This window comes from Artibeus jamaicensis, unplaced genomic scaffold (assembly GCF_021234435.1).
Source record: "Artibeus jamaicensis isolate MK-2021 breed Jamaican fruit bat unplaced genomic scaffold, CSHL_Jam_final contig_685, whole genome shotgun sequence".
Lineage (NCBI taxonomy): Eukaryota > Metazoa > Chordata > Mammalia > Chiroptera > Phyllostomidae > Artibeus > Artibeus jamaicensis.
This window is the reverse complement of record NW_026521924.1, coordinates 24376922-24869551: the sequence shown is the minus strand read 5'-3', so window position 1 is coordinate 24869551 and position 492630 is coordinate 24376922. Positions and strand designations below refer to the sequence as shown.

The 492630-nt window shown below is 49.8% G+C and overlaps 10 protein-coding genes and 2 long non-coding RNA genes across 30 annotated transcripts; 6 read left to right on the top strand and 6 right to left on the bottom strand.

Annotated features, from left to right (window-relative positions):
* Positions 1–21287: 21287 nt before the first annotated feature.
* R3HDML (R3H domain containing like) lies at positions 21288–29497 on the bottom strand. Its single transcript, XM_037164713.2, has 5 exons — positions 29225–29497; positions 26404–26522; positions 26161–26293; positions 24872–24987; positions 21288–21605 (listed from the first exon to the last, which is right to left on the bottom strand). The coding sequence occupies exons 1-5, from the start codon at positions 29480–29482 to the stop codon at positions 21473–21475; spliced, it is 759 nt and encodes a 252-aa protein (XP_037020608.2). The 5' UTR covers positions 29483–29497; the 3' UTR covers positions 21288–21472.
* A 15852-nt stretch (positions 29498–45349) lies between these two features.
* On the top strand, positions 45350–50524 carry FITM2 (fat storage inducing transmembrane protein 2). Its single transcript, XM_037164575.2, has 2 exons — positions 45350–45589; positions 47424–50524. The coding sequence occupies exons 1-2, from the start codon at positions 45417–45419 to the stop codon at positions 48037–48039; spliced, it is 789 nt and encodes a 262-aa protein (XP_037020470.1). The 5' UTR covers positions 45350–45416; the 3' UTR covers positions 48040–50524.
* A 2092-nt stretch (positions 50525–52616) lies between these two features.
* On the bottom strand, positions 52617–125721 carry GDAP1L1 (ganglioside induced differentiation associated protein 1 like 1). Of its 7 annotated transcripts, none has more exons than XM_053671111.1 (8): positions 125684–125721; positions 94906–95099; positions 81002–81143; positions 72791–72983; positions 71860–72033; positions 67394–67491; positions 66497–66611; positions 57815–59573 (listed from the first exon to the last, which is right to left on the bottom strand). In XM_053671111.1, exons 2-8 carry the CDS (start codon positions 94986–94988, stop codon positions 59230–59232), a joined length of 1149 nt encoding a protein of 382 aa, XP_053527086.1. In that variant the 5' UTR covers positions 94989–95099; positions 125684–125721; the 3' UTR covers positions 57815–59229. The 7 variants fall into 7 exon arrangements, 5 of the variants coding, with proteins under 5 accessions (XP_053527087.1, XP_053527086.1, XP_053527084.1 ...); XM_053671109.1 differs by lacking the exon at positions 125684–125721 and adding an exon at positions 104219–104299; XM_053671110.1 differs by lacking the exon at positions 125684–125721 and adding an exon at positions 103779–104186.
* On the top strand, positions 104492–115896 carry OSER1 (oxidative stress responsive serine rich 1). 2 transcript variants are annotated; one of them, XM_037164576.2, is made up of 4 exons: positions 104492–104601; positions 108345–108461; positions 111449–111562; positions 115075–115896. In XM_037164576.2, the coding sequence occupies exons 2-4, from the start codon at positions 108385–108387 to the stop codon at positions 115754–115756; spliced, it is 873 nt and encodes a 290-aa protein (XP_037020471.1). In that variant the 5' UTR covers positions 104492–104601; positions 108345–108384; the 3' UTR covers positions 115757–115896. The 2 variants fall into 2 exon arrangements, with proteins under 2 accessions (XP_037020471.1, XP_037020472.1); XM_037164577.2 differs by lacking the exon at positions 104492–104601 and adding an exon at positions 104652–106898.
* On the top strand, positions 123535–182622 carry JPH2 (junctophilin 2). The gene is made up of 6 exons (XM_037164607.2): positions 123535–124425; positions 144170–144950; positions 176886–177004; positions 177956–178680; positions 179514–179608; positions 180932–182622. The coding sequence occupies exons 1-5, from the start codon at positions 124047–124049 to the stop codon at positions 179592–179594; spliced, it is 2085 nt and encodes a 694-aa protein (XP_037020502.2). The 5' UTR covers positions 123535–124046; the 3' UTR covers positions 179595–179608; positions 180932–182622.
* Positions 182623–190618: 7996 nt separating this feature from the next.
* TOX2 (TOX high mobility group box family member 2) lies at positions 190619–298024 on the bottom strand. 5 transcript variants are annotated; one of them, XM_037164493.2, is made up of 9 exons: positions 297826–298021; positions 251622–251687; positions 224015–224260; positions 197087–197326; positions 195364–195591; positions 194804–194884; positions 193841–194236; positions 193027–193154; positions 190619–191495 (listed from the first exon to the last, which is right to left on the bottom strand). In XM_037164493.2, the coding sequence occupies exons 1-9, from the start codon at positions 297922–297924 to the stop codon at positions 191399–191401; spliced, it is 1581 nt and encodes a 526-aa protein (XP_037020388.2). In that variant the 5' UTR covers positions 297925–298021; the 3' UTR covers positions 190619–191398. The 5 variants fall into 5 exon arrangements, with proteins under 5 accessions (XP_037020388.2, XP_053527258.1, XP_053527257.1 ...); XM_053671283.1 differs by lacking the exon at positions 297826–298021 and adding an exon at positions 296578–296919; XM_037164494.2 differs by having other exon boundaries at positions 191409–191557.
* A 107519-nt stretch (positions 298025–405543) lies between these two features.
* GTSF1L (gametocyte specific factor 1 like) lies at positions 405544–410706 on the top strand. Its single transcript, XM_037164432.2, is given in 3 exon segments — positions 405544–405846; positions 405848–406002; positions 410643–410706. Coding segments are annotated over 3 exon segments (522 nt in total).
* Positions 410707–413292: 2586 nt separating this feature from the next.
* MYBL2 (MYB proto-oncogene like 2) lies at positions 413293–437111 on the bottom strand. Of its 5 annotated transcripts, none has more exons than XM_053671024.1 (14): positions 436871–437111; positions 433697–433790; positions 430350–430421; positions 429468–429560; positions 429030–429250; positions 426976–427138; positions 425820–426143; positions 422943–423362; positions 421345–421484; positions 417746–417845; positions 416313–416426; positions 415671–415772; positions 414266–414415; positions 413293–413778 (listed from the first exon to the last, which is right to left on the bottom strand). In XM_053671024.1, exons 1-14 carry the CDS (start codon positions 436888–436890, stop codon positions 413650–413652), a joined length of 2142 nt encoding a protein of 713 aa, XP_053526999.1. In that variant the 5' UTR covers positions 436891–437111; the 3' UTR covers positions 413293–413649. The 5 variants fall into 5 exon arrangements, with proteins under 5 accessions (XP_053526999.1, XP_053527000.1, XP_037020487.2 ...); XM_053671025.1 differs by having other exon boundaries at positions 425820–426110; XM_037164592.2 differs by having other exon boundaries at positions 425820–426107.
* Positions 437112–437239: 128 nt separating this feature from the next.
* LOC128628285 (uncharacterized) lies at positions 437240–438374 on the top strand. The gene is made up of 2 exons (XR_008392616.1): positions 437240–437387; positions 438098–438374. It is a non-coding gene; the product is annotated as an uncharacterized LOC128628285 (long non-coding RNA).
* A 3352-nt stretch (positions 438375–441726) lies between these two features.
* On the bottom strand, positions 441727–468913 carry IFT52 (intraflagellar transport 52). Its single transcript, XM_037164343.2, has 14 exons — positions 468529–468913; positions 466209–466333; positions 465252–465339; positions 462386–462515; positions 462047–462122; positions 460928–460999; positions 456394–456520; positions 454380–454466; positions 453280–453348; positions 449604–449758; positions 447131–447218; positions 446042–446150; positions 443719–443864; positions 441727–442021 (listed from the first exon to the last, which is right to left on the bottom strand). Exons 1-14 carry the CDS (start codon positions 468547–468549, stop codon positions 441974–441976), a joined length of 1341 nt encoding a protein of 446 aa, XP_037020238.1. The 5' UTR covers positions 468550–468913; the 3' UTR covers positions 441727–441973.
* A 4-nt stretch (positions 468914–468917) lies between these two features.
* Positions 468918–475652, top strand: LOC119063164 (uncharacterized). The gene is made up of 3 exons (XR_005085108.2): positions 468918–469131; positions 473930–474015; positions 475348–475652. It is a non-coding gene; the product is annotated as an uncharacterized LOC119063164 (long non-coding RNA).
* SGK2 (serum/glucocorticoid regulated kinase 2) lies at positions 469551–490755 on the bottom strand. Of its 4 annotated transcripts, none has more exons than XM_053671027.1 (15): positions 490575–490755; positions 486429–486684; positions 485228–485293; positions 484624–484673; positions 484064–484121; positions 483796–483879; positions 482805–482936; positions 481655–481767; positions 481305–481341; positions 480192–480278; positions 478875–478970; positions 477785–477940; positions 475652–475741; positions 472338–472543; positions 469551–470516 (listed from the first exon to the last, which is right to left on the bottom strand). In XM_053671027.1, the coding sequence occupies exons 2-14, from the start codon at positions 486600–486602 to the stop codon at positions 472379–472381; spliced, it is 1308 nt and encodes a 435-aa protein (XP_053527002.1). In that variant the 5' UTR covers positions 486603–486684; positions 490575–490755; the 3' UTR covers positions 469551–470516; positions 472338–472378. The 4 variants fall into 4 exon arrangements, with proteins under 4 accessions (XP_053527002.1, XP_037020239.2, XP_037020240.2 ...); XM_037164344.2 differs by having other exon boundaries at positions 486429–486667; XM_037164345.2 differs by having other exon boundaries at positions 482805–482933; positions 486429–486667.
* Positions 490756–492630: the final 1875 nt, after the last annotated feature.

The following is a 492630-nucleotide window of genomic DNA, read 5'->3' as shown; positions in this document are numbered from 1 at the left end:
GATACTAATACCGTGTGTGATGATGTCAGACTTGGACACGGGAAGCCCAGGCTCGGAAAGGCAGAGTAAACTGCCTAAGACCACACTGTGGGGCCTGCACCTGGTTCTCTGTTTGATTACAAGACACCAGATCATAGCCCCCCTCTGGCTACACCCCCTTCCACCTCACCACACTGAAGAACCCTGCAGGGGGGCAGCGACCTGAACCTCCCCCCTTCCTTTAACTGCCCCCCTCCATTGTTCCATTCCTGTGAATTGGCTTCCGGGTGTGGTTTTGTTTGAAGGATGAATACCACTGCCTTCTTCTTCTTATTATTTTTTAAATTTTGTAAACCACTGATTGGCCCAGGGTCCCTTGGTTTATAGGAGGAAACTGAGGCCCAGAGGTAACAAGTGCCTCATGTCCCTCTGGAAGTCAGGACCAGAGCCAGGACTAGAACTGGACCCTGGAGGTCCAGCCCGGAGGCCAGGCCCTGCCTGGGAAGGTGCCCACTGGGTGTGCCAGGGCCTCCCTCCAGCTCCTCCGGTCTCTGCCCAGGAAGGGCCAACTGCTCTCTCTGTCTCACCACTTTCCTGGCCCTTCCTCACGCCTGTTTGGATAACTTTTTCACCTGTTTTTTCACAGGCTCTCCCTGAGGTGTGGTTGCCTCTGCTGAGCATCCCAGGGAGTCCTGGGGCCTTGGCGGTGTGGCAGCCCAGGCCTGGCCGGTCCCACGTCAGACAGTTCTCAAACAGTGGCTGTCTGGGCAGAGGGAGGCCTGTTTACCCAGGGCAGGGCCCAGGCAGAGGCTGCAGCTTCCTCCCCTTGCCACTGGCCCCTCGAGCCGCTCAGCATACTAATTCGGCTCTCCCCATCTGTATTTGCTCATTCCGCAAATATTTATGGGGTGCCTACTGTGTGCCAAGCACCGTTCTGCATGCTGAGGATGTAGCAGGGAAGATGACAGCCAAATTCCCTGTTGCAATGGAACTTAACTGTAGTGGAGGAGGCAAATGATAAACAGATCAAGGAACGAACCAGATTCCAGGGTTGTAGAGCTGGGGCATCAAACTCATTTTCACTGGGGACCAGATCAGCCTCGCAGCTGCCTTGACCGGGCTGAATGTAATTTTAGGACTGTACAAATGCAATTACTACTTAACTAGGGGCAAGGAGCTCTACATTCAGCCCTCTGAACGCAACCACGAGGCTAATGTGGCCCCCCCGTGAAAATGAGTCTGACACCCGTGTTGTAGGGGTAACAGTGATGGGTGGAGGTAGGTCAGCCTGAGATCTGGGTGGTCAAGGAAGGCCATAGTTCGGGCTATAGTTGGAGCTAAGATCCAAACTATGAGAAGAAATCAGGTATGGGAAGATCGGGAGAAAGGGTGTTTTTGGCAGAGGGAATAGCGAGTACAAAGGCCCTGGGGCAGGAATGTGCTTGGCTTGATTGAAGGATAGTGTGGCTGAAGTAGAGTGAGCAAAAGGGAAAAAAGTGGGAGAGGCCAACAGATGGGCAGACCGAGTTCCCAGGGGGACTGTTGGGTCAGCAGAAAGAGTTCGGGTTTTCTGTTCAGCATGACACAAGCTTCTGGGAGATGATCGGCAGGAATTTTAAACACGATTGTATCCTGAATTTCTCCTCTAACTTTAACTCTGCTTTTCCCCTCTGTGGCCTTCCGTCCCACGACTCTTGTGTCCTAGTACACTTGAGAGTGTTTGAAATAGTAGTTAATTCCTCCCTTTCCCTTTTTAATTTAAATTAAAAAAAATTTTATCCAAGCTGTATAGGCACACAATTGAAAAAAAAAAAATCAAAGACTTCTGCCACGCTGATACCCCATGGCAGCAGCTGCTGGCCCACTCTCTCCTGAACCTGGTGGCCAGAGGCAAGTGCTTGCAACTGTTTTCCCTGGGGCTTTCCCCCGTCTTTATTTCTAGGTATCATGGTTAAGCTGCTACTTCTTGACTTTTCAGTCTTAGATACAGTATGTTCACTTGCTAACAGGGAAGACCCTATGAACCATTTCCCAATTTGGAGGTAAGTCAATATTCATTGTTTTCATTTGCATAACTATGTCACTGCGATCACTGTGATTCACGCCTGATGTCATCTGTACAGGGACCAAGGAAGGCCTCTCCCTGCATTATCTCAGTTGATCTTCACACTGACACTGTAAGGCGGGTGAGTACTGGTCAGGATAACAGTAACAAAGACACTTCACACTCAGTGAAACCGTTGGCAGTGTGCAAGAAGCCTCTTGCAACCATCCGTGATCCACAGAGCCCCTGAGAGGTAAGTGGAACTGGCATTATTAACCCCAGTGGGGTGCAGCGGTTAAAATAAAACCCAGTCTCCAGCCCAGATGAAGGGTGTCCCCTTCATCTTGGCTGGAAGAATGGATGTGTGAAGGAGATAACCCTTCTATCTCACGTTTGGGGGTGGCTTGTTGCGTCAGCTAATGTTGCTCTTATTATTACAATGCCTGGGTTTGAACCCCAGCTCTGCCTCTCGTGGGCTGTGTGGTTTGGAGCAGGTTATCTAACCTCTCAGAGCTTCTGTTACCTCTTCTGAGAAAAGGGTTTGCTGACAGCACCCACCTCATTGGGCAGTTGTGAGGCTAAAAGAGCTAAGTTTTATAAAGTTCTTAGAACAGTGCCCGGCCTACAGTGACAACCATGCAAGTGATCAAATAAATCCGAGGTGGGAAGTGAATGAGCCAGGACCCATGCCTGGGCCTTCTGATGCCAAGTTCAATGTCTGACCCCAAAGCCCCAGACACTTCTGTTCCTCTTTATGAATTTTACCATACCTACCTATTACCTGTACTTTTATTTACCTGTAATTATTTACTTGATATTTTTCTTTCTTTTGAAGACATTAATTTGTAAGAGGATATCTTATATTAATGCTTTAATATGCTAACCCTAAATTTTTCCAACACACAGTAAAATAAATTCAATGTGATTTAGAAGGTCATACTGGGATGTACCCAATATGATTTTGGGTACATCCTAAAATTGGCACCTGTACCCTGTGGGTACACCAAAGGACAAGTATGCTATTTTTAGGTCTATAAACCACCTTTGGAAAATTCTGTCCAGTGGCTTTTAAGTCATTTTGATCATGACCCTCAGTACTTAACACATTTTACACCACACACTTTATATTCGGTGGCAACGAAAGTGGTCGTCAAAGAATGCAGACTGTGGAGCCCACCGCCCGGGCTGGAGGGCCGGCATCGCCTCTTAATGCCTCTGTCATTTTCTCCGAGTGACTCAACCTCCGTGCTCCCATTTTCTCATCTGTAAAATGGGCCTGACAATAACGGTACCCACCTTGCAGGGCCATTGTGAAGATAAAGAGTTAATATGTGTAAGGCCATAGTAAGTGTCCCGTACGTTTTTGCTATTGCCCCAACCCCCAGCATACATCTGTCAATGGACTGAAATAAAACAAGGTCCTGCACATGCAAAATTTATTATTACTGGGTGTGAACTATGTTTTCTATTCTATTTTATTTCATTTAAAACTGTGGTCATCTTTGTGAAATTATATAATCTATTTTTAGGTAAAATTCATGCTCTTTTCCAATGAACATTATGCTGTAATGAAAATACTTTTAAGTAGCATATTTTTTATGCAAAGTAGAGGCAAAGAATGAAAATAAAAGAAAACTGTTGATTATGTGAACAGCAAATGTGCTAAAATTATTTTGTCCAGCAGAGTGAGGAAACATAAACATTAAGATTTGGGTCCAAACAGCTTGAGGCAGCTTGGAATTTCTTATGAACACTGTTGACCTGCACTACAGAAATAATGTATCTGCTTCAAACCAAACACATGTGCTTCAAAGGCCTTAAAAAATAATATCTGTGCCCTGGCTGGTATGGCTCAGTGGACTGAGCACCAGCCTGTGCGCGAACCAAAGGGTCGCTGGTTTGATTCCCAGTCAGGGCACATGCCTGGGTTGTGGGCCAGGTCTCCAGTAGGGAACGTGTGAAAGGTAACCACACATTGATGTTTCTCTCCCTCTCTTTCTTCCTCCCTTCCCCGCTGTATAAAAATAAAATAAATAAAATATTTAAAATATATATTTGACATATTAAAGCAAGAGTCAACAAGCGAGAACCCTGGGACCAAACCTGGCCCACTGCCTGTTTTTGTGAATAAAGTTTTATTGAACTACAGCCTCCCCATTCAGTTATTTATTGCGTGTGGCTGCCTTTGTGTTACAAGAGCAGAGTGGAGTAGTTGCCACAGGTCCCATCCGGCCTGCAAAGCCTAGAATACATGCTATCTGGTCTTTTATAGAAAAAGTTTACCAGTTCCTATATTAAATTGATAGTTCAAAACTCTTAAGCCTAAATTAAAGTGTTATTCTATGTATATCTTATTTTATACTATTTATTAGTCTTGCAAATTCTAACAATTACATTTTCTCCAACATGTCACTTCGGGAAATGTCAAACCTCCTACAGTTTGAATGGATAGTACAGTGAGCACTCATGTACCCTTCATCAGATTCACCACCTGGTAGCATTCTGCCACATTTGCTTCATCACTACCCATGTATCTCTGTATGCACTTTTTATTAAAGTATTCATTGTAAAAATTGGGTATTCACATCTGTTATATGTACTTGTGTGCATGTATTCGTGTGTGCATGTACACAACCTCAGGGCAGAAGTGGTCAACTGTGTACCAACAAATTCATGCTCCCCTTCCATAATTTAGAGCTATTCCTGGAAGCAGCTGCCTGCCAGGGACATATCCCAGGATCCTCTGCACTTGGCCCAGGCCGTGTGACAAGTTCTCATCAATAGAATGTGAGTAGAAGTGATAAATGTCATTCTGGACCAGGGTCACTTCTGGGATCCCGAGTGACTATGTGACAGAGGTAAACAGACTTGTAATTTACATTTTGGGTTTGTTCATTACATCAGTAGTATGGCTCTAATAATACAACCCAATAAATCATGTGACCCATTCATTAATGGGTCAAGATGGCAGTTTCAAACACGCTGGTCTGGCCCTCTGCTTCTCTGAACATTTTTGAACCGTGGATCTTTTCATTAAATGTGTGGGTCAGAAGTCAGTTTCTCTGGTTGGAGCATCTTTCCTGACTCCCACTGAATACTGTGTGATGACCACTGAGCCAGGCACAGGCCTCTGTTTCTCAGAAGAGAAGGCAGAGAGCCAGCAGGGCAAAGACTAGAGTGAAGGACTTCCGGTCAAGATGGAGATGTAGGTGGAAGCATTGTGCCTCCTCGCACAACCAGGTTTAAAGACAACAAAGTTGTAGTAAAAAAAAAACAACCAAAACACAGAAAATTAAACTATACAGACATCCGACAACTACGAACCATTCAGCCAGACCAGTAAGAGGGGTGGAGCCAGCAGCTGGCGGAGTGGTGTTGCGCAGGAGCAGAAAAACTCAGCCAGACCGACCCAGGTGCATGTGGGCGGTGGTTAGCAGATCCCAGGCGTGGGGTTGTGACAGGCAGACCCAGTGAGGGTGCAAGGCGCCTGGCTGACTGCTGTCACACATTAGCGTGCAGATAAACCAGCGAAGGAGCGAGCATTGAGACACAGGCCCCAGCAGCCAGAAGCAGCAGAGGGGACCGCCATTGCCCCTCTTTGACCCCGCCCCCACACACAGCATCACAACCCAGTGACTGAGTTGCCCTGCCCTGGCGAACATCTAAGGCTCTGCCCCTCATACGTTACAGGCGTGAACAGACCAAATCATTATGGCTCAAGAAGAACTCAAAGCCCCAGAGCCCATAACTCTAAATAGCCAAACTTTCAGATGCACAGTTCAAAACACTGGTGATCAGGATCCTCACAGAACTGGTTGATTTTAATCACAAATTAGAGGAACAAATAAAGGCTAAACTAATTAAAATGAAGAGAAATGCACAAGAAACCAATAGTGATGGAAAGGAAACTGGGACTCAAATCAAGAGAGTGGACCAGAAGGAAGAAAAAAATGACCAAACAGAAAAATATGAAGAAACAAGAATTCAAAAAAATGAGGAGAGGCTTAGGAACCTCCAGGACATCTTTAAATACTCCAACATCCGAATTATAGGGGTACCAGAAGGGGAAGAGGAACAGCTACAAGTGGAAAACTTATTTGAACAAATAGTAAAAGAGAATTTCCCCAATCTGGCAAAGGAAATAGACTTCCAGGAAATCCAGGAAGCTCAGAGAGTCCCGAAGAAGTTAGACCCAAGAAGAAACACACCAAGGCACATCATAATTACATTAGCCAAGATTAAAATGAAGGATAGAATCCTAGAAGCAGCAAGAGCTAAGGGGACAGTCACCTACAAAGGAGTTCCCATCAGACTGTCAGCTGATTTCTCAAAAGAGACCTTATAGGCAAGAAGGCACTGGAAAGAAGTATTCCAAGTCATGAAAGGCAAGGACCTACATTCAAGATTGCCCTATCCAGCAAATGATTGCTCTATCATTTAGAATGGAAGGGCAGATAAAGTGCTTCTCAGAAGATAAGATCAAATTTAAGGAGTTCATCATCACCAAACCCTTATTATATGAAATATTAAAGGGACTTATCTAAGAAAAAGAAGATAAAAAAGATGAATGGTGAAAGGACAGCAAACTCACAGTTATTAACAACCACACCTAAAATAAAAGTGAACTAAGAGGACAGCTAGATCAGGAGCGAACCATAGAAATGAAGATCACATGGAGGGATAGCAACAGGGGAGTGGGAGGAGGAGAAGGGGGAGAAGGTACAGAGAATAAGTAGCACAGAGAGTAGGTAGAAAATAGATAGGGGGAGGGCAAGAGTAGTGTGGGAAATGTAGAAGCTAAAGAACTTGAGACATGTGGGCATAAACTAAAGGGGGGGAATGGTGGGGGAGGGGGTGTGCGGGGTGGAGGGGAATGAAGGGGTGGAAAATAGGACAACTGTAATGGCATAATCAGTAAAATATATTTAAAAAACCCCAAAGACTAGAGTGAGAGGCCAGAAACAGCCACCTGGGGCCAGAGCCATTTCCCAGGTCTGGGGCCAGCACAGGCTGTCCCCTCCACCCCCATGACTCTCATTGGCCCCTCGCAGGCCCAGATCATGGACTAACCCCACGACCAGACCCCAGGCACCTGTGGGCACTGGGGGGCTTGGAACCAAGCTTCGTCCTGACTCTCCAGTTAGCCAGTTGCATCCTGTTACCAGTTACATATCCCTCCTTCTATTTGCTCCAAACAGCTAAACAATGCCTAGTGCATAATAAGCACTCAGTCTCTTTCATGCAGTAGGTATAATACCAATGACAATAATTAAATTACTTCACTTTCTATGTGCCAGGCACTCAGCACTTTACAGATGTCAACCTCATTCAATTTTCACAGCCCTGTGAAGTGGATGGTATTATGATCAGCCCATTAGACAGATGAAGCAATTGAGGGACACAAATTACTTTACCCAAAGCCACACAGCTAGTGGATGGCAATTTGAGCCCATGCAGTCTGGGGCCAGAGTCCGAGCTGCTAACCGCGCTGTCACGTACTGCCCTTCAGATGCTGCTATACAAGTAACAGTACTGGTGAGCGAATGAGGGTTTGGTATCAGAAGGGATTTTCTTCACTCATCTGCCATGTGCTACAGGGAAACTTACTTAGCAACTGCATCTCAATGACCTGGCTATGGGATGAGGATGATACTTTCCACCTTGAGGGTCATTGCAAAGACTAAATAGAGAAAACAGAGTAGCCAGCCAGCATCCTGCCCCTTACATAGAAGGGGGTTACGTGGAAATAAATTCCTGTTTCTTCACAGGCCCACCTTATGTCAGAGGCACATGAGGCAGAAGGAATGGAAGGCATAGTTCCTGCATAGTTAAGCATCTCATAATCTTATACAAGATGAACCACTCATAAAACAATCAGAAGAGTCCCAAGATACTTTCAATAAAGGTGGAATTAGTTGCAGTCAAACGTAAGTAAAATCAGTGCAGTTGGTGGCCAGGCTCTGGGCCTCCGCACATGCTGTTCCTCTTCCCTTTCTTCTGGCCGAGTCCCACTAAACCTTCAGGTTTCAGCTTGAATATCAGTCCTCTGCCCCAGGGTCAGAGGTCTGTGACCCCTTTCCCTCCTCCCAAGTCACTTCATGTTTCCACAGTGCCCTGTTCATCCCTATCACGGCACCCTGTCTTTGGTTGCTGCTGGTTTGTGTGTCTACCCCACCTCACTGGGCTCTATGCAAGATCTGAAGACACGTTTTATTCTCCTACATCCCAGTGCCTAGCAGAATGCACACCGCAAGCCCCCAGTAGTTTGTTGAAGAAATGAACAAGTGAACAATGAATTAATGAATGCAGAAACCTTCTAGGTAGAGACGAGAGGCACTCTGGGTACCCGTAGCCTCCCTTTATAAAATGAGGCAAAATAAAGCAACGGTTTCTGAATTCCAACTGACCCAAAATACGTCAGTTTTTTAAAGTTTCCCATATGCAGCCAGGTTTGTGATCCACTGAACCCATAAGGGGATCAAGTTGAAATCGAGGTGGGATGGGAAGATGATGTGGGCGGGGGAGAAAGGAGGGAAGGGGGAGGAGGGAGACTACATTTTGGGGATGACGGGTGGGATGAGCATGCTTGACACCTGACACAACACCACAGCCTTCTAGTATCTGGCGTCCTACCCAACTTTGGGTCCATCTACCCATTGGGGAGACGGAGCAGCTTATAGTTCATGGCACATTTTCTCCTTCACCAGTTCATGGAATCTTCACAACAACCAAGGTTAATTTGATGGATGGAGAGTTGGGGATCAGATTGTTTAAGTGCCTACACATTGTACAGCTTTAAGTGGGAGGGACACTTAACCAAACTGCCTCTGACAACAGCCTCTGATCTGGCTTGGGGCCAATGCCATTGGCAAAGGAGCGAGGCCTACCCACCTGGGAAAAATCAGGGTAATCTAGCCTTGAAAACAAATAGAGTGCCCTGATGGAGGCTTGTTGACCATTGGCCAAATCACCCCATCTTCTTACTTGTCATGCTCTGAGCACTTATAGGTACTGCTATCTCAGCTCAGCCCAACCCTTCTCAACTGTGCATCCATCCATGTAACCACCAATTCATCCACATATTCATCTTTGCATCTACCCACCCACCCATCACCTCATTCATCCATCCATCCACCCACCCACCTGTCCAGGTATTTATTCACCCATACACACATCTCTCCATCCATCCCATCCATCCATCCAACCATCCATCTACCATGCCCACCCATTCACCCATCACATCTATTCATTATTGCATCCATCCATCCACTCACCCACCAAACTTCTCAACTACCATTAATTCATTGGTCCCATCCATCCATCCATCCATCCACCATGAATATTATATCCATCTATCAAGCCATCTACCTATCTAGCCACTCATGTATTCATTCATTCATTCATTCATCCATCCATCCATCTTCCCATTCATTCATTCATTAAATAATGTAGATTCCATCAAAGTCTACATGGGGCCAGGACCTGTGGTAGCCTGGAGTATAACAAGAAGAATGAGATAAATACAAACCATGCCCACAAGGAGATTTGAGATACTTACAAAAAAAGCAAATTCCCAAAGTGCCAAAATATGTAATTAAGGGAAGCTTATTGAAGGAAAACAAGGATAGAAAAATAACAAAGCCAGGAGTCAGGTTATCACACAGATATGCACACCACAGCATTTTATCCTCACAGTTGCTAAGAGCAGCCCCAAACTTGGCACTGGGCTATATTCTGGCACCCAAAACAAACACTACCACACAAGAGTCACAGTATGCTGCATTGTGGCAGACACAACACAGCAGCTATTCCTGCTTCCTTACAACACGGCAGTGTTATATGCACCCAGGGCACATTTGGAAATGTCTGGAGACATTTTTAGTTGGCACGGCTCACAGGGAGGTATGCTACAGGCATCTGATGAAAAAGTGAGCTGAAGATCTGTGTATAGCATATAACATTTCTGGTAACAAAACGGTATGTGCATATGTATGTACACTATTATGAGACTAAGTAAGGTAGTAGACATAGAGCATCCACCCATCCATCCATCCAATGTTTGTTGAATACTTGCTCTGTGATGAGCACTGTGCAGAGGCTGAGTGGACATCCTACAAAGTGGATAGACCTGGGGCACAGTGAGAGGCTGCCAAGTATATTATTATTATTATTATATTATCTTTTGGAAGGAACTCTATGGGGCCTTTTGTTCACCCCTAGCCTGGGCTTGTGGCCTGGGGCTCTCCTCCAGAAACTGACTGACTGCCCCTTCGGGAGACAATGAGTCATCCTCTGGCCGAAGAGTTAACCAAGTCTTACAACTGTGTTTTAACCTCCTATGAAGCACCTAAGGCATGCCCAGCCCTCTAGCTATGCAATCTCTAATTCCACTGCCTTCTGTGAGACAGGCTCTGTTCTCTGCATTTCACAGGCTAGGAAATAGGTTCAGAAAGAGGAAGTGACTTGCCGAAGGACACACAGCTGGTGTGTAGGATTTGCAAATTCTGCTGCATCACAGACTTCTGCTTGATGGTGGATCAAAGAAAGGTCTCCTGCACCAGTCAGGAGACCAGGCCCCAATTCCTTGAGGCCATCTGTCCTCAGCTATTGATGACATTAAGAAATACTTACTGAGGGACTTCCGCCAAGATGGAGGCATAGGTGGAGACGCTGTGCCTTCTCTCACAACCACATTTAGAGACAACTTAATATTAGCAACAGAAAACACAGCCAGAACACAGAAAATTGAACTTTTCGGAAGTCTGATAACAACAAATTCTTCAGCCTGACCGGTAAGAGGGGCGAACCCAGCAGCTGTCGGAGCGGGGTAACACAGAAAAACTCGGTCAGACGGACTCGGGCGCGCGGAACCCAGGCACAGGGTTGGACCTAGTAAGCGACGCAGCGAGTGACCACGGGGAAACAGCGAGGGAGCAGGGCAGCGGGTTGACTGTGGTCTCACCTTCCTGCGCAGATAGACAAGCGAGGGAGTGGGCGGTGAGACTACAGGACTGAGCAGGCCCCACAGCGAGCGGCAGCACAGGGCGCCGCCATTTCCCCGCTCTGACCCCGCCTCCACATACAGCGTCATAACCCAGCGACCTGAGTGGCCCCGCCCTGGTGAACCACCTAAGCCTCTGCTCCTCACCCAGAAGCGAGAAACAGCAGAGGGGGGTCGCCATTTCCCCGCTCTGACCACACCCCCACATAGAGTGTCACAACCCAGCGACCTGAGAGTCCAAGGCTCCGCTCCTCATATTTAACGAGCGAGAACAGACCAAAAATGGCTCAAGAAGTTCTCAAAGCCCCAGAGCCTATAAATCTAAGCGATGAAGAAATAGCAAAACTCTCAGACGCACAGTTTAAAACACTGGTGATCAGGATCCTCACAGAACTGGTTGATTATAGCCACAAATTAGACAAACATATGAAGGCGAAACTAATTGAAATGAATGGAATTGCACAGGACACCAATAGTGATGGAAAGGAAACTGAGACTCAAATCAATGGAGTGGACCAGAAAAAAGCAAATAATGGCCAAACAGAAAAGAGTGAAGAAGCAAGAATTCAAAAAAAATGAGGAGAGTCTGAGGAACCTCCAGGACATCTTTAAACGCTCCAACATCCGAATTATAGGGGTACCAGAAGGGGGAAAGGAACAGCTACCAGTGGAAAACTTATTTGAACAAATAGTAAAAGAGAATTTCCCCAATCTGGCAAAGGAAATAGACTTCCAGGAAATCCAGGAAGCTCAGAGAGTCCCAAAGAAGTTGGACCCAAGAAGAAACACACCAAGGCACATCATCATTACATTAGCCAAGATTAAAATGAAGGAGAGAATCCTAGAAGCAGCAAGAGCTAAGGGGACAGTCACCTACAAAGGAGTTCCTATCAGACTGTCGGCTGATTTCTCAGGCAAGAAGGGGCTGGAAAGAGGTATTCCAAGTCATGAAATCCAAAGACCTACAACCAAGATTGCTCTATCCAGCAAAACTTTCATTTAGAATGGAAGGACAGATAAAGTGCTTCTCAGATAAGATCAAATTCAAGGAGTTCATCATCACTAAGCCCTTATTATATGAAATATTAAAGGGACTTATCTAAGAAAAACAAGTTAGAAAAACATGAAGAGTGAAAGGACAGCAAACTCACAGTTATTAACAACCACACCTAAAACAAAAGCAAACTAAAAGGACAGCTAGATCAGGAGTGGAAACATAGAAATGAAGATCTCAAGGAGGGTTAGCAACAGGGGAGTGGGAGGAGGAGAAGGGGAGAGAAGGTACAGAAAAATAGCATAGACAGTAGATAGAAAATTGATGGGGGGGGCAAGAATAGTATGGGAAATATAGAATCTAAAGAACTTGAGACACATGGTCATAAACTAAAGAGGGGGTAATAGTGGGGACGGGGGGGTAGAGTGGAGGGGAATGAAGAGGGGAATGGAACAACTGTAATGGCATAATCAATAAAAAATAAATGAAAAAAAAAGAAATACTTACTGAGTCCTTTATTCTGTTTGTGTGTGTGTGTGTGTGTGTGTGTTGCCAAGGACTTAGGCCCTTGCTGTCCTTTAGTTATCAAGAAGACCCAAGGGCTCTCTATCTCAGCTTCAGAAATAAGGCAACCAAGGCACAGAAAGGCTGAATAATTTGTTCAAAGTCACAGAACTACAACTGAGATCTACCGATTCCAGAGGCCAAGCTCTGTGCACAGGTGTGATTTAAGTGGGTTTATAAAAAGCACCTAACATTTAAAAATCCAAAATGTGCAAAAAAAAGTAAAACAGACATTCTCTTTAACCTCCCTCCTCAGAAACAAAACTCTCTTCCCTGTCTCTTTGTGCCCTCCTACCAATTTTCTATGCAAATATAAATGTGTGTACACACACATGCACATATCCGTTTTGTTATCAGAAATGTTATATGCTATACACAGTTCTTCAACTCACTTTTTCACTGAATGGAATTTGGAGGTCCTTCCCTGTCCACACACAGTCTGCATTATTTTCCAACAATGGGATAGCATTCCATGCTAAAGATTCATCATGCTTTATTTACCCATCCTCTCCTGACCGACATCAGCGTTACTTCCAGTTTTGGAATCTCACCAGCCCTGGTGAAATTCCAAGCCTTTTTCTTTCAGTAACCTTGCCTCTTAGTTGCACACACTAGCACGAGATCCTTCTCATTTTCCAATGCCGCGCGCCGTGCGTTGCTTTGTACCACTTCCGCTCGCTGAATTATCCAGAGCTGATGGCCCTCATTAGAGAGGCCAGCCACCTCTCCCCTGGGATCCTATCCCACCCAGACCGGACTCAGCTCGACAACCATGCCCAGCAAGGCTCTCTGTGGGCTTTAGTTTGTCCTCGAGGCAAGTGGAGATGATGCTTCCTGCCGCGGTCCCTGAGAAATTTTGGAAGGACCCTGGGATGCATAGTCAGGAAAGTGGTCTCTCTGGGCAGGAAATGAACCCAGCCATTGTGCTAGGGCTCCTGCGGCCCCTTGCAGCATTCCGCAAGCCAAATCTGCTGTGCCCCTGTTTGGAAGCTTAGCAAAGCAAGTCACACGCCTCCTCTGGGCTTCCTGCCATTCTACAGGAGCCCTTAGAGGGTCTTTGGTCCCTTCCAAAACACACAGGAAGGCGTCCCGTGGTTTCCCAAACTTGAGCATGGATCTGCCCTGTACAGTCCTCCCCCAGTCCCAACCACTGGCCCCACTCACCATAGGGACCCTCCACTGGAGCCCCGAGGGGCGTGTTCACACTGACCATGGCCGAGCCCACCCAGCCAAAGACCTGGGGGCATGGAGGAGCCGGGGCCCCACACACAGCAGCAGTGGGAGTCAGTTCACCAGGAAGGCAGGAGTGCAGCCAGCTGCCACCGCCCGGTTATCTTATTGATTCTTCTAATCACCCAAGGTGGGTGGATACGTTAAAGAGTAACCAGTCACTTAGGGAACCTGCGGCTGGGGACTGTCACTGTTGCCATGACAATGGCAACCTGGCAAGACCTGGGGTCCATGTGGGCCCCAGTCCTGCACTCTAGGGTTGGGGACACTTGAAGCCAGAAGTAGGGAACACTGGCTCCCCAACCCTCAACTTGAGGCAAGAGAGTGGTCAGGAGGGGATGGGAAGGTGAGAGTCCAGCCTGGGTTGGGCTTTATGACTCCACAGAATGGGTGTGGCAGGAGGTGGGAGGGAGGAGAAGAGAAAAGGTGGGGGTGGAGGACTTTATGCATTAAGCACCTACTGGATGCTAGGAGATGCAAACAGGCATTGCCCATTTAAATTAAACCTTGACGAGGAAACTGAAGGAGAGAGGTTGCTTGCTTGGAGTCTCACAGTTGGTACGCAGAAGGATTGGAATGAGAATTTCCCTTCATCTAACATTTATCTATTGAACAACTGCATACTAAGCCCTGTGTTAGATTCCAGCGTTATAGGAATGAGCAAAGCAGTCATCATCCCTGGGACTTGTGGGCTAATGGAGAATATGGCTGTGATATAATCAGATAATATTAAAGACAGGATTGCAGACTGATACCTGCTTTCAGGGGTGGAGAAACACGGGTCTAACTCCAGGCCCCCGGACTGAAGACATTCTGCCCACCCCCTCCACTGGTCCATTGGTCTCCTTCCCCCTTTAAAAGGTAACCTCCTGCTGCAATCTGCTAAAATCCTGGTCTCTGAAAGTGGAGCCATCCTGCATTTTAGCTTTCCTGCATACTAGACACCTGCTACCTGGCTTTGGGGGAACAGTCCCATTTCTATTGCCCCAATGCTGGGTCTCTGAAATCAAGGTCTTTGCCATGTTGGAGAGAAGTCCAATGAGAAGCAGTAAAACCTGGGACCCAGGAGAACTGGAACACCCAGCTCCTCCATTGTCCTGCTGCATGGCTTTTGGTAAATGATGTCATTTCCCTATGGAAACAGCCACCTTAGGCTTTGCTCCATTTCTAAGGTGGCTCGTTGATGTGCTCCTCTAGGCTCAGTCTGTTTTTTTTTTCAGGGTGCTTGCTCCACCCTCTCATGGGGACCGCTGGTCCCTGAACACTGGGACTGTTTCCAGTCTCCTACTACTTCCTTCCTACCTGTCTCACCTTCCGGTCTTCTTTTCCTCCAGTGTATTATCTCGGTTTCTATCTCGCTTCTCTCTCGTTCCTCATCTTCCAACCACCTGACAAAAACGCAATCCTGGATGAAGCCAAGGGCCTTGCTCTATCATGCCCGCGGGCCGGCAGCCAGTCACTGCTAGGAAAACGAAATCACTCAGAGGGCAGATGGGAACTGCCATGGATCCACGATCACCGACTTGCACTCGGTGCAGAGCTCCTGCTGCCTCTTCTCGTTGCTCCTCTACTCTCTACTCCATGTCAAATCTTTTCTCTCCTCAAGCCTTGTTCGTTCCCATCCTCAACAGGATGCGCCTTTATCAGGAAAACAGAGCCTGACACTTGGACCTGCCTCAGGTCCCCACAAAGTCCACCTGCATTTGCACTCTGCTCCCCTCCTTTCGTCCAGATCCACATGGGTCTGCACCCCACCTTCCTGCTGCCCAGGCACCCAGTGTGACCACTAGGGATTTCTCCTACATGTTCAACCTCTCCCTCTTTAGACTTTTAGATCAACTTTATTGAGGTACAATTTACATATGGTGCTGTGAGTTTTGGCCAATGCATACACCAATAAAGTTGGCTTTATTCCTCCACCATCAATCCCCCAGGCACCTCCCACTCCAGGCAAGTGCCGATCTGCCTTCTGTCACTCTAGATTAGATTAGTACTTCCTAGAATGTCATAGAAATAGAATCGGACAGCATGTACTCTTTTGTGTCTGACTTCTTTTGTTCAGCATGTTTGTGAGATTCATCTCAATCGTGTCCTTTCTTTTGCTAAGGAGAGTCCATTGAATGGATAAACCATAGTTTTGTTGCTCATTCACCTGGAGGTTGTCTCCAGCTTGGAGCTATTATGGATTAAGCAGCTATGTATATTCATGGACAAGTCTTTGTGCAGACATATGCTTCATTTCTCTTGGTTAAATTTCAAGGAAAGAGACCCTGGCCAGGTAGCTCAGTTGGTTAAACCATCATCCCAATACGCCAAGGTTGATTGAGGGTTCAATCTCTAGTCAGGGCACATACAACAACCAACCAATAAATGCATAAATAAGTGGAACAACAAATCAATGTTTCTCTCTCTCCCTCCCTCCCTCTCTTTCCCCCTTCCTCACTCTTTCTAAAATCAATAAATAACAAACATTTAAAAAATATCTAGAAAAGGCCTTGCTGGTTGACATAGTATGTGTATGTTTGATGTATAAGCTACTCCCAAACTGTCGTCCCAAGAGGTCATACTCCTTTGCATTCCTGCCCGCAGGGCAAGGGAGCCCCTACCTCCATACCCTGACCACTGCTTCTTGCAGCCAGTCTTTTAAATTATAACTGTGTGCTGTGATCTTTTCTTTTGCTCTTGTTTGTTTTAAATAGTTTGATAAATGAAAAATTAATGCATGCACATATTAAAAATGAAAACTGTACAGACAGCATATAGTGAAAAATAAATCTTCCTCTTACCTTAGCCCCACATCTCACTCTATCGCACTTTAAACAGATTCTTGTGCACACTGCCAGACGTATACACATGTGACAGTGAACACACCGCCATGGACTGGACTGTCTCTTCCCAAAATACATACCCTGAAGTCCTAACCTCCCGGTTTGTAATTGAAGCCAGGACCTTTATGGAAGTAATTAAGATGAAATGAGGTCACAAGGGTGGGGTGCCAAGCCCACAGGATTAGTGTACTTATAAGAAGAAACTTGAGGGCGCTCTCTCTGCCATACGCGAGAAGGCAGTTGTCTGCAAGCCAAAGAAGAGAGGTCTCACGGCACCCAACTATACTGACACCCCATCTCAGATTTCCAGCCTCCAGAACCATGAAAAAATAATTTCCATTGATTAAGCCACTGAGGCTGTGGTATTTTGTTATGGCAGCTCAAGCTGACTAAGACACGCGCACACATGTAAATGCAAATAACTACACGGGGACACGTTAGGCACTCTCTTCTGCCACCTGCTGCCTCCCTGCCCCCCGTATCTAAGGGCTGTCTCTGCACCAGCACACCTACCTCATTCCGGTGAGCCGCTGTGTGGCGTTCCACCGGGCGAACCTCCCACCAGGAATTTTACTAGTGTCCTGTGGCTGGACATCCAGGTTGTCTCCATACTTTTGTCACAAATAGATGCAGCCGTCTTCGTACATGTGTCTTGGCCCACTTGGGGGGAGTATATCTGTGGGACAAATTTTTAAAAGCAGAATCCTATCAATATTTAAATATGCTATAATACTTCTTTTAACGTGAAAGATCCCCTCAAGAACTTCCTTCCCCATCTCAGCTGCTACCTCTGCTCTCTCCTTCCTTTCTGCTGAGCTTTTAAAATAGATGTTTATGCCTCTATTCCCCCCGCCTGTAGCGCCCCCCTTGCTCCAGACACACCACGCAGTCCTTGCTGGTGAGTGAGAATGATTCCGTGCCCACATGTTCAATGGACACTTCACTAGGCCCCAGTCGAGGCTGGACAGCTGACTCCTCTTCCTCTTAACAACCTCTTCCCTTCACGTCCATTCTCCAATAGTCTCCTGGGGGGGACTTTTTCCTCTTGAGTAGTTCTTTATTCTTTGTCTCTTGGTAGTTCATGCTTCGTCCTTAAACACTAGAATTACTTGGGGCCTAGTTCCAGATTCACTTTCTTCCCTTAATCTATTATCTCTCTTTCCATAATCACATTCATTCCCATGCCTTCTATGGCCACACCTGTGCCTCATACCTGTGGCCCACATTGTGTATCTTCATCCTAAACTTTCCTCTGGAGTCCAGATTCATGTATCCAATTACCGCCTGGTATCTCCACTTACACGTTTCACAGATATCACAAACATAATATGCCGCTAACTGCAGTCTTGCTCTTTTCTGCCCTCAAAACTCCTCCCCGTGTTCCACACCTGATAAAATGGCGCCCTCATCCACTCTAACCCCTTTATGCCCAACCATTGCAAAGTCCCCTGGAATTCCACTTCCTAAACATCTCAAAAATATCCACTTCTCTTTGTTTCCAACGCCACTACCTTGGATCAAGCCATCTTCATTTCTCATCTGGGTTAGGAAAATGCCTTTACCCCCCCAGACCCCAGCATCCACTCTTATACTCATCAAAGCTTTTCCCCATTTAATGTAGCCAGAATTATATTTTTAATGCAAATCTGATGTGCCCTTGCACTGTTAGGATCTTGCTGTGCTGCCCCATTGTGCTCAAGTGAAACCCCAAGATGGCTCATGATCTGGCCCCCTCCCCCTCCCACGGGTCATCTCAGTCCCTGTGCCCCAACACCCAGCGGCTCTTCTCTAGTCCCTTATATGGCCACGTGCTCTCTCCCCCAGCTTTGTGCCCACATTGTCGTCACTGCCTCAGAGCCTGGCCAGCTTCTCTTCTCCATCAAAAACCACCCCTCCGCAGGAAGCCCCGCGACTACCCATTCTAGTTTAGAATGCGCTCTTGTGATGCCCTGCTCCCCCAGGCAGCAGTTCCTTTCATTATAGTGGTGCACGTGTATTCGTCTTCTGTCTAGTGCTTAACTGTCCCCCCAGAATTGTAAGCTTCAGGAATAGAGGAACACTGCAGGCCTCGGGGGTTGACAAACTTTTCTGTAAAGGGCCAGTTGGGAAATATTTTAGGTTTTGTGAGCTATACAGTCTTTTGCAACTATGCATACCTGCTGTGGAAACCTGAAAGCAGCCATAGAATGTATACAAACAAAAGAGCATGGCTGTGTTCCAATAAAACTTTATTTACAAAAACAGGCAGAGAGCTCGATTTGGTCTGTGGGTCATAGTTGGCCCATCCCGATCTATATTAATGATCACTGTGCTCAGAGTTGACAGTTTTGTGGCACCTATTACGTGCAAGGCACTGTTCTGTATGGTTGCTGTGTATTCATTCATTTCATGGTTTGAATGACTTCGGGGGCAGGCTCTATCAGTGTGTTCGTGTGCAGACCGGACTGAGAGCTCACAGTAACTCACCTCAAACTCACCCAGCCGCTGAGTTAAACTTGTATCTGGGCAGTCTGGCTCCAGAGTCTATGCTCTTAACCTTCTTGGCTGGTAAATGTATGGACAAAAGAGTTGTCAAATGAGATTGCAGAATGAAAGTCTTCAGAAAGTATAAAATAACACAGAGGTTTGAAAGTGGGAACGGAACTTAACCAGTAAGGATACTAAGTGCAACTCCCCGGAGTCTGTGTCTTCACCCCCCCTGGTGTGCATGTCCGAGGCAGGCCCACCTGGCTCATTTCCCCCCTGGAATGGTCTCTTCTCAAAGCCAGTACCAGAAATGGACGACCCGGGAGGTCCTCTGGAATCCCCGTTCTACAATGGCGCTCTTTGCTTAGTTTTCTCTGCCTGTGTCCAGTCTCTGTTTCTCCCTTTTAAGGTAAAAGGCAGAAGCATGAGCAGGTGAAGACACTGGCCTTTGGAGCCTTACAGAGCAGATTCAGACCCGGTCCCTTCAGCCTCAGTGTTGACATTTGCAAAATGGGGATAGGAGCAGTGCCTATCGCCGAGGGTAGCTCCACCAATTCAGTGAGATTAAGGGGGACTGCGTCCTAAGCAGTTCATAAACGCCAGGGGCTGTTATTCCAATTATCTTAGTACTCAGGACACAGGAAGGCAAGGGGGGGGTCAAAACAACACAAGATGTAGGGTCAGATGAAGCCGAATCCCGTGTCTGCACTTTACTAGCTATGTGACCTCACTTACACTATTTAATTCACGGAGCTACATGCCACTTAAATTTTCAGAACGTTTGGGAAATTGATGTAGCGCTGGCAAGCCCCCCCTCAATATAAGAACATTAATAGTTTTCTTTAATACCTAACATTCATGATCACCATTGTATTATAAATGAAAGAATATTTTAATACCCCGCTTGTAAAGAAAGTAGGAAGGATACCATCTGAGAAGAGTGAACTAACAACAGTATCCTTGTTTCTCTTAATTAACTCATTTCCAATCTAAGCCTCATTTTTATCTGCGAGATAGAGGTAATGATGCATGCACACACGGGCACAGGTGCACTGATCTAGCTGAAGTGTCTGGAGCAAAGCAGGGGCCCAGGGGCTCTTTGCCCCTTCCCCGGTCTCCTCTTGAGCTCCTTTCCCCCTTGCTTAACTCCCTTCTCTCCTCTGGACTCTCCTGGGAGCTGAGACATGGAGGGACCAGAAATAGCCACAGCATCTGATCTCAGGGGACTTTATTGGGGGTGAGAGTGGTGGCCGGTGACCTGTGTAGGTTGTGGCCTACGTGGGAATGACCAAAAGAGAAGACGATTCACTCCTCCTGGACAAACACAGGGACCAGGGGGACAGGGGCCTGTTTGCATCCCGCTCTTTGAAGCTCTCTCCAGCCAGGCAGGGTGTGAGCCCCAGCTGGAGGGCGAGGTCTGAGGGAGAAATTTTACTATCTCTGCAGACAAAAGAGCTTTTGTGTGTTAATGGTATCTGGATGGGCGGGGTGGGGAGAGGGGAAATGGTTAGTGGGAATGAGAATGAGATTCTACGGGAGAAACAGAGGTGGAGAGATGGGGATGGAGCCGGAAGTAGATGAAGGGGAGAGACCAAGCAGAAGCAGAGACGGGGACGAGGCCAGGCCCCGGAAGACAGCGTTCCCTCGGGCCGACTTTGGTTCTGGCCTCCGGGTCCTGAGCACTCAAGAGGGGTCTGAAAAGGATGGCAGCGCCTGAGCTGAGTGTCTTCTCAGACCAGCCGTGAAGCTCTCGGTAGTGACACTCTTTCTCTGAGGCTCAGTGTGCCCACCTGTGAAGGGGAGGTGGGAGAGGGTGGGGCCCAGACCCGGTGGTGGATCCAGTAATAGGAAATAGGAGCGGGTGTCCACAAGGTAGTTTCAAATTAGCTGTTTTAAAAGCTCAGACCTGAACTATTCCCAGCTCAAGATGGGGACCACAGATCTTCCAAGGCTGCCCAGAATCCGATTGGCAACTACCAGGTGAGCGAAGGTGGGTTTCAGGCTAAAAGTTATTTAATAGATACCTGTTATTGGAGGGACAAAGACTCGTGAGTTTGAGGCCTAAGGGTCACAGAACTGCTGCCATTGTGCCTTCTAGCCCTGGTTCTCTGAGAACCGAGTCAATGAAAGATGCAGGCCTCCTTCCCGGAGGCCAGAGAAAAGGAAGATGCAGCTGAGAAAAGAAGGAAGGCAAGGAGGTCGTTTTCTTCTGGCACATGCTAGACATTTATCAGGAAAAAAAATTCAGATCAATGGAAGGGAATCAATTCATGTCTTAAAAAAGAATTAATCCTCGACCTGACCTTTAGGGAAGGGCCCATGGAGGCTTAGGCCCACCCAGAGGCCCGCTGGAGCCCAGGGGAAATTCAGGACCACCGGAGCTGGTTGGAGTTGAGCCCGGAGAAGCACAGGTTGCTACTGCAGCTGCCTTGGTAACTCGGGGGGCAGGCGGAGCACGGCCTCCCCATCTTGTATGGTGCCTCACCAATCCAGTTGCCCCTGGAACAAAAAAGGTCCCAGAGAGAGGGGGTCAGAGGGCAGAGGAGAGTTCCGTGAACAACCTTCACACAGGTGTCCAAGTCTCGTACCCCCACAAACTGGCTGTGCGGGCTCGGGCAAGGCACATCTGCAAGCCTCTTCCTCTGTAAAGCCAAGAGAAGACCCCCCTCCAGCAGTGAAGATGAAACAATGGAGCCACGTGTCCCTGCGCCCAGCACCACGCCTGGCAAATAAGCGACTCCCCAGTGTTGATGCTCTTGTCCTTCCTACCACCGCTCAGCCCGCCTCAGGCAGACCTAAAGCTGAGCCTGTTCCTGGTTCTGCCACCTGCCAACTGGTGACAGAATAAGCCACCTCGTTTCTTGAGTCTTTATTGCATCCTCTGAACAGAATAAATAAATGGAATGGCGTTCATAAAAGTTATGTGAAACTATTTTGTAACTTACAAGAAGGCTGTGCAAAGGTGGGCTGGAATAATTAGACAATGAGCGTAATTCAGTCACGGGGGCGGGGGGCATGTCCGTGAAGCCTCATCATGGCCACTGCTGAGCGTTTATTCTCCAGTGGCCTTATCCCAATTCCATCCCACCTGCTCCCGAGTCGATCCTTTCAAACGACCGCAGCCTTGAGAGGAGGCGTCTAGAGAGCCGTTGCTTAAGGGTTGCAGACTTCCTCTTTGGGCTGATGAAAAGGCTTTGGAAATAAGTGGTGATGATCACACAACCTTGTGGGTATAATTAATGCCACCGAGTTGCACACTTAAAAGTGGTTAAAATGGCAAATTTTATGTTGCATGTTTTACCACAATTTTCAAAAAAGTAATAATGTAATATATTTTATACTTCCAATGGGTGAGTTGTACGGTATGTGAATTATATATCACAATAACGCTGTTTAAAAAAATAAAGGAACACAGAACACCACCTTCTTCTGTTCAAGAACTTTCGATGGTTTCCCATCGCCTATGCAGGAATGGGCGATTTTTCTGTTTTTTTGAAAGGGCCAGATAGTAAACATTTTAGGCTTTGCAGGTCAGATGTCCCTATCACACAGAAACAGCCACAGATATGAATGCCCTTGCTGTGTTTCAATAAAACTTTATGTACAAAAACAGGCAGCGAGCCAGATTTCGGCCATAGGCAGTAGTTTGCCAACCCCTGGCTTACGGACTCATGTCCACTGCTTTCTAGACTGTTCTAGCAGCATGTGGGTCCAGCTCACACACCTCGTCTTCCAAAACCTTCTCCATCCCAACTCACAGGCTTCTCTGCTCCTCCCTCTTTCTCCTCACAAGGCCCCGAATCACTCCCCCAGCTCTTTCTTGCCTAAGGCTGCCTAATAAGCCGGCTGTTGGCCTATCATGTTACTTATCTTTGTAAGTCCCAGTGCCTTATTTCCCCAAACTTTAAGCGAACGCTCTTTGTGGGCACAAATGGAACCTTTTTTTCTTCAAAAGTGGTTATTGAATGACTACGAGTAAAGTCAGCCCAAATGCTTAGAAAAGTACACACTTCTGGTTTCACGTGGAACTCATCCCTTCATCCTTCCAGAGCATCTGCCGGGCACAGATTTGTGCCACATCTGTGAGTACACAGTTTTCTAAAGGCCTTGAAGAAATTTGAGGGCAGGGAGAGGGAATGGTGGAGACACCGAGGGTGATAGAATCAGAGTAGTTCTTTTTTGTTTAATTGAACCACTTGGAAAAAAGTTCTAGTGCTTGGGAAAAAAAAAAAAGGGTTGGCATCGCTGTCATGAAAAGAAACAGAAATGAGTTGGATCCATTTCCCACCCTCCAGGAGTCTTTAACCTAGTCATAATCATGGCTGCCACTTATTGATGACGTACTGTGGGCAGCGGAGTGCTGTGACCCTCAGAGAACCAGGGACTGTTAGCTCTCTCTACAAAGAGGAGGCTGCAGGGACTGAATGGCTTTTCCGAAGTCCTCACTGCGCACCTGGGGGAGCTAGGAATCAAACCCAGGTCTGCTAACGACAATAAGAACCAACACAAACTCTGAATTTCTCATGAGCCTGGGGGCATGTCCTGGGTCAGCTCACTTGATTCGCTCAACAATTCTACAAGTAGAACATGCGTCCATTTTACAGATGAAGAAAAAGTCATAGAGAAGTTAAACTACGATTCAAACCCTGACAATCTTGACCTCAGGGTCTAAACATCCTAGCAACTATACTGTTAATATTCAACGTTGCAACAGCTGGATATATCAGCAAATACAGTGAAACAGTTCCATAAGCTGGTTGTTATATTTTTTCTTGTCTAATAAAGCTGGGCTACAATACATGGTGTCGATAGATGTTGCCATCTAAAAATTAAGCAGCTAGAGAGTTTATGTCCAGGTTACCAGTGACTTCCGGGACATTGGGATAGTGCAGTGGACACAATGCGTTTCAATCGGCTCTGCTGCTTGTTGGCTCTGCAGTTTCCGGCAGCCTCTCCGATCCTCAGTATCTCAGTAAAGGGGAAACCATCTTCCGGTGTCCCTCCCTTTTTTCCTTCTTTCTCGTTCATCTCTTCGGTGAGATAATACGGTGAGAGTATTGATATTTTGTAAATGACCAAGGACTGCCTGACAGTAAAAGTTGGCTCTCATTATATAATTTTAAAATTCTCAATATCGTGTTTACTTAGAATTTGCTCTTGTGCCTGTCTCTGTAAGAATCGGTGATGTTTTTGAGTCTTCATACTGTACCCTGGACAGAGACTTCCATTTCCCTTTCTCTGTGTTTCCAGGGTGTGAAGACCACTCGCGACCTCTCTCCCACCCAGCTGACTGGTGAGTCTGAGCAGCCGGACATGCTCATTCTACCCTTCCTTTCCTTCGGGGCCTGCCAGCCTGCTGGGCACACAGCGTGTTCTCGGCTGCTCTGGTTCAGGTGGAGAGTTTAGCGGGGCCCACTCTGCTCTTGCAGGAAGAGGCCTGTCGGTGGGTCTAACTCACTATGAGATATTTGGGCAAGTGCACTTGGCTGGCAGGTCTAAGCCACATTCTCCACTATTGACTTCACCAGTGAGACAGCCTGTCCACCTGCCTCGGCCCTCTGTCTCCCCAGCGATTCTGAAACTTGGGTAAAGGAAAAGGATCGTTAATGGACTTTAAAACTACTGAAATGTCCAGCATGGAGGTTACTTAGAATGGAGAAAGGCAGGGTGTCCCGTGTGTCTTTCTTTTCTTTAAACTCTGCCCGCCCCGCCTCGGGACCCACCTTCCTGGCCCGGCGCCCCCTCCACCCCAAGGCTGCACTTACTTAATAGCGTAGTTGCAGACCAAGTACACGGCCTGGCGCCAAGTGCTGCCCCAGACGCTGATGCTGCCACAGGTGTGGAGGGCACAGCCCAGCCGGCTGGAGGACGCCCACACCATCTGAGGAAGGACACAGACAAGGGCGGCTGAGAAGGATTCAGGGGGGCCCGGGTTCCTTGGGGCGGGAAGCTCCTGGACAGGCTTCAGGGTGGGTGAATTAAGTGAGTTCTGCCTGTTCCAAGGTGAGGGAGCTGGAAATATGGAACTACAATGTTTCTCAAACTTTTTTTTTTTTCTACAACCAAGAGTAAGAAGTCAACTACAGAGCTCGCTTCGGCAGCACATACACTAAAACTAGAAGGATACAGAGGCTGGTGTGGCCCTGAGCAAGGAGGACGTGCACACTCGTGAGGTGTTCCGTGTTTTCAAAGAAAGAAATTTTATACTCTTACCCTGTGCACACACACGCAAAACCAGAAAACTTTATGAACCAATATTTAATCTTATCATGGGTGAAACATGCTAATATTTTCTGTACTGCTTTATTACATTTTTTCTTTTCTTTCCTTTTTCCCTAGTGACCACTGCAAACCGCTGTTGGGGGTTAAACTACAAGCTTTGGTGTTAAACAGCCTCAGGTCGGAATCTCAGTGTCACTAGCTTAGTGACCTTGACCGGGGCACTTAGCCACTCTGTGCCTCAGGCTCTAAAGTAGAGGCAACAATATCTCGTGAGATGTCCGCAAGGACACTCAGTTTAGGCCTTGCATTTCTCAGAGCATCTCCAGCTTAGAATTTTAACATTAACTCCTAGTGAATCACAGAGAGACCGAGGGGACCCAAAGAAGATGTCTGCCATGCAATTTGAAGTCTCTTATTTCTTGCCCTGTTACCTTGCATTGTATTTTTATGTGTGATAAGTGTTAACATATTCAATATTAGCACTCAAAATATACTATGATTTTTGTAAACTTATTTTGTCCGCTTTTTTTTTTAACATAGTGGGAGCCTTAGAAAACAGAAAATACTAGCATATGTTTGGACCTGTTGAATTCAAAAGCACCCTCGAGCTTGTCACCCCACATGTCCCCACTGTGGGGTCACACAGTGTGGTGGGCCCACCTCAGACGCCCAGTACGGGATCCAGTCCACCTCAATCCAACTGCCCAGGAACATGCTTATCATGCAAAAGGAAGTCTATGTTTTGCTTGTAATTTCTGTTCCTCCACATTGTTTTTCTTCGAAGGGACCAGGACTGGTCCTCCCATCAGCCCTGGGTCCGCCAGAGGGGTACCTGGGTGTAGTGGGAGCACACGGGGCCGTGGCAGCGCCAGGGGCAGCGCGGGGCACAGTCTGCCGGGGCTGGGAACGAGTAGTGCTGCCTCTCCTCGGACCAGGCTCTCACGAGATCCACCACCGAGCGGTACCTGGGGGCGGAGAGAATGGAACGTGCTGCGTGCAGGGAAGGGAAAGGCGCTCCCGCCCCCAGCCTGCTCGGTGAGCTTGCTGAGTGGCTGAGTGAGGGAAGGGCACTCACCGGCCAGAATGGATGGAGAGGTTCTGGCCTACATATCTCATCAGCTGGGAGGGCCCGTGGGCCCAGATGCACTGGGTGGCCCAGGCCTCGGCAGACCTGGCCAGCTGCTCATCCCAGACCTGGGGAAAGAGAGGCCGTGAAATTTCCGGGGGAACAACACCACCATTAACAGTGCCCAGATGTGCACGTTTACCAGAAGCCATACCTCCCCCTCCCTTGGAACCCGAGGCAACCACCCACGCGACAGATCGGGAGACTGCGGCTCAGAGAAGGCTTGCGACTTCAAGGTCAACAGCAAGTCCACATAGGAGCCAACACACACAACCGGGTCTCTGACTCCTAGTCTGGTGCCCTCTTCTCTTCACAGGCCTCCAAGACCGGCCCCTGTTGCGAGCAGGGTCCTAGGGGGTTGGTCCAGGAGTTCTGAGCGGTCCCTAGAAGTGGCTGAGCCCAGGGTGATGGGAATGACTGACTTTTTGTTCCATTCATTAAGCATTTAATTCAGAACACTTTTTTGAATAATGAAACATGCGCAAGTTTAATATGTAAGGAGGAAACGGGGGAAGCCTCTCCTCTCTCCCACTTGTCCCTGCCGCCTCTGTGCCTGCTGGAGGCGAGCATCACTGTGCATTCCCGCATCTGTTCCAGAAATATCCCAGATCTGCACAGGCATGTGTACTGGGATTGCATATGTGTTCATACACAGCAGTTATAAAGATACACACACTCACACAGATGGCAGCGTGCTGGGCGTTCCACTCAGCACCTGGCTCCTGTCACTCACCAAGACAGGTTATCCTGGTGATCAGTCCACACCCGTACCTAGAGAATACCCTTCTCATCCTGCCTAACAGCTTCATGATTTTACAATGTATGAATGCTCCAAGTTTTCATACCTGAAACTTGTTTTTAGGTTATTTCAGGTTTCAATAACCTGAAAAGTCTTCGCTTAAAAAAATACTAGTTTCCTTCCAGCTCTGACTTCCTGCAATTCTCTATTTGTTTATTCAGCAGATATTGAACAGTGTTTCTTTTTTTTAAAATCCTCACCCAAGGATATGTTTATTGATTTGAGAGAGAGAGAAGCATCAATCAGCTGCCTCCTGTACACACACCGACTCAGGCTCGAACCCTAGGTGTGTGCTCTGACCAGAGATCGAGCCTGCACCCTCTCGGTGTATGGGATGATGCCCCAGCCAACCGAGCCCCCCGGCCAGGGCTTGAACAGCACTTCTAGGTACTGAGAACTCACGGTCTAGCAAGGAAATGACATGCGACACAATCCTGGAGGGTGTGAGAATGTGAACCAGGCCGGAACTTTCTTGGGGCTGCGGGAGCAAGAAGGCTCCACAGAGCAGGGGTCCTCTGTCCTACAGGCACAAGCCGGCTGGTGGAGAGAAATGGGGGCACCAAGAGAGGGGTGCGAGCATCTCCCCCGGGTTGTCTGACCCACAGTATATCAGGAAAACAGAGACCTGCTTCCCTCATTCCACCGGGAGGTGAACTGAGGGGAGGGGCACGCGAACATCAGACCCACACCCGCTGACCCTCCCGAGGCCCCTCAGGAGACACCCATCTCTCTTGCTCTACACTGCATGCCGTAATTAAACGCCTGTTGAAGTGAGTGCCTTGTGCTCACAACTGGTGCTCAATAAATGTGTCATTTGTTTGAAGATGGAGGGCCCTCTGTGTGCCAAGGCTCCTGTGTTGACAAAAAATGAGTCAGTCAATGAACAAATACAGGTTCCCCCACCTCTGTGGGCCTGCCACTCCTGCTTCTCTCCCCACCCTACTCCGCTCCTTATCACCGCCTGACATTACAGTCTACACGTATTTTGTTGATGTTTGCTTTCTATCCTCATTAAAATGTAAGTCCCAGGAGGGAAGGGCGTTCATCCATCCTGTCCTGGGTAGAGCCCTCGAGGCTCAGCATGAGGCCTGGCTTTAAACAGGCCCTAGTAAGTGGATGAACACATTGCAAATGAACTTGCAGGCTGTGGGTAGCAAGTCTTGGAGGGTGCGGGACTGGAGATCTCTTACCCTAAAGAAATCTGTGGGTGGGCTGGCAGTCTGTGTCTCCAGGCTGGCTTGGGACGATGGTCCCAGAGGAGGGGCTGGGGTAAAGACGAAGGTCCCTCCTTCACTCTGGGAGGCTGGGGTAAGAGCCACCAGTCCGGTCCCTTTGAGGGCAGACCTCCCAGCTTCCTCCGATGGCCAGCTGCTGGTTTTCCTCGCTGGAGACGCCCAGGTCCCAGCCCTGCAGCTCCAAACTCTACTCCACAGGCCTGCTGGGGGCGGTCTGGGTACGGCCATCACAGCCCCAGAGCAAAGAGACAATCGCGTGGAAAGCTCCAGCCACCCACCCCCTGCAGGGTGCCAGTGAGGAGCCAAAAGCCTTGGGCAGGGTATTGTGTGGGTTCCAAACCACAGCCTTTTGCAGCAGGCAGATGAGGGTTGAAACCCCAGCTGGATGGCCTTGGGCAAATTAATTCTCTGCACCGGCATTTCCTTGGAAAATGAAGAAGACCTTTCCCACCTTGAGGGAAGAGGGCCCTCAGCATTGTAGAAGGGCCTGGTGCAAAGTAGGTGCTCCGCAAACAGCCATCCCCACCTCTGACCCCCACCCCTGACCCCCAAACACTTTGCAATCGCCTTCACGTCCCCGTCTTTAAAATGGGTGGCTACATCCTGTCCTTTTGGCATGGTCCGGACACCCAGACGCTGGTTTGGGGGCCAGGCTTGGGACGGCGAGCCCTTCCAGGATGGGTTAAGACAAGTGGCATTTGCCGGGAGGGGGCCTGGGGAGGGCACGGGGACTTACCATATACTCCATGTTGGCAGCCGGTGGGTGCACGGTGGCCCTAATGTGGTTGTGATAATCCAATAAGGCACTCATGTCCTGGACAGAGATGTGGCGCTTCCGCCGGTAGTGGGGCACCCCCAAGCCACTCAGGGGACGCAGAGCTGTGCTGTTGGGCCAGGCCAGAACTAGGGTGGCACTGGGCATCAAGGTGTTCACTATCTGGCCTGCCCAGAAGATCAAGCCTGCCAGGCCCACGGTGCCAGGTAGCAGAGGCATAGCTGGCTGAAGGGGCCACACACGTCTGCCTTGTGCAGTCAGGGGTGGCTGCCTGGAGGGGGCGGGCATAAGGGCACTAAGCCCTGAGTGTTCTCCAGCATTGCCACCCCAGAGGATGCTAACTAACCCTGGGAACTTGGCAAAGACAACCTGACTCAGCTCTGGCCCAGGGGCCCAACACCCCATCCTCCCCAGGCCCGTGGACTGAGTGGGTTGGGCAGCAGGAAGAATGCCCAGGCAGCAGCTTATCTGGACCAGGACCTGGGGTGAGGCGGTGCTACCACTTCGAAGCCAGGGCTCCATCCCACCAGCCCAGGAGAAAGACACCAGTCCTCCCCGTCCCAGACGCTCTCTCTTCCCCCTCCCGCTCTAAGCCCTCAGAGGGCAGGGCTAATCTTCCCCAAAGCTTAGGGAGGGCGCTCTTGTCCCTGAGCCACTGCACTTTCAGAATTGAGAGTAAGACACAGAAAGACCAACATGCAGAAAATGAAAAAGGCAGAGAGAAAGAAAAAAAATGGGAAAAATGAGAGAGACCATAAAAAGAGATACAGAGAAAAGGAATGAAAGAAATAGGTGGAAAGATACAAGAGAGAATGAGAGATGATGACAGGAGGGAAATAGAGAAAGAACCAGGGAGAACGGAAAGAGAAAGGCAAAGGGATAAAAAAGGCACAGAGAAGAGGGGGAGAGAAATAGACTTAACCAGAGGCTTGCGGGAGACCATGTAGCAGGCTCCCCGGGAGCGCATACCCAGGACAGGCAGCCCAGGTGGGTGGCAGGAGGCGACCAAGGAGGCAGGGGACCTCTGCAGACACCCTGGCCCGCCTGGCAGCACAGCGACTTTAACGGTCCCCTGGGAGCTGATGGCATCTGGCGTGCCCTGCCCCTCAGCCCCCTCCCCTTGCAGCCAGGCCAGACGTGGGCAGGAGGCTCCGCCCACTGCCTGTCTGTGGGCTTTCCTCTTCCACCAGGTCTAGCCTCTGCTGTTCCTGCTGCCATCTGGAGTGTGCAGAGGCAGGGATGTGGCAGTGGCAGGGATTCCTAGAGGAAGTCTTGACCACCCCCCCCCGGGAGATCCAGAGGCTCTGCTCTGCCTTCCAGACCCCAACACAGTAAGGCTACCTTGCACCCAGAGTATTTTCTGTTTTCCCTACAAAGCCCTCTGGCCACAGAGCAGGCTGTGAATATGGCCGACCTCATAAGCACCTACTATGCACCGCACATGGGCTGAATGTTTTTCATACAACGAGCTCAGCCAACTCTCAGAAGCAGATGCTATAACTCTCCATTGTGCAGATAAAGAACCTGAGTCCCGCAGAGTGAGGGGAGGAAAGTCGAGCCAGCCTATCTGCAAAAGAGCCAGAATTCAAATCTGGGTCTGTCCCTAAGGCTCTATGGGCATGTAAGAAGGATGCCGTTTTTGTGACCAGACCAAGGTGCAAAGGAAAGAAGCCTGGGGGCACATTTGCGATGCTGCTCACACCACACAGCCTCATTAGTTAAGTCCATGGACCCACGTTCCATGCAGGTCCCATGACTTCACTCACTGACTGGGTGTCATCCTTGGGTAAGTTACTCAACCATTTCATGCCCCCACTGTCGTAACGAAACCTGCCCAGAGCACTGTTGCTGGGATGAGACACGCCAGACTTGGTGGGGCACTGCGGCAGTTCTGGCACACTGCGCACACGAGCATGTATGTTGTGAAAGCTCCTTTGTCGTTGCCCTTCCAGGTTACGACAGTTTAATGTTCTCCCTCTGATTAACTGGATTCTCCATGAATGACAAGCAGTACTTTTGTTATAAGAGGGGGTACAGTTACAAGTAAGGTGTTGTATAAAAAAAGCTGAGGTGCCTACAAGCCTTCAGCCTCCTCCCCCCATGACCTCTGAACCCCCAGCCAGAGTCAGGTGCTGGTGCGGGGCTGGACTACCCAGGTGGGGTCCTCCCCAGACACATGGCTCTCTCACCCCAGGCAGCCACCCAGCTTTAGCCTCCTCGGCCCAGTCAGCGCCTGCTGCTGAAGCACACACCTCCCTCTGGAGCAGCTTCCCCCAGTCTGGTGGGAGGCTGGGGCAGGTGGGGCAGGCAGGGCAGGTGGGGCGGTGAGGGATACAGAAGCTGCCAACATGGACTCTGCAGGGCTTTCCCCTCACCCCACAAGGACAAGAGAGACTGGTTCCAGCCTAGCCCCATCTCGGCCTCCAGTGGGCTGCAGGCCCCGGGGCAAGTCCCTAGCCTTCTCTGGGCCTCAGGCGCCTGCCCCATTGAAGAAACTGGACTAGAGCTCGTCTGCCTAGTGCAGGCTGGGATCCATGGTTCACTGGAGGAAGTCCTGCAGCCCAGGGGTGGAGGACACACAGCCTTGACACTCAGGACCCCAGGAAGTGTCAACAATTATGCCCCACTCACTCTCTCAGGATGCTTAACATGAACTTGTCCCAGCACCTGCATTGGCTCAGAGCTCATCTGTCTCTCACAGCTAACTCTGGGGTAGTGGCCTCACCCACCATACAGACAAGGGTACCGAGGCACACAGAGCCTCAGTGACTTGTCATAGGGCCTGGAGCTTGTTTGTGTGAACATCCTTGCACATTTACAGAGTGTATACCCATTCACTGTGCACACATCACACTTGTACATGCACACTCACACAAGCACATCCATCTCCGACAAATCACAGGGACAGCCCATTCCCCCAGCCCCTCAGATCCTTTCTACTGTGCACCCTCAGTTACACAAAAACCCACCCTTTACACATTTAATCCTATCTGACACATATAAACTGTATGTACTTGCTCCTCAGTGCCCAGCACCATTTTAACCCCTGTACAGGAATAAACCCATTCAACCTTCAGAACAGCGCCATCTGGTGGGTATTGCTGTCATCACATTCATTTTCACACACAGGAGAAAGCCGAGGCAGAAATTTGCCTGGGGTCACACATCCAGTGGGTGGCAGAGGTGGTGGGTTAGGTACCTGGGCAGGCTGGTTATGCTGTCTCTCCACAGAGACAGACAGACAGACAGACAGGCACGGAGGAAGGTGTAGCCCCAAATTTCCGTCACGTATAGGAAATCACTATCTCCCACCCTGTGTGTTCATGCACCCACAGAAACCCAGACCCTGCACTGGGGGCACACACACAGGGGCACCCCTAGCTGCTCCACCAGGTGGAACCTTTTCAGGTGTCTTCATTGTCTAAGGCAGGTTTCCAGTAAATAAATATTAGAAAGTGGGAGCAGGAAATAATCGGGGGCAACCCGGATGAATGCCGTGGCTGGGATCTCACTCTGGGGTAAGAACACTTTCTCACCCTTGGGACCTTAATCACCCTGGATCCAACTATCGCTCCACCTGCCCCTTCCTGGAATTCTCTCTGCACTTGGGTGAACAAAGGGGAAGTTAGTCTAGACCGGCAATTTCCAACCTTTCTCATCTCATGGCACACATAAAAACTTACTAAAGTTCTGCAGCACACTAAAAAATACATATTTTTGCTGACCTGACAAAAATAGGTATAATTTTGGTTTTTTTATTTTTTATTTATTGATTTTAGAGAGCAAGGAAGGGAGAGAGAAAAAGAGAAAGATCAATTTGTTATTCCACTTACTTATACATTCATTGGTTGACTCTTGTATGTGCCCTGACTGAGGATTGAACCCACAACCTGGCATATTGGGACAACACTCTAACCAACTGAACTACCCAGCCAGGGCTAAAAATAGGTAAAATAAGTATAATTCATTCACACCAGACAGTTATTGTTGTGTTGGCTGTTGTCATATTCTTATTTGACCAACTAAGAGAAAAGAGGTCAGTGCCTTTGACCAGTCAAGGATTGCATATGTTAAAAATTCTTGCAGCACACCGGTTAGAAGTCACCGTTCTAGACTACGGTAGTGTTCCAGGCAGCACAGCTCGGTGCCTATGAGACAGCCTGAGCCTGTGACCCCCCTCCGTGGCTCACTAACTATGTAATCCTTCTGTGGCTCAGTTTACACCTCTGTAAAGTGACAGATGGCCTTGCTGTAAGGATTAAACAAGTTAGTATGTCTGGAGACACTTGACACAATGCCTAGCACACAGTAGGTGGTCGATCGAGGTTACCTATAATAATAGTGAATAATAGTAACAATAACAGTCGGCATTTATTTAGCACATACTTGATGCCAGGCACTGAATGCTTTAGAGGCAGGGTCTCATTTAAGCTCCAGTTTCATGGGTCAAGTCTCAGGCTTCCCATTCTACAGACGAGGAAGTGGAAACTCACAGAGTAAGTAACTCACCCAACTCCACACAGCTAGTCGCAGTGGAAATTGGATTCCAACACTAGGTCTCTCTGGTCCTTATCCTGCAAGAGTTGCTTCTGAGAAGAGGCTGTGGGACAGGAGCCTGGCACCTGAGAGAGGAGACTGAGAAAACTGAAAGGCCTTTAAGAATCTTCTAGGTCATGCCCTCATGTGTCAGTTGAGGAAAGAAGTTCAGAGAGGTTAAGTGACTTGTCCAAGGTCACACAGCAACTGGCAGACTCAGGACTGCAACCAGATCTATTTAACTCCAAACCCAAGTGGAAGAGGGAGGAGCTTAAGGAAGGAGAGCACATGTGGAAAAGAAAACCAAACCATGGTGATCTGGACCCTTCAAAACTCTCCAGGTCAAATGTTCCAGGTTCTTCGAAAAGATAAACTGTAAGAAAACAAAGGGGACGGGGAGGAGTCCAGAGACACTTAAAAAATACACATTTTTTTCAATGGTGTAGACTAAATTCTAACGTTTAGGGATGAGTCATCAAGCCATAAAACTATAAAGAAACACAAAGAAATACTGTAAAAGCCTGGCTATGATTGGGGCGGGACATTTCTTGATCTGACTGGTGGTTACAAGTGGTTCATCTTATTAGTTCTATTTTATGTGACTTTCTATATTTGTGTTTTACTTTACCACAAAAAGATTTTAAAAAAAAATAACAGCAGCAGTAATTTATACAGTGACATCTGCCCTCTGTTACTGCCTTAGCCCTGCACGAGGATTTTAATACTCTTTTTAAAGGGCGAGGACACAGAGGTTTGAAAAGGGAGGCAGCCGGCCCACGGTCACACAACAAGTTTGTCTGGGATCCAGGACTCGAGCCCCGTGGCTTTGTGCATCTCCGCTACACAGCGGCGTTGGCTGCTGGTGGTTGCTCCTGACCTAGCCCAGGGAGCAGGAGAGGTCTCCCAACAGAGTCAGAGAAACCGACTCCTCCGCAGATAAAGCACACCTAGAAGCACCTCTGGGTGCCCAGGTCTGACTCTCACCTGCACCCCCAAAACAGTGTCACTTCTTTGACAGGGGACCTAGAGGGACGCTGGATGGTCTAGCGGGCAAGGACCAGAGGTGTGGAGTCAGATGGGTGACCTGGCTCTCAGGACTGGCACAAGCCCTCTCTAAGCCTCAGTGTCCTCATCTGCAAATTGGGACCAGTAAATACGTGCTGCTTTATCTGGCCATTATGAGAAATTCAGTGAGATATGGAAAATGTTAGCACACAAAGCAAAGTTTGTTTAATGTTAGCTATTAACTTGCTCAGGCAGAAACGCTGTGTGATTCCATTGACAAGATGCTCAAGGATAGGAAAAGCTAATTTAGGGTGACAGAAGTCAGAACAGGGGCCACTTCGGGGCGATGACAGAGAAGGGCACGACGGAGCTCCTACCGAGGGCACTGTCTCGGTGTCGTATTTTGATCTGGGTGGTGTACATATCTAAAAATTCATCTAGTTGCACACTTTGGATTTTGAGACTTAAAATTAATTTATACCTCAATTAAAAAGTTAGAGTTATATATAGTTTTAAAAAAATCTTTAAAAGAGCCCTTTCAACGAGGGTAAAATTAAAATCCTACATAAAAGAGAAAACACACACCCCAACAGAAATATCCCCTTCCTGTCTCCCCAGCACACACTCCCCACCCCACACACTAAACACCCTCCCCGACACACCCACTACAACCCCCAGCACAGCACACACACAGCCAAAGATGCTGGCGCCGACACAGTCCCTGCCCAGGAAAATGGCACACTGCCCTCCCCCCAACCCCACAGCCCATCCCTCTTCAAATAGAAATGCTTTTCTGCTTTGGGTGCATGGGAACATGCCCTGCCTGTAAACACACAGACAGACACACGCAACCCGAACCCACAGACTAACCTGACTCGGGCAGACGGCTGGCCCCACCTCCTCCTCCCCACGGGACCTACAGCCGGTCATGTAATTTCTCCTGCCTCAGTTTCCTCATCCGTAAACTAGGCCCAATGAGACCTTCTCTTGTGAAATGAAATAAAATGTAAAAGAAGGCCGTGAGTGAAACAGCTCTCAGAGGTTGGGGGAGCTCTGTCTCACTCGAGTCCAAATCCTCGGTGACTCACACCGGGTCCCTGTAGGCGGACTTGTGGGCTGTCAGTTCGCACCAGCCTGGTCTGGAGATCCCGGTCAAGTTCCCACAAGGTTTCTGGAAGACGTCGGCCAGTGGATTATAAACTTCATGTACAAGAGCTGCAGCCCAAGAATTTTCAAGACACGCCATAAGTCATATTAGCAATACACGGTGATCGAGGCAAAAAAGCAAAAAGCAAAAATCATTTAAAAACCCTGGAAAACTGAGTAGTCAGCTGGGTGAAAGGAGAAGCTGGGACACTAGAGTAAGCTGCGGAGACAGCAGTACAAGGAGAGGGAACAGCACTCTGAGCAGAGGCTCTGAGGCTATGGAGAATCTGGGTCGTTTGAAGAACTGAAAAAAGGCAGGTCAGGGAAGACTCGGAGCAAAGGGAGAGTGTGAGAGCCGGACTGAGAGGTGGGCTCAGAGGTGAACGCAGGCTGTTTCTTGTAGGTTGCAGGTCTTGAATGGCACCCCAAGACTGGGCTGGTCACACCAAGAAGAGCTGAGATCCTCCTTTGTGCTTTGCCCTGTTGGGGCATAGGGACTGGGGGCTGGAAGGGGGTGGGGAGAGCAGACCAGGGTTTAGTTCTTCAGTAAAGGGGAGCAGCTCACCCCAGCGCAAACAGGAAGCAGATTTCTCATGGACCCCAGAACCCTGACACTAGGGCGTTTGTCCCTCAGGGGTCGTTCCCTGCCCTCTTCTTCCCTGTAAGGATTCCAAGCTGATGTTCGCAGGGGCTGAGCTGGGGAGTGCCCCACCTTCCGGAATGTCAGCGAGGACTAGCCCCCTCCTTGCTCCAAAAAAGGAGGAGGGGGTGAAAAGCTGGAGGGTGAGCATGGCCAGGCAGGCTTAACCCTTAGAGGGCACCTCATGCTCCTGATCTCTGGCCCAGCAATCTGGGGTGCAAGGCCTCCAGGGGTCAAGGCCATGCCCTCAGGGCCAGCAACCAGAGGACTGGAGAATCCCTGTCCGGGTCCAGCCCGGGACAGCTGCACAGCCAGGTGTGGCTGCGGAATTTGCTGTGTTGCCTGCCTGCGCAGCTGGAGCGGAAAAGTCTCAGCGTCAGCGCCCCCAGCCTGGCCACCACATTCCAGCAAGGGGCCCGGGGCCCTGCGGCCACATCCCAGTGCCCGGCCCTAAGCATCCAACAGGATGGGGGTGGGAAGGGGCCTGTGGGACCCTCTGGGTCTCTTTGCAATTCAGTGGCATGAGAACTGAGACAGACTCCCCGTCTGTCGCATGGGGACGGTGCCACATTGCCTTGCCTACCTCACAGGCTACAATGAGCAGCTGAAGATGAACACCTTTGTTTCAGAGGTGACTAGCTGTTGGGTACTTCCTGTGTACCTGACACCCAGTAAAATAAGGTCTCACTTATTTATCTGGGCAGCAAAGTTAGCACAATACTGTTCTCATTTTTCAGGTGAGAAAACAGATAAGTGACTTACCCTAGGTTGCACAGGTAATAAATTCTAACTTGAACCCATGTCTGACATGGCTGCTAAACCCTATGATCTGTGACTTGTGCAGGAACCAGGAAATGTGCAGAGTGCCATGAGCCATTATTTTTGGTGGGCCTGTAAGGTCAGAATGGCACCCCCAAACCTGGGAGACGGTGTGGACTAGGGTTAAGCACTTCATCCCGTGGGGTATAGCAAGCCTAGTGTGAATCCTAGCTGAGCTGGATTCCTAGCTCTGTGACCTTGGTAAGTCACCTTCTCAGCCTGTCTGTGCCTCAGTGTTTCCATCTGTAGACTGGGGTAATAACAGCGCCTACCTGCAGGGCTGCTGCAAGAAGGAAGAGGATCACATACAGTTGGCCCCTGAACCATATGGGTTCGAACTGCACTATTAAAATTAAAACGTTTTGACTTCGGCCAAGATGGAGGCATAGGTGGAAACATTGTGCCCTCTCGCACAACCAAGTTTAAAGACAACGAAGTTTTAGTAACAAAAAACGTAACCAAAACACGGAAAATTGAACTAATGGAAGTCCGACAACAAGGAACCATTCAGCCAGACCGTAAGAGGGGCGGAGTCAGCAACTGGTGGAGCCGGGTTGTGCAGGAAAACTTGACCAGACCAACCCTGGCTCCTGCGTGGCAGTTGGCGGATCCCAGGCGTGGGGTTGTGACGGGCAGACCCAGTGAGGGTGCAAGGCGGCTAGCTGACCGCGGTCACACATTCACGTGCAGATAAACCAGTGAAGGAGCGAGCAGGGAGACAGACCATGTAGGCCCCAGCAGAAGAAAGCAGCACAGGGAACCGCCATTGCCCCTCTTTGACCCCGCACCCACATACAGCATCACAACCCAGTGACTGAGTTGCCCTGCCCTGGCGAACACCTAAGGCTCTGTCTCTCATACGTAACAGGTGTGAACAGACCAAATCATTATGGCTCAAGAAGAACTCAAAGCCCATAATTCTAAGCGACCAAGAAATAGCCAAACTTTCAGATGCACAGTTCAAAACACTGGTGATCAGGATCCTCACAGAACTGGTTGATTTTAGTCACAAATTAAAGGAACAAATGAAGGCTAAACTAATTAAAATGAAGGGAAATGCACAGGAAACCAATAGTGATTGAAAGGAAACTGGGACTCAAATCAATCAAGTGGACCAGAAGGAAGAAAAAATGACCAAACAGAAAAGGATAAAGAAACAAGAATTCAAAAAAATGAGGTGAGGCTTAGGAACCTCCAGGACATCTTTAAACGCTCCAACATCCGAATTATAGGGATACCAGAAGGGGAAGAGGAACAGCCACAAGTGGAAAACTTAATTGAACAAATAATAAAGGAGAACTTCCCCAATCTGGCAAAGGAAATAGACTTCCAGGAAATCCAGGAAGCTCAGAGAGTCCCAAAGAAGTTGGACCCAAGAAGAAACACACCAAGGCACATCATAATTATATTGGCCAAGATTAAAATGAAGGAGAGAATCCTAGAAGCAGCAAGAGATAAGGGGACAGTCACCTACAAAGGAGCTCCCATCAGACTGTCGGCTGATTTCTCAAAAGAGACCTTACAGGCAAGAAGGCACTGGAAAGAAGTACTCCAAGTCACGAAATCCAAAGACCTACAACCAAGATTGCTCTATCCAGCAAAGCTTTGATTTAGAATGGAAGGGCAGATAAAGTGCTTCTCAGAAGATAAGATCAAATTTAAGGAGTTCATCATCACCAAGCCCTTATTATATGAAATATTAAAGGGACTTATCTAAGAATAAGATAAAAAAGATGAACAGTGAAAGGACAGCAAACTCACAGTTATTAACAACCACACCTAAAACAAAAGCAAACTAAGAGGACAGCTAGATCAGAGCGAACCACAGAAATGACGATCTCATGGAGGGTTAGCAACAGGGGAGTGGGAGAAGGAGAAGGGGGGAGAAAATACAGAGAATACGTAGCGTAGACAGTAGGTAGAAAATAGATAGGGGGAGGGCAAGAATACTCTGGGAAATGTAGAATCTAAAGAAATTGAGACTCGTGGTCATAAACTAAAGGGGGGAATGGTGGGGGAGGGGTTGTACAGGGTGGAGGGGAATGAAGGGGGGAAATAGAACAATTGTAATGGCATAATCAATAAAATTAAAAATTTTTAAATTTTAAAACGTTTTTCAATAAATACAGTTCTGTAAGTGTAGTTTCTCTTATGACTTTCTTCGAAATATTTTTTTGTCTAACTTACTGTAAGAATACAGTATATATTATACAAAGATGGGCAAAAGGAGGTTTACAGTTGTTTGTACAGAAAACAATACAAAAATAAAGTCTGTTTCACATATTCACAATTGTGAGCCTACTTTTGACCACCCTGCATATAATACACAAAGTCTGTGTTCACAGAGTATGTTATGGGTAAGGTTTCCAGTCAACAGGTTACTAGAAGTTAAGTTTTGGGGGAGCCAAAAGTAACACATGAATTTTCCACTGCAGGGGGTTAGGTGTCCCTAACCCCTGCGTTGCTCAAGGTCAACTGTAAAGCGAAGAAGCACTTAGCACAGCGCCTCTGGGCCCTTAGTTAAGGCTCAACAGAATGGTGGTTCTTTTAAGAACCTAGGCGTTTGATGCTCAGTTTGGTACACACACATACATATATAATTTCATAAAATTTGGATTATAAACAAGATTTATACAATATAAATGTATAGTTAAATAACTATTTTAAGGTACACACCCACATGACTACCTCCAGGTAAAGGACCAGGACTTGCCCACACCCCAGAGCTTCTGATCCTAACTAATGCCCTCCTTCCATCCTATAGTTAACTTGCTGTATTGACACTGGGGGACTCAGTTACTTGCTTTTTTTCCCCTATTTTTTTCTAATTTTGCCAGCAGCTCTTTCAGGCAACAACAGCACCCTCCTCCCAGGCCTTTTTCCTGTGACTGCCTGAATAGGACAGTCTGGGGTCTTCAGGAGGGTCCTCAACGCTGCTGGGGATGGTCTAGGGTCCCAGGCAACCCCTTCCACTGTTCTCCCTGACTCCTGCCCTTTGGCTCCAGCCCTTATGGCCCTGTGCCCAAATGGGCCCCAATAATGGTGGGGGTGCTAGGGGGCACAGCCAGTGGATGCGACCCCCTCCCAGCTAAGCAACCAAGCAGCCTGGTCTCTAGCAGACACCCACTTTGCTCAACTGCCTCATCCCAGGCAGTGGCGAGTCTCCCCTCCGGCCAGAAAGACAGGTGGCCAGGGTTAAGAAGGGGGGAGGCATTGCAGAGGAGAGCGCAGAAGGCAGGAATTGGTGCTGGGGATGAATACTCCTGCTGGCTGGCCAGAAGCTGTAGACAAAGAGGGCTGCCCCCCGGGAGAATGACTGGGCTGCCTATCCACACGCCAACCCAGAGCGGATTATTTCACACACACTAGCCAACAAAAGGGCACCTGCTGGTTGTTGCTCTCCCTGGAATGGCCTCTCCCCACTGTTCCGGACAGCCCCAGGCCAGTCCTTCAGACCTCAGTTTAGCTAGAAATCATCTCTTCCAATAACCCTTCACTGAGCCCCCCTGTCTCTATTACAAGGTCCTCTCCTCATGGCCCCAAGCAACCTCTAATTAACCTATTATCGTTCTACCTCAGCATCTTTCAGACTTAGTGAACCAGAAAACCCCTTTCACGGTGAGTTATGATCAATTTCACAATGACCATTTCCCATGGTTTCTCTTCTGTTTATAAAGAACAAATTTAAATTTTAAAATAATTTTCCTTTACATTGCATATTAATAATGACTCTTTAACTTGTTTTATCCCCAAAACTTTTTGTGTGTGCCCTGATGGGTGTGGCCGGGTTGGGTGTGATTCCTCAAATTCCTGGTCAGGGCACATGCTTAGGTTGCAGGTTTGGTCTCCCCATCTGTTGGGGGTGCATGTGAGAGGCAACCAATCGATGTTTCTCTCCCTCTTCTTCTCCCTCCCTCCTGATTCTCTCTAAAAATCAATAAATAAAACCTTAAAAAATTTTTTTGTATATTTAGTAGGTGCCAGACACAATTCTAGACATTTGGGATGCATTACAGAATAAAAGAGGCAATGTTCCCTAGTTCCTGGGGCTGACATTCAAGTAGGAGAGGACAGGAAATAAACCCATGAATAAACAAATCATGAAGTATATTTTTGAAAGAAGCCGCGATGACACTCCTAATACATGAAAACCTCCTAGTTTTTGCCATTTAATCAAGTGCTACAGGGCAATTTAAACCGGCCAAATGTCAAAATAGAGACCTTTTTTCTAATGGAAACACTCCCTTTTTTTATTTTTTATTTTTTGGTATTCTACCCCAGCAGAATTTAATCTTGTGAATCAGGCATTATAATGTAATGTGGTTGTAAAAACGAAAAAAGTCCTTACTTAGAAGGCAGCAAACACCTCTGTTTCCTTTCACTGTCTCTAGTTTACACACGTGTGCTCACCTTCGGCAGGGCCAAAGCACAACTGTAACCGCAGGTGATTTCCATGCAGCTGTTCCACAAACTTAATGATTTTATAGTTTTCAAAAAAGTTAAACCACCACCAAAATAAAAAGACAAGTAAAAGCGATGTTCACAATATCAAAAAGCAGAGTGTTTATTTGTCCAAGAAAAACTCAGACTTCGAGATAAATTCTTTTTTTAAAGATTGTATTTATTTATCTTTAGAGGGGAAGGGAAGGAGAGAGGAAGAGAAATATCAATGTATGGTTGCCTCTCCTGCGTCCCCTGCTGGGAACTGGCCTGCAACCCAGACATGTGCCCTGACTGGGAATCAAACCTTGATCAAACCTTTGGTTTGCAGGCCCATACTCAATCTACTGAGCTACACCAGCCAGGGCAACATAAATTCTATAATCTCCAGATTCTTGTAACAAAAGGGACATACATGTGGGGTTTGCTTATGAAATTAGTTAGCATTCAGTAGGAAAATATTACTTTTTTGTAGCAGATATATTTTTCGTTCTCCACTTCTATAGTAAACATGAAGCTATGTGCTGTTATAAAATCTGACTCTAAGAAAACTAAAATATAAAATTCTGGGCGATGGTTCAAATTATGATAATCTGCCTTAAAAATTTTAAATCTCATGTGATGTAATTTTAAAGCTTTAATTAAAAATGCTGCTCAGTATTTAGCTTTTCTCTTTATGAATATCTGCAAACTGACTCCTTTTCTGTAATGAATTTGACTCACCAATATTTCAAACTAACAGTTTTACTTCCATGCTACATATGGTGATATTCTAATTATTCATTTACTAGTTGAGATATTTCTTTAACAAAAAACTCATTTACTCTTTGGTTATTCAGTGATTCAGCTCCTATAGGAGAGGCAGAAAAAAATGTTCGATTGTTTACCTTTTACTATTTTCAAAATAATGAGTTGATTCCTTCAGAAGAGCCCATTATGGTTTTTAAGTGCTACTATGAATGTATGGATTTAAGCAGATGTGTGTGTTTCCATTCAGTGAACTTATTATTCTTATTTATGCCCCAAATTGTCCCATCTTTGGCCTTTGGGAGCCTTTCTCTTGATTGGTTCCTGAGTCTTCCTGAAACTACCTTACCAGTCTTTTATGGCTTATGGCTTCCTTGCTTATTTTGACCAGCTAGTCCAGCCTCAGTTTGTACTTTCTGCCTCAAACGTGGGAAACTGTGTTTTTAAAGGGTCTTATATCTTAGCAAGGAAACTTACTTATCCAAAACATGGGAGATCCTAACATCTAGTCCTATGCTTAATAAATGGCTGAATAAATCAATGATCATCACCCTCACTAGATTTTACGTTCCTTGAGACCAGAAACCACATACTCCTAACGAGTATTTATTGAATAGATAAACGAAGGACTGAAACCAATGATTAGGTGGTACCAGCGAAGCCTCAGGCCGGGCAGAACCGCGATATTTGCTGTCCTCTGTCACCCTCTGGTGGAGAAGAGGAGAGCATCATCCTCCGATGCCTTAAAATCTAGTGGAGTGATTTTCGAATTACAGATCCCCACCCATTGGTGAGCGTTAAATGCTAGGTCGTGACCAGGATTTCTTTTTTATTCCAGAGAGCTAGGGATGGAGAGGAGAGGAGAGGGAGAAACACTGATGTGAGGGAAACACCAATCAGGAGCCTTTCATTGAGGTCCCAACCAAGGGGCTGTGACTGGGGACCAAACTGCAACCCAGGCATGTGTCCTGACCGGGAACCCAATCCAAGACCTTTCCGTTTTACTGCACAACACTCTAACCAACTGAGCCACACCCACCAGGGCCAGCATTTTTCATTGAATTTATAATTGAATAGAAAACATCAGACTGCCTTATACAAAGTAGAGGTAAATTGTCATAAACTGTCATAAAGCTACATTAATAGCTTTACCTGTGTATCTATTAGCACACGTATTCATTTATATGCGACATATATATTTTTATCTCTATTATTTATTTTTCTGGGCTGCTTTAAAAAAATTATTGTTGTTCTGTTACAGTTCTCCCAATTTCCCCCCGTTTCTCTCCCCCGCCCCATGCCCTCCTTCCCGGGGTCCACTTCATCTATATTTTCACGTGTGAAATCACTGCATCACCACCAGTGACTTGTTGATAACTGTTTAACTAGCTGTCTAGGGGGCAATGTGTAAGTATATATGTGCGGAAGTTATAAATTGTTCTTAATAGAAAGAATATGTAGCGCATAGTTTACAAATAATGAAATGTACAAAAACGCTCTATTGTGAATTCCAAACGGCGACAGGATTCTCACAGAAGGCTTTCACCGATGTTTGCTGGGCCCTTGCATCCACAGCCAGCCTACGGTTTCGACCCAAACGTGTTCGGCTAAGCGGGGTGGCAGCTCCATCTAAGAGCCCTGACTTGCAGCGCCGGCCTGTTCCCTTGGTGTAAACACTCGAAACAGGGTCCATGTCACCGAACGCGGAGTTGGGAAGAGTCGAACCTGGGAATGCGACCTGATTTGGAAACAGGGCCTTTGCAGATCTAATTAAAAGCCTTAGGGTGAAATTACCCTGGACTCGGGGCGACCCCCTACGTCTAAGGACTAGTGTCCTGGTAAGAAACAGGGCGAGAAGACACGCGGAGGAGAGAGCCCCCCGCGGAGACAGCGGGTCGCGGTTGCACGGCACGCCGAGGGCTGCCCGGGACGTGGAAGGGGCTCCCTCCGACCCCGGGGAGGAGCCGACGCCGCCCACGGCTGGACTTCGGGGCCGCCGGAGGGTTGTCTGAAGCCGCGGGTGTGGGGGGGCCGGTTACGGCCGCCCCGGGAAACGCACGGGGGCCAAGAAGCGGCCGCCGGCGGGAAACGCGGAGTGAGACCCCCGGCGGCGACGGCGCGCGGGAGGACTCAGCTCCGGGGTCGCGGCGGGCCTGAGTCTCCGACGCCCTCGTCTGAGCTCCCCTGACAGCCACCCGCCCCGCTCCAGCTTTTCCACTCAATGCAGGTGTTTTCGAAGTGAAAGTAAGTCTAACAATTGAAATTTTAAATGTAATAATTATTGTACGCATTTATTTTCTAGCGGAATTTGATCTCACGCCCCTATACCTGGATCACACCGTCAGGAACCTCGAGTTCATTAACGAATTTTTGAGGAGGGTTGATTTCTCATCTCCCCATTTTACAGAACAGAAAACTAAGGCTCAGGTGGAGGAGGTGTGCCCCAGTCTCCACGAGAGACGACATGATGCTGTGACCACTGCTTTAATTCCTACAGGGCTGCATTGATGCCTCACCTCCAGCTTTTACCCAGAAAAATACGCCGAGGCTGAGGTTCGAACCTACCACACTGGAGCGGCGTCGCCTGTGGGAGAACCGAGAGAACCGAGAAGACGGGAGCTAGGAGTTCGGCGACCGGTCCCCGACCGAGACGGCCTGTGGCCACTAGGGGGAGGCGAGCGCTCCTCAGTGGGGTGAAGGCCGCGGGCGGTGCGCATGCGCTTTCGTCCGGAGGGAGGCGGCCTTGCACGCTGTGGGTGAAGGGCGCAGACGGTGGCCCAGAGTGCACAAGGCGGCGGACGGTGGCCGACGAGGTCCGACATGAATCATGTGGAGCGTTGCGCTTCGTTCCTCCGGTGTACCCTGGTGCGGGTGGCCGTGCGGAGCTACCTGCCCTGGGGGCTGCTGTCCTCCACGCTGGTGGGCTCCGTCCTCAAGGAGGTCTCCCCGCTGCCCGAGACCTACTTCAGCAACAAGCGCAACGTCCTCAACGTGTGAGTGCGCCCCGGGTCCTCTCATGTCCCCGCCATAGCCGATCCGCTGTCGCCTCGTCCCGAGAGCTGAGGGTTAGCTGCTCTGATGGACCAGTCATAGGGAGGGGAAGTCCTCCCAGTCATGACAGCGTCTGCACTAGTGTCTCGACCGAGGGACCCGGGATAGCTGGTGTCACTAGCAGTTCGTCTCTGCACACTCAAACACGACAACCTGAGCTCCACAGGGCAGGAAGTGGCGAGCAGGGTTGTGTGTGTATGTGTTTATGCAGGATGGCAGGGCGGGAAGGGGGGCGACCCAGCTTGTGTCGCTGCTCCCCTCTACTCCCCTCCCCTTGGAGTTAGGCGTTGGCCCCTGGCCTGGGGGAGGTGCCACTTACCTCTCTCCTGCCTGTGTCACTCTCCATTCCTCCACCCTAAGTCCCATCCCCGCAGCTGGTGACAGTCCCATCACCACCTGTGGAAGACCTGTTCCCCCACACCACCCCACCCCTACCCCTTTGAGAGCCTTGTCCCAGCCCAGGGCACGGCCGGTACTCCAAGGTAATCGCGGAGCAGCGGCACCCTCAGCCTATGACCTTTCTCCTGGAGTCCTTGGACCTTGTCAGCCATTCAGAGTTCATGGCAGTGGCCCAGGAAGGCGATCCCAGCTGCGCTCTTTGCAACATCTCCTTAACTCCACCCACTCACTCCTTTTTATTCTTTTTTTTAACGATTTTATTTATTTATTTTTAAACAGAGGGGAAGGGAGGCAGAGAGAGAGGGAGAGAAATATCAGTGGTTTGCCTCTCCTTACGCCCCCAACCTGGGACCTGGCCGGCAGCCCAGGCATATGCCCTGACAGGGGATGGGGATCAAAATGGGACACAGGTTTTCGGGAGGATGCCCAACCCACTGAGCCACACCAGCCAGGACTCTCTCTCTTTCTTTTTTTATCTCCTAGATTTTAATTTTATTGCAAAAAACACTGTTGCAAGCAGGGAAACTCTGAAAGATGAAAGCTCTTCCTTGATGTGGGCCTAGATTCTTCAGAATTACAGGGTCCAGCAGCATCTCCCCAAATCAACCCAACTCCGGTTATGGACTTAAAACCCTGGTGTCTCTCACCAGCACCTTTATCAGATACCCAACAGTTCTTGGCTCTGGCAAGATCTTCGCCTATTCATCTCAGGGAAGAATTTTAGGACATGCCCTCAGGTGGTGCCCGAGAAACCTTTCGAGCCCAGGAAAGGTTATTCTGTCCTTGGTACACCTTCCTTACCCACCAGGCAAGCTGGGCTAAAGATAGATTATGAGAGTGGTAGTAGCCCCAAGTCGCTTGCAGCTGGCCCCCAGGTCAGCCACCGTTGATGAGCACAGGAGGGGCAGAGAAGGCAGCTGCTACTTTATCTGGCCTGGATGAGTACGGGAGCCAAGCAGCCTGGCAGGCAAGCCAGTCCCTGTTGTATGCCAGTAGCTGGGGATTCTGGCATTTTGTTCCTGGCCTGTGTGCTAATTCATGGAAAGGAACGAGTGAATCATGGGTCCTGGCAGGGGTTTAAAAAACCATTTGGTTCCCTCTATTCTATTTACCAGCCGAGGAAACAGGCCTAGAGAAGTGCGGTAACAAATGAAGCGCGAGTCAGAATTTGAGTCTAGGTCTTCCAGCGCGAAGTCAGGCTCTTTTCCGAGATCATTTTCTGCCCTGTAGGAAAGAGTCATGGTGTAGAAAAGGCATGGGCTTTGAGACTCGCCAAACCTTGGCTTAATCTGTGTTGAGTGTGGCCCTGGGCAAGTTATTAAATGGTCCCTTCCTCCCATGTCCCCTCTCTTCACTTCTGCCTTCCTCCTCTGCCAGGTATTTTGTCAAACTGGCCTGGGCCTGGACCTTCTGTCTCCTCCTGCCTTTCATTGCCCTCACCAACTATCACCTGACAGGCAAGGCCATCCTGGTCCTGCAACGTTTGTTCACCCTGCTCGTGGGCACGGCCATCTGGTACGTCTGCACAGCCATCTTCTCCAGCGTGGAGCACTACACGGGCAGCTGCTACCAGTCGCCCGCCCTGGAGGGCATCAGGAAGGAGCACCTGAGCAAGCAGCAGTGCCTCAGCGCCGGCGGCTTTTGGCATGGCTTCGACATCTCTGGCCACTGCTTCCTGCTGGCCTTCTGCACCCTCATGATTGTGGAGGAGATGGCTGTGCTGCACGAGGTGAAGACGGACCGGAGCCACCACCTCCACAACACCATCACCACGCTGGTCGTCGCCCTGGGCTTGCTGACCTTCATCTGGTTGTGGATGTTTCTCTGCACTACCGTTTACTTCCACAACTGGTTCCAGAAAGTGTGCGGCACCGTGTTCGGCTTGCTGGGTTGGTACGGGACGTACAGATGTTGGTATCTGAAATCTTTTTCCCCGGGACTGCCTCCCCAGGGCTCCAGCGCGCCTCTGAAGCAAGACAGTCACAAGAAATAAAAGGGGAAACAAAAGGAGTGACCGTAGGACAATGGCTAATCCATTTTTATGTGTTTTCTTAGTTATTTGACTAAATTATTGACCCCCCCCTCGGAGAGGAGGCTTACCAGGCAGTTTTGGTAGGTGCGGTAGAGCGTGTGGAGCTCAGTCCCCGCTGTTCTTGGCAGCGTCACTCTGTGTCACAAGCACCACCGCTTCTAGTTTGGCACTTTTTGTCCCGGCAATACTTGACCTTGATCCGGACTGTCCCCTTTGTCCCCAGAGGGCAAGGCTAAGGCTCAGTGAGAGGACAGAATCGGGGAGGCCAGGGCCTCAGCTTCCTCTGCTGCCATCGTTCTCTCCTTGATTCTAATTGGTTTTTTGTTTGTTTTAATGGTTGTTAATGCTGTTATTTAACAGTATTTCCCTCTGGTAAAAACAACCAACTGTTGCCTGAAAGCCACTCTGTGGTTTTAGTGTTGGTGTCGTCCATGGAATGTTAACCGTTACACCTGACTTGTGATCAGCTACCAGAACAGTTCACAGGGTGCTTGTGTGAGTGAATGTCGGGTGCTTTTCCGGTAATGAACAGTGATAAGTTTCCATCTGTCTATTGTTTACTGGTGATAGGAGCAATAAGGTTACATTTTTTTCCTTCCAATTTGAATGAGTGCTTTATGGTTTTTAGTAACTGTAGCATTTGTTGTTTGTCGACAAAACTGAAAAGAACTCACATCTCCACTGTTGCACTTTGGCACATGTGTAGGTTGCTTTGAGGGTTTTTTTTTTAGAACACTAACTTACTTTTTATAAACCAAAGTCTTGGCTGATGGTATTAAATTCCACCTCGTGGGGCTATTTGTAAGAAGCTTTCCTCGCCACATGTCCTCAGTATAGACTGACCAGTATTTCGGAGAGGTCTCCTGTGGCCCAAGGCGTTTTTACCTTTTGAATAAGATGATAAGTCAGAAGTGAAGGAAAATGTTCTCCATTGCCTTTGATGGCGAGAAACTTAACTGTTTGAAAAGATGTCCTTATCACTTGGCCCCACCCTCTTATCTGCACCACCATCAAAGGCAAAACAAACCTGGGCCTATTCTCCTGGCCCTGAAATCACCTTTTTTGTCCCCTTTGTGGCCCTTCTCAGTTTCCCACGTGTCATTTTGTGATCTTTGCTGGGAGGGGCTAGAAATCCCACACCTCCCCCCAACACAGGCACAGTTACATCCCTTGTGATAAGATACCCCCTCCCCTCTCCAGACTGTTTCCTTAAGCCTTTCGAACTGAGCCCCTTGCATTTTGGATAATCGTCCTCGAAGCTTCTTTGATGCCCCCTGCTCCCCCTACCCTCCACCACCCCACAGTTAAGCCTGAGAATAGCGTGAACTGATAAATACTCCTTAACTTCACTGGCTTCACTCAAGTTTAGGTCAGTAGGGGCTTGAGCTCTGGAAAACCTTCAGGGTAAATTGTATTTCATATACTGATGTATTTAAAATATGTAGTTCATACCCCCTTTGTATGCAGTTACCTTGGGAGAGGTGAGTTACCTTGTACCCAAAGAAGGTAGCAGACACCCCAGCAATGAGATTTCGGAGGGGCCACCCTGGTGCTTTGTAAGCATTGGCAAAAGGCAATGGCCCCACGAGATTTTTTGGCCCTCTGGAGTGGGAGTGGGGTGGAAGTGGGGGTGGGAAGTAGATGGCAGGGGCTTGTGGAAGGGATTGAAATCTCCAAAGTTGCATGTTCAACACCAAAGGCAGCAGGCACGGGGTGACTCCAGAAGTTCATTTCTCATACTTCAGTCTCTCCGTTTTTCTCACCTGGGTCTGATTCAAGCTCAGCATCCACTTAACTGCAGAGAGTGTCTGTTACCGAGCCTTGTACATTGATTAGTCTCCCGCTGCTTCCTGTCCATCCTTAGCACCCATGCCTTCCCCTTGGGAGCAGGCCCTCTGTCCCTGTGCGCGACGGTTTGGCGGAGCCGGGTTCGGGCTTGGGCAAACCTGAGTTGTGGGTTCCGATCCGGGTACCACCACCACCACCCTGACCGTGGGCGCGCTTCATTTTCCTCGTTTGTAACATGGAAGTGATGCTCTAGGATGAAAGGAGACGAAGCATGTAACATGCCCAGCAGAGGTAAAGCCCCCACCCCTTTTTCTTGACTGAGCCCTTTAAAACTTTCTGGCTCCTCCAGAGAAGGCAGGGGAATTAAGATCGTTTGGGTGCCACTTGGGGTCTCTGTTTCCTGCTGAAATGGCCGTGTGGTGTCTTTTGGAAAGTGTCGTCCCCAGGCCCATCCGAGGCCGGCTGTGATCACAGGGTGCTGCTGTGCTTTGTTGCCTTTCTTTGTCGGGTTCATTCACCGACGCCTGGTCTTCCATGTGCATCTGTCACAGTCTGAGCACCAGATTGTATTTAGAGAATGGCTCTTGCCACTGTTATGTATACGCAGATTGTGTGTGTAAACAAGCAAATTAAGTAAACTGGAGATAATGAAATCCCACATCCCAGCCTTTTGTGTGTTCCTTTCTAATCCCCCCGAAGGAGGTTTACAACCGATAGAGCTCCGCCCACTTTACGAGGCACGAGTTCTTTCCTGAGCCACTCGTTACATGTAAGGTATTTTTTTTCTCCTGTAAACTAAATATGTGTGCAGCGCTATATTTCTTAGCATGACTGGCTCCTTCCCTCCGCCATATCTGGGTCTTGGAGTCCTGGTGTCTGGATCGACCAGATTTGGAAGCAGTTTTCTTGGCAGAAGAAGAGTGACACTGAAGAGCAGTCACGAAGTTCACTCAGATGAGGTCATCTTTGAAAATGGCTCCGAGTCCTGGAGGCCTAGACACAGCGGAAGGCTTCTTGTGCCTTTTAGGGCCCACTCATTTGCCAGCCCGACCTGCTGGGGACCCCCAGGGAGTGCTTGTCGAAAGTTCACCGGCTCCAGGATTAGAATCCCCTCCCACAGCGAGACTTTCCCTGTTCAGGTTCCGTCAGCAGCAGCGAACCTTGGTGGGCTGTACGCCAGGAGCTGGGAAGGATGATAGATGCTTTGCCTCGTGGGGTTTGTGATCCAAAGTAAGTCCCTTCAGAGCCTAAGGTGTGTGCTGGGGTGGCAAAGATAAATTTGATACACTTCTCCATTCGAGACATTTTCACCATAAAGTGTTCTGCGTGCTGGTAAAAGTCAGGGCAGGAGGACAAAGAGCTGGGGACCACCAGCTGCCCTGGGAAAGTAGGGGTTATTTTCAGAGAACGTAACAATTCTTTTGGGTCTTGGAGGATGAGGAGGAGTATAAGCAGTTAGGCAGAGAAGGGCATCCTGGGAAGTGAGAACAGCACGCCCAAGGACACAGACAGGCCGCCGCGATTTCCATCCAACTGTCCCTTCTCCAGAAAACTAACTTTCCCGTTGTTTTCGGAATCAGTGGAGACTGAGGAAGGAACTGACAGGACTGTCAGCGGACATCACGGAGGTGCCCCACTGTCCTAAAGAGCACCCCCTGGCTGCGAGCTGGACTCCGCCACTGCTTCCTTCTCTGTGTGACCCTGAGCCAGTCACCCAGCGTCTCTGGGTCTCAGTTTCCTTGTCTGGTAATAGACGGTGGTGGAATGAATCACCTTACCAGCTCTTCTACTCTGGTCTGTTTCTCTGTGCTGTTTGATGAAAAGCTCTTCCCAAGCTGGTTCTGACTTTTATTTTAGGAAACAACATGAAAAGAAACTCCCCCTCACAGGCGAGGTGGCAGCTGTTTTCCCGGTGAGAGCAGGAGGAGCTGTTCTTCGGGTGCCCTTTATCACACCCCTCGTTCTGCATCAGCGGCGTGTGGTGCAGACCTGATTGCATGGGCTCAGGTGCACTTACTGGGCGGAACTTGGTTCCCAGAGGGCTGAACTACAGCAGAAGTCTTTTTAAAAAGTCTCCCAAACCAAACGTCTCTGACAGCTATACAGGAGAACATATGTTCTGTTAAGAAGAACTCTGTGCAGTAGAGTCATCTTCAGAAATTGCCCCAGAAGCCCCTTACACAGCCTCTGGCAAGTTTTAACGTTGAACACACAGCCCAGAAAACAGGTATTCCCTCCCATATGCTGGGGAGAGGGGGCATGGCAAATGGGCACGCCCCGTTTTTTTTTCAGAACTTAGTATTTTGTTTTACATTTTTATTATTATTTTTTATCCTCACCTGAGGACATGCTTAGAGGGAAAGGAGGGGAAGAGAGAGAAGGAGAGAAACATCAATTAGTTGCCTCTTGCATGCACCCTGACTGGGAACAGAACCTGGAGCCCAACCCACGACCTTTCCACTCACAGGACAATGCTCACACTAGCCAGAGAGGTACCACCTGTTTTGGTGGTAACTTAGTACCGTCCAAACTGGAACTGCGCAGACCCATCAATCTCAGTCTGGGGATTGGGGCCATAGAAATGCTTGTAGAAATGGGCTAAAATAAGTACAAAGATTCCATTCCGGCTTTTGGTTACAGTGGAAAATTGTCAAGACCCCAAATGCCAATCCATTAAATAAATCATGGTACCTCTGTGTGAGCAGCATAATGCAGTCACTATGAATAATAAATGACGCTATAGTTAGAGTGGATTTGAAGGCAGAAACACTCGGTTTTGTGCCATGTAACCTACAGCTGTGTGCCCTTGATCGAGTCAGTCTCTCTGAGCCTCTGTTTCTGGAGTGTAAATGGAGGTGATTCCGCATTCACTGCCCAAGAGCTGAGGGGCATCGGGTGACCCGGGCACTGTGCTCGGCACAGCATTAAGTCGGGCACCGGGGCTCCAGGGGTTTACAGTCTAGCTGGGCGCAGACAACGAAATGAGCGACTCCAAACAGGGTGCTGGGCTCAGCAGCACAGCACTCCCCAAAACACCCCAACATCGTCACAGCTCAGGCGGAGGTGACTGATTACACAGAGCACTCAGCAGAGCTGAGGGGTGGGCGGTTAGCATGCACTCCAGCCGGGCTGCCTGGGTTCTAATTCGGACTCTGCCACACTCATTGGCTGTGTCACCTTCAACAGTTCCTTGATCTCTCAGCCTCAGGTTCCTCATCTGTAAAATGGGGATAATGTAAGTATTACTTCATAGAGTTGTTGCAAGGCCTAAGTGAATTGATATGTGTAAAGTGTTTAGACAGGACATAGTGAATATAGCAGGTGCTAAGCCATAAAGTGTCTTTCAAAGGTACAGTAAGTCCCTGATGGGTCCTCATTACCATAACCACTTTTAAAACCAGGACAGAGAAAGCTCATACATGTCAGTGTTTTAATGTCAGTCAGCTCAGCAGTAGTTAAAATGTGGTCAGTGAGTGTGGAAGGCCATGTCCCAGTGACCTAGCGTGGGAATGGAGTCCCTAAAACAGCCATCTGGCTTCTGGATTAACTAGGGGGTCCGGGAGGGCAAGACGTGTTTTCCAGGAGAGCCATGGGGTCCTTTTGGCCAAGGCAAAGCAGGTCCCCCTACTGGAGGTGCTGTCCACTTACAGGCAATTTGAGGGCAGCCGGGCCTTGGTTTCCAGGCTGCGCATTTTTTGAGGGGAGCTGAGCTGGAGGCCTTATCATGCAGCCTGGGCTCTTCCCGTCCTCTCTGCCAGGGTGTGGCTGCCTGGGACATGTGTGTCTGAGTGCTCCGGAGGTAAGTAGGCAGGAGGGGGCCTGGGAGCCACCCTGATTGGGATCTTAATTTCTGGAGCAAAGGTGTTCAGGCCTTGCTCAACCAAGCTGCTGTGCCCATTTCCCAATCACTCTTTTCATTTCTTCCTGCCTCTGCTTGCTTTTACTGAGCATGCTGTGTTTGCTGGGTGTCCCCGCGCTGCTGGGGACGGTGCACGGGCGAATGGGTGGGGGTATAAGCTGACTCTCAGCTGGCATTATTGGGCGCATCGCACATGAGCGAGCGGACTGTGCCCACACCCTGCCCACAAACTCCACAGCTGTGTGATCTTAGGTGAATCACTTAGCTTCTCCGGGCTTGTCAGTCGTCTACAAAATGGGGATAATTCTTTCTACCTCACTAGTCTTTGACTGGCTTGATGAACTCTTGGAGGGGAAAATATTTTACAGACTTTAGGATATCAGGCACCTATGAGGGCTGCTTATTGTAGAGATTTATTTTTCCCGAATGAATGGCTCTCAGAATCATGGGCACTGTAACTCCATCAGGTGGTGTCCGCTTTAAAGCAAATCGGCACACTCTCTGGCATTTCTCACTCGGCCCTTGGTTGGGACATGGTCTGTCAGTGACGCCCCCAGAAGCCATCAGCTCTAGTTGGCAGGGCATTTTCGCTTTCTTACTTCACTTTCTTGGGCCTGAGGCGGCCTTTCTGTTCTCTGCTGCCATCTAGTCTGTAGAGGCCTGGATTATCCTGGTTTCCCCATGAGAACTCATCGACGCCCTACACTGACAACATGACGCTGTCCCCAATGAGCAGGAAATAGCAAGTACGCCCCGTGCTTTAGGAAGACCCAGAGTGGTATATAAACCCCGTGGTGTGCAGAAGCCTGGCACCTTGGTGGAGTTCCTAGGGTTCCAGGGGTTAGGAAAGGTCAGGTTATCCCCTCCGATGAAAGGCAGGTTGCTGCTGCTATCCCGAAGAGAAAAGCACACTGGTAGCTCTCTGGATCTGGGAGGCAGGGTAGCCTCATCCCATTCACTGAGTCACCCGTAAGACAGCCAGTCTTGAATGGGTGCCAAAGCAGATTGAGGCTGCAGTGCAGCGTGCGCTGCCGACCGAGTCACGTGACCCAGTCTACCCAGTGGTGCTTAAACTGGCTGTCATGTTTAAACTTGTCTGTATAGAGCCCCCAGCGAGCCCTAATGGGAAAGTCTCAGTGCCCATCCCTAGGACATGGAACAAAGTCATGTCCTCTTCTGCAAATAACAATTGTTATTTTGAAATGTAGTATCTGCCTTGCTGTTGGGCCCTGGTATTGACTGAACACCTGACCTTGAGACACCAAGAGACCGTGCAACCTGAGCTGTGCATCACGAACTGGGTGCCATCTGATCCGTCAGCTGTAAAGCTAGGCATGCACCTCAGCATTCTGTTACCGAGTGGGAGCGAAATCACTCAGGCTGCGTCACCTGTTCCTGCCACATTGCCACCTCTTCCTCAGTCCATACCTAAGACCTTGTGGCAAATCCTTATGATCAACTGATGGAGGAAGGAATAGCTCAGGCCGGGTACCAACCAGAAGTGGGTGGGTGCAGCACTGCAGGGACGCCCTGAAAGGCACTGGAGGAGGAGACTCCTGTCAGTGACCGGAACTTCAGACAGTGCCCTTGGCCCCTCCGTATCTGCAAATTTTGCATCTTACAATTTTGCATCAACGATTTGGAACTAAGGAAGAAATAAGCATCCAACCAGAACAGCAAGAAGGAAAAAGAATGAACAGAAATGAGGATAGTATAAGGAGCCTCTGGGGCATCTCCAAATGTACCAACACCTGAATCATAGGAATACCAGAAAGACAAGAGGAAGAGCAAGAAATTGAAAATTTATTTGAAAAAAATAATGAAAGAAAACTTCCTAATTTGGTAAAGAAAATATACATATCCAGGAAGCACAACATCCCAAGCAAGATGGACTCAAAGAGGACCACACCAAGACACATCATAACTAAAATGCCAAAGATTAAAGACAATGAGAAAATCTTAAAAGAAGCAAGAGAAAAGCAGATAGTAACTACAAAGGAGTTCCCATAAGACTCCTCTGATTTCTCACAAGAAATCCTGCAGGCTGAAAGGAACTGGCAGGAAGTATTCAAACTGATGAAAAGCAAGGACCTACAACCTAGATTACTCTATCAAGCAACACAATCATTTAGAATTGAAGGGCAGGTAAAGTGCTTCCCAGACAAGGTAAAACTAAAGGAGTTCATCAGCACCAAGCCATTATTGCATGCAATGTTAAAGGGACTTACTTCAGAAAAAGAAGATCAAAACTATGAACATTAAAATGGACAACTATCAATAACTGAATCTAAAAACAAATTAAGCAAACAAGCAGAACAGGAACAGAATGATAGATATGAAGATTATTTGGAGGATTATCAGCTGGAAGGGGAAAGGAGCAGTATAGGGGAAAAGGTGCTGGGATTAAGAAGCATAATAGGTAGATACAAAATAGACAGGGAGGTTAAGAATAGTAAAGGGAATGGAGAAGCCGAAGAACTTATATGCATGACCCATGGACATGAACTACGTGTGGAGGAATCTGGAGGGAATGGGGCTACCAGGCAGAGTGGGGCAAAGGGGAAAGATTAGGACAACTGTAGTAGCATAATCAATAAAATATATTTTAAAAATAAACATAAAGAAGATTGATTTAGCTAAAACCATCACTGAGGGCCCAGCTTACGCCACTTCCCATAAGACCCAGCCACCTAGTGGTAGGTCCATTACATTGACCTCTCCCATCATGGAGGGAGCAGCAGTTTGTATATTCTGTATTCCGATTTGTCTTTGACCACAACGTCCATGGACACCTTAGTATTCCATTCAACATGGTTTCTGACCACGTTGATATGGAATTGATAGAATTCCGTATCAAAAGAATTGATATCACAGCAAAAGAAATGAGGCAGTGTGATCCTACCTATGGAATTTTCTGGTCATATCACATATTCTAGTATCTGGAAGCAGCTGGATTTATAAAACACTGAAGCAGCCTGCTGAAGACTCGCTTCCTGAGAGGGCCAGGTGGGAGACGCTGCAACGTTTGAGAGCCGTCTACTCTAGACCGTCACAGTGCTGTTTCTCCACATGCAGAAAACAGGGCTCCGGCGATGCCCAGGTAGAGATGGGAGGGACTGCTTTCACTATTGCACAAAACAACCCCTTCACAAAAATGTTGCTTTCCACTGCTGGAACTTTGGACTTCGATGGCTAGTGATTATAGTTCTCAAGGAAGGAATGTGAGGGAACACACGGATTGACTGAGAAGCTGAGACTGCCACGCAGCCATTTTGAACTCCTCATACCATTGCAACCACAGGCAAAGTGGGTTTCTCTGCTGGCCGGCGCCACAGGCCTGATCACCGAGGGTGCGTCGGGTGCTGCTACAGGGGTGGCGTGGAAGGCGGTGTATGAGAACTAGAGGAGTCTCTGGGTGCCCTGCTGCACTCCACATCCGTGAGTAAAGGATTCATGGCAGACTACCGCAGCCCGAGTCTGAGTTCCTTCATCAGGAAAATACCCCAGCCACGAGGTTCTGGCTGAGGGAAAAGGAACACAGAATAGCTAGTAGAAAAAAACAGATACTATAAATATCATCAATGGCCTTTTGATTGGTCACAGAAATGAGGGCTGGAGCAACTATGAGTAGTTCCTGTTTGTCATGTAAGTGTATCTGCTGTATACGGGAATGCTGGTGATGGCTAAACTGACATTTTTTATCCATCCATCTATCCATCCATCTATCCATCTCTCTTACATTATACTGAGGGGTGCCTGTGATCTCTCGTCAGAGGTGGAAGGAGAAGAGCAGCCAGCATCATCCAGTGATGTTACTGACTGACAGGGATCATGGGTCTCATTTTTGGAGAGAAGGTATATGCGCATTTCAGGAGAGCTGTTGGCCCTGTTAGGATTAAGCGTGCTACTGTTCTTGAGTGGAGTTTAATTATGCGTGGGAAGGGTCTGTGTCGATGTTTGAGTAGCCAGAGGGGTGGACAGTCTCTAAGTATTCTCCCTGTCTTGGCCCTGGGTATTTTTCCTTTTCATCTTAGTGAAAAATTCTAATACATTTTTATAAAATAAATAAAAATATGCCTTATGTTACACAAATTATACTTTTTTGGTTTAATGTTCTTGGGCATTTTAACATATTTTCCCCCTCTGGGAAATTTTTGGGGCAGGTCCCCTGGATGTCCCCTGAAGGTCCATTTACAGGTTAACAGGAGCGAATGGCTGTGAACAGACCCGTAAACTGAGAAGCACTGTGTCCAGCTGAGGGCTTATGTCAACGGCAGTACTTCGCAGTCTCCAGAAACTGCCCCCACATGGAGCACCTTGAGGCCTGAGCCCAGCTCCTGCCAGTGCTCGTGGGGCACCGGGTCTGAACCTCGTGTCGCTATGGCTCTGACCCCCGCCTTTGGAAGTGAGAGCTAGTTGGACAACACGGGTTTACAAACGGAAAGCAAATGCTTCTCCTGGATGCTTTATTGGGGGCTTTCAGTGGTTTCTAAGCATGAGCGGCAGTGACATCCAGACCCTCTCCCAACATGCAAAAGGCACAGGAAAGTGAGACAAGACCAGGGCCGGCAGCACGGGTGCAGAGATCCCCCTGCGTGGCAAGGTGGGGCACGGGAGGTGCCCCACGAGGGATGGGAATGAAGGACATTAAAGGAGATGGCGCTGGCGGAGGCCAGGAGAGGGACTTGAGGGCTCACCCACCCCTGCACTCCGGCCAGGACTGACCTTCTAAGGTGGCGAACATGGCTTTTGCTGGAAGTCCACCTCATGGGGGCGGGGGCTGGGAGGGATCAACTCTGTGGGAAGAAGATGACGGATGCTGCCTTCGGGGATCACTGGTGAGGTGCCAAACCGAACTCACTGACCCCCTCAGGAGGGGAATGAGGGTGTGCTTGTGGCATCGCTCGGTCCTAGTCACGGCCTGGCAGCCGGGCGCCACTGCCTTGGCTTGAGCCGCTGCTGTCTCAGTCCATGTCCAGGAGAAGAGTGAAGTCCCTTCCAATCTTCGGGGGCCTCCCATGGGGTCTCCGGGTCTCTAGCCCCACCCATGGGTACCACTTAGAACAGCTGAGTCTTGATGTTGGCTTTGTCCTGTGGAAGAGTTCCCTGGGCAAGAGGGAAGGGGAGGCGAGGGGTCAGGCCCTCTGAGCCCCCAGCACCTCCCAGAATCTGGGCCCTGGTGGGTGAAATGGCCTGGGACTCACCTCAGATCCTAACCAGTCCCCACAGTTCCATCTTGAGGCCTTGAATCAAAAGAAAAGGCATTCGTGTCTTGTTTCTGTTCTTTCTCTCCCTTAGTAGAGCCGTGGCTTCAACTCACGGCCTTGGCAATGTCTACTTCTAAACTATGGAATGTTTTCACATTGACAATAGAATTACTCCGAACAAGGGGCGGGGAGGGGCTGTCCAAGTGTTCGTGAGACAGTGCATTACTGAGAGCTCACTGGGGTCACACAGCACAGAGACACCGACAGTCAGACACCGAGCCCAGGCCCAGCTTGGCTCTAGATGTATTTTTTCTTGAGGTACCAGTAGGCAAAGTAGCCCATCCCGCCCAGGGAGCCCATGAGGAAGGAGGCCCCAAAGAAAGATGGCGGTTTCCGCTTGACCAGCCGGAATGCATTGGGGATGACGGCCGACAGCAGGGTGGTATGGATGTCGCCGAGGACTTTCCGGAAGGCGAAGCGCTTCTGGACCCTCTCGAAGAAGGACTGCAGGTTGGGCCGGCTGCCATCTTCCCAGTATTTCTTGGACAGTCCCAGGAACTTGAGGCGGTGCAGGGTGGCTCCCAGGAGGACGTCGGCGAGGGTGAAGGCACAGCCACAGAGCCACAGCTCACACTTCTGCCCTAGAGGGAAGACAGAGGGCACAGGGGTGGGAGGAGTCGGCTTCTCCACCCCCACTCACGTACCCCTCTCGCACCGACTCCTCCAGGGGCCGGCTGCCTGTCACGGTGCTTCCCTGGGGTCACTCATGCCCGTGCGGCTTGAGTGATTTTCCCCGTACCCTTGTGTTACCCCTGTCCATTTTTTTCTTTAAATCAACCTAGTTTTTAAGTGCAAGCACTGAGCTTTGGGACTTCAGTATTTAGATACTGGGCAGAAGGAGGAATCAGTGAAGGGCCATGAGAAGGAGTGGCCTGGGGAGGTGGGAGATGGCCCACGAGTGGGTGACATCGTGAAGCCAAGATAAGAAAATGTTCCAAGGAGAAGGGAGCACTCGGCTGAGTTCAAGTGCTGCGGAGAGGTCAAGTAAGAGGAGGCCTGAGAAGGGTGGCTGCAGCTGGCAGGTGGTGTGACCTTGACAAGAGCAGCTGGAGAAGATGCTGACGGTGACAGCCTGGTTGGAAGGAGTTCAAGAGAGAAAGGGAGGTGAAGCACTGGAGATGGCGAGCAAAGGTCTCTCTGTCAAGGTGTTTTGCTGTAGTGGGAAGGATACACTAATAATTTGAGACGGGTCAAGAGTGGTTTTGTAAGCTGGGGCGAAAAAACCAGCATGTGGATGGGAATAATCTAGCAGAGAAGATTTCTTCTTTTTCTCATTTGAATCTAGAGAAGAGAGTGGAGAGAATTACCCATGGGGTGTCCTCAAATGGTTGAACGTGAACAGCATCTAGGAAACAAGGATAGGACTGGCCTCAGCTAGGGTGAGAACAGTCCGTCCTTGGTAACAGAACAGAGTGTGGGACACCACGGTTCACTAAATCTAAGCTGCCGTCAAATGTTCAGACGGCCACCCCGCAGAGGACACGTGATGCCAGCTAAGCTACTGATTGTGAGACACATTCCAGTCTCTCACTAACTGGATAGTTAAGGTGGCACGATTTAACACGAATGCATCTCAGAGTTGGTAACATAGTGTCTGTGTGGACACGAATGCTGGTGGGTAAGTACTCGTGGGGGTCAGAGCTGGAAAAACCTCTCCCTAAAGCCCCCATTTCCTGTCATATAGAAGGAAAGTGACCAATTGAGAGAGGATGTGGGCGAGGCGGTGGGAGGGTTGAGGAGAAAGGCGAAGGTATTAAGTACTCATCTGGAGAGGGGACAGTGGAAGGCTAGGGCAGCAAGAAGGCCACCTAAGGCTGGTGGCCGTGAGGTCAAAGCGAGAGCAGCCAGCACCTCTGCGTGTGTCCAGCCGCATCTGGGCTCACAGGTGCGGGTGCTGAATAGGTGGAGGGCGGCTGAACCAGGCTGGAGGTTTTGCAGTGAGTATGAGGAAATGAGAAAGGTGCAGGCTGGAGAGAGCTCATGGTGACGGCCAAGGAATTACCGCCGGGGAAGGAGGGAGGTGAGCACCAGGGAGTGAGGGGCAGTGCCAGGAGGCAGGATCGATCAGGGTGACGGCCTGGGTGAGGGCGGACAGGTTTGAGAACAGGACCAAGGACAGCCTGGGCCACTCCGAGGTGCAGGGACTGTGCAGTGAGGAGGAGCCAGCACTGGCACAGGGGGAAGAGCGGCCTGCGAGGTGGGAGACAGATGGGAGGGTGTGGTGGCGTCCCTACTCCTCACTAGGATTTGACCAAGTCGGTGCCATTATTATCCCCATTTGACAGATGAGGCAGCGGAGGCACACAGCAAGTGAATGGGAGAGCAGAGTCTGGTGTGAACGTCTGGTTCCAAAGCCTGTGTGTGTAGCCGCTGCATTACATCGCTTCTTCCCACGTGCCGACGAACGCGGGCAGACGCCTGTCTCTCCACGTACACCCGGGCCCCTTTTGATAAGTGCACTCTTTACTTGGGTTTGGGTGCAGATCTATCTATGTGTCCATACCATGTACGGTATGCATGTCTGCTCAAATCCATGCTGCTGATTGTGTATATGGGTGTGAATATCTGCACCCATGGGTGCCTGTGTCCATGCGCTGTGAAGGTCTCTGCGTGTATAAGTGTGTGCCCGCATCCAGTGGCTATTTGCCTGCAGACAGATGTTCACAGGCATGTATGTGTGTGTCACTAAGAATGTCCATGCCTTTGTTCATGTTTGTAGGCAAACAGTGATAACCATGACTACGTGTGTATGGGGACTCATGCAGCTGCCTGGCATGTCTCCAGAGGGCTGACTTCTTCAGCTCCCCCCACCCCTGGTGGTGCGGAGTTCCCTTGGCAATCCCAGCTCCACACGAACCCCATCTTGTGCCCTCCCTGAGTCTGCCAGCCGAATCTGCTGGAGACGCCCACGCTGACCAGTTACTCTTCAAATTCATGACCGCAAAGCCCAAGAGGGCACTTGGCACTGCCTGGGGCCTGCAATAGTTCTCAAGTAGGCTTGCTCCCCATTCCCTGTGGAGAATTACACATCTTCCATCTTGCCTCACCCCTCTCAGTCCTCTCTCAGCTGATGACGTCACCTCATGCTTCATTCAGAAAACGAGAGCCTTCAGACACGGAGGCCCGCACTGCCCACCATGAAGCCCACAAACCCAGGCACGTGCATGTACCTTCTGCCATCTCCTGACACAATGGCAGGTGCAATCCACCTGCTCCCAAGGCCAGGCCCTCTGCACCCATCTGATGCTGCCTGTCTCCCCTCTGCCTTTCTAGATCCACTCTCCTCTCTTCTCTACCCTGCTCTGCAACCAGGGGGATGACTCTGGCTCCAGGGGGCTCGGGCAATGGGGAACAGCGGGAGGAGACAGGAGGGCAGTGAGAGTGAGGTTCTACATCCAAGTTCTATATCCTTCAGGTTCCTCTCTGCAGGTCTAATGCCCTGGCTGTGTCCCCAGAGTGAAAGTCACAGCTTCTGCCAGGTGGCCCTCTCCACGCAGTTTGTCTGTCCACTGTCAGAACCTGCTCCCACCCCTCACGACCTCAGGCCCAGGGTACCACACTTCTCCTTGTGGTTTGTTTCCCTGAAACCTGCCCACATATCTGTGGAAAGTGCCTGTGACAAGCCTTCTTCGCTTATCCAATGTGAGGTCACCCCGTTTCCCACGGGGACCTGCCTGGACCACGCCTCCTCCAGTCCTTTCGTGGGCTTTGCATCACTGGTCCTGCATCATTCCTTTCTCCTTTCCACTGGGTTGTTTCTACCAGCCTAAAAACACACTTTTGTGCCTGCTATTTAAAAATTAACCCTCCCTTCACCCTGTAGCCTTCTTCAGCCCCTACCCATCTCTCTAGTCCCTTCTACAGATAAACTTCTCAAAAGCGCTGTCTACACCTGTTGTCCACACTTCCGCCTGTTCGCGCATCCAGCCTTCTGCCCCCACCTTCCAGTGAAACTGCTCTGGGCAGGGTCACCACCAACAGCCACGGGACAAAATCCACGGGCACTTTCCTATCCTTGTTAACTCAGCCTCCCAGCCCCTTTCTGGGCGCCTGGGTTGCAGGGTCCTCTTACCTCACTGGCCACCCCATCTCGGTCGGGCACACCTGCCCCTCTGCCTCTACCCCTCTCTTAATGCGGGGAAAACTTGGGGCAGGTGTGGTGTTTGAAAATGTGCCCACAGGTTGGTACCCCTCCCTTTGGTGAAGCCCAATTCTCCTCCCCTTAGCTACGGGCTGTATTTGATGACTAGCAACTAAGGAACACAATGTGGCAGAAGTGACAGTGACGTCCGTAAGTCATAAAAGGCACCGTGGCTTCTGCCTCTTCTCCCTCTTTCCTGGATCACTTGTTCAGCAGAAAGGCAGCTGCTCCATTGCAAAGAAACGCAAGCATCCCTGCTGAGATGCCCACGAGGTGAAGAGAAGAGGTCTCCTGCCAATAGCCAGTGGGGAACTGAGCCATCCAGTTTAGAGCCCCGAGGGTGAGCCAGCGTGGAGGCCAGTCCTCCGGCCCAGAAGACCGCAGCCCCAGCCAACAGCCTGACTGCAGCCGGCATCCCACACCCTGAGTTGGAACCGCCCAGGCGAGCTGCCCCAGAGCTCCTACTGCACAGAAAACGTGTGATACGAGAAATGCTGTAGGTCTGAGCTGCTAAGTTCAGGAGCAATCTGTTACACAGCGGTGGATAATGAATACGGCAGATCTCGATCTCTCTTTTTGTCTCAACTCTCTCCTGGACGAAACCATCCAATTCTGTCTTTAACCACCACATATATGCTGGTCCTCTTGGCCATAGCAGGAAATGGTGGCAGGAAATGGTAGCACTCAGTAGCTGGCTCCACTTAGGGGTCTTAACTAGGACGTTATCATACCTCCCAACCCTGGGCTCTGCCCCACAAGGAGAAAAGTGGGCACATTCCCCCTAGGAAGGTTTGAGGGGCCCCCTAGAGGTGAATGAGCCGGAGAGACCATGTGGGCCCAGCCAGTCCGACCTTCAAATCCCATAGCCGCCTCCCCGGGGCCTCTGCTGCCTCCCTCAGCCCCGAGGGGGCTCCAGGACTGCCCACACCTCTCCATCCTGAACAACCCCGGCCACCTGGCCACCGGGCAGTGCAGTGCTGCCTCTTAGAGACCTCGGAACCCAAACAGGGAGTGCGGACAGGAGGTCCTTGGGCGAGGATCCCCTGAGGACTGTGTGTCCACAGCTGCTCTCCAGGGCCAACTCTGGCCCCCGTCCAGGTCGGACCCTGTGTCTCCCCTGACCACACAGCAGCTAGAGTCTGCAGGCACTTCCAACAGCAGCTCGAGAGGCAGCGAGCGTGCTGAGCCCTCACAGGCACTTTCTCACTGACCCTCACGACAGCCCTGAGAGGCGGGTACTCACTTCCCTTTGCAGAACAGAAGAGGCACCGGAGCTGGTGCTTAAGAATGGCTCCAGGGGCCATTCCACCTTTTCTATCTGTGTGACCTTGGGAAGCTTACTGAGCCTCTCTGTGCCTTAATTTTTTTTATCTGTTAAATGGAGTTACTCATATTACCTACGTCCTATGGGATTAAATGGGTTAAAAACCACGAAACGGTAAAAACAGTGCCTAGCACACAGTCAGTGGTGTTAAACACACAGATTGTGATGGGCCACACTGTGACCCTCCAAAATTCCTGTGTGGAAGCCTCAGCCCCAGTGTCTCAGGCAGTGACCGTGTTTGGAGAAAGAGCCTTTAAAGAAGTAAATTAAAACGAGGCCCTTAGGGTCGGCCCCATCCAGCCTGGCTGCTGCAGACACCAGGGCCACGCCCACAGACCACAGACCACGGGCGGAGAAGGCAGGGCAAGTGCAGAGCCTGCTGCCGGCGGAGGGAGAGGCCTCAAAGGAAAAACCTGAAATACGAAACCCACTAAACATCAGCAGAAACCGACACCTCGATCCCGGGCTTCTAGCCTCCAGAACTGTGAGAAAGGAAGTCTCTGGTGTCTGAGTCAGCCAGTCTGTGGTACTTTGTTATGGCAGCCCTAACAAATCGATTGATAAACAGAGAAAACACACCTGAGAATGAAGGTCCCCCAGCGAGAGAACTGGGGAGCTGGGGCTCCGTCTGACCCCAGAGGCCGTTTGGCCCTCGGCACTCTCCTGCAATGGCTCCCTCGGCACCCTCTCAGACACAACACGAGTGAAAACACTCCTCCTTGAGGTACGTGTTATTCTTCCTCTCTCAGCCATACCATCCTTTTTTTCCCCCCCTCTAGAGAGGATTTAAGGCCGTTGGCTTTGGTACAAATGAGAGGGCCCCTGTTGTAGACTCTGGGTCCCTGAGTGTGCCTTGTGTTCAGGGCCTCAGCGGCCAGACGCTAGGAGAGCACTGGGCCCATCAGGAGGGAGCTGTTCTTGCCCCAACTACGCTAGTTACGAGCAGTGTGATCTTGAGCAAGTCACTTGATCTCTCTGAGCCTCAGTTTTCTCATCTGGAGAATGTACATGTCTTTAGCTGTCATATTTTATTGAACTAGTTTGTTCCAGGCACTGCACCGGGTGCTTTTAATTTTTGCAAGAGTACAACACAAGGGCTAAGGGTTTAAGTTGTGTTCTTATCCTGTGTTACAGGAGAGGAAACTAAGGCTCCAGTAGGGGAAGTGACCTGTCCAAGTCACGCAGCACAGGCTGCAAAGCTGGAACTAGAACTCAAATCTGCCTGACTGTAAACTCATCTTTTAGAACATTGTGCTTCTTAATATACACAGTCTATGTGTGTGTGTGTGTGTGTGTGTGTGTGTGTGTGTGTGTGTAGCAGCACACGTTGCATAGGCTCCATAAGTCGTGTAGCTGAACAGACAAGACTTACAGCCTGCCTAAGACAGAGCAATGGGAAGGTCTGGAATGAAATTTGAAAAAGAGCTGTTGCAAAGATGCTTTGTAAAAGGACGAAGGAGCTAGGCGGTGTGGAGAGAGTGCTAGACAAACTGCAGGGGCAAAGATACAGAGGTGGGAATGAAGCTGGACTGCCCAGGGTCCAGAGAAGACAGCCTCTTGAGAACAGAAAGAGTCGAGGTCAGAGACTCTGGGAGAGCCTGGATGTCTGGCTGCAGCACGGAGAGGCCATAATACATCCTCAACCAGGGGAAAGGTCAACATCCCCACCACCACCTCATCATCTTCACCAACCTTTACTGAACACCTACTGTGTGCTAAGTGCTGATCTAAGCACTCTACATGTATTATTTCATGCAGTTTCTCAACATCTCTCTGAGGTAGGTCTTACTATTATCCCCATTGTATAGGTGGAACCTGAGATCCAGGGAGGTGAAGTAGGTGGCCCACTGTCACTCAACTAGTAAGTGGCCAAGCTAGGACTTAAACCTAGGTCTGCCTGACTCCATGGCCCATGACTGTAACCACCTGGGAGGGGTTCTCTGAGATCTTTGGGGGGAAAAGAGGTTGAGACTGGTCAGGGTCAGGGTGGGGAGGGGCGGATGGCACCAGCACCCACCTACCCCAGGTTTGGTACCCACCCTCATTCTCAAGCTTCCTCTTCTCCAGCTCGGCCTCAATCTGGTCCAACACCATGGCCAGCTCCCCGAGGATCTTCTTCAGGTAGTTCACATCATCATGCTCCAGGATCTTGGCCTGGGGGCAGCATAGGCAGAAGCCAGAGGGGCTGAGTTGGCCTCCATAGAACTGAGATGACCAGAGCTCAGCCCAACACCCTTCTGCAAACCCAGCCTCCAAACATCCGCTCAAGAGTATAGGATGCCCCGCGGTGACAACGGACCCTCAGCTGGTGCTCACAGCATTCCGAGAGCTTGGCTATCCTGCCCAGATCCCTGTCATGGGGCTCAACCCTCACACCCCAGCTGCTGGGAGGGCTGGTTGATACTGGTTCATAGCTGTCCCTTCTCCAGAGAATTACTCTTGGCCAATGAGGTGTTGCTCAGAAATACTTGGGAGGTTGCCCACACCCTTCAACCCTTCAACCCCCTGGCCAGAATCTGTAGTCAATGGCTTGTTGATATAAGGATATCAAAGGCTGGTCCCTGGCCTCAAGGTGGACCGACTTTGTGCTCCCTGTTGAGTCAGGTGAACTTGGCCCTTTCTTCTTTTCTATACCCACCCGCCCCCCATTCTTACTGGACTCTCCTCAGAACACTCCCTCAATATCCAAGAACCTCTGTCTAATACATGCTCTGCTTTTAGAGGCACAACTCAAGACATGAGGAAACAGAGGCTCCAAGGGGACAGTGACTTGCCCAAGGTCAAACAGCCAGTAAGTGACAGGAGACACGGGATTGGAAAAGCAAGCCAAAGGATTTCCCATTTCACGTCATCAGCTGATTGTCTACCTAGAACTAGCTCCTCTTCCATGGAAAAGACGACGGGAAAGAGGAAGGAGCAGGCCTGGGAGCACTCACCATGAGTTTCTTCTGTTTAGAAAGGTAGGGCTCAGAGAGCTGGGGCTCCTCTTCATGGTCCAGTTTCATGAGGTCCGTGGTGGCACTGGCTAAATGTCCTGGAGGGAGCAGAGGAAAGGTCCTGTCCTTCTGATACCCAGTGTCACCCCACCCTTTCCCTCACAAACTTGGAGTTGGTCCCATACAATAACAAGGACCAACACTTGTGCAGCCAACACTTAACAGGCACAACAAGCTACGACACAGGAGCGGCTGAGACACCACCCTGCTGCGGACTCAGGATGACCGGAGAGGTGGACATCTAAAGAGACCACTAGTGGCTCAGGATGGTCAGTCTGGGATGAAGAGTGGACAGAGTGCTGTGGGACCCAGAGAGACGTCAAGAAGCCTCTCTGAGGAAGCCACTCTACTCTTGGGGACGAGCAGGAGTTTGTCAGAAATGAATGTAATGCTAAACGTGGAAAAACTCATGCTTCAGGGCGTGCCTCCCCGAAACCCTCTTAGTGTTGAGGAAACACGTTCAGAGGCTAAACAGCAGCCCACACTAGGGAGTGACAAGCTGGTTTTGGAGCTGGGTCTGCCCGGTTCTCAGTCTAGTGCTCACTCACTGTACCCACAAGGAAAAACTTGTTAATTGCAAGAAAAAGTGTAAGAGACATTTGGTGTCTTGAAACTTCTACTTTTGGTGAGGCAACGTCCCTAAAGATTTAGGGACTCAATGACCTGTCTTTTTTTTACTGGCCTTGCTGACAAGAAGGCAAGAGCGACAGAAAGTGGGTCAATGATGGGAATTCAAGCCGGCACCCTAAGAATTATCCTTAATGGGAGAGAGGAAGTGCCCTATAATCTAACTTCAAAAGTCTTTAACTTTGAAAGTCGAATTGTAAACTATGGGTTTTACAAGAGGAGATGGAAATATTAAGTGGGAAAAGATCTTGGGTCTGTTCCCTCACTGGGGCAGGACTATCTGGAATTCTTAGCAAGTTGGGGACACGGTAGGTCAAGTGTGTGGTGGTGCCCCGATCCTGCTTGGTCTCCTCCCCTGGACCCCAGCTGCATTTGGACATCCTCAGGCTTCTGGAAAACATCCTGGCCCCGTCCACCTCATCATGTTTCCTGCTCCTTCCCTGCAGTCTCCTCAGACGGCAGCATCCCCTCACCCTACCCCACGCCCTAAGCCAAGCCAGATGCCTAAGGGTTGTCTCAACCCCTCCTTGTCCCTCCTCCCACACCAAGTCGGTCCCAGGTCCTGTTGTTCTTCCTCCTTATTATTTTTCATATTTACCTTCTCCCTTTCAACCCTCTCACTATCCCCGTTAATCTTTTGCTTGCATGATTTTGACCCCCTCTGTCTGTGTTTTCTCCACTCCAAGCTCTTCTCCCACTTCTGCCAGAGAGACCTTCCTCAAAACACACTTGACCATGCCACTTCCTACTTAAAACCAATCCCAGGCTCCTCTCTGTCCTCAACTGGCCTTGAAAGACCCAGCAGGACCCATCTCCTCTGCCCTCACTGACTCCATCTCTCAGAGTTCCCCCAACTGTCCCTGCATCCAGATGGTAGCATTTTAGCCACTCCAAATGCTTGATGTTCCTGAAATGTGCCTGACCATTCCAAACCTTCAGGCCTTTGCTCACATTCTTCTTTCTCCCTGAATAGGATTCCTCTATATTCCTGAAAATCCCCTTCCAGATCCAGCTCAAGACCACCTTCTTCACAAAGTCCTTCCTGATCTTCTTGGAGATATGATCGCTCAGTGACTTAGCCCTCCGGTGCACACTGCACAGATTTCTGCCAAAGAATGCATGCACGCCAATCAGAGCTGCAATTGCACAATGCCATTCACATGGTAGTCTCTGTGAGAAGTGCCCCCTGGATGGTGCAGTGCGCCACCAGTATTGCTGTACATGGAGATTTTGATGCTACTGCACTTATCTCTGGGTGTATACGTCTGCCACCAAGAGCTGAGCTTCTGGAGAGCAGTGGCTGTGTCAGACTTATCTCTATTCTCTTAAAACCCGTAGAGGCCTGGCACAAAAAAAGAACTCCGTGAGTGTTGGATGGATGACTGGAATGGCTGAGTAAATAAGTAACCAAAGTTGTTCAGTTTCTGCCTTCTGAGAGTTCACCATTTACCACCCTGTCTCCTGGCCTGATAAAAGCCCAATAAACACATTCTCAGATCTTTCAGCTTTGGGGCTAAATTAAGCCTCACTGATGTTTTATGAATGTGAAGGTCAAGTAGAGCATCTTCTCTCTTGCCGGTCATAGGAGCTGCTTGTATGGCTCTCAGTAGATTCTAGGAGGGCAGACCAGGCCAAGGGAAGACCTTGGACTTCTGTATCCCGTGGGGTCTCTCCACCGCTCTCCACTGGGGCTGGAGCCCTGGGACCCTTTCAGCTTCTTCAAAGGAGGAAGCAGGCTGGGCCTGCTCTGGAACCCTCGTTGCTTTCCAGGTGCCTTCAAATGGCTCAGGGCAGAAAGGTGGAACACCTCCAGCCTCCAGAAACACTTAGGGACTGCCTCCTCCTAGTCCAGGCCTCCATCGCTGCTCACCTAGATGATAGTCAGGACCTCCCAGCTCCTCTGCCCACCCTCAGTTGGGTGGTCTTTGTAAAATGCAGATCCGGTCACGTCACTTCCCGTCACTCTTTCTCCACTGCTCTTTGGATTAAACTCCAATTCTGCCAGACCTCCTCCCCAGACTCTCACTTGCCCACTTGCGCCTCCTTGGGCTACACTTCAATCACACGGAACTTCCTTCAGTCCCCAGAACACACCATGCCCTCTCGCTCTTGAATCTGCAAGGATTCTCCCTCCCCTTCCCCTTCTAACCCATCCCTGGGCGGTGGCCATCCTTGGACATTGCTGCATTTCCGAATCCTTCCATGACCCCAGAGGCTGGGCCGGGCATCTTCTGTGGTCCCACAGCCTCCTTATCGTAACACTGATTGACACTATGTTTGGTTTTGAACAGATTATACGTACATTCTTGTTGAAAACTTCGAACATTAAATCATGCATGGTGAAGACTAAATCTCTCTCCTCTCAGTCTGTAGTCCCTTATTTCTGCTCCCCTAAATCAAGCACTATAGGCAGCTGCTCATGCCTCCTTCCCAAACACTCCTTGCTTCTGAAACACTTGTGTATCCATTTAACCTCCTTTTAAATATATTCATGATAGCACACGGATGCATTTTGCCTTCACTTTTTTTCTACTCACTAATATATCTTAGGGAACATTCCATATGCCTATTATTTTTTAAACAGCTGCACGGCATTCTATGGTATGAGAGGGCTAGAATTTATTTACCCAGTTCCCAACTCAAGGACAGCTGGGTTATTTCCAGCCTCTTGCTAGTACCACTTGTCATGCACTGAATATTGTCGTACATACTTCTTGGTGCTCACATCCAAGTGTACCTGCAGGAGAATCTCCACGGTCTGGTCCTTTCTGCATTTCATATAAAGAGCCAGATGGCCCTCAACAGTTTGTTCGAATTTACCTAGACCCGTACTGTAATTACTTGGTCACTTGTCTTTCTGCTTCCACAGAACTGTGACCCTAGTGTGACAGAAGCTGTGTGTCTCCTCATCAGTCCCCAGACCCCTGCCCAGGGCCTGGGACATAAGACACCCCATAAATATTGTTGACTAAATGGGATGGGATTGAATCTCACAACCATTTACTGTGCACCTATCACCTACTTAGAATCATCAGACTTTGTCTGCAGGGCCCCATGGGGTCTGCACAGAGCCTGGACAACAGTCTGTAAACTTGTTGATGGATACCCTGATTTCATCCAACCTCCATTTACTGGATACTGGTAACAAAAGGATGACCTGGGCCATGGCTGGTGCTTGAACCAGAAATCAGAGACCCCCCTCCAGGGGGCCTCACCATATCTGTGCAGCCTTCTTCAGTGACACCAGACTAATGTCACTCAGTGTCCTGGGCCACCAACCACAGTCCTGATCTCCCTGGGCCTTGACCCAAGAGTCTGGGACTGGGACCCCTGTGGGGAGGTGCCCTAGCTCCCCATGAACAAGACAAGCCTCTGGAGAGACAGACAGCCTTATAGGCTCTGTATGGGATGAGGGGACAAAAGTAGGGGGTGGGAGAGGGAACTGGGAGACAGAGAGGGAAAGACATATTCAGTGTGAAACAGAGTAAATGAAATGGAAAGCCAGAGAGAGTGGAAGAGAGAAAGCAAGCAAGAAGGGGGGCGGGGGGAGAGAGAGAGAGAGGAACCCAGAGTGAGAGCCGCAGATTCAGAGACAGAAAGTGTCCTGTTCACAGGATAGAGAGGGAGGCAGAGACGGGGAAGAGAGAAGGAGGGAGAATAGGAAGAAGGAAAGTAAGAGACACGCTAAGTAGAAAGCAAGAGGAGGAAGAGGGAGGACTCCCATCGAAAGGGAGCAGGTGGGCAAAGAACGGGGTCCGCAAGGGGCCCCGGGCACTCACTGCGGATCTCGGCCGTGGCGTACTTGGGGATCATGGAGTCGGTGGTGAGCTCGGGGTGCAGGATGCAGCCGTGTGTGTAGGCGTCCATGGGCAGCGCGTCCAGCAGCTCGCGGTACTGCAGCACCCGCGCGTGCTGCGGGCTGCCAGCCTCGGGCATCAGGGCCACCACGTTCTCTGCAAGGCACAGCCAGCAGCTGGACCGGGGTATGGGCCCTGACTAGGCAGTCCACACCCTGGTTGAAAGAGGCCAACCTCTGGCACCCCAACTTCCCTGACTGGGAATCACACTGGCAACCTTTCACTCTGTGAATGACGCCCAACCAACTGAGGCACACCTGTCAGGGCTCTCCTTGATTTTTAAATGTTGGCAATTAATTCACATTCATTCTAAACAGCGTGCGTGGGCTGTGATCCCCTCTCAGCTGTGTTTTCAGGCTCTGCCGTGAGCTCCTGAACTAGAGCAAGGCCAGAGGGAGGAAGGAAGGAGGGGACATAGAGACCTACAGGGCTCCGGGTGTTGGCCCTGTTCTTGTCTGCAAGGCTGTAGGGTGTCTGGGCCCATGCCCTTGGGCTTCCTGGCAGTCTGTGGCCCTGACTATGCCTACAGGGTCTCGGGGGCTGGGCTGCTGGTGCCCTGGCATCCTGGAAAATCTCTACCATGGCCTGTGGGGGCTTAGAAGGTGGTTTAGGTCCTGCTCATGCCCAAGGGGCTTCCAAGGGCCTGCGGCCATGCCTGTGACTCTAGACTTCTTGGGGAAGGAGGCTATAGCCCCAGAGCTTCAAGGTGGGGGTAGAGGGGTTCTGGACCACGCCCTTTCCCTGGAGTACCTTTCCCTGGGGATCTGTGCTGTGTAGCCCCATGGTTCATCTTGGGAGAGACTGGGCCTTCCTATCTGAGCCTATAGGCCCCCGGTGGGTGTGGTAGCCATACCTCCTGTGAAGGTGCGTTCCACATAGTCGATGATCTGGTCATAGTCACTGATGATGTTGTCACGATGGATGATAACGGGCACCTCCTCACCCAGGTTAAGACGCATGAACCAGGGCTCCTTGTGCTCACTCTGTGGCAGGCTCACGTCCCGCTCCTCACATGCCAGGCCCTTCTCTGCGATCACCAGCCGCACCTGCAGGTGCCAGGGTCAGAGCGGGGAAGGCGGGTGGACACACGGGGACACACTGCCCAGGTGGGATGAGGCATGTGGGGAGGGAGGTCAGAGGTCACACACAGGAGGGGATACTGTTTCTTCCAGTCCATTCTCAGGCCCCTAGGTGGGGGGGGTCCTATCTCCCAGGGGCCTAGGGCCTGGTGGTTACAGGGATGAGTTTCACAGCTGGACACACCTGGGATAGAATTCCTGGTTTTGCTGTGTGAGTTTGGGCCGATTCCTTAAACTTTCTAAGTTTGTTTCCTTATTTGTAAAATGGAAGCATTAGTAGTACCCATCCAGTGTCTGGTATGTAGATGGCACTCAATTCTCAATTATCATGATCACGACTGGACTCAGCCTGGCCTGCAGAGGTGGAGTGAGCCAGGAAATTTGCAGAAGTTCTTATTACGATCAGTGAAAGTTTTCAAATTATTTGAGAAAGAAAATGAGGTGAAAAATAATTTGCCAACATCGATTGAGCCCTTTATTGTCCCCACATGTGCCTTCCCATCTGGTTACTGGATGCTCACAATAGCCTCCCAGAAGAGGGCAGAGCAGGGACCATCTCCTTATTTTTCTTGATGAGAAAACTAAGCCCAGAGAGGTTAAGTAACTTACCCAAAGTCACAGAGCAATTTAGCAGCAGACCTAAACCTACAAGTAATGGTTCCTGATTCCCAGACCAGTGCCCTCTGCCCTGGGGGGCTCCTTCCAGGGAGTCCTGGGTCTTCCCCTCTCCTTAGTTTTTCCCTATGACCCTAGGGTGTTCCAGACCAACATTTGAGCAGGTAGAAGCTAATGAAGAACCTTGTGGCAGGGGTATGTACTGACCCGGCCCAAAATTTCTGAGCCAGAAAACAGCGATCACATAGTCCAACTGTCTCCTTCCTGGGGACTGAGACGCAGAAAGAAGGCTGAACTTATCCAAGGTTCCCCCAGCAAAAATATGGCGAGTGACCCCACCCCTCCTGAGCATCAATGTCCCTACACACCTAAACAGAAGTTCTGAAGACAGGGCATCGCCAGCTTCCTTCCCAGATGCCAGGAGTTAAAAACCCAGACGGGGCAGCGTGGGGTCATGTTCAGCATGTTGGACTGAGTGCCAGACTGTGTCAGTTCAAATCCCACCTCTAGCCCTTACTTGTTGGATAACTTGACTTTACAAATAGCTCTACATCTGTGTGCCTCAGTTTCTTCATCTGTACAATGGGAGTGCCACTAGCATTTCCCTCAGAGGCCTGTTGTGAGAATCAGTTCCTGTGGAAAAAAGCCTGGCATACAATAGAGGTCATGTGTCTTAGCTACTTGCATTAGAATAGGTTTTGGAGGCAGACAGACATGGACTTAAAGCCTGGTTCCACTGTTTATTTGCTGTGTGACTTTGGGCAAGTCACTTGACCTTGGGCAAGTCACTTGACCTCTCTGATCCCCAGTTTCTGTGAAATGAGGAATGTAATCTACTTCAAGGCTAACTCAAGGTTGGGATGGGGTGATGTGGGTGAAGTCCCAGCACAGGAGGTTAATACGTGGTTTCTAGCCTCACTATTAGCACACATATCCTCTGCACAGGTTCCTGGTGATGTCCTACAGTGCTTCATGCCCCACACTCTCAGCTGACATGACTTCTGTTGAGTGAACTGTGCGCAGGGCGAGGTACTTAGCACCTGAACTCCCAATGCTCATTCATTGCTCCTTTAGCCAGAAGCAGGTCCTGCCAATGATACTGGAAGGCAGCCACACCCTGGCTCTGCCACAGCAGTGCTGTGTGACCTTAGAGCAATCATGGTCCCTTCCTGAGCCTCTGCTTTCTCATTAGTAAAACAAGGGGCTGCAGCCCTGCAGGGAACTGACACTACATTCAGACCACGCAGGAGACAGGGCTGTGGGAGGGAACGGCTGGGTCTGTCTGACAGAGAGGGAGGAACTGTGGCAGAGAGTGAGCACCCAGGGGTGGCATCTGTTTAGTCTGGGTGTGTGAGTGTGTGAATGTGTGTGCATGTCTGTGTGCACACATGCGTGCATGAGTGGGTATGTATGGACGAGTGTGCCAGTCAGTGTGAGTATTCAAGTATTGTGTGAGCACGTGTGCATTAGTGTGGATACGAGTGAGTATGCATGCACGAGACCACATGTGTCTCTGTACATTTGAGCTCATGGGCAGTGACTGTGCCTTAGAGAAGCCCCAAAGCCGTTGAGGCTGAAGTTTGGCTGCAGCCAAACCACCAACCCCTTCCTGCCTCTCCAGGCATCCTCCTGCATCGGAGGTCAGGCTCTGTCCGGTCGTCCAGCCTCTGGGCCAAGTGGGGCCTCTGAATGGGGGAAAGAGAAACCAAACCTAGCCTTTGCCCTTGGCAACGGCAGGCATTTGGCCTCTGTCCTGGCAGGACATCTGCCCTGTCCTGACATACCAGTGAGGGTGCCAGGTGAGGTGGCTGCCTGGGGAGGGCACTATCTTTAGAGGCATAAGAGTCCTCTTGGAGCTGCCTCGGGTCATGTTGGCAAGCAGCCAAGGAGACTCTCTCCTTTGCTGAGCTGAAGGCCAGAGCCATGCGCCATCCTGCAGGGGAGGGGGGTGCAGGAGGAAGCCAGGCCCAGGGGAAGGGCACAGTCACCAAGGCCATCTGCCATCTCTGCCTCCTGGGGGCTGGACCACACTTAGGTGGTCACCACTCAGTGGAACCAGACATCAACCATCTCTGGGCAAACTATCTTCCCTGTGGGTGCCTGAAATTCACCCGCTGGTGCTTCACTGTCATGGTCAGGCACCATCCCTCCTCACCCAAGCCCTTGTTTCCGACACAACTGTGATGGGTCTCTTCCTAGCCACTTACTTAGTTGCTGTGTGACTTTTCAAAAGACACTTTGAATCTCTGAGCCTTGGTTTACTTATCTCAAATACCTTAGTTTTAAATTAATAAACTTTATATTTTAGAGCAGAATAAAATACCTTTTTTCTAATGTAACATATATGGCTTACAAATTCGTCAATTCCCAACACCTAATTTATCAAGCGCCTACTCTGCGCCCAGTCCTGTTCTAAGTGTGGGAGACTCCGCAGTGAACAAGGACCCCTGTCCTGGGGAAGATGGAGTTCTAGAGGGGCCACACACAGATGATGAAAAGTTAATGTGACAGAATGTGTCAGAAGATGGTGAGTGCAACAGAAGAAAAGAAAAAATACATCAGAGTATACAACTGGGGGTACCAGGGTGTCAGGGAGGCAGGTGACAGGTTTAAGTAGGGCGATCCACCGAGGCTGGCCTCTTTGAGAAGGTGACCTTGGAGCAAAGGTCTGAACGAAGTGAGGGAGTGGCCCACACAGGGGACGGCTGTAAGCAGGGGGACAGCCAGTGAAGAGGCCGTGTGTGAGGAGGCCAGGGTGGCCAAAGCAGGGTGGGTGGGCCTGGGAGAGGAGGGGAAGAGGTCAGAAAGGATCACGCACAGGGACTTCTAATTGAGACGCCTAGACCCAGGGGTCCATGAGGAAATTCAGAAAGTCCTTGAACTAGGATGGGAAAATTACATGTTTATTTTCAGCAATCTCAAACTGATGTTTAGCTTCTTCTTTAATTATGAGTGTAGGCGACAAAGCATGGTGGTGTCAGCAGTGCCTGGAATATTGTCACCACTAGGAATCCGATATTTTCATCACTTCACAGTTGTGGCAGTTACACTCATCACGACTTCAGCATCACTGTACTTATCAGTCCTGCCACTAGACCGTGTTATATAATGGGTTAATATAGAAACATGTCATTATATAACAAACTTGTTTTAAAAATATGTCAATAGCTACACTTCAGTAGATTGGTTTCCCTTCTAATCTAATAACCCTAAGTATTTTATTCAATTAAAAGCATTATTCTGAGACAGGTCCAGAGGGTTCCCCTGACCGATGAGGGACCCATGACCCAAGGAAGGTTAGGATCTTGCAGGAAGGCCTGAGGCCATTGTGAGGACTCTGGCTTTTTCCCAGAGGGACCTGGGGAGCCACTGCGGGCCTCTGAGCAGAGTGATAAGATCACAGTTTTTACCTGGGGCCTCCTGGGGGCTAGGTAAGTGGTCAGGTGCAGCAGTATGGGAAGTGCTGGAGGTCAGTGCCCAAGAGCGTGAAAGGCGAGGCTTGGGTGAGAGGTAGAGGTCATTTAATGCCCTCCTGCTGTATCTGTAAAGCGATTTCTAGGAGACTTGCTCTGTCTTGGGTGTTGGGATTGGCCTATGGTAGGACCAGACCTGGGCCTTTTACTCCTGGGGGCTAAAGGCTAGGCCAGCAGCTCCCCCCAGGTACACCCAAGGCAAAGGCAGACCCTGAGAGAATGGGGGCACCCTTGAACCAGGCTTGCTGCAGGGAGCTAGGAATGGCGCCCAGAAACTCACCCCAGGGGAAACGACAACAGTAATAATAGCTAACTCTTACACAGCACTGTACTGAGACCTTTACATGCACTAACTTGTTTAATCCTTGGAAAAATCGAATGGGGTAGGTACTAGTATTATGCTCATTTTACAAAACAGAAAACAGAGATAGTAAATAACTTGCCCAAAGTCACACCACTAGTAGTAGCAATCTTTTTTTTTTTTTAACTGGCTTGCGTTAGGACAGAAGGATTCTCAGAGCACAGGGGGTGGGGTGGGGGCACACGGAAGTAAAGCAGTTCTTCCTGCCTGGGGGTGGGGGGAGGCTGGGTGCATCAAACACCTAGGGCATCTTCCTGTTGTGGACACTGAGAACCAGGGAGGGCCAGGACTGATTTGAGCTCACACAGGCGGTGAGTGTGAGTGTGAGCACTGGAATTCTGGTGTCTCAACTCCTTGAACCCTCTGCCCCTCTGAACCTCACCTCCCCAAAGGAGAACGGGCTAGGAGCAGGAACAGCCTCAGAAGCACCCCCCTCTGAACCCTGTGGCCCCAAATGGTCACCTACGGTGATACCTGAAAGTTCACTGTTGGAGAGCAGTTTTTAAAGGCACCGAGTTAAGTATGTGATCATGCATATCGCCTGATCTTCACAGCCCTAGTCCTAGCCCTCTGCATACTCCTAAGCATATGAAGAAGCCGGGACTTAAGAAAGGTGAAGACCTGGCCAGGTGGCTCAGGTGGTTGGAGCATCATCCTGTACACGAAAAGGTTGTGGGTTCAATTGCCAGCCAGGGCACATACCTAGGTTTCAAGTTAAATTCTCACTTGGGGTGTACACAGGAGGCAACCTGTCGATGTTTCTCTCTCACACTGGTGTCTCTCTCTCTCCCCCTCCACCTGCCCTTCCTCTCTAAAGTCACCAAAAGCATATCCTCAGGTGAGGATTAAAAAAGAGGAAGAAAGGTAAAGACACTTGCACAAAGTCATGGAGCTGGAAGGGGTAGAGCTGTACGTGCTGTAAGTGTAGGTGCAGTTACTGAGCACTTGCCCTGTGCCAGGTGCTGTGCTGAATGATTTACACGGATACATCTGCCAGCTCCTCCCAATGACTCTAACAGGGAGGTGCTAGTAATATTCTCAATGGGCAGATGTGATAACCGAGGTATGGGGGTTAAGCGATCTGCCCAGGATTACCCAGTTGGTCAGTGGTGGAACTGAAATTGAAGCCTGGGCAGTCTGGCCACAGGGTCTGGGCTCTGGACTCCTCACTGTCCTGCTACCCTCTGGCTCTGGAATAGTCTCCAGATGCTCCATGGGGGCCGCCACCACCACTCCTGGGGGTGGGCTGTTCCTGCTATTAGTAACTCATGTGCCATTAAGGACAGGCTTCCCATGCTCCGCATGGGGACCTGTTCCCTGTGTGCAGGCAAGGCCCTTCGGGACTGAAGGGATGACAGGAAACTCACCTGCTAAGTTCCTATTACATGCCAGACACTTAACATATGTCCATGTCCTCTCAGTCCCCCAGGAATTCTTCTGGGTAGGATGCAAAATTCCCCTTTTACAGATAAGAATATTGAGGCACAGAGAGGTGAAGTGATGTACCCAAGTCGCACAGCCAGTAACACTCAAGATGAGACTGGAACCCAGGACTGACTGCAGAGCCCATGCCCTTTCTGCCAGGTTAACGCTGCCTCTAGTACCCACCATGGGCCCCTGGGCAGCATGGCGGCCCTGGCAGGAGAAGCTGGAAGATGCTCAGACTGGCTCGGTGAGAGGCTGGTCACGAAGGGGCCTGGCAGTGGGCGGTTCCAGCCATGACTAGGGGGCCACTTTAGCCCTGAGATCAGGCTGAACAGAAAACATCCCACATGGGGAAGAGGAGGCAGCTCCCCCAGGGGATGGTAATGAGAAGTGTCATCCCTCCGCCTCCTGTCCAGTCCCCAGCACTGGGCCTGGCTCCTGAGGTTCAGATGGGAGGAGATGCTAACATCTGGAGGTCAGGCTGATTCCTCTCCAAACCCCCAACCCCCAACGACTTGCACAGAGCCTAACACACAGTAGGTGTTCAGTGCACATGAGTAAAATTCATGGACGAACCCCAGGGAGATCTGGGCTAAACCAACCTCTCTGCCACCTAGTACTTTGATGACACCGTAACACCCATTATTCACAGAGACTTGAGTCCATGCCAGGCCCTGCCATCAGCACTTCTGGGGCATCAGCTCATTTCACCATTTCATCTCCAGCCCTCTGAGGAAGGTGCTGCCATTAGCTCCATTTTACAGATTGTAAAACTGAGGCTTTGGAGCGATAAAGTGACCTGTCCAAATCCCCATAGTAAGTTATTAGGGAAGATGGCAATCCCACCCACTGGGGATTGTCTGGCCTCAGAATCTATACCCTGAAGTGGAATTACTCAAAGGGAGACCAGCTTCATCAGCATCACTTGGTAGCGTGTTAGAAATGCAGCACCTTGGGCCCCGGGCCAGAATACTGAGTCAGAATATCTGGGGTGGGACTCAGCAGTCTGTGCTTTAGCCAGGATCATGCAGAGATTCCAATGCACGATCAAGTTTGAGTAGTGCCGGTCTGGAGCAGTAAGTTATGCCGCCTCTTCAACAACCCTTGCAGCAACCCTCAGAGGGGCTGGAATTAGAAGCAGCTATTATTATTATTATCCCATTTTTCAGACTATAAAGCTGAGCCTGGACCAAGACTCAGACCCAAATCTTTTGGTTCCAAGGCCCTTTCTTGTTACAGAATCTGTTTCTGCATCTGGAAAATGAGTGCACAGAACAAGAGGATCTTCCAGGGACAGGCAATGGTCCGCGAACACTGGGCCCTGGCCATGGTGCTGAAACCCCCCCCCCCCCCCAACTGGACAGCCGCCGCAAGTGAGAGACTGAGCTCCTAGAGGCCGGCACTCCTGTCTTAGAGGCGCAGTGCTGGGCCCTCACCGCCAGAAGCGGGAACCCCAATAACTCAGCACCAGGCTGTATTCCTAGCTGACCCCTAGCTCCCCTGAGTCTGAGGAGTGACCGAGAGGCCATATTGTGCCTGTAATAGTAAAACACAGATCTCACGTCTGGGCTGGTCTCAAAAGAGTTAAGTCCTTCCTTCTATACTAAGGGGGTGGGGGGCGGGGATGGGGGGCTAGAGATGTACCCTCCAAGCCAGAACAAGGCCCCCAGCCATGCACAGGGGCAGAGGGGCAGAGGAGCCGAGACCTGAAGGCCTGTAGTATCCGGGACAGGAGCTCGGAGGCAGGGCTACCATGGCTGGAGGCTGGACCCCAGGAAGCGCTCCTCCTACCAACAGGCCGCCTTTCCAGCAATGCCCATTCCCTTCCCTCTGCCTTTGTCTCTCTTCTCAGCCCTCCAATGGAGCGGGTCTTTCTGGAAGGGAAAGAGGATGGATATTCCTACAATTGGGGTCAGTGCTCCTGGGGCGGAAGACAGAGCCAGTCACCTCCAGGGAGAGCAGCCCAGCATCTCCCGTCCTCCGCTCGGAAACCCCAGATTCCACCCTCCTCTTACGCCGGGTCCTCAGACCCCGTAAGCCCTCCGGAATCCCCTCCCCCGAGCTTCCTAGCCACCCGGCGCATCCGGTTCCCCTGCTTTCTCTAGCTGTACCTTCTGGGAGCTGAAGGACTGGGTCCAGTGGTACAGAACCAGGCTCTCCTTGGGCCAATGGGCGGGGCTGGCCGCCTCGGGCGCGTCGTGGGCCTCCGCAGGCTTGGCCGCATCGCTCTCCAGCGCTGAGATGGGCCACCAGCTGCAGTTGGTGGGGGTCAAGTTGTTGGGGGTCGCCATGACAGCCCGGAATCCGAGGGCGGAAAGAAGGAGGCTTCAGCCGCGGCTGGCGCTCTCTCGCCCAGCATCACATGGCCTCGCGGAGCCTGCCCCTCTCCTTCGCTCCCTCCCGCCCGCCCCTCTCCGTGAATGTCATTTCTCACTGGGTGAGTGAGGGAGGGAGGGAGCGAGGGGATCCCGGGAGGTCCTTCCCTCCTCCTCCCCTTGGCCCGCCCAGGGCCGGTGCTAGACAAGCCACCGGTCCTCTCTGTCACGTTCCGTGGAAGGGTGCGTGGAGCCGCAGCGCAGCAGGGTATGCCCCCCAGGTGACTCCTGTCCAGCCAGTTCCCTGCCGATGATTCCACCATTGTAAACGTGGTTTGCCTCGGGATCTGCTAAGAAGCAAGTATTTCTTTAGGATAACTAGTTACAGAGACTTACTCCTTTTATAAATCAGTGTCTGGAAATAACCTCTCTATGAAGCTGTTATTTTCTAACTTTTCTCCTTTAGAACCTTTAAGAGCAGAAGGGAACGAACGGGTTCATTGTGTGCCCAGGCACTGTTCTAAGGGCTTCACAAATAATCGACGCACTTAGCCCTCAGAATAACCCTACAAGCCTCATTCTACAGAGGAGGAAACTGAGGTACACACAGGCTGAGTGACCTTGCCCAGGGTCACCTAGCTAGTGAGTTGGGGGTGCTGAGACTTAAACCCAGGCTGTCTGGCCCGAGTCAAGGCCGCTCTGCTCTCAGCCGTTAGGTCAGGACAACGCACGAGCAACAGCACAGCAAGCGCTGGTCCACCCACGCACTTCACACGCACCACCTCCTTTCATCCGCAGTGATCGTTCTTCCTGGGCGAGGACGGCGAAGCTCAGGCGTGTAAATCATCGGTCCAAGGTCACGTCTCCACCCCAGGAAGCCGAGGCCCCAGAAAAGACTGTGACACCTCCGCTGTCACATAGTTCATCCTAAACAGCCATGAAAACTTCCCAGAAAGTTCCTTAATATGCGCTTGCTTCCCTTACTATGAATATTATTTTAATTTATTTAATTCACTGAGCAAATAGATGCACCAGGAAAATAAGCTTCTTGGCCTCCACCACCGCCCCCAGCCCCACCCCGTCACGCTACCAGGCACTCTGGCCACCTCGCCCTCCAGACCGACAAGCACGGCTCTGGGGCGAGCAGTCAGCGGCCTTCCTTCTTCCGGACAACAAAGTTCTGTGGCCCGTGGGTTCCTCTTCGTGCTTTGGCTGCCAAGGAAGTTTGGAGCTACAGTTTCTGTTAAGTCCCAGTTGCCACATTAGGCCTCCCTCAGCGATTTTTCTCTTTCAAAATGTCCTAGTGTTCACAGTTTGATTGTGCAAAGAAGGATATGCTCTGTCTTGAGGGAAAATTAAAATATCTGTGAATTCAGAGGAGTAAGGCCTTAGAAGTTTGATCAAGGTAGAAAATCTGTCCCTGATCTGTGACTCCAGCCTGGTGTATCTAGGGAGCCAGATGCAGTGGTCACGCTCAATGTGTATTCATCTCCTCAACAAATATGCACTAGGCACTTCAACAGCACAAGAGATACAGTGATAAACAGACAGACACTGCTCTGTTCTTTGCAATTCAGGCCTGCCCTGCAGTTGGCTGAGTGGGTTCCAGTGACCACAGAAAGCTCCCCAGGCAATAGACATGGGTGCTACCGGCTGGGGGTTAGTTAGCCTGTGTGCACTCAAATGGTAAAAGTGTGTGGGGAGAGACAGGTAGGGCGCTGCTGTCACCCACTCGGGGGCCTCTAAGCAGCAACGCTAACTAAGGACAAAGAGCAATTAGCTAAGTGATGAGAAGACAGGAAAGGGACGCACACTCCAGACACAGAGAGGAGCAGATGCTAAGGCCCAGGGGTGGGAGTGAGAGTGGTGTGCTTGAGGGACCGATGGCTCTTTGTCTGGCTGGAGGCAGGGATGACAGAGGAGGCTGAGTGGTCATGCCAGGTCTGTTCAGCCACCTCTAGGAGTTGTCACATGTTCAGGGTCCTTGGGGGTCACTGGAGAATTTTAATCAGGGAAATAACATGCAGTTTTGGTGCCAGAAATCTGAAAAAGACCTGAAGTATGTATACTGACATTCCCACATATCAATTCACACTGGGGGCTAGATGTTTCCCACCAGTGATGGGATTTCTCACATCCTTCTTCCATGGCAAATGGGGATGGGCTCAGCCACCAAGAAGTTGCCACTGAAGGTGAACTTGGCACAGTGAGATGGGAGTGTCAGGGAAATATTTCACTCGGGCTCACTGCTGATAAATTATAATATATATATACCACCATAATATAACAGTGGCTTTTAGGATTTTCCATGCACTAGATACTGTGTGAAGCACTTCAAAGTCATTATCTTAACCGAGGTGATACTGTTGTTGTTATCCTGATAACACAGATGAGGAAACCGACGCTCAGGTGAAGGTACTGTTGGCCCGAAGTCAAGAGCTAACACACACCCATGTCTGTAGACAATAAGGGATTAGATAAATTAAGAAATTAGGAGGACTTCCAGCCAAGACAGAGGCATAGGTAGACACACTGTGTCTCCTTGCATAACCTCACAAAAGAAGGACAACAATAATTTAAAAACAAAAAGCAACCAAAAACCAGCAGAAAATCGAACTGTATGGAAGTCTGACAACCAAGGAGTTGAAGAAGACACATTCATCCAGACCGGTAGGAGGGGTGGAGTGGGGCAGTCGGGCAGAGAGGACTCACGGCAAAGCGGTGGCTGGTGGACCTGGGCAAGCAAGGCAGTGAGGTGGCGGATTCTGGAACAGGGTGCGCAAGGCTGCAGCTAACCAGCAAGGCGGCAGCTGGCAGACCAGGCGGTCCCACCTTTGCGTGCAGATAAACCAGGCGAAAATGGGAAGTGGGACGACCGCACAACCCAGGGTCCTAGCAGGGGGAAACAAAGCCTCAAACCACAACTGAAAAACACCTGTGGGAGTTGAGGTGTCAGGAGAGAATCCCAGCCTCACAGGAGAGTTCATTGGAGAGGCCCAAAGGGTCCTAGAACATACATGAAACTGTCCACCCAGGAATCAGCACCAGAAGGGCCCAGTTTGCTTGTGGGAAGCAGGGGAAGTGACTGAAATCTGGCAGAGAGTGGAGCAAGTGCCATTGTTCCCTCTGGAACCCTTGCCCCACATACAGCATCATAACCCAGAGACAGGGGTTGCCCCACCCTGGTGAACACCTAAGGCTCCACCCCTCACTACGTAACAGGTGCGTCAAGACCAAAAAAAATGGCGCAAATGAAAGAACAGATCAAAGCTCCAGAAAAATACAACTAAATGAAGAAGAGGTAGCCAACCTATCAGATGAACAAACAGTTCAAAACACTGGTAATCAGGATGCTCACAGAATTGGTTGAATTTGGTCACAAATTAGATGAAAAAATGAAGGCTACACTAAATGAAATAAAGAAAAATGTACAATAGTGATGGGAAGGAAACTGGGACTCAAATCAATGGTGTGGACCAGAAGGAAGAAAGAAACATCCAACCAGAACAGAACGAAGAAACAGGAATTCAAAAAGAAAAAAAAATGAGGAGAGGCTTAGGAACCTCCAGGACATCTTTAAATGTTCCAACATCTGAATTATAGGGATACCAGAAGGGGAAAGGGAAGAGCAATAAGTGACAAACTTATTTGAACAAATAATAAAGGAGAACTTTCCCAATCTGGCTAAGGAAATAGATTTCCAGGAAGTCCAGGAAGCTTGGAGAGTCCCTAAGAAGGTGGAACCAAGGAGGAACACACCAAGGCACATCATCATTACATCACCCAAGATTAAAATGAAGGAGAGAATCCTAGAAGAAGCAAGAGAAAAGGAGGTAATTACCTACAAAGGAATTCCCATCAGACTGTCAGCTGATTTCTCAAAAGAGACCTTACAGGCAAGAAGGGGCTGGAAAGAGGTATTCCAAGTCATGAAAGGCAAGGACCTACATCTAAGATTGCTCTGTCCAGCAAAGCTTTCATTTAGAATGGAAGAGCAGATAAAGTGCTTCTCAGACAAGGGTCAAGTTCAAGGAGTTCATCATCACCCAGCCCTTATTATAGGAAATGTTAAGGGAATTTATCTAAGAAAAAGAAGATAAAAATATGTACAGTAAAATGACAGCAAACTCACAATTATTAACAATCACACCTAAAACAAACTAAGCAAACAGGAACAGAACCACAGAAATGGAGATCACATGGAGGGTTAGCAACAGGGGAGTGAGAGGAGGAGAAGGGGGGAAGGTATAGAGAATAAGTAGCATAGACAGTAGGTAGAAAATAGACAGGGAGAGGGTAAGAATAGTGTGGGAAATGTAGAAGCCTAAGAACTTACATGTATGACCCATGGACATGAACTAAAGGCGGGGAATGTGGGTGGAGAGTGAAGGGGGGAGAATGGGGCAACTGTAGTAGCATAATCAATAAGATACATTAAAGAAAGAAATTAGAGCATATCCATGCCATGAAACAATTTATGTCCACTAAATAATAAAGGTTACAATGAAAATATTACAATGAAAAGCATCTTACAATTACATACGTTACCATAAAACTCCTATTTAGCTGAGATTACTATAACCTTTAAGATGTAAAAGAAAAAAAACAGGCTACTAAAATGTATGTACAGTTTAATTTTCAAATACACAAGTTATGGAAGGACAGCCCATAAAAGCAGTCACGTGGTTAGACTGGGGTGTGAATGAAGACAGGAATAAGAGGAGATCCTGAGCGATTTCTTTTTAAATTGGATTTTCTGGTTTTCCTACTACTGTGGACTGCCTTGTATCCCCACAAAATCCATGTGATTGAGTCCTAAACCTGAATGTGACAATATCTGGATATAGGGCCCTTAAGAAGGTGATTGTGGTTCAATTAGGTCCTAAGGGCGGGGTCCTAATCCAACCGGACTGATGCCTTATCGGAGGAAGCGACACCAGAGCTCACTCCTCAGTCAAGCGCCAAGCAGAGGCCGTGCAAGGATGTAGCGAGAAGGAGGCTGTCTGCAGACCAGAAGGGAGGTCTCACCAGAGCCCAAGCCTGGTGAGAGCTTGATCTACTTCCAGGTTCTAGAACTGCGAGAAGATACATTTCTGTTGCTGAAGCCACCCAACTTGTGCCCAAGCAGACTGATACACCTGCAGACTGATACTCCTGGACAGAAGTGCATTACTTGTATTCAGCCCTGGCTGGTGTGGCTCAGTGGACTGAGTGCCAGCCTGGAAACTGAAAGGTCACCAGTTTGATTCCCAGTCAGGGCACATGCCTGGGTGGCTGGCCAGGTCCCCAGTTGGGGGTGTGCGAGAGGCAACCACACATTGATGTTTCTCTCCCTCTCTCCCTCCCTTTCTCTCTCTAAAAATAAATAAAATCTTTAAAAATATTCAAAGTTGTTAAAGAAGAGCTATTGCTTGATTTTTGCCTTATACTATTGGGGAAAAGCTGGCCTTGGTCCTTGAACTACAGGAAAAGGGGAGGGAATTAACACAGTCTGACTGTCCTTCAGCCAGACCCTCTACAGAAATCCCATGAGAAGAATACTACTGTCACCAGTTGACAGATGGGAAAACTGAGGCTCAGAAAGCACAATGCTTAGCCCCAAAGCAGCGGAGCTGGGGATGGGGTCCATGTCTATTGGATCCCAATACACATGAGCTCTCTTCTCCTCGTACCACTGCCTCCCTGCAGCAGATGCTGAAATGGTCGCAGACACAGGTGGGGTGAGGGTGGCTGATATCCCTCGGCCTGGAAAAGTCACAAAGGAGGCTTTGCTTCTAGTTCTGGACAGAGAGACAGTTCTCCTGGGAGTCAGAAGGCACCTGAAGGCATTCACTGTGAAAAACCCTAATGGCCAATACATCTACTTTCTACATCTGTTACATAGGGGCCTGCTAACAGAGACCAGACGGCCATAAACACGAGGCTGACCAGGTAGGAACCCACAGGGTGTGCAGGGCCAAGAGCACAGTGTCACCCATGGGGGCGGCTGCTCCTGGCTCCAGTCAATAGGTATTTCGGGTTCTCAAGAAACTGGGAATCCAGATATTTGTTTTGTCATTGCTCATTTACAGTTTGTTGATAAATTTTTAAAAACCAGGCATGACAAAGCATATCTGTGGGCTAGATGTTAGCCCTTACACAGTCAGTTTGCAGCCTCTGTTTTGGATCATTTAATTGTTGCCACAATCCTAAAGGCAATATGTTAGTTAGCATATCACTGTACCAAGTAAACTGCCCAATCACAGCAGCTTTACCCCAAAGCTTATCTTTGATCACATAAAGTCCAATCAGCACCATGTGGGGGTCACATCAACTTTCCCATGTGGCTTCCAAGACCACCCAGGCACCAATACCCAGTGGTCACTGATATCCAACGAGCAGATAGTGGAGAGAGAGAGCGGAGCACCACGTAAACGCTCCTCACTCTGCCCATGTTGCCTTGGCCAGAACTCAGCCCTGTGTCTGCCCACCCCCGCCATACCCGCAAAGGCTAAGGGGAGCTGGAAAGTGTGCTCCCTGGCCTGTGGGAGCTGCTTCCCCACCACTGTATCCTATGGACTAGACACACAGGTTTCTGGGGGATGCTCACCCATCTCTGCCTCCTGCAGTTATCAGCATCTCCATTGTACAGACGAAGAAATAAATCTCAGAGAGGCTACGTGAGCTGTGGGAAGGCACACAGTCAAGAGCACTGATTTTCTGAGTCCGATCCAGGGACACTTCTACCTCGGTGTTTCCCAAACTTGCCGTCTCCTAGGAATCAGTTCTGCCACTTGGTACCTGTACAGGTTCCTGGGCCTCACCCCAGACCTTGAATCTGAGTCAGGGAACGGTGTGGTGACCTGTATTTCCATCCAGAATCCCAGATGATTCTTATATCGGGTTCTACCTCAGGGGACGCACCTTAAAATTATCTGGGGAGCTTTGTGAAATGCTAATCTCTTGGCCCTAACCCCTAGACATTCGGACGTCGACATTTTATGAAACCTCCAGGTGACCAGTGACTGTGATGTACAGCCAGGACTCAGAACCACTGCCTCTGCCCCCAACCACTGGGTGATCGCTGGAGTCACCTGAAGGAGCTTTTCAAACTAAAGCAACAAGAGAGAAAGAGATGGAGAAGAGGGAGAGAGAGGGGCACTGAGAGGAGTAGGGACAGAGAGATACCAATGTGGGAGTATCTACCCTGGGAATCGACATTAAAAAAAAACTCTTCAAATGATTCTAATCTGCAGTCTGGATGGAGACCCACTGAATAAACAGACCAGAAGATTCTTAATCAGTATGCTTGGGTGAGCCAAACTTTCTGTATTTTTAAAGCACCTCAAGGGATTCTGATAGCACTCTCCTAAGGCTTTGCTACTCAGAGGGTAGTCTAAAGTATCAGTACATCACTGGGAACTGGTAAGAAATGCAGAACCTCGGGCCCTACCTGGGACCCGCTGTATCAGAATCCACAGCACAAAGAGACCCTTGGAGATGAGCACACGCCTTAGTGTGAGAGGTGCTGGTCTGAGGCACACAGCCACTCTCTGGGACGACAGCAGACCAGGCCCTCTGATCAGGGCTGGCTCATCCTCTCCCTCCCTGCTCATCTCTTGATGCTGTAGAACCGTTTCAAGCACCACCAGCACAGTTGGTCCTCAAAGGTCTGGGCCTCAGTGCCCCCGTGATGTGGCCATCTGTTCCCAGATACTTTGTTGGAAGGTGTGGGAACATGTGTGGTTTGATGAACCAATGGGCAGCTTGCAGACCTTCCTACTGGGGAAGGACAACCCACATGCTGGGTATTGACTTGAGGACCAGACCATGGGACTGGGAGCTTCATCTGAAGATCTAAAGAACTGCAGGTTGGAGAAGACTGACGGACTTGTTTTGTGAGGTTCTGGGATCAATTCAGAGGAAGTTAGGGGAGGGGGCTACAATTTAATATAAGGAAAAGTTTCAAGCAGGGGTAGTAAGCTTTCTGTTCTCTAAGGAGAACCAGTGGAAATTGAATGGCCCTCATTCAGGGGCTCCTGGAGGTAACCTCTGGATTGGATATGAGCTGGAAAGAGGCCTCACTCAAGGCTGAAACATGCAGTCCCCCCAAAGCAGAGAGGCTGGGTCAAACAGTGAGACAAGCATGGGGAGTGAGGTAATTTAGGGGTCTACTGTGCCCATCAGCCATGAAGGCAGTTTGGTTAAACACAAGCTATTGCTTATGCATGAAATAATTTCCATGTTGGTCTCCACTAGTTTGAAAGCTCAGTGAGGTCAGTGGCTGGACTGCCTGGTGGTGTTCATGTTGTAAGGTCTGGTCCAGCATGTTGCATCATTTTCCCAGTAAATAAGTGATTTAGGCCAAGATGGAGGCATAGGTAGACACACTGTGCCTCCTCACACAACCAAAATTAAGTACAACAAAAATGTAGAAACAAAAAAAAAAACAACCCAACCAGAACTGACAGAAAACTGAACTGTACAGAAGTCCAGCCACCATTCATCCAGACTGTTAAGAGGGGCAGAGTCAGCAGCCAATGGAGAGGGGTCACGGCACAAAAAAGAGGTGGCTGGTGGTCTTGGGTGCACAGGCAGTGGCTGGCAGACCCTGGGCTTGGGGAGGAAACAAGCAGATCCAGTGAGACGTGCAAGGTGCTGACCAAGAGATAGTCAATCTATCAGATGCACAGTTCAAAGCACTGGTGATCAGGATGTTCACAGAATTGGTTGATTTTGGTCACAAATTAGAAGAAAAAAATGAAGGCTAAACTAAGTGAAACGAAGGAAAATACATGGGAACTAATAGGGATGGAAAGAAAACTGGGACTCAAATCAATGGAGTGGATTGGAAGGAAGAAAGAAACAACCAACCAGAAAAGAATGAAGAAACGAGAATTTTAAAAAAATGAGGAGAGGCTTAGAAACCTCCAGGACATCTTTAAATGTTCCAACATCTGAATTATAGGGGTACCAGAAGGGGAAAAGGAAGAGCAATAAGTGGAAAACTTATTTGAACAAATAATAAAGGAGAACTTCCCCAATCTGGCTAAGGAAATAGACTTCCAGGAAGTCCAGGAAGCTCAGAGTCCCAAAGAAGTTGGACCCAAGAAAGAACACACCAAGGCACATCATAATTACATCACCCAAGATTAAAATAAAGGAGAGAATCCAAGAAGCAGCAAGAGATAAAGGGGACAGTCACCTACAAAGGAGTTCCCATCAGACTGTCAGCTGATTTCTTAAAAGAGACCTTATAGGCAAGAAGGGGCTGGAAAGAAGTATTCTAAATCATGAAAGGCAAGGACCTCCATCCAAGATTGCTCTATCCAGCAAAGCTTTCATTTAGAATGGAAGGGCAAATAAAGTGCTTCTCAGATAAGATCAAGTTCAAGGAGTTCATCATCACCAAGTCCTTATTATATGAAATGTTAAAGGGACTTATCTAAGAAGATGAAAAATATGAACAGTGAAAAGACAGCAAACTCCCAGTTATTAACAACCGCACCTAAAACAAAAGCAAACTAAGCAGACAGCTAGATCAGGAGCAGGAACACAGAAATGGAGATCCATGGAGGGTTAGCAACAGGGGGGTGGGAGGAGGAAAGAGGGAGAGAAGGTACAGAGAATAAGTGGCATAGATGGTGGGGAGAAAATAGATAGGGGGAGGGCAAGAGTAGTGTGGGAAATGTAGAAGCTAAAGAACTTATGACACATGGACATGAACTAAAGGGAGAAATGTAGGTGGGAAGGGGGTGGAGGGGAATGAAGGGGGGAATGGGACAACTGTAATAGCATAATCAATAAAATACATATACAAAAAAATTGGGGGCCTAAGGTACAATATCTAGGAAAACCGTGAAATAAAATACTTATCCTAGACCTGAGGCAAAATGAGTTTTCGAAAGGAGTGGGGTCTAAAACACAGGAGCTACAGCAGTGCTTGGAATGCAACCCCACAGCTGAAGCAATTTGGAAAAGATTCCACAGTTGAAATTACAATTTGAGGGACAATCCATGTTTCAGGACTATGTGTTTCGAGAGTAGAAATAAACTATACAATGGTATGTCAGTACAGTAAACTGACAAAGTCTGAGATGATCCCATGTGAAGTTATAACTTTAAGGCCACTACTATAAAGGACACATGGACAAAAGCAAGGGGGAGGATGGAAGCGAGAGAGAGAGGTGGGTTTGCCTGGGGTGCCGGGAGGGGGAGGTGGTGGGGGGAATGCAGACAACTGTAATTGAACAACAATAAAATAATTTTAGAAAAAATTTAAAAATAATTGATTTAAATGTGAATAGCTGAAATGAGCATTAAACCCGTTTGTCTCTCACTGGTAATTTCTGTGCCCTTTAAAGCATTTCTGTCAGTTGTTCCTATTGCCCATTTTTTTCTTTTTTTCTCGTGCACTTCTAATTCCTTTTCATCCAGTTTCCATCTGAGCATTTTTTATAATGGCAAACAACTAAAGTATCCTAAATGGTCCATGAAAAGGGGTTTTATGAAATCATCCAGGGACCAAGGTCCCTGGTGGTGCTTTCCCCCACCAAGCCCACCCATCCGTCAGTCCAGGAACCTCTCATCTGGACAGATCCCATAAGATCCCAACAGCATGGTTTCTGAGCCAGTGGAATCACGGGCCTTCTCTGTGGACTGTTTCTTGCTTGGCTGTACCTCTGACATTTTTTCTGTTCTGAGCATCTATTACTTTTGAATAGGAAAGACTAACCAACAGGAAGTGAATTGTTTCTAACCCCTATTTATTGATTGATTTTAGAGGGAGAGAGGAAGGGGGGATAGATAGATGGAGAGGAAGACATCGATGTATTGTTCTACTTATTTATGAATTTATTGATTCTTGTATGTGCCCTGACAGGGGATCAAACCTGCAACCTTGGCATATTGAGACAATGCTCTAACCAACTGAGCTATCTGGCCAGGGCCTCTACACTCTGTTTTACATCTCTAAACCACTGTAGTCAGCTTTATATAATTGGCAATGTTTTCATTTGGGGAAATTGCAAATTGAAAACAGAGCGAATGCTCCCAATTACCAGGTAGCAAGAAAGCTGAAGCCCAAAGAAGTGATTTATCTGTCCCAGGGTACACGGCAAAGCAGGAGCAGAACCCAGGCCCTGGCCTGCAGACTGGCATCCTTTCTATCACTCCCTTCCCTCCATCCCACTGCGAGCCCCTTCCTGCTTTCCCTCTCACTCAGCAACACAGGGATGTCTCAAGCATTCATGGCCTCACAGATTGCACACTTCATTCCACTGACATGATTTGTGTGGATTCTAGAGTGGAGACAGCTACCAGACCAGGCAGGCAGATTCCACATATGCCTTTGTTTACTGGAAAACCAGAGTGGGCTGTAGATCCAATGCACAGAACTGCTGGCAGAAGTCCTGTTCCAGGGCCAGGAGCTGCCTGCCTACTTTGAGAGTCTGCTATCCGGTGATCTGCCAAGGCTGCAGGCGAGTCTATGCCACTTGGACCATATGAGACATTGTCTTGAGAATATCCAGGTATTACTGACAAATTCTCCACGAACACTTCCTCCAGCCTGGTTCTAGCTTGCTCTGAGCCAAATGGAGGGGGAGGCAGGCACTTCTCCAGGAGTCCTTGCCATGTTGGGCAGGGCTTAGGACTGGGCTCCACTCCCCTTTCCATTCGACAGGACATAGTGGAGGGAACATGAATGCATTCATGCTGCACCAGAGCCTACACCAGCAGCTCCAGGCTCTGCGGAAGCCCCAGGGGCTTGGCTCAGCTGTGCCAGCCCAGGAAACTCACGGAGTAAATGGATCACAGGTTTCACAGCTGAGAGATGAGCATGAGGATTTTTTTTTTTCCTGGTGTTTGGGCAACTGAGTCCATGGTGGGTGTTATGGGTTGGCACAAGAAACATTTTTGGAGTCCTGGTCTGTACTGAGGAGTCTCTCTGGGCTATGGTTCTTGGAGGTGGCTCCTGGGTCTGGGTGTCCACTGGGAAAATGTGCTTTGATAGGACAATAGAGAAATCCTGAAGGCCAGAGGATGAGTGGCTTAAACTGGAAGTGTCGATCGCTTCTCAAGGCCTCTGTGGAGGGTTTCTTTCTACACCTTATCAGGGTAAAACAAGCAGGCGCTCACATGACTACATCTTAAGAACAGACTGCACAGTGATAATCAGAGATAGATTTAAAAAAATATTTAATGGCTTTTCAAAAAATACAACATACATGCTCATTATAACAAATTTAAATAACATACGAACTAAGAAGTAAAAGTGACTCCATCCTCCTGAAGAAGTATGAAGTAAAATATCATTTTTCAAACGACCAGACTGGTGAGATCAGAAAGAAGGGCGACACCCAGCCCTGGCGGGGGTGTAGGCCCGGGTCCGCCAAGCCCAGCACTCAGGTCTTTGTTGCGGGGACTGATCTTTTATTGAAAGATGTTTAGAAAGATGCGCCTCTAGAAACCCACTAGATGGCGACGGATTCTTCACCACTACCTCCCAGGCGGTGACACCCAAAAACGTCTCCAGGCACTGTCCCATGTCCCCCCCGACCTCCACTGATGGGAGGAGAACCTGGCTGTTTGATGTATCTATCAAATACTACAATTCGTCACCAGCAGCCTTCCTTCAAAACACATTTATGAAAATAGAAACTTGTTTCAGAAGCATTTTTGTGCAACACCATTGGTAATATTTTTAAAAATTGATAATGATCCAAATGACATTTGTTCCTAGCCTATGTATATAATATGAAAAATGCCCAGATAGAGAAAAGAATTAAATAGCTCTGATGTAGCGAGCTCTTCAAGATAAAATTGTTAAGGGGAAAAGCAAAGGTGCAGAACAGTGGAGGACATTTTTTTTTTAATTTAAAGAATGAAGTTGTATGAGCAAGTATATGTGTGTATGTATGTTGAAAAAACATATGGAAATTTGTATATATATTTTAATTTTTTATTTATTAATTTTACAGAAGGAGGGGAGGGCGGGCAGAAGGAAAGAAACATGGATTTGTTGTTTCACGGACTGATGCATTCTTTGATTGATTCCTGTATGTGCCTGTGCCGACAGGGGACCGAAACCGGGCACGTTGGGACGATGCTCTAACTGAGCCACAGGGGCCAGGGCTGGGCATGTGTGTTTGCAAAGCCTGGAAGGAGGTGTACTAAATCACAAACACTGGTGATCTGTCTGCGCAGCAGGGTGGAGGGCTGCAGGTGGGTAGTATGCAGAATTTTCCATTTCTGCCTTAAATATTTCAGCATCACTTGCATCATTTTACAACAAGGACTTGTAGAAGAAAGATAAACATAGGAAGTAGAAAAGACAAACAGGAAAAGACAGAAGGAGTCCTTTTGAGGAGCTGCCTGCTCTCTCCACACCATGTAAACTTAGCTTCAGGGGTTCCTCGTGCAATGCACTTTAAAGTTCTCATGGCAACATCATATACACCCCCTCATCACATCCTCACAGCGAGTCTTCCAGGTTGGCAGAGAGGGGTAGTTACCTCCATCTTGCAAATGGGGAAACTGAGACTCAGAGAGTGCAGGGACTTGCCCAAAGGCCAGAAGTGGTGGCCCAGAAGAAAGAGGGAACCCAGGTCTCAGGAGTCCCAGAGACCTCCGCCTCCCACCCCGCAAAGTAACCAGAGCAGATCCGGCCACAGGCTGTTACAACCATGGCCCTGGCATGCTTGCCTCGCTTGCACTCCTACCTGTGGTTTGACTCCTTCAACTCCTCTTCAATTCTTATTCCTTCAACAGGCGCTGGTAATCGTCTCCCAAAGGTGATTCTCATCTTTCAGGTGCTTCTTTGCTGAAGATGTTGTGCTTTGGGAGGAGGGGGGATTTGAGATCTGACCCTGTTACTCTTCAGCTCACCACGTGGCTTCCCCTCTCTGGGCTTCATCTGTAAAATAAACACACCAAACCCCCAGAGCTGTTTCAATGATCAGAGCAATCATGTGTCTGAATGCACTTTGTAAATCAGAAAGGACTTATTGAGTCAATCTTAACAGAATTAAGTTCTAGCTCTTCCTGTGGGGTTAGACTGAAACTGGTAAGAAACTGCAAGCCTACGCTGAATGAAAATCTGCGTGTGAAATATGACACAAAGATTGGCGATCTATGTTCAGAAGACCACACACACGTTTCGGATAATGGGTCTGTCTGCCTAAGCTCATGCCGTACCTGAGCCAGGTTCCTTTGGAACCTGTTACTGGGCTTTGGGACCTGTGCTGTCACCAGAGAGAGATGCCACATGCTAAACACCCTCGGGCAGGGGGAACAGTGAAACAAGGAAACCCAAAGTATTACCAAACCCACAATTATATTTCCACCCACAGGAGAACGGACTGGACAAGGAGCAAGTTAGTTATGTCCATCCAGGGTATATGGGGTTGCTCAGTTAATCTACTAACATCATAAAAAGTTACAAATGCAGAAGCACCTTGGCAATGGGACCATCTCCCTCCATCCCAGTGATATGTGCTAAAAGCGGCTTTGTAAAGGAATGGCAACAATGAAGGACAGACTTAAAACAAGCTCTTCTTGCTGCTGGACAAGGTGTGGTGAAGTAGGCCCTGGGTGCGTGGTCAACGACCCTTCTTTTGCAATTTGTCAGTGTGTTATTGAAGACTTTGAACAGTTCGTACTTTCTCACCCAGGAGCCGTGGGTATAAAATTCTATTCTAAGAAAATAATCCAACTCACAGTTAGATGTATATAAATACACAGACGTATTTTTATACACATACACACGCACAGTGATTTTCAGGTCAGATTTATTATAACAAACATCTAAACATACATGTGTGCTCACACGCACACATACAACTGTCCAAAAATAAAGAAATGGTCAACTACAGAAGAAATTATGAATATATTTATATGAAGCACAGTTATAGTTATCAAAATCATGTTTTTGAGAAATATTTTGACATTGAAAATGCTTACAATAATTAAAATATAAAGCTACATACTTGTCAGCAATTAAAATATATACATTTAAAAAGATAAAAATAGCAGCTAACATTTACTGACTGTTCACTATGCGCCAGGCAGTGTCCTAGTATCTGACTCAATCCTCCCCTGGCCCGCTGAGCTGGGTACTGTCATTATCCCCGTTTTTCCAGAGGAGTAAATGGAGGCACAGGGCCTGGGCAGAGTTTCCAAGGCCACACCGAGGAACAGAGGTGGTGAGGCGGGACTTCCAGCAAAGCCGGTCTGGCTCTCAGGGCCTCTGCAACTGTAGGGCAAGATGCTGACAGCCGTCATCGCCAGGTGGTAGGGCCGAAGAACATACAATTTTCTTTTTTATATTTTCCAAATTTTCTCTAGAGGCATTTTTTTTGTTGTTGTTAAAATTAGTTTTTGTTAGACCCTGCCAGGTAGCTTAGTTGGTTAGAACCTTGTCCTGATAAACCAAGGTTGTGGGTTTGACTCCGGATCAGGACACATACAAGAATCAACTAATGAATGCAGAAAAAAGTGGAACAAATCGATGTTTCTCTCTCTCTCTCCAAATCAGTAAATTAAAAAAAAAACAGTTTTTATTATAAAGACATTATACTAACACTTTAAAAATACTTCCAAAGTATTAATAACCTAGGAGCCAGACAGATGGAAGGTGATAAATCAAACACAACTTGATTTAATTATACGGAAATGAGCCAGGGAAGGCCAGACTTGGAGGGAAAGATAACCTGTTCGATTTCGAACACACCGCATTTCGCCAGGTGTCTGTGGGACATCCACGTAGAGAGGACTAGAGAAGGGACAGAGGTGTGGTGAGAAGACTTATGAGTGGAGAGCCGGCAAGCAGGCAGAGACTGCCAAAGCTGCAGCAGACACTGACTGTTTCTGCCTGCCTTTCCCTCCACCTTTTCTCTGAGTAAGAGCCACCCAATGTTTCCTCTGGAGAAGTACATCACCCACTTGGTGTGGTCTTGGTGAGACAGTCTGCCCACCATCCAAGAGGTGGGGACATTTGTCGAGCTAAAGGAGAACCCTTCTTGAGATCAAAACCAATATACGTCTTTTTAAATTGTTCTATTACAGCTGTACCAATTCCTGCCCCCCAGCCTCGTTGTTCTCCCCTGTCCCACCCACCCTTTGTTGCTGGTATTCCCTGATTCCTGGAGCCTGCAGTTCCCCAGCCATTTAATGAATGGCCTTTGCTGCTCAGAAAGCCAATGTTCAGCTGAGTTTGAAATTTGGTTTTCCTGAGTGAGCTGAGTCTTAAATCTGGCTTTGTTGAGGGACAAAAGGGTTTCCTGATTTCCAAACACTCTTGTTTTTGCAGAGTAAGAGCACAACTTGGGGCTGAGAAGTTTTGCTATAGCAAAAAGGGACAAAAGTCCTTCTGGGCCAACCCAGGAGAAAAATGAGGACAAAAGTTCAGATGCAAGTGTCCTGGGCCACCTTCCTCTAAGGTCAAACCCCCTATGTGGGGCTCAGAAGCCCTAGACAGGTCAAGAATGCTGGTGCCCCCTCCCTGAGCAGAGCCGAGAGAGAGCCCCACGCTGGCCACGCCACAGCACCAAGGTGGCACCTAAGCTGTAAGAACAGTCCTGCGAGACAACAGGGTGGACAATGGTGGCTCCCTTCCTTTGACCTGCGTGCCTGTAGGCTGGAAGGGTACACAGGACCCCGCAAGGGGTCTTGTGGATGTGCTAAGTGGGCTGATGGACGAGGAAAGGCCAGAAGACAAGATGTCAGGGCTGTGGCCCACGAGGATCTCAAGACTAAGAATACTGGCAATTTTCATGATGCTAAGCCATTTTCCTGATTTTGCTCGGGAAATAAATCAGGTTAGCCCCATCTTGGTAGGTTCCACCAAATTCCATAACGACTGGGCACAGGTCTACAGCCAGCCACGTGGCAACTCAGATAAGACCAGCAAAGGGCAGGGAACAGCATCTGAACCACAACGCTCACCCATTGCCCCCTCCTATCCAGGTGCAGGGAGAATGGAATGAGAAGGGGAAGGGGTGCAGAACACCTTGAAATATTGAATGTTTATGCAAAATATAGTACTGTAAACCAGAAGAGACTGAAACATGCCCTAAAACTGGGGGAATGGAAGCTTGAGAGCCAGATGAGATCAGCTGAAACAGAAAAGTTGCATTGTTTTTACACCTCCGAGTAGCAGTGGGTAAAATCCAACCCTACCATTGGGGGCCAACTAGAGCTTCTCTCCTGGAAACCCGAGTCTTGTAGAGAGGGACACATGTGCAGAGGGACACATGTGAGAGCAAAAGTGTGTGGCACTGAATCGGCTGGACAGCAGTGCCCCCAAGAAGCTGCTGTGAAAGGCTCTGGACCCCCAGAGCACATGCTGGGTGAGGAAAGAATTCCCAGCAGTTCAGCTGAGCCAGTTCAGCTGAGCAGTTCCGTGATACAACAGTTCACACGTAGAGTAAGTTGGAAGACTTTTCCCAAGACACAACTTAATTTAAATTAAAAAAAAAAACAGCCATTGAGAAACTGGCAGATATACGAAGTATGGAGTTTACATATTCACACACCTAAAATAGTCAATTAAATCATAAATTTTTTAAAAAAAGAGAATGAATGCCTAAAGGCTGAGCCCAACAGCTCTTTAAACTCTTGTTGCTTTGCACAGGAAATATTTATTCTTTGCCAGGACTTGAAAATCAGAACACAGGTCCACATTATGAAGTCGAGCTGCCCCTGCCCCACCCCCACCATTCTCTGGAACCTACTTAGTGTCCTGTATGTCTTTTCGATGTGTCTCTATGCAGACACAATCAATACACACATATACTCTTGCTTTTGCATCTTGCTTTTTCCACTTACTATACCTCAGAGGTCTTACCTAAGACGACAGAGTTCCTTTTTCTAGCTACACAGTATTTTAGTGTATCGCTGCACCCAGTTACGTGCTCGGTCCCCTACAGATAGACAGCCACCTGGGCTGTTTCCAGTCTTTTGATATTGCAACCAATGCTGCAATAACTAACCTTTTACACGAGTCATTACATAAATATATGTAAAATGTCATCTACATAGTGGATGCCAGCCTTGTCATTTTGATAAACATTGTCTTTTCACAATCCCACCAGCCATGTCTGAAAGTGCCCGTTGCCTACTGCCCCACTCCCTGCCTCCATTGCCGCCAACCCGACAGGTTAAAATTAGTATCTCAGTACACATTCAACAAGCATTTATCTTTTGAAGACTGAGACTGCACATCTGTTCAAGGGCCATTCTTTTTTATTTCTTTTTCTGTGAACAATGTATGTGTTCATTCCCTTTGCTCATTTTCTCTATTCTGCTGCTACAAGCTCTTAACCTGGGGTTTGTGGCTTTCTCAGAGGGGCTTATGACTCAGAGAAGATTAAGAACTATTGGAAAAAAAAAGAACAGCTCCCCCTAATCCAATACACATCTGTGGCATCTATTCCAAGATTTGTTTTAAACTTTTAACTGAAGTTTAATATACATACAGAAAAAGGTGCACATTCTATGTGTGCAGCTTGTGACCTGAACACAATTCCTTGAGCAAGGTCAGATCTGGGGACAGAATGTGACCAGCACCCCTGAAGTCCTGTTCAGTACTCCTTCTAGTCCTCACTGTTTAGATTTTCATGTGTGGCTTTACTGTTTGAGTCTATTTTTTGGCTTTAACACCTTCCTGATGTCATCATAGGTTGTTTTTTTTTTAAGGTTTTATTTACTTACTTTTAGAGACAGGAAGGGATGGAGAGAGGGAGAGGAACACTGGTTGGTTGCCTCTTGTCTCTCACACGCCTCCTTCCACCTGGAGAAGCCGCAGACACCCAGGCATGTGCCCAGACTGGGAATTGAACCAGCGACCTTTTGGTTCCCAGGTCGGCACTCAATCCACTGAGCCACACCAGCCAGGGCATCATCATATAGTTTAAATTACAAAGTTCAAATGAGTGAAAATTTGAGAGAAGGCAAGATTCTGGGTCTTGGGGTTTTGAAAACGCGCAGTAAAGGGCCTTCTCACACTCCTGGGAAGAGACTCTGCAGTCCTCGGGCTCCCCCTGCAGGTGACCAGTAGCCACTGATAAAAGCTTCCCCTCCCCTCCTGGAGCTCTGAGAACTGACTTGAGTCCTGCAGCAACTTGAAGTTGCTGCAGACTCACTCCAACGATGCAGAGGGGTGCGGCCAAATCATTTAACAGGGCCTCCAAAAGTCCTCCTTCATTCCCCACTCCGTAACCCAACGTTTCAGAAAAGCAACTATTAAATACCAGACCGTAAGAGCTTTGGGACACGAGAATGCCAGGCAAGTGCAGTTAATCTCTTCCCCAACTTTCACCAATTTGCCCCCCAAACGAGAGACTGCTGTAAAATGCTCCGCTGCTAAAATCTGTCAAAGGAGTCGACATTCCCCAGTTCCGATTCTAAGAAGTGAATGGGCAACTGTAATTATTTGCTGAGATGACTGACTTACTGATGGACTCACTCACTCATTCGATACATATGGTGGCAGACCCTGTGCCAGGTACCAGGACACAAGATGCAGCACCTGATATGATGGAGTGTGAGGTGCTGTGAGAGCACAGAGCATAGGGGCATTTAACCTACACGCGGAGAACAGGAGCTGAGGGACGGAAAGTTGGGTGGAAAATGTTACAGATAATTCCTGCCCTCCGGAAGCCTGGAATCTAGCTGGAGACACAAGGGATGTATGGGCAAAAAGCTAAAAAATAAGTTGAGGAGGCACCTGACGAAGTCCTAAGGGATGTATTTCTGGAGTCCCGGAAATGAGGAGGGGCTCTGGGCCAATGGAGTTGGCAGATGACAGACTGAGGAGCTAGAGGCGCTTCAACTGTGGTGGCATTCACCTGGTGGCCTCAAGTGAAATCCATGATAGGAGTGAGTGGGAAGGGTCACCACCACCAAGGGGAAGTCCTCCAGGTTGCAGGTCCAAGAATTCTGTGTCAAGGTGCCCAGGGCTGATAAAACTCAGAGGAGTGGACTCAATTTATGTCGATGATGACCTATGAACCAGATGTCAACCTATCAACTTGCAGAAGGAAAGGTATCTTCCTCAGAAGCGGAACCCTGTGCTTGCCTCACAGGGTTCGCCCTGTTTCTTTCCGGTATTTCCCATCCTCTCCTTGTGGGCCCTCACCTCTCCTATGGCTTCAACAGCTACCCACATGCTGACTCCAAATCTCTATTTCTAGCCAGAATCTCTCACTTGGGCTTCAGACTCACGTACGTTCCTGCCCTGTGCATACCACAAGGCAGCTACCCTCACAGCTCTCAAGTTCACTGTTTCCAAACTGAGCTAACACTTCGAAGCATCTATTCATATTGGGGCTATGGGAGCAGACTCTGGCCGGACTGCCCTAGTTCCAATTCTAGCTCCACCACTTACAAGTGGTATAAACTTAGGCCAGCTTCTCTACTTTGGTTTCCTCATCTGTAAAATGAAGAAGATATTGGTAAGCTCACAGGAGTGTTGTGATGATGAGAACGCCTTTGCTGACTCATGATAAGAGCTTTAAAAGTACTATCTTTTACTATTATCAACCATTTAAATGTTGTTGTTCTTTGTCTGCTTCCTGTCACTTGGATTCAGTAGCTATATTAGAAATGGGCAACGACACCCATTCAGTTGCTCAAACCAGACAGAAAATTGTTATTGCCCACTTTCTCCCACTGCTCCTTCCATACACATTCAATCTCTCGCCAAAGCCTGATGTATGCAATCTTCCATCTGTTCACCTGTTTTCCACTCCTAAGGCCACCTGCTCTTGCAATCACTGCAGCCTCAGGCCTGGATCACTGGGCCATCCACGTGGAAACCAAAGTAATCTTTTTAAAGGAAAATGGCCATTTTCCTTCTCATCCACAGCCTCCATGGTTCTTAAAATAAACCCCTTGGCATGGCCTTTAAGATTGTTCATAACTGGTTCCTGCTTTCACCTGCACTTCAAACTCCTTATGTCCAAAGCTAAACTTTTCCCCCAAACCTGTCAGCTTTCCAGATTCCCCTCTTTAATGAATGGTATCACCTACCGGCCTTCCAAATACTTCCTGAGTAATAAACCACATCCTCGGACTGCATCCAACTTCATGATGGAGATATGCTTACTTGAAGTACTTTAAAATGGTCTGAGTCTTAGTATCTAATGCCATAATGAGTGGAAGGTAAAATTAAGAATTCACCAAAATTATATTTAGCAAATACTAACCTCCAGAAATTCGTTAATCTAGATACAGTCCTTGCCCTCAGGGATGTGTTTTATCTATAAAAATATTTTTGAAATGACAGCTTAAAAACACGTTTGATCTTGATACAGCTCACTTGGCAACTTCTGAGAAAATAGATCATATTTTCCTCTTTCTTTAAATTCTTTTCTGCCCTGGCTGGTGTAGCTCAGTGGACTGAGTGCGGGCCTGCAAACCAGAGGATCGCAGTTTGATTCCCAGTCAGGGCACATGCCTGGGTTGCAGGCCAGTTGCCTGCAGGGAACATACCAGAGGCAACCATACATTGATATTTCTCTCCCTCTCTTCCTCTTCCCCTCTGAAGATAAATAAATGAAATCTTTAAAAAAATTCTTTTCTAAGAGATGCTGAGAGATGAACAGCAGTGGATGGACAGGCTTTAGAGAGACTGAATCCTGACCCAGCCCTGGCTGGTGTGGCTCAGTAGACTGAGCCTGCCCTGTGATAAAGGGTCTCCAACCCAATTCCCACTCAGGGCACATGACTGGCGTGCAGGCCAGGTTCCCAGTAGGGGCGCATGGAGCCAACCACACATTGATGTTTCTCTCCCTCCCTTCCCCTCTAAAAATAAGTAAATAAAAATCTTAAAAAAAAAAAAAAAAGAATCACTTTGTAAATCCTGACTGAGTCACCTACTGCCATGGGACAAAGGGAGCCAAAACAAGTTATCAAATCCCTCAGAGGCCCAGTCGCTCATCTGCAGTGTGTGAAGTCACAGGATATCGAGTGAGAACATGTACATAGCCGCTGCACCATGGAAGGCGGCCATTATCACCAACATCATTTGGTTTTACATTGCACCTTTACCCTGAACACTTACTCTTTCATCCTCTCAGTTGAGCCTCTGGTAGGAACAAGGAGAGTTTTTAAAGTTTTGCCCAGGGCCCATGACGCGCTTTGTTCGACAACTTTACACAATGACTTGTAGATTCCACTCCCAGATATGGGTCAGGCATCCCAAGGTCTGGCTATAATTAACTTGTATATTCTAAACTATTTTCAGCAGCCTAACTAGTTAGATGACTATATCCAAGTATAGGGGGTTGGAGGTGGGAGGGTCCAGTTTGGGTTTGGCCAACAACTCTCACCCCGGCTTGAGCCAAAACCAATTGCAACCAATACCACTGAGTGAGCGAGCAGAGGCACAGCTACATCAGCGGAACCAGTCCCAGTGATGAGGGGGTGGCGGCTGTTGCACAGCTCATCTCTTCCCTGCCTGCCATCGGAGCAACCATCAGAATCATACACATGGGAAAATCCTCCCCATCCACTCCTTAGATGAACTCCCTGGAACTTTCTGCAAAAATGAGGGTACGTGCATTTCTCTTCGAGAGAGTCTATTATTTCTCACCAGACGCTTAAAGGGGTCCATAGCTGAAAAACCCGAGATTCGCCGTTAGAATTCCTCACTCAAGTGAAGGTACTGAGGCGGACACAGGGAAAAGTAGTTGCCTCAAGTCCAACACCAGGGGGATGCAATGTCAACTGCGGTCTCACATGCATGTTCCCGGCACTGTCCGACCCCGCCTCGCTTCTCCCTAGGCTCTGAAAAACCCGCGGGAGGCTAGGGCTGGCGTCCGAGCCCTGGAGGGGCGAGCCTGCAGGCGGTCCAGATTCTAAGGAGGCGGTCCAAGCGCTCACAGGAGCTCTGGAGCCAAGAAGATTCCCGACCCTGGTCTCGCCCGGAAGAATTCCGTTGCCTTTGGGACTCCGGGTAGAGCCCCAAAGCCAGGGAACCCCGCGAAATGGAGGTGGCTTGGCGACTGTGAAAAACAACGCCTACTCACTCACCTGACAAGAGAGGAGGAAGTAGGCACTCCCCAAAAGCCGGCCCCGAGCGATCTTACTGCGCAAGGGGGAGGGAGCGAAGAGAATAACAGGAAATGACGCAACCGCACGTGCTTCTGAGAGGGGAGAGTGGGGGGCGTTTGAGGGGCGCGGCCGACGCTCTGCGCCTGCGCAGTCGCTGCGTGCCGCTGTGCCGAGTCACTGGGGTGGGAGGAGCATGAACAGGAGGCGGGGCTCTTGCACAAGTGACGCAGGCGCAGTGCGACTTCGGAGGCGCGGGCCGCCCCCTCCGCGGATTTGGATCCGGGTCAGTCAGCCGCCGCGATCCGGGACGGACGATCTGAACCGGCGGTACTGGGTAGCCGGAGCGCCCCAGCTGCGAGGAGGTGAGCGTCCAGACGGGAACGGGAGGGTCCACGTCACCAGGTCTCGGCCCCTAGGCTCGCCCTGGCCGGGGGCGGCTCCCTTTGGGACTGTTCGCCTCTCATCGCTTCGTTCTGCGGCGCTGATTGCTTGGGCCGGGCCGGGCCTGGGCCTCTGGACCACCTCCTCGGCTTCTGTGGCCTGGCCCTGCCGGAGCTCCGCTGTCTCGCCCCTTCCCTCCTTCCTGCTCACTCGCGGCCCCCGCCCTCTCCCGCCGGCCTGTAGCTTCCCCTTTTCGCCCTCAACGATCGCCCTTTGCCCCTTCCCGCCGTTTCCCGCTCGTTTCTGAGCCCGTCTCGTTGGCTGCTTCTTTGGCTTCTCTTCCGCCTCCTCCTGCATCCCTGGAGCCTTCCCCTGACCCAAAACTCTTATTCTGGAGGCCCCGGGCGGCCGGAGGTGGGGGGTCCCAGACATCTGTGCACTTTCCGAGCCACCTAGGTTCTGATTTTTACTCCTGATCCTGTTGAACCGCGATGAAAAGAATAACATCCTCCTTTGGCTCTAGCGACGAGAGTGTAAGGGTTGAGCGGATATGTAAAGAGAGGTGGGAATGTTTAGTGCCGGGGGCCTATTGTTTCAACTTTAGCTTTCTTGTCGAGTTTCTGGACAAGGTTTTCTTTTCCGGGCTCCACGCATCCTGATGGGCTATGAGTTTCTGAGTTTTTAAGTTGATGACAGGCTTACATGCGGATCCTTTATTGATCTTTCTCAGGTCTTGACAGGGTCCTGGAACTTAGGCTCGAGGTTCAAAGAAATCTTGGTGGAAACCGCAATATAGAAATAAGATTTTGACACACGCTATTCGTTGAAAGTCAGAGAAAACCAGAACGTGCCCTTTTTGCTGGAGAAACTTAGAATAATTTTACTTGACCTGTTTGAAAGGTTGGGGATAATCTGAGACATACTGCTCTGTGTGATTTGACTTAAGGCAGTATAAAGTAACTTTAAATGGGCCTTGAAAAGTTCGATCTTCAGGAGATTGTTCAAATTCAAGAAGTCAGTGCTGTGAAAATGGCAAGAAAGTCTCCCACAAATTTAATGTTAATGGAGAGGGATAAAGCAATTATGTTTCCCTGTGTTTGTCTCAGAGTTCTTGATTTGAGTGAATGGGGAGCTAGGAGTACAGAGGAGCACAGTAGACCTTTTGTAATTACAAATATGATCTGCACTAGCTCCTCAGGCCATGCCTAACACTCCTCTTTGCTCAGAGTTAATGTGACTGAAAAGGTGACCAAATGCTGAAAGTAGCTGAGATGGAACTTTATTCCTAAAGTTTTAGTCTGTAGTTTGGTCTTTTTTGGTTTTTAACTTCCAGTGTGGCAACAAGAATGTTAAATAAGTTGTATTAGCATCTAGAGGTCACCTGCAGTGCTATTAAACTAGCACCATATAATTAAAAGTTACATATCTGGGTATAGAGCTTGTTAGCACAGTCTTAGGGCAGGAATGAGACTCCCGCTCTTATAGGAAGGGGGTTCACAGCCCTGGTATGGGTCAGGTTCACCTGTACATCCCTAGCACCCAGTCTAGTGCTAAGGTAAGACTTATCTGCTTGTGGAAGGAATGGATTTCTATCTGTAGGATTGGGTGGTGTATGTTTAGATGTGATGTACTGTTTCCGGAGAGGTGGAAGAGGATTTGTGTGGGGTCTGCAGGGTTGGGGAGACTGGCTCAGACGATTTGACTATAAGGGCTACTTGTCTGAGCTTTTGACTGGTTATAAAGTGATTCCAGGAAACTAAGTCAAACTTGGTTCTAGTTCTGCCAGCAGGAAGAACTTGTTTACAGCCTACAATAGCACTCTTTTTAGATGCTGTGGGGCTTTAAAAATACTAGACTGTGATCTTTGCTCATCCCTCTTCCTAGATATATAGGACATTATCGTGTATGTGGGGTAGGATCCCTCCCTAAATTAAAAAAAATTAGAAGTCAGTGAAGTGTAGAATGGATAATGTTTCCCCAAGTTCATATACTAGGTTAAATAAACCTGCAAAATGTACCTGGAGGGTACGCTTCAGTTTTTTTCTGAAGAAGTTAAGGTGAGAGCTGGCCGAGTTCTGAGACTGATTCCAGTGATCCGTGATTCAATCCCAAGAGAGAGCTGCCTGCAACATCTTACTGAATACACTTGGTTTCTTGCTGCTTTATTCTACCACTGGGACTACAGAGTTACATTATATCCAGCATATTACAGCACCCTGACCTTTGGAATATTAGAGGTCTCACAATAACATCAAACGCACCCCTGAGAAGTGAGCAGGTGGGGGATCAGAAAGGATCCAAGGGGTGTACAGAGTCTCTAAGGGGTGGGGGGGTGGGTTGGGGGTAGCAGGTTAGGGATAAAGAAGAGGTGAAGTGAATCCTTTGCTTCAAATATTCCCCATCTTTTTTTTTTTTTCATCATTTTCAGATTCTCTGTGATGTCATAGATACTAGTTTATTTTTTGTTCAGGATTTGGTATTAACTAATATTCTATCCTGAGTGGAAGAATAATTGGGAAACTAGATTCAAAGAATTAACAGACTTTTCAGTTGTATTTTTTGTTGCCTTTGTTGGTCTCCCTTCCCCTTTTCTTTGTTTAAATATAACAATGAAGGTGAAAGAAATGGAGAACATTGGTTTATTGGGCTAGGTGTTACTTTTTTTTTTTTTGTAAGAGAGGGAAAGGGAGAGAGAAAAGAAACCAAGAGAAACATCGATTGATTGCCTCTCGCATATAGCCCAACCTGGGACCTGGCCCAAAACCCAGCTATGTGCCCTGAGAGGGAATCAAACCTACAACCCTTTGGTTTTGGGGATGACACATAACCCTCTTTCTTTGGCCGAGTTTGTTCTTTTTATTTTTGTGATTTTAGGTGTAGCTTATTTATTTTGTATCTTTCTTGTGTTATAAAATATCCAAGCTATAAAAAACCCAGATGAAGGTATTAACCTTACATATAGAATGTGGAATAATCTGTAATTGAAACGTGTTTGTAATCCTGCTTCAACACTGGTAACAGCTTGATATCTGTGTATGAGTGTTGATATGAATACTGATATTTGGATCAGGACTGCTTTAGAGAAATGCTATTGTGAGTCATGAAGTTACACCTAACTAGAATTTTTAAGGTTAGACTAGATAAATACTCGCTAGTTATAAAGAATCAGAGTTGTTCCTGAGCTTTCCCCTGTTGTTTGAGCTTTCCCCTTTTATTTCTGATGCAAAGGTCATTTTGTCTGTAGGTTTCCAGACCTCTACAACTGGATTTGACCCCCTTTTAAGAAGTATACTTAAAGACAGATTTTAGGTGACCTTGTTTCCGAAACTGTGTAACTTCAAGTATTCAGGTAGTTTAAATTCTGTCCTAATAAATATAAGAAATAAAACCTGTAGTTTTCTAAAAAGAAAGTCTCATACACCAAGACTTCTTTTTAAAAGTAGAAATTTGTTCTTTCCCCACCATCAAACAGTAATAGTATTAAGAATAAAGATTTTGTTCTATTCCCAGTCAGGGTACATGCCTGGGTTGCAGGCCAGTTCCCAGTAGGGGATGCATGAGAAGCAACCATACATTGATATTTCTCTCCCTCCTTCTCTCCTTCCCTTCCCCTCTAAAAAAGATAAATAAATAAAATCTTTTTAAAAAGGACAAAGATTTTAACAACAGGTATACTTTTGAACCCACCTGTTTTCACTGTGCTCATTTTGATTTTCTTTTTTAGTATTAGCAGGAACATCCATAGTAGTGTACAGATTTTCACAATGAAATCCGAAGCCAAGGATGGAGAGGAGGAGAGTCTACAAACTGCTTTCAAGAAGTTAAGAGTGGATGCATCGGGGTAATTAAATATATAATGTTATTTGGGAATTATTCTCGCTAGATTTAAACAGCCTTTTCCTCTGAAGCGCTCTTTCTCTACTAAAATTGCTCATTTGTAGAAGATACAAATGTTAACAATGTGACAGTCTGCCAAATTCCGCAGTGTTGTGTTATTTGTCTTCTGTTAAAAGTTGTCCGTCATACGTCATACGTACTCCAAGGTTCCTTGATTTGGTTTTCCTTAACTTTGAGGAGGGCTTTCTCCCTCTTTTTCATCAAACATTATCAGCGTCCCATCAAGGATTTCATCATACAATATTTTTAGGGAATCAGTATTTTTCACTGGAAGTGAATTGTCTCAATAGAAATCTGTGTAGACACAGTCAATTTCATGGGCTCTGTTGCGGGGGCTATCACTATGGAAACCTATTCATTAGGGTTCTGTCACAGAGATCAATAATCTTGGTCCCTTTGGCCAAAGTAATTAGAGCACCTATAGACCAGCTGCTCTCTGAATGTTAATATTTCACCCTTTGCAAAATGTTTTGTGCACAATACCTCTCATCTCCATTCTTTGCCCCAGGCCAGAAGAAATCTCAGATTTTTAGTGGATATAAGGATACCAAACACTGGAAGCTCAGGGTAGAATATTCTACAAGTAATAATAATAATCACTAAAATTTATTACTCACTATATCCTGGACATTAGCTTGAGTGCTTCATACACATTATTTAATCCTCAGTACCAACTTACTCCAGTTTACAGGTGAACCACATATGAGGTAAGCTACTTGCTGAAGGTCCCATCAGTAAGAAGTGGTGGAGCTGGATCTGAACCCAGGTGATTTGTGTCCCAAAACCTGTGCTCTTAACCATTGCTTTGTATGGTACCTTGGAAACAACATGGAAGGCATGCAGTGACGGGACATAGTAAAAATTAAATAGATGTTGGTTGTTCTTACAGCTGTCTGCTTATTGCTAACACTATTTTAGCCTACCACATGATTTATACTAATAGATTTATGCTAAATGTACTAATTGTATAATAGCTGTTACAGGTGCTCACTTTTGCTTCCATGATACTTCAGATAAGTATGTATTTCCTTCCAGTGGTTTTTCCAACATGGCAGGCATTTTGCCATTAAAATTGGTCAGTACTTTTAAGCCATTTTGAGAAATGGAAACAAAACAGAGAAACAGTTTAAGGTTGTGGTCATAGTGTTTGTCTTTGTGATTTCTGGTATAGAGCTTTTTTGAAAGCAGGGAAATACCAGGAGTGCAGCATATACTCAGGTATATATGTACATTTATATTATATAAATAACTGTTGATAACACAGACTCCTCTCCCGGAATTAGAAGTTGGAACATAAAATTAAGTTGTTTCAGTGCCCTAAAATATTACTTGGAACATTAAAACTTTCAAAATATATGTACAATATATGGCCAGATATTATATAATTGTAGCAGATGGTCTACTTTGAGTACGATTATAGAAAGAGAAGGAGCAGTGGAGAGCATATGAGAAACCCTAACACGTACGAGTACAAGGGGTGAGTCATGACCGTGACTAAGCGGAGTAAGACTTGTTGGCGTATTGTGCATTTCTAGTTGTTTCATAGCGTTGCCGACCTACAAGTGGGACAGCGGGGTGGTGACTCATGAACTCACCAAGCCTTGCCAGGAGTGGAGCATGATCCTGTTCAACAGGTTTTGGTTTCTGATGGTATTTGTCCTACTGAGACAAACCTCAACATATTTGTTATAAAACAGCATAATCCTTTTTATCCGACTATAAAATAATACATGCTTATCGTAGAAAAATTCACAAAAATAAAAAAGGAAGTCAACATCATATTTTACCATAGTCACCGTTGATATCTAGACCATCTCTGTATACTTTTTTTACATAGTTCAGATCATTAATGTATAGGTACTTATCCATGTTTTCTCTTAACATTATGAGCATTCGCTTATGAAAAGTTCTTTATGCACTTAATTTTTAATATAATATTCCATTTATGTAGTACAATATTTTCTGTTATTGGATATTTAAGTTATTCCTGGTTACTTTTTACTTTATATTTCAGTGAACGTCTTTTAAAATTGATTTTCAGAGAGTGGGGAAGGGAGGGAGAACGACGGGGGGAGAAACATCAATGTGTGATCCATTGCCTCTTGCACGCCCCCCAGCTGAGGAGCTGGCCCTGGGAACTAAACCAGCCAACTTTTGGTTCACAGGCTGGTGCTCAGTCCACTGAGCCACACCATCCAGGGCTCAGTGAACATCTTTTTATTTTAGTTCAGTAGATTTTCTGTTTCTGAAGAATTTTTATTGGTACCACAGTGTGTGTGGTAGGGGCCCATTGTGTGTACATGAGTGTGTATTGAAGAAGATCTGGAAGGATTTACACTAAAATGTTAGTGTTGATAATCTCTGGGTTGTAAGATTATAGATGATTCTTTTTTCTCTTCACTGTTTTCATCTTTCTTGGGACCTCATATTACTGGTGTAATTTCAATCTGATAAGATTTGAAACTCAGCAATATTTCAAGTTTGTTAGTATAAAAATTAGAATGTTTTCCCAAAAGCTGTATAATATTTGGAAATGTATTTATTTTTCAAGTTAGATTAAGTCTCCTAAAGTTTTTGCTCCTAAACTTAGTTTCTGGCTCTGGTTTGCCCACGTGAAATAGGTGGTCAGTGTCGTTAACATTCTCCCTGGATGTGAGGCCTGATCTGCCCCAGATAAACAGCCTTAAAGTCTATTTATATCCTGCTGCTGGTTATGCTTAAGATCATTCTTTGGCTTGTGATTTTGCAACAGTGGATTTATTAGGGATCCTCCAAATTTGGTTTTGGAGAAAAATTTGCACTAAAAGCTGAACAATTTTTGAGAAACTTAAACTAGAAACACGGCAGTTTCATGTGAGTTGGGAGCAGTTTCGTGTGAGCAAGTTCTCCTTGCACAGTTTCTGTAGCAGTAAACTTGGTTCTTGCCTGCAGGTCCATAGCATCCCTGTCTGTTGGAGAAGGCCCAGGTGTCAGAACGTCAGTCAGAACAGCAGCAGACGATACCAAGCCTAAAACCACATGTGCATCTAAAGACAGTTGGCATGGGTAAGAGCTGCTTATTGCAAGTGATATTTTTGCCAATACCTTAAAATACAGGATTTTCCCTCCCGTGTATCTGGAAATGAGTATGTTATGATACAGAACCCAAGACCCAGCATTTAGAGAAGACCCATTCTTCCCCCTTGTGAATTTGCTGAGATTTTGCTGTATGGCCTGGCTCATGGTTAGTTTCTCTAAATGTTCTGTGTTTGAGAAGAATGGGTCTTCTCTAATAATTCTTGGGGTCCATACTTGTCCATTAAATTAAGCTTTTAAATGTGTTATTTGAATCTTCTTTCAAATTTTTTGTCATCAATTTTTTTATTGATCTGTCAATAATTGAGAGAGGTATATTGAAATCTCCTCTGTTAGATTGCATTTGTCTGGTTTCCCCTTTAGCTCTCTGGTTTTGCTTTATGTATCTTGGAGCTATTTTGTAGGACCGTACAGCCTTCATTCACGCCAGTTTAAAGAGTCATCTTTGTGGTGAATTGAGACTTTTATCATACAGCGACAGTCTTAATTCCTCATAATGGCTTTTTTTCAAAGTCTGTTTTGTCCGGAATTAATATAGCTAAACCAGTTGTCTTTTAGTTAGTATTTGTCTAGTGTGTATTTTTCTATTTTCAACCATTCTGTGTTGTAAAATTTTAGATGTGTCTCATAAATAATATAGATTATTTTGTTTTATTCAGTCTAATAATCTTTTTTATAACTACTTAGTTAAATTCATTTACATATATTTTGATATATTTGGACTTGTTCCTGCCGTTTTACTTTATGCTGTCATATTTTTTGTTTTTCCTCTTTTCTCTCCTCACCTTTAAAAAACTGTTTGAAATGAGCTTGTTTTTCCTCTACCGTTTTTCCTTCTCTTAGTTTGGAGATTGTATATACTTTGTATTCTTTTAGTAGTCAGCCTTGAGATTTTACCGTACATGCGTAACAAAGACAAAAGTTAATATTTTTTAGGAGATTTTATTTATTTTTAGAGAGAGGGGAAGGAAGGGAGAATGAGAAGGCGAGAAACATGGTGTATGATAGAAACATCGATCAGTTGCCTTTAGCAGGCCCCCAACCAGCTATCTGGTCTGCAACCCAGGCCTGAGCTCTGACTCAGAATCAAACCAGCAACCTTTCAGTTCAGTCTGGTGCTCAGTCCACTGAGCCACACCACCCAGCGTCAAAAGTTACTATTATAACCCTCTTCCTGAAAACCCTTTTACTCTCACTCAACTCATGACTTCCATGGCATAGTGACCTTTTAATCTCACAAATCAGGTTTTATGTAATTATTTAAGTAGACTTGTTCAGATTCATCTCATTTATACTTTCTTTGCTCTCACTGTGCTTTCATCTTCAGTCTTCCATAAGATCACCCTTTTTTCCCTTCTCTTACTAAAGTGCTTCCTTTAGTGGTACCTTTAGTAAAGGTATTACTAGCAACTGGGGCCTCCATGTCATAGAACTCCACATAAGATAAATTTAATGGTGCCCTTGGAGTTGTATAACATCATGTTCTTGGTAAATATATTTTGCTTTGATTTATCTGAAAATGTCTTTATTTCATCCATGTTCTCGGAAGATACACTTGATTGGATATACTTGAAATCATAGTTCTAGGTTGATAGTTATTGTCTCTTAGCACTTGAAGGTATTATGCATTGTCTTCTGGCTTCCATATTGCCATTGAAAACCCTTCTTTAATTGTTTTCTTGGAAATAATCTGTCTAGTCTCAGGCCACTCTTAAGACGTTCCTTTTGCCCTGGCTGGTGTGGCTCAGTGGATTGAGTGTTGGCCTGTGAACTAAAAGGTTGCCAGTTCAATTCTCAGTTGGGTTGCATGCCTGGGTCACAGGCCAGGTCCCCAGTTGGAGGCATGTAAGAGTCAACTGATTGATGTATCTCTTGCACATTGATGTTTCTCTCCCTCTCTTTCTCCCTCCCTAAAAGTAAATAAATGAAGAAAGAAAAAGTTCCTTTTGGGTTTGATATTCTACAGTTTTGCTGTAGTGTGTTTAGATATGAATTTCTTTTTACTTGTCCTGCTTCGGTGAGCTTCCTATATCTATAGATTCTCTTTCATCAATTTAAAATATTTCTCAGCTGTTACCTCTTAAAAAATCACTTTTTCTTTCTCTGAAGTCTTACTTTCAGAGACTCCAGACTTCTTAGTCTTATATATCACTTAACTGTCACTTTTTTCCAACTCTCCAAGTCTCTGTGCTACCTTCTAGGTCAGGAGTCAGCAAACTTTTTCGGTACAGGGCCAAATAGTAAATATTTTGGGCTCGGAGAGCAAGAGGTGAGATCTGAGGATATCAGATGTGCGCTATCCTGGCTGGTGGACGCAGTTTGTGTTCAGCTGCCGAGGCACTCTCGGGATGAAATGACTAGACTGGGGATGGGTGGGTACGGGGCAGTGCCGAGGTCACTCTCTGCCCTCGTGGTAGCCAGATTCTAGCATGTCCTCTCTTCCAGAGGGAGCCTGGCACAGGGCACATTCTCAGAGTGAGATGCTACCTCTCAGTGCCCAGTGATTGCTGACAGCAGAATCTCAACATGTACGTAGTAGCTAGCGTGGGCCCCGAGCACAGTGTGGAATGTCTGCTGGCCAGGAAGGCAGGTGCAGGGAATGGAGGAGAAGTGAGTGAAGGGGACACTTCAGCCAGGCCTCTGTGGCTCGCAGTGCTAGTCCAAATGGGCAGTGCGTGCTATACAGACTCGGGGGGCCGGATTTGGCCCACAGGCTGCAGTTTGCTGACCTGTGTTATAAATAATTGAGATTTATCGTCCAGTTCAGTGTTTCTTTCCTTAACTGTATGTATTCTGCTGTTTAGCCCACCCATTTAGTTTAATTTCAAATACGAAGTTTCTTTGTTTCTTAAAGTTCTATTTGGTTCTGTTTTCAAATTTACTTGACTGTTTTGAGTTTTTTGCTTTGCTCACCTCTTTTTAAAATATTTTCTAAAACGTTATGTAGTATATCTAATGTTTCCCAGTATTTGAAAAGTTCAAGGAGTCTAAATCTGTCAGCTGTTACCAGTGATAGAAATGAACCCTAAATCTGATGCTCAGTTTAGTAATCATGGAATCGTGGCTGTTGGTAGCATTAGCCTTACAGTGGTACACCAGCTGCTGAATTTGGGGCATAGAAACATTTAGTTTTTATAGCATCGGTTTCAGTTGTCTATGCAGGATGCTTCCCCACACCACTGGGTCAGAGGTTCCCAAGCAAAGGTTGGGACAGGACGGGTGTTCTGCACTAAATGTTTAGCCTAAGGAATGCAGTTAAAAACTACCCTTTACCCCTCCTGTTTCCATAGCTTGCTAATACGGAGATGTTGGAGTTTTGGGGACACAGGTTAGGCAACTTGAAGAGGAGATGGGCACATCTCTTTAGGGGAAACCAATGACTTTAGACTCATAAACTTGAAAGGAGGCAGATTTCCAACTGTCATAAAGAATTTGTTTAGGAGAGTTCTGTATCCCAACATCTTGTGCATTTTTTCCCTTAGTTCTACAAGGAAGTCTTCACGAGGAGCAATGAGAACACAGCGTCGTCGACGTTCTAAGTCTCCCGTCCTTCATCCTCCAAAGTTTATACATTGCAGTCCAATAGCTGCTTCTTCCAGCAGCCAGCTCAAACACAAAAGCCAGACTGACTCTCCTGATGGCAGCAGTGGCCTGGGAATTTCAACCCCTAAAGACTTCAGTGCAGAATGCTCTCCTCTTGATACTCACCACACAGGGGCAGTTGTTGAGCCTTTGAGAACTTCGGTTCCAAGGCTGCCGTCAAGGAGTACAAAGGAGGACTCCTCTGAGGCTACTGAAGTCTCCCAAGCAAGTCTTAAGGCCAGTGATCTCTCTGACTTTCAGTCGGTTTCCAAGCTAAACCCGGGCCAGCCATGTGCATGCCTAGGCAAGGAGTGCCAGTGTAAGCGGTGGCATGATATGGAGGTATATTCCTTCTCGGGCCTACAGAATGTCCCTCCCTTGGCCCCAGAACGAAGATCCACGCTCGAGGACTACTCCCAGTCGCTTCACACCAGAACTCTGTCTGGCTCTCCCCGCTCCTGTTCTGAACAAGCACGCGTCTACGTGGATGATGTGACCATTGAGGACCTGTCGGGCTACCTGGAATATTACTTGTATATTCCCAAGAAAATGTCGCACATGGCAGAAATGATGTACACCTGATAGCAAGAAGCTAATTAACATGCTGTAAACCAATGAAGGGTTGTCAGAGATTTAGTTAATGGTAGACCTGGCAGCCACTTTGTGTGAGAAGACATCTCCTGCTCACTGTGCTTGCAATAAAAACTTTACTTGGCATCTCAGTTCATCTTTATTCTTTAACTTACTCCAAGTTCTTAGGTGCCCAGCAAGGCAAGCCAATCAAAGAAAAACTCCTTTCACTTAGCAGTGTTCCTGGGGGTTGACGAAACCATAATTACTTGACTGGTAGCAGTGGCTATGTAGTCAAAGCCTATGGAAAACAGTGCATTTTCCAAATCTGTTTTAAGATTTGGTGGCCAAGGAGAAGGAAATTGGTCTTACAACTTGTCATGCTGTAGTTGCCAGCCCAGAATATTAGCATTTCTATGACTGATTTAAACCACCTCTGAGTTAACACAAAATTGTCTTTAAAAGTTTCTTATGTTAGTGTTAAGCCAGAGATCTAAGGTTTAGATTCAATATGAATAAACTAGCTGGCTTGCCCTATTTTGTTTGAGAAAATCATTAACCATCACCAAATGAACCCCTGCTGGTGCTGTTCATCCTGTCCTGAGCCGTGTTACATGAAATTGCTCACGTATGCAGCAGCCTGGAGTGGGCTACTTGCGTCGGAGGAAGGAGTTGGGATACATGGCTCCAGTACGCAGCTTCTCCGTCTCTAGCATGTTAGTGTGTGTGGTGTGTTCAGTCACTTGTAGTGTAGATCTCATACCTCAGCGTCAGATGTTCTGGCTGCATAGTATCTCTGGTGAGTCATCCAAAAATGCCCTCCAAAGTTTGGTAAATAAATCTGTCCTCAATTTCAGCTGCAGAATGGATACCTTTTTCAGGTGTCTTCAAAGTATATTTATGCTGCATAACTTTTAACTCAGACCATTGTAACATACCCATGAATTAATTGAGTGGAAATTTGTCTAGCCATTTTATTATTTCATCCTCACCCCAGGACACTTTCTTCACTGCTTTTAGAACAAGGGGTAGAGAGAAATACCAAATGTGAGAGAAGCATTGATGGGTTGCCTCCTATACATGCCCAAACCAGGGATCAAACCCCCATCCTAGGCACATGCCCTGACGGGCAGTCGAACCTGCAGCCGACCTTTCAGTTACAGTGTGACGCTCCAGCAGGGCTGTCCAGCCATTTTAACACCATGTTAACAAAAAGTTTGTTTCTTTTAGGTTACAAGATAAAGTTGCTCTTTACTAAAATACCCCACTGTCTATGGGACTGATCCATGACAGTGGGGTCTGGGCTTTGCAAATAGATGGTTTGTACTTGGAGAGGTGGGAAGGGTATTTACCAGAAAAGCTTGAACTTCAGTAGTGAGAGACCCCTAGTAGTTACTAGTTTAGTATGGATTTAGTAACATCTGAAGATGTTTTCAAACAAGGGAGCAAAGTACAGCACTAGGAACTATAACAGAGGTTTCCCAATGCTAATAACATGTACTATTTCATATAGCTAAGGCAGCAGTTCTGAAACTTGCTGGTCTCCAGATTGCTTACAAATTGAGGATCCCAAAGAGTGTTTACTCGTGGGTTATATTTATCACTATTCACCATATTAGAGATTAAGACATTTAAAAAAATATGTGGTAATCCATAAATCCATTTGTGTTACTATATAAGCATTTTACTTATTTAAAAGATATTTTTAGAGAGGGGGAGGGAGGGAGGGAGAAAGGGAGAGAAATATCGAAGTTCAAGAGATCTATCAGTTGCCTCGCACACCCCCAATGGGGGACCTAGCCCACAACCCAGGCATGTGCCCTGACTGGGGATCAAACGAGACCTTTCAGTTTGCAGGCTGACACTCAATCCACTGAGTCACACCAGCCAGGGTTGTATAGATAACATTAGAAATTGGGGAAAAACTCCAAAACAAAAAATACTAAGACTGGTATTGTTCTACATTTATGTACATCTCTAATGTCTGGCTTAATTAAAGATGGCTAGATTCTTGTGTCTGCCTGCTTCTGCATTTGGTGTCTTAGGACATTGCTGGTCATGTTACCTCTGAAAAATGACACTTGTGAGACACTGCTCAGAAAAGGTGAAGACTATGTTAATATGAAAATAGCTTTGACCTTGCAGATTTTCTGAAAAATCGGATTCCCAGACCACACTTGGAGAACCACGAATACGGGCCATTAGAGTTGGTTGGAAAGGTGCCCACCGCTCACCCTCACCTCCACAACTCTTGTCTTGCTTCCCCTTTCTTACTGGAGGGTAGTGGGACAAATGGGCAAATGTGTTACTTGAGTCCAGGTGGTTCCTAAGTCAGACCTGTTTGGTTTGCTTTTCCAATGAGCTGCCTGGCGATTTATTTAGTTCTGCACGTTAATGGAACAATCATGAGAGAACGAAGGTGAGGCACTTTCCTTTCTTACAAAATTATTGGGAGGAGGGGCTGTCAGGATTGAAAAAGCCAAAGTTCAGTGGCTGAGCAAACTGCTGAAGGCTTCGGCATTCCCGACTTGTAGGAATGAGTGGTAAGTGTTTCCATGTCAGTACCTTCCTCACATCGTGAATCTTAAGGCCAAAAATTACTCTCTCCAGGCCCAGTTGGGCCAAATGTACTACGCGTCCCTCATTGGGACATTCGACTAAATTTTGTGAGTGCAACTTACTGAACTAACCTTTCTCTGAAGCATCTGGAAAAACATTCAGGTTGTGGATTGAGTGATTTTTACTGTTTGGAAGAGTAGCATCCTGACATGTACTTTTATTTAATAATTATTCATTAAACATTCATTCATTCAGCATATGTATCAAGTGCCTGCTGCACTCCAGGAACACTATACCAGGTGCTGGGAATAGGACAGGAAGTGGAACAGCATCCTTGTCTTCAGAGGAAGTGCCACCGAGAGAGGAGGACTGGGGGACTAAGGGCTGGGCAAGGGGAGGGACTGCTATTTTATTTGGGGTCATCAGCTAAGCCTCTGTGACAAGGTGGCATTTGGGCTGATAGTCGAACAACGTGAGCAAAGTGAGGGAGCCAGCCGAGTGGGTATCTGGGGAAGAGTGTTCGTAGCAGAAGGAACACCAAGGATATCTGTGGCCTGAGGCAGGCAAGGTCAAAGAAGCATAAAGCAGTGACAGATCACGGAGAACCTCATAGGTCATTTTAAAGGCTTTGACTCCTAAGGAGATAGGGAACTAGGGGGTGGGGGGGAGGTTGGGAGAGAATAGACATGATACCAGACCTGGCGTTTTAAAAGGGCACTAGCTGCTGTGGGTGAACTACGGGGAGCAGGGGCGGGGGGAGCAAGGAGGGCTGATAGGAGGCTATTGCGGTAAATCGGACAATAGTTTCTAGCAGCTTGGACACCTGGCAGCACAGCAGAGATGTGCTCTGAAATTATACTGAAGGCAGAGCTGAAGGGATTTGCCGATAGACATATGGTGTGAGAGAAAGATGGGAATTAAGGATGACTCCAGTGCTTTTAATAAGCTGGCAGGTGGCTGGAGGAGCAGATCTGGGAGGGGAAAATAGGAATTTGGTTTGATCTCAAGTCCAAGATGCTTCTGACATACGCAGAGGCATTGAGATGGTGGCTGGATATGGGGGAGAGGTACGGGCTGGAGATACAGATACAGGAGCCATCAGGACATGGTCGTTATTTAAACTATGAGATTGAAGATCACCTAGGAAGTGAATGAAGAACTGGTCCAAGGACCAAGCTCTGGGACATTCTCAAGATACAGAGGGCAAGAGCATGAAGAGGAACCAGTAAAAGTCTTCGTAGGAGCAGCAGGAGCAGAACCAAGAGAGGAGTTACAGAAGTCAAACGAGAAAGTACTTCAAGAAGGGAGCTGTCAACTGCCCGAGATACCGCAGGAGAGAAGAGGGGCCCCCCTCTGTGCGGGCCCTGGGCATACAGAGATGAGCCACAGTGCCAGGCACAGAGTCGCCTTCATGCGTTGTTTTGGAATGAACATGATCCTTGCTCGGAACGACTCCTAGTCGGGGGTAGGAGCCGGCGTGTGGGAGGCCACCTAAGCGGCCGGGAATCTTGTCGGGGGAGGTGAGCCTTCTTCAGCTGAGTTTTCAACGCTGAGAACTCAAGTGGATTTCTGTGTGCAGTTCCCTCTGTTCTGGAATTTCAGTTCCCTTGTGTCTGGCCTCCATGAGAAGCAGTCACTCTTGAGAAGTTGAGAAGGAAACAAGGAAGCAAGTGACTGCTCCATCAGACCAAAGGACCATGGAGCAAGAAAAGACCGGGGAGAAAGAGGAATGGGGTAGATACTTTTAAACACCGTTTAGAATTCCTCCAAGTTTAGTCAATTCCATTCCATTACAGAAAACCTGTTGCAATGCACATATGGCCAGGAGAGGTCTCCCTTTCCCCAAAGGCACCGGCTTAGGGGGTGGGGCCAAAAGGAGATGGCAGGTCAGGAAGCTCAGCACTGGGGGAAGGCCGGGAGCAAATCCGACAAAGAATTTACTGAAACTTTTAAGAAGTCAAAGTGTCCCTTGAACAGTAAGATCAATGATCAGTTTAGAAAATGAAAAACCACACCCTTTGCAACAACATGGATGGAACTGGAAAGCATTATGCTGAGTGAAATAGGCCAGGCATTGAAGGACAAATACCATATGATCTCACCTTTAACAGGAAGCTAAATAACAAAATAAACAAGCAAGCAGAATAAAAACAAAGACACGGAAATAGAGAACAAGTGGGCAGCGACCAGAGGGGAGAGGGAAGGGAATTTAAGGGGAAAAACGGGGAGGGATTTTGAAGAACAAGTATGAAAGACACAGGGATGAGGTCTGTGGGGGGGGGGGGGATGGGAGGGAGGTGGGGAGACGAGGCGGAGGGGGGGGTTGGGATGGGAGAAATTGACAAAAGAAAACTGTACTTGAAAAATAACTAAATAAATTTTAAAAAAAGAAAATGAAAAGCCACAGAGTAATGTTGAGTAAATATGTTGGGAAGAGTAAGGAATACTTCAGAGTCTGAGAACTTAATATTTAGAGAGATCTCTTCCCTCTTTGGTGACTATTTTATTAAGCATGACAGTTTGAAAAGTAACTTATGTGAGGATAATATTAATAATAGCTAACATGTATTAGGTGTTTAGTGTTCTAAGTCTTTTTTTTTTCACAGTATGAACTCATGCGATCTTCACCCAGCCATATAAGGTAGATTCTGTTATCCTTAACACTAACAGTCCTTTGAAAGAGGTACTTTTACAGCTGAAGAATTTGTGGCTCAAAGAAATAAACAACTGGTCCAAGGTCACGCAGCTTGTGAGGGGCAGAACTGGGATTTGAACAAGTATCTAACTCCACAACTCTCCACCCTACATACTGGATAGGACGAGGGTCTCGAGGTCTGGGCCATGCTTCCTAAACGTTATTTCTCTTATTTCTCGCTAAATGTTAAAGTGTAGCACAGTGTTTTGCAGATGTAGCAGTAAACAGGATGAGCTGGCCGGAACTCAAAGGGATAAAAGTAGCCAACTGACCCCCCCAAAAGAAAGAAATCAAACTGAAATTGTCCAAATAGTATATCTAAGTGATGGCCAAGCCTCCCTTCCAGGGGACAGAACTGTGGATGTGAATCCCTGCCTTTCCTTGCTGCAAGTAAATCAATCTACCTTGGGACAACCATATTGTCCCATTTTTGAACAAAGCAACCCAAGTAGCGAAAGCCTGGAGTGTGGTAACAGACACAGTCTATGGTGAGCAAGAAGATTCGTGAATATGTAAATGTTATTAAACAACAGTTTCTTAATTTGACAACATACCGTGGTTCTTGACCAGGAATGAGAATCAGATGCGTCTGAACTTTTAAAAAGAAAGCAACAGCCCCAGCCTTACCCCACAATCTAATTGAGTAGGTTGGGGGTAGGAGGGGTCTGTAATCTGTTTCTACTGGTGGTTCCTATGAGTACAGGCCCTGGGCAGGGAACCCTCGTAGGGAGCTGTACGAAAAATCAAATAAACAGTGGCTAAATGGCTAAATTTACGAAGGCGAACAGTTCTCTAGTACACATGGGCCACCTGGCCTTAGAATAGGATTATGGTGATTTGCTCAGCATTTAACTACAAAGGGTACTGAACTTGGGCAACTCAAGCCACTCTAGCTTCCCATTGGAGATGCCCTTTCCCCTCCCCTTGAGAGCAGAGCTGGAAAGAAAGGTGTGATTCTCCAAAGACTTTGGTGGGAGGTGGCAAAAGTGGGACTCTGGGGACGGTGCTGAGGTGTTCTTAGCAGTGAAGTGTGCGAGCAGGCTGTCAGTCAACCCGGTGGGGTGGTGACACAAAACCCAGCTGATATAGTCGTTATCTCCTGCAACTCCTGCCTGTCGGCCTGGCAAACAGCCAGTGAGAGCACAACAGCTGGGTGTTTGTACCGGGGCTGAAACATGGACACTGAAGGGGCCCTTTAAGGCAGGGGGCTGTGAATGATGAAGGTACCAAGTCTTAGAGACCAGGGGTCCACCTTAAGGAAGGGAGAGAGTATTTTCTATCCGTTTCTGAAGCGAACAAAACTTCAGTGATTTTAAGAGCCTCAAGTCCTCATGTGATTTGGGCGTTGAGTTTGAAGTCAGATAAGAGCCTTCTGTTCTCGTGGGCCTCCTGGGCTTCTTCAGTGGTTTCTACCCTCCCCCATCACTCACACACACACACACACACACACACACACACACACACACACACACACACAGAGCTTCCTGTTCTTGGTGGTTCCTACGAATTACTCCATGCTCCTGTGAACCCTGGGCTCAGCTGGGATTTCCAGCCAGTAGTCCTGCCACAGCTTCACGTCCTAGAGATTTATCTGTCCCTCTCGCTGGCGTCTGGTGGGAACCTGAGTGCTGGGAATGCACCCGGGCCCTTCCCTCCTGACCCTGCCCCAAGAGCTTCATGAAGCCTGAGTTTCACAGGCTCTTTGGACACCAGAGCGCAAGAGAGCCTGGAAAGAATTGAGGGAAAAAATCATGATCCTTCCAGGTTTCTGAGAGGAACTCATTCCGACACAACAGGCAACCTGTGTCTCAGCGTTAGAGGCCAGACTCCCAGCCCCTCTGGGGAGGCACTTCCCTTTGTGGGAGAGAACGGGAGGGATGAAGCATCGGTGCCCTTTGCACAAGGCTCTTCCCAGGGTTTTCTCAGGGTTCCCAGGTGCGGGGAATTGGGGTATGTTCACGAGCACTGCACTCAGACTTGCTGTACCCCAGTCTGTTTCCAGAACCGCACCTCTCTTCTTGAGTTCCCTCTTCTGCTTTCAGAATCATGTAAAACCAGGCCCCATTCCTTTCTCTTTAGGTCACCAGATTCCTTTTTGGGGGGTTGGCAGTGATGCCCTAGCCCCAGGACCCGGAGGGCATGTGAGTGGTGGTGGGGTTGGGATTTGCTCTGGGGGGTTTAAGTGTGCCAGGACTGGGTGTTCTGCTGGTCTTCCCTTCCCCTCCCCTCCCCATCCCGCTGCCCCCTCCCTTCCCGCAGACTCCGGGGGCCCTGAGGGTAATAGAGAGCTCTTACCCAGGGGAAGAGAAGCCTCCAGACTGCCCCAGCTGCCTACCCGTCGCTCTCAGCTTCCCTTCCTTGTCCCTCCAGCCACTCCCAGGGTCTGGAGCACCAGCCCCATCTGAAACACCCCTCCCGCTTTGAAGGAGGCTGGGCTCGCCAGGGGGTTATTTTGGGAGCCGCTTCTGAGATCCAATGGCCTTGTTAGGGCAACACTGACCTTTCTGTCGGGGAGGAGGGCAGGACTGGAGAGGGGCGGGGCAGCAGCGGGGAGATCGACAGTCCTGCACACCCACAGGGTGGAGGAGAAGGGGGCCAGCAGGCTGCAGGAATTCAGCCTGGGGGGCTGGGACTGTCACCGAGGGGGATTTCCCCTCTTTGAGCCGGACTGGGGATCCCTCCACCTACCCTTTCACTGTGCTTCTTAAAGGAATCACAGTGTTTTTCCTTTGACTCCATGGAAGCCAGACCCGGGACGCTCTGTGGAGGCTTTGAAACTTTCCTTCCCACTTCCTTCCTAGCTGGCAGCCGTCCTCTGGCTGACTGAGTGGGGGCCTCCCAGGCATGGCACTGACCAGCCGACTCAGTGCTGACTTGGCTCCTGGGCTCGATCAGCCTCTGGTGGCATCTTGCTTTCCCCCTGCTGGGGTGCGGTGGTGGTGAGTGGGGGGGCCCAGCCCTGAGCGAGCTTGGAGAGTGCCACTGGCACCCCCATCGCCCTCTACCCCCAAGCTGGAGGACAGTCAGGTCGTTGGGGGCTATGATGAGATGAGTGGGGGCCGCTTTGACTTTGACGATGGCGGGGCGTACTGCGGGGGCTGGGAGAATGGAAAGGCCCACGGGCATGGGCTGTGCACTGGCCCCAAGGGCCAGGGAGAGTACTCGGGCTCCTGGAACTTCGGCTTTGAAGTGGCGGGCGTCTACACCTGGCCCAGCGGAAACACCTTCGAGGGATACTGGAGCCAGGGCAAACGGCACGGGCTGGGCATAGAGACCAAGGGACGATGGCTCTACAAGGGAGAGTGGACACACGGCTTCAAGGGACGCTACGGAATCCGGCAGAGCAGCAGCAGTGGTGCCAAATACGAGGGCACCTGGAACAATGGCCTGCAGGACGGCTACGGCACTGAGACCTATGCAGATGGAGGTGAGCCCAGGCTGGGGCCTGGCGGGTGAGGAAGGCTGGTTGGGGCGGAGGAGCACGGGGCAAGGAGCACGGGGCAGTATGACACAGAATCAGAGGGGCCAGGATGCTATCTGCTGTGCGGCTTTGGTTAAGCTACTTACTCTGCCGCTCTCTGCATCTGCTTTCATTTTAGGAATGATGGGGCCAATGACGGACTATTGGGAGGACTGGCAGGAGTGCCTAGCACAAGGCCTGCCATATAAAGTCACACTTGACACACATTCATTCACATGTAACTGCTACTGTTTGCACACTAGGTATGCAGTCAGCTGTGAGACATTCACCAGGGTGTGCTTTAGAAGAACTGGGGCCTAGGCTCAACTTTACCACGGAAATTATCTTCAAGGACTAGATCATGAAGTGTTCATTCATTCATTCATTCACCCACCCACCCATCCATATTCAGTGCATGTTTCTGTGATGCCTCCTATTTGCCAGGCACTGTAAAAGGGTTAGAGATAAAGAGAAGTAAGGTAGAGCCCAGGGCTTCAAAGACAGGCCTGTAGACAAGCCATGATGCACAGGTACATACCGAGCACTGTGGCGGTAAAGAGAAGAACCCTTCAGATGAGGTGACGTCTGAGCTGGATCTCGATGGGAAAACTGCATTTGTGAGGGTGGGCGTGGGAGAGAGAGGAGGGAGTGAAAGGCTCAGAAGGACCAGAGGACTCAGTGGGTTCAGGAAATGAAGAGGAATTATTTTGTGGCAAGACAGCCCTAGGAAATGGCAGAACAGATATCGTCATCTGATCCCTGGGGTGTTACTTTGGAGATATCACTCATGGGGACCTCGGTTTCCTCGTCCATGAAATGGGAGGTTTTCAAATATCCATACTGCTCAAAATATAGTCAGTGGACAGGCAGCAGCATCTGTCCCCATAGTCAGAAGCAAAGTCAGAGGTCCGCCCTAGACCTGCGAAATCAGAATCCCTCCAGAGTCGGCCCAGACATCAGTTTTAAGTTTGTCCAACACTTTTTATGCATGTTAACGCTTAAGAAGTAGTTCTCCAAAGTCACGGGCTCCCAAACTTTAGATAGTGGGCCAAGCTGGCCTGCTGCCTGTTTGGGGGCAGCTTGTGAGCTGACAGTAATTTCCCATTTTGAAATATTTGGGGGAAAAAATTTAAAAAAACACTATTTTGTGACTCATACAAACTATATGGAAGTTCCTATACAACATCATCAATTTTATCTGTTGGCCCAAAAGCCTAAGACTTACTATTCGACTCCACAGGGACAGTTCACTGGCTCCTGCTTCAGGTGTTCATTCAGGTTCCTTCCAGCTTGGGATCATTCTATGACATCTTCCTTGCATGCCGTTGGGAAAAGGTGCTGACACAGATAACTCAAAAGTATGGCTCATTAAGAGTATATCTGTTTGGCACCGGTGGGCATTTGTTGTATATTGAATTCATCACTAGTCTGCCCTCTTTATAGCGGAGGGCAGGAAGTGGGCCGTCTGGGAGTGGACTGGGGTGGGGCAGGAAGGGCACAGTCAGCTCAGGGTGGAGGGTTTGCTCCCGCTGAGGCCTCTGCACATAGAGCCACCTCCGGTGTAGGATGGGCCCCTGACGGGGCTGCCAGTTGGTGGGTGCTGGGCCAGGGCCTGCCCTCGAAAGTGTCTGGATGTTAACGAGGCTGTGTCCCTGGAGTTTCCATGCGCACAAAGGTGGCGGCACAGTGCTGGCTGGAACTGGATCCCACTGAGGACAAATCCTGGCGCCACACTTCCTAATTCGGTAACCTTAAGCTGTTTGCTGAACCTCTGCAGTTCAGTGCAGTTCAGTTCCCTGGATGCTCATGCCCAACACTATGCTAAGTGCTGGAGACAAGCGGTGAGGGAGCCTCAGTTTCTCTGGCTGTGAGATGGAGACGACCTGAGTGCCTGCCAGGTGCCAGTTACCTTTGCAAAGAGGTGCACAGTACACGTGTGCCAACTGTTTCTCCCCGTTCCTCTTCGTCGTCTCCAAAGCAAGTTGTGTATGTGCGTTGGTGTGTGGATGTGAGTCACAGGGAGGCTCTGGGACGATCTCCTGGCACATTTAAAGGGGGAGAAGGGAGAACCCATTCATTCATGCATTCATTCATGTGACCCATGTTTTAGAGCACCAACTATGTGTCAGGCACCATCCCACACGAGTCTCAGGGGCTGAGGCAGTGCGTAAGCAAAGTCCCCAGGGAGCTCCCTGTCTCACGAAGAGCACAGAAATAAACTGGAAAACAAACATTATATGTAATTTCCAGACATTACAAGTGTTATGAAAAAATAGCAAAGAAGGAAGAGGGTGATGTTTTTTGGATAGGGTAGTCTGAGAAGCAGGGTGGAGAGTGCTAGAGTGAAGACTTCCTTCCAGGTGGCGGGAATGGCCATGGCAAAGACCCTGAGACAGGACTGGACTTGGCATGTCTGAGAAATAGTGAGAATGCCAGGGTGTCAGAACAGAGTGGCTGAGTGGAGCCGGCCGGCGTGGGTGCCAGAGATGTGGGCAGGCACCAGGTTGAGACGGCTTTACAGGGGCCTGGGTTTTATCCTGGGTGTGCCCAGGTGAGAAGGAGACCTGCTCCTCTGGTTTCCAGAGGTCCAGACTCTCTTCCCAAATGAGAGAGCCCCACATTCAGGCAGCCAGGAAACCTTTCAGATCCTTTCTCCCAAGCTGCACATGAGGTGCAACTCTCCAAAATTAGATGTGGCTGCCGCTTTGGAAAATCTCTTTAATCAACCTGTCATCGGTTCCGGAGGGTTTGTTAAGGACCTGCCCTTTGCCCCATCCTGGGTAGCACCGAGGGAATGTGCACAAATAAGATCCTGTGATTATGAACGGCTGGGAGTCAGATGGCCCTGGGTCATTACACCTCCTGGCTTGATCACATTATTTAATCTCTTAGAGCCTTAGTTTCCTCATCCATAAAATGAATTTATCCTAATCTCTCCTAAGATTCCCCATGGGATAAACGGGGCCCTCAATAAATGGGAGTTGCTTTTATTAGACTTAACTATCATTAATTCATTCAATAAATTTATTGAGTGATTGTTATGAAGCCTGAGCTATACTACAAGGGGCGGGGGGTGGACTAGAGTATAGAAATAAACAGAATGAATAGAAGGTGCCCGTCTTCCAGAGAATCTAACATGAAACTGTACTACAGTGTGTGGGGTGCCAGGCAGGGGAATATTACCAGGGACTAAAGGAGCAAGAGAGAGGCCTAGCCAGACTCAGGCATTCCGGGAGGCTTCCTGGAGTAAGTGGCAAGCCTGACTCTGAAGTCTGGAGCGAGCCAGGTGACGGATGGAAGAAGAGTGCTCCAGGTGGAGAGAGTGGAGTGCACACAGCCAGAAGGTCCAAAACCTGCATCCAGCTAGATGTCAAGCTGAAACTTAGATGTTATTCACAGTTTTGAGAAGTAATGACCAACGGGACCGTGTGTCCCCTTTCTTCCACTCCCCACCGCACCTGGCAGTCAAAATTTACAGGTGCCTTCTCCAGACCAAAGAAGACACCAGTTTTCCAAACTGGAGGTATTAATCTACAAAGAGGTGGCAAAATCAATTTAGTGGGTCATGACCTGCATTTTTTTAAGTGGAAGAATAGAAAATATCACAGTATTTCATAGAGAATAAGATCAAACGTCGTTTCCTGAAATAGGTGCTCAGTTGAAGATAGATATGTGTGTGTGTGTAAAAATGTCTGTGTTTATGTGTGTGTTACAATGTCATGTGTCTTACTTATTGCTGATCATGGTCAAAAAGTTAGAAAATCACAGCTCTGAAGTGACTTGACCTGGCATCTTCCCGGAAGCCCCTGCCTTTCCTACCTGCTCAGGCCCTCAGCCTCCTCCATGCTTGACTCTTTGGCTGCAGGTTTAGCTCCCCAGTTTCCTGGTGGGAAAGGGAAGGTGGTACAGGCAAGGGGCTCTGGCCTCCTAAACCCTGTGGCAGCCTCTTGGCACCCCTCCCCTGCCTATAGCCCTCATTCCTCTCCTGGCCATATATAGCCATGCTAAAAATAGCCGCTGCCTTGAAACCCCAAAGCAAGCCCACTGCGGAGCCCATGTGTACTGGGGGGCTACCACGCCGTTCCCACCCCAGACACCCGCAGACTTCAGGGCTAGAAGGGCCTTTAGTGATCTCTGCTGTCCCAGGTTCCTGACCTGGGGCCTGAGCCTTGGCCTCCGAGGCCGGTAACTGCCCTGACACTGAGGTGTGACGCGTGCGTCTGTGCTTAGGTGCTCACACGCGGTCCCCCACCACTGATGGTATTCAGCAATGCCCTCTACAAATGTGCAGCGGAAAAACCAGGCTCAAGATGGACTTTTTTTTTACAAAATAAAGCTAGTAATAATAATAGCTAACATTAGCAGTTCTTGGTGTGTGGTGCCCGTGTTAGTCAAACTTCCACAGCAACCTCGTGGGGGGCGTGTTGCCAGTGCTCCTGTGTGTTCAACTGTTTACAAGGACACATTAAAATAATCGGTCCAATTTACCAAGAACAGAAGAGACTAAGGATGGAGTTCATCTTCCATATTAGATGAAAGGTTTTAATTTTTAATTTATTTTTAGATAACACCATTTGTTGAAAAAAAAAAAGCCCTGTATTTTCCCCTTTTTCTTGTATTACAAATTTTTTCTTTCAATTTACCTCCCCACCTTCTGGCAACTATCAGCTTGTTCTCTGTATCTTTGGACCTGTTTCTGTCTTGTTTTGTTTATTCCCTTCTTTTATTTTTTTATATTCCACATATAAGTGAGATCATACAGTATTTGTCTTTCTCTTATTTCACTTAACATAATGCTCTCGAGATCCATCTATGTTGTCGGAAACAGCAAGATCTCATTCATTTCTGTGGCTGAATAATACTCCATTGCGTGTATGCACCCCATCTCCTCAACCCGCTCATTTAGTTTTGGACGTCTAGGTGGCTTCCACATCTCGGCTATTACTAATAATGCTGCGGTGAACACAGAGGTGTGAATATCTTTCTGAAGTAGTGTTTCTGTACTATTCAGACAAATGCCCAGAAGTGGACTGCTGGATAATATGGCAGCTCTGTCTTTAATTTTTTGAGGACTCTCCATACTGTTTTCCATAGGCTGCATTACCCCTATTTTATAGGTAAGGAAACTGAGACATAGATTATTTTAAGTATTTTCACTCACAATCCTCTAGCTAATACGAGACGGATAGAATTTGGTGATAATTAAAGATTTCATTATATAAGTATTTTAATAAATGATAAATAACTTCAGAGAATAATCAGAACTACCTACATAATTTGGGGGGCTAGTACCAAATGGAATTATGGGACCCCTTCTTCTAAGTCATTAAGAATTTTAAGGTGGTGACATCAGAGCATTCAACAAAGTGCAGGGCCCTTCTAAGCCCAGGGCCCTGTGCACCCACTCAGGAAACATGAATGCCCATGAACCTGGCCTTGACAGTAGCAACAGTAACTGCATTTATCACATACTGAGTCTGTACTATGTACCGGGCTCTGTGCTAAGAACCCTACATGCATTATATTATGGAGGCTTCTTAACAACTCTCTCACCTACTACACTCGTGGCTTTCAAACGTTTATGACTACAACCGCCTTAGGATGTGTACTGCACGTTGTGGTTCTCCGCACACACACACAAAATGTGAAACCAATCCTCAGGAAACAGTGTTCCCCTTTCTCGACGCAGTGCTTGCCATTTTCTCTTTTATTTGATCGCATTCATAGATTTATTATTCTACCTCACTGATATCTTGTTTGGAGAGTTAAATGGTACCCCGATACATGAGTTTGGCATCTGGTTAGCACTTTTATTTGATATTTGTATGTTTAACTGTAAGAACAGGCTAAAAAACCCAAGCATGTTCTAAATATGCTTAATTTTTTTTCTCCTGCCCAAAGCTGATAACTTGAACTCGTTCTCGCCCAGCTGACTCTGGAAATGGAAGCTGAATGGATTTGCCAGGACAGATTCCAGGCAGCAGCACCTGGTGTCAAATTCTCTGGGCCCATGATAGGTGTTCTTTGAATCCACTTGACCTCCATATGTATCTATTTAATTGCTCCCCAAAGGAATATTCTTTCTATTGACGTATTTTTCTATCTTTATGCCAATACTATGCTGCCTTGGTTACTAGAGTCTTATAGTAAATTTTAAATCAGAATAAATCCTGCAACTTTGCTCGTCTTGTTGAAGACAGTTTGGGTGATTCTAGGTCATTTCCATTTCTATATATATTATAAAAGCAGCTCATTGATTTCTACTGCAAAGCCTGCTGGGAATTTGATTTAAAATGCATTAAATCTATACATCATTTGGAAAGAATGGACATCTTCACAGCGCTGAGACTTCCAGCCCACAGACGTGGTGTTCTTGCATATCCTTATTTATTCACGTCTTCTTTAATTTCGCTTGGCAGTGTTTTGCAGTTTTCAGTGCCTTGCATATGTTTTGTTAAATAAAATTAACAAGTATTTTTATGGTATTGTAAGTGGCATTCTAAATATCATTTTTCCAGTTGTTTATTGCTAGGTTATAGAAATACAATTAGTTTTAAACATTGACTTTGAATCCTTTTACCTTGCTAAATTAATTTCTTAGTTCTAGTGGGATTATTAATTTTTTTTAGAGAGAGAGGGAGGAAGGAAGGGAGAAAACCAAGAGGAGAAACATCAGTGCAAGAGAGAAACATTGATAGGTTGAGTCTCATAAGCACCCTGACTAGGGACCGAACCTGCAACCCAGGCACCTGTCCTGACTGGGAATCAAACTGACGACCTTTTGCTTTGCAGGATGATGCCCAACCAACTGAGCCACACCACCCAGGGCTTTTTTTTTGTTTTTGATTTTCCAATTTAAGAAAAACACCTTTTAATTGAAAATTTCTTGATTGCTGTTAAAAACCAAGTGTAACAGTCCTAAGAGAGTCTGAAGGTGGCACTTAAACACTCAGGGCTTAGAGCAGCCAGATCTGGGTTCAAATCCTAGCAGTGCCACTTCTCAATTCTACAAACATGGGGACATCACGTATCCTTTCTGAGCTTCTATTTCTTCTTTCCCATTAAGGATGTAAACATCTCCCTTAAACTATGATTGAAACAATTAAATGAGATAATATGTAGTATAATGCCTATTATGTAGGAATGCTGAAATATATATGATTATTTCTGTATTTCTGTGTACAATGTAAAGGGAGAACTAATTCAGGATGGCCCGCACCTCAGCTGTCTCTGTTTTGGGAAGAGAATATTTCAGCACAAAAACTAGCTTTTGACTCTGGTGCAGTTAATAAGCTAAGACTTTGATTCATTTAGTTCTGTCTTGAGTGCTGCCAGTGTGAATGAAATCCATGCCAGGCACGATTCCATTTCGAATGTAGAATCAGCATAATATAACCTCATCTTGAAAATCTCATGCCCCGGTTCACAGCCAGGGGTCAGCGTGACAGCTGGCTGAGTTGCTGTCACGCCACGTCCTTGGCATTATCTGGGACCCCAGGGGTCCCAGCAAGACAGGGAAGTGGACATAATTACTCTTTCCTCTCTGTGACCTTGTTTTCTGTGATGCATGTGTCTAACTGACCAAGTCCCTCCGATGTGCCCCTGTCCAAGGCTGGTCCCCTGGGATTCAGCGAGTTTCCAGGGCCTGCAAAATTCCGTGTCCCCAGCAGCTGTTCCCCAGACCAGCCCTTGCTGAAATGCCCTTGCAAGGGATGTCAAGTCATTTTCTCAGGCCCTGCTTGAGGGTGGGGTGCAGGGTGTGGGGCCTGCTTCCTGCCGTTGGCCAGAGTGTCATTCTGTTGTCTCCCACCCTCCCAAAGCCAGAGCTGCAGAGCAGGTGAGCGGTTTGGCCTGTTCCTCAGTGAAGCACCCAGGGCCCCTACTCACTCCTGTGTAACTAAGAGCTGATGGGTCCAGACCTGTCTGACAAAATCCAGAGTGGTCCAGGGACAGTGGGACAACAGAACCCCCTCCTCCTGCCATGCAGGTAGTGAGCCCCTTGTGGCTGGAAATATTTAAGCACATGCTTGAATGGCCTAGAGTGGGGGCCGCACACTGATGCTTGCCGGAAATGCTGTTTGGCATGTACGACAGTTTTTATTCCTTTTATTTTTAATTACTTTGGAATCCTTTACAGATACCATCTTCACAAAGTGATCCACTTTCACAGCACCGGTGACAAGACAGCCTGACACTATGGGCCCTTGATGAAATGTACAATATAAGGAACGATGTGACAACACCTGTCACATTCCTGCCAGGAAGGGTGGAGGGGGGCCACTTCATGCAGGGACCTGTTGGCCACTGTAAGGATTTGGCTCCTACCCTGAGAAACGTGGGGACTCTAAAAGTGACGTGATCTGACTGTTGAAAGGGATGCCTTTGGCTATGGTGTTGAGAGAACCGTTTGGGGAGAGGAGGTGATGCAGAAAGGGGAGGGGCGGGGAGACCAATTAGTGAGTTTGGGCAACACAGGTGAGAAGCAACAGTGGCGTGGACCCCGTCCTGTCACGGCAGAGGTGGGAGATGCGGGTGAGCTCTGGATCCAGTGTGGCGGTAGAGCCGTAGGTTTTGCTGATTGGCCGGGGGAGCGAGAAGAAGAGGAGTCAGGGGTGGTTCCCTGGCTTTGGACTGAGTCACAGCAGGATGGCACTGTCCCGAACTGAGATGGGACAGGGGTTTGGAAAGGTCAGGAGCTCAGTGTTGGACACCGTGGGTGACAGATGCTTGCCATGGGGACATGCCATGGGGATATGAGGGCTGTGGGGAGGCTGGCACAGGGGGGACTGAATGACCACTGGGGGTCCTCCTTCTAAACCCAGACACTCTCCCCTGGGTCCCTTTGGGTCCCTACTCCACACACCCAATTGTTTCTAGTTTCCAAGACCCTTGGGGTTGCTGAGCTCTCCTGGTGCCTGGCAAAGGGGCCCCACCCAGGCCACAGGCCACAGGCCCTGGGCTGTCAGCGCCCAGGTGATGTCGCCTAGTTAATCCCCTGCTTCTTGTGTAAGCCGTGGGGCGTCATCCCGGACAGCAGCCCCTGGATGTGGGGTGGCAGAGCCCTGCAGGCTACAGGGACTCGTCGTGCACCCCCGCAACCTGACCCTGCTCCTGGGAGCTGGTGACATTTGTCATCAGCTCCTCCACTTTGGGTCTTAGAGTGGTGATCCTGGGAAACTGGAGACAGAGGAGCTTTGATGGGCGGCAGCATTTGGGAGCCACGGGAAGGGAACTTGGTGCCAGCTTGCAAGCCAACCAGAGAGCTAGGCTTTGGGATTGTTATGGGGAAAACAGAGCTTAGTTTAAATGCTCACCCAAAGGGATCATTCGGCTCACTCAAAGCCATGCCATGAAGTACAAATCCACTAAGAGACCCACCTGCACTCGTACAGAAGGGAACCTAAGACATTTAAAGTGAACAAGAGCCATTTGACAGGGTTTACTGAGTGCTTAATATGTGCTAGGTAGTGTTCTCAGTGGTGAGGATAGTGGTACAGTGGGGGACAGCCGACCTTTGAGTCTGTTTGTATTTGTATAGGCTTGTAAATTATTATAAAAAAGCCCAGAAGGATCTAAATTCACAACAGCGATTACCCCTGGGGAGGTGGTACACTTAAAAAATATTCTTTTATTGTTAGAATTTTATGCAAAAGAATATGTGTGTGTATGTATACACACATACATACATATATACACACATGTAACTTGTAATTTTAAAAAGTGCTCTCCCCCTCAACACATAAATGACATCATATATAGACCTGCGGGTACAAAAAGTCTCTGGGGGCTCTAAGCAGAATTCTCTAGAATCTAGGCTCAGAGCCCAAAAGATTGCTCTTGTTCCTCCCCATATTGGAGTGTTCAGCTCTTCAAGGCAAGAAAGGACTAGAAGAGCAAGCAAGGCAGGAGATCTGTTCTTTAGCTCCAGTTGAGCTTGGCTGTGCAGCCTTGGGCAGGTCCCTCTGCCTCTCTGTGCCCCAGCTTCATCCTCTGTGTAATGAGGGGCTGAACTGCACATGCTCTGAAGGGTAAGTCAGTTTCCTTCCTCTGCACCCTGGCTAACTGACTGTGTCTGCCTGGAGGCACAGGGAGTGGAGACAGCACGGCCATGTTAGGAGGATCCAGACTTGTGATCCAGTCGCAAAAGTCTGTTGTGGACACATCATGGGGGAGAGGTAGCCCGTGTGACAGACTACTTGTCACCTTGTACCACACGGTCTCCAGGGTCCACTCCAGCACGTTGCCTGTTGGCAGATGCCAAGGACGTGGCTGCGTGCAACATGGGTGCGGGCCCAGCTCCTACCAGCTCATGGGAGCCCACTGTTACATTTTCAAGAATCGTGCAACTTGGCTGTTTGGCCACAATGGGGACAGTTCTACAATGGAAATTGGGTAATGCTACAAATCAGGGCTGTGTGTTTATTTTCCCAAAGAGCTGTTTTACCAGTGTACCCCTGAACACTGTGCTATCATGAAATCCCCTTTTTTGCTCCTCACACAGATTTAGGGTGTCCAGCCATCCTGCTTTGCCTGGAAATCATCTTGCTTTTAGTGCCAAAAGCCCTTCGTTGTGGGGAAAACCCTCCATCTCAGACAAACCGGGATGACAGGTCACCCTTCAGTGCTTCCCAGGGTGTGAGGGGAGCTGCCCTGCAGAGAGTCTGAGCTCTCTGCTGGATGACCTATGTACTACTCACCGCAGCCCCACAGAGTAAACTTGCCATGCTTACTTAGCTGAGCAAACACAGGAATAGGGGTTAACTGGGTACCAGGAGAGCCACGCTGTGCCAGGAGAAAGGAATAGCCAAGCCTTGGAGGTGGGGATGGGGTCTGCTGTGTTTAAGAAAAGGCTGGAGCACAGAGACTGAGGGAGAAAGTGGGGCAGGTGAGGCTGGAGGGTGGCAGGGCCCAGGGCACGTAGGTTTCATGGGTCAGTGAGGAGTTTGGACTTCATCCTTATGCTAGATGCTGCAGGACACCCTTAGACTCTCTCAGGACCAGGGTCCGCATCCCCTCAGCTGCCAGAATGTTACCTGCTGATGGCTCATAGCTGACCATTGCTCCCTGTCAAAGGGAGGTGCCTCCCTTGGGGGCAACCCACAGCTAATGCCTGGTTCATGCTGGAGTACAAAGACCCAGCCTCCTTGCTTTAATCTTGGACAGCTCTGAAGGGCCAGCTCCAGAGATCCCCATGGAATTAGCTGAGACGTTGGTTGTAATTGCTCACCTTCTTCCGCCATTGAATCCTGCTTCTATTCCTTACAGGTGTTTGATCTGAGAGCACTAAGCACAAAACCAATACCATTTGATCTTAGTCTCTGAATGTGTTTCCTAGGACCCAAGACAATCTTCCCTCAATGCTCTGGGAAAACATTGTAATTGGTGGTAACCAGATCAGACCTGCATCTTATAAAGGAGGTGAGGCTGGTGGAAGTGAAGGGTGGATTGAATTGGGCATCAAGAGAGGCAGGAGACCAGGTTGCTGCTGTACTCAGCCAGGGAGGGCAGGTGAGGCCTAGAGGACATGGATGGGTGGAGACAAAGAGAAGTGGGGGAATTAAAGGGATATCCAGAATCAGGTCTATCTGTTTTCAAAGCCCAGGCATTTTCCATTCTCTGCTGCTCCAAAGAAGTCTCAGGCTTGACTTGCTTTCTCTGGGATGCTGGGTCCATGGTCTTTATCAAGATGGGTTAGAGCCAAGCTGGGATGGGACCCCGCACTCAGGAGGATCTGTATGGGTGTCTGTGGCACAGACAGGTATGTTCATTCCTGTTCACAATGTGCATTCCTGGTGTGCGATTTTGGTGTGCCTAGAAAGGAGCCCCTGATCCCTGGACTCTCTGGTGCTCACTCCTCTCTGGGCCGTGCTGCACCTTAAACCCCATCTGAAAGCTGTTGATGCTCCATGGTCCTGCCCAATGGTCTTGTGTACACATCTGAGACTATGTGCGAGGACATGGAGAAGGACCAGGGATGGCTGTTAGTCAAAACAGGCAAGATATAGACAAGATAGCTACCAGAGGAGGTAAGTGATGAATGTCTGCAGCAATGAGACTTCAGAGGAAGAAGGTGGCCTGGGAGGTATCCTAAAGAAAGCAGCTTTGAAACTGGGCTTTGGCAGGTTTGGGAAGACAAAGCTGAGAAGGTAGATTGGGTCAAGGTCAGGAAGATACTGGACTGTTAGGGAAGGACTTCCACAGGCAGTGGGAAGCCCTAAAGAGGAGCTAGTCCTGATTCCTTTCTCTCTGTCTCTGTTCAGTCCCCCAGGGGTGCTGACATTTGGACCTCAAAGAGTTTTCTAGAAATAGGCAGGGGTCACTGGCCAGAGAGGGTGGTGTTCTCAGTATCCATTCTGTAAATGGAGACAGAGTCCCTGGTCTGGCCCATAGATTTCTCGGTCTCAAAGTGAACTCTGGACTTCCTAGACTTCCTTTGGGCTTCTGAAGTGGTCATGCTTTCTTCAGGGCTGAGGTTTGGGTGAGGACTTCCGAAACTTTAATTGGCAGGGATGCTCTCAGACTTAGAGTGGTGCAGCAGAGAAAGCAATGGTCAACACACGTCGCTGACCGCCACCAGCCGCCACACATATTACGGGGTCACGGTTTTCCTAGCTCTAAAATCAGAATGACAACGCTGTGTCTGTTAGGATATATAGGGGTGGCAAAAGCAAGTGGACAGTGATGAGTGTGCAAAACACAGTTTATTTTTGTATTATTAATTACTGTATTATTTTCTGTCCTTTTAATTTTTTTATTTCTTTTTTCCGTACAAACAACTGTAACCCTACTTTTGCCCACCCTCATATACACACGTGTGTCTGTATATATATATATATATATGTGTGTGTGTGTGTGTGTGTGTGTATACTTTTTTTGCCTGAAGGTAACAGAACACTCTAACTTGAAATGACTTAACCCAGTACTTCCCATAGAAATATAATGTGGGCTACATATGTAAATTATTTTTTCTAGCAGCCATATTAAAAAGGTAAAATTAATTTTAACAATATATCTTATTGAATGCCTTATCCAAAATATTATCATTTCTACATGTATTCAATATGTAATTATTAGTGAGATAGTCTACATTTTTTGTACTAATTCTTTGAAAGTCAGTGCTCAGTAAACATGTGTCTAGTGGCTACCATACAATAAGGATATTTATGACCTCACATGAACAAGAACACACAGGTAGGGCAGGCTCAAGACTGGTTAATTCAGAAGCTCAACAACATTAACAAGGCCCCAGGTTCCTGCCACCTTCTTACTCTGCCATCCACAGAGCAGCAGCTTCATTCTCAGCTAGCTCCCCTCATGGTCCCAGAGTGGCTGCCATAGTTCCAGGGATCATCTTCACACACCACAACATCCAGCAGCAGAAGAGGAGGATATGTTTCTCTGCTTGCTTGTCTTTATGAGAACTAAGAAGTCTTTCCTGCCTCCCTCTCCCCATCCCAGTAGCCAGCTTCCCCTCAGGTCTCAATGCCAGGTTTCGGCACAGGCTCATGTCTGATCTGATCATTGGCAAGGTGGGTAGACTTGGATGTATGGTTTGGAGCAATCAGGATTTACCCATGGATTAGGGACCTTTATGTGAGTTCCATGGTGGAGGACTGGACTCTGGAGCAGAACTGAGGTTCTATCAGCTAAGAAGAGGAGGGCTGCAGTTGGGTGACCCACATTTACCTGCACAATACCTGCTCTCCTGATCCCACCAGGTGGAACTGATGGAGTTTCTCACTGTCTCCCTTGCATTCTTATGTCTTATATCTGCAACTTCCAGTTTCTGCTGGTTTCTTTAAAGTGGAATGAGAAATTAAAGGTACTTCCCAAATAATCTGAGTGTAGAAAATGTCTAGATTTTTATAATTTCATTCCCAATCTTTTATAACTATTCATAAGGTGGAGGGCAATTTTTAGGGATTCTCCTTCATGGAAACCCAGAAGAATTTGTTTTCAGAGAAACAACCCTCCCCTTTAAAAAAATTTAAAACACTCATAGCCCATTGGTTTAGATAATTGTTCAAAGTCACACCTTTTCCGTAATGAGCACAGCTGAGTAAACAGGTCTGGAAACTCCTACATAAACACACGACTCCGCGTGTGGGTACCGAAGTGTGTGGCCAGCTGGGCACATTCGGGGCTAAGGGCATCAGCAGGCCCCACAGACGGAACGGAGCATGTTGCTTGACTGGAGGTCGGTGGAGAGCTTTCTCAGCTCTGCTGCAGGCGGCCTATGAGAATCACCTGAGGTGCTTTTAAAACACTCCAGTACCCACATTAAGTCATAATCTCTGGCCTGGAGGGGGGTCTTGTAGAACAGATGGGGCTTCTGGAAACTACTCTGTCGTGCGGGTGTCTGTGGGGTGTGGAGGCAGGTCTCGCTGATGAACACACTCCCAAGTTTTCTTCCTCCCAAGGAGGAAGGCTCTGAGGCCTCCTGAGTCGGGTGTGCCCAAACCAGCGAATTCTGGGCCCTTCCAGTGCAAGGCTGCTTTCTGACAAACACGCAGACCGAGGCAGAAAACTGGAGCTGGTCCCATTCTCTCCCTCTCCCCACCCCAGTAGCCGGGTTCTCTCTGTCCTCCCTGGCTCCCTTTCATCTTTCCAGTTAATCCTTTCTGGACCAGCATTGCTGAGCTAAGGCTCTGACCTGTCCAAATGCTAGCCTTTATTGAGCACTTACTCCGTGCTAGCTGCCTCGCCTACCACTCAGTTAATCTTTGATGGGCTGACCCTCTGCACTTTACTACCACCCCAGACCCGGCCCATTCTCTCTCTGGACCGCTGCCGTGGCTGCCTAATGTTTCTTTTTGTGATGGTTGATTAAATCTAGTCTGTCCCTGGCACTAGACTCCACGCCTCTGAAGGCGGGGGCCATGTCTATTTATTCACCACTGAGTCCCCAGCATCAAGCATCAAGATCACACGATCTACAGCAAATAATTGTTCAATTCAAGGGAATGAACAGCATATGAAGTGGAGCTCATTACCTACAATGCAGAAGATCAAAATGAGGCTCGGTGGGGTTAAATAATTTGTCTTTTTAGAGCAATTCAGTGTCAGAGTGAAGGTTAAAACTCAGGTTATTCTACATTGAACCAGAAGGGCACCCTGCAGGTAGAAGGCAATACTCAGGTTTTACTAAATTCAGGAGCCTGGTCTGAGGAACTGGACTGTATTTACCATAGTTATGGTTCTCACTAGCCTTTTACAAGGACCCTGACAACTGCCAGAGTTTGAGCTGCTGAGTCCCAAGACCTGAACGTACTTGGAAGTCACTGCCAGTCAGTACATGGAGTGCTTACCATGTACTGAGTCATGTGAAAAGGAGCTGATGTGGTTCCTACCCCTGGGAGAACAACAGGAGAAGGTACAGAGTCATTAGGTGTTGACTGAAGGCTTTTTGGGGCCGGGGAATGGTGCTCGATGCTGGGATCACAGCAGGGATACCTAGACATGGCTCCCTCCCTCTTGGAAAACAAAGTCTGGTAGGAAAGGTTTAAGGTGAACAGACAATCATCCTAATTATCAAATTGCAATTGGGAAAAGTACCAAGAAGAAGTACGGAGTCACATGACACCATGTGGCAGTATTCAGGTAGTAGAGTTCAAACTCTCCTGGGTGAAGTCACATGTAAGCCAAGGCTTGCAGTATCAACAAAGTTGGCCCGCGGTGGGGGAAGGGGAAGAGTACACGAAGAAGAGGAAGGGAAGCAGGTGCAAAGGCCCTGAAGTGGGAAGGTGAGTGTGATGGGAGAGCTGTTGGGGATGCATCAGGAGAGATGGGCAGTGGCAGCCCGTGCCAGGCCTTGGAGGCTGCTGGGAATCTCGCTCCTTGCTCTGAAGGTGGAGGGAAGCCCTGTGATGTTTACAAGGCCAAATGAGGAGGCCAGCCCAACGGGGGTCAGGAGGCACTTCCTCCCACAGAGGGCCTCTGCCAGCCAGAAAACTGTGAGCAGGCCAGGCCCTCCTCCTCTCCCTCTTCAAATGAGTTCCTCCTGTCCCCAGGGATCACTGTCCTGTCTCAGAGAGAGTCCGGCTAAGGATGATCCCAGCACTTGGCTTTTCCCCTTTCCCAGAGCCCCATCACTCCCAGCCTCCCCTGGGTGTCTGTGCCTCTTGCCACTTGCTTATAAGTTTCCTAATATAGCCTGTTTCCTCCCCAGCTGGTGGCCCAGAGTGGCTGCTGTGGCAGTCTGTTTTTCCTAGGCTTAAAGGGACCACGTCAGTCCGTCTCACACCAAATCTAAGCTAAAGGTAGGTGGGCTGATTTCATGTCCAGCCCAGAGTTTAGATGTCTTCTCTTCCCCCGATTTACCATCTTTTCTGCTCTACTCTTGTTTCCCTTCCTTTTTTTCTTTCTGCTGAGACAAGTGGAAGGCACACAGTTGGACATGGATGGGAGTTTTAAGCCCTGATACTCTGGCTGCTCCTGGCTGCTGAATAGAGCACCAGGGACCCCTGACCCCCCTAATGAGTTAAAGCAGAATTTCTGGTGCTGTGGCCTAGGAAATCTGTATTTCACTTTCAGAGCTTCTAGAGTGGCAGTCAGGATCGAGCACCACAAGCTCAGAGCATGCACTCCAGGTGTCAGAAAGACTTGGGTATGAATCCCGCTTTCTTAGCTCTCAGACCACCGACCTCCTCTTCTATAAACAGACATCATCACGGGGCCCACCTCACAGGACCACTGAAAGGTTTTCGTGAGCCCTTGACACTGCACTTGGTCCTTGAGGGGGCTCTTCGTGGTGAAAGGCTGGGGCAAGGCAGGAGCGGGGGCCTGAGCTGGAACAGCCTGTGCTGGGAGGGACCAGGCAGTGTGGAGTCACGTGGACATGCTGTCCTTCCCCTCCAGAGTCACAGGGCCCCAATTTCTAGAAGCCCCACAGTCTCAAATCTCAGCGAGCTTCATGTCCAACATGTCATTGACTAGGTGGGCCGTGGAGGCCTGAAAAGGGGAAGAGAGTTGTGCAAGGTCAGACAATGACACGGGATTTCTGGTCTGGTTCAGCCAATCAGTCAGCAAATGTCTGTGGAGCACCTCTCCATGCCAGGCACAGCTCTAGGTGCTGGGGACACATCGGAGAGCAAAACAGGAGAGGTCCCTGCCTTCACAGAGCTGCCATTCCAGCAGGAAGAGAAAAGCAATAAATAGAGAAGGTGATCAATGCTATAGAAAACAAGTAAAAATAAACTGGGGGTGTCTGGGTGTTTGGGGGGTGCAGGCAGATTGCAGTTTTGAAGAGGGTGGTCAGGACAGGGCTCACCGAGCAAAGGCTTGATGGCTATGTGGAGGAAAAGGGATCAGACAGAGAGAACGGCCTGCGCAAAGGCCCCAGTGGGGGCATACCTGGCCGCTGACCTTACGATTCCCTTACCTGGCGGGCTGTTTCCGTTCCGTAGCCAGCCTGGGCAGAGGGATTCGTTGAGAAGAAGGCCATTTGGAAGTTTCTGGTTGACAAGCATGTGTTTAAAACAAAGACTCTGAATCCCCCCTCTCCACACTGAATTTAGGGAACATTGCCAGGTACCCTTCTATACACTGGAGGCCTGAAGATGAAGACAGAGACCTGGCTGTCAGTGGTGCTGTTGGGGGAACAACAACCGAGAAGGTGGAAGAGGTGTGTGGGGAGTGGGGTGAGGGGAGACGGTAAGTTGGCAGCGGCTGTGGAACATCTGGGGGGCATCCACCTCCCAGGTGCCACGTGCAGCTATTGGAGGGGAGGGGAAGAGCCTGAGGATATATATTTGTGTGCGTGTTGGGGGGAGTCAGCAGGACATAGATGACAGTTACCAAAACCAAATAATTCAGTCGCCCAGGGAGGATGGGGAGACGGTTGTGGACGGGGCCCTGGGGAGCACAGCACAAGAGGATGGGGGTGGAGCCTGAAGATACTTTGTCAGCTTTGTGTCGACTTGTCCCTGCAGCTCACGGGATCTCACCCACAAGCACAATTTTGTAGAATCGCATTATTACACAGATGTTTTCCTTCTGAGTTTTTCAGAGATCTTAGCTCATTTAAACCTCAAACAACCCTGAAGAGGTAATTACTGTCTGACAGATGAGGAAACTGAGGCACAGGGAGGTTGTCACTTGCCAGAGGTGACACCGCTAACAATGGCACAGGCAGGATTTGGACCCAGGGGTCTGGCTTCTGGTGTCTGTGCTCCTAACTGCTGCTCTGTGCTCCCTCTTGTTCCCAGGAGTTCATGAGCTCACTCACGGACACACAAGGTCTCCTTGTACATGCCACCATCCTGCTTGCACGGGCTCTTCTTACATGGTCTCAGTTTCACTAATGCCCACGGCCTCACACACTCACTTATCCCAGGGTGTCTCCCCATATTGTGCTTTGTACTCAGGTGGCTGGAACATTCAGAACCTCTTACACACCCATCGTGTCAGCCCTTTGGGGCCTTAGGTACTCACCCCACTGTAGACACACTGCACTGCACACTTATGATCTCATATAGTCAAAAGACACTGACATGTATGCCCATAAAAGTCTTCTAACCCTGGCTGGTGTTTATTGAGCTCCTGCCTACAAACTGAAAGGTCACTGGTTCGGTCCCCGGTCAGGGCACAGGCCTGGGTTGCAGGCCAGGTACCCCACTAGGGGCATGTGAGAAGCAACTGATCATGTATCTCTCGCACACTGATGTTACTGTCCTTCTCTCCCTCCCTTCTCCTTTCTCTAAATTAAATAAATAAAATCTTTAACAATAGAGTCTATACACATGGCCCTGCACACATATACACACACATGCTCTCCAACACAGATCCATACTTTCCAACATTCACACACGACTGTGCAAACTCACTGTCTTACTCATTCATGAGCTTGGACATGCATATCATCTGCATACCTGGACAATCACGCACACCTGTTTAACCCAACAAACTGACAGCCTTGCCTGCGACACAACTTTGCACTCTGACCCCTAACAGTCTTGCATCCTCACTCAACTTTGCCTGTCCTTGTACCCGCAAGACAAAAAAGGCTCATGAGCTGTGTTGCAGCTCATTGTGATGTGCACACATGCTCTCAGTGTCCTCTGTGCACACACTGCCTTGCACATCTAGGATTCTTCATGTTCCCGCCACCTAGCACTCCCCACAAATGCAAATATTCACACTACTGTCCACTTGGTATCCTGCTTCCTAGTCTTGCACCTTCATTCTCTTCTGTGTAATTTAAAATCTGCACACATTGAAATTCACACTCACAGAGCTCTTACCTATTCATACCACTTCACATTTAAAATTGTCTGACAACCTCAACCTTGCACTATTTTGCACACTAAAGACCTCATGTGTTCTCACCAACAGAAATACACCATCATGCAAACCCCTTCTGACTTGTCCATTAGTGTCCTTGCACATTTGTTTAACCTCACACACTCCCAGGGCCTCACCTGCATACACAACTCTACATATTGATGCTCTCACACAACCTGTCTTGCACACTTGTGACCTTGCCATGTTTGCACCAACAGAAACACACCACTGCACAAACTCCTTGTAGTCTGTCCACCCATGTTCTTGTACACTCACATAACCTCGCACCCTCAGAGCCTTGCCTGTTTTCATATCCTGAAACTCCTGGCCCCTCCGAGGGCCTTGCCCACTCCTGGCTCACCCGCGTGGCTATGCACATGCAGGAGCCCCATCGTGCTGCTCCACTGACATGCTCTCTCCTCGCCCGCAGGGACTTACCAAGGCCAGTTCACCAACGGCATGCGCCACGGCTACGGTGTTCGCCAGAGTGTGCCCTACGGGATGGCCGTGGTGGTGCGCTCGCCGCTACGCACATCGCTCTCGTCCCTGCGCAGCGAGCACAGCAATGGCACAATGGCCCCAGACTCGCCCACCTCGCCGATTTCAGATGGCCCGCCACTGCCCTCGCCTGCCATCCCACGCGGTGGCTTCGCACTCAGCCTGCTGGCCAACGCCGATGTGGCCGCGCGGGCGTCCAAGGGCAGCGGCCTGTTCCAGCGGGGCGCGCTGCTCGGCAAGCTGCGGCGGGCCGAGTCCCGCACGTCCCTGGGCAGCCAGCGTAGCCGTGTCAGCTTCCTCAAGAGCGACCTAAGCTCGGGTGCCAGCGACGCAGCTTCCACCACCAGCCTGGGCGAGGGCGCCGATGAGGCAGCGCCCTTCGAGGCTGACATCGATGCCACCACCACAGAGACCTACATGGGCGAGTGGAAGAACGACAAGCGCTCGGGCTTCGGCGTCAGTGAGCGCTCCAGTGGCCTCCGGTACGAGGGCGAGTGGCTGGACAACCTTCGCCACGGCTACGGCTGCACCACACTGCCAGATGGCCGCCGCGAGGAGGGCAAGTACCGCCACAATGTTCTGGTCAAAGGCACCAAGCGCCGCGTGCTGCCGCTCAAGAGCAACAAAGTCCGACAGAAGGTGGAGCACAGTATGGAGGGCGCCCAGCGTGCTGCCGCCATCGCGCGCCAGAAGGCAGAGATAGCTGCCTCCAGGTAGGACCCTGGGGTGGCACAGATGGGATAGGCCCCACTGAGGAGAGGGGTGCTGGGATCCGGCCACCTAGGAGGCCCTTTCTCGAAACCTGTTTCGGCTTCTTTTACCGCCAGGGCTTCAATTGGAGGCGCTTTGGGATCTGGTGTCACCTGCTCTCCACCCAATCATCCATCCGTCCACTCAGCTACTACTCCCATCCACTCACTTACCAATCCCTCCATGCGCTTTCTCCTTCCCTCCACTGAAACTATCTGATATCCACCAGAACAACCAACTCTTCACCAAAGGATTCACCCTACCCACTGACCCACTCCACTCTGTATCCACTGAACCATCCAGTCAGGTATCCATCCACCCAACCACCCACTGGATCACCCAGCTACCCATCCAACCAGCTGGCCATCCATCTGTTCATCCACCCCTCCATTCATCCATCGTCTCTACTACACACTCGAAAAACTCCTCCATTCCCTCAGCCCCTCTGTCCATCTGACTCAACCTAACGTGCATCTGACCAATGACCTGTCTGCTCAATTATTTCTTCTCCCACCCCTACCCAACTTTCCATCCCTTGACCTACCCAGCCGGCCAGTCACCCACACATCCAGCCACCCAACCCCCCAGACACCCATTCAAACGTCCAGAAACCCTTCAACCACCTATCCATCCTCTTATCCACTCACATTTATTCAACCGCTTCCCACCCATCCCAATATCCACCCATGTATTCAACTACTTCCACTCATCCATCCATCCATCCATCCATCCATCCAAGCACCTCCATCACCCAGACACTTCTGCCCAGCAATCCATCCACACTTCTGTTTACTCAGCCACTCCCACCTACCAGCCCTGCATTCATTCATCTGCCCTTCCATCCATCAGCACCCAGCCTTTCATCCGTATTCATACCCTTTTATGTCTTCTCATTGTACTTTAGAAATAAAGTTTTAATGTTGTCTTCAAACATCTGTAGCACCTACTGTGTACATGGCACTATTTTAAGTGGTTTACAAATGGATTCATTCAGTCTCCTCAAGCACTTTATAAGATCGATACTATTTCTATGTCCACTTTACAGATGAGCCACACAAGGCTCTGAGAGGTAGGGCGACTTGTCCCAGACCACCCAGGTAGTAAGTGGCCCTTCATAATTCAGTTCCTATGTTCCTACTCAGCCTCTTGTTCTACCGTCTTTGACCTGGACGTCTTCTCTGTGCTGGTCACGCTGGTTTTTTATCGGTCGCCTTCAGTTCTCCTGCCAGAGGGCTCCAGTCCCTGCTGGTCCATCTTCCTGGACTGCTGTTCCTTCCTCTTGCCCCTTTAATTCCTACTCCTCCTTCAGACCTCAGGCCAAGCCCGAGCCACCTAGAGAGTTGACAGGCCCAGCCCCTGGCACAGGCTGACGGTCGCTCAGCCACATGGACATCTTAGACTATCTCACAGCAACTTTATCCTGTGATGTGACTTTTTTTACTCTGCTCCTTATAGAGGGTCCCTATGTGCCAGTCATTGTTCTGATGCACAAAGAGTTATGCACATAAACTCTTTCTGTCTTTAGAAGATCCTGACGAGATAGGTACCATTATTATTTCCTTTTGGCCGACGTGGAATGAGCTGCAGGGACAGTAGTGGGTGTGGCAGGACAGTCACCCTATTATATGTAGCAGTCCTGCTGGTGGCTCTAAATGACCTGGGCTGGAGGCTGTGGCACTGTGGTTTTCAGCAGTAAGCACACCCAGGTTGTGATCTCGGCTCCACCATCTTTTGGCTCAGAGACCTGGCAGGTCAGTTGCCTGTCTGAGCTTCAGTTTCCCCTCCATGGCACCACCACTTCTTAGTCGTATGTTCTTGGCCAAATCAGTTTTCTTCTTCAACCGCAATTGTGTCACCTATGAAAATGGGCTGGTCTGAGGGTTGAGAAACCTGGACAGGCGCAGGTGCAGGGGTGGTTCACAGTCCTCCTGAGGGATGAGCTCCCTGGGAAGTGGACTGGGAGACGGAGTGTGTGGGGAATTCCTGGGCACGCTAAGGGTTAACACTTGTGGGGAAGGGAAGGAGGCGGGTTGGGCAGAGGAAGTTGGGGCAGTCTCCGCAAAGGTGTTTGCCCATCCACATAGGGGTGCTGCAGTGGAAATGACCTTCAGGGTTGTCCCAAGTTGAGGTGAAGGGAGCTGGATCTTCACCTCTTTTAGGCTGGTTGCAGGCTGCCCTCCGGAAAGGGGTGTGACCAGGGGCTGGATGGTTCTCTTCAGCCAGGGGCAATCCCTGGGCAGGACAGACAGCCGGCAGCACTCTGAGCAGCTGGGGCGGGTGGGAGGAGGGTATAGAAATAAGCCCTGAATGGGAAGCTGGGTGGCACATGGCAGGATCCACTACAGTGCTGGACACCCAGTATAGGCTCCATGAGCTTTATTTGTCATTGTTGCCATTCAATGAATTCATTTGACAGATGTGGAAATGGAGACACAGAGAAGGAATGTAATACACCCAGGACCACCCGGCAAGCAGGTGGGGTAACGAGGGCTTCAACCCCCAGCTTTCTCATTCTAAAGCTCTAGCCAGCACATCTTGGTACCTGTAAACTTTGTAAACTTTAGATTGCTGTGACCGTGGGAGCAGTTAGCCCAGCTAAGAAGGAAAGAAGGTGTGGGCAGTGTTCTTAGGACTTCTTGGTTGGGGGCAGGGCCAGCCTTATGACCAGGTGATCGTATCATTTGTTTTCCAAATCTGGACACTTTTCTGAGTTCAAGGGGGGCACTTTTAAAAAATAAAACTTACATGTTGGAATAATTTTAGATTCACACCAAGGTTGCAAAGATAATTCAGAAAGTTCCCACATACCTTCTGTCCATGTTCCCCTAATGTTAACTTCTTACATGTCCAAGATTCATTTGTCAAAGCCGACTTGTACGTTACCATTAACTAAACTTCAGACTGTTTGAATTTTTACTAGTCTTTCCACTACTGTCCTTGTTCTGTTCCAGGATCCCATATTGCATGGACCAGTGTCCTCTGGTCCACGACAGTTTTGCGGTCTCCTATTTTCTATGACCATGACAGTTTCGAGCAGTACTGCTTGAAGGTATTTTGAGACTGTCCCTCAATTTGGACTGTTCGATGTTTTCCTCATAACTAGACCGAGGTGACAGGTTTGGGGAAGAGCACAGAAGTGCCCTTCTTGTCACATCATATCAGGAGCACACGATCTCGACATGACTTAGCCCAGAAGATGTTAACCTCCATCACTTGGTTAAGGTGGCGTCTGCCAGGGTTCTGGGCTGCAGGCTACCATTTCCCCTTTTCCATACTCTGTTCTTTGGGATACATTATGTTCAACCCATACTCGAGAAGGAGAAGGTTCCAGAATTGGTTCTATGGCAAGGAGTATCGACATACGTCACGTGGAATTCTTCTGTAGGGAAGATCTGTCTCTTCTTCCCAATGGAACATTTAAAATTATCATGCTAAGTGTGCACAGTTACGACAGGCATTGGCAAGGACTGTCCAGGGCCACCCTGGGACAGCAGGGCTCAGACTAGGTGAGAGCGTAGGCTCTTGATTTGAACAGCCATGAGCTGGAATTCTGGTGCTTCTACTGAAGAGCTGTGTGGCCCTGCCCAAGTTGCTTCACCACTCTGAGCCCTGGACTCTCTTTCCTCCTGGTGGTGTTTGATTTTAAAGGTGAGGAAATGGAAGCTTGGGGACAAGGAGGGACTTCCCCCAGCTCTCACCTGTTGGGGGCACAATCTTGCCCCTTCTGCCCCTTTGCTTTCCCTGGCCTCCTGCCCTTGAATGTGAAGGTGTTGAGCTCCTTCTGAGAAGGCAACCAGGCTCAAGCTGGGAACCAGTCTCTGGAGTGAGAAGGTGGTATCTGGCCACAGTGCCACCAGGATGGGAGTGCAGGGGACATTTGGATTCCTCGTGTGTCTGAGGAGCATGTCATGTGCTTCCTGGCTCCTCTTCTTTAAGCTCAGGCTGAATTTCCAATTAAGGAAATCTTTGGGTTAAGAGGAAAAATGAGGTTGTTTCCCTCCTGAGGGCTTTGGTGAGTAATCGGGTCACAGAGGAGCAGGACGCTCACCCTGTAGCCACCAGCCTCCTAGGCGCAGCAGGCCCAGGGTTTCTCTCCGCTGTGACCTCAGGCTCCTTCTCCGGGGCCTACCTGGAACTTGTCAGCTCAGAGTCCAGGATCGGGACAGCCTTCCCAGAGGCGAGGGAGAAAGCTGATGTGTCTCTTCCCCCTAACATGGGCTGTGGCTTGAAAAAGATTCTAGACCTCCCCTGTTCAGTATGGTAACCACTAGCCACGTGGCTGTTGAGCTCTTGAAATGTGACCGATCGTAATTGAGATGTGCTTTAAGTGTGAAACAGACACTGGATTCCAAAGACTTAGTAAGAAAAGAATATGAAGTAACCCACTAATAACTTTATATTGATTCCATGTTGAAATGATATTTTAGATATACTGGGTTAGATAAAATCTGGATTTTTTTCTTTTTTACCTTTTGAATGCAGCTACTAGAAAATTACATGTGACTCATATTATAGTTCTATTGGACACTTGTTGCTTTAGCCACATTCGGGCCCTTAGGCGACAGTCACTGACCAGATGGGGAAACTGGGGTCTGGAAAGTGACAAAGAGGTTCCCATATCCACTAAGTGGTCGACAGGGAACTAAGCCTCCTGTCTTCTGATTTGGTGGCTAAGAACCCTTTTTGTAATACCTTTTAAGGTCATGGACACTGGGCCCTGGAGGGAAGCTGGGATATTTGGGAAGGTGTCTAAACTTTCTGGTTGTCATGCCAATGTCCTGATGAATGGCTCCCATCTGGGGCAGCACAGTGAGTGGTCGGAGTGGGGTTTTGGCTCCGTCTCTCGCTCACCAAAGCTCGTCTTCTCATCAGGCTTCAGTTCTCTCGTCTTTGGAAAGACGGAGAATAATGACGTCTACCTTGGAGTGTTCTCATGAGAGTTAAATCGGAGACTGTGCACGGAACCCTCGGCACAGGGCTGGAAGCAGGAAGCGCTCAATAAATGTGAGCTGCTACTGTCATTGTCGGGTATCCTTGTTCTTGTGTCCCTGCAGCAGGGGCTGGGGCTGGCCTGCAGGAGGTCTCCTCTGCAGCGCCAGGGAGTGAGGTCTGGAACGTCTCAGGTTTTGTACCGAAGTGGCACCAGTGTGGCCCTGAAGACAGGGGTCCCTGAACTGGTCTGTCTTTTGCTTCTCCACCTCCACACCTGTGTCTCCTCCCCAGACCAGCCCTGGAAATTCCTAAGGTTAGTGCAGGGTTAGAGCTGGTTTTGGGAGTTACTGGCAGGTGAATTCTCAGGTAAACAGGAGCCCATGTAGTACAGCAACTAAGGGCTTAGACTGGAAAGTTGAACAGGGGTTTGAATCTGGGTTCGACTTCTTATAAGCTGTGTGACCTTAAGCCAGTTACCTTACCCCTCTGGACCTCCCTTTCCTCTTTATTCCTCAAATGGGAATTATGGTAATTCTTCCTCCAGAGTATGGAGAGTAGAAGAAACAGCCCATGTAAAGAGACTGCACTTTGAAGGTGCGCAAGGAGGTGGAAGCTGTTCTTATGAGTCATGAATCATTCCTAACCGATGAAAGCGTCTCCCTTGAGAACGGACTCGCCCTGAGGCAAGGCCCCGTCTTCTCTCACCTCCCTGCAACTCTGCTTTGCAAACTTGCATCTTCTGCACAGTCCCAAGTTTTGCTACATCTATGTACCAGCTCTACTTACCATTTTTTCTACTGCTATTTAAATCAACTTACTTACAAATGCGTACATTTATGGAAAAGGAAGACTTTTGTCCTGGCAGGTGTGGCTCAGTTGGTTGGGCGTCATCTCGCAAAGTGAAAGGTCGCTGGTTTGATTCCGGTAGGGGCACATGCCTGGGGTGCGGGTTTGATTCCCTGCCAGGGCACATGCTTAGGTTTCGGGTTCAGCCCCTGTTCCGGGAAATGTACAGGAGGTAGCCAATCATGTTTCTCTCTCACATCGATATTTCTCTCCCTCTCTTTCTCCCTCTCTTCCCCTCTAAAATAAAAAAATAAAAATTTAAAAAAAGGAAAAGAGAAGGGAGACTTTTGAGTCACTGGTCGAAGTGGGAGACCCTTATCTTGGGAAATTCAGAAAACAAAATGATGTTATTCAAGTCTGGGGTCAGACTAGTAATGCCAAAGGTGTTGAGCAGCAGTCTGCTTTCTCTTAGCCAAAGAGAGACATTGGCAAGAGATTGGCAGGTGTGACAGCACTTTTGGCACTGACCGAGGTTTGTCCTTGACTCACTAGAGGAGTGGATGTGGTGCTGCTTCGGGCTGTGACTCTGTACTTCCAGCGCTCAATTCCAGACCACCAGGGTAGGAGACCACCGGGGGAAGAGCGCCTGGCCCTGGACTAGGTCTGAGGGAGGGTCTTGGTAACTGCCCGTATTCGGGCTTGTTTGTTTAGTTGCATTTAGGAAACAGAGGCATAGTTCTTATTTTGAGGTTCCAGGCCAAATTCTAAGTTCTCTGCATATATTAACTTAGTTAATCATGCAAACTGCCCTGAGGAAGGTAGTATTATTCCCATATTAAAGATGTGGGAACTGAGGCACGGATCTCAAACAAAGTCATTTAGCCAAGTAATGGCGGAGCTGGGAGTTGAGACCCCAGAGCCAGGAGACCTGATTCTAGAATGCTTTTAACTATGATCTGACCTTTGGCCAATTTTCTCTTACAAACTTGGATTTGCACTTACTCCATGCCAAGGCCTGTGCTGGGGCCCTGGGCACCCAGGGGATCAGTGTGGCTGGCATCCTCGGGCGAAGACTCCCACCTGAGCAGCAGAGACTGACAAGGATGGGACACCATCAGTGGTGGGTTAGAGGGAAGCATGAACAGAGTAGCCGACTGCCCCAGGGGTGGTCTGGCAAAGCGCCCTGCAGGTGGTGGGTGATACTGGTTGAGAATTTGCCAGTTAGAGAAGGGAGGGAAAGGTCGTTCCAGGTAGAGGCATGGAAGTGGGAACGTGTGTGGTGTATTCTGGGAGCAGTGAGTCACTGGGTGTGCAGGAGTGGGTGGAGGAAGAGATTAGTGATGAGGCTGGGAAGGCAGCCTAGGGCCAGGTTAAGGAGCTTCAAATTTACTATGCTGCGGACGCTATTCAAAGAAGGCAACTGAATACACTTACCTAATTCTAACGGCTGCACATGGAGGGTTTTTGTTTGTTTTTTGTCTTAACATGGCCCAAATCACACAGGTAGTAAGTGCTCAAACTGGGATTCTGGCCCCAGAGTTTATGTTCTTAACCACTCCACTATTCTGCCACTCAGATTGAGTGAGTTTTTCTCTGTTTTCTCTCTCTCTTTTTACACTTCTTAGAACAACATACTTGTTGAACTTTAAGTAATAGAACCTTGCTCCTCTTTCCACCTGAGTCGAACCTCTGAAGTTACCTGGGTAACAGCTCACGTCCAGCTTTCTTTGTGTACTTGCTCTGCTTCGCTGCCCCCCACAGCTGGCACGACCCACATATGTTCTTCAGCTTGCCTTTTTGACTTCCTGTGTTTTGAGGTGGTTTCATCTTATGCCAATAGACGAGCCCTATTATTTAATCACTGTGTAGTGTCCCACAGTTGGGATGCACCCTGGTTTATCTGGCCAGGCCCACCAGGTGGAGACTGAAGCCATTTGGTGTTCGCATGGTCACAGACGAGGCTTCGGTGGACACTTGCTCATATTCCTGCTCACGGGGCTGGTTAAAGGGGTGGCTCGGCCAGGCGGCGCACCTCATCAGACCCCTCCGAGCATCTTGGAGTGCACTGGATATAGAATGCCAGTTAGCCTGGGTCTTTGCAAGGGGCTGACTCCTGACACTCACGTTCAAAATGTAAATTCGCCAGTCTCTCTCCCGACAAGGTCCACAGCACCCTTGAGTGAGTTAACACAAACAATACCCCACCCCCAGTATATGTTCAATAGCTTTAAAAAAAAACATTCTCACCCGAGCACAAGCTTATTGATTTTAGAGAAAGGGGAAGGGAGGAAGAGAGAGGGAGAAAAGCGCAAATGTGAGAGAGAAACATCAGTTGCCTCACTGAACCCACAACCTAGGCATGTGCCCTGACTGGTAATTAAACCCACAGCCCTTTGGTTTACAGGACAATGATACAATCAACTGAGCCACACCACCCACAGCTCAATGGGTATTTAAGAATAATCATTACAAGGGGTGCAAATTGTTTGTCTACTGGCCCCCCTCCACATCTGCCTGTCCCTCATTGCACAGATCTACATTTATGGATGAAATTTCTAGAAGTGGAATTGCTAAGTCAAAAGTGTGCATTTTAATCACTGTCAGAGCCCCAGTTAACCTTCAAAGGGTAGCACCTACTTGATGCTCCACCCCCCCCCCCAACAGTGCACAAGGGTCCTCCTCACCCTCATGCCGACACCGGGTATCACTGCTAGTCTTCCTCACCTCTGCCACGCTGTCTGAGGGCGAGCAGGTGTCCGTGAGCACTGTGCCCATCGGGCACTGCCTGTGCTCTGTCTCTAGCCCTCTTCCCGGGATTCCTGGACATGGGGTCCCACTGCTGGGGATTAAATTCTCTGGGGACAGCCTAGAAATGTTGGGCAGGCCCCCACACCAGCCTCCTGCCCTGCAGCACATCCCTCCTTTGAGAATTGCCAGATGGACAGAATCCCTTTGCTCCTGAGACTGGAGAGAGGGGTGGACGGAATGTCCTCAGTTGTCAGGGCCAGGCTCTCGTGACATACACGAGGCGGCTGCGACGCCACAGCCAGCCTCGGAGCCGAGTGGTCTGGGGAAAGGGAGAAGAGCCTGCCTGGGTCCTTGGTGGCCAGGCTGTGTTCAAATACGAGAACAATGTGTTTGGGGGAGCCGGGTCTTCCAAGCTGGGGGCATGGAGGACCAGAGGAAAGATGCCACGAGCTACTCTCAGTCCTCAGAAAACACTGTCAGAGCTGAAAGACACCATCAGGAGGATGCAGCCCAATGTACTCATTTCACAGATGGAGAAGCCTAGAAAATAATAGTGACTCGGGCTCAGAGCAGAGAGGAGCGTGGCCGGAGGGCTCTTATGAAACCTTGGTTGGCTTCTGGGTCATGTTTGATAAATCAACTAGGAAAGGCTGTTTTTATCTCCCCTGCCCCCAGCTCTAGGAAATGTGCTTATGGTCCAGCTCCAGAATCTTTCCTGCTTGATTTTTTAAGCCTAAATAGCAGAGTTAGAAAATAGGCCAACAGCCTGCAACTTTGGGAGAAAAATGCTCCTTTTTCGCAATGCAAGGGTTCCCCCATGTCTTAGTGAAAGGCCCAACCATATGAAGCCAGTGCTTGGCCTCAAGCAAGGTCAGGGACACAGGGGTCAATGCTGGAATGGCCCAGACAGAAATGTTAGACTAACTGCCATCATGAGAAAGGCAGTGGCTGCCGCAGGGCACGGGCTTGAGGGCTCAGACTCGGGGTCAGCCTGCCTGGACTCTAGTCCTGGTTACTTGCTCGTTGTGGGCGCAAGTGACTTCCCCTTAAACTTTCTGCACCTCCATTTCTTCATCTGTAGGTTGGGTCATACGGGAACCCACTTTGTGGGACATAGGAGAGGATCAAGTGCTTAGGACAGTGCCCGGGACAGCTTGGTGCCCTGTTCTCACTGCCAAGTGCCAGGCTCTGTCATCTCACTTAATTGTCCTGAGGGAGGTGCCATTCATTGTGTTAACCCATTTCACAGATGAGGAAACTTGCCCTAAGTCCCAAAATAACTGGCCCAACAAGGCTTCAAACTCTCTGATCTGGACATTCCCCCTTAACCACTGTTGGGAGTCAAAGTCTCTGAGCTCTAACATTCCACGTGTCCGTCCTGCCTTGGCCATACTTTTGTGTGGCAGAACTATTGCGAGCATAGGCTGGGGGACTGAGAAATTGAGTACGAATCCTGCCCCATTGTCTGCTGGTTCTTTGTCCTTGGTCTTTTCTGAGCCCCGCTGTCCCCATCTATAGAATGGGGACAGTCACAGCCTTGTCTCCCAGGCTAATGTAAGGACTAAATGAGATGACGTTGCATAGAGGACTTTGCTCAGTAAGGAGAGGACTTGGCCAGTTTTACCCTCATTCTTCCTCCCACGAGACTCGGGGTAAGAGAGGCCAGGAGGCCCCTCCTCCACGCTTCATCCTTCCCCAATGAGGCCGCTTTGCTCCCCTGGGTTTCCAAAGCCCAGTTAACTTCCACTTGACTTCCTATTAGGAGTGGAGCTAAAAATAAAGCCCAGCCTTCAATCCTTCAAGTAAACACCCAGCTCTCTAAAATTAGCTCCTTTGCCACAGGTCTCTGGAGCCAGGCTGGCTTCAGGGATGGAACTTGGTGCGGCTGGTTGTCACAGCCAGGCAGGTCCCGGGCCAAGTGTCCTCATCACCCCACCTGGCTGCCGAGCCTCTGGTCCTGAGGGGGAACCAAGTGCCCCTTATTTGTCTCCAGCCTCTTTTCTGTCTCTGCTACCACCAGCTCCGAGCTGGCCACCAGCCCTTCTCGCCACACCACTGCCAGGGTCCCTCCTCAGCTCCTCTCCCCTCCCCCTGCCCTGTACTCTGTTCAGCTGGAGCAAGCTTTTCACAGTAAGCCTGACCGTGCCACTCCGGTGAGCAAAACTTTCATGGGGTCTTCAGTTTGGATTCCCCTGAAAGCAGGGCCTGAAACAAGGATTGGGGTGCAGGTAAACTGATTTGGGAGGTAATGCCAGGAAGGAGGAGGTGAGAGGAAGTGACAGAGTGAGACAGAGAAGGAAGAGCCAATATAAATGCTTGTACTGCGTCATCACTGCAGGCCACAGGCTGGGACCTCGGTCCAGAACACGCCCTGGGTTGTACACCAAGCGTGGGGGGTGGTGGGCAAAGTGTTATCGGCTGGCTCCAGCCCCCCACCCACTGAACATTTCCCTGGGGGCACAAGGTGCGCTTGCACTCAGGGTGAGGGTGAAGGGGGTCCTGCAGCATCAGAGCAGGCTCTGGGCAGACAGTGGAAAACGCCCCCGGACACTGGCAGTGCCCAGGGAGCTGTCTTCCACAGCTGTGGGTGACATTAGGGGGAGACTGAGGGGACGTGATGTGAGCCTCAGGGTGTCTGTCTTGAGAAAAGTTTTGGAGTCCTTACTTTGGTCCACAAGAGCCTGTCTGGCTCCAGCTTATCTATCAGCCCACCTCGCATCACTCTCCCATCACTCACCTCAGCCACAGCTCCTTCAAAGGGCCCTTCTCTTTCTGCCTGTGGTCCTTTGCACGCACTATTCCATTTGCCTGAAATGCTCTTCCCTGACCTTGTTCATCAGGCCTTAACGCAGCTCAAATGTTCCTTCTTCAGGGAAGCTCTGAGCTCTCATCTAGTCTGGGTTCCCTGTGTCCCTGGCACACTGTCCCTACTCACTCTGTTTTCCTGTTTGGTTGTACACTACATGGGGACAGGGACCCTGTCTGCCATGTTCATTGCCATATGCCAGCACCCAGCACATACATGAGGCTCAAGAAGCATTGCTGACTGACTCGTATTAGGTCTCAACCATCTCACAAGGGGAGCCACCTTCCATCTGATTCATTTAAACCTTCAAACACATTCATCAAATATTTATTGAGCACCTGCTATATGCCAAGTAGTGTTCTGGGCACTTGGAGAAGAAAACCTGAAGATCCTGGTCTGAATGGAATTTACACTTTAGTTGGGGAAACAGCATGGCTGATATAATAAACTACCAAGCAAGCTGCTTCTTTAAATAAGTGGTCAGGGTAGGCCTCATTGAGAAAATGACCCAAAGAAGAGTTGAAAGAGTTAGCCAGGGAGATGTCTGGGGAAAGAGCAGCCCAACACAGGGCAGAGCAAGGCGAGAGCTCCAGGGTGGCCACATGCCTGGCATGCTGTAGGACAGCGAGGAGACCAGCATGACGGATGTGAACTGAGAGAGAGGGACAACAGTACAAGAGGCCAGAGAGACGGGTGGGCAGGACAGATTACTATGCCAGTACGGGAGCCTCTGGCTGCATGGGGCAACTTAAATTGAAATTGTTTGAAGTGAAATAAATTAAAAGCTCCATTCTTCAGCTGCAGCGGCCACATGTCAGATGCCTGACAGCCACCGTATTGGACAGCACAGACACAGACAGTTTCCTTCATTGCTCAAAGTCCCCGTCGACATGCCTCAGCGGGGCCTGCAGGTCATTCATTGTAGGGCAGCAACCTTGCCGACGCATAACTGGGCACATGTCCTGGGGTCCTTTCCTCACCTCCCAAAGTGGGTATGATTAAAGCATGCAAGGCCATTTGGTCCCGCCCCAGGCAAAGTCAGAATGCCTTTCCCAGCGTCCTTGCCAAACCGTCCTTCAGTCGCTGCTTCTCTATCTCTGGGCATGGGAAACTCACCACCTCCTGAGACAATCCAGGCTAACTTTGGACAGCTCTGACTTTCGGGTTTGCTAAAACCAGAAGAATGTTCTGCCTCTTTGTAGTTCTAAGTACTGGTTCCAGTTCTGCCCTCAGGGACTATGTCTTTTGGAACTGAGGTCAGCAGCGTGGAACGGAACCTGCCTGTAGTCTAAGCCACAGGGATTATCTTCTCATAGAAAGATCAGAGAGGCAGCTTCGTGATGCTCTCAGGGGCCCACCTCCACCTCTCTGCCTTTGCCTTCTCCTCTCTTCAGAGTGGCTTCCGTTCTTTTACCCCAAGGTGGCCCTGCACCCCTAGCTTCACCCCTGCATTCCAGGGCAGAGCTTGAAATGCAACAGGTCCTCTTCAGGGGGAGTGAAGCCCACCCAGGGGTTTATATCTCATTCTCCAGATGGGTGGCACAGGGAGTCTGGGAGGTAAATATTTTTAGCTTTGTAGCAGGACACACTGTTTTCCTAAACAAGGCCTCTGTGAGTGGGGAACAAGGGGAGACTAGATACTTGATCAGCTGGCCCAGACGGCCCCGTAGAGATTTAAAAGGTTGCGATTTCAACCCCAAGAGCCTTCTCTGATCTAAACTCCAGTCCCTTCCCTCAGCCTCTATGTTCATGTCTCCCCGCTTCGGTCCATTTTCCAGTTGGAGAAACAGAGGCACAGACACCATTTAGTGATCAAGAGCACAGGTTCTGAGGGTCAGACATCACTGGTTCCCTCGGCAGATTGCTTCCCTAAGCCTCCGACTCCGCCCCTGCTACCTGTGGACTGCGGTGGAAATTAGTATAGTACTAACTGCTGAGGGTGCCGCCAGGGAAAAATGGGATAACGCACATGAGGTACCAACCACTTTGCCTGGCACAAGGTAATCACTCAAGAGTGGCCACCATCATTTTTATTATTATAATGATCATTTTCTTACTTCATGGATTCCTACCGGGGTGGTCGAATGAAGAACCGGTTGAAAACTCTGCTGGGAGGGAGGGACTGCAGTGGGGATCCATCTCCCCAGCCACTTGGGCCAAGCCACATCTTATCACATTACTGCTGAGGTGCTGTTCCCATCAGCCCTGCTTGTGAAACCCTATCTGGGTAGGTGGTATTACCACAAGGTCACAGCAGCTTCCTGCCAAAACCATAACCCCACGGAGGGGTGCTGTGGCCTTGCCAGGAGCCTGGCCAAGGGTGTGGTCCCTGGGCTGTGACCCACCAGGTAAAGGATCAGAAATGCCACCGAGTGGGCCCTTTAGAGGGGAATTTGCCAGAGGCTAAGTGGGTAGGGTAGTCCCTGGGCTCCAGACCTGCAAAAGCCTTCCCTGACCCCCTCACTGGGGTGGGAAGAGACAAGCATCAAGGGACAGAAAAGCCGCCCAGGGGTGTGCATTCCTTCTTCCTTTATTTTTAAATAGGTCACTCGCTCACACGGTCCCAACCCCAGTTATAATGATGCAGAGTCTGTCTCCTTGTCCTGGTCTCCCCGTGTGGCCACCTCCTCGCCCCACAGGCAACTACCGTTTGCATTTCCTCCCCTTCCAGAGTTACTTTACGCTTATGTGAAGGTGGAACTAATGAAAGTGTTAAATACATGACCATGTCTGACTTAGCAAGTCATGCTCGGCTTGCTGCGGTTCCACCGAAAATGAGCAAATGCACAGTTAGATGCCAGTTTTCCTCTTTCTTAAACAGAAGGTAGCCTATTATAATAGTGTTCTGAATCTTGCGTTTTTCTCGTCACTCACTGCGTATAGATCAGAATCTTTCCAAATGAAGAACTTAGCCAGTTTTTAACACCTGTGTAGTATTCCACTGCATATAATTCCTACTTTATTTCATTGGGCCCCTGTTGTTGAACAGGGTTGTTGGGGTAGCTTCCAGAATTCGGCTCTGCTGGGAGAAAGCCGTATGCACATGCATCATTCCGTCCACGGGCTAGCGTATCTCTAGGGTAGATTCCCTGCAGTGCAGTCACTGATGGAAGGCTCTCCGCAGTGTAGGAGGGTGAGAAGGCCTCTGCCACTGGCTGCTGGATGACCCTGGGCAAGTCCCTGCTCTCCAAGGGCATCTGTTTCCTGGGGCACCAGGCTCTCTTTGCCTTGTCCTTGGGAAAAACAGCCGTCCAGATTGGCTTCCTTGCTTGGCCTTTCCCACACCCCAGCCATGTGCAGCTCTCATTGCAGTAGCTTCTCTGGGAGATGATTTCAGGCCCAACGGAGGCCAAGGCAGCCCAATGGGGTCAGTATGGAAGAGCAGGCAGAGGGGGACCAGCATGGCAAAGGCACAGAGGCGTGACAGTGTGGGCAAGGCAGAGTTCCCAAATGCCAGTCACTGACTGACTGATGTACATTCCTGAGCCATAACCATATCCACATACCATCTGGGTTGTTACTACCTTATTATTTAAAAATATTTAACTTTATTAAACCTACATTTATTTTCATAAACGAACTTCAGTTCATTACTATAAATAGAAATCAGTATTTACCTTAGCCCCCCCCCCAAAAAAAAAAACCCAACCCCAAAACCAGAAAACACACACACACAGACAATACAATGAAGCCAACACCTTAAGCTTCCTCCCTTGGTACTCACCATAAGCTCAGATCGAGGCTGCTTGCTGCTCTGCTCTCTGTTAAAAAAGGAAATACAAGAGATTTGTTAAAGACATATAAGCATCAAATGAGACTTTCTCATGGGTGAAATCAGGCTGGTTGAATTTACGTTTTAAAGGAACAATGATATCTGATGAGTGTCCTGGTACTACCTGTCATTTTTGGTTCATACGTCAGAGACACTGGTCTGAAAGGCAGTTCGCTCCTCCGTATCCTCCGCGAGCGGCAGAGCATGAGAAAGACTGTCCTTGGAAGCGGCTCTGCTCCAGGAACTAGGTTCTGTGGCGTTCCAGGTGAGGGAGGCCAAGCCTTGACAGCCCTTGCACCGAGTGGGCACTGGCTAAATGCTCGTCAGGGACTACTCATTCGTGGGTCTGAGGGGCCCACGAAAGAAGGAAGGGCATTCAGACTAGCAGGTGCCTTCAGGAAACACGTCCAAAGACAGACGTCCTCTCACTCTGTCCTCACGTGGCAAACGGCTGAGGCATGGGCTGGTGGAGCTCCGGAACGGGAGCCACCCAGAGTGCACTAGAGGGGCAGAGGACCACCGCTGCCCCTTTTCCCTCATTCTCCAAGCAAACACAGCTGTGGCGTGGCCCAAGCACACGCTTATTTCTCGCTAATGCAAAGTCCAAGATGGCTGCCCTCACCAGTAGGCAGCTCTCCATCACGCAACAACTAAGAGACCCGCCCTCCTTCCCTGGTGTGGCTCCGCCATCTTCACTGTGGGGCTTCCAAGGTCATCTTGCTTTTCTGCACCAAGCCAGAAAAAAATGGAAACACGTACGAAAAGACGTAAGAGGAAGGTTTTATTGGCCATGCCCGGAAGTAGAGCCGGCACGGTCTCTCACTTTTCATTGGTCAGAATGCAGTCACATGACCACGCCTTTCTGCAAAGGATGCTGGGTAACAATCTAGGCCTTGCCCTGGAAGAGGCGAGATCCGGGTTTGGCAAACTGCTAAGGGGTCCCAGCTGTGCCAAGTGAATGCGGCAGTTGTGGTTCCTTATCATCTGCTTCTGTCTTCTGTGTTCGATCCCTTGTGACATTGTCAGACTAAACTCTTCTGTTTCTAAAACATTCATTGTGTGAGTGCGTGTGTGATTTCGCACATTTTTGTGCGTTGGCTCCAGCATTTCCCTCTAGAACAGCTTTCGCTGTCGTCTTTCTTCTCTCACAGCTCCCACGGATGTGGAAATAAGACCATAATCTTAGAAATTAAAATAAGGCGTTTTCATTTTCCAAGAGCTAGCCTCGGGGAGAAGAGAGGACACCTGTCCACAACCTTGGGGAGGGGTGGTGTCTTCAGCTCCCCCAACTCCTTTATGAACAAATTGCAGGTGTTTTATTTTTACACTCAGATGCTGTCTGAGATCCACTCCAAGATTGCCTTGTGATAAATGGGGGAGAGGAGACCTTGTGGTCAGAGACAGCCAACCTCTAAAGCTTTTTGCCAGGAGAGCTGGTAACCTATTTTTCAAAAGTTGGGGGGTTGCAGAAATTGTCCAGGGAGGAGGTGAAACAAGACTCTTGAGTTTGCAGAGACAGTTAACTATTTTCTAGTTAATGTCTATTCTGGCAAGTAATATGCTGATTAAATAGCTCTTGGAGGGGGCTGGGTGTGTCGGGGCAGAGAACACTGCTTCTTGGAATTTGCCAATTTCCATGGTGTAAATCCTGACACTATCACCGATTTCAGGCTACTGAAGGCAGAGCTGAGAAAACGTGGTAATAATGGCTCTTTTTGAAGGCAAGGGCTTGAATGAGCAGATCCAGCACATTTTTAGCTCCTGGTTTGATTTCTTCACCTATACTCCGCCTCAGGTTGTAGCTCAGCAGTCTCATCTGCAGGGAAGCTCGCCAGCTCCTGTTTTCTCCTGGAATCCCTATTCCAGAAGCTGCACATTCTGAACTAGATTTTTTTCCTTATAGATCTTCTCTACTAGACTATAAGCTCCTATGGCCAAATTCTGATTTCAAGTTTCTTTACATCCCTGTTGCATTGCAATAGGTAGGTAGGCTCTTAGGAAGTGCTTATAGGAGGCAGACCGAAAGAAGGACAGAGGGAGGTGGGGTTGGAGATCCCGGCCAGGGAATCAGTTCCTGATCTGCGGCTTGTTGGTGGTATGACCTCAGGCAAATCCCTTTACCTGTCCAGGCCTCTTTCCTCATCTGTGAAAGAGTCTCCTTCATTTTCCTCTGCTTCTGCTGGGCCAGGCCTATTACTGCATAGTAAATGGCTACTGTTGATTTAGCCCGTTTTTATTAAGCACCTACTATGGCCCAGACCCTGTTCTAGGTGCTGGGGATTCATCAGTGAGCAAAATAGACAAAAACCCATTCCGTGGGGCCCTCACACTTCACATTTGTAGCATACCACGAACTGAGTAGAATTTCCTGGGTACCATCTCACTTGCTCTCCCAGCAGCTGTGGAGGGCAAAGGCATCATTAGCTCCATCCTGCTGCTGCAGAAAGTGAAAAGTTGAGCCACGTGAGTTGCCAGAGGTCAGCTGGTGCGCAAGGGGTGGAGATGGGACTTGGACCCTGGCATCTGGTCCCAGGAACTGGTTCTTAGCCATTGTGACATGCCCTTCCCTTGCCACAGGTCCCCTTCTTCCCACTTCTCTGCCTTTGCTTGGGCTGTTCCCCCTGCCCTTCCCTCCCCCACAGTGACCTCTACCCATTTGATTGTTCCAATCCACTGGTCCTTCAGGCCCGCCCATGACCTGACCCTTCCCTGATGGTGTCCTTTCGATGTCTCCAGCCCTGTCTCCAAATCCCTCCCCTTTATCTGAGCAACCATGGTTGGTCACCAAGAATGGAATCCTGTACTTCTTTATGTCATTCCCTCAAACAGTTCTGTCCCCTCCCAATAAGCCTGCCTTCCCAGGGCCCAGGCCTGGACCCACATGAAGAGCTCAATAAATCTCTCTTCTTTAATGCAGTAAAAGCTTTGATTTTTTCATTAGCCTCTAGCTCAAGTCTGGGTTCTAAATGTCCTCATTGTAAGTGTTATTTATTCTTCCTGGGAGATAGGAAGGTCAAATCTGTTAAAAGAAACAAAACCGCAACAGCCTTTGTGTGTGCCTGCTGTGTGGGGGTTTGCAAAAACAACAGACATAGTCGCCACTCTCCAGCCTCATTTGGCATCTTTGTGTGGTCAAGGCTGGGATGACCACTTACCCTTTTGCCTGGAACAGCCCTAGTTCCTGTTACTCGCAGTTTCCCTTTTGCCCTCGGGCACCCCGGTATAAACGGTCAGCTCTCTAGTCACCCTGAACAAAGCCTGAGGTCATAAACCCCTATTACTGCTCTGAGCACTTTGCAAATACCAGTTCTTTTAATCCTCCTAACCTTGTGAGGTTGGTGCTATATCCCTCCCACTTCACAGAGGGGGAGACGGAGGCACAGAGCAGTGGAGTAACTAGCTTAAGGTCACACAGCCACGAAGACGCAGGGCTAGCATTTGAAGCCAGGTCATCTGGTGCCAGAGTTCTCTCACTCAACCACAGGATCACTGAGAACTTCTCCAAGACGCCTTCCCTGACCCCAAGCTTGGGGTTAGATGTGTCTCCCCCTCCCCTGTCACCAGGAGCCATGGTCTTATCTCAGTCCTGACTGCTGTGCTGTGGTTTTGTGACAGGAAGACAGCAGTGGGGTCTGAATCTCTGCCTGTCCCTCACGCCTGGCATAGCTCCTGGGCCGAATAGAACCTCTGGAAATGCTTTTCTGCCCAAGGGCTGCAGGTTTGCCGGGGCCAGGGCTGGTCTGGCCCCTCCTTGTGGCTTCTGCCTCCACTCCTTGTGGCAGCCGGGATGCCAGCCCCCGGGAGCAGATGGAGCTGCCTGGAATTCCTTCTCCGGGCTTCTTATCAATTTCCAGAGCAGCCTGGTGGGCGAGAGAGGGGGTCAGGGATACTGGGGGCCGTTCTGGGAAAAGCTGGAATGTGGAGCCCCACCTGGGGAGGGGCCGGAGGCGGGGGACGGTGCTGGGCAGGGAGGGCTCAGCTGTCACATTCCTCTGGCTCACAGAACGCTCTCCTGGGTGCCTTGTCCTTATTTAGGCAGGAGATGTCTGCTGACTCGGGCCTGTGGGATGCCATCGCAGGCTGGCTCACCAGCGGGTGGGGCAGGGTGGGGCGGGGTAGGGTGCACGCCCCAAGCCAACTCAGTGGGCTCTCTGGGGCGGACAATCCCATCAGACCCAGACCCCCGGGTTGGGAAGTTCAGCCCCTAGGAAGTAAAATCACTCTAAGTAATAACAAAAACAGTAGCTACCGCTCATGGGGCCCCTACTATGTGCAGGGTACCTGGAAGGCTTAGTCTCTAAAGCTCCAGGAGACGAGTTTCTCCTGTTCGCTGCCATACCCCTAGATCTAGCCCCGGACCTGGCACACTGGAGGTGCTTAGTAAATACCGGTCATGATCAAATGAATCTACACTTCACACACCACAGTTCCTCACAAACATCCTAGCAGTAGCTAAGTGCTCTCATTAACCCATTTTACAGAGAAAGAAACTGAGGCTTGCAGAAGTTCCACGACCTGACAAAGGTCATGCAACTTGGAAGTGGGGGAGCTGGGGTTTGAAAGCAGGTCGTCTGAGTCTAGCACGAAACAATGCTTCCACCTTCTGTTTTGGGGTTCGCCACACTGGGGTTCCTGGCTTTCTCCCTTTACAGGCTGTGGGAGTTGGGTGGGTTACCCTTTACTTACCCTTTTCATTCTTTTCTTTTTCTTTTTATTGACTTGAGAGAGAGAGAGAGAGAAAGAGAGGGAGCGGGGGAGAGAGAGAAAGAGAAACATTGATTTGTTGTCTCACTTATTTATACATTCATCGGTTGATTCTTGTATGTGTCCTGACCAGGGATTGAACCTGAAACCTTGGCATATTGGGACAATGCTGTAACCAACTGAGCTAGCCAGCCAGGGCCCCTTTCGCTCTTTGTTTTCTTATTTGTAAAGTGGGAATTGATAGTGATATCTATCTTAGAGAACACTGTGGGGACTACATGAGCATGACAGGCGAATATCTTATCATTGTGCCTGGTACATACTATACCCCTGACAGACATCGCCTATTGATGATGGTGGTGGGCCCCAGGGGAATTCCGCATCTTCCTGGCTGCATTGGACCCGAGGAGCGGACTGGGCACAAGGTGAAGCCATTCTCCAGCAGGCTGTCCCCTTTTGAGGCACAGTGGCAGCCACGGACATTGGGAGAGGGCCACTCCCAGGCTGCCTCCCCGGTCTCTGGAGCAAGGGGCTAGAAGAGGTCTGGGGGCTTCACCCTCGGTTCATACCCAGTATACGCTCGTCTTCTTGTGTCACCTTCATTGCCCAGGGTTTCTATGAGCACCTACTACGCACCCATGCCTGGGCAGTTTCCATAGAGGAGGCAGAGGCAGGGCCTACTGCCCCCCTGGGAGGTGCCCGTGGCCACACTGTGGAGAGAAACACGGATTCTGGAGCTGCTGTTCCTTGCTGGCTATGTGCCCTTGGGCAAAGTTGTTGGGACTGAGAGCCTCAGTTTCCTCATCTGTACACTGAAGACTACAACAGTAGTCTTTCTCTTATAAAGTAGTTGTTTGGATTAAGTGATAAATATGAGCAAGCACTTAGAACAAGTCCCGACACATGGTAAGCGACCCTTTTAACATGCCTGTAACAGAGTAATAATCACAAGGATTAATTTCAGTTATTGGAAGTAGTCACACAGGCATCTCTGGGCCTCAGTTTCTTCATCTTGCTGCTGTGCTGTTAATAAGTGAGAGGAGGAGCTTTCTGAGGGTCCTTCCAGCTCTGTGAGTCTCACAGTCAAGTGCAGGCGATCCAACCAGCACAAAGTTTACCTAACAGATATTTCCCGAGCACCTGCTATGTGCGGCCTCTGTTCTTGTGGCAGGGGCGCAGCAGTGAGGCTTCTGCCCCCTGTGGGGCTCACAGGCTCAGGAGAGGGAGATAAAGCAACGTGGCAGCTACGTTCAGGGGACTGGAAGAGTGGGGAACTGGTGGGCTTGGCTGAGGAAAGGTCCTGAAGGATGAAGAGGAGTTCACCCAAGGATTGGTGAAGGCTGAGGGTGGGGACAAGAGCTCCCCGGAGAGGAAGCAGCAAGTGTAAAAGCCCCAGAGGTGAAACAGTAGGGCACTCGTGAAGATCTAGAATTTTCTGGGCACCTGGAAGGCTGAGTTTGGCTGGAGCGAGGTTGTGAAATTGGATGCATGCTTTCCAGTTACCCCCCAGGCACTGGGAAGGACACTGTGGGGACTTAAGCAGAGGATCAAGATCAAATTTATCGGGAGTGGCCTCTGGGAAAGGCTTCCTGGGCCAGATGGGATGTAAGAAGGAAAATTTGCATCCAGAGTTAGTATCCAGCTGGATAGTCCAGTAACATTGTGCCAGTTAGTAGAGGTCCGAAATGCTCCAGTTTATAATAGTTTGTAACCAGCAGCTCCCTGAGCCCCCTAAGTGCTCCTCCCCGCCCCCCATTACTGCCCCGTTCACCTGGCAGCCTGCCCAGGACCTTGACTACCCCAGGACCCAGCATTTAGTTAACCACATGGCCCAGCAGGGGGCGCCCACACTGTTCTCATTAGTTGGTTGCTCCCCCCACCCAACCATAGCAGTTGCTAGATATTTTTAATATCACCCCAATGCCTGCATTTCAGTCGGGCCTTTCAGCTCCAAGAAAACAAGGGGACATCAGATAGAGCAGGACCAGCTCAGGAAACCCAAGTCTTATCCAGTTCTTGCCCTCTTCCTTCGGGGTAGCGGGGGTTAGACTGGAATGCCTCCTAGGGCCCATCATGCACTGGCTGATGCAGCTTGGGGGTCAGACCACGACTTCGGTCGGGCCCCAGCCATTGCACTTCCTGGTATGTGGCTGCCTTTCTGCCACGCTGCCTCTGGGAGCCTGGTTTCCCTGTCTTTTTAGTGGTCGTAATAATATCTACCCCTCAGGGTTGTTGTAAGGAAGACATTAAACCTGATCTCTAAAAGTCCTAGCTAGGTGCTAGGTTTTTACACCTATAATTAATTATTTTGAAATAGGGACTAGAAGCATGTTCAGAAGTTCTAAAAGGGTGGACAGTTAGGTTCCAGGTTGGAATGGAGGGCCCAGTCCTATGTGGGGACAAAGAGCAAGACCTGAGGTTCACACCCTGTTTTACTGCTTTCAAAAGCACAGCCAGCCCTGGCTGGCGTAGCTCAGTGGATTGAGCGCGGGCCTGCGAACCAGAGTATCGCGGTTCGATTCCCAGTCAGGGCACATGCCTGGGTTGCAGGCCAGTTCCCGGCAGGGGACGCATGAGAGGCAACCACACATTGATGTTTCTCTCCCACTCTTTCTCCTTCCCTTCCCCTCTCTCGAAAAATAAATAAAGAAAATATTTAAAAAAAAAAAAAAAAAAGCACAGCCAGGCCTCAGCTGTATCTCATCCTCCAAGCAGTTCTCAGACCCGGATGGACCAGCCTTTCATGGGACAGTAACATGAGCCTGGGACCCTCCCTCTGAGATAGGCAGGGTGAACGCTGGGGATGTGGAGAACTCGGGGCCTCGCTATGCCCCAGGCTGGGTTATGGCCAGTCTCAGCTGCTGGGCCCTTCTGGAGAGCAGGCATGAACTGAAGCAGTTAGCAGATGCGTGGGTCAGCCAAGGCGCCGGGCCAGACAGACCTGGATTCACATTCCAGCTGGCTCGGGCACTTCCTAGCTCTGAGCCTCAGGCCAGTGGTTTTCTGAGCCTTCGTTTCTTCTCCCATAAAGTGGATTTTCTTGAGGATGACATGAGATCACACAGGCTGCTTTAGTTTCCTTTTGTTGTCATAACAAATCACCACAAACTTGGTGGCTTAAAACGACACAGATGTGTTGTCTTATAGTTCTGGAGGTCAGACATGTGAAATCAGTTTCATCAGGACGAAGTCAAGGTGTTGCCAGGACTGGTTCCTTCTGGAGGTGCCTACAGGAAAATAGGGGCCTTTTCAGCTTCTTCGTGTCCGCCCCCATTCCTTGGCTTGTGGCCCCTTCCTCCCTCTGCACAGCTCGTTGCCCCCATCTCTGCTTCCATCCCCACATCGCCTTTTCTCTGGGTATGTCTCCCTCCATCTTCTCTTACACAGACACCGTCGTTACATTTAGGGCTTGCCGTTGTAACCCAGCATAATCCCCACATCTCATGACCCTTAACTGAATCACATTTGCAAAGCCTCTTTTGCCATATAGGGTCACATTCACAGCTTCCAGAGGTTAGGACCTGGCTTTCTTTGGGGCCATTATGCAGCCGACCACATAGGTCAGGTGTCTGGCACACAGGGGGGACTCAGAAATCAGCTTCTCTGTTACTTTGCTCCCTCTTCCTCGACTGGGGCAGGGGTCACACACAGAGTCATGCATGAAAGAGACTTCCCCACCAGACTGGCGGTCTTCTTTAAGAAAGGGAGAAAGATCACCTTAAAATGATCTGGAGGAGGTCACCTCTACGGCCTGGGGATTTCAGCCTGGGCTCCCCGGGTGGGAGGTTCTATATGGGGCCTGAGGGGGTGGCATGGGGCCCCCCAGACTCGGAATCCGTGTTCCCCTCTTCAACTACAACAAATACCCTTTCTAAGTTTTTTAAATACCTGCCCAGCGCTTACTGTGTGCCAAGCCCTGTTTTAAATGCTTTACGTACAATTGAATTCTCTCTGTGCTTCCAACAGCCGTGTGAAGTAGGGGCTGCTCCTGCCCCCACGTTACAGGTGAAGACGTCAGAGCCCAGAAAACACCTGGGAGTCAGCCCCGGTCATACAGGGGTCATACAGGGGTCATACAGGGGTGCTCCGGGCCCCTTCGAAAATGCCAGAATTATAACAGCAGTTTCTCATTTTACATTTCCCAAGGTTTTGATGGTGAAGCTGTATTATTTAAAACTATCTATTTCATATTTTTACGTCTATACTATGTCATATACAAATAACAAGGTGCACATTACGAGCACATTGCCCACCAGACGGGCTTTGCCCGGCCCTGCAGCCTCTGTGTGCTCTGCTCTCACGACCCCCCCCCGCCTGCCGCCTTATCCCTCCCACCAGACTGTGTCCTTCCAGAGGAGGAGCAGGCCTGGCTCAGTGCTCGCTCTAATAATGACAACGGGCGAGTGGCTTCGCCTCTCCTTGTCTCAGGGTTCTCGCTGGTGATGCGGTCGTGGGACCTCCCTCCCGGGGCAGTAGGGACCCGCAGGCTATTTTCCACTTCCTCTTTTTGGAAGCAGTGGTCATAGATTCATATGTAAGCACTAAAACAAGACGACTCTGAGGAGAGAAGGTAGGAGGAAACCTAATGACCTTGGGTTTGGAAAAGCCTCCTTCGCTACGGCACCAAGAGCTCAGGCAGGAAAAGAAAAAGAAAAGATAAATTGCATTCCACTAAGCAAAAATGTTAATGCTTCAAAGGCCACTATCAAGAAAGTGAAAAGACAGCCCACAGAATGAGAAAAATATTTGCAAATTATGTAGCTGACAGGGGACTTGTATCTAGAATATATAAAAACTGTTACAACCTAATAATAAAAAGACAAATTAAAACCAATTAAAAATAGGCAAGGATCTGAATAGACATTTCTCCTAAGAAGACCTATAAAGAAATGGCCATTAAGCACCTAAAAAGATGCTTGACCTCATCCGCTCACAGGGAAATGCACACCAAAACCATCTCACAAGTCACTAGTGTGACCGAGATAAGAAACACGGGCAAAGGACCAGTGTCCGTGAGCGTGTGGAGAAGACGGATGCTCGCACATCACCCACCGGATTGCAAAACGGGACAGCCACTGTGGAGCCAGTTCGGCGGTTCTTCAGAAGTTCGTACATACAGTTGTCATGTGTCCCCACAATCCCTCTCCTAGGTACATACCCAAGAGACGTGAGGACAGGCATCTACGCAAAACCTTGTCCACAAACGTCGACCGAAGCATCAGTCACTGTAACCGAAAGGGGGAAACAAACCACACGTTCCTCGGATGAACAGGGAGCTACGTGCAGTTTATCCCACAACAGGGGCCGTGAGGGGCCACTAGACGGGAACGGAGTACTGATGTGGTACCCACACAGTGTGACAGACCTTGAGGCAGTGTTTAGATTTCACGAGCATGCGTATTTACATCCTAATGCGTTGGCAGACCATAGAATTTTGGAAGGGATTTGCTGGTAAGCATTGTTATAATCAAAGCTAGAGTATTCATGAGAGCCAGTATTTGTTAAGTGCTCAGTTTATATTGAGCACTTTTGTGTTATTTCAGACTCCCAGTGATTTTGTGAAACACTCATTATCACCCCGACTTCCCAGTTCAGGAAACTGAGGCTAGAGAGCCAAGGTCAGACAGTGCTACCATTTGGACTGGAGCTTGTACCCTTAACCCTTCTGGTGAGAGCCTCCCAGGCAGGGACTTAGCACAACGTGTTTGCCAAATGGAGCCCCGGGGTGGGGGTGGGTCCAGGAGGAAGGTCCTGCCGGCCAGGGCTCCCTACCTGGGCCCTTGCCTACGTCCTCGTGGAGGTCGGGTACTTCCTCCCCGGGGACTCTCTGGGCGGGTGGCTAGACAGCCCGGCTGCCTCCCTCCTCGGCTTACTGGGACCTGATTGTTCTGGGGGCAGTGGCCATGCAGAGCCAGGGCCAGGGGTTATTTTGGGAGAGGGCAGGGCGGTGGCATGTGAAGCATCCCCAGGTCAGGAAGACGCTTGGCAGCACCGTCCCCGCCGGGCACCTCCGCAGCCTGCAGATTATCTGCCCCGTCCTCCAAAGCGACCGTGGACACCTTGTTCCGGAGGGGTTTTTTTCTACTTTTAAAGTGAGCAAATCAGTGGCAGTGAGTACATTCAGGGTTTTCTTTCAGTCTTCTCCCCCAAAACTGTACTACTTATTTATTTCATCAACACACGCCTCTATAGCACTTCCTAGGTTCCGACCACTGTTCTAAGGGCCCTGTGGCCATTCATTCATTCATTTCTTACAGCTTTCCCCCAGGTGGTGCTGTTAGCATCGCTGGTTTACAGGGGAGGAGCCTGGGGCTCTGGGGAGCCCCAGACTTGCCGGAGGATATAAGGAGCAGAGCCCGGATGTGCACCCAGGCAGCCTGGCCCGAGCTGCCCCTCTTGGCCCCAGAGGCTTGGCTCCACGCCCCTGTTCACCCCTTGGTTTTTCAGAGGTGTCTTGTGGTTGACTTGGCAGGGATAAATTAGGGTCCCAGCACATGGAAGACATGGCCAGTTAGTGGCAAGAGGGCTTGGTGTGATGGGTAAGAGCTTGGGCAGATTCACTGTTTAGCTGTGTGACCCGGAGGAAGCGACTCCACCTCTCTGGGGTCAAGTGAAGAAAGGCGCCCCGGCGCAGAGCTGGGCACAGAGTGCTCTGCAAATAATAGATCATCGTTACTGTTAATAGTGGTAGAAGAGGCAGTTGTTGAGTGAACACATTAGAACAGAAGTCGACAAATGTTTTCTTTAAGGGCTGGAGTGTAAATATTTTGGGTCTGGCAGGTCCTACAGTCTCCATGGCAACTACTTAATTCTAGACAATATAAACAAATGGGTGTGGCCGTGTTCCAGTGAAACTTTATTTATATGGATACTGACATTTGACTTCCATGTAATTTTCACACGTCAGAAAATATTACCCTTTTGGGTCTTTTTTCCAACTTTAAAACTATAAAAACCACTGTCGGCGCACAGGCGGTACGAAGCAGGCGGTGGGCTGGCTCAGACACCACCATGATTTGCTGACCGTCTCTGCAAAGAAGCGGGAGTCCCGCGGGGATTTTTGGGTGCGGGGTGTGTTCTCGTGTCCACAGAGCCCAGAATAGTGCCCACTGTGTGACAGCCACTTCATGAAGTCGTATTAAACGAATGAATCCATAGGTAGAAGGGTCTTGAGCTGGGGGGAAAGAGCATTCCAGGAGGGGGGACAGCCTGAGCAAAGGTGTGGTTTCAGGGGAAAGTCTTCGGCCCCAAAAAGCCATCCGTGCCTGGGGGAGACCCCTGGGCAGCTATGGGTGAGGGGGTGGGTGCCCTCGGAAGTGGCTCCCCTGGGGTTCAGACCCTGCCCCTATCCCTGAACCACCAGCCTTATTTTTAACCTGGCTGATGAAAGGTGAGAAAGATAATCCGAATGAAATCAAGAAGAGTGCCTGATCCCTGCCCCACCCCCTGCCCCAGTTTCTGCTTGTCCCTTCCCTCCAGCAGGGCCAGAGCCGCCTGGGGACCCTCGCCCAGGGGCACCGGCCCAGACACCGAGAGCACTCACAGCAGAAGAAACCGTCCAGCTTTGCCTAGCAGGACCCGGACTCAGGGAGGGATCCTGGCAATGCTCCGGCTCCCGGGCTTGAGCAACCTGGGACCGCTCAAGACAGAGCTGGATTTTCTGTCTGTCTAGCACGCGCTCCTCAAACGTTAGTAGCGGAAGCTTCTGGGTGGCTTATAAAACACAGATTCCTGGGCTTCTCCCCTAGAAATTCTCATTCAGTGGGCCTGGGGGGGAGCCCAGGAATCTGTATTCCCGACAAGCTCCCAGGTGATGAGAGGGCTGAGCTAGAAGCAAGACCCTCTGGGTAACGGCAGTGCTGCCTGCCCTTCACCCTGGGCGCTGCCAGATGCACCCCATTAAGACTGCCTCAGGCCCAGGGTCTGGAGAGCCCTGAAGGCCGTGCTGAGTAATTTAGACCCCAGGTGACCATCACAGGGAGCCTTGCAAATATTTTAAGTAACAGGTGAAGCCGTTGGCTGTAAGGCTGCAAAGCTCGCCACCCCTCCAGGTGCTGCTGCCTGCAATCAGTCGTAGGGAGTGGTCTGGGGGCAGGGATGGGGGTGGTGGGGGCATGGCAGGGGGGGTGACAGAAGTTGCGGAGAGATGGGCAAATTCAAGAGCCACAGAGGGAGCAGAACAGACAGGAGGGGGTGATCGACAGCTGTGGATGTTGAGAGGAGATGAGGGTGAAGGGGACAGAGGGCAGGCGACCCCTGGGATTCCTGGCTTGAAGGCTGGGGTGTAGGGGAGCCGTACCAGAAATCTGGGGCATGGAAGAGGGGGGCTGATAGAGAATTCAGACTGATGGGCACGACAGGAGTGCGCTCTGGAGCTGCCCCGCTCTCAGCCCCCGATCCGGCTCCGTGGAGGGCCCGCAGATGAATTACAGAACCTTCCAGGGCTCCGTGTGAAGGCTGGGACTCTGGAGCACCAGGAAACCAGCCTCGCCCGCTCGCGTGACCAAAAAAGGACATTTTCTCAGCCGGGAGGTGCGCCCAGCCCCGTCCCTGCTCCCCCCACCTGGGGTTCAGGTTTCCAGAGAAGCGTCTCTGAAAAGCTGAGAACTTTGAATCACACGCACCCACGGACAGGCCAGCACGAGCCTGGGGACATGCACGTTCCGCACTGAGTCGGGGGTCACCAATGTCTTTTCTTCTTTTACCTTCTCTCCTTCACCACCACCACCACCATCGTCATCACCACTCAGTCCCACCCCGGGCTACGCATTTTCATGTGCTGCCTCAGTTTTCACAGCAACTCCGAGAGGGGAGAATCAGTAGCCTACAGATGAAGACGCTGAGGCACAGACAGGCAAAGCCACAGACCGGAGGCGCCAGAGCCCTGGGGGGCGTGGAACAAGGGTGGGGAGAGTGGAGCGACCCCTGCAGGTCCAGGGGTGGAGCCTTTATTTACATTTGTTCCTGGTGTATTCATTGAGGAGTTTTTTTGCATGAATTTTAACTTTTAAAACGATTGCCTTAAAATACAATTTATCCAGGTTACCAACGTTTTTTTGGCTTCCCCCTCAATTTAGAGCCTGACCTGAATGACTCGACCTGGCCCCAGCCTTGGTGAAGCCAAGACTGGAACCCTGGGCTGCTGATAGCGAAGCCACGCTCTTCACTGTCCCCTGCACTGCCCCGCCTGCCCGTCCACACGTGCATGTGTGTGTTCACGTAGTACACTTTCATTTGATAAAATATTCCTGTAGCAGCCCTGGCTGGTGTAGCCCAGTGGACTGAGCACGGGCCTGCAAAACAAAGGGTCACCGGTTCAATTCCTAGTCAGGGCACATGCCTGGGTTGCGGGCCAGGTCCCCCAGGGGGACATGCAAGAGGCAACAACACATTAATGTTTCTTTCCCACTTAAAAAAAAAAAAGTATTCCTGGAGCAGTACTGCAGAGTGGAGAGGCCAGGGGCGTGGGAGTCAGACGGCTCTGGACTTGACCTGCACCACTCACTATGAGTGGAAACCTGGCCTGTGGCAGAGGCTAAAGGACACAGACTCTAGATCCCAGAATGCCTTGCTGCAAAATCTCACTCTGTCACTGGCTGGCTGTGTAAGTTTGGGCGACATCCTTAAAACACTCCCGCGCCCCGGATCTCTCCTCTGTCAGGAGGGATGATGGTAGTAACATCTGCCACGTGGAGTTACTGGGGGAATTAAATGAGTTAAGTTCTGTGAAGCCCTTGGCAGGTGGTAAGTGCTTTGTCAGTGTTAACTATTACGGGCAAGATGTCTGAGACCCAGAGTCCCCACCTGTGAGGTAGGGACATGAAAACAATCCCCAGGCAGTTTTTAGGGCCCAAAGGGAAAACGCAAGGGCCTGGCACGTGGGAGGAGCTTAATGAAACTTCCCCCCCTCGCTGGGGGCCCAGCTCTGTGCTGGAGACCGAGGTACGGAGATGCAGGCGAATCAGCTTCCTGAGGGATCAGCTCACCTGCACAAGTGGACGCTGAGCAGACCTTCCACCTCCCCCGAGGCACCGAGTCGTTACCTCCTCTCAGGGCCTTGTGCATGCTCTTCCCTCTGCCTGTCCCCACCCCACCTCTATGGCCTCCTTTACGTGTGTCTTCAGGTCTGGACTTAAATGTCACATCCTCCAGGAAGCCTTCCCTGACCACCCCACCCCCACCGCTGAGCTCTGTCCTGTCTTTCTTTTCTACATTTTCAGTGCACTCCCTGTGCTTCCTTCCCGGCATGTCTTACAACTGCAGTAAAGCGCTTTGCATTCAGTTACGTTGTATTACATGATTTTCGCTGTTTGTTTGACAGTGCGGGGAGGACCGGGCTTGTCTCGTCCATGGCTCCTGTCCATCCTGGGCCCCTGGCCCAGTGTGGCACCTGCTCACACACACAGGCTCTGAAGATGCCCGGGTTCGCAGTCCCAGCTCCTGCACTTAGTGACGTTATGTCTGAGGGCAAGTCACTTAACCTCTCTGTGCCTCAGTTTCCCTTTCTGTACAAAGGGAGTATAATAACAGCACTGGCTTTCTAAGGCATCGTGGTGATTACGTGAGATAATCTTCGAAAATCCTGTAGACCAGTGCCCGGCCCATTCATAAATGGGGCTGTTATTATTTTAATAGGTGCTTCTCTTAGGCTAGACTAACAGCTAAAACAAACATCCCTGGAATCTCAGGTGCTTAATGCTATAGATGTTTAAGACTTGCTTAAATGTTCCACATTAGAAAAAGAATAAATTGTAATTAAAATGTTCAGGTGCTTAAAAAAATGTCCCACATTTGGTGTTTAACTTCAGTGCTTAAATGTTCCAGTGCGGGACTGTGGGAGGGACTTCGCTCTGTGCCACGGCCTTTTATGGACCCAGGTTCCTTCCACTGCATTTCTTAACTGGGGGTCTTCAGGGGTCTCTCTGGGTGGCATCCAGGGCAGTCCATGAACTTGGATGCTGTCTTAGGGGAGGTTCCCTAGAAGCCGAGTCTGAGACAGAGATTTTCGTGCACACAGTTAATGAGGGAACACTGTCTGCGGAGAGGAGAGTGAAAAAAGCAGGATTTGACGGAGAAGTAGCCACGCATGGATGGGGCCCTACCTGGCGTCCTGCCTGCCACAGGGACCCTGGTGCCTGGGTTGCACCACAGAGTTAGCTCCTCTTGGGGTGATAGGGAACTGGGGGTGTCATCAGTCATTGGTTGTGGGCTGTCTGGTGGCAGGGCAGAGGTGGGGGGAGTGTTTTGACCTTGGAACAAGATAGCTTCTATTGGTAACGATTCTCCGGGACAACACTGAGCCATCAGGAGCCAACACAACACCTCGGGGTGGGTGCATCTGCCCAATAAAGGGATCAGGGCAGAGTGCCGGAAGTGTGTATAAGAGATGGGAAAACGGCATCTTTATTTTTACTAGCCTCTAACTGAAATTTAGCATTTTCTTCAATTATGGGAATAGGCAATAAACTACAATAGTATTAGCAGTACCTGTGACTTTGTCACCAGTATAAATCTCGTATATTTTCACGTCATGTTACTGTTACTGTTTCAGGTATCCTGGAAATATCTTTGATGATAACCTGTACTTTAAAATTATCGTAGATAATAGACCCGCTAGATATTTTGTTTAATGTTGCATTACAAATTTGTTCTTTTAAGTATTTTGGTTGATTATGTCAATATAATTGCATCTGTTTGAAATCTTATGTCATTTATGCATTTTAAAACCTTTTGAGAAGGGGTCCACAGGCATTGCTGGATGCTAAAGGGGTCTGTGACCCAGAAAAGATCAAGTACCCTGTTCAGGAGCACCCTGTTCTCCTCCTCTGCCTTTTACCAACAGCAGGAGAGGTTCCCATGGGCCAGGCCTGGAAAGAGCATCCCTCACCTCTTCCCACAGTGCATTGGCTAAGACTCAGCCTGACCACCCCTAGCTGCAAAGGAGGCTGGAAAATGTGTATCTGTGTGCCCGGAACAAAGAGGAAATGGTCTGGGGAATGCACAGCAGTGTGGCCCACAGGGCTCAGTGAATATTCACGGACAGCCTGAGTGACTGAACGCTCTGTCCAGGGTGTTTCTATGAGTTGGGCAGGAGGGGCCGAGGGCTGGTTCTCTGGAGGGATCCTGAGTTTCCACCATGTTGTCTCCTAGGACAAGCCATGCCAAGGCCAAAGCTGAGGCTGCGGAACAGGCCGCTCTGGCCGCCAACCAAGAATCCAACATTGCCCGCAGTTTGGCCCGGGAGCTGGCGCCGGACTTCTACCAGCCAGGTAGGGCCAGCCAAGGAGGGGACAGACGGGACAGGGTGGGGGGTGTCCCTGGGAGTGGACATTTTTCTTTTTTCTTTGCTGGAAAGCTGACATGCCCAAGTGAGTTCATGATTGCCTGTGAGTTCTAGAAACTGGGGCAGGTGCGAGCATGGGATGGTGTGACACGGGGGACTCACACTGAGGTTGTGGGGTGGGTGTCAGGGGCCCCCAGTTGTGGGCTGGCCCCACTCTAGGCTGCCTCTTCTTCCTGAGAAATAAGGCTGCAGAGTAAGGAGGACCTCCTGCCTCTCACACAGACCTTGCACTTGGATGGAGTGGTGGGAGCTCCTCAGGGTGGGATATTGTTTGTGCTTGAAATGTTTTAAGGCAAGTGGCACGATTGGATTTGTTTTCTGAACATCAGAGCTTGGAACACAGGTCTGTGCCTGGGGAGGCTATGTCGCTTCTGGTTCCGGTGCTCCCCCTGCTGGCCCCAGGGAGAATGACACTGGCTGGCTGCCCCTGCCTTGAGGAGGGGGCGGGGGTCATAGCAACAGCCGTCACTTGTGTGACCGGCCCTGCATTTTTTCACCCAATTAATCATTTTATTAGGTGTGATTAAACTAACTTTTCAGATAAGGGAGGAAAGAGACCAGTGTCACCGTTCAGAACATAAAGTCAGGAGCCAGACTCCCCGGGTCTGGCTAGTCCTCACTCTGCCCTTGTCTGCTGGGTGACTTTGGGCGAGTGATTTCATCTCTCTGAGCCTCTGTTTCTTCATCTGTAACATGGAGCTTGACAGCATCGACCTCGCAGGGTTATTAAAACTATTAAGTGAGCTCATATTTGGAAACTGCGCCAAACAGTGCCGGGCAAAGAGACGAGGCTCACGAGGTTAAGTGGCTTGCCCAGGGCCGCCCAGCGGTGGGCCCGCGACTCGAACTCGTTCTCCTGGTGTTCCCGTCCCGGCAGGTCCGGAGTATCAGAAGCGCCGACTGCTCCAGGAGATCCTAGAGAACTCGGAGAGTCTGCTGGAGGCCCCCGACCGGGTTCCCGGCGCCGCTGGCCTCCCGGAGCGGCCCCGCGAGAGCCCGCAGCTGCACGAGCGCGAGACCCCGCGGCCCCACGGTGGCCCCCCGTCGCCGGCCGGGACACCCCCGCAGCCCAAGCGGCCCCGCCCGGGGGCGACCAGGGACGGCCTGCTGAGCCCAGGCTCCTGGAACGGCGAGTCCGGCACCGAGGGCAGCCGGCCGGTCACGCCGTCCGGGGGCCGCCGCAGCCCAGCGCGTCCCGCCACGGAGCACATGGCCATCGAGGCGCTGCAGGCGCCGCCCGCGCCCTCGCGGGAGCCGGAGGTGGCGCTGTACCAGGGGTACCACAGCTACGCGGTGCGCACGGTCCCCTCCACGCCGCCGCCCGTAGAGGAAGAGCCCTCCTCGCCCGAGGTCTACGAGTCTGACTCCGCGCCCTCGACCCCGGCCACCGCCCCAGTGCAGATCCCTGCGCTTCAGGCCCCAGAGCCAGAGCCGGCGCCCGAGCCCCCCGCCAAGCTGGAACCCAAGCCCATCGTCCCCAAAGCCGAGCCCAAGGCCAAGGCCCGCAAGACTGAGGCCCGAGGGCTGACCAAGGCTGGGGCCAAAAAGAAGTCTCGGAAGGAGGCAGCGCTGGTGGCCGAGGCCGCGGTGGAGGTGGAGGAGGTGAGGCAGGTGGCAGAAGGAGGTGTCCAAGGTCCAGTCTCTACAGGTGGCTGAGCTTCAGTCAGGACTGGGGGTGGGTGATTCGGTGGGGAGGGTGACGGGACAGGACGGAGCAGGGGGAGACCCTAGCAGGGTTGTGGGCTCAGTCTAGTGCAGCCTGATCCCCTGTAGACTTGGGAGTGTAAATTGCACTACAGGGGAGTGTAAATTGCACTACTTGGGAGTGTAAATCCTACCTCCCACAGTGGGGCAGGGGGCTGGCCTTTTACCTGTTCCCTGGTCAGCAGGGGGCAGTTCTTTGGAAAAGGGAGCAGCTGGGAGCCCCGAGCAGCTGGGGGTGGAGTGGGTGCACCTGCAGGGTCAGGGCATTCCCAGTGGGCACCAGCAGCACTGCTACAGGTGTAGCAGGGAGGGCTTCCTGGGGGTGGTGGAAGGGCCCACCAGGGCTTGGGTCCCAGCTTGTCAGAGGAGCTGGGGAGCCAGGGATTGCAGCAACAGTGAGCGAAGCGTGGCTCCCAGAGACTGATGAGAGTGGCCCTGGAGGAATCAGTGGGGAAGGCCACATTCCTGGGCTCCAGGCCCACTGTGAGCTTTGGGGCGCGCTCTTGCCCTGCTCTGGGCCCTGAGCGGTTTGGTTAATTATTTTCAAGAGTTCTTCCAGCTCCGATGGCCTGCTGTCCAGGTGCTGGTCCCTGCAGGGAACAAAACAGGAAGGTGCTCTCAGGAGGGTCCTTCTGGAAGTCCCTGCCCCTTGCCCACCCTGCTGGGACAGGGGTGGGGGGGGGCTGATTCAGAGGCCATGGGCACTCAGCAGCCACTGTCTGTGCTCCCAGGTCCCCAACACCGTCCTCATCTGTATGGTGATCCTGCTTAACATCGGCCTGGCCATCCTCTTCGTTCACCTCCTCACCTGACCCTCATCTGCCAGGTATGCTGGGAGGAGCCGGCGGAAGCCCAAGGAAGGTTCTGGGCACCTGGGTGTCGGAATGCTGGATAAAAGGGCCTGCTGCCCACTGGACCTTTGTCCTGCCGTTCACTGAGGCCCATCCCCACTGGAGACAGGGACCTGGGATGTGGTTTTGACAGATCACATGAGGGAGGACCAGTGTGCGCTCACACACACACGCACACGGCTCTCCTTAGCAGAGCACCTGCTTTCCGCCCGGTGTGCACTGGGGGCTTCGCTCATGTATTTATTCGTGTGACTGACATTTACTGGGCAACTGCTTGGCTGGGGTGTAGGGATGTAGTGGGGACTCGCTCCTGTCCTGAGAAACGAGGTTGTGGGTGTGGGGAACACAGTGGGAGCAAACCCTCAATTTACAGCACATTCAGCAAAAGTCCTGTGGCTCAATGTCAAGGAAAACCGTTCTTGCCCCTTCCCCCAAGACCCTCACAGGTCAGGGCTGCATTCACCTGGGGCGGCCGAACCTTCCTCTCCCAGCCGCCCTTTCTCTCTGTCCCCCCAGCCCCCAGCTCTTCTCCCCAAACCCCTCTGTCAGTCAGTCGGCTTCCTCAGTCGGTTTCCGCCCTATGATGGAGCTGGGAGAGCAATGAATGGGGCGGTGGGGGTGGGTGAAGTGGGCTGAGTGAAAGGAAAGTGGCCCTCACAGGTCTCAGGATGCAGCATCTACAAGACAGAATCTTTCTCTTGCCAGGACCAGGCTTCACGGGGTGACTGCTGTGCTTGCTTGGTGATGCTAACAGGATTTTGCCCCCACCAGAGGCCCTCCCTCCTTGATCCTGGCTTAGCCCTGGGCTTGGGGACCAGACCCAGTCCCAGAGGAGGGGAGGAATCCCTCCCTGTCCTGTCACCGTGTAAACACAGCCAATGACAATATTGGCCTGGTGGGTGCTGGCCTGGGGGCGAATGCTGCGTGTCTCATAGGGGGTCTGGGAATGAGAGCTACAGGAACTGAGGACTTAATGCTCTGAAGGACGGAAAGGGGTGAGCCAGCTGGCCGTGGGGGAGGAGGGAGGGAAGCGGTGAACCGGCCGAAGGGAACAGCACGGGCAAATGAGCAGAGGCAGCGTCCAGAGGGAGGACGAAGCTGTGCCTTGTGAGGCCAGAAGAGGCCCCAGGGACTTGTCTCCGATCCCACCAAGTCTCGGTCACGGGACAAAGCTACCCCAGGGGTTTGGGGGGCGGTGGGAGGATCTCACCCCTGAAGCTCGAACCCTGCCTTGAACCTGGCCGCGCCTCCGCGCACCCTCCCTCCCTGCTGCACCTGACTCTGCTGTCTCTCTGCAGAGCGAGGAGTTCCTGCGGAGGACGCAAGCCCCACCTTTCTGTGAGGGGCGGCCAAGGAGGACTGGACTCCGGACCAGAGCCCTGGGTCCCGGCTCACACCCACACTGAGAACATTGAAGCGGGCCTCCCAGAGGCCTAGAATGTGCTGGAAACCCTCCTGGAGCTCTGCCCAGGGGCGGGGAAAGCCCTGATCTGCTCCTGTCCCTCATGCTCATTCACTCCTTCACCTTGTCCCTAGGTCACTCCCTCCTTGGGCTTTTGTGTGTTTTGGGAGAAGTCACCAAACCAGAATATTAATTAAATCCCAGCTCCCTTCCTGCTTCCCTTCTCCCGCTTTATTTTAACCTCTGGCTGCTGGGCTGACAGACCCCTGGGGTGGGTCAGCAGTCAGGGAGACCCTCTGCTCTCGGATAGTGCGGAGTCCCCTCCTTTCACTGTCGTGAGCCAGCACACACGCTGTCCCCTGCTTACAGGTGTTCTGGGTGGCAGTAGAGGAATCGGACACGCTCGGTTTGCATATTCCAGGACCCAGTGCTCCTGTCTCCTCCCACCTGTTCAGCTAGCTCCCCTCCCTTCCTGACCAAGAGAAGAGGAGAACACAGGAGGGGCTGGAGCATTTGGTGGGGAGGCCACTGACCAGGTGGCCAGGGGTGGGGGTGGGGAGAAGGGCTAAGGGGAGTTTGGACGGCCCTTGAATGTGTGTGTGCCTGAGCCTGGGCTGGCGTTGCATTTAGGGCTTGCAGTGTGCTCAGGGTGCGAGGGGTCACTGTGCAGGAGCCCTGGGGTTGGCGAGACAAAGCTGCTGCTACGCCCTGTGGATTGGTTTGGCTGCTTCCCCCACCAGGGCCCACCAGGGGGCATTGAACATGGAAGCCTTGGGAAGACCAAGCAGATTTCCCTGGGGCCCACATTCAGGCAGGCGCTGAAGACAGGCTGCTGGTCACCAGGCATTTCCCAGGGCCAGAGGAGCAACTCCAGTGCTTCCCCACCCAGGGTGGTCCGCATGATGATAAGCCCCTCAGCTTGTGTGGCAGAAGAGGTTTGCATGTAGCTCCTTACAGAAGTTTGGTACCACACTGGGTGTCTAGTCCTGAATGCCAGCAGGGGGACGGTCGAAGCTGAGGGTTGGTGGCCTCTGCCCCTGGGAGGATGAAGAGAGTGTTCCACACCCCTCCAAGCTGGGGAAGGACTTGGCGATGACATCCAGACAGAGCTGGAGGGGCTGCCACTCTCCTGCCTTTGTTTCCATGGACCTGGGGGCCTTGAACTTGTGACTCGGCCTCCCCAGGCCAGGTCTGCAACTGGAAGTTCACTTCTGATGGGGTCTGCTTTTCCTCCCCCCTGAATACTTGGGTCCAGTGTCACACTTGCTATTTCAAGTCCTGCTGGGACCTCGTGGACTGCATTTCCGTAAACAGAAGCCTGTGGATTCTCCCATCCTCCACTGGCCAAGGCCTTCAGCTCTGCATCAGTGTTTCGGCTTTTCTGGACTCCTAGGGAATGAGGAGGGCAGGTTGGAGGCACCACTCAGGGCTGATCGGGTCCAGGCCCCGGCTCTTGGGTCATAGTCCAGGTTTCTTGGTCTGGCCCAGGGCCATCAGCTCCCGGGCCTGGTTTGGGGGCTCATGTGTGGGGCAAGGACTCAGGAAGCTGCGGTCTGTGCATTAATAAACCTGCATCTGCTCACAGGCTCTGACGGGCTGTGGTGTCTGCTTGTGGGTCCAGGATGCTGGACTGATGCGGGAGGGGCTGGGGGCCTCTGGGCCATGCTGGCCCAGGCTCCATCTCTCTGTTACTGTTCCCATAATACCTCATGAGGGGCGGCTCAAAGGCCACGAACCTTGTAGGGCTGACCCTGAATCTCTAAAGCTGACTTCCAGAAGCTTCCCTGAGCAGCATCTGGTAGAATAAAGAGCCCATCCTTTGAGGTTGGGTCCTCCTGGGCCCCAGTCTTTCTCACCCACTTATTTTACTTCTCTGAGCCTCAGTTTCCTCATCTGTAAAATGGGGAAGGAGGTAGAACCAGGTAGCACCTGAGGTGGTGGCAAGGATTACATCAGTGCTGAAGCTTACATAAAGCCCAGCTGTAGAGCTCAGTTGGGAATGAGACTTGTGGCGCTACAGTCCTGGCATTAGCCCTGCCCGTTTTGATTGATGACTTCGGAAGCCCCAGGTGGGTGGAGATAGTTCGGGGTCTAGTCAGTCAGTTACAGAAAGTCTCAGGGGGACCCAGAAGCCATCTTCGGACTCTACAGAGAAGAGACTTTCCGAGGTCCCACAGCAAGTTGGTGGCAAGAAAGAAGTTGTGTTGTGAGTCAACACTTTTCATTAAGTGTTTGATTATCCCTCGCTCATCGATAGACTCAAATTCAGGCGAGTCCAGGATGATTCAATGGTCAGGTGTCCTGGTTCCTTCCCCAGTGCCGCCACCGACTTGCTGTATATCAGTCATCCATCTGTCTGTGCCTCAGTTTCCTCTTCTGCCAAGGAGGCTAAAATTGGCATCCATTGCCTTGTTCACAGGCAGTGCAGTAATGAGGATGGGATGTATCTTACGGGTGATAAAGAGGTTTTCCAACCCCCAGAGTGATCCAAAGATCACCAGGAAGAAGGATGAGTTGGAGGGACCCCTGGAGGGGTGGGTGGTGTGTGGGGCTGAGGAGAGTTCTAACCCCCAGGGCTTTGATAATATACTCCATGAGGAAGTGGGTGAGCAGCCAACCCAGTTCAGTTGGCTGGTCTGCAGACTGGCTGTGCGTGTGTGTGTGTAAAATGGGAGTGAGGGGGTCCCTATCAGAATCCCTATCAGCAGGGTGGCTATATCAGAATCACTTTGGATGGTTTGACAAGGCTCATTCCTGAGTCCCTGTAGGAGTCAGGTAAGATTGGCTGGAATCGGGCGCCCCCTAGTGGCTCAGGTGCAACACAGCCTGGCTCCTATCTCTCCCAGTCCAGGCCAATAGCAGCTCCACGCATTTTGTCTGGTCCTCTGCCAAGTCTGGCTTCGTGTGAGGTGTCTTCTGCCACAGCAGAACTTAAAACCACCACGTGGGCCTTGCCGGGGCCTGCGATCACTGACCACTGGCTTGGGGGCTCAGCAGGACTCTTCCTGGCGAGACAAAAGAAGGGGGCCCTGGACCCGTGGGATACAGATTTGGGATTCGTAGCAAGAAGGGGATTTCATGACCTCTGATGGGCCCACAGAGGATCTGGCTGTGCTGCGAGAGGTGCTTTGGGCTGCATGTAACAGAAAACCAGCCTGATCACAACCTTTGCAGGCCTCAAGCCTGCAGAAATTACATGGCCCACTTCGAATATGTAACTCAAAATAAAAACAATACCCAAGCTGTCCAACACCACACTTGCACGTGCTGAAATTGAAACGGGCTCTCGATTTTTTTCTTTGCAAAAATTCTGTGGAGGCTGACTTTCTCTCTCCCTCTGCACTCCTCTGCCCCGTCTTGCTGGCCCTCCAAGAGAAGGGAAGCCCCGCACTCGGTGGAGTCAGGTGGCTGTGAGTCAGACACTGATGTGGTGGAACAGCAGTGCAGTTCGGGGCAATAGCTGTGAAATCAGATCGCCAGTTTGAATCCTGTCTCTTCCCCTTAGCACCTCAAACCTCCTTGACTTCCTTCTCCAGGATCACGAATGCCGTTGTCTGTTTGACCCCAAAGCCCAACTTGGCTCCTAACCATTCTGCTGGATGTGCTACACTGCAGTTCTTAATTATGACCCCCAGGTGGCGCCACTGCTCCACACGTGAGTGACCTCATAAATCGGCTTAACAAGAGAGTGCTTTAAAAAAAAAACTGGTCACCATCACTCCTGATTCCCCACAATAATGGCAGCTGTTATAAATTAACCACTTGCTACCTGCCATGCCCTGCACTAAGAGCTTTTGTTGCATTATTTCATATATTTCTTATGACATTTCTGTTTTACAGATAAGAAGCTAAGATTCAAAGCCACAGCTGTCTGTCTGTCTGTCTTCAAAGCCTGTACTCCTAACCATATCTTCAGTGGAGGGTTCAGAGGCTGCACTTGGCTGGCAAACTTGTTTCGGCCAGCATGGTGCTGCTTTAAAACACAGTGAACTTGAATGCTTGTAGGCAGACACTCTCCCCTTACCCACAGTCCTCTGCACATGTGCCTGGGAGTAAGAGAGAAGTTGGCGGAAGAGCCACCGGGCACTCTTCAGATTGGAAGGGTCTACCCAAGGTCAGTATCATGGAAAAGACCCACCTAAATGTACATCACTGTGCAATTTCAAGACATAGCCGACAAAGAGAAAACCTCAAAGCTACCCAAGAAAACAGGAGAATCCAAGCAACATACAAAAAAGTGAAAAATCCAAAAATTTGAATTTTTCAGCAGCCACGCTGGAAGCTGGAAGGCAGTGAGGCCGTCCTTCAGGGACTGGCAGAAAAAGACCCTGACGTCTGCCCCGGTCAAACTGTCAATCAACCGTGAGGGGAGAATAAAAACATTGGCAGGTCCACGAATTTCCCACCTACATTTTCTTAGAAAGCTCCTGGCAAAAATGCGTTCCGCCTCAACAAAGGAGCAAAACAAGACAGGGAGGGAATGGGATCCAGAAAGAAGGAGACCCTTCTGTGGGGAAGAGCAAGGGGGCTTGCAAAGCAACCTCGAAAGGAGGCCTCACGTGCTGGCTGTAAGGCTGCTGAGGTGGGTGTGGGGGAGAGAGAGGGAGAGAAAGGGGGGCGGGGAGAGAGAGCAAGCGCAAACGGGGGCACTGAGTGTCTAGCAAGTCCCTAGTTTTGTGAGGTTTGGGGACAAACGAGGGACGTGGGGAAATTAAACACACGAAGAACAAGACACAAACATTTATTCAAGGGACAACATAATGAAAGAACACAACGTGCCCATCAGTAAACATTCGTTTCCATAGTGATAATGTAAGCGTGGAATATGGACTTAGCCGCACTTATTCTGGAGCTTCCTTGGGAGATCAGGGGAAGAGGAAGCAAAGAGAGAGGCGTATGAGCACTCAGTACCTTTTTTCCACAAAAAGAAGTGACTAGATTCTTCGGACTGATGTGTGAAATATAGCCATATTCCCTGCCCCCAGCCCGTGACAGCTGCAGCTGGGGCTGGGGCAGGCCGGCCCTAATGTCTGCAGGTGAATCCAGATACAAAGGGAGGCTTCCACCCAGAGCCCACCGCCCTTCCTTCCCCCCTCTGACGACCCTCCTGCAGCAGCAGGGCCTTCCTCCCCCCACCCCCTGCACCAACCCTCCTGCAGTGGCGGGGCCTTGGGTCCACCTAGTTTGCACATCCAGCTCTGTCCGCCTCCCTCCGCCCTGGACGACACCCTCGGCCACCTCTCAGGGGTGGGAACACACACTCCAGCAGCCAAGAGCACTGGCCACAGGCCCACACAGGCCCTGGAAAGTGCAGTGTGGTGCAGAAAGGTGGAGCGCTCCAGGTGGCATGTGTGCTTGGCTCTGCAGACCCCTAACCCTGTAGGGAGGGCATCAGGCAGAGCGGGACCCTGAAAGGCAAAGCCCTGTTTCCCAGCCCAATGCAGCAACCGAAAGTCCAGCCAAAGCTTCTGATACATCAGTGGTTCTCAGCTGGGGTGGCTTTCCCTTCTAGAGGTCATTTGGCAATGTCCTGGGAGGTTTTTGATTGTCATACCTGGGAGGCAGGGGTGCCACTGTCATCCAGCAGGTATGGGTCCTCGGTGTCATTAAACTCCCCACGGTGCACCAGATAGGGCCTCCCCCGCACCCTCACCCCACCGGAAAGAATTACCCAGCCCCAGATGTGTGTGGTGCCAAGAACGAGGAGCCCGAGGGTCTGTGTGTGAGCCCCAGGTATGAGCAAGGAGGCCGGCAGACCTGGGGGCAGAGTCTGATTCTGCCCCTGATTTGTTCTGGGGTCACTTCTTCCATCTCCCTGTGCCTCTGTCTTCCCGCCTGCACAGCGGTTCCACAGCACGGGGGTGAGAAAGGGCACAGAACTGACACATGGATCGCCTGACCCAGCGGAGCCCTCTGGAAGTGTTCCAGGTGCTCCGTCGCTGGGGGATAAAGGAAGTGCATGAGTAATATTTAAAAATGGGTAAGTCAAGCAACGGCAGGACATGCAGATTTATTTGTTAAATAAGAGGAAAGAGCGAAAAGAGCTGAGTGTGCGGTGGGAGCTGGTGGGAGCCGGGGCCCTGCCGTGGTGAGCCACACGGTCCAGCTAGTTGACTTTTTAAACTCCGCGCGTGCAGTGCTGAAGTGTTAAAATTGATGTCAGGGACCTTGGACATGAGCGTTCTTCCTCCCGTGTCGATGCTAATTGCTGTCATAAAGCAGCATGGAACCGCTGTGTCTGACCCCACGGGCAGGCTTTCTCACTGCTGAGCCCTGCTGGGCCCTGCAGCTCTGGCTCCTGGGGTCCTGCCTCCCTCTCCCTGTCCCCTCCGAGCTGTGCTTGTTCTGAGGGGACACTAGTCAGCTTGGGGTGGCCTGAAAAGATATCCCCGGGCTTCCTGACAGAAGATGCCTTGCAGTCCTGGAGGCCAGGTGTCCAAGACTGAAGTGCCACCGGTTTCTGGTGAAAGCTCAGGTTGCAGGTGGCTGTCTTCTCTCTGTGTCCTCACTTGGCAGGGAGACAGACAGACAGACAGAGACAAGCTGCCTGGTCTCTCTTTTTATAAGCGTATCAAAGCCATCATGAGGACCCACGGTCATGACTTCATCTAACCCCAGTCACTTCCCAAAGGCCCCATCGCCAAATCCCTTTGGGGGGAGATGACTTCAACATATAAATTTTGAGGGGGACACAATTCAGTCCACAGCCAAGGGGAACAGCCAGATCCCAGCTGACCTCCATGTCCCTTCTCTCTTGACTGGCCTCCTGCCCGGTACTCTTCCGGACTCCATCCTGTCCCTCAAAGGCTGTGTTACATTCACGGTCCCCTGGGGGCACCCAGTGCCTGTACAGTTGGATAGAGTGAGTCAGAAGTAAACTTCGTGGTAAAGCTGCTGGGATGTCAGGCATTGTTACTGCAGCAGACCCTAGCACATGCTGACTAGTACATCAGACAAGCAACTTTCCCTCCTGGTGTGGAGATTAAATAATAATAATAGTTACTGTTCTGAGCCCTTTTTATGTGTGTTAACTTGTGGTTACAACAACCCTTTGGAAAGGGGACTCTTACTATCCCACTTTACATTTGAGGAGACAGAGAGGCGGGAAACTTGCCCAAGGTCATCCAACGTGCAGGCAGCAGAGTCGATATTCTCAGGGGCGGGCTGTGCCCGAAGCCCATCTCCCTCCTTTCCTCCCTTCCCACCACTACCCACACAGCCCCCTGTGAATGAGAGCTAGCCCTCCAGCATCTGTTGGGTTTGAGGTTATTAGTTTCAGGCAATTTGGGGACCGGAGCTGAGTAACAACTGATGTGTTGGGCAATTAAAAAAAAATATTCTGAATCTGTAGTAGCATGTCAGATCTTTCCTGTGTGTGAGTCCTCTCAAACTTTCTGGTCGTGGAAGTTTGCATGGGCGAGATTAGGCTGGGTGTTACTAAAACTCACAGGCCTTCCTTCCGGGGTGGGCAGCTCGGCCTTTGCCCAGCTGTGCCTCCTGCGAGGAGCCCAGTACGGTTGCAGGGGGACCTGTGAGATGGAGAATTGAAGCAGGTGTCCTTCAGCCTGGAAGGGCAGGGGGTTCTGGTCCCTGGGCGGGCTCCGTGGACAGCAGGCAGGCTGTAGGCAGGACCCGAGGCTCCTCCCAATGCCAGGGCTCTGCCTAGGATCTGGGCGCCACCACGTGGCTTCAGGTGTGGGGGGCCCAGACCATAGCCTGGCCTTGGCAGATGGGGTGCCGCGGCGGCAGCGCGCAGCGGCAGCGGTACCCGGCCCTTGACAAGCTCGTGGAACCCAGGGCAGCAGCTTCGGGAGCAGCTTTGGGGCAGCTGTGGCAGAGGGTCCCGGTGCCTTCATAGCGGCTGTGGCGCTGGGCCTGCTGTGGCTCCTCGGGCTGTGCCCATCACCAACGCAGGATGGCCTAGACAGCAAGCTGCAGACTGTCCCCAAGGACGGGACTCCTCTGTGGACACATGGGAACCCTGACCGCCCCTGGGGACAGCTTTGGGTTGATTTCAGGGGCTGCAGGTCTTGGCATTTGCAGGTTGGGCGGAGCCAGTGAAAGAGGAACACTGCTGATGGGGCCCCACCCTGCTCAGCGGGCATCACTCAGAAGTTTGTTTCCCTAGAAACAGGCAGGGCCCGCCTGAGGTGGGGCTTTGTTCATGTGATTTATGGGGAGGGGCGCACTCAGAGGGCAGGGAGGCGATGCGGGGGAGCGGGGGGGGGAGTGGAGTGCGGGGGCTGACCGGGGATACTGTTGCAGCTGCAGGCCTGCTATAGCCTGACCCTGGGGGGCTCTGTAGCGTGTTCAGTGCCACAGAGCTGGCTGCTCTGTTATTCGGTCACTAGTTGGGGGCAGCTCTGGGGGGATGGGGCATCACCTCCCCAGAGCTGCCCCCAAGAGGCAATGACTGGGACAAAGTGGGCAGTGGTGAAGCAACACTCAGGAGCTGGGGAGAGATGCTGGCCAATAAAGGGGTCTGGGTGAGGGGCTAGCAGCACCCACTACAGTGGCAATGTTTATTTACACCATGGCGCCGAAATCAGCCTTCCTGAACCTTCTACTGACCGCTGGCTCCACCCCCACTCTCTGGGGCCACAGGAGGCACCCACTAGGCAATCCCCTGCCTCTGGAGGCAAAGTATTTAGACTCTGCGTGGGCGTCTCTGAGCGTCCCTGTGGCTGAGAGGCTTTGGCACATGGACATTTCAAAGGACTCTGGAGCTCCTGGTGCCTGGCCGAGGGAGGAGGTGGGGCTTCTGCCTTCGATGCAGGAACCCAGGGCCTCACGTCTTGTTACTTTGGGCTGCTGGGGGTACGGAGGGACCCCAGCCATGCTGTTTTCTCCAGCGTAGGAGCAGGGACCGAGCGTCACACAGTCTGGGTTGTCACCGTGCTCCTGACAAGCCCCTCGTGGGAAGGAGACTGTCACCCCATGAAATATTTACGCCTCAGGTTGGAGCGATGCCCCCAACAGGAGAGCATGTTGCTTTTGCCTGTTGGTTTGGTTTTCGTCTTTCTTTTTCCAGAGCGGATAACAAAGTGCCCCCCAGTGAGGAAACTGCTCACAGAGAAAGTGTACCCCCTTCCGGGGCTGAAGTGGGTGGGGGTTGCATGGTCGGAGGACCAAAGGCCCTGAGAGCTGCCTGACAGGTGGGGGCTCCTAGGTCACCTCAAAACAGCTGCATCGTGGGCCGGCAGCGGCAGCCTCCTTCCAGCTCCTCCACGCCAGGAAGTTGTTGCTTTTTCCAGGTACAGTCAAGAGGGACGAAACCATTCCTCCTTTTTTTTAAAGTATCACTCCCTGCATGGCCAGCTCCCATGTCGTGCCCTTTCCAACCGTCACAAGGACCCTAAGTGTCTGCGCCCTTGTTTTCCTCCTTCACAGAGGGCGACTCGGAGGCCAGAGAGGTCCCCTCACCGGCAGACCCCCCGGGGGTGGCCCAATGGCAGGTGAGACTTGACCTGAACCCAAGTGACGTCAGGGGTGCTCTCCTGGCAAAGCCACCCCCAAATGGCACTCTCTGGGAGGCCGGGCCCCAGCTTACAAAGCACAGTAAGAGGCTGACACGTCTCCAGCTTTTCAGAAGTTTTATTATAAAGACGAGTGAGAGAAGCACTGGGCACTGAGCCAGACGCGTGCCAGGGCCGGGAAGCAGCTGCAGAGGACACGAAGAACCCAAACCCAAACCGAAACCCACACCACGCACGCTTTCTGACGCACCGCGCTCTGTCCTCGGGTGCTCTGCACGGACAGACGGAAGTCGTCATTGGCCGTTTTAGACAGACGGGCAGGTGGTGGGGAAAAAAGCTCCCCGGTGTGGCTGAGACTGTCCAGTTCCCGGCCGTGCGGACGACGGGGTGGTTTGGCAGCCGCCAGCTCTGCGTGCATCTCCCTTCAGATCAAACTTAAAAAACAAGTGCTAGGGGTCATATAAAATGCTTTTTTACCTTAAAGGAAACTACTTCTTTCCCCCACAAAATAATCTTACAGATGTCTTCAGCACAGTTCTAAAACACGGAGTCAACTACTTACACGGAGCCCACAGTTCAAGGTTTCATAATCTCTTGTTCACACCGTACGACCACATTTGCACATCTGTGGCTGGGCTGGTCCCCACCCTAGGCCTCTGGGGGTGGGTTTCCGTTGCTAAGCAACCCCTCCAGTAGGAGCAGCCCACATGAGTCTGGGCTGGGGCCAGAGTTCCGGATGCAGGGTTCGGTGTGTGGGAGGAGGAGCGAGGGCCACAGGAACCCCGGAGCAAGCAGGTCGGGGGGCAGCAGTTTCCTGCAGGATCTTTGGGCTGGCGGCGGGCATTGGGCTGCCTCTGCAGAGTCCGGTGAGAGGTCTCAGGAGAGACTCAGCCGTGGGGCATCAGTGTGTCACTGCTCTCTCTTCGTGGGCACCCTGCTTCCTGCCAAGGCTTTTTCTTTTCTGCTCTGGGCCCCTCCAGCAGCCTCAGGGAGGAGAGGGGAGGCGGGATTAGGTGAGGTAGAGAGATTTATCCCGGGGTAGCAGGCTGCGGGAGAGAGGAGGGGCTGTCAGAGCTGATGTGGCCCCACCAGCGTCACGGGCTCTCAGGGACCTGGACACAAGGCCCCAGGAGCAGTAGGAGAGCTGCCCACTGGCCCTTCGCCCCCACCCTGGACGTGGCTGCCCCTGAGGATGAATGAGGGCCTGCGCTGGCCCCTCCCTGTCTCCCCCCAGTAGGCAGAACCAAACACCTCTACTGGGGTCCCAGCAGGGGGCCATGGTGTCCTCAATGCCGCCAGAAGGTGGCAGCAGTGTGTCCATCCTTCTAACCACTGTCGCTCTCAGGGCACTATTTTCTTCTTTTTTTCAGTTTTTAAATGTGAATGGCATTTATTTGTTTATTTTTTTTGTCTAAATACATTTTAAAAAATCTGTTTTATTTTATTTTTTCCATCACCATTTATTCCCCCCATATCCTCCTCCACCTCCACCTACCCCCTTCCCCCTCTCTGGTAATTTTTTTTTTTAGTCAGTGTTTCTTTTGTAAATTTCAAACAGAATTAAAGGAGGCGGGTGCTTTCTTTTATGTTTTTAAAATAGGGCACTCATTTGTGAAAACACAGATGACCCCTGAAGGTCTTAGACTAAGTGCAATGAGTCAGACAGGGAAACACAGGTAAGCTATGATCTCACTTCTGTGTGAAGTCTAAACATTTCACACAGAACCAACCCCCCCCCCCCCACCCCCCACCCAACACAAAAAGCCCCAGTTCAGAACTGCAGAGAACAGGCTGGTGGCTGCCCGAGGCAGGGGCTGGCGGTGGGCAAACTGATGAAGGGGGCGAAACGGCACAAACTCCCAGCTGCAAAAGGTGCCATCGGTCCTCAGGTGTGACACCTGGCACGGTGACTGTGGTGGACAATATCATATTGCATATTTGAACATCGCTAAGAGAGTAAATCCTGACAGTTCTCACCAAGGGAAACAAAACAGCAACTATGGGCAGAGACAGTGTTAGCTGGACTTAGTATGGCGATTGCTTCAGTACATGTATGTGTATGGAATCATGACGCCGTACCCGTGAAACTAACATGTTCTGTGTTGGTGATGTGTCAGAAACTAACGCACAGAACAGGGCACCGCTGCGGTCTGGGATCCCTGTGAGGGAACGCTCGGACCTGCCGGGACAGTCCATTGGAGACCACCTCCCCCCAGGTACTCTGATTTCGGGGAAGGGCTGCAGTGGGAGCTCCGTACCTGCTCGGGCGGCCCTGCCCAGCTGAGTCTGCCCTCCCCCCGGGCACGTCAGAAGGGGGGCGCGTGCCACGTCTGGTCACTCGCTGTCACTGGTTGGTTTGGCAGGGCAAGGAGCGGGGAAGCCAAAAGCTGGGGCGGGAGCAGCGGGCACCAGCAGTGGACATGGCCCTGTGTCCACTAATTATCTCTCCCGTCTCTTTCCCACCCCCTCTTCCCACGGCTAGTCCACTACCAACATGGCTGGGGTGATGACTGACCTACAAGTGCTGATGCCACACTCCCCGCTGGGGTAACTGCTGTCCCAGTCTCCGCCATTCGTGGGGTTGGATGGGCCAGGAGAGCGGGATCCGGAGCCGCCGGGGAACTCGGAGAGGTGAGGGAAGTCCTGTCGAGAGGAAGGAGGAGGCAGGTGAGCAAAGGAGACAGAACGGGGGCGCAGGTCTCAGGCAGTGAGGGGGGCCGGGAACTGTCTGCGCCCAAGGTGTTCGCGGAGGCGCATCTTCAGGCTCGCGCATGATCTCCACTTGGCCTGGAATGCTGCTCCCTTTGCCCCATTTGAAAAATTCTATGCTGTCCTAGCTGCATCAGGGGGTGAAAGTGCTCTCAGGGCCTTTGCTTCTTGGAGACTCAGTTGCCCAATCTGTAAAATGAAATTACTGGGCTGAGTGACCTCAGGCAAGTCCCAGAAGAGTGTCTGGGGGAGCATTAGTGGGGTCAGGCCTCCAGGGCTCTGGGGACAGCTGGGGCCGGCCTGACTGAGCAGAGGCCACAGTGGCTGCAGCCCCTCAGGCTGGACCACAGCAGACAGAGGATGAGAGACGGAGGGCCTGGAATATGCTAAGAATCTGAATAATCTGTCAGCAACTTGTCAACTCCTTGCTGCAGCCAGGACGTCTCAGGCAAGATGTTCCGGACCCAGCTCACTGATGCGGCAGCTGAAGCTCAGACAGGTCAGGCACCTGGGCTGAGGCCACACAGCTGGCGAGTGGCAGGAACTGAATTTAAAAGCCCCAGGGGCCTCCCTCTCCACAAGGAGTCCCAGAAGGGCTGTGCCTACTCAGCCCCACTCACCTGTGGCCCCGGAGGCGAAGGGCTCATAGCCAGCTGCACCTGGAGTGCCATGGGAGTGGGCAGGACAGGAGGCTGGGGGGCTGGGGACATGCTGACAGGTGGGCTGAGGAGGGCGCCCTGGGCGTGGGGGGGCAGTGGCAGCTGCTGGTGCAGTGGGGGGCTGAGCGGGAAGGAGGGCGGTGGCGGGGGGGACGCGCTGAGGCCCGGCAGCAGCGACTTGGAGCCCAGTGTCCGGGCGAGGCTGGCGGGGGTGGCCCCGCTGCGGAAGGCCTGCAGGTCTGAGGGCGTCAGGAAGGAGGCCAGGCCTGGCATGGCGTACATGGGCTGCTTGGGCGGCAGCATCTTGGCCGGCGGGTTGGCCTGAGCGCTCTTGGTCTCGCCCTGGTCCGGGGAGCTCTGGAAGGAGACAGACACCAGTCACTCCGGAGAAGGTGGCGAAGCCGGAACCTGGGCCGTGAGGCTGGGCGGTTCTGCAACCCACTGACGGGGCCCCTGGCCCTCTATTCATGCTCCTCCCCAGCCTCTGTGCCTTTGCCTGTGCGGCGCCCTCTCTGCCGGGCCCTTTATGGTCTGCCGCAGATGCCACGTCCTCCGTAGCAGCCCTGACAACACCCCTGCACCACTGGGGCCACCCTGAGCCCCTTCCCTGCCGGTGTTGACGAAGGAGGCAGGTAGTACGGTCTGGACCACAGGCCAAATTCGAAGAGTGGCCAGGCTGGATTTGACTCCTTATACAGCCACCTAACATGCTGGATAATTGGAGGGAAGATGCTTAACCTCTCTGAGTCTTGGGTTCTTGTTAGAAGAATGAAATGGAACAAGATACATGTAAAGAGGCCAGTGTGAGGCCAGCACACAGTAGGTACACTAGAGAAATGACCATAGTACCCATCCTTTCCCGTGGGCCTCAGTGCCTGCTCCACCCCTCGGTGGTCCCACCGTGCCTGGAAGTCCAGGGGTTACCTTGGAGACCAGGCTGGCCCTGTAGGCTGCCAGAGCCTTCAGGTATTCCTTTTTCGCCGCTTCGGTCTTCCTCTTGTAGGCCTGAAAGATCCAAGATGTGAGCAGCTTGGGGAGAGGTTATGGGGTCACTGGAGGTCACACCCCTGCAAGCTGGCCTTTGCCTATGAGCTGTTTCTACTCTCTATTTCCCTGGGAGGCAGGGCCGCAGGCACATGGTCAGTAGGATAGGAAAGCTCTGGTCTGGGACCCAGACTTGGAGAGTTGGGTGGAGGACAAGATGGACTGAGGTGTTCCCGTTTAACAAACAAATGAGGACACAGAGGCCCAGAATTATTAAGTAGTCACTGGTGAACAAAGCGGGAGAACAGCAGAATCACAAAGGACCTGACTTCCCATCTCGCAGATGGGCAAACTGAGCCCAGTAAAGACCTCTGCAAGAGCCCCCAGTTGTAGAGGCTGGGCCGGGTTCTCGACCTTCCAAGTCTGTCGCTGGCTTTGGGGGCTCCAGGACCCCGAAGCATTGGTGGGGGGGGGTAGCCCAGAAAGGGATGGAGACTCACCTGCTTCTGCTCCTCTCCCAAGCTGTCCCACATGGAGGCCACGATTTTGGACACGTCCCCGAAGGTGGCACTGGGGTTCTGTCCCTTGATGGCGGCCTGAGTGTCTCTGAAGAAGAGCGCGTAGGCTGACACCGGCTTCTGCGGCTCATTGGGGTCCTTCTTCTTCTTCTTCTTTGGGTTCTTGGCCTTTTTTCCTGGGTCAGCTGAGGGTCTTTTCTCCCCAGACATCTGCCCGGATGACAGGAGGCAGAAAACCTGAGAGGCCCAGGGACCCCTGCCAAGGTGGACCCACCCCAGCCTCAGGCAGTGCTGAACTCTCCCCAGCAGGCCCACCCCCTGCTGGTCAGGCCCTGCTCACACACAGGCACTGGCCGTGCCTGGAGCACGGGCAGCTGTGGCCACACGGTCCAACTAACCACTCCCTAGGTAGGGGAGGCAAAGGACAGGCAGACCAGACAGACAGACACACACACACACATCCTGGACAGGAGTCCTGGGTTTTTTTATTCAGCTCATTAATGACAATCAGCATGACAGTAAAGCTGATTCAAAGAAATAGATAAAGAAACTGGTTAATGCCCCACAGAGTAATAAAACTATCACCTTTAGGGCTTAATTTTATCTCTTCTGCTGGACACAAGTCATTTGTATCTCTTCAGGGAAAAATTAATTCGCCTTCAAATCAGGCAAAAGTCGTTTACATCTCTATCACCTTTTCCCTAAGTTAACCTTTATGGAGTATAAAAATCTCCTGACCAATAAAGAATGAATCAGAATAAAGTCACTTAACTGCTCCATGCCTCAGTTTCCCCATCTGCCAGTGGGAGATGATAACAGCACCTCCCCAGAGAGTTATGGTGGGGAATACATGAGTTAATACTTATTATGTGCTTAGAGCACTGGCCCATGGGGGCGGTTGTAGAAGTGTTCTCTACACGAAAAATAAAGTAAAAACCACCCCTGCCTGGTCTGTGGTGGAGACCAAGTCACCATGGTGATGGGCGGGACCAGGACCCAGGGGTGCCCACCCCTGTCAGGGTCTCTGCTAGATGGCGCGGGTGCTGTGGCCACTGCCCAGGCCTCTACGGGGCCACCACGTGGAAGGGGTGGGAGGCCCAGATGAAGAGGAAAGAGGGCCAGGAGGTGTGGATTCAAGATTTGATTCTGCCGCCAGCTTTGATTCTGCTGCCAGCTCATTGGGAGATTCCCGATAAGCACGTCCACCCCAGGCCCTCCTGGGCCTCTGTTTTCCGCCCCCGTTATGGACGATGCTCTCCAACAGAAAGGGAGATTTGGTCAGTGTCAAGCAAGGGCCAGAGCCTGGAGAGCTCACCCTGATGGCGATTGAAGAGGCTGGGTCACCCCTGCCTCCAGCGAAGGGGTCATTTTTAGAGCCCCAACTGAGGTCCGTGCTGCCCAGGGGCGCTCTCTGCTGGATCACGCATTTTTGTCAGAATATTTTCTCCTAAAAGGCCAGAGCGACCATGAGACATGACCCCTGAGGGTGCCCATGCCATGAATGTCACTGGAATGATCCACTGGCCATTCAGGAATAAGACTTCGTTCTTCTCCAGAATCCCCTCCGTCCTTGTTTTCCAGCAAAGGGCACGGTCGTACCCTGTGAGTCTTCCCTAGAGGTAGGCGATGCCCATTCCACGCAGGGCCCCTCACCCCGCTGATGGGAGGGCATCCTAAGGTTTTGCATCTCCGTTCTCACACCTACCTTGAAATGCGCTTCTGACTCCTCCTCCTGAGTAGAGCTGGAGGGAGAGGGGGTCGCAGACTTGCTCCCTGGGGGCGACGGGGAGCTGTGGGCGAGGCCGCCTCGGAGGCCCATCTGAGAGATGAGCGGGGACTGGCTGAGGGCGCTCATGTGGCTGGCCAGCATTGCGGGGCGGCCCAGCAGGGGCCCCGGGCGGCCCGAGTCGTAGGCAGCAACCTCCGAGTGGACCATCTCCTGGATCTGAGAGAGGAGGGCAGGGCATTTGCAGTTAGGAAGGACCCATCCAGTGCCACATCGCATGCTCATCTCGGGGCCTCCGGACGAGTGACGGCTCCCTCATCAGGAGCTGTGGCTCCCTCCTGTATCCCTGACAGGTGACTGCCCCCACCACTCCGAGCCCTGCAGGGCCCAGCGTGCACCTGTGGGGAGACCTGGCATCTTGGGAGTTTGCCGTTCTGTTGACATTCAACATGGACAGATGGTCAGGATTTCATCCCTGGCTAGACGGCTCAGGCCAGCTGAGAATGGATCCTTTCACAATACTGAGTCTTCCCCCCTGGAACCGGTATGTCTCCGCTTTTATTCACTAGGCAGCGTGAGAGCAAAGAGCACAGATTCGGGAAGCCAGCTGTGTTTTGAATCCTGGTTCAGCCACTTATAAGCTGGGTGACTTCGGCCAAGTTACTTAACCTCTCTGTGCCTTTGTTCTTCATCTGAAACGTGGATAATAGTTAAACCTACCTTCTAGGACTGTTAAAGATTAAATGTGCCTAGCATATAGTAAGTCCTAAGTCGTATAAGGGTTTGTTAAATACAGAGAATAAATAAATCCTTTAATAAAGTTTTATATTTTTCTTCCTGTAGCTCAGTAGTTTTTGTATTAACTATTTTTTCTTATTTTTTAAAATTTATTTATCTTTAGAAGGGAAGAAAAGGAGAGAGGGAGGGAAATATCAATGTGTGGTTGCTTCTCGTGCATCCCCTGCTGGGAACTGGCCTGCAACCCAGGCGTGTGCCCTGACTGGGAATCGAACCTCAATCTTTTTTTGGTTCACAGGCCCATGCTCAATCCACTGAGCTACACCAGCCAGGTTGTATTAACTATTCGCTGGGATGTTTTCTAACTGGTTATTTTTGGAATATAAGAAAGCTACTGATTTTTACATATAGGCATTTCTTATACTAAGTACATATTTGAATAGTGCATACTTTTTACTTAAATGTTATATATAGATACACTGTTCGGCAAGGCTACCACTTTGCATATTCTTTCAATATTTTTATTTTCTCTGCATCTGTGGTTATTTTCTCTTTCTAATTTCTCATGTCAAGTACCTGTGTTTTTCTCTCACTTTTTCTTCATTAGGCAAGCTCACGGGTTTTCTATTTTATGATGTGGAATATATTTTTCTCCTCAAAAGAATCAAATCTGAATATTTTTTAAAGGTTTATTTGTTTACTTTTCAGAGAGAGAGGGGAAGGGAGGGAGAAACATCAGTGTGTGAGAGATACATTGATTGGTTGTCTCTCACACACTCCCAAATGGGGGCCTGGCCTGCAACCCAGGCAAGTGCCCAGACTGGGAATCGAACTGGCAACCTTTTGGTTAACAGGCCAGCACTCAGTCCACTTTGCCATGCCAGCCAGGGCAACTCTGAAATTTCTTGTTCACCCTACTCCTTCTCTATTTCTTTAATATCATTTTAATCTTTATTGATTTCTTTCTCTGATTTTTAAAGATTTATTATTGTTGCTTCCCTGTTAATTTTGAGTTGTGGTGTTAATTCAGTTCTCTACACAGGGCTCCTCATCTTTCAGGTCTTAACTTGAATGCCACATCCTCAGAGACCCCTTCCCTGACCACTCTGTCTAAGAATCCCGACCCCCGACCTTTGCTTTCTATCATCATAGTTGGTTCCCATCATTCTTTCAAGCTACAATTATTTTGTTTACCATCTCCCTTCCCCTCCTTGAGTAGACGGCTCATTCACTATTGTATTCCGAGTGTCTTAGGTAGTGCCTGGGACACAGAAGGTCAGCATTTTAAAAATGCTTGTTAAAGGATGGAGAAAGGAAGGGAGGAGAGGATGCCACTACTGGTAGGAAAATCTCCCCAGCTGCGTCTTTTCCTGAAAATAGGGCGGAAAGCGAGGTGTTTACAGCAACAGAAAGGGGCGGAGTCGGGGAGGACGGACCGCAGCGTCGTGGTACTGTGGGCTCTTTCGCTTCCTTCTTTGAATCAGACTCAGGACAGAACAGAACACAGTCGTTCTCCCTACGGGGTCGACAACCTCCGAAGAGTTTATGACCGGAGGGGCTCAGTCTTGGCTGCACCTATTTTTTTTTCTTGCGTTTCCTTTACCTCGTAGCAAAGAAAGCATAAACAACACACACACACACACACACACACACACACACACACACACACACAGAAAACCAACAGAAAGCACAGAATAAAATGATAGAAGAATAAATAAGGATAAGTAAGGAAATAGTTGTCACAGTATGTGTAACAATATTGTTTAAAAACCAGGAAAACAAATCATTCATATTTATTTTAAAGTTAGTGTTTGTTCATAGATCTTGCAGCTTATTTTTTTTTTGCTTCCTTGACTTCCCAAGTCTTCCCTTTGCTGATCAAGTTTTTTTCCCTAAGATTTTATTTATTTATCTTTAGAGAGGAAGGGAAAGAGAGAAACATCAATGTGTGGTTGCCTCTTGTGAGTCCCTCTCTGGGAACTGGCCTGCAACACAGGCATGTGCCCTGACTGGGAATCAAACCGTGATCGTGTGGTTTGCAGGCCTGCGTTCAAGCCACTGAGCTACACCAGCCAGGGCTGATCAAGTTTTATCTAGTGGTTTTTATGCCATTGTTCTATACCTCTGAGTCCTTAAGCAAAAAACAAAAAAGTTAAGCTTTTAATTCTCCTCCCATCAGTAGTTTATGTCCCAGATTATTTTTTTCATGAAATAACTTATTTCAGTCATCATGTTGACAGTCGCAGTAAGTTTCATGCTGCAATAACAATGGTACTTAGACACTAAGTCCAGGTTTGCTCACACCACGGGCTCATACACCAGGCCTTTCTCACACCTGCCTGCTTCCTCGGAGGCAGGGGCGAGATGTCGCTGAGCACCCCTCACACTCGGCCAGTGGCCCCAAATGTCTCTCCTGGAGGCTCACTGTGTTCCCTCATTGAAGCCCCTGCCTCAGTTCCAGAGGGTCCAGAAGCTTCCCCTTAATCTCCCAGCACAATCAGATCCCATAGGAAAATGATCGAGCCAAGGACCAGCACTTTACAATCCCTTCCACAGTCTCAGAGTTGCCGTTTCTAAGAGCTATCAGCCCTGTCTTTGGGAGGATGCTAAAAATTGTAATAATAACACTCGCTATTATACTTAGTGAGGCTCACTATGCGCCAGGCACTTCCTGAACAAATCTTTGGCATAGCACTACCACCGCCCCTATTTTACAATAAAGACACTAAAACTCAGAGAGGTTAAGTGACTTTCCCAAGGTCACACAGCTAGGAAGTGAACAAATCAGAGTCCTGGCTCTTTCTCAAGACAGATCTTTTCACTGCACCCACATGGATCTTACTGGCTCTGATACGGGTGAAGGGTCATGAACCTGCTCTCACAGGGGAGCTGTGAGGGTCCGAGGAGGAGATAACTTGATACAGAGCCCGGCACATAGTAGGTGTTTGGCACAAGAAGGTTTCCTTTCCTTCACTTATGAACTTGCTGAAGGTATGAGCTTGAACCGAATCTCAAACAGGCTAAGAAGAGGTCACAAACAATGGAAGTTTCTGGAATATGAGAGAAGAGAAAAACCAGGACGAAAGCTCCAATGGCAATAAAAATTATGGGGGTGCTTCACAAACATCAGTTACATTTATAAGTCAGTCAATTACTGACAAACTTCTATAAAGGGCCACGTATAAAATACAGTATTTTAGGCTTTGAGGTCCAGATGGTCTCTGTCAAAACTACTCAACTCTGCTGTTGTAACACAAAATTCAGCCATAGGCAACACGTAAATGAACTGGGGCAGCTGTGTGCCAAGAAAGCTTTATTTACAAAAACAAGCAGAGGGCCAGATTTGGCCCATGGCCATGGATTGCCATCTCTTGTGTCAGGTGAATGCTGTTAAATGGAAAGAAAGACTGGTAGAAGCACTACCCTTTACTGGGCAGTGACCACCTGCTGGGCACTGACCTCTGACCACTTCCATTCTCACCCAGGCATGGGAGGAAGATGGGTTCAGTATCAACATCTCACAGAGGAGGAAGCCGCGGTTCAGAAAGGCAAGTGGCATGCCCGGGGTCTGTAGAGCTGGGATTCAAATCAAGGTCTGAGCCCCTCACCCGTGTCCTTCAGGCACTCACTCTGTCACCAGGTGCGCTGTCCCTGGCTGCGCCTCGCCCTGGCCGCCAGCTGGGATCTGCCTGGGACTCATACTGCAGCCTCCCTTTAAAATCAGAAAGGCTTGGACTAGTGACAGAGAGTGGGCAGTTGGCCACTGTCCTCCAAATCTGAGCACCCACTGCTGTCCTGAGCCTCCCTCTCGTGTCCTTGAGGGGGCCTCCGCCTTGCGCTGCCCACATCAGAACCACCCCAGGTTGTTTTACTTCTCCCATCCTCCCAGGCCCCCAGGACTGTTACTCGTTCACTCCCTCATTCATTCCAAAACCCTTCCCTGGGGCAAGGTTTCGCCTGAGATCCTGGGCCAGATGGAGGAGACCAAGATTAGACCGAAAGCACCAGATCGAGATGCACAGTCTGATGGTAGTTTGAACCAGTGCTGTATGTAGCACAGGTGATTGGAGGGACCTGGGCCGGGCGGAAAGGGGCCCTTCCGAGGCCCGGAGAGCCAGAAAGCCTTTCCCTGGGAGAACACTCTGTGCGGACTCTTGGAGGAGAAGTTTGCAGAAGACAGGTGGGAGTGTGGAGGGCATTCCCTGGGGCAGGAGCACCTGCAAGGGCAGAGAAGCCTGGAGCAACGTGACGGTTAATTTTCTGTGTCGACTTGACTGGGCCACCGTTGCCAACACGTGGACAAACACTATTTTGGGTGTGTCTGCAAGGGCTTTTCTGGGTGAGTTTAACATGCAAAGCAGAGTGCCCTCCTCCGTGTGGGTGGGCCTCATCGAATCAGTTGAAGACTTGATTAGAATGAAGAACAAGCAGCGTAAGAGGGAACTTCTCTGCCTGACTGTGGGACCTCGGTCTTCTCCTGCCCTCAGGTTGGACCTACAGAGTCAGCTCTCCAGGGTCTCAGCTCGCTGACTGGAGATCTTGGGACTTCTCAGACTCCGTGACCATGTGAGCCAATTCCTTCTCATGTCTACCTATCTGTCTGTCTATCTCTCCGTCCATCCTACCAGTTCTGTTTCTGTAAAGAACACTGACCACCATAAATGGCATGATGAGCTCTGCAAGCTGCCGGTCACAGCCTGGCGCAGCTGGAGTGTCAGAGGAGTGGGAGATGAGGTCGAAGGGCCATTAGAGGGTGTTAGGACCCGGAGGGCTGGCGTGTCTGGCAGAGGCGGAGGGACGGAGTGAAGCGGCTGGCAGCAGGCTTAGGCAGACGAGGAAGCCGAGTGCAGCTCTGGGATTAAAGCAGAACCACCTCCCTGCGGAAGTTGCCTCAGGGCCCTAAGGAGAGTCCCTGGACTCTGAGCAGCAGCAGAGGACCCAGGTGTCAGTTTCCTTTGGCTGCTGTAGCACGTGAGCACAAAGGGTGGCCTAACAGGACACAGACGTGTTATGTTCCAGCTCTGCGGGCCCGGAGTCCAAATTCAGTCTCACGGGGCTCCAAGGGAGACTCTCTCCCCCTGCATTTTTTGGAGGCGGGGAATGGATGCTGTTCTCACGTGTTGTCTTGTGGCTCTGCTCACAGGCCTTTTCCTTCTCTGCTTCCATCATCCCGTCATCTCCTCCAAGTGCTGGACTGTCCAACAGCCCTCGTATAAGGAGCTGTGGTTACATCACCGAGTCTACCCAAATGACCCAGGACGATCTCCCCACCTCAAGATTTTCAACTTAATCTCGTCTGCAAAACCCCTTTTGCTATGTAAGGTAACACACTCGTAGACTCGGGGGGTTAGGATGTGGGGGGCATCTCGGGGGGCTCATTCCGTCCACTGCACCCCAGGTGCCCCCCCCACGACAACCTTCCCAGGGCACACTGCTCTCTGAGGTTTCCCTGGGCTGTAAGAGGCAACTATTTGAAAAGTATTTCCTTTTAGGAAGAAAAATTCTAGCACAAAAGAGGAGAAAAGAAAGCCAATAGGAAGCCTTTCCCAGGGCCGGTCCCTCGTCCGGACTCCTCGTCAGTAAGTATTTCTAATGAACTTTCATGCCTGGTGAGACATCCTTTGCGTGCTGACAAATTCCTCCTGAAATTTGAGATGTCTTGTTCAGAGTAATAGCTACAGTGCACAGGTGCCCAGCTGCTAGAGTAAGATCAGCAAGCATTTAATTGAAACAAACGACTATAATAATAGTACATTATCCCTGCAGGCCAAGCGCCATCCCAGTTTTAATTATTGAGTTAAGCGTCAGACTAATTTATCCTTTAAAGCTACAGCCCCGCTCCTGGTTACACTGATCATCGTGTTATGAGCACGAAGGTGCCAGCAGGGAAGGCTGTAAATGCAAAACCGTTTGTCCCCTCTGGCTGGTGGTGTGTTTGAAGAGAGGTTTACGAACACTGAGCACAGAGACACCGGCTCGGGGTGCGAGATTTCTGCTCAGGTTGGGGTAGGGGCTGTGGTCCTTATGCCCCCGTCCCTGGCATGCTCTCACTTCTTTGCTCAGAGCCTTCACTAGCTCCCTACTTCACTTTGAGGAGAAGCCTAAGTCGTTACTAAACCACAGACCCCTAGAACCATCCCCTGGCCCACCCCCACCTGGTACCTCTCTGGCCTTCTCCCCCTCTGCTCCTCCTTCATTCTACCCCAGTTCACTCACCTCCTTCCTATCCCTGAAACCAAACATGCTGCCACTTTGGGGCCCTTCCCTAGCTGGTTGCAATCACCCTGTAGTCACGGTGGTGATGAGAGCTGGAAGGGAAGCCACAGGGCACTGTGAGGTGGTTCAATGCAGGCTGGGGACCCAGACAGGCCTTCATCTGGCTGGCGTGAAGGATAGGAGACAGGGCAGGAAGGGGGAGGGTGAGCTTAGAGACCCAGGCATAAGGCAGGCTGGGCAGGACCTGGAGTGCCAGGTGAAGACGCCTGGACTTTATTCGGAGGGTCACTGGGAATCCGGAAGTGTTTTAGGCAGAGTGGAGACTTGAATTTGAGAAAGGCCAGCTTGACTGCTGTGTGGCAGGTGGCAGCTCCCAGGTGAGAAGTGACGCAGCCGTTGTTGGAGATTCAGGCTGATGGAAAAGTAAGAGTGAGCCTGAGAGGTGCCCTGGGAGAGTCAGGATTTAGAACTGGTGGTCAAGAAGGACACTGGATCACTGATGATGGTCACGGGCTGGTCACAGGGATGAAGAGACATGTCCAGGCAGGTGGGAGGAGTGGTCAGCTGTGAACAGGATTAGCTGGGGCTTTGCAGGTGGGGATGGTCCATTACATGGTCTGGTACTTGGAGGAGGGGGCATGCAGCGGAAACTGACCTGGAGCCCCCAGGGGTACCCAGCCACAACAGTGGGAATCCCGGTGCAGGAGGGGTCTGCAAGGGGACCAAGAAGAGATGGTCTGAGCAGTGGGGGACACCAGGAGCATTAAAGTCACAGTCACATCAAGGGAGCAGAGGAGGAAGAGAGTTTTGGGAAGAAGGCAGGTCTGACACAGCCAAATGTCAAGTGTGATAAAGGCAGCACGTGCCCCAAGGATCTGGGGATGAGGGGGCCACCAGGGCCCTGGGTGGAGCAGTTTCATATTCGGGGGTGGGGGGGGCCGAGGCCAGAATGAACAGGAGTGGGGGAGTAAGAGACACAACCAGGTCGATAACCTCTCCTGGAAGCTCCCCTGGGACCACGAGGGGACGGGTGGGACAGTAGGTAGGTGTCAAAGGATAACTTTCTATTCAGAGGCTAAGGGGAAAGTGCAGTGGTGGAAGGTGGGTGTTCAGGTCTCAGTCATGCCCCCATGGGGACATTAACTGCAGAACCGATGGCCCCACAGCCTGGCTTTGACACCCCTGGGCCACGTTCTCAGCTTTGATCTCAAGCAACCTTTTCCACAGTCCCGGAGGCAGATGCTGTCCTTCCACTTGACAGATGAGCAAATGGAGTTTCAGAGACGTGAAGCCCATCGCTCCCCGTCTGCAGCTCATCCGGAGCAGCGCCAGGGTCCCAACCCCAGGGCCTGCCCGCCGGACCCCAGAGTCTGAGCCCTTTGCATTCCTGAGGGCAGCAGGTGCGGTGTGGGCTGGGCGGCCTGAGGGGACAGAGTGCCCGGGAGAAATGGTTGTTGTCGCCACAGGGGGAGTTGGCACAGCCTATCTGTCCTATTTTGACCACTGCTGAACTCCTGGGGAACGCTGTGACAAAAACAAAGCACGAGGAGCCTCATTGTCTGTCTGTCTGTCTGCCTCATTGGAACTTAAGCCCAGGGATCAGGGCCTGTCATCAGCTCAGAGCTCAGGAGAGTACCTGGTACAGAGTAGGGGCTCAGTAAACGTTGATAGAATGAACAAAAAAAGTAGATGAATGAATCCTGATGAAAGGAAGCCCGGGAACTTCATGTCTGGCTCAGTGCACCTTTAAGTGCCAGAGCCAGGGCTTGGGCTCGGAGAGAGGATTTCTGCTCCAGCTCCCTATACCCAGGCCCCTCTTTCCTATTACCAGCCTAGTGCCCCACCCAAGGCCACTGCCAGGGGCTCTCCTAGACCCCTGCTCACTTTTCAGAACTCAGCTCCAATGTCACCACCTCCAGGAAGCCTCTGCTGGCACCTCTACCTAAACCAGGGTCCCCGGTTATTGCCTCTCATGGCACCTTGTTATTATTATTTTTATTGACCTTGTTATCATTGCAATTTCACATTCGCCCTCCGGTGTAAATGGTTCTGGTTGTGTGCTCCACCTGTGAAGGGGAGGCCCCACTCTGCTCAGGGCCATTTCCCTGGTGTCCAGCCCCACACCTGGAACACAGCAGGCACTCAGTAAGTGTCAAAGGAATGGGCCAGGTAGACCTGGGAGCTCTGAGCCCCAGAGGGGCAACTTCCCCAAGCTCCAGGCCAGGCGCATGGATTCGAGCTCCTAAGTGGGACCTGCCCGCCCAGCCCCCTGCCCAACTCCAAGCCACTGACACGTGGCATGGCCAGGTTCCTGCATCCTTCCAGCCTCTCCTCCTCCTGCTCCTCACTGGTGGTGCCCACGCCACATGTTCCTGCCTCTTTGCCTTTCTTTCTACCAAGGATGCCTCTCCCGTCCCCACACACCCGGAGACGGACTGAAGTCAGAGGGCCCTGCTGTACCTCTGGGGACCTGAATGTCCTCCACTAGCTGCTCCATCTTCTGGGCTTCCTCACTTTGAGGGGCTCTACGCGGGGCACAAGTGGAGTCAGGTTTGCATTTCAGAAAGCTACCTGGCTGCTGCACGGGGATGAACCAGCTGGTGAACGGGCCAGAGCGGGAAGACAGAAGCCAGGAGACCAGGTCAGAGACTTCTGCACCAGCCCAGACGGTGACGGGGGTGTCCGAGCTGGGATGGGACAATGGGCCTGGGTTGGGGACAGTGGATTAGGGAGGGATTCGGGAGGCAGGCTTGGCGTGGCTCAGAGGTTCCTGGCAGGTGTTGGGAACCCCACTTGAGAGGGAGACACAAGGAAATGGAAGGGTTACTCACCCCCTCCCTCTTAACGCTTAGCATTCTCCACTTTGAATTAGCACACATGCTAATTAAAACCATCTTTCCAAGGAATTTATTATAGGATATTCCAGGCTAATTATAAATTCTCTGTGGCTGATCCTGAGCAGTTGGCTAATGCGGTGTTGAAATCTCTTCGGCCACCCTCGCTCGTTTAAATTATTCATCAGGCCCTGCAACAGTTGTGAACTGTAATTTAAACAGTCAGCTCATGCATATTCAATTACTACAACAAACACTGGTGTGTTTTACTGCCCTGACGCTCAATATTTTGTATCCTCACCCGTGTTTACATGTTTTCATGAGCTCCGGAGAAAATCCTTGCCTGTTGAAGTTCCTGGTTAAGCTGAGGTTGCCGTGCCCAGGAGGTTGGAGGTTACAGGCAACTGTACAATATCCTTTCTTGGAAGAGCTGCAGATGGTCGGGCTGGGAGGGTCCAGGGAGGGGAGGCCCAGAGAGGGCAAGGACCGGCCTGAGGTCACACAGTGGATCCAAGGCCCAGACAGGATTTAGAGTTCTGGGGTGGTTCCTGTTGCCTGATCTGCCACAAGTTAACTGGTGCAGGGGGCTGGGGACATGGGGCTCTGAGACAATGCTAGCAACGTAGAGGAAGCCAGGCATTCTGTGTGGTCCAGCCACTTAAGGGCAGCAGCCAGATGTCGCCAGGACAGGCAGAGCTATTCGGGGCAACAGGCTGTTTCCGAATCCAGGCTGAGTCCACCCTTGAAAGTCAGAGTCCCCACCTCTCCGCGGCTGTGAGCTTGGGGGCCCCTGCGAGCTGTGAAACGTTTTGAAGGCTCCACAAGTAGCTCCTCGCGGATTCTCACACCGTCCAGCGAGGCCCTGGGGCGACGCCCACGGTCCCAGCGAGAAGACTGAGGCTCAGAGGGTGAGAAGCTGGCCCAGGGCAGAGTTCGCCTCTCCTCCCTCCCCTGACACCCCACCCTCAAAAAATCACTCCCGCAACTCTGGGAATCCATCCCGAGAGAGTTTTGTAACAGAGGAAAACCAGACACAGCCCAAATGTCTGTCAACAGAAGGCTGGTTACAGGTACAATGAATCGCCGTCGTGACAACGGAATGTTAGGCAGATAAAAATAAGGGCATGACCTAGAATTACAGGCACGGAACGTACATGCAGTACGACTGTTGCGGGAGCTCGGCAGGTCTTGGGCAGACTAGAAAACACAGGAGAAGGCGCCGCATTATGGTCCCAGGGATGTGACTTATGAGTGTGTGAGGTACAGAGCAGCTGCCAAGGTCAGGTTAATCCTAGTTCTGGTGGGTGGTCGGTTTGAAGGCTCTTTTATTTCTTCTTTGTATTTGCTTGTGTTTATTTATTTATTTTTTACAATGAACAAACACCATTCTTAGAAAAATCAATAACGTATGTTTTTGGAAGAAAAAGTGAAAGATGTAAGAACACTTCATTTCAAACTTTATAGAATGAGGTGAAAGGTGTACTCAGAAAAGATGTACAGCCATAAACCTTTTATTATTAAACAATAAGCAATAAAAGTAAATGAGGCTAAAGAACCTAAAATGAAAATTTTAAACTACAGAAGGAGATTAATAAACATAAAAGGAAAATGAATAAATTAAGAAACAAGAAAAGTGATAGGACTGAAACATAACTCTGATGTCTGGTTCCCCAAATAAAATTAGTGGAAAAAAGTGGATAAACCAATAAGCCCGGAGGAAGTGCTGGTAAAGATAAACATGAAAAAAGAGAGAAATTATGTGACTTTAGGTCTATGAATGGGACATAAGACCACAAAAATTATAAGATAATACTAAATACATTTCAATGGTGATAACATGAATCTCAGTATAATAAATGACTCATTTATGAAGATGGTATAACCTGTACGTGGTTATATAGATGAGCGTACAATCTGGATTTTGATGCAGAATCATGAGAAAGCTATCTTATAAAAGGAAAACGAAAGATCCATTTCATTATAAAAATGAAAAAGAAAAATATTAAATTAGCTAATAGTATATTAAATCCAGCTTCATTAAAAAGTATATATGTATATATATGTTTCAATATGTAGGTATATGTGTATACCATAACCAAGTAGAATATCAATACTGGGGAATCTGTTACTAAAATTTGTCACTTCAGTATACTAAAGAAGGAAAACTGTATAATTAGCTCAATACACACTTAATAGGCATTTGCTAAAACTCAACAAAAATTATAAGTAAACTAGAAGATTAAAAATTTTTTTTAAAGTATGCTGAAGAAAACTGCCTTTATGCCAAGGGTGAATTTGATTCACGTGAAACGGGGGGAGAAGCAAAGGTCACTGGCAACTAATCATCAGTGTTTAGTGGGTGGAAGTCCGCCCAGCACAACGGAGCAACAAGAAACGAGCCGCTGGAAGCATCTTCGTTACAGATGTGACAGCATTTGGAGAAGCCCCCGAACCTCCACCAGTTAGAAGTTGAGACAGTCAGATAAAAATGAGTCTGAGAAACACGCTGCTTTCTTATTTACCCAGAACACGTTAGTAAGCACAGTTGGAAAGTTCTAGCCATAAAGCAATGCAAAAGCATACAATTCTAAGAAGTAAAATGTATTAAAAATATGTTGGGCCCATATAACTATAGAGGTAAACTAAATGAGCGGAGAGTTACATCGTGTTTCTGGATGAGACAAATCACTAGTATAATGATACAAAATCATTTTATTTTGTGGATTTAATGAAATTTCAATATGAAAAGGTAAGGGTTTTGTCCAAGTGACTTAAAAATTCACCTGGAAAAACAAGTGAGTAAGATTTGTCAGAAAATAGTTGAAGAGCAAGGACTTTGGAAAAATTGTATTGCATTAAACATACTTCAAATCCAGAGGGATTGAGAAAGTGTGGTAAGGACATGAGAAAAGACAGATAAAATAATGGAATGGAAGAAAACCCGTATACTTTCAAGTATATTTTTGTAGCATAACTATTTAGTAACAAATTAAGTCAGTGGGAGAAGTGATAAATATTAAATAAATGATATTAGTAACCATTCAGCATTTGAAAAAATAACATTAGAACCAATGTGATATTTTGCTGGAGGTTTTTCTAAGTTTCCCACAGAAGGTGGAAACCATAAAAAAGAACACAAATTTAGGTACTTTAGAAAATGTGGAAAAGGTTTAAAAATTAAAAAAGAAAACCATTAACTACATGAGAAGGAAATGAGCTGAGAATAAATATTTACAATGTATATGACAAAAGGGATAACATTCTTCATATATAAAGAGCTATGCTAAATCAATAAAAATTCACAAGTGCCCCATGGAAGACTGGTCAGTGTGAAAAATAAGAGCAATCACAAGGGGAATGATGAAAATGTCCAGCTACCGTGCTGGGTATGAAGTCAGTGCTGCAGCAGATTAAAAAGGCCTTGGGCCCATGGTACATGACCGCTGGTAAGGAAAATGCAGCCAGTGTTCCCCAAAGGGGACTTGGGAGCATAGAGCACCTGCTGGTGGTGGGTACCCCCAAAGGCCCCCCGGGAATTGACCTTGTCCACCAATACTTTGGCAGGCGGATTTCTTGGGGGAAACTAGAAAGCATAGAGTTTTCCACATGGGTGGACAGGGAAGAAAAACAAAGGCAGCTCATACTTGAAGTGCTTAGAGACAAATGACTGCATTGCTGTGGCTACCATGCTGAGCATGTTATAAGCACCATAGCATTTAATTTTCAGAACCACCCCATAAGGATTACCTGCAGTCTGTTTTACACATGTGGAAACTGAAGTTCAGGGGGCGGAGAAGACGCTCGAAATGGCAAGTAGCTGGAGGAGCTCAAGCCTCTCAAAGTCCAGTGCCAGTGACATCGATTCTGGCAAAGCACTGACCCCTCTCAGCAGGGCAATGGGCACAGAGACGGCAGCAGTCAAGCCTGTCATTGGTTGGACACTGGTCACTGGCGCTGTGGATACTGATTAGATGGCAGCCTTCTGCCATGTGCTGGGCACAGTGAACATGGTCCCTACCATGTTTGGGACTCATCTGGCAGGAGGTCACGGGAAGACACAGCTCCAGGGTAGTGTGATCAGGTCCCAGTGGTGGGAAATAGCAGAAGGGTGTGGCCAGTTTGCTGGCTGGAGTTATTGGTAATCCGCTTCTCCTAGCAAGGAAGACCACGTCAAGTTCATAAGGCAGATGAAAGGGAGCAGAAAAGGGGGTTCTCGTGTGCAAGGGCCTGGGGGCCCGAGGTACAGGTTCCCAAGGGAGAAGAGGAGGCCTGTGGGATCAGGAGTGACCATCTCAGGCTGACCCTTTGGGCCCCCATTGTCAGGTGGGGGCTCCACACTTTTCAGGCACACAGATTCCCGAGATCCTCCCTGTCCTGGGTGTTCTCTCTTTTCTTCCATCACACTGTTTCCAACTCTGCCTAGGCCCTTGGTGCTCGATTACCTGTGCCGCTTCACAAGGAGGAGATATTCTGCAATCTAGGGAGATCTGGCCTGATGCCCTTCTAATCATGGGCTGGGACAGTCCCCAAGCCAGGCTGTATGTTTCAACGGCTGAGCCCATAGGAGGCGTGAGGGGCTGGGAAGAGTCAGGAAGCACTGGCAGAGGTGTGGACCCTCTGGTTTCTCTGGGAGAAAGGTTTGCAAGTACCCCAGGTGTGATGAAGTCCTCAAGGCAAACACAAACCCAAGGGACTATTCCGTGTGTCCTGAAGACATCAGAGAATTCAGGGCTCCGCTGAGGGTGATGGCTGCCCAGTGGACCTCAGCAGGGTGAGAACACCCTGGGGCCCGGGTTAAACACTGGTGAGAGTCTAGGGTGGAGTGTAAGAACCTGCGTCAGTCCCAAGTTCCCAGGTGATGCTGATCCTGCTGGCCTTAGGACCTCATTTTAGGTGCAGATGCAGCTGGGACCCCTCAAGCCCCCCCACTCAGATCAGTTCCTGGGAGCGCTGGCTGTCAAAGGCTCGCAGCTGCCTCCCCGCCCAAGAACTGCCCTTGGCCAATGGGAGCCATCTTGCCTAGAGAGTTACACAGAAGCCACACTCCCAGCCCAGCCTGTCACCTACGATTAACTCACACTTCATACTGGGGTACCACGGCCAGCCACGCTGTGGTCTGACTGATGCCTCAGAGCTCCCTGTGGGACCAGGATGACCTCCTTCTTGTGCGGATCTGAATACCATCTGGAATATCTCATTCATTCCTCAGCACAAGGAAGGAAACTGTGGCACAGAGAGGTTAAGCAGTGTGGCCGAGGTCACACAGCTGGTTACACAGGCAGCTGTCTAGCCCCAATGCACTCCGTCCCAACCCACTGGGCTCTCTGCTGGCCTGGGGCTCTGCTCTGCCACCCCAGCGACAAGCACCCCCTGCAGGGCCCACCCGTGAAATGCTCTGGAGACCTCTCTCGCTTCATCCCCACAACTCCCGCTAGTAATCTGGGCCGGGTCCCATCCACGCATGATGAGGTGAGGCTGGGAAGAAAGTGACTTGCCCCACACAGTTTGTTAGTGGTGGCGGGGGCAGGACGTGAACCCAAGTTTCCTGCCTCCAGTCTCTCCATCAGTCTCTGGGGTGACAGGGAAGAAGTGTTTTGGGGGCCCCAGCATGCCAGGCCACAGCTGCGCCCAGCGGACCGGGCCCAGTGACAGGTCCTAACTACTCGCCCCAAATTTTTCTTCCTTTTCCTTGCCACCAAGAGTTTGGAAAAATAGCCATTGAGGCTAACTGTTTTTGCCTCTCCCGCTTAACTCTCTCGGTGAGAGCTCCAACCACCCCCCAGTGAATGGAGGGGCAGGGGTGAGAGTTACACCTCCCAGTTCAGAGGCCCAGGGCTGAGGGCTGGGGACTGGGGGAGAGCTGCTTCTGTGCTGTGAGGAGGCACGAAATACTTCAGGTATGAAATACTTCAGGTCAAGAGAACAGGTCCTCCTCCTGCCCCCACAACTTCCTGGCTGGGCGTCGCTGGACAAGCCACTCACCCTCTGAGTCTCAGGCCTCAGGCACACATCGTGACCGAGGATGGTTCTGTGTCCCTCCCAAGTCAACGGGAGGGTTAGAGCACAGAAGGCGGACGATGCTGTAAGACAGAATAGGCTTCAGAGGCCCCGCCGGCTTACTCACCAACAAGGATGTAACAGCACTCTGTAGTTTGTGAAGTGTTCGCACAGGCAGCATTTACTATTCATTCATTCATTCATTCAGCAAACTCATCAGGCACCTGCCGCATCCTTACACAAAGCTAAGCACCAGCACTATTTCACTAGCACATTTGCTGCTCACAACTGCCCTGTGGGTTAGGCAGCATCTTACTGGAGGCTCAGAGGGACAGTAACACCCAAGATCACCCACCATGGCAGAATAGGTGCCCTGGGACTCCAGACTCCCAGTTAAGTGCTGTGGCTCGGACACCAGGCTGCCTCAGCTGGTCACAGCCCGACCAGCGCACTAAAATGTCCCTCAGGACGCTCCTCTCTGCGAAGTGGTCTCGTCCCCTTGGCGTATTGACAGTCTCTTCTGGAGCTTTAACATTTAGATGAGTTTTATTTGTCTTGTTGGCTTTTATGAAGACACCGAATTCTAAATGGACAAAGCCTCAAGATGAGAGAAAGAGCTCCGAGACGGACTTTTTATTATCCAGCCAGAGCAGGGGCGAAATGACTCCAATAGATCTCAAGTTTTATGTGCTCCAGACACTCCGTGGAGCCAGAGATGGTTTCTCAGCAGTGCTGGCGGTACATTAAAAGCTCATTTTCCCCAACATGGTACTGAATATGCAGTCAGAGCCAAGAGTCATTATGCTGGGTAATATCGAAGCTGCCGCTGACGAATGTAGCCCTGATTTTTCCTGAATTCTCCCTCATGACTTAGGAGCAGGTCTCAGAGGGACAGGCTCTCTGCCTGGCATCTTGCCTGGAAGGAAATCAAATGTCTGGCCTTTGCACCCATCACAGCCAGAGGGTCAGGACTCCTACTAGGAGCCCGGCAGGGGGTGACAGGATGGGCACCAGAGGGCGCCTGAGCCGTCATATAACATCACCAACTGTTCTCTGAATCCCCGCAGAGCAGGTGGCGATTGGGGCTGAACAAGAAAGTCCAGGCAGGCGTGCAGTGTCCTCCTCTCAGGCTTCTGCTGCTGTCCTCTGGCTTCTAAGGCCCAGCCCCAAGGCTACCCCCTCCAGGAAGCCCTCCCTGCTATGACTTTCCTTTGAGTTCCTCAGTACTCATCTGTTCCTCATTCTAAACTAGCACCTTACACTTTATGCAAGGTTTGCTTAGGAACTTAAACGGCTTGACTCAGAGTCAGACAGATAAAGTGGGGCCCAATCCTGGCTTGATCACCCCTTTGCTTGTTCATGCATTCGTGCACTCATGCCCTTGAAGGCTGTGCAGGTTAGATACTGAGTAGACAGGCTGGGGAGTCAGCCTGCCTGGGTTTGAATTTTGGCACCACCATGAGAGTTATGTAGCCACGTGGTTTACTGCCCCATGCCTCCGATTTCTCAGCCGTGAAATGGCAATGATGATGGTACCTCCTTCTCAGGGTGAAGGATTAAATGAGATACAAATACAATAGGTTTGGGTGGATGCCAAGCACAAAATGAGTGCTAAGTAAGTGTGAGCAGATTACAAGTGCAGGTAATTCATCCCTTCCTTTGGGAAAAGTTCACCAAGAGGATATGAGCTCAAACAAGGTGTGGTCCTTGCCCTCCAAAGGTCAAGATCAGGAAACTGTGACCACAGTGAGCATGGGCAGTGCTCCAAGGGGTTGACCTCACAGCTCTGTTCTCGGATGCTCAGGCAGCTGCCAACTCTTGCCTGGCACTAGGGCTGTGAGGCTGAAATGAGCCTAGTGGGCACCAAAACTACAGTCATGGCTGCTGTCACCTGTTCCCCTTCCCCAGGCTGCGAGCATCCCAGAGCATCTTCATAGCCTGAAGGGTACAGAGAGCACCGGGCTTGGAGTCAGAGGCCCTGGTTCAAGTTCTGACTCCACCCTTTTTCCTGCTATGTGACCTTGGACAAGTCTCCCATTCATTCAGTCCGTAAACAGACACTGAGGGTTATCCGCTAGGCAGGCCCTCTGCTAGGTGCCGGTGCCAGAGGCGGGCACATGGCACAGACCTGGCCCTCGGGCTGTCCCAGGCTGGTGGCGCAGACAGGCATCTACTGGATGGCCAACTCCTGTCATAAATTCAGGCTGACCCCACCTCTATTTAAATACTCTTTTACTGATTCTAGAGAGAGGGGAGGGGAGGGAGAAAGAGAAGGGAGAGAAACATCCATCAGTTTCTTCCTGAATGTGCCCCGACGGCGGACTGAACCCACGACCCAGGCATACGCCCGGACCGAGAATCGAGCTCGTGACCTTTTGGTTTGCAGGACAACACCCAACCCACTGAGCCACACCAGCCAAGGCTCTATTTAAATTTTTGATTTATTGTTCATCATGGGTTTTATTTTTTGTGTGTGGTAGTTGTGATTTATAAAAATAGTACATGAAAATATTGTCTTGATCACTGAGTTTTTTGGTACTCCCTTAAATTTTGTGATCAAGTTTAGCTAGCATCTCACTTGTCTCACTCTGCTCCTGGCCCAGAGGGTCCGGACAGCCTCAAAGAGCAGACAACTTCTGAGCTGGGTTCCGACGCTCACCGGTTGCCAAGGGGTATGAGCCTTCTCAGCAGAGGGAGCAGCAGACAGTGGTTGCCAACCAGGGGTGTGTTTTGTCTTCCAGGACACGTTTGGCAATGACAAGAGACATTTTTAAGTTTGATTTTGACAGGGGCAGGCATGCTATTAGAGGGTAGAGGCCCGTGGCACTGTTAGACACCCTACAATGCACGGGACATCCCACAACAGAGAATTATCCCCCACAAAATGTTGGTAACTCAAAGTGGGGACACCCCACACTGAAGCACAATGGTGAGAAACCTCATGGCATCAGGCCCCCTTGGGAAGATTCCTTGGCCTAAGCCTCAGTTTCTGCATCTGAAAAATGGGGATAATAACGGTGCCTACAGCGGACGGTGGTTGAAAGGAGACAGTGGTACCAAGTCTGTACACAGCAGGAGCTCAATCAATGTCCACACCCTCTTTCTTCCCCCTTTGAACACACTTCAAACTTCAGAGCAAATAGTTCTCAAAAGAGACAGCATCCCAGAGTTCCAAAGGACACATTTTGTTCTTTTTCGACCTTTCTCTTAGTGAAAACCATGAGTCTTATCTCTCGGCACATGTAAGGCTGTTCAGCCTGTGTGCTGCCTTATCTCTGGCTTGAGTTTTAACAGGGAGTGAATTTTTATGACCGAGTTCTAAACCTTTGCAAAAACCATTTTTAAACTAAAAAAAAAAAAATGCTGACAGGTTCTTAACTACTATAGCTGCTAAATTAAGCATGAGGGATGGGGTAACGGGGCGGCGTGCAAAAGAAAACAAAAGAGCCCCTAAAAGAGTTAGTGGAGGTAAAATAATGTTCATTAAAAATAGAAAACAAACACACACAAAAAACCCTTTTGTGTTCAACTTCACACTCGTACATCATAATGTTCCAGTAAAAGGCCATTTCCCCCTGAGATAATAAAAGAATTGAATTTTTCCTTATCGGTCATCTATTTTTCTAGCTGAAGCTATTACTCCCGCTCTGGGGTTGCTAGGCAACAAGAAATATTAATAGCAGCTTTTATTAGCTTAGCTTTTGCAGCCGAGTACCAGAATGAGAAAATGGGAAACATAAATGTGTTACATAAATCTTTCAACCTTTCAGAGCTGGTGTTAGTCTCTGTTTTCATAATGATTTATTGAAGTGATGGTTCATTTATGAGAAGAGGGGTGTAGGGTAAGAAAACGGAGCAGTCCCCTGAAGGAGTGTTTGAAAATAAATAATTATAGCAGGGGAGCAAAAGCTGTTTAAAGCCATTTTTCTGAGTTTTATAAAATGTAAAAAGACGTATTTCTTTCGCTTACTGCCTCTGAAAAATGGGCCAGGGGGAGGGGCTTTCAGCCGGACTCCGCTGGATATGAAGAGACCTCCAGGCCTCTGGCTACCCCCATTTAGGACCCTCAAAGGCCCAGCTGGGGCATAAGCACCCCCCCAGTCTCAACCCCAGAGGGAAATGAGAAAATCATGGCACCTGGGAGAAGCCCACACTGGAAGTTTCCTGTGGACCCCCTGCTTTTACCAAGATGGAGCCTGCCCTTCAGTCATGCACCGGGAAGAGTTGGGTTAGGGACTGTCTCTCCCTTACAAGCAGTGGGACTGTCACTTTGCTGCTGTTCTCAAGCTTCGAGCCCTGACTGAGATCCTGGAGTAATTGCCACGCCCTCACACCAGTCCCCCAGAAGGGGCCCCTTCCCCAGCTCCAGCACCTCGGTGCCTGGCCCACCTCTGCCCCCTGGCCGTGGACCGGCCCCCATTGCAAAGCCAGCCTGACCACCGCCCGGAAAGGCCACCCCAGTGGGTCAGATTGGACAAACGGAGCTATGAGGCTGAAGCCGCCCAAACCCTATCGGTAAAATGAACCAATTAACAGATAGAGTAGCTTACATGTATTGAATACCTACTGTGTGCCCGGCACTGGGCTGAGTACTTTTCCTCTATCTGATCATTGAATCTTCCCAAGTTCCTATGAGGCAATCATAGCACTTCCATTTTCCAGATGAAGAAACAGAGGCTCAGGTGGGATGAACCCCTTGCTCTGAGCCACGAGGTGGAGGGTAACAAATGGTGGACCTGGGTTTGGACTGAGGTCAGTCTAACCCTAGAGCCCATGTGCCTAACTACCAGGGGATACTATGCATCAAGAAAACAAAAACATGCAAAAACAGCAAAATGTTGCCACAATGGATTACAGATACGGCCACCAGCCCTGCCTTCCCTGCCATGCCCTCTGCAGTGCGCCTCTTCCACATCTCCCTTCAATAGCTGGGGACTGTGTCACTGCCCCCTGAATCTGGGCTTGGGCATGTGACTCGGCCAATGTGACAGTAGCAGGTAGGGGTTTGCAAAGGGCTTGCACACTGGGGCCTGTCCTTTCCTGATGCTCTTGGAAATCCTGTGACCACAGCCAGGTGAACAAGGCCGGGCCACCATGTGATGACAGACCTGTGGCCAAGTCACCCCCGCTGCCCACGGCTTGCACGGGGTCAACCGCCCAGATGCGAACAGGGTCAGCCTCGGCCTTGCAGCCCCAGCCGAGCTGCAAGCCGACTCCAGAAGTCAGCCAAGCCCGCCCAGTGGAAAACAGCTGCCTTGTTGGCCCACAGACTCACAAGAAACAGCCAAAGTGCATGGTTTGCTTCAAGCCACTTAGTGTTGAGGTGGTTTATTATGCAGCAATAACTAACTGATACCATCATTTAAAAAACAAATAATTATGCAGTAAGAGCAATAAAATGACTTGGTTGGCTGGGGGACCTCTACCACCCCCAAGGGGTGGGGGTCAGTGGTCCCTTTCCTCAGATTTGAAAGAGGATTCCCCTGCATCTCCACTGTGAGAATCAGGGGGAGACTGAGTCTCTGGGGGGCAAGAGAGCTGAGGCCGGGCAGGGAAGAGGAGGAGGAGAGGAGATTGGAGGTGGAACCCAGCTCCACCAAACAGAAAACAAGAATAGAAGGGCCGAGGTTTTAGGGGCTATTAAAAAGCTCCAGAATCAGTACACGGGCTGGGTCACTGAGCCCTGGCCTTGGGCGCCGAGCCCTAACCCAGGGCTGCAGGCTCTCTCATGGGGACCATCTCTAAAGCAAGGGGTGCAATGACACCTAAGGCACTGCCCAGCCCTCTCCCCAACCGGCAACCAGCCCGCAAAGACCCTTCACATGGCGTGGGAGTCCCTGGTCCATGGCCCCTTGCCCTCTCTAGAGGACCAGTCCTGGCAGATGCTCTCGGACGGGAACCCAGCACAGAGGGTCTGAAAGTACCAATCGAGCACTCAGGGTCTTGATCCAAGTTAGTAAGATTTGAGCGCCCACACCACAGGCATGTGCAGGGAAGACAGTGCAGGGTTTATGCGACCTCAGATTCACACGCTTGTCCAGTGCGTCACAGCTGACGACACCATCATTCCCATTTTCCTATTGGTAAATTCGCCAAAGTCGTAATCCCAAGCCCCATTCCCTAGATGGGAAAATGGAGGCTGGGAGAGATGTGATTTGTCTAAGGTCCTAAAGAAAGTGGACAAGAGTCAAAGCTGGAGGAGAATGTTTGAGAGGGACAGCTATGTGCTCCCCCTGTACTAACTAAGGCCAAGGACAGGACCACACAGCTTCAGGGCCCCACTGGGCCCCACCGAGTGAGATCCTTATTTCGGGAACCACCAGAATCAGTGGCCGGGGCAGGGAGACCTTTGCCAGGATTCATTCCTCATCAGGCCCTGTCTCTACCGGCCCGGGGCTCTCCCCAGAGCTTCTCCGGTCTCACTGAACCTGCATGTTCCCTGGGGAACTTGTCAGGGAGCATCGAGCTTTGTCCCTTCCCAGGATAATTCCTCTCCTGGGTAAACCAGGACCATAAGCTCAAACATTTTCCAAGGACGGCTCCAAAATAAATGATTTCAGACTTACCAGACGCTGCTTAATAAATTCCACTCTTCTAGTTTCTTTGGGTATTTTAGAAGCTGATTTATACATACAATATCTCTCTCAAAATGAGACAATCAACACAGGATAAAATTATTGAGTTATGAAAATAGGGGTCAGATGGAGGTGCAGCGCTTTAAATTAAACCAGCAAAATATATCTTTCATACTAAATTGACTCTTTTTGTCTTGGAAATGAATGTTTAATCAGTTAAGACACTGAAGTCGAGGGAGAAGCCTTAAGCATATTTAATTTTGTAAAGGGACCCGATTCCACTACCACACAGCATTCCTGCCAGCAGCCACACCTCTAAAACCGAAGGGCCAACTCCCACGCATGTCAGGAGGCCACGAGGGTCAGGGCAGGGGACCCCGAGGGATCACCAGCTTCTGGGATCAGAGCCCCAGGGGCTTGGCATTAATGCATTAACCAGATGGCTGTCGAACGCCTTGGCCTCACCCTCCTCTCCAGGGACAATATTCTAACGCATCTCACTCCATGCAAACACTGTGGCATCCTGGCCAGCAGGGCACCCTCTGTGCCCGCTTTGGCCCTGCAGCCCAGCTGCTCTGCCCTCAAGCACCTGGTAAAATTGAGAGGTGTATGGTAGGGGGCGTATGGTAGGGGGCGGAGCTGGACTTGAATTTCTTTTTTACTTAGTAGTTGTGTGATATTCATTCATTTATAAAGCACTTCTAGAACCTACTATATGTCAGGCCATCATTTCCTAAAGGTGCCTCTTCTGGGTGCACATAGCTCCATACATTGATCTTATCCGATCATTTACTACATTTTCAGAAACGGAGTTTTCACCTGTCTCTCTGCTTGCATGCATGAGGGGTTCTTAAAGGGCATCTCGTAGATCCAGGGCTCAGAACAACACCTGGTCTCTAGTAGCTGCTCAATAAAGCCTGCTGCACGGCTGATCTCAGGTAAGTTGAAAAACGGCTCCTTAAAAACATCACGTCCTGACCCCTGGAGCTGTAAATGTCACTGTATTGAGGGGGAAATGTCGCTTTGTTGGAGAGTTAAGGCTCTTGAAACAAGGAGATTATCCTGAATTGTTCTTAATGCCATCACAAGCACTCATATAAGAAAAATGGATCCTTATAAGAAAGGCAGAAAGAGCCCTGGTTGGGTGGCTCAGTTGATTGGCGTGTTGTCTCATACACCAGGATCTTGTGGGTTCAATTCCCAGTCAGAGAATATACCTAGGTTGCAGGTTCGATCCCCAGATGGGAAGGAAAGATAGGGAAGAAACCGATCGAAGTTTCTCACACCAATATTTTTTTTCTCTCTCTCTCTCATTCTCTCTTTCCCTCCTTCCTTCTCCCTCTAATATCAGTGAAACATATTCTCGGGTGAGGATAAAAAACAAAAAGAGAGAAAGACAGAGGGAGGTCTCACTGACGGAAGAGAAGGTGACAGCCCTGTGAAGACAGGTTAGAATAATGCAGCCACAAGCCTCTCGAAGCTAGAAGCAGCAAGGGACGGACCCTCAGCAGAGCTTCCGAAAGAAGCTCACCCCTCCCGACACTCTGACCTGGGCCCGGTGGTGCGGATCTCAGCCTCTAGCCTCCAGAACTGCGAGTCCACTTCTGGCTGTTTTAAGCCATCGAGTGTGTGGCAATCTGTCTGAGCAGCCACAGGAAAATGAATACAGTCGCCTACGTGCTCTGAGCCCCCTTCTCCTCCTTACAGGGATCCCTGCCTCACTCTTTTGGGCAGGACTATGTGAGAAAACACCTGTGAAGCCCTCTGCACGGGGCTCGATTCCTGACAGGCCGGGGCACAGATTCCAGCATCACCCGCGGAGCGCGCACATCCCTGCACACACCTGTGCCCTGCAGCTCGGGAGATTGTATACAGGTGTCTTCACGGCGCCTTGCTGCTCTCTCTTCACCAGACCGTCCGGATGGGTGGCCCTGTTCTTACATGGCTTCCTAATGGGCCCGGCAGCCCTTCCCTGGATAAAGTGTTGTGGCTTATCTTTCATTACATAACAAGGGAATATAAAGCTCAATGGGCCCTTGAAAACTCTGCCTAATGGAAGAATTAAAGCAATCTGAATTTGCGCAGCATCTTTAACATGAGCTCATTTTAAAGAAATCTGGAAAATGACTGCCAAGTGCCTATTTGGACCGAGCCCAACAAAAGCATTTCCTGGGCGGAGAAATCGGGGGTCATCCTTGATAAACAGAGAGCATCCTTTGTAATGATCAGAGCTATTACAACCAGGTGGCCCCACAGAAGTACCTGGGAGCTTCTGCTGCCTGTCCCTTCAGTTAAATGACGGGAAAGCACTGCCATTTGGTCACAGTGGGAATTCGTTTTATTACTAATACTGAGAATTGTTACTCAGTGCCAGGCATTCGTGAAGACTTCACATATACTATCTCAGATACATTTCACGGCAAACTGGAGGGCAGGACCGCGGTGCTTCGGAGACAAGGGAACTGAAGTTCAGGAGGGGAGCCAAGGCCTAAGGCAGGTCTGTGGGAAGCCACGGTCCACACACGCACCGCCACTCCACCTGGCCGCCACCAGTCCCCAGCGCCAAAGGCCCGTGACACTGCAGCCGGGAGCCACAGCCACGCTCACCCTGCATTCACAGCCCTGCCCTGGCTCAAACTGGGATAGTCTGGTGGGCGGAAGCTTTTGTTAGGGAATTGGGGGGCAAGCAGCTAAGGGGCAAGCACTCCGGCAAAGTGGAATGAAAACCGTACGGCTGTGCTATCTTTAGTTCTCCTAGACAGAGAAGAGGGAGCGCGGGCCCTGCATTATTGATGGGCCCGAAGAAAACTGCTCCTCAAGGAACGGAGCATCCATTTCCATGGAGCTCTTTAGCCAGACCCCGAACATTATAGAATGTGGATCTGGAGTTGGCTCCCTCCCTCCCTCCTTCCTTCTCTCCTTTTATTTCTCACCTAGAGTCAAAAAAAAAAGTTGTGATGTAGCTCACAAAAAAAATACATTGGGTATACAGATTTCCTTTCTAAGTAAGGAAATTTGGTAGTAAGTAGAGTAAACAATAAATAAATAAAATGCAATCGACATTGTTAGAATACTAACTGTCTGCCTGAAGTCCCAACCGTCTGCTAGATAGTCCACAGCCTACAAACTGGGCTGTGGACTCTGAGCAACGCCTGCAGAGATAAATGTGACCCACCCAATACCACGTGAGCCTCGTGGGACATCAATGAAGCAGCACCTCCCTCCCTGTCACAGGTGTGTTGGTGACCCCAGCTAACAGAATTGAGGACTGAGTCCTCCTGGACACAGTGACTGGTCCAGCCACACTTCATCACAGTCCCTCCTGGAAAAGCAAACTACTGCCCACCAGAGATGCTGGGGAAGACAGCCATCTCTCCCTCCTGCTGCATGGAAATAAAGATGGGATTGGGTCCTAATGACATCACTGGACTTCCTGGATCCAGCCATGCCTGACGCCCTTTGTCCACCCTTGGAGACTTCTGTCTTTTTTTGCTTAAGCTAGTTTGAGTTTGGTTCCTGTCACTTAAGAATGAACTCAAGAGTTGAGACTAGTATATGATATTAACTATGAAGAAAAAAGCAAAAATAAATCATAGTTATTCAGGAGAAGTACTAGAAATCCTTTAAGGAGCCTTTTCTATTATACAAAAAATGCTCTACTGGTTTTCTGTAGGTCTTGATTGTTCAAATCAGCCATTATGCTAAAAAAAAGATCATATAATTTTTTTAGCATGGGATTCAGGTCCCTTATGATCCAGGCTCTGGGAACTGTTTTACCTCCTCTCTCCCTCCTTGGCTCCAGGGCCTTTTCCTCCAGCCCAATGAAAAGGAATAAACCACATGAGGTTCCCCCAGTGTGACATGCGCCCTCCTCCCTCCTGCTTTTGCACACGCTCTTTCCCAGCCTAGAAGGTCCTTCCCTGCCCTTGTCTGTCTGCCCAGTTTCTACCTGGCCTGCAAACTGTCACTCAGGAATCACCCTCTCCCCGCCAGCGGAAACAAGAGGCAGGATTTTTTAAATAACATGGTTCTATTTATGTGAAATGTCCAGAATAGGCAAATATATCGAGACAGAAAGTAGATAGTGGTTGCCCAAGCCCAGGGGTTATATGCGGGGGGGTGGCTACAGGTTTCGCTTTTCGGGTGACAAAAGATTCTAAAATGGATTGTGTTGATGGTCACACAACTCTGGGAATATACTAAAAGCTACTGAATTGCACTTTAAATGGGTGAATTGTACAGCCTATGAATTAGATCCCCAATAAAGCTGTTAAACATAAAAACTCAGATGAGATTAGACTATTAAAAAATGACACTAAACCAAATGACACCGAGATAGGATAGAGTGCCAAAGCAAGCAGTGGGAAGGCGTGGACGTCCCTCCATGCCCACCCCCGTATTCTGCAGCCCCCCATGCACGTAACCAGCTGAGCCCAGACCCTGCGGTCACGCAGAGGGTCCTCATCCAGGCATTAACATTCTGCTTCCCTTCCAACCCCATTCCCTGCTGGGACTGGCGGGAACCATGGCGGGTGACGGGAACTCACCGTGGGCAGCTGGCCCGACAGCAGGTGGCTGTCCTGGGCCAGCATGTTGGACACCATGATGGCCGGGAGGTCCATGGCCTGGTAGGAGTAGGCGGGGAGCAGGCCGTTGGGTGCGAGGCTGTGGCACAATGAGTGGTAGCCGGCTTCGTGGTCCCCCAGGTGCAGGAGGGATGGTTCTGGCAGGTTGGGAGGTGTTATCGGGGGGATTTCATAGTCCTCGTTGTTCTCGCTCTGGCTGTTGTAGGTCTAAAACAGCAAGAGGGCATGCTGTCAAGGGGCAGGGTCTCACAACTGCAGGACATGCGGACAGACAGCAGCCACAACACGACACCAACAGTGATAACAGAAGCTTGACGAAGGAGAGAGGGGGTGATCCCCCTGCAGGCAGGCGGTCGAGATGGCCCTGTGACCCGACTCCTGTCCCACCCCCAACTGGGAGCTTCCTCCTACCAGAGGGTCTGCAAACAAACACCTGCTCTCTCATAAAGTGGCCAGCTCCCGATCACCTGTTCTCTGCCGCCAGATCTGGCCAGTGTGGCCCACCATGAATCCATCACCCCACACCCAGCCATCTTGCAGATGGGAGAACTGCTCGGAGCCAAGAGGAAAGTGGCCCATCCCGAGTTAGTAGAAAAACTGGGACTAGAGCTCAGGTATCCTGCCTCCCTGCCTAGTGGTTTTCCGGGGCAGCTGGACAACTTTCTTTTAGTGTTCCCTACGCCTGGCCCACTGGCTCCTCTCCTGGTCTTCCTTATCTGGTAAGTGGTACAGACATCCCCCCGGAAGCACAGGCTAGGAGCTTCCTCATTAGTTCATTTTTCCCACCTCACTGTTCTGACCAAGATGCTCAGCTACAACGTTGAACAGAAGTGATGAGCATTTCCTCTGCTGGAATTCTCTGCCCCACATGCTCTCATCCTTACTCATCCCTCAGCAATGTTTGGTTTAAATGTCTTCTCTGATACGCCCTAGAGTAGGTCGATCCCGCTGTACCCTCCCAGGGTCTCCTTAAAAGCAGTCATGGACCTTGTAGCCAACTAACTTCTTGTATAATTATTAGCTTAATGCTTTAATGTGAGTCCTGCCAGGACTCCCCTATATGTCCTGTTTCCTAGAACCTGGCACGAAGTAAGAACTCAAAACCAATGGACTGAATGGATGAATGAGCCAGGTCCTAGGGCAGATGCCGTAAGTGTGCACCTCGGCATCTCAACCTCCTCCACCGCCCTGGAGGCAGGCGGGCCTGCCCCTGCTGTCCAGGCGGCAGTATGGTGCTGAAGGCCGAGCCACAGAGCCTGGGTTTGAATTCTGGCTCTTCTGTGTACTAGCTGTGTGACTTTGGCCACATCACTTAACCTCTCTGTGCCTGTTTCTTCATATGGGAAAAAAAAGGTAATAGCAGTACATAGTACAGAACTGCTGTAAAGAGCAAATGAGTCAACGCGTGCAAATTGCTCGGACGCTGGCGCACAGCCAGCGCCCTCGGTGTTGGCCGCTATTGCCGTTGTTGTTGTCCCTGCCCGGGGTCTCAGGGATGTTAAGGAACTTTCCCAAGGACACGGAGCGAGGGAACAGCAGCTCACGTACTCAATATCCTCACGTGTTTTCCCCGACTCCTCACCACACAGGTCTGTGCACCACAGTGGGGGTGTCTGTCTTCAGCTGACCACGGAGATGGGCTGGGTCTGATGTTCCTAAGTTGGGACCCAGCCACCGGCGTCATGTAACTCAGAAGGCAGAGTCCCAGGAAGCTGCCCCCCGCCCCTGCCCATCCCGCAACAGGACTCCCTTCTCTCACTCCCCCTCCACAGCCCTGTGTGTGCTTCCCCTAGTAGCACGGCCTCCTGCAATTATTTCTGATTCTTTGCTTACCTTCTGCTGTGTCCCTTCCCCAGACCCCAGGCCCCCTGGGGGCGGAGGTTAAGGCTGTGTTGTCATCAGTGCCTGGCATGTGGTAGGTGCTCAGTGAGAAGGCACTGACTGAGCACGTGGAATGGGGTGGTGCGCAGGCTTTAGGTTTAGACCTCACCCACGTGTTTCCACAGCTACGCCCCCTGACAGATCGCATGTCCCTAAGTGACCTGTTGTCCACGTCTGTCAACCGCCACCTTCCTCTTGGCCCACCAGCCCCCGGAACAGGTGCTGGCACATAGCGTGTGCCCAGGGAGCATTGAACGACTGCACATTCCTTTCACTTAAAAACCCAAACCTCAACACGTTGGAACCGGCCCAATCAGCCAGAAGCCTTTTGCAAATATAAACATATGGTGTATCAAAATATTAGAATAACACAATTGTGACAATTCATTTAAAGAGGCAATTAGCATACTTAAAAATAACTAAACGTGCAAACATGTACATGCCTCCTTTGAATGCAATCAAATCCTAAATGCGTGACATCTGAATACCAACCCATCCTGCTACTGCCTCATACTAAGCACCAACTGTGTGCCAAGCCCTACACCCTGCTTTTCCACACACATTGTCCATTTAATCTGTATGAATTCTGCAGAGTTGTGACTCTTCTCTCCATTTTCTCAGCCAACGTAGACGAAGCTTAGAGAGTAAAGGCGTCACACAGCTAGTAAGTCATGGGTGGGGTTCAAACCCAGGTCTCGTGACTCTGAATCCAGCATTTGCCCACATTAGGTCAGAGGCCCCTTCAAGGTTCTGATTTCTCACTTTCCCTGAGTAAGAGGCAGGGCACTCACAGGTGCCAAACTTGCTCTCTAGCACCAGCGTCCTTGTGAGAATGTGGAAAGAGACGCCAAGTTGTAGGAGTTCTAGAAGCTAAAACTGGCAGCAAAACCTTACAGGAAAACTTCTGGAAGAGTTGCCTGCTGCTTTGCACCCACTTCCTCACAAACCCACTCCAATCACATCTTCTCCCCCTCTTCCACCAAAGCTGCGTGGCAAGGTTGCCAATCACCTCTGCCCGTTACTCATCCAACGGTCAGACCTCAGTCCTCACCTGACCACCTTGACCTTCTCAGCAGCGTTCGACAGAGTTGGCCACCGCCCTCCTCCTGGGAACAGACTTCTCCACTGGCTTCTGGGACACCACGCTTGTTGGTCCTCCTAAACCGCAGGCTATTTCCCCTCCACGTCCTGTGTGGTTCCCATTCTCCACCCCCGCCCCCTCCCCACCCCCCCATGAATGAGAACGTGTCAGAGCTCGGACTCCAAGCCTCTCCCCCAAACACACTCTCTCCTCCGTGATCTCTGTGGCTTTCAGTCCCACCCCTGTGCTGCCGACTCCCCAGCTCACATCTGCAGCCCGAACCTCTCCACTGAGCTGCAGGCTCAATGGCCCACTGCTGCCTGACTCCGCTGCTCGGATGTTAATGGACATCTCAGACTTCGGTGGGTCTCGTGTCCCACCGAGACCTTGTCCACCCATGGTCCTCTCTTCCTCAACGAATGACAAGTCCAGTCTTCTGGTCACTCAGGCCACACTCCTTGCAGCTTTGCCGGACTCCCTTCTTCCTCTCACATCCTACACCAATTCCGCCAGGAAATCCTATCAGCTCCATCATCAGAATAAATACAAGATGTGACCACTCTGGTCCAAGCCATCATCTTCTTTATGCGGGATGACTGCAGTAATCTCCTGGCTGGTGTCCCTGCCCGACCCTTGCTAAGGTCTATTTTCACTCAGGGGCTGGAATAAGTCCTGTTAAAATGTAAGACCGTGTCCCTCCTATGCTCGCCACCCTCCAGTGGTCCCCTTCTCACTCAGAGTAAGAGCAGGGTCTTCAGAATGGCCACAGGGTCCAGTCCCCCCGTTCCACTTCTATGCCTTTCACTTCCCTCCCATCACTTCCTACTGTTCTCCTTGTTCGGGCTGCTCTGGCAAACTAGGCATGCTTCTGCCTCCGAGCCTTTGCACTGGCTGTTCCCTCTCTCTAGAACACACTTCCCTCAAATAGCCACAGAGCTCACTCCTTCGCCCCCTCAGGTCTTAAACGTCTCCTTTCCACCGATGTCTATGCTCACTGCTCAATTTAAAATCGCAAACCATCTGCCACGCTCTATTGCTTCCTTTTAATCAACTGTCATCTTCTAACATCCAATATATTTAATCTATTTATTGTGTTTATTGATTATTGCCCTTCTCACACCACTAGAATGCCTGCTCCACAAAGGAGGAGACTGCCATATGGTTTGTTCACTGCTATTATCTCCAGTTTCCTCCTGGCATGTAACGAGAGCTCAAATAGTATTTGTTGAATGAATGAATGAATGAATAAATGAATGAACGAACAAATGAACAAACAAATGATCTACTTTCCAAACGTGAGAAGAAATAGTGGCAGGACAATGAATGGACCGGGAGCCCATGAAGAGCCCCCATTCTAGGAGAGGGCTTAATTTTGACTCTGACCCAAGGGTAAGGCACAGATTAATTCAGTCCAGCCTTCCTCCTTTCGTGGAACCGGGGCAAGGAACCCCATAGCGGACTGTCCTTTGTGGGGAGTGAGTTGGGGGGGGGGGAGGCATGGAGGCAAATGGCAGAGCCAGGAGCCGGGTGGTTACCAACCAGCCAGGAGGTAGAGCTCCACGCCAGACACGGGTTATGAGGCTGCCAGAATCACCTCGATCCTCAGTTCCTCCTTTTGTGCTTCTCTTTCCAAATCAACTAAGGGATGGGAATTCAGAGCAAAGCATCGTGGCTGGGAATCCAGAAGAAGGCTTTTCCTGCACCAGCCCAGGAAGGGAAGAATGCTGGACAGGTTCAAATGGCCTCAGGCTTTCCCTGTGGGTCAGAGGAGGGTACGCCTTCTCCTGGAATTCCTACGGGGAAGGGTGTTAATAAAATATTGAAGGCAATGACCCCTCAAGTCAGGGGAGTAAATGGGAGCCCTCACCCTGTTCCTTGAGGAAGGAGTGGAGAGGAAGAATTCTGAGAACAGCCAATGGACCAGAAGCCTGTTGCAGAGATAAGCTTATATTCCATGGGATTATCAGAATAAATTCATACGCTTACCACAAAAAGAAAGACAAAGGAATTGAAAAGTCAACCATAGGCAGTAAAATATATATAAATTCTTTTGAATAATCCTTTCTGAAACAAATACACAAAACTTCAACTTCAAGTATAAAGAGCAAACCCAAGGGATTTCTAGAGGTGGTGAGCTGAACACCCACTACAATTTATATTAATTCAAAAAAGCTTTTCCTAAGGTGACCGCAGGATTTAATGTGACAATTTTATAAGGATTCCTAAAACAGAAGACATGTAGGATTATAAATTTAATAACGATCACGAGCTAAGAATCTAGAGGATTTCTGCTAGGAGTACCTTTGTGAATGGAGGGAATTACAGATACTGATCAGTTATTTACATTGCAAGGAAAAGGTAAGTTTAAATACATTTGTTATAACTTCTTAAAACTTACTAAGGTGCAATTTGCATAAAATAAAATTTCCCATTTGAAAATGATCACTTCGGTGGCATTTTAGCACATTCGTAATGTTTTACGATCATCAATCACCTCTCTCTAATCCCAAAACATTTCCTTTCCCCAAAAGGAAGCCCTTCACCCTTGAAGCAATTTCTCCCTATTCCCCCGGCTCCTCCAGCCCCTGGGAACCACCCATCTGCATTCTGTTTCTGTGAAGTCACCTGCTCTGGGTCTTATATGGAACCATACAACATGTGCCCTTTTGTGTCCAGCTTCGTTCACAGAGCACAATGCTTTCAAGGCTCATCCACGCTGTGACATGCACCAGAACTTCATTCCTTCTTATGGTGAAGTAATATTCCACTGTACGCAGACACCACATTTGTTTTTCCATTCACCCACTCGTGGACATCTGAGATCTTTCCGTCTTTCGGCTATGGTGAATAGAGCTGCTTTGAATGAGTATATACATATATTCATTTCAGCCCAAACAAATTATTTTGGGTGTATAAGGAGGAGTGGACTTGCCGTGTGGCACTGCAGCTGAATGTTTAACTTCAGGAAGAACCATCTAACTTTTTATGTTCCCACCAGCAATGCGTGAGGGTTCCAATTGCTCCACATTCTCAGCCAACACTTATATTTCACTGTTTTCATTTTAGCCATCCTAGTGGGTATGAGGTGGCAGCTTATTGTAGCTTTGAGCTCTATTTCCCTTATGACTAATAATGTTGAGTATCTTTCCCTGTGTGTCTTGGCCATCTATCTGCATATTTTCTTGGGAGAAATATATATTTAAGACTTTTGCCCATTTTTAAATTGGGTTGTTTGTCTTTTTGTTGTTGTATTATAAGAGTTCTTTATATATTAGAGCTACTTGACCCTTATAAGATGCAGAATTTGCAAATACATTTCTCCCATCCTGTAGATTGACTTTGGACTTTTGATAATGTCCTTTAATGCACCAAAGTCCAGTTCACTTGTTTTTTTTTCTTTCCTTGTTCATGCTTTTGATGCCATATTGAAATCCATAACCAAATCCAAGGTCATGAGGAATTACCGCTATGTTTTCTTCTAAGAATTTTATGATTTTAGCCCTGAGACTTAGGTCATGGACACAGTTTGAATTCATTTTTGACTGTGGCATGAGGTAGAGTCCAGCTTCATTATTTTGCCTGTGGCTGTCCAGTTGGGCCAGCACCACTGATGTGATAAAGAGACTGTTCTTTTCCTATTTGATGGTTGCGGCACCCTGGTTGAAAATCAATTGGCCCCAGATGCAGGGATTTATTTCTGGACTGTTAATTCTGTTCCATCGCTCTGTGTGTCTTTCCTTATGCACATACCACACTGTTTGGAGTACCATAGCTCTGCAGAAATTCCAAAGTGTGGGCCATCCAACTTTGCTCTTTTTTTCCGAGATTGTTGTGACTATTCAGGGCCCCTTTCAATTTCATATGAGTTTGAGCACCAGCTATTCCATTTCTGCCCCCAAAGGCTGGTGGAAATTTGGTAGGAATTGCATTGAATCTGTAGATCACTTGGGTAGTATCACCAGCTTACCAACAGTAGGTTTTTCAATCAACAAACACGGGATGTCTTTCCATTTATTTAGGTCTTCTTTAATTTATTTTAGCAACGTGTTGTGGTTTTCAGCGTTCAAGTCTTTTACTTTGTTGGTCACATTTATTCTGATATATTTTATTCTTTCAGATGCTATGATGTACATGGGATTGTTTTCTTAGTTTCCTTTTGGGATTATTCGCTGCTAGTGTATGGTAATACAACTGATTTTTGTGCATTGATCTTACATCCTGAAACTTTGCTGATTTTTTAAATTAGCTATTTATTAAAATTTTAAGGAAAAGCAGAAATTACACACCATTGGAGGAACAAAAAAATAGAACCCAATCAACTAAGAAAAATCGGAAAAGAACAGGAATGAGCTATGAAGCAAAATAATAACCTCCATAAAATGAGAGTACTAATACTAAATACTATTGACCACAAAACATTAATAATTTTAATTCCCTTTTACAAGACAAAAATTAATATTTATTATTAAAATAAATGAATCCAGCATATGACACTTATAATAGTAATGCCTAAAAATAAAATGACACAAAAGGTTAAAAATTAGTAAATCTATCAGGCAAATAGAAACCAAAATTGGAAAATTTAATAACAAATTAAGTATATTTCATGGCATAAAAGCATTAAAGAGACCAAGAGGACTGCTTATTTTGATAAATGATAAAATTCATTAAGAAGAATTGACAGGCATAATTTTTCTGTAGACTGATAACCCACAGACATATAAAATGTAAAAAACTATTAGAATTTAACAAAACCATAAACACAAGACACTAACATATCTCTGCAAAAATGGACAAATAAAAGATAAAAATGAGTAAGGATGGAAGAGCTGAATAACACGATCTACCTTCTTGCTTTGTCCCAATATATAAAGAATACACGTTATTTTCAAATGTGCATGGAACACTTAAAACACAAGAATATGATCTAGACACATAGATCTTCTCAAACCTTTCAAAAGGTTGAAACCATGGGGACCACACTCTAGAATCTAAATGTACAAGCCTAGTTTTTTAACAAAAAAGCAAAGAAGGTAGAGAATGGAAGGAACAGAAAAGAGTGGAGGCAGACATCTCTAAAGACTTAGGAGCTCCAAGAGCAATCTCCCGAATAACTTTTGGGTTGAAGAGGGAATCACAGCTGAAACTACAGACAAGGGAACCAAGGCCTGGCCAAACCTGTGAGAGGTGGCTAATGGGAAATGCACAGATTTTCACCTAAACATGTTACTTAGGAGACAAGAAATACAAAATAAATGAGCTTAGCACTCAAGAAGCTGGAAATAGAATAAGAAAAATAAACCAAAAGTCAGTAGAAGAAAGAGTAATAAAACAGAAAACACATTTTAGATAATATAAGGAAGAGTTGTTTTTTTTGTGAAAAGTCTAGCAAAACAGTAAACCGCTAAGAAGAGAAGAAAAGTAGGTATTTAAAAGGAATGAGAAATATAATGCTTCTTTAAAAGCCATTGACAATTGCTTTGTAACAGAGTACAGCCTAGTTTGCATACATGTTTATTATTTCCAGCTAAATTCGGTTGTTTTAAATCTTCTAAATGACTTGGTTTCCTTTTTCTGCTTGATCCATTGGTTTCTGAGAGAGGCATGTTAAAAATTTCCTCCACGACTGTGGTTTTATCAATTTCTTCTTGTTGTATTTCTGTCCGTTTTTGTTTGTTTGTTTTCTGGGTTTTTTTGTTTTGTTTTGCTTTTTTCTCCATACACAATAGTTCAGACCTGTGTCATTGAGTATTTACAAATGAATGATTATCATATCTTTGGGGGAAATGTACCATTAGTGAGTCCATGGTTCCTACCTTATCCCCAGTAATGGTTGCCACTACGAGCCGAGCAGACATCACCCGCCCCAGCATGGCGGGGGGTGGGGGGGTGGGGGGAGGCAGAAGATTCACTGACAGGGAACTAGAGCAGGGAGATTAGACTTTTCTCCCATCCTGGCCCCCCACCTTCAAGCCAAGTGAGAAGGCCCCAGGGGCCCAGCTTGTTGGGACTCTGAGCTCAGTGCAAAGGGGGAAGAGGCACTGCAGTCCCTGGCAAAGCCTGGTGACAAAGAGCTGTCAGGAGAAGCCAATCTGTGTCCCCAGAGCCGAGAGGCTTAGGAGGGCACTTGTCGCTGGAAGGTTTTGGAAGGTGGGAGGATAACTGGAGTGGCTAGAAATGAAGAGACCGAGAGAAAGAGGGGTAGGCAGGGGGAGGGAGGAGGGAGGGAGAGCCCACGCAACCTGCAGGTCCCTGGGTTGTCAAGCAAGGACAGGGGAGCAGCTGGGGGGCAGCTGACCTGGAAGGAAGGCGGCCAGCTGAAGGCATCTAAAGGGTCCCACCCGAGACAGTAGCCTGATGGGTAGGGGGCCTCAGCAGGAAGAGGCGGGAAAACAGGGACAGCAGCCCTGACCATCTGAAGCCCAGAGACCTTCTACCACTGTTCACACCTGTCAGTCCTGGTCAGCCCGGGACAGTCCTGGTTTTTCACCTCTTATCCTGGGCAATTTTTTTCTTGACAAATAATGAGTAGAGAACATTTCATTAACATTTTCTTCTAGTTCTAGACTAGGTGAAAAAGGATAATATTAATTTAAAAATATTTGGAATATTTTTAATAAAAATATTTAAATGCACTCACATTTTGGGGATGCTTTGGAAAATATAGTGATTATTTTACAGCTTTTTATTTTAAACAATGAGTTCATCTCAATCTTGAGTTTCTTTACTGTTAATTTGTGAAAGCATTTGTTTTAAGTGAGTTTTTTATGGCCTGCCCTAGAACTCAGGCACTTTATTCTTTTTTATTATCTCTTTTAAAAAAAATTCTCACCCAATGATATGTTTTTATTTATTTGTTTTTTAGATTTTATTTACTTATTTTTAGAGAGAGGGGAGGGAGGGAGAAAGAGAGGGAGAGATACATCTATGTGTGAAAGAAACATCAACTGGTTGCCTCTCACATGCCCCCAACTGGGGACCTGGCCCACAACCCAGACATGTGCTCTGACTGGGAATTGAACCAGTGACCTTTTGGATCACAAGCCAACACTCAATCCACTGAACCACACCAGCAAGGGCTTGATTTTTTTATTGCTATTCTATTACAGTTGTCCCAGTTTTCCCCCACTGCCGTTTTTAATAGTGCTCCCAAATCAGGCTGGTTTGGGCAATAAATGCTATGGCCCCCCTACCATCCTACCCACGCCCTGTGAGAACGACTCAGTGAAAAAGCCCTCCTTCAATTCAGCGTTCCCTGACTCTGTTTCAAAACAAGGACCAGGGTACCTTATCCAAACCTGAAACCCCACTCCCTGGCGCAGGGCACCCAGCGCTGCGACTTACTATGGGCGCAGTGATTTTACGAATTCCGTGGGGAATGAAATGCAATTTTGTCGGGCTTGTCTGTATCCATGATGACCAAGTCAAATGAATCATCTCGGATAATGCCCCCGTGTCACCCGCCCCAGAGATGTTTAATAGAATCTTTCTGATTCACGTCTCGCCACGCGTCAGCGCGGGAGTCCTGCCGCACTCTGAAAATCAGTACGATTACGCCTTCTCGTTGGGCTATCATTTTCCTGGACTACAAAATGCTTCTTTACAAAAAAAAAAAAGAAAGTCCATAACCTACATGAATGAAACAGGAGTGAAAACGCCATACTGTTAAAAATTACATATGGGTGCTGGAGGGGGTGGGGAATGTAATACCTTGTGAAGCCTTTATTTACGGGCAGAACCTCCCAGCTGTGGCAAGAGGGATGGAGGAGGGTGTGTTCCACCCTCCCGGTGCTGAGAGGCCCTGACAGCCTTGGATCAGGGCAGAAAGAGGCACCCTAACGGGACAAGGCCAGACAGTCCCTTTAGACACGAGTTTTGTTTACTAAAACTGTATCTGGGACAAACATGATAAGCCCCGTGTTTTCTTGCTCAGAAAAGAATTGGAGTCATTTTAAGGTTCAGGCAGCTTTCTGGCCGATACACCATGGAAGGGGGAAGTCCAGAAAAACGAGTGATTGGTGATGGGTTTCCTTCTTCAGGAAGAAGCAATCCCTGCAGAACTGACGGAACAAGGCCGGGGTAACCTGGGGCCACAGCATTTGAGGGAGGGGGTGGCCTGAGCACCAGGCAGGGCTCCGTTTTACAGACAACGAAGCTCACATTTTCAACTGCCTCTCCGACACTTTCCCTCAGATGTCCTAGAGGAGAGGTCAGCAAACTTTTTCCTGCAAAGATCCGAATAATAAATCTTTTTGGCTTTGTGACCTACAGTGTCTGCCTTGTAGCATGAATGTAGCCATAAACGTTATTTAAACTAGCAAGTGTCGCTGTGTTCCAATAAAGCTTTATTTACAAACAACAAGTAGAGGGCCAGACTTGGCCTATGGGCCATAGTTTGCTGATCCCTGCCCTAAGGGTGGTTTTCCTTCTCCATAGAACTTTTATCATCTAACATGTAATATATTTGCTTTTAAAAGTACACTTATTGCCTGTTCTCCTCACTAGAATATATTCACTGTTCAGTCACTGATTATCCCAAGGGCCAAAGACAGTGCCGGGTACAGAACGGGCCCTCAGTAAACATTTGTTAAATGAAATAATACACAAATCAATAGGAATACAGGTTTTGTCCCCAGCCTCCAGAGCACTGCCCAGCACACAGTGGGTGCACAGTAAGTATTTTTGAGTGAACCAGTGCACAGGTGAGTTTACTGATGGCTGCTGCAGCACAGGGCCAGGTGGGCTTTGCGCCACCTTCCCAGGAAGCTCTAAGAAGTCAGTGAAGGGATGAAGCAGGCTTCCCCTCAGAGATGCTGTTCGGTATGGAAAAAATTCTAACTTGACCCCTGAGGGTCTCCCGGTTCCCTGTCCTCCTCATGGAAATCATCTCCCCGTGAAAGCTGGCATCCCAGCTCTGCCCCTGGCAGGCTGTGTGACGTTGGGAAAGTCACTGCCACTCTCTGGGCCTCAGTTCCACCACCTGGGAGAAGAGGGAGCTGGACCAAGGGATTTTTGATTTATCACCAGTGGCCCGTGCCACTGGTTTTCAGGTAAACAGCCAGACATGAGGCAGCAGTGATTTTAAAAGCATTTTAAAGTGATGAGTAGGCTCTCCAGTTGTTTCCGTGTTAAAATAGCTTCTGGGACAAAAATTATGCCTATTTGCAGCTTTTTTTTCTTTTGCATTTCCACCTTTTGAAAATGATAAAAGTAGCATTGCCTAAAAATATGCCAAGCCAGCTGCCTGGGGACAAAGGCGCTGAAGTTCTCAGAGACCAGCTTCTGTGAGTGCACGGGGGTCCGGGCTGGGCGGGGGTTCCCCCGGTTGGCGCTGCTCCAGGCTCACCTCCCAGCTCAGACCCTTCCAAGGCTTGCTGCCTTCAGAGTGGGATGCTGGCGTCTGTCTGGCAACTGAGGCCTCCTGGGCCAGATCCTGTGACACCGCCTGACACAAGGCACAGGGAGCCCACTGCAGCCCCCAGGACTGCCGCCCCACCACACTTGCCTTCCCAGGTGGCAGCACCGAGGGCTGGGCCCAGGACTCGGAGCCTGCTCTGAGATGAATGGAGCTAGGCCTCCTCCTACAGCCTGGACCCCACGACCTGATCAACATGGCCCGGGAAGTTCCATCAGGAGATGGCAACCCAGACGCCCCGCGTCCCTAAGGTTTACCCATCCCCTCCGAGAGCCGGGCTTGTGCTGCCCTGCTTCTGTGCAGCTTCGTTCCAACAATGACAACAACACTGAGGATTTATATAGCGCTTTCCCTGTGCTAGGGACACCCCTGCCTTATGTACGTTTCAACATGGATTCATCAATCTTTACAGCCGCTCTATGAGGCAGGTGCTATTGTGATATCCACTTCATGGGGGAAGAAACAGATGCACTAAGACATGAAAGTTGCTGACAGCCGCACGGCGAGAAAGGGATAGAGCCAGGATTCCCACGAGAGGAGGGGAGGATTCCCCTCCGAGTAGCTGGAGGGGAGCAGGTTCCCACTCAGTTAGCTGGAGGGATCGAGCCAGGATTCCCACTCCGAGTCTAGCTGGAGGGATCGAGCCAGGATTCCCACTCCGAGTCTAGCTGGAGGGATCGAGCCAGGATTCCCACTCCGAGTCTAGCTGGAGGGATCGAGCCAGGATTCTCGAGTAGTGGAGGATCGAGCCAGGATTCCCACTCCGAGTCTAGCTGGGGAGCCAGATTCCACGAGGGGGGATCGAGCCAGGATTCCCACTCCGAGTCTAGCTGGAGGGATCGAGCCAGGATTCCCACTCCGAGTCTAGCTGGAGGGATCGAGCCAGGATTCCCACTCCGAGTCTAGCTCCAGGGACGTGCATCCTGCCAACAGCCCCCACAGGAGCTTGGAAGCAAATCCTCCATCAGTCAAGCTGCAGGTAAGACCATGGCCCCAATGAACACACTGACCTGAGCCTCGAGAGACAGCTTGAGCCAGAGGCTCCCAGCTAAGCCTGGATTTAGGACCCTCGGGGGCTATAGGCTAATTAATACGTGTAGTTTCTAAATTAAGAGTCTACTCATGAACTGGCACTCCTGGTGCAATGACAATGTGACTCTGCCTGTTTAGGACTGGGAGGTGCTGGGATCCTGGTGTGCAACGCTGAGTTTCTGCACTGTTCTGTCTTCCCTCGCAGTGCTGGCGGCCTCCTCTCCTGCTCTCTGACTGCCCCCCTGTAGTGGTCCTCTGGCTGGCATCTGCCGGCGCCCCACCCACCTTCTGAACCCCTTGAGCATGCAGCCTGGCTCTTCTCAATGCTTGGGGGAGGCCATACCCCCTGGGCCATGCTGCTCAGTCTGTAAGGGGCACACGAACCCCCTGGGGTCCTTGTTACACTGTGCGTTCTGACTGAGGAGGTGAGGCAGGGGCCCGAGAGGCTGCAAGTCCGACACGCTCTAGGCGATGCTGCTGGCCCACGGGCCACACTGTGGCCAGCCAGTCCTCCAGCCTTAAAAGCAGACTTGACCCAGACAGACCAGGGCTCAGATTCCAGCTCTGTCCCATCCTGCCTAGGCAACCTTGACGAAGTGGCGAAAAGATTTACCCAAAGTCACATATTAAATTAGTCACCTGGAGCCACAAACAACTCTATGTTCTGACTTTCCATCCAAAGTCTTGAAATTGGAGCTAAATCCACCCTCCTGAGTTCTGGGCCCATCTGCTTGGGTGTGTGCACGTGTATATTCCTGTACTCGTCTGTACTTGTGAATGGAGGTGTGTGCAGAGAGTGCAGACTCGCCTGTACAGACGTGTGTGTGAATGTGTCTGAATGTCTGTGTGTGTGCCCGCAGAATTGTGAGAGCTGTTTGTTCATTCATTCGCTCCCTTCCTCCCTCACCAGGTGCAAACTCAGCTCCTACTACGTACCAGGTCCCTGCTCCTGTGAAACCAACAGTCTAGGAGGGAGAAGCTTTTAAAAACATAAACACGAAAATCTCGTGTGTGTGTGTGTGTGTGTGTGTGTCTCACAACAGCCCTGACACCCCGGCACTATCATCATCTCCATTTCCCTGAGGGAACCAAGGTTGCCCAGTCACAGAATGACCCTTGCATGTGAAAAGATGCACATCAGCACCCACGCCTGCATAAAGCATGACACACACATGCCCACACGTGTGCATGAACATGCTGTTTACAAGTGTGTGCGTGTATGTGCCTGGGGGCACTTTCCCACAGACATCTTCAAATATTCCATAATCGAGAACTTCTGGCTCCACACTGCTGCACCCCCAACGCACACACACTTTTTTATGTTAGATGTTCCTGGTTCCAAACCTCCCCCGAAACTCTGCCCAGGGAATGGGCCTGAAGGTCGGAGCAGGCAGAGCTCAGTGAACCCGGGGAAGCCCTGCTTCCCGGGGAGCAGCTGCCGCTGGAGCCACTGCACCGGTCATCCCCCCGGAAAGGCCAAAAGAGTTCTCCCCTCCCAGGACGCTAAGTAAATGCTCAGGCTGTTCCGGGGGGGACGTGCTACCCACGCGAGCTGACTGACATGGCACACAAATGACCAAATCCGGCTAGGTCCCCTTTCCCGTCCGGCCAAACCTCGGAAGATGGAGACGCCTGCACAGCTGCCTTGATTACCTTTTCTCTCTCTACTGATGCACAGGAGGCCAACAGAAAGTACACAAGTCATTCGTGTGCAGCCCAATGACGGATCTTCCCTAAGTGAACATATGTGTGTAGACAGCACCCAAACAAAGAGAGAACCGCACGGAATCTCCTGCACTGGGGCCTGGCTCCTTCCATTCAACGTGGTGTTTGTTTGTGGTTGTACTTCATTCATGCTCACGGCTGCATAGTATTCCAGGGCGGCAGAATATTTCCCACTCACTGATCCAGCGCACCACTGACGGACACCTGGATTGTTTTCAGTTTGGGGCTCTTATGAAAAAAGCTGCTTTGAACATTACATGTGTCCTTTGGTGAACATATGACTTGAGTGAACCCCTGGGAGCTGAATTACCAGGTCACAGAGCTTTAGACGCTGCAACGTGGCTCCCAAAGTGGCCGTACCAATTTACACAGTATTGGAGGAGGGCGCCAGTTCCTCCGCTTCCTAGCCAACGGGGTGTTTCCTCTTTCCCATTCCCTGCGTTGTGGGGGACTATTGCACACGTCAGCATGCCTGCCCTCCCCTCCTCCTGCCCTTCCTCTCCCATTGCCACCTCTGGCCATGGCTGACGGAGGCCAGCTGCAGGAGCTAAATGACAACTGCTCCCTGTGCTCTCATCACACAGACACCCCCCGGCCACAACCCACCGGCCCTGTGGGCCACCCCCAGCAGTGAGTAACCGCACATAGCACAGATCCACCTCGAAGGCCTGAGCTGTCTGTCACAGAGAACTTGACCTAAGGTGTTCTTGAGGGGACTTGGATGAGGATGAGCACGGCTCACCGTGCAGAGCAAGGCCCTCCTTCCCCATCTCCCTCTGCAAAGCCACCAGTCATTGCCGTGGTCCCCCACCCTGCCCTTCCCCAGCTGGTATAGCCTCGCTTCAAGGCCATGCACCTCAGCTCCCCTGGGCTCCAGTGAGCCGGGCACCCAGCTCAGGGCTACCAGGTGGTCGTTCAACTGCCACCAGGCAAAGAGCTGCACGTCAGGGACCCCCAGCACTGGCCTGACTGGAGCTCCGACTCGGATTTCTGTTTACCTGAAACACTGGCCCCATTGTATTCATTCCACCCCGGTCCTATGGAGAAAACGGTCACAGGAAACAGGAGCTGCCTGGCATTTTCCTGGCCCCTCCGTGAGTTGGCTCCTCCTCTCTAAACTGCAAATTCGAACAACAGCGACAAAAATTCTATCAGGCTCCTATCATAAGTGGTTACCTTCTATCCACTTAGCTAGTCTGTTTAACTAACCTACACCCACTTGACTAGTCTAATTACACTACTTAATTAACGACACCTACTTCTGGTTTTCTTAGCCGACCTGCAAGAGAGGTAGTAACAGCCCCATTTTATGGAGGTGGAAAGTGAGGCCAAGAGAGGTTAAGTAATTTGGTCAAAGTCACACAGTGAGAACAAGGCAAAAGCCAGAGTCCCCTGGAGCACAGGCCTGCCACCCTGAGCCCCGAGCACAGCACTCTCTCACGGGAGATGTCAAGATGAAGGCTGCCAGGTCCGGTGGGGGCAACTAGCTCACCCTAGACCTTTGTTCCCCTCAGAGGCCTGGGCTTTGAGTAGATAAGAGACAGGAAATTGGCTGTCTGGACCCCATGAAGGCCTTTTAATATTAATGAGACATGAATCAAGGAGGATTCTTGGCAAACCCAGCTGTTGCCTGAGGTCTGGGCTGGAGGTAGGCAAATGGGCACAGGGGGCTGGGGTGGGGGTCCTGCATCTCCAAGAGGCTGAAAATAATCAGGAAGCCTCTTACACCACTTTTGTTATTTGGGCGGAGGGTGCGTTTCTCGGCACATCTTAAAAGCAAGATCGTTCCAATACCACCTTTTCCATTTTAACCCTCAATATAATTTGGTTTTCATTGGATAAAACAGCCAAGTGGCCTCCCCTCCGCTGAGGTTCCTGACCCCCCTCCCCCCACGTCCTGGATGGGTGACGTTGCGAGCTGCTTTGCCACCCCAAAACCAGTCTTCCGTCTATGAAGTGGATACTTTCATAGCACTGCACGCGGACGGCCACTTGCCGTGTGCCAAGCACTATCATAACTTTGGGTATAAATGTATCTTCCTGACGCCTCCCCACATCACTCTGAGGAGGTTTTAAAGACAAAACTGAAACTTGGGAAAGCCGGTCTAAGGTCACCCAGCCATGAAATGTCAAGGTCAGAACATGAGCCCAGGTCTCTCTGTCTTCTGTGTCTTCACACATCCAACCAACAGCGCCTCTTTGAAACTCCGTTCAGAGCCTCAGGCCCTGGCCACACTATGACCACTTATTACAGATTGGGGAGATCAGTCTCTGGCCTGCTGGACAGACCGCTGTCCCTACTAGGGACTCAGGCAGGTGGAAGGGATCAATCCCTTGGCCACAAGACTTAATCTAGAAGGTTCTTCAGAGATACCAACTTAGGCCCCATTCACAGTTGCAAAAACCAGGACTCAGAGAGGCCAAGTGACCCACCCAAGGACACACAGTGAGAGAGGCCAAAGAGGGCCATACCCAGGTCCCTGATCCTCCAGAAGCTAGGGACCCAGCACTGTTCTGGAAAGTTCCCACATCTGGCCTCCCTTCTATTTTTGATCATGCATACAGTGATAAATAAATGTGTTAAATCGGGGACTCCCGCATCCTCCCCAGCCGAGACCCAGGCCACATAGAAAATCCCAAATCCAAGGTGGCTGGGAATGGGAGAGGGGTGCTGCTTTAAAGAAAATCCCCGCAATCCCATTTCCACCCCACGGCTCCTCCCTCCCCCAACCCATAAACTTCCTGTGCCATCTTCATTGTTTCCATCCCATTTAGAGAGAGTGAGTGTTTCCAGGGATTCAATTTCTCTCATAATAGTTGGAAGGAAACAAAGCTATATGCTGTAAACATTCACTACATTGTATGAAAAATACATTATGGGGGAGAGGCAATAAATGCAGACAAAGACCACCCTCCCCCAAATCTGCCCACCATGCCCAATGCCGCCATGCCTGGGCCCTCAAATATTTAAATGTCTCACAGCCCATACTCTAGAGCTTTACAATAAACATATTTTTAGCCATCAGAATGCAAAATTAGGATTGGTGAGGTATGAATACCAACCCCTTCTCAGTGGTTTCTCTCGACAAAAATGACAGAAGCCATTCCATTTTTCTGAACAGGTGTGTAAGGCCTGATGTAGGAAAGCTCGTTAGTTCTGTCTGACACACACTCAGTTCTTTCCGTGTACACAGGATGGGTTTCCCCCTCCTCCTTGCACTTTGCTCTCCAGCTGCGCCTCGATATTAAATTTCATCAGATTTGAACAAAATCTATGGTCTTGAAACCAGTTCCTTTAAGGCCCCTTATATTTATTCAGAATTCATGAATCATGTTCCGATAACACAACCGTAATTATTTTTAAAGTGTTATGTTTGTGGCTTTAATAGGAAATGCTTGCAAAAGGCCTTTTCTCTTTGATTGTTTGTAATCTTAGCAGTAATCGCTGCTGTTCCCTCCTCCGCACCACAGCGGGCGAAACACAGTTTCATTTCAATATGAATCGCAAGCTCTTCACCCGGGTTTTAATTAAAGCAATAAAAGCCATGTCGTCTTTGCCCTTTCCAAGGTACACAGACGTGGAGGCCAGAGTTACGAAGTCTCGAATCTTACAGATCCTGACAATGGTAGGAGAGCCCCCTGTCTTCCAATGCATTTAATGGGAAGTGTTTTTCGTTTTTTTGTTTGCTTTGGAAAGACTCAGTTATTAACCTGTCTTTCTGTGTTGCAGTTTCCTCATCTGTGAAATGGGATAGCAACAGTATTTACCTGGCAGAGTTCACATGAGGATGAAATGAGACCAGCTACGGAAACCATTTAGCCCCAGTGCCGGAGCCTAAGGGATTGCACAGTGAATGTTCTTATCATCCACAATTTCGGGTTGGAAAAAGCCAACAGGCCACCTGTCCTCATTATTTACATGAAGAAACCGAGGCTCAGGGAGATACCAACACAGGAGGAGGGTCCAGAGCAGAGCTGAACTTGGAACTCAGCATTCCTGGCTCTTTCCCCATTCTGGGCATCCTGCACTGCCCCCTGCTGGGAGGAGGCTGCACCCTCAAGGCCATAAGGACAGTGCCCAGGAACTGCAGGTCCGACCCTGACCAGCTCCTGGTCTTCTGGTCTCCTGGGGATACCATTGACCCACTCTAGTCTTATGTTTGATCCAAGTAAGAAAATCGGACCAGGCATCCCTGAAAACCTACAAAGGAAGGCTGCCACACAAACACAGTGGAGTCAGAACCAAGAGCAAGAATCCGCTTAACTCAAAATCCTTGTGTGCCTGCTGCGTGCCAGGTGCGAGGCGCTGGGTGGCCGCACTGTGTAGTTCGGCACTCTTGGCCTTTACAATGCGGTAACTCCACCCCAGCGCATGCTCTGCTGACCCATCTATGGAAGGTCCCCACCAGGCACTGCTCACACCTGTCAGTCCTCATAGTTGGGGGTGTCTCTGCTCCACAGGCCCTAATAGTCCCCAGGGAGCAGCTCAGGTGAAAGCCCCCTGAATCTGCCCTATTGCACAGGGTCTCTCCCCTAGCAAGCAGCCACTGGGCCCGCTGGGACTCCCACTCTAAGAAAAACAATGCCCCCTATTTCTCTGCTGCTTCTCAGAACACACCTGCCCCTCCATCTCCTGCCTCAGTGGCAGCCTGCCTTCTCCACGAGTTCTGGGATGAGCTGCCCATTCTCCTCTGCCCACCCATTTCAGGTTGGAAGGAGGGACTGGCATTGCCTCCCTCTGCACTGCCCCAACCAGATGGTGTTCTCCTTTCCCACCAACCCACCCCCACCCCACTCGGCTCCATCAGCATCCAGCCACTCAGGGTGCCCATCAATCTCCTGCGTAACCCCTTTCCCCATCGTGCTCCCAGCCTCAGTTCTAGGCTCCAGCTTCTCCTCCACCCCACCCAGCATCACCCTGGGCCCCTTCAGCAGCCACCACACGGATGCTGAACTCTTGGCTCCTCACCTGCCAGGGGCTCCTGCTCCACTCTGTGTCAGCTCCCCACTCCCTGGACAGACCTGAACCCCACCGATGCCCAGCCACAACTTCTCACCTTTGAATTGCCACCCCACTTCTGACTCTGTCATTGACGTGTTCTCACCATCCAGCTCCTCCCTCCGAGACCCTCTGACACCGGCATCCCCCTTTTTCTCTTCTTTCCCAACCTAGATCCCCTGATCCTTCACTTCAGTCTCTCTTTGGGGAAAGTAAACAAACAAACAAAAAAAAACCCCCAAAAACTTGAGAAAGCTTGAGTGCCTTTTCGGTACCCACGCCTGGCAAATCCCCGCCCTGGATGCAACTAGCTGTCTGCACCCACCGCACCTGCATGCAAAGCTCAGTCTCTCAGGTGCCACAACAAATACCCCAGACCTCCTCCACCCTCAGACCTGCAGGCCCCGACTCTCAGCAGGTGGCCCGCCCACCAAGCTCTCTGAGAAGACACGCATTCTGCCCTCTGCTCCCACCCGTCCCATCTGCAAAGCTAGCACACTCCATTACCCCCTGCCCAGGTCTGGGCAGGACCCACTCCCTCCCACCTTCTCCCAAAACTTAGACCATCCATTTACCCTTCCCCCTCCTGAACCCAGAGCATCACCCTCTCTTCTGGACTGCTTCCGTCCATGATTAAACATTCTAGACTCTTGTCTTTAAAAAATCTTGTCTAAGGAGTCCTCATGCCACTGAGCAATGGCCCTCGCCCATGTCCTGCACAGCCAGACTTCTCACGGGTGGTCTATGCTTACTGTTCACAGCCTCACCACACATCCTCGGGCGGCCCTGGGGCCCGAGCAACCTCCCCTCCACACCTAAACCGCTTCTGCTGTGGCCCAGAGTGGGCTCCTTTTCCTCAGACTGTTAGACACATTTCAACTCTTGTCTCTACCAATCCCTCAGAAACATTTGACCCTCTCTCCTCCTTGTTTGTATGTTGTTGAACTTCTTGAAATTGCAATAAATCCCCATGGTTCAAAACACCTGAAATGCAAAAAGGTACAGTGAAAAATTCTCTTTTCTACCCCTGTCCACCCGCCCCGTCTGCATACCACACACACAGACATGTGCACACACAAACACACAATGTACAAACCCAGTGTTATTAATGTCCATATATTTTCCCAGAGTCACTTTAATCAAAATAACGTATCTGAGGAACTTCCACGTGGCTTCAGTTTCTTCATTCCTTCTTCCAGCCACACTGTCTTCCAGTTTATAGATGTTACGCAATTTCTTTCAACAGTCCCATACTATTGCCCATTAGGCTGTTTCCAATCCTTTGTCATCACTAATACCAAAATGATAATCGTGAATATGCCATTCTTCATGTGTGCAAATATGTCTGTAGGAGGTATTTCAAGAAGGGAAATTGCTGGGTTAGAGGTTAATGCGTTTGTAATTTTGACAGATGTTTCCAATTTGCCCTCCGCGGGGGTCACAGCAGTTTCCCTTCCCTCCTGATGTGTGGGCTGCTGCTTCCCTACAGGTGCTCCAACCGAGTGAGCGTGTTATCACGCCTTTGGATTTCTGCCAGTCTAACAGGTAAAAATGGTCATTTTATTTTGCTTCTCATAGAAACTATTTTTAGTGCATTTTTTCATACATTTAAGGTCTATTTGTATTTCTTTTCCTGTAAACTCTGGGTTCATATCTCCTGCCGCTTTTACTACCAAGTTTGTGAATTGATTTCTAGGGACTCTTTATATATTAAGGAAATTAGTCCTTTGACTATATTGTGAGTTGAAAATATTCTTGCCCAGTTTGTCAATTGTCTTTTAACTTCACTTACGCTGATTTGGCCATGCAAATGTTGTTCTTCATTTTAATTTATGGTCAAATTTTTAAGTTGTTTCCTCTAAGACTTTGAGGCATAAAAGTGTCTTTCCCACTCCAATGCAGTACAGTATATCTCAGAGGCTTTTCTCTGTGTCTTTATGGTTTCTCTGAGTACATATAAATCTTTCAGTAGTTCAAGTTTATTATATGACAGGGAAGGGGCTGTGGCTCTGGCATCATTCCCCCCAGGTCCCCTCCCTTCCCCTGGGGACACTCTGCCCTTGGCTCTGAGACTGCACACTCTCCCACTTCTCCGGCCACTGCTTCTCCACCGACACTCGGTCTTCTCTCCCTCCTCTGCCTTCGTTGTAAATGTCGGAGCTCAAAATGGAAGAGTCGTGGATCCTGTGCTCTTCGCACTCTTCTCCATTTTTGCAAGTTTCATCTTCTCAAGGTTTTAATACCAGGGGCTGAGGACTTCCAAGTTCATTTCCTGCAGGTGCTCTGGACTCTGGCAACTGTCTGCCTGCCTGGGCGAGCATCTCCATACAACGCACCCAAGTCTGACATCATCAAACCGCACGTCCCCAACTCAGAGAATGGTACCACTGTGCTGGAATACGGGCCCATGCTCGACCCTGGGAGCCACCCTTTACTCCGTTTCTCTGTCCCTCCAGATCCGTCATCAGCGAGACCTACCAACTGGATTTCCAAAACATCTCTCAGATCGATTGTCTGCTTCTTTCCATCTCTGCCACCACAACTGAGGACACAACAGCCTTTCGCTTGGCCCATTACACACCCTCCTCTGTGCTCTCCCGGTACCCGCCCTCGCCAGTGAGGGTTTTGAAAACCGCAGATTTGATCACGTCATTCAATACCAATCTCTCTCTTTTCTCCTTCTCACTAACAAAGCACGGTGACTTGCTTTGACTAATTGAATTGCTAGAAATAGTCATGTTCCATCCTTCTCTGTCTCTCTCTCTGTCTATTTCTCTCTCTCTTTCACACACACACACACACACACACACACACACGGTTCTTTCCCAAACTCTTAGGACAAACTCAGCAATCCCCAGCAGAAGTAGTATTTACAGCCTTGAAGAATGGAAAACTCCCGCCACAGCCAGGAAGGCAGTTCTGAGGAGGTGACATTCGCCTTGTCCCCGAAAGAGCAAACAGGCCTGTGTTGGGGGGAAATGGCGGGGCATGGCGATGGGAGGAACATGTGCCCGCAATGGCGTGGCGTGCAAGGGGTGACCACAGATTTGTCTTGTGCAGCCAAAGCGTTATTGACGGTAATAAAACAACAGAAGCAACAAAGTGCAGCCTAAGAAACAGAGTCAGTGACATCGTAACAACAGTGTGTGGAGCCGGGTGGGCGCTGGAAACATCGAACAGTCTGTGACGTACACAACTGTCTGACCGCTGATGAATGCTGCACACCTGAAGCCAACGCAAAATACTATTGAACGCAACTGTGATTTTAAAAATTTTACAAAGTAAATAAAATCACTTTCTCGAATAAGTTTTAAAAGGCAGCAAACCAAGTTACAAATTAAAAAAAAAACATCAGAAGCAAGTCATAGCGAGTTTTATGGAACACAGGTACTTCACCTCCTATCTCAGGTCAAACTCCCTTGAAGTGGAGCCTGAGCTGGACCCTGCGATGACAGTGACTGACTGAGAATTGACTCAGGAGAAGGGAAAGGAGGGCAGCCGCACAAGGCAGGGGAAGGAGCTGAGTGAGGACAAGTCACAGAGTTGGTCTCCCCTCAGACCAGGGGCCTGGCTTTCCGGGCCATCCACACCCCCTCCCGGTTCACAGTTCCCACTGGGCAGGGGCCAGGTCCCCAGGGAAGGGCAGCAGTGAATAGCTGCCCTGGCAGTGAAGAGAAACTGGGGGAGGCACCAACAGAGCCCACAACACACACCTCCTGTACCCCTCGCAACACCCGCAGGAGCACATGCTGCTCTTTCCACTGGACAGGAAGCTGGCGTAACGGACCTAAGAGCTCCTGGTGGGGACGTGGAAGAGCTGGGATTTCAACCCAGGTCTGCTGAGCTCCCAGCCCAGTTCCTTTCCTCTTTGCCTTCATCCCAGGAAGAGGGAGACTCTTCCCAGGCTCCATAACCAGGAAATATTGGCCCCTGTAATGCCAGGGCAGGGTCTGCCCCCAGCAGGGGAAGAGCTGATGTCTACCAGCCCTTCCACCCTCAGAAGATGCTGATGGGCCAGAAGCCATGGCTGAGAACTGTGCTGGGTCTCAGACCACCTCGGCAAGTTTAGTACAGAAGAAATGCAAGGTCTAGGGTGGGGGGCGGGGAAAGTGATCGTGCATGAAAGCTAAGGCAGCTATGCAAGAATGTTGTGGAGACTCGCAAAAACCAAGCAATAGAGCATTTGCAAAAGAAACTTCAAGCCCAAAAGAACTGGTTTGAGAGCTTTTAAAAGGGGACACAGTTGGCTGATACATATATATCCTGCAGGGGACCTCTGCCTCAGCTGCGGTTTCTAAACAAAGAACATGAAGTTTCAGGAAGAGCAGGTTTTTAACACGATGAAAATGGATGTTCTGGAAGCAAGCATCTCCCAGAAATGGCTCCCGGCGTACATCCAGAGCTTTGGTCATAATAGGTGCCCAGTAAACGTTTACTGAATGGGTACACTTTGTATTTAACTGTATTTATAAGCTGCACTTTGTGCCACTTACAGTGTTTATCCCCTGAATCCTCTATTGGCTACAAGACCTTAATTTTGCCCACATGCTTAGGTCAACCCCTCAGTAATCGGAGCAACGTGTTTCCTGCAGTTGATGAGGCAACCACACCGTGATGGAGTGTGTGTGTGTGCAAATGTGCATGTGTGAGTTCAAGCAAACACTCCAGGGAACAATATACCAGAAGGACACACACAGAATTTTTGCCATTAAGAGCAAGAGGCCAGTGGAGTCCAACCAAGCCATGTGGAGCTGTAGGTCCCAGAAGAGTCTGTTATTCTTGCACAAAATCAGCACAAACCACAGACCACATTTCCCATGTGTGCTAGTTTGTTGAAAGCCCACGACACTTTGCAGCTACTCCCATTAACAGGTGGAGTCTCCATTTCCCCATTCCTTGAATCCAGACTGGCCCTATGACTTGCTTTAATGGAAAGATCTTGTCACTTCATCTCCCGCTGCTCTGGGAACCCTTCTCCCAACTGTGTGAATAACCTCGGGCCAGCCTGCTGGAGGACAAAAGACCATCTGCAGTAGAAGTGAGTCTCCGATGCTAATCAGCCTACAGCTGACCCGGCAGCTTTCTGTGGTCACTTCAATGATCCTAGCCATTACCAGAAGAGCCGCCTGGCTGAACCCAACCAAACTGCAATCCTATGGATCTATGAAGTAGGTGAATATTTATTGTTTTAGGAAACTAAGTTTGGGAGTGCTTGTTATGCAGCAAAAGCTAACTGATACACCATAAAAAGTCTAGATTGTAATCACTGAATTTGTCCACATCAAGGTTGGCTCATACCACTGGGAGGACTTAGCCAATCTCAGGGGATCTTGGTGTCTTCTTGAGAAAGTTCTGAGTTAGGAAGCGTCTCTGAGTGATGGCAGAAGAGACTTGGAAAGACCCTTGTGAGTCTAACTACCTCATTCTACTGTCAGGAAAACTGAAGTCAGAGAAGAGAAGGAGCCACATTCACTCATTACACAAATATTTGAGTGCCTTCCAGGGGCCAGGCTTTGTGCTGAAATGGGAGACACAACAGGGAAAAAGAGAGACCGGATCCTGCACTCACGGAGATCACAGCCTGGAGTGGACATCAGATGTGAACCAAGTCATTACGCAAGTAAGCAGATGACCGCAAACAGTGACAAATGTCATGAATTAAACGAACATGGTATCACGAGAAAGAGTCACAGGGAGTGGACCTAATTTGGATTTGGGGGTCACCAAGAGCTCTCTGAAGAATGACATTTAGGCTGAAATAAGTTGGTGGCAGCCCTGAGGTGAGAAGGGGGCTCTGCACACACACAGCAAGGTAACGCGTGTGCAGCACTGGGTCCCAGCTGTGCAGGTTCAAATCCCAGCTGCACTGCTCCTTGGATGAGTCCGTCAACATCCTCGAGACCCAGGTGCCTCATTATAAAACAGGGTTAACGAAAACACTTACTACTCTTCACGGCTGTTGTGAAGATCAGCTGAAATAACCACTGAGAAAAGGACTTTGCAAACTGAGGTGTTGGGGAGGAAGACGAGCTTGTTGCTGCTAACAGCTTGCATTGGCGAGGGCGGGGGACTTTGCACTGCATGTCCTCTCCAAACAACTGTGCTCCCCTCTGCCCCAGCCTAGAGTGGACACAGAGTCCCGCTGTCCCTTCTTGGTGGAAGCACAGCGCCAACACTCCCCCCAGCAGGGCTTGAACCGAGCCCTACCCTGCACTGGGTGGTTCTGCAAGCCAGGGCTGACTACGGATGGTTAAATAACTCTGATGGGCTCTTCCAATGCGAGTGGTGCTTCCAGGATCTGGAGTCCGGCCCACTGGTGTCATGCAGACTGGCACAAGCCAATCAATATAAAGACAGCTGTGCCACAGCACCATGCCGCTCACATGGTCACAGGCCAGAGAAGGGCAAGACATGGTGGCCCCCACATGAGCACCCAGCGGTGGCGGGTGGGCGTGTGGCTTCACGCCCACCGGGACTGGTGTGCTTTCCCTCCCTGGCAGTACTCCCTAAGGCCACAGGCCCACATCTTGCTCATCTATGTCTCTCACAGGACCTGCTGTACAGTGAGACACGTACATGTTTGTGAATTAATAGGCTTCTGTTTTCCCAGCTGGAAAACACTGGGTCTGACCCCAGCTGCCCAACTTGGATCGCCACGATGACCACAGCCACATAGATGGAGTGTAGAGGGACAGGCTGGCCCTCCCCTCCCCAAGTTTCTCAGCAGCTCGGAAACTCCTTGCTCTCCACCCAGCACCCTGAGCTGCTGCCACCTGCAGGCACCACTGCCTTAGGGAACCGTCCTCCAGGTTGCCACAGCGTGTGGTGAGGACCCTCCCTGGCATCACAGTGGTCTAATGAGGTTGTTCCCAGCTAAAAGAACTTTAATTTTTGCAGACCAGGCTCTTAGGGGAAAATCAGACTCCAGATGACCTCTGGGAGTCCCAGAGGGCCAGGCTGGGGCTGGAGACGGGGCAGCTGCACCCTGAGATGACTCGCCTCCTTCACCATCAGGGAGGATGGCCATGTCCCGAGCCCTCCCCAGTGGTATCAGCAGGAGAGCCCTGCGTGCCTTTGCAGGGCACAAGGGTGCCTCCACACCAGGGAGCATGTGACAGCTGTCCTCACTGCTGCCGAAAGTCTCCCCCACCCTGCACGGGGAAGGAGCACAACACAGCTGGAGCACATCCAGTTTTTAATGACGCCCCTTTAAGCCGACAGCAGCCAGGCAGGTGATTTACAGGAAACACTGTAGTCCGAGTTTGATGGTCCCTTTTAAGGCAATTCAACTGATATTCTTGATCATTCTGAAAGAAGACAGTGATGGGCCGTGTGCCAGACTCTGCACCCCTCCCACGCCGACCCCAGAAGCAGTGTGGCTCCAGCCAGCCTGAGGCTAGACCCCCCACACACTCAGAAAGGATGGGGCACGCACCTGGCTGGCTGATAGGAGCTCTGGGTTGCCGTCACTCATCCCCCCGTAGGCACTGTCACCATCAAACTGGAACAGAGAGAGAGAGGAGAAGCTCTGAATAACGTGTGCTCAGGAAGGCCCCAGAGAAGAAGCCAGAGGGGTCAGGGGACTGAGTGCACCGAGGGGAAAGGAGAAGAGCCATGGAGCCCAGGAGGCAGTTCCCATTTCGGCAGGGCTCCCTCCGGGGTGGAGGAGCAGCCTCACTCCCTGAGGGTGAGCATCATCCATCACACTTAGGATAAAGCAGGAAAACCTTTCTGCCCTTTATACATTGTTCACAGGGGTGGCACCCTGCCTTGTCAGGTACTGAGCTCCCCATCACTGGAAGTATGCAAATATCTCTCTTGGCCAAAAGGCCATCAGGCTGTCATATAGAGTTGGGATTGTGCATGATGGAGGGAGGCTGAGATCTCCAGAGCTCTGGGGTCATGAGAGCCTGCCCTGGATGTGCCCTCCAGGTCTTATCATCCTAAGTGGCTTTGCCCCTCGCATTTGCCCCTTAGGCCGCCCCTGGCCACAGGCAGTGGGGACTGTAGAGACCATGTACAGGAACTACAGTCCTGTGTTCTGAGGCACTGCCAGGTCTGGAGTCAGAAAGATTTCTGTGTAAAAGGGAGCGGGCGTAATGACAGAAGTGTGGGCTCTGGGGCCACTGGCTGTCCTTTTCCCTGCAGTGTGATCTTGAGCCAGTGACAGGACTTCTGAGGTTCCTCATCTGTCAGATGGGGATAATGACAGAGTGCCCTCTTCACAAGACGTCTCGCTGACACAAGTAGAGCACCTGGCTCAGCTCCAGGTTGTTCCCTTCCCTTAAGACAGGTGACAGGTTCCCTAGAAGCAGAGCTGAGTCAAGATTTCAAACGCATGTGGTCCCTAGAGGTGCTCTTTAGGAACAGCCTTGCAGGGAGGGAGGGACATGGGACAAGGCCATGGCAGGAGCTCCACAGGGATATGGTTTCTGCTGGAGACTTGTGTCACACAGCCTGGTCCTGTGGGGAGCTCTGGGCGTGAACTGCACCACAGAGTAAGTCCCCGAGAAGCAAGGGGCCAGCCTTTTGCTTGGCTGTGGGCTGCCCTCAGGAGGCAGGGGTAAATGGTGTAACTTCTGAGCAGGGCAGCCCCCATCTGACCACGGACAACTCTCTGGAGAGTCGTCCTGCCAGCCGTGAGCCAGTTGGTCAGCGCTCACAGCAGAGGGGAGGTGGCTGTACTAGTGGCTCTGCAGGGATCTGGGTGGGGCACCAACGGCAGCTGGCCATTTTAATTGAAAAAATTTTTTTTTAATTTTAGGCTACATGTACAGGCTTCAAAATTCCTCCAAATACAAAAAGCAACAGAGTGAAAAATCTCTTCCCACCCAACCTCCCAGCCATCCACGGCCTCTCTCCAGATGCAACTGCTGTGTCTACCAGCTTCCTTTACATCCCTTCAGAGATGGTCTGCATACATACGTTTTACAGCCATTTCTTTTACATAAATGACAGCACATTATACACACTGTTTTGCACCTTATTTTTCTCCTAGCAACACTCTGGGAAAGCCTTTTATATCAGGACATAATTCTGTCTTCCGGTACCTAGTACTCCGCAAGACGGACGTAACATGTGTAAGGAAGGAGCTGAGCACGTGGTAACGGAGTTGCTTCTAGTCCTGTGCTATCCCAGCACTGCTCCCATGAATGGTTTTCTCCACCCATCGTTGCACAGGGGTGTGAGCTGACTGTCGGATTAGTCTGTAAGATTGCAGGGTCCAGCTGTGCATGCATTTGTAACTTTGACAGACATTGCCAAGTCACTCTCATGGAAGCTGTAAAAATCCACACTCCCACAATCAGGCACAAGATTGTCTGTTTTCAGGCACAAGTGGTTCAAACAGATTCACTTCACTCAGAGGGGCTCGGCCCGGATGCCAGCCTCCCACCTCTGAGGGCCCTGGGAGTCCCCACCACCATTCCCAGGTCCCTGGCCACCCTGCTCTTCCTTGTTCTTTGCTCTGTAGTCTCCTTTACCCTCAAGCATCTATATAATTTACCAAGTTCATGGCTTATCGTTGGATGCCCACCCCACCACTGAAATGGAGGCTCCCAAGCACCTAAAATAGTGCTTGGCACAGACTAGATACTCAATAAATGCTCTTGGATGTATAGATGGATGGACGGATAGACGAACAGATAGATGGGGCCAGCACTGCACTATTCACATGGTCTTTACAGGGCTTTTCGGGTCTTCCCACGGGAGGCAGTGGAATTGGTAGCTATACCCAAGTGCCCTTCCAGCACAGGCACAGGCAGAATCCTTCACTGACTGCTGCATTAGCAAAAGACAAGACCGGGTCATGGCTAGGATCTGAGCATGGACCCCCAAATGCAGCCCTCCATCCACCACACCGCACACAAGGCCTTGTTCAGAAACCGCCTCCTCCAGGAGGCCTGCCATGCTGTCACCTCCTCGGGCTTACAACACAGATTGTCCCCACATCTGTCTTCTGCCCCTGTGTGGGAGTAATGAGGCTGGAACAGTCCTGGTCATCTCCAAACCCCCCAGCACCTGGCACGCGCCAGCATCAGGACTGGGATGATGAGATGGGCGGGGTGAGGAGCCTTCAAAGAAAGCTCAGGGGCACTACCTGACGCGTCTCCGTGGCCATGCATTTCACTTTGATAAAAGTGAAACTTAGGGAAGAAAATCACACGTAGTTTATAAGTATGTTCGGAAAGAAAGAACAATGGGAAACCGAGGGGATTGACATTTAACCAGGCGTTTGAAACATTTGATACTGCCATAGTAGTCAAACAGTATGATGTGGGTTACGAATATGGGAGCATTCGTGCATCCAGGGAGGAAAGGGAAAGATGTCTGCCAAAGCCCTGTGTCATAGCCCTGTTATTCAATGCTGGCCAGTACGGAGCCAGCAGGAAGGGAGGGGTGCTGTGCCCTTTCTCTCTGCAATGCACACAGTGGGCACTCAACAAATTCCTGGCGGATGGTTGAATGACTGTACCCAGTGCTGAAAACACTCTCTGTAAGTAAAAGGGCTCATTTAAACCTCACAACAACCTAAAGAAGCAGGTATAATTTTCCCTGCTGAAAACCAAGGACGTTGGTCAGGAGGACCAGCAGTTGCCAGGGTGGCACAGTTAGTTAGGGGGAGACTGGGCTTCCGAGAGGTCCGTTTGCCTCTTCGGCTTGGTCTCCTGGCTGAAAGCTCCCTGACAGCGGGGATCAAGGCTTTGCTGCACCCCACACTGTATAACCAATAATTAGCCTGGCCCTGGCACATGACAGGTGTTTGATGCATACATGTTAGTGGTTCGGGGAGGGAGGACTTCTCTGCGGTGAGCAGTGGGGAATGGTATGGGGGGGCGTGAGGAAAGAGACCCTGCATTTTTGATGTGTGTGCACTAGGGGTAGGAAGGGGGTCATTCCACTGCCTAGTGGGCCCCCCCCGACATCACCAGAGCCTGCCTCCAGGGGGCTTATTCCTTCAGCCAGTCGTCCATTCAACCCAGAGACAGCTGCCAAGTGCTGGAGCAAAACTTGTCTCCAGCTTTCAGGGAGATACCTGAGAAGCTGGTGGCAGTTCTCAAGGCAGGGCCTGGGCCAGCCCCCATACGGGTACCCCCAGGTGCCTGGTTGGGCCCTGGGAGCAGGCCAGGCTCGGGGCCTGGCTACTGAGCAGCCCCGAACAGAACCCCTGAGGTGGCAGAGGTATCTGCTCTCTGCCCACCTATGTCTAGGGTTCCACCATACCACAGCCCTTGGAGCAGGGAAGAAAGGAGGGAGAGAGGGGCACCCTGAGGGCTCCCAGGCTTCCCCTGGGGTAGCCTCCAGGGCACTAAGGCCAGGGCTTCCCCTCAGCCCTCCTCTGGAAGGGCCCCTTCTGGAGGAAAGAACTTAGAGACAAAGAGGCGATGTCACTAAGCCAGCCTCTGCACTCTGCCACAGCGGGGCCACCTCCTTCTCTGTGAGCACAGACATGATTGAAATGCCCACATCAATGCCCACTGCACAATGGATGACGACAGTGTATGCGACCGCAAAGACATATGACACACGCGGTGTGCCTCAGCAAGGTGACCACACATGCACCACAAACCAGTGCGGACCCATGTCACACACAACACAGCATTCAAGACAGCGCTCAGTCACACATGTACCACATCCAGGGGTCGCACAAACCGACACAAACAAGTGTGTCCACGGCACGCGTGTGAGTGGGCACATATCATAGCCCCTTTACGGGCCTGGCTGCACAACACACACAGCGTGCACACGCGGAGAGTGGAGGGGAGGCCCAGGCGTGTGTCAATACACCATCCGCAACTGTATAAACGTAACTCACATCCGCGTGCACACAGACACATACGGCGAGAGCCCACAGAGACCTGCAACGCAAACGATGCTCGTGAACTTGGATTCTGTGCACAGTTCGCAGCTCAGCGGTCCCCCCGTCAAAAATCTCTTTTCACACCACACAACCTTCCGTATGCTTTAAAACGCGAAAAGAGCAACGCGGGGGGAAACAGCGGCCTGAGAATTTCCGTGCGACGCCAGAACATCCTCTTACCACGGACTGGAATAGATTAATTTTCCCCATTTCATATTCTAATTATAATTCCTTTTCCCATCGCCATCTTTGGTCCTCATTACAGCTGGAAGATTGTTCTGCAAAAGCCAGGCCTTCATCTTCTCTTCCCAAGAGTTTTGTCATGGAAATGAGTTTTGGAATCTGAAAGAACTCACATTTTTGCAAACATCGAGTGTACGGGGATAACCCTTTCGTGACGGCCACCAGGGACTCGGCTCACAGAGACTTCTAAAGGGGCTGTCACTCCCCATGCTCTGTGTTCCCCTTGGCCAGAGGGGCTCCTCTCCCCTATTTCAACAGCACCCCCTACCCTAGGTCCTTTTTTATCTTTTTAAAAAATTATTTATTTATTTATTTTTAGAGAAAAGGGAAGGGAGAGAGAAAGAGAGGGAGAGAAACATCCTTGCGTGGTTGCCGCTTGCGCGCCCTCCTACTGAGAACCTGACCCAAAATCCAGGCGTGTGCCCTTTCTGGGAATCGAACCAGCAACCCTTCGGTTTGTAGGCTGATGCTGAATCCACTGAGCAACACACCAGCCAGGGCTCCTTTTTTATCTTTAAGGAAACAGCAAATAGGCAGCCAAGGTCAAAGGTGAGGAGCTCTGATCTTAGTCAAATGCTGCTGGCTTCATCTGAGCCCCTCCGGCAAGCTCCTTAACTGCTTGAAGCCTCATGAATAAGAGTCACTTATTCATAATAGATATAAATTAAATATCTGTGGGATGAACAAAGGTAGTTAAGTGGGCAGATGAATAGATGGAAGGAAGGGAGGATGAATGGTTAGGATGGATGGATGGATGAGGGGGAAGCTGAGTGGTTTGGGGAATGAGTGGAAAAGGTGGGCCAGTAAGGGGATAAACAGATGACACTGTGGCTGAATTGATGGAATCAGAAGGTGAGATGCGTAGGTGGAAGGAAGGGATGGATGGGCATGTGGGTGGTCGGGATGTCTGGATTGAACAGGTGGGATGAGAGAGATTAATGGATGGGTGGATGAGATGGGAGGGTTGGTGGGTACAGAGAGACAGGTGAATAGGAAGATGATTGAGATGTTGGGTGAGACAATCAAATAGACGGTTGGAGGGGGGGCGGTAAGATGCCTGGATAGAGGCCTGATAGCTGGGATGCCTGAGTGAATGAAAGGGTTGATTGGGTGGGTGGGATAAATTGGTGGGTAGGTAAGTAGGTCTGACATTTCCTCCTGACTCTATTCATGCTTCCCCTGGACAATGTCATGGTTTCTCAGGGTTACAACATCTCACTGACTCTCCCATGTTCATCTTCAGCCAAGTACCTCCAAATTCCAATATTCAGTTTTTCCCCAGATATCTCCCCATTTGGTCCATGAGCACCCTAAATTCAGCACACCCAGCCCTGAACTCACAACATATGTGTAGCCCTGCTCATCCTGCCGAGCTCCACCATCGTTAAGAGAAGGTGTTACCTTCCACACAGCGCCACGGTCAGTACCCCCAGGGTGACCCTGGACCCCTTCCCTTCTGTACCCTCCTGATCTAACCATCCACAGAAGATTTCTGCTCAGCTTCCCCCAACCCGATCCACTTTCCACTCTGGCTCTCACTAGTGGTATTTTGGCCATCACTCCGCTGCTCAGATCAAAACCCTGCAGCGGCTCCACAAACATCATGAACCCTGACATCCAAGATGCCCCATGACCACCAGCCCTGGCTCTCAGCTCCCACACCCCCCCAGTGTTGCAGGAACCCCTAATGCCCCTGCCTTTGCTCACATTGTCCCATCATCAGGCTGGAGCACCCCTTCCTCCCCATCTTCCTCAACCCACTATAATCTAACTCTTCACAGATCTTTTTTTTTTCTCCTGGTAATGCACTCCAATCCTAACTGTCTTGCTTGCTTCTCTAAACCCATACTCTCAGGCCCAAACTTAAGGCCTCCATCCCAAATTAGCTTTGGACTAAATTCAGCTTCCATGTGTAATGTGATACCCTGAGAAAAGCCAGATTGCTGAGTCAGAGTATCGGTCCCACTGCTCACTGGCTGGGTATGACCTTGAATTTAACTTCTCTCTGCCTTAATTTCCTCACCTATAAAATGGTAATGATGGTAGTTATTAATTCCTACCTCATAAAGTTTTTTATATGTTATCAGATATTAGATACGAAGTAATATCTGGAACAGAATGCTTAATACTGGTAATAATTTTTGACAGGTGCTTAATAAATATTATCTATTATTGTTATTATATGCTAAACTCTTACCCCTCATCAACCACACTCACCCTCAGTCTAGCAGAGGGACCCCGTCTCCTGTCACTGAGCCCACCCCCCCCCGTCTCTGCCCCTCCCCACAACACGTCATACCCACCCTGACCTCTTTCCTTTAGTCTGAAAAGGTAAAGTGTCTCCCTCCTGTTCAAAGTCAGCCCTTTCACCTTGACCCCGTCCCTTCCACGTCTTCCCCTCACTCATTCCCACTCTCGGTCCTGGGTCTGAGACCTCGAGTAATATGAAATCAGCTGGTGCTCTTGTTGTAGCAGGTACCGGGCCCTACAATGTACTTAGTAACATGCTCCCCACCACTGGGGATTTACAATAAATAAAGCTTGTCACCAGGCAATGGAAAGTGGTAAAAGCTAAGGAAATATGAGGTTACAGAGGGGATAACGGGCATTGTTCATTGGCTGTGTCTAGTGAGTGCTCACCCTATGAGGTTACAGAGGGGACAACAGGCATCTGCCATTGGCTGTGTCTAGTGAGTGCTCACCCCATGAGGTTACAGAGGGGACAACAGGCATCTGCCATTGGCTGTGTCTAGTGAGTGCTCACCCTATGAGGTTACAGAGGGGACAACAGGCATCTGTCATTGGCTGTGTCTAGTGAGTGCTCACCCTATGCCGACACTGCACTGATACTGGGCACACTGGACCAATCTTGGCATAGCCCCTGCTGTCAGGGGGACTCCCGTCCTCCGGATAATCTCGGGAGAGTAAACGCTCCTATTCTCCAAGTCTGAGAAAGGAAGACCAGCCATTCTTTGCCATAGGCCCAATACGAGAAGTAACCACAACAGTCGTGTGAAGCCCATCCCAACTGGTCAGTGATAGCTTTGTGTTCACCCAGCCTCTTCAAGTTAAGTGGTCAGTAATAGTCTTAATTCCAATAGCTACAGTTCCTCGGCCAGGAGGCAGCCAGGCTTCTGAAAGCCCTCACATCCCAGGACTCCATGCCTCCCGAAACCCTGTGAAGACCAGCCCTTGTTTGATTTGGAGGGACTCACTTTGCAAAGCATGGCAATGAATGAATTCAGCATCAGATCTCGAGTGATGGCCTCTTCTTTGACAAACGTGCCCATGGCAGGACAAGGTTGTCACAGGAAAGTAGAAGCAGGGAGGAGGGTCTTTCAGGAGAGACATCCGACAAAGGTGGCTTGGAAGCCCCATGATGAAGGTGGTGAGCACCCAGGAGCTGGCCAGGGGAAGTGCAGGAAACACGATACCCAAGGCTGCTGCAAACACCTCCTGTACACCAGACCTCATCCCAGGGCTGTGTCTGGGGTCTCATTGGAACCCTCCCAGAAATTCTAAGGTTGTATAACCAAAGACCCGTTTTGGAGACAGGCAAAGCAAGGCTCCGGGTGAGTAGGAAGATTGCCCAAAGCCACCCAGTCCGTCATGGACCTGAACTTGATGCCAAACATAAAAGGAACAGTTGTTCTGTAGAAGTTGCTGCCTCTCCCCTCTGCACAGAGATGCAGATCAAAGAGCAAGGATGCACGGCCCTCAGCCCATCCCATCACAGACACCAGACAGGAGCCTCGAAGATCTAAAGAGGAAACAATCAAAGCCGCATACACTGCTCCCTCCAGCCCCCACATCGGGCCGTGAGAACCCTCACTCTGCACAGATAAAACACGGTTCAAAAGACAGAGGCGGCAAATGTGGCAGCTGCGCCCTGGGCCCTGCCGAGAGTGCGGTTTTAGGTGGAAGTCTCTCACAGAGATACACATCAGGACCAGGAGATGCTGGGGGAGGCGGGCAGAAAGGCACCGCACAGATAGGAGGGGACAGGGACAGAGCCCCAGACTCAAAGTATGACCCAGCCCTGTCTGCTGAGCCCCAGGCTCACTGCCACCTAGGGAAGGGTGATAGCACCGTGGTTACAAACCTGGGCCCTGATGTCAGGCTGCCCAAGTTCAAATCCCTGGCTTTCTTTTCAAGCTGTGAGTCTTCTTTAGCTAAGCTCCTGTGCCTCAGTTTTCTGGTCTGGAAAAATGGGTATGACTATCATTTGGATTAAATAAATTAATATGCAGAAAGTGCTCAAGACATTGGCAGGTACAGTGAAGGCACTTAATAACCATTCACTATGACCTACACTCTCATTTAATCCTCTCGACAACTCTGCAAGGGTGCTATCATTGTCTGTCTTCAGTGGAGGAAGAAATTGAGCGGGGCTCCGTGCGAACTTGTAAGCATGGGGAAGGCCTCTGGTGCCTCTAGCCGCCATGTCTAATTTGAAATAGAATTCATAAGTTAAAATCTTCATAAGAGACTCCAACTAGGGCTGATTTTTCCCACCGTGATGACTTTCATGCTTCCTCCTGAAACATCAAATATCAGTTTGTACCTCCCGCCCCCAAAGAGGCTTTCTCTTTATTGGTCGTCCTGCTTTGCCAGGCATAACACACATTCTTATTCCACCTGCTGAGAAATACAATCCAGTGTGATGAATGAGGACCAGAGAGGTTAGGGGATCTGCCCAGGGCCACACAGCCAGGACGTACCCAAGCAGAGTCTGCAGTCCAGGCTGCTGGTCCCTCAGAAGCCCACACTGGCTTCTCACTCTCACCATTTGTAAGCTGGTGACGTCACGACTCTGGGCCTGGGGCCTCGTGTACCCGTGAGGGGACACGGCCTTTGGCACAGCCTGCCAGGGGGCCTGGGAGCAGGCCTCGTGTACGAGCCCAGTGCTGCGGCCGCTGAACGGTGCCGCCTGCTTTAATCAAGGGAAAACGTTGCGAGGCTGTGGGAAAGCCAGTAACCACTGCAGCTCTGGTGCTGGAGTGCACCAGGCAGCTGGCTCTCCGACCAGGCCGTGGGCATCACTGCCCCCAGATTACAGACGAGGAAACAGAGGCCTCCCACCCGCCTCAGAATATGATCCTTCCAGACCTGCGCCATCCAGGGCGGTGGCCATCCAGGGCGGTGGCCAGTGACATCTGTGGCTTCGAGAGAGCACATAGCAGAGGCTGGTCCAGATTCAGATGTGTAATGAGTATAAAACACACACGGGTCTCAAAGATTTACTATAGCAACAACACCACAAAGAGTCAGTATATTTCTATCGATTATATTCTGAAATGACAAGATTTTGGTTACAGGGGGTTAAGTGAAATATATTATTAAAATGAATTTTACCTGTTTCTTTTTACTTTTAAAAGTGTGGCTACTAGAGAACTTAACATTATATATGTAACTTGCATTATATTTCTGCCAGGCTGTGGTGATGGAGATGCTGTCCCAGCCACCCTCTGCTCCAGACCCAGAACCTCGGAGACGGAGGAGTCGGCAGCAGCAATAGCTCAATGCAATTCACCTGAGAGACACCAGGAAACAGAGGCCCATAGAGGACGATTGTCTTGTCCAAGGCAAGAGTCTTGTACAGAGACTTTCACTCATTCAACCACGTTCACTGAGTGCTGGGTGCTAGGATCCAGCAGAGAATTAATAGGGGGCCGCAACCCAGCCCAGGGATGACACGGTCACAGTGCAGCCTTCCTCACCTGACCATGCCCCCCGGGACCAGAGCAGCTGGACTCGGCACCGCCCCATCTCCCGACAGTCAGCCTGCATCACAGAGCTCCTGCCCCAGCCCAGGGCAGACACACCTCAGAGACCATTGGTGGGTCCCAGCACAGGGCGTGATCCAGCTGCAGCTGCCAAAAGGGCCTGATAGGCAGGTCAGCCCAGTGGGCATCGCATGGCCGCCTGGCAGGCCTGTGTCCCTGCCACTGATGGTAGCTTACACAGTGTCCGCATTACCGCAGATTTATGGCAAAAATTATCCTCTCTCTCAGTTCCATTGAAAGCCATTTGGAGCTCGCTCCCATCCCCGATTATAAATCTAATTGCACATTCCAAACAGACAAGCGCTCATTAAGCTTTAATTATGCACATGTTGTTTTCAACAAACATTTTCATTTGGCCGCTCAGAGGAGGAATGGTTCCAAAGGGGCTGCAGACACTGCCTGCGGTTGGAGGGAGCTGGGGCCGGGAGAGCGGGCCAGGGCGTGGTCGAGGAGGCGGTCCAACAGGCAGGGCCAGGCCCTGTCAGACTGGGCCCGTGACTCCACCGACCTTCTACCACATGGCTTCTGCTGCAGGAGATGCCACCGCATGTGTCCTCAGCTGGTCCCACCTGCGCCCCCAGTTGCCCAGAGTCTCATCTACTGGCACCACTGGGCCCCTCTGGGGTGGGAAGGAGAGAGGACAGGGACCCACTCCCCTGGGGAACTGGCTTCTTGAAAGCTGAGGGCTTTTCCCTACTCCCACCTGCCCCACCCCCACTGCAGATGAAGCCATCTTTCTCCAGAACAATCTCCCATTATTCGTTCATTCATTCATTCATTCATTCATTCATTCATTCATTCATTCCACAACTGTTTACTGAGCACAGACAGACTCAATCCCACAGTGAGGGGCCAGTGGGGATCATGATAGAAAAGGCCCCTCTCTGCTTCTGTCCTGTCGGGTCCCTCTCCCTCAAGCCCCGACTTCCCTGCTGGGGAGAAGTCCAAGTTCTTTCCTGCGCCATTTGAAGCGCGTGGGGACCTGCGCCCCATCAACCGGCCGTCCAGGCTGGCCTCCCGTGCCTCTCACGCCTGTGCCCTGCTCTGCGTCTCTGAGATGCCTCCGGTGCCATGCACGCACCCCCCACCACACACATCTAGGCCTCTGCGGCTCTGCACCCTCCACCCGAACCGCCCTTCTCCTTCCTCTCCATGCAGCTGACTCCCATTCTCTCCGACGTTGTCCCCCTCCAGGAAGCCACCACTGACACCAGCTCCCAGACCAGAGGGGCTGTCCCTCTGCTAGGGAGCGTCTACAGAAGCCCTGACTGGACCATAACGCCACAACCAGCTGCCCCATGTCCACTTCTAGGACCAGCCGATCCTACTATTTCCCCCTCCAGAAGCTCAGTTTAAAGTTTTGTGGTGTCTCCAGGAACCGGACCTTTCTCTACCCGCATGAACAGGGTCCTGAAGCCACAACCTGCCCACCCTGCAGGGCAGGGAGCTCACCGAGGCGCGTCTCATACACACACGGCACACACCCAGAGAAGGCACAGAGACTGTGGGAACTCCTCAGGCCACACCTCCAAGAGCTTCTGGAAATGCAAGCAAGTGAAAGGAATGTGTGTTTTTAAATGGACTTCAAGACCCATTCAGCATCTGGTGGTCACCTGTGGTTTTAGGACAGGATCCAGGAGAACGCGCCCCGAGAGTGAGGCAGGAGCTCACAGGGGAGCGTGTAGGACAGTGAGGAAGCAGGACGGGGCAGGCGGACAAGGTGAACTGTGACAAGGTCCCATCCGAAGCCTCAGCCGGTCTGGAGTCTGGAGCCGGGATGGCTCTGCAGCGAAGACCCCAATTGCAGCAGGGAGCCCAGCCACTGCATTCCCAGTGGGCAGCTGTCACATCCCGGCTGCCCGGGGGGAGGGTGCCCCCTCTTCCCACCAAGGCCCACCCCCAGGGAGAGACTCAGCTGTGAGCCCGCTGCAGTCGACATTCTCAATAGCTGGCGAAATGCGCGTTTCACTTGGGAAGAGATCTGGGCGACTTGCGGCAGCACCCCTCCAGTGAGGATCCCTTACTCTAATGGGGACAGCATGTCCACGGTGCTCACCATCAGCCGGGCGCTCTTTCAATTGACTTATGAATTTTAACTGGTAACCCTCACAACCCTCTGAGGCAAGTTACACTCCTACTCTCCCATTTCACCGATGGAGAAACTGAGGACAAGCAAGGGAAGTGGTTTGCCCAAGGTCACATTGCTACTCAGGGGCAGAGCCAGGATTCAAACCCAGGAACTGGAACTCTAGAGCCCGGGCTTGAACGCTGAGGCCAGGCCACCCCAATGGTCACGGCCTGCCACCTCACAAAAACACAGAGACTGAGCTGCAGTCAGTGGTCAGTGGTCCAGAGTCTCGGGTCTCCTGGCGCTGCTTGCATGGGTGCCTCCCATCTGAGCAGTTGGGAACAAGTCCCAAGGCAGATCCTTGCCAAAGACAATTAACTAACAGCCACATGAGCGTATGGCGGGTAGGACTGTGGTGATGGGGGGGCGGGGAGAGCGAGTGTAGCTGCGACAATGAGCAGCAGATGATCTGGAAGATATTTTCTCCCCGCCGCTACAAAACAAGCCTCAATCATGCCACAAAGGGCTTGTATTGTTGGAAGGGAAATATGTCAACAACAGCATTCAATCGTGGGGTGGTTAAAAAAAGAAGAAAAGGGGGGGGAAAAAACCTTTTGAACGTGAAATTTGACCTAGAAAGGTTTTCTAGGTCATCTGAACTTGGCATTTTTGCATCTAACCCCAAAACCGAACACAGACAAAGTACCACGTTCCCTCCCTTCTGTCAGGACCAGATAACACAGGAAACGATATCTGTAACCTCAGCAGCTGTGCTCTCTGGCGCTGTATTAAAACCAGCCTTGGACTTGGGAGCCTAGAGGACACTGGGGCAGTTCTGGAAACCCGCAGACCTGGGTTCACGGCCAGCTCCACACTCACAGCCGCTGTGGGCTGTGGTAGGGGGTCCCACTCTCTGGTGCTCTGACCCCTCTCCCATTAGGAGGGGACGAAATGGCTGGGGTTGTGCATAGTGCCTGGTGATGTGCGGGCGCACCGAGGCACCCTGGGAAGGCTGGGCCCCCCTTTCGCCCTAGCTGCCCTCTGTTCGTGACTGCTGCACTCCTCTGCTGCGGGTCTGGGCTCTCCCCGGGCACCCAGCTCAGCAGCCAGGAGGGCAGTGGGGTAGGGCGGAGGGCTCTGTTCTAACAGACTTTTCTCCCCAGGAAACATGCTCCAAGGCCCAGCAGATGCCAATGAGGTCTCCTAGTTCGTCTTTACTACAGAGCAGGGGTGTCAAACTCATTTTCACCGGGGGCCACATCAGCTGTGTGGTTGCCCTCAAAGGGCCAAATGTATAAATGTAACTACTCCTTAACAGTTAAGTGAGAGCTCGGCGCTGCCACTGGGTAGAAACCAGGTGCCGGGTTGGATAAAACAAGGTGGAGGGCTGGTTTGGGCCCACGGGTCTTGTGTTTGCTGCCTGTGCTATAGGGCCACCAGGTATAAGTCATAAGGACTCAGGCCGATAGGGCCTCAGAGACCTTCTCATGATCCCACTGGGGAAACCGAGGCTGGGGCTGATAAACAGCCCACAGTTACTGGCAACAGCACACCGAGGGTTGTGGCCGCCACGTTACCAGGCCCCCTGAGCTTGTGACCCCAGAAGAAGCCACCTTCTAGCGCAAGGATGCAGAGAGCAACCCTGCCTTTGCTAAGCCCCGACCTGACCCCCCTATGATGCACACAGCTACTTGCCAGTCTCTGAGGGACCAGGGACACAGAACGGATCCCCAGGGAAGCTTGGGGTCCACAGGGAGTATAGCCATCAGCACGGATGACACACGACGGTGACAAGGTGATAGACCAGGTAAGGGCAGTTGTTGCACACCTGTCGGGTAGAGGGACCAGAGTGAGCAAAGGCTAGGCAGCTGGAGGGGTGGAAAAACTGGGGAGTGTGTTTGGGGGAGAAGAGGGGCTACAGTGCAGAGTGAATGGGGGTTGGGGGTGGGAATCAACATTCACTGAAGAAAAAAACCAGAGTTTGAAGCAACGTTTCTAAAAGAAGGGTCACGGTCGGGTAACTAGTGTGGCCAGAGAGCACAGCATTCTGTGAACCAACAACTAAACAAAGCCGTGTGGTAGTGACCTTGAAGGAGAACTTGAAGTCAGTGAGACAGAGGAGAAAGTGCAGACTTCGACCCCGCCGTGTGCGGAATCGTGCCACGGCTAAGGAGGGCACCCACCGCACGCCCAGGGCCGTGGGACACACTTCACACCTGGTATTTCGCTCCGTCTTTCCCACAAGCCTGTGAGAAAGGTACAATGACACCGTATAATAGAGACGAAAAGTTCAGTTCAAGTGAAGAGCTCCAGGGTCACACGACGAGGCAGTGGCAGCACCACCATCTAGGCTGTGCCAGCTCACGCCCACACAACGACCCTGTTTGGTCTCTCCTTTTGGAAACAAAGAGACACCCAGCAACGATTGAATAAACAGAACGGGGGTAGCAGGGGTAGCCTGTTCCTCCTTAGGAACACTGAGCTAGATGCCCACTGCAAGCCGCCTACCAGAATGTACTCAAAACAGATTAAAGAGTTAAGATTAAAAAGTCATGTTTTAGGGAAATATCAGAAAACAGAACAGAATGTTTATCTGATGTGCGGCGGCGGGATAACTTCCTCAGCCCTCGAAGCAATCACGGAGGGAGGGAGATTGACAGATTCAAATATATATGCATTAATATCTTCTGCAGAAGGAAGCATAATAAAACCAAAATGAAAAGGACATCAGCCTAAGAAAATAGCACCCACGATGAGACAGTTAATATATACAGGGTAGAAATGGCTCAGTCAAATTAAAGAGGCAGCAAGATGTTGAAAGACAGAAAGACATGGCACAGAAGCAGGAAAGTCACACGGGAGGCAATCTGCCCAGAAACAAATACACAGAAAGAAAAATATGCACTTGATTTGATGACAAAAGGAGAAATGTACATAAAATACACATATTATAATGAAAGTGTGGTATTTCCCACCACCGCCATCAGTGAAAACGGTTTCCAGTCTACTGAAAAGCAATACCGTGGCCGCCCCCCGCCAATCCTACCCACCCCACCCCCACTCTGGGCAGAGAGCCGGACAGAAGCAGGGTAGACAAGGATCCAGGAGACCCCTGCCTACTGCCCCCTCACCACACTGCCCGTTTGTCACCCCCTCACCACAATGGCCATTAAGCAGGGCTGTCCACTCTGCCTTGCTTAAAACAGCCTCCTGTTCTGAGTGCTGGGGAGGATACCGGTGATGGAAGGGATGGTCTTTGTCCTCCTGAGGCTGTGGTGTGGTGAGGGGAACAGGATTAAAATGCAGGTGATAAGTATACTGGGAACCAGCATACATGGGAGCCTATAGCCTGCTCCGAGCGGGTGGGTGGCTTCCAAGCAGATCTACCAGCTGGCTGAACAGAATTCGGGAAGGCCCCAAATGGAAGGGAGAGGGCAGTGGGAAGAGCATCTGGCAAGGCAGAGAGCTGGAGAGGAGGGCTCATTCACTGGACAGGAAGGCAGCGAGAGCTGAGACCCAGAGGCAAGCAGGACTGCATCCTGATAGAGCTCAGGGCTGCACTCGGGGGTTGAGACTGAACCCCCCCGGAATGCGAGCTGCATTTTAGAAGCTGGCCTCTGGCTTCAGAATGAAGACTGGGTTGAGCCCCTGATCAGTGTGGCTCAGGTGGTTGGGTATTGTCCTGCGAATGGAGAGGTTAGCGGTTTGAATCCTGGTCAGGGCACATGCTGGGTTGCAGGTTTGGTCCCTAAAGGGGGCATGTTCGAGAGGCAACTGATGGATGTTTCTCTCTCACATCAATGTTTCTCTTCCTTTCTTTCTCCCTCCCATCCCTTTTCTCTAAAAATAAATAAAATCTTAAACAATAACAGAATGGGTTGGGGACGGTAAAACAGGAGCCCATCTGGGAGGCCAGGCAGAAGCCACCATGACAGTATGGGCGGGACCAGGGAGCAGGACTCTGAGCAGAGCCTGGGTAGGGAAAACATTCGATAAAGCAATAAGAACTAAAACAGTGTGGCAGTGACTCAAAAAGAGAAATCTACATCGGTGGTAGAAAGGGAAGCAGGGCTGGAGCCAGAATAAAACCACGACAGTCCCCAGTATGTTTTCCAAAATGCAGAACTGAGAGTCTCAGAGGTGAATGAAAACTGCCAAGAGCAAGGGATCCCCAGAGAGTTAGAAAAAGGGTGACTCATGTTGCTCGTAAACCCTAATTTCCTCTCCTTGGTCACACACTTCCTTCTGATTTCTTCTTCTAATGATTCACAAGAAAAAATTTTTGCCTTTTAAATCAAACCCAAAATGCTTGTGCACCTGGGCTCATTCTGCCCAAGCTTTAACCTCTGCCCCTCAGCCAACAAAACCCAGCTTAACCCCAGGTGACTTGGAGGGTGCTGGCTGCTGAGAAACCAAGAGGAAACGGGAGGTTTCTGGCTCTGCTCCTGGGTCCTGCGAGTGTCTTCAGCAGCAGCAGACGTGGTCTGCAGCCCACCGGCCAGGACGCATGGGGTTTCAGAACTTGGACTCTGCTTGGGTTTCAGATAGGGGAGTTCAGAGCTACAGCAAGGGCTGGGCACACCTGGGCTAGGCCCTTGAGAGACCATCCTTCTATACGCCCATTTTACAGATGAGGAGACTGGGGCTAAGAAACGTAAAGGAAACTGCCCAGGTCACATAGTTATTAGGTGGCTGAGCTGGGATCGAGCCCAGATCTGACGTCTTTCCACGAGCTGACACGCAGGCAGAGCGCTGCACGTTATGGGGGACGTGGGCCGCACTGGGACTGGACCAAGACCCGGTGTGACAGGAATTGGGCTACTCCTCAGGTGCTTTTCTCCTTGGATGGGTCCAGGGGCACCGGCAGGCCCAGAGCTCCCCCAGCCTGTGTGGGCATGGCCCCAGGCCCCCACAGGCCTCAGAATCCACGGGAGGAGGCAGGTGGCAGGCAAGCAAGCACACAAAAGCAGCTACAATTCTGGTCAATGCCACGGAGTAAACCAAGAAACTGCAGAGATAGAAGGTGGGAGAAACATGCTTGGCAAGGTGTGTCTTTCGAGAGGGCAGTTAAACTGGGGGTGCTGTGACAGAGGAAAAGGAACCTGCCATGAGCTGACTAGGGGCGGAGCACTGTGGGCAGAAGGATTGGCAAGCGCCATGTTCTTGGGGCCAGTGAGCAAGTAGCTCTCATCTGGGAATCATGGGGCTGGAGCATAGGAAGCAGAGGGGCGGGGCAAAAAGGAAATCAGAGTGGTCAGCGGGGGCCAAAGCATGTGGGTCCGAGGGCCACCGTAGGGACTTGGATTTTATCCCAAACAGGAAGCCCTTGGAGAGTTTTTGCAGAGGAGAAACATGCTCTGATTTTTCGTTTAAAAAAGACTCAGGCTGCCCTATGAAGGATGGATTCTGTGAGACTCCCTTCTGTGAGTCTCAGTTTTCTCATCTATGTAATGGGTTCATGAGAAATCTTGTAGGAAGCATTGCCGAGGGGTTCCTGCCATGGAGCTGACTCTCAGAAGGTAGGAGCACAAAGACTGGATTTTGGCACCTAATCACAATCCCAGAGAAGCCTGTCCTAAACCATCTATAAATCACTCCCCTGCTGAAAACCCTTTCAAAGTTCCAGCTGTCCTCGGGGTGAAGACCCACGTTTTCCCCCTGGTCTCCAGGTCCTGCTGAGGTCTCCAGCCCCACCGCTCCCATCAGACCACTCCTCTCCTGTCAGCTGAACACTCTGGGACTTGCCAAGACCTTGGCTTGGGGCACAGGTCTCCTGTAACCTGGCATTGCCATCAGTCCTTCCTACGGGCTACTGGATGACCATCAAGCCCAGGCTGGCCTTGTCCTAAACTTTTAGAGGCTCAAAACGTGCCTGACAGCGTGTGTGTATATGTGTGCATAGGCCCAGGTGTGTGCAGACACACGAAACAAGAACCAAACAACCCTAGCCTGACCCTCTTCTGCTAGGTCCACTCTTCTCCCCTTACTCATGCATGGTGGCCTAAAGGAAGGCTCATTGTGCATCTGCTTGGCGCTAGGCACTGCTCCAGGCCCCCGGGAGACAGTAGTGACCAGAGACCCCTGGACATTCCCTCTCACACTGGAGACAGAAAACAAACAAGGAGCGTGGTGAATAAGTCACTTACATAGCAGGGTAGAAGGTTCTGAGAACCACAGAAAGCAGGTGAAGTGGACCGGGGTGCTGGGGTGGAGGGTGTGCAAATCCAACGGGGCGGTCAGGGAGCCTCATTAAGAAAGTGACAGTTGAGCCAAGGCTAGAAGGAGGGGAGGGAGTGGGCCAGGCAGGTCCGTGGGGGAGGAACAACCCGTGGACAGGCCCTCGGTGGGAGTGTGCAGCGGAGACCATAGGGTGGGCAGAGCAAGCAAGGGGCGCGTGTGGGGAGGAGAAGCCAGAGAGGCAGCGGGGATGGAGTGCACCCCACAGATGGCACTGCGATTACCACCCCCTCTCCCCAGAGACAGGAAGCCAGCACTTTTTCCGAGGCCTTATCTGATGTGGTGGCGAGAGGAGCTGGCGAGGGCACGGGTGAGGGCGCACGGCCCTGCACATGGGAAGAACCTCAGCGGGGCTTTGGAGCAGCTGACATCCGCTCGGCCTGCGGCTTCTTCCTGTGGCTTCTGCATCTCTGGTTGCCCGGAGGCTGCTATTTTTGCTCCTGTTTGGGGTTCTATGCAGGGCTCCACTGTGGACAGTACTGGGTGGTGGCCACTGAGCTTGGCTCCTCTTTGGATTTGTTCTTCCTGGAGCAAAGGGGAGGGGCCGTTTAAGTGCCCCAAGTGTCTTTGGAGACATTTACTGTCCAGCAAGTGAGGAAGAAGAAGGCATTGGTTATAGGTGTCATCTTGTCACTCCGCATGGCCCTCCAAACTCAGAGAGGTTAGGCGGCTTGTCCAAGATCACACAGCCAAATGGCTGAGGATTCTAATCCAGTCTGTCTAGGTCTGAAGGTATTGTACTTAATTTGCGAGGATCTTTGCACTTACTGCCTAAATTACTGTTTCCCAAGCAAATACTTTGTGCTCTCTAGACTTCCAGAAGGTGGGAGGATAAAGCCGCATCGTACACAGGTGTAGTCCCTCAGGGGCATCACAGGACTGACGGAGTGGACACACGCAAGAGTCCCTGGCTCAGACTGTGGTTTCTGAAAAGCAATGATGCTATACTCTGTCTACAAGAATAAGTAGGAACTTTGTAGGTAGAGGAAACTCCTGCTTCTAGACAGAAGGGGCTGCCTATGCAACATCAAGAAGCATGATATCTTAGTCAGTGGGGAAGGGGGCTTTCAAAAGCCGCAGGGCAGTGGTCCTGCCTGGGAGGCGGGAGGCAGAAGCTGGCCTGCTGGCTGCAGAAACTGAAATCAGACATGTGCCTTGGCCCCCCCAGGTGGGCGTGCTGAGGGTATCCAAACAGACCCACCAGGCTTGAGCAGGGCCGTGATTCAGAGATCCCACTGGCTGCTGTGAGGAGGGCAGGTTTTAAGGGGGAAGGTGGGGTGAGGGAGGGCTGGGGGAGCACCCCCGGCCCCGCCCATAGTTGCCCAGGTGAATTGGGGAGATAATGGTTGTGCCCTGAAGGTGGAGCCAGTGGGGAGTGAGACAATGTGCAGGGAGTGAGGCAGAGAGGGGAGTCAGGGATGACTTAAACCAAGGAGGGGACAGTCACAGTGTTTACTGAGACAGGGCATGGGGGTGGAGGGCATGTCTGGGGGAGGGGGTGTGAATGAAGACAAGGACGGTTAAAGCCACTGTCTCTTCCGATGAACCCTCTAGGGCAGGGACGTGCCAATCAAAGCTATCTTTCTACACGACTCCCCCATTCTTACGGGGGCTGCTACTCCTGTGGCTCCGCTGTCCTGCACAGCGATTAAGACCCAGACAGGTGAGTACATGGCCGAAAGTCTCACAGCCAGAAATCAAGCAAGTGAAGTCTGCCAGTCCACGTCCCCCGATTCCCACTCCAGGGTCCATCACAATACCCACGACAGCAGGGGACCCCAAGCCCACCCTGGGAACTGGCCTCTGGGGTCTGGGAGAAGCTGGAATCCACCCCCCATCTATGATATGCCAGGGCTTCGTTTGTGGTTGTTCACACCTGGGAACAGGTGCCAGGCCGGACAGAGATGGGGGCTCTGGGCAGCCCTCGAACCCTTCTGAGGCCACCGCAGCTATGTCAGAGCCGCCCCCTCGGGAAACCACCCCTCTGCCTCTGCTCACCGCTGCATTAATTACTGGCTTGTGAACGCACAGGGCAGCTGGCAGCCGGAGAAGAAAGTATTTGCAGATACCACTGACCGCGAAAGGAAGTTCATTTCAAATGGGACGCTCCCCGTCCTCCGGAGGTCCCACCCACAGCCCTGACTTCCAACATGGAGTAGAATAGTCGGGGCTGGTGGGAACAGCCTGAATTACTTTCCCGAGAGAATCAGGGACCAAAGGAAGATAAGGAACTTGTCCAAGATCACAAAGCAGTTACTTAGCAGGAAATGCATGTAACTCCGGCTTCCCATTCCCTGGGCACCTTCATTCTTTCCATAGTCCGGGGTGCCTGCTGAGTGCCAGACCCTGTGTGTCCCCCTCACACCCTGGGCCCCCTCACAAAGAGTGGGGGCATCTTTATTGAGCGAGCGCCCCCCTGGTGGGCACGGTTTCTGTATCTCGTCCCACTTAATCCACCCAACAATCTGCCATTTTGTAGGCAAGGAAACTGCGGCTCAGAGAGGTGAGGTGACCTGCCAAGGTCACACAGCACTCAAGGAACAGAGCCAGGGCTCAAAGCCAAGTCTTAAGCCTGGGTTCGGCTTCTGATCACCATGTTCAGGGGGGTGTGAAGGGGTGGTTAGACTCCAGCCACGTCCTCCCTTCCAAGACCACCACCTTACAAGGCTTTCCTCCCTGGCCAGCCCAGGGCTCTCAGCAAACACGGGTTTGCTGGCTGGCTGTTCTCCCGAGACCCCATCAACACCATGCAGGTGACCAGTATTCAGCAAGCTAAAGTTAGTTCTGTTTCAAGACAGCCAGGAAGTCCCTGTTAATGATCCCTCTCCCAGTCAAGTGCCCGTGAAAGTGAGCAGGGAAAGTCACACCAGCCAGGGCTGGGAAGTAGACTGTGGCTTTAGAGTTGGGCTCCCCAAGGTGAGAACCAGAACAAGAGGTCTCCGGCTAAAAGCACAAGAGGAATTCCCTCCGAACACAGGTGCACACACAATGTGAGCCATGGAATCCTCCTCCTGAGAAGAGCTGGACATTCTGGGTCATCTGTTCATTCATTCATTCCCTCACCATTTACAGAGGTCCTACCCCTGATCGACAATGTGTTAGGTTGCGTGTGCATGTGTCTACAAGCATGCACACTCACACACACAGTCATCACAACAGAGGGAAGAGGGTATCCATGTCCCCTTTTATGGATGAAGAGGGTGAGACTTGCAAGGCTCAAGAAGCTTGCCCTATGTCACTACAGGTACTTGGGACATGGCTGAGGTTTGAAACCTAACCCAGACCCTGGTACACAGCGGGCGCTCAGTCACTGTTTCCCTGCTGGCTGGCTGGCTGACTCCAAAGCCACCCCCAGCAGACCTGGAGAACTGCAGCCTCTCACTCTGAGACCCAGGGTGGAGAAAGTAGAGATCACACAGGGGCAAAAAGCTCCTGTTCTCGGTGTTTCTTGGTTCACCTGGGAGAGTTCAAAGGAGGAAAAGCAGCCCTGAGCGGGCAGTCCCTGTTTCTGGGACACACAAGCCGATTCCCAACAAGCCCTGTGATGCAGCCAGAAGAGGTCGGGCCTCCTGCTGGGCTGGGTGCAGCCCTGTCCGCTGCGAGAAGCCCCACCCCCAACGCAGGCCAGTCCCATCACAAAGACAATCTCCCGCAGGGGACAGCTGGAAAATGACATTTATGCTAGGTTCCTGCATTTGAAATCTGTCTCCTGTGATGGGTGGATGCGTTTGTTCCTCAAACATGTGGCAATGTCCTTCCTCATTTTCTGCTGTCTTTTCTTCCACAAGAATGGTGACTGGCGATCTCGCCAGGTTATTTTTCAATAACCTTAAGGGGCAAAAGGAACCAGTGGCACTCACCAAACCTTGGGGACAATTTTTATTGATTCCACAAACTCCAAAATTTAATGGGAGAGGCAGTTTAAACTTTACTCCTGGCCAAGTCCCCAGCCACTCCTCATGCCTCCTAAGAAAGGGCTCTTCCTGGTCCTCAGCCCAGGTATCTCCTGGGCTCCTACCGCGTCATGGGCTATCCCCATCACTGCCTCTGAGTGGGCCAGACTCCCCAGCCACCCTTGGCCAGGCCCACTGCAGGGTATGCTGAATGGGTGAATGAATAAATGAATGAACAACCCAATGCTTTCTGAGCATCCTGGGCACCTATGATGCTCTTACCAACAACACACTGCTGTCCAGGGGCAACTGAAGACCTCCTGGACCTTCAGGAAGGAGCTGCCAAGGACAGGCCTCCCAGACCTTCCAAAGCAAGTTCATTCTACCATGTGCCCGGGCCAGCTCCCACCCCACAGCCATGCCCTGGCCACCTCCACGCCAGGAGGTGGTAGGCACCCCCTGATTACCTTCTGCTGAAACACACCTGCAATGCACCAGCGTCTTGCAAATGGAAGGAGCCCGAGTCTCATTCCACAGAAGCCCAGGCAGCGAGAGAACGCACCCACAACAGCCTCTGTGCGATTCTGCTGCATAATCAGCAGAGAAAGAGAAAAATGCCAGAAATAGCAAGCTTTATAAGCCTCCTGACAACTCTTGGTCCTCTATTGGCTGAAGGCCCAGCACCCCCACCCTCCATCCCATTCCTGTAAGGTGAAATGGAAGAACCTGTTATTTAACCTATCTTATAAAATCCATCTTCTCTCTGAGTTTGGGTCTGTGTGTTCGGAGCCCCTGGCGGTGGAAGGGGAGGCAGCCCAGCTTGGCATCATCGCTGGTGGCTCTGCCCCACTCACCCACCGTCTTGCGAGTGGGTGTTGAACTGGAAAGGCTTCCAGAAGGCAATTTGGTACCACCTGTCAATGTGTGAAACTTGCGTGCCTTTTCATTTGGCAATCAGACTTCTGAGCATCCTTCCTGCAGAAATACCTGCATTGGTGTGCACGGTGCGTGCCCACATACTTTTATAGAGAAGAAATAAAGGCGAGCTACGTGTCGAAAACCGGGTCAGGTGGAATGGACTGAAATACATCCATTCTGTGGAATATGATAGAACGAGGAAGGTCTGTAGCTGCTTACTTGGAACCACCTGGAAGACAGTCAAGGGCACGATCCCATCTGTATAAAAACAGTAGCTGTGTGTTTGGATATGCACCATAAAAGATTCCAAACTGTTAATAGCGGTTCCCCTGGGGAGTAGGAGAAGGTGGTATCTTCAGAGGCTATTTCTTTCTCTCTTGTTTCATTTTTAACAGTTTTTCCGCAAGCGTGTATTACATTTGTAATTTAAAATAAAAACATAAAAGCCTCCCTTGGTTCATTCCCACTCCTCTGAAGTCGGTCAGCCAAGAGCCAAGGTCACCTACCCAAGGCTGGATTGGTCTTGGGACGGTGCCAGCGAAGGCAGATTTTGGAAGAAGACAGAACTTGGTTTAACCCTGCCAGGTTCAATCTGCCTGCCGGACCGGATGGTTTCCCTGTACCTCAGCTTCTTCACCTGTAAAATGTGGATGATAGTACTTATGAAGTGCCAGGAATTGTGCTGGGCGCCATTGAACCAATTTTATTTCTCTGGATATTTCAGAAATGGCAGACGCTGCAGAGAAAGCTTCACAGATCTGCCAGCACTCAGGACTGGGTGAGAGTTCTGGGGGATCGTCTCGTTACTGAGCACTCGTAACAATACTAAATGAAGCGACAGAGAGAAGGGCCTGGCAAACAGCAAACACCAAGTGAGAAAAGCTGATCCCCAGCGTGTCTGTGTGAGGGGGTTGTGGGGGGGGATTAGAAAATGCTCCAGAAAGGAAGAAGTCTTGCTTCAGTGCCTCTGTGCTTTTCTCATGCTGTTCCCTCTGCCTGGAACTCAGTGGCCTAGACCCTCACACCACTGACTCTTTCCAGCTTTGCTTCCTGCTCAAAGATCCCCGCCCTCCCCAGAGAGGGCTCTCTGATTTCACCCACCCCTGAGTTATTTTCCCCATGGCACACACTTCCAGCAGATGGTTTCTGGTGGGTTGTTTTGATGGTTTTTAGTTCTGTGTCTATTGCTCATCTTCCTCACGAGGTGGTGAGCTCCTTGATGGCCCGGGTAACCTTCCTTGTTCACCTTCAGGTCCTACCTCCTAGCACAGCACGACACACAGTAGATGCTCAATGAATAGGAAGGACACATAATCCATAAACCCAAGGCCAAGATGCAGGCACATGGAGCCTGTCTAGAGGAGAGGGAGACTCGAATTTTGCACTGAGATAGGAAGATGGATGGAAATCTCAGATGTAGCGGGGATTTGGACACACAGACACACGGCTACAAGGCTGCTGAAGAAACCATCTATGAATACTTACATCGGCTTAAGATGGGAAAAGATGTTCTAGGTGTAAATTTGCATGGACGAGGACACTTATTTCTTCATTGCAACATTATTTATAAGAAACTGGAAATGAAAATAAGACCCGGTGATGGGGACTGGTTAATCAAATCACAGCTCTCTGCACGGTGGAATACTATGCAGCCACAAAAAATGATCAGCCTTTGCTGATATAGAAGGAAGCCCATATTGCTCAATGATAAATGTGCTCATTGGGATCCACAAACTGACAAGTAAAAGATATAACTGATAGTCACAGAGAAAGTGTGAAGGTAAAATTCCTTCAATTATCATTTATTCATTCCCTCAACAAGTATTTTCTCTTCCTTCCGCCTCCTCCCTACTCCAGAGGGCAGGGTTCCTATATGCTGGGGCAACGTTCGAACTGTTCTTGCCCCCAGGGACATCTCCACTCCTGTCTGCAGGTGAGAAATTGTGATGGGAGGGAGAAGTGCCCACAGCCATGGGCCCCAGGGTCACTGATGATGGGATTCAAAGGAAGAGCAGAGTTTGAGGATACAGAGAAGGGAGGAAGCCCGTTCAGAGGCAAAGGTGGGTCAATGTGGGACAAAGGCAAGAAGTGCCTGCACTCTCCATCACTCACCAGATGCTACCATGTGCAGGAAGGGGAGTTCGTGGGAGCTGAGCCTGGGGACAGAGGATTCTGGACGTGATTCTGCCACACGGGCTGGAAGGAGGCATCCTGGGGTTGTGACCACGCTGCCACCAGTGTGCAGTGATGGAGCAGCGTCTCCCGACCAGGAGCCACTCCCCCTGTCAGCGACAGCCCCATGGGGCAGGCAGGGCAGGGCAGGTGCACCCACCTGCCAGGCTGGGTGACTGAGGCAGCAGGGCCAGCCCCAGTGTGGGGGGTTCCTCATTTTGTACTATTTGGGCCAAGGACCCACTGCTGTGTTGAGGGGGGTCTCAGCACCACGGACCCCTAGCTCAGCCCTTTCTGGAGACAAGCTGGGGAGGGGCCATGGCACCCTGATGGAACTCGGCATTTTTTACTTTTATTTTTATTTTTTGGACTTTGAGGCAGCTTGCTGGTTATGGTTCAAAACAAAGAGAGATGACTCAGCTTCCTGTGGAGGAGCCACAGCCGTTTGGGAAAGATATTTCTGTTTTAATGCTTCTCTCTTCTCGGCCATAGAGACAGCTCACCCAGGCTGCATGTTTTCTGGATGTTCGACTGCTCCCAGAGGGAGGGGAGGGGCGAGGATGGCAGCCAGGCTCAGGGTGTCAGCCCGCCTGAGCTGGAACCCGGGCCCTGTTCCGTACCCACTGAGGACCTGGATAAAGGTATGCCCTCTCTGAGCCTGCGATGACTGATCTCAAGACTTCCTTGCAGGGTCTCTGTGTGAAGCAGGGAGTCTGCTTCTGCCTGGCCAGGTGCCTGACCCAGAGTCGATGGACAATAAATATCACTCTTGGTAACCACGGCTACTTGTGCTAAGGTTCTACTGTGCCTGGACCATCTCATTTAATCCTCCCTCTACCCAGCACCAGTTCCCATTTTACAGGTGTGGAAATGAAGGCTCAAAGCAGTGAGCTGACTTGCACTCTCAGCTCCCCATTCACGAGGTCCATGCATGCACCCCAGGCCAACTTAGCATTGAATCTGTGCAAGCTGTTCTTTCATGACTGACCCTCTCTGCACCAGCAGCCAAGGGCATGCCAGCCTTTCAATGCCTTTCTGCAAAATAGACCAATAGTCTGAGGCTGTTGAAATATTCTAGTCAGTCCTTGCTGGTGTGGCTCAGTGGATTCAACGCCAGCCTGCGAACCAGAGGGTTACCAATTCGATTCCCAGATCAGGGCACATGCCTGGGTTTCAGGCCAGGTCCCCAACAGGGGGCACGTGAGAGGCAAACACACATTGATATTTTTCTCTTTCGCTTTCTCCCTCCCTTCCCCCCTCTAAAAATAAATTTTAAAAATCTTCAAAAAAATTTCTAGTGAAGGCTCAATGAAAATAATTCCAGCCCTGGCTGGTATAGCTCAGTGGATTGAGTACAGGCCTGCGAACCAAAGCATCACTGGTTTGATTCCCAGTCAGGACACGTACCTGGGTTGCAGGCCACGTCCCCAGTGTGGGGTGTGCTAGAGGCAACTACACACTGATGTTTCACTCCCTCTCTTTCTCCCTCCCTTCCTCATCTCTCTAAAATAAATAAATAAAATCTTTAAAAAAAATTCCCTGACAGGCTCAGAAACCTTCAATAATACCACACCATTCTTTCCTCTGGGACAAGGAAGAGTCAACCAAAAGCTGAGTTTCTCACCTTAAACAACCTAAGGGGAGGCACGAAGCTACGTGGAAAACCCCTCACAGGCCTAGAGAAAACCCGGAAAGCTGAGGCAGAGGTGCGAGCTCACACAAATAAAAAGAAAAGGACTTTATAATGAGCCATCATTGAAAGGCGCCCCCCCCTCCTGCACCATGACATTAACACAGGGTCTCTCAAACCTTTGTCCTGCAACTAATGCAATTTTTTTAAAGGAGTTGGTGCAGATGAACACAAGGGAACCCAAGACAGTCAAAACCCAAGCTTCCCTCCCCGTCCCCTGCACACCCTGAAGCAGATGCTGACAGAGCGACCTTAATAGTAACTGACTAATTTTAAACCCTGTGATTACCAGGGTTGATTTCCACGGAACCTTCCTTTCACAGCACCGAGAACTGCTCTCGGGCGGTAATTGCCAAGTTCAATTTTAGCTCTGTCATACCCAACCAGCGGTGCTAACTAAGGTGGCTGCTTCCTTGCCAAGTAAGCTGGTAATGAAGTCGGCGTTGCTGCTTAATTTCACAATATTGTGATGCCCCCGTCAGCACCTGTAAGTGCTGAGAAGCTCGGAGCTCCTATTGAACAACTCTCACCCGGGGGAAGTGAAAGCGAATGAAGCCACTTGGTGCCGCTGAGATGCCCTGCGGGGATGCTTGTGCCCACTGGGACTCGGTGGTTGTGTGATCCCATGCGCCCCCTCGCTGAAAATGCTGAGCACCGCAGGGCCACCCACACACCTGAGGATGCGAGGAGCCTAGCCCCTCTTCTCCCTCCCTAATCACTTGCCCCCCTGCCCCACCCCATCCCCACAGCCCTCCCAGAATCTGAACTCACATGGGACCGCATAGGCGGCTACACCAAAGGGGCCCCACTCCCCCTCCCACCGCACTACTCCGTGGGGCGTTGCCCCACGCCATGTGCCAGCTTCAGCTTCATTTTGTCAAAGTGCCCCACTGGCCTTGGCATCTGTCCTATTACTAAGCAGCTTCCAGCCCTCCCCCCACCTCCCGCCGATGCACACGTAACCCTCCCCCTGCCTGGGTTCTCACAGCAGAACCGTGCCCCCGGCATGGCTCGGTATGTCTGGGCTGACTTTGTGCTGACTTCAGCTTTTATCCAGCAACTGACGGGAACTAGCTATGATGGCGCAGAAGGATGAGAACTGTGCCCTGCAGCTCCCACCACACAGCAGGCATGCACCAGGGACTTCGTACTCACACAGTCCCCGGGATCAGCAGAGAGGCAAGGGGCCAGGGTCTCATCCCCCCTTTTACATTTGGGGAAACTGAGGTCTGAGAACGTCTTTCAGGCTGGTGAGAGAAACTTCTTTTAGCTCCAAATGCCAGTTAAGGTTGTGCTTCCTATGAGAAGCTGCCAAGGCTCTTCTGCCAAGTGAAGAAATCATGGGGTAAATCTATTTCCCTTTTCACTTAGCCGCCAGGAAGCTCAGAGAGATCTGCAGGCCTATTTCAATAACTGTAGATCCCAGAGCCAACCTATCTGTTTTCATTTCCCACCTAGAATTTGTTCAATTTTATATTTTTTGGCCTTAATCTTGTAATGTATTATATATGCTTTCATGTCTTCATATATGTTCCTGTGAATGAGTGACCAAAAATTAACAAGTGTCTGCCGAAAGCAGGAAGTTCAGTGGGCGTCCCAAGGTCCCACAGCCAGCCCAGTGGTCTATCCGGTGCTTTCCCCACTGGCACCATTTCCTTCCTTCCACCCTCACTCTTCCCTGCCACGGTGGCGCTTCAGCCAAAGGCAAAGTGGAAAGGCGTTCTGAAGCATGAAGACCCTGGTTCAAATCCCAGCTCTGCCACTTACGAACCCTGACCCTTAGGCGAGGGTGAGTGTCTCTGTAAAGTGGGGTATTAATGCCACCACCTGTCTGCACATTGGTGGAGACTGCAGAGCCCACTGGCTCGGTGACCTCCCTTCTACAGGTTCCCTGCCTTTCACGGCCCGCCTCCAGCAGTGTCCTGGCAACTCCCTACAGGTGTCAATCAGGAGATGACAGAGGAATGCAGAGGACAGGGAGGTCTGCTCCAACTTATCTCTCAGGACAGGCTTTCTGGGACAGGACTGAAAAATAAAATTAACTAATAAAGTTTGAGCAAATTTGAGGTTGAATAGAAACCCAAAGTCATTTTTCTAGAATTTCTCAGCTCCGCCTCAGGCAGGGTGGGAGGGCTAAGGTTGTCCCTGTAGTGGTCTGACCACTGGTGGGCTGACCACTGGTGGGCATCTGTCGCAGGCCCTTCTCCTGGCCAGCGGGATGGGCTGCCGGCCCCACGTGATGCACCCTGTGGTTGCCATGGTTTCTGTTTATTCTGGGGAAGACAGCTTCCTGGACATTCGGGGTGGAGGGGAGTGTTTGCAGCACTCTGACTGCAGTCGCCGAGGTCCCCACACGGTCCTCGACTGCACACAGACAGGACACAAAGGCCTTGGATCCCAAGTTGGGTCCCACTGACTGACCTGCGGCTCCGCATCACCTGGACCTTGTTAGAAATGCAAAATCCCCAGCCCCACCCCAGACCTACTGCATCAGAATCCGCATTTTAACAAAACCTTGTGTGCTTCAGATGCGCATCAAAGTGTGAGAAGCTCTGACATAAAGCAGGTAGTGACCAGCCTACTGTGGTGCTTAGTCACTAGGATGCTATTAACCCATCTGCCAGATACCGTATTGTGCTGTGTATAATGCGCACCACATTTTTGTGCACATTATACATGGGATTATTATACCCATGGTATGTTATACCCATGCATAATGTGCATCCTTATTTTTCCCTTAAAAATTTAGGCAAAACAGTGCACACTATACATGGCAAAATCCAGTAGCCAACGTCATTGTCAATCAGTCCCAACCATGGACTGTGGAGGTGAGCCAGCCGAGACGGACACACCCACCAGTGGTACGGTCTCCGCAGTCCAGCTCCGCGTGAGCACCAGTTCCAACATCACCGAGGTGGCAGCTCTATATGTCCTTCGGGTCTGAGCCCCAACCCTGCTCGCCTCACTCGGTCAGCAGAATTCTGTTTCTCTTTGATGCCACGGAGACCAGTCCTCACATTTGCATTCATCGGTCAAAGCCTTTGCCTCTGCCTCCTTCTTAAAGAACCCCACCCCCAACACCAAATAACTGGGAAAGGTTCCCCAAGGGTGCCCCAGAGGAAGATGCTGGGAAGAGGGGCAGATGGGATTCTCCAGAGCCCCAGAGGATGTAGTGAGGGACAGCAAGGCCACTGGTGTCTCTACCTTGGAAGAAGCAGCTCCTGGCCTGCCCTGAGTCAGAAACTCCTCTTCAAGAGACCCTACTCCAGCTTACCCCAGGGTGGGAGCCCCCTGGAGCCCCCTCCAAGGGGGTGTTCATGACCTTTGCAAATCCAAATGTAATAACCAAGTCCTACGTGCTGAGCAGGCCCCAGGGCCAGCCTCAGAGTCTGCAATAATCCAGACATGTGTTTGGACAAGGGGCACCTTGCAAAGCTCGGTCAGCTCTGCCTGTCGCCCAAGGAGAGAAGTGGTTCACCTTTCTCTAATCGCCCTAATTCATTTTTTATTATGAGCTTTCCTGTTTTCTATTTGCCATCTGATTGAAGATATTACCGAAGGCATTTAAACAGCACCAGACCATACCACAATGGCAAACATAACTCTTTTTATTGAAATCTGCATTAATACCTGCATTAATATACATGTAATTCCCTGATCACAAAGACCTCATGGTCCATGTGTCAGACCCTAGGTGAAGGCAGATTTGGCAAGAAGTATATACACAAGTGAGGATTTTTCGAAAGACAGTAAGCTGTGGCAGGAAGGTGCGATAAACCGGGCACTTTCCTGTGCTGTTGGTGAACAGGTGTGACCTGTTCACTAAATGGCATGACAACCTTAGTAAGAGTCAGAAAAGTACTCGCTCCTTTGACAAAGGAGTTCTACTTTGGCCACAGACAACAGCATGGGTCTTGCCTTTGACACCCCTTCTCTATGATACCCCACGGCCAGCCCATCCCCAGATCTCACACCTTCTACCTCCTAACACCTCCCAAGCCCCTCCACTTCCCACCCCATTCCCACCCCACCATGACCTTCCAAGGTAGGACGGGCCAGCAGAGCTTTCTGCAATGGTGGGAAAGTCCTACCCTCCACTGCCCAGTGGCGGCTCCCCTAGAGGCTACAGAACACTAGAAATATAGCTTGTGTGACTGAGGAATACAATTCGATTTGATTTGGTTTTCAGCTTAAAGCACTGCATGTGGCTAGTGGCTTCCATATTGGACAGGGCAGCCTTGGGCTGCTCCTAAACTGTCCAACCGTCTCCCCACATCCACTCTTGCCCCAGCCAGTGTTTTCCCCATGAGACAGCCACAGAGATTCTTCTGAAATGCAGTAATACACCTCAACTCCCAATATGACCCTCAAGGCCCCCTATCCTGGGGACAAGGGGCACCGCAGCTCCCAGGGAGCCTACGATGCCCCAGGTGCCGGGGTGGGGGCGAGGAGAGGGCACAGGGGAGAGCAGTGAAAGCCTCCTGGAGGGGGTGGCCCTTGGGCAGAAATTTTCCAGGTACGAGTTTTCCAGGTAGGTGGGAAACGCCAAAACCAGAGGCACGGCAGTTAGAGTTGCTCCGATAGACACATCCATGAGCGAACAGCAGACCCCCGTCCTCACGAAGCAGAAGTCCTACAGGCGGAGGTAGGACAAGAGCCCTGAACGTAATGAACAGGTAAGTTATATGTGTTAGACGGGAAAAGAGGAAGACAGGTTAGGAGCTTCCGGGGACCCAGGCTGGGGTGGAGCAGTTTGCAGCGGTAAATATTAAGGGAGGCAAGTGCCCAAATTAACACAGTTCTTGAGGCCGCATGAGGGGAGGTGATTTCTCCCCATCTCCCAGTCTTCACAATTTACAGCTTAGTAGAAAGGAAGGGGTGATAACTTCAGGGGTGAAGTCACCCAGAAGTCCTGCTTGCTCGGTGGAAACATCCCCACAGACCAGAGAGAGGTTTGCTATCTCTGAAGGCCATGATGGCTGTGCCTGGTGTCCCAACCCAAGCAACGGGAGTGCCACCTTCCTCCTGCAATGGCAGGGTCACCGACACACAGAACTGGACAGAGGACAAAACAGGGTGGCTGCGCTGGTGTCCACCAGCCCTCGCTGGTCACCCTGGAACTGTAATGATGAGGATTTTGAACATCAACCCCCCACTGCTGTCTCAACTTCCCTCCTAGGGCTGGGCGGGAGGCAAGGGTGGCGTGTTATTCCAGTGGAGATTCACACCAATTAGCACTTGCAGCCCGCAGGCCCTGTGTCCGTCACACACGTGTGTTTAAGTCTCTGGCAACGACGTCCAAATAAGCGAGATGCAGATGGGGAGTGAACGACTCCCGGAAACGCAGCCCGGGATATGGTGTGGCAGCCACCTCTGGAAAACATCCCCGCCGCACTGATTTAGTCACCCCGTCAGCGACTTTTTCTGAACACGGCATGGCGGCCACCGTGCTAGGGTGCCAGGACTCGGGGGAAGAAAGCAAACACGACTCCACTGGTTTGGGAGCTCACAGTCCTCCAGGCGGGACAGACACTCCAGGAATCTCGGGGACGCATCATGCAATGGGGAAAAAATATGCCAGAGGCTGTAACAATACGAGTAATAGGGTAACTGCACGGATTAGGGGCCGGAGTCTTGGAGAACGCGAGGATAAAGCTGAGACCAGAAGGATGAGCCGCAGCCAGCCATGTGAAGGATGAAAGCAAGAACATTCCAGGCCATGGGAAGAACAGGTGCAAAGCCCTCAGGCAAAAAAGAGCAGGGGTGGGGACTGGGGGAGGACCTGGGAAATGACAAAGTGGCTGGGGCAGGGGGGTGGGCAAGATTGGAATCAATAAGGGGGAGGCCGGCTTTGCTGAGCACCGTGTCCCCAGCCCAAAGCCTGACAGTCTGGAAAAGCAGGCTGGGGCTAGACCACACGAGAACCCAGCAGCCAAAAAAGGCATCTGATGTTATCTACACACCAGGGAAAGCCACTGAAGCTTTAAACAGAGGTCTGATAGGTCGGTAAGAGTTCACCGAGCTACAAGGGAGGCCGCTGAGGGGTTTTGCCCAGAGAAATGACAGGATCCAATTCGCATATCAGAAGGATCTCAGTCATGGCCGGGGTGGCTCCTCAGCTCATGCCGATGTGTGACTTGAGGTCGCTGGGGAGTGAATGTCCCCCAAAGCTAAGCATCCACGGCTGGTACGTGGGAAGGGACCACCTTCGAGAGGAGAGCGCCTGACCAGGGTCGTGGTGTGTGGTTAATGTCGCACCGTTAGGAAAACAGGAAAACACAATTACGCGTGTCCCCGATAGACGGTAAAACAGAGCCCAGGACAGTGCCCGGAGGCTGGTGCTCCGGCCAGGAGAGGCAGGCGGGGCAGCTGACGGAAGTGCCACGGGGGGGCAGCGTGCACACTGACGAGTGGGAGGCCAGGCCCTTCGGTATTTTTTTTTTCTTGTCTCATTTAAAATCAAAGCCTGGCCCTGGCCGCTGTGGTTCATTTGGTTGCAGCATCATCCCATACACCAAATGGTCATGGTTCGATTCCCAGTCAGGCACGTGCCTAGGTTGTGGGTTTGGTTCCCAGTTGGGTGTATGAGAGGTTCAGTGTTTCTTTCTCACACAGATGTTTCTCTCTCGTCCTCTTCCTCTCTTTCCCTCTCTCTAAAATCAATAAGCATGTCCTTGGGTGAGGACTAAAAAAATAAAAATAAAATCAAAGTCTGGCTCTTAGGCATCCACAGACAGATTTCTGAAGGAAATTAAAGTGAATTATCCCAGACGCTTGCACGTGCATTATTAGCTCATTTAATTTCATAAACGGGTAAACACTGTTCGTCCCATTTTGTAGACGAGAAACTGAGGTCCACAGATACAAAGTAGCTTTCCTAATGCCTGTGCTCCTCTCTCCAGCCTCATCACTTCACATTGTCAGCTCTTCCTCTGCCTTGGCACTTGATGTTCCTTCTACCTGGAATGTTCTGCTTTCCCTTCTGTATGTGGCAAATCCACCTTTGAACACAGGCCTGGTGTCTCCTCCTCTGAGAAGACTTCCCTGACTGCCTGTGGCCTGGCCTGATGGTCCCACACCCAGATGGAATTGTTTGCTTTTGCCTGTCTCTCTATTAAGACACTGGCTCCGCAAGGGCAAGGACAAGGCCTTTATCACCTGTCTGTGCCTGGCATCTCCCACAAAGTCCTGCAGACAGCTGGCGGTGAATGTTCTTTGGATGGCTGAATGAATGAACGAACTCTTAATGAGTTGAGAAGCCAGGATTGGAGCCCAGGCATTGGCATATCTCTTGATTCCAAGGCATATTCTTGGCCAGAGTATATGTGTGTCTTACACAGATCAATCAGAGAAGATACAGAAACGAGAACTATACCACAAAACATACTGTGGGATTCCATCTTTCCTCCATTCTTTCCTCCATTCTTCTTCTATTTCCCTCAGGGGAAATAGAAAGTGAATATGGGTAAAGCCAACCAAACCCTTTTCCCTTTTGCACGAGAATCGCACCTTTGTTAACTGTTGAGCATGTTTCCCCTGAAGAAGTTAGGATGTTAACTACGTTCCTAGGCAACTCTGTTCATGATGAAAAAGACCCCTGATTGGTAAGTTGCATCTAGACTGGAAGAAACTATAAATAAATTATAAATATCTGATAAAGAAGCCATGCTTTACGTTTCCCCGAGTACACTGACTCTGGAAACTAACATGCCCCTTGCAGGGACCCTTGAAGCGAAGAGTATGAAACTCCGACCGGCGATGTAAGTTTTTTCGGGAATAAGGCTTCCAAGGCAGGGTGGCTTTCAAACTCACCCTCTGTGAATCTCACTCCCTTGCACTTGAACTAAAACCTGGGGTGGGGTTGGCGGGCCTGGCAAACAGGAGTGTTCTGCAGAGATGGAGGGACAGATCCTGTGCTCTGCTGGCAGGTTGTGATTCCTGTCCCTGCTCCTTCCAGGAGACAGGTACCAAGTGTCACCTGTGTGAGTCTGTGAGTCTGAATGTTTAATGGAAGCTTAAAGAGTCCCTGTGGAAGCTGCAATGGGACAAAGGGAACTGATACGGGAGAGAAGAGAGACCTTCCCGACCAGAACCACTACACCTGTTCTGGACTGGAAAGCTCCTTAGACCCTATTGTTTATGAAAGGCATTTAAAAACTGGGAGGGCGCCTGTGCACCCAGTCCTACGAGGGGACCGAGGACCAGAAGAGCACCTGGCAGCAGGAAGGAGGGAGGAGATGACTCACTGGGTCTCCCAGAGGCCTCACCACAGCCTGAGACGTGAGGGTAGGTTATGTGAGAAAACAGGGGCTCAAGGAGGTTGAGTGACAAGTTCAAAGTCATATAGCTTGTACCTGTCAGGGCAGGAACCCAAGCTTTCCACTGAACTCAAAAGTCACATCTCAATCCACTATTTTTTGCATAAAAATCAACTTAGAGCTCAGGAGATCTTATAGAACAGAGAAAGCGTGGGGGCACTGGGGGGACCTTTTTAAAGACTGTGGGTAGCCCCTAATAGCACTCAGTAAATATTTGCAGAATAAATAAGCAACAAAAGGCCCAGGGTCCATCTTCCACATTATCAAGTTCAGTTCAAGTCAAAATACAGCACAATGAAGCAATAGAATTTATGTCTGAGGTTGATCCTGAGTGATGCTACCGAGCTGGATTCATTTCCAGCAAGTCTCTGAACCATTTGTACAAATTAGGCCCTACTTTGAGATAAGCAGGCATTAATTAGCTACAATGTGAGGGCATTCTATTATTGAAGTTGAAAACCAAGGCAGGAGGCCCAGCTAGGAGCCCTGGCCCCCAAAAGAGCCAGTGTACTAACAGGAAAAACAAGGGCAAGCTGACCCCACCTTCCACCCTGCAGAGGCGCCTGTTGGTGGAGGCCTCAGGACAGAGGGGGGCGGAGAGAGCACAGTCCAAGCCAACCCGCTCTTCTGTCGTCTTTTGTAACTTGACCTGTTGGTATTTCACCTATAAAACGGGGACACGTGTGCCTAGCATGGTTCTTGTGAAGACTTAATGAGATGATATGAGTGAATGTACCTGAGATCATGGTAGGAATTCAGAGAATAATTTGTGCTTATTTCTATCCCACTTTTCTCCATCAAATAGAACATTTTAATTTTTAAAAGATTTTATGTATTTATTCTTAGAGAGAGGGGAAGGGAGGAAGAAAGAGAGAGAAACATAACTGTGTGGTTGCCTCTCACGTGCCCCCTACTGGGGACTTGGCCTGCAACCCAGGCATGTGCCCTGACTGGGAACCGAACTGGTGACCCTTTGGTTTGCAGGCCAGCACTCAATCCACTGAGCCACAGCAGCCAGGGCTAAAAGAGAACATTTTAAAAATAAAAATTCGTTAGAGGGGACTTTTTGCTCAAGATGGCAGGCAGAGCACATACTTTTTACTTCTCTCTCTAGATCCCCACTTTTCTCCTTCACAGTCTAATATATCTCTGTATCTCTTACAGAGAACAAAAACTAATTTTTAAAATAAAGAATGGGGGTACTCAAGATAAAGGGAGGAAATGACATAGAGAGTAATAAAATTGGGAGTGAGTTCATGAGCAAAGGACGTTATGATATCCTACGTTATGGCTGCAAGTGACCTCTTTTGCCTCTGAGCTTCCTGGGAGCTCAGAGAAGGTGAAGAGATGGTGAAGAGCAAAGCCATGGTCACTGACCTACATCAAGGTGAGGGCAGGGTACAGGGCCTCTTGTCAGGACATGACAGGACTCTAGGAGAAATGCACGGCCCCCTGCCCAGAGGTGACTCCAGGAGGCATGTTCCAGAGGCACCTTGGAAATCAGTCTGGAGTCCTTCCCACCACACAGGAAACTGTGTGACATCGCCACCCAAGAACTCTCGAGTCCCGCTGGGGGATGTGCGGGAGAATCTCCTTAGGCCCCAGAAAATTCCATTAATTCTGACTTTTCTTCCCTCCGCTTGGCGCTAAGAAGCAATTACCTGCAGCCCTCCTTCATATCGTGAGATAAAGAACCCTCAGTGAGTGACTTGCAATTGCTGAAAGGCATGCTGGCCTTGTCCTGGGAACAAGAGGAAGATGAGTTTTCTCCCCCAGATGCATCACCCCGAAATGCACATGGTGGGTTTCCCCTTTCTACACATTCATCCCCCAAGTGCTGGGATAGTCGTGGCTGAGCTCCTGGCTATAGCCTCCCCTGGGAACCGCCCCCTGCCACAGGGAACTACCACAGCCAATGACGGGGTGGTGCAAGAGACAAAGGCCCAGGCAGCCCCCTGCACAGGTCTGAAGAAGCAGCCCAGGTGCGGAGCTCCAGGGGATGCTTTCCTCAGTATCTGTACTCCAGGCCAGCACCTCCCTCTGCCCAGTTATGCACCCCTCACCCCCTTCACGGTCAACCACCTGAGAACATCCCCCCAAAGAAACCTTCCACGAGCCATTCTACAACTGAGTCTGCGTCCAGGGAGCCCAAGGTAAGAATCTCTCCAAGGTGAAGCAGACTCCCCCATAACTTATAGGGGGCCTGAAGAAGGCAGGACTCTCTAGGACACCTGGCCATGTCCAGCCAGAGCGCCGTGCCCCGAGCCAGCAGTACACCCCTATGGTCCTGGGCCGAGGAGGGGAAACCCTCCCAGAATCGAGCTGGAGCTGGGTTCTCTGAGTGCGCGTCCCAGACCAGCAGCACTGGCATCACTGACTGGTTAGCAGAGCACATGCAGAGAACTCGGAGAGTAGCCCCCAGCAATCCGTGTTGTGACTGCCCTCTGGCCGATTGCCCTCCGGCCGATTCCGCTGCACTGGACTTTGAGAAGCAGAGCATCCCCAGCTACCGGGGAAAATCAAGCACAAGTCATGAAACCTTCCCATCAGCGGAAGACCGAGATGCCGTTGGTGACGCAGGTCTGAATCCAGCACCGGGAAACACTCCCTACTCGCCACCACCCTTTGGGCTCCAAGACTCCACTGCTTAAAGCCCAACGGGCTGGTCTGCGGCACTCCTTCCGGTGATCTCTGCGGGTGTCCCAGCTCCCCCGCAGGCAGGCCTCCCCACCCTAGGCTGATAGGAGCCCCAAACCACCCTCCAAGTCCCCTTGGAACAGCCGCCCCCTCTTCTATCTTGAAAGCCCTCCCTCCACTCAACACCTGCCCCCAGGTAGCTGCTGGGAATTTCCTACAAGTCTCTGCCGTGTGAAGCCATGTCACAGCCTGGCACTGTCACTTCCCCAGGCGATTATACATTTAATTATGAATTACATTTTGAGTCAACATATTACAGATCCACAGTCTTTCTCATGCAGTGAAGGCCGGTTTCCCACGGAGTCCCTGAGCCTTCAGGACAGGGCTGGAACCCTGGCCAGCACACAAGCACTCACCAAAAACCGGCTGAGCGTCTGTAAACCAGCAGCAAGCAGGTAATTACATACAGAGGAACTGCAACTTCGCTGCTAGCAGGCACCAGAAACCGCAATTGTACAGTAGCAAGTTTAAGCTTCAGGATGATTGATTGGAATTTATTATCCAATGTTATACAACACATTTTCACTAAGACATAAAATTACAGTTTACCATGACTCATTAAGTTAATAATTACTTACCATATGCTTTTACCACGGCACCCAGACCAGGCCGAGAAATCACTGTGAAGGGTTTTGGTCCACATGAATCGGAGGCCTGTCCACCACATGGACGCAGGATTTACTGACAGGGACACACAGAACTAAAAGATGGGACGGAAAGGCATGGCCCCGGAAGGTTTGCCACTCTCTTCACCACCACTGCCTAGTTAGCCTGCACCACCCCTGCTAGGTCCGTGGTTCTCAAACAGGGGTGGTTTTCTCCCCTGGGGAATACTTCACACAGTCTGGAGACGTTTTTGGCTTTCATGACCACAGAGGGGCTGCCACTGGAAATCTAGTTGGTAAAGGCCAGGGGTGCTGCAAAACACCCTACCATGCGTGTGACAACCGCCACAACAAGGAACGATCAGGTCTAAACTGCCAGCGTGTCAAGGTTGAGAAACACTATTCTAAATCAAAGGGAACTTTCATATCTGGTACTTTAGTCTGAGCTTCCTAGTAATAATGTGACAAAGGCATGCGGTCCCCTGGTACAGATAAGGCCACTGAGACCCGGAGCGGTTAGTTTAGACGAGGTGCATGAGGTCACCAGCCCACGCCAGTGAATGGTGCGGCTGTGATGTGCACCGACCTTCTTGGTGCCTAACCCACCTCCCCTCCCACGCAGATTCAAGAAGGAAACAGAAAGTCGCAGAGGAAATGAACAGCTACCTGTCAATTCATAATCCTGAACAGTCCAAATTGGAGGCTCAGGAAATTCCAATCCAGAGCCCGTGGCATGGAAGCACCTGAATTAGAAAGACGCCCGGGCATTGTGGGCATGGCCAATCCTCCAGCACTCCCCCGCTGATACTGGGTTCCCCTCACGTTTTACCTCTGAATTGTGCTGCTCTTTGTAAATAGAAGTGAAAACCTTTTATGCTGGGACTGAGTGCCGTATATGCCTGATTCCTAACCCTCCCGCAGGCCACCCCATGGAGAAGTAGGGGGTAGGCAGGGGGGTTGATGTGCCCATTCTGCAGACGGGGAGACTAAAGCACAGGGACGTTATTAACCTGCTTGTGCTGAGGATGATAAGGCAGCATTCGAAGCCAGGTCTGCCGGGTTCCAGGCTCTGTGCTGCCTTCATATCCTGGGACCAGTTCTAATAAATCGGAAAAGCAAAACAGATGGCCCTACAGAATCAGAGAGAGCTGACAGTCACACTGTGGGGGAGTCCTTGGGACAAGAAGGTAGCAGGGGCCTTGTCCTGGGTACACAGATTCCAATCTGCTCTTCCCAACTTTCTGTGCTGGGCTCTGTAAGGGACGGCCCTCCAGGAGTGACCCGTCAGCAAAACACGCCTGGCCCCTGCCCTGCTGTGGGATCGATGTGCTCACCACAAGGTGTCCAGACTGTGTTCAGACAGATGCTAAGCTCCTCAACCCATGGGGTACAACAGGCCACCCTGAATTCATTCGTTCAGTCAATACAGGGTAGGGCAAATGCAGGCTTACAGTTGCGAGTATGCAAAACACAAAGTTGATGCTTGTATTGGTATTTATTAATTATTGCATTATTTTCCCTACAGACGACCGTGCACCTCTGTTTGCCCCACACTGTACTTACTGAGCACCTACATGCCAGACCAGCTCTGGGAACAGAGAAGTGAAGGCAGAGACAGTGGTGACTGCCCTGTGAGGGTCCATCTCCTCAAAAAGCATCATCCTTGCCCTGGCTGGTGTGGCTCAGTTGGTTGGAGCATCGTCCCATAACTGAAGGGTTGAGGGTTCAATTCCCAGCCAGGGCACATATCTAGGTTGTGGATTCAATCTCTGGTCTGGGCACATACAATCCCCTTGTACGGGAGGCAACCAGTCAATGCCTCTCTCACATAGATGTTTCTCTCTCTCTCTTCCTCTTTACCTAAAAAAAGCAATGAAAAAATGTCCTTGGGTGAGGATAAAAAAAAAGCATCATCCTCTTCCTTGCTGCGTGCACAACACTCTACAATTACAAAGGAAATGCTCAGCCTTATTGCCTTATATTCCCATACCACAGGTCCCCGGCTCACTGGACTCCTGGTCACTGATTTGCTCAAAGACAGGCCACTCCCATGCTCAAGGTCACCCAGTAGACTGGGGGCAGCAGTGCCAGGCCTGGGCTGCCCCTCCTGAAATTGGTAAGGTTCAGAGATGTGGTCCTAGAGGATGCTCCAGGACAGGTTGGGGAAGGGCGTATAAGGAACACATTTAGATGGAAAGCAAAAAGAAGTCCCCGACAGAGGGGCAGGCATCCTTCCGGAGCTCCCCGGGACCAGCCATCTCAGCTCAGAGCTCACCTGGCCCAGGGCTCTTTCCCCAGGATCCGCCCACACCCATCTGTGCCCTGCAGAAAGGAGCTGTGGGGACCTCCCCCAGCAGGAGACGTGGGCACAGCAATTCCTACTTCATGGACCTCCATCACAAGGAGACTCCAATCATTCATAACCAAGCTCATCTCAACCCCAGCCAGGTACCAGATGCTGTGCCCAGAGCTGGGTGGGTGGGTATGGAGTTGAATCACTCACACTCCAACACACGTTTCCTGAGTAATTATGGATCAGGCACTGTGCCAGGTGCTGGGCATGGTTCCTGCCTGCTGGGAGCCCACAAAACCTGTACACAAACAGCTAAACCGCTGCCACACACCGAGTGGTTGCTGGACCCGCAGCAGCATCCGCCGGGAGCTCATTGAACATGCGAGTTCTCAGGGCTCTGGTCCAACTGAATTGAAATCTCTGGGGGCGGAGCCCAGTGATCTGTTTTTAAAATCTTGTCAGATGATTCTTCATGTGTACAGACATTTGAGAACCACTGGTCTAGACCACAAGCCCTTCCCCAAGCTCCCCACTTAAAGCTGCAAACCAGCACCTGGCCTTGGCACCCCTAACCCTCTTTCTGGCTTCATTTCTCCACAGTTGTAACACCACTGGGAAGAACACCATATATTTTGCCCATATACTGATGACTCCCATACTAATATACGAGCTCCAGAGGGCAGCATTTTGAGTTTCTTTTGCTCACTGCTGTAGCATCAGTTGCCTAGCACAAAGAGAGGCTCAATAAGTGTTGACTGATTGATGGATGGTGGAACATGCCAAATCCCATGCAGTACCAGTTTGGCTGTGGCCTGAGGGAGAAAGAAGGTGGCTGGCCTTGGAGTACTGCATGGAGAAACGGATACCCAGGTTGGCCTTGAAGGGTATTTGGACCAGTGATGAAGGATGCTTGAAACACAGAGATGCTAAGCCTCTTACCAGGCGAGGTTCCAGGTCATTGAGGTGATCAGTATGTTCATAGCTGGTATGTTCCAGGAACTATCCTAGCCTACCCTACCTCAGTGAGCACTCCCAGACCTCCGAGGTAGGCAGTGCTGTCTTCAAGAGGACACTGAGGCTCAGAGACATTAGATTATTTGTCCCACCCACAAAAAGACTTGTATAGGAATGTCGACTGCTGCTTATTTATAACAGCTCCAGTCTGGAAACAAACCCGCCATCTATCGGCAAGTGAACAGATAAGCCAATTGTGCTACATCATACAATGTAATATAACTTAGCAATAAAATGGAACACACCATGGATATAAACAACACAATGAATCTAAAAGACACTGTGTTGGGCAAAAAGAAGCAGAGGAAAATATATCTTCTGCATATGAAGTTCTAAAACTTAAGTATACTTAGTGCACTTAAACTGAACTTGCACAAAGCTTGGTGGTAGAAATCCAATGAGCAGTTTCCTCTGGGGGAGGGGGGCAGAAATGGGTATTGACTAGAAAGGAGCCCAAGGGAACTTTCTAGAGTGATGGGAATATCTCTATATCTGGAATGGGATGGTGGTTACTGTCAAAACCACTCTGCACTTAAAATATGCATTTTATTGTATGTAAATCATATCCCAATAAAAAAGGAGCTAGGGAATCATTTGCCCTGGGTTCCCAAAGCCACAAACGGAGATCTGAACCCGGGTTTGCCCAAACCAACAGCCAGTTTACAGGAGGCTGCCAGAGTGGAGCAGGGAGCTCCCGGTAATGCCGCAGTGTGGTAAAGTGCCCTGCCCAAATCTGAGCAAAGGGTATTCGCAGTTACCCTGGGGAGAGTGTCACAGCCCCCCACCCCCCAAGCCACAACAGAGACTTGTGAGGAGCCCAGATGAGTGTCAAGAAACTTGGGTTCAGGCCTCAGCTCTGTTTCTTGCTTCCTATGTAACCTCTGAGGGCACGACTCCGTGACTCAGTTTCCCTTTCTGTGAAGCAGGGAAGGAGGGAGCAGTGGTTCCCAGCATGGCACCGCAGATCCTGGGGCCACAGGGCCACAGGCACCTGCACTCATCGTGCACCGCTGTTACATGAAATGAGTCACGTGCCTGCCTCACCTCTGGGAAGCTGTTTCTCAGATGCATGGTAATGTTAGCGTGATTGATAAAACACACAGCTATTTCAAAGCAGAAATGAAACCATAGCAGCTTCTCGCCATTGTGTGTTTCCTCAAACAAAAGACACCAAAAGGACAGCCACTGCTCCTGACTTCGCTTTAAAGAGGCTGGAATCTCTGTGGAGAGGATCGCTAAGGGGACAGTCACCAAGGGAACGGTCGCCAAGGGCCCTTCCAGGTCAACTGCACAGTGGTTGTCCCTCATCACTTGGGCTAACGCTTGCCCTTGTGTTTCTCAGGCCTGGGTCCCTGTGGGGATGAGCCTGTTGACTGGACTCCGGAGACCCAGCCCTTAATGCGCAGGCCTGTCCTGGCTCTACAGCCCAGCCTCCAGGCCTTAAGTGTGGTCACTGCTGCACCTTGGCTTCCCCCCATTTCTGACAGTGACCAGCTGCAGGACAGAGCCTGGGCATCTCCCTCCCCAGGCCCTCACCATCAGCTTCTGGTCATAACGTGCCCCGTCTCCCAACCGCCACTATTAAAGGCCACTCTCCACTTAAAGATCCACTTCTAGCAGGCCTTTCGCCCACCCCTAGCTGAGCTCAGTGACTCCCTGTCTCACCATGCCGCAACCTGAAGGACTGAAAAGCTTGTCTCACATACAAGTGCAAGGTCAGACCTTTCTTTCAACCATCCTCAGACAACCACCCTCCTCCACCTGGATGCACTCCCAGCTCCACCAGTTTCTCATTCCCTGTGCCTGTCCCCCCTGGGCCCGGGTTTCTGACTCCTGGTGCTGAGTCAGACCTTTACAGAGCATCAGAATAAGGCAGGGCCCTTGGCCGAGTGCCACCGCCCCGAAGGCCCCCATCTGCGACCACCCCACTCTAGAGAGATCTACAGCAACGCCGCCCTCAAAAGGAGCACTCCCTGGACTGAGAGAACCCATCCACCCAGACTTTGAGGCACAAATTCCCAATGCCCAGCCATGTCCCCAAAGCAGAGCCTGGAGCTTTGCCAGCTTCATATTTAAAAAACAAAACAAAACAAAAAACCCAGGGCAAAAGACAGACCAGCTGCCCCCACACCTAACAGTCGTTTCCTCCCTGAAGACTCCACTTGCTACTTTTAATCAATTTTCCCTCCACCAGACTATAAACTGCCAGAGAACCAGCCTTCTCTGGAGGACATGCACCATTCCCCTCCTTGGCTTCCAACTTTGCGGGTCACGGGACAAAAGATATTCATCCCCATCCTCGGAGAGACCTCACTTGCAGCCCACCGCCGCCCCCACGGCGCCCCTGGCCCGTATAGCTCCAAAGCTCACGCCTCGCCCAGGGCAGAATGTAGAGGGCTTTGCAGAGGCCACTCCAGGAGCCGCCCCCCAGGGCCTGAGGATGAATTCAGAGGCCCTGCCCCGGAAGCCCAGCGTTTTGTGCTGGGACGCCCCTTTCCGCACCCCCCACAGCAAGGGGCACGACGAAAAGCCAACGGGGCGGGGTGAGGTCGAGACCCTGGGGGGGCAGCCGATCCAACCACCGGACGCGCACTCACCAGGCAGCGCCACCGAGCCCTCGCGTCTGCGCCAGGGCCGCGGGGAAACCCACGCGCGCCGTTCAATCCGGGCTCCGAGTGACGAAAAGCAGCTCTGGGCTCCCGGCGGCCCGGGACGGACGCACCGACCGGCGGACACGCGGACAGTCTCTCTCCTAACAAAGTTTGAAAGTTCCCCCCAAGGCCAAGGAAGAGAGGCACAGGGCAGGTGCACCTAACGGCCCAGGGTCCGCTCGGCGTGGGGAGCTGGAGTCGGACGCCGACTGCCCCGGGTTCCAGGCACGCGAGCTTCGGTCGCGACCCGCGCAGCGCAGCGGGAACCTGGCTGCGGGTGAGAATGGCGCTCTGGGAGAGGGAAGGCGGTGTCCCTCACGGCAGCCCGGCCCGGAGGAACAGGCCTGGATTGGCCACTGCAAACTCGAAATCCGAGGCCCAGCCTGGGAGTGACGGCCAATTAGTAAACGGCCCAATTAGTGCGCGGCGACGCCTGAGAAGTTAAACCCCGACGCACGAGCGTGGATGGCCCAGATGGGGGAGGGGCGGCGCGGGGGCTGCGGCTGCCCCTGGGTGACCGCGTGCGACTGCGTGGCCGTCAGAGTGATCAGCGTGTCTGAGGTTCACCGTCCACGGTGGCTGAGTGTGGCAGTGTGCGCCTGTGTGAGTCATTTGGAGTGCGAGCGTGTGACTGTCAGAGCGACTTCTTTGTGTGGCTGCCCCAGTTGTGACTGGGTGTGACAGCGGATGGGGGCTCGTAACAGGGTGTGTGGCACAGCGGTGCGTGAATGGGTGACTTGTCTGCGGCGGTGTGACAGGGCGCGTGGGCGAGTGCCTGCGTGTCATTGTGTATAAACGACTGTCACGGTGACTGGTGTGTGAGTAGGTGCGTGGCTGTGTGTGACAGTAGGTCAGCTTGTGAGTGGGTGTGAGGCTGTCAGGGGGACGTGGGTGAGTGTGAGTGTCACTGTGACATCGTGTGAGTGACTGTCGGGGTGACTTCTGCCTGGGATGCGAACAACTCGGGGCAGGAGTGTAGCAGCAGGCGCATCTGTGAGTGGCGTGTGCCCGTCGGCGGGGCTGAGGCGTGCGTGTCCCCGAGCCTGGGCGCCGCCGGTATCTCCCCCCGGGTGCCCCGGAGGGTGCCGGCGTCCTGCGCCCCCAGGTGACTCCTGCCTGCGCTCCGGCCTCGGCGCGGGTCCGAAGGCGCGGGCCGGGCCCGCCCGCCCAGGCCCCCACCCGGCCCCCGCCTACCTTGCCGCAGTGGTAATAGTCCAGGTGCGCCAGGCCGGCGGGCTCGGCCCCGGGCCGCGCGCCCACCGCGGGCGCCGAGGGGTACAGGCGGACGTCCATGGCGGGCGCGGCGGCGGCGGCTCCCGCGGGCAGTGCCTGGGCGGGCGGCGGGTGGGAGTCAGTGTGAGAGCCGGTGTGCGAGCGCGGGGGGCGGGCTGGGGGCGGCGCCCGGCGGAGCGCCCCGCCCCCGCCCCCGCCCCGCCCTCGCGCGCTATTGTTCCGGCCGCGGGCGCAGCCTTGGGCCCGGGGCCCGGGCCCATGGGAGGAGGTCCCGCCTTCGGGCCGGGTCGTCTTTGGGTCCCGGGCCAGGCTGTCCGCCCCTGGGAGTCCGGGAGGGTCATGTGCCTGTTCTTTCCTGTCCCGCCTTTCGCCACCAAGGAGGAAAGGAAGGAGAAGCCTGTACGACACCTCTCCCCAGAAGTGGGGCACTCCTCGTCCTAAACATTTAGGGCGACAATAAGCCCCACGCAACGTCGGAGGAGAGAGAGGAAAGTGGTGACAGGAACTCTTTCGGAGATGGGTGCTGTCCTACGGGTTGTGGGGAGGGGAGGAGAGGGGAGGGCTCTCCCTGCTTGTCCCACTGATCCAAGTCCCTGGGGGAAGGCTGCGCTTAAACTGTCACTCTATGTAAGAGGCAACTGAGGCAAGAACTTGTGTGGTCACTTATGGAGCTCCAGATGCATGGGCTCCGCTGCTCCCAGTTTCCAGGACTGAAACCACTGGGAGCAAGCAGGACTCTGCCCTCTTTAATGAGAGGGAGAGGGAGGGCCATAGGAGTGGCCTATAACCTGGGGCTCCGAGGAGGGGTCCAGAATCTGCCCACCCCATGGTATCCTGGACAGAAATGGGATGGCTCCCATGGTGGGGCGGAGAGGTGACTGAACACACAAAAAAAGACCCTCACTCCTCACATCACCTGCTGGCAGCTGGTCTGTTGCCCCTCCCCTTTTCACCCAAGAATTGTCTACAGGACAGTCTCTCCTTTACCTCCTGCTGACTGCTCCACCACTGTCCCCTGGCTCCTGGCTCTCCCACACCCAGGATGCCTGGCTGGGAAGGGCCAAGTGGCCAGGAGGCAGAAGTGGGTCAGGATGGAACATGGTATGCCGTTTGGAGAGAAGGGAGTGAGCCTTTTGCTCACTCAGGAGCTTGCTTGGAACTTAGCTCCCAGCCTCTCGCTACGTGGGTTATGCTGGTCCTGCACTAAAAACCATTATTTGTGACGTGCACATAAAAAGGGGCTACACAGGAGACCCAACAGGCTCAGGGAGCTACACGGCAGGCCTGAGAAGCTCAGTGACAGAAAGTAACAACACAGGGCAGTATGATTATAAATTACTAACTGATCAGGTTATGGTGGGTAGCCACGTTTCAGGGCCCATAGCTTCCTTAGCAAGGTCAGTCTTTACCTTCAGCGAGCCCTGTCTCTTGTTATGCAGCTAGGATAGCGTGCCTATGATATGCTGGAGCAATTTCCGTTTCCAGATCTCTCGGAGGCACAGCCACCAGCAGCACCAGGGTACAAAAACAGGTGAGACTCCTCAGGGTAATCTTGCCCACACACCAAGTCTATTTACTGTAATTGTCGAATGTAAACTATCCTATACCCAGCAATGTAAAAGAAGCATGGATCTCTCCATTTTACTTTTTAACCAGTCCTAGAGATTTTCCCTCTTTGCTCTCTTCCACTTCCTTAAGCTATTATACTACCAAGAGACTTTACGTAATTTTCCTTACATTCTCTCCTTTGATTCTAAATACAAAAAAAAAAAAAAAACCCTACAAAACTGCCATTCTCCAAAGCATTTTCTTAATACTTTGAGATTTTGCTTCTGGGTCGGACCTCAGATTTGGCTCAAAGAAACTCTTACAAGATTTTTCTGTAGGTTTGGACTTTACTTTGCCAACAGTGACCATAAGGATCCATTAATACAAGATAAGTGTGAGAAACGCTTTCACTAAAGGTTTGAGAACAACAGAGGGAAATTACAGCTCAGAAAGGAAAGAACTTCTAAATAAATGTCAGCAGGCATTGTTTCTGGAAATACAGTGCCATATCTCACCAGAAGGAATTTCCCACTGGCCCCTTTCCTCTTTTTCCAACTGACCCAGCACTATTTATTGAAAAGATCACGCCCCCTGCAATTTCTCTGCAGTGTTAACTTTGTCATAAATCATGTAGTCTGCACGCGCACGGGACTGTTTCAAATGTTCCCGTCTGCTCTGCTAGCCTGTTTTTCTCTCCTTGTGCCGTTTTGACACTGCCGGGATCACTGTAACTTTTGGATGTTTTAATGTCCTATAGAAAACTCTACCTGCTCTTCTCTTCAAAAGTGCCTTGGTTGTTTTTTATCTTTGCATTTCCACAGAAGTTTTAAGATCAGCTTGTCTGTTTACACACACACACACACACACACACACACACACACAATCCTACTGGAATTTTATTGCTATCACATTGAATCTTTAGGTCAATTTGGGTAAAATTGACATTTTCAATATTGTCTTTCTACCCATAAACATGGTATGTCTCTTCATTTGTTTAAGGGTTTTATTTTTAAGTTCTCTCAGAAATGTTTTGTAGTTTTCTATGTAGAGACCTTATGCATCTTTTATTAGATTTAGTCCATGGTTTTATAGTGTTGGTACTATTACTAATGGTTTTTTTACATGGTGTTTTATCTGTTGCCAGTACTGCATCATGGCTTTAAAAAAAGACGACAAATTCTCTGATACTCCTTCCCAGGGGTAGAGTCTAATATCCTTTCCCTTTAAAACAGTTTGGTCTTAGTGAATGTCTCTTTTTTTTTTTTTTCTTTAACAAATAGAATGTGGCAGAAGTGATGGTCAAGTTTGTCATAAAGCAAGTAGTCCATGTGTGGCAGACTTGACTTCTGGCTCAAGGTCAAGAAAGTTGATACATCTTCTTGGGACATTTGTCTTTGAAATCCTAAGTCACTATGCAGAGACCCTGAGACAAAATAAAGAGGAAAATGATTGGGAGCCAGCCCCCCGCCGTTCTAGCTCCACCCATTTTCTGAATGCAACTTCATGAAAAACCTAGAAACATCCAGCTGAGCCCTTCCTGAATCCAAAAGCACAGAAACCATGAGCAATGATAAAGAATTATTGTTATTTTAATCCAGGATGTTTGGAGTGATTTGTTACTCAGCAATATAGGTCTGGAACACATGGAAAAGTATATTTTTGTACATGCCCATGTATCTGGCAACATTGCCAAACTCAGTTATTCTAACAATCTGCAGATTCTTTGGCTTTTGAAAAATATATACCATAGACAACTGTACTTTGAACAACAGTTAAATAAATAAATATATATATCATATTCTATCTCATCTGTAAAAATGAGAGTTTTAATTTTTCCTTTTCTGTCCTTATATATTTTATTTGTTTTTCTTGGCTTGTGGCACTGGCTAGTATCACTAGTACGATTTTGGAAAGAAGGAATGGAAGCAGGCATCCTTGTCTCATTCCTGATCTCAGAGAAAAGCTATCAATATTTATCACCATAATTATAATCCTTGCTGTAACTTTTGAAGTCTTTATTTTTGTGTGTGTGGGGGGTCATTTCATTTTCTTTTGTTTTCTGTAGATGCTGCCTCTCTTGTGAGTTGAGGAGTTCAATATTCACTGCAATCCTCTGGGTCAGGAAATAGGACCGCTGTGGCCATTTTACAGATGAGATCGGGGAGGCCCAGGGAGAAATGCACAACATCACCATGTTAATAACAGGACTAATTAGCAGTACCTACATCTGAAAATCCCACCTGGAGCATAGCACCAAGGAGGTCTCTGGGAAGCCTGGCAGTGAAGCCCATTAGGGAAGCCATGCAGATCTCAAATCTTGGGCTGGACCTCTTAGGGACAGTTGATCAGGTAGGAAGTTGATGACTCAGTTCTCCCAAACACACACCCAGCCACATTTATTGCCCTCAGGATGAAGGATATGGCTTAAGCCTTTCTCTCTTCCTCTTGACCAAAGGCAGAATCTGTGAGAGGGGAGTCTCAGGTCTTGGCCAGTGACCAGCAGACTTGGGACAGCTTGGTCATGCCCTTCGTTGCAGCCACCCAGTGTGGGGACCTGAAATATCTGCTTGCTCGTCTTTCCAGTTCTCATCTTCTGGAATCATAAATAGCTGAGGTATCAAAATATAGAGATAGCTTAATATGTTCTATTATTATTTAGGATGGCAAGGCAAACAGATCAGGAGACAATGGCCATGGAATAGCTAGTTTGTTAGAGTCCCAACGAGGAGGAGCACGCCACACCAGGAGGGCCCCAGGGTCAGTCTGGACAGAGACAGCAGAAGTGTGGGAAGGAACATTTGCTGTGGTTTCTGCAGGAAAGAATGGGTGAGGCAGAGTAAGCAGACGTAGGGCTGGCTAGTTTGAATAACTTCGGCAGGCTCCAAGGCCTAGGGGCTGTCGCTAGTTATCTGGCCCTTGACCCTGGGTGGCTAGGGCAGGTGGCCTGGAGTGTGTGAGGTGGGTAAGGAAGTGGTTGGTAGTGTGGGCTCTGGATGGGTTCATTTGCATTTCAGAAGCCCATGCAGGGGAGAGTGGTTACTTTCTCTAGTGTTAGCTAACCTAGGAGGGGCAGTCCTTCCAGAGTCTGTAAGACTCCAGATGTCAAAGCATCAAATACAGAAAAGACATGGTTAATAAAAGAGGTACCCACTTACCCATGGGTCCTACATCCACTGTGGCCCCTTACCTGGGGAAAGTCTTGGCTTTAAATCAAAATGACCAGCTCCTAAAGAACAGCTGTGGCAGAGGAGCTAATCACCCTACTGTGAGAGTCCCTGGGTCTGATCATGACTACTCTGCCTCCTGGCAGAGTTGTGCTTCTCCCACTTGAACTTAGGTATGGCTGCGTGACTTGTTTTAGCCAAGGGCACACGAGCAGAAGAGGTATGGTCACTTCCAGGTGGGAGCTTTGAGGGTCTGGGTGTACTTAACCCCGTTCTCTTTTCTTTTAACGCTGGTAAATTCCAACTCATTCTTTAAGTCCCAATTCAAATAACACCTCTTTGGTGAAGACTTCTTCAAGACTCCAGCTCAGCGCTCTCATGTGTTGCCTCAATGACCATCTGTACACAGGACTATGAGTGTCAATTCCACCAAACCATAATGACACATTTGCCCTGTGAGTAGCTCCAGGGAAGGGACAATGGCCCGCTCTTCTTGGTGCCTCCAGTGACTAGCACAGGGGCTAATACCACATGGATGCTTCATGCCTTCTTCCAGAGGAGGTGGAACTTTCAAGGACCTTCCTATCTACACACACACACACACACACACACACACACACACACACACGCTCAGGAAGAAGGAGCCTCTGAATTGTTCCGGGCACAGATGGGCCCTATTTGATGGTGAGAGTAATCATAAATTAGCCAGTGGAGCCCAGTACATCTTCCCCTCTGTCTCCTCCTTCCTAGTAGCTAGTGCGCCTAAGAGGTGACTCAGGTCAAGCTGAGGTACGGTACAGTACGTTAGGTTGGTGTGCAGAAATTGGGGGTCCTCGGCTCTCTTAGTTGGGGCCCTCCAAAAGCCAATCCTGAAGACAGGGATCTTACTTCAAATAGTGTATTGGAGAGTGATACCCAAGACACAGGTAGGGGAGTGGGAAAGTGAGACAGGGAAAGGAAGACTGCCAACAATTACTACTGTGGACAATTAGAGCTTAACTCCACTGGGAAATTCTGGGAAACAATGTGAAACTCCTGCCCAGAGTTATCCCACTTGAAGGGCAAGGAGTTGGGGTCTTTACCCACCAGCTCCTAAGAGTCTTGGCTGGAGACTGTTCCCAGAGGACACTAATTCCCAGACAATTCAGCCTGCTTGGCAGCTCAGGGCCCTGTCAACCAGAAGAAGACATTAGACACAGAGGTGCAGGTAACAACAGTCAGAGGTTGGGGTTTCATGGGCTGAAAGGTGAGGTTTGTGTGAATGTGGATGGAGCACCGGTAGTATCTGCAACTGGGCTCGGATTCCTCTAGACTGGAACTCTGCTTTCCTTAGGCAGCCTCGCCGCATGTGCGCATGCGTGCATGCACCTCCCTCGGGGACTCGGTTGAGTGTGTGGCTATTGTCTTGGGCAGTGGGTGGAGAATTGTGGGGCCATGTCCATTTCACCCCCCCCCCACCAGCAGCACTCCAACCTGACCCAAGGGTAGGGCCAAGAGACACCCAGGTCTTTCATCTACCTACCTCCTACCACTCACCCTACAGGGACCAGTTCAACATCACCTCCTTCCGTGTCTCCCACGGAAGAAAGCTCTCTTCCGCCTTCCCATTCCACTTTGCACTCACTTCTATTATGTTTATCACACTGCATCGAGTTGGTCATTTACTTACCTGTCTCCCCAGTTCACCTGTGAGCTCCCTGAGAGCACAAATTATGTCTTGATCATAGTTGAATCTCTAGTCTCAAAAATATTTTTTATATATTACTTTAACCAGCTATATTTAACCAAAAGTGCCAAACACTTTTAAGTGCCAGGTACTTTATATACATTATCTTCATTCAAAGATAATGTTAATTATTTTTTTAGCCAGTCACTGTAAAACAATTTGGAAAACCAAGGAAAATATAGAATATAGAAAAGTATAGCCTAATAAAATAGATGAAACTTGAGTATGGTTAATTAGAAGAGAAAAGGCTTAGTTAATAGTTACAGGAGAGTTTTAAAACCACAAGATAACACTAAAGACATCTTCACATTGATACATTTGAGAAGCTAGAGGAAATGAGCAACTTTCCAGACAAGTATAAATTACCAAAATTTGCTGAAGAAAAACATAAGACATAATGATCCAATTATACTTTAAGAAGTTGAATCAGTTATCAAACTTGTTCTTCCCCAACTCAGGCAAAATCCATATAACCTTGACATACAAACCTTGGCAACAGCAGCACAAAACTTCAAGACTGAACTTAATCGTTAACATAGACACAAAAAATTCTTTTTTTAAATTAATTAATTTATTTTTTAAGTTATTTTTCAACTACAGTATTTTTTTCTTTTACTCCCTTCCCAGCTCACCCCCCGACACAAAAATTCTAAATGAAATAATTACACATGGATTTGCAGCATATTAAAACAAAAAGTATGACCCATTAGAATTTCTGACAAATTATCTCAGGAATTCAAGGATGGTTCAACGTAATACCTATTAACATCATATGCAATATCAATAAGTTAGAAGATAAAATCCAGATTATTTGAATTGATGCTAAGAAAGCATTATAAACTACAACTAGTTTATGCAGAAAAACAATCTCTTAGCAAACTAGGAATAAAAATAAACTTTATTAATTTATAAAGAGTATTACCAAAAATTTACAATATGTATCTACTAAATGGCTTAATGGTGCTATGTAAGCAGTATATCTAATAAAGTAAAAAACCAAAATAGGAATGGTTGATTTTAATACTTCTATTTCACATTGATTCTAGAGGTGCTGGACACTGCAATAAGAAAAGACAAAGAAATACTAAGATGATTGGAAAAGAGGAGCAGAATCTCTCTCTCTCTCCCTCTTTCCCTCCCTGTGTCTCTCTCTCTCACACACACACTTTTCTCTGCAGATAATGTAATCATCCATGCAGAAAATCCAAGAGAATCTATAGAAAACTGTTAAAAATAAGTGTTTAATAAGCTTCCTGGATACAAAATAAACATTCAAAACTGTAATAGTATTTCTACACATTGAGAAATATATATAATATATATTCTGTATTCACATAATGTCTAAATATTAATATATCTCAGAAAAATATATAATCTCAATGGCTATCTATATATAAAGCAACATAGGAAAATTATTTTACTATAAAGCTAAATGAAAAGCAAATGACAAAATGGTGTGTATTTGTGTGTGTGTGTGTGCTTGTGTATGTCCGGAACTGACCAGGAAGGATGATGAGGGAACTTTCTGGAGTGATCCTAATGTTTTATATGTTAATAAAGTTGTGGGTTACACAGGCAGATGGATTTATCAAAACTCGGCAAATGTACATGTAAGATTGGTACATTCATTGCATATAAATTTCAAATCAAAAGGAAAATGTAAACAAACATTGGACTCTAATTAATGATCTGTGGGCTGATGTATTTTAGGGGGAGTTAAAGGACATCTGCCTTTTAAATTTATCAAAAAACCAAAAAAAGATGGATTGATGGATGGGTAGAGAAATGGCTAAGTGGCTAAATGTGGTAAAGCCAGGAGAGTAAAATGTTAATGGCTGAATCCAGGTGGTGGATATGCAGGTGCTCCCTGTAACATTCTTTCAGCACTGTTTACTCAACTGTCATTAAAGTGTTAAAGGAAAGTATCTTGTATGTCGTGGTAGCGACTATGTACAAACATTAGTGCCTGACACTTCCACCTGCATCCTATTTATGATGCTTTCCCCTTTAAAACAGTCCTTTCTTCCTTTTCTGCCTTTCTCCCTCATTTCATCCGGCAAAAGCAACAAAGTGCCAACACTGGGTTGGCAGCAAATCTCTCCTTGGGTTCTATCAACCCCTGCTTCTCTCCATCAAGCATGGCTCAGCCCCTCCCTACCCCCATGTAGGATCCATTACTCCTCCTGATGGACAACTGCCTAGACCTCACCTGAAAGCTGGGTAAACTTGTGTGGGGAGCACATGGGCACAAGAGCCCCACTATACCGTCACCTTGGGGAGGAAGAACTTGATTTACCTTGTGTCCCCTGCCTTGGCTCCTGGCCTGGCGTGCAGTGGACCTTCCAGGATTGTCTAGAAAAAACACAGAGATGGACAAGTGTCCTGTGTCCAGTAGGTGGAATTACAATTTTTTCCACACTTCCTTTCATGAGGTCTGATTTTCTTTTGGAAAGGAAGAACCCACATGTGAACCAGGGGCCTCAGCGATGCCCTTGACAAGGCTTTTCACCCAAGTTTTCATCACGGGGTGGGGAGGAGAGCCAGCCTGCCCACTTGCCATGACGTTTGTTTGCTTGGCTACGTGTTTATCGTTGGCTTATTTTTTTCTTTTGTCTGCCTTACAGTTCCTTTAAAATATCCAGAGAAGGAAACCATTATCCATAAAGAAATTTGAATTTTTGAAAGCCCGCTTCCCATCTGAAATGTCAGTTGCGCGTTAAGTCTGTGTCCCTGAGTTGCTGTGGCAACCTCGGCAGCACTCTTGCTGGGGTGACAAAGGGGCCCTTTGTTAGCCGGGAGGCCAGGTCTGGGTGCAGGGACATCCTATTCAGCCCCTTGCAACAAAGGAGCACACGTCTCACTCTCTGAGCAGGGCAGCCAGTCGCCCGATCACACCCGCACTGTTGACAACCTTCTATGGGGAATCGGGAGAAAGAAGTCCCCTAATTATTGGCATCTTTAAACCAAAGTTGCTTTCTTCTTTTTCTCTTGCTGTGCTGCTTGCTGTACAAAAGCCCTGCAAAGGGACCCACTCATTCGCTCGCAGAGGAAAATGCCCCTTGTGAGGCCTCCCTGGAAGAAGGAGGAGGCTCCCAATCTTAATTGAATCTCCCAAACTGGGTTATGAAAATGGCAACTCTTGCAGCATTGGGTGAGCAGATGGGTAGTTCGAATGTTAGCAAGCAGCCTGGACCCAGCCCTGAAAGCGGTCCTGATGGCCCTCTGGCTCTGGAGTGGGCTCAAGACCCAAGGGCAAGGAACAGGACCCCATGTCCTGGGATGAGATCTGGGGCTCAAGTGTCCTTCAGGCTTGGACTCTCCTTCCCCTTCCAAGTTGAAGCCCAGGGGCAGTGCCTTGCCCCAGCAGGCTGAGCTGGTCCCATGAGAGTAAGGTGGGGGCCCAACATCCAAACATCTGGGCTTAGGCTTTTCAAGGTCACAGGCTGGTGGAGAATAGCCCTAGGCCCAGGCTGCAAGCCCATTGCCCTCCTTCTGCCCCCAGAGCCATGGGGATCTACCCCGCCCCCCCCAGCCCCCCACACATGTTAAACCTATTTGAGGCTCTTGTAGCTCTTTTCCCTTTGCTCTGTTACTGCTCCCATCGGACCCGTCCTTCCTATTTCTGTCTCTGATGCAGTGGACCTTAAACCCGGGGGCTCCAACATAGCCAGGAACAGTGTCTGTCTTACTTACTGTGCATGAGCGACCAGCACAGTGCCTGGCACACAGTATATGCTCGGAAAGGATTTGCTGAACCAGTAAATCATGAATGAATGAATGAATCTATCAGCATGGACTCATTTCATTCTATCAACCCCTCCTTGAGGTTGAAGCCATTTTCCTCATTTAATTCTATTTCCTGCTGTCCTCTATTGCCAGGTCCAGGGCTGGGGCAGGCTACCAAGATGGTAGGGGTGGTCCCTGCAGAGAGGGGCTGCATTCAGACAGACGTGGGCAGCGGAGGGCAGTGAGGACCCAATGGGCGTTACCCAGAAGCTGCAAGAGCTGGGGGTAGAGGCCACAAGAGGCAAGAAGGAAGGATGCACAAGGTACAGAAAGACTTCCAGGATGAGGACTTTACCCCCAGCTTTACTCCTACTCCCAAACAAAGGGAGGACCAGGAGCTGCCTGAGCAAAGGGACAGCCAGAGCAGAGACAGAGTGGTGTGAAGTATCCTGTTATGTGAGCCTTCCCCGCTCCCGTGAAGCTGGGAGAGAATAACCCGCACAGCCGTATGGGTTGTGTACTGTGCACAGGGGGTGAGTGGAGTCGAAATCCAGCCTGCATTCTACTTGTTAAACCCTGTGGCCAGGGTGAGTTTGCAAAGGCATCAGTAACTCAGGCGTCTGTTCCTGGGGTGGGTTACATTGTCCTCAGCAGTGAGGATGGCAAGTTCTTTGGAGAAGCCCAGAACCAGGAGGCTGGATGGACTGGGTCCCAAGGTGGGAGAACAAGGCTTCAGGCCTGCAGCTGGACTGGGCGGGGAGGGTGCAGCCAGAATGATCTCAGAGAAGGATGGAGCGGAATCTGTACTGCGTCCCAGGTGCCCAGCCCTCCTCTTCACACATGGTAGATGAGCTACACATACTTGTTCCATCAGTGACTGACTTGACAACATCAGTGACCAAGATATCCTGAATGTCATCGATGAATATCTGAGAGGTTTGGAAGGCAAGGAAGCAGGGAAGGGTGTGCCAGAGCAGGGAGCCTATTTGGAAAGTATGCATCTTTTAGGGTAACATTAGATACTATAACCCTCCCCCCCAAATTTCCATTTGGAAATGGAACCTAGTTGGTCCCCTTGGGCTGACAGCTTTCATCGGTGTGGTTGTTAAGGGATCCGGGCTTCCTCTGTCCTGGGCACCACAGTTCCCTCAAACCTTGGAGTCCTTTGCTGTCAGAAAATGGCAGAGACACTGAGAAGCCCCAGCTGCTTTTAACCAGGAAGTGACACACTACTTCTGTTCACCTTCCCTTGGTGAGAACTAGTCTGTGGTTAACCCTAGATGCAAGGCAGGCTGGGAGATGTAGTCCCAGACTGGAAAGATCCCTTCACAAAACACGGTTACCCCATGGACAGGGCAGCACAGATTTTGGGGGCACCTACGTAGGCGGTGACAGGTGTGTGAGGAAATTGGGGCATCGGTGTACAGATTTGTGGTAGTTGCCAAGGACCCGAGCAGCCACTGAGTGAGCCTTGAATTCTGCTTCTGGCCTTGCTTCAGATTCTATCTGGAAGATTCTAACATGGAGGTGAGTTGTATGGGGTGGTGGTGGGAGAATGACTATCTCACTGGAGGTCATTACATTTGATCCTGATTTAGCTTGGGAAAGGGAGCTCATCAGCTCATTATTCTTTTCTTTTTTTAAAAAAATGTTATTATTAAATGCATTGAGATAACATTGGTTAATATCATTGTATAATTTTCAGGTGTACAAAAGTATAATTTGACATCTGTGTATCTCTTCAATTACCGTAATCTTTGACCCCTTTTTTTTTACAGATGAGGAAGCAGATTCAAGGATCATGCCTTCAGCAAAGCCAGCCCGAGGAAGCCAGATACTGAAACCCAGGCATCAGTGCCAGCTCCCGGAATCCACTGCCTCTAAATTCTCCAGATCACCACGAGTTTTTTGTAATTTCTAGAAAAACAGCACATAGCATGGTCACACCACAACACTTTCCCCAAGCGAGGAAGAGGAGCCCCTGTTGCTGCCAGGACTGGCACTGCGTTTCCTTTCTCTGACGGCAGTGGCTGGGAGGAGAGGCCTTTATCCCCCCCCAGGCCCCGTGGGCGGGGCTTGGCCAGGCCCACCCTGCTGTGTCAGGGGTTCTTCCACGATCCCTGACCGTGTTTCCAAACACTATCGACTCCGCCCTGTGTTCCCCACATTTCCCTTTGTCCTGAAGGTGGACCCAGACACCTTTCCCAGCAGAAGTTCAGTGGGTCCCTTACGAAGTGGCAGCAGACTAAACAGCAGCATTTATGATAACATTTTCCCCCACGCCCTCTTTTTTTTGGCCCAGCCCCAAGAAGCAGAGACCAAAAAGGCGAATGATCCCAGTGGCTCTGAAACAAGTTGTGTCAGTCCAGAGGCAGCTTCCCTTTGGGCACTGTGTGACCCTGAGTTTGCGCCTTGTATTTAAATTAATGCACCTGTGAGGATCACAGTGGTGTCATTCCTGGGCTTCGCCCAGGGTCTGGCACCCAGCAGGTTCCACACACGCGGGATGGAAAACCACACCTCTGACCCCTCTGAAAGGCAGCGCATTAGAGTTAGCCAAGAAAACCATTATTTCTGGTTTTCCAATTTAAATCCCAGAGGTCTCACACTGCCTTAAAAATGTATAAACACACAGACCTAGAGGGTATCCCCAGAGCCTAGCTCAGTGTGGATTAGAGTTAAATAATCAATAAATCATTGGTCGAATGAATGAACCAGTTACAGAATTAGTGTCTCAAGGTGGGCTTTCATGAATCATATTATTTCCTGAAAGCAGGAGATGAGGGTCAGTGCCCTATAGCAAAGGGAGCTCGTTGAAAATTGGGGAATTGGGAGGTGCAAAGTGGCAGCTCTAGGGCCAGTGACACCCTGCCCTGCCACCCCACCTCCCACCTCTGCTCTGTGCCCTCCCCCAATCCTAATCCCCACACCTTCCCTTCCCAGACCACCTTCCCCACCGCCCTCAAATTCTGTAACCCTAACTTCTTATCCAAATGGCTAGCCAGTTGAGAAACAATTTGGTAAATCATTTATTGTATCTTCCCCGAATGAGAAACACTAACTTTGTTGTGGGCCCAGTAACCACAGGCCCGGGAGTCTGTGTCCACACTCCGGGGCCCCTCCCATCCATCACCCCCGTAACTTTCACTTGATTTTCATTCCCCTATTTTACAACGTGTGTTGGTAAAAGGATAAAGCAAGCTCCACTCATTAAGCTTTCTTCTGAGGAAATGCCTTTCTCTTCTTTTATGCCTGTTGTTTCAGATTTACAATAATCTCACTAAATTCCCGTCAATTGGAGGGGATGTTTTTACTGGGATTTCATTGCATAGAAGGAAGAATGGACATCCTCCCTGCACTAAGTCTTCCTACCCAGGACGGGAAGTCCTGTTACTTATTCACTTATTATTATATGTGTTAAAGCCCTAGGTCACATCCTCAGTGGAGGTTCACTATGTCCCCGTAGACCAATTCCTGACCCCTTTCCAGGCACCCTCCTGGACGCCCTTCTTAGTTGTTGGCCTCAGAACACCACCCTTCCCTGCTTCCCCTCCTACCTCCCAGGTCACTGCTCTGTCACTTTTGCTGGTTCCTTTTCTTCTCCAGACCTCCTAACATCCGGCCTGGATCTCAGACTCACAACCCTCAAGGATTCCGCCGCACAGGTAAGTAATTCAATGATAAATGTATTTTGCAAATGGGTCCTCCCACTATCTCTTCTCATGATCCCTGACTGGTGGAAACACTGAGCAAAATAGCCACAGAGGGTACAATTCCTCACCATGTCGGTGCTGACACAGGGTTCGGTTGCCGAGGTTCTGGCAGGTTAGCTTAGCCCAGCACAGAGAGCTTTGCGGGACGGGGGTAAGAAAGCCCCTTTGTCTTAAAGTTAAGCTTTCAGTGTGCTGATCTATGAGGATAGCAATCTCGCTTTGCAATGCAAATGCGGAAGCTACATGGAGAAGAAAATTGTGGTAGATTGCAAAAATGGCCCTTCCTCCACGTGTAGAAAAAGTAACCTCGGAGGCACTCAGACCTGGGTTTAAAGCTCGGCTTTTCTCTCCACTCACTGGGTGGTCTTGGGGAAAGTAGGGGAATGTCATCTGAACCTCTATTTCCTGGTCAGTAAAATGAAGACCGTGATACCTAGATGTTGTGGGAATTCATTCACTCAATCAACCAATATATAGTGAGTGCCTGTCGTACCCTTTGCGCTGTTTGGAACACTGGGGACCCGAACACTGATAAAATAGACAAAAACCCATGCTGTCGTGGGACTCACATTCTAGGAGAGGATGGTCAGCCACAACATACAATGAGAAGAGCTGGTGGTTAGTGCTAAAAGAAAAATAAAGCAGGTAGGTGGAAGGGGGTGAGGGGATTGCATTTGAGGCAGAATATTCAGGGAAGGACTCTCGTTAAGGTGACTTTTGCCTGGGGTGGGTCAAGGGTGAAAACAGGGATTGTTTAGATGCTACAACCACTATTCAGAAGAGAGGTAGGTGATGGTGGCTTAGAGTAGAGTGGTAGTGATACAGGGTGCAGCCAGGGGGGCCCCCAAAAAGATTTGGAAAGGTGTCCAGAATTCAAAGTGTATAGAAATATTGGAGAGACATATAAGATGTCCTCACTGCCCCCCCCCGCCCCCCAGGGGGAAGGGATGAATGGAGCCAGGCCATTGAGAGCTATTTTGCATAGCAACAGTTTTGCAGCTAACCTCTGGAATGGTTATTTAACATATCTATAACCTTTAACTGGTTTCATAGATATGTTAAATAGCAGTGGCCAAGTTTGGAGCCAGGAAGAAGGTAGTGGAGGGGGACTCAAGAAGGAACTAGCAGGGACTCAGGATGGAACTGGGAGGACTCAAGAAGGTGGTAGCAGGGACTGAGAATGTAACTAGGATCGGCGCTCCTGAGAAGGGAGAAGGTAGTGGACTGGGACTCAGGAGGATGTAATGAAGAGCTGCACTCCTGAGTGAGAAGGTAGTGGATGGGGACTCAGGATGGAACTGGGAGGACTCAAGATGGAACTAGGAGCTGCGCTCCTGAGTGAGAAGAGACTCAAGATGGAAACTAGGGGCTGCGCTCCTGAGCGAGATGGCCTGGGTGAGAGCTTGGAAAAGACTGGCTCCGAGACATGAAGGGTCCCCACTTGGCCAGAGAGAGAGAGCCACGCGGTTTCAGCAGAGTGAGGACCCCCTCTTGGTGAGGTGAAAGAGGGGGCCACGTGGTTTTGGCAGGGTGCAGACCCCCTCTTTCCCAGGTGAAAGGGAAGAACCATGCAGCTTTGCCAGAATGGAGACCCCTGCAGCCAGGTGAAGAAGAAAGCCACATGCTTTTGGTGGAGTGCGGACTCCTGCAGCTTTGGTAGAAGAGGCCCACGCGGCTTTGGGGTGCCCCCTTTGGCTGCGGGGCCTGAAAAAGCAAGAGAGACTTTTGACTGGAACTGGGTGCAAAGGACTCTTGCCAGTGGACCATGAGAGGGTACCACAGTACTTTGGATTAACTCGAGATCCTGCCTGCACGGTGACACAGTTGACGGTGCCAGCGGTCTGCAACACAGACGTGTGCTCTTTTCCTGATTTACGGTACCCGGAGTTGGGACAGTGGGAGAAGGGAGCGCTGTGTGGGTGTAGGTGTATACATAAAGGACTTTGATATTTTAGTGGTGGCGTTAGGCCTGAATAGCATTAAATAAACATTTTGTTTCCTTTTCACAAATCTCTGGCATTAAGAGATGTCTTTCCAATTGGCGGCGGACAGAAGGGCCCAGTAGATTTTAGTATTTTGGTTTTTTGGGAGGGGCCCCTGTTGTAGAGCAGTTTTGGGCATCCCTAGGTGGGCCAAATATTGTATTGCCCCTCCCTCGGACCTCCTCCTCTAGTTCGGTAACAGTAGCCATGAGAACGGTAAGGTTTTCTTTAAAAAATTATAAGAATCGAGTTGCCATTAAATTGCCATTGAAGTTGAGCGTGGAGAAGGTTGGGGCGTATCAGGAATTCAATTGGGACAAATTCCACTGGAAACGTCTGACTGTTTCCAGGTGGAGAGAGCAGGGTAGTCGCTGGATATAGGGGTCTGGAGGTGGGGGTGGCAGGGTGTGGCTCAGACTAGCAGCACCAAATCAGGACTAAAGAAGAGAATCAATTGAAGCGTTTAGGCCCACTGTGAGTCAGATGGGTGGATGCTGGGTGCTTGCCTAGGCTCAGTCTCTGCTAATCTGCTCCAGCAACTCAGGGGGCACCACTGAAACTGATGCCTCTGCAAAATCGCACATCTCTTCCAGGTTGGAGTCCCCCCAGGCCTCTCAGAGATGGGTTTGAGCAAACCACATCTACCAGTGGGCCTGCAGGATGTCCTCCAAACACCCACTCCTGAGTTTGTTTTGCCCTCATAAATTCCAGCTCAATGGAACTAGGTCTTTATTTTATAAAAAGCTCCCCGGATGGTTTTGATGGACCTCCCAAGTATTGCCCATCCATCAGAATCCTGAATGCTAACTAAACTCGTAATGCCAGGAATATTGTAAAAGAACAAAAGTGGAAACGATCTTAATATCCAAACGATAGAGGAGGGCGTTCTTATCCTCATTTTATGGATGAGGGATCTGCAGCTAAGAGCTTCAACAACCGTCCCCAAGTCACATAGGTGGTGACTGGCAGCTGGGATTCAACGCGTGTTTTAGGGCCAAGTGTGTGTTCTTGTGACCACGGCACCAGCTGCTGCTCTGTCTTTTGCGATCCCACTGACAAGGGGGGACGCCACGCATCAGGAGAGAGTCCCCTTGCCCTCTTAGCCAACTTTCAGCCTGGAAGAAGTTAGGAGTTAGTAGTCAGTTTGTCTCTAATCCTGGAACAGGCAGAAGACCCAGGAGGGCTCGCCTGCATCATCCCCCAGCTGCACTGTATCAGGTCTCAGTGGGAAACACAGCCTTGGAGGCACAGTGCTAGCCGCCCCAGGCATTCCACAGACTCTTTCCCGCACTCCCCTGGGTGCCCAGCACCTGATCACAGCCTTCTTCTACCCCAGGACTGGCCCTTGGGGTCCTGGCAGGAGAGGGTTAAAGTCCTGAGAACTCGGGGGCTCTTCTCTCATGAGAATGGAATGTGGAGGGGGGTGAGCCGAGCTGAAATGCAGGCTGCACAGTGCTGAGCATGGCCTTTGTTACAGAACAATTGACCCCCAGGCACAGGACAGCAGCCGCTAATTACGGGACACTTGTGTTGTCATTGTGTAATTATGAGGCCCCTGTGACCGAGAAACTAAGCTCACTGGCTTGCTTTAGTCCCTGCTTTCCCCCAACGGCTCTGCTCAGGAGTTGGAAGAAGAAAAACTATTAACTCGGAGCATCATAAAAGACAGCCCTTTGTTCACCAGGTCGCCCCCCAAAAGGTGAAGGGATTAACCAAGAAACACACATATATGTATATAACATCTAGACACAGACAACAGTGTGGTGATAACCAGGGGGAAGGGGGGAGGGGAGGGGGCAAAAGGGGAGGAAATGGGGACAGAAAGAGACTCTGCTTAGGCGATGGGCGCACATGCAGTGTGTAGATGATGTTTTGTTGACTTGTGCACTTGAAACCTGTATTGTTTTACAAACCAGTATGATCCCAATATATATATATATTTTTAAAAGACGGCCCAGAGGTTCTCTACTTTTGGTCATGGTAATTTTACCCAGACACTTTATAGATACTTGGACTCTTGGGCCTCGGTCCAGAAACTTGGTGGGCGTCTGTGGAAATGGAGGTGGTCCATTGGCGACTAGTAGAAGTCCAAATTCAGCCCTCCTTGGAAGCTGGCAGGAGTCCTGGCAACCTCAGTGGAGCTTTCTAAGTACCCTCACTCCCTTAGCAAGGACTTCAGCACCCTGCTGATGTTGCCTGAGCCTCCGGAGTTAATACACACGTCCTCAAACACTGCTCGAACCCAAGCCAGCTCACCAGGAGGATGGAGGCAGATGGCTGTGCTCACACAGCCTGGGATTGGGTGGGAAGAGAATCACTGAGAGGACAACGACACCCTCCCGGAGTGAGGAGGGCAGGGAATGGAGGTGGGTGAAGACTGCGTCTTGGGGTTCCCCAGTCCCTGACCCCTGAGTTAGTTGGGTGACTTCATGCAAGAATCAGAAGCCTACAGTAATCTATCTACCTTGAGCCAAAAGGATAATGGATAGGGAAGTTTCCTTAATGTGATAAAAGCTGCAGCTGGCCTCAAAAATAGCCAGAACCCAAACTTACGTGCCACCAGAACTCTCCCTTGACTTGGTCCTCCCACACTGGCTTTCTGGGCCACCTGGACACCGTCCATTCCCCACCTCACATCTTCCAAGCTATTGCATCTGAAAGATGCTAAGCCTCTTCCTCTAACTCCAATTTGAAAATTCCCAGGGATGCTCCGAGAGGATTTCTATCCCCAGGTGTGGTCCAGGGCAGTAAGTTGTGATGATTGACAGACCACAGGGCCAAAGGGGCAATAGGATGGGAAGCCTCTCCCCCAATGAGAGGAATGTAGGACGGGCAAAATTCGTTCCCTACAGCTCTTCATGTACCCTATTCCATTTACACCTCACAACCACTGCGGGCAATAGGCAGGTTCATTCTCCATTTTGACAGATAAAAAAAACAAAGACTCAGGAAGCTGAAGTGACTTTCTCAAGGTCACACAGATAGCCAGGGGCGGAGATGGGCTTCTTGGCTAGATGTCCCTGTATCCCAAGTCCCCGCTCTCTGCTCTGTTGTGTTGAATGCCATGTTAGATGCATGAGGAAGAAGACAGTTCACTGCATGTTTTTCCAGGTGTACCAAAGAAGGATGGACGATACTGGCAGAAAACTGCACAGGACAATGGGCAGGTGAGCTGGGATGAGATTCGAGAGAGATGTGAATGTTAGACTAAAACTTAGTGTCCTATTTAGAAGCTAGTGAGGAGCCAATGAGGTTTCTGAGCAAAGCTGTAGTATGGGATTCGGGGTGCTAACCTAGATCTCTAAGGGCTGGGAATCTGCTGGTCAGTGCAGAGAGAGGCGGGGGACCACACCCTGTTACCCGAACCAGGCTCTCAGCTCCTCCACCTCAGCAGCTCACCTCACCTGGACATCCTCAGTCACTGGGCTGGCCAGATTCTGGGCTCAATGTCTGTGAGTCCCTCTTGAAGCTCACAACAAGGAAGAAATAGGGGTGATGGTCCTTGTCGCAGGACCTGCTGGCTGGGGAGATAAGGAATAGAGCCCACGAGGGCTCAGGAGAAGGAAGGAGGGGTCAAAGGCTGTCAACCAGACTGAAGTTCAAGGCAGGGCTCCGGGTTCAGAGGAGAACACACTCTCAATTTCTTCCTTTTGAACAAAAATCCTACTCAGGGAAGAAACACAGACCTGAAATGACCTCAATCAATGCTGGTTTGGGATGATTAGAGACGGCAGCTGACAGAGTTAGTGAATAAGAAAGGCAAAGAAATTAGACCAAGATTCCGTAATTATTGCTGGAGGTATGGCTCCGAATTGCAAGTGTCAGATATCCTTGTAAACAAGCCGTTTAAAGCTCACCTTAAAATCAATACAGGAAATGGTTGTCTGTGGAAATCACACACAGATGCCACCAGGACAAATTAAACAACCTGAACCTGTCCTGACATAATGGATTATTGTGGTTCGTGATAGAAATTTCAGTGGTAGCGAGAACCCAGATTCAAACATGAGTGTATCTCGAATGCCTCAAACGAACATGCAGACAGCTATGGAAAACCGTGTTGGGTGATTCCAAGATGGCTCTGTTGGCAGCAAAGACGCCGATGTCCAAGATGCTGGTGACGAGTTTAAATAGCATGGTTTCTTTAAAAAAATGAGCAGAAAAACCCCAGCACATTAAATAGTTTTATAATACATAAGTTAAAATGTGTATATTGTAATGAAATTATTTCTGTAATACTTATAAGTAAATATCTATTTCAATTATGCCCAATGTTTTTTGATAAGTTGGCCAAAATTTTGGAGGCTATTATAAATTGGAACATGGATGGAGGGCTCCACCCTCTCGGTTGCCGTGAATTTAAATGTACATGGTACTAGGTATCACTGTGGCCAGGGCACCTGCCAGCTCCATGGTGCCCGGAGGGGTCAACGAACATAGAAAAATGTACCAACTTTCAGTTAAAGATGATGAATTGGACCCAAGCTTTGAGGTCTGCTCTCTTCAGAAATTCCATTAAAGCAACCATAAAGGATCTAGCAACAACAAATAAGGCATATTAACAAGGACCAATAGGTGAAAAAGCAACAACAATATTTTGGAGTCCTGAAAGCAGATGACAAGTGAAACTTATTTAGCCCGGAACCAAGAAAGCTGAATTCGAAAGGCAGCAGGAAGTCAGTCCAAGAACAAACTTCATTTACACTCAAGAATTCCCCCCAAATATCAGCCACTGTTATCAGGTGTCTCTGGAAGCAGAGATGAGGATTCACCTAAAAGGTGGTGGATTAGTCGAACGTCTGTTTAAGAGGCCGCTGAACACAGCCCATTCCTCCCCGGCCTCTTCACACCCAAGTAGAGGACGGTGTTCTTTGCGGAAGGGACACCAAGCACCGAGTGTAGGTGAAGGAAACGAAAGTGTAAACGCACACATCCTAGATGCTGAAATCCCCAAGCTTCTCCCCCCACTCAGCTGGCAGGACCGTGGTGGCCAGTCCTTCTTCCTCCAAGTGGGAGAGACAGTCTAGTCTTCTCTGGGGAGTCTGACCAGTGCAAGAGAAAAGACCCTAAGTTACTGACACTGAACTTGCCCAGGGAAATGACCAAACTGCCCGAAGTGAAACTCACAGCCGGCAAGCTCTGCTCATGTTTCTAGAGCTTCCAAAACATTTCTTAGTTCCCTATTATTAAGTATATTCAGAAAACTAAGTACTACCAGACATCTGAGGAAAACCTTTAATGTGTAAATCAGAGAACAGAACAAAGAGGGGGGAATATGGTAGGCAAGACAATGCACCCCACCCCGCAATATGTCCATGTCCTACCTCAGAACCTGTGAATATATTATGTTACGTAGCACGTTTGCAGGTTAAATGTTGCAAATGCAATTTAGGTTGCTAATCGACTGATTCTCAGATGAGGAGATGAGCCCAGGTTATCCAAATAAACCCAACCTGATCTCATGCATCCTTACAAACTGAGAACATTTCCTGGCCTGGGCCAGAGGGAGATGTGACAACTAAAAGAGTCAGAGAGATGTGAAGTCACTGGCTTTGAAGATGAGGAAGAGGGCTATGAGTCAAGGAATATGGGTGGCTTCTAAAAGCTGGAAAAGGCAGGAAAGCAGATTTTCCCCTAGCGCCTCAGAAAGAAACACGGTCCCGCCAACACTGTGATGTGACCCAGTGAAATCTATATTGAACTTCAATTCTACAGAATAAGAAGATAGACAATGTGCACTGTGTTAATTTGTTGCAACAGCAAGAAAAACCAATACAGAGAGATTTAAAGAAAGAGATGGGGTCCAGGCAAAAGAAAATCTCTTTCTAAAGAGTATTAAAGGAATGAAGTGTTGCAAGCATGAAATGCGCACAGAATTCTGTTTTTGAAAAAGCCACATTCTGAGAGCAATACAGTGCTGTTAAAGTTAAAAATGCGATCAGAGAAAAATTTTTTAAGTCAACAGCAGGGTTGGAAGATATAGATGAGGAAGTTTCCCAGAAAATAGATCAAAAGGCAAAGATAAAGCAAAGAGCCTGGAAAAGAAAGGATCCGGAAGGTGCCAGCTGCAAATGAGGGGAAGTTCAGAGAAACAAGGGAGTGTCCGCAACAAAACAGTAACAACTACTCGCCCAGAAGAGAAACACATCGATTCCCAGATTAAAAAGGGTCATGAGCACCCCGGGGAGACAGACAAAAACAGATTCACGATAAAGCGTGTTATCTTGAAATTTCAAAACACCGGGAGCAAAGAGAAGACTTTAAAAATATGTCTGAGTATTTTTAGACTGCCTAACCTGTCCATTGCTGAGAGGAATATGTTAAAATGTCCAACAACAAATAATGAATAATCAACATCTCCTTGAGGTTCTGTTGATGGTTGCTTGTTATATTTTAGTGCGTGCTTTTTAGAAAAAATTTTTATTTGTCAATTACAGTTTACATTCAATATTATTTTGGGTAAAGTTTCAGGTGGACAGCATAGTGGTTAGACAGTCACATACTTTACAAAGTGGTCTCCCTGATATTTCAGGTACCTGCTGGCATCCTGCATAATTATCATGATGTTATTGACTATCTCCCTTGTGCTGTGCTTTACAGCCTGGGACTATTGTGTGACTTCCGATCTGCACACACTAGTCCCTTCACCGTTTTCACCCAGCTCCCAACCCCCCTTTTTCCTGGCAAAGTGCATATATTTTTCATTGGTTATATTCTCTTATTATATTGTTCCTTTTTTAAAATATTTTTTACTTATTTATTTATTTTTACAGAGAGGTGAAGGGAAGGAGAAAGTGTGGGAGAGAAACATCAATGCATGGTTCCTCTCATGTGGACCCTAGTGGGGACCTGGCCTGCAACCCAGGCATGTGCCCTGACTGGGAATCGAACCAGCGACCCTTTGCTTCACAGGCCTGTGCTCAATCCACTGAGCTACACCAGCCAGGGCTGTTCCTTTTGCTAGTATACTACCTCTTGCTCTGTTCACTATGCAACTTTTACATTCAATGTTATTTTGTTATATATTAAAATTGGTACCCTAGATCTCTTTCTATATTTGCCTGGAATCCAATCTTTGTCTAACTTCCTTTGTCTTTTTGTATTCATTGTATTTCTTATTTAAAAAAACATAATATTGACTTTCTTTTTTTTTTTAAGGTTTTATTTATTTATCTTTAGAGGGGACGAGAAGGCGAGAGGGAGAGACATATCAATGTATGGTTGCCTCTCGTGCATCCCCTGCTGGGAAGTGGCCTGCAACCCAGGCATGTGCCCTGACTGGGAATTGAACCACAGTTGTTTGGTTTGCAGGCCCTCGCTCAATCCACTGAGCTATACCAGCCAGGGCTGACTCTCTTTTTTTTTTAAAAAAAAAAAATCTAATCTTAGGTGTCTGTCTTTTAATTAGTGAGTTTAATTCCTTTTTGTTCATTGCAACTACTGTTACATTAGATCATACGCACAATTTACACCTAACGAGGATTCCTTTGCTTTTCTCTCTGCTTTCCAATGGATAAAGAGGATTTCCTCTTGCTGGTTCATGGGCATATATTTTGCTTTCAGTCTTGTCCTGGCTGTCCTTAGATTAAGGCCCATACTCAAGTTCGTTTTCCCCTTATTTATTTCCTGACTTTGACAATGTTTATATCTAATCTTTATATTCCATATTACTTCTAGTATCCTCTTGATATCAGTCTGATCCTTGGTTGTTGGCAACCTGCTTCATCTCCAAAAACACTCAGGACTTTTTCTTTGCTGTTCCTGTGCGTCACTGTGCTGCAAGTGTGGGTTGTTCCTTCTCTCTTTTGTTTGGTATTCCGACGCCTTTTCAACCTGCAGCCTCTCGCCTCCAGTTTTAGAAAGTTGAGTCATCACTGTTTATTCAAACATTTCATCTTGTCCATTTTTCTCCTTTCCTAGAGTTCTTATATTCCGAATATTAGCAATTCTATTTCTATTCTCCACATTTCAAAGCACCTAAAATTTTTCCTCCTTTATCATTTCCTGCCGCCTTTTGGGAGAGTTCCCCAGTCTTATCCTCCATTTCACGGAATTTCTCCTTCAGCTCTTCCCATCCTACTCTCGATCTCATTTCCTGTATTCCTTACTTCAGCTAATATTTTTCATGCTTAATATTTCCACTTGTTCTTTTTAAATGATTCCTTACTTTTTCTTTGTACTCTCAACATGTTCCCTTCTTTCCTTAATTTGTTTTATAATGCTAATTCTAAATTCTGGATCCATCTGTCTCAATCATTCTGCTTCAGTGAAATGCATTCAGTGTCTTCTTTGGCTCAGAAGAGAATGTGCACCTCAGGCTTCTGGTTATTAGGGCCCGAGGGCCACGGGCCCGCCACGGCCTGCAGAGCGCCTGGCAGTCCTGTGTTTATCACGCTGACACCAGGGATCTGGCTGCTGCTCCCAACTTCAGTGGTGAAGTGGGTGTTGGAGACGCCACTACTACATGTCAGAATGAGTGACAGGAGCAGAACTTTTAAAGCCCAGTCAGTTTTGATCCTGGTTCAGCATTAGAATCGTATGTGGAGATTTTGTAAAGGCCACTGTGCCCCAGACTAGTAAAATCAGAACACCTGGGGTGAGGCCTGGAGGTGAGTATAGATTTTCCCAAGGTTGTGTTTTAGGGGAAAAAATTCAAAGCTACAAAGCGGTTGAAAACAAATGGTACAATGAATGCTTGTATGGTCTTCACCTGGATTCAGCAAATGTTGCCACATTTGCTCTCTCTCTCTCCCACCCCAGGGTGGGTGGGGTGTTTTGTGTGGCTGAATCTTTTGAAAGTCATTGCAGACACCAGCTTTTCACCCCTGATACTTCCACATGAATCTCCTTAGAACAAGTGCGTCCTCCTACAGATCGCTGTTATCTACTGTGTGTGAATATTTTTAAAAGTTTCCTCTGAGGATATTTAATGTGCAGTCAGGACTGAGAATCCCAGCTCCACCCCAGCTCCCCACCATTGCCTTTGCTGGCCTTGCGAGTACACACCCCTGCACATTTGTGAGTACACACAGAGGCACACACAGGCACGTACAGACAAACACTCACACTCCAGCCGAAGGCAGCCCTCTGCCTCCTCCGGGATTTCCAACAGTTCACCAGTCCCACTAATCCATGTTTCCTTGAATGTCTACTGCTTCTCCAGGGCAGAGTTTGAGGGCAGGAGCTGCCAACCCGGGCTACAAGGTCACCTTGACAGGAACTTGAAGCCCTCAGGCTCTGTATATATCTATTTTATAATATTGATGTGTTTGGCCAAGTCCAGCTCTTGATAAAGCAGTAGAGAAATCAGCATTCTAGGCAAAACATACGAGTCCAGAAAAACTGAAAGCAATGCTTCTGTTGCAAAATAAAGTCAGATCTTGAGGTTGTTCATAGTGTTCTTTAAAGTAGATACATTTTTTAGTGAAAATAAAATATGCAAAGGCTAAATTAAACCCACTCTGTCCATAGCCCCATCTGACTCTTAAAGTGCCTAACATAGTATTTTAAGTCACATAATGCAGTCTTCAAGTTTCCTTCAACTTTTTTTGAAATGGTGCATCTTATCCTACACCTTTGCCATATTAGCTATCATAACATTACAATGGTTTTTCCAACCTGATGAGCCAGAGATGATGTTACAGTGCCATTTTAATTTGTATTTCATTGGATATCAGCAAGGTCAAGCATCTTTTTACCTGGGAATCCGTCACAAATTTTATCTGATATTCATAATGTTCGCCTGTTTTTTAAAAAGAGATTTTTACAGAAAAAAAAGTCTCGCTCTCCTTCCAATTTTACCCTGACGTAACCAGTATTTTCTGTTGGTTTTGTATCCTTCTAAATCTTTCCTTAAATGCATCCAAATATATATATATACTTACATGGTTCTAGTAAGATAATTCAAAGCGATTTGGATACATGGGAGTAGAGTGTGTGAGGCGTGGGGAATCATCAAAGAAAATCTGTCCATGCCAGTCTCAGGCAAGTTTAAATCCTAAATAGAATCCTATTCAAAGATGAAAAAAGGAGACATCAGCAAAAACTTTGCAACAGAAGAATGAAATAAGCACAGCAGCACAGGAATACAAAGAGTGCGTTTCTGAAAGCAGGACTCAAGGCACGGATGCACATTTTGGGCAAATCTACTTCCCATTCTCGCTGGAGTGGGCAAAGTGTCAACAAGTGCAGAGAAAAAAGGATGGAAAATGAGATCCTTTAAAAGCAAATTGGGATAGCAGAAGAAATAGTAATTCTAAGAAAAAAAAACATTAACAATAATGTTTCTATTAAAATACATTAAAAAATAAACAATGCTATGGCAACATTTTACAAAATGGTATCAGCAGCGATGGAAAACAGACTCTCATGGAAGAAGCCCAAATTGGCAAAGTAAAGAATAGATGTGTAAAAAAATAATCCAGAATATAGAGGCAAATGACCCAGAATGAGAAAACCCACAGAGGAGAGACAAGAGAGAGAGTCAACATAAGATCACTGATGTTCTCAAAGAAGAGAGCAGAACAAAGCAGGCAGACACAATGTTGGAAACACAAAAGACTCTTTTCCTGATAAAAGAGGACCTCCTACTGAAGCTCCAAGAAGCCCATCAAGAAGAAGACAAAAATAAAAGACAATACCTAGCCAAATTCTGATATAATTATTTTGCTTTAAATATACCTAAAAATGTATGTAAGTATCAGTGCAGGGAAAGCAGGTCTCTGACTTTTCTGCCATATAATTTGCTGCCAGGAGGCAAAACAAGATTTGAAAGAATAAAAAGACATGATTCCAGAATATTTCACCCAGCCGAGGTGCCCGTCACCTGGCCCGGAAAGAGAGGAGCTGTCGAACATTGGAGGTGAAGAGGAGAGCACCCAAATGCTCTTTCTCAGGAACTGGTTGAATGAATAAATGTGTTTGGACATGAAAGTTCTGCTGTGGAAGGGCTGGAGTGAGAGCCAAATCCATCGAGGGGCTAAACATGGAAATAAGACTCAATAACTGTGAGAAATACAGTTATAAAATAAAAGGAAGATACTGAACTCCTTGACAGAGAAAGGGACAATATACAAATATGGTGGAATAGATTTGGAGTTAAGCTTGATTGAGGAAAGAATAAAAGGAAGTAAAAAGGTGACATTTTCTTCTTCTTTCAGAGAGAGACAGACAGATAGACAGACAGAAGACAAGTCTTGCTTTCAAAATTGGTGGCCTGGAGAATCTAGGATTAATCATTAGGCAGTTATTAAGAGATCTAAAACACAGAATCTATCTTAAGTTACTTTAAAAATCATAAACAGCACAGCAAAAGAAGCATAGCTGTCATACCATGATGAATCAAAGCAAAAAATAAAAATAAAATAACCTAACACAATTTTTAAACAACAGAAATTATTAAAAGAAATGAAAATGAAATAAACGTATTGAAAAAAATCAAAACACAAAATACAGCTCTAGAAGGCCAAGAAAACACTAAGTAAAACAGAATGATCCAGGAAGATTACGAGTAAGAGGAAAAGCAAAGACGTTCTAGGGAATTTAAACAAGAACGCAAAGCCACAATGTTAACATCAGACAAAGTAGAATTCTCTCAGACGTGCAATATCAGAGATGCCTGTGGCCATTTAACTAGTTCCAGTGCCTAAAGAAAGAAAAATTTCAACTATTTTTACAAATCACACAGGACTCAAAATATAAAGTAGACAAAGCACAAAATGGAACATGCAAACCCAATTATGAATACACTGGAGAATATGAAGTAAAATTTAGCAAATAAACAAATACTATTCAAAAAAGAAATGTGAGATTAAGTGATGATTATTCAAAATTTGATAGACTATTAATAGAAGAAGAAAAAAAACAATCTCAATAACTGCCTAAAAAGCAAGTTTTAAAAATAACATCTATCCTTGATAGCACTGTTTCATAAAATTAGTATAAACAAATATTTTTGTAGCAGGACAAAAAGATTACACATACCCATCATATGGCTGTTGGCCTCATGCTCAGTGGGAGATGACCAGGAGCATGTTCCTTCAATCACAAGAAAAGACAAAGAACAGTTCTACTGACCATCATTTTTTGCTTTCTTTTCTGAAGTGCTACTGAAGTCACCAGGCAAGACAATGAAATAAGAGGTATAGATATTAGTGGGAAAAGCAAAATGATCAATATTGGCACATTATGTAATTTTCTACCTAGAAAAAATATATAAGAATCAATGAAAAAACTGTTAGAAATAATAATAGTTTCAGTAAGGTAAAATATATATGTATAAAAAACAATAGTTTTCTTAGATTTCCAGCAATAATTAATTAGAAAATATGGCATATTTTAAAAATCGACTCAGGCCAGCCATAAAAAGCGGAAGGTACCTAAAAATAGGCTTTTAAAATGTGCATGGGCTATATGCAAAAATAAACCAAACTTAACTCTACCAAAGTATTTAATAGTAAAAAGGAAGGAGGGAGAGAAGGAAGGTGGGGGGAAGAGAGAGAGAGCAAGAGAGCATGTTTTGGATAAGAATACTCGATTGGGTAAGTACTTTCAGAAGACGGTTTGGCAGTTCCTCAAAGTGGTGAATGAGCACACCCTCTTGTCCAGTGAGCCCATCTCCAGGAACCCTGCAGAAACCCTACCCACACACACAAAGTACAGAACTACCACGTGCAAAATGACTTAAGAATTTTGGTCTGAGCAGCTGGATGAATAGTCACAATTGCCAAAGTTAACAAAGTTTATCGAGTTGGCCATATGTGGCGACGGCCTCCAGAAGTACTTATCCTTTGGGCTGCCAGTTCCATTTCTAGGAATTCATTCTTAGGAAATAATCATGTTCACGTTCAGGGTCAGTTCCTGGGAGGCCTATCGCAGTGGTGTCCATAACAATGAAAAAAACATACTTTAATTGTTTAACAATGGAATGTTGTAGAGCACATAACATTTATGTAGAAGGATATTCAATGATATATAAAGACATACACGACACATTCTAACATGAACAAACCATACAAGACAGTATGATCTGCGTATACCATGTGGTTGAAATTTTGATGCGAAAAAAACCACAAACCTAATGGATCCGATACAAATACGCCTAGAAAAAAGGCTAGAAAGATACAAACCTAGACGTTGACAGTAGTTGTCTCTGGGTTACAGGTATGATTTTTAATTTTCTTTTGGTCTAGATTTTGTGAATTTTCTCCAATAGTTGTGTTTTACTTTGGTAAGATAAAAATGACTTTAAGTTGGTTTTCTTCTACCTAAGGCCCCAGAGGAACCCGCCCGCTATCCTGGCTGGGCGGAGAGGGCTCTGTGCTTGGGGAGAGACCCTGTTCATTTGGACCCCGGAGGGTTGGTGATGGCTGAGGTCCTTTGAGTGCTTGTCATGCTCTCCGGCCTCCTTGAATGGCCACCATTAGCTCTGAGGGGCCCTCTGCGGCACTGCTTAGCAAGCCTACTCCCTGTAACTGTTAATTCACTCTCCCTCCAAAGACGCAGGCAGGGTCCCGCCCGGGACCTCTGGACCCTGAGAGTCTGGGTGCTGACCCAGCTTCCTATTGCCACCATCTGCATTTCTCTGCCTAAAGTCTTTCTCTGCTGGCCAGAGGTCTCTCCCCACCCCTGCAGTCTGCCTGAGTGCTGGGGCAAGCTTCAAGCAAAACCATCTGAGTTGGTGTGTAGATAACCCAGCTCCCTTCCCTCACAGGTGGCTCCCAGAATCCCCCAGTGGGATTGACCTTTAGCTACCTGCTGTGGTAATGGGCTTGACCAGGCAGCCCTTACTGACTTCCTTCCCTTTCCTGACTCGCTTCCCCCTCCCCCACCTGTGTGTCCTGGGATCACCTTCCAAATAAACTACATGCTCTGGCGCTCTTTTCTCCAGTCTGTTTTCGAGGAAGCCAAAGTAAGATGACCCACACTCCCCGTGTCCCTCCCCTCCCTTCAAACCTCCTCCCTTGTACTCTCAGCCAATGACCTTGTAGCTTTTTATTTTGTAGAAGTAGAAGCAATCAGAAGACAAACATATTGATAGTCATTCACAGAAGAAATTGTAAGAGCCAATACATATACGAAAACATGCTCAGCTTCACTTGGTGATCATGGAAATGTAAATTAGAACAGCTGACATCATGTCATAAATATCAGATTGGGGGAGGGAACCTTACAATAACCAATATCACAGAGGAGGTGGCAAAAAGGGGACCTTTTGTATATTCTGGGTGGGGTGCTGGTATTCTCACCTTGGAGAGCAACTTGGCAATAACAAGTGAAGGAGGAGATGTGCACGCCCCGTGGGCCCATGACCCAACAATTCCGTTTCAGGTTAGTCCCCCAGAGTAACACATATTCATGGGCTCAAAGATCGTCACTGCAGCATTAATAGTCTTGGGAAGAAAAGAGGAAACAACCCACTGTCTGCCCATAGGGAACTAGGTAAGAGAATTTTAAAAGTCTTACACTTGGACACTATGAAAGCCAACAAACTACATCTACTTGGAGAAAGGTAAATTAATCTTAAAAGTACATGTTGAGTAAAAATAAGTTACAAAAGGACATGTATATTGTGGCATTGTTTTATGTAAATACAACCCCCCCCTAAACAATGCTGGATATTGTTCACAATCGTACACAACACAGTAAAAGTTGTAAACCATGGGTAGGACATGTTACCTTTAAAACATTGGCAGTGACGGTGGTTACCTTTGGGGGACTGGAGTGAGGAAGGCTCAAAGTGTATCTATAATGTTTCCTTTCTTCAGAAGAGTTCTATTCCATTTTTTTAAATATTTTATTTATTTATCTTTAGAGGGGAAGGGAAGGAGAGAGGGAGAGAAGCATCAATGTATGGTTGCCTTTCGTGCATCCCCTGCTGGGAACTGGCCTGCAGGGAACTGGTGTGCAACCCAGGCATGTGCCCTGACTGGGAATCGAACCGCGATTGTCTGGTTTGCAGGCTCATGCTCAATCCACTGAGCTACACCAGCCAGGGCTTCTATTCCATTTTTTAGAGAGATAGAGAGGCACAAGAAGAGACCAAAGCAAACATGGCAAAACAATAATGTTTGCTAAACCCTGGTGGCAAATTGGTAGGCACTGTTTTGTAATATTAATATCAGTTCTTTTCTGGATGCTTGTAATATTTCTGAAGTTAAAAGAAAAATTAGCAGGGTGAGGGAAATATTCTGTTCTGGTGGTGGTTTTCATAAATATGGATTTTGTCAAGGATCCTGGAACTGGACACCCAGAATGGGTACATTTTCTCACATGTAAATTATACCTCGATAAAGTTGATTTTTAATTCAATGAAATGTTGATTGGCAGGTCCTCGGCCCCTCCTATGGGATGTGATTGCACGTGGAAGTGGAGGGAGGGGAGAGATGCCACAGACTCAAGGTCGGCCTGGAGGGTCTGTTCCAAAAACTTCAGGACCTCAGGGCAAAACAGGACACCTTTGCTTTGGGGCAAGAATGAACTGAGCCTTCCTCACTGGCTTTGCTGTCTCATTCTAGAGCTTTGGGGGTTGGGCAAAGGGCTGACTCTGCATCGATGATGATTTCATCGAGTTCCCTGGCACTTTGATGTTCTCTCCATTCAATTTTGCAGAAGCACCAACCAATCAGAAACAAAGTATGCCCTGAAATTACTACCTGAATGAACATGAAGTTTGTAAGCCAGAGATGGGAACTGGAGGAGCCCATGTGCTTGCAGCTCACAGCCTCAGCTCACCGTCCACAGTCCCAAACAACGTGCATACTTGTAGGGAGAGGGCATTGGCCTGGATGGAAAAATATAGCTTAGTGAACAGATTCTCGATGAGGCAAGGAAGGAAAGAGGAAGGAAGAGAAGCTGGCTAAAACACAGCAAATGCTTACTTCGTGCTGGGTCCACTGTCTCCATTCATCCTCAGAATGGGGGTTATCACCCCCATTTAAAGATGAGGAAATAAGCTCAGAGAGGACACAGAGCTAAGAAGCAGCCAAGTTGGACTGGATTGACCCAGCCCCTCTGAAGTCAAATTCCTCATGCCCTTACGGGAAAGAAGGAGCTCAGTAACCAGTTCCTTCCTTTTGTTTTCCCTTCCCTCCTTTTTCTTGCTTCATGAGAAACTGTGGTCAAGAGAGATGGGGAAAGGGCAAAAAGTAACTTGTGCAAAAAGTTACCGAACTGTCTGGGGGCAGAGTCTACACAGGTTTACAATCTGGACGGTGAAGCCAAGAATGGTAGAAGAATCCAGGATGAGTGGTGGTCAAAGAGTTAGGAAGAATTACAGAAGATGATGGTTATGGGGGACAAACCATGGAAGTAAAACATACAGAGTAGCCTTAGACAAGATAGCAAATACTTCATCAAAAGTCCACCTTATAGCCCTGGCTGGTATAGCTCAGTGGATTGAGCATGGGTCTACAAACCAAAGGATCGTAGTTCAATTCCCGGTCAGGGCACATGCCTGGGTTGCACACCAGTTCCCTGCAGGCCAGTTCCCAGCAGGGGATGCACGAGAGGCAACCATACATTGATATTTCTCTCCCTCTCTCCTTCCCTTCCCCTCTAAAGATAAATAAATAAATAAAATCTTTAAAATAAATCCATCCTATAATAAAGGAAAAATGGAATGTGAACATTGAAAGAGTATGGCATGGCAAAAGCATTAGAGAAAGATGATAAACTAAATAGATTCTGATCAAGATGCCCAACGTCAAGGATTTAGGAAAGAAGTGTATCAGCATCCAGCCAGGAAGACCAAGTAATTAACACAAGGAAGAATATAGGAATCCCTCCAATGTCTCCATATTAACATTTAATGTCAGGAGACCAAGGTAATACCTACAAAGTTATTTTTTTAAGATTTTATTTATTTTATTATTTTTTAGAGAAGGAAAGGGAGAAAGAGGGTGAGAGAAACATCAATGTGTGGTTGCTTCTTGAGCACCCCCTACTGGGGACCTGGCCCATAACCCAGGCATGTGCCCTGACTGGCAATCGAACCAGCGACCCTATGATTTGCAGGTGGGCACTCAATCCACTGAGCTGCACCAGCCAGGGCTGACACCTGCAAAGTTTCAAGGGAACAAAAGTATGACTTCAAAATTTTATGTCCAAGAAATCTTTTATTTCTATGTATTGGGGGACCATTAGATGCACCATTTCTTTTAAAAATGTTTTGATAATAAAACACAAGCAATCAAAATATCATTCAAAATAAGTCAGGAATAGGGAAGCTACTGAAAGAAAGGGCCAGAACTGAGTCTTGGATTCTTTTAGATATAAAACTAAGGCTCCATAACTGTGAAAATTAACTTTAAGTTAAAATGAAAATTATACAACTGCCATAAAAATCTATCTTGTGTAAAAGTGAATAATAAAAGCAATATAATAAACTGTGATGGAAATCTCAGATCATAACAAAATTGGGATGGGGAAGAAATACGAATCCTTAGATTTGCAGTCTTTCTTAGTAAAGAGTTCTTTGATATTATTATACACTATTTTGGTTCTTGATAAATTGAGAAAAGAAAGTTGGAGTATGTTACTTTTTGAAAGGAAAGACACATGATAAACTCTATCAGTAACTGGTGAGCTGAGTCAATATTAGAAAAAGTAGGAGGCAAGGACAGAGGCTGGCCAGGAGTTGGAATTAAAATGCTCTTCAAGGATATGCCAGGCAAACGCAAACTGAAAGAAACCAGGGTCCATGGTATGAGTATCAGAAAAGGGTAAACTGAAACCAAAACTTATTCAATGAGAAAAAGCATCATCCATAATGATAGAGGACAGAAAACACAGGGAGAATAAAGGTCATAACATTCTATGTTCCCGATAACATAGCGTCAAAATATATGAAGCGAAAACCATTGGTAAATACAATGTGAACCAACAGAAACACAAGAGGAGAAAACTTGAACTCCTCTCTCTTGGTTCTTGACAGTCAAGTCTAATCACTATGCTGTACGCCTGAAACTAAAAAATAATACTGGATGTAAACTGTAATTAAAACACCAAAAATTTAAAAAATAATATAAAATGAAAAGCTGTTCACAGTAAAAATAATAATAGGGATACAAATAATCCAAATAATAAAACCAGTAGTAAAATGAATCCAGTCTGAGTGCATATATTAAACTCTGTACACACGGAATAGGTAGGAAGGTACCTACGTAGGTAGGTAGACAGATAAGTAGATGGATACTTAGATCCATAGATAGATGGACAGATTCAAACATACACAGACAGAAACAATGACATCCCAGTAGCACACACATACTGAGTGCCCAGATCTTGGCGTTAAATATCATCCTCCACTGAGTTGAACCTGAGCTAATCAAAGAAATGACTGATTCCAAGGCTGAGGCAGGGAAATGCAAGATGAGCAGATGAACCTAGAATATCTCGTGGTGCCAGAAAGTAATGAAATAACTAATGAATGATGGACACATGTCAGAGGGACACTGGGCTCCCTACTGGACAAATCTGGGGCCATTTGACATCACGATAAATAATGATAGAACTGGATTATAAAATAAGAATCCACGTGCTCCTGCTGATAAAAATAAATGTGACAAAGGGAAAGGCTTTTCCTTGCGATAGAAAGCCAACGAGTAAGTGTCGAAAGAATAATGGGAATAAAACATCCCCATTTAGCAACTGTCACAGAGACAGTTGATGCAGCAGGGGGCCCTCCGTGGGGAGGCTGGACAAACAACAGAATATTGACATCAACTCAGAAAGGCTCCCCACAGCGTATGGATCGACCACTGAACGGAAGTGGCGAGGTGAAGGCAGAGGAATGGAACAGGCACCGGTGTGACCAGGACACCAAGGTCAACGTCTCCAGGGTGAGATAGGTCCCTGCCGTGTGCCTCCTGACGCAGCATCACACCTGGGTACCTGTGATCTGCCTAAACAGCATGGCCTGAGTCTGGAATTTGGACGCGTCAGGTGGACCTGGGTTGAGGGTCATGGCAGAGAATATAAGGCCCATAACTTTCGAACAGTGGAAGGCTAAAAAGGCAGGGAAAAGAGAGGAACTGAAGACACATTTGAATTGAATACAGTATATATTCTTGGAGATCTTGGACCAAAAGGGAAAAGGCACAGGGACGAGACAGTTGATTTGAATGTGGTTTGCGAATTGGATCGGGTGCTGGTACCAAAACTGGTCTCTTGGAGGGCTGGGTGGAGGAGGTATAGCAGAATGAGCATAATTTGGGGAACACAGATTTGGGGTTTGGAGATGAGGGGGTATTACGGCTACAGCTTGCCCTCCAAAGATCCAGAGAAAGAATCACGGGGAGAGAGAGCCCACACGCGCCCCCCAACAGTGATGAAATGTTGACAATTTGGGAATCTGGGTGAGGAATATAGGAGACCTCTTTGTATTGTTCTAGTAACTTTCCATAAGTTTAACAATTTCAAAGTATGCTATATTTTTGGAAATATTCGATGTTAGTGAGAGAACAGAAAAAGAGATTCTTGAGTGGCAGGTAATTTGATACAACCCATAGGTAGGGCAATTTGGCAATACCTATCAAAATAAGCCTTTCTCTGAGTCTGAGAAATGCATAAAGAAATATGCAAAGTTACATATGTTATAAGGATAGTCAGTGCACAACAGAATTAAGCTTGAAAAATTGAAAATAACCTAAGTCCAAATACCTATTTGTAGTTATTCAAAAATTAATCACGTCCACACAACTTAATTCTCAGCAACTCTGCAATAATGAAGTGTTGCTCAAAGGACAGACAAAAAAGGGGTTTACACTATCATTCTGAAAAAACCTGTTTCTTCATTAATGGCTTATACGTCCGGCAAACATTTATTGAGTCGTCCTCTATACAAATCATTGGACAATGTATTGGATTTATAAAGATTTACAAAGGACAGTCTTTCTCCCTTCAAACCTCAAATTCTAGTCGAGAAGACAGCCATATAGACAAATAGTATTTGTGATATAGTCGGTGAAAAGCACAAAGTTTAGAGTAATTTTCACATCCTGCTATTTGGAAGAAAAGAAGAATAGGAGTGGGAATATAAAAACACGCATGATGGCAGAAAGCCTGTGTGACAGATTCCACGCCATTAACAGTGGCTCTTCCTGGGGAGTGAGCTCAAACGGGGGAAATCTCACTTTGCTCCGTGTTTTAAAACCTTCACAGTGAGCGTATAATGTTGCTTGTATAATCTGGGTTGGGGCGTACACAGTAAAAAATACCGGTGCTGAAGAAGAAATTAACAACATACTGGTGGTCCCTGCACACAAAGCAAGGAAAAGATTGGTTTTTGCCACTGAAATCAGGAAGCAGCTTCATCCCAGGAGAGAGTGACCTAAATTATTATTAATTGCATTTGTAGGCCTGAGTGCTTTGCCCTGTCTGCAGTTTTAAAAGGTAAACAAACATCTTGTTCTCAAGATAATCCTGAGCTGTTTATATTTGGTCTTCCTGAGAAAGGACGTTTGGTGATTCACCAGGCTGAGGGGAGGAAGGGGCGGGCAGGCCTGGCTCGGGGGCGCTCGGATTGGCCGGCTGCTGAGCCCTATTCTCTATTGAGTCCACTTCAGCTACGGAGGGGAAGCTTCTCAGGACCACCTCTTTCCTCCGAAAAATCCTGGGGTCCAAATTCTTCCCTGCTCACTTCTAATTCCATCGATGACGGTGAATCTTAGTGGAAGGGGGAGGGTTGGTAAACTTGGTGTGAAAAAAAATGACATCTTTCTCTTCGCTCGCTCCTAACTAAAATCTAGCATTTCCTTCCCTTGTAAAGGCTGACAGAAAACCACAGTATTGGCAGTGCCCGTGACTTTGTCACCAAGAGAAGTCACAAATATTTTCATGTCACATTACTGTCACCACAGCCATCTCAGAAGATTATTTACACTAGCCACTGCTTCAACATTCTGATACTAATTAGACCTGTCCCTTCCTCCTGTTATTTAGTGTGTTAAGAAACACATTTATCACTGCACCAAAAATACTTAATATATTTTGATAGCTGCATTTCAATATAATTGGAACCCTTTGTAATTGAATGTATTTTATTTCATGCATTTAAAAGCTTTGCTCAGAGAAGAGGCCCATGCCCAGAAAGGTTAGGATTTTTCGACCTAGAGGACTGCAAGGGGTTAAAGGTTCCAGGAGACCTTAATGATCACCCCCAAACCATCCTGCTACGGACCGAATGTTTGTCTGCCACCCCCCAATTCCTATGTTGAAGCCTAATCCCCAGTGTGGCAGTGGAGGTAGGACCTTTGGGGGTGATTAGGTTTGGGTTAGTTAGGTCATGAGGATGGCATCCCCATGATGAGATCAGTGCCCTTTTAAGGGGACGAAGAACCCAGAGCTCTTGCCAGACATCAGATCTGCCTGCCCGCATCTTCAGCGTAAACTTCCCACTTTCCAGCCTCTGGAACCGTGAGAAATAAATGTTTATTGCTTAAGTCACCCATTCTAAATTCCCTGTCTTTGTGGAATTTAATTTAAATGGGGGTAACAGAGAATGAACCAATCAGTTAAACATCACTACAACGGCAGTGATGAGTAGTACGGAGAAAACAAGGTAGGGCAGAGGAATCAGAAATGGGAGGGTGAAGAAGGTGATGCACCTTCACATCTGTCATCAGGGAAGGTCTTTGGGCAAAGACCTGGAGCCAATGAGGAAACCAGCCATGTGGACACCTGGTGGGGGAAGAGTGTTCCAGGCCGAGGAACAGCAGGTGCAAAGGCTCAGAAGCTTGAGAACATGTAGCAGTTGAAAAGTCCAGGGATTGATGTCGCTGGAGCAAAACTGGTTGGGGCAGTGGTGAGAAATGACCATAGAGAAGTGGTCAGGGACCATGTCAAAAAAAGCCTTGGGCTTCAGGCTGATAAATGTGGGCTCTGTGCTGAGGGAATCTGAGAGGGAAATTACCCCATCGGTGTGTAAAGAGGGTGGGGCTGGGGGCTTCCGTGATCCTGGCGGGAGTGTATTAGTTTCCAGTGGCTGCTGTAACAAATTGCTGTAAACTTGGTGGCTGAAAGCAACAGAAGCTGACTCTCCCTGTTCTGGAGACCCAACATCTGAAATCAAGGTGTCAGCGGGGCTGTGCTCCCTCGGGGACTCCACAGCAGAATCAGTTCCTTGCCTCTCCCAGCTTCTGGAGGCAGCCGACATTCCTCGACTTGTCCCCCACCACTCCAGTCTCGCCCTCCACGGTCACACTGCCCTCTCTTCTGTCTGAGTCCAATTCCCTCTGCTCTTCTGCAATGAAAATGGCTTTGATAGTATTAAGGGTCCACCTGGATAATCCAGGATAATCTTCCCATCTCCAAATCCATAACTTAATCACATCTGCAAAGACCATTTTTACACATTAAATAACATTAATTGATTCTAGGGATGAGGACCTGACACCTTGGGGGCCCAGTTTTCAGCCACCTAGGGGGGCCAAGCCACCATGTTGCTAAACCCAATTGTGGTTGCTCAGTCTTCCTCTTACCTGACCCAGAGCAGCCCGGTTCTCCTATCCCACTGGCCCCTCCTCCTCTCTCCAGGGCCCTGAGACTCAGCCCTTGCTGACCATCCAGGCTGTGGCTTTATATTTATGCCAGTAACTCCAGCGCAGACCTTCCTCCCCTACTCAAAGTCCATGACCCCAGCTCATTCTCAGCACCTCCACTTGGATGTCCAGGAGGCATTTCAGCCCCCACAGGCCTGAAACTGGACTCCTGGCTTTTCCCCCAAACCTGCTCCACCCACTGCCTTACTCATGTCAGTTGTGGGCAAATCCACACCTGGGTGCTCCAACCCCGTACCTGGGGGTCAACCTGGACTCTGTCTCTAGTCACAGAGCCACAGCTAATCCATCAGGAAGCCTTGTTGGCTCCAACTTCCACACACGACCAAATCGAACCATTCCCCCACCGGCTCTGCGCCCACCCACCCCTGGCCCCAGCTGCCACCTTTTCTCCCCTGGATTTGGCAGCAGCTTCCTCACTGGTCTCTGCCTCCTCACTAGAAGGTAAGTCAAAGTACATCACTCCTCTGTCCACTGCACTCAGAGTAAAAGCCAAGCCTGACAACGTCCTATGAGGCCCGGCATGTTACCCGCCTCTCTGCTTCTTCTCTGACTTCATCTCCTAACCTCCCTCTCTTCTTACTCCTCTCCACTCACACTGAGCCATTCCTTGAATATGAAAGGCCCGTCTCATCCTCGGAGCCTTTGCCCCGGCTGTTCCCCTTCCTAGAATGCTCTTCCCTGCAATATCCCCAGGACTAGTTCCCCTGATCCTTCAATGTCCTTGCTCAAGTGTCAGCTTCTTCAAAGGCATACTCTGACTGCCTGTTAAAAAATCACAACCCTCCCTTCCTCCCAAGATTCTCAATTCCCCTTACCCAGCTCTATTTTTCCCACAACACTCACCTTCCTCTAACATGTATCATTTGATCATTTTTGTTTACTGTTCTGTCTCCCTGAGGTAGATTGTAGAAAGTTTTGTGTATTTTACTGGCTTCTCCACTGAGCCTAGAACAGTGCCTGGCACACAGTAGGTGCTCACTAAATGTTGAATGAATGAAAGTTTAAATCATGGGCACACAGTAGGTGCTCACTAAATGTTGAATGAATGAGAGTTTAAATCATGGGCATGGGGTCAAGGGAGGGACAGAAGTTCAGGGTGACTTACAGGAGTCTAATTCCAGACTCGGAGAGCCCTCCATCTGTCCTCAGGATGAGGACAGAGCAGAAGCAGGTCAGGAGGCTCAGGTCTGGGGGTGCTGTGTTGGAGGTACCCCAGGACCCACAGGGCAGACTTGCTGGGGCAGTTGGCTCTCTGAGCCAGGATCTTGGCAAGAGGTATGGCTGAGCAAAGGTGCCGCGCCTGGATGGCAAACTAAAACACCCCACCCCAGGGTCAGACACGATCCCCAGTTCCTCCCATTTCTGACTGTGAGACTGTGGGCAGCTTCTCTCATCTTGCTAAGCCTCCGTTTTCTCATCTATGAATGGGGATGGCCGCTGTACGACCTCCCTGTGGGGTCCTTAAGGGGATTAAATGAGATGACACTCAGAGCTGTAGCATGTGGCAGATGCCAGGTGGCAGGGCTGGCAAGTGAGGCCCAAGAAGCCACCCTGGGAATCTGGGTCATCTCCGAGTCCTGCACGCTCAGGCCCTGCAGGACTCGGCCTTCCAACCCCTCTCCCCAGGGGCCCAACCCTCCAGCTGTGCTCAGCCCAGAGCCGTGTGACGGTTAAGCCGATGGTGGTGGCCCAGCCTTCCAGCAGCACTAAGCCTGAGCTAAGGGGCTTCTGACCCACTTTTCTAGCAGACTCATTACCTCTTACTCAGCCCTGAAGACTCAGAGGCCAGTGGGCAGAGACGCCGCCACAGACTGAGAGGCTGGGGTCTGGGCCAGCTGCCCACCGTCAGTGAACTCCGGCCTCATCGCCTAAAGGTAGACCCTGGAACAGGCAGAATGGACGGAGTGACCCCAGGGAGATGTCTCCATGTCACCCTGCAGAGAGCCGGGTCTCGAGTGACAGGTTGGAAGGAAGAAGACATATCTGGGGAGCTGACCGCTCTTTTATGTGTTCATGTAATAAGCCTCGAATAGGCTGCAGGGTACAAGCGCGGAACCTGGAGCTCAGAGAGGCGACGTCACCTCACCCCACAACCATCATTCTCAGACACCATGGTCTACCCAGTGGCCACACTAACTAAAGGGTGGGGGACCGTCCTGGCCTCTGGCCTCTCAGTTGCCCTTCATAGCTACTCGACTCTCATCACCAGCTGTTACAGGGGCCCGCCTATTAGATCCTTCTCTAAGGTCCTCTCTCCATCCCTATCAGCCCCACCCCACCGAAACCCTTGCCAGCTCTTCCCATTCATTCTTCCCAAAGCCACTAGAGGGAGCTTTTCAAATCGCAAATCAGGCTTGGACATTACCCTGCTTAACACCCTTTGTTGTTCCTTTCTGCTCTCAGGGTAAAAGATGGAAAGCCCTACTAAGGGTCCCCGAGCTCTACCTGCCCTGGTCTCAGCTGATCTCGCCAGCCTCGTCTCTCACCATGTTCCTCCTTGATCACTCTGCTCCAGCCCCAGTAGCTCTATTCAGCTCCCCAAACGCACCACCATCCTGTCCACCACAGGGCTTTTGAACATGCCCTCCCTTCAGCCTGGGATGATTGTCCCTCCCACTGTTGCCTGGCTACCACTGACTCATCTTTCACGCTCCCCGCTCAGAGCCATTTCCTCTGGAAAGCCTCCCTTGACTAATATAAAACACAATGATAATGACGCTCAAATGATGATGATGATTTTTCCGAAGGAGCGTTTGGAGCTCATATCATATGCTCAGAACATCCTAAGCACTTTGCATGTATCACAACAAAACTGTGAGGCAGCCACCTTCATCATCTCCAAGTGACAGATGAGGTGGCTGAAGCACAAAGAGGTTAATGGTGGCCACACAGAAGCTCAGCTCCAGTGCCCTCGCCCTCTGGACCAAATCCCGTGTTGTGCACACCCAGGGCCACGCTCCTTTCCTTCACAGCATCCATCACCACCATCGCCAGAGCGAACCTTTCTTGGGCACTTAGTCCGTTCCAGGCACTGCTAGGAGCACCTCAGGAGCATTATCGCTTGCTGTTGCAATTTTTGCATTTGTTTGTAGGATTTGGGCTGCATGACAGTTCGGGCTGCTCACGTTCTTACTCATACCCTGTTTCGTTTCTATCCACAACAGAATGTTGGTGAAAGACAGGAAGCCCAAGAATGGTGGATCCGAAGTACAAGTTAATGAGCGTTGCTGAAACGATGCTAATTGGCTAGCTGTGCCTCACGGTACCGTTCACTGGTGTCATCTTATCAGAGTCCTCACAAAGCACACCCACAGGCTTCCAGCACCCGGAAAACCAGTTATAAAGAGAGGGGATTCAGGGATGAGGATGGCCAGCTGGACCCCTCACTCGCTGGTGAGGAAGGGAGGGAGGGAGGGAGGGGAAGGCACCCGCGTGTGTCCCTGGATTGGGTTAGCGAACACCAGCCTGAAGCCCTTTCTCCTAGTTAGTCATTTCAAAACAAAACCTCACAATTAATTAATAAGCTAATAGCTCATATTTTACTCACAAAATGTGAAAATCCCTAACATCAGGCTATAAAACAGCTTTCCTTTTTTTCAATGATCAACCTATGATTAAATGTCAATCTGTATTTTAATATGCATTTATTCCCCAAATCCAACATGATGTATCATCTGAAGGTGTATTTGTCAGCAAACTGTGCAGTTTGTTACATAATGAATTCAAAATAAATTAATTGTGTGTGACTCTTTTTCAAGGAGCAAGATACAAAAATGGTCTGTCTGTTCTATATAACAATTATATTAAACATGAATACAATCTTTAAGAGCATGCTGATCTAAATAATTAACTACTTTTTAACATATGTCATAAAAAAGAAATGAAATAGATTGCAGATCTTCTCCGAGGGCTGGGGAGATTATTTCTGCCATGAGTGGGGAATGCTCACGGGCACCCTCTCAAGCTCAGTGCAGGGAAGAACTTTCTAGAGGGGATGTGGCTGACCACGCCATGCAGCTGGTCACTCAGGGCAGAACCAAGGCCACAGACTAGTGAGGTCTCCTGCCTCCCAGTCTGGGTGGAGTTCAGTCCCCAGTCATAAGACATTTCCCTCCCCAAAACCTCTCCACTGGAAGGTCTCACCCACCCACTGCCCATAGGTCACCATCCTCTGTTCTTGCTGTATCTGTTACAACCCACTGGCAGCTGCGGTCCTTTGGTGGCCTCACCTCCTCGGGGAGGGCCTCCTGCTGCCCCCACTAGAACTGTCCAGGCCTTGGCTTGTGCTGAGTGCAGGTATTCAACTGTGTCATTGAACTGGGCCTCTTGTCTCCCCACCACACTGGACTGTGATCCCCTTCAGAGCCTGGCAGGACCTCATGCGCCTCCCAGCCTTCCTTGTCCTCAGCTCCTGGGGGACTGGAATCTCTCCTGAGCTGGATTCACTCACTTCCAGAGGGGCAAGGTCCCTGGGTTCAGCCAGGCCACAGGGTGGACAGAGGCCTTGTTTAGAATAATACATGCAGGAGAGAACTTGGGCGAATCACTTCACCCTTGGGGGACTCAGTGTTCTCACTTACCAAATGGGAGAAAAGTCCCCTCCCTGGCCAAGGTGGGGTCTCCAAATACCCAGAGTCAGCCCTGGTGGTAGCCTTTCCTCCACCAAGAATATCCGGGTCTGACCCTGGCTCTTGCCTTCACCACTCCATCCAAGACCAGACCGTCATCCCCTCTCTCCTTCGGTCTACTTTGGGACTAGAGGGACCTTGTACAGTGGAAGTCAGTTCATGTCACTGTCCTGCTCTGACCCCTCCAGTGCCCCCTACCACCCCGTTTCCTTACCCAGGGCTAAAACACCCTACTGCTGACCTAGCCCAGATCAGATCGCTCTGCCCTCCCCAAGCCCCCAACTCTTGGTGCACCCCCACCCCCGCCACACCTGGCAGGAATGTGAGTCTCTTAGCTTTCAGCCTAAAATCTCCATCCCTCAGAGAGGCCTTGACCTCCCTAGCCAGGGTAGCCTGACTCCTGGATGCCCTGGACCTTCATTCACCACATGGACCACAACAGTAATTAATTCATACACTTGCTGGTTTATTGTTCGTGTCACCCACAAGGTCTGACCCACTCATTGCTCTTCCCCCAGCATCTTAAACAATGCCTGGTACAGAGTAGGTGCTCAGCAGATATTGGCTGAATGAATACACAAATGCACAGCTAGGGAGCCCACAAAGGCCTGCGGGGCTGCGAGGGGAGGTTGTTTATGAATCACACAAAACAGACTTCCAAAGAAGTCTTCACCTCAAAGAAGGTTCTCTGCAGCTTGGCCTCTGTCCAAGCCCAGGCCCCAGCTCTGCAGGCCCCAGCGCCTCATCTCCCCCATGGTTCCCCCCAGGATGAACACGCCCCAGGCCCCTCAGCCCAGCTGCTCAAGGACAAAGATACTGGAACTGAGGACCAGAGAGGGCCAGTGACTTATCTGAGGACAAACCACAGGCAAAGAGTGTTTTAAAAACAGCGTAGGGTCAATCAGCACCCTGACCTCAGCCGCCGGTGGGCACTTGGCTCTGTGACAAACGCCACTGTGCTGAAGGGCTCGTCCTGTGATCTGAGCCTCTGCAGCCTCAATGTATAAAGTGGAGAGAATTTGCCAGAATGCACGCAAAGAAGCCCGGATGTTGCCTGGTGGTGGCAGCCCCTGGGGAAGCGTGTTTGTTCCTCTCCGATCCCGCCCCGTCGTCCTTCCTGCAGCAGTCCCCACATCGGGAAAATTCTGAAACACAGACTGTCTCTCGGTATCCAGAACCAATTACCAAGTTTCTGTGGGTGTCTGTCTGCCTCCCAGGGCCATCGAGCTTCTTAATTAATTATGATCTGAAAGGGTTTGATGTTCCAGGAATAAAAAGGCATGAGGGAGCCCGAGCTATTTTAAGGAACATTAATTATTTAATGGACATTATTCGTAGAAAATTGGGACTAACTGTTAAATATAAATTTAAGGTTGAGAGCATTATGGTTATTTTAACTCTAGGTCCTATTCTGTCTCACCCATTATCAAGGAGAGGCTGTAAATCTAGCAGAAGAAAGAGAAAGTTCTAGTCTATGCTCTGTTACAAACTTGCTGAGTGACCTCAGATAAGTCACTGGCCCTCTCTGGTCCTCAGTTCCATTATCTGTGAGGCCCTGTGCTAGATGGTCTCCCAGATGCCCAAGCTCTGACACCCTCTGGAATCAGAGATAAATGCCCCTGGAGCCAGGCTCATCTCAGGTACATCAGAAATTCCCCAGCCTGAGCCCCACTTTTAAGGTTCTCATTCACTGAGTCCAGGGAGGGTCTCAGAATCTTTATTTTAACAAAGCTTGGAGTAAACCTATCACCAGAGGTCTTTGGGCCACACTTCCAAGAGAGCCAGCAGTGACTCTGGGACATCCAGGAAGGACTCTTTAGAAGGAGCTTTGGACATGAAAGATACCCGTGTTTATTACCTGCCTGTGTGCTGAAGGGCAGAATGTTAAATGATATCAGATGGATTCACCCAGTCCTTGATTTTCTTCTTCATCAAAGTTCATGTGGTTAATTCTGGAGTCAAAAACATAAAAAATTTCTCTTGTAATTGGCTTCTAATCGGTTCACTGCAGCAAATCCCCAGAGATGAGTCATAATTCTTGTCCATGGGAACTGAAGATGAGCCACACATGCAGCTCAGGCCTCTGCAGAGACTTTACATATATGGATGTCCCGGGCACATAGAGGAGAAGCTTGCATCTGAATCCACTCATTATATATACAGCCATACATTCATCCATACATGCATGCATACATACATACAAGAAATGTTTACTGAGGACCTACTATGTGCCAAGTCCTGGGGGTACAGATGGTAAACAAGACATCTTGGTCTCTACCAGGAATACAGACATTAAATAAGTAAATAAACTCAATAATTACAAATTATGGAAATACTACAAAGAAATTAAATGGGCCTCTGAAATAGAGAATGGCAGAATGGCAGAGAAAGAAACCTACCCTGAGTGAGTAATCAAGGGAGACTTTTGTGAGGAGGTGGCATTAAAGCTGAGACCTGAAGGATGAGAAGGTGCATGTGAAAAACCTTTCAGCCAGACAGAACTGTAAATGCAAAGACTGTGGACATGAATGGCTTAGGAACTTGAATCATGCCTTAGTCCAACTCCCCTTTCCAGTGGTCAAATGATCTTCTAGCTTCTGCTCACACACTTCAGGTGACGGGGAACTCACTACCTCTAGGAGCTGCCCACCCCATTGTTTAGGACTCTGATAGGTCAAAGTTCTTTCTCATATGAACCCTGTAATGTTCACTAAATGGTCCAAGCTATGACCTTAAGACCACCTAAGTTACTTCAAGCTGGTCCATGAGACATCTCTGGAGGGCTGAAAACAATAAAGCCCCTGGTAAGCCCCTCTTTGCTGGGTGTACCACCCTAGCTTCGTCAGTCGTGCCCCATCGGCTGTCCCAGCCGTTTGCCATGCCGTCTATTCTGATGACACATGCTGGACTTAACCCTCGAACACAGCACTGATGGATTCTGACCAGGACTGCTGCAATCCATCCCGATGAGAGGGGCTCTCATCTCCCTTATTCTGGGTGCTATAACTCTGTTAATGAAGCTCAGGGCCTCCCAGTCTTCTCCCTGCACTCTGATGAAGCAGTGGTCATGACCCGGAAGAGTATCTGGCCCTTGTTTCTTTTTAACCCTTCCAGCTCATTAGCCCTGTCCACAGCTCAGCTGACCCTGCGGTCAACACTTGGCCAGAAATGTTTAGGCCTGACTGCTCCCTCCTTTCTGAGGCAGCCTGCTCTTGTGAAAAACCCCAAGGGGGCAGAAGTCATGTCTACGTTTCTCTTCACGGTGACCCCGGCCCCTGGACAGTACCTGGAACACAGCAGGTTCTCAGTATTAGGTGACTGGCCGGCAGATGAGCGGATGAGCAACCGGCCAACCTGGGCTCTGGTCCTGACACCTCTTACCAGCAAGGGAAGTTTCTCAGCCCCCCAGAGCCTTGGTTTTTCCACCCACCAATGGGTCTCTTAGTTCTGTTCATAAATAGTGGTGTGGTGGACAGAACTGGTGGCATGTCCTGCTGCACAAGGGTGTTGGAGAGAGACTGTCTCTAGGAGCCTGGGCCTGGCCCGCTGTGGGTCACTCATAGGCAGACATTAAGGCACCTTGTTGGTGCTGAGCAGGGATCTCTGGATTGCAGGGCCCCACGGGTTTGGTGACAGGAGAACACTAACACTCACTGTGCACTCACCATGTGTTAGGCTCACGGATTTACTCATTGCATCCTCAGTCAGTCAATGAGATGCGTGTAGCTTATCTCCCCATTTTACAGGTGATGAAACTGAGGCACGAAGGCATTAGGTTCGGCAGCCAGTAATCGCTGACAGCTTTAGCTTCCAAGTGCTGCTCAACCTCTTGATGACCATGCACAGGGCCTGATGGTGGGTCTTCCTCCCTAAAAGCTGAGTAAGGCAGCAGGTGCTAAAGGCCCCTGGCTTGCAGAGCTTGCTGGAGGTGACTGTGCCACCACCCCGACCAGACTTGGGCACAGATGGGATGAAAATGACCTTGTGTAGGGGGTCTTCGTGATCTGACGGTGCCTTGTTCCTTGAATATTTTTGTGCAATGATCAAGTGCTGGTTGTGCACCCTGTAGATGACACAAGTATTTGTCTCACCTGCCCTCATAGCAGGCCTGAGAGAAGCATCTCTGCCCCCATTTCACAGGTGAAGGAGCTGAGGCTCTAAGAGCCAGAGGCTCTGGTGCTTGCTGCATCCTTCTATCCCTGTATCTGGACCATGCAGCCTGGGTTTGGCTTGTGGCGCCTTCCCCAGCTTCTGTCAGAGGCCTGCAGGGGATGGTTTGTGGGCAGGAGGGAGAGAGAATGGGGCAAAAGTCAGATGATGAGGGGAAGAAGGGTAGTGGCCATCCCGGCAGGTATGGCGTTAAACAGATGTGGACTCCTCAGCCCTCAGCCATGCGAGACCCCAGTTCGGTGAGTTCGCCTTTCTGAGCCTCGAGATGTTTGCATACAAAGTGGAGAAAACACTAATGATTCCTCCTTGTCAGACACATTATGTGAAAAAAGGTAGCAGAGTTCCAGGAAGGCAATTCAAGTCAGTAATTTCAGGGAAATAACAGGAGGTGAAGGACAGGTATTTGGTGGGATGGGCAGAAGTGACTGTAGAAGTGACAACAGGGGTGGAGCAGGACCCTGGACCTGCCCTGTTCACTCTCCTCAGTGTGCCCTTGTTCCAGCTGACTCTGCCCTTCCTCCTCCTCGAGTCTCCTGGTCACCACATGAATGCCACATGGTTAAAAACATTCCAGTCACACCATCTGTGCTGGGACCCTCATGTTAGGATTTCTCCTGGGCTGGCAACCCCACCAGACTGAGCTCCCCTACTCTATGTCCACCTAGCCCAGGTGCTCAATGAATGCACTGAATGAATAAACTTAAAAATGAAACATATCTGGACTTCCAGCCAAGATGGAGGCATAGGTAGACACACTGTGCCTCCTCACAAAACCAAAAGAAGGACAACAACAAATTTAAAACTGATAACAACCAGAACCGACAGAAAATCAAACTGTATGGAAGTCTGACAACAAAAGAGTTAAAGAAGAAACATTCGTCCAGACCCGTAGGAGGGGCAGAGATGGGCAGTCAGGCTGAGAGGACTTGAGACAAGCCATCAGCTGGAGGATTGGGGTGGGCAAGGTGGTGGCTGGCAGAGTGGGCAGTCCCACATTCGAGTGCAGATAAACCAGGAGGAACAACTGGGGAGCAAGATAGATCATGCAACCGAGGGCTCCAGTGTGGGGAAATAAAGCCTCAAACCTCTGATTGAAAACACCCGTGGGAGGTTGCGGCAGCAACAGCAGAGACTCCCAGCCTCACAGGAGAGTTTGTTGGAGAGACCCATGGGGTCCTAGAACATACACAAACCCACCTACCTGGGAATCAGCACTGAAAGGGCCTACTTTGCTTGTGAGGGAAGTGACTGAAAACCAGCAGAGAGTGGAGCAAGTGGCATTATTCTCTCTCGAACCCCTCCCCCACCAACAGCATCACAACACAGCAACGTGGTTGTCCCACCCTAGTGAACACTAAGGCCCTACCCCTTACCACATAACAAAAAATATGGCCCAAATGAAAGAACAGATCAAACTCCAAAAATAGAACTAAGCAATGAAGAGATAACCAACATATTGGATTCAGAGATCAAAACACCGGTAATCAGGATGCTCACAGAAATGGTTGAATATGGTCACAAAATAGAGGAAGACGGGAAAGCAAAGTGAAATAACAGAAAATGCACAGGGAATCAACAGTAAAGGGAAGGAAACCAGGACTCAAATCAACCATTTGGACCAGAAGAAAGAAATAAACATTCAACCAGAACAGAATGAAGAAATAAGAATTTAAAAAAAAAAAACAAACACATACAATGAGGAGAGGCTTAGAAACCTCTGGGGCAGCTTTAAATGTTCCAATATCTGAATCATAGGGATGCCAGAAAGAGAAAAGGGAGAACAAAAAGTTGAAAACTTATTTGAAAACACAATGAAAGAGAACTTCCCTAATCTGGCAAAGGAAATAGATTTCTAGGAAGTCCAGGAAGCTCAGAGTCCCAAAGAAGTTGGACCCAAGGAAGCACAACCAAGGCACATCATAATTACATTACCCAAGGTTAAAGATAATAAAAGAATCTTAAAAGCAGCAAGAGAAAAGGAGACAGCTACCTACAAAGGAGTTCCTGCAAGACTATCAGCAGATTTTTCAAAAGAAACCTTACAGGCAAGAAGGGGCTGGAAAGAAGTATTTGAAGTCATGAAAAGCAAGAAGGACCTCCATCCAGGATTGCTCTATCCAGCAAAGCTTTCATTTAGAATCAGAGGGCAGATAAAGTGCTTCCCAGATAAGGTCAGGTTCAAGGAGTTCATCATCACCAAGCTCTTATTATATAAAATGTTAAAGAGATTTATCTAAGAGAAAGAAGATAAAGAATATGAACAGTAAAATGACAACAAACTCACAACTATCAACAACTAAACCTAAAACAAAAACAAAAATAAACTAAGCAAACAACTAGAACAGGAACAGAATCACAGAAATGGAGACCACATGGAGGGTTATCAGTGAGGAGTAGGGAGGGAGAAAATGGGGAAAAAGGTACAGGGAATAAGAAGCATAAATGGTAGGTACAAAATAGACAGGGATGGGTTAAAAATAGTACGGGAAATGAAGAAGCCAAAGAACTTACATGTACGACCCATGGACATGAACTGAAGCGGGGGAATGCTGGTGGGAGGGGGGATGCAGAGTGGAGGGGAATAAAGGGAAGAAAAAATGGGACAACTATAATAGCATAGTCGATAAAATATATTTTTAAAAAATCATTAAAAAGTGAAACACATCCTTAAAAAATAAAACATAAAATTATGATCCAGCAGTTGCACTTCTAGGTATATAACCCAAAGAGTTGAAGACAGACTCTCAAAGAGATCTTTGTACACCATGTTTATGGCAACATTATTCACAATGGCCAAAAGCAACCCAGGACCCATCAAAAGATGAATGGGTAACTAAAATAGAGTTTATGCATACAAGAGAATATTATGCAGCCTTAAAAAGGGGGGAATTCTGACACATGATACAACATGGATGAACCTTGAGAACATTACACTAAGTGAAATAAGCCAGACAGACACAGGAGACAAATGCTGTATGATTTCACTTCCATGAGGTAGGTACCCAGAGTCGTCAAGGAGACAGGAAGTAGAGGGGTGGTTGTGAGAGGCGGGGGGGGGGGGGGGTCGGGGGGGAGTTGTTGCTGAACACATATGGAGTTCCAGTTCTGCAAAGCGGAAAGAGTTCTGGAGACTGGCCACGGAGCAGTGTAAATGCAGTTGGCTCCGTTGAGGTGCACGTATAAGTTTTATGCTGTGTGTATTTTACCACAGTTTTTTAAAAAACTGACGGGTGACTCTTCCCAGAGGACTGTTTGACCTAGAGTTTCTACAATCAGCTGAAAATGCAATAACCCCGGTTCCAGAGCCAGACACACCTTTGATCCGTAATCAGAATGAGAGGAGAGTTCATGGGATAACTCGTGATTGATTTTAAAGTTCTTATCAAAACACCTGATATGTCTATTTAGAATCAGCATGCCCTGCAATTAACTAAAACCATTTATGACAGGAATTCGGACATAATTGCTATCAGTGGAGTCAACTCATAAGAATATTCCGAGATAATTGACTTTTAAAAGAAAAGCTACAGCATGCTAATTAAATATCAAGTTAGGAAATGTGTTAATTGATATTTAATAAGGATGTCGATTGATGGCTGACTAGCCAATATGTCTCTTCAAATATGTCAATTAGATACCTAAAGATCCTTTTCAAGGGGATTAAGAATTGAACACATTGAGAATGTAATTGTTATTTTAAAAAAAAAACCAAAACTATAGAATGCAACCCTTCCTGCTGTCTTTGCCTGGATTTTAGAGCCAGTAAGGAGCCGCTTTGCCTGGTCTCCAGGCTGCCTTTATATACAGATTCACAGAGCTGGAGCCGGCTTTTGTTGGGCTTGTACCAAACATCTGTATAAAATTGGGGCCCTGGGAGGGTGAGTGAACCCCAACAAAATTCTCCATCTGTTAGAGATGGGCTTTGCCTCCACTCAGCATGGCTGATGTCACGTGGTCAGGTACAAAGGCCCACATCCAGTGTCCACACGGCCCGACCACCCCACCCTACTCTGAGAGGCTGCCACTGCTGAAATCCACATGACCCAGGACCCTTTTCTTCTTGTCTGTTTCCTGGTCACAGTCAGAAATTTAATCAGGACAGCCCCACGTAGCTGGGGACCAACAAGAGAAGCTCGCCTGACTCCCAGATATGCCCACCAAACAATATCAATGATAAGAGTAGCTTTATCCATTCCTTCCCTGATCCTACATGTACTGTGTGCCCACCGCATGCCAGGCAGTCTGCTAGGAGCTGGGGACCCAGGTACGGACCTGCCCTGGTGGAGCTCGCAGTCCAGTGGGGCAGAACTAAGACAAAATTTTCAAAGGTCACTAGGATCGCATTCATGAGAAGCTGGGTGTGTGACAGAAGCCCATGACGGGCCTGACCTGTCTGGGTGGTCAGGAAGGGTCTCTGGCAGAAATGATGTTGTAGCTGAGGTGGAAAGATGAGTCAGTGGTGAGCAGTCAGTCAAGGAGATGGGGAGGAGGAGGGAAGAACATTCCAGGCCCTGAGATGAGATGATACATGTGTCAGTTTGAGGTAAAGACTTGCCGGTCCTGAAGGCCATCTGTAAGATCTGAATTTCAGGCCAGTCATTTACAGCTGCATAATAAACTGTCTTCACCCACTGCCATTCTGTTACACTCACGCTTTGTATAGGTCAGATTCAAATAGGGAACCATATTGATGGCTTTTCTCTGCTCTTTGATGTCTGGAGCTTCACCTGGGAAGACACAAGAGGCTGCAGATGACTCAATGGCTGAATTGGGGTTGGGGGGGAGGGTCAAAAACCATCTAGAGGCTCCTTTACTCTTATATGTGGCTCCTAGGCTGAACATTTTGAAGGCTGGGCTCGGCTGTGATTGTCAACCGAATCACCCACAATCGGACTCGCCGTGGGTTGCATTCCCTCACAGCTGGGTGGCCTCACCGTGATCAAAACGACTTACATGGTGATTCAGGGTTCCGCCAACAAGACAGAGGCTGAATGTCCTTCTGTGTCACACAGCCTGGTTTCTGCCATGCTGCGAGTTGAACCAGTCACCATCTAGAGTCAAGGGCGAGAATGTAGTTTGCAGCCTTGTTTTGCAGCCACCACAGGTCTTTATCATGAGAGCAGGGGACGCCTGTGAAAGGGCTTAAGCAGGGGAATGATCTGATCTGATTTGTATTTTCAGGTCATTCTAGAGTCAAGAAGAGATAGTCAGGGGGCAGAACAGAGGCAGAGAGACCAGTGAGGAGGCAAGCCGTGATAGTGATGAATGATGGCAACAGTGGTGGAGAGCAGTTGGCAGATTCTAGAGACTTCTAAGGATGCAGGATCAACAGGACTTGGAGATGGACTGGTTGTGGGGATTGGAGGGAGGAACTGCTGAGGATGATCCCCCCACTTCCTGCCCAGACTCCTGAGGAGTGAGGAGAAAGAAGCACTGTTTCGTCTGCTGGCAAATTCCTCTGATGGAGAGGAGAGTGGGGGTAGGGTTGGTGGTCAGGAGAGGCAGGTTTGGGTAGCGGAGAGTCGCATCTGGCTTGGGAAGAGTTGAGTTTGGGATGCCGTAGGGGCATCCAGGAAGAGCTGCGGTCTCCCTGGGGGAATGCAGGTCTGGAGCGCAGACGAGCGCTGGGAGGCTGGACATCGGTGGGTGCTGAAGCCATGGGCATGGTGGGTGGTGTCACCTAGGACCAAGCCCTGAACCACTCAGACATGTAGGAGTCAAGGAGGGGAGGAAGAGAGACAGGAAACAGGAAGGAACAGCCAGTGACCCAAGAAGGAAACCGGGGAGAGATGCGGTCACAGAAGCTGACGGCCCAGGAATTCTCAGGAAGTGGGAGGAGCAGTCATTTCTGTCAGAAGCCACCAAGAGGTCAAAGAAGGTGAGCATCCTTCTTAAGAAGAGGCACTAGAACTTGAACAAAAGTGCTCTCACTCCTGTGTGGCAGGGCCTCCATGAACTGTGAGCTTTACACAACTCCACTCAAAATCTCGGCAGGATTAGTTCCAAGTCCTGACCAAAAGGATTCCAAATTCATTGGGGAAAATCACCCAGTGAAATGGGACTGAAACGCTTTGCAAAATAAGAATATATACACATATCCACAGATGATAAAACTTAGCGCAGTGCCCAAAGGCCCTCCATGCGAGTGGCCTGAACGTCACTCCTGAGGCAGGGCTGCCCCACTGTGCGCCACCCACCAGGATGGACAGTGACAAGAAGAGCAGGCAGTTGGAGACAATGGTTTGGGTGAGCAAGTCCCTTCGCCTTGTGGATCTGCATCCCTAATAATTCCTGGGCTATAGCATCTCCAGGTCCCACTGACCCCATTACAGGACAATCAAGGGAGACAGATCCTAGAAAAATCCTCCTGGTGGCCCATGAATCACCACAAGATGCTAATTGTCCCCACAAATAATTAGACCAATGGTGTCGCAGGGAAGGGCTGAGAGGTTTCCATGTGATCTCAGAGGAAAAGGACAGACAGGACAGCCCTGTAGTCACAGGTGTGGGTCACAGAATCAGACAGGCCAGGCATCCTGTTCTGGGCGTTGCTAGCTGGATGTGCCTGAATGTGTTTCTCAGCCTCTCAGAAGGAAGCCAGAAATGCATGTTAACTCACCCCCTGGGCCCCAGAGATGAGAGGGGAACTAGAAGGCTGGGCTTCAGCGCTCTAATATCAGTTGAAAATCCCCAAATGGGGACCCAAAGCCCAGCACTTAGGATCATTCAGCAAAGAGCCTGGCCCCCTCATTTTCAACTAGAAGGGAAAACCAACCGGCTCCAGAGGCTGTTGCCTGAGATGCTTATTCAGTTACCAATAACAACAGTTGCCATGGAGATGGGCAGCCCAGCCTGCCAGCCTGGAATGACTCTCAGGCCAGGGCCAGATTAGCCATATCCGCAAACCGAAGAGGCAGCCTGAGCCCAGCTCTCCCCCAGTGAGCTGGCTGGAAAGTTCTTCCACTCCGTTTTTCCCTCTACTCCTTGTCAGAAGGTCTCACTGTTTGAAAATCAACTGCGATAATATGAGGAGTTGCCCAGATTGTAGAGTCACTAAGTCTGCAAAGGCAGAGGACAGTTTATGTGGGCGTGGTTGGAGGGACTGTGTCCCAGAAGGTGGGGGAAGCAGCTCTGGGTGTTCGGGGAACCCAGGACTGCTTGGGGGAACCCCTGGAGGTCTGCGCTGGGGTCAGACTCCACAAAGAAGACCAGCGACAGACAAGGGTGTGTCCAGGGGTAGCAGCCAGGTAGGCAGCTGAGACTGTGCCCGCCCTTGAAGAGGACCTCAGCTTCTCCAAATCCCTGAGAAACGGAGGCCAAATCAGAAAGTAAGTCAGAATGTCAGTAGTGAGCCCTGCCTGGTGTGGCTCAGTGGATTGAGTGCCAGCCTACATACCAAAGGGTCACCAGTTCGATTCCCATTCAGGGCATATGCCTGGGATGCAGGCCAGATCCCCAGTGTGAGTGGCAACTATACCTTGATGTTTCTCTCACTCTCTTTCTTTTACTTTCTTTCTCCCTACCTTCCTCTCTCTACAAAAATAAATAAATAAAATCTTTATTAAAAAGTCAGTAGTAAAAGGAACCAGAGACCAGCTCTCTTCAAAACAAAGAAACCAAAGCCATCGGAGAGGGTGGAGCTTACCCATGGCTACCCTGATCCCATACCTAGAATCTCAACTCCCAGGGCAGAAGCCAATCTGCCCTGGGTCCTTCTTATCATGGCATAAACCAGGACGTTCCTGAAAGGTCACTCGAGGTGAATGCAGTTTTCTAACAATGAGAGGGCCGCCCATGGGTTGGCTATCTGCTGAGGTAGGTAGTGAGTTCCCTGTCATTGGAGGCGCACAAGCAGAAGTCACAAAGCCTTTGGGTAGAGTATTTCAGAGATGGTTTCTGCCCTGGGCAGTGGTCAGGACTACATGACCTTGGGGCCCCACCTTCTCTGGAATCCATGATTCTGCAGTGAGTAGAGGTGCCCCAAAATCAAACCAGAGCAGACTATGCCAAACCCCACCAGCCTGGGTGCTTCCGCCATTCTTCCTCCCCTCCCAGGGCTAGACTTCAGAATGGGGAGTGCCAGTCTTTCAGCTCATACACAAAGAAATGACTCAGCATTGCTTCTCGTGGCAACCTCCAACTCAGCTCCCCATCCAGCAGCCTGCACCAGGTCTGGCCCTGAGGGCTGCATGAAGGTTTACTGAGGGAGCATCCACACACGAGAGACGGGGGCAGGGAGGAAACCAGGGCCTCCCCGCCAGTCCCCGTGGGAAAAAGAAGCAGGCAGGTGGCAGGCAGCCCCAACAGTTCCCATGGTCTGAAGTCAAATTTAGGAGAGTCCGTGATAAAGATCGGGCCTGGCCACCATCTGGGTGACATCAGTTTCCAGAAGCATGAACTTGGGGAATGTCCCTGAGGCCTGGGACAGCCAGATATTCATATGTGCTAATAAAGCAGATTTGTCACGAGGGTAAAGAAAGCCATGCAGGAAAGCACCCGACACAATGCTCCTAATAATTGAAGGTTACTGATGTTTTCAAAACGCTGAAGGGAAGAATGGGAGTGGAGAAGAGACGAAATAAGACTGACCCTGAGGGGGTCATGAGAGTTCAAGTCTGCAAAGTAAAAACTGTTTTCCCAGTAATATTAGAGTGCCATTTGCCTTCCTCCTCCTCCTCCTCCTCCTGTCCCTAGGACACTGTGGAGTTTCCCAGAGGCTATACAGCATGTGAGAGCAAACAGATTAAATGCAGAAGCCAATCTGAGAATCCAGCTGCCTATTAAGCCAGACTTTAAAAAGATTTGCAGAATATCAAAGCAAGCCTCTCTTCTCACTAATTTGTTTTTGGGGGGGAGCGGTGGAAGGATATAGTTATTTTTATGAAAAAGTTATTTAACGGCCATTAGAAAGACTATTATTTTAAAAGAAAACTGCCAGCAAAAGCCAATGTTGGCACCGAGGCAGAGAAGTCAGAGCGCTCGTGCACGGCTGTGGGAGTGCTCACGGTGCGGCCACTGTGGACAACAGTGTGGCGGCTCCTTACAGAGTTAAACAGAATCCCCTTTTGGTCCAGCCATTCCGCTTTCGGGTACAGGCACGAAAGAATCGAAAGCAGGGTCTCGAAGGGATATTGTATGTCCACGTTCATAGCAGCATCATTCACGACAGCCAAACAGTGACCACAACCTGAGCATCCGTCAGTGGGTGAATGGACACATGAACGGCAGTCTGTACGCATGATATTATTCAGCCTTAAAAAGGAAGGACATCCTCTCGTTTGCTAAAACATGGGCGAACCTTGAAGGTACCTGCTAAATGAAGTAAGCCAGACCCCACCCCACCCCAAAACAGACAGACACCGTATGATTCCACTCCCAGGAGTGCTAGAGCCACCAAATTCGTAGAGACAGAAAGGAGCTGGGGGAGACAGCATGGGGTGTCCTTCAATGGGTGCAGAGTTTCGGTTTGGGATGATGGAAAAGTTCTGGAAATGAATCGCCACGATGGTGGTGCAGCTTTGTGAAATGTATTGAATGCCACTGAACTGCATACTTAAAAATGGGTAAAATGGTAAATGGCACGTTATACATACTTACCACGGTGAAGATCAAATCTAATGGATCCTGTATGGCCGGCACCTAAAAGTTTGGAGCAAAAATGCAAAATCAGGGACCAGAGTTCATTGTGTTGACATGTAATAGGATAATTGTTATTTGGAAATGAGTTAGTAAATAAACCTTTTTAAAAAGATTTTAATTAGAGGACTTCCGCCAAGATGGAGGCATAGGTGGCTATCCATGCCTTCTCACACAACCAAGTTTAGAGACAACTAAATATTAGCAACAGAAAACACAGCCAGAACACAGAAAATTGCACTTTTCGGAAGTCTGTTAACAACAAATTCTTCAGTCTGACCTGTAAGGGGCGAAACCAGCAGCTGGTGGAGTGGGGTTGCACGGGAAAACTCGGTCAGACGGACTCAGGCGCAGGGTTGGACCTAGTGAGCGACCCAGCGAGCAACCGCGGGGAAACAGCGAGGGAGCAGGGCTGCGGGTTGACTGTGGTCGCGCATTTGTGCGCGGATAGACAAGCGAGGGAGTGGGTGATTGGACTGGGACCCAGCGGGTCCCCACAGCAAGCGGCAGGGAGGGCGCCGCCATTTCCCTGCTCTGACCCCACCTCCACATACAGCGTCATAACCCAGCGACTCTGAGTGGCCCGGCCCCGGTGAACCACCTAAGGCTCTGCTCCTACGCAGCGGTGCGAAACAGCAGAGGGCGCCGCCATTTCCCCGCTCTGACCACGCCCCCACATACAGCGTCACAACCCAGCAACCTGGGAGTCCAAGGCACCGCTTCTCACACTTAAAGGGCCAGAACAGACCAAAAATGTCGCAAGTTCTCAAAGCTCTAGAGCCCATAGATCTAAGCGATGAAGAAATAGCAAAACTCTCAGATGCACAGTTTAAAACACTGGTCATCAGGATGCTCACAGAACTGGTTGATTATAGCCACAAATTAGACAAATATATGAAGGCGAAACTAATTGAAATGAATGGAATTGCACAGGGCACCAATAGCAATGAAAAGGAAACTGGGACTCAAATCAATGGAGTGGACCAGAAGAAAGCAAATAATGGCCAAACAGAAAAGAGTCAAGAAGCAAGAATTCAAAGAAATGAGGAGTCTTAGGAACCTCCAGGACATCTTTAAACGCTCCAACATCCGAATTATAGGGGTACCAGAAGGGGGGAAGGCACAGCCACCAGTGGAAAACTTATTTGAACAAATAATAAAGGAGAATTTCCCCAATCTGGCAAAGGAAATAGACTTCCAGGAAATCCAGGAAGCTCAGAGAGTCCCAAAGAAGTTGGACGCAAGAAGGAACACACCAAGGCACATCATAATTACATTAGCCAAAATTAAAATGAAGGAGAGAATCCTAGAAGCAGCAAGAGCTAAGGGGACAGTCACCTACAAAGGAGTCCCCATCAGACTGTCAGCTGATTTCTCAAAAGAGACCTTCCAGGCAAGAAGGGGCTGGAAAGAGGTATTCCAAGTCATGAAATCCAAAGACCTACAACCAAGATTGCTCTATCCAGCAAAACTTTCATTTAGAATGGAAGGACAGATAAAGTACTTCTCAGATAAGGTCAAACTCAAGGAGTTCATCATCACCAAGCCCTTATTATATGAAATGTTAAAGGGACTTATCTAAGAAAAAGAAGTTAAAGAAACATGAACAGTGAAAGGACAACAAACTCGCAGTTATTAATAACCACACCTAAAACAAAAGCAAACTAAAAGGACAGCTAGATCAGGAGTGGAAACATAGAAATGAAGATCTCAAGGAAGGTTAGCAACAGGGTAGTGGGAGGAGGAGAAGGGGGGAGAAGGTACAGAAAATAAGTAGCATAGACAGTAGATAGAAAATAGATGGGGGGGCAAGAATAGCATGAGAAATATAGAATCCAAAGAACTTGAGACACATGGTAATAAGCTAAAGGGGGGGGAATGGTGGGGGTGGGGGTGTGCAGCGTGGAGGGGAATGAAGGGGGGAATAGAACAACTGTAACAGCATAATCAATAAAAAAATAAAAATAAAAGATTTTAATTAATTTATTTTTAGATAGGGGAAGGGAAGGAGAAAAAAGGAGAAAAACCTCAATGTGTGGCTGCCTCTCTTGTGGGCCCCCAACTGGGGACCTGGCCCGAAATCCGGGCAGGTGCTCAATCCACTGAGCCACACCAGCCAGGGCTATAAATAAACATTGTTAAATATCTAAGTTCTTGTGTCTAATATGGAAAATACCAATGGATGCAACCCACACAAACAAAAACTCTAAACAAAAGTTCCTAAAAGAAAATTTTAAGACGAAAACATGCCTCTCGTGGAACATCTGCCTTTCTCTTCTTTTTCCTTCGTCCCACTTTCTCATTCAGAAGAAATACCATTTTGAGGCCAAGGCCAAAGGTGTCATCCGGTCTGAGACCCCTCCCACAACGACCCCTTTCTCTGGCCTTTCACTTAGCCTGCCGGCCTCCTCCGCCATGGCCTCTCGTTGCTTCTGCTTTTCCTTGGCTTACCTGTCTGCTTGGTGCTGAGGAGACAGCTGTGCCAGGAGCCACACCATCAACGGTGGCCTTCGTCCTCACATGCAGTCCCCCACTGGTCAGGCTCAGACCTCCCAGAATGTGCTCCAGGGTCTCTCACTCACCCCACTCAAAGTTGCTCCATCCACATGTCCGAGCCAGTGCTCGGTGGTGAGACCGGATGGCCTGACTCAGTCCGAAGCAGAGGAGATAAAATTTGCCTTAAAAGGTGCTGGACATCAGCTTTGCTGGGTGGTCTAAAACAGCCTGTGCCCACCCTTTCACTGAAGTCTCACTAAGGCATGGAGAGGGGGCAGGTCCCAGGCCTGGTCTGACAGTCAGAGTCCTTCAGGGTTAACTTCAGAGGCTCTCAAAGTGACGGGGACATCGGGGAGAGAGGTCTGGGGTGCAGAACAGGAATTTAAGTAAAACCAGTAACTGACTGTCCTTTCCATGGTCCTCTGCTGACAGAAAGGGCGGTGTGGGCCAGGGGAACTCGGCCGCCCCAGCTGTGTGCGCAGCCCGGCCTCACCGGGACCAGGACACCTGCGGTTTTACTGCTACTTCTGCTCCACGCATTCAAAGGACATTTTTTTCAAAGAAAGATGAGATTGGCTTGGTTCTCCATAAGCACATTTTACATTGTTCTTTTCCTTTTCTCCTTGCTCATTTCACTGGGGGGAGCAACCTCTGCTGTGCTAGAATTGTGAAGAACAGCTGCACTCAGATGGTTTACAGAAATAAATGGGCTTTTTTGTTTTTGTTTTCTTTTAAAGAGTAAAACATTCTTGAGACCAAAAACTTTGAGAACGGCTATGTGATATTATTCTTTCCACTTTTCATACGTTTAAAATTTTCCACATGAAAAAATTTATTCAAAAAGTCCAGGAAGCTCAGAGAGTCTCAAAGAAGTTGGACCCACGGAGGAACACACCAAGGCACATCATAACTACATTAGCCAAGATTAAAATGAAGGAGAGAATCCTAGAAGCAGCAAGAGATAAGGGGACAGTCACCTACAAAGGAGCTCCCATCGGACTGTCAGCTGATTTCTTAAAAGACACCTTACAGGCAAGAAGGGGCTGGAAAGAGGTATTCCAAGTCATGAAATCCAAAGACCTACAGCCAAGATTGCTCTATCCAGCAAAACTTTCATTTAGAATGGAAGGGCAGATAAAGTACTTCTCAGATAAGGTCAAATTCAAGGAGTTCATCATCACCAAGCCCTTATATGAAATGTTAAAGAGACTCATCTAAGAAAAAGAAGATAAAAAAGATGAACAGTGAAAGGACAGCAAACTCACAGTAAATTAACAGCCACACCTAAAACAAAAGCAAACTAAGAGAACAGCTAGACCAGGAGTGAACCATAGAAATGGAGATCACATGGAGGGTTAGCAACAGGGAAGTGGGAGGAGGAGAAGGGGGGAGAAGGTACAGAAAATAAGTAGCATAGACGGTAGGTAGAAAATAGACGGGGGCGGGGAGGGCAAGAATAGTATGGGAAATACAGAATCTAAAGAATTTGTAACACATGGACATAAACTAAAGGGGGAGGAATGGTAGGGGAGGGGTGTGCAGGGTAAAGGGGAATGAAGAGGGGGAAATGGGACAACTGTAATGGCATAATCAATAAAATATATTTAAAATAAATAAATAAATAAATAAATAAATAAATTATAACTGACAGTTATCTTTCCTTCTTTGCTGTTTGGGCAAATTGTTTAACCTTCATGGCCCCTGGTATAGTCATGTCTCAGGGGGCTAGATCACCCTAAAGCATGATTCTATAATACGAATCAAATCTGACCCCTGCACAGAGGGGGGGGGGTGGGAGGGGTGCTACCCGCTTCCCCCAGCCCCACCCCCAGCTTCCACAGAGATCTGAGTCTCTCTGTGTTGAGGAAGACGGAGTATGCTCCTGTGTTAATCAGACCCCATTAATTTTTCAAAGTAGACAACAGCCCACTCACTCATCTCCCATAGAGCCTCATCCATAATTGATCCTGAGCTGCACTTACCCGAATAGACGGAGCAGACGCCCGGGGCACGTGGGCTCTGGGCAGGCTTTCGGCTGATGAGCCTTGCCCCCGAATTAATGGCTGTCATGAGAAGGCACTCACAGCCATGATATGTTCCAACTAAAGGGGCTGGCTCTCCCCGCTTTGATCAAGAATAACAAGAAAGAGAGAAACAAATCCCAGAATGCTCTGAAGGATTATTCTGAGGCTGTTTCGATGTACAAACCAGCTGGATGGGATTGATTTAAGCTAACCCTGTGGCCCCAGGTGCATACAGACCTCAGCGAAGTTTGGTCGCAAACCCCTTATCCTCACCTGAGGACATTTTTTCCTTGCTCCGAGAGAGGGAGGGGGAGAGAGAGAGAAACTGATTCGAAAAACATCAATCAGTTGCCTCCATACATGCTCCAACCGGGAGTCACGCACCCTGGGTATGTGCCTTGACCGGGAATCAAACCCATGACCTTTCTCTCTGCGGGATGACGCTCCAACCAACTGAGCCTCACTAGTATGATCCCTCAAAGCCCTTTAATCACTTCTACCCTCGTGGCCTCTGCTTGAGGCTGTTACACCTTGGGCCCCATCCCTCATTCCAAAATAAATTCCCACTGGGTTGAAGATTAAAATGTGTGGGTTTTTTTTTTTTTAAAGAATTAGTGAAAAGCCTTAAGAACAACATCAAGTGAACATTTCTCAGATGAGTACAGGCTTTGTGGCAAGAAAGAGAAAAGCAGCCCCTGGCCCTGGTCTTGCTGGCCCAGCACTCAGAGCTCTCCGTGCTGGTGTCTTCATGTTGAACCTCAGCGATTGTGCAGAGCGCCCGTATCAGACCAGGTACTCTGTGACCTTGGCTGACTCGGCGACAGTGACCGTCTCACAGCTGTGGAGCCTGTGATCAAGGGGGCCGCAAGGCCAAACCCCCTGGAAGGCAAGAGCAAAGAGCCGTCCCAGGCTTCCCCCCAAAATTCCAGTGGTTCCTTGGCTTCTGTCGGCTTAGGTCTTGGTGCTCTCTCTCCCTGCACGTGCATCTCTGTGTCCAAATTTCCCCTTTTCGAGAGCACATCAGTCACACTGGATTAGGGGCCCACTCTGCTGGCCTCGTCTGAAATAATTACATCTGCAATTATGCCTTTTCCAAACAAGGTCATATTCCGAGGTGCTGGGGGTTTGGGCTTTAACTATGCATGAAGTTGGGGCGGGGGAGGGGGAGGACTCAATTCAGCCCAGAGTCCATGAACTTAAGCAAAATAAGGACATTGTTCAAACGACCAAAAATAACCAAACATTTGCTTCCGAGGGCTGTTGTGACAAATTACCATGAGGGTAAGTGGCTTAAAATAACAGAAATTTATTCTCTTTCGGTTCTGGAGGCCGGAAGTCTGTACGCAGTCTCCCTGGACCGAAATCAAGGTGTGGGCAGTGCTGTGCTCTCTCCAGGAGCCCTGGGAGAGAACGTGTTCCTCGCCTGTCCCAGTTCCCGGTGGCTGTGGGCGCTCCTTGGCTTGTGGGCACATCGTTCCAATCGGCAATGCCAGTACCTTCAAATGCCCCTAATGAACCCGGCACTGGGAAAGACACACACCTGTGTGAGTGGCTCCTTTCAGGGATGCTCCCTTGCTCACGACAGTATCATGAAGAAGAAAATGACTCAGTTTGACTATGCAGGAGGGACACTGTCAAAAAAAATGGCAGCGTAAGAATCTCCAAAAATCCTTTCTTCCATAAAAGCAATGAGAACACTGGCAACGTGGTTGGAACCAACTATTTCAGAATGCTAAATCCACCAAAAGTTTGCAACGATCTGGGGGAATGGGCATTTTTTTTTTTTTAAGTAAACCAATGAATATTGATAAGAACAGTGAGCTTCATGGCATTTTAACTTGCTCACCTTCCTGCTGTTGAACCCACAATAGCCTTGATAACCCACGGCCCCAAATCTCAGGGAAAACTAGTAGCCCAGCAGCCACTGGTGGAGTCAAAATGTATTGGGTGTGGAATGAGGTTCAGAATGGGGAGTATACTGAGAAGCCCCCAAAACACAGGGGGGAAAATGTCTCCATAGCCTGGGCTTGGGGGATGGAAAAGCTGAGCACAGCAACTGAGAGACTTTGCATATCTTTGGCAACTTGGCTAGCTTCATAGTTATGCTAAATATCTGAGCCAGCAAGGGAGACGGGTGTGACTTCAAGTTGTAATGTAGCTGCAGGTGGTTCCTGATCACAGGGCCTGCACGGAGCAGGAAGGTGGTCCCCTCTGCTCCAGGGCCACACCTGCCCGGACTAACAATGGCAGCTGGAGAAAGGGAGAAGAGACCGGAAAATGGGTAGATGTATCCCATTGTGGGAGGAGTCGGAAAGGGGGTTATGGAGGAAGCTCCTGCCTGGGATTGAAACGAGGTGTGGCAAGCATTTTCTCAACCACCAGGCTTGGAAGGGAGTAGGAGAGCCGTCGGAGGTTCTCTCTCTCCCTCCCCCCATCTCTCTCTCTCTCTGCCATGTGGTTTGAAAGAGCAGTGAGAATGGAGAACCAAGCAAGCAGCTATGTAGTGTATAGTGAGGAAGGAGGCCCCGTGCTCTTGTTACTGAATAGAGGTCTGGCGGGGGGTGGGGGGCAATTTTGGCCCGCACAGGGTTGCCAAAAACTGCTACAGAACAACAGGGGCCCCTCCCAAGGATTGTATACTAATATCTACTGGGCTTGTCTGTTCACCGCCAGGAGAAAGACATCTCTCAATGCCAGAGATTTGTGAAAAGGAATGGTTTATTTAAGGCTATACAGACTTAAAGTAGTGACCCAATGTCCCTGTAAAAATATCATAGTCCTTTAGGATAACCACAGATGCCCACAGCGCTTCCTTCTCCCCTGCCCTAATTTGGGGTGCCGTATCTCAGGAAGAGAAGCACACCTCTGTGTTTCAGGCCGCTGGCACCGTCAGCTGTGTGGCCATCCAGGCAGGATCTCTAATTACTCCAAAGCCACATGGCACCTTCTCATGGTCTACTGGCAAGGAGTTCTTTGTACCCTTCTTCCAGGCAAAGTCTCTCCTGCTTTCCAGGCCAAAGGGAGCACCCCAAAGCTGCGTGGGCCTCTTCTACCAAAGCTGCAGGGATCCGAACTCCACCAAAAGGGTGTGGCTTTCTTCACCTGGCTGCAGAGGTCCCCATTCTGGCAAAAGCTGCATACTTCTCCCCTTCACCTGGGCAAGAGGGGGTCTTCACTCTGCCCAAAACTGCATGGCTCTCTCTTTCACCTCACCAAGCATGGCCACAGCTATTTAACATATCTATGAAACCAGTTAAAGGTTATAGATACGTTAAATGACCATTCCAGAGGTTAGCTGCAAAACTTGCTATGCAAAACAACTCTCAATGGCCCTGCTCCATTTGTCCCTTCCCCCTGGGGGTGGGGAGGGTGAGGATATCTTAATATTTCCTAGACACCCTGAGCTCTGGACCCCATCCCAACTCTTTTTCTGGGGCCTCCCTCTTGGCTACCCCCTGTTACACTCTGACCCTGCCGGCACTAGCTGACTTCAGAGCTGCAAAAGACTTCTCTGCAAGATGCTCTCGTGCTATACCGTGATTTTACCTGGACTTTTGAGACCTGTGCCTTTCCTGAGTCTCACCATGATCCAGAGTAACACGGTACATGCTTTTCTGGACAGTCACAAGTAGGCTGATGGCAACGTATCCCAGATCCTGCACAGATGATATGGGAAAGTTTTGGGGGTGTTTTTGGCTGGTATCCCGGTGGGGAGCATGGGAAGTGCTGGGTCTTGTGGAAAAGGGGGGCCCTCAGCTGAGGTGCTCTAAGCTCCCCAAGGTTAGAATATTGTAAATAAAGACCTGCTCCTACCAGCATTAGTTGTTGGATCATTCACCAAGGCACTACGTGGATGTGCCCTGGTCTGCTCAGTAACAAGAACAGGGTCCAACTTTTCAAATCTCCATTCTCAACGAACCATCATTATTCGATCCATCTGTCAGTCCGCTGGCAAACCCCACTCAAATGGTCTGTCTTTACGTGACCTGGCTCAGAGCTAGCTGGCCCAATGCTAACAGACTCGACTCCCCCAGCTCCCAGAGGGCTTTTGGCAAGAACAGTAAGCAACAGTTATTTAACACTGTGGCTGCCTGAGGGGGAGATAACAATTTGAGCAAACAGAAAGTGAACCAAAAAAACGTAAAAGGAAAAGCTGGAGAATAAAACTGCAGAGAGGGTTTTGAAAAGAAGGCCGCAGTCACGCATAGGGGTGTGCACACGCCCAGGGCTTTGCGCACAGTCAGGAGAGACAAGAGAAGGCCCGAAGAACTTCCTGCCTTTGGCCCCTCACAAGCAGGAAGTAAAGGCCACCCCAGCACTGCAGACAGGTAGACTGAGTACAGAAAGCATGCCCCGCAGGCGCAGGGAACACCTCTGCTGAGACAGGGAGACTTACTGGTTCTAAGAAATCTCTGTCCGATTAATAGCTGACCACAAGGCTGAGAAGAGACTGCAGTAGCCACAAACAACAAAAAATACAGACTTGATTGATTTACTCCAGGAAAAATCACTAAACAAATAATAACAGCAGCAAAACCCAACAAACCCAGCCCTGGCCAGGTGGCTCAGTTAGTTGGAGCATCGTCCCATAACCAAAAGGTGGCAGGTTTGATTCCAGGTCAGGGCACATGCCTGGGCTGCATGTTCAAAACCAGGTCGGGGCACATACATCAATGTTTCTGCCTCTCTAAAACCAATAAACTTATCCTCCGGGGGAGGATTCTTTTTTTTTTAACATTAGGATGAAGGGAAAATCTGATTTGCAGACTTGTCACGTTCTGTTATTTAGGGTGCCCAGTTTCCAACAAAAACAGTATATGATAGGTAGAGGAACGAGAAACGGTGGCCCATAGATGGGGGAAAACCATCACTAAAACTGCCCCTGAGGAAGCGCAGACATTGGACTTACCAGTCAAGGCATTTAAATCAGTTCTTTTAAATATGTTAAGAGAACCAAAGGAACCCTGACTGGTGTGGCTTAGTGGACTGAGCGCCAGCCTGCGAACCAAGGGGTCGCCAGTTTGATTCCCAGTCAGGGCACATGCCTGAGTTGTAGGCCAGGTCCCTGGTAGAGAGCACACGTGAGGGGCAACCACACGTTGATTGTGTGGTTGCCTCTCTTTCTCTCTCCCTTGCCCTCTCTCTAAACATAAATAAAATCTCCTTTTTTTAAAAGAGAACCGAAGGAAACCACATCTAAAATTAAAGGAGAAAAAGCCTGAGGAGATGTCAGCAAGAAACCTTATCTTACACCATTCACAAAATCAACTCAAAATGGATTATAGACATCAACATAAGGCCTGAAATTGTAAGACTCCTAGAAGAAAATGTAAGAAAAAAGATCCTTGACATTGATCAGCTTCTTTTTTTTTTTGATATGACACCAAAACCACAAGCAACAAAAGCAAAAATAAACAAGTGGGTCTCCATCAAACTAGGATGCTTCTGTGTGGCAAAGGAAACTGTCAACTGAGCGGAGAGGCCGCCTCCGGAATGGAAGAAAGTAACTGTATACCGTATCTCTGATAAGAGGTTAACATCTTAAATGCATTCTAGAAGGAACTCCAACAGCTCGATAGCAAAAAAAAAAAAAAAGTTAATAGGCAGAGAATCTGAATAGATATTTTTCAAAAGAACATATAATAGTCAACAGGTACACAAAACGGTGTTCAACATCAGTAATTGTGAGGAACATGCAAATCAAAACCAAAATGAGATGTTCCTTCTCACCTGTTAGGATAGCTATTATCAAAAAGACAAAAAATCACCCGTGTTGGCAAAGATGCGGAAAAAAGGAACCCCAGTACTCCGTTGGAGGGAGTGTCAATTGGTACAGCTATTGTGGAAAACAATACGGAGGTACTGCAGAAAAAATTAAAATATGACTATCCTGTGGCCCCGCAATCCTATTTCCAACTGTTTATCCAAAGGAACTGAAATTGGGATCTTGAAGAGACCGCTGCACTTCTGTGTTTATTGCTGTGTTATTCACAACAGCCCAGATATGGAAACGGCATAAATATCCATCAACAGATAAATGAGTAAAGAAAATGTGACGCACGCATACAAAGGAATGTTATTCAACCTTTTATGAAAAGGAAATCTCGCGTTTTTGTGCTTCAAAGGACGCTATCAAGAAAGTTAAAGAGACAACCCACAGAGTGGGAAAAAATATTTGTAGTCATATGTCTGATAAGGAACTAGTATGAGGAATAGCTCAAATATTCTTACAACTCAACCATAAAAAGACAACTAACCCAATTTAAAAATGGGCAAAGATCTGAATTGTCATTTCTCCGAAGATGTACAAATGACCAAGAAGCACAGGCCAAGATGCTCAATATCATTCGTCATTAGGAAAATGTGAACTAAACTCCCAGTGAGAAACTACCTCACACACTCTGGAATGGCTACAATCAAGAAGACAGAGAATAACAAGTGTTGGTGAGGATGTGGAGAAAGCAGAACACTCACACGCTGCTGGTGGTGATGTAATATCAAGCAGCTGCTTCGGAAAGGTGGTTGGCAGTTTCCCAAGAAGCTAAACATGAAATCACTATATGACCGAGCAACTCCCCTCCCAGGTATACAGCTCAGAGAACTAAAAACATACGTTAAAACAAAAACATGTGCACCAATATTCATAGTAGCATGCTGATAACAGTCAAAAAGAGTAGAACAACTCAAATGTCCATCAATGGATGAATGCAGAAAGCATGGGATATCCACACAATAGAATACTATTCAGTCGTAAAAAATGAATTAAGTACTGATTTTTTGCTACAATAGATGAACCTTGACAAAGTTGTGCTAAGTGAAAGAAGCCAGACCCCCAAAATTATGTGTCATATGATTCCTTTGTATGAAATGTCCAGAATAGGCACCTCTATAGAGACAGAAAGCAGATTAGTGGGGAGGCAGAAGGGGCTGCTATTTCAGGCTGGACAGTCAGGGAAGGCTTCTCTACTGAGATGACAGTAAAACAGAGAGTCCTGACCCAAGGGACAGCATGTGCCATACACGTTTCCCTGGGAAGTGCATTCCAGGCAGAGGGAACAGCCAGTGCAAGACTGAGCTGGAAAGAGCGTGTTGGGGAGGGAGAGGAGGCAGGTCAGGAGGGCAGAGCTCCATGTTACCGAGTCTAGAATGCAGGAGGAAGAGTTTGACGTGTCTCCTCACTCAAAGGGAAGCCTTTGGGGGCATTGATGGCAGGTGGAGGGTTGGGGATGGACTGCTGTTTTGAAGAGACCACTCTGGCTGCTGTGGGGAAAAGGGGTTAGGGGTGCAGAATCGAGGAGACTGGATCAGGGAGGGGGAAGAGATGAAGGGAGCTAGAAAGTCACTGAAGTAGACACGTTTGGAACTAGAGCTGATGAGATTTGCTAATGCAAAGAATGTTCATCTCTTAGCAAGAGCTTTTCCTCTGTTCCTTTTAGAGGCTTTGTGCTTCCCCAATCCATTTGTAGAGAGAGAAAATAAGGTCATTTTTAGAACGTCTTTGGGAGAAAGAGCTAAACACATGAGGTTCAAGTCCCCCAGACCTCCCACTTGGACCCTCAAAATTGAAGCACAACACGTCTGCAGAAAACCACCTCAGGAGAAGGGCTCGTGGCAGGTTAGCTACACGACTGTAACCCTTAACTTGAAACAACCCGAATGCCCCTCGATAGTAGAATGGACAGAGTCTGTGGAATACTAGACAGCCATGAAAAAGCAACCCACTGCTATCAGCAGCAACTTGAATGCATGCCAAAAACACTACGTTGTTCAAAAAGCCAGACAAAATAAGAGAACATACCGATGAGACTGTGATAAGTACAAGCACAGGTACAATTAACTTAATTTATAGCGAAAAAATGGCAATGGTGGTTAGCGTGGAGTGGGAGGTAGACATTGGCTGGAAGGGGGATATGAGGGAACTTTCTGGGGAGCTGGAAATATTCTATATCTAGATCTGGGTATAGGCATTTGTAAAAACGTCATTGAGCATGGATGATGAGTCACGTGAAGATCACATACCCCTGATGGGAAGTGGTGAGAAGGGCGCTTTCCACAAATCCCTTGCTCCAGTCCAGCCATGGGCAAAACCTCAGAGGAACCCCGACGGAGGGACCTTCTACAAAATACCCCCCAACACCATGGGGGCCATGAAAGGCAAGGGGACCAGCTCAGACCAGAGGGGGCTGGGGAGACAGCTAAGGGCAACTGGGATCCTGCAGGGGATCCCGGAACGCAAAGAGGACATTAATACAGGTGCTGCTGCAGTTCATAGAAAGCCTGGAGTTTCGTGAACTGTACTGTCCCGACCTTGGTTTCTTGGTTTTGACGACGGTATTATGGTAACGTGAGAGGGAAATTGTCAGGGAAACGGGGTGTTAGGTGTATGGGAACTCTGTACTACCTTTGTAATATTTTTGTAAATGTGAAACTATTCCAAAATAAAGTTTAGTTTAAAAAAAAAATCACTGAGCTGAATATGTAGGTTTGCCATTTTACTGTACATGAATTAGCCTTCAGTGAAATATTGCTCCCCTACCCGGCCAGCGCTCAGCCCAGCTGCAGCCTTCGGGAGCCCAGCCCGAGCAGGCGGAGACTCGGACCTGGCTCTTGGGAGAACGGCTGCTAACTGCTCCCGCTTAAGCAAGCAGCAGCGATGCAACGGCCTCAGCGGGCCACCTATTATTCTCTCCAAGGGATTTGAACTCACTTTTCACAAACCCCCGTCTTCCCTCTGGAATATTATTGTTGAAAATTCAACCCCCTGTGGTGTGACACAGACATCAGCTGGCAGTGACAGAGGCAGCCCTGGGGCCCCACGGCCTCCAGGCACCTGGAGGAGTGGCCCTGAGCCAGGTGCAGGGGGACACTTACAGGAGGTGAAGGACGAATCACCAGCTCTGGTGAGAAGGCAAGTCAGGCCGTGGCAGCGCAATACAGTGATTAACGCATGGACTCCAGTGCCACGCAGGTGGTTCAAGTTCCAGCTCTACCACTTGCCAGCCTAGTGACCACAGGCATATTCATTAGCTAGACAGCGCCTCCAATGCTACTTTGTGAGATGGGAATAATAGTTCCTGCTTCACGTGGGGCCCTAAATTTTTTACATGTACTATATCTTTACCGACCCTCCATCTCTTTATAGTCCTGGGATTACCACCTGTCCTCCCTCTGACATTGGTTTTTCCACCCCGACATCTCCCACCCCACCCCCCACCAGCCCTCTGAACTGGAACCTCCCACTGACAAATCCCCGATTTCACTGACAAACCCCACTGGGGAGACTTGCCACCACCGCTACCCACTGCTGGGGAACAGGATGGAAACTGGCCTCTGTTTATGTCCTGGACCTCACATCTCTATACTGAAGGCCCTTCCTTCCCCCACCCTTGCTCCTTGTGACTAACTTCTACGCACCCTTCAGACCACCCTGGAATGTCACTTCCTCCAGGAAGCCTGCACGACTCTCCCTGCCCTGCCTCCCATCCCTCAAACCCCGCCCTCCTGCCTTCTCCACTAGCCAGGAACCCCTTGCATTTTATTTACTTACTTTTAGAAAGAGGGGACGGGAGGGAGAAAGAGAGGGAGAGATAAAGCAATCTGTTGCCTCTCACACACCCCCTACTGGAGACCTGGCCCACAACCTAGGTATGTGCCCTGACTGGGAATCAGCCACCTTTGGGTTCACAGGCCGGCTCTTTTTTTTTTTTTAATTTGCTGCTAACTCATCTACAGAACTCAGCTCAAACCTGGCACCTGCAAGAACTCAACAAATGTTTGCTAAATGAATGAATGAATAAACGAGTGGACGAGCTGTGGGTGGTAGGAAAGGCTTCACAGAGGAGGTGGTATCTGCTTGCATCTTAAAGGATGAATGGAAGTTAACCCGGGAAAGAGTGGAGGAGGGTGTTGCATTGTTGAGGGGATGTCTAGGGGTGTGGCAGAGCCTGGCCCTTTCTGGGGCCCCAAGGGGAGGTGGTGTAGAGACTAATGTATCAGCAAAGCTTTTAGTGGTTGATCCTATAAGCCAGGGGCCAAGGACTGACAACCTGACAGAGCATCCGAACTTGGTGGATGCTCTGGTGGACTCTGGTCCAGCTGGTCTGGGTCCCTCAGATTCTAATGACAGTCAAGTTTGGGGAACCCTGCTAGGACATCAAGAAGGCAATTAGAGGGATTCTCAAGCAGTGGTGGGGGGACCTGGTCCCATCTTTCTATCCAACACTGTGCGGGGAGTGAGGCCAGCCGGAAGCAGACAGTGCTTAGGACGGCAGAAAGAGGGAAAGTCTGAGAGATTCGGATCCCAATGAATGTAGAACAGGAGGGCGTCCGTGATGAGGAAGGCCAGCCGCAGTCACACTGCTTTGAGGCAGGCAGAGAATCTCAGAGACGCAGGTGTGTGTGATCGGCATGGACTCGCAGCACCGCGCATGCGTCCCAGCACACACCCGCACACACAGATGCGCACAGGCACGCGCTCGGCCACTCCTCCCTGCAGCCAGCTGCCAGTCGCAGCCAACTGCGTACACACACCCACACGCCTCCTCTGGCGAAGAGCCCTCCAACCTCACAAACATTTGTTTGCGCACAACGTTGCAAGGTGCGGCCTGGCACAAAGCCAATTTCCACAGTATCAGTTTCCACAGAACAACAAGACAAGCCGTGGCTTCTAGAAGGAGCTCAGGCTCCAATGGTTTTGCCTTTTCTGAGAAGCAATTGCTACTTTCATAAACCCTGGGTGGGGGCAGGGGAAGGCAGCGCAGACAGGCATGGCTAAGCTACTGCTCATTACAGGCGAGTCCTGATACAGAGCGGAGAGAAAATCCAGCTTGTACTATCTTCAAATATCACAGTTTTGTGACTTATAAGAGCATCTCCTGTATCTTATTTCATTACAACTGTCAAAAGGAAAAAAAATTGAATTATCATGCTAATGTCTTCTCTTTGGGTGAAATCTGTGGTTCGGGTACGTGGATATAAAATACATCATTAGTTGCTTTTAAGCTTGTCTTTAATGATGGAAAAACACGGTGGGGCACAGGGGACAGACATAACTAAACTCGGTCAGCCGGCAGCATCGGGAGCGAGCCTCTTGTAAACGGTGTTGTGACAGTGCAGTTTCTCTTTCCCTCTGAGATGACAGTTAATGCCAGACCAGGAAGGCTGTCAAAAATGCTTAGTTCTGCTCCACTTGAGTTAATTACCGGCCCTGGGGCAAGCTGCCCTCCACTCCTCTGCTAATGGGGCTGGGCTCCAGGTAAAAAATCCATTTGCAAGAATGTTTTCCTTGCTCCAGATCTAATTTATTGAATATCAAATATTTATGCCAATGCAATTAAAGTGACAACATTGCTCTCGCTTCTCCCGGCGCCCAGTCCTCAGTGAGCCCAGGCTTGCTGACAGAATGCTTCATCCCGTCAACACAGGATAAAAGTTTTGCCTGAGCTTCTAAAGCAAGAGCTTGGAAACCTACTCAGCCCGCCACTTTACCCGGGATTCTCTTTCTTTTCTGTCGTTTGTAGCAGCCACGTGGGGTTAGGGAGCAATGACTGAGAAGCAGAGGCTGGAGGTGAAAAGAGAAAAAAGAGAAAAGAGAAGGAAGCCTGACTCTGGCTCCAGTTCCCACACCCACCGTGGGCCTCTGTGTTCAAGGCACCAAAACCAGGCAACACGGTGATGGACAAGCCCAACAATCTCCTGGCCTGAGAGGGGCAGTTTGGGGCATGTGCAGAAGAGGTTCCAGAAACAGGTCATTGTAAGTCGTGGCTTTGGGGTCTCCAAGGCATGAAGGTCACCCAAGGCCCCCTCCCATGGCGACACCTCTCAGGGCCCATCAGCACCCCCATCGTCACTCCCGTGAGTCTCTAGCACCACAAGACGCATGATTTGACATCTGCCCCAACAGAGGGGTGACTGGGAGAGATGGGCCAGTGAGCAGTCTAAGGGGTACCCTCCTGCAGGTATACCCCAAAAACACGAAAAGGAAATCGCGTGTTTTGGGCATATTTGAGGTGGCTCTGTGGCTCTGTGCCCTGCGGCTGGAATTTTTCCAGGGGCCTTGCTGTCTGCCTACGCTTGTCTCTCCCTTCCTGCAATAGAACAAAGGTCTTTTCTTGGGTCTGAACAGGGTTTTGAAGGAAAAACAGGCACGCACAATGCTTAGCAGAGGGAACACAGGAGATTGTGTTCGAAGAACTGGAAGTAGATTGATTTTTATTGGAGCCTGAATTGCAAGAGAGTGAGCTCTGGGAATATAAGCATCAAATGAGGTAATCTAGGCATGTTAGAAAATGTCAAGTCCTGGATAAATGTGAATTACTCCCCACATCACAGCAGTACTGGGGAACCAAATGATATGTTCTATGCATTACAAAAATTGCGTTACATAAATTGTCATTGTTATAAGATATTTGGGAAGATGGATTAAGCTTCAACCGTGGAGACAGATCAGAAAAATATATATTTTTCCATTTCTCTTGATCCTACCTTTTTAGAACAGTTGTGAACTGAGCTATTTTGAGAAATATCCTTTCTGTTCTCCTTTGTCAGATGAACATGCTGTGCCCAACCTTAACATTGAAATATGCTTGGTTTCCTGTCACTCCAAGCAACTTGCTCTCGACTGGAAGCTTTGTGATCATTTTTTATGACCAGACAATTCTTTGTCTGTGAGGATGAGGGAAGAGGGTTGGTATTAATATCCAGGTCTGCATCTTCAGTTATCAGCCCGTTCAAAGACATTTCACACCGCACCTAAACTACTGCCGTTATTTCTTAGCTGTCCACTCTGCCTCTAGTTTCCTGTCTCAAAATTGTCTTCCCCTTGGCTGCTCGAGTATTGATATCATTTTTTACCATGAAAAGTAACTATAAAAGAACCTCCGCTATAGCCACTGTGATAGGACAAGAAAAATAAAAGAGGTAAACTTGTTGCAAAGGAAGAAACAAATTTATCACTATTTACAGACAATACAATTCTATATCAGAAAATAAAACGAAATAGAAAAGCTATTCAAACTAATGACAGAAGTCAGCAAAATAGTCTAATACAAAATATGTTATACACTAAAATTGGCAAGTAGAAATGCATTAGAAATATGGTTCATGGTATACACATGCAGCTACCTTGATAACATCTCCATGAGAATGTATCACAGAAACCTCAGGGCAAACGTAAATTTTGGATTTTCAACTCAAACCTGCTCCTCCTCCAGAGTCCCCAGCACAGTGGGGGCTCTTCCATCCATCTCTTTGCACAGGCAGGGCCCCTCCCTCTCTCACAGCCCAGTACATAAATCTGCCATCAAACCTTGACAATATTACCTTTTATTTCCACCTGCTTCTCTCTCCGGTCCAACTGCCTTCATCATCTCTCACCAGGACAATCGTCATAACGCCTCACTGTTCTTCTGTTAGGGGTTCCTTGGTCTCTCCAAACTGTGTCCACAAAGCAGACATAAGGACCTTCTGAGAAGTTCAAGTAAACCACACCATGCCCCCACTGATAGCCCTTCTCTGGCTTACGGACCCCATATCTTACCCATGGCCTACAATGCTTGGCTTCCCATGATCCTCACTGACCTTTCTAGCGTTGGCTCAAGCCACTCATCTCCTTGTTCCCTCCATTAGAGGAAGTATAAATGTTATACATGCAACAAGGGAAACCACGGCTTTTACAACGGTAAGAGGACTCTATGCACAATTGTAAGATACTGTTTTCAAAACTTCAGTGAAATCTATTCTTTTCTGAGAAAATATACCAGGCTTGTCTCAAGAAAAATTAGACTATCTGGATAGACCAATAAGAAAGAAAAAAATCAAAGTAAGTTGTCAAAGTATTAGCTCCTAAAATTGCTTCCCGCCTCAGGTGTTTTCACGGGTATACTATTTCGACTTTTCACAGAACAAATCATTTCCATGTAACACTTTCATGGCTTCAGGGCATGAAAAAAAGATGTAAATCTTATCAGTTCATTTTATAGGGCTAGCAAAGCTATTGACTTAATGTTCTGGATAAATCTCAAAAACATCATGTTGAATGACAAAAGCCAGACACACAGGAGTATAAACTATATGATCCCATTTCTACGACGTTCAAGGAGAGACGAATCTAATGTCTGATGGTAGAAATTAGAAAAGTGTTTGCTGGGGGTGGGCTTGGAGGACTGCCTAGAAGGAGTCTCAGGGAACTTTCTGGGGCCACGAGGACATTCACAGCTTGTTCTGGGGGATGGCTACTGAGGTGTGCATATTTGTCAAAAGTCATAAAGATGTACACTTAAGATGAGTGCATTTTAGTATATATAAATTATACCTCACTAAGGTATTATCAGGAAAATGAAAACCTTGTAACCATAACTTAAAAAATAGCCAAGAAAAGTAGCAGGTTAATAATACTTAATATGTTGTATATGTAAAAATATGAAACAAAATGTGGGCAAAGGTAGTCTTGCAAAAGATTAGAAGAAGAATACATCAGAAACTGGAAAGTGGCTTCAGTATTAGAAGTCTATTACTATAATAATTCAAATGTAAAAAGCATAATAAAAATATTGAAATTAGTTTATAAAATTCATTTATTCATGACTTTATGCCTAGTAAACTCAGATACGAATAGATAAGACTTTAACCTGATAAATAATATTTATCTCCAACCACAAGCCTAAATCATCCTTAAGAGTGAAACTCAAGAGGCCACCTTATTAGTGTCAAGTACAAAATGAGGCTGGCCTCCATTCCCACTGCTGTTCACTACGGTTCTGAAATTTCTAAGCAATATAAAAGGACCAGAAATAGGTATGAATCATAACCATAGGAGAGAAAGAGACAAAATTATTATTTTTAGGCCATGATAATATTGTCTTTCTACAGAACTCAAGAGGGCCAACTGAAAAACAATATTCTCACCAGTTACAAAGTAAGTATGCAGGCACAAGTAAGGATGCTCAGTGAAGCATTGTCACAAAGAGCCGTGGGAAACCACCTAAGTTCCCAATAATAGGAGACGGGGTCAGTGGAAGTACGCACACGCAGTAGAATATTACAGAGTGGTTAAAATGGATTCCGGAGATTCAAAAATATTAAGTAAGAACATGAGAAATGTGACACACCGTTGGCACTTTGAATGCAATGTTTAAAAATGCACTGAACTACAGTTTGGAAATTTGGTGGGGGTGGAATATGGTTGTGAAAGATGCTTACCAAAAATGGCGGTCTCCGGGCGGGGAGAGGAAGGGGAACAAGGTCGGAGAGGAATGCAAAAGGGCGGCAGCTGTAGGTGTGCCGTGTCATTTAAGAAATAAAAGCCCTGGGGAAACACTCTCCATCAACAAGCCGACCCAGTAGGCCAGAAATAATCCCCAGAAAGTTCCCTCGCGGCCCTGGACCGGTTGATCTCTGGCCCGCCCTACCCAGCAAACCCTTCTCTGATTTTTTTTTTTAATTTTATTTAGTTATTTTTCATAAGTTTTTTCATTTTTTCACGCCTCCCCCGCCCCTTGCTCCCCACCTCCCCCTTCTCTGATTTTTGTCACCCTAGACGAGCTTTGCTAACTCTTGAAGTTTATTTAGATGGAATCATGGGTTTCCATGATTTAGGCCTTCCTTGGTCTTCCTCTTGAATCCTTTATTTAAAACACGAAGTCTTAACAGAGGTGTGGCAGGCTAGGCCACAGTCGGGGACAGGGCACCCCAGTGCCCTTGGCCGCCATGCAAGCCAGGGGTCCACGAATTAACATACTGAGAAACTACCTTTCACCCATTAAATTGGCATTTAAAAAAAAATTTAATACCTAGCATGTGGAAATTTACATATTCTCTAGAGAGAGCATTAATTTAGGACACTTTCTGTAAAAGAATTTGACTACCATTTTCAAAAGGCTTAAAAAAGGTTCTTGTACACCTGAGCATTTTGCATTTCCTCCTCCACCCAGAATGACCCCTTAAACTCCAGTGAGACGTCCAGTGAGAACTGGACGTCCAGTGAGAACTGGATGTCCAGTGAGATGTCCAGTGAACTCCAGTGAAATGTCCAACATCTCTACCTGGGTCTCTGACCAGGGCTTCCGAGCACGTCCCAAACCATGCTCCCAATTCCTGCTGCTCCTCTGTGACCCCAAGCTCCTCCTCCTACTAAAACTCTGCCAGGAAGACAAACGATCCAATTAAAAAAATGGGCAAAGGACCTGAACAGACACTTCTCCAAAATGGACATACAGATGGCCCATAGATGTATGAAAAGATGCTCAGCATCACTAGCCATCAGAGAGATGCAAATTAAAACCACAATGAGATATCACCACACACTTTTCAGAAAGGCCATCATTAATAAATCAACAAACAGCAAATGCTGGCTAGGATGTGGAGAAAAGGGAGCCCTAGTGCACTGTTATTGGGATTGCAGACTGGTACAGCCACTGTGGAAACAATATGAAATTCCCTCAAAAAATTAAAAATAGAACTACCACGTGACTCAGCAATTCCACTGCTGGGAATGTACCCTAAGAATCCCAAATTACCAATTCAAAAGAACCTATGCGCCCCTATGTTCATAGTAGCGCTATTTACAATAACCAAGTGTTGGAAACAGCCTAAGTGCCCATCAGTAGATGAGTGGATCAAAAAACTGTGGAACAGTTACACAGTAGAATATTACATGGCAGAAAAAAAGAAGGAACTCCTCCTACCTCTTGCAAGAGCATGGATGGAACTGGAGAATATTATGCTAAGTGAAACAAGCCAGTCAGCAAAAGACAAATACCATATGATCTCACCTATAAGAGGAATAAATCGACAAAATAAACCAATGAGCAAAATAGAACCAGAGGCATGGAAACATGGAACAGACTGACAGCGGTGACCAGAAGGGAGAGAGGGGGGACGATGGTGGAAAGAGGAGGAAGGGACTAGTCAAAGCACATGTATGAATGACCCATGGACATGGGCAACGGGGTGGGGATTGACTGTGGGAGCAGGGGGTGGGCTGGATGGAGGAGGGCAAAGGGAGGAAAATTGGGACAACTGTAATAGAATAACAATAAAAAAGTTTTAACAATAACATGAAATGAAACTCTGCCTTTTCTGTTGCTCAGACCCAAAACCTTGATGTCATCCTTGACATCTTTATTTGATGAATGACACATCCTGAGGAGGCGAGGTTAAGCTTCAACACAGATTTAGAATCCAACCCCATATCACCACCTCTGTCACTAACACCCTGGCTCCAGCTGCCACCATGCTCACCTGGGCTGCTGAGATAGCCTCTCCGGTCCGCAGCCTCACCACCCTGAGCACGCCTGACCTCGTCTGCAATAGCCTCTCTGCTCGCTCCGCCTTCACTTTGCCCTCTTGCAGATGACACGCCATATGCCACAAGGACCCCCTTGTACCTGAGTCAGATCAAATCACTCCATGCTCAAAACTCACCTTGGCTCCCTTCTCAGAGAAAAGCAAAGTCCATATCAAAGCTTGTAAGGCCATGGAGGATATGACTACTTTTCTCACCTTAACCTAAGTGAGGCCACATTAATCATAAAACCCAACATCACATAATGCCAGTGTCAGAGGATTAATTAGATTGTACCTCAGGGAGTCTGTGCTGGTACTGGACATAGAAAAGCTTTTCGTGGTGCCTCTCACAGTTTGCTACCACTGAGATGTTAATCTAACACTTCTTCATTTAAAAAAAATATATATTTTATTTATTTAGTTTTAGAGAGGGGAAAGGAGGGAGAAAGAGATGAAGAGAAACATGAATGTGTGGTTGCCTCTCACATGTCCCCCACTAGGGACCTGGCCCACAATCCAGGCATATGCCCCAAATGGGAATCGAGACAATGACCCTTTTGTTTATAGGTCGGCACTCAATCTACCAAGCCACACCAGCCAGGGGCAATCCAACACTTTTATTTAAAAAAAAAAACTTACAAAGGGAATTTCTGGAGATGTGCCAAGTCAACAACACAGCTCTCTCAGGATATCCCCTTGATCCAGCCCTTCCTGCATCCCATGTAGCTCTTAGAGTCTTAGTGACCTCATATAAGAGGTTTATCTCTTTTACTGACAGTTGCTGCACTAGTCACTCAGAACATGTATTTAGAATAAATGCTTAGAATAAATTCTAATTGCTTAGACAACAGAAATTCTTCACTTTGTCATAAGTGGATAATAGTATATGGCCATTTTTGCTGAGGTCTACAGTTTGTCAAGGCCAAGGATCACTCATTGCACTAAATTAACCGCTGGAATATGAAAACTCTAAGACAGATGGAATAACTGGCCTCCCCCGGGGCTCTTGTACTTCTGTGTGGAGTGCATCCGTGTCCCTTCTGATCTGCTTCCTATTCACCACACTCGTTTCTCCACTGATCTGTGAATCTGGTGCACAGGATGGGCACCTGCTGTGAGCCAGGCTCCGTGCTGGGCGCCAGCAAAGCTGAGACTGGAAGCCGCCGAGCACCACGTAGAGGAGGAAAATGAGCCTGAAGGGAGGTGGGGAAGAGGGCTGGGCAGGAAAACACTAACCACACTTAGCAAGTGATATGGGCTCTGAGAGCTGATGTCACTGCCCTTGGAACAGATATGGTATGGAAACCACTGCCCAGAAAGATTGAGAGACTCCCTACAGTCACAGGGGAGTGGGTACAGAGCCCAGCCAAAGCCCAGGCTGCTAACGCTTATGCCCCATACTGCCCCTCACCCCTGCAACTCTCATGCCTCCTAGAGTCCAAGTCAGACCTGAAGGCCAGGCCCCCCCCCCGCCGGGTACTGCACCTTCATTGATTTTTTCACTTCCCACCATTCAAACATCTTTCTGGTTTGAGAGAAACCCCTCTGTGTGACCAATACGCTTGTCCCGACTCCTGGAGCGACCAGTGTGCTCTCCTCTTTATCCAAAATCCTGCCTGCCCACTGCAAGTTGCAAGAGGGTCGCCCCGAGCATTGTGGGGCCACAGCCTTGTGGGCACCAGGGGCCTGTCTTACAGCTCAGGTACTAGTCCCCAAAGCTGCAGAGCCTGCTATTAAAAACTCAGCCAAAGAAGCCAGCCAACAAAGAGGTGCCTGAATGACAGGCCTTGGAAGCAAGTCGTTCGTAAGTTTATTCTTCCCTCCTGATGGCCCTACACGAAGATGAAATCTCCTCTCCTGGCCAGAGCGAAAAAGAAAGCTTGGCCTTCAAGGCCCTTCTCCCCAGGCCCGTGTCCTTGCTTCATTAGGAGGCAGACTTGGCCATTCGAGCAGACATCAGGTTCCCGATTTTCTGGATGATGAGGAACAACAAAAGCATCCTTGGGAGAACAGGTGGACCCTTCCCGCAGATGCTCCAGGATGCATGACGATGAGCTCGAGTCTCTCCACCTCTCCCCCCATCCTGCCTCCATGTCCCAGCCAAAGACTGGTCGTGAGCTGGGCTGGCGAAGAAGGGCCATCTGGAGAAGCCCCTGGGCACCGTCGCTTGAAGTCAAGAGCACGGGCCCTGAAAAACCAGCCCTGCCGCCCCTGGGTGTGGTGACCTTGTAGGAGTGAAGGAGACGCGGCAGGTGAGGCACTCAGCAGAGCACTTCGTGCAGGTCAGGGCTCAGGAGATTTATCCCTTAGTGAAGAGTATCTTGGTTGCTTCCACATGTTGGCAGTTACGAAAGAAGCTGCTAAAGACTTTTATATGGTCAAGGTTTTGTGTGGATATAAGTTTTTTCAACTCATTGTGTAAATATTAAGGCACACAAGTGGCCTGTGGGTTTTTGAGGCCCAACAAGAACCTCTAGGACACAGAATCTTCCTCTTCTCCAGGGTCAACGGGCAGGACTTTTTCAATGGAGCAGATCAGTAGGATGCGCCATGGGATGGTGAGACCACCGGAAGCCGTCCCAACCACAGCTGGCTTACCCCTGGGGCAGGAGGATGGAGGTACAGGCTCTCATTCCAGGAGAAGGCAAACAGTGTCTAATAGTCTGGGGTTTGGGGGAAGATTTTATTTATTTATTTTTAGAGAGGAGAAGGGAGGAAGAGAGGAAGAGAAACATCAGTGTGTGGCTGCCTGTCATGCCCCCCCTACTGGGGACCTGGCCTGCAACCCAGGCATGTGCCCTAGAGTGGGAATCAAACTGGCAACCCACTGGTTCACAGGTTGGCACCCAATCCAGTGAGCCACACCAGCCAGGGCTAATGGTCCAGTTTAAGGGGAGCAGAGAGAAGGACGATCCCCCACCATCTGGCTCTGCCCCCTTGCTTCTGCCACCAGAGAGAAGGTGCCTGAGAGAATAGAGGGGAGAATCTGCATTTTCCAATTCAGCCCCAGCCTCTTCTCTGGGTGTCCCAGGGTCCAGCCCTTACCTGTCTGTCTGTTTTCTCAGTAAGAGGCTTTGGTGGCTGCGGTCATGAGCGGCCACAGGTGATCTTAATTAACGGAGAGCACGTAGATTCCTGGCAGTGAGAAAACTGTTTTCTAACAAGTGAAAACACAATTAACATCCCAGCTCTCTCATCTACGGAGCTTTCCTGGCCTCACTCTCTACAAAGTCAGAAGGAAAAAGAAAAAAGATTAGGAATATAATATGGGTTGAATGTGTCCTTCCAAAACGATGTATCCAAGTCCTAACCCCAGTGAGCGTGAGTGCGGCCTTATTTGGAAACAGTCACTTATCTGCAACAGGGTAGCTGGTTCTTAACCCAGTGTGACTGGTGTCCTTCCGACACGAGAAGAGAAGAGAAACAGAGACACGCAGAGGAGGGCACGGCCATTGTGACAGCGGGGCAGAGACAGGACAGCTTTGAGATGAGGGGCGCCAGTGATTGTCGGCCAAGGTCAAAAGCTAGGAAGAGGCACAGGAGGGTTCCGCCCAGACCCTCAGAGGAGCCGCTGTGATTTCTGCCTGCCAGGCTCAGAACTGGGTGGGTAAGTGTCCGCTGCCGTCAGCCACCCCAGCTGGGCCACTTTGCTACGGCAGCCCCAGCAAACCAAGACAGACAGAAATCGCCTAACTCCTCACCTTGCAATGAGGTGCCTGAGACTCTGGAAGGTGCAGGAACTTACCTGAGGTCCCAAGCAAAAAGCAGAGATGAGACCTGAATCAACGTCAAACTGACCCAGAGACCAGTGAGATTCATTCTCTGGGTGTGTGGCGCCCGTAATCACATCTGGACGCCGACTGCTTTGGGCTCAACACTTGGGCAGCTGGTGCAAATGCAACCTGTAGTGTCCTCTGAGTGCTGGGTGCTTCAGAAATGAAGATATTTTTTAAAAATGCATGTGATGAGTGAGGTCGGGGAGATAGAGAAAAGCGATGGATATTAATTGAGCTGAGTGCCAGGGGTCTTATACCCACTTATCTCATTTACATCACACAAGAACCCTTCGGTGTAGGTATAATTATCCTCATTTTTCAGATCACAAACAGCCTTGGAGAAGCTAAATAACTCTCCCAAAACCACGCAGCTGGCACATGGTGGAGATTTGGGCCCAAGCCTCCGGACTCCGAACCCTCCAAACTCTAAAATACTTTCCTCCCTTTCTGTGTTTTAATTGCCATCGATATGCCAGTGGCTCCCAGATATTTTACCTGCGGTCCCCAGATCGCGTCTCCCTGTTCAGTTTCTCCACCTCAACGTCTGGTAGGCATCTCAATTCGACACGTCCAAAATTTAACTCATCAGCTTCCACTGAGAACCTGGGACTCCCACCCGCCAAGATCCCCAAATAGAGACCTGGCAGTCATCCCCGACTCCGCCCCGTCTCCTTGGTGAACTGCCCAGGCCTGCTCACTCGCCCCCTTTCCATCTCCCCCGCCTGTACCCTCCACCATCTCTCTCCGGGAAACGTAATCCTCTAACCTGGCTCCATGCTCTTTCCCTTTGCTCTTTGCCTTCCTGCAGCATTGAGAGTGGTTTCTCAAAACACAAATCTTATCACATTACTCTCCTGATTAAGACCCTTCAACAGTAATTGCAAATTCTTATGCGCTAGTCCCTGGAATAATCCCTTTACACATATCGAATCAGTGAGTCCTAAAAACCACCCTACTCAACGAGGTAGGTATTCTCTTGTTCTCCTTTTATGGATAAAATTGGGGTGCTGGGAGGTTAAGTAACTTGCCTCAGGTCTCAGAGCCAGTCGTCGGCTGAGACTGGATTTAAATTCAGGCCCTGTGGTTCCTGAGATCACGCTCTTATCAATGACACTAAACATCCTTTCCAAGGATGCCCTGCAGCTCTAGGACCAAGTCTAAAGTCCTTCCCGTGGCCTGCAAGGGTCTCACCTGTGTCTCTACCTCTCCACCCTTCCCTACTCTCTCTCCTATTCTTCTCGGACCACAATGGTCATTATTTGTACAATTTTATTTTTAACATCTGTCCCCACCCACCCCCCAACAGACAGCAAGTTCCGTGAGGGCGGGGCCTGTATCACCTGGAGGCCAGGTGTTCAGTTGGTGGTGATGGGCTGAAAGGACAAAGGGCGTAGAAGGATGAAGGAATGAGTCCCTGCTGATCCTGGCCCAGGGACACCTGCCGTGATTCGACACCTTTCTCTAAAGGGAGCTTCTCGCACCTGTAATGCTCACACAGATCACCCGGGGGTCTTTTTAAAACCCAGATTCTGATACAGGAGGCCTGAGAGTCTGCATTTGTGACAAGTTCCAGGAGGGGCTGCTGCTGCTGGTCCAGGGGCCACATCGTGAGCAGCAGATATTGGAACGACCTCCCACCTCGGTCTCTTTCCAGTCTCACTCCCACCTCCTCCTGCTCGAGGTGGCACCTAGTGATGGAAAGGGGACTTTGTGTGAACGTTCACTCCCAGGGAGTGGGGGAGTGCAAATGGAAAGGGGTGCATGCGGGCATTGCTTGTATCAGCCAGAGATGCCTGTGCAGGCCTGCGCTGCTCAGGGCGATGCCCGCTGCTGTAGCAAGTTCTTCCCCTGCTCACACAACCATCCAGAAAGCAATCCCCAGTCCATGTGATGGTTCAAGGGCCCGGGCTCCTCCCGTTTGTGGCTCCACCAGTCTCTCGGGCCACAGGGTCATCTTCGAGTCACCAGAAGAGCAGGGCGAGAAACCCCACCTAGAATTGGCACACACCGTTTTCTCTCACATCTCATGCTGCGGACATGTCCCAGGGCCTGCCCTGGACATCTGTTAGCATTTACCAAGTCCACGGTCTGTGCTCCATCAGAACTGGGGTCTTAGTCTTCTCTGAGTCTCGCCCTACCCCCGCCCCACCCCAGAGAATCCGGGGACAGGAGCCGTTGCTGTAGGGCTCCCAGGCCGCTCTCCTGGTGACAGGCTCTCGTTGGAGCCCCCGTGGTGGGGCCTTCCCTCTGCCTGCCCTCGTCACTGTTCAGGGGTCTTCTACATATCTATCTTCCCCAGGGGTCCCAAACAGGAAGCCAGGCGAGGTCTCCTAAGAGAGGCTCGGTGCCTCTCCACGCTGTGTCTAGGTCACGGACGGCAGGTCTGGACACGTACCTTCCATCTATCTCCCACCCCCGTCCCGAGGTCCACCAGGACAGGAAATAGAACAGCCCCCCCGAAATACATGCCATTGGGCCCCATGCATCCCCTTTGCCACTCCAGTGTCCCAGCTCCCAGATCTGGTCACCATTGGCAGCGACAAGCTAATCCTGTCCCCTCCCCTGGAGACTCGCCTTTGGTAGGATGTGCCTCACCCAGGAGTTCACTCTTCCTCCCCCAAACCATGACATCCAGTAGCCATTGACTGCCTGCCATGGGGGTACAAATGCCAGCCCCCTTGTCCCAGGTGGGGACCAACTCTGTGGGCTCAGGCTGAAGCTGGTCTCTAGCTTCAGGCCCTTCCCCTACCCTGTCACTCGCTTCTCTTCTGCTAAGAGCACTGTGCAAGAAAACACTCTTGAGAATCCCTGTCTCAGGCTCTGGTTATAGGAAACCTAGGCCGAACACTCGCCTCCCTCAGATCCTCTTCTCCCTCAAGGCGGCACTGGACCTCTGGTTCCTCCAGAGCCCTAACAGCAGACAGGATACAGGGAAGAGAAACCAGCTTACAGATAACAGAACATGCCCCGGGACTTAAACTACATCACAAAAGAAACTCTAGGGTCTTGAGCACCGTGCTGTCTATGGGAACTCTGGCCAGCACCCCTAGCATGGCCTGGAGCTCTGTCTCTTGGAGGGAGGGCACCCACCAACCCAAGGGGGACTTGTGACATAGACCCCACAAACACTGTGTGCTGCACTGCACAGCCGATCCTTGTCCCTGAGCCCCACCCGGCCTCACCTTGGCCTTCCCAAGGCAAAGCCCTCTTCTTGTGCTACGTTGGCCATGTGAGGAAATGGAAACACAATGGGAACAGGTGAGAATCAGAGAGGAAGAAAGAGCATCATGTTCCAAAGGGTCCAAGCACCTCTTTTGTGGTCCATCAGGAAATCCACACCTTCCTCCCTGGGCCTATCAGCTGGCTGCATCCTGGGACCTGGGACCCACTCAAGAAATGCTTCCAGGGTTTGGTGCCTGTGGAGACACGTGGCCGATGGCAGTGGGGAGAGAGTGGAAGTGCCCACAGGCCCACGGGTGACGGAGGGAAGGGCGAGGACAGGAAAGGAGAGGGTTAAGAAGCTGGCAGTCCACACATACACCTTCCACACCGCTCTCCTTTCAATTTCTTTCCCGTGAATTTAAATGCATTCTGTCACAGTGAGTTATATCACCCGCAGGAAATGCCCAACTCGGGGACGTTTTTAAAGATTATTTTTTAGATCACCTATCACTATCCATTTGAGGAACGATTGTTCAATCTGAAAAAATAAATTCAAAACTGTCCCCGTCTAAGCAAGATGGAAAAATAACGTTTGCTATTCTTTCCTTCTCTTTCCTTTTCTTTTTTTAAAAGGAGGCTTATTTCTGAAAGACAGGTTTGAAAATCTGTTTTCACCTTGTCTGGCTGGATTTGAGCACCTCAGTAAGCCGAATATCACGCCTTGTCCAAGGAGCAAACAAATGAATGTACAGCCAGCTGTGTGACCTCAGGTAATTCACTTAACCTCTCTGAGCCTTAATCGCCTCAACTGTTACACTGAGATAACGATACAGACCATGATCATCAAATGAGATGATGCCCAGGACAATCCTTAAATCAAAGACAAATGTAAAGTGTCTATTCCACTAAACTGTCAATTCTTTAAGGGCAGGGGGTAGACTCTGGCCAATGCTGTCCTCTGGTACAGGGCCTGGCCCACAAAAAGCATCTAATAAATGTTGGCTATCTGGATGGTTCTGTGGGTGACGATTTGGCAGACCGATGTCCGGACACACACAGAGATGGATGGATGAAAAAGGGCGGAAGGGATACAACGATGTGCTGGAAAACAGCTGTCCAAAGAAAGAAACAAGCAAGAAAGCCTTTCCTCTGATTGGCCTCCGATTTCCAGGGTGTACATGCTCCCACCGATGCTGGTTTCAAGCCACCAATGTAACATCAGCAAATGTAGGGTTGCTGTTTGCGAGTCTGTAGAAGCTGCTCCCGCACCAGACAGGAAAGAAGGGACGGAGGCAGGGAAAGAAAGATAGAAAGAAGTAAAGGAGGGAGTGGGAAGAAGGGAGGAGGAGGGAGAGAGCCACGAGTACGTGTTTGCCTAGAGAAGGAAACAGACACACCCAGGGACCAGGGAGGGCCACGAGGAGCAGAGCCTGAGGAGGCCAGAAACCTGGGCTCCCGGCACACCTCCCGGCCCAGGGCCGAGCTGGCCTGTCCTCTGGGCTACATTCTCTCTTCTCGAGGCGGTGGCGTGGGGCGGGGGAGTTGACACAGTGCAGAACGGTGGGCCTCAATTACTTTCAACAATGAGAAACCTTGCTTCTTTCAAATAAAGTCTTACTTGGGACGTGCAATGATCATTACAGCTGATATTACGAAGCCTTTTCTCTGTCCTGGCTATGGTCTAAGTCCATTGCGTAGAATTCCCCATGGAATCACCCCCACAACCCAGTGAGACAGATGGCATTATTATCCCGCTTACCAGTGGGGTTGGGCCCTGGCCCAAGGTCACATCACATCATAGGCAGTAGGGCCAGGATCCCAACTCAGGCTGTGACAGCAACCCTGACCACTCTGCTGTCCTAACAGATCAAAAGGAAAAGGCGAGTATAATGTGCCAGTTACACCTCGATTTAAAAACAAAGAGACCGGTAACTCCAGAGGCCCCACCCAGAGCCAGATTCTTGGGGGGGGGGAAGCGGGAGGAACAGGTGGTCCTCCCGGTTCTGTGCCCCGCTGGCTGTGCCACCTCGCCTCTCCGAGCCTCGGTTCCTCCTTTACAAAACAAAGCAATCACTCGCTGCACCCACCACAGATTCCACGCCGGGTGATGCTTCCAAGGACCAGGCAGCCTTCGGGGTAAAGCACCCCAACGAGTCCCATTACATCCGACTCATTTCCCTCTGTGCCACCGAGACCCACTCAGTTGAGAATGCGTCTGTTTTCGAGCTTACGTGACACTCTTGAAACAATGGATCATAATCACTTCTCTAATGACATTAAGTCTTGTAGGGATGACTTTATTCCCCGGGATACTTATTTTGAAGTCATTTTTGCAAGTGCAACATAATACTTACTTTCTAGCGTTGCCTTCATCTTCAATTGTACAAATGTGCATGAAATGGAAGCTGTTTTGTGGGGGGAACAGCAGCGAAGGACAAAAGACGGTCCGTCTAATTGAACATTACTTTCTCTGGAACTCATAGCCCTTTGAAAATCTAAAGAGAAATGGGGACTTTTCTCCCCAGGGAAATGCAGACACTGCTACACCTGGATGTGACTTTGGGGTGGGAAGGTTGGGGGCACTGTCACCCCAGCATAAGGTAAAACCTCGGTAGAAACGAGAATGTCTCTGAGGTCCTGGGTCCCTCCTCAGGGCCACGCTCCAGCGTCCCCGATCGATGCGGAAGAATAGGCAGAAGCCACTCAGACACTGTCTGAGATTTTTAAGACGAAGAATTCTCTTGACAAATAAATCTCTTAATGAAATACAAACAATTAAGCTAAAAGTCCTATCAAATGCAGTCTGTCACTCAGCAGCCTGACACTTAATTGAATTTCTTTTTCCATCCCCCGGCTCCTTTTCCCTGATAAACAAATTCATTCACCGCAGATCAAGTTTCCCTAACCCAGAAACCAAGCATCGTCAATCAACTAATTGATACAACAAAGACTTCTGTTCAAAAAAAAGAGTTTCCCCTAATTAAAGTGGGAATGAAATGTTATAATACTCTGGTGCCTGGTATTAATTACTCTGTGGTTAACCCTCTCCCTCCTCCTCCTCCGAGACCTGGCAGCGAACCGGAGGGACGAGGGATCCCAGGCCCAGATGTAAGTCCGCCTTCCCGCTTTATCCTGACTTTGCTCCTTGACCTTGGGGGTGGCTTCCCCTCTCTGTTTCCATCAGCTGTAACACAAGAGAGCGAGCCAGGTGACTTCCCAGGCTGCTTCCAGCCCTAACTCTTCCATTTTACGGCCAGAGGACAGTCTGACGGCACAGGCTTCAACCTGCGATTACACGTCAGGCAGTGTAGCTGCCAGGAGCTCTCTCTCCCCCGGCCCCCGACTGAAAATACAGCCAGGAGCTCGGAGGCTGCCTCCTCCTGCACCTGGACGACACGGCAGCCCTGGACGGGCTCACGCATCTCCCCACACTTCTGCCCACACATTCCCGGGCACAGCCCTTACACACACCTTGATACCCTGTCCCTGCTGAACACTTCCTCACACACTCCTCACACACACACACACACACACACACACACGCCCTATTTCCTCCTGAAACCTACATGCACATGTTTGGACACAAGCCCCTCTAGAGGGCAGATCCCTCACTGGATGCATGTCTCCCAGGCTGGACGCATAAGCACACCCGGGTGCAGCCCAGGCTCCCCTCCAGAGCAAGCCCCCTCCAATGAGGCCATGCACACGTGTCTACACACACATGTGCCACACACACAATCACTGCCACATGCGAGCTTGGGCTGGCTGTGAGTGGGTTTCCCAATCCCGAGGAAGCTTTGGCTGGGGTGGCCCAGAGGACCTCAGAAAGCTAGCGACGGACCCAACAGGATACCCCAGATCTGTCTGGGTCCCAAAGTTTCTTTCACTCGACCAAGGGCTACTGGGAGCCTTCTGTGCCAGGCCCAGTGTGGGAAGGAGAGCAGGGGACGAGACAGACACCGTCCCTCAGAAGCAGCTCTGTCCCTGGTGGCCCCAGCCCAGACTCCCCTGCAGGTAGCAAAGGGCCCACCCTTAGGCTCTGACGCATCTGGAGGTCAGTTAAGAAGCAGCTTTTTCATCCCAACACAGTCAAGGTGGCCTTTGAGCCAGGACTTACAGGACACAGGCGAGGATGCGCCAGGCAGAGATGCGGGCTGAACAGAGCAGGGAGGCCGGGGCAGGATGGGTGCCGAGAGGCAGTGCCAGGCAGAGGTGCGAGCTGGCCACCACCACTGCTCACTGTGCGCCAGGCTGGGACAAGTCACTAAATACTTCTAAGCCTCAGTCTCCTCATCTGCAGAATGGGGACCACAGCAGCAGCACCAGAAAAGGACCATCCGGCCACTCAACACGTAGAGACCGAGCAGCTGCTGCGTGCCAGGCACTGCTCCAGGCGCGTGGGGCTGTCGTGAAGATTAGAGGGGATGAGCCACGCCGGCTCCTGGTGCCACATCTGCACACACTGGGCACCAGTCGGCAGGACCCCCAGGCATGTGAGGGAGCGGACTGAGTGGGAGGCCCTGAAGGCCAGTGGGAAGACTGGGCTCTGGAATGAAGAAGGGCCCTTGGGTGCTCTTCCTGAGCAGGGTGGGCGTGAGGGCACTGATGGAAGGACAGGAGGGGCGGAGGCTTGGCCTGGGAGGCTGGAGGTGGGGACCCTGGAGAGGGACCGGCACTGAACCCCCAGGCTCAGGCTGCACCTCTGGTGAGAGACACAGTCTCAGCCCTGACCTCCTCTGCCCCCCACATGCCTCACAGGGTCCCCTTTCCAGGGCAGGTCTGCAGAGCCAGGCTGGGGTGGTGGCAGGGGGCACATTCCCCGCCCCCTCTGACAGAGAGCGATGCTCTCCCTGCATCTGATGCCTTCTGTTGAGCTCATCTCCCTGTCTCTGTTTTCATGTTTTCCTCTCTCGTGCTGGCTGCAGAAATACTTGCTTTTGAAAGTTGTTGCCATAACAACCACTTCATTACACGCCAGGCCCAGTATCTCAGAAATGCAGAATCTTTCCTTAAAAGCGTGCGCGCTGCACATCAAAGGGGAATAGGAGCTCATTATTTTTACATTATTTTGCAGGCAAATAGATATTTTCCAATACACATTTCTTTTCTAAGTTGATTTTCTTGTTCAGTGGAAAGGCACATATCTTTCTTAACACTTTCCTGCCTGCATGGTTTGGGGGCTAGAAACCTAAGTTCCCCAAAGAAGGGGAGAGAAGATGTTCTTGGCCAGAACACCCACCCCTCGGCCCCCAACGCGGCAGCTCGTGAAGGATGGTTGCTCTAGTCCACAGTTTAACTGCACCCAGAAATTCTGGAAAAGACAGAAATTCTCACTGTGCCATGGACATGCCTTTACTGGACTGACTCTGTTCTCACCAACATTCCACAGCAAGTGAAGCTACTGACTTGAGCCGAATTCAAACCAAAGCAAACACAAATCTGAACCATCTGGGGTGGAGATTTGGTCCAGGACTTTGTTTTCTTATACTTTTTAAAATCGTTCTTATTTTTCAAGGATTTTGTTTTGTACACCAGAGGGCACTTTCAGGATGTAATGGGTCCCTTTCAGTGAACCCCCAGCATGGCTCTCTCCCCTTGCTGATCTGAAAGGCCTGAGATGTTTGTCTCTTTGGCTCCCTGCTCCCTCACCAGCACCTAGAACAGCACCCGGGCCTGCAGGTGCCCAGGAAAGATTTGTTGAAGGGACCAATGAACGGATGTGCGGTGAAAAACGTATCTTATAACAAGTCTGCAGAGAAAGGGCTCATCACCCCAGTTATACAGGCAAAGAGTTGGAGGCTTGAAGACAACACATTAGTAACATTAACACCAACTATAATAATAGCAGACATTTTCAAGTCATTGTGGAGACATAATGTGCGTTTAGAAAGGTGCATCTGCCTTACGTGCCTGGCTCCCTCACTTTCCGTAAGATGAACATCTCCAGGCAACCGACAGCTGCTCCAGAGACCAAGCCCCTGGAGGCAGCAAACAGGCAGGGCACAGGGCAGCTTTTCGGGGGCTTCGCGGTCACCCGCTCAGCGGCCACCCGCTTGTTTCATGTGGATTTCTGTATCTGTACTCAACAGCAGAAAGGGCAAGTCCCCGGTGTGTCACCGCCCCCCAGAACCTCTGTCCTGCCCTCTAATGTCACAGGTCAGCTCTGCCTGTCCTTGTGAGCTCTGTACATGGAACTGCAGAATGGGACCCCTTTCATGCCTGACTTCTTGCCCTCATTATTACGGTTTTTCCAGATTCGCCCATGCAGTCGACCACCATTCTCCTCTCTGCTCACAGCGGCTGATTTTTAATGAGCAGTTACTATGCTCCTTGGAAGTGCATGGAATGCACCCAGTTCTCTAAGATGAAGGAATCACTGAGAGTGATCTGCCCAGAGCCCCACAAGAGTGGAGACTTGAACCCAACACTTTATGGCCCCCGAACACCTATTGCTGTCAGGAACCTCTTTCCAGGGTAGCTCGAGGCTGTTGCTAAGCAACAGGTGGGCTGGGCCAGGGGTGAGTGGAGAGCTCTTTGCTGCAGCATTAACCGGCCCCAGCGTGCTCCGTCACTTCTTGTACATGGAGCAGTACAATGTACAAGGCTCCTGACCCCACTGTCAGGCTGCTCCCTCCTGTGGGTGTCACTGTGGCTGCCAAGGGCCACACCAGCAGCCCTTCCTGGATTTCTAATCCAACACCAGGGTGATTAGGATGGTGCTAATCTACAAAACAAGAGGAAGCGGCCCTGAACAAGGGCTGGCCGACTCATGAGTTCTGGACAGAGATGTCTGGGAGAGCTGGTTTCCGTCCCTTCCCTGGGTCCAGAGAGGTGAGGTTTCCAGAGAAGCCAAGTGCGCACATAAAAATTTCCCTCTTTGATTGCTTCAATGAAAAGTGTTGTGGCTTGGGGCCTGAGGACTCCATTCTTGTTGGATTTCTCTGGCTTGCCCCAACGGTCAGCACCTGACAAGTTAGTGCAGGGCTTTGCCATCCTGAAACCCTTCAGACTGAAGAGCCAGGAGCACCAAATCCCTTTGCCTCTCTCAGATTTGAGGCAGAGGGGAGTGCTGAAGGGTTGCCTGGGAGGGACCAGCGCCTGGCCCCATGGCCGAGCTGGCGTCCTGGCACCCTGGGCTTTGGCGGGTCTGCTCCAACTCCATTGGTGGAAGGTGCCCTGCCGTCCCTTCCTGCCTCAAGGTTGGCAGCTCACTTCCCTCACGCTGGGCCTGCGCTGGGCGCTGGGGGCGGGAACCCTCCCAGCCTCAGCCCCTGCCAGCATCCTGCTCTTCTGGGTCCACCCTCCTGGACAGCCCAGGCCTCAGTATACAGGCCCATACTAGTCCCCCCATCCCAGCCTGTCACCCCTCCATCAGAGCAGTCACTCGCTTGCCCTGGGCTCTTGTCTGCTCTCCATTTTTTTACATGAAAAACTGACCCTTCTCCCATCTAATCACCTTGCTGGGAAGAAGCCAATTTTACGTCTGTTCATCAGTTCATTTCTAATTCTGCCTGATCACCGTATCTGCTCTCTCCATCCCCTTCTGGCCCCTTTTTAACACTTTACTGGTTCCTTCGGCTGTTCATGGGTTAAAACGAGCCTTTGAAACAGCTTCCACAAAAGGGGAAGTAATCTGTCCCTTGGGGCTGCCACCACATGGGGGCACCCGTCCTCTTGGGCTTCACGCCCCTGCACCCAGGACCCCACACCAGTGTCCTGCTGCATGGGCAGGACCGGCCATCTGCTTGTTCTCTGACGCTTTCTGCAGCAGCCCTGATGGCTGTGGGGTAAAAGCCACTCCCCACTGGACCCGCAGCTCACATTTGGCAACTGTGTCCCTTTAACGGAAGCGCACATGTCTGTCGAGAGTACAAACATAATGGTTTCTATGGAGATGTGGTCACAATGACTAATTACACAAAAGAGAGTGTTTTTCAAAGCCTTGAAAGACACCATGGGTGTAATAAGCGAACGTCATCTTATTCAATTGATGTATTCCTTCTCCTTTCTCCCTAGAAACATCAATAAATGGTCCCTTGGTGCCTGGATCTTATGATGGAGTTGGACTCTTCAGCCACAGAGTCAGAACCTTCCAGAGTCTCAGCCACGGGATTCTGACCGTGGGACACATTCCCCGAGTGGCCTCAGGGTCGCTTGTCCTACCAGCATTTCCAGATGGAGCCGTCTTGACTCCGGTCCCACCTGCTCATTCTCAGGGTGGCCATTCAGGAGGCCAGGGGTGCTCCAGGCTTTGGGGACCTCATCCTGTCCCCTCAGCAGACCAGCCTGACTGGGCTGGGAGCTCACCCACCACCTCCGCCCATTTGTTTCAGAATGTTGGGTGTGACAGTTCAGGTCACTCTCCTTCCCGAAGCTGAGCCGAACGAACATTCACTAACCTGCATTTTAAACAAAATGTGCCCTTCTCCCCAAAGTGGGTGTGACCCTGGCACAGTGTGTTGCCATACTGTGTAACAACCCAAACGATACCTGAACAGAGCCCTGGCCAGATGACTGGGCATCATCCCGTAAATTGAAAGGTCGCAGGTTCGATTCCCAGTCAGGACACATGCCTGGGTTGCAGGTTCAGTCCCTGGTTAGAAGCTTCAACGGGCAACCAGGCAATGTTTCTCTCTCACATCAGTGTTTCTCTCCCTCTCCTTTTCCCTTCCCTCCTCTCTCAGAGCAATGAAAACGTGCTCGGGTGAGGATGAGGAGTAAAAAAAGAACACCTGAATAGAAATGCCCAGATGCAAGAAGCAAACGGCAACTATGCACACACACTCCAACCAACACGCCGAGAAAACCACCCAAAGGCAGAGTCTGCTCTAGAAGAAAACCTAACACCCAAACTAGAAGAAAAATGCACTGTGTTTACCTGCGGTACAACCCAATAAGACCGTGAATATTCCAAAGGCACAAACTGTCAAGCAGAAGTAAATAAAACAGAAGTGAGGACAACAGCGATGCCATCAAAACGTTGAAGATGGAAAAGTAACTGACCCAGAAACAGAGAAACTGAGACCACGTGCAGCTGCAGCTCGGGGAACCTGCGCACAATCGTCTAGAGCGGCTTCACCCATAACTGCTCAAAACTGGAGTCAACTGCCCTTCACCGGGTAAGCAGATGAACCAACCAGGGTCCATCTGTACAGCGGACTTGGCAGTAACGAGGAGCAAACCACTGACCCGCCCAGTGTGGTTAATCGCACATGCTAAGGGGTAAAAGCCACACTTGTAAGGCTCTCTTCTCTAAGAGTTATGTGATTTTCTGGAAAAGGCAAAGCTGTGGGTACAGAAAACACACCGGGGATTGCCAAGGTCCAGGTGTGGAAGGAGGGATTGACCACAGCGGCTGACCACGAGGGGAGGGGGCAGTCAGGGGACCACTGCACATCTGGACTGATCGTGGGTGACTATGTGATGACGGATTTGTCAAAACCGGGAACTCACTGAGCCCTGCTCTGTGAGAAGTGGTTCGGGACAGGAGTGGAAAAGACAGTTGCTGACTTGTCACGGAATAGGCCCCTGTCTTTTGATTTAAGGGACAATTTTGTGTTGCTTTCTCAAACATCCATCATTGGATTTATTCAAGTATGTTATCTGGGACTAACAGGGCTAATTGTGCTTATAATAAAACAGATGGATTTTAGACACCGTGTGATTCCAATCACAATGTCTCTCCTAATCTCTTGTTAAATTTGGAGGGATCTTGCAGGACACAATCCCGTTGGTCATCGTGGAACGTTCGAGGTTCGGAAATTCCTGTGGTTTGACTGGTTTCCTTTTCCTCGGCTAATGTCAAATAAAATTACGTGTAATCACATCTACTTTCAGAAGTTTCCCGCTTTACAAAAATGTCCCATCTCCCTTGCCATCTCGAAAGTCTACGTAGAAACACAATGTGAATGATTTTTCGCAATACTGTCCTTTTGTTGTTTATAGTACCTTTCGGTATTTTTTGCATATTGATGCATTTTTTTTCTCTGAAAACAGGTCCTTCCCTGACCCCACCCTAGCGACAGTCACTGCCCCCCCCCCCCCCCCCCGTGCACGTCACCCTCCCTGGGGAGGCACGGCCACTCCCATCGCACCCCTCTTCTGGACGGCACATCCTTGAGGGGCAAGAACTGTGTCTCTGCGTATCCCGTGGAGGGCTGTGGGCCACACAGCAGGTCCTCAATACACACATTTCGAATAAAGGAGACCACGTATCAAGGAGGACAGAGGAGCCCTGGCCGGTGTGACTCAGTTGGAGCGTCATCCCATAACCAAACGGTTGTGAGTTTGACTCCCGGTCAGGGCACACACCCAGGTTGCCGGTTCAATCCTGGTCTGGGAGCTACAGAAGACAACCAGTGAATGTTTTTTTCTCTCCCTTCCTCTCTCTCTAAAAGCAATGAAAAATATCCTTCATGAGTTTGAAGAGTAAAAAGAAAAAATTCTCAGATGTTTCAATCCTGACCTCAGGCGATCACTTCCAGTCGCCTGCCATGTGAGAGAGAATGCAAGGGGGACAGCCACGTTGCTTTCACAGGGACACTGGGAGGCCAAGTGCAGCCAGCTCACTGCCGACACGTCCCTCTGCCTACTGAGAGACTAAGCCTTCGACAGAAACCTGATGGACGAGATTCTAGAACCACGAACGAACCAAGAGAACTTCAGGCTGTGACGGGGCCACGGAAACCTGGAAGGCAGGCGCTGAGCAGCTCAACCCGACAGACTCTTTGGCATTGATGAAGGCGACATTAATCATTTGCAAGCCATCTTCAAACACCGTAACATGAGATCATTTGTCGTTTGATGTGTTGTTACAGATGAATTCATTCAAGTAGCGTGCCCGGCAGAGCTGGGAGAAGGTGAGTTGCCTGAATCAGGGAGGCAGCCAAGCCCACATCTCAGCGGAGTCTGGTTATTCTCTCCTAGTCCTGAAATGTCCCCAGCTACTCCCGAGTGACAAAACTTTGCCTGTGTGAGACGTGGCCCCCAAAATAAATCTAATTGCTTCTGTTGGTGATGGAAGTGAAGAAAAAGCGCAGGCATCCACAAAAGTGATGATATAGAGCTGTAGGCTAAAAAAGAATATCAGACTGCAGTGTAGCTCAAATCTAGCACGTGAATGACTTCAATGTAGACTCAATATGGAAATCAGAAAAAGTGACTCATGAAACTTGCGGCATGTGCTTCCATCACGGGCAAAAGCACATCGAGTGAAAGCTGTTCATTCCTTCATCCGATCATTCAACTCGGCCGGTATTACTCATGTCCTCTGATGGCCCAGGCACTGGTCCCGGCCCTGACGGTGTAAGAATGAAGGGAGCTGATATTTTAGATTGAGTAGTCAAGTACGGCCTCTCTGAGAAGGTGGCAATTGAGCAGAAATTGGAACGAGGGGAGGGAGGGAGGGAGCTACATGTCTTTCTGGGGGACTACGCGAGAATATTCCAGGCAGCGAGAACAGCAAGTGCAAAGGCCCTGGGGTAGAAATGCACTTGGAGGAATAGCAAGGAGACAAGAGAAACTGGAGCCAGTGGAGCAAAAGGAGGAGCAACATGAGATAAGATCAGAGGGGGAACAGGCAGACCCACCGTAGGTCACTGTGTGGACCGTGGCTTTGACTCCAAGTAAAAGGGAAACCATTTGAGGGTTGTGAGCAGAGACTGATGGGATTTGACTCAAGTCTCTGGCAGGATCCTTCAGCTGCTGTAGGGAGAATAACCTGCAGGGAGCAGGGTGGGGGGGATTTGAAAATTCCTAGAGGTTATCAAGACTCTACCTGGAGAAAGAAGCTTTTACTTGTGCTGAGCTTATATTTAAATATATTTATATGTGTATTTAAATATTGCTGTAAGTTATGCATTACATTCTTTTTCAATTTTTTCAATTACAGGTGACATTCAATACTAGTTGTATTAGTTCCAGGTATACAACACAGATCGGGGACACTCTGTAAAGCACCACACCCTTAAATATATTGCTGATCACCATGGCTTAGGATCCGGTGTGCCTTTCACATTTTCATCCGAACGCCCAGCCGGGTGCGGTGGGTGATGGCCAGTGGACAAGCCCCCTGCTCGGAGGCGAAGTCCAGGGCCAGACACGACCCACTACAGTCAGACGTGCAAGTGGCCGTCAATGTACTCAGGACCCCGGGGGACACACCGGACCCAGTATGGCTTTGTAACAAGGCCAGCATTTCAGGCAAACAGGGTGGGCTTTCAAAGCTACCACCGATGACGCCTTAGATAACCAGTCGAGTAGACTCGTTCATTGTGGCTACAGCCTCTTCAGTGTCGCTCTGGCACCATCAAGTTCGACTGCGGGAAGGGGCAAATGGACAACATCATTCACCCCCCTGGGCAATGAACCCCTCTGCCTCTAAAGCCCCCCAGCCCAGGAACTTGGAGGGCCGGTGGGGAAGTCGCCAGATTCCTGCTCACCGCAAGGTCTCCCCCACTCTGGTCGGCTGTGAAGCCTCTAAAGCTTGATATCTGCCCATGCCTCTGTTTGCCACTGTAAGGACTAAATGAGACAGTGGAGTCGGTTTGCAAAATCAGAAAGAGGTTGGGATCAAACAGGCTTGAGTAGATAGATGTGCCCCTCTGCCCCTCAGAGGGCAGAACAGTGGGAAGAATAGTGATCCCCACCTCACACGAGTCGTGTGACAAAAGTATGCGATCAGGTATGTCCGAGGGCCTTGCCCTTGGAAAGCCCTGATCCACCTTTGGCCCTGATACCAGCTTCGTGAGTATTCCCTTGCAAGTCCCTACAAGTGGTTGCTGCAGGGGTTCGAGAGCCTTCAGGGACCCCTTGGGTTTGTGAGTATTGAACCAGTGGACCGGTGTACCCCCAGAATGGGCCCCAGTAGACTCCACATCCCCAAATTAAACCACTGACCCACACAGGAGGGACACTTGTACTCAGAGGAGTCTGGAATGGGGAGCCTAGCGTCGCTGGACTTCAAAGGCGGGGTGCACACACCCGGGGGGTGAAATGAACCAACTCAGGGTGACTGCGAATTGACCAGAGGAAACTGGCTGAAGCCCAGGGAGGTGAAGGTGTCATCCAAGATCACACACCAGCAAACGTTATAGAACGGCAAAGCTGTAAAGGCCCTTCAAGGTCATCTGCTCAAGCCACACCTGGGACTCAGTGTCTGGCGCTCCCTCCCCTACCTACCCAACACCAGCCCCCAGGTCCCCACCAGTTACAATCTGCCAGAGACCCCCCTCCCCCCTCCCCAATGCCAGCACTGCCCTGAGCTGCCCCAAGATGCTCTAATGGAGCCCATGCAAAACATTTCATTTTGTACCACGCCTGCGGTGACGGCTGAGTGAAACCGAACGTTCACAGTCATTACGCTCCGAAACCCAGCACGAGCTCTGTCTATCGGGGTTTCAGAATGAATCAGATTTCCGCACGCTCCTCTCTCCATCGAATCGCATGTCTGTATATGGTAACCTTTAGAAAAGCAGTCTAATAATTAGTCATCTTGGCCTAGTTAGAGGCAACACTGCGTTCTCCAGCCTCACTTTGTTTTCAACAGGAGAGCGGTGCCAACGGTAATTTTCCCTGTGGTTAAAGTATGCTTCTCAGCTGCTCCCTGCAGGCAACAGAGACAGCTCGGGGCCCGCACCTGCCCGGCACTTCCCCACGGCTCAGCCTGTGAGCAGGCTGAGGCCCCTGCCAGGTGCCCACCACCCCCACACATTCACATCTCTTGACACCAGCTGTGGACTTGGCATTGGACTCGATGCTTTGGACTCATCATTACTCCCAACCATCTTTGCCAGTCAAGCTTTACTGCCTCATTTTGAAGATGAAAAATTTGAGAACCTGAGGGTCCTGGTCCAAACCCCAGGTCCATCCACTCTCCCCACCCCTTTCTCCCGGCAATCCAGCCAGGCTGCCTTTTCCGAGTTCCCACCGCAGGGCCTTTGCACATTTCTTCCCCTGAAACATTCTTCCTCCTGATTCTTTGCCTCGTTAATTCCCACCCACCCTTCAGCTCTCAATTCAAACATAATTTCCTGAGGGAAGGACTCCTTGCCCCGCCCACATCTTCCCACAGGAGTTCTTCACTCACGTAGCCTCGTACTCTTCCTCCTTCGAGACAGCTCTTACAGTTTGTAATTTCACTTTTATGGGATGATTTGCTATTGCCTGGCTCACCATGAAAGCATGAACTCCAGGAAGACGGGGATGGTGTCTTTCTTGTCCAGCACTGCACCCCCAAACCTGGAAAGGACATTAAGTGAGAGTTTAGTTACTATACACTGGGTGGGGGTGGGGGGTGGATGGGCAATGGATGGTGATGGATAATGGATGTATGGAGAAGGAAGGAAGGGAGGGAGGGAGGGAGGGAGGGAGGGAGGGAGGGAGGGAGGGAGATAGGTTGATTGAGAAATGCCAAAAACGAAAAAGAAAAAAACTTGCCACCTACCCATGTTAGAGATGGTACCAGAATACAAACCCAAACCCTCCATCTGTCATTCCCACTTGTTCTGTGTGTGATAATCTTCCGCCCCCCATCTCTAACACACACACACCCCTCACACCCAAACTCTGACCCACGACCGTGCCCACCTCAGAACTAGCTCTCAAAATTTTCCTTGCTGTCCAAACTCTGACACCAGGAGCTCATAAGGTGCTAATTCAGTGGGTCCAGGTGGATCCCCAGATATACATTGTTAACAAGCACCCAGGTCGTTTTGAAGGGCGCGTGTCCCAGACCTCCATTTGAGGATCCCTGGAGTTGGTGAATCCACATGGGAATCCGAACGCTGGGTGCCTGGTGGGGGTGCACAGCGGTCCACCCCTGCTTGGCCACCGGCTAAAGCGGGCAGAAGCTGGGGCTGTGCTGCCCCCTGGTGGTCAGTCTGAGCTTCTGCTGCTGCTGGCCTTGCCCGAAGACCCTCGCTGCCTGCTCCTCCCATGGCCGAGTGACCTCTTGCAGCCCAGGTCCGCCCCTGGGCACGGCACCTGCGTTCTGGTCCCTGACTCTCCAATGACCTCTTAGAACTTTTTTGCTCTTTGTAAATGTAACATAATGTTTCCCAAACTCAGGTTCTTTGGGTAACACCTTCAACATTTTACCCATCTCATATGCTTTCTGAAATATTATTCTTTACTTAATTTTTTCTCTAAATGTATTTATGGAAAATAACTCATTTTAATAGAGAAATCTGAATCCTCACATAGGTGAGGAAAAACACAGTTTCACTCACCATAAATAGGAAGTGGGGAAGGAGGTGGGGGGACATGAGAATTGGGGATAAAAATACAATAATTACATTTTTTAAATAGAAAGATTACAATTTTACAAATAAAAATAAGCAATGGCTTTCCCAGGTGGTGTGACTACAGAGAAGAGCACAAAAACTATTATTTTTAAAGTCAGGATGGGGGTTATCTCTGGGGGGTGGGGATAGTGGGGGATACTGGGACCCCAGTTGTCCTTAATCTCGGAAGCAGTTATAATTATGTGTCTTAACCTGTACATATGAGCTTTATGTATTTGTTCCTGTATTTTATACTTCATAAGGAAACACGCTATGGGAATAAAAATAAACAGTGAAATGTAAGTAACTGACAAAAGCACAGCTGAAAATGAGGGAGGTGACCTTGAGCTCCAGGATGCTGGGAAGGACCCTTGGGGGGGTGGGGCCAGGAACCAACCCGGGTCAGTGCCCAGAAACAGCTGATTGCCAGTTGGTCAGGCTCCACCCCTCCTCCTTCCTTCCAACACACCCTCCCTTGAACCCCCATGATTGAAGCCCAGAGCCCCGAGTGGGTCTCTGGGGGTCAGGCTGCTGTCAGAGTGTCCTGAGCCAGTGCAGTGGAGACAGTGTGAACCTTCTTTCAGGGGACAACAGCACCCCAACTGGCAGGCGAATGGGGAAAATCAGGCACTTGGTTCGGTCTCCGGCCCTGGAGACCTTCACACGGAACCGACTGACACCGCAAGTTCTGACTGGTCGACACCTGCACCGCTCCTGTGGTCCAGTATGTTCACGCACAGCCCTGCGTGTGTGTGAGTGTTCACATACAGTTCCACACCACTCACATACCTCTGCTGGGCATGGAGCGAGCTTCAGGACGTGCTAGGCTCGGCCTGGCCCCTCCCTGGACGACCGGAAGGACCCCAAGGCATCGGCAGGGCTGTCAGCTGCGCTGAGCAGATACAAAGGACACCTGAGGTGGAAGTGGACAGGCGGTGCAGAGCCAGGGAGGGCGGGACGGTTGCTTTTAGACTAGTTTGGGGCAGGTTAGGTGTGAGGTGGCCAGCCACGGGGTGTCCAGTTCTTGAATCTCAGCGGGTTCAAGAATTTGCACTCAGCATGCGGTTTAAATCACATGATGCTTGTTGGTGACTTGTCTACACATAGGCAGTGAGACAAGAAGAAAACAGCCCAGGGAACTCCGGCTGCCCACGGCCTGGGAGCAGAGGATAAGACTGAGGACCCGAAACAGCGAACTTGAGAGAAGGGAAGAGACTGTAGGAAGAAAATAGAAACTAACGACCAGAATGCAAAAACATAGGGCTGACCACAGTAATGAGGCGTCAGACGTACTACAAATGTCAGAAATAAATGTCAAAGCCGAAGCTACACAGGGTGTTAAAATGATTTATTAGGAATAGCCATGATCATCGAACTCTAAAAATTCCAAATTATTTCCCCTCAAAATGAGATATGTGAGAGGAAAGAGAAGCGTATCATGGAAAATCGAGATTTTTGTATTTAAAATAACCTCTGATATAACAAAAAACAAGATGTCTGACCTCTAATCCATCAAAGAAAACTAATTCAATGAAACATGACTGGTTAAAAACAAAAAGCAGCCCTGGCTGGTGCGGCTCAGTGGACTGAGCGCCAGCCTGGGAACCAAAGGGCCGCTGGTTCAATTCCCGGTCGGGGCACATGCCCGGGGTGCAGGTTCAGTCCCTGGGTGGGGTGCATACAAGAGGCAACCGATCAATGTTTCTCTCCGATATAAATGTTATTCTCTCTCCCCCTTCTTCTCTCTCTCAAATCAATAAAGATATTTTTAATTAAAAAAATAAATAAATAAGACAAAACCTTTGAACAGAATTTTCTGAAACATGTCCCGTGGAAAACTATCTGCTTGAGGTGGTAGGAGGTGTTAAGGAGAAAACACTACACTCAGAAAACACAGAGTTAAACCAAGGAACACTGGCCATCTCGCCTCGGGACTTCTTGGATCAAGCTGATGGACACCGTGACTCCCCAGGGGTGACGTGCAGGGCTCTGGCTGCCACAGCTCTGGGGGGACCCATTGCTGTCACTGAAGCCACCCAGAGTGACCGTCGTTCCCACAGTGGCTCTGTCGGACTCAGGTCGCCAGGAACGTACGCTGAGAAAAGCAGGCGTCATGTAATAAACACACACACAGAAAAGACATTTCATTCAAACATCTGTGAGGAACTGGCTGAAACCGATGATGTCCTTGGCCACAGAGCAAACCTCAGCGGCACGAACACGCAGTCTTTCCCGGGCCACAGTATCTGACCACAGGGCCGTAAAAGCAGGAATTAAAAGCCAAAGAATAAACAACCAAAAAATTAAATCACTAGGAAATTTTTTTCCCTGAATAACTCAAGTCAGAGAAGGAAAAAGAAAAAAAAATCGCAGTTATCGGCCATTTGGAACAAAATGACGATTGGAACTGCGTGTTGCAAAATTCATGGAATGGACCCAAAGCACTCCCCAGGGCTCTGCGTGTTTTTGTCATTAATGAGGAAGGCTGGGAGTGACTAACATGTCCCACTCCGGAAGCTAGAAAATAAGCCACGTGATCAACCCTGGGAGAGAATTACGAGTAAAGGTAAAATTTAATAAAGTGGGAAATACAGAGATCAGTAGAAAGGGTCCGTCTAAGGACTGACTACTTGTAACTGCTGTAAGGTGTCTAGACTCGTAAAGGCCCAATAAAGGGAGGGGGCAGGAGGCAGATGAGTGAGAGGAGGAACCCAAAACGCAACACTAGGCAAGCCAAGGACATTCCAACAGAGGCGCAGAGAAGCGTGTTCAGATTAAAGGAGAGCCCTAAACGCGTGGGGGGGGGCTCGTTACTTTAAAGTGTTCGGTGGAGAGCACCTGCGTCTTCGTCACTCTGGCTGCCGTAACCCAGGGCCACACGCTGGGCGTCTGCAACAGCCGTAGCTCATTTTCCCACAGATCGAAAGGCTGGGAGTCCAAGGTCAAGGTGCTGTCAGGATTGGTTTGGGGTGGGACCTATCTTCCCCACTTGCAGGTGGCCCCCTTCTCGTGTCCTCTCATGGCCTTTCCTCTGTGCTCCTGGGGACAGGGAGAGATCTGTGTCTCTTCCTCCTCTCATAGGACACCTGTCCTATTATATGGGGGCCCCACCCTTACGGCCTCATTTCATCTTAAATACGTCCTAACCACCTCTCCAAATACACCACAGTGGGGTTAGGACTTCAACATATGAATTGGGGGGGAGAGTCGCAATTCATTCCATAACAGCATATTTTTTTAGAAAAACGAGAATGAGCAAGACAGGTAGAAAACCATGAAACCAACTTGAAAACGAACATAGAACTAATATTTCCCAAAAGGATGGGGAGGAGGGGATCAGAGAGTTTAGCAAAAAAGTTCTTTCAAACTTCCAAAGAATGTTTCTAGGCTCCTTAAACCATCCAGAAAACAATAAAATAAAATAAAATAGAATGCATTCCGATTCATTTTCAAATGCACCATGGCTGTGATACCCAAATGTCACTGAGGCTTGGCATCTTAACAAGATCCTGTGGTCCCAATGGAGAGGGGTCCCTATGGAGAAGCTCTGGCGCATTTTCAAAATAAGAGCCTCAAATTGCAGGGCAGCTGGAGCCCCAATGGGCTGAGACCAGGGCAGCCTTGAACATGAAGCGGCAGTAAAGGGCATCATGGAGAAGCCTGGGGCCAGAACTCAAGTGCTCAGAGAGGCCACAGAGGCTGACCACACCCGTCAGCTGCACATGCAAGGAGACATCAGGGGCCAGAAGTGGAGTGGACACCCCTCCCCAGGAGTGTCCCCTTACACACACACTACAGGAGGTCAGCGTGCTTGGGGTCACCTTCCATCATGGAGGACAGTCCCAGAGCCTGGGCGAGGCTGACTCCAACTGCTGAAGGCTGGGAGGAGCCAGGTCATCTCGGCTCAGAGTAGGACCCTGGTGGCGGACCTCCTGGTCAGGCAGGGAGCTCCCTGTCACCACAGGACCATGCTGTGGGGCTGCTCTGGAGGGGACACCCGCTCTGGGACAGAGGCTGGCCGCGACATTAGAAGTCTCTCTGCACCTGAAGGATGCACTCACAGTGACTCTCATCTTCCGGCGGCTCCATCCTCACTCATCCTGATGAGTGCAGCGTGGCCAGCCAGGGCACACCGTCTCTCACGTCCAGAAAACATTGTTTCTGCATGCTCTGTGACCTTCTCAGCTCTGTGCCTGCATTACCATCTTTCGACAGCATCTCTGGAGATCATCAGTGTGGGGGCAGGGGGGGGTTGGTGCAGAACGTGAGCAGAGAACAGACCTGACCTCGCCTGCGATATTAGCCGTGCATGCAGAGAGAGGATTGTCTGCATCCCTCTCTCCCCTCGTGTTGCCATGGTGAGCGACCTGTCAGGTGCCAGTCTTGGAGCAGATACCAGGAGAAGGCTGCAGGCTTGAGGACCATTCAAGACATCCATTAGAAGCACTCACAAACCCAGCCTTCCCTCTCTCCATTATGGACTGAATGCTGGCCTGTCTCGGTAATGGGTGCTTGGCTGCCCAGAAGCTGACTGCAGCCAACGCCCTGCCCTTCCTACATGGATTTTAATGACAGGTGAAGTGCTGTCGTTACCGTCCCCATTCATGGGCTCTTACCAATGCCTGAATTACCGAGTCTGCGCCAGCCCTGGTCGTGGGCCCGAGAAAAGGGTATGGGGCTGGGATCTAAAAAGCACTGTCAGCGTGGGCAGCGAGCACCGTGCTGGGCTTTGGGTAAGAGCAGATGCCAAGCTACCGGTCACTCCCGGGAGGGCGTGTCAGTTTCTCCAATACTGGATCGCAGGCTTGGAGAAATCAGGCTCTCGGTCATGTCAGCGGTGGGGAAGTTCCGATTTACCAAGGACGCTTCTTTGGCAAAGCTGGGCAGGAGAGAGCTGGGGGCCGGGGTTTGTACAGTGAATGTGATCCCAGGGACCCCTCACTCCTCACAGGAGACAGCTTGGTTGGCGCCACTAGAATCGCCACCGGTCCAGAGTGGGGTCCTGCCAGAGCCCTGGAAGCCCCCAGTGAGTACTGACCAGGCCACGTCCCCCTACTCTGAGCTGAGACTTCGGGCTTTCTCCCTCGAGGAGGAGGGACTACCTTGTAGTGCAGAAAAGGGAAATGACTGCTGGTGACAAAGGGGACTGGCTGGGGACGTTCTTAGGACACTTGGCAAAGTTCCTCCCCTCCTCCTTGGGCACACACAACAGGACTGTACTTCCTTGACCCTTGAAGTTAGGCGTGGCCGTGAGACTCACTTTGGACACTGCACTGTCAGCGGAAGTGACAGCTATCATGTCAGGAGAAGTTGGAGAAGGGAAGCAGCAGCGTTTGAAGAGACGATGGCTGGGTGTTTTCCGAGACTTAACTGGAGACACTGATCTGCAGATTCAAGAGGTCTACCAAGGAAATCAAACAAAATTCACTGTTCACCAACAGAAAGACACTGTAGAAAAACCAAAGATAAGAAAAAATTTCTTAAAACAGATCCACAAAAAGAAATCGATTGCCTTCGGAAGAAGCTATCGGTGGAATTCCAGCTTCTCGGCCATGGGGTGGAGGTGAGAAAAGATTGAACTCGGCTTCGATGTGAAGAAAGAAAATACAACTACAATTACCAAAAATATCTTTTAAGAACAGGGTGGAATAAAGACATTTTCAGACAGACAAAACCCAGAGAGTAAGCCAAACAAAAAGTCTAAAAGGGGAACCTGCCACAGAAACTGCGTGGTCCCACTGGCAGACCTGAGCTACAAGGTGGGGGGTGGGGGTAAACACGGAGAAGGAGGAAAAACCAGCTTTGACGACGGAAAATGGCAATCGCGATAGTCTTCTCAGGTTTTTAAAACTTAGGCTTAAAATACAGGCCTGGGCAGAAGTAGGCTTTCCAGTCGTGCGGGTGCGGAACAGACTTCATCCTCGTGTTACTGTTGGCCGGTTACTCTATCGTTTGCCATGTGAACAACTGCAAAGCTACGTGTGCCCCCCACTGTCCAAGGCAGTCACATCAGTCAGGGGGTGGCAGACGAAGACCCAGCCCTGCGTTACTCAGGAAGAGGGTAAAACTCTTATTAACTTTAGAACTTGATAAGTCGTCTATGAACGTTTTAATTTGTAGAGTCACTACCAAATGGTAAGTGTATAACTTACAAAATAGTAGGAAAACATAAAAAATTTTTGTAAATTGTCTATGTAAAGTAAGGAAAGAAAGGAAAAAATAAGCCAAAGAGTAGCACGAAAGAAGCACAAAATAAGATAGCTGATTTAAACCCAAATAGAGCAGGAATTATATTAAATGTTTAAGTTTAAAGATGGATAAATGACAACAGATGTCCCAACTTTAAACGGCAGCTGTCCCAAAGCCCCCTCAACCCCCAAGAGTGCTGGACAAGCAGCCTTCCCCTGGTGACGCAGGTTGCCCATTGTGACTGCCTGAATGGCCGCTTGACATCACACGCTGTGACTCGGAATCACAGGGCAGGGGGCGTGGCACATACCTGCTCTACCTCCCCGCAGGGTTGCTGAGTTTCTGACTCTGCCGTCTATAGAGATCTTGGGCTCAGGTGCCATTTGGTGACTGCCCGCTGACCAGCTGCTCCTGGTAACCCCTCAGCCCTTTCCTACCCCACCTTCTGTGGCCCCAGGGAGCAGGGAATGCAAATTAAGAACTTTGCCTACAGAGTTCCCAGGGCCAGCGCCAGGCAGAGGACAGCTCCATCCTTCTGGCCAAAGGACTTTTTCCATGAGGGACGATTCATTTTGCCTCTGGGCGGTGAGCTGCTCTGCTTCCAGAGAAATTGGTCATGGAGCCAGAAGCCTTAGAAACTTGCGCTTATGACCCTCACCACCGCGTCCCACTCAGCAGATTCCAATACCACCTGGCATCGTGCAGGAAGAAGAGCCCCAAGAAAGCCGGAAAGATGACCAGCTGCAAATACAACACCTGCCACGTGGTCCCCATCAAAAAGCTGGAGGCGCACGAGGCAGGCTGTGCCGACAGGAGCCTAGGGGAGGAAGGTGACAGCTGGAGCCCCCTGCAAGGTAGCTTTCCAAGTCCAGAGCAGAATGGAAGCAGCCCTCCAGGGTCCCCCTGGGTCCCCTTGGGCCCCCAACCCCGATGTCTGGAACGTCGATGACACTAACAGCCATCCTGTGTTTGTCCTTAAGACTTTTGTTTTCCAAAACCTTGTTTGTGAGAGTGACTCAGAAAGAGAGGCGCCTGAACCTGCCCCATCCCTGACCACCCCCCAGAAGACCCTCCGGCTAGCAGCAGAAAGGAGCCACCGGCCTCTCACATGCATGAAAGGAGAAGCAACTCACCTGAATAAAAGGCATGCAATGCAAACTACACTGGGATTTTCCTTTTCTTTTTTCACCTAAGCTGATGAGTAAAGATCAAAGGCTTCAGAACATTCCGCTGGCACAGATGGGCACACGATCACTGTTACAACATCGGTGAGGTTAGTTGGTAAATTTCCCTGGGGCATAATTTGACAAGAGCTATAGGAATAAGCAGTGCACAGTGCTTTGCTGGGGCACTTTCGCTTCTAGTTCAGCCTACGAATATATGCACACTTGTGGAAGGAGCGGGGTGGGCACAAGGTTAGTCATTGCAGCGTTCTCTGCAGCATAAGAAGGTCAGAAATGATCCAAACACCCAGTAGGAGGGCTGGTGAAATGAAGGATGGTGCAGCCACAAAACGGAAGAGCATGCTGCCCTGAAGAAGAGTGGGGGAGCTCCTTCCGTACCAACACGAAAAGGCTAAGGCATATCGTTTCACTGAGGCCAGCAAACTTGTTCTCTAAAGGGCCAGAGAGGAAATATTCTAGGCTTCGTGAGCCGTATGGTCTCTGTCACAATTCTTCTGCTCTGCCCTGGTAGCATGAAAGCAGCCTTGATGTATGGATGTGAATGTGCAACCCAAGAAAACTACAAAAGCTGGTGATGGGCTGGAGGTGGCTTATGAGTCTGTGGGTCACTGTGCCAAACCTGGTTTCACTGGTACAAGCCAAGTCCAGAACACTCTCCATATCACGCGGCCATTTTTGTGCCGTTGTGGGAAAGGACACATAGAGGTACTTGCTTGTATCTGCACACAATTTTTCCTTGAGGAGACACACAGAGCCTGCAGTTTGCCATCTGACCCCCAAGTGCTGGGCTTCTCACTCAACACGGGCAATGGGCTTCCCCAGGAAAGGGACCGAGGTGACTGCAGGTCAGCCGGGGAAGCACTTGCTATTCCAGGCCCTTTAGTGACATTTACATGTGCATGAATGCGTGTGAATGCGTGTAAATGCAGTATCTGATCAAAAAATTAAACTACCTGGTTTTTAGCCCTGGCCAGCAGCATTGGTTGGAGCAGTGTCCCAATATGACAGGGCACATACAGGAATCAACCAATGAATGTGTAAACAAGTGGAACAACAAGTCAATCCCCTCCCCCTCTCTCCCCTTCCTCTCTAAAGTCAATCAGTAATTTTTAAAAAATAAAATACCTATTTTTTAGCAACAGCAAAAGGCCCAAGTCTTAAGATTTCAGAAGGAAATATTAACTGCTAAGCTTTTTATAAAGTAATCATCATACCTTGGCCACCCCTGCCCCCTTCAACTAATTCTCAAAGAATTAACAATTTCTTCGTAAGGACTTCCGGCCAAGATGGAGGTGTAGGTAGACACACTGTGCCTCCTCGCACAACCAAAACAAGGACAACAACCAGTGTAAAAACAACCAGAACTGACAGAAAACTGAACTGTGTGGAAGTCCAACAACCAAGGAGTTAAAGAAGAAATATTCATCCAGACCCGTATGAGGAGCTGGGACGGGCATCCGGGCAGAGAGGACTCGAGGCGGCGGATCGCGGACTTCACGGTCCCACATTCACTCTCAGATAAACCGGGAGGAACAACTGGGGAGCGAGACAGACCGCACAACCCAGGGCTCCAGTTCAGGGAAATAAAGCCTCAACCTCTGACTGAAAAAACCTGTGGGGGTTGAGGCGGCAGTGGGAGAAACTCCCAGACTCACAGGAGAGTTCGTTGGAGAGACCCGCAGGGTCCTAGAACGTACATAAACCCACCCACCTGGGAATCAGCACCAGAAGGGCCCGGTTTGCTTGTGGGAAGCTGGGAAAGTGACTGAAATCTGGCAGAGAGCACACCAAGCGCCACCGTTCCCTCTCGGACCCCTCCCCCACAGAGAGCATCACAACACCTAAATCTCCACCCCTTACTATGTAAGGGGGGGGAGGGCCCAAATGAAAGAACAGATCAAAGCTACAGAAAAAATATAACTAAGCAACGAAGAGATAGCCAGCCTATCAGATGCACAGTTGAAAACACTGGTGGATCAGGTTGCTCCAGGAACTCACTGAGTACTTTGAAAGCATAATAAAGACCCAGGCAGCAATGAAGGTCTCATCATGTGACATAAAGAAACATCTACAGGGAACCAACAGCAACAGGAAGGAAACCAGGACTCAAATCAACAGTTTGGAGCAGAAGGAAGAAAGAAACATCGAACCAGAACAGAATGAAGAAACAAGAATTCAAAAAAATGAGGAGAGTTTTAGGAACCTCTGGGACAGCTTTAAACAATCCAACATCCAAATCATAGGGGTACCAGAAGGGGAAGAGGAAGACCAAGAAATTGAAAACTTATTTGAACAAATAATGAAGGAGAACTTTCCCAATATGGCAAAGAAAATAGACTTTCAGGAAGTCTAGGAAGCTCAGAGTCCCAAAGAAGTTGGACCCAAGGAGGAACACACCAAGGCACATCATAATTACAGCACCCAAGATTAAAATTAAGGAGCGAATCTTAAAAGCAGCAAGAGAAAAGGAGACAGTTACCTACAAGGGAGTTCCCATTAGAGTATCAGCTGATTTCTCAAAAGAAACCTTACAGGCAAGAAGGGGCTGGAAAGAAGTATTCCAAGTCATGAAAGGCAAGGACCTACATTCAAGATTACTCTATGCAGCAAAACTATCATTTAGAATAGAAGGATAGATAAAGTGCTTTCCAGATAAGGTCAAGTTAAAGGACCCAGCCCTTATTATATGAAATGTTAAAGGGACTTATCTAAGAAAAAGATTTAAAAAATATGAACAGTAAAACAACAACAAATTCACAGCTGTTAACAACCCAAACTAAAGCAAAAACAAAAACAAACTATGCAAACATCTAAAACAGGAACAGAATCACAGAAAGGGAGATCACATGGAGGGTTATCAGTGGGGGAGTAGCAGGGGAAGAGAGGGGGGAAAGGTACAGAGAATAAGTAGCATAAATGATAGGTAGAAAATAGACAGGGGAAGTTAAGAATAGTATAGAAAATACAGAAGCCAAAGAACTTATATGTACGACCCATGGACATGAACTAAAGCCGGGAATGCTGGTGGGAGGGTGTGTGCAGGGCGGAGGGGAATAAAGGGGTGAAAATGGGACAACTGTAACAGCATAATCAATAAAATATATTTTTAAAAAATTTAGAAAATAACCATACAAGTGTAAAAGGATTTAACACCTCTTTAAAGACATTCATTCATCTCTGTAAATCAAACACAGGTCTGTTCTGATCAATACTAACCAGACAGTAGTGAACCTGTGAAATGTGCATCACCAGCACCCACTTCCGGGCACCTAACAGACATAACTAATCAACCACAGCACTCTTTCCTGAGCCTGGACGGTACCCTCAGAATCCTTCTCAACACCAGGCTCCAGGCTGCCATTATACGACAGTCAAAGTCAGCACTGTCTTGACAGAGCCCCCTGGAGGCAGGTTCCCCACTTGGCCCGCTGTCGCCCTCATGGCCTGATTCAAAGTGTTTCAGGAAGAGAAGGAAACAGGGACTGGAGAAAAACTTCTGCCTGGAGATCTGGGCTGGGGGTGGGTGGGGCGGGGGGAACCGGGCGAGAGGAATGTCTGTTCTACTACATTCCTGAGCTGGATCTCAGCCATCTGTTCCCTCCCCTCAGTCCTCATTCCTTGTCTCCACTGGGCCTGACTCCAGAAAACATCTGCTGGTAGCCACACTCTTATGGGGACCATCCTAAAAACGCTTGTCACCAGTGACAGGGACCACAGCAAGTGCTGGGCTGGACGCCAGTGACTGAGTCACAAAGGAGAGCTGGCAAACGGGCCGGGTAAAGGCAGCCCCACCAGCAGGCAAGCTTCCCAAGTTCATAGGCAAGATTCCTGGTGGAGGGGGGGCCTAGCAGAAAAACCATGTTCTAGGACAGTGGGGCTCTGGCAAGGCAGAGGAGGGAAAGAGAGGCAGCCACCCTGGGGCCAGGTGCCTTGCAGATACTACTTTAGGAAAAATTGAGGGGCAAGTAGTTTTATTGCCAACACACAGATACGAAAAGTGGGTCTCAGAGAAGGTATATAACATGCTTCGGTTCACAAAACCAGTGAGCGGCAAGAGGCCTTATTAAACTGGACCGGTCTCCAGCAATTCCAGTCCTCGCTACGTATAAACCAGAAAAACACACAAGTTGGTGGAGAGATGAGGACCAGTTGTTCGTAACAGCTCTATCTGTCCCAGCCGACCCAGAAACACTCCACGTGTCCTGCAGGAGAATGGGTGCCTGGTAGGAAGGTCACACAGTGGAACAAATACCACATGGTCACCAGAAGCAGCAAACCCTGAATCAACATGGGAAAGTCTCACATAATGTGAAATTCAGTTTACACATTTAAATTTTTTAAAAAGGCGGGGGTATAAATGTGTGGTGTTGGAAGTTAGGATGGCGGGCACCCTGGACAGGGTGTGGAGGTCTCTCGGGCACTGGTCACACGGGCGTGTTCGCTTTGTGGAGATTCCCCCAGCTGTTCCCTGGGGGTGTGTGTGGAACTTCCACGGAAAGCCTTTCACCTGATACTTATGCTTTTTCTCCAGTCCCACAGCCTCCCTGGCCAACAACTACAAACCAGACGATCACAGTCCGGCCTGCAAGTCCTGACGTGACCACAACCCAGTGACTTCCACTGAACTGACGTGTGAATACCACTCCTTTGCAGCGTTAAATGTGCATAAGAAAAAAATGAAAAAGCTTTCGTAACATCCTAAGAGCCCATATTTTCTGAGCCCCAAGTACACTCTCTCTGATCCCTTCAACAACTCCGAAAGGTTTCTCATTTCATAGCTGAAGGCTCCACGGTGCACAGCAGGAGACCAGTTTAGTAACAGCCAAGCTGACTGACGTCTGTCTGATCCAAACTCCGAGTCCCACCCATGGTGGGGGGAGAGCCGAGGACACCTGGCCAGGTGTCCTGGGGAACAATCAGGGCACCCACACGGTCAAAATGGCTCTAGATTTCAGAATCTCTCATCCCACTCATTCCCAGCCAAGTTCTGAGTCTCCTAAGTTCTTCCTTCACCCTGTTGAGCCCAGGGGACATTGTTCATTCTTAGGACATGTCTGCCTCCTGTATCAGCTAGTTATCGCCACAGTAGCACTGAGGCACAAACCATCTCAGCATTCAGTGGCTTGAAACAGCATTCTTATCACGAGTCATTTGGGGGTCTGTTACTCCGGGTCCACAGAGAGAAGTCAGAACACCCAGGATATCGAATATCTGGATGATAAGATTAGCAATGCCTGCAGACTGTACTTTTTTTTTTTCCACATGCAGGGGAACATTTACAAAATTGATCATATGCTCCGTCAGAAAGCAAGTCTCAAATTTCAGACTTGAAACCACACACTATTCCCTGAACTTGGGAGAGTGAAGCTAGAAACCAATTCTAGAACATGAGGAAGCCCTCCCTCCCCAGTCCTGGCTGCTCTGCAAGCTCTCTCAGCCACCCCTTCATGGCAGGAGGAGATGTCCACTGAGCATCTACCTGGTGCTCGGGCCAGGGCGACAGTCCAGATGGGGCAGGAGACCTGCATCCTCTCAACCCGCCTTTGTGAAGAGCACTGGAGTCTCAGGCTCTGCACCTGCCTCCCCAGACTGCCTGGTTTGTTGTGTCCTTTAACCCAAGTCCTGGAAGTAGGTCCTAGTTAACACTTGAGCATCACACCATCATCCTGCGCAGCTGTGCTCACCGGTCTGTCTGTAGCCACGAGAGGTCTGATTCTCAGCTCACATCCAAACTCAGCGTTGAGGACTGTCAAACACATCTGGAAGGTGGAACCAGAAAACCCACCTCAGAAGGGGTTAAAGCAGTATTACTATTACATCAGAGCCTCAGTGGTCTCTGCACACACCACGCACTCAATTCACGCAGGGTCCGCTCGCTAGGAGAGTAGCTCATTCCGGTGGTCAGCCCTCCAGCTAATGCCTGTGCTGGGTCCCGGATTTCCCCCCAAACCGTCTTCCCATGTACCTCAGTCATTCCTTTCACTTTAGACACTACAAAGGGGAGACTTTCTTTCTTTGGACAAAGAATCTTTTCTTCACAATGGCTGCCCAACAAGGGAGCTGGGTGCCAAGTAGTAAAGTTACTTCCCTCCATCAGTGGAGGTGTTCAAACAAAGCCCAGACCACTGCTTGCTGAGGATGAACAGGGAGCCTTAAAATCAAAAAAATTCTTCAAAGACCTTCTGAGACCTTCCAGCAGCAGCTATGGCCCACTGCTGCAAACACACCAATGACCACCAGGAGGCGACAGAATCTCACCATCATCGCAAAGGCCTCAGTAACACAGAAGATGGCTTTTCCTGAAAATACTAAAGACCTAACTGAAACGAAACAAAACTTAAAAATATATACCACATAACCCACCAATTCTTCCTCTGGGGCTATATCCAAAAGGGTTGAAAGCAGCATCTTTTGTAATTAAAAAAAAATAGACAAATACTAATAAAAGCATCTTAGAAAACCTAGGCCTTTACTAGAGGGGAAGATTAAAAAAATGCAAAGAAATATTTACTCCCTATCTTACACTTTACTAAGTCAATGTGCTGCACCTAAACATGAGTCCCCACAGCTTCCCTGATTGTCTTTACCACCCCCCCCCCCCCCCGCCAACTTCTCACCAAGGGTGCCTGGCCTGCTCCCAGCTCCCCCTCCCACCTGAAGCTCCCTCCAGCTGCAATGAACTGAGACCTCTGTCCCCAGGGATGGACACATGCTGTCCAACCAACTCCACTGCTGGAAATGCCAATCCCTGACCTAGACCTTAGACCTGGCACCTGCCCCTCATCAATCCTGACTCTTCCCAGCTACCAGCCAAGTGCCAGCCTAGCCACCGGTCCTAGACCACCACAGACGACCACCACCACCACCACAGCCTCGGGAAAAGCAGGGCCCCATGGCCAGCCCTCTCCCTCTCACTCACCAGTCTGACCCAGGGCTGGGCTCATCACAGGCCAAGCCAAGGCTCTCGCAAGTCATCCACCCGCCCTCACCCAGCAGCCAAAGTCCTCAGAGCTCTGAGATGCCCACTGAGTGCAGACACAAAAGGGACCCTGCAGGGTCCAGAGCCCCAGGGCCGGGCTGCACAGACAAGGCTGCACTCAGGACGAGGACTCAGGTCCCCACATCCCTTGAGGACCCAGGGAGCCATGGGCAAGGCCCAGAAAGAAGATGGAACCAAACAGTACAAGGGAAAAGGCAAATTTATTCAAGAAAATACACCAATGGGTGAGGAAGAAGCACGCCGGTCAGCGCCCTGTCTCCTAAGCAAGGGTCTGAGATGAGGCCAGCCTGACCAGAGCCCGGGGCTCCCTGTGGCCCGGGGGTGGGAATGCTGTTAGCACCAGAAGTTGCCGCAGGCACAGCTGCACTCAGAGACGGGACAGTGGTGGCCCGCGTCTCCACCTGAGACATCTGGGGAGGGGCTGGCAGCAGGAGGCTCCTGAAGGCGGTCCCCTGAGTGTGGTTCTTGAATTCATAGACCAGCCTCAGTCCCCCAGCCCCCTGTAAACATGAGAATGGGCTCTCAGCCACTGAACCCCTCAGGACAAGATGAGGGTCCGAGATGTGTGGCTGGGCTTCAAGCGGCCCAGGAGCTGCCGGGCTTTCTCCTGCATGAAGAGCTGGTCCTTGGTCCCCCCACAAGCCACGGTCTTCCAGGCACTGGTCATCTGGGGGGAGGCAAGGAGGTTACCAACCAGGCAGGGGTAGCATGCTCCCAGGGAACCCCGGTGAGCCTGGCAGGAGGGGTGGAGGACATTGCTGTGACCCCCCCCCCCCCGACCCTCAGGAGGCCACTCCCATCTCTGGGTTCCTAGATCACATGGCCACACCCCTCGGTGGCACCAGGCTCCACAGACTGGTGAGGAGGGGTTCACACATGCAGATATTCACACAGGGGCTGCCAGGGCAGGCCCCGCCCTCAAGGACAGGCACATACTAAGCAACTAAATAGAGACAACTTCATTACAAACGAGACCCCTGAGGGGGATGTGGGTATGTGCATTCCCTGAGGGAGTGGCATCAGGACTGACTGAGGCCCGAAACCCGTTGGTCAGGAATCCAGGCAGAGAGAGCGGCCTGTGCAAAGGCCCTGAGGTAAAGAAGGGGGCTGAGCAAGTCCCCACGGGTGGTGCCACATTCTTGGCCAGCACTCACGGGGGCAGGGGTTGGGAAGTGGCTTCGGCACTTCTGGGATGTCACTGGCTTCTCGGACTTGGCCTGCAGGAAGCCCTCGTTGAGCAAACTGTTGTCCCCTTTGATGCCTGGCAGGGTGAGGCTGGAGGAGCTCGATGGGACGTGTGTTGGCTGAAATCAAACCCAAGGCTTAGAGTCACCGTTCTGCCACACGCTCAAACAACACCCAGTGGCACCCCAGCACCACCGCCTCCTGGCTGTGGCGGCCTCGGGCAGGACATGAGCTTCCCTAAGGCCCTGTTTTCTCTTCCAGGCGGGGAGACCGTTTAAAGGTTAGGAAAGCATCTGTGAAGTGCCTGTTCCAGGGCCCAGCGCCTTGTAAATGCTCAACGACACTGGGTCCTTTGGTGTGAGGCTGGCTCGTCCCAGCTGCCTCAGGCGGGGGCTGGGTGCCGTGGTTTCTCCCAGGACCAGGAGCAACCACCAGCAGTCATGACGAGGAGCTGCACAGAGCACCCAGCCTGCCCAGCGCCCCATGCTTAGCCTCTTCACTCTCCTCACAGCCTGCTTGCTGGGCCAGGACTCGACCCAGGCCCACCTCTCCAAATCGTGTGTTCTTAACCGCTTGCCACAATGTTTTTTTTCTTTTTGGTGCTTATTTTATGTGCCCTACACGATACCAGCTGCAGGTCTGGCTGGAAGGCACCAAGTGCAGAGGGAGGTATCTCTTCAAGGACTGTGGGTACCAGAAGAGCTGGTCAGCAAACCCCTTCTGTCATGACCCTTGTGAGGTGTTCACTGCCTCCCATTGGATGCTAGGGCCAGACAGGCTCCCTGTCGTCAGCTTCAAGGGGCCCGCACTGTGGCATGCAGCCTGGCGGGGGAGGGGAGCGGAGTCTCTGCAGGGACCGGCCCTGCCCTGCCTGAGGCCAGTCTGGGAACCAGACAGCACCCGCCCCAGGACCGACATGCCCCTACCATGGGCTGCACTTGAGGCACACCATCGAACTCCAAAGTCACCCCCAGGAGCAGGAGCCGTGAGTGGGACCCACGTGCGGGTGCTGGGGACCCAGACACACGGTTTTTGAAAGTACTCTGAACAAACTCAGCCCTCGCCAAAGAAACCTTTCTGCAAAGGCAGTAGCAGAGCTGCTCTGACTGATGCTGGGCAGGTGTCCAGGCCCCCCCACTATCAGCCACCCCCGCCCCCCGGCCCGGCCCGGCCCGGCCCAGCCCGGCCCAGCCCAGCCCAGCCCAGCCCAGCCCAGCCCAGCGGACTACTTCCCAGGACCCCCAGGCTGGCCCCACCTCCAGGGCCCTCCCCACAACTACATGGTCCCCGAGGCAGAGGCCTCCAGGGAGAGTCCCTCCGCAGACAGAGCGGAAGAGCCTCTGTCTCGGGGACAGTGTCTCTCAGGTCCCTTACCAAGGACACAGCCTTTGGCACTGTGGACATCAGCTTCCCGTCCTCGTCCACGATGTCAAGAGCCAGGGATTTGCGGACTTTCTTGATGGGGCTCCGCCGCAGCTGGAGGTGGGGAGAAGGAGGTGTTGAGGGCAGGATCGGGGGTCCCTCGGGGGCCTAACCGCCCTCTCCCAGAACCGAACCAAACATAGCAGAGCCAGGCCCAGCTGAGAGATGTGCCGGAGGGGAGGAGGGGTCAGGGCTTGAGGGACCCAGCCACACTGGCCCTGCGGCCCACCCACCCTGCACCCCCGGTAGACCCACACCCACCCAGAGGCCTGCTCCACACCCCCAAACGGGCTCAGCACAGCCCCATGTCTCTAACCCTCCCCCCCGAAATAATCATCCAAGTTACACCTAAAATCCCCACCCACAGGCAGTAACTCCGATGTGAACCCCATGCAACAGATCCACAGCCCACTCTGCCAGGGACACAACGCTGACAGCAAAGGGTCGGTTCAAAGAGGAGCAGGCAGGGTCCCCGACTCCAGGGCCTCGCCTCGGCCAATTTCTTGCAGAACCACCCTCGGGAACAAGGGCAGCGCAGCTCCACTTCCCCAGCCATGGCCCTGGCCCCGCTGCCCGCCCTCACCACCCACTCACCCCAGCCTTCCTCTTCTGCTTCTCGGGCCTCACGTCATCCTCGCTGACCAGCTCGATGCCGGCCTCGGAGCGCAGCACCTCCTTCAGGTCCTCCTCCAGGTGCGGGGTCTGCGGCTGGGGCAGAGAGGGTCGTGTGAGGCTCCCAGGCCATCGGCAAGGGGCAGAGGTGCGTCCGGCTGTCCTGGCTGATGCAGGAAGGAGGTCCAGTGCCGGGATGGCCCCAAGTCATTACAGCAACTCCCCGCAACCCCGTGAACAGCTGTCAGCTTCCACAGCATAGAAGCGGAGGCTCGGAGAGGACAAGAGCCTGGCCAAGGCCACGAGGCTGCGGACCCAGAACCTGGACCTGCTTGAAGGCCCAACCCCTTTGCCCCTTTGTTACCACTGATGGGGAGGCTCGGTTCCACCTCCCTTTCTCAGGCCTGGGGGCCCCAGGCAACCTGTCTGGCCTCAGGTGGCAGGGACCGAGAAAGGTGAGCTGTGTGGCAGCACCTCAGAGGTTGCTCTGAAAGCCCGTGGGCATTGTGGTTGCTGCTGAGGGCAGGTTGCCTGCGACTTGCCCTCTCAGACCTGTCTGGGGAGGGTGCGGACAGAGGAGCCAGACGCCTCGGACAGGAATGGGCAGTGCTCACTAGCACCCAGCCTGGGTAACTTGCTCAGCTGCACCACAGGGCAGGGGCACCTTGGCCCCTGCCACCAGGCTTCGCATGAGGACCCCACGCAGTGAGGGGATCTCGCTACAGCCCTGGGTCACAGGTCCAGCGCTGCTCTGCGACCAGCCTCTCCCTCACCTCCGACTGGTTTCTGAAAGAGCTGCCCCTGTCTCAGGGCACCCAAGGTGCCAGCTGCCCTTGGCATTGGAAAAGCTGACCATGTCACGAGCTGGGAGGGGCAGGGCAAGGAGCAGGGCGGTTGGCACTCACGCTCACTGGCCACCTCCAGGCCACCCAGGAACGGCTCTCCCGTGCTTTGTAATGAACCAGCAGTCAGACAAAAGGCTGCGGTTTGAGGGGCGATGATGCACCAAGTCCCCAAATTCACTCCAGCATCTGAACAAGCCCTTACGGGTCCCAGCACCTGCTGGTTTCCTTCCTTGCACTCACGATGTGCTGAAGGTGCTTAGCTATTCGGCCTCCATGGGTTCAGTTCCTGCCTCCACCGCCCCACACTGAGCTTCCTTCCCCAGCACGCTGTGAAGCTGTGGCCCCGCCACCACCCGGTGCTGCCCCTCAGGTCAGATGACTTGTTGCGTAAATGCAGCCTCGTGTTCCCCATTTATAAAACAGGATGCCTGCAACTTCCCGGGGCCGCTGGAAGAACCCCGTGAGGCCTCAGCGGGTGCCGCAAACAGGCTGCAAATGGCAGGAGGCACCTGGGAGGCCCCTACTGCGCAGAGCTGTCCGCCCTCGCCACCTACCAGGCTCGCCACCTACCAGGGGCTTCAGGGGCCCGTACTTCTCCAGGGCGTTCTTGAACGGAGTCGGCGTGTGGGGAGCATTGTCCATGGAGTACTTCTGATCCGGGGTCACAAACCTGCCAGGGCCGGAGGAGGAGGCGTAAAGACGGGCTTGGGGACACACGTCAGATGCCCTCCCAGCTCCCCTCCACCTGGACCTCTGGCCTCTGCAGCAGGGAGGAAGCCCCCAACCCCCACCAGCTCTGGTCCCCTGGCATTCGCCCACGCCCCTCCCCGGCCAAGAGGGTCTTAATCGGGGACGGAGAGGAAGGGTCTGTCCTCGGAAACAGGAGAGAACAGGAGTCTGGAGGGTCCCGGAGACCCGGGTGGGTGTCATCAGTCTAGGATGAGGACTCCACAAAACGAGGGAGGCTGTGGCCAGCAAGAGAGGGGCAGGGATGGCAGTGGGGATCCAGGAAGACCGGGTCCGTCCCCCACCTCTCTCCGGAGAGCAAGTGGCAGTGGCGTCAGCAGCAGGAAAAGGCAGGACAGACGTCAGGCACGAGACGGTGAGGCCGACGCACATGCTTAACTTACCGTCTTCCCCAGTCTCCTCAAAATGGTCACAGTGGGGACCGAGACGTGGAGGGGAAGCCTTAGCAGAGAGCAACCTAGGCAGGGTCTGGTCCGCAAGCAGAAATACTAGGAAGCTCCTACCAGACGTGGCCCCACCACCGTGTGATTCCTGCCTGCTGGGGAGTGGACAGAAGAGGCGCCTCGCGCCGAGCCCCAGGGCTGCGGGCGCGGCCGGCCGCTGGCTGTGGGCAAACTCCGGCTCTGCTGGCAGGTGCCAGTCCCCACGGGCACGAGACCTGCGTGACCTCCGTCAGCGGGAGGCACCGCCACAGCCGACACTCCCGAAGCCCCACTGGAGAGTCCGAGGCTGTGAGAAACACCCCAGGTTGCCAGGAACTTGGGGGCAGAGGCCGGTCCTGGACACAAGTGCCCAGGCTGCCACGCCAGCCACTCCCCTCTGCCCGCCAGTCACTCCACAGGGAGGTAAAAAGGCACAACGCATTCATTTCTTCCTTTCTGGAGACCCAGAGATCAGACAGGGGACCCTCACCACCTGATCCTGTATCCTCATTACCTCCCACCAGGGACACGGAGACTGCTCTGTGGGGACCAACAGACAGGCAAGCACCGGCTGGATGCAAACACTTCCCAGCTCAAACCGCTGTTTAAAGGAATGAATCTGAGCCAGGACTCCAACATCTCTGTGAGACACAGAGCTTTTGCAACAAACAGGAAAAAATTCCAGAACCTCCTGAAGTCACCACGTCGGCAAGAACTGAGAATACGTGTGTGTTGGAGAACGGAGGGAGGCTGACTGGAAAGAAAACGCACAAGATGCCCGACTGGAGATGCAAACACGCACTTCTGGGGGCCGGAGGGCCCAGCGGGTGGGAGCGGCAGGAAACCGAGTGGGTGAACGAACCCGGGTGCTCGTTCGAAGGAAACGACTGAGGATGATGAGTGGGAATTCAAAGATGAAAAGGGCCGGAGCCCACCTAAGGTAGGAAGAGGCAGGGGGAGACCCCAGGGACACGAGGATGAAAGAAGGAACAGCGCGTTTGCTCGGCTCCAAGTTTACATTTGAGTTTGAAATGAAGACTTGGGGAGACAAGAAAGAGCACACCTACACATAACATAGGCCGGCACATTTCAGGAGTAACTGAAACAAAACGAAAAGTCTCTACACCTATCAAGACCCAGAGAGAAATAAAGAGTTCCTACAAAGAATCGACAGCCAGAGAGGTAATCGGAAATCTCTAAAACATAAATGCTATCAGGAACACAGAGCAGAGTCTACTACGGCTTCGGGTCCCAGCTGGTCTCCCTCCAATTCCTACATCCAGCACCTGCTGTTGACAAACCACGAGACAGCCCTGGCTGGTGTGGCTCACTGGACTGACTCCCCAGAGGGAGTGTGTGAGAGGCAACCACACATTGATGATTCTCTCTCTCTTCCTCCCTTCCCCTCTAAACTATATAAAATCTTTTAAAAAAGAAAAAAAAAGACACAGAGCCCAGATCCCAGAAAGCACAGGCTTCATATACTCCTCACTGATACCCTGCCCTCTGGAAAGAATATGAATCCAGCAAATGGCTACATTTAAGACAGGGGAAGGTTTGCTCTTATAAACCAGTGAAATCTTAAGGCTGCATTCTCAGCTCACCCGGGCCCTTCCCCACTGACCCTTCACCTCTCTGGCTTGAATGAAGGGTCATTTCTCAGGAAACGCATCTATGTTCAATTTCAGGCCACCTGTTGAGAGTGATTTCTGACCAAGGGACTCATAAATCTTCCGAAATATGTATCATTCAGCTAAAACTCCTGAACTGATTTCTGAATTATAGAACTTACTCGTGCAATAATAAATAGCGATGCCTCTCCCACGGCCAAGTAACAAGCGGAAACTGAGCCGAGCAGCTCCCCCACCAGGAATCGGAACCACGAGTGGGCGGACAGACGTGGGAGGGAACGGAGCCGCCACCGCGGCCTCAGAGAGGCGGTGTTTGGGCCTGGGAACTCACAAAACTAAAACCAAACTTGGTCGATAACGGTTCTGAACAAAATGGCTCCTTTACTTGAGCGAAACCATTTTGAAGACGGAGACTACGGAGTTTTATCTTGGAGGATAAAAGAACTATTCGCAGAAGTCTGTATTTTATTCGGTAAAAACGCGACTCCTCATGCTGGCTCTTCACAGATGTCAGCAGGGCGCTCCCGCCCAGGCAGCTCTGTGGGGTCTCACACCGACCGACCCCCCCCCCCCCGCTGAGAGATGGAGGCGGCGGCCCACCACGGGGAACAGAGGAAGGTGCGCGGCAGAAGAATGCCATGACCGCGTGCCGCCAAGACCCGCTCTGAGCGCGGCTTTCATGAAATGCAGACTGTGGGTCCCTGACCCAGCCCAGATAGGCAGCGGGTTTGAGTTTTCGAACGTTTTGCCATCATTAAGACAAGTCCACTCTGGGCGTGTGGGGATGAAAGACGGCATAGGAGCAGAGAGGACAGTTTGGACACCTGGGGTTTCTCTCAGTTCGATTCGTAGGAACATGACCTTGTGGAACGCTAACGCGTTCATAAAATTTGCAACATGTAATAAGAAGAAAAGAGTCACAAACGGAAGCACCTGAACTTTGGAGGCTCAGGAGGCAGAAGGGAGCACTCGCTGCCGACAGGCACCAGGGACGGACAGACGGACAGACAGACCTGGGGGAGGGGCCGCAGCCTCCCCAAAGGCCACTCAGACACAGTACATTTGTGCTTGAAACTAGTCAGTCTCAGAGACTGGTTTTTCCATAGCAATCTGGACTCTGTTCCTGAGATTAGAAACCCATCAGATTAAAATGTAAAAATGAATTAGAACAACAGTAAACAAAATACCCACGGTAACGGACCAGACTATACTGACAAAAATGAGGGGAGGGTGGCGGCCACGGGGCTGCTTTCTCATCCCTGAGACTCGGGTGTTTTTCCGAGGGCGCCCCCTCTGCCCCCGCCAGGCAGCCGCTGCAGGGGGAAGGGGCGGGTCCTCCACTCAGGGCCACGGCGGGCAGGGCACTCACGCAGTGTGTTTCTGGTGCAGGGGCGTCTTGTCCCGGTGCAGGGGCGTGGTGACCACCACCTTCTGGCTGCACACTGGGGTGGACGTCAGCGAGGGGCTCTCCAGCTCTAGTGTGTCCTGTTTGTTCCAGAAGTTCAAAAACTGCCAGGGGAGACCAAGAAAACAAGACAAAGTGATGACCTCTGGGGAAGGCGAGACCCTCCCACACTCCCCCCCATGGCTGCTCTGGCAGGCCCCCTCCTGAGAAAGAAGACCCCCCACCAGCCAGGCCTCGCCATCCTGGGCTGCCCCTTGGGCGGCTCAAGGCCCCGCTGTCTTCCTTCTCCAGCCAGCAGCCCTCACTTAGGGTCGTTTATGGGCTCAATTGTGTTCTCCCAAAATTTATCTTGACATCACATGACTGCAACTCTATTTGGAGACTCAGCCTTTAAAGAGATGATTACAGTAAAATGAGAGCATGTGGCTGGGCCCCGATCCCATAAAACCAAGATTGCTGTCCTTAGATCATAAAAGGTAAGAGATTACGAGACGAGGCAGATTAGGGTGCAGACAGACAGGCAGGCAGGAGATCCAGTGAGGACACAGGGAGAAGCCAGCCACCTACGAGCCAAAGTGAGAGGCCTTGGAAGGAACTAACCAGCCTATCCCTTCCAGGACTTTCTGTCAGGCAGTGCAGTGTGTGGTGGTGTTACAGCAGCCCGAGCAAATTAACATGGGACCCCCTCATGGAAAAACCACAAGCAGCCCCAGTAGTGGGGCCTGGCCTCAATCCCTCTACTGCAGATGAGGGTGTAGCCTCCTGCAACACCTCTGGGCCTCACCAGCATCTCTCACATCCGCCCGGGAGGCAGCCTCCACTTGCTCTGTTCCCACCCAGGATGCCCTGTTCACACCCAGGACACGGGAACTCCAGGAGGGGCCCCTTCCCCACCCCTCCAGTCCCTCCTCCTGGAACCCTACCGCCCCACCCCCCATAGCTGCTACACCCCAGTTATACTCAAGACTCTCCACGGCTCCTGCCCCCAAATTGCTCCCGGCTCCGGACTTCACACCCCTCACCCTGCCCTGCCCAGCTCTGCACATTTGTTCCCAAGTCCACTAACAAAGTGCAGGGCAGACGCAGGTCCAGAGAGCCTGCACGCCCCACAGTGCATTCCGGATCAACTCCTGACAAGCACCCTCCCCCCCAACACCAGCTGCCCTCCTCACCCTGGCCCCCAGTGACAACAAACCTGGTAGGAAACAGGTGCTCAATATGTTGATTCTTTGAACAAACACTGAGCCCTAACCTGCATCCCTCCACTCAAGCAATTCCTCCTCTTCAGGGAAGCCTTCCTGGGTGACACCCGGCCCCCAGACCACATGCACCGTTAGCCTTCTCCTTCACTTCCCTTATCATGTTTATTTGGGTCTTTTTTACTAACTGGCCTTCCTGCCAGAATGCCAGCTTCCTGGGGGCACCCCTTCCCCTCCAGCCCTCACACCAGCAGGCGATCCAGGAGCACACGTGCTGAACGTGTGCCAGGCCCTGCACCGGGCCCCAGGAGCCTGCACACAGAGCCCAGTGAGCAGTTGGGGCGGGTTGGGGGGCCCACACACCTGGGACGGCGAGAAGGGCAAGGTCTTGACGGGCGTGCTCTTGGGGGTGAGGCTGTTGCAAGAGTCCAGGAAGGACAGGTTGGCGCTGTTCTCTGTGACGGGGGACAGGGCGACACGCCTCTTCTTCTGCCGCTTGAGCACGGAGGGCGGGGTGCCAATGCCCAAGCTCCCCACTTCGGTGCTGGGGGAAATGGGGATCAGCTCGCCCCGGCTGCCCCGGCTGAGGTCTGAGATGGTGTGGCCGTCCAGGCGGTACTCGGTCACACTGGGCCCAGGCGCGACGGACTGGCGGGGCAGCGGGGCCTGCCGGGGCTGCGGTGGCTGTAGCTGCAAGGGGCTGCTGCCACTGCTGCCGCTGCCCTCTGGGGACGGCTCCTCGGGGAGGTCAAACTTACTCAGGTCACACCAACCGTCGGGGTCCTGCCCAGAGAGGAGGGGTTAGTAATCACTGTGATTTCTCTGCTTTCCTTCCAGCAGATAGAGGACTCACTCACAGAAGGAAATTAAAACGAGTGTCAAGTACGATCCCACAGCCCAGGGACAATCACCGTTAACACTGCCTCTCATTTCCTCAAGCAGCCTTCTATCTATGTCTGTATGTCTGTGTCAGTAAATAAAAATGAAAACCTACTGTGCTACCTGTAATGTTAAAAAATGGCTCAGTGGATTCAGCCTGGGCCTGTGAACCAAAGGGTCGAAAGTTGGATTCCCAGTCAGGGCACATGCCTGGGTTGCAGGCCAGGTCCCCAGTAGGTTGCATGGAAGGCAACCAACCACACACGGATGTTTCTCCCCTTCTCTCTAAAAAAACCAACCAACCAACCAATAAAATGGCCCATGCAGCCCTGGCCGTGTAGCTCAGTAGGTTACAGCACCACCCCGATACACTAAGGCTACAGGTTTGATCCTGGGATGGGGCACAAGCGAGAATCAACCAACAAATCCATACATAAGTGGAACAAACAACATTTCTCTGTCTCTAAAGTCAATGAAACAAAATGTTCCGTGCAACACTTATTCAAGGTATACGAAAACACAAAGAAAGCCCAAATACCCATCAACAAACCAAAGAGACAAAACCTATCAAAGAAGCCCCATGGCCACCTGCCTGTTCATATCCTGTGGCTTCAGGCAGGACACCACCACCGGCTTTAGAATGAACCAACCCATGCATTTCTTTACCACTTTATCACTTATGTGTGTCCCTAAATGACACCTAGTGCTGTGCAGGTTTTTAACTTCAGTGTGAGTCACTTCTATAGCCTGCTTTTTGTTCCCTTTAAAATTTCTGTAAAGCAAAGCACTAGTGTCTAATTCTATTACCTACGAGTTAAATGTTTAACTATAAATAAATTAGTTATTATGGTAGAAAAATCTCAATTTCTATAACTGAAACATTCCACCATATGACTCTCAGTTATTTAACTACCCCTCCTGCAGGTGCTGCGGGGGAGCGACCGAGAGCAGCATCTCCACAAATCGGTGGCTCCGTCGCCGCTGGGCCTCACTCCTGGCCCAGGCCCCTACCAGCTGAGTGGTGCTGGGCAAGCCTGCTGGCCCCTCTGAGCTTGGGAGGCCCTCACTGGTGATGAGCCCGCGACCTCCTTCACGGGGCTGTTGAGAGCATGCACATAGGCAGCCACTAAAAAGGCTGGCATGCAGTAGGGACTCAAATGTTATAGACTTCAATTACTAGGTAAGCACTGAGCCTCGCATACACTGGGTGCTTGATACAAGTGAGCTCCCCTCGCCCCTCCTCTGTGCCCAGAAAGTGGAGGAGGCAAGTGGCCACACCATGAAGCGCCAGGAGCCCCCTCAAAGCCCAGAGGCACCCACACGGCGGCCTCGGAGCTGCGCGCTGCAGACTGATGAACGCACTGGACCTGCGTCTCCAGCTGCTCTGAGATTCTGCAGAGAGCAAGAGACACCACAGACAGAGCCCAAAGCTGGGTCCAGTCCCAGCTGCTGGGGCTAAGAGACGAGACCCAGAGTCAGAGGGTCTTAGAGATGGCCCCCTAGAAACCGTACCATCTGACCACCAGTAAACAAGACAGTGAGTACATACAGCACCACAGCCAAGACCACCAAGCTTACTCACTGTGTGACCCTGGGTACGTGACTTGACCTCTCTGAGTCTCAGTCTCAGCTACATAACTGAGCAAGAACACACCTCACCAAATACTGAGTGGACTGTCCCTGAGGCTCAGATGCTGGCACGTAGCAGATGCTCAATAAACACTGTTGTTTTTTTTACCAAGGAAAGGCAAAGGCCAGGTGGGAGGGCCCACGTGCGGTGCTGTCCCTGAGCTCCACCGCCCCTGGGTGCCAGGCCTCTTGCCCATCAACCCGAGACCCATTCCACGCAGGCCTGGCTGATGCAGCTGGGCACTGGGGGCACCACCACCCACCGCAGAGCTCCCAAAGGGCACAAACCACAGCCAGCCTGGCCTCTGGGCTGCAACACCTGAGCAATCAAAACCCACTCACCGCTCCGGCCCCTCCAGCTCCCAGGCCCCTCTCCAGGGACACCCGGCCACGTGTGGTGCCTCAAACACCATGCTCAACTGCGCTGTGTTTTACTGGCCTCAAACACCCTGCCCCTCCATCATCCGTGAGGACTCGGTGCGCTGCCCCCTCCCCAGGGGAGCCCTCCCACCCCACTACATGCTTTGCATTGTGAGTCAGAGCTCCCGAGGCAGGGACCATATGGCAACTATCTCAGGTTCCCCAGGCCCTGGCTGCAGGCTGGGCACTCAGCATCAGCTCAGTTAATGTTACTGGGATACGGAGTGGACAGAAGGATGCCCGCCCACGAGAGGACGACTCCCTGCCGGGGGCTGCTCCGGGTCCACTGGGAAGTGCCGAGACCAACATTACCGACTCGATCAAGTCCAGGGCTTCCGAGAAGCTGGAGCCCACGGCAGGGATCAGGAGGTTTGCGGCCTCCACCACCCACTTATAGGGCAGGCTGGTCTCTGGCGAGGAGCTCTCCTGGTCTTCATGTGTGGGGACATCATCCAAGGGCTCTGGTGTGTGCACCGCATCCAGCTCTGCAGGAGCAGCTTCTGGCTCCTTCGCGGGGGTTGCGGCTGTGGCCTCCTCCTCACTGCTTTCCTCCTCCTTCACGACAGGGAGCGCCGCGGGCCAGGCGGTCACCAGACCTCCCTGCTGGACACAAGGGCACACCCGGGTTTGCAGTCTCTGTTCCGAGGTAAAGAAGATGCTGTATTCCAGCTAAAAGCTGCACCACCTGAACTGAGTAAGGAAACCCTGACGAACCCAGATCGAGAGACAATCTCTACCACCACACTTTGAAGATCTCAGTATTGTGAAAGAAGATGAAAGGCTGATCACTGATCACAGTTAAAAGTGCCCACAGGAGACGTGACAAGTGAATGCAACGTCTGAGCAAGGGCAGGAAAAAACGAGACAAGGACCGCAGATCAGAGAGGGGGAAGCAGGACAGAAAGTGCCGAGTCGGTGTTCAGGTCCTTAAATCAGACACGACTGTGGCTGTGGAAGGGAACGCCTGTGTTCTCTGGAAACACACTGACGAAGAAGAGGCACTGCACGGAACCGGCCTTCCAGCGGCTCAGGAAAAAAGTGGGATCTCCGGTCGGGGCAGGTACACGACATCACCCGATGAGTGAGTAAGTGGAACAAATGGATGCTTGTCTCTCCTCCCTCCTCCTCTCTCCAAAATCAATAAATACAAATAAAGAAAAATGAAATTGCCAACATGCTTTTAGTATGAAAAAGCTAGAAAGAGAAATAGGTAGGAAGGGAACTGTTGAGGAGGACAGAGAAAAACTGAGGACAATCCTCGGGTTTTTTGTGTTGGCCTGCTCTGTCCTGCTTCCCCGGTGGGCAGATGAGTGCCAGGTGCGTGCAGAGGTGTATGACCAGCAAGACCACAGTGATCAACAGGTGTGGGTACAGTGACAAGGCAGGACGGGGTTCAACGACGCAGCGATGGCTAATCCTGAGATCGCCCCCACCAACCCGGAGCCGACCCGGTGGCGGGCCCCCCCACCTGGCCTTCCGCAGGCTGGGCGCTCTGGGGAGTGTCCTTGCCCTCGACCTCCAGCAGCAAGTACACGGGGGGCTTGCAGTCTTTGGACTCGCTCAGGAAGCCTCCTGTGTCCACCTTCCTTTTGATGGTGGAATTCCAGTGATTCTTCACAGCGTTGTCTGTCCTGTGGGGGCAAACGGGGGGCTTTGAACCCGGTGGCTCATAGGCCGCAGAGCCTCTCACTTCTCTCCCTGAGCTGAACTCCCACTTCGGTCAATGAGGGTTCAACCTGGGCACTCGGAGGCCTCTTCTGGCTCCAAGACGAAGCCACACGTTTCTAGCCCCTAATGATTCAGAGCCTTTCCAGTCGCCTCTGCTAAAAACCAGCGCACAGGAGAACGGAAGCGCTCACACGCAGGAGGCGCTTCGCCCTCGCATTGCAAACAGAGTGACAGCGTGGCCGAGCAACCGGACTAAGAGGAGGGGCTGGACACTCTCACTGCAGACCACCACCAAACACACACAGAGCATGTGCCAGAGCAGGTCAAGGCCAGACTGAGCCCCCACCTCGCTGCGCCCCTTCCCTATTCTTCTCCACCCCTCACGGGCCATAGCCCTTCCTCCACAAACCCCGCACACCCTCACCTCGGCATCTCAGGCTCCGCTTCTAGGAGCCTGATGCAAAACACCTCCCAGCCCTCCTGGCCCCTCCCATCAGTTCCAGGGTGCTCCAAGCTCTAACGCTCTTAATTCTTTTGCTCACACATATTTAGGAAGTGCCTGTTATATGGTCAGTAAAACAGGAGGCTGCAGTTACAATCTACTCTAGCAGGAAAATGGGCATCCTTGTCTAATTATGGCTGGAATAGAAGCTGGGCCCTGCAGCCAGGCCGCCAGGGACCAAGCACAGGCTGGAAGGACAGACAAAGCTTCTCGGAGGAAATGTCACCCCTGCCAAGAACAAAGGATAAAAATCTGACGTACGCAAGGCCAAGGGTATTCTGGGCTGAGAGAGGGGCACAGGAGCGTCTAGAGAGAGCTCCTGTGTCAGGAGAGGAGGGACAGGCGAGCAAGGATGTGGTGGCCGAGGCGAGGCTAGTGGCCTGAGCCGCCCTCAGGCCACACAGGGAAAGAGGACGAGTCTTCGACCCAAGCGCTAGGAGAAGCCCCACAGGCTGCCTGACTCGGGCTTGACTTTCAAAAGCAGACCCTTCGACGCTTCCTGGGAAACACACCACCTGGCATTCTACTGCCTCTTCCCCTCGAGAAAAGAGCGGTTAAAAGTAAACGACAGTAAGGGGAACATGCACAATGACAGAGAGAACACGGAAGACAACGACAGCAAACGAGATCTGTTTCCAGAAGAGGGAGAACAGTAGGAGAGCAACAAGCAACTTAGGAGACTGGGAGTTGGCCCGGGGGCAGATTCTGGCGAGAATGCAGCCAAGTCTTCTTCCCAGTGCTCCTGGCAAAATCTCAGGAGACTTGGGGCTTGGAGGGACCAGGCCCAAGCGAGGTGCAGGCGAAAACAGGGAAGTGGTTTGGACCCCAGACCCTGGCCTGGACCTCACAAGTTTATTCTCTAAAAAAATAAAATAAAGGAGCAGGCGTCCCTGGTCACAGCAGAGGGCAGGGACAGCAGAGAGCTGAGGTGGGGACTGAGTGAAAAGCTGCAAAGTGGCCCTGGCTGGTGTGGTTCAGTGGATTGAGCACCACACTGCAGGCCAAAGAGTCACAGGTTCGGTTCCCAGTCAGGGCACATGCCTGGGTTGCAGGCCAGGTCCCCAGCTGGGGGCGTGTGAAAGGGAACCTTTCTCTCACACGTGGATGTTTCTCTCCCTCTCTCCCCTCTAAACAAAATTTAAGAAATAAATTTTAAAAATCTGCACAGTGAATTGGCAGTCCCCGGGCCCTCTATCCCCGCCCTGCCCCAGAACTCCCTAGAGTTAGAGAGGTGCCTGTGTCTCTGGGACGAGTGAACGACTCCAGAGAAGAGGAGGCACTTCACCCACAAGACTCCCGTCCTGCCAGCCCCCCCATCCCCCAGCCCCCACCCCCCACCCCAGGCGGCTTACCTCCCGGGCAGCATCTTGGCGATCTCGGCCCAGCGGTTGCCCAGCACCTTGTGGGCCTCGCAGATGATGCGGTCCTCCTCCTTGGTCCAGCAGGACTTCTTCACCTCGGGGTTCAGGTGGTTGTGCCAGCGCTCACGGCACTGCTTCCCCAGCCGGCCCTTCAGGTGCTTGGCAATCAGCGTCCACTGCTTCGTGCCGTACTTCTTCACCAGCTCGATGACCTTGGAGAGGAGCCTTGTGAAGCCGGTGGCCCTGCCCCGGCCTCTCGTCAGCACCTTCTCTCTGCGTGAACCTCTCTGCAGCCTGACTGACCAGTGGAGGACACCCACCCAGCCTTCGGCTTGACCCCCCGCCAAATGCAAAGGCAGGCTCGCAGTCCCTGGACTCACTGGGGTGAGTCAGGGCCCACTGTGTACAGGACACTGTCCCAGGAGTTACCTTCTCATCTTCCTCTTTGGTCCATGGCCCCTTGACGAGGTCTGGATTCAAGACCCTCAGCCACCGGTACTGGCATTGCTGGTCAGTGCGGTTCTGGGAGGAAAGGAACGGTGGGAACTGTGGCCTGGCCCAGGCCCAGCTCAGATGGGTTGTCTCGTTCCTGCACCCACCACACGCCGCACGGCCACGTCAGAACGCGCGTGGCTTCTCTCTGCTACAGAGAGCATGGGAGGAACTGGGCAAACTGAGAACCCACTGGGAAGCCACCTCTGCCACCCTAACACAAGGGCAGCCACCGTGAGCTTCTAAACCCCCATAAAAGCTGGTGGGGGTCTGTCAGGGACCCCCGCTTGCATCTAGGACGTTACTTCCCTCATCATGTTCTTTCAAATCACATGGAAGAGGGAGAGGAGGAATGGGTCCCAAGAGGAACCTGGTGACTTGGTCCTTGAACTCCCCGAGTGACCCAGGAAATAAGGCAGACCGCAGCCCCAGCCACACAGCTCTCCCAGGCAGACACCAGCGTCTTGGGAGGGGGATCTGAGGGAGCCTCCCCGAGAAGGGCCTCACCATGAAGCCCCTCAGTATCGGGGGCATCATGAGCACCAATTCGCTCCTAGCTTACAGAAAGCAATGCAAACATGCCACTAGTCACGTGCCCCCGGTGTCTACAGCGACAAGAGCAGAGCCTGGAGACCACAGACAGACACACTTAGGCTGCGGCGTGTCTCCGCCAGGGTGCCTGGAGCTCCCATTTGGGAAGAAAGGGAGGTCAGGAACTCCCCTTTCCTTCTGCCTAGCACCAAGTCTGTCCCAGGAATGCTGCCGGGTCACTCGGAGCCCTGTCGCTGGGGGAGGGGGCTGTGGAAGGGCTGCACTCACAGGAAAGTGGCTGGCCAGGAACTTCCAGTCCTGCTGTCCGAACTGCCTCACCAGGGCCCGCAGCTGCTCGTCCTGCCAACACCAGAGGGGGGGAGAGAGAGGGCTCCGCTCGCAGGGTGCAGGAGGCAGCTGTCTGGGGCAGCCCGCTCCAGGGCCGGCCACAGCTGGCCATCCAGGCATGACCTGCCATGCGCCGGGCGCTACAGGCGAGGCAACAACGGACCGTCTGGGCCCGAGGGTGCAGAGGGAGCCGGATGCAAACCCAAGTCTCCCACAAACAACGGAAAAGCCACTGGGCTGGGGGCAGGGGGACGTAGGTGGTGAGGCTTGTTCAGGGAGCAAAAGGGACAGGCCCAGGGGAAGTCTGGTGTAGCTAACCCCCACCAGCGCAGTGGGCAAGGGAGAGAGGGATGCAAGCTGATTTGCAGGGGACGGCAGGGGCCAGGCCATGCAGAGGACCAATTCGCGCCTGTGTCCAGCACAGCCCCTGATGCAGTTGACCACTGGGTGGTCACGGTCCAATGTGCTGGCTGTGAAGTTCACTTTGGCAGCTGCAGGAAAGGGGGCTGCAAGAGGGCAGGATGGAGAAGAGGAGGCCAGAGATGATAATGACATGGTGCTGGAGTCGGGAACACGGGGGCAGAACACAGAGGCAAAACTAGCCAGCAGGCAAAACAGTGTCTGCTAAAGCCGTCTCCAGAAAACGAACCACTGACTCGCACGACAGCCCGGAATATCTCAGTATCATCATGACAAGCGACAGGAGCCAGACATAGGAATAAGCACTGTATGGCTCCATGTGCATGAAATTCTAAAAAACGTCAACCAAACCAGAGGGCCAAAAGGGCAGTGGGCATCCGAACCCCAGGGGTAGAGGGAGGAGCGTGTGCGGGTAGTGGAAGCGTTCCAGAAGGTGCTGGTCTTTTCACAGTAATACAGCTATTGAAATTCATCGAATTATATTTTTTTAAGGCGTTGTCACTGACTGGATACAAAGTATTCCTCAATCAAACTGATTCTAAAATGTAGTTTAAATAAAGAAAATGTGGCACATCCACACAAAGTGCTATTATTTTGCCTTAAAACAGGAAGTTCTGACACGTGCTACAGGGTGGACGAACCTCGAGGACTTTATGCCAAGCGAAATAAGCCACAGAAAGCAGAAGGGTGGTTGCCAAGGGCTGGGGAAGGGGGTGGAGGAATTAAATGTTTATATGTATCGAGATTCCGTTTTGCAAGATGAAAAAGTTCTAGAGACCTACTGCGCTTGGGAATACACTTAACGCTACTGAACTATACACTTAAAAGTGGTGTAATGATAATTTAATGCTACATGTTCTCTCCTTCCCACTCCCCCTCTCTCCTGGACAGAAAAAAAGGCCACCATGGAAATTCAGACCCTCAGCTGCAGCCTGGCCACAGTCCAGCACTGGCTGGACAAAGTCCCCATAAATCTCGTAGCTGAGCCAGCTGACACCCCACTGCTGACCGCCTTCCTCTGCCATCCAGCCTGGCCAGGCCCACGCCTGCCTTCCTCCCAAGTCCATCTCTAGCACCCCTGTCCTTTCGACAACTGCCAGGGACACTTTGCCATTTCGTCTCCAACTCCTCCTGGACCCTTTGGGCCTCTCCCACCTGCATCGCCCGGCCTGCCTGTGCAGTGCCCTCCTCAGCTTCCAGCTGTCTCTGGATCCCAGGCGGTACCCAGATCTCCTTACCCACCCCTTGCACAGCAGGGTAGCTCCCCTGAAGCCGGGCTATGTTCACGTCACTCCTCTGCTTTAAAAACCTTCAACCCTCCACACTGCCAGCTGAAGAATTCACACACCAAGCCTGACACGAAGGCCCTCCAGGGTTCAGCCCCGATCGATCTTCTCTAACCAAGGATGCTTCACTCCAGCCGAACCAGGGCCCCTCTGCCCGGCATTTCTCCACCCACAGCCCATCTCCCTACTGAGACTTTGCCCACTGTTCCGCACACATCCCCTCGGGCTGGATTTCCAAATCCTTATCCTGAAACTTCCCCAACCTCTCCTCCTAAAGGTATTTCAATAATTACCTCCCTGACGCCTGCATTTCAAAACCCTTATCCTGAAACTTCCTCTAATCTCTTCAGGCAACAGCAGCCTCTCCTCCTGCAAGTATTTCAACAATTACTGCAGCTGCCTCTGAGCCCAGAGCCTTATTGCGTCAAGCAGACTGGATCCTGCTAGTGCTGCTGATGGATGGCCTCTCCGTCCCAGGCAGTGAGCAACTCTGGGGAAGGGAGCCCGTCTGTACTGTCTCCAGAGTCGACAACAGCTGTGGGCCCTGGGCCATACATAGTGGGATATGGGATGACCAGACAAGGCTGGCTTAGCACTCCCTTGAAGAAGAATCTTTGATGATAGAAGAGGGGTTCAAAACTCCTACACTGAGGGGGGAAAAAAAGACCTGAAACGAAGCACATCCAGACTAAGAGGTGCAGGAAAATGATAAGGCCAATGGGCGTCCAAGATGGCATGACTAATTTAGAAAAGGATCTGGCAGTTTCTATAAAACACACCCCCCTCCCACGACTGTACCCTAGAATCCTGCCCAGGGAAAACACATCCTCAAGAAGACTTCCCAGGAATCTCACAGTGGCTCTATCCACCACAGCCAAAAACTTGGAAAGAGCCCAAACGCCCATCAACAAGTGAAACACGTGGTGGTACCTCCATGTAATGGAATGCTATTCAGCAACACAAACGAACGGAGTGGTGAGGCACACATTTTGTGCCACACAGGAGAGAGTACAGTGGCATGATTTCATCGACTGGACATTCAGGAATATGCAGAATGAATCAAGCCAAGAAACTGTCTGGAGTTGGGGAAGCTGGACCCCAAAGGGGATGGGATGTTTAGGGATAAACCATGGTGGCGCTTAGTGGGTACACACATATGTAAAGTTAGAACTGCTCACTTAAAAGATGCGTTTGGTTGTACATTAACTATACTTCCTTAAAGTTGCTTAGAAAATAAAAAGAAAATCAATTCAGAACTTGCTGCGACAGGATACAACTTCTTAAAATAACGATAGAGAGGCTGCGGGTTTGGCTAAACCTAGCAGCCACAGGACAAGGAGCACAGTTACTGTCCACCATGCAGAACAAGTCAGATTCTGAGAGATTCGACTGTTGGCCCTGAGGCCTGAGAGACAGACACAATTCCCCTCCCCACCAAGAGTTCTCAGAGACAAGGAAGGCATCAGGGAGAACCACAGGACCCACCCACTTCGTTCACCAGCTCTTCCTCCTCCTCACGCCCATCGGGGCACGCACGCAGCTGCCACCACCCTGCTGTAACTGCCCCTCAATGTCACTCACCTCTTCCTGGGTCCATTTGACCTTACACTTGCTGTCCCTCTGCTCCGGCACGTCTGAATCTGTGTCCTGGTAGTGTAGCTCATCCAAGTCCTCACTGCAGGGAGAGCAAGCTAAAGGTCAAGGACACGGGCAACGTGTGGGCAGGGGCCAGGGACCTCTAGGGAATGGTGTGAGGGAAGCAGGTTTTTACTTTCTGCTTTCAAAAATGTAACTACTTCCACTGTCTTCTTTAGAAATTCTAACAAAATGGGGTTATGACCTATTTTCATTTTCTTCTTTATTCTTTTATTTTCAGGAACACCCTAAAGTTTGGGGAAAGCTACAAGAAAAAGGAAGTTGAAAGCACAGGCCTGCGAACCAAAGGGTCACGGGTTTCATTCCCAGTCAGGGCACAGGCCTGGGTTGCAGGCCAGGTCCCCAGTAGGGGGCGCATGAGAGACAACCACATATTGATGTTTTTCTCCCTCTTTCTCCTTCTCATCCCCCCTCTCTAAAAACAAATAAATAAAACTTTTAAAAAAAGAAAAAGGAAGTTGAAATTTCATCAACATGATGGTATTCAAAACCAGACACCTATTTAATATTTTTTCTTCAATAACAGCTTTTTAAATTTGCATGGATGGTTCAAGGATAAGAGTTGATGGTGTCTGTAAATATGAAGCGCCAGAATTTTAAGAAATATTGATTACTTGGGAAACACATTTTAAATACATTATCTCAGTAATTATGCCCATTTTTTGTACATTCCCTCAAGCCCTGCCCGGGCACAAGCTCATTTCTCCCCTAGAACATTTCTAGAGCCACACAGCCTTGCCCAAGGCTCCTTCCTGCTGCTTCCTCTGCCCTAAGGCCTTCCTTGTCTCACTGACCCCAGGTGAAAGTACGCTCAAACTTTAAAAAAAAAAAAAGTAGGTCTTAGGCTTCCTGTCTCCAGGATGTCAGGGACAGAGGTCAGCTCCTCCTCCACAACAGGGTGGCCTTTGGGGGTTAGCACCCAAAGGCCCTAAATGTTTGTTCAGAGGTTGACCAGGTTCAGGAATGAATGAGCATTCAGTGCCGCCTGTTAGTACTTAAGAAAAGACCAATTAATGTAAAATTTTTGGAAGTGTCTAAACCCAGCAACATAAGGACCTGGAATTCAGCCCAGTCATTTCTGACCCAATTCATGGGGTCTCCCACCATCTCAAAGCAGAAGACAAAAACCCTGTAAGATGCTAATGACAAAATAAAGTTGGCTTGACAATCAACTGCCCCCAGACCTCTTTCTGACGGAATCCACCTTTGGTTCTCCAGCACCTGGCTCGGGATGGAAAAGTGTGCGGCCATTCTCTAATATTCTAATGAGGGCAGCAGCTCAGCTGGGAGAATTCTTTTTAAGTTTTTTAAAATTATTTTTAGGGAGAGGGAAACGTAGATTTGTTGTTCTACTTATTTACGCATTCATTGGTTAGCTCTTGTATGTGCCCTGATCTGGGATGGAACCTACGACCTCAGCCTATTGAAATGAGGCTCCAAACTGAGCTACCTGGCCAGGGACTCAGCTGGGAGCATTCTGTGAGGGATGATAAACTTCTGTCACCAACATGGCGCTGACTGTCCCTTTCACACATTCTCATTATCCCCATTTAATAGATGTGGAAACGGGGACTCACAGGGGTCATGCCACTGGCCTCATCCAGAGCCATGTTCCAAATTGACACCTTCAAGCCCTTGCGTCATAACCCCAGTTGAAAAAGCAGAGGCCAAGTCAGTCAGTGGTGGCAACCACGTGTAGGTCCCACACACCCTTTTTACGCCCTTCCATGTGCTGGGCTCTGCTCCAGGTGGGATGAGTCAGAAGCTGAGCAGGAAGGGGGTGGGGCAGAGGGCACGGGTGGGGGGAGACTTACATCCAGCAGGTGAGGACCCAGGGTGCTGAGGCCATCCCTCACTTGGGAGGGGTTCCCCCCCCCAGTGCCAGGAGAGAGGTGGCATGGGGTTGGGAGTTGTCTGGGGCCTTTGTGGTTCCCTGGAGGAACACTTCCTGAACCAAAAAAATCAGGACAGGGTCTGACAATGACAAATACCTGACCAGAATATTCCTGGGGACTAGAGCTGACCTGGGAAATTGCAGCCTGAAGGCCCTGTGCCAAGGACCCCGACCACTGCCCAGGGATCAGATGCTTCTCTGCTGAAAGGAGCTCTGGGGGAAGCCAATAACCAGTGCTTTTTCAAGTCTACGCCCTGGTCCTGAGAAGGCAAAACCCCACCCAGAGAAGGGTTTAAGGTTATCTGGGCTGCATGAAGCCAGGAAGGGAACAGGGGAGGTCCCCAGAGCCATCCCCATTCCCAGACTGGCGAAAAATCCCCGAGTTCAGGCCCCGGGCGCACAGGTGTTAAGAAAGGGACCTGGGGCCCAGAGACCGGGTTTCAGGCTTACCTTCGCCACTTACTCCCTAGGGGAATGAGTAAAATGTAGACCGCAGTTCCTGCCTTGGCCCCAGGGGCTGCCGAAACTGAATGGTCTCGATACACAATAGTCTCCCCACCATCAACCCCAGCTGATGTAAAACTCAAGTGCAACAGGAAGAAAGGTCTCTGAAACTCAACCCAGCTGAGACCGGGAACCCCAGGTGGTGGGAGACAAAAGATGCCCTCCCCCACTCCATCCGCCGGCACTCTTCTAGAGCGGAGGAGAGGACTTAGGGTGTTCTGTGTTTCCACGAATATTGAGGGAAAAATGCCCACTGGCAAACCTGAACGAACGCAAAGAGGCCTGAACGACAAGCGTCTTCCCGGCTTTGGCCTCCCGCTTGCCGTGACTTGGAGAATCACTTTCCCTTTCCAGGGGTCGCCTCCCCCCCAGATAATGGCTCTTCCAGAGGACACCACTGTCCCACCCCCACTCCGCAATTAGGCGGGAGATGAAATGACCTCATGCAGGGTTTGGCCGAGGTCCCAGGAGACCCACTCGCCCCGGCTCCAAGGCCCAACAGGCCCGAAGAGCCAAACGAGCGGCCCCAAGAGACCCCAGGTTTGGTGCGCCCCCTGCCTCGGGCGCCCCAGGACACAGCATTTCCCGCGGGAAACTCGTTCCGCTCGTGGGGGGCTACGATGAGGGTGGGGGTGGGGCAGGGGTCGGGTAGAGGGGGATGGGTCCTAGGAAAGGGCCCTCTCCCTCTCCGCTCTGCTCACCCGCGCGTCCGCCGAGACATCCCCCCCCGGCCCGGGCCGCGCCGCGCTCGCCTGCCTGCCGGCTGAGCCCGGAGCGGGAGCCGGGCCGGGGTCAAAGCTCGGGTTGCTCTGGCCGCTCCGGGCCCCGGGGCCACGTTAGGAGGCGTCAGCGTATCCGCAGGTCCCGCCGCCGCTCACAGAAACTGCAGCCACAGCTAGCGCGCGCAGAAGCACTTTCCTATCTCCCGCCAAGCGCGTCGGCACCGCCCGGGCCGGGCGCGCAGGCAGACAGGCAGGTTCCGGGCGGGGCCTGAAGGAGGCGGGACCCGCTCGGGGGCGGGGCCAGCCGGCGGGCGGGCAGGCAGTGCAATCTCTCAGAGCCCTGAAGCCCCAGGGCAAGGAGGGTCGGAAGGGTGCAGCTCAGAGTTCGTCGCCGCGGAACTCAGTCTGGACTCAGGAAAGGTGTGGATCGGGAAGCCCAGGAGTAGCCCCACACAGCAAAGACCGAGGAGAGGGAGTCAGCCGCAAGGACCGAAAAGTAAGGTCCGGAAACGGCCTCGGGTTAAACTAGCCCAAGGCTAGTCCAAGCCGTTACTCCGCCCACAGGCCCAGCCCTGAAGCGGCCCCCTCACCCCCGCCTAGACCAGGGATGCGCCTTGCCATCCTGCCTCCTTGTCAGCCTCGAATTCGGGGGCTCTGGCTCCTCGGTTCTACTCCTGCCTAGCAGCTTGAGCCAGCCCTCTAAATGCAAACCTGATCTAGCTTCACCAGAATATAAAACCTCTGTCCTCCCTAACCAGATTAATAGGATTCTGCCCGGCCACCACTCCCCCATCTCTAGCCGGAAGAAACTTGCTAGCTTCCTTGCCTTTGCTGGGGTCAGGAACACTTCCATTCCTCCCACCTATTTCCCACTTATCCTTGGGGTCCACTGCCCCTACTCTGTTGACTTGTGCGTGTCCACCTTTAGCCTTAGGGGCGAGGGTATAGGGAAGGGGCCACATACTAAACCTGACAAGCTCAGGGGAGACCTGCCTGGCGGCTTTACAAACTCAGAGACTGAAAGCAACCAACCACACAGGGCGGTCTGAAGTCAAAACTTTCTAACTGAAATTGGATCAGATCAGATCCTCAGGCCCTAGGTGGGTATTGTCCCTGACAAAGGTCAGTCTTTATACCTTAAGTGGGCCTGTGTTTTTGCATCTACAACTGCCTTTGTCAAGGTAATTAATTTCCTTTTTTTTCTAGACCCTTCAGGAACAACCACCCAGAGGCCACAAAGCCCCTCATTGTTATTGTTATCATGATTGTTAACTGTAATTATCCACCATTGTCAAGGAAGTATGTGTCTTCGTTTTACTTTTTATATATGGTAATCTTCACCACTATAACCCTTTTAGTGTTCCCCTTTTATTCTGATGTATAAAATAAGTGGTAAAACTGCCATTTTCCAGAGCATTTCTCAACCCGTTAATTTTGCTTCCTGGCAATTGTCAGTTTGGCTCAAATAAAATGCTAAAAATTCTCTACAGGTCTGAACATTTCTTACCTCCACAGAACTATGGGCATACTGAGTGGTCCCAGCATTCTCTGAATATCCCCAAGGCCCAGAATTCAGCTGTCGAGTTGAATTCAGGATTTTCCATTTTAAGTTGCCATGTAACAATTACCTTCCAAACCTGGCTCCCAGGGAGGCCTGCTGAGAGGAAGGAAAATGAACCAGGAGAGACCCCGCTGAGAGCCAGCCCCTAAGCCCCTGCTTCCGCCTCAGACTCCTCTTCCAGAAGCTGCTGGACATTTCGGGCCAGCTGAAGAAAACTTCATTTACCACAGCGGAAGAAACACATCTCAAATGCTAGAAGATCCCATATCCATCAATTCAGGGCTTCCCCACCCACTTCCCTCATAAGATAATTCATATGGACATCCCCTCTTCATTGCTAAAGCATAGTATTCAAGGGTGTAGGCTCTGCCCTGGCCAGCTAGCTCATTTGGTTACAATATTGTCCCTTCCCAGATAACACAAGTTTGTGGGTTTGATTCCTGGTACAGGTACAAACAAGAATCAACCAATCAGTGTGTCAGTAAGTGGAACAACAAATCTTATGTTTTTTTTCTCACTCCAAAATCAAAATTTTAAAATATTTTTTTCTTTTTAGCTTTTATTTCTTTTTATAGAGTGGGGAAGAGAGGGAGAAAGGGAGAGAAACAATGATCGGTGGCCTGTTGTGTGTGCCCCGTTCAGGAACTGCAGACTGCAGTCAGGACCCAGGCAACCCTTCAGTTCGCAGGACTGCACCCAGCTCACTGAGCTACACCAGTCAGGGCAATAAATATATATAATTTTTTAAAGTACAGGCTCTGAAGCCAGACTTCCTCAGATTTGAGTCCCACCTCCACCCATATACTAGTTTGTGTGGTCTTAGGAAAATTACTTAACCTCTCTGTGCCTGCTTTCTCATCTGTAAAAATAACATTCATCAAAAGCTTAGCCTTTACTAGGTGCCAACCATTATTCTGTACGCTTTACAAATTTTAGCTCATTTAATCCTCAACAAATTTACAGCGTTAGAATTATCCTCTTAGCAGATGGGGAAACTGAGACTCCGGCCTCCCCAGGGTCACACTGCTGGGAAAGGACAAAGCAGGGAATCCGAGCTGGGCTGTCCAGTTCCAGCATCCGTGCTCTTCATCACTGCTCTGGTATCTATTTTGTAGATCCTACTGGATCTTTGTAGGATCCAGTATTTGTAAACCGCTGAAAACACTTCCTGGTACAGAGTAAGTACTACACAACTTTCAGTTGTTACGTACGTGACTCCAGTTTATTACTATTATTGTCACAACTCAGCCGCTCTCGCGCTTGTCCTTTGAGGTCCAGTAAACTGCATTGCAGCACATGGCACACAATCTCCTGTGGATTATCAGTCTCTTGCTGCTCGCGGAGACCCAGGGCAGGGACACAACCTGTTTCACGCACCCCAGGGTAGTAGGACGCCCAGGGCCAGGTGTGGTCTGACCACGGGTGCCCCGCCGCCTGTCACAGAGCACGCACTTCGGCGCGCGCTTGGACTCGGGCGCCGCACGCGAGGCATCTCGGGAGTCCGCCGCCTGACGTCAGCAGGGCGGCACCTGCGCTCGGTTCCGCCGGGAGCTTCTGGGGTTCCAGCCGCCTGTCCCAGCGCTGCAGACTCCCTGGAGGATCCGGAGAGCCGCGCACACCCGAGCCATCGTCGCTGGGCGGCCTCCACTGAGGCCTGCGGTTTGGGACCCCATTCTGCTCGGACCCCCTCCCCCCATGTGTCGGCAGCCCCGGACAAGCTTCTAACACTGCGGATCTCCTTCGTGCGATTTGTCACTATTTGCGCCTCTTAGGAAGTCCGTTTCTCTCCTGGATTAGATTGTGAGCGGCAGGAGCGCAGCCCGAGGATGCAACATTAGTAGGCTTCATGCTAAAGTTTGGTGTAAGCAAGAATTTGCTCTTTAAAGTGTATATTTCTGGCTGTCTCTTAAAGGCAGCGTAAGATAACATGGGTGGGGGAAAGGGGACCTGAATGCCTGAAGAGGGTGACATTCTTTCTCTTCATCCTTTGGTTCTGTTTTCAGGTATCACCTGTATTTTTCATTTCTAAAAAATTTTAAATTTCACTAAGGCATATGTAGTGCCCTAGGACCTTTTAAGAAACCAGAGTTTAAAAGTCTCTTACATTTGGTTTTACAAATAAAAAGTAACTTAGCAGAAGCCATACATCTATGAATCATAAGATACCACATTTTCCTCCTTTCTACTAGGACCGAGATGTTCATTACTCATGTCTCCCCCTTCTCATGTTACTTCCTCTTTTTGACACTAATGTTTCTCTGCTCAGAGATGTATTTGAGCTCAAATAAAATCTCCAACAGTTATTTTTATGCTGTTATCTGCTAGGAATGAATGCTATTAACTTTTTGTGGGGTTTTGGTGTTATTAAGAATAAAGGGTAAACACTTATTCAAGTTGGTTAATTTTTTATCTCCAACGACTTATGTGAACCACTCAGATCTTGAGACTGGTCATATTTTCTAAGACTTGTGTAGGGATTTCCAGCTATTTACTGGTTATTTCCACGCATGAAATGCCATCATCTCAATTGGATTCTTATACAGTTCACCCTTTGGAATCCCCATCTTCCAATACCTCCACCGCCAAGCAGTCAGGATCAAAATCTTGGCAATCTGACCTTCAACCCCTGGACCAAATCCATTTCAAAATGCCCCCCTTTCTACAACAGCACCTCATTACTCATTACTTCCTCTTGGGGTTGTATCACACTCCCCCCCTACATGGCCTGCCTTCCACAGTCCCATCTTTATAAAGCCCACCTGCTAAGCCATTCCCACTGCACCCCATCCTGTACATACTGGCAGTGGCTCTGCAATCTCTGGTTTTCTTGGATCCCCAAAGCTGGTTCCCAGCATATCCGGTACACCAGTGTGCATTCCCACATCAAGCTGCCCCATTCAGCTTGGGAACCAGCTACCCAGAGACTATCCATTCAGGTAGGGATAGTCTCTCCCATTTTCCTTGGGATAATCATTTTGCCCAGCACTATCACCCCAAATGATAGCACTGAGTGCTTCAGGAGCTCAGAGGAGGGGAACAAAGTATGGGTGGACAGGAGAACCTCCAAATGGCTGTGTCATGCAGGCGGCTGGATATGTAAGGAAGATGTGCACCCACTGTTTTAATGTTTTCATTAGCTGCAGTGGGACAAAGGGACTGTATCCTTCTGAACTAGTCCAAAAACTGCACAGTAATCACAAGCTTGAGAGTTATTTATGCCTTTGATAAAAGAGACTCAAATCCGGAACTAGAGTTGAAAGAAATAACTCCAGTGAAACACTATTTCATATATTATAAAAAGTAACAGATTCGATCAGATTTAATTTAGAAAAAAGGGAACATATCTTACAGAAGGATCTTGTGAGAAATGTTTTACCTATCTGGGGACTACAAAAGATATACAGACCTCACACAGCTCCCAGTAGAAAGGAGAGAGAGACAACTTTGATAAAGGGGCTGAGGAACAGTTGAAAAACAGCTAACAAATCAGGAGGCAGAAAATGCTTCAAGAGGCAGGGTCCTCAGAAGTTATCCTGGAGTGCGGTTTCACTTGTATCAATGTCATGTTCCTGGAGGAGGGAGTGACACAGAATTCAGTATTTCAGTGCAAAGTCTGAAATGTGCTCTTCAGTGTTTTGGACTTGACTAGAGATTCTGAAACGTCATTAATTGGAACACACAGGTTACCTCTGGCTTTAAGGCCGAATCCAGCCCAACGGTCAAGTTTTCACTAATAGGACAGGGCTTTTGACCACTGCCCACCACCCACCAGGATGTAGGGAGTAAATACCATTGCAGGTGTTGATGCAGACCCACCGGACTTCTTACCTTGCCCTTGGGGGCCTGTCCCTGCCTCGCTGCCAGGATAAGTACTTTTGGGGATCTACCTGAGCCCCCATCCCACGTTTCAGTGCTGAGCAGGCATTACAGGAGCACCTCACCCCTGGATGCCATCCACACACTTACCTCAGAGTGGAATCTTCCTTAAAATCTACTGGTGTCACTCCCCAGCCTTTGTAAACCCCTTTTTAATGACTGCATGTTGTCCCATCGACTGATGGGACCCACACACTCCCACCTGCCCCATTACCCTCAGCTCCGAGGCAGCAAGGACCGCGTGCGTCCTGCTCACTGATGCAGCCCCAGCACCCAGCCCTGTGCCTGGCACACACGAGGTGTACGGTACGCGTGCGCAGCAGTGCCAGCCCCTGTCAGTGAAGGCTCAGACCCGAACTAGTCTTTCCACTCAGCATCTAAATTCCTAAATATACATATGAAGAAATATGGACTCTTTCTTTCTACTGTTTTTTAACCCTCTCCCCACCCCCATGAATGCCTTCACAATCCTTAAACACTCTTTCTAATCATTTCTAATCTTGTGGATGCACCATAGGTACTTCACCTACTGATGATTTTATTCTTCCCTACTGATGATTTCATTTATCTATTAAAACAGTGCTACTGCACTGAGAATCCAGAGGGTAAATCTGTATACACCCAGATTACACCATTAAGAAATATTCTGAGGTTAGAATTGCTGAGTCAAAGGTGTATACATGTTTAGGGCTTTTGAATACTATTTTAAAAAATATCTCCAGAAAAGTAGGAGCAGTTTACTCCTTCATCAGTAGTGTATGAACCCCCTTTAACAGCAGTGCTAGGCATTTAATGTGAGAAATCCTGTGAAGGTATAAACAAAATGAAGGCCAGGCATAATGTCCAAGTAGCTGGTCCTTAGTCGGGAGAAAGATGGGTTTGGACACGAAGCACTGACCTCACGCCCCGCTGCTCGGTCCGTGGCTCAGTTCTCTCTGGCCACAGTGGTATCACTCATTCCTCACACATACCAGGCGAAGCCCGGCCTTAGGGACTTTGCACAGGTCTTCCCTCTGCCCGGGACACTTGTGCCCCAGCTAAATCTTGCAACACTTTCAAGTCTAGGCTCCAGTCCCGGCTTTGGTGTGAGGCCTTCCCCGACCACCCTGTTCGTTACCACCACCTTCAGCACGCCCCCCTGACCCTGCTCTGCTTGTTTTGTACGCAGCGTTTTCGTCTCCCAGCATACCTACCGTGTGACTGATTTATATGTCTACTGTTTACTGTCTCCTTCAGCTAGAATGGGAGTTCCATCAGTGCAGGGCCTGTTTCGCTCACTTGGTGACTTAATAAATACTTGCAGAATGAACAAATGGCACAGAGCTCAGTTTATGGGTGACGCTGCCACTCTAAGGGCTCCCACTCCAGGGAGTCCTCCTGGGCTCTGTACCTGGTTCAACTTCTTGAACTCCACCACTTGGAAGAAGATGTGCTCAAGGATATGTTTGGCATCTTGTTGATCCTTTGGGAGTTTACTGGTTACTCCGAGAATGTCACCACACTTCCTGACGTAGAATTCTAGGTCTTCTTCAGTACCTAAGCACAATCGGGCCAGTTAGATGAACCCTGACCTTCTGCCCTTCCCTGAGTACGAACGTACTGTGATTCAGGCACCCCTCATCAGATTCCTGCATCTCTTGAGATTGACCACCATTCCTGGGGTGATGTGGCCACAGGACACACTATAAAGATCTCCGGTGCATCGCTTTTATAAATTGGGACAAAAGTGTGCCGCTCCCAATTAGCATAAAGCTGGACTAGCCCTGGCTCTCCCATTCCCTGATCCAGCACTCCTAATTTACAAAGAACCACCACCAACCAGTAAGAAACCAGGTCACCATTCTCCGAACGCAGCGAGGACCATTATGAGAAGGGCATGTGGGTACTTTAAAGAGCATTTATTACAGCAATATTATAGACAAGGAAATGAGAGAAGAAAAAATTACCCATAATTCCACTGACAGCCTATCTGTGCAAAGCCATCCCCAAGTGCCCTGTATTCCAAAATAAACAGCCATTACTGCCGTTCTTACACTGTAATTTCTTTTCCCCCTCTGATTTGCCTTTTCTCTTTTTATTTTTTATCCTCACCTGAGGACATTTTCATTTGCTTTTTTAGAGAGACAGGGTGAGGGACAGAGAGACATCGATGAGAGAGAGGCATCAACCTGCTGCCCCGGTACGCACCCAGACCGGGTACGCAGCCAGACCGGGGCCGCAGGCGCCTGTGCCCGGCAGGGGATGAACCTGCGGCCTCTCGGCTACAGGATTGGCCCTGCAACTACTGAGCCACACCAGCCAGAGTGGGTTTGCCTTTTTAAATGTTATGATAGAGATGTGTTTTTTTATTAAAATATTCAAATCATACAGCTGCCAAAATCTCTCACACTACCCGATCCCCACCAGTACTAGGTAGGGTAAGTACTGCCACGTCATGCCTCCATAGTTACATATGTATAAGCAATGGGACCAGATGCAGACGGTTCCGTCAGTTGCTTTCATCATTTAACCATGTCACGTGGACATTCGTGTCAAAGCTCACACTCCACGTCTTTCATTTAACAGATGTATAATGTCCTCCTTTATTTCGTATTTTTTATCCAGTCTGCATACTGATGGACCACTAGACTCTTGGCCATTTTTTGAATGCTACGATTAATCTCTCTAGAGCTAAATCTTTCTTATTCTGCATTTCTACAAGGATTGCTGTTGGTCGCAGCACCTTTTCCCTCCAGGTCCGTTGTTACTGCTGCACTGACATCTGGGTCTTGCCGATCTCCGACTACCCAGCACCTACCGTAGGGCCCGGGCAGGACAGAGACGCAGGCAAGGTGTTCTGCACTGAGCGGTTTTCATTTCTGCACGCTCCCTCTGGTCTCTGGGGACACGGGTGTTGTTCACATAGCTGGGAACCCACTGGCCGTGCAGTTTTCTATCTTGCTTTCTTCACTTAGGACTTCCTTAAAATCTACTGGTGTCACTCCCCAGCCGTTGTAAACCCCCTTCTTAATGACTGCATGCTGTCCCGTGGACAGCACATGCGTGGCACAGTTTACTACCATTCCCCCGCTGGGGAACGCTTGAGCCATTCCCAATTGCACTTCATTTTCCAAGTAAATGATGGAGTAGTCATCAGTACACCTCTTATCTCCTTACATTCTCAGGAGTGGGGTCTCGGCCTCAACACGGTTAATTCTATGCCTCTCGGCACCTGCGTGCAGGCCCGTCTGCTGTGCTGGCAGCCGTCTCTCCGGCAGCACTGCACAGACAGTCGGGGAGCCACTTAGCAGGCAGCTGTGTGGCCTGGGCCTCATTTCCTCGTCCAGGAGTCAAGGTCGGCGTGCTTGGCTCCTCCTAGGACCCCCTGAAGGCCCCACTCTTAAGTCTCTACAATTCCTTTGGCCCTGATTCCACTCTCCCATTGAATTGCTCCCCTGACTGGTGACCCAGACTGGGCACCAGTGGCAACCAAGTTCAGAATTCACTCTAGGGTCACTCGGCAGGTCAGAACTCAGGACCATGCCCTGCCTCACTGAGCTAACAGGAATAGAGAGAAAGACATCATTTGCACAGACAAAAACTGTCACTTTACACTCCGTTCATATTTTGTTCTCCCTAAATGAATGCTAAATTTTCTCTAAGGGCAAATCTCAGAAGTTCACAGTTAAATAAAACTCACAAAAGAAGACAGACAAAAAGGTGACTGAACTTACACTTATTGGTGATCTGAGCGAGCCGCGCCTTCTCAGAGGAGAAGGTCTCGTCCAGGTCAAACAGCTCCAGCGGAGGAGGGGGCAACTCCCTGAAGCTGGGAGGGAAAACCTAAAGGGAGGCGAGGCCTGTCACCAGAGAGCACACCCACAGCTGAACCGACAGATGAGACCTACGGGAAGTGAGGGGCTGACTCAGCCCTTCCCCGGGACGAGCCACCCGAATGCCCTGCACGCCTCCTGCCCCAGCCCACCGTAAACAAGCAAGCGGAGCCAGCCCTGACCACACCACCGACCTGACCACGCTGATGTGCCAGCACCCACTCACTGTGCAAGGACACAAAGCTTACGGCTTATCTGGCGTGTCTGTGGTGAACATTTGATCGTACAGTTTGTTTTATATTTAATCACGAGCTCTTTAGGGACAGAAACTGGGGAAATATATGTCAATTAGTGTAGAAAGTACTAAACTTGGAGCCAAAATTTGCAGGGATGAACCAGTGGTGTGCTGATAAAATGTTTAACTGTCAGCTCTCAGAACAAAAGTCCTGATCTACAGCGTTTGCGATTTTCTGTGATGTAAATACTTCCAATTTCAAGCTACCAAGAGGTAACCAAATGGCTCCGAGTATTCCAGAAGGTGGTGGGATAGGACAGTTCTGAAGACCAGCGGGGTAGACGCTGGACTGGCATGCCGGGAAGTGCCCTCCGTGCACAGGAGCTCGCCCTGGGCTGCGGGGCCTGCGCGATGGCGCTGAGGGCCTGCTGCCTAGGAAACCGCAGCACACACTTCTCCTCCTGTTTGCCCAGAATTCTCACCAGTGCCCTCCAACCCCACAAGAAGCGACATGTTTAAAAGCCAAAAAGGCCCCTGGCCTTGATGTCTCAGTCAGGAACGACACCGCGGGAAGAGTGCTAGGAGAACGCGAGCACTTCTGCTCCTGGTGCCTGATGAGAGGCAGGGAAAGGAGCCTCCGCGCAGAGTGGCACGGATGGCGCACGGAAGGGTCCAAGCGGGGGGGGGTGCCAGCTGGCAAGGGAAGGGCAAACGGTGGGGTTCTGCAGTGGGATCCCCCAAGCACACCCACTCACCGCTGGCTGAAGGGCTGGCAGCGGCGTCTCAAACTGAGGCTGGATGAGCTGCAGAGGCTCATGTTTCACGTTTAGCTGTTCATAGGCCCTGGGTTGGTGACGAGACAAAAAAGAGGGATTAAGATGAGACCCTGTGGGAAGAACATCCAACTGATCACACTGTGCTCTTCTCCCCCTAACCAGGTGGTTCAGCACTTCTGTAGGGAAACACACCCAAAGGTGTTCTTACATGCAATGTAATCACCCTTCCGTGAATCTTCTCTACTGTATCAGACAGCATGACTTTATCGAGAACTGAAAGGGGAAGTCCTTCCACATTCCTATCAAGCTTCGCCTGTTTATTTTTACCCAATGAACACTGATTCAGAACTGTGTGAGTTGGCTGAACTCCTGTACAAAGGAGGCAAAATTAAAATAGACTCGTCCAGCTGGCCTTTCACAATTAAGCCACACAAACGAATGCCGATGGGTATACGAACAAAGTTCGTGTCTGCTTCTATGTGTAAGCGATTTCAGAAAGGAGAGACGTCAGTGACTGCAGGTAGGTGACCGGCTGGTCTTCCTCTGCTGCTCCCTGGCGCTTGGGGGGAAATGTTTCCTTGTAACGAAGCAGAGGATCCCCGTGGAGGCAAGAGAAATAACTCGACTGAGCACCAAGTAAATGACACCTATTGTGCCCAACTCTCCGCTAGGCACTTAAATTTATTTTGCTTAATCCTCAGAATGACCCTGAAAGTTGGGTGTAGTCTCTTGCAGAGGAGGAAACAGAGGTACAGAGATGAAGTAGTTTCCAGAGGTCACATGGCTAAGAAGTGACAAAAGCAAAATCGAAATTCAGACCTGGCCAATTCCTGCTAACCAGAAGCCGTATGGCTCAGTCTACCCAGAAGGCAATGTCATTAAGGGCAGTTCTATGCTGAAGGTCCCACCAGCTACACGTGTGTGCACACACACAGGCACACACAGGTTCCTGCTCCCAGGTCTCGGCCCCAGGCATCCCCGCTGTGATTTCCTGCTTTCCATCCTGGGTCAGAGCTGACTGTGCTGAACTGTACTGAAGCCACACTCAGGTGTGTCCCCTCAAGTGCTGGTGCTAGACAACGTGGGACACTGTGTTGCAGGTGACGTCAGAGGGCTCATTTTCCAACTGTTACCAAGTTGGCCTTGTTAGGAGTCAAGGCTAACCGCAGCTCAAAGGGCCATTAGGAACAAACGTGCGTGCCTGGACGCACCTGCAGGTGAGCCTACCTGGGGCTTTACTCACGGGACCTATGCTGCTGCAGAGTGCTCGCTCCCAACATCCCCACCTGCGTTCTGAAATCCCTCCCACCCCTTAAAGCGCAGCACCCAGCACAGTGCCCAGCAGACACAAGGCCCCAGGAAATGTCTATTGAAATGATCAACGCCTGCCGAAAACGGCCCCTCTTTCATAGAGCCCTCCCTGCTCACCCCAGTCAGAATCAAATTCTCTTTCGTCATTACGCCCACGGCCTCCAGTTTTGTTCTTCCTGTTTAGCATTACTGTAAAACCACGTATCACAGCTTTGGTCGGTCCCCTCCATAAAACCACACCCTCCAGGCCCAGTGCTGGGCACAGCAAGAGCTCTGCCCTCGCTGAACTTGGGAACACGAGGACGGGAAGTCGGACAATCACCTAGGGCTGCACCCTCAGCCTTCGGTTTATCCAGACATGGATCCCATGCCAGGCCAAAGATACTCGTAAGTTTTAGCCCCTGTGCCTGTCATCAGGTATGGAAACCAACAAAGTGGACAGTGAAACGGGGTGGAGCCCTGGCTTGACAGTCATTCAAGCCTGGTTTGAAATCCCGGCTCCCACCTTGGGAAGATACCCTCCCTCTTTAAACCTGTTTCCTGTCCTGGCTGTTGTGGCTCAGTTGGGTGGACCATCGTCTCCTACACTAAAAAGCTGGGTGTTAGATTCCCAGTCAGGGCACATGCCTAGGTTGTGGGTTTGATCTCCAGTCAGGGTGCATGTGAGATGCAACCAAGTGATGTTTCTCTCTCTCTCCCCGACACCCTTCCTAACTCTCTAATAAAATAAAATAAACCTGTTTCCTCAGTTGGAAACAAAACAGATAACTCAGAGGACTACTGACAGTCTTAAGGGAAAGAGGGCAACTAACCACCTGGGTTTAACGAGAGGATGCCTAGGACGTGGGACTCTCTCTGCTAAAACCACGAAAGTCCTAGGCAAACCGGAACAAGCTGCTCCCCGCCCAAGTGTCTGACATGGCACCTGAAACACAGTGAGGGCTGGCAGCATGGAGGCTGTTCCCCCTGCACCGATGCCCACCCCAGTACCCTGCTCTCTTTGCTGACCTCATCACAGAGCTGACTGCACGTTTTGCATACCATGCTTGCCGTGACCCCCAGCCCCTCACCCAGGTTCACGCTTCCAAACCAAACACCCAGAGCAGAGAGCAGTGCAGCTCAGAGAGCCACGGGCACTGACTTGATGACCTTGGTGAGGGAGGTGATATCCAGCTGGTAAATGGACAGGTCGAAGAGGGTGGTGAAGTCCCGGGGGTTCTCCTCGCCCTCCTGGAGACACACCCGCAGCCGCTCCGACAGGCTGGCTGTGTCGGGCAGCATCATGTAGTCGGAGATCTGGAAGCCAGGAGAGGTTCTGTTCAGCAAGCTAGACACGAGAGTTTAATCTGTCACGTCACCAGCATCTCAGGTCTAAATCTGTGATATCTATATTCTCTTGCCAAGAGATTTCACTATTCACTATCACTGACAACTAAGCCCTGACTAAGCGACTTTACGTGGAAAGAGAAACGAAAGTCCCCTGGCTCAGCCCCAACGCTGGCTAAATCCACCCGCCCGTCCAATTTCTCCTGCTGGCAGTCACCCCGCGGAACCCAGCTGGAGAGGCGCGCCACCACCATGCTGGCCGGTCGGCGTTTGACTTCACGATCGCCGACCTTGAGTGCCCAGCAATCAGTAATACTCCCCCAGTCCTTCCGCTCTCCCACTCTCCTATACTTTCTTTCCTTTTGTCACTTCAACCATCTAAAGTGGTTCTTCTTTCTTCATTTTTAGCCGATGATCTTATTTCCTATTTCAGTGAGAAAACAGAGGCAACCACAAAAGAAAGTCCACAAGCTCCCACTACAACATCTACCCACCTGCCAGCATCGGGGCCACACACTCTGCTTTCTCTCCTGTCACACGTGTGAACCCGTGGCCCCAGCACCGAGGACCCCACACTTGGACACCAGATCCCAGCCCTTCTCACCCAGCCAAGGGCATGCACCCAGCGTTGCCGGGAGCCCTCCATGATGGCACTGCTGGGTGTTGGTAACAGTAAAAGAGCAGGGAAACCTCAACGCCCAGCAACTGGAGACTGGCTAAATATACTACAGCTCAAACAAAGGAAAACACAATCTTAAAAAATAATGAAAAAACAAACCAAGACACTGTGTATAAATAGGAAACATCTCTAAGACATATTGGTACTTTTTAAAAGCCCGGCGTTGAACAGTGTATCTACACACACCAGAAACTGCTAAGACTGCTGTCACTGTGGGGAGGAGCAAAGTGGCTGGGGAAGGAGGGAAGGAAGACTATTTATTGTACATGCTTTTGAATTCCAAACTATGTGAACGCGTTACTGATTCAAAATTAATTTAAACTGAAATAAATGCATGCTGGCAACAAGAACTCTTCCTAATTGTCCTTTGAGCTGCAGCTGGCCTTGATTCTAACAAGGCCAACTTGGTGATGGCTGGAAAATCAGTCCTCTGAAGTCGCCTGGGACAGACTGTCCCCCACGTTCCACCCGCACTCGAGGAGACACACCTGAGTGCTCCGGAAAGGCCAACAGGCTCCCCGTTTTCATCTACCCCAAGGGCCAGAAACCACCCTCTCCTCAAACTTTTTGTAGATGAGAAACGAGGGAGGAGCACACCAGTCAGGCTCTTCCCTGCAACAGGTGGCTGTTTGAGCCTTCAACCCCCTAGTGACAGTGACAGGGATATCAAGGGCAGGGACTGTTCCAGGACGCAGCAAGGGGATCGGCGCCAGGCAGCTGGCCCGCCTGCAGATCCGGGGACCAACCCTCGTCTCTGCGCAGAGGCCCCCCACGGGCTCTGGCTCGGAACACGGCACGGCCTCACGTGCGCAGACGGAACCGCGGGAGTGCTCCTCAGAGCACCAGCTTCCACGACTTCCTAGCAGATTCTGAGGTTAAAACTGGTTACGCAAATTCCTTCAACTCTTCACTGAGCTGCCGTTTGATTGTCTTACACATCGTTTGAAACTGAACTATACTGTCTGGGTTTGAAACCCATTTGGATGTAACAAGACTTGATCTGAAATCACAGGAAGTTCAGGTTTTCGGAATTTCTTATTCTGCAGTGCTCCAGGGTCCAGCCTTTCACTCTGAAGCCTTGCAACACAAAGCACTGGTCTCGCCAGGACTTGCACCTGGGAGACACATTAGCCCGCATGGTTTACAGAAAGGCTTAACCACACTGTACTCTGGCTTTCCAATGCATCCCTTCTGAACCAGTCCAGTGTCACGTGTGAGCAACAGAGAAAGGCACAGGCTCTGGAACCAGGCTGACATGGCATTAACAATGGCTCAGCCAGGTACTGGCATAAGCGGGACCTTCCAGAGTTTACTTACTTCAGTTTCCTCAGCTAGAGAACAGGAATGACAGACACTTGGCAGGAGCAAGGCGGCCACCCAGAACAGGAGCAGAGGCAGCGTCTCAGTGCTGCGTCCCTCGGCCCACGACACTCTAACTAGGGTGGGCAGCTGCCAAAGGTCCGTCCACTCAGAGCTGCGTCCCGTGAGATCGGAAAAGCAATTCCTGGCTGTACCCCAGTTCTTTTATTCTGAGGGCTTCCATCACTTTTGAGGAGGAATTTAAGCAAAACAGCCATACACTGACTGCTTTAGGCACGGACTCCCCTGTTTCCTGACCTGAGTCAGCCCCTGGGCAGCCATGTCTTCAGCTGAGGGCGGAAGCAACCAGGGGAAGCCACCATTTCTCAGTGCCTTCTTGCCCACCTCCTGCTGCCTGCCCAGGAAATCATTTTCCTGGCATTCCAGAGGGTAAGGAGCAGAGCTGAATCAGGAGACCTGGAGGTGGGTCCTGGCGCCACATTTGCTTGCAACTGGAGCCCATGGCGATCGTACAGAATTTTAGTTTCTTCATCTGTAAAATCAGTTTAACACCACCCGCCTCCCAGGGCTGTTGTGAAGCTTAGATAAGGTGGTTCAGGGGGATGTACATGGTATATAGTGTCTAGTATACAGTAACTACAAAAGCTTTTTTAAAATGTATTAGAGATGCACAGCACCTTTTAGTTTAACAAATAAATTTGCATCTATGAATTCAGGCCTCACAATCGCCCTGTGGGGAAGACAGCAAAGGTATTAGTGTTCCCTAGAAAACCAGGATAAAAACACACTGAACACAACCTGCTTAAGGTCCAAGGTAATTGGTTCCCAGTCCAGTGTGTATCACCCTCCCTAGTCTGAGAAATATTGTCCTAATACCTTGAGGATTGTTATTCCCAGAGGCAACAAAATTATAGTTTAAAAATTCAATTTGGCCTTGGCTGGCATAGCTCAGTGGATTGAGCACTGGCCTGTGAACTAAAAGGTCGCCGGTTCAATTCCCTGTCAGGGCACATGCCTGGGTTGTAGGCCAGGTCCCCAGTTGCGGGCCTGCAAGAGGCAACTGATGTTTCTCTCCCTCTCTTTCTCCCTCCCTTCTTCTCCCTCTCTTTCTCCCTCCCTTCTTCTCCCTCTAAAAATAAATAAATAAAATTTCAATTCAGATGATCTTTGTTTCTTCGTGAAAAAATTATTTTGATAGCTTGCATATTTCTGAAAGAAGTATTTCCCTACGTATTTTGATCTTGAAAGTCTGGACCAAGGACCATACTTTAAATTCCAATTATTACATACATATAATCAGAGGTTCCCATGCCAATAAATTACAGAATTTACTATTTTTTACAACATAGCATTCATCTCTCCAAAGAGCACCATGCCTTGCCACCTGTCTAACAAAGAAACACGTGTTCCCCTGGAGCTGTCGGGAGCGGTGCCGAGAGGGTGAACCCGGTCTCATGTAAAAGTGTGTTTCTAATGGTTCGCAAGCTCCTACCTCTGGGTCCTCTGCATCGATCTGGTTTAGGTGAATGTCTTCTGTTGTAAGCCACTGGAAAACAACATCCTGGATTTAAAAAAATAAATTGGAATCAAATACTTGGTTATTGGAGAAAGCTGAAAGCAGGAATAGAGAATTTTATCAACAAAGAAAAAGTGAACCAGTGATTCAAATGAGGGCAGCCACCTTCCTGTTTGTGAAATCATATAAAAACTCACTGTAATATTACTTTTATTATAGGAAAATAATATATTATTTATAACTTTTTAAAAAGATTTTATTAATTTATTTTTAGAGGGACGGGAAGGACAGAAACATCAATGTGTGGTTGCCTCTTAACGCACCCTCTACTGGGAACTGGCCCGCAACCCAGACACGTGCCCCGACTGGGAATCAAACCAGCAACCCCTTGCTTCGCAGGCCAGTGCTCAATGGAATCACATCAATGTACAGCTTTGGCACACATGGTCTATCATCCCTCACACCACTCTGCCAAGCAACTGCCACGCCTGTCCCTCCCTCCGGTACCAATCAGTGGCCAGTCCTGTCACAACCCCTCCAGCCCCTCCCCGCACACCTTCACTGCCTTCCTTCGGGTCCTTACCCTCCTTGCCTAGTTGACTTCACCAGCCCCCGAACTGGCCCTGGGCTGCCTCCTCCTTTCCACTCTCCATACGCCTCACAAAGGGCTCTTTCTAAAACTCAGATCTCTAGATGCCCAAGGCTACTCAGCACCCTACAAGGGCTCTCCAAGGCTTTCTGCACAAAGTTCAAACTCCTGAACTTTAACCACGAGACCCTGACCAGGCTCGTCCCTCACCACCTCCCCAGGGTCAGCTCCCGCTCCAAGCAGGCATGCTTAGAAATGATTAAACACTCTTCTGGATTTACGTCTCGGTCTTCCACGCTCTCTCTCCTTGTGTTATATAGTCTCAGAGTGCAGACTACGCCTGACTCAACTCTGCATTCTTGGCGTGTGACACCTGACGGGCTCTGAACAGCCATCAGTAAGGGATGACTGGGGCGGCGTGTTGTTAACGATGTGAGGATCACACTCAACACACTGCACACTGACGTAACGAAGGAGAAAAGCTCACCATGAGTTTGCTGTTTTCTTCTTTATCCAAGTATTGGTCACTAAACATGTGACATGAGCCGAGCACTGCCAGCTTCCCACCTTGGTTCTGCGGATGACAAAGAATTGTCACATACTCGGATCCCAAAACGCACAGCACGCATCCAAGTTTCCAAACACGTGTCGCCAGAATTCCATAAGCGGTAATACAAGTAAGTGCCGGTTCTCACGAGGAGTTTAAGTCTAGAAATACCAACTATGCACTAACCACCTTCCAATCTGCTTCTAATTCTACTGTATTGTATTATTTTTAACTTTATGTGCCCCAGGCATGAAACAGCTCTGGCCTCCAACACAGGCAACAAGCTTGGGTGAGCGGAGGACTGTAAGTCCGCCTTGCCCTGACCGATGCATGAGCAACACCTGCTTCTCATGTCAGACACTTCCACATTCCATTTGACTTGAACGAAAGACACTGTGAACTGGCTCTATGGCATTTCCCTATTATTATCTTACAAACAAAGGCCATAACCTCAAAGGAAAACAAAAAGATAAAACCAAAGAGAGTTGAAGACATTTGCAAGTACCAAAATAGTATTTGGTCACGAGCATGAAAAATTCACACAAGAAATAAGTTAACAAAAAATACTTTAGTATTAGGCTTTTAAACAAGTCAATTTTTTTTTGCCTATTAGATCACTAATATGACGAAAGCGACTAAAGACAGTGTTGGTCGGGTCTACGAGGCAGAACAGAAAGCCTGTGAGGAGGAGGATGAGGGCCCCAGTGGCTGGGCAGCGAGCAGCCCCCTGAGTCTAGAAGAAGCGCCACGCTCAGCACCAAATTTTGTGTCTAGTCTCCGCTCCACCAAATCCCACTGACTAGGCCAGGTAAAGACTTTGTGCGCAGTAAGAAACCAAGTAATTACAGTTCAACCACCAAAAGTCCCTTAAAATAGTGTCTCATTAGTGTTGTGCCTATAAACTGATACTTCATGTAAACCAACTCTTCAGTCATTTAATAACACTTTAATCTTACAACAAGATTTCCATCTGTCTGGGAGAGAATGACTACCGTAACAGCTACAGGAACTCGGTCTGAATATCATTTTGCAAACATGTCAGAGATACTTATTTACTTCATGATGAAGCAAGGTCAGAGCTACTTAGTATGGGAGGGAAAGGTCGTATCACCTAAGTCCCACAAAGAAAATGAGGATGGTGAGGAAGCAGAGACATCTAGGTCTCTGGGGAAAAACAGAGAGGTCAGCTGGTGAATTCTGTGTTTGGTGGACAGGTGAAGGTAACTTGTGCAGAACAGGGATTCAAAGGCAGTGGCAAAGCTGGGCCTCAGTGAGGAGGGCTGTGTCCCCTGGGACCACCCGTCTCCCACGTTTTGTGGGGTTTCCAGAACGAGAACTGGATGAGCAGTGTTCTGATATGTTTTCCCGGGATAAACTGAACTAAAATACAGCAGCATAATTCTGCGCAATTTTTTAAAATTTATTTTTCATTGAATTTATTGAGGTGATATTGGTTAATAAAATTATACTAGGTTCAGGTACAATTCTATAAGACATCACCTGCATATTGTACTGTGTGTTCACCACCCCAAGTCGAGTCTCCTTCCATCCCCATTCATCCCCCCTCCACCCTCTCCCACCTCCCCCACACCCCTCCCCTCAACTCTGTGCTATTTGGTATGGTCTGTTAACTTGACCTTTTTCTGAACAGATTCTCTTACATTGAACACGAGAGCCCACAGTCATAGACAGAATGAAAGTTATTTTAAGACTTACAGTATGAGTAGCTTCATGTTATAGTGAAAAGGCTGTGGATTTAGAATGATAAAAGCTATGTTTAGTCCTGAATCCATCAATTATCCCCATAAATAAAATGTAGATAATTGAAATACTGCTTTGCAACAGTGTTGTGTAGAACAGCGAGAAAATACGTGAAATCCCTCCAGAAACGGTGAAGCAGATTTTACTATTCGGTAGTAAAACAACACACCCCTCCTCTCCAGGGAGGCCGTACCTTGGAGTGATAGAAGGCCAGGATGGGTCTGTTGAGCGGGAAACAGACGGAGCCTGTGGACAGAACAGCCACTGCAGGCTTCATGACACTCAGCGTGGCACCGAAGGGGTACACAAAGGTGAGGGCCCTGCAAGGCATCAAAGAAACACTCCAACTCTTCAAAATATTGAATAAAAACATTTTCAAGGTAATCTCAGTGTTTCTTCAGCAATTCATCATCAAACACAGAATTTCCTCAAAGCTTTGGTTTGTTAATACAAAAAGTGGTATAACTCTCACTACGAGTTCAATAACACACTTTAAGAAAATGAATGTAAATTTACAACCGTATGTGCCCATGACTGTAGCTGTCAGACTCCAGGAGCCCCTACGGAGGGGAAGGGCGGGGAGCCTCACCTAAGAACGGAACCGGGGCACCGCATGAGCCCGCCCTGTACGTTTTCCTCGCCCTCAGAGACCTGCCCAGCCCCTTCTCTAAGAATGAACGCCTGCCGTCAGAAGGGCGTGGTGCCAGGTGAGTGCTCACATGAACAGAGGCGAGTATCCACCCCACCTGGACACTTCTGCCCTGGCCTGCCGTGGAGCCCGCCTCCCCTCCCCGCCGTCCCAAGTGAATCAGCCTGACTTGGACAAAGTACACGTGGAACGGGTGTGGGGAGGAGGGGGGGGAAGTAGGATGCAGATCCTGGGGCAAGGCCAACCCATGCGGGAGGGGCGAGGGTTTCAGAGAAAGAAAGCTGCAGCTCTGCAAAGGCAGTTGTTTGAGGGAAGTACTCTCAGAATGAAGAAAAGTGGGAAGGTCAAAACAAGAGCACAGCCCTGGCCAGTGTGGCTCGGTTGGCTGGGCTTCGTCCCTGGTCAGGGCACAAACCAGAGGCAACCTACTGATGCTTCTCTCCCTCTTTATCCCTCCCTTCACCTCCAAATAAATAAATAACTGGAGCATGAAGTTAGAAACTAGGGAGGTTGGAGGGGCATGGGAGTCTCCTATGAAGAGTTTAACTTCCCTTTCCCCTTAGGCCATGAGAAAATTCTGTTTAGCTTACGTTTGAAATGATTTCTTTCCAGTGTTAGCTGTCCCCATTCTCTCAGTAAAGTCTCATCTATTCCTTTTACAAACTGCTGATGAATAAGATTAGCTGGGTGAAGAGCTGGGGAAAGAACTTTCTGGGAGAGGGTACAAATATGTAAAGGCCCGAAGGGGAGAATGAGCTCAGCCTATCTAAGGAACTGATGAAGCACAGGTAATGTGGCTACAGCAGTGACAGCAGGAGAAAGGGACAAGAAACTGGGCTCAAAGAACATATATGACTCCAAGAAGCCAAGACACTTGAAAGCACAAAGTAGGACTGATTGCCCACATCTCAAAGCCCACTCAGAGGCTGTGCTGCTTCCGGGTCAACCGGAAAACAAAAACCAGCCATCTGCCCTTCACCACGATTTCCCAGGAAGGAGTAATCAACAGTGGGTAAGGTACTCTTCCTTGTACCACTAAGCACTGTCGCAGGTATCAGCTCACTAGAGCTTCCCAGCAACTTCGTAAGATTATTACTGGTCCCACTGCAAGTATAGAAACAGAAGCCCAGAGTCACTTTGCCCTGGGTCACCCTGCAAGTAAGACGCTGAGACAGGTCAGTGAGCCAGGAGAAGTGGACAGGGAAATGAAGACAGACAGTAAAGTCCAAGCAGTCTGCAGCCATCTATGAAATCCCATCTTCCCCAAACCAAGGATACTTAAGAGGAAATGGTTTACACTTCCCCTCCCCAGCCAGAGGGCCACAGCTTAAATCACTCTATTCAGGGAGATAACAGAAATCCAACTGGCCCCATTTGTGCCAACCACACCCAACAATGGGTGAATTCCAGGGAACTAATCACATTTTGGTGCATCAGCAGGAAGCTGATGAATATTCTATTGAGATCCCCCCCTTTAGAAAACAGGTAAAAACCCTCAACACAAAGCCCTAGTTGGCTCTGTTTGGAACACGCCCTCACCTTTCTTCCCTCTCAGGTGTGCATCTTTACTTTTGTCTCCTAAACTCTAAGGGGCCCCAGGAGACATGCAACCAGGGAACAATGGCAGCTCTTCCTGGGCTTCTGCCTGAACCTGTCTGTAAGTCCCCTTTTCTCTGTGACTTCTCAGTGAGCTAACCGCAGCCCCACCAGGCTCACTTCTGTCCCTGCGACTTTCACTTCTCAGTGAGTCCACGCATCCCTGCACGGCCCACTTCTTTCCTGTAACATTTCTAGAGGTTCGAAGCAGAGCCTCGCCCAGGGTCTCTCCTGCTGCTTCTCCTACCCCAAGCCCTTCCTTGTCTCACTGTCCCCATCTTTAACTGACGACTATCAGTATCACTTGGACTCCTGGTTGGAAATCTTTCCTGCACGAAGTCAACCCACACACTGCAGGCCGGCCTGAGGCAGACCCAACTCTGGGGCCAGTCCCTTTCTGACAACATGAAATCTGGAACTTCTCAACTCTTTCTAACTGCAAGCCTACAGCTCTGTTACCTACACAAACTGGATGAACTAATATGAAGCTCAAGACTTAGACAGTGATCCCTGAATGTCAACATTTAATTCTATTGTGTACGTTGTTAGCCAGTTTCCCCTGTATGGCCTTCCTTGGCTTCATACTAAGAAAGATCTACCCGACTCTAAGGTTATAAAAAAAATTCACCTATATTTTCTTTTAGTTGTTTTTTTTGCTTACATTTTTAATATTTAAAATTTTAATCCATCTGAAATATATTTTGGGGTGTGGTGTAAAAATGGAAATGTTTTTCCAAATGGTTAGCCACGATGATGCCATCTATGCCTCAGTAATTTGAAATGTCACTTTTGCAATAAAATAATCCCAACCCTCCATTTATCTTTTTGGCCTAATTTTTAATTTGTTTTTATTACTTTTTACTACTTCTGCATTAGCAAGTACCAAATTACTTTAATTCTAGAGCTTTGAAGGATGCTTTAACTACATGAAAGCACTCAACTTTTGTGGGGCAAAGTACCCCAAAGTAAAAATGTAAACTGGGAAAAATATCTGCAGTGCATGGAGGGCTATGAATAAGACAGACCATCAGTAGAAAAACGGGCAGGAAGCGGTACACAGGGAACTTGCAGAGTACAATCAGCCGACAGACCCTGGAGGCCACACCACTTAGCAGTCAAGGAAGTGTGCGTTAGAATAAAGGGACGCCATTTTCACTAGCATACTGCAGGCTGGCACGAGAAGAGAAAAAGGTGTGTGTTCCCATGGACCCCGTGCTACAAACTCCCCGGAGGGCAGGCTGACCAAGCAGCGCATTTGGCCAAGTGTCAGTTGGGAGACCTTTGACCCAGAAATTCCAATGCTAAAAATCTAAACCACTGAAATATTAGCACAAATGCACAAAAACTGTACCCACAAAGATGTTCGCTCTGTGCTTTGTTACTTATGGTAACAAATATGAAACTGTTTATAGCAACAACGTGGACCAGGCCCTGCAGCAGACTGGGTAGCTCTGGCACTAAACTCTGACGGTGAGTTCAGTTAATCGGTCTCTGTTATCTTGTCCAGAACCTCAAATGAGGTAATACATGCCAGTCACACAGCAAGTGCTTGATGAATGTCGGATGGCATTATTAAAGCAAAATATTATACTGCCCTGGCTGGTGTGGCTCAGTGGACTGAGGGCCAAGCCTGCAAACTGGAAGGTCTCTGGTTCGATTCCCAGTCAGGGCACATGACTGGGTTGCAAGCCGGGTCGCCGGTTGGGAGCATGCAAGAGGCAAAATTGATCAAGGTTTCTCAATCTCTCCCTCTTTTCTCCCTCCTTTCCCTTCTCTCTAAAAATAAATAAATAAAATCTTTAATAAACAAAAATATTATAAATTACCTAAATATTCTACATTAGTTAGATAAATTGAGATAAACCCAATTTTATCTAGTCATTATATATGTAAAAGAATCTAGAAACCTAAATACCATACTGTTAAGACCGAATATGTTTGGCATGGATTTATAGTAAAGGTCTTTCTTTTTTTTTTCTTCAGAAAAAAATCTATTCTTTTTTATATTTTCTTCAAACTCCTTTAATGTGTGGCTTGATAGAAACCTACATTTTTTTCAAAGATTTTGTTTATTTACTTTTAGAGAGAAAGGAAGGAGAGGGAAAGAAACATCAATGCGTGGCTGCCTCTCATGTGCCCCCCACTGGGGATCCAGCCTGCAACCTGGGCACGTGCCCCAACTGGGAATCGAACTAGCAACTCTTTGGTTCCCCCGATGCTCACTCCGCTGAGCTACACCAGCCAGGGCAGAAGCCTACATTTTTTAATACCTGCTTCTGCTTTCTTTTTTTTACCATTCAAGATTTCTGGTATCAGTTTCAGTGTATACAGCACAGTGGTTAGAGAGTCGTGTATTTTGAACCACTCCAATTGTTTGTTTGGTGAGAATCACTTCTGTAATCCAAAGCTCCCCACTCTGGAGCAGAACACCCTTCGCAGCGACACAGCCCCGTCTGCAGGCGGCCTCAGAGAGCACACTCACTGGGCGTCGTTCCCGCCGCTCTCCTCGTCCAGGATGCCAGGCACCATCTTCCCTGCAGCTCGGCTCATTTCCCTTGAAGAAAAATATTAAAATCTAGTAAACTAAAAAAATTTAGGAATTCCACACTCCGCTCATTAGTAGCACAATCTGGATGCAAGGGCTTTGCAGACCTGTTCGAGATACAATTCTCGGTAACTGAGGGTGTATACCCTCCACACACCTACACCTCTTTTGGAAAACTTGCCAAAGTTAACATTAAAGTATGAGGATCAGTTCCTGTTTCTTGAGACCTAAGGGAAGAGTCCATACACTCAACCCATATTCTAGTCTAGTATTCTAGACTCTGTATCATCAGACCCAGCAGAGCACCTGGGTTTAAGTAGCAAGTTCAAGTGTGGAACGAGTCATTTTTAATGCAGGGAGAAGCTCACAGAGCTGACGTGGTCCCCTCATGTACTCACTCATTTCCCATTTCCCCCCCAAAGCCCGTAATTTATATTTTAGGCTCCAGTGACCAGAAAAGACTGACTTCGTCCCAGGTGCCAGGGGTGGAGAAAATGACCTAGTTCTGCCATCAGGACATGCTCTGCCCTCTGCCACGGTGACCCACCAGGAGTCTCAGGACCACTTTTGATGGGAATGCTGGGACCAAGGCACACACACTCTCCTTCCCGAGATGGTGTGGCAGGTGGCGGTGAATCTGAGAACGGTTACACCTACTCAGCCCACACTGCCAGGACAGCAGATCCAAGAGAAGTACGGGGAAGCGGAACTGGAGCCCCCATCCAAAACACATCCTACTGCTGTGCTTTTCAATCACATGAGTCAATAAAGTCTATTGTTTAATCCCACTGGAATAGGATTTGCTGTTGCTTGTAAATGCCTGTATTCCAACTGAAAAAAGGGCGAATGTGGAGTGAGGTTTCAAAAGATGGGAGGAACATAAGTTGATGAGTGAGAAGTAATACAGTAAAATAAATTATACAATGAAAGCATATAAAACAAAAGAAAAAGAGAAAAGAAAGGCTAGTGAGAAGAACGTGGGAGAAGAGATGAGGGAAGATTCACATAGGAAAGATGAGTCATTTACAAAGACCATTCTGCTTTCGACATGCTTACCTATTTAACACTCCATTGGAAACCAGCGCTTCTTTAGGATGGAAATACTTATAATATACATTTCTAACCACAGCATCTTTAAGGAGAAGACAGAGGAAGGTGCGTTTTAGGTTAGAAGTTTGATATTAGAGACTTCAACCTGAAAGGAACTCTAGTCCCATCCCTCTCACTTATAAACAGAAGCCGCCCAGACCCAGAAGGTCCGGAGTACGAGTAAGGGCCAGACCACGTGCCCTCACAGGCCAAGGCTCTGGCCACTGTCCCAGTTGGCCCACAGGGCTACAGTATGAATAGTGAATAGGAAACTACTGCTTCTATTAAGTTAATAATAGTAATTACCACTATTAACCATGATTCCATACTCCTCTAGGAGAAAGTTGATATTGGTGTCGAATCTGGACTCCCCACCCTCTCCTAGCATCACCAGGATATCTCCACCGCCGTCCAGGTATTTCTTCAGGACCTCAAACTGCACAAAGGGAAGACACAATCTGTGAATACACTCAAAGACTTCTGTCTAACACACTATGAATAAGACCTTTACTACCTGAAAAATAGACACTTTGAAACTATATGGCACTTAAATATAAACGTAGGTAAGATGATATAAAATGTACTCTCTGTGTAGCATTTCCAAGCTTGTCTTTGAACACCAAACTGCAGTCCTGGCCAGGCAGCTCCCTTGGTTAGAGCGTCGCCCTGACACAGCAATGCCGCCAGTCTGTCCCCAGTCAGGGCGCCTACGAGAACCAACCAAGGAACATACGACCACACGGCACAGCAACTCACGTGTCTGTCTCTCTGCCCCTTCTTCTGTCTCTCCAAAATCAATCAATAAAAATGAATAAACAAACATAAAGCCCCCAAATAACCAAACTAAATGGCTATTTTCCAAGTTGACCACCTAGAGAGCGAATCAGAGTGGAAAACTTTCAGCTAAAGCAAGCGCACCGGCCTCCTGCATTCAGCAGCATCCCTGCTCCTTAACTTACTAGATGCCGACCGCGCCTGCTCTCTCCTGACCGCCAGAAATGTCTCCAGACAGTGCCAAGTGTGCCCAGGCACCGTCTCGGACCTCTCCCTGGATGCTCTCACTTTCACGAGGCTGCTCCTTCCCTGGCTAAGACCTGGTCACTCCTCTGTCTTCCCTAGGTGAAGGGAGGCAGGTGAGGGAGAAACTACCCTGGAGTTAGGACGAGACCTGACAAGTCAGGAAGTATTCCTTTGCAGGCCACCACCGCTGGGTGGGCGTTTCCGTCAGAGCCTCACTGGGTCGGGTACTAGCTGGCCACCTCCATGTTCCCAACGGGAATTCTCTCAGTTCACCTCATCAAACAGTCACGTCTCTCTCCACGGCCTTCCTGGATGAGGTGGCCTTGCACTCAAGTTAAGAAAAAAAGGACAACAGAGATGCTGCCCTGTAGACCCCCTCCCCTCCACCCCCCCCCCCCGGCAAAGTAAGAGCAGGAGACCTTCCACTGCCTCAGTGTCCTCACCCTGCCTTCACCCCGCTACTCCCCACAACCCTCTCTGGGTACCAAGGCACTTCTCCAACTCTCTGCACTCTTCCTGTGTTCTGGGTTTTATGTTTTTTAAACTATGGTAAAATACACATAACACAGATTTACCATCTTAACCATTTTAAGTGTACAGTTCAATAGTATTAAGTACATTCATGCCGCTGTGCAACCAACCTACAGAACTCTTCATCTTGCAAAACTAAAACTAAATGTGGAATTAAACAATTCCACATTTCCCTCTTCCACCCCTAGCCCCCGGCAACTGCCATTCTAATTTTCTCTTTATAAATGTGGCTACCCTGGGTACCTCATGTAAGTGGAATAGTACAGTATCTGTCTTTTTGTGACTGGCTCATTCACTTCACATACTGCCCTTGATATTCATTCACTTCGTAGCATGTATCAGAATTGCCTTCTTTTTTAAGACTGAAAAGTCCAGCCATTGTTAACATAACGAGAATAGTTTGCATGACATCGATGTAACCTGGAAGCCAAGAAGAGTGAACTGGAATGTGCCTGCGTGAACGATGACGACTTCACTGTGCTAGTTGGTGGGAGTGGTAGACGCCACTGAGTGAGCATGTGTACTCTGTGGCCATCCCATTCAAAATGACTGAGTAGAGGAACACCTCTGCATCAAATTTTGCGTTAAGCTTGAACACTGCTCTGTGGAAACTGCTCAAATGATTCAGAAGGCTGCAGCTGTGGGCAACTGGTGATTGGCAGCTTCATCACAACAATGCACCCACTCACACATCACGTCTTGTGCAGTTCTTTGGTGAAAGCTCAAATCACCCAGGTGATTCAGCCTCTCTACAGCCAAGATTTTGTGCCCTGTGACTTCTGGCTTTTCCCAAAACTAAAATCGCCTTTGAAAGGGAATGGATTTCAGACCATTAGTGAGACTCAGGAAAATATGACAGGGCAGCTGATGACAATTGGGACAACTGTGTGAGGTCCCAACGTGCCTACTTTGAAGGGGACTGAGGAGACATCATTGCCCTACGTACAATGTTTCTTGTATCTTCTCCAATAAATGCTTCTATTTTTTCATGACACGTGGCTGGATACTTTCTGGACAGACCTGGTACACAAGATATTTTGTTATCCTTTCATCTGTTGGGTCGCGACACTTGGGTCGTGTCCACCGTTTGGCTATTGTGAATAATATAAACGTGGATGCACAAATCTCTAACTCTTTGAGATGCCGCTTTTAGTTCTTTTGGATACATGTACATCCAGAAGTGAGACTGTCGGCTCATGTAACGCCACTTTTGACTTTGAGGGACCACCAGGCTGTGCGAAGTGCAGTTTTGTTTTTACCGCCAGTGCACAGGGCTCCAGTTTCTTTACGTCTTTGCCACCACTTGGTATGCGTGTTCTGGGTCTTGTCCATTCCATGAAATAAAATAAAAAATGGTTTGATTTAAAATGGGATTTTCCTATTTTCAAAGCAAGAACATGGCAAAGAAATACAGCTGATACTGAATCAGCCTGCAGTGTAGGTGTGGCACTTTACATGCATGATCTCATTTAATCAGCTCAACAATTCAACGATGGAGAGAGAGATGAAGTCATTACCTTAAGGCAACACGGTAAGTGATCTGTAAGAATTTAAGTCCAGGACCTCAGAGCCCAGGCTCCTAACCACCTCATCACAGTTCTTCTTTGCGGGTATTTCTTACCTCGGCTGCAGTGAATTTTTCCCTTGGCCCAGATGTAATCCACAGTTTCACCCCAATTAACTTCTCGGATGTGATTTCATCTTTTAAGCTACAAATATGATTTTAAAAGCAAGTGTTAGATCCATAATTAAAGTGTTAGATCCCAATTTATGAGCCGTATTAGTCTCTAGGCTGAATGGGAAAAGAGGCCACAGAGGCCCGGAGATGAAAGTATTTAAAGGTACCCAGTCTAGCCCCTCTCCCAAAGCGAGAATCCCCTCTACGAACTTGCACCCGAGTTGCTGGCCTCTCCTCAAATACTTCCTATAAGTCAAATTAAACTGTGCTGGAGCATAAAGAATCCTCCAACTACTACTGCAATCAGCTCTCCTACTAGCTTGTATGATTACATATCCTTCCCCACTAAGAAAAACTACGCATCGCCCTGGCTGGTGTAACTCAGTGGATTGAGCACAGGCCTGCAAACCAGAGGACTGAGGTTCAATTCCCAGTCAGGGCACATGCCTGGGTTGCACAGTTCCCAGCAGGGGATGCACAAGAGGAAACCATACATTGATATTTCTCTCCCTCTCTCCTTCCCTTCCCCTCTAAAGATAAATAAATAAAATCTTAAAAAAAAACAAAACTACACATCTACAAAAACAGAGAAATATTCTCGTTTTCCCTTTCTCTAAACTGTACTATCAACACAAGTTGAAATATGAAAAAATCCTCTAACCTCTTAAAAAGTTGTATATGTGTCATTAGAATAATTTTTTATTTGTGACTTTGGGGACAACTTGATAATATGCTAATTGCCAATTTTCCAAAGAGATGCTTTAATAATTTCTTTACTTCTGAATGATCTTTGTATTGAGCTCCTCCCACGTACACAATCTGTCTTACATAAGAAAGTAAAGACTTTCACTTTTAACCAACAGGCTATTATCTGGAAGGGAAAACAATTCACAAGGTCACCTCTGAATTTTCCAGTTGCTCCGAAGCCGCTTCTGCATGGATTTATAGCCATTGGTGGTGGTAAAGACTTCCTTTTTGTACACATTGAAAAGAATGGTGCTCCGAAGCTCTTTCTCCATGGTTACCTATGGAAAAAAGAAGGGATCAGAAAAAGAGAAACAATAAAAAATATTCCAAAACACCCCACAAGGAACAAAATAGTCGATTTCTTCTAATTTAATGAGAAAGGATATAAAGCTGCAACCAGCCTATGAAATCTCTGTGATTCTCGAAGGTTGGGAGTGAAATGCATACTCATAGCAGCAGAAACCCAAGGCCAACACTGGTGACCAGCCTACTCCCATGGCGCTGCCCCGCCATCATCCTGCCCCTGAGGGAAACCATGATTCTGCACTGCTCACTACTGTTAACTGGGGCGTATGGTCTTCTAGGTTCTTTTTATACACACATTAACTTACAGATTTATTTACGAAATAGGATCGTATCATATGCAGTATCTTCCAACACTTTTTTCCACCTAATCCTGTATCTTTCACACCTTTCCATGCTGGTACATAGGCGTCATTTTTTTTAAACTGCTGCACAGCATTGCATTTTATGGATGTACCATTATTAACTAGTTATATACAGATTGACATCTCTTTTCTTTTTTCAAAATTTTTGCTAGTAAAACAATGCTGCAAATATCAACCATCCTTGAGCATGATTTTTTAAAAGGTTTATTTATTTTTTAGAGAGAGGGGAAGGGAGGGAGAAAGAGAGGGAGAGAAACATCAACGTGTAGTTGCCTCACGTGAGGGGACCTGGCCTGCAACCCAGGCATGTGCCCTGACTGGGAACTGAACTGGCAACCCTTTGGCTCACAGCCCACACTCAATCCACTGAGCTGCACCAGCCGGGGCTGAGCATGAGCACGTCTTTGTGTACTTTTCATATTTGTAGAATAAATTTCTACCTGTTGAATGACTAAATTATTTCCATACTGCCCTCCGAACAGTTGTAATTTTCACTTCCACTCATTCTAACCCTGTTTCTAGTCACTTTCACCTCTTCTAAGACAGGCTCCCCCCATTATTGTTTAATTAGCACTTTCAAACAGTGAATGGCCATCTTTCACTATGCATATTGGCTACTTGTATTTCTTCTGATTTTCTCGTCCATGCACTCTCCTTATTCTTCTATTTGCTTTAATATTTTTCTAATCAATCATTCAACAAATACTTTCATAAATTTATTTGTCTTTAGATGTAGCTTATGGGAGTTTTTCTTTTGGTTTGGTTTGGTGAAATTTTGCAGGTCATATAGAGGTTTTAATTTTATAGAATCAAAAGTTTTAATCTTTTCCTTTTGGGCTTCTGGTTTGTATGATATATTTTGAAGAGTTTTTGCCATGCTAAGATTATAAATACACCCAATGATGCTTTCCTCCTGTATTTTTATGTCATTTTTAAATTTTTTGGTCCATTTGGCATTTATGTTGGTGCTCAAAAAGAATTTGTTGTTTTTTTACCAGAGAGCTGTCTGACACCAATCCAACTTTTCAATGCTGATTTACAACATCACCTACAAATATCTGGATTTCATTCTGAATATGACATATTCTACCCGACTGTAAGTTTCTGCTCAGTTCCATACTATTTTAATTACTGTCACTTTACATGTTATTATTTCCGATGGTACTGGAGAGCTAATCCCCCTTATTACTCTTAATTTTTAGATATTTAGCTAGTCTTACATATTGACTTTTGCAGTTTAATTTTAAAATCATTTTGGCAGGTTAGCAAAAAACTGCCCCCATGAACCCACCACAGCTATCTTTTAATGTTTCACCCCATCCCTGAGCGTATTTACAATGTTGTATTCTGCTTTCTCCAGTTCCCTACAGGAAAAGTCTTCAAAGTCTGTCGCATGGTTGTCATTATCAACTGAACTACTGGCTTCATGGCCATCTTCAATTCTCTACCATCAGATATAACTGGAATTTATTCCTGCTTTGCCATTATTTTTACTCTAGAACGGATTCCGAAGAACAGTATTTCTAGGAAAAGGGGATGAGAATAATAAGCTGTTACGAGTCCTTCTCCAATGTTCTTTCATACCCAGCAGGACCACTGAAAATCCGCAGAGCAGGAGGCAAAGGACACTCGAACCCAGTCCAGGGTCCAGATTCAGGCCTATATCCGTGTCCAGTTTACCCAAGACAACCTCTATTCTCCGTAAGACTGGCCCAGAGGTCCCCAGGACAGTCCGGCGAGACCCTCGCCAGTGCCAGGCCGCCCCAGCGCCCCGGCCAGCCCATGACAGTTGCAGCTCGTCCTACCTGAGGCCCAGGAACCACCATCTTCACCTAACACGGTCCAGCATCCCGCAGCCAAGCATCCAAGGGCGCTTAGCAACAGCGGAGGCCCAGCGGGAGGCTCGAAAGGCGTGAACTCGGGAGTGGTTGTACCTCCGGAGCCACGTGATGACGACAGTGCTGAAGACGCCAATGAGCCTCGAGCGTCGGAATGGTGGTAGGGGGAGGAGCTACCGTGGGACTGTACCATTATTTTGATTGAGGGCTAAATCTAAACAGAACGTGAATTAACTTTATGCCAAATATAAAACAACTTAATTGTGTCCTTAGTATCAAGTCTTATAAACACTAATAAAAATGGTCAGTCCCAAGGGCCTAAAGTTCACTCGACCCTGCAGAAAGAGAATAGTGAAGGCTCCCAACGCCGGTAGAGGGGTTGTTGAGGAACGCCCCAGACCGGATCCCGAGAGCGCAGGCGCAGAAGAGGCAAAGGGCGGGGCTTTGCGGCTGAGACCCGGAGGTGGCGTCCGAAAACTGATGAAAGAGACTAGAACAGTGATGCAAACGAGTTTCGGCTCCCTGGGACATTGGGGTCAGTTTTCCGGAGGACAGTGGGCAGGTTTAATGGTGAGAAGGGTAACATGAGCTAGTTCTTTCACTTTGATTAGTCCCGCATCTCTGAACACCGCAGTTCCTGGCCCAGGGTATAGCGGTGAACTCGCCCTCAAGAGGCGCCCCCAGGTGGGGAGGGAGTTAGACTCGGCCAGATCCTACAGAAAAAGTGAAAATATAAACTGTCTTAAGGAGCTGTGAGGGCTGGAGCTGGGCAGAAAGGCGCCTGCAATGAGCAGAGATGTGAAAGAAAAGTGGCATTCATTAAGGCAAGGGTTGCAAAGAGCCAGCCAGCAGAAGGAACTGCTAATGCGAAAGAGACATCGCCTTGAGAATGAGAAACTCCGCCGGGGAGCGCTCCGCGTCCTGAGCCTGGGGACTTTGGTGCAATGCCACCCACCCACCTCGCTGGCTCAACTCGATGAGAGCAGGGACAGTTTCGATTTCAATTTATGTTTGTTAGAATCTTCAACATGTATAAAGTGGTAGGGGTTAGGGGATCTTAAACACACAGCTCTTGTTGCCTTTTCACAGTTACTGTCATTGCGGAATTAAACGGTGGAGGAGGGCAATTGAGAACTCTCTTCCTAGGGTCGCTGTATTTAGGTGCAAAATTGGGTAGATGCACAGTCTTCAGCGAGGTATAAAAATGGAAGTGATGTGTTTCCACTGTAGAGACAGTAGGCTATGTCACTTGAGAGTTGGCACAGGTCTTGGGATCCTTCTGCTCCGTGTGGAGTGAGTGAGTGCTAGAAGATGGAAAAAGTACCTCCCCAGAGCACTTCTCCCACTGTTGGGGGTTGGAGAAAAAGCAAGGGTCTTAGAATCAGCCGCCACCAAGTTCAGTTCCTGGCTGTGCCTTATACCAGCTGGGTGACCCTGGGCAAGTTGGTTAATCTCTCTGAGCAAATGTTCCTTATCTATAAAGGAGGTTAATTTTTTAATGCTGGCTCACTGTGAGGTGTGTAGATAATGTACATAACACTCAGAACATGCTCAGCAAACATAGGTGTAGCATGATCAATTCTATATCATAGTTTTTCTTCATTTTAATTTTCTATCCTGGTGAAAATTTTGTGATCTTACAGTCTTTGAACAGATCATTATGTGTTTCACAGTACAGCAGATTGTGTACTTTTGACGGTACTAGTACATTTTGGATAATTACAGTCTCTTGTTTTTTGGTTTGGGAAATTGGGGGAATTTTGGCCCCTCCCTCCTGTTCTACATTTGTCAATCAGCAGACACTGTGAAGACAGAAATCAAATCAGTGTTTCAGAGTTCTCAGTGCACATCAGAGGTCTCTTTGGTCTCCACCGTCTGTGTCACTGGTGTGTTCTCCATGGTCTTCAGCTTCATCCCCTTATAATTCCTGGGGTGGCAATGGGGAGTAGGCTGTCCTGGATAAATGGAGGAAAGGACCAAATTAAGAAAAGGCAATAAAAGTCGCAGCACACACTGATGTTAAGAAAGTTCCTCTCTTATTAACAAACCAAAAAGCTAATGAGTAGACGATGAACCACAGGTTTTTGAAAAAGAAGTCGCTTTCCACCGAAATCCGCATGATCCATCCCTACAAGTAAGTGCAGGGTGTTCTGAATTCATGAGGTTATGTGCTCCTGTTCTGTCCAGAATTACCTTGAGAAATAACAAGATCACATGGAGCTCTACAGGTGGCTGGGAAGCTGTGGTCCCCAAGCTGGCACCAGCCCCGAGCCCTGTCCAAGGCCTGGGCTCCTGGCCTTAGACTTGCTAAACATACAGGACAGGTGAGGTGGAGCACACCATGAACTTGGCAGCTAGGCCCAGACCCTGAGTGAGTTGAATGTCTCCTCTTCCACACGCCACTTCCCACCACCTAGTTTATCCTGATCACTTCCTGACTTGGTTCTCATTTTGTCAGCCATTTTGTTGGACCTAAAGGACTGGGAGGCAGATGAGCACAGAGGTTACATGTGAGAGCCCGGACTCAGCCTGTAGGGCTCTGAGTCCCAGCCCTGGCTCCTACTAGCTATGGGACCAGGCAAGGAACAACCTCTGTGACCCTGTTACTTGACTGGTTTAAAAAGGGTCTGTAATAGTTCTCACCTTAGGGTTGTTTGGATAAAAACTGAAAACAGACTTGAAAGAGTCTAGCACAGAAACTGCTTCTGCATAGGCTGGTTTTCTGAAACTGACTGGACAATTAAGCCAAAAAAGGGATGGGGATTTTTAAAAGGATCAGAAGCTCTCACAGCTAGAGGACGAGGCTCAGGGCTTCCCAGGACTGAGGGGAATGACACCACAGCACTGACATGAAGAAACCGCTGCTGCTGCTGCTGCGGCTGCGGCTGCTGCCACAGGGTCCCAATTGCCACAACTTACATCGTTGCCTCCTCTACACCAGGAACTCGGTTTTGTGGGTACCGTCACCACAGCTACCACATGAAAGGGAGCTGCCAGTCCCTTCTTTGAGTCAAAATCTGGCCCAGCTGCATTCCTGGGTCACATGCCTGGCCCTGGCTGCAAGGGAGGCTGGGAAAGTAACTGTCCAGCTACTTTCAATGGAGGTACCTCAGCCAGACTCATGAAGTAGGAGATTGCCTGAATAGAGGGAGTTCAGATGCCAGGCAGACAGATCTAACAACAAATGTCTAACACTGTCTGCAATAAAGAGAAACACCATCAGCATCAGGAAATAAGAGAGGATGTTGGGTGCTACCCTATAGGCTTGTCACATCTCTGTCATTCACACTTTGAGATAAAAATCTAGTCGCCAAGAAGCCCTGCTGGTTGCTTACCCAACATTTTCCTCCTCTTCCCTTCGTGTCAAAACGCCTATTTATTAGGGGTAATACTGTGCCAGCTCATAAGTCCCACATCCCAGGCTCCATGACAGGTAGGCATGGGTGGCTAACAGGCAGAGTCGGTGGGTGGGGCTTCTGGGAAACTAAAAAAGTATCCTTTTGCTCTTCCCTCCTTCCTCCTTTCTTCTCCTGCCCAGAACTCAAAAGCAATGGCTAGAGCTCCAGTAACCGCCCTATGATAATGTAGCAACTAATATTGAGGCCATCTGCCTAGGATGGCAGAACAAAATATAGAAAGCCCCTGAGTATCTGATGACCTGGAGCACCAGCCCTGGGCCACCCAATACAATTCTTTATGTGCTGGGGAAACAAAATCTTATTTAAGCCATTGTTTCTTTGAGTCTCTGCCCTTAGCAGCTGAAGGTGATTCCTTACAGATCCAGCTTCCTTCAAGAGGTGTCACAGGGACTTCTGTCCTAGCAATCCAAGGCGGCGTCATCCTCTGGTGCATAGGAAAATCCCAGGAATGCACTTGAGCCCCCAGAGCTGCTGGCCACAGTGTCCGGAGTGCAGCCAATGGACTTTGACACAGCTTCCTGAGTGAACTCTGGGTCAAAGTGTTTCAAGTCAGCAGGTCCTGCCTGTGAATATAAGCCAACAATGGAACACAGGCGTCAGAGCTGCCCAAGGAAGCCACAAGCCCTGAGAGGGATGCTGGGCCTTTCCTCTGAGCACTTTGTGGACACCCTTTCTTATTGTCACTTACCCATGAGTTTACATCATTTTATTCCATGAGGTCCAATAACCACATATCAGCTCATGCCCACTCCACAATAACCCTAAGACAAGCCTCATCAACATATACTGACCAAAATGCCTTCTAGGCACTGTTCATGGCCCTGGGAATACAGGAGAGCAAAATTGAATGGGCCCTTGCTTTCATGAAGCTTATATTATGCAAGGGGTAGGAGGACTGATAATAAACACGTACACAAATAATTTAGGGTGTTGATAGGCCTCATAAAAAATATAAAATAGGGTAATATGGTGAAGAGTGACTAGATTGCTTTAGCTATTTTGCACAAGACCTGTGAGGGAGATTATAAAAGTGGTCACAAATTCTCCATTTCTATCTGGAGATGGAGTCTCTTCCTACACCCTTTAGTAGGGGTTAGCCATGCGACTTGCTTGGGCCAATGAGACATTATTAAATGTGATGCAATCAGAGGCTTGAAAAACACACACTGGGAGTTCTCTCTTGCTGCACTTGGAACACTAAGGCCACCGTGTAAACAAGCACAGGCCATGCCCCTGGAGTCCGAGAGGCCTCATGAATAAGGACCCAGCTGCCCCAGCTGCCAAGCACGTGAGTGAGGCAATTCTAGATCATCAACCGCCAACTGACCTGCTAGCTGACTGCGGACATGAAAAAACCCAGCAGAGACTGCTGGCCTGACCCGGGCCAAAAAACCACCCAAATAACCCATAGAAGCAGAAGGAAGTAACAAATTGTTTTAAGCTACCTAGTTTGGGGGTGGCTTGTTATGCAGCAAGAGCTAGCCAATACAGCCTCTCTGTGGAGCAGGCACTGTGTGCAGAGAAGCCTGGAACAGCTGGGTTTATGCAGTAAGCAGGTGAGCAAGTGGAAGCTTCTGCAAATCTGCTCTAGTATGCAAGCCTCGGCCTGTGGAACTGAAGAGACCTTGGCTTCTAGCTTCTCAAAAAGGACACAGGACACAGTGGCACTGGCCCAGGGCCTAAAGTTTTAACTCTGGCCCTTTTTTGATGTATGGCCCTAGACAAGGCAAGTCTGTTCTGCTTTTTACAAATGAAGACACTGATGCTAAAGAAACGTCTTCAAGATCTCACAAGTGGTAGGTGACAGAACAGCAACCCACCCCCACTATGTCTCACTCTGAAGTTCATGCATTGCATTCTATTACCACCCTATCTAGTATCTTGTATATTATTCTCTCTCCAAGGTGCATGTTCAATATTATCCTGAAAGTCTTTTTTTTAATCCTCAGATAAAGACACTTTTCAATGCCTGGACTGAATGTACTCTGACAACTGATGTCAAGAACCTGAAGATCAAAGACACGTTCACAAACAGGTAAATCACCTAAGGGGAGATGTGAATAGTAACACTGGCAGCGCTGAGGTGTGCAGACCACTTGGATGAAGGGGCCTGGACATCGCTCAATGGTTAGAGGTGGCCAGGAGAGCCTCCGGTGTCCACCGGAAATGGGATTCCTTCTGTTCATACTAGCACTGCTAATTAACATGTAAAAACTAAGCGCCTTCATTGTCAACCAAAGAAACAAAAATTAAAGCAATACCAGGTGGTATTTTTTCCCTCAAATTTGCAAAGTTAAAAACAACACACACGCTGCAGAGAGTAAGAATTCTCCAGCAGGCTCCACCGGTCAGAAATGGACTGCACGCCCCAACACACAGTGGGGGCGGCGTGACTCAGGAACCGAGGAACATTCACATTCTTTGACCTGGTCGTTCTCCACCTGCTATCCCTCCCAAGGAAACAGTCAGAACTCTGGGCAAAGGTAGACACTTAAAGATGTGCATCAGTACTTTACGATCAATAGAAAGTGGTTAACAACCTGAAATTCGCCATTAGGAGCAGGGTTGGATACATTATGCCACCAACGTAGGGTTGAAATAGTATGAGCCACTTAAAATGACCCTTATAAAGTTTTATATTACATGCAGAAATGATGACATAGGCCCTGGCTGTTGTGGCTCAGTGGGCTGTGCGCCAGCCTGTGAACTAAAATGTCACTGGTTCGATTCCCAGTCAGGGCACATGCCCGGGTTGTGGGCCAGGTCCTAGGTGGGGGCATGTGAGAGGCAACTGATCCATGCATCTCTCCTCTTTCTCCCTCCCTTTTTTAAAAAAGATTTTATTTCTTTATACATTTTTAAAAAGATTTTATTTATTTATTTATTTATTTATTTAGAGGGGAAAGGAGAGAGAAAGAGAGGGAGAGAAACATCCATGTGTGGTTGCCTTTCACATGCCTCGCACCCAGGACCTGGCCCAACAAACCAGGCATGTGCCCTGACTGGGAATTTAATCTGTGACCCTTTGGTTTGCAGGCTGGCATTTAATCCACTGAGCCACAGCAGCCAGGGCAATGAAATCTTTTTTTAAAATAAAAGTAATAATGACATAGTTTTTAGCAAAAAAAAAAAAAAAAAAAAGAGGGGGGTAGGAAAAAGTATTTCTATATAAAATATAACCTAGGTAAAAAACACACAGGAATGACAGAAAGGAAACACATTAGCCATAGTTTCCCTTGGGCAATGAGATAATAACCTTTCCCCCTGTTGCTTTAAATTTCTCTGTTTTACACACTTTCTACAATGAATACATGCCATTTTTCTTATCAGGAGAAAAGCTAACCGTAGGGGGAAAATGTCTTTACAGGGCTTGGCTCCACCCAGGGGCACTGCATGACACGGAACACTTTAAAACCCGTAAAGGGCTGTGCAGTGAGAGTCACTGGTGTAAAAATGAAGAAGTGGAGGCCTGGCCCATCACACTGAGCTCAGCTGGCAGTCAGGACTCTTGGCTCTACACCCGTTCTGCCTCTAACCTTCCATGTGACCTTGGATGAAGCATGGAGCCCCTTGGATCCAGGTTTTTCCCACCTGTAGAGAGTTCGCCCAGACGCCCTGCAAACGCCCGCCAGCCCTGGCAACCCAGAGTCTAGATTGTGGTGACCTCTTACCACATTTGGGTTGAAGGGTGGCGTCAGCCTCTTGTGGTACAAGTCATCCCAGTTTATGGGGCTGAAGAATACGTGGTTCTTTATCTCGAGCTGCAGGAAGAAGGTGCTGATCAGAGGCAGCCCTCCTCGTAGACCCTCCCATCCCTCCCCGATGCCACCCCAAGCTCCAACTCTGCTGCCTGCTGACTGTCCAGCCCAAAAACCTTTACTGAGAATGCAACTTGGGTTCCTGGGATGACAGTTCTACAGCCAGGCCTCTCCCCTTTGCCATCATCAGGAACCCAGACCCTTTCTCCCATGGTATTTGTTTATGCCACATCTGTTTAGTGAACACCTACTCTGTGCAGAACCTGGTAGGCTTTGGAGGTATGTCACTGAACTAGGGTGCCCCAGGAGATCTTAGCAACCCCACCCCACTCTGCCTTAGTGCATTTGACTCTTCTGGAACTCAAACCAGAGAAACAGACAAAGCAACTCATTCTGGAAGGTTTAGGAGGGAAAGCCCCAAGAAAAGCTGTAGGCTCCCAGAGACCCAGAATTTAGGACTCAGCCCTGGGCAGGTTTCACCATTTCTTTCCTACTCCAAACCAATGTCAGTGCCAACTTTCTGCTGTCCCAGCAGGACCCCCCCCCCTTCTCTGTTTCTCAAAGAATGATTCTCCCGCCACCTATATCAGAATACCACCTTCTGGGCTTGTTAAAAAGCCAGACCCAAAATATCCCAGATCTCCCAAAACTAGTAACACTGGTTGTACCCAAGGACATTTTTTCACTACTTTTAGAGAGAGGGGGTAGAAATGATGTGATAATTGATCAATTGCTACCATATACACCCCAACCAGGGATCAAACCCGCAACCTAGGAGTATGCCCCGACTGGGAATTGAACCAGCGGTCTTTCAGTGTATGGGATGACCAACCAAGTGAGCCACACAGGCCAGACAAAATCATACATATCTTTTAAGATGCAAACTGGAAGGAATGCACTGGTTGTCCTGAAAACCTCATTCCTTAAGTTGGCCAGGGATGGGTAGACAAATGCCCTAAATGTTGTTATACTTCACGGCATCTGACATGTAGGGCTGTTGGTACAAACACTTAAAACGCACGTACTATGTTTCAGGCATTGGCCTAAGTGCCTTGCATATCTTAATCCATTTGATTTCCATAGCAGCTTCAAGCTAGGCACTATTATTACAGATGGGAAAACTGAGGCTCACAGGGAGAAGTTAAGCGTGAGTGGTGGAGGGGGGATCTGGACCAGGTACCTGTCTCCTAGTCCATGCATCTCAGCTACTCTCTGCTAGAAGAGAAAACAAACTTTGGGGAGAAAAGTACCATGGTCTTCCTTTTATAAACCCAAATGATTTTTGGTTGAGTAGAGAATGGAAGGTTATTTTTAAAATGCTATTTTAATACAAAATATACAAGAAACTTGGTAAGAAAATGGACTGTGAACTTTTCATCTCTGTATCCCGAGTGCCCAGCCTTGGCGCTGGCAAGGAGGAAGCGCTCACATATTTGTGAAAAGCCAGTTCAGTCCACTCTGCACAGAAGCCAGAGGAATTTCTTAAAACTTAACATCGACTCTTATCTCACCCCTGCTCAAAACACCCTGAAGCGTACAACTCTCCATCTTGCTCCCACCACAGGGCCTTTGCACATGCTGCCCAGTGTCTGGATGCCTCCTCCCAGCTCTGCACAAGTGGTTCATTTTCTCCTTCAAGTCTCAGCTTGGCACCTCCTCAGAGAGGACTTCCCTGACCATACCAGTGTGAATTCACCCCCTCTCATTATTATTGCCTGTCTCAGCTCACTGTTCATTTATTTCCTGACACTTGCCACACTCTGTAACAACTGTATGTAATATTTGTTCATTGTCTCTCTCCCCCTGCCCCCTTAAACTCAATAAGGGCAGAGACCCAGTCTACTGAATCCCTAGCACTTAGCTCAGTGTCTGGCACACAGTAGGTGTTCAGTAAATATTGGTTGACTAAAAGCACCAGACTGAAGGAAGTAATCAAGCAGCGGCATCTGTGCATTTCCAAATGAGCAAATTAGCTAGATGCGTGTCACTGTGCTTCTGAGCTGTCTCTGCAGGAAGGGGCCAGTGCTCCACCAGCAAGTCACCTACAAAGTCTGCTTTGGAGCCCAGCCGCTGCCTCTGGTCCTTGTGGAGAAGGGCTTGCAGGAGGTCACAGGCGGCCACCGTCCGGCCCCCAGGGATCTGCAGTGGCTCGTGCAGAATGTTCTCATACATCTGGGCTATGTCTCGGCTGTAGAAGGGTGGCTGTTGAGAGAGGGAGAGAGCTGGAGGATCACCCATGTGCAAGTGGGCACAGGTCTCAGAGAGACTTAGAGCAAAGCCGGCTTGCTGGAAGGATCAGCCAGACCTGCGTCTTATACACTGGCTCACATGGCAGACTGGAGAGGGACAGAGACCTCTGGGCTTCCACTACAGTGGACAGGGCTTCTGGGAAGGCCAAGGAGTCTCTCTGCACCTGCGTGAGGCCTGTGCACCTCCTGGGAGCATCCCCTACCCCACCTCTCGTAACCTGCTTTGTGCACTAACTTTGCACTTTGCAAGGTTCACACTCTCCCTTCATCATTGCATCCCATCCTCACAACCGTCCTTGGAGACAGGTTGCAATTGTTCAGAAGAGCAGACAAGGCTCAGCGAGACGAAAGCCTAGGCAGAGAGCCAGGCCCCAAACCGTATCCGGAGCCGTCTTTCCTGATGCTCTTCCTCCCACCTGCTCTGCCAGCCCTTCCTTCCTTATGTCCACCAAGCTCTGTTGCTGAGGCCGCCCTAGAGTGAGGCCTGGCCTGGGGCAAGTCTACATGGACCTCCACTGAAACAGGCAGCCGAGGACTGGGTCCTGGGCTGGTTGCACAACCTACCAGCACTCTGACCTTCCTGGGCCTCAGTTTCCCTTTCAGTAAATTAAAAACAACTCCATTTCCTGCAGCCACTCGCAAAAAGCTATTCTGAGGAACCAAAGGAGTAACATGGGAGATGGAGTATTGTAAAGCGCTGAACTGACATTATTGAAAAAGACACATAATCCTTGTATTCACTTTGGCATTATCTGTTTTAGCTTGGAGTGGAGAGATGGTCCGTTCAGTTCCTTGAGGACCCTGAGCAGGTGACTCAAGGGAGAGGCCCCCCCCCCGACCTCTCCCCAGAGCCAGATGTCCCTTGCAGACGGCCAGACCCCACTCACCAGGCCGTGCAGCATCTCGTAGAGAACAGCCCCCAAACACCACCAGTCCACCGCCCGATCGTAAGGCTCTTTACGAAGCACTTCTGGAGCCAGGTACTGTTGAGGGGAAACACTTAACTGAAAGACCCGCAGACTCAGCCTCTCCATTTGTAAACAGGGCACTTGCAGAAAAGATCAGGGAAGTGATGACATGTTGGGGCCACTTGTCTCCTACATGAGCCAGGGTGCCATATGCCCTGCTCCCTGCCCTTGGCAATGTCCAAGGAAGGGATGCTGGACTGTCAGGCCTGGGGAGGCCAGCTCTGTCCGGCGGACACCTGGCCATTCACAAACACAGACAATGGCTCCTGCACGGAAGGTCATTTGTCTGTTGGCTACCCTATGCCAAACTGAGGAGCTCCAGCTGTGATCTGAAGCCTGGATCATCACGCATAGGGAGAACAGCAGAGCAGAGAACGCCCTGCCTCATGCCCGCTTGGGAGGAGCTCCCCAGACCTGCAGCCTCAGTCCCACAACCCCGCCCAGACAGCTGTCCAAGCAACTGGTGACCCCTTCCGGTCTGAGGTCCAAGGGTCAACACTGGTAAGAGTTTGAGGGAAGGGCTGAACCCCAAGGCTGCATGGAGGCATTGGCAGGACAGGCAGACATAGGAATTACTGCTGAGACCCACAAATGTCAACCTTCCGGGCTCTTGGTGGATGAAAGAGGGTAGAAGAAAAGCTGTCTTTCACACACTCGCCAGCCCTGATCTTAATTGTCAGGTTAGGCCCTCCTGTTGCACATGAACTTCACCCTGTAGGGCAGCCACTATCCACATGTGGCCACCACACAGTTGAAACGTGTCTGGTCTGAGCTGAGGTGGCCCATCAGTGTAAAATACACCCCAATTTCAAAGACTTAGGAGACAAAAAACAATAAACTACTACCTCTACAATTTTATATTGATTGTATGTTGAAATGACAATATTTTGTGTACATTGGGTTCATGAAAGACATTATTAAAATTAACTTCACCTGTTTCTTTTCACTTTTTCATCTTTCCCAACATGGCTGGTGGGAAACTTCAATCGCCTGTATGATTTGCATTTCTGTTTCCATCAGACAGCACCACGGCGGAGTCACCAGCAGCTGGCCGGGCGCCCTGCCAGCTGATGCCCCCACTACACAGATGAGGAAACCAAGGCTGGGGGCACAGGCAGCTCAGGGGAAATGCTTGGGTGGGAGAGGGGAGCTCTTTTTGGTGTACGCCATTGCCTCTAATCCGGGGTTGTGGCCTCAACCCTCATAGCCTGCCTCCTCTTGGAAGCGTTAGCTCACCTCCGGGGTGCCGCAGAATGTGGACGTGGTCTTCTCCGGCTCCACCCCTTCCTTGCAGAGGCCAAAATCTGTCAGTACCACGTGTCCCTGTGGAGGAGGGGAGGAGGGGGTAGGAGGGTGGTCCAAGATTAAGGTATGGATGGCCAGGCCTAATCTTGAAGCCCAGGTGCAACACCTCAAGGCAGCCACCGTGGGGTCTGATGCCCTGCACAGGCTGAAGGCCCTACTGAAAAAACTAGGCCTTCCCGACTGGGAGCGGGGGGGGGGGGGGCGCCGTGGGGTGGGGAATGGCGTTCTGCTGTTTGCCCAGCTCATCGCAGACCCAGACCCATACCCTGTGACAGTGGCAGCTCCAGAATGTCCTTGCTGGAGGGAGCTGGTAGCAGCAGCCCCCTTGACAGAGCCCTGGGGGCCCAGGAAGCAGCCACACCTTGTGGCAGCTGGGCTGGTGGGAGGCTGGCGGAAGTTGAGGAGAGGGCAGACACCACGGGGCTCTGCCCAGATCTCCCCCTTAGGAGCTGTCCTGAGTGCCCTTCTCCCACTGCCCTTGCCCAAAGTTAGGGCCCTCCCAAGGGGCAGTTCCCGCCCAGTGACTGATGGGTGCAGGGGCACAAACACCCGGCTCACTTGCCCCAATTGAGAACAGCTCTAAAGAGCCATTTCAGCGGGGACCCTTCTCACCCCCATCAGCTGAGGCCTCACTTGCAGCCACAGTGCAGGTGAGCTTCCTCCTCTGCCCAATCCTGCCTTCTCACTCCCTTAAAGGTCTATCTCTTGAGACTGTTCCCCAATAATCTTCTGCACCCAATGTTTTAGCTCAGGATCTGTTTCCAGGGAACCAAGTCTAAGACATGGAAGGAATACAAAATTCACAAGCCTCTACCTGACTCCACCCCTGCCTCCTAGAGACCCCCATACATGCACATGCATGTACATATACACATGTTCTTATGTGCACACGATGACACATGCATGCACACATATGGCATGTGGACACATATTTGAATGCATCCCTCCATCATGTGCATGCCCATCCACACATGCTTGTGGGTGCATAGAACACGTGTGCAATGATGCACACACACATACACACACACACACACGCACGCACACCTGGCAGTCCAAGAGGATGTTCTCTGGTTTCAGGTCCCTGCAGGAAACAAGAGAACAGGCTGTGATGGCCCAGCCACTCGGTGAGGGCAGTTGGGGACCTGGGGGCCTGGTGGGAGGGAGGTTCACGGAGGCTCACAGAGAGGTCCAGGGAAGCCCGGGGAGGACAGGCCCTTGATCCTAGAAAGGAGGAGGAGCTCCCACCCTACTGCACGGGGGGCGCTCTGCTCAGACGAAGGGTTCTCCTCAGAACTTGGGTTCACTGGGACTGCATCAGGACTCAGGGGTGCACACAACCCCTGGCTGTCTGGGCAGAGGGCGGGGCCTGGCTCCGAGCCACAGGCAGGCCTCACCTGTAGATGATGTTGAGGGAGTGCAAGTAGCCAATGGCGCTGGCCACTTCAGCGGCGTAGAACCGGGCCCGGGGCTCCAGGAACCTGCGCTCCCGCTGAAGGTGGAAGAAGAGCTGGAGGGAGAAGACACCTGTGAGAGGGTTTCCTGGGGTGGGGGGGCAGCTCCAGCTCCTAACGTGCAGGGGGGCAGCTGGCCAAGTTGCCCCCTCTCTGAGCAGCAATGCACTCAGATGACAAAACACATGCTGGCCTCCACCCCATACAGCAGTTGTGGGGGACCAGAGGGTCAGCAGGAGCAATGAATAAGTGTGGACTGAGTGCCTGCTGTGTTCCAGGCTCCAAGCCAGGACCTTTCACATCTCTTATGTCATTTAATCCTCATGACCACCTTCAAGGTATCAGATAGATGCTAGTTTCACCTAAGAGGAAACTGGGAGGGGTCAGAGCTGCCAGGTGACCTGCCAGGTGACCTGCCAGGATCGTGCAGCCTGAAACTGGCAGAGCTGGGATGTGAAGCTGGGTGGTTCGAAACCGTGTTTTTCCTCCACCCCAGGTGATAAGATTATTGTCCAACTCAGCCCAGGTTAGATCTGCCCGTGGGCCAGCTGCTTGGGCTGTTTTGCTGGCATGGAAAGTCCTTCACCTCCACCAGGGGCTTAGGGATGCGGGATGAGAAGTCCCATCGTGGCAGCAGACAAAAAGGCATGAGGTCACACAGCTTACATGTGGGATCGCTGAGGAGACCCCACTAAGTTTTCCCCAGAGGGCCAGAGCGAAGTCTAGAAGGGAACTCAGCTCATCCACCTGAGCTTCCTGGTCACCCCCACCAGTGGCCTCTGGGGTAAAATGATGGCATTTGGAAACCTTGACTGCAGAGCTCCTCTAACATCCACCTTTCCCAGGTGAGCCTGGGCAGCTCTGCAGGGGGAAGCCGGTACAGGCCCACATTCTAATCCCAGCTGTGCCAGGTACAAGCTGGGTGTACTTGAGCAGTGAGTTAGCTCCCGAGCCTCAGTTTCTTCAACTACAAAACGGGTCTTTTGTATGAAAAATGTGAGATCATCCCAGAGCCTGGTACTCAGCCGCTATGTGGGAGGGACAGCCCCCAGCTAAGAGCTGGCCCAGGGGAGCTCCCTGGGGGCCCACCCACCTCTCCTCCATTGACGTAGTCGAGCACAAAGTAGAGCTTCTCCGGCGTCTGGAAGGAGTAGCGCAGGCCCACAAGGAATGGGTGCCGCACGTTCTTCAGAAGCACGTTGCGCTCCGCCATGATGTGGTTCTGCTGTGGGGTCACACAGACAGGGGCCCAAGGCATGGCCCAGAAGGCCCCACTGGTGGGGGCTGCCCTGCCCAGGGCCTTCCCAGGCCCCTCCTCAGACACCCACTCTGGCTCCTTATTGCCAACCCCAACTCCTTGCCTAGTATTCAGGCTTTGGTGTGGTCGCTTCATCCCCAACCAGTCCACGTGGGTGCAGCTCCAGCCCCCAGATCAGAAACCCCCGCCTCCCAACTCTGGGGTGATGAGCAAAGCTTATGTGATTACTGAATAAACGAAGCCACATTCATGCTTTAGTTCATGCTGTTTCCCCTTTCCAAACACCCTCATTTCAGACCTTCAAGGCCAGCTGCAAGGCCACCTCCCTCAGGAAGACCTCCCCTGCCCACTCCCAAGATGTCCTTGTCTTCTCCTGAGTCCTCTGATTTGATATTCAGCCCTTTCTCAGAGCCTGCTAGCTTCTCCTGATGGGGTTGGTATAAAGTGAGCTAAAGCCTCAGTAACTTCAGGATGGCTGTGGCTGGAAGGGCTTTCAGAGACTACGAAGTGTGACTCCACCCTGCACAGATGCATAGATGGGGAGGCAGGCACCTAGACACGGCCAAGGGCTCGTCCACATGGGGCCCCAAATTTCCCAGGGGGAGGCACAGGGCTGGACTAGCTCCTCCTTCAGGCCTGTGGGTGAGGTGTTCTGCCTGCGTTCTTTGAGAAGGGTCAGCATCCTGGGCACCACCTGGCCCCCTGCTGTGACCCCCTCTGCACCCAGCCCATGGACCCCCTCACAGTTGAGACACATCTTGGGAAGCCACCCTAGCCTGGGAGTTGAGGAGAAGGGGAGGAAATGCTTATGCCTGATCTCTGGTACCTCTTTATCCTTTAAGATGGATTTTTTCTGCAGCACCTTCACTGCGTAGAACATCCCGTCAGACTTGTGCTTGGCCAGTAGGACCTGAGGGAAGCAGAAACACAAGCCTGTGCAGGTGACCACTCCACTGATGGACCCCAGCTCTGGCCCTGCATCCTTGAATCTGCAGGTTGTAAGCTCCCTCTTTGCACATGTGAGTGACAGGCAGCAGGCAGAGGAGGCCAAAGGAAGGGAGATCCAGGCCCCTCACCGTCACCATGTCACTTACCTTCCCATAGTTCCCTTTGCCAATGACTTTGAGGAAGTCGAAGTCCGTGGGCCGGGCACTGGGGGAAGAGAGGAGAACACGGGTCAGCATTTGCAAGCTTGTGCAACCTTCTCCTGAGATCAAATCCAGACTTCTTTTTCACTTTGGAGGTGGGGAATGCAAGGAGCTTTCCTACAGCCAAGCCTCCTCACCGCTGAAGTGTTCTCAGCCAAGAGGGGTCTTATAAGACTGGCCCCTGCACCTGGGGAATCTCACGATCAGGTAGATAACAGGTACAGTGGGGAGAAAACCAGACACAACTGCAGAGAAGGTGAGGGATCCGGCTTCAAAGCCTGAGAAGGGCCCGAAGGGTGGGAATCTGCCAACAGCGTAGACTTTGGGCAGCACTCTAGGCCCAGGGCTCAGCGTGGGCGGGGGCTGGGGAGTTAGTGCGAGGTAAAGGTGGGGGATGATGCTGGGCCCAGAGGGCAGGGGGTCTTGAAGGTAGACCAGAGAACTTGGATTTTATTCCCAGGGCTGGGGAGCCAGGGGAGAAAGTTGCTTGAAAGACTGGAACTTACTTTGGGTTGGCTGAGGGCCCCAGGTTGATGTTCCCATTGGCCCTTGAGTGCTAAAGACATTTACAGAAAGAGGGAATTAATATGAACAGGTACCTACTCCTTGGCTCCCTCCCTGTCCCCTGCGCCAGGCCCTGATCTATTCTCCAACATCTCTACTGGGCTCCCTTCCTTCCTTCCTTCCACCCCTCTGCCCACCCACCCTCATCTACCATCTGGTCAGCTTCGACAACAGCCTTGGGTGGTAGCTTGCTGTCGTGCCTCTTGTGAAGGTGAGGAAACTGAGGCTCAGAGAAGGGCTGTCCTGTCCAAGGACTTACTGGCAGCCCCACAGCTAATACAACAACCCAAGTGTCCTCAGAGCCAATTCTGTGACTTTTCTACCTCATTTACTTCTTGAAGCCTTTGCCCAAATCTCTTATGTATTTACCCCACAAATAGCCCACTTCCATGAGCTTAGAGTGACCCCTATTGGGACACCCCCCACTCCCCCCCACCGTCCTGTGTGGGATGGCCCACCTGCCTGGCAGGTGCTTCTATAGATTTTCCGAGCTAGGTAACGATGTGAGCCCCCTGGTGGTGGGTAGGGGAACCAAGACCCACTCACCTGTGGACTAGGGGTCCCAGCTGGGCTAGGACCAGAGTCCATTCTGTAACAGTGGTAGGGCGGGGGCTGGGGACACAAGGAGGTGCAGGCATTAGAGAGGTGGTTGGGGAGTTAGCTTCACCCGTCTTGGGCTTTGGGTACCGCTGCCCTCTCCACCCCTCCCCAACCCCATCTGTACCCCTGCCATAGCCTGAGCTCCTTCTGCCCCAGAGGCCAGCCACCCCTGCATTGGGACAACCTCCACTGGGAAGGAGGGAGGATGGTCAGGGTGGCCCCTCCCAGGCTGAGTCTTTTACAAGGATTGGGGACAGCCCGAGTAGCAAGATCCCTGAGAGCTAGGCAGCTCCAGAAGTCCACAATGGCCAGGCTGGAAGGACCCTGGCAGATCATAAAGTCTGCCCCCCTCACTCCATTGCACAGGTGGGGAGCCTGAGGCCTAGAAGGGGACTTGTCAGGATGACATAGCTTGTGAGGGGCAGGCTGGGCCGCTCTGGCTCCCGTCCAGGTATGTTGCCACCCTGAATTCCCGGGGACAGCCCCAGCCTGGGCTCTGTGCTACCTCCCTGCCACAGGGACTTCTGCCCAATGCCCCTGGCAGGCCAGCTGCCTTAGGGGCCTTGGGCTGGTGCCATGGAGAGTCCCCAGACTGAGATTAAACAGATCAGCTGGTCCATGCAGCTAGGAGCACAGTGTCTGTCCTGTCCCCACTCTGTAGGGTGGAGGAGGCTGGCCTACTTAGGCCCTGACTCAGGGTGCCCAGGGCCCCACAACCCCACCCACCCCTGCTTGGAAGGTCAAGGCCAAGAGCTGATATTTCACCTGACATCCCCGTTGCTTTGGGAAACTGCTATGCAGTTTGTGAACCTCAAGACTATGGTCCCATAGCCTTGGCCCTTTGTGGGGCACGGGCTGCAGCCCAGCCTCTCTAGACAGACGCTGCCCATCTTTACTAGGGGGCACCTGGAACACCACCCCATGGCCTTCTGCGGAGCCGAGAAAGTGACCTCAGGGGAAGGGAGGGAGTCCCCGGGCTCTGTGGAGCCCTGAGACAGCAAGCTGAGGAACAGCCCACTGGAGAGTGCAGCAGCCTGGTGCCCTTGGCCTGTGCTCCTGCAGACAGCCCGCACTGCGGCCACTCCTTCTCCTGGGCCGACTCTGATGGCCCCTCTGCCAGGCCCTGGCCTCCCCGGGACCCCCGTACCTGCACCAGCCTGAGGAGGGGCCGCTGAGAGAAGCAGCAGTTGGAGCTGGAGGACGGGCTGTGGACAAGAGAGCCTCTCTCTGTTCTCCCAACAAGGGCTGAAGTGTCTGTGCCTGGCGCCGGCCTGGCCCCAGCTCGAAACTCCCGGCAGCATCGGGGGGCTGTTGATGTCATGCAGGACCCAGCAGAGCTTAAGATGGGCTGGGAGACCTCTGTTCCCTCGGGGACATCGCCTCCCCCTGGGGGTGGGTGACAGCTGCAGGAAAGCCCTGGAGACTCAGGGTGTGGTGGAACGTGTGCGTGTGGGCCAGGGTGTGTGTGCGGGTCAGGGTGTGCATGTGCAGGTATTTAATGTGTGCATGTGCCTGTCTGTCTGTCTGTCGTGTCCGTGTGTCCCTGTAGATCGCAGTGTTTGCGTCAGTGTGTGAGTCTGTGTAGGTGACCACCTGTGCTCCGTTGTCAGGGTGTGTCGTGGCCATTGTGTTTGTATAACTTCTCTGTGCATCTGTGCCTCTGTGACTGTGTGTTCTCGGTGTGTACATGTGTGTACTCCGGGGAGCCTCTGTGTAGTGTGTCCATGTGTCCGTGTGTATCTTTATATGTGTTAATGCGCTTGTGTGTATGAGTGTGAGTCTGTGTGTGGGCATCTACGTGTGTGTGAGATGAGTATGGGTATCTATTGACACGTGTGTGTCAGTGTAACCACGTGTAGGTCACTGTGTGTCTGCATTCGTATTGGTGGGTGCATATTGGTGTGTGTGTGTGTGTGTGTGTGTGTGTGTGTGTGTGTAGGGGCCTGTTGGGAAGAAGATCTGCCCCCGGGGCATACCCCGGCCTGGTAAACCATCGGGGACTGAAGATGAGGCCCCAGCACCCCAATCATGGCAGCTGAGAGCCCTTCGCTTCCCAAGAACCTGCAGATGTTTGAGAGGAACCTGGAGCTCAGTCCAGCTGGCCTTGGTCTTTGACGGCCGGGCACTTGGCCGTTGGGGCCTCTCCCCGCCAGCCCCAGGAGGGGGCCCGTCGGCCCGCAGCACTCTGGCTACACCAGAGGCAGGAAATGTGGCCTCAGCAGCACTGGGTGCCTGAAGTTCCTGCTGCCTGGTATGATGACTTGTGGAATATTCACGGGGTCCTTTCTCTCCCTGGAGCTCATGAGGGGTCATTTGGGGAGAGCAGGGGTGACAGGGCCTGACACAGCCCCTGTTCTTCTGGAACCTCCTGTGTAGCTACCACATGCCACACCCAGACGTCTGCAATTCACCATAGTGGCGGGATCTGTGGCGCTGGGGCCAAGGGGTTGGTCAGGGAGGGACCTGAGCCTACAGGCCTTGGGGGTTCTCTGCAGGCTCTGAAGGGCCGGGTGCTGGACGCTGTCAGCCAAGGAAGCCCGAGTGAACAGTATCAGAGCCCACCATCTTCCAACGGAATGGAAATGTTGAACCGATACACAGATGGGCAGGACGTCGTGTTGACAAAACACACGCTCAGAACCAGGACATTTCTTTTCAACCACCAGCCCCTGATTGGCCCCTCGCTCAGCAGCACTGTTTAGAACAGGAGAGCAACGGTGGCAATAGGAACAACCTGCATGATCCACCACAAGGCGCTTCGGCATATTGCCGCCGCTGAAACAGCTTGCTCTCTCGACCTTGCATCCCCAGCCAGATGCCGTCCATTTCTCTGTTCCCCTTTTCAGCTCGTCTCCTCCAATAGAAAGAGTTGTCTTTCCATTTCAAAGAGGTTTTCATCCCAACACGGCACCTAAACAGTGGCTTCCACGTGCCAGAGCCGGGGATGAATTCTTCATTGGCCCCCTCACTTGGCCTCTCAGAAGTGCATGGCACACCCCCTTCTCCTGCTGGGCTTCCTGAGCTTCCGCTTTCCTCCGACCTCCCTGACTGCTCTTCCTCCTCCTCTTCTGCTGGATCCCCCTCCTCTTTTTATGCTTAAACACTGGCCTGTCCCGGGGCTCAGCCCTTGGACCTCTGTCTGCACTTGTTTCCTAGTTGATCTCAAGCAGTTGAATGGCATTGAGCACCAATTACAGTCAATAATTCCCGAACAAATCTCCCTCGTTCTGATTCTTGCCTGCATTATGAATTTAAATATCTAGCTGCTTCTTTGACGCTTCGCTGGTTAGATATCCAGAGGCGCCTCGGACTTCGAGTGGCTAAAACACGTCTAGGCTCACATTCCTTCCACTCTTCCTCGGCCGGCTCCTTCCATCTCTGTAATGGCGCTGCCACCTACTCAAAAGCTCAAGCTGGCACTCCCACCCCACCCTCACTCCTCCAAGAACTCCCCCAGGCTCTAACTTCCAAGTGCACCCAGAAACCCACTGCTGCGACCCCTCTGCCTGAGCCACCAGCATCACTTGCGTGGATTATTGCAGTGGCTGCCCCACTGATTCTGTTTGTATCTTCCCCCAGTGCAATCTCTCTCCACCAAAAGCCAGAGTAACTCTCTAAAAATGTCAATCAGATCATGTGAGTTTGTCGCTTAAAACACCAGTGACGTCCCATCACTTGAAGGATCAAAATCCAAAGTCTTTGGCATGGTCTACAAGAATCCACCTGGCCTGGCTCCACCGTGTCCCCACCGCTCCCCTCTCACTGCACCCCAGCCTCTCGGGCTTTCTGGCTGCTCCTCCAACACAGAGTGTCCCCTGGCCTCCTTCTGCCCCAGACACCTGCACAGCTGCCTTCCGCTAATGTCACCGAGCCCTCTGCTCACATGTGACCTCTCTGACAGGCCTTTTCCAGTCCCTGGCGCCCAACTATCCTGGTTTGTCTAGGGCTTCCAGGTTTCCCAGGATGTGGGACTTCCAGTGCTAAAACCAGTACATTCCTGGATAAACTGGGAAGGTGGGTTGCTCTAAGAAACCGGTCCGGCTCATTCCCTATCCCCTTTTCCTGCTTTATATTTCACTTTTTGACACCTTCTCATGCAAGGCTTTAACTTCTGTCTCCAAGGAGAAGATCCGCTCCATAAGGGCAAAGACTTCTCTTGTTCACTGTTGACCGCCCGGCTCCTAGACCGGGGCCTGGAATATAGTCAGAGCTCCATACTATCTGACTAATGAATGAAGGAATGAATTAATAAGACAAATTACAGGACATATAAAGTGGGAAATCACCCAACAACAAACCAAATCGATACAGGAGCCTATGTAAAATGAAACAGTAAACATATATGTGCCACAGTGTCAAGCAAAAAAGAAAGAAAGAAAGAAAAAAACAGAGTTCAGAATGGTAGGTATACCAGGGACCATCTTTGTACAGAGAAAAGAGACACGCGTGGACACGAACATTTGTGTACAGCCACAGAAAACAGTCTGGAGAGCCACGAGCCAAGGTGACAGTGGGTTAGGTTATTTTTTTTTCATCTTTGCATCAGTGTGTAAAACTTCTAAGTCCCGGGGGGAACTCTGACATGCCCACTGCTCCCCATCACCTTGACTGTGACCCCCACACCCGGACAGCTCTCTGCCCGCACGGCTTCTTGCTCCCCTCTCTGCAGCTGCTTCTGCTGTTGTATCTGTCTTCTCTCTCCTGTGGTTGATCCGTTTACCCTGCCTGCCCAGGGCACGCCAATGGCATACCAGTGACATATATACCAAGTGCCAACTGGATCTGAGGTTTGGCCCACAATGCCATGGGTTGGGAACCATATCATCTTCCCTGTTTGAAGGAGGAGGACACTGCGGCTTGGAGAGGTGAAGGGACTCGATCAATTCCCATCGCCAGTAAGTCACAGAACAGATTTGAACCCAGGCCGTGTGACTCCAAAGCCTGAATTTCAGGAAGAAGTTAGAAATTTAGAAAAGGAAGGCACGGAGTTAGGGGGAAGGGAGTGAGGGTGTAACCTGGTTAGTTAGGAAGGAAAACAATTAGGTAGCTAAGAAGGTAGAGTCAGCTGGGAGGAAAGGAGGCAAAGGAGGGAGGGATGGGGAACAGAAGTTAGAAAAAAAGAAAATTAGGAAAGAAGGAAGCAAAGGACGGAAGAGAGAGTTAGGAAGAAAAAAAGGGATGAAGGGTGTTAAGATAGGTAGTTAGGAAGCAAGTTAGCTAGGTAACTAGTTCATCAATTCGGCAGCCCATCAGGCTGGCAGACGGGGGGGCCGCTCACAGCTGAGCCTCTCACCTGAAAACTCTGGGTCCCAGCTCAGGTCCTGGGGAGCAGCCCCAAGCACAGCTCTGCCCTCCTGTCTCTCAGCATGGTCCCCCCAGTCCTGAACTGCTGGAACAAACTTCTCTGTCAGGAGTGACTTGTCACCCACTCACTAAGACTCCCAGTCAGGCTCAAGTTCAGCCTCCAAGCCCTGCCAGCTGATTGCTGGCCACAGAGCCTTCTGGTTACTCATTAACTGCTGGGCCTGAATCACGGCGCTGACTGCACCCACTGGCTCCTCAGAGGCCCTGCCCTGGGAACCCTCTGAACTTTTAAAAGCCACTGCATAACTAATGTGACCTTGGTTGGGCAAGTGACTTCAGCTCCCCGAGCCTCATGTGAATTATGTGTCCTGTTTCACAGGGGGGTGGGGGGGGGAGGGTGTCTCTGAAGTTCCTTTCAATACTGTCACAGTTTTATTGTCTGAAATCTCACCCTCACCCTCCCAAGTTCAGCTCAAATGCTGACCTCCACACGGCCTTCCCTGATTCCATCGGCTGAATCCCTTTCCCTTCCTTGCAAAGCCTGGAGAACAGGCCACCCGAAGGGCAGGTCGCACACAACTCTCCCCTCTGCTGGTCCCTGATAGGACCACCAGCCTCTGTGATTAGCCCATTTCACGGACACCTCCAGGAAGGGGTAGCTCATACCCTGACGTGTCTGGCACTGTCTTGTGTTGAGCCAAAGCCTGCCATCCAGAGCTTGCCTGCACCAGCTCTATCCAGGCACCATCCTGGGAGAACCATGGCTGGCTGAGGCCCATGCCCTGCTCTGCCCTTCCGAGATCCCAGGCTCAGGGCCCAGGGCTCAGCTCTCCCCAGGTGCTACGGAGGGAAGGCTTTCCCTGGTTGATGCGAAGGTGCCCAGACTGAGGGTCCTAATTCAGGGCAGGGACAGAGCCTGGCCTGCTGGACAGGTAAGAAAAGCTCCACCCAGTGACCCCCTCCTCAGCAGGCAACTCAGAGTCTGACCACCACACTGCTTTCTCCAATTACATTTCATTAAAATGTCAACAGCATGCCCTGGTTGGTGTGGCTCATTTGGTTGGAACATCATCCCATGGACCAAAAGTTTACTGGTTCGATTCCTGGTCAGGGCAGATAGCCAGGTTTTGGGTATGGTCCCCAGTCAGGGCACATACTGGAAGGCAACGGAGTTGATGTTTCTCTCTTACATCGATGTTTCTCTGTTTCTCTCTCTCTCTCTCACTCAAGAAATGAAAAAATGTCCTCAGATGAAGATTTAAAGAAGTAAATAAAGGACTTCCGCCAAGATGGAGGCGTAGGTGGAAGCACTGTGCCTCCTTGCACAACCAAGTTTAAAAACAACAAAGTTTTAGCAACAAAAACGCAGCCAAACCACAGAAAATTGAACTACACGGAAGTCTGACAGCAACGAACCCTTCAGCCAAACCGGTAAGAGGGGCAGAGCCAGCAGCAGAGCGGGGTCGGGCAGGAAAGATCCACCGGATCCAGGTTCGCCAGCAGTCGTGGGCGGATCCCAGGTGTGGAGTAGCGGGCAGACCCACTGAGGGCTGACCACGGTCACACATTCGTGTGCAGATAAACCAGTGAAGGAGCGAGTGGTGAGACAGACCGCGCAGGCCCCAGTGGCGGGAAGTGGCAGAGGGGACCACTATTGTCCCTCTCTGACCCCACCCCCACATACAGCATCACAACCCAGCGACCTGCGGGGCCCCGCCCTAGTGAACATCTAAGGCTCCACTTCTCATACGTAACAGGCACAAACAGATCAAAACATGGCTCAAGAACAACTCAAAGCCCCAGAGCCCATAACTCTAAGTGACCAAGAAATAGCAAAACTTTCAGATGCACAGTTCAAAACACTGGTGATCAGGATGCTCACAGAACTGGTTGATTTTAGTCACAAATTAGAGGAACATATGAAGGTTAAACTAATTAAAATGAATGGAAATGCACAGGAAACCAATAGTAATGTAAAGGAAACTGGGTCTCAAATCAAAGGAGTGGACCAGAAAGAGGAAAAAAATGACCAAACAGAAAAGGAT

What these genes read in the sequence shown, in the direction of transcription:
- OSER1 (XM_037164576.2), top strand. Translation starts at nt 108,385, where the DNA reads ATGAAATCCGAAGCCAAGGATGGAGAGGAGGAGAGTCTACAAACTGCT. An exon ending in TTAAGAGTGGATGCATCGGG is followed by an intron (nt 108,462 to 111,448) that starts GTAATTAAATAT and finishes TCTTGCCTGCAG; the next exon opens with GTCCATAGCATCCCTGTCTG. An exon ending in TCTAAAGACAGTTGGCATGG is followed by an intron (nt 111,563 to 115,074) that starts GTAAGAGCTGCT and finishes TTTTTCCCTTAG; the next exon opens with TTCTACAAGGAAGTCTTCAC.
- GDAP1L1 (XM_053671111.1), bottom strand. Translation starts at nt 94,988, where the DNA reads ATGAGAATCACCTTTGGGAGACGATTACCAGCGCCTGTTGAAGGAATA. An exon ending in TTGAAGGAGTCAAACCACAG is followed by an intron (nt 81,144 to 94,905) that starts GTAGGAGTGCAA and finishes CACCAACTGCAG; the next exon opens with CTGGTGGCCCATCTCAGCGC. An exon ending in CGCCACGGCCGAGATCCGCA is followed by an intron (nt 67,492 to 71,859) that starts GTGAGTGCCCGG and finishes TGCTCCCTCCAG; the next exon opens with GACATTTAGCCAGTGCCACC.
- R3HDML (XM_037164713.2), bottom strand. Translation starts at nt 29,482, where the DNA reads ATGCCTCTGCTACCTGGCACCGTGGGCCTGGCAGGCTTGATCTTCTGG. An exon ending in TGTGCTCCCACTACACCCAG is followed by an intron (nt 24,988 to 26,160) that starts GTACCCCTCTGG and finishes GTCCTTCCTCAG; the next exon opens with ATGGTGTGGGCGTCCTCCAG. An exon ending in GTCTGCAACTACGCTATTAA is followed by an intron (nt 21,606 to 24,871) that starts GTAAGTGCAGCC and finishes TTTTTGTTCCAG; the next exon opens with GGGCAACTGGATTGGTGAGG.
- SGK2 (XM_053671027.1), bottom strand. Translation starts at nt 486,602, where the DNA reads ATGACATCAACAGCCCCCCGATGCTGCCGGGAGTTTCGAGCTGGGGCC. An exon ending in CCATCTTAAAGGATAAAGAG is followed by an intron (nt 482,937 to 483,795) that starts GTACCAGAGATC and finishes GTGACCCCACAG; the next exon opens with CAGAACCACATCATGGCGGA. An exon ending in CATTCTGCGGCACCCCGGAG is followed by an intron (nt 478,971 to 480,191) that starts GTGAGCTAACGC and finishes TCCCCTCAACAG; the next exon opens with TACCTGGCTCCAGAAGTGCT.
- JPH2 (XM_037164607.2), top strand. Translation starts at nt 124,047, where the DNA reads ATGAGTGGGGGCCGCTTTGACTTTGACGATGGCGGGGCGTACTGCGGG. An exon ending in TGAGACCTATGCAGATGGAG is followed by an intron (nt 124,426 to 144,169) that starts GTGAGCCCAGGC and finishes CCTCGCCCGCAG; the next exon opens with GGACTTACCAAGGCCAGTTC. An exon ending in CCGCGGTGGAGGTGGAGGAG is followed by an intron (nt 178,681 to 179,513) that starts GTGAGGCAGGTG and finishes CTGTGCTCCCAG; the next exon opens with GTCCCCAACACCGTCCTCAT.
- IFT52 (XM_037164343.2), bottom strand. Translation starts at nt 468,549, where the DNA reads ATGGTGGTTCCTGGGCCTCAG. An exon ending in AGCAACTGGAAAATTCAGAG is followed by an intron (nt 465,340 to 466,208) that starts GTGACCTTGTGA and finishes TCATATTTGTAG; the next exon opens with CTTAAAAGATGAAATCACAT. An exon ending in AGCGGCGGGAACGACGCCCA is followed by an intron (nt 456,521 to 460,927) that starts GTGAGTGTGCTC and finishes GATGCCTTGCAG; the next exon opens with GGCCCTCACCTTTGTGTACC.
- FITM2 (XM_037164575.2), top strand. Translation starts at nt 45,417, where the DNA reads ATGAATCATGTGGAGCGTTGCGCTTCGTTCCTCCGGTGTACCCTGGTG. An exon ending in AAGCGCAACGTCCTCAACGT is followed by an intron (nt 45,590 to 47,423) that starts GTGAGTGCGCCC and finishes CTCCTCTGCCAG; the next exon opens with GTATTTTGTCAAACTGGCCT.
- TOX2 (XM_037164493.2), bottom strand. Translation starts at nt 297,924, where the DNA reads ATGGACGTCCGCCTGTACCCCTCGGCGCCCGCGGTGGGCGCGCGGCCC. An exon ending in AGCTCCTATCAGCCAGCCAG is followed by an intron (nt 224,261 to 251,621) that starts GTGCGTGCCCCA and finishes TTGCTGTTTTAG; the next exon opens with ACCTACAACAGCCAGAGCGA. An exon ending in TGTCGGGCCAGCTGCCCACG is followed by an intron (nt 197,327 to 224,014) that starts GTGAGTTCCCGT and finishes CTCCTCTCTCAG; the next exon opens with ATCCAGGAGATGGTCCACTC.
- MYBL2 (XM_053671024.1), bottom strand. Translation starts at nt 436,890, where the DNA reads ATGTCTCGGCGGACGCGCGG. An exon ending in ATGTCTCGGCGGACGCGCGG is followed by an intron (nt 433,791 to 436,870) that starts GTGAGCAGAGCG and finishes CTCTCCCTGCAG; the next exon opens with TGAGGACTTGGATGAGCTAC. An exon ending in TCAAATGGACCCAGGAAGAG is followed by an intron (nt 430,422 to 433,696) that starts GTGAGTGACATT and finishes TGGTGTTGGCAG; the next exon opens with GACGAGCAGCTGCGGGCCCT.